The sequence below is a fragment of the Triturus cristatus genome, chromosome 1_2 (assembly GCF_964204655.1).
Source record: "Triturus cristatus chromosome 1_2, aTriCri1.1, whole genome shotgun sequence".
In the NCBI taxonomy this organism is placed as follows: domain Eukaryota; kingdom Metazoa; phylum Chordata; class Amphibia; order Caudata; family Salamandridae; genus Triturus; species Triturus cristatus.
In genome coordinates, this window is record NC_140580.1 from 991,794,601 (window position 1) to 992,371,316 (window position 576,716).

At 44.7% G+C, this 576,716-nt stretch overlaps 1 protein-coding gene across 1 annotated transcript; it reads right to left on the reverse strand.

The window, feature by feature from the left end:
• Positions 1-41,698: 41,698 nt before the first annotated feature.
• Positions 41,699-378,638, reverse strand: ENTPD2 (ectonucleoside triphosphate diphosphohydrolase 2). The gene is made up of 9 exons (XM_085611195.1): positions 378,447-378,638; positions 226,185-226,302; positions 172,380-172,530; positions 152,982-153,141; positions 87,138-87,365; positions 81,860-82,132; positions 50,039-50,158; positions 48,745-48,879; positions 41,699-47,232 (listed from the first exon to the last, which is right to left on the reverse strand). Exons 1-9 carry the CDS (start codon positions 378,561-378,563, stop codon positions 47,032-47,034), a joined length of 1,503 nt encoding a protein of 500 aa, XP_085467321.1. The 5' UTR covers positions 378,564-378,638; the 3' UTR covers positions 41,699-47,031.
• Positions 378,639-576,716: the final 198,078 nt, after the last annotated feature.

Here is a 576,716-nt window from a genome sequence, read left to right on the forward strand (position 1 = left end):
GTCGTACTTGCTCTGTTGGCATGGGGGTACGCTCCATGCATACGTGGGTGGGGGTACGTGTCATACTAACACTGTTGGGGTGGGGGGTACGCTCCATGCATTCGAGGTGGGGGTACGTGTCGTACTTACTCTGTTGGCATGGGGGGTACGCTCCATGCATACGGGGGTGGGGGTACGTGTCGTACTTACACTGTTGGGGTGGGGGGTACGCTCCATGCATACGAGGGTGGGGGTACGGTCCGTACATATCCGTACCCACGCTATGGACTGCTTGTGCGGGCCGTGCCCAGGCCTTTGCCACGTGGGTACAGCCGTCCCACCATTGTTGGTGTGACGTAGGTGTGGGTGTGGTACGACTCGTACCCACGCTCTTAAGGCGTGGGTACGGCACGTACCTGTATGGTTGTGTTGCCGGTTCGCGTCGTGAAGGACTTCCGTTGTGGCGGTCGCTGGCTTGGCTGGACACGCCCCCACCCCCTCGTAGTGACCAGGGCCTGAGGGTCAGGTATGTCCAGGGCATGTGTGCTGTGTGACTTGGGTGGGGGTTATGTGTCCTGCCCCTGCCCCCCCCCCTTTGCCCATGGGTGTTGTTCTGACCTTCTGCGGCGTCTGCGTCGTAACCTGTAGAGGAGGTCGACTGCTATGAGGGCCGGGATGACACGTAGGTTCAGGTCCATGTCTGTCCGTCGCGTACAGGTCCTCCTTGTTCGCGTCGTCCTGTCTGTCCGTCGCGTACGGGTCCTCCTTGTTCGCGTCGTCCTGATTTCCCGGCAGTTTTTGGCAGCCGGAAAATATTCACCGTGCGGGATGACATCGGTGCGAATCGTGATTCCTGGTTCGTGAATGGCAGGCTGCGTGCGTCCCGACGTCACGTCGGTGCTTTCCCGGATCGCATTTGTACGTTTATTTTGGTCGGTCGGGGTTTTGTACGATTCGTACGGGAAAGGTGTTTCCGTGCGAATCGTAATTCAATGTTTGTATATTTTGACGACCGGGTACGCGTCGGACGGAGAATATGCTCCGTCCGACGGTTCGTACCCGGTTTTTACCGGATTGTGATCGGCACCATATTGTTTTGGTTGTTTTAGTTTTTTTAAGTGGGGTGGTATTGCTGTTTGGTATAGACTATAGGTGTTAATTTATACAGGTTTTTAAAAAGTTAAAAAAGAGAACATGGATTCGTTTTGGGGTTTAGGATGTTTTGGGGTTTTAGTAGGATTTAATTAATATTTTAGAAAGTATTTTGATAGTATACTTACTTTTTTAGTGAGTCTTTTCTGGCAATGTTCAATCTTTTCTTTAGCTGTTTAGAGTAATATCTGTAGTGGAAACATAAATAGATGGAATATATAAGTTAGTTATTTTTTTGAGTAAAGATAAATTAGTGATTTAGTTTAATTTGGCAGTTTAGTTAGAAAAGGTAATTTACTTACGTTTTTAGAATAGTAGTAGGATGTAGGTTTCTTCTGTTTGGCAGAGTTTCTTCTTCGTTCAATGCTTTGGTTTAAGGCTTTCTGTATGTGGCCTTTCTATTGGATGTTTTGAATTTTTTTTATTTAATTGGTTTCCTTTTATGGAAAATGCTAAGTAAGAGTATATTTAGTTTTAAAGGAGGAGAGTTTTAAATAATTATATAGAAAAAGATTGTTTATAATGTGTCTTAATTTTTTTGAATGTGTTCGAAATGCCTATGTGATAATTATTTCTGTGTTTTTTTATTATGTTGTTAAATATTTATATAGTTATAAATGTTATGTTTATGTTTAAGTAGAATATAATTGGAAAATGTATGTTTTAGGAAAATATTGTATTTATGTTGTTTAAAGTATTGGTTTTATTAGTATTAGAATTGTCGATATATGTAGAAAAAACGATATTATTGATGTCTATATTTTGGTAATCGATATTTGTTACATGTGTTATATTTATTTATTTATGTCGATATTTAGTATTGCGATATTGATGTGTGCGATTTTTGTGTGATCGATATAATTGTATTACGATATTGTAGTGTCGATATTAGTGTAGTTTTTTAATTAAGTATGCAATGTCGATAATTTTGATGTCGAAATTTTGTTGCGATATTTGTGTAGTTCGATAATGTGTCTTTCGATAATATGTCAGAAATCCCCCTTCCCAGTTATTAGTCATTTTATTTTTGTCCTCACCGGCTGGTTGATGTAGGTGAGGCTACGTGTCATCTTATTTTGATTCCATCTATATAAAAACTAATAAAATCGATTTAAACCTAAATCATGCGAAAGACCCCGGGGAGAAATCCTCTTCCTCTAAATTTCACCTTGCAACCACAGGTCTCAAAATAATGCATTTCTAGTTGTGCGAAAGAGCTCTGGGTGGACATACAGTTTATACTGGTCTTTCCGGCATGTGGGGAAAGTGCCATCATGAACAGGATGAAATAGTACTGAACAAGTTAGCTGAGCTAGGATAGGCAGTGAAACTGGAGTCGCGTGAGATACCGGAGTCTGTGTCATAAGTGAGCTATTTGACTCGAAAGCCCAGCTTTGTTAAGGACTTGCATTGGCAGTGCCATGATGCAAAGCAGCCCAAAACAGTGCAAAGCATTACATGATACTTACTATTCATTACAAAAAGTGTTTAGCACTGGGAAGGTGAACTTTTCATTGCTTACAATCTTTTTGCTGCAATGGGATGCTACTGGGGCGGATCAATACCAACACCCATAGATAGCCAGACAGGGCCTAGTATCACCAATCGATGCCTACTTGAAGCAGGTGGAAACAAGGGGAAATGTCTTTATTTATTTAAACAAACCTGACTTTCCATGCGTGCTCTAGTGCACAGCACACATCAACCCTTCCTAGTCTGTCCACGCGTAGGCATTTGTACTAGGAGGTCATACCTACTGCACAATGCCCATGCTGGACAGCGCACACCCACTTCTTTGGAGCGAGGTTGTACATGGTGCAGAGGATGGCACCAGCAGGATGCCAATGCTTGTCGCTGCACTGTATGTTCCCCCTGCGCAGTGCAGCACAGCAAATTCGGATGCTGCAGTGCGTGAAAATGTATTAAAACTGGGCCGGGATTACTTGCAATGCATATCAAATTATAACTTGGGATTTGACCAGCTCGTCTTCATGCAGCTCAAATCCTTCACCGCACAAGGGTTTCTGGCCCTCACATAACAAACCGCGTCAGTTTGAAAAGCCCCTGCGCGTCGTTTGCAGTGCTTAATTTGCAAAGAATAGTAATTTTGTGCAGATCAGCTAAATTTAGACGACAATGCGTCTAAATATGCAGATTTGCAGAATGCCAAGGCTGTCGAGCTTTGATTCCACCCCATGCCTCTTTGTTCCACCAGCCTCCCCTTCCACGTGAGCATTGAACAATGGGGGTTACAGCCAGGGCGCATGGGGAACCCCACACTTCACAGTCAGCCAGCTCCATGGACATCCCTGTATGATGAACGCAGATTCCATCAGGAGGTAAACCATTCCCTTTCATTCACACCAACCCCACTACAGTCTCTAAATAAGATAATAGCACTACATGGACCTTAAGGGTCTCCAACCAGTAGTCCGCGAGGTGCTGTAGCTCTCCAGCTACCCCAAGTAGCTCCCCTGTGTGAAGCCCAGATTATTAAATTAGAAAGCTTTTCCTTGGTTGAATTAATATACACATAAAAAATTGAGATTATACAACACTAATAATATTAGTAGCTCTCTATGTGTTTCATTGAGCATAAGTAGCTCTCTGTACAGAAAAGGTTGGTGACCCCTTGTTTAGGTTGTAAAATGCTGCGCATAGATGTCCACCCCCACTGATGGTTGGTATTTTCAGAGTTGTTCTGCTAATCCACGGAGGCCAGCCCTTAGCTCTTCTGGGCCTAAAGCTAGATTCCAAAATGCACAAAAAATTGTTACAGACTGGAACTGTGTTGCCAGACCTCTCCCCAAAACCTTAAGAAGGAAAAACATTTTGGTGTTTGGAATGAGTGGTGATTACAATAGTAAAAAAAAAAAAGTACAGCAAAGCTTCTTTATCAGAGGGAGTACCCACCCCTTTTGTATTGTGGGTGTCAATCCTTATCTGAGCAAACATTGCAAAGTGGCAGAACCAGGATTGGGAACAATTTCTTAATAATGAATGAATTAATGATTATTTTTGTGGTTAATAAAAACGAATACAAAAAAAACCCCAACATATGTATACAAAAAATGGAGGGAAAGCAGACTGTAGGCAATTTTTAAAAAGAAAAATGAATAAATATATATACACAACATGTTCGTAAAACCTCCTTTGCTGTCTTTAGTTAAAACAATGAGAGTAAAACCAGGCTTTTAGGCACGACAAATCAGTACTTCGGTGGTGGCCAGACTGAGTAGGCTCCCCCAGGTTTAAGGACCGCCCAGATGTTTACCACCGTCGGCCTGTAGGGACTTATCCATCAATGCTGTTCGGGTGTAGTAGATACAATTGGCAAAATTGGCCATATGCTTCAGTGTCTAACGTGTAAAGCTGCTGGACTGCCTTGTTTGCTGTGCGTGTGCCCAGTTGGAGGATAATGGGCTTAAGGTGCATTCGGCAAACTAGCCGCAAGGCAGGGCAGCAAAGTAGAATATGAGCCAGAGACTCTCATTTATAATTGCAGAGACGATACTCCTTGATAACCAACCTTGCTTTCACCGTTGGATACAGTTCTTTTAAATGGAGAGGGTGTAGTCTGACTGCAAGAATCGTATATAGGGCTAGTCTCTCCACGGGCTGCGAAAGATGTTGTTTAAGGCCAGGGAGTGTGTGGGGGAGCTTTGGGTCTCGTGGAAGCCTCTGGCTGCCAGGGCTTCAATGTCCAACATGTGAGAGTGTGATCATACTTGCTTTTTTATTATTGTTTTGATGGTAGCAACTTAATTATGCTGGAGTCCCAATTCTCTGTGGCTAGGTGCAAGAGTTCTTTGGAGGAGGCGAGACCGGGGATTGCTAGGTTGTCGGAAGATGTAATTTATAACAGTCTTCATCGAGTTCTCTGGTGCCGCCGTTGTTAGATAAAAGTATTTCGCTAAAGCTGCCAGATCTTCCAATAAGTCCTGTGCAAATTTACATGGATACGCCTGTTGTGCGTAGTTGAGGGACAGTAGCAATTTCGCCCTCAGCACTCTTTGAATAGCCATTGTTGTTGGACTGTCTAAGATGGCAGAAAGTTTGCAAAGAGCATAGGTGACCATTTTTCCTTTCTGCTGCAGTTTGTGAAGGTGGACCCGTGAGCGGCCCGTTTCACAGAGCCAGGCCCCAAGATAATTACAAGATTGTACACAGTTCAAAGTTAACGGACCCAACCTCCACTTTGGCACTTTTCTTTTCGAGTGGTGGCCAAAGATCACTATCTTGGACTTGGTTGGGTTAGCCATCAGCTTTTTTGTAGCATTGTACTCTGAAAGGGCTGTCAGTGCTTTTTGAAGGCCGATTTTAGTGTGATCCACAAGTACCAGGTCGTCAGCATATTGCATCAGCTGGATCTTTGTGTGCCCGATCCTGGGGTTCGCTAAAGTGGCTCCATGCAGAGCACTGCCCATGTCCGCCATGTATAAGTTGAAGAGCATCGGGGCGAGGACATAGCCCTGCTATAACCCCCGGTCCGTGGCAATTTTTTCTGTGGCGGACTCACTAGAGATTTTAACTCTCACCAAGATTCGCGAGTACAGGGATCTGATGGCTTGTAGCAGACGGGCTAATGTTCCAACGTGCCGATTTCTGCCATAAGATGGTGCGGTCTACCCCCTCGAAAGCTGCTGTATAGTCGATGAAGCAAGCAAAAAGCAGCGGGGTGCAGTGGGCCACTGCTTGATGAGCTAGATATGACAGGGCAATGATGTTATCAATGGTGGAACCACCTGATCTGAACCCGATCTGATAAAAGGGCAAAAGCCCTTTGCTGCTAACCCAATCTGCTAGCTCTGCCAAAGGGGCTCTTGCGTAATCCTTGCCCTCGATGTTCAATAGGGCAATCATACGATAGTTCCTAGGGTCGGCACTTGGCCCTTTTTTATATATTGGATGCAGCAGCGACCCCCTCCAGGAGTTTGGAACAACCACCAAAAGCCTGCACTCGGAGTATAGCTGAGCCAAATTGTCAGCCCAAAAGTCGATGTCCTCCCTAAGGAGGGAACCAGGCAGGCCATTAGGGCCGGGTGCTCCATTGTGCTGTATCTTTTTTAAGATGGTACAAATTACTTGTTTACCTGGGGGGTAGAATCGACTAGAAATGCAGTAAGGTTTGTTGCGACATTGCCAGATTGCTTCCCTTGTGTTGTAGTTTTCTCTGAAGGAGTTACATTCGGAACCTCAGTGTAGAGGGCTTTCACATGGGCTACCCAAATACCCGCGTCGAGTGGGTTCTCTCTGTTGAAGGTCCCTTGGATTAGCTTGTTTAGATGTTGTCAGAATTCTTGGGACTTGCCCGGCACCAGCAGCTCAAAGATCTTCAGCCATTTTGCCTCTGTAAGTGCGCGTTTTGCCTTCCAGACCTGTTGTGAATGGTTCTTGGCCGCTAATTTGAATTCCTTTATGGCAGACTCGGACCTGGTTTTCAGAGAGACCCTGCGTTTGGAGTTTAATTGTTTGGTACATTCCTTAATAGCTGGGAGATGTCCCAATGTATGTGCAGGATTTGCAGTCGTTCTATATGCAATATTCCCCCGAAGCAAAGAAGCTAGGTCATAGTCAAGTGTGCCCCATTCCCCTATGAGGCCCCAGTTGTTAAGAACGGTCTGTCAGCCTTTCCGTGTTGCTTTCCATGAGTCAAATTTATTAATTGGAAGTGGCCCCCATTTGATTCTACTAAGGAGTCTGTACTGTTCTTCCCCCTTAGTTATTCCGATGCAGCGGAGAGTATGGTGGATTTTCGCTATGATGGTTAACTGCAGGGTTAGGGCGGCGTGGTCACTTTAATTCCGGGGTTGCACTGCGTAATTTGACATGCGTTTTTGTAGTCTCTCGCTCAATAAGATGTAGTCTATTGTGGTCTGGTTGTTGTAAGTGGGTGCAAAAAACAAAATGCCCCTCGGTTGACTTTTATAGTTAGAGAGTGTGTTGTTGCCAAATTATATGCCCGCATGAGGGCATTGAATCTCCCGGTGCTCCTGATGGGGTGACTTTCGAGTACATTCAGCCCTATTTCATGCATGTTAAAGTCCCCAAGGATGATGGAGTCCATGGCTGCAAACTGTAGAAGCAGAGTTTCAATCTAGTTTATCAGCCGACTAAGCTTGTCCTTCAGACCCGGCCCGTGGGGATTGTGATAGACATTAATTAAAAGTATTGGTAATGGGCCGTCAGCCGTGTTCAGGCCTTTCAAAGTGCCTTAATAATACTGCACAGACATCGGCTGTCAGACAAGAGGTTGCTTCCATGCCTTCGCCAAGTCTGCTGCAGAGTTTGCATCTCACAGAAGAGTGGGCACATGAGTCACCTGATGTCATCATCTCCATGAGTGTCAACCTCTAACAGTGATCACACATCAGTGGCCTTCTTATCCAGTCAAGCAAATCATTTGTCATCTTCGCTCTGGGTCACAGGCAATGATGGATGTGCAACGGGTCTTTCCCGGTTCTAAACACCCAATTGGAATTAGTCATCCTGGGACCTTTATTTTGCAGATTTATCTACACTGGTTTTTGGTAGCTGTGAGTAAAACCCATATTTCTGTTGATCCGTGACATGGTATTTCAAACAGTTCTTTACTACCTGTGACTCACTTATAATACAACTTTTCTTACCTTTGCCCTTCTGTTGCTGAAGAGTTAAGCAGATTAAGTGACACCATAAATCTTACCTTCCAATCTAAGAAACCGGTTTCATTGTTACGATAGATACATGCATTCCTTGTGGTCATGGGACCCGCAGACCTGGGTTTTAAATCCACTTTTGGAAAGTGACCAAAAGCTGAGCAAACTGGGGTACCACCCTATGCCTCAATTTTCAACATGTGGAACATAAAATAATAAATCTGTTGCCTAGGGAGTCTGTACACAAATCCCTTAGATGCCTCGACTGGTTCCAAGAGATGCATTTCAAAGCCCTCTGCAGTGCTCATAGAGCATTCCACAGCGCAGGACCTGCCTTTCTCAGATAACGATGACTCCTTAATGTCCTGAGGACGTTTCCAATCAACTAATGAGAAGTTTTTCTGGACCCTGCACATCATGCATAGCCATCTGGGTACTTGGTCATGTTTCTTTCTCATCTACAAACCTTGGAATTAATTTCCCATGCATACGAGATGCATCTCTTGCATTATTCAGAAAACAGCTAAAACACGGCTATTTGACTGGGGCGGGGCCAAAATGGCGACCACGTAAGCTGCTCATAAAGGAGCTCTGCAGCCCTCGGCCCTCACTAAAGCACCCTGTGATGAACCCGCTGCCTCCCTCGGTACCTGCAGGGGGCGACTGATCCCCCTAGGTATTCTGGAGCACACAGTGTGGTAGGTGCTGCACCGGGTGCGCTTTCCCGGGCTGCGAGTACTTGGAGCCAGAGAACACGGTCTGTGACCCGCAGTGGGCAGCGGTGAGCCGGGCGGGCGTGTCTTGCTTGCACAGCACAGAGGTGTGCAGAGCAGAAACTGCATGAATGCAGACCCCGCCTTCCCACTGCACCAGCGCTTTGGCTGACTCCTCACGGATTAGGAGTGTGGCGGCTTCTTTGGTACTCAGCTGCATTGGCTGTCCTGAATCAGAGGTGGCCACGCATCATGTGGGACTTCACCGCATGATGCCTGACCAGCTCATTGGGACACGCTGCCCTCCTAGCTGGTCCTGGATTGGGTGAGTGACCGCCGAGAGAGGCTCATCACCACAGTTTTGGACACTACTCCTCCCTCTTTCATTACTGCAAAACGGGGTCTCCGCTGCTGTGCAGCTCTCCCATCCACCCCAGCAGCAGACATTTTCTGCCCTGCCCGATCTTGAGCACATGTACTGATTACCTTCCCCTTTGAAGTGCTGGGACCAATTTATCAACGGCCCACTGCTGCGGTCTTGGTGGAGCCTGAGGGGGTCGCTCTCTTCGCCTGCAGGCTCCGAGGCCTTGTGACTAGGGACTTGAACTGTAGAGTTGCAGTTCATCGTGTGCTGTCATTGCCCACGTGCCTCCTCACCCTTTAGCAGCTCTAGGGGGCCGTATGGACCAGGGGCATAGTGGCAGAACCAGGGACAGGAGTGTCCCACATGTGTGCCGTTCCAAATTGCTCACTGTGATGCATTTTGATCAACGCGGTATAACTGGCATATAGCGCCTGCAGTGCATGACACCTCAGGAACTTCCCAAACAGCTTGCTCATACTCATGGCGCACTGCCAACATGGTTCGTCCCAAGGCAGATATAACCCCGGCGGTGGCACCTGGCACACGGGGAGGCGACTCAGAGTGAATGACCATGCACTCCAGATGATTCATTGGGAATCACTTTAGCGGCATACTGACGTAGATTTGATGAGATCCTCGCTGCCGCGCTGGATATTAAAACCACCCTGGAACCAAAAATATTAACTTGAATCTTATAAGGGAGGACCATAAGAGGATAAAAGAATGTGTTGTATCTACAGAATCAACGTTGGCATTCCTTGGCCCATCAGTCCTTGAAACTAGCATACATATCAAGGTCCTGCCGGATGAGGTGGCGTATCTGCACAGGTGACCTGGAAGGCAGGTCCTGGCGCAATAATGTTCGGACAGTGGGCTTACCAGAAAGCGCCGCGGGTCACAGCATGGAGTTATACCTTGAGGACTGGGTCTCCAGGACCATACTGCAGGGTAAGCACTCTAATTTATGTTCTGTCAAGTGCACCCACAGAGTGCCAGACAGACTCCCCACCCCCCCGGGGAATCCTCCATATCCAGTGGTCACCCGCCTATTCAATTATAGGGACAGGAATCATATCATGCATGTCACCAGAGCCAGGGGCCTATGGCTGGTGGAAAACCCCCAAGTCAATATTTTTCCGGATTATATCCTTGAGGTGCAATGATGGAGGTCTTCCTTCATAGCAGTGAAGTGCTGCCTGCGGGAACATGATCTCAAGTATGCCCTCCAGTTCCCTGCAATGCTGCAGGTCATGCAGGGAGACAGTACCACCATCTGCGCGACCCCGGAGTATGCATGGTCCTGGCTGGAGTGAAGGGGCATTACAGCCACACCAGGAGAATTGGCCTCCCCCCCTTGGAATGGAAAGTGCAGGGTCTCCGCAGGGCCCGTGGCAGACACAGCCCGGTTGGCCCTATGAAGGAACAGGCTGTCAAGAACAGAGCACAAGTGGTTGCGGAAGTGAAACAATGATCAGTAGCTCCCTCTCCAACTGACTTGGAAGCGGGCTGTCATGATGGGGATTACCCCCAGACATTGACTTACACTTGATGGCTGCAATACTGGGGGAGGGAAGGCCCTACTGTGACTCTTCAAACCGCTGGGGACATATTAAGAGTACATGTTTTCATGGAGATTGTCCCGCACTCTTCTGTTTCTTGGTGCAGTAGACAGGAAGGTGGGCTGGGATGTTTGTTTTACTCGTGTACTGGCTGGGGGCTGCATCCTTCCGTTACACGACATTGGTTGCTGCTACTTCTACTGAAAGGAAAATAGCCATCACCGGTGTAAACATATAAACACTGAAAAAACACCTTTGCAACCACAAAATAAGTGCCATTTAAAGAAAGGAAAAGATGAGTGAAAGTCATTTTTATTTCTTCCTGAAGGGGCCAATGCAATGTAACTTTGTTATACAAGGAAGCATCAAGAAACACTGGGCTAACATTATTCTGCTTGAGTTTTCTTGTTTAGGGATGTCACTAAAACATTGTCTCTTCTTCCTTCTGCTTTTTTCAGTTTTGTGTTCTTTGGTCTAATGCTGCAGTGTTTAGAAGCATGCAAAGTTGCATGATGGCCTTTCAAAATCGAGCTGAAGTGCTTCCCTGTAAGAGATCCTTGTCACTTGCTAGATAGTATGCTGAAAGCATCTGTACAATCTTCAGAGCTAATGAAGAATGCTATTGACCATTCTGTCCATTCTGGTGCAGTAAAATGTATTTGGACCTCATATACCCTGTGCACACACTATCTAGACACTTGATCAGTGCAGAAAGCACGCAATAATTAAAATTAAATTAAAACTCCATAAACACCGGAAAAATACCGTTTCTGTTGTATTTAATGGCGCGAAAATGAGTAACCACTGATTGCCACCGTTTTTTTAAGGTATTGAAAAAACTGAAAAAACCCCACCAGAATTTACCAAAAATAGAAACTGAAAACAGGAAAGGCTAATTATAATCTACTCACATAGAACGTGAAGGGTATGTGCACATATAGGAAAAGACACGATTCACTTCTATCTTAGGAGTCACATTCAATTTACTTGCTTACAGGAGACACATTTAATGGCAGTATAAGTCCAGAAGTTACGCAAACGTTGGCAAGGCCTTTTGGTGGGTATCACAAACTGCACTTATGCCAGGGGGTCCTCTTGTGGGTGGTAACAGGAGTACCATTTGTGTCTGAAAATACTGTAATTGACCCTGAAGACAGGTATGTCTTTATGGAGGGCACATTAGACAGGGAACCTATTACTTTGGTGGCGCTTTATGCACCTAATGGAGGTCAAGCTCTCTTGTTGACCTCATTGTCACTCGCCCTTATTCATTCACCACAATTGCCCACATTCTGGTGCGGAGATTTTACTTGTTGCCCAGAGTTGGACCTTGACAGGTCCACTCCTCCGCTTCTGGGGGCACAGTCTCACACTACCTCCAAGCACCAACAGCATTGGTCACAGAAAATCTGGCGCCCGTGGAACCCGCTTAAACGGGAATATTTCCATTACTCTGCACTACATGCTCTCCACAGCAGGATAGATTTAATTTTTGGATCAGGGACACTTGCAACTAAATGCAGACAAGCAGAAAATTTGGGGCGGACATTATCAGATCTCCGTCCATTGTTGGTATCTTTCAAGTGGGGGAGACCACATCCAACCCTTCTTACCTGGCGCTTGCAATCACAGGCATTGGCATACACTGTATTTAGGACTACTATTGGGGAACAGGTCTGTAGATATTTTATGGAGACCGAAGGATCTTCTTCAAATGAAGGGGTGGAGTGGGATGCCTTCAAGCTGGTAATAGGGAGGGGATTATGTCAACACATTTCGGAGTACACCAGGCCCTACAGGGAGAACTGCTGGCTCTAGATGTCAGACTAAGGGGGGTGGGAATGGATTGGATAGATGATCTGACCTCCTACCTGGTACTGGCCAACCTTAGGAATGATTATAGAGTTGTATGTGGACGACAGGCCAATTTGGATTTTAAAGAATACACCAAGCGAAAGCATGAACTGTGTGATAAAGCCAGCAGCTTATTGGCCTGGTTGTTGAAATCCAAATGTCCCCATACCACAGTCAGTGCTATTCACACTTGTGCTGGTCACATAGTGAACTCCCAATTAGACATCAATAAACAATATGGCCTTTCTTACCGAGACCTATATCAGGCCCCACCGGATATGACTCCAGATGCAATTCTAGCCTATTTACAACCTATAGAAAACTCCTTCTCGCTCCCTTATTGGCACAAGAGCTACATACGGAGTTGTCTCTTGAGATCACAATGGCCATCAAACACATCGCGATGGGCAAAACACCTGGCACTGATGGGCTACCAATTGAATTTTATGACACATATCAGGCACTCTTGGCACCATGTTTATTAACGCTGTACCCGCGAGCAAAGATGCAGGGTAGTCTTCCGGGAAGCATGCAAGTGGTCCTAATCACTGTGCTCCTGAAGCCTGGGAGAGACCCTCTGGAGGGAACATCTTTTCATTCATTGTCTCTTCTGAACCTAGATTACAAGGTACTGGGGAAGGTTTTAGCGAACCGGCTGCCCCAGATGGTGACAAAAACAGAATCGTTCTGGGCCGCAATGCTTTCCTTAATATTAGTCGATAATTCAGTGTATTGGATTGGGCGCATAGGACATCCACACAGGGCTGGGTAGCCTCTTTAGACATAGAGAAGGAATTCAACACCCTGGGTTGGGCCTATCGACAGGGTGTCCTGCAGAGACTGGGGTTTGGCCAGGATTTCTGTATGTGGATACAGATGCTTTATACTGCTCCCATGGCCAGGGTACGCACAGGTGATATTGTGTCGTACAGTTTTTACGATTGGATGCTGGAACAGGCAGGGATGACCTCTCTCCCCATTACGGATTGCTCTGGCTATGGAACCATTAGCCTGTATGCTCAGGGAACGAGTGATTGAATGGGGATATCAGACGGCAGAATTATCCCAGATAGTTTCCATGTAATCCGACAATACATTGATTTATTTGAAGGCCGATCCATTGCTTTTGCCAGCAGTCGTCGAATTTGGATGATTTCGGCTTAGCATCCGGACTGAGAATCAACTGGGGGATGTCATGCCTCTTTCCCTTATTTAAGGTACCCTCAGGTCTACGGGAACTGGAGAAACACCCCCCTCAACAGTGGGCCCCCGATACATTTAAGTATTTAGGAGTACATGTTTATCACACGGAGAAAGACTTGGTGGATGGTAACCTAGGCAAGGCACTCACATCAATCTGTCAATCATTGCCCTTATAGTCACAGCTGCCAGTTTTACCAATGAGCCGGATATCCACTGCTAAGATAGGAGGGGGTGGGCCCACACTGCCTCACACTCCAGCACTCCGTTTGCCCCGATGCATGAGAATAAATGCAGTGCATGATAACACTTTCTGATAATTGCCCTTTTTCAGTAGAGAGCAACACTATTTTTGGGGGTGCTGGAGATGCTTTCCAAAGTCTTCTCAGGTCTCAGTGCCACTCGCTGGGCGCAGGTGCATCAACCAGAGCTCAACAGCTCGTTAGCTCAAGGGAGCCTTTTCAAATAGGAGGGGGTGGGCGCACACTGCCTCACACTCCAGCACTCAGTTTGCTCCGATACCTCACACTCCAGCACTCAGTATGCCCCGATGCATCATAATAAATGGAGAGCATGGGGGCGTGGCCAACCGGGCAGCGAAATGGCCGCTCTGTGAGCGAGCTCCGCCGGCTGCACTAATTAATCCTTCGAGAAATCCTGCACCGCCCGCACTGGGAGTCCCGATCCATACTCCGGGAGACGCCGCGTAGCCCAGTGGTGCATCGACTGCAGTTTGATGCCTGACCGAGACTGGGGGGGTGAGCTGTGCCTCTTGGTGTCCCGCGCGTGAAGATCCTGAGACGCGCGACCGCTGCTGCGGCTGCCGGGGACGGCTGGGAGCGGCCACTGGAGGCCGAGGCTGCGTGGGCCTGTGGCGAGCTGGGAAGCTGAGGCCCCCACACCGCAGGTCGCGGACGGAAGGAACAACGTGTCAGGTGGTGCGGATCCACCCGGGGGCCCGGCCGTTGGTCATCGGCTGCTTTCTGGTGCTCCGTTGCTGATCCCGGCTGCCGCTGGCGAGGGGAGAGACGACGCGAGAGGCGGGGACGCCATTTTGTGGCCACTGCAGGAGGCGGACGCGCGACAATCTCTGGCTGTGGGCTGCTAGATCCAATCCCTGGCGACCCCGTGCCGCCGCACATACGCTGCTGTGGAGCCCAGTGTCTGATTGAGGTGAGCTTGAGGGGGCGGCTGGTGCCGTGAAGTCAGGAAACACTCTGCAGCCCGAGGTCGAGGGTGCAAGGGGAGCCGTGCGGGGCTGGCCTGCCTCCTGGTACCACGGATTGTCCCTGCGCTGCGGAGCGATCGGGGCTGGACCTGCGGGGAGCCTGGTGGTCGTAACACCCAGGAGATGACAGTCCCGGCCGGTGAAATTTGACTACGACCCACAGCGGGTGAGCCGCCAGGGGGGGGCCCCGGGGCGCTGGTGTTTGATGGGGGGCTTGCCCTGTGCGATGACCCTACCTGGCCGGAGGTGATGAGGAGGCGATCCTAGCCCGGCCCTGCGAGCGGAGCCCTGGGAGAGCGGGCGGCCGGGATCCTGAAGCGGAGTTGAGTGGGCACATCTAGGGTGCGCGCCCGGCCTAACTATAACGGAGAGGCCCCACTGGCGGACTGGGGGCTGAAATCTGCTGGCCGACGGCTGCATGAAGAACTGTGCGCGCGGCGCCCCGCGGTGGGGAATCTAAGGTGGCCCGACTGGCGGCCGTGACCGGTGATCTGCGGCGAGGCCTTGGAGTCCTGACCTCCTGTCCCGCTCTGATAGTGCCTGTGGCATTGCCCGTGCCCCTGTAGGCCCGAGATCGGAGGAGCGACAGCCTTGAGCGAGGGTGCCTGGTCTGCCTGAGTAGCGGCCGGGGCCGTTGACGCCGTCGTCTGGCCGCGAAGCTGCCTTGTTGATCCCGGCTGGCACTGCCCCATAGCCATGGGAGGGGAAAAACGAGGCGAAGCAGTCCAGGCTCACGTTGGAGCATAAGCGTCAGGCCAAGCAGCAGGCGGCGGACCTGGAGGCGGCGGAGTCCTCCTTGCACGGGACAGAGCCGGAGGTAGACTACCGAGCGCTGATGCTGGAGGTCCGCTCAAGTCTCAAAAGCATCGATACCAAGCTAGACGCCATGGCCACCCAGTTGGACTCCGTCAAACAAAGGGTGGACTCGCACGAAACCAGATTGGACAGCCTTGAGAGTGGGCACGCTGACTGCTGCGAGTTCAGACACGACACCAAAAAACAACTCACGGCCGTGGAGAAAGAACTGGAATTCCTCCGGGCCAAAACGGATGATTTAGAGGCGAGGTCCCGAAGATCCAACATCCGAATCACGGGCATACCAGAGACGACGAACATTGGCAAAATGGAAATGTATGTCTCAGAACTCCTCCATGAGCTCTTTGATCCGGCGCTCTCCCCGGTGTTCACAGTGGAAAGTGCGCATAGATCGCTCGGTAAGAAGCCGCCGGTGGGGGCGGCGCCGCGTCCTATCCTGGCCAAGATCCTGAATTTCCAAGACAGGGACCTCATCTTACGCCTTGCTCGCGAAAAGGGGAAAATTGTACACAAAGGGAATAACATCTCCTTTTATCCGGACTTCACTCCCTTGGTACAGGCGGCCCGGAAGGAATTTTTACCTGCTAAGAAGCTGCTACTTCAGGCTGCCGTCCCGTATGCACTGTTATACCCAGCGAAACTGAGGGTGACACACGAGGGTACCACACACTACTTCACAGAGGCGAAGACAGCGCTGAAGTTCGCCAGGCAGCTTGGGGGGGCTGCGTCAAGACGCAGGCCGCCACAGGCGGAGGTGGACGAAGGGCACTTAAGTGACAACGATTGACCCTGGCGGGAGTGGGAGTTATGTATGATCCGTGTGGGGTGTTCTACCTGGCGGGTGGGGTGCCAGCCCTGTTCCGTCCACGGTTGCTCATGGTTTACGGTTTTTAGTTGCTAAGGGGATGAGTGGGGCCTGCAAATGTTAAATGTGCTGCACTTGCTGAAATGCTCCTTCAGGGCAAGGTCTCCCAATTAGGTATAAGCTTGGATCTAAGTGGGGCGGGCTCAGCTGGTGTGAAGCGGTGTTTTCCATAGTGCAGCCACCCTGTGCAAACGGGGGAGTACGCCTGGTGCACCACGCCCCATGGGGTGCATCCCAATGTTGGTGAGTTTGAGTTGCAATCACGCTTCGCGTGATCCATGGGGGGATTTGTCACAACCTGATTGGGGGGTTGGTGAGGGTGGGGGGCGGGGGGGGAAGGAGGGTTGGTTTGAGTTATGTTGGTTCTGGTACGATGGATGTGTATGTTCGCAGATCACCATGATGCCCTGGTTGAGCACTAGGAGAGAGATGCAGTATGTAGACGGGGGTGGAGGAGAATCAACGCAAAATGGCTAGAGTGATAGCAGGCGTTAGGATATTAACGTGGAATATTAGAGGACTCGGGGACTATAAAAAAAGCTCGGCTCATGCAAGGGTACCTCTCCCGACACAAGATAGACATCTGCTTCCTGCAAGAGACGCATGTGCAGTCCACCCCCTCACCTAGACTGAAGCGCTCGCGCTGGGCATGGGTACATTCCACCGCTTATTCTAATTATGCTAGAGGGGTGGCAATCCTCATAAGAGCCGGGCTGGACTGGAAGGAACACAGCACTCACTTGGACACAGAGGGGCGCTACGTTATTACCCACGGTGTATTGCAGGGGAGGGAGATAGTGCTGGCGGCGGTGTACGGACCCAATGTAGATGACCCTGACTTCTTCCGGGATCTATGGGCACGGATTATGCTAATGGACTGCTCCATGATTATCCTGGGAGGGGATTTTAATGTACCACTGGTGGATGCGGTGGACCGTAGGGGTGCGGGAGGTCCCACACACACCAGAGCGAGGCAGGCAGTCTTTGACATCATGGAAGAGGGGTTGCTGTCAGATATATGGAGAGTCAGACATCCGGCAGATATTGTGGGGACATGTATTACGAGCCAGCACGCGGCCTGGTCCCGGCTGGACTACTGGCTGGTCTCGCCGGATGTGGCATCCTGGGCGGAAGAGGTGGATATTCAGGCCCGGTCACTTTCTGATCACGCTCCGTGCCTGTTGGTGGCGAGGATACCTGATGCCCCTGCTCGCGCGTTCTCCTGGAGGCTGCCCCCGTACGTGTTTACCGACTCTGTCTTTACGGAGGAAATTAGAGAGGATATTGTGCGCTATTTCGACATAAACGCGGGTACAGTGGATACGGAGGCGGCCCTTTGGGACGCATTCAAGGCGGTGATCCGGGGCCAGTGCATCTCTAGGAGGGCGGGGGTCCTCGGGGCAATACGCGGCACACTGAGCAGGTTGGAGGGAGAGTTGCGGGACTTGGATGTAGGTTTCTGTAACGACCCGTCGCCTGCACTGGCGGTTCAGATGAAAGCCAAGCTGTTGGAGTTCGGCGAGGAGGCGCAGCGCGAAGTGAAGTTCCTGGGAAAGCAGGCGGAGGCCCGTCGTTATGGTGAAGGCGATAGGCCTAGCAGAACTTTGGCGAGGCTCACCTCCCCGCGTGCGCGGTCTGATTTCATAACGTCCATAAGGGACGGGTCGGGTGAACTCCGGTTAGGACATGAAGCAGTTCTGACTGCCTTCGCTCAGTTTTACTCGGCCCTCTATACGTCCAGGCAGACTACAGCCCCGGAATCCCTGGACGCTTTCCTAGACTCCATTGCCATGGTTTGGTTTAATGACCACCACCGTCGATATATGGATGTCCCGTTCACTGTTCGGGATGTCGTGCAGGTGATAAAGAGCATGCCGGCGCACAAGGCTCCCGGCCCCGACGGGTTGACCACTAGTTTTTATAAGACCTATGTTGACGAACTGGCCCCTAGGCTCCTCTCTGTCTTCGCTGAGGCCCAGGAGACGGGCTCTCTGCCGGACTCGATGCGGGAGGCACTGATAATCACATTGCTAAAGCCGGACAAAGATAGCCAGTTGCTCGACTCGTACCGTCCACTATCCCTCATCAACGTAGACGTTAAAATCTACGCTAAACTGATCGCAGACAGGCTTCAGCCCCTATTGCCCATGGTGGCATTGCCCGATCAATCGGGATTTGTCCCCGGCCGCGCCACGTCGCACAATCTAAGAACGATATTCTCAGTACTGCACTACCTACACCCCTCCATCCGGGCGGCGGTCATTTTTCTTGACGCTACAAAGGCGTTTGATTCGCTGGAATGGCCCTACCTGTTTCGGATTCTAGGCAGAATGGGATTTAGCCCCCTCTTCATAAACTTAATACGGCCCCTATACGCAGCTCCCAGGGCGAGAGTGCGGGTGAACGGGCTGATATCCAAGCCATTTGGCATATCTCGCGGGACCAGGCAGGGGTGCCCCCTGTCCCCGCTGCTATTTGCCATTGCCATGGAGCCTCTGGCAGCTCGGGTCCGCCAGCACCACACTGCCCGGGGTATTGGCTTCAGCTCTCGCAGCCTGCTGATATCCTTGTATGCGGATGATGTAACGTTATATGTTGCTGACCCCGCCGAAAACTTGAATCCACTGCTGAGGGAGTTTGTCAGATTCGAGGGCCTGGCAGGAATAGCTATAAATTGGTCCAAGTCTGTTGCGTTCCCTCTGACGGATGCCACCCCGGAGGTGACTTCGGATTATCCCTTGCGCTGGGAAACAGACTCGGTCAAATACCTGGGGGTCTGGATTAGTCGCAACCTGAGTGATCTGTGGACACTGAACTATGGGAGAGCGGTGGACTGGCTGGAGGGGAAAATCGAGATATGGAACAAGCTCCCCCTATCTTTAGTTGCGAGGATAGCCCTAGCAAAGATGGTAGTCCTCCCGAAGTTCCTATATCTCTTTGTAAATCTGCCGTTGCCCTTGACTGCGCAGTTCCATGCTCGGGTGCGGTCACTGCTGTTGACGCTGGTCTGGGCCGGAGGCCAGGCGAGATCGTCCTGGGCGCTGCTCACCCTCCCGTTGAGACAGGGTGGACTGGGGGCCCCAGACATGGCGCTGTACGCGCTATGTGCGCAAGCACAATTCCTACACTTCTGGGTTTTCCCTGCCCCCTACCAGCCGCATGTGGCGGTGGAGAGGGCGGTGGCGGCTCCATTGCCCCTTAGCGTGGCATTATACGCGAGGGCGCCCCGCCCGTCTGGAGACGTTGACACGGTGGCCTTGCTCCGCTGGTCGTGGCGGGAGCTGCAGAGGAGGGCACGCCTCCCTCTCCTGTATGCGCCGGCTGTGCCCCTGAGGGGCAATCCACTGATTCCCTGCCTGCAGGACAGGGGGGGGGAGACGTTGTGATTAGAGGAAAAGTTCTGCGCACTTTCGCGGACATTTACCCCGACGGCACCTTTGGGGTTCCTGTAGAGGGGGAAACTGAAACGCAGGAGACTTTTGCGGATATGTTCGCGCTCCATAAGCTTAAAGAATCCTGTAAGGCGTTATGGCCTCTGTTCCCGGATGAGCCCCCGCATTTTCAGGCGCTGCAAAACCTACTGTCGAGGGCTTCCCCCAAAAAACGTGTGTCCCGGTTATACAACTGTATGCAGGAGCAAGCTCCCATTATGGTGCCGCCCTCGCTGCATGCGTGGAACGCGGAATTAGAGTCCCCTCTTTCGGACGAACAGTGGACCTTTTGCTGTGGGCAATTGAAGGAATTGTCGCCTAACTATAGGTTGCGCCTCGTACATTTTAAGTTCCTACACAGATACTATCGTACACCTCGGTTGCTGCACCGTATGGGCCTCAGGGAAGACGACACTTGTTGAAAGTGTGGGGCCGAAAATGCCACTTTTCTGCATGTGGCGTGGAGCTGTCCCCGCCTGGAGGAATACTGGTCGAGCATTTTTGTAGCTATTAACCAAGTCCTCCATAGAGCCGACGCGCCATCTCCACACCTGGGGCTACTAGGTTATGTCAAAAATACTCTACCAAAATCTAGGAAACTACATGCGCTGTTGCTCCTTTATGCTAAGCGACAGGTGGCGGTACGTTGAGGACGCAGATTCTTGCCTAAATTTGAGGACTGGGTGAAAGACGTGACGTATGGCAACACACAACTTGAATGCTATTGGGAAACAATGCCGGTCACTTCCCGACCTAGGGACATCTGGGAGCCCTTTTTGCAATGGGCCCGTGAGAGGGCGGACTCCCCACGAGCCACAGGTTCACTGTCTGGTGAAATATCTGACAATATGGGTTAAGGTTGATCGGGGGTGTGGAGGAGTTCGCATGCGCCGCTGGGCTCTGGAGGACACTATGAGTGGGGGTGGCTGGCCGGGTGAGGGGGAGGTGCAGCTGAGCCTCGATGTTTGTGGGGTGGAGCGCCAGGGCGGATAGATCCCCGGATCTGCGGGAGGCGGGGAGGCAGCCCACTTGGGTCCCGTTTCGCTGGGGTGAGTGTCCAAACTTGATTACTATAGCTGTGTGCTTCTCCGAATGTGCTGTTCCCTCTACAGGAGTCGTTCATCAATCGATAGTGCGAACTGTTTGGTTTTTAATGCCTTCCATCTGTACCATTGTTTGTTTTTGTTATGGTTTATATGACGGTGAATTTGGGTGTAAAAAAAAAAAAAAAAAACTGATTGGTATATATATGCTGCGTTACAGTGGTAGATTGTATCAGAAATTGCCTGCTTTGCCACGGCTCTGCATATATTTAACTGTAATGTTCTGAATTTGCTGGCCTGAATAAACAAAATTGAAAAAAAAATAATAAATGGAGAGCATGAGAACACTTTATTCGTGTCAGGCTTTAGTATTTCACCCTTGTTGGTGCAGCCAGTGCTGTGTATCTCTAGACACGTGTTTCAGAATAAGAGGACTTATTGGAGAGTAGTAGCCTTCCTACGGGGCAGTTTATGGTATATTTGAACCTTCGGGATGTGGCTGGCAAGATGTGAAATGCCGACAGAGACTTTACTCAAACAGATGCTCCCCTTGGAGCGGATACTGGCTACCACGACTTTGCCGCGCGCAATATCTGTCCTATATGACAATTAAGCCTGAGTGGAGATTGCGAAGTGCAAAAAAAACGCAGAGCTTTGCAAGCGGATGAGTGCATTAGATAAATGCTGTTTGTGGTGATTTTAAGTGCTGGGTGTTTTCCCGCACTGTGCAATCATCGCGAATGGCACCATGCACAGCGCAAGCGGGTGCTGCTTCCTTTCTGCCCCTCGAGTAGATGTTTTACTCGAGCTGCAGCTTTCTCAACGCGAACGGACGGTTTCTCAACACAAGAGTTTGCGAGCATATGCGACCACTCGCAGTGAGAAATCCGATCGCCTGTGTTGAGAAATGTCACTTGGCGGTTGATTTTCCATGGTCTCGCTCGCCAACCTGACGTTGACGACCACGAACGAGGAAAAATCTCGCCGGGAGGTGGATTTTCCTCGCTCGCACTCCCCAACTTGATGTTGACGAGCGCAAGCGAGGAAAAAAACTCTGCTTCACTACGCGGAGGGGAGTTTTTCGGAACTCCGAGATCTTTGCGTAACGCTGAGTGCGGAAAACTCCGCGAGCAGAGCGGAGTTCACCACCCAAGGTTAATGACAACCTGAACCATAATCTATTTGGTCCCCGTTCCTATGCTCTCAGGGAATGGTGGGCTGCCTGGTTGCCCACAGAGTAAATGGACCCTGTTAGGCAGAGATGTCTTGGTTCCCTTAGACTGATATCAGGGAACGCTTGATCCCGATACACGCAGTCAATTATCTGCACCACGCATACCTTTCCCCAGACAGAATAGCCAAGATGTACCCAGGGGTTAGTTATACTGTCCTAGATACAATCATGATACAGCAGACTTTTTAGGTCTCGGCTAGCGAAGGCTGCGCTTGCGCAGTCTCGCTCGCGAGAATTAATGACTTGGAGAAGAGGGGCTTGAACCCGCCCCTCTTCTCCCCTCTTCTCCATTGGCTGGCCTCTTGAATGCTGGCCAGCCATTGGAGAAGAGGTTTGTCTCTCCGAACAGGCCCCGTTCTTTTCGGATTCGGGGGCGTGTTTTTTGCTACTTTTCTCATTATCTCCTCCAGCCAATGGCAAGAGGAGAGAAAAGAAAAACACGCCCCCGAATTCGAAACCGCCGCTGCCTTTCTCCGAGGCATTTCTGCTTCGCCTCGGAGAAAGGCAGTGGTGTGCTTGTTATAAGCATTCGGAAATGTTTCGCCCCTTATTTATGAGAAGCTAACAACGTTTTATTAAACACACTCACTCGGACACTGTATCTGAAACATACCAAGTCCGAGATTTGCGCAAACTTGTCAAATGGTTTAACGCAGCTAGTCAGAGAAGGCCCTATAACTGAGTCTCGCCTCCACCTCTAAAATACATATTGTGCGATCTTGGGTAAGTCGCCACCGACCAAGAGATTTTCCCGGTAGACAATTCATTCTTTCTGAGCTTTTAACTGCCTTGTGCAGCAAAGTTAGCAAGTGAAATGCCAACAGGTCCTTGCTGAATCACGTTCAAATGCCTACTAAGCATCTGCCACAGCGCGATCTTCAGGCGCACCGCGCTTTTTGTTTTGAAACAGACCGGCTTCCCGAACCGGTAGCCAAAATAATGGATAAGTGCCTTCAAACCGCAACCCCGTCAAATTTCTAATTAGAATTGCAGATCACATGCTATTTATTGTGAAATAAGCACTTCCGGGGCGGTGGGCGGTGTTTCTCGGGCCAGCTGAGCAATCTGTTCCGGGGCAGAATCCTTTTGTGACCAATCGCAGAACAGAGGAGGGTTGTGTGAGACCTCACCTAGTCCCTTCTCGTTTGCTGTAGCTTGTGGTATGATGTGGTGTGACTTGCCTGGCTCCTCGTTTGTCTTCGCTGTTTGAAGTCACCTGGTGTCGTGTGCAAGAGGGAAGCGTTGCGACTTAATGATCCTGCGTTGGGAGGTAAGACTGGCGCCCTGAAACTCTCTCCGGGATCACGGAGGGGCGGCCCCACGCTCATCTCCAGTAAAGCCTCACTTAAGAACCGAGACACACATCTGTAACAGAGAACTGTTGCATGGTACTTTAATATAAGCACCCATCACCAAAGGCCCACGCATCACTATACATGGTTTGGATTTCTTTTCTAGTTACTCATGTAATATGCTGGCGGCCCTAAACGCAGCAGCGAGCCTGGCGTAGCATAGTGCCTGGTTCGCGTGCACTCCAAAACTTTTTGTAAAGTTTGACACCTGACGGCCTGTCTAAACAAGCATAGTTAGTAATGCTGTTGGGAGGCTGCTCCAAATAACTATGACTTAATAGGTGACAACTCATTCCTAATTCTTGAAAGAACTCCACAGCACCATTCATGATTTGGTCGAGAACGCTGAACTCCAGGGCTTTATCACCAAACAGGAAGCAATTTTCCTCACAACCAGTGAGGCTACCATCCCTTATTTCTACACGCTCCCGAAAACTCATAAGAACAGGATACCACCTCCTGGATGCCCCATTGTTTCCGGGATCGGCTCACTGCTGGAACCATTGTCACGGTACTGTGACTTTTTCTTGAAGCCTCTCATCCAATCAACTAGCACCTATCTTAAGGATACGAAAAGTCTACTGGCTCTCCTACGCGAGATCACACTCCCTGATGGAAGTCTATTCTTGGTAACAATGGACATTGAGAGCCTCTACACCTGTATTCCCCAGGATGACACCATTGATGTAATAAGGAGCTCCCTGGAGGCGAGCACCTGGAACTACACAACTCCACGGGAATTTGTAATTGAATGTGCTACTCTTGCTTTAAAAAGGAACTTCTTTGAATATAAGGGTGATCTGTTTTTACAGTCAACTGGCACATCGATGGGCAGTACCTTCGCGCCTTCGGTAGCAGGGTTGTACGTGTTCAATTTCGAATGCAAATTCATCCTAGACTCACATAATCCTTATTCGTCCAATATATTCTTTTGGAAAAGATATATTGATGATGTTTTGATCATCTGGCTAGGAACAGAGGAACTTCTACTGGATTTTTTCAACTGGGTGAACACATGTGATCCTCACCTCAAGTTCACACATTCTTATGACAGAGAAGAGATGATTTTCCTGGATGTGGTCATCACCAGGACAGGCGGGACCCTACAAACAAAAACTCACCATAAACCTACGGCTAAAAACAATCTGCTACATTTCACCAGTTATCACCCACGTCCATTGAGGGAAAACCTCACTTTTGGCCAATATCTTCGTCTTCGTCGAAATTGCAGTGAGGTTTCCACATACAAGCTACAGGCAAGTGATCTCACAAAAAAATTGAAAGACCGTGGTTAACCTGATAAAATACTTGCAAGGAGCAACAAACGCGCACGCAATCAAAACAGGGAAGCACTCTTGGAAGTCCATGAGAGAAACGATTCTGACTCAATACCTCTCACTTGCGTTACAACTTACAACGCAGCATCCAACGCAGTATGTAAGTCCATTAAGAAACATTGGAATATCCTTACAAGCAACAAACATGACTGGGAGAAACCCCTATTTTCCTATAAAAGAGCAAGGAGCCTTAAAGATTACCTGGTACATACCCGTCCGAAGATTCCGGACAGAAACCAGGACCAATCCATCGTCAGTGCTTGGGGTCTTCCCCCTATTGTTGGCCATTACCCCTGCGGATCGTGCAGTATCTGCCATCTTACATCACCTTCGAAGTATTTGGAGTTGGAACAAGGCAAGCAATGGACACAGAGAATGCATACCAATTGCAATTCCACCGATGTGGTATACTTAATCACTGTTGGACAGGCCACATGAAGGGCTTGCTCCCTCCCCGCATGACAAGGCTCAAGCCCCGGACTCCCAGGTGTTACCCACAAGGGCAACCCGCACCCCGTCTCCCAACGGAACTCCTGCCCCCGGACATCCATGTATCATGGGGCCGAACCACTACCGGCTCCCCCGGCCGGATCAGCCGCCATCTTGGACACTGCGCCACAAGGCCGCGTGGCCTCAGCTCGACCCTAACCCTGGGCCTGGCCCGGCCCCGACATCCCGGCACCACCATCCACCCAGGAGGTGAACGGACCACTTGGCAGGTCAATGGGAGAAAGAAGTGTCGATGGCTCTCCCCCGCCAGGTGCCGATCGCCCTCCAGCTCCCCCGGGCGCTGGCTCCACCCCCTGCTGGGCATCTGGACTCCCTCATCCCGGACCCCCCGACCTCCAAGTGCGAGGGTCCGGACATCAAAGGGCGCCAGACCTATAACTAGGGCAGCTCCAGAGCAGGAAGGCAGTTGTATCCTGGAGTCGAGAGACACCGAGAAGAACTCAGCCTTGACGGACTACTGGCGTTGCCGTAGCCCTGCCTTGTGAATTATCGTCCTGCCTGCTGGCGCTGCCGCGGCCTTCTGCATCATCCATCCTCGTCGGGACCTGCTGGCGCTGCCGCGGACCGTTGTAACGACCACCTTCATCGGGACCTGCTGGCGCTGCCGCGGACCATGTAACGACCACCTTCATCGGGACCTGCTGGCGCTGCCGCGGACCGTGTAACGACCACCTTCATCGGGACCTGCTGGCGCTGCCGCGGACCGTGTAACGACCACCTTCACCGGGACCTGCTGGCGCTGCCGTGGCCCGTCCAAGCTAGAACACCGAGCTCGAGGATTGTGAGCTATCCACCATACCATCTCAGCTACCAGATTGGTAACCAGACTGTCCCGCTACCCCCTTTTCCCAAACCCAGAGACTAGAATCGAGGGGACCCCTGAGTCCAGACCTCCTTGTACCATTTCATCGTACCTTAAGAAATCACCTATAAAGAACGTTAAATCCTATCCTTGTGTGGTGTATATCTGTGGGGGGGAAGTTACTCATCTGTACGATCGCTGGAGACAGCTCTCCCCGGATACCTCTCCCCTTGTCCTCGGCCGACCCTCCCGGTCCGTCTAACATTGGTGGCCAGCGGCGCGATCCGAATCAACGCGTAATCGTACAGAGAGTAGCTCACCCCACGACAAAACCACGATGTCAACCAAAGAGAGCGGATCCACCGAGAAATTCCAGATGGATAAATTGGAAGAGTATAGCCATCGTGAACTGAAACAATTCTGCATGGAACTAGGCATTGCTACCACCGGCCTGAGTACCAAAGACGATTTTAAGCACGCCATTGAGTCGTGGGCAGAAACCGGGGACGCCGGATCCCCAGACCAAAACGGTGCAGCATCGGAGAGGAACGCCACGGCTCCCGAGGAGCGAGGAACGGGCCTCTCGCAGGAAGAGATCCAAGAAAGAGAAAAAAACAGATTACATGAGTTGGAAATGGCACGACTCAAAATGGACGGTGAACTAAAATTAGCCGAGCAAAAACTGAACCTAGAACATCTGCGGCTCCGAGAAGAACGGGAAGAAAAACAGAGGCAGAGAGAGCTCGAAGAAAAAAGACTAACATTCGAACACGAGCGCAAACTGGCAGAAATAGAACTACGGAAGCAGAACAAAGAACCGGAGGTGCCCGAGCGACCGCGCACCCCGGGAGCAACCGAAAAGAAAGTCCACATCCCCAAGGATGTTGTCCGAGAGTATGTCCGAGAGGACGACATACAACAGTGGTTCAAAGCCTACGAGATCGCCATGACCTCCCACCGGATCGATCGGAGTGACTGGGGAGCCGGCCTATGGGGGAGGTTCATCAACGAAGGCCGCGATGCCCTACTGCAGCTCCCAGACCATCAGATGTCATCCTATGACCACATGAAGGCTGCCCTCCTCACCCGATATGGGCTCACACCCGAAATGTACCGCCAGAGGTTTCGGGACTGCACCCGGATCCCGGGTACAACGTGGGTGGAATATGTCAACTATTTCAGCCGAGCCTTCGAGGGTTGGATCAAGGGAAGCCACGTCACGACCTACGAGCAACTTTTTAATCTCATGGTGTGGGAGCACCTGTCTAACAACTGCTTCGTCGAGCTCAGGCAGCACCTCCTCGACAGTAAATTGACTGACCCACGGCAACTCGCCGCCGAAGCTGACTGGTGGGAAAGCACCCGAGTGGGCCGGAGAGGGCCACACGAGCAAAACCGGAACAACCAAGGTCAGCACCGCCCCCGAGGAGGAGGGGGAGGCCAGGGGCGAGGGAGAGACACCGTCCCGGCCACTCCCGCTGCCAGCACCCCACCCCCGGCTGGCCGGGGCAACCCCCCGATGCGCCCGGGGTTCCGAGCCAACGTCACGTGTCACCGATGCCAGCGAGTCGGCCACTACGCCAATGACCCGAACTGCCCGCAGAACCAAACGCCAAAACCCCGCCAGGTAGCTGCCGCCGCCCTGGGGGGAGAACAAATCTCCGAGGAACAAGAAGAATATGAGCAGGCACAACAAGAGTGGGAACCGGCCGCCATGGTTCTAGCGTGCCTAGGGGGAAAAGACATGGTCCCGCGGGCTCCCCTACCCGCCAACACCAGAAAATATAGCCAGTGGGTGAACATTAATGGGCGCCGGGCCGAAGCCCTATGTGACACAGGGGCCAGTGTGACGGCCGTCCGCTGTCACCTGGTAAAACCAGAGCAGATCCTGCCGAACATTCTCTGCCCCGTCCGCTCAGCCGACAATTCCAAGAGTCTATGTCGGATGGCCTGCGTCCCCTTCGAATGGGGAGGGGTCTCCGGCATGTTGAAGGTGACGGTCCGGGATGATGCCCCCGTGGACTGTCTCCTGGGGAATGATCTTGAGAGTTCCCCGTGGGCCGCCGTCGAAAGAAGAGAGCACCTGGGGATGCTGGGCCTCCCGGACTGGGCGTGCGTAACCACCCGGTCCATGGCCGCCCGTGCCATCCCCCGACCAGAAGAACCAGAATGGCCTGCACCTCCTCCCCCGATCGCTCCAGTAGAGGACACCGACTATACCGACCCCCCAGGGCCAACCCCCGAAGGGGTCGCCCAGCCCCAGGACCTTCCCGGCCTGGCTCAGTGGCGTCAAGAAGGGGGGCCCACCCAGGAACAGTTCCGCCAGGAGCAGAAGACCTGTCCCTCCCTCGAGGGACTCCGCCAGCAAGCCATCGCCCAGAGCGCAGGGGACTCCACCGGAGCCCATTGGGTCTATTGGGATAACGAACTGTTATACAGTGAACAGAGAATTGCGGAGTTGGAGGCCAGTCGAGTGCTGGTGGTGCCCCTCCGTTTCAGAGACTTCCTGCTAAATTTGGCCCACGATGTCCCCCTGGCTGGACACCTGGGCCAGGACAAAACCTACAGTCGCCTGGTGACCCACTTTTTCTGGCCGAGGATGCGAAACGACGTCCTCAACCACTGCCGGTCCTGCCCCACGTGCCAGGCCAGCGGGAAGAGCGGCCGCAAGCTCAAAGCACCTCTGCATCCCTTCCCAGTTGTCACCACCCCGTTCGAGAGGGTAGGAATAGACATTGTGGGGCCCCTGGACCCCCGCACAGCACAAGGACATCGGTTCATCCTGGTACTGGTGGACCACGCCACCCGCTACCCCGAGGCTGTGCCCCTGCGAACTGTAACAGCTCCGGTGGTCGGCCGGGCCTTAATGGGGATCTTCTCCCGGGTGGGCTTCCCCCGAGAAGTCGTCAGCGACCGAGGCACAAACTTTATCTCGAAATATATGAAGTCCCTCTGGCAACAGTGCGGGGTCACCTACCGATTCACGACCCCCTATCATCCTCAAGGGAACGGACTAGTTGAGCGATTCAACCGCACACTCAAGGGAATGATTGGGGGATTGGAAGAGCCCCTCCGTCGCCAGTGGGATGTACTACTTCCGTGCCTCCTCTTCGCCTATCGAGAAGTTCCCCAGAAGTCCCTCGGTTTTAGCCCTTTCGAACTCCTGTACGGGCACCCTGTGCGAGGGCCCCTCAGCCTAGTCAAAGAAGGTTGGGAGATGGCCCCCCTCAAGACCCCTCCAGACGTCTTCAAGTACCTCCTGGCTCTACGCAATCAGGCCCGGCGATTCAGGGAAATGGCAAAAGCGAATCTTGAGGCCAGTCAGGAGGACATGAAAAAATGGTACGATCAAAATGCCTCCTCCGTCGAATTCGAACCTGGTCAACAAGTGTGGGTGATGTCCCCCACCGAACCATGTGCCTTGCAGGACAAGTGGACGGGGCCCTTCAAAGTGGTCGAACGCAAGAGCCCCGTCACCTATCTCATCGATATGGAGTCTCCGCGGAACCCCCTCCGGGTCCTCCACACCAACAGACTCAAACCCCACTTTGTGCGCTCGGAACTCAGCCTCCTGATGGCTACAGACAGTGGGGCGGAAGAAGACTCCGAGCCTCTCCCTGATCTCCTGAAGACTCAGGAGAAAGACGGTTCCGTGGACGGGGTCCGGCTCTCCGATGCCCTCACCCCAGAGCAACGCCAAGGCTGCCGGGACCTCCTGCTGCAGTTTGCTACTCTGTTTTCCCTCACCCTAGGGGTCACCCCCTGGTGCTTGCACGACGTGGACACTGGGGACAGTCCCCCTATCCGACACCGGGCCTACCGCGTACCAGATCGGGTGCGGGCCTGCATCCAAGAGGAGGTGTCCAAGATGCTCACGCTCGGGGTCATCGAGCCCTCGGACAGCCCCTGGGCCAGCCCGGTCGTGCTGGTCCCCAAAGCCGCTGCCCCCGGCACCACTCCTGAACTCCGATTCTGCGTTGACTATCGGGGCTTGAATGCTGTCACCAGGACCGACGCTCATCCCATCCCCCGAGCGGATGAATTGATCGACCGCATGGGGGCTGCCCGCTACCTCAGCATCTTCGACCTGACAGCGGGCTACTGGCAGATCGGTCTCACACCCCGGGCCCAAGAACGGTCCGCCTTCTCTACCCCCGATGGCCACTACCACTTCAAGGTCATGCCCTTCGGCATGAAGAATGCCCCAGCTACTTTTCAGCGACTAGTGAACCAGGTCTTCGCGGGGCTCGAAGAGTTCAGCGCCGCCTACCTGGACGACATCGCTGTATACAGCCACCACTGGTCCGACCACCTCCGAGAGGTCCTGCAAGCCCTCCAGCGGGCCGGCCTCACAATCAAGGCCGGCAAGTGCCAAATTGGTCAGGGGTCCGTGACCTACCTCGGACACCAGGTGGGAAGCGGTCTGGTGGCCCCTCTGCAACTCAAAATCGCTGCCATCCAGTCCTGGCAACCCCCAGTCACGCAGACCGAGGTCCAAGCCTTCTTGGGACTCACCGGCTACTACCGGCGGTTCGTGAGGGACTATGGCAGCATTGTGGGGCCCCTCACGGGTCTCACGTCCAAAAACCACCCGAAGAAGATTAACTGGACCCCCGACTGTCAAGCGGCCTTCGAGAAGCTGAAAGCCGCCCTGTGCACCGCCCCTGTGCTCCAGGCCCCCCGATTACAGTCGGGAATTCATTGTGCAAACGGACGCCTCCGACCACGGCATCGGGGCGGTTCTCTCCCAGCTGAACCCTGAGGGTCTTGACCAGCCGGTGGCCTTCATCAGCAGACGCCTCCTGGCCCGAGAACAGCGCTGGAGCACAATCGAGAGGGAGGCCTTCTCAGTAGTGTGGGCCCTCAAAAAGCTCCGGCCCTATCTCTTCGGTACCCACTTCCGGGTGCAAACCGATCATCGACCCCTGCAGTGGCTAATGCAGATGCGGGGGGAAAACCCAAAACTATTGCGCTGGTCCATCTCCCTGCAGGGGATGGACTTCACTGTGGAACATCGACCGGGCCAAGACCACGCCAACGCAGATGGCCTGTCACGCTTTTTCCGCCTCGACGAGGAGAGTCCCCAAGAGGATGGGTGACTCTCCCCGCCTTCAGCTGGGGGGGGACGCATGTTGGACAGGCCACATGAAGGGCTTGCTCCCTCCCCGCATGACAAGGCCCAAGCCCCGGACTCCCAGGTGTTACCCACAAGGGCAACCCGCACCCCGTCTCCCAACGGAACTCCTGCCCCCGGACATCCATGTATCATGGGGCCGAACCACTACCGGCTCCCCCGGCCGGATCACCCGCCATCTTGGACACTGCGCCACGAGGCCGCGTGGCCTCAGCTCGACCCTAACCCTGGGCCTGGCCCGGCCCCGACATCCCGGCACCACCATCCACCCAGGAGGTGAACAGACCACTTGGCAGGTCAATGGGAGAAAGAAGTGTCGATGGCTCTCCCCCGCCAGGTGCCGATCGCCCTCCAGCTCCCCCGGGCGCTGGCTCCACCCCCTGCTGGGCGTCTGGACTCCCTCATCCCGGACCCCCCGACCTCTAAGTGCGAGGGTCCGGACATCAAAGGGCGCCAGACCTATAACTAGGGCAGCTCCAGAGCAGGAAGGCAGTTGTATCCTGGAGTCGAGAGACACCGAGAAGAACTCAGCCTTGACGGACTACTGGCGTTGCCGTAGCCCTGCCTTGTGAATTATCGTCCTGCCTGCTGGCGCTGCCGCGGCCTTCTGCATCATCCATCCTCGTCGGGACCTGCTGGCGCTGCCGCGGACCGTTGTAACGACCACCTTCATCGGGACCTGCTGGCGCTGCCGCGGACCGTGTAACGACCACCTTCATCGGGACCTGCTGGCGCTGCCGCGGACCGTGTAACGACCACCTTCATCGGGACCTGCTGGCGCTGCCGCGGACCGTGTAACGACCACCTTCACCGGGACCTGCTGGCGCTGCCGCGGCCCGTCCAAGCTAGAACACCGAGCTCGAGGATTGTGAGCTATCCACCATACCATCTCAGCTACCAGATTGGTAACCAGACTGTCCCGCTACCCCCTTTTCCCAAACCCAGAGACTAGAATCGAGGGGACCCCTGAGTCCAGGCCTCCTTGTACCATTTCATCGTACCTTAAGAAATCACCTATAAAGAACGTTAAATCCTATCCTTGTGTGGTGTATATCTGTGGGGGGGAAGTTACTCATCTGTACGATCGCTAGAGACGGCTCTCCCCGGAGACCTCTCCCCTTGTCCTCGGCCGACCCTCCCGGTCCGTCTAACAATCACCTGTTCATGCGGACTGAAATATGTCGGCATGACTAGCAGGAAGATTAAACAACGCATCTGCGAACATCGCAGCACCATTCGCTGTCGAAAGCAGAGCACGAAACTGACTGAACATTTCTTGCTGCTAAACCACACACCAAATGATATGAAGTGGACAATCATTGAGAAACTGAAGCCTGGACCACACACCCAACAACTACTATTCGAAAAAGAGCAACGTTGGATCTATCGTTTATCGACACATCTTCAGGGTTTGAATGATAATATTCCTTGGAGTTCGATATTAAAACACTGAATTACAGATCCTAACGAGCCACTGTAACGTCATAACCTAAAATAGCCTCCGTGCAGTTCTCTCCACATTAAATGCCTTTGATTTGCCATTTTTCGCTGTCACTAGACTTCCCCATCATTCCAACTTTATGGTGACAAGGCCTGTCCTTAGTCATTGACTTATTAAAAGGCTATTTACGTTTTCTGTTCTCCCCCCCCTGTAAAAAGGCGTTTTTTAGATTTATTAATCTCAGTTGTTAATATCATATTTACTGGGAGTATTATAAATCTGCAGAACATAAATGCCATTTCTAAATTCACATAACAGAGGAGAACTAAATTGAACACTTTCACGAAGATTTTCAAACATGTAAAGCGTATTCACAACACTTTAATGAGTTCCCTTCTAAACGGTGTATTCCTCTAGGTATCCCCCCTAATCAACAACATGGTAATTTTCAGCATCTTTCGCATGGCGAACAAAGTACGCCGGTTCATTTTGTCCATTACGAAGGATGAACCAATACGAGCAGGTCTCCTTACTCTTTAGACACACGGAATGCATCACGCACACCCATACGCCTAAAACGAACCACGTGACTGGAACCACGGAGTATTTACTTCCGCGTTCCCCATTCACTCACTAATATCCGGGCCGAGGAGGACAGATCGAGGCTGACTGCGGGAGTGTGCGAGCATGGAAGTAAGTTGGGGAACCTTTCCTTGGCTAGAAACTAGTTGCGGTCTTCTTATTTTCTGTAGAGAACGCAACATTCTAACTTTTGTCTTCCATCTGACAGAAACTATAGCTCACTACCCCCCTCCCGGACCCATGATGTTAGTAACATCGAGTACTTAAGTAAGATGATTTTAACACCCTCTTTTAGCCATGCAGCTGTTTTTTCACAACTAATTTGTAATCGCTAGACATGCTTTGGAGCAAACGGCGCCTGGCAAACACCACAGACGCTTGTTTACAGCATGCCTATCACTGCACGAGTCCGCTATTCCTACGGCATACACAGTGGCATATTAGCTACTACGATTGCACTTTGTCAACAACCCTGACACCACATAGATGTAATCGAATGCAGACACAAATAGTGCACAGGGTCTTATGGAGAATACCTCTATGAGCTCCCTTTTTTCTGTTACGAGGAATCACTCGCTTTTGAGCGTTTCAAGCTACAATTGCTATTGAGACACCCACTCCCGCTCCACAACACGGGATTATCAAATTGCTTATTCACCAAAACAAGCAAAATTTAAACAAATGTAAACCGATGAAATTATGTCTTGGTATGTTTTTATATATGTTGCGTCTGTCTTCTTCCTTTCCAGACATTTATAGCCCCGGAAATACTAGGATGGCTACTTGGTAAAACCGTGAGTTTTGCCATTTCGTTCTCCACAGGTTAGGGTGCGCCTTAGCGTGCGCATACCGCCGTGGAGACCCTTGTGGTCCTGATGAAAGCTTAGCCAATTGGGCACATTTAAGCAGAAACATGTCATGTCGACCTTATCACTAATTGGTTAAGCTCTGGTTAACCTAACAAACCAGAACTTGCCCAATTCACGTTTTTATTGGTCTTTGGTTTGCCGACATTAAATTAGTTGACGGTTAAAACCATTTACCTTTTAATTTCACTCCCCTCCACTTTCAGAAACCAACTCCGCTGTAACTCAGGCGTTGTAGCACACCAGAGAGGCACTCGGCCTCTCTGGTGGGAACCCGATGATGAAGCATGTCACCAACTAGGTTGGTGAGTGAGGGTTCTTTTAACAATTCTTTTTGGTTTTTGCCCGTGTTTTTTTGCTCCTTCTTTTTCCCTTGTCACTCTTTAGTTGTTTAACTGACTTAACCCTGGGGGAACAAGAGTGATATTCCCTCACCCTCTTAGTGTTTTTGGAGACTTTAATATAAGCACCCATCACCAAAGGCCCACGCATCACTATACATGGTTTGGATTTCTTTTCTAGTTACTCATGTAATATGCTGGCGGCCCTAAACGCAGCAGCGAGCCTGGCGTAGCATAGTGCCTGGTTCGCGTGCACTCCAAAACTTTTTGTAAAGTTTGACACCTGACGGCCTGTCTAAACAAGCATAGTTAGTAATGCTGTTGGGAGGCTGCTCCAAATAACTATGACTTAATAGGTGACAACTCATTCCTAATTCTTGAAACACTAAAGAATCAACACAAACAGTTCTCAAATGACCACAGCAAGTCTGTCAGGATGCTGTCTTGCAATATCACCTAAGCAAGAATGGTGCTGCTTTGCATGAGGTTCTCTTCTGAATGCTGCCCTCACGTCACCACCAAGACGAACCTACAAGGAGAGCAGTGACGGAGACATAGCCCCCACCCCCGGAATAGCTTTGAGGAGAAACACAGCCCTGTGTGCCTGCTAGTGTCAGCACGCTAAGCTGTTCGAAAACAGTCTACGGGTTCTCACAATCAGTGGAAATGCGAATCAGATCAGGGACCATAAGAGGGATGTTTGTTTTCGGTGTTTGCCTGGAACTCGCTTAAAGGTCATTTCATTGTGGATGTGCATGTGGTAGGACTTGATCCCAGTCCGTCTTTAAATGTCTTTCCACACCTTTCAACCCACCTTGTTCCCCAAATCCCAGTGCGCTGCCTTCCTCCTACAACTCTCCTCCAAACCTCACCACCTTCTCTTTCTTCCCTCTTCACACCAACTTACCCACAACACATTATTTCACCAATCTAGGTTGGTTGCCCACAGTTCTCCTCCATGCTTCACCACAATGTCTTCCCCACACTTCACTGAGCCTCACCACACCTCTCCTTCATGCACCAACATATTGTCCCCTGCCTCTTTTATGCCATACCACACACTCCACCACCATCGCTCACCACACTGTCCTCTTCACTTTTCGTTACACCTTTTCTCAATCCCACTTGCCTCACCTTTCTTCTATTCTTCTACTTTTCTCGCCTTTCCTCAGTCCTCCTGTTTATCTCAGCTTTCTTCTATTTTGACTTCTCTCAACTTGCCTCAGTGCTCCCGCTTGTCTCGCCTTTCTTCTGTTCTTCTACTTCTCTCATCTTTCCTCAGTCCTGCTGGTCTCACCCTATCATCCCCAGGAGTTAATGAATGCTTATTGAATGGATTCATGGTCACTTAACACAAACCTACCTGAGCAGAGCTAAGCTCTGCACTTTAGTGAATGTTGTCAGATGATGCAAAATCAAATACATTAAGTGGAGATTTACTTCTTTTGAATTATACAGGTGCATCACAGGCTACACATTTACAATCGTAGGCACAGGGAGATTAGTCAAAGTGCTCTGTTCATGCGTCCATGTTAATAAACTGCTTTCGCGCATGATTGGCACTAATCGGCATGATGGGTCATAGGGCGATCACGCGGGAGTGGGGAAGGTGGCAGCTGTCTCCACCCTCAGCCCGTGTGTTGCATATTTCCGAACTGCACCAGCTGAATTCTGAGACAGCCGGCAAATGGGTGTGCACGTCCGAGGCCCGCTACTTAACGTGACCTTCAGTGGCATGGGTGAACTTGCTTTCCGGGGTCGACATACGTCAGCTTCCTGGCTCTCCAGTGCGCCGTGGGAATTGTAGTGCACCGTGTGCTCCTGGACAAATTCCTTCGTTTCAGTTCGCCTACTTTTCTTAAGCTATTGACATTGTAAATAACAATGCCGTTTCTTTAAATGTTTTAAAGACAAAAACATAAACAAAAATAATGTCATGAGCAATGCCAATAGCTCTAACTTTAACAATGCCGAGACCATTGCATTGTAAATGCTTGTTTCATATGGTGTGGACGTGCCCAGCGATCTCGGATTACTGGCAAGCGGTGGCCTCTTGTATATCAGCAGTTATGAACTCCATCCTGCCGTGTGACCCCACTAGCTGTCTACTTCATACTGGAGTGATAACCAAAGAGAATAAACAATTACTGGGCTTCTTAACCTGGCACTGATCTTGGCAAAGCGATACATTGCCATGTCCTGGAAAGCGACAACTGCTCAAATCATTTTAACATGGCAGACTGCTGTGGTATCCTGGGCGTCAGCGGAACGTTCTATTAGAATACATACCCAGGATAGGGATGGGAAGTGCAGCCTTATGGAACAATGGTTAGATTATATTGCCAAACTGAATACATTGTTGTCCCCTAGTGATTGAGATCCTGGGATTTGTGGAAGGGCCTGTGCGATTCTTCGATCTCCTTTAATGCGGTTATCACACATTAGGTGTAAGTGGGTGGGGAGGGGTGACAGAAGCTGACGGATGAGGATGGCAATTATGGGCTTGCTTGTTTTTTGACGGATTCAATGTGAAGTTTGATCTCTATTTGTTTTTTTTTCCTTAGACAGTTGTGATATTACTATCACTGTGATATAATGTATGCACGTTTTCGTCAGTGCGTTATTAGATATAAGTGTACTATTAGACACCGGAATGTGGCTTATGTTATTGTCTTGCATACTATGGCTACTATTGCACTAACTCATTGTCCACTGATCTTTGATCTGTAAAAAATCAATAAAAAGACTTTTTTTTTTTTTAAACATGGGTATTTGACTCACCGTAGGTTCTGTTCCAGTCTCTCCCTCCACTGCTGTGCACTCCATCACTCGGCACCAGGCCGCCCAGTGTTGGGTCGCAGTGAGCTTTATAAATGCACTAATCATCCATTCTTTGGGTATGTATTATTTAAAAGCTATCTGAGCAATGTGTTGTCTAGTGCTGCTACAAACACAATGAGTTATGTGTTTGCCTCTGTTGTAGTGTAGACCTCACATAAATTAGTTATAAAAAGCATATTAACTACTTTTCAGAATATGGTCCGCTCTCATACTTGCACACTATGACCCCTGTGAGGTTATGTCAGCTTCGTTCCCTTCACCCTCTCACACCTTGCACCATCTTTTTAGTTTAATAATGTTCGAGACTGTTCGGAAAGAAATCTCAGACTAGCGCCCCCTTCACCTGGATAAAAAACAAACCATTGCTACAGTTAGGACTGGAGTGCAAGAAAGTGATCACGTGGGAGACGAGCAAGGAGAAAAGTGTTCTTACCACTCATACATAGTGCAAACACACATGCAACATCTACGGCCCACAAAACTGGAGGAAACGACCAGGTTGCAGGGACCAAACAGACCATTTTAAACAGGAGCGGGCAGTGGACGTCATACTACCAGTTTCAAACTTCTCCCAACAGTAGCTCAGTATTTTGTTTGTGGCTGTTCTGCTTCCTAGTAACAATTTTAGCTCGGAGTGTGAAAGGCCTCTGTGGGCATGCAGGTATGGCAAAAGCAGCCGCGGCCCTGCAGGTAAGAGCGGTGGGGCCTGGCGGGCCGGGCGGGGGCTTTCGACAGACAACAACGAGGGAGAATTAATCATCTGTTTAATTTTCCCTCGTGGTCGTCTGTCGAATGTACCTCCCCCCTCCCCCACCCCCTAACTCAACCCCACCGCTCTTACCTGCACCAGCCGGCTGGGTAAAAGGACAAATGATCAGATATGCCATTTTGGTTACTTTCCAAGGTATATACATCTCTCATAGCATTTATTTGCTGTTTGCAATCGAAGTGTTGGGTGTGTGGTATACCGAACCCTAAATATGAGGATTTCGGTAGAAGGTACAAAATATTGGAACCCTTAATTTGACGAGCCACTTTGTGGGGCAGAAAGAAAAGGAGATTGGGGCATTCAGCAGCATTTGGAAGGCTGCTGAATTCATTAATGAGCTATTGTGGTCCTTGAACTAGTAAGCCCTGAAGAAGTTCACATTAGTGAATGAAACGCATCGACTGAGGTTGTATTCATTTAAACATGAACAGAGGAGAGAAAATAAAAGTCTTTTGAATGAAAAATAAAGAAGAGACAAGAAGGTTTGATTATTTGTTTGGACTTTTAATTTACTTATTGGGTGCATTGCTATACTTATTGATGTATATCTACCTGCATGGAAGAGGTAGCCACGAGAGGTTGATACCATTTAGGGTGTGCGCCAAAGGTAATTCTAGGGACAGGGTGGGAGGTACGAGGTGTTTAACATTGCCTCTTTTTGCAATTCTTTTGGACATTTTCGTTTTTACTCTAGATACCATCAAAAAAGGTGGCAGTTTCACATGACTTAATGTAGTTCCTACATTTATTCGCTTGCATTTTCAAGACCATTTTAGACACATCACAAGTGCAACCCAGGAAGAAGAGCAAGTGAACAAGGATACCTGTCTTTTTTTATTTCTAATAAAGCTCATTGAAAAACACAGTTCATACTGGTGGCATTGTTGAGACAACTTCGCAGTCAGCATTATGCATTCAATAGCAGGGAATAAAAGTCATGACAATTTGACAGATCCGTCAGACAGGGTCACTGGGCAGGTTCGCTACATTAGAAAGGCTGTAGGCATCAATCAGCAATTTTGGAAATTTGAAATATCTAGTAGGAAAAGTAGCCAAGTCTAATACTAAAACATTCTTGCAGAATTCGATTGAACTGAAGCAATGAGCCATATCATTCCAGTGTTAAACATTAACAACTTTGAACCAAGAGATAGGCGAGATGAGTGTATGGCTTCACAGAAATACATGCCACCTTTGTTGCCTCTCGAGTTTAATGTCAAATGATACACAGCATGTAGCCGCTAGGATTTCAAGACACAGCAAGCCTGTGGTATTGTGGTCACCAAAGTGTCATTAAATGCAATATTTATTTTGTTGCAGAGAATAACAAATTTCAGATGGCCACAGTGATAGAAGTTTACCTAGCAATTGGGGTCAAACGTAGGAATTATGTTTTCTAAGCACATACAAACCAGTTTACGTCTAGAGTGTAAAAGACCTGTGAGCTAGGAGGACATACAACATGGCAGAGAGCACCAGAAATTGCATGACATGTTGCAGTCTAATTCATATTAACGTACTACATAATTCACAAGGAACATGGCTTATACTGCAGGGAGTCATCTTCCACGTCGGTTAGCTGTGTTATAAGAAAGGATTGGTATAAAATGGGAAAAATCATCAAGGTGGACAAAAATGTGTTGCAGAATCGTACCTGCATCACAACACACAATAATAACTAGAAGCATTACCAGTTAAAAAAACACAAAGCCCAATCTGAAAGCAACCCTTCAAAGTTATTAAAACCCCTCACTTTGATATGACAATGATTTAACAGCCAGCCACGGCTGGGAGGTCTGAGTTGTCTCACTCCCTTAACATCTGGAAAGTAGAGAATGCCCTCTTAGAAGGATGAGACTAGCTTTTAAAACCATGTAAAATACACTGCTATAATGAGATCAGATTGCACATTACTCAATAACGTCTCGCGGCTATATCGGGTGAGCAAGAACCTCCAACCCTTCAGGACTACCCGGTGTGACTTCTTATAAGCTACTCTGCATGGCTAGGGGGCAAGTTGGACTTTGGCTAATGGTAACGCTTTTCCAAGCCTAGTGCTGAGAGAGAGGGGGGGGGGGGGGGGGTGTGGTGTGTGTGTGTGTCCCCACAACATTTGTGCCCCCCCCCCCCCATTGAAAAGATCTGCTTCATCCAAACCTTAGAAGCACAACCCCAGTGGAGAAACATCCATCTTCCACGACCTGATTTTAGGCTTAAATATTCCCCAAAACAGACAGCCTCTTTTATAAATGTTGCAATATTTGGGGGTTATTTATGTTTATGCCATTAGCACAAAGAAAAATAAAGTAAGCCCATGCGAGAACATGGGCACATTTATGAGCTTGCATAGCTTTCCGCAACTGGGCCAATGGTACAGTACATATTACATACAAAAAGAGAAGGGTCAAACCCTTTTGTGTCAGTGTTTGGTGTACAGGAGGAGCAGGTGTGCACTGGCCCTCATTCATCATGGTGATAGGCTAAGACACATACCTGAGAACTTACGAATCCAAACGTTGTAAAGCAGACACCACAAGACTCCAGAATGAACAGCCTTTTAAGAAATCTAAGGTAGACATGATTGCTGATGGTGCTGTGTGCTCACAGAGTTCATTTTCCAGAACTAAAGTAGTCAAAGCTTCAGGAATTGAGCATTTGCAATGTCGGGATCATACTGGGGATTTCTTTGGACTGACACTATCGTCAAAGGAAGTGGTCGACAGGAGCTTGTTTTTTAAATGGCTTTTGGCACGCCCATGCGTGCTATTTCACAAGTCACTCGAGTCAAAGCACATAGGCACAGATGAGTTTAAAATCCCATAACAATCTAGAGGCCAAACAATCAAAAAAATCTTCTAAAACGGACATGCAAAACCTCGAGGTATAGAATTGCAGCCAGTCTACAAATAGTGAATACCTAGCTAGGGCATATTAACACACGCAAGTAGGACAGATGGACCGCCTAAATCAGTTAATCTAAACCCAAAACTGCATCTTTGATGCATGGCACCAGATCACTGATGTATTTGTAGCAGTTTTATTTCAATCACGTTATAGTGTAACAAGTCTGATTGGTAGAATCCCTCTCGTACCGAACTAGCAATACCTCTAATAGCACACTCTTCGTTCTCCAGCATGTCATGGCTCAACTAAGTCAGCCAATCATGTGTGCTCGCTGCATGTTTGATACTAAGGACTGTAAAAAGTTAGTTAGATATCATTGAACTCTACTGGAGTTTCCACACCTCATCAGCAGCATATTAGATATTGGAGGGAGATGTACTTAATCATCTCTGGATTCTTGTTCCAGCTCAAGGAAGTCAATCTAAAGTTGCATATATATATCTACCATGTCTGATGGCAGTATTTATATAGACTTAATATACCTATGACATGTAATTCTTGGGTATCTCCTAAGTGAAGGTAGTATTAAAGCTGATGCCTGATCAGGCACCTCACTTTTTATAGCCACATTCAAGCACTCAGAGTCTTGGGGTGGCACGGCTACACTTCCCAACTGGAGAGAGTGGTGGTTTAAGAAAACATATATTCAAGGACGACTATTAATTGAATCATGTTTTCAGCACAAAAGCAGTACATACAAAGAAAAAAATCATACGCAGAAACAAAGCACGTAACACTTGTGGTTATGTTAGCACCATAAAGACCAGTAGACTTTATTTAATGATTGAGCTGGGAAGACTTCATGTAGACAGCATACATGCCTTCTCAGTGCTTAAGTTACTAATTATGTTAACCATTGCTTAAGCCACTGTTAACAAATATAGCTATTCATGGCGTGTATCAATCGCAATCAAACGCATACAGCATCAATTACTTTGAGAGAAAGCAAAACATCTCTGGCCTGCATCTGTGATAGCTTTGAGTAATTCAAGTTTTTTTTAAAATGTGAACAGGATTCATATTCAAAGTCTAGAATGCGTACTACAAAATTTGAGCAAGCACAATCTCTAATAATATAATTATGAAGAGTTCTTAAAAAGTACCCTTTCTGAGGCAAGGCTATCTTTGCCAACACTTAGCAAATTCTTCAAAACCCTAAATCATTTAACTTTTCACCAAAAAACCATCCCATTTCCTTTGAAGGGCTATCAAATTATCACTGTCCAGAACCATGACGTGGACAGTTGCTAGTGTGCTAATGTTTATGAATATTCCTAATGAATCTAATTTAAATATTTCACATGGAGAGCAGCAACCCTAACCTGCCAGAGATTGTCATTTAACTTATAGTGGTACAGTTTCAATTTACAAGACACATTTCTTGGAAGCATATTGTCCACGCTCCTCTCACGTAGATCAGAGGAGTGATGTAACAAAAGTTTCAAAAACAAACTTTAAGCATCATTTACTTTAAGGAAATTATACTCGTCTCATGGTTTTAAAGCAGGTGTGGGGTCTGTAGTGTTTTTCCTTTGGTAAACTGGGTGATGCCTGAATATTGTGTTCAAGGGACGAGAGTTGTTTCTTACTTGTCAGTCTAAAAGCATCTTTCTTTTTCACATGTTGATCAGTTCAGTAAGACACACTAAACAAAATTAGGTGCCTTGAATCATGATTTTTTGATTCACTTGATGATCTTGGACTGCTAGAGGTCCTACAATAGTCAGCAAAAGAGGATTTAGAATCTGATGACCTAGCACACATTGTGCTTTTAGAGTAATAGCTATGCAGTCCTGTAAAGAAACAATGGGAAGTTTATAAGCTTGAATTCTCCTTTCAATGTTACCAATTTTCACGTGACTTTAAAAGATCCAATATCAAAAGATCACTTCAAGACTTTTCCCAAAATTTCTCAGTTTTGACTGTGTACCTTTTCTGTTCTCCAAGAATAAAAGATCTGACCACTATTGAAAACCGCTTGTTAGTACATTATACATATATCCAAAATGTACTTTGTATCCCAGCAGACCAACCTGCTCCTTGCGCCAATGCAGACATCTTGAATAAAAAGAACTGGCTCAGTTACAAAACCATCTCTTTGTGTATTACCACAATATACATTATCAATAACTATTATGTGACATTTCTCTGTTAAAGATAAAGGTGTTGTGTGTACCTAAGAGTTTTTATTGTGTGAGGATAAAGAATAATGTGTGCTAGTATGTGCTCTTCAACTGGTTTCCTAGTCTTGTTTTGAAAAATATAAATGCTGTCAAATGTAAGAGAAAAAAGTAGCTTTCTTTTGAAACCAGTTATCTTCAGGGATCGGCCTATAAACCTAATAAGCCAAAAATAAAGACAGAGTCTTTATAGAGACGCGTGTACAGTAGCTTTACACCACAAAGCATTAAAGTCAGATTTGTCCAGTTTATTTTCTTTGCATAGTCATTCCTTACAAATTACAGTTTGTTATAATTAGTATGAAGAGCCAGACCAATTGAACAACATTTTTCTGTTCCTCCTATTCCCTTCACCTTCTCAATACCTTGGTCGAATTATAAAAATGTAACTTATTTTCTTAAGAGTTTGTAGGGCCAATTGTGCAAATCCACTACCTCTGTACCATAAAAACTAAAAAAAAGTTTTAAAAAATTTGCATGGAAAGCACTAGTGCCGTCTATGGTGAATTCAACATGATCAATGTCATGTGAACCTAAAAGTGTATCGGACAATCCTAAAGATAAAAGTTGCATTTTTGTATAAACTACTCCACGTGTGGGCAATTTCCATGTGATTGAGTCTCTCCAAAAGACGTGTCTGTCTAAGAGGGGTCTAAATAAAGTGTATGTGAAGCACACTTTTAGGATGAAGCTAATGTGCTCCTTAAGCACCAACTATTTATTGTACACATAATGGAAATATGACAAAGTATTCCAAATTCAGACAGCCACTACAAAGATGTGGAAAGTGGCATGCTGATCCAGTTAAAAAAATATATATATATATGTCAGAAATCATTTAAAAGCTGAATTTTCATCTTTACCCACTTCTGGTCAAATTACAGGTGGATTATGCAGGCATGCGGTGAGTAATTCATTTTTAAAGAGAAATAAATTTTTACAAAGTACATAAAGGAAACAAAAACATTCTACTTTAAATGTATCAAGCACGAAGGTGCTGGCTAAATTTGCATGGACACTAAATTATGTGAAGATGGATTATTTTGAGGCAAAGGGTCAATCAATTGAAAAACCTAGATAGAACTTTAATTAGTAGCGACCTCATCTCAAGGTGGGTAACTTTGTAGTCTAGCGTAGCGTGATGGCCATACAGATCAAACCAGGAAGACACTTCTTTGAGGCCCCATGGAATGGCCAACACTCGTTAACCAGCACCTTCAACCTACAAAGTGTAGATCATTAGAATGCATGGGAAAACGAGCCCATGCTCAAAGGTGCTGTACGCCACTAGTAAGTACAATTACAATGCCGGCATGAATACAACCTTCAGGGGCGCATGGCAAAAAGGGAGGAGTTGAACTTCCATGTTGATGCCTTAGTGATTGTTCATTCTGCATCTTCATCACCTCTCTGTGGCATTACGACTCTTCCCCAATGCCTTTGTTCAATTTTAGTTATTGACATAAAAAGCAAGTCAGCCATAGGTGTAAAGTAGCCACTATGATTAATATTTCTATCTACATAATAGACTTTAAAATGCTTACTGGAGAAGTCACTCTCCTGCTTGGTTTCCTTCATATGGCTCCCAACTTGCTGCCTAGTTTGAGCTCCACTAGGCGAACACTGATACAATCGGACCAAGATTCATTCATGTAAGCCTCTCAATATTGCTGGGATGGAAGTGCTAGTATTAACGGTGATAAAAAGAATATAAAATGCACTACCTGTTAAGAAGTGGGTGGTTGTTGCTTGAAACATCTTTATTTCTGGATTGCAAATTGTTGTAAAGTTTAGGAAAAAGTTAAGCAATCGAAAAAAATATGGCCACTAACTCTTGCGAGTCAAGATGAGCTAGTATTTACAAACTTTTTTTCCATTATTCGACTGAGTCTGTGGCCAAAAGCCACAGCTATTTCAGCAACAGCTTAGATTTGAGTGTACTGGGTGCAGTTCATGGTTCAATATCATCAGCTGTTAGATCACCTTGGAGCCCTTTAACCAAAAATGCTGAAATCTTTTGGTAACTTTAATGGACGTAGATCAATTTCTATTTGTAGTTGTAACATGCGTTCCATTGTAACTATGTATTGCCCTAAAGACCCCTTTGGCAAATGCCATGTTTGGAGTACCTGATTAACAAGCGGTAGGAAACCGGAGTTAGAAAAGAGGTCAAAACTCACTCCAGACCTAACTGTCAAGACATTATCTACAACCATAAGAATGTTTTCCCATGGTATTCTTGTATTCTGCAACAGCACTGGGCAAGAAGACCACGGGGTCAACATCAGTTAGTAAACTTTTGTGCCACAGCTTCAGGTTCCATATGCCATAGATGCTCAAATGCGACATGTGATGGATGGTGAAATACAAACGAGACGCCACATGCCCAGTGTAATAGTCTGCAACATGCCAAAGCTGCAGTTTGCAGGGGGCGGTGGCGCTCAAATATGTGGGGGTGCCATTACGTTAAGGGCACAAACCACCCCATCACCCTTAGTGCTACCGGTAGCCCTACATAGCATGGTGGGCAGGTAACTGAAAGACGGGTATATCCGAGCAGTCCTCTAGCAGATATCAGAATCACTCTGCTCTAATAGGGTTAACATTAGGTTTGCTTGCACCATCGCCAAATGCAGTGGAGTTGTTTATTTTACAAAAGCGTCACATATACTAATTTGCCAGAGTGTTGTCACTCTTTAAGCCTGAGCTCGCAGGATTTCCTGATATATACAAGGCAAAAGATCATATAATTAGCAGAGATTTACAGTGATGTCCATGTTGTGAAAAGTAACTTCATTCACCCGAGTTTGTAGTTACACAGCAATTTGCATACTCGGACCTCTAGACACATACCTATAGTGGAAACATCAAACCAACAGGTTCAGCATGAGTAGTGTTTCTGGCTTAGGAGCCAGGATAGGTTGAAGAAGATTCCACTGGTGCCATCAAGTAGTAGGAAACTCTTCAGCGCCTCCAGCATCTCCCTAATTCTCATGCGAGTTGGAAATAACTATGTCCCATTTATGAGTATGTGCTCAAACTAAGGAAGCCTGGGTATTCTCAAGTGTCAGCTACTAATCATAATGGTAACAAGCCCCCCAATCCCTGCAAAAGAAAAAGGTTGAATTATCAGAGCCATTTTTTTTTTAAACAATTGTGTCTCTCAAGTTACAGAAGTCGCATGTTAAGTGTGTCCATGGTTTATATTTTTGTTGCGTTCCATTGCAAAGATATCATAGTGGTCAGTACTGGAAGGTGCTCATCACAAAGAGCCTGGTTTAGAGTTTGGCAGATGTGTAACTCTGTCACAAATGTGATGAACATCCCATTCACTTGATTACACAAGCAATATATCCTATGGCACTTGTAATAGGGCAGACGGGACATGCATTGCATTTGTGATGGAGTAATCGTCCGGAAGGTGCCCATCACAAAGGACCTGATTTATAGTGTTGTAGATGTGTTACTCTGTCGCAAAGGTGACGGATATCCCATTCATCTCATCACAAGAGCATTATATCCTATGGCACTTGCAATAAGGCAGACTGGATGTGCATCATGTTTGTGATGGAGTAATCGTCCGCAAAACTCTTAATTAAGCATAACGTTTTCACATCGGGGTTTACATTAAATACTGCCTTTAAAGTGTATAAAGCCATGACCCTCCACCTCATTGTTGAGTACCCCTATCATACCCCCCACGCAAAGCATTTTAAAATGATTAACTCTGGTAAATTCATCAGTAACGTGGCAATGTGGCTTAATTAAGAGCAGCAGGGTCTCTTTATTTCCTCCACTCGAAAAGGCTCATCATGCAAGTGGAGGTTGACTGCCAAGGTGCTCATGATCCATCCACTCTGTGTTTAGTTTAGGCCCCATCTTGCTGTGCATCCTTCTCAGATGGTTTGTTCCTTGCCAGAGCGGAGAAGGCAGAAGAGCATCACCAGGGCAGCCAGCATGATAGCAACAAAGAGCAGGATGAGCACCACCCAGGAGTTGTAATCAGTGCCCTTGCGGACGCCGAGGTCTTCTGCCGGGATCATATTGGTGAGGTTCAGCATGTAGCCCAGCGCCCAGCCGATGGAGGTATCCCCAGCCTGAAGGAAAAGAGAAGTGTCAACCAAATAGTAAATCCCACCAATCCCCCAAAGAGCAGTGCCAACAAGTCAACTGCAGCGGGAGCGCTGCTACCTGAGAAATACGGATTGGTGCATTTCAATGCAAAGAGGTTCCAAGTGACATCACAGACACAAATAGGCAACCTAAAGGTGTCACTTCGAATCCAGAGACCGTGTTATGGACAGACATACCATGTAAAGGTGTATGTGGATTATGCACTCCAGTGAGATCCCAGGCCCCCTTTGAGAAAATTCCATGGATCAGCTGCATAACTGCGCTCAGAACCCAGTTTTGCACAGCTCTAATGTTAGAGCTGCCAATAACCCGATTTAAACTCACTGTTAACCAGAACATAATAACCCCCACCACAACAAGACCGAGCAATGTAGGAAATAGGCGGGATGTAAATGGACAGGTATCGATCAACAGAGCACCAACTAATATTTCTAGGAGCAGCAGAACTTATATTCTGACAAACAATAGTCATCTCGTGACCACTGCTGCCGCCTTCTATAAACTTTGCAACTCTATGCACATGAGTAGATACTTAGATTTTTATCTTCAAGTGTACTAACAGTTCCATGGTTTTATGCACTTTCCCAGAATAATAATAACTAAGCCAGTGCAGCACATTTCCAAATTTACTTAGATTATTGCAAAACAGAGGATACACATCTACCCCGCAGCATTCCTAAACTGTACTCCAGAAGGTGCACATTATACATTACAATTCACTTGGCATTTTGGAGATGCATGCATGGAAAAGATGACAACAGAGTTGAAGAATTCAGCCTAAAACAAGAGGAGAGAGATTGAGTGCCACAAGCTAAGCTGTTGACCTCAGGGTGTCCACACTCATACCTCCTACTTCCACTGGAAAGGTTACTGTAACTAATTTTAAAAACGCTGCTTGGTTACCATGGAGCAGGTCAATGGGTAGGACTTCCCCCGTCAGCCGGCGTTTCTTGGGTCGGTGACTAAAGGCTGCTACAGTGGTCTGAAGCTGCAGCCTAGTCCTGGTCAGCTTTGCCCATCCATGCAATGGGTATTAACTCATGTTTACGAAGAACAGGCACAAGCTGAGATTTTTCCTGTCAGCCTTGATAAAGGTTAGTTGGGAGCTTCATTAGGAAAGGGGAGTTGAATTAGGTTAGCTCATCACAGCAGGGTTGGGAGAAGAGAAGGAACAGGTAGGTTTGGACAATATAAAGAAATATGTCATTTATCAATTATCACACAGCATGTTACAGAAAGAAAATAAGGATCAGAACCAGAATCTTTGACTCCAGAGTCAGTGCTTTCCTCTGGTTTATACAGTTGCGAAGCCAAGAGAAGCCATGGCTCAGTGACGTGATCGGTCAATACTCCGTACCAGCTAAGCAGTCTTTTAGCACAAAGCACACGTCTTTCCCAGTTGTTTTATAAACAAAATGAGCCAGCCAGATACATTCAAAAGTAGTTATTTGCATCTCAATGGTGAATGAACAAACCTTCAGCTCGAACTTGATGTTGGGGAAAGTCTTGTTGTCAAATTTATAACCTTTTATGGTCAGCAGGTAGACAAAGTTTGCTTGTGTGCAGTAGTCTGGTAGCAACGACTCCGCTGTTGGGTCTTTCGCCTTGAGCTGCAGGAGGAGGAGCGGTAAGGTTGAAGAGACACAAAAGAGAAAACAATTGTTTTTCAGCCACTTTCCAATGGTAGGTGCTCCCACACTCCCATCACAACCAATGCCCTCACAAACAGGTTGAATACAACTCACAAAAGGAAGTGTTCTCCAGTTCAGGGTTGAAGAACGTCAGTGGGTCACTGAATACTACTGGCGGACAGCTCTTCTTTATCCCACATGTGGACAAGTAGAAGGTTCTCAAGCCTCTGGGCCGGATTTGGATCTTGGTGGATGGAATACTCCATCACAAACGTCACGTGACGGATATCCAGTCTGCCGTATTACAAGTTCCATAGGATATAATGGAATTGTAATTTGGCAAACGGGATATTTGTCAGGTTTGGGACGGATTTACCCTGTTCGCCAAACTCGTAATCAGGCCCCAAATGTGATAACCACTGCTTAGAACTGTTTTAACAGGGAATTATAGAGAGCAAAATCCCAACTTGAGGGAGACGGCAAGACCAAACAAAAATACAGTGTAGGGTTCAAAGGTGCTGCATGGGGTGAATTGGCGGTCAGACTAACTTCAATTGTGTTCTTTTTCTGCTGACACTTTTTGAATCTATGAAAAAAAAAACATTTCTGAAGGATTTGGTCTTAGGTATTCAGAGTACATACGCCTTTCAGTGATACCGAGAGCCATCTTTAGTTGCATCTTGTAAGTAATGTGGAATCAACAATTCAATGGCAAATGACCATACAAACAGTTTGGCCACATTCCAGCACTCTAAAATACCCCACATTAAACTCTAGGCAACATGGGAGAGTGATTCAAGGCCTGGGGCTCTGCACTGTGAAAGAGCCAAACCTGGGGGATTTTATTCCTCCAGGAGACAGCTGGATTTCTAAATCTCTGAAGGGACTATGCTTGGAGCGATAGATACCTCTGAATCGCAACTTGACCGAGTTATTGGAAAATGTAGTGATCGTAAAACATGCACACCATTCACAAGGTTAGGACTCAATATAATTCCAAGTTCAGAACAGGCATCAAATAAGATGGAATCACACAAGGATTGCATAATCTCAATAAATACCAAGGACTGCAGTTGTTATCGTGGCACAATTGCTAGCGGCACTTCTCACATACTTTTTGCTCTACGCAGACACTGACCGTATTCCAGTCTGAGGTGCAAATTTCTCTAGCGGCGGCATCAAGATCTGCTACAGAGTTCACTGGCATTTGCATGATTGTCCGGGTGAAGTTCACTGTGTAGAAGAAAGCTGAGAAGGCCTGAGCCAGAAAGAAAGATAGACAGGGGCAAGGGAGAGGGATGAATGGAGATATGACAAGGGGAGAAGTCAATTAAAATGTCTATGTTTTAGTAGCTCATACCGTAAAGCTCAGTAACTCTCTACCCAACAATAACCCAAACAGTTCCCTGTTCAGTCTTTCCCACAGTGAATGAGGACACAGAAGATCCTAGGCTAAGCCAGGTGTCATTCGACATACAAACAGAAAAAGGCTATACCAAACATCATGTAAGCGTAAACAAATGAGGGCATTGTGAGACAATACAGTCAATGTCCTTACCCAAAACAATTCTAGGAAGAGAGAAACATATTTGGAGAAGGAGCAAAGGCTGATTTGTGTGAGATGGGTCACTCTGCCAGCAGCACTCATGGGGCAACATCTACAAAATGTGTTGCACCGGTTCCAGGCCCATCACAGAAGTGATGCAGATGTGACACAAAGCACACCAATCTCGATGCTCAGCTTGGGAAGACGGCTCCAATTCCATGGTTTTCTTTTCTCATTGTGTACTGTAGAGACTGCCAAAGTGCTCAAGATCCTTCCACTCTCTGTCTAGTTTGAGACCAATCTTGCTGTGCTCCCTTCTCAGATGGTTTGATCCTTGCCAGAGCGGAGAAGGTAGAAGCGCATCACCAGGGTGGCCAGCATGATGGCCACAAAGAGCAGGATGAGCACCACCCAGGAGTTGTAATCAGTGCCCTTGCGGAAGCAGAGGTCTTCTGGGGGGGGGATCATATTGGTGAGGGTCAGCATGTAGCCCAGCGCCCAGCCGATGGAGGTGTTGCAAGCCTGAAAGACAAGACACGCTCTCCAATTCACAGCCCACATGCAGAAGAGGTGAGGGCTGCAGGTGGTGAAATGTCCAGTACCCAAACTTCATAAAAGCTCCCATTGTTATGGCGGTAGTGAGTGTTAATGTTTGCCCAATAGCAGTATGATGCTCATATTTGCACAAGGTCAGATCTGCCCGCTCGTCCACGATAGTCTTCGAGGAGGAGCGGATAAGGGGTGAACCAAAAAAAGAAAACAAACTGAATTTTATTTTGCTTTATACAAGGCTGCCAAGTGGCACAATTTTGCAATAACATCAGTCATGCCCGATTTTGCAGCTAACAGCATGTTGCACTCTGGGGCTGTCAGTTTTGCTTCTAAGAGTCATTATGGGAACAAAATCCCAACATTTGATGTTGGATAAAAACGAAGGACTGGCAGAATATGTTGCTTGACATGGAGCCATTATATTTTAAAATTCTATCAAGCAGATTAGACAATATAGAAAACTCTGCTTGTTTCACTAAGCAAAACCAAAAGTAAACAAGTTACTTATTTTGTGAGTGAATAAATTCATTTGAATAGCACATTAAAACAAGCATTGAGAATGCCAATCGTTGTGGCTTTTGCACAGTGGGTGATTAATACCAAGTTTCACAGGTACAGCTTGGCAATCCGCAATATAAGGGGAGGTAAAGGACTGGTGGCAGCAGCAACAGAAGGGTTTGTCGCATACACTTAACAGGTACAACACAGACAATATCAGTGCAAGCTTCCCTTCCTTACAGAACAGGTATCATGGGGCAGCAGCGGAAAAGTCCTTCTTCATAGAACAGGTACAGTAGGACAGCATCAGTACTAGCTTTACTCTGTAACAGTACATGCTAAGCTTGGGCAGAGAAAGTGGAAGCTTTCCTACTTAAGAGGACATTTACCCCTTGCAAAGCAGACGATAAAGCTTCTCTCTCTTACAGGGTAGATATAGAAAAAGTGGCAGAAATGCCTAGGGTATCAGGAAAAGAAGCTTCTCTCTCTTAACAGTGGCTTGCTGCTGAACAATCACAATACAGCTGCAGTAGTGCAAGCTTCTATGCTCAAAGAACATGTTCAGGTAAGGCATCCGTTGCATGTAGATTACACACAGATCCCTGAAGAAGGTGCTAAAGTCACAGAGGGTCTTATTCACATGTGTAAACTTAAACTTTTGTGAAAGTTTACTATTTTTTCTTATACTCAGAGACTCCACTGACAGGCCGGACAACTCTGCATGTAAAACGATAGGACAGGCATATCTTTTTATGAGTGGAGGCTCCGTTACGAGTGCAAAGTATCCGCATTCGTAACATTACGGTTAGTAAAATTAAACTCCTAGTTTGTGACTCCCCTTTGTGAATCAGGCCTAGAGTGCATAGTTAGATGAGTGAGCTCACACTTCCACGCCTTCTGCTTTCACTCACGATACAGTCAGTGATGTTTTTGTAATATCTCCAAAGTTCTGCTGTGGACACTCTGCAGTCTTGCTGCAGTCACATCCTGAAAAGTTTACTACTACCATTCTCTGTAATTTTTACGTGCTACTGCCACAGCATGAAATTCCGACAGCAATAATATCCTGCAAGTCCTGCTGTTGCCACACTTAGCCCTGCTGTTACTGTGGTAACTCCTGCTGCTGCTACAACATACAGCCTTGCTGCCATCACCATGTCCTGCTGTTAGAGCCTGCAGCTCTTGCTGCTGTCATTCTTCGATAACCCTGCTTCTGCTACTGCTTTCCCTCACAAACGCCTCTTATTTGCTCACACACCTTCTTGCTCACCCCTCTCCTGAACTCTAACCTTCCTTGCTTTCATACTTCTCTCTCCACACACAACCAAGATGGCTATGGTTCCTGTTTAATGTTAATGTTCAATGATACTTTTACAAACTAGTGACAATAAAGTTGTGTCCCACAGTTAGACAATACGGATTTAGAGAACCTGCTGATCAATCAATCAGGGTTTTGTAGAGCACACTACTAACCCGTAATGGTCTCAAAGCATTGACGGGGAGGCAAGCAGCTCCATAGGGGTCATTCGAAGAGCCAGGTCTTGAGGTCCTTTCTGAATTGTTGCAATGTCGGGCTTCGTTGGAGGTGAAGGGGGAGTTTGTTCCAGGTCTTGGTTGAGAGGTAGGAGAAGGATCTTCCACCTGCTCTGGTCCTGTAGAAATGAGGGACGGTGGCTAGGGTGAGGTCGGCTGAGCGAAGGTTTCTCTTGGTGTCGTGGAAGGAGATTCGGTCATTGAGGTATTGGGGTCCGGTGTTGTGGAGGGCTTTGTAGGTGTGTGTGAGCAGTTTGAAGGTTATTCTTCTTTTGACGGAGTGCCAGTGGAGGTCGCGGAGGTGCTGGGTGATTTGGTCGTGTCATGGGATATCAAGGATAAGTCTGGCTGTGGCGTTCTGGAGTTTGCGGAGGAGTTTTTGGTTGATTCCGGCATAGAGGGCGTTGCCGTACTACAGCCTGCTGGTGATGAGTGCATGGGTGACGGTTTTCCAGGAGTTGGTGGGATCAAATTCAACACCCTCCACATACTTCGTTAGATGTTCAAGCATGCGGAGGATATGGCATTGATCTTGCGATTCATGTTGAGTGAAGAGTTGAGTATGATGCCGAGGCTGCGTGCATGGTCTATTGGGGTGGGTGGGTTTCTGAGGGCAGGGGGCCACCAGGTGTTTTCCCATGCGGGAGGGTTGGAGCGGAGGATGAGGAATTCTGTTTTCTCCAAGTTGAGCTTCAGACAGCTGTTGCCCATCAAGGTCCTGACGGCTTTCATCCCTTCTTGGAGGTTGCGCCTGGTGAGGTCGGGTTCCTTGGTGAGGGAGAGGATGAGCTGGGTGTCATTGGCGTCAGAGATGATGTTGAGCCCGAGGTTTCGGACGATGGTTGTGAGGTGTGCCATGTAAACGTTGAAGGGTGTGGGGCTGAGCGAGGATCCAAGGGGTACTCCGCATCTGATGTCTGTCGGTTCTGAGAGGAAGTGCAGGAGTCATTCTCTGTGTTCTGCCTGAGAAGAAAGATCGCATCCAGTCTAAGGCTTTTCCTTGCATGCGTTGTGGAGTCTGGTGGCTAGTGTGTGGTGGGAGACGGTGTTAAAGGCTGCTGATAGGTCCATGAGGATGAGGGCTGCCATGTGGCCTTGGTCGAGGAGGACGCGGAGGTCAGTGGCAGGAAGGACGGCGGTCTCAGTGCTGTGGATGCTGTGAAATCCAGATTGAGAGGTGTCTAGCATGCTGTTGGTTTCTATGAAGTGTGCTAGCTTGGTGTTGATGGCCTTTCGATGACTTTGGCAGCAAAAAAGGAAGCAGTGACATGGGCTTGAAGTTCTTGAGGTCTGTCGAGTCCGCAGAGGGCTTCTTTAGGAGGGGTTGACTTTGGCACACTTCCAGTTGTCGGGGAATGTGGCAGTCTCGAGGGAGCGGTCGAGAGTTCGGCGTAGCTCGGGTGAGATGGCAGTTGCTCCACTGCGGAAGATGTGCAGTGGGCAGGGGTCAGAATGTGTTTCCGGAGTGGAGGCTCTTCATTGTCTTAAAGGTGTCTTCTGTGATGAGAGGGGTCCAGGTGAGAAGGAACTGTTGGGAGGAGTCGTTGGGGTTGAGAGTTCAGGCGGTGCCATGGTCTTGGTCGTCGAAGTTGTCGTAGACCGTCTTGATCTTGAGGGGAAAGAAGGAGCTGATTTGTTGCAGAGGTCTTGGGAAGGAGGGACGTTGGTTGTTTCGCTGTTGGGTTTGGCGAATTACTGTATGATGGCAAAGAGTTCCTTGGAGGTGTGGACGTTGGAGAGGACTTGGTCTTAGATAAAGTTTTTCTTTGTTGATTTGATGAGTTGGTGGTGTGCTGTGATGGTTGTTTTGTAGGTGGAGCGTGCTTCTGGGGTTTTGCTGTTTCTCCAAGTCTTCTCCAGTCATCGGCAGGAGCGCTTGGATTCTTGGAGATCCGTGGAGAACCAGTTGGCTTTTTTTTATTTTAATATTTTTTATTGAGCAAGAAAAAGAGACAGGCCATATAAGAAAAATAAATACAGTAGTTTGCAAACCGAAAGTAAAGATCAGATAAAACAATTCACAAAGCCTAATTCTTTAGTTCATTTAGCACCACATACCGGAAATTCATATTACAAATAGTAGCAGCACCTTAAAACTTTTTATCAAAACACATAGTGCATCAAATATCCTGCAACAAATACCTCTAAAAAACAGTTACAATAAATATGCATTACTGTTATCTAAAAAACACCTTTGGCCTTTTTCCCCCAGTAACAGTGAATTGCCATACTCATATTGAGGAAGAAACAGAAGAGTATCCTGCCCACGTAGCTTTAATTCTACGGAGTGCCCCTATTCTCTTTGCATATGCCTCTTCAAACAGATAAGTCTGATCCAACTTGGCGAACCACTGCCTCATTGTTGGTACCTTAGATGATCACCAGTTCTGGAGTAAAAAGGACCTAGCTACCCTAACTGCAGGGGAGATAAAATGTTGTTGGTATTTTGATAGCTGTAGTTCTGCCTGACAGAGGCCAAATAGGACCACCCGCGTTGATGGAAGAATAGGCCTAGCCATGCAATCTCTAATAAACTTTAAGACCTCCTACCAAAAGTGTTGTAAAATAGGGCATGTAATAAATATATGCACCCAGCCACCCGCCCCCTCCATCTTGCATATAAAACCTTGATTAGGAGTGGTTAGGAACATTTTATGCAGTCTGAGGCGTGTAATATGACAACCATCTAGATAGAAAAGTCATCCTCTTAAAATTAGCTGCTCTCACGGATTAGTGAGATTAGAGATTAGTGATATTAGTAGTTGTCATTCTTTAGTGCTAAAGCTACAGCTCGTTTCCTGCGTAATTTTTGGGAGCATATCTTTGTTAAGCTTATTATTCGCACTTTGGCGTAGCAGCCGATACCAGTTTCTTATACTACATACTTTCATGTCATTAATAACTTTTGCTATTATTTTTACTACATTATTGATCGTTGTATAATTATCTTTAAGGAAACACATTATTTGAATAAAACTTAACCATAAAAATTGATTTTGGCTACCAATTTGCTGTGAAAATACTTTCCAAGTCATCAAGTTAGTAGAATTATAAAAAACTGCAAAGTTTCAGAAAGCCTAGATCTCTCTAGGACTGCAGCGCCCTTTGTGGAATCTGTAGGCCCCATAACCCACCGTCTCGTAGGGGAGTTAATGCACTGCATGCCGGAAAACTATATGCCTTATAGAGTCACTGAGTGCATCTTACTATAGTTAGTATATATTATAACCTTAGATCTTGTCTTAGGTAATTTTGTGGACCGGAGAAAAGCTGGTAAATTAATTGCACTTTCTTTTAAAATATGATTTAAAATAAAATTACCATATATTGATACAGGAGCTGCTAATTGTATTGTCTGACTAACCAAAGAGGCCTGATAATATGTGGGAAAGTGGAGTAGTGCTAGACCCCATGCTTAGCGTCTAATTGAAGAATTGGCAGTTTTACACGTGTATGCTTCTTTGCCCACACAAATTCCCGAATAAGTTTATACAGTTCCTCAAAATAAGAAATTGGCACTTTCAGAGGAAGGTTCAATCAATCAATGTGTTTGTTAAGCGGGACTACTCACCCGTAAGGGTCTCAAGGCGCTGGGCGGTTCGCAGGATCCAGTCCATCAAGGAGTGGGTCTGTCGAAGAGCCAGGTTTTGAGGTTTCTTGCGAAGATGGGGAGCGATGTTGTCTGTATGATGTGGAGCGGAAGGTTGTTCCAGGTTCTGGCCGCGAGGAAGGAGAAGGAGCGGCCTCCCGATCTGGTCTTTCTGGTGTGGGGGACTGCGGCGTAGGAGAGCTGGGCTGATCGTAGGGTCCTTTGGGGTGCGTGGAATTTGAGTCAGCTGTTCAGGTATGCTGGTTCGGTGTCATGGAGGGCCTTGTGAGCATCTTCAAGGTGACTCTAGCTTCGATGGGGAGCCAGTGGAGTGTGTGCAGGTGCTGGCAGATGTGGCAGTGTCTGGCAGATTGAGAACCAGTCTTGCAGCGGCGTTTTGGATGTTCTATAGCTTGCGGGTGAGGTTTTTGTTTATTCCGGCATAGAGTGCGTTGCCGTAGTCGAGTCTGCTGGTGACCAGGGCGCAAGTGACAGTTTCTGTGTTCGAGGGGGATCCATTTGAAGGTCTTACGTAGGAAGCGGAGGGTGTGGAAGCAGGAGGACGAGACAGAGTTGATCTGGTGGTCCATTTTGAGCTCTTTGTCCAGGATGATTCTCAGGTTGCGTGCGTGGCCCGGTGGTGTTGGCGGGCTTCCGAGGGTGGGGGGCCACCAGGTGTCATTCCAAGCGTCGTGGTTTGGGCACATGATGAGTACTTCCGTTTTGTTGGTATTTAGTTGTAGGCAGCTGTTTTTCATCCATTTGGCAACTGCTTCCATGCCTTCTCGAAAGTTGTGTCTGGCGGTGTTGGGTTCATTGAATAGGGAGAGGATGAGTTGGGTGTCGTTTGCGTATGACACAATGTTGAGTCCATAGGTTCTGACGATGGGGGCGAGGAGAGCCATGTAGATGCTGAAGAGCGTAGGGCTGAGGGAGGATCCCTGGGGGACTCCGCAGGTGGTTTGTGTGCGGTCCGAGTGGAAAGAGGGGGGGGGTGAAGTCTGACCCGCTGCGTTCTGCCGGAGAGGAAGGAGCGGATCCAGTCGAGGGCCTTGATTTGATCTCCTTACATTATCTAGTCAGTCAGCCCTGTTTTTAACTGAGACCTGGCTTAATGATAGCTCCGGCCCTGATATTGCTACTGCTCTCCCCGATGAATACACCTTTGTGGGACGTAATAGAACGTCTGGGTAGGTGGTGGCATCGCTATTATTTACAAGAGGTGTTACTCCTGTAAATGGGAAGACCTGGACATCCCTAATTGTGAAGCTGGCAGTTTTAAATTGTTATTATCCCCTAATTTTACTCTGTCCGGTGTCCTTTTGTATCGTCCACCTGGTGCGGCTGCCGCTTGGGCAACTACCTTTCCTGAGCTTATTGCTCCCCTTTTGTTGGAATTTACCAATTTTATGCTGTTAGGTGACCTCAATATCCATCTTAATGATACCCTATGTTCTATTAGCGTTCACCTTATACAGGATCTTGCTGCTCTTAATTTAAGTCTGCTTAATTCTGGCCCAACTCATAAAGGCGGTAATCTTCTTGATCCAATTTTCACTAATTTGGACACTGTAACTTGTCTACCCTCTAGACCTATTATTTGGTCAGACCATTTTATCGTAGAGTTCTGTATTAAAATGGTGGGTGCTACTTGCCTTTCTGACAATACTCATCCCCCTAGAATCCGTAGGAATTGGCAAAAACTCAATTTGGAGCACCTTAATAATTCCCTTTTAAAGACCATGCCTCAACTACTTAACATCCCCACGGATGAGGTTGTGACAATTAGCACCTGGCTTACTTCTGCGCTCGATCTCTGCCTTCCAGCACGCAAATGTAAGCAAAATTTTCTGCACTCCCCTGCCCCCTGGTTCAACGAACAATTAAAAATGGAAAAGTCTCGCTGCAAAAGACTGGAGCGTATTTGGAGATCAAACTATTCTCCTGCAGACAAAGAAAATGATAAAACTGCACTCCACAAATATCACGCTCTTTGTAAAATTGCCAGGGCCAATCATGTTAACAACACTATATTGAAAGCCCAGAATCGCCCCAAAGCTCTTTTTAAGGCAGTCCAGGAACTATCAGGTATGGCCTGTGCTCCTAAAGCCCCCTGTTTGGATAGCATTCAATGCAATTCCCTGTCCGACTTCTTTATGCAGAAAATTGATAACATCTACGCGGGTTTTGGAGCCCCACTATCTGCCCCACCTTCATCCAGCTCACCCACACAGAATTATGACCAACCACTTCTTCTGGATGATCCGGCTCAGTCTTCACTTCCCCTCTTAGATAAGTGGGACCAAATTTCTATGCCTGTCTTCCAGAAATTGTTGGCAGAGATCAAATCTGGTTCTCCCTTAGATCCCATGCCCCTACAGATTCTTTGTTCTCTAGCCCCCGCTTCACTTGACTGCATTTTGGCTCTTCTGAATGCTTCTCTCACTGAAGCTATTGTCCCTAATGTCTGGAAGCATGCGATGGTTGCTCCACTTTTGAAAAAAGCTAAAACTGACCCTAGTAACCCAACCAATTTCCGACCTATCTCCTTACTTCCCGGCCTCTCGAAGGTGCTGGAGAAGCACGTTAATCGTCATCTAACTACTCACATTGAGTCGGCGAACGTTCTTCACTTTTCCCAATCTGGCTTTCGGGCGGGCTTTTCTACTGGGTCCACCCTTCTGGGAGTTACGGAGACAATCAGACGTCAGGTGGATAGAGGAGAGACGGTGGCACTCATCCTTTTGGATTTGAGTGCCGCTTTTGACACCGTCTCTCATAACATCCTCCTTTCTGCCCTGAGGTCTGTTGGGATCTCTGGCTCCGCACTTGCTTGGATTTCCAATTTTCTTTCGGACAGCACTTTTCAGGTTTTTTTCTCCTTCTTCGGTGTCCTCTGTTCATAATGTTACGCACGGTGTCCCCCAGGGCTCTATTCTTAGTCCTTTGTTTTTCAATCTTTACATTAGACCTCTTGCTTTTCTTGCTGTACAGTCTGGACTATCTATTTTTTCGTATGCAGATGATACTCTAATCATCTTCTCTCTCTCTGCTAATCAACACTCCCCTTGTTCCTCTCTTAGTTCAGGGCTCACGGACATTGCCAATTAGATGATGACTAACAAATTGAAGCTGAACGGAGATAAAACGGAGTTGCTCCTGTTTGGGCCTGACTCCACTCTCTGGGGCCCTCAACATTGGCCTCAGCAAATGGGTCCTTTGCCGGTCCCGGCAACTACAGCTCGCAACCTCGGGGTCCTCTTTGACAATCAGCTATCCATGAGACAACATGTGATTAAAGTCGCAGCCACCTGCACTACTATTATCAGGTGGCTGAGGAAGATCACGTGGATGCTTCCTCATGACACCCAGAAGCTTGTGGTCCAGGCCTTAGTGACATCACGGCTGGACTACGGTAACGTTCTACTCCTGGGTGCCTGCAAAGAGGTCTCCCGGAAGCTCCAAGTGGTACAAAACATGGCTGCACGTTTACTGTGTAATTTGCCCAGATCTGCATCTGTTTCCTCTGCTCTGCGCAGCCTGTATTGGCTACGCATAGAATCTAGATCTAAATTTAAAGCTCTATGCTTCATGCATCGCATTAAAGCAGGTAAATCTCCCCATTACCTATCCACTTTAGTTCACCAATACTGTCCCTCTCGTACTCTCAGATCCTCCTTTCAGTGCAGATTTGCTGTCCCTCGTTTTAAGCGCACCAGAGTTGGTGGGCGCTCTTTTTCGTATTTGGCGCCCTCACTCTGGAATTCGCTTCCTATTCCTTTGCGGTCTGAAATGTGCTATCTTAAGTTCCGCAAAGGAGTGAAAACTTGGTTGTTTTCCTTGTAACTTTCTCTTTGTACCCATGCCTGCTCTACATTGCTATGCTTCAGCGCCGGGAAACCCACGGGTACCTGCGCGCTTAATAAATTTATATATAATAATAATAATAATAATAATAATAATAATAATAATACCTGCGTCATGGAGTCTGCATATTAGGGTGCAGTGAGAGACTGTGTCGAACGTCGCTGAGCGGTCGAGGAGGATGATGGCTGTTGTTTCTCCTTTGTCCAGTAGGGTGCGGATGTCGTCTGTTGCGGCGAGGGGAGCGGTTTCCATATTGTGTTTTTTTCTGAAGCTGGATTGGGAGGAGTCGAGGATGTTGTGCTCTTTGATTAATGTGGCGAGTTGGCTGTTGATGGCTTTCTCGATGACTTTTGCTGGGAACGGGAGCAGGGAGATGGATCTCTAGTTTTTGAGGTTGATGGGGTCCGCCGAGGGTTTCTTCAGGAGGGGGTTGATCTCGGCGCGTTTCCAGCCATCGGGGAACAAGGCGGTTGCCAGGGAGCGGTTGATGGTGTGGCAGAGCATGGGTGCAATGGTGTCGGCGGCTCTGTTGAAAATGTCGTGGGGCAGGGGTCCGTGGGGGCACCGCAATGGATTGACCTCATCGTCTTCAGTGTGTCTTCGGTGGTGAGGGCTGCCCAGTTGTAGATCGCTGGCTTTAGGGTGTCTGGGGTGGTTGGTGAGGGTTCAGTGTGTTGGTGGTCTTCGAAGTGGTCGTAGATGCTCTTGATTTTGTGGTGGAAAAAGGTGCTGAGTTTGTCACAGAGGTCTTGTGAGGGAGGGATGTCGGTGGACTTGCTGGTGGGTTGGGGGAACTCCTTGATGATGTTGAAGAATTCTTTGCTGTTGTGTACATGAGTGGAGATTTGTGGATTTGGTGTTCCTCCTGGCCTTTGAGGCGGCAGCAAGTGTGTCTGAACTCTCAAAGTTCGGTGGTAAACCATCTAGCTTTCTTGGCATGGGTGTTGAGGTTTTTCTTGAGGGGGCTATGGTGTTGGCGCAGTCGAAGATCCATCTGTGCAGGGTTCGGGCTGCGGTTTTGGGTTCGTCGTTTTCCGTGATGGTTGGGGTGGAGTTTTTGAATGATGAGGTTAGCTGGTCGTCGGTGATTCTGGTCCAGTTTCTTCGTGGGAGCAGGTGCTAGTGTCTGTGGATGGTGGGTGTTCTGTAGGTGGACGCATCGATGGTCAGTCCAAGTGAGTTATGTGGTGTGGCTGAAGTAGATGGAGTTTCCTGTTGTGAAGAGGGGGTCGAGAGTGTGTCCTGCTGAGTGCGTGGGTTCGGTCACGATTGCGGAGTCCAATGTTGTGGAGGTTTTCCAGGAGGGATGTGGTGCTGGGGTCCAGTTAGTTGTCGAGGTGTAATTTGAGGTCTCCCAGTAGGGTGTAGTTGGTGGACGCGATGGCATGCGGGGAGATGATGTCCGTGATGGAGTTGGTGAAATGTCCGCAGGGTCCAGGGGAGTGTCGGTAGATGAGGGTTCCTCGGAGGGTGGAGGTGGGGCTGGCCAGTATCTTGAAGTGAAGGTGTCCCATCAGGTCTGTGAGCTTGTCGGGGAGTGTGCTCAGAGGGAGGGTGGATTTGTGGACGATGGCGATTCCTCCTCCTGGGCGGGTGGGGCGTCCTTCCTGGAGATCTTGTATCCTTGGGGAATAGCGATGGCGATGTCCGGTCCCGAGGTGGTGTTAGTCCAGGTTTCGTTGAAGTATGCTACGTCCGGGGTGGTGCCGTCGAGGAGGTCCCAGATTTCGGTGGTGTATTTGTGGAGAGATCGGATGTTGAGGAGGATGCATTGCAGGGTCTTCGGTTGGTTGTGTTCTTGCGTGCGGGTTGCGCTGGGTCCACTGTCTTGGCGGTCCTGCTGGTGTGCCGGCAGCAGTGACAGCTGAAGGGTCCGTGGGTGTCGGCCGGTGATGCTAGCTTGCAGTTGTTGTGGCCTGGGTTGAGTGCGTGGAGTGTTGTTGGGTCATAGCGTTGGCGGTGCAGAGATCCAGGGTCCCTGGCGCTGGTCGGGTCGCGGACGGGTGCAGATGGGCTTGCCTTTTGTGCGGCCGTACAGCAGCCGCCATTAAGTAGGGGTCAGGGAGGGCTAGACAGCTGGGAGGTGGGAGCAGGGAGGGAAGCTGGATTGGGCCGGTCACACTGGTCGTGCTGGGGGGAGGAGCCTCTGGGGCAGCAGCAACGGGTAAAAACGGGTGGAAAAAGGCAAAGGAAAAAGTCAAAAAGAGAGGTAAAAAGTGCAAATAAGGCAGCAAAAGTGCAAGCACAGTGGAGGAAAGACACAGAAGGAGAGTAAAAGGGGGAAGACTTAGATGAGGGTGAAAAATGAGTGAAAAAGGAGGAAAGACACAGAAGGAGAGTGAAAGGGGGAGAAAGAAACGAGGGAAATAACGAGTGAAAAAGGAGACAAAAAGTGGAGCGAGAGAAAGGAGTCAGAGGTCCACTGGACCACCAGGGATGAGGCGCAGGTAAAACCTGCGGGTGGAGGAGGGCCTCGAAAATGAACACTCAAGAGTGCAGGCGCTCGGGGAAGGCCTCACTTAATGTGGAGCTGAGAGGGAGGGAGAGCAATTTCACTGACAATAAGCAGTGGTCTTGCCCCGAGGTTCAGAAACAGGAATACAAACAAGGGGAGTATTGACATTTTAATTAAGGGAACGCAACCCACTAATGTCAGGGGTAGTAATGTCCATCTTTCTAAAAGCCTTTTTGCCTTTATAAGACTGTTACCATAATTTAAATGGAACAATTGAGTAAAATCAGCTGTTACATATAGCCCCAGGTATCTTATCGGGCGCTGTGCCAAGGACTGTAGGCCTGCTGGCAGCTGGGCTTCTAAAGATTTAAACAGAAGCAGCTCTGTTTTTGACCAATTGACTTTATAACCACCCAGGTCTGTAAAGGCCTGGATTTCCTCCTGCGCACCCTGGATGTTCGCCCTTTCTGCCTTCAAATATAAGGTAATATCATCGGCGAAAAGTTTAATTCCGGGGTTTTGCTGTTTCTCCACGTCTTCTCCAGTCCTCAGCAGGAGCGCTTGTATTCACGGAGATCCTTTGTGAACTAATTAGCTTTCTTGTTGTGTGGTCTTGTCGTGTTCTGGAGGAGGGCGAGAGTGTTGGCGCAGTTGGCAATCCATTGGTGGAGGTTGCTTGCCACTGTGTTGGCATCTGCCTTAGTTGAAGGTGGAGTGCAGGTGAGGGCAGAGGCGAGGTGTTCTTCAGGGACTTTGTTTCAGCTTCTGCATGGGAGGTGGTGCATGTGCTTGTGTGCAGTGGGTTTCGTAAAGGAGAAATGGATGCAGTGGTGGTCTGTCCAGAGCAGTTCCATGGTGTGGTTGAAGCGAATGTTGTTTCCTATGGCAAAGTTGGGGTCTAGTGTGTGTCCTGTTGTGTGGGTGGAGACAAGTTGCTTCAGTCCTATGTTGGTGAGGTTCTCCAGGAGGGCGGTGGTGTTGGGATTGCTGTGGTTGTCCAGGTGGAAGTTCAGGTCTCTGAGTAGTATGTAGTCCGAAGTGGCGAGGGCGTGGGGTGTGATATGGACGGCGATGATGTTGGTGAATGGGGTGGGGGGTCCAGGAGGTCGCAAGTCAAAACTTAATTGTGAAAAGGAAGTAAAATAATGTTTGGAGCCATTTACAAAATGGCAACCAATGGCAACCATTGTTTTTATTCTTTTTTCTCCATGTATTGAAGAGTAATTGTAACATATCAGGTCAGTGTTGTATCGAACAGCCAAACCACAGTAAAGAAGCTAATGGCAGGAACACACATGGCAACTTCTTTGAAAAAATTGTGAACAGTTCTCTGGGCGCTTTGTCAGCCCAGCCTCGTTGTGACACCTGTTGAAACTGGCCAGAGCCTCTACTTGGTCAAGACCCATGAAAAACAGAAAGTGAAACAACAGAAATAAAATGAGACATTTTCAGAAACTACTGAAATTTTCTGACATGTTATTTTCTCATCACTAGTCTTGTCACTGAAATGACCGCATCAGGTGGCTGTGAGAGATCTGTTTGCAGGTCCCTGCAGATGACATGAGGGCTTCCTGGAGTTGTATTGCTACTTCTCCACTACAAGACATCAGTTGGTTCCTAATGGTCATCATCCTCTACTACAAGACAATATGAGCATACTGTAGGGATATCTGGAAATGAAAATTGGACCATGTTAGCAGAGAATGACAGCACAAGAGTCCGATGCTCATGTGTTGATTGTATTATCAACAGACAACTTTACCCTAGCATTTTTTTTGTCACTTCTCATGAACACTATTCACCCCTCTAACAATACCATATCTTCACGGAGCTGTGAATTTCTAATGTTTATCCTTTTGTGATAGCTGTGTTGCCTTACGGACAATCACCAAAAAACAACATTTGCACAATGTGCGTTTTGGCTTTGTACTAAATGTTCAAGGTGTGGTGATAGTGTGCGTACAAAGTTGAACTGTAAGCAATCTGGTTTCAGAGAAACCAATCCTGCACAGTCATGCAAGCAGATGTGTGTCGTTGTGTAAGAAAAATGTGGTGCTGTTTCTCTAACTTTGAGATGAGCACAATAGCAATGTGTTTAATAATTCAATATACATTAAAAATTAGTAATGCCTGCCGCCCATGCTGTTCTTATAGCTTTGGATGGCCTGGAATAGTCTGCACTGTAACTCTTAAAAGAATGGGATTGTGTATACTTATACACATTTCTTGAAACAAAAAATATTATCTTGTAAAAACACGCAAGTCGTACACTTCAGCGTTGTTGAAACGTTTGCAAAACAACGTGTGCTTTATAAAATTGCTAATGGTGCAAATGACTACTTTAACCACTTGGAGGCGCCAAAGACTAATTTTAAAATGGAAACAATAGGGCTTTGGGGGGTGGGGGGGGGGGGCAACCGACCAGCGTGAGGCCTGCCCCTCCTGGGGGATTTTGGGCTGGGGGTGCAGCCAGAGCCCAATTGGGCTCGTTGGGCTAGGTTTTTGGGCTGGGGTATATAGCCGGCCATCTTATGTCACTGGCCACCATTTCGGTGGTAGTGACACGACAGCTGGCTGGGTGGGCAGGGGAGCGATTTTGTCCCACCCGCCCTCCCTGTTTTTTGAGGGACGTTAATAACACATAGCAGTTGAGCAAGGTCCAAGGGGCAATTTTTGTGGGAGGTTGTCGGTTTTTGTTGACAGATATCAGCTGGGTAAGGTCCAAGGGGAAATTTTCATTGAGGTGGCGGTTTTCTTGGGAACAGGTTCACCGGGTGGGGAAGCATGTAAGTTTCGGTTCTCGCTTGAAGCAGGTGCTGGGTTTGTTTTGGGTGGTTTGCCATGTGGGGGCGCTTTACCTGGATAATAGTTGGTAGGTCTGTTTACAGTTACAGATTATTGGTTGGAAAATGTCACTCCGGGAGCACACAGGAAGGGGAAGTAGCATAGAACGGTTACATAGATAACTAAATTAGGAAAGGTTATGAAGTTGCAAGTTTTTGAGGGCTTATAAATAGTTGCAAAGGGGAAACCTTTAGAGCTTGGGGTGAGGGGTAAGGTAGGATGAAAATATTTAGTGAGATTTAGTTTTGTACGGCACAGGCAAAGGAATTGGTTTGTAAGATGCACCTGTCTTCAATAAAGCAGCCTTTTTCACACTAACAAGCTGGTTTGTGGTCAATATACTAGCTGGTAAATGAAACTCACAGCAACGTTTAGTTTCTATAATTAATAAGGGGATTCATACCTTTCTTTTCTTATTTCCAAGTGTTGTAGGAAAAAGTATTTAGTTAATCACCCAAAAACCCAAATGGGACCTGCAGGAAGGATAGCTATTTTCACCAGGGCGTTCCTTCATCCTCCTTTTACTATACTGCTACCAAGGACATGAAGAGAGCCCCTTTGGTCACTCACAACTCCGGGCGAAGCACGTAACCAATCCCATAATGCTCTCTGGCAACTCGCAATGGGGTATGAATGGCTATTCAGATGAAACAATAAATAGTGCTTTAATGGACAGGTACTCTCTGGATCCGAGTACCAGCACTTCTTTGATTTGAAAGGGAGGGTAGAAGCTCTTCTTAGCGATGCTGCAATACATTTAATGGAAGATTCCCGGCACTTCTCAGGAGCAAACCGGTATTTTAAAGAGTACCCACACTTCGATATTCGATTTAACGCACTGGGACCACTACTCCCTTTAATGGTGCTACATTTATGTTCCAAAGAAAGCTGGAATGTTTTGCTGACCCTGCCAATCGTGCAAACTCGTGACTTGCGGATCACAGGAGCTGTCAGAGGGGAGTGTTTAATTCAGTAATGTCAACAAGATGTACCCGGTCATAGGCCTGGCCAGCTGTAGCGGGTCGCAGAGTAATGGTACTGGGGACATTAATTCCTTCATCGGCCATTGCTTCATGAATATCCCCTGCCTGTATGATCAGCAGAACACGGTCTAATTCCATAAATCAATGCAAAATATAACTTGTTTTGTTGATGGGCGAAAGGATTTCACTTTCTGCGAGCATCCACAAACATTTATCAGCAGATCTATCCACAACTGAGAAATCATTTATCCAGAAAAATACCATCTGGGCTTTGGTTATGAACTAGACCACAAGGAGCAAAAACTCAAATTCCTAGCCAGTGTTCCCAGACCTGTAAATTTCTCAAATATCTACTGTGTAAGGAGGGGGCTCTGTGCGGATTATATCCCAAGAGTACTTAGACCCTCCTTCGCCTCCCCATCCATATATATTTTTTAAAAACTTATGAGGCTGCCATTGATGTCCTGGGTAGGTTTAGAAAACAATAAAAAATATTGGCTGTGCAGAGCCTCCAACAATGAGCTGGAAACTCTTTGCACACTCACTTGGTGCTCACCATGCGTTATCGACCCTTCACCGGGTGGCCGAGTGTAGAAAGCAGATATCGCGAGACACACCAAAGTGCATAGTGTTAGCATGTTTGAGTCCGACTACGGGTCACATAGTTTACATGCTGCCAACCTCGTACAAACACCCATGGGGGACCATCTCTATGGGTCCTGGAGTAGCGTGCTACTTGCTGAAAAAGAGCTTTGACGCCTTTTCAGGGGCAGCAAGCGCTATATAAATGCAGTTACAATACAATACAATCTGAGCGATGTAAATATCTCAATGGCTTTCCTTCAAAACATCTGCCAGGGGAGTATTTGACTTCTAATGAAGACCACCACAATATGAACAGATTCTGAGACTGGGCGACCACCACCATCAAAGACAAGATTTTCACTAATGTTAACAGAGATAAAATAGGGGATATCTGCGGTGAGTGAACTGTCCCTAGTACTGTTTAATAGGTAAAACTCAGGGCCAATGAAATTATCAGACAGTGCTGCCACGGGATTTTCCGTATATTTATGGATTTACCACAATCTCTACACAAACAACCTTCTGCAAAATTTGCCAATTTTAAATAAACATATCTGGTCCTTGAGGAAAAGAATCAGAAGATCCTAAAATGCTAAGTGCCACACATGGTCAGATCCACTGAAAGGTTAAAAACGAGTCACCTTTTAGTCGCTATAATAAGGAGCTTCATAACATTGTTTTGCTGTTTACCAGTGTTGTAGGAAAATTGCTCGCAGCTGTAAGTAGTTGCTACTAGCTGTAGTTAGTTTTCATCTGGCACTAATGAGGTGGAATCTTTAGCAGAGAGTGTTAATATGGTAAAATAACCAAATGGTGAAATAATACTGTCACAGAATGTGCTTTGTTCTGCCCCATAATTTGCCTTCTTGACCACATAATTTGCCTTCTTGACCACATAATTTAAGTTTAAATCAGTTGCTCCCAAAGAAATACCAGGATAACAGACTACGACAGTTTCAATAAATGTGTTGCAAACTTTGTGTGTCTTTCTTGTGTTTACCATGGGCATGCATGTTTGTGAGCAGCAAACTGGGTAGGATCTGTTTCCACGGTTCCCTCAGCGACTAGGGTGTTATGTTCGAGATTGCCAACATCACCTGCTACCATGGGTAGGTTAGGAGTTCAGGTGAGGCACTGTGAGCTAGGTAGGATTTGGGCTGACGCTGTAGCAACAGTATCATTGAATAATAAGGGTTTGTTGTGACAGTCCAGTGTTTCAGCATCAAACAGCAAGGGAATGTTATGCTATGGATGGCCCTAGCACAGTGCAGTGCAGTGCAGTGCAGCATCATAGAACAATAAGCACATATATGGCACAGTGGGTTAAAGGAGAGTGCAGTGAATAGCATCGAACAAAGGAATGTTATGCTATGGCTGGTCCCAGCAGAGTGCAGTGCAATACCATCAAAGAATGAGGGTGTATTATGGCACAGCATGTCACAGGAGTGTGTGGTGCAGCAGCATCAAGCAATAGGGTATATTATGGCACAGTGTCTCTCAGAAAGGTGCAGTGTATCAGCATCAAACAATAAAGGAATGTTATGCCATGGCTGGTCCCAGCAGAGTGCAGTATAGCATAATCAAACAATAACCATATATTATGGCACAGCGTGTCACAGGAGAGTGTAGTGCAGCAGTATTTAACAATAAGGGAATGTTATGCTATGATACTTCCCAGCAGAGGGCAGCGCAGCAGCATCTAACATCGGAAAAAGCTATTTACCAGTAAGCATCCTTTCTTGGCATGTAGAGCTGTAGAGTTGTATACTTTAGCATAGATCGCCATCTGGTGTTGGGCTTGGATGTTTGCACCTTGTTTTTGTGGAAGAAATCTTTGTAGTCATGGGATAGGTGACTCCTCCTTATGGTGATAGTGTGCATGGGCATCGACTCCATCTTCAGATTGCTTTTCGCCATAAAGGGTGATGATGAAGTTAGTAAGAGAATAGAAGAGGATGTCCATGTGATGTATCTAAATTAGATAATACTGCAAGAGATAAAGGTACCCGGGGAGGTGGGTGGGCGTATAACTCTACAGCTTTACATGCCAAGAACAGATGCATACTGGTAAGTAGCATTTTCTGTTTGAGGCATAAGAGCTGTAGATTGTATACTTTAGCATAGACCTTCAAGCAGTTGTCTCCCATATAGCGGTGGCAACCTGTATCTATTGCAGTAGTTTGAAAAAGTGTTCTTAATACAGCCTGGCCCACAGTAGCTTGTTGCTTTGCCTGCACATCTACACAAAAGTGTTTAGTGAAAGTATGCGGTGCAGACCAAGTTGCTGCTTTGCAGATGTCATCTAAGGGAATGTTCCCTAAGAATGCCATAGAAGCCTCTAGTTTGCGTGTGGAATGAGCTCTAGGGGGGGATAGTTAATGTGCGTTTAGCTTTGAGATAGCATATTTGGAAGCATTTAACAATTCATCTTGCAATACCTGGTTTTGAAATAGGATTGCCTTTGTGAGGTGGGGAGAAAGCTACAAAAAGTTGTTTTGTTTTTCTAAACCTTTTAGTTCTTTCGATGTAGTAGAGTTTTCGCTCTTTTAGCGTCTAGCATGTGGAGAGCGCGTTTGGCTACTGAGTCTGGTTAAGGGAAAAATACTGGAAGTTCAACCGACTGATTAAGGTGAAAGGCAGATACCACTTTAAGTAGAAATTTTGGATTAGGCATAAGAACCACTTTACTATGGTGTACTTGTATAAATGATTCTTTTATGGTTAATGCCTGGAGTTCACTCACTCTCCTAAGTGATGTGATAGCTACGAGGAAGGCTACTTTCCAAGTAAGGAACTGCAACTCATTTTTGTGGCGAGGTTCAAATGGGGGACCCATGAGTCTGGTGAGGTCTATATTGAGGTTCCATACAGTAGAAGGTAGAATTCTATGTGGAATTATTCTTTTAAGTCCTTCTATAAAAGCTTTAATAGTAGGCACTCAAAACAATGATAAATGTGTTCTGTTTTGGAGGTAAGCAGCAATTGCAGCAAGATGTAGCCGTATAGATGTATATGCTGGGTTACATTGTTGTAGATTCAAAAGATAGCAGATAATATTTTGGATTGAAGCATCTAGCGGATCGATTTTGTTATTTGTACAATAAATGACAAATCGCTTCCACTTTGCTGCATAGCATGCTCTAGTAGTAGGACGTCTAGCCTCTTTAATGACATTCATGCAGTCTGGTGGGAGATTGAGATAGCTAAACTCTAGAATTTCAGGAGCCAGATTGAGAGATTGAGTTGATTGGGATCAGGGTGCCTTATCACTCCATGGTTCTGAGTGAGGAATTTGGGAGAGAGGTGTAGCTTTTGATGAGGCACTACTGAAAGTTCCAGCAGGGTTGTGAACCATGGTTGGCATGCCCATGTTGGAGCAACTAAGATCATTGTGAGGGAGTGTTGCTTGACCTTCCGAACCAGTACGGGAATGAGTGGGAGAGGCGAAAAGCTTATGCAAATCTGCATGACCAGTTCATCCATAGCGCATTGCCTTTGGACAATGGGTGTGGATATCTGGTGGTGAAGCTTGGGCATTTAGCGTTTTGGTTTGTGGCCAACAGATCTATGTCTGGATGACCCCACATTTGAAAGAATGGAAGAACTACTTGAGGATGAGGTTCCCATTCGTGGATTTGCTGTGTTTGACGACTGAGCAGATCCGCAATCTGATTATGTACCCCTGGTAGATGTTCTGCGAGGAGGTAAAAGTTTTGAGTAATGCCCCATCTCTATATGCTTTGCGCTAGTTGTGAATGCTGAAGAGTGTGTGTCCCTCCCTGCTTTTGTATGTAGAACATTGCTGTCATGTTGTCTGCACGGATCAAGAGAGCTTTGCCTTTTAGCTAACCCTGGGCGTAGTTCACGAAGTAGCACTTCGCGAAGCTACGCAAAGTGCAGTTCGCACTACGAGAGCTACGCGTAGCACTTCGTGAACTGCGTAGTACCTTGTTCGCACTGTGCCAGATGTCGTTTTCAATGATTGCACAGTGCGGACAAGCACCCGGCACTGTGCAATCATTGAAAATGGCATCTTGCACAGTGCGAGCTGTAGTTTTCTGCTGCTGGAGTTGATTTTTACTCGAGCGGCAGCTTTCTCAACGCGAACTGGTAGTTTCTCATCGCGAGCGGTCGCGAGCATATGTGACCACTCGCAATGAGAAACCTGACCTCCTCGCGTTGGGAAACTCGCCGGGAGGTCAATTTTCCATGCTCGTGATCGCCAACTTGATGTTGCTGATCGCGAACAAGGAAAAAGTCTCGCTGGGATGTCATTTTGCTTGCTCGCGGTCGCCAATTTGAAGTTGAGGACCGCGAGCAATCAAAAAATGACCGCAGCACTACGCAACACTACGCTACGCGTGTTCGCACTGTGCTACGTGCAATTCGCGTAGTGCGAAGTAGCGCGAACTTCGCAAACTACCCGAGCGTAGCGTAGTGCTTTGCCCAGGCTTACTTTTAGCAAGAGTTGGAAAGACTTTAGTGCTAGAAACATTGCTAGTAACTCCAGATGATTTATGTGGAGTTGTTTTTGTTGATGGGTTCATATACCCTGAACGGTTTGGTTTTGGAGATGAGCTCCCCATCCGGTAAGCGATGCGTCTGTGGTTAGCACTATCTGTAGAACCTAGTCGAGGAACGTCTGCCCTTTTTGTGTGTTCCACCACTGCAGAAAGCGATGTGTGCGGCTGTCCACCAACACCAGGTCTGTTAACTTTCCCTGAGCTTGGTTCCACTGATGTGCTACACATCCTTGTAAGGGACGCATCTGAAGTCTTGTATAAGGAACGATGAGGATGCAAGAGACCATCATCCCTATTCGCTGCATAAACACTCAAGCTGGAAGGGAGTGTTGAGGTTGAAACCTTGACATGAGAGCTTGCATGCTGGCTATCCTGACTGGATTGGGGTATGCAAGGGCTTTTGAGGTATCTAATGTGGCACCTAGATACTGAATGAGGTGGGACTTGGGTAGGTTTATTGTGAATCCGAAGTCGTGGAGCAACTGGATTGTTCTGTGTGTATTGTGTACACAGTGTGTGTGTGTGTGTGACATGGCTTTTATGAGCCAGTCGTCGAGAAAAGGAAACACGTGGATGTGTTGTCTGAGCAAATGAGCTGCGACTACTGCAAGACATTTTGTGAAGGCTCGGGGTGCTGTAGTCACTCCGAATGGGAGGACTTTGAATTCATAGTGCTGTCCGTCTACTACAAACCGTAGATTCTTTCTGTGAGCAGGGTGAATGGGAATATGAAAGTAGGCGTCCTTGAGGTCTAGAGTGGCAAGGAAATCACCCTGTTGGAGCAGTGGGAGAACCTGTTGGAGAGTGATCATGTGGAAGTGGTCCAACTGTATGTAGAGATTTAGTGGTCGGAGTATTGGCCTGAGAGTACCGTCCTTCTTTGGGATTAGAAAGTAAAGGGAGTAAACCCCTGTTCCTTGATGAGGTAAGGAGACCGGTTCTATTGCGTGTTTTTGTAATGAGAGAATCTCTTGTTTTAACAGCGCAAGGTGTTCTGTGGACATTGGACGTTGTTTGGGCAGGTATGAATGGGGGAGGTGAAGTGAGTTCCAGGCAGTAACCATACTGGAGAATTTGTCTTTGGTGATGGAATTCCAGACAGGTAGGAACTGTGATAGTCTTCCCCCAACTGAAATGGAATGGTCGGACGGAAGTCACTGTTTTGTAGTAGGAGAGGTGCGGGTGTTATTACCGTGGCCTCTACCTTTGTTGTTGTTGCCTCTATAGCCTCCTCAGAAATAGCCTCTGTTAGGGGAGGTTTGAGTAGTGTTTTTGTAGTAGGATGAGGTGTTGTCCATCGCAAAAGTTTTAGAGGCACCCCTATAAAAGAAGCGACAAAAAGAACCTCTAGAGGTTGTTGCCTGTACGGCTCCCATGGACTTATCAGTTTCTGAGATCTTCTTTATTTTCTCCTAAGATGTGTCTACAGTGGGTCCAATTAAGTATTCTTGATCAAAAGGTTGATTAAGAATTGTGGACTGCACATCCTGTTTAAACCCAGATATGCGCAGCCATGCGTGTCTGCGTAGTAAAACGCTTGTGTTAACCGCACAAGATGCTGTGTCGGCTGCATCAAGAGCACACTTTATAGAAGTGTTTGTAATTAATTTTCCCTCTTGGATGATGTCAATGGCTTTGGTCTTCTACTGATCGGGAAGATGTTGTATGAGCTTTTCAAGATTGTCATAATGAGCCCCATCATACCTGGCCACTAAAGCTTTGGTATTGGCAATACGCCAATGATTTGCTGCCTGTGAGGCAATGCGTTTGCCAGATGCACCTAGTAATTTAGACTCCTTATCTGGAGGTGGGGCATCCCCTGATGTTTGGGAATTTGCTCGTTTACGTGCATTTGACACAACCAAGGAATCTAGAGGGAGCTGTGCTTTAATGTAAGCTGGTTCATTGAGAGCTGGTTTATATTTTTTCTCATTCCTGGGTTTGAGAACTCTAGCTCTGACGGGATCTTTAAAAACATCAGGTGCATTTTTGATGATACCTTTTAACATTGGTAGAATGCCTGTTGATTTTTGTGACTGTGTGAAAGTTTCTAACAAAAAATCTTCCTCCTGTGGGTCCAAGTGTAATTCCACCCCATGAAATTGTGCAACTCTATTTATGAGCTGTGCATAACCTATGTTGTCGTCTGGGGAGGATGGCCTAGATGGGTATGAGTCTGAATCTGAGAGATCTGGGACATCTGGTAGATTATCATAATACTCCCAAGGTTCAGGTGTTGGGAGGGTAGTGTCATCATCATTATCCTCCAGTGGGTTCTGTACCCACCCCCAAGGTGATCATCATCATCATCACCTTGTGGTGTAGGTGAATATGGAGGCACAAGTGGTGTTGTGGGGATATTTGGAGGAGAGAAGGGTCTGGCTGGAGAAGTTCCCATGTCTCTTCTTTAAAGGTACTTTGGGGTCTTCTGGGAAGTCCAAAGGTCTCTTTTTAGATAGAATTGTCTTGATGTGACCAGTTTTAGGGTCATTGTGAAGAGTTTTTTGTTTAGGAGCCACTGGATTTGGTTGAAAAAGGTCTTTTAATCCAGAATCTTTGATCGGTACCTATGATTTTGGTTATTTTGGTTCAGAAGCTTTAGGAGGGGTCTTAGTGTCCTTTTGCTTTGGAGGAGCTGTAGAGTCAGAGTCAGAGTACTTTTTCGGCTCCGAGGATTTATGGTCCGGTTTTGGCTCCAAGGCGTTATCCTGCTGGTGTTTCGGTGCCAAATATTTGGGTTTCGGTACCGGGGATGGTAGTTCGGTACCGATGCGTGGCTGGCTCAGTCCCGAGCCGCCTGAAGGCTCGTCTTTGGATTTCGGAGCTGAGCCCGAAGGTGGGGCATCAGAAGTTTTGTCACGGTGTCAACCTGAGCCGGAAGGTGAAGGTGCTATCGGAGCCTTATGTTTGAGACTAGGTAGTGGTGTCGATACTCGCAGTTCGCTGACCTGGAGTAATCGTCTGATCTTCGGCCTCTGATTCGAAGGCCTCGGAGACGCTGATGTCTTCAATGTCCGGTTCTTGTTCCTCGGGAGCATCGGGGCCTGCATCAAAGAGGTCATCCGGCCCGAGGAAGTGGATCGAGACATTACGTGACGCCGAGCCCGGCAGTCACGTATGATTTTCTTCGATCGAAATGAAGCACAGGCCGGGCAATGTTAGTCCTCGTGTTCTGGAGAGAGGCAAATGTTACAGACCTCGTGGAGATCAGTGTGTGGTAATTTGGCACCACACAGGGGGCATTTTTTTAATGGAGTTCTTTCCATTAGCTGTAGGGCCTGATAGCGAGGATAGGCCCAACGGCCCGCGTCGAAGACCGGAATCGAAGGAGTTGAGATTTATGGATCCAAGTCGAGGAGCGCGATCGATAACAATACAGTCGAGCAGTGAAGGATTGCGCGTCGGAGGGGAATCAAATAAGATACAGACCTGAAGCGCAGCCGTTTACATCCGAACCCGATGGCGGAAAAAACTATCTGAAGATGGAGTCGATGTCCATGCGCACTATCACCATAAGAGGAGTCACCTATCCGGTGACTACAAAGACTTCGACAAAAACAAGGTGAAAACATCTGAGCCCAACACCAGATTGCGATCTATGCTAAATTATACAATCTACAGCTCACATGCCTCGAACAGGAATGTTATGCCATGGCTGGTCCCAGCAGAGTGCAGTGCAGCATCAATCAACACCACGGGTATATTGTCCCAGGAGAGTGCAGTGAAGCAGCATCCAACAATAAGGTAATGTTGTGCCAGGGTTCGCCCCAACAGATTTCAATACATCGAACAATAAGGGTATGTTATGGCACAGCGTGTCACAGGAGAGTGCATTGAAGCGGCATTCAACAATAAGGGAAGGTAATGCCATGGCTGGTCCAAGCAGATTTCTATGCAGCGTCATCTAGCAACCAGGCATCCATCTTAGTCAATAATGTTAGGGTGGTATGGGTCTGGGAGTTACCAACAAGCAATATGCTGAACCCAACAATGGACAGGGGGCAGGCTGGGGTAATGGGGTGATAATGAAACGTGGTAAAGCCATTATTTTGTAGTTATTTGGAAAACTAAAGACAATCATGGTATTATGAATATACAAATATAGTAATAAGACTCAACACCAGCAGCGGCTCCTCCACATGGGCGTCGGAGCGTTGCCCCACTGCTTTCTTGCAGTGCGAGAAGCAGAAACGTAAAATGCTATAAATACCATTTTACGTTTCTGTGTCTCGCACTGCAAGAAAGCAGAAGAAGGGTATGCTTGTTTGGGGGCTTCGGGGAGGAGTGACTAGCCCGATGTTATGGGCGCTGACTGTTTGGTCAGCCCCAGGGCTGACCAAACCAGTCATAGCACTCTCCGTTTTCTTCATGTCCCCCACTTCAATTAAGTTTATGACGCGAGTGTTGAATTGATCGGGAGGACAATTATCCCAGAATAGAGCAGCTTTTTTCTCAAAGTTACTGCCCAGGCACTGGATAGGATTTTTTGGGGGAGGGGGGCAAGTTGAGTGAGTGGAGCAGCAGAGCTTTTAAAATTTGGCACAAAGAACGTGAGGTTGATGCACATATGTTTTTTTCCAAACCCAAGCGTGGCCCCACCCGGTCACTGTGACTCACTCACATAAAAGAAAACTCAAAATCCTACAGCCTCAATGAAGCACCATGATGTCCAACGCATTCTGGAGATAGCTACATGCACACACAATCAGAAAAAAATCACATGCTCTGCAGGACCTTGACCCTTGACTTGCCCCTGCCCCTGAATTGTAAACTCATGGCTAAATTCGTCCCATGCCTTGCAGAAGGCGTGATGGATCTATTCTAGAAAGGTGCCCAAGAAACAGGCGGAATCATTAAAAATAAAACAAAATCCCTCTACCAACCCACAGAGAGGTATCAGGGACTGGTAGCTCAGTGGGATAATGAATTCACTCCAGGGCACAGTGTTCACTTCATGTTCACAGGTTTAAATCCCGTTGAGTGCCCTCGGCCTTCCATCCTGCCAAGGTCGATAAAATTAGTAATACTGGATTGGGTAACAATAAATATCTGTTATCATGCTAGGAGAGCTCCTTGAGGGTAAACGTTGTGCTTTACTCATACACTTGTTATGTTATAGTACCGCTTGACACACTATCATTTACAGCATCACCCAGAGGGTGGAGCTATCCACCTACGAGGGATGGGTCGCTGTTGCTCATGAGCTTGCGCATTGGCAGAACAGTGCGGGGGACCTCATTCACCTTCAGGCCCAGGTCTTCTCTGCTGTATCAAACGGGGAGGACTGGGCCAGAACAAATAGTTAGTGCTTAGAAGCCCTCACGGTCCAAATGGAGAAGTCGTATATGTTGTTACAGACTCGTGTTCAGGCATAGCCTTGAGTGCAGACAACCTCATCACATTTCACAGTACCACTGTGTTGTGGCCACTCCTACAGTCCGTTCCTCACAGGCGCACCTCTCCGAATTTGAAAATTGCTTTCTTGGATTTTATTAGGCGCTTTGGAGTGACAGGCAAAGGTAATGGAGAACTTAGGGCAAAGGGCACCTAAAACCCTGACATGAAGGAAAGTGAAGTGGAAAGATCAAACGAGCATTCCCCTGGACAGATTTCCATCCGTGTAGAACTATGTAACAGAAAGACGCGAAAAGAAAAGACAGACACATTCTACTGACTGCTTTTTAAAGGTCAGACATAAATGAATTATGTTTACATCGCAGCTACGTTTTGTAAATCTGCTAATTGATCGATAGAGTGCCTATACACTGAAAACATGCATCACCAGAAAAAAAGCTGTGTACTCTATTTCCAAAGTTAAACAAAAGGACACATGGAGAACAGAGAAATAACTTTTATTCAATTATTCTTTTTTTTTTTTTAATCCTCATAGAACACGTCAATAGCTTTCCGAAAATTCATGTAAAAGGTTATTTTTTTTTATATTGGAAGTAAAATGTGGATTTTGTTTTTTTACATGATGATCATTGATAAGGGATGAATGAGTCTCCGCTTTTATAACCCGCATTACAGGATCTGTTTTTTATTTTTATTTTGGCGCTGTTAAAGTAATCCTGTACCGGAAGGTTCATTTTCTCCGTGAGCGTGGGGCAATAGGGGTTCAAGTTGAGAGTAGGTACAGTGCCCTAGGGCCCTGCAGTGAGGGAGTTAAAGATAAACCTCTCTGAGCTAATTGTAAGTACCTATGAAGCAGAGACCAAAAGGCAATTGCATTTGAAGGTCGTTAGATTGGTCAGTTGCACATCAAGGTATGTGTTGGTTGTTTGTCTAGCACCGATGTCAATGTATGCAGCAGGTCCATCTGCAAATATAAAGGGTGCTTGGAAGTTGGTATGGCTTTAATCAATGGAATCACTTGCAGCTTCCTGATGACACATTTATTCTTTTGAGAGGTATTGCAAGGGTGCTACCAGCTAAGATGTGTAGTGCGTGTGTTTAAAAGACAGTTACCCAAAAAATAAATGTGCTTTCTGATGACACACATTTATTGTTTTTGAGGGGTATTGTAAGGGTGCTACAAGCTAAGCTGTGAAGTGTGCACTTTTAAAAAACGGTTTTAATAAAAAGAAATCTATGTATTTATTGATCTCATAACTACACTTTTACATTTGTTTTATTAACCTTTGTGCTTTCTCTAATATGCTTGAGAATCCACCATTTGCCCATTGTTGGAAATGGCCCTTTTTGCAGGGTCATCCCTAAACTTTTTGCCTTCCTCCTGTATTTTTTCTGACCTGTTTGTGTTGATTTTATGACTCTGGGCACTTTACCACTGCTGATCAGTGCTAAAGTGCATATGCTCTCCCTTTGTAAATATGACATGTGAATTGGTATATCCATGATTGGCTTATTTGGTTTACCTGTTAGTCCCTAGTAATGGGGCCTGTGTGTGCCCAGGGCTGGTAAACCAAATGCTGATGGTGGGCCTGCAGCGCTGGTTTGCGCCACCCACAGAAGCAGCTTGTAAAGTGTATCTCAGACCTGCCACTGCAGTGTCTGTGTGCAGTCTAGAACTGCCATCCACTTCCCAGCCCCTGATCCTTCCCTTGGCATCATGCAAGCCACCCCTATGGTAGGGTGCATTATATGTGTACGGTAGGACATGCTCGGATGTGTGTAGCATGTCCTGGTAGTGAATTACACCCAATTTCGTTTTTCACTACTGTAAGGCTACCTGTTCTCCATAGGCCAGAATGGGCAGTTTGACTATTACACTCTATAGTCCTAACTGACCCCAGGAACATGGTAGAAAACGAATTTAGTATGCCTGAGCTCAGAACATTAAAATACATCTTTTAGTGAAGGTCATTTTTATATTCTGTGTTTGAAAATACCACTTTTAGAAAGTAGGTATTTTCTTGCCCAAGCCTTCCAGTGTGCTCTGCTGTTATGTGTATTGGCTGTCTGTGTTTGGAGTGTCAGGGCTGGGGAATTCCAGGAGACAGGGTGAGGTGTCCCAGTGGTGAATGAAGAGATCTGCATCTAGATGGGTGGGAGGAGTTGCACCTGGGACCTGAATAGGGTTGTGCCTTCCCTCCACAATGCTGGCTCCACCTCCTGTGGTGCGTCTGATATCTCTGCCCTACACTCAAAGGAAGGATGCAGCCTGGTAAACAAAGTGCTCCAGGACTGAGCAGAACTGGTTCTGTGACTTGTGACTCTTTAGAACAAAGACTTTTGGGGTATAAATATCTGTGCTGAAACCCCTACAATTGGTATTGCCCTGGATTTCAAGACCAACCTCTGTCCGTGGAACTGAAGAAAGCTGCAGGAGAGGACTGTCCTGGTGTTGTGTGCTGTTCCCTGGATTGGCCTGCAGTAGTTTTCATTGGACTGGAAAAAGGAGGGCAAAGGAGCTGTAAGAGAACTTTTTAATCTTGAACCTGCAATCACCCAAGGGATAGAGAGAGAGCTAGCCCCCTGACTGAAGTCTCAGGACCAGTAGACTTCATTTCGTCGCTAAAGCCTCAAAATTATCGCTAAAGCCTAAAAATTATCGCTACAGCTACGGAGCGTCAAGAAAATCGTCGATACGCCTAAATCGTCGCATCACTGCCGCTGAAGGCTCGCTGGCCTGATCATCGCCCAGCACGTTTGCGGCCAGAAAATCATCGCTACAGCTGCTGAGCGTCCGGAAAATCGTCGCGTCGCTGCCGCTGAAGGCCTGCTGGCCTGAGCATCGCCCAGCACGTTTGCGGTCAGAAAATCATCGCTACAGTGGCTGAGCGTCCGGAAAACCGTCGCTAACCCCCGTTAGCGAGCGGCCGTGACCAAAGCGTGAGGAAAAACATCGCTAACCTGCCGGAGCGACATTTCTTGTGGATTATTTGACAACATCTCAGAACTGTGAGTAAAAAGGGTCGCAGAGACCCCTGTCCTTAACTGAACTTTACCTTACCCATTGGAACTATTTTTGCAGCATCCAGAGAACTATTTTTGTACAGTATTGTGATTTCCACGTTATTTGGTCTTGTGATAATTCTCTATAAATATAACTATTTTCTTTGATAACCACCTGTGTTGTGTCCCTTTGTAGTGTTCCTCACTGTATTTACTGTGTATGATTATCAACGCTTTACACACTGCCTCTGAGATTAGCTTAACTGCTCGTACTACGTTACCACAGGGTGGAGCAGGGGTTGTCAAGGGGGTGCAGCCCTTCACTCTGACTTAGAAAGAAGGGTCCCTGCTTGGACAGTGGCCATCCACTGCCAACCAGAGACCCCCCCATTTCTAACACCCATTCTTTTTTCAAAACAATTTCGGGGTAGAACCCCCAAACACCCATTATGCCGGTCCGGCTCACTCAATGCATTCGCTTGCCACTGGGCGCCTATCCACAACTTTTACGCCCTCTCCGCTTTCAAATGTCACCAGCTGCCCCTGCTCAACACAAGTTCACCCGGTACTCAAACTGCTTTCTATTCGTTTACAAAGTGCAGTACACTGCAGCACAATGGTACCAGGAGTTGGGTTTAAAGTGCACTGATGTTGTAGGACAGCATGTGAATAAAGCCTGAACTGAATGTGCTGCTGAGGCAGCAAATGGTAAGTTGTCTTCGAGACTTGAAGTCTTTGTGTGAATGATGGTGCCAGGAGTGGTGAGTAAAGTGCACTGTTGCTGCAGGTGTTCTGTCCATGAAGTTCTGTAGGATGTAAGGTTATACTGTGGAAGACACGGATAAGGAGACGACTGCCATCTATGTGGTCATCACAAAAGCATAAATCACACACCAGTCATTTAGTTAGGTCTAAGACATTAGCTAACACATACTAAATAAAGTGGCATTCATTGCCCTTCTTGTGAATGCAAGTCCATGAAACCAGACATGAGGGACCACCCTGCCAGGCAGAGAGGCCATTGAGCCTGTCCGCTGATGCACAGATGCTCTGTCGCTTTTTACCCCTTCCATTTTTGGAGCAGAGCTGATCAGGTTCCTCAAAGGATATGCAAAGTTGAACGTTATGTGTAGAGAAATGGGTTTAACGGGGCCAGACATGAATTTCGCAAGCATCCATCCTTGCAGGGAGAATCAATTGACCACTCCCTCGTCAGATGACAGTCTGCCCATGCCAGCAGTAGGATCCCAGATGCTCATCATCAGACATTAGACCATGACGGAGTTCACCAGGAGATATACAATAGAAATGGACATCCTACAGTGATGATAAAGAACCTGAGAAGGAAGATAATTGCAAAGACCACCTAATGCATTTACTTGCATCTCTACCTTGTCAGCTACTGTGCTGCTTAAATTATTGAACCGATATGCCAATGTGAGAAGTTAGTGACTTTAATGCTAGTCGCAAGACTACTATTTAATATTATTTATTCCTAAGTGGCACTTTGGGTAGGAAACGGTGGTACTGAGTAGTTGGTTAACATCATGTGCTGTCTTCCTTTGAGACATCCCCAATGTAAACATCATAAAAATAAACAAAACAAAAAAAAAGAAATCTACTTACAATAAAATTTCCAGTTACAGCAGGCTGGAAAACCCCGTCGAAGGAGCAGCTGCTAAATTTGCAATCGCCAAACTGGAAGAGGCTGTCGACGTAAGTGCGGCATTCGTCAGGCATCCCAGTCCCGGTCATTGAGATGACGGTGTCCGGGTTATATGGGGAGGGTTTCTCGTCAGCAGTGCATGGCGAATCATAAACATGCTTTCCCAGGGAAAGTGTTCTGGAATATCCTTTTGGCCAACAAGGGTTCGACGATTGTGAAGCATAGTTTTGTGCCTGTTAGTAGAAAAAGTAGTGTTAGAGTGGTGTCTATCGTGGCCGGTTACTGTCCATTTGTAAGTCTCTTGTATGGCAGATCATTCCCCTTACACTGCTCAGTACCTTATAAGAGACTCTTCACTGGCAGCAGTAATAACGCTACATAATACAGTGAGACCAGGTGCAAATCACATGTTAGAAGAGACCCCACCAAATTAAGACTGTGGTGCAACTGCACCTCCATTGAGTCATACAGTCCTGGTTTGGGTTTCAAAATTTGTTGCAAATTTCTCCAGGGAAATCAAAATTACGCAGAGGTAATCCAGAAGGAAAGCGTATCTAGCGCTAAAAGTAAAGCAATGTAAGGATGGGGAACAGGCTGTAGGGGTGGTAGTAAAAATTCAGATACAAAATAAAGCGGCATTTCAGAATGAGGGAGAAACTGCTTGACAATTGATCATCTGGTTCCCGAGGAAAGTGACAGAGACCATAAGTGGACATGGGTTTTTGGTCTCGCTGCTGGGTGACATTATTTCGAGACACTGCGTGGAGTGCCATCTGTAGACTGCAAACAGAGGTCTCGGGTAATTCGGTGACAGCTGAGGCAATGACGAGAGGCTCCTGGTCCTACCCCAGAGGGGTGGCTAGGAGGAGGATAAGCAGGCATTCATATATAGGCAGGGTGTTCTCTATGGCCTGTGCAGCTAACCTTAGTATCCTTCGGATAGCAAGCAAATGTTTACAATAGGCACACAAGTGGTTGGCAGTGCCAGGATCAAGTTTCTCTTCTTAATGGTCTTTACATTTCTTTTCTTAAGGACAGGAAGGCATCTGCTCTCAGAAACACAGGCTTTTCTAAGTGGGGCACTAACTGCAACCAGACCATGCACACACACCAAGTCTTGTCTTTTGTTTGAGCCCAATACACAACCTATGTTTGTCTCCCATTCGCATCTGACTTTTAGTCTTGAAAAGGCATCTTTAATTTGGGGCCTTTTAAGATGGAAATAAGGTGAACACTGCAAAAAAAAGAGAGAGAATGTCACATTTTTAAAAGTTCAGGGGCAGAATTATTAGAAGTTAAAGTAGGAAGTAAATGGGCACCACATAAGTCAAGCACATTCTCTGGTGACCCTTATATGAAAACGTCCATCCTGCAATGGACTGCTGTCAACTCGCGAGAAAGGGCGACATTGAGCCTTGGGCAGTGTTTCAAGTTCAGCGATTCACTCACTCCGTTCTCAAATCACTTCAATGTTGCACCACAAAGACTACACCCAGAATGCCTAACTTGGACTGTAGGTAAGAACTTCATTGGCACTCCACATGCCTGGAGGTATCCCCATGAGGTGTGGGCAAGGGACACTGCTCCAAGACTTTTTCAAGCAATGATAATGTACCACGAGAAGATAGGTTTAACGAAGCAACAGCCTTATACAGAGTTTGGTGGACAGGATAGTTTGCCAAAACATAAATAAATCCATATTTGTAAAGTGCGAATATATCACCCCTTAAGGTTTCAATGCGCTGAGGGCCCTCGTGGGGGGGGGGGAGATTAAGTAAGCTATTGCCCAGAGTCACATGATGCTGAGCTGAGCTGCTGCCGGGGATCTAACCATGAGCCCTGCGCTCCGGCCGCTGCGCTACACCGCTCCATGACAGCTACGCGGATCTGTCCGCTGTATTTGTGCACAGGCTATAATATCCTTGTAATATGGCTTATGGGACATCTGCCGCATTTGTGACCGAGTATCCTGCCTGTCAAACTCTAAACAAAGGCATCCATCTTTCACGGTCAATAAAGTGCTTGAGGGCCCTGGACAAGGAACTATGTAGTGAATGGATACCAATTACACACAGCCCTACAAACCTTTCACTGTGGTACCCTAAAGTGAGGCCCGAGAGGTACAACCTGCTTTGCTGAGGGTTTATCACGGAGGAACTGAGAACAGACACAGAAAGCCAGCAGTAATCAGCCAAACAAGGCTGCCAGCATACTACTAACCACAAACTGCCCGTCTCTCTCCAACAACTCTTCTCACACTGCCAAGTGCTGCATCCCAGAACACGAAAACCGCACCTCGGTGGTCATCACGTAAGATATCGGAAGCACTTCACAGATGATCCAAACATAGGACATCACCATTCCAAACACTCACCCTATGCAAATCTGCTGCAGAAATGTAGTACTATAGTACAGCACAATAAAGCACAGCAAGACATGACATATGCTGAAAGGTAGAAGCGCTAAGGTCGGAAGGCTAAAAGAAACACCACTTAAGAAGAGAGCAGTTATTCCACTTCGTGAGGCAATAACATATTCGATCTGCCTCTGCAGCCATATCAGACTTGATTGCGGGCCTGAAATTGTGTTAATTGCAACTGCAGAAAATGAGATTTTAAAATAAAATAAGAATAATATTACCTGAAGTACATCCCGAAAGGAAAACGAAATTAATTTTAATTTGGGCTCGTTCTGAATCTGCTAGCAATGTTTGTTCATATCACACTTTATCATTTTGAGTCAATACACCTCATTTCTATTTACAACGCGAAACAACTATTTTTGTTTACTATCTCATGGACCAAGTAACTCATAAAAGATCCCCTGCCTTTCAGGCAAACAGAAACCCAGTGCTACTTGATAAATAGACATAAGCAATCGGTAATCAGTGTTTCGATTGACCGGCTGACAACCAGTGGTCTCTGAGCACACCCCAAATACTGTAGGAAAACGAACACTTCGGCATCATTCTTTCAGAACTCTCCCCAGAATACCTGGGGGCGCTGAGCATCAGCCTCACCCCTATTTGCACGGTCACTGATTTTTTTTAAAAATAATAATTGAAATCCAGGAAGTCACTTGTGTTGATCACTTCATACACGAATCCATAATCCAGGGAATCCTCCAAAGAAAAGTACCAGTTACAGACTTCCAACAGGATGACGAAGCCTCAAAACACAGGGGTGGAGGTGTTGTGCTGACCCCTGCTCAGCGAAATCCCACCCTCAGTCGCCAGTGTTGACAAGAAGTCGAGGACAACACGTGAAGGAGAGCCATCTTTATTCGTCAGACACCTTCAAGTCACTTCAACAGAGACACAGGAATGCCAGCTGAACATTCCAAGGCGCACTCCGGGCCGTACCAAAATAGAACTACGAGCTGGGGGGGAACAGAGAGGGTAAAGGAGCATACCTGGTGAAAAGGAAAGAAATACCATTTCCTGGTAATATAGCAGGTATCTTATACAAAAAAGGCAGTCTTCTGTAAGCCTGAAACACTTGGGTGAAACAGTGGCCGACCTAGTGGTGGCTCGCGAGTACTTCATCTATGGAAACACTTCTGAAAAGTGCAGCTTCCCACTGTAAGATGCAGTTATCCTTGTCTAGACCAGAAAACCATGACTGGGTGGAGGAACTCTGGCGTACGAAATAGGGCTGATCAATGGCCACACGCACAGAAATGCACTTGCATTTAAGGTTCCTCCACTGGGGATCAGATGCACTGTGGAAGAACTTCAGCATACTAGCCTCCCTGCAGTGAAAAGCTAGACATACCTCTCATCTTATGCCATAAGGTACCATTTTCCATTTCACACACTGCCCTGTGGCTTCAGGCTACACACTACCCAAGGCTAGCATCCCTTTAGCAGTTAAAACAACTATCTACTAGTGATGATTCCTCCACCAGGTACAGGTAAAGTTCAATGTACTTGCTCATGGGGGCTTTGCATCCCTCATTGGGCGGAGGATGAATCCTGAGAAGCCAGGGCCAATCAGTAAGAAAACTAAATATAAAATGTAAAATCTCCACCATCTCAGACAGCACAACTTCATGAGTGGTCTAAAAGTGCAGCAGAGGAAGTGAAAGCAGCAGTCTAGCTCATTGTGTCAGATTTAATTCAATTCGGATTCCTCGGCTAAGGTCTCTTTGTTGTTTGGTGAGGCCCAGCAAAACACAAAACGGAAGGGAGTTAAGGTGCTCTTATAGGACAGACGCTGCCCTGGAACGAATGTGTCCATGATGTGTCTCGATGCCACACTTAAATACAACGTTACAGCCATCTTGGAAGGCTAAAACAATAATAAAGGATGCAAAATACTATTCCAAGATGGCCGCCTATTGCTACTGGCTTTGCTAATCTAAAGCTGCAGGAAGCCAGTTATCTTCCAAGTCTCCAGAGTATGGCAAAGGCACTAGAGCAAGCGATGCCGATTGGTTTTGCCACTGCTTGTTCTTTTTCTAGTTACCCCCGTCTTGTACCCACACATAGATGAAATGGTGGAGTGACGGGTAACAAATCTCAAGAAAACAGCAGTATTAGTCTTTACTACAATGCAGAAAGGTTTGCAGGCACCCTCTCCTCTGAGCTATTGTTCGGTCGGCAGAAGACACAGTTTCAAGTGTGAAGGGGCTCAAACGTCCTGGAGACAGAAGCGAGAGTGCATTTAAAGTGGTATTGCCTTATGCTGACAACTGGTCATTGTCTGCCCTGCAATTATGAGCACTGAGCGAGGACATGCACAACGATGTCAAAGGGAAATCCACATATGTTAATGCAAGTAGGCAGCATGGAGTGAAATATTGCTGTTAGCATCCCCTTTCCCCCAGACATGCAGACAACTGTCCCTGCCCCCTTCGTGTCCCTGCTTTACAGTTTTGTTGACCTTTAAATGCAGCAAGCAGCTTTACTTATTGAATGAATTGTAAATCTGTTGGCCTAAAAATGTAGGGTTCTGAGTTTTATGGACAAACTGTACTACCGAGCACTATGCACTAAAACTGAAAGTAAGGAACATTTGCACTACAAACATCCGTGTTAGGCAGAGGATTAACACAAAACGCATGTTGGAGCATTCACCTTTTTCAATTTTCTTCTGCATTTAAAGAATCCATCCAGTGAATGCCACAATAGGTACGAGCCTTAAGACTCCCTGCCTCACATGGTGGTGACCATAATACCAGACGACACATAACATGTCCAACTAAGGGATGGTACGAAAGCCACAGGTGATACTGTACCTTCAGCACTTTGGACAGCATCCTCCTCAGCACTTGATCCCTTCCATAGCACAGGAAGCTGTGGGTGTACACTTTGTATGACTGACCATACAGCCGCAGGTTGACCTCGTTCTCCTTGCTCTCAATGTTAGCATTGGTGGCAAAAGTGATCTGCGTAGAAGCGCCTCCAAAATCCATGGCTCCAATGGTTCCCTTTGCCGGGCGGGTCCATTTCCCAATCCAGCCATACTGAAGGAAACAAAAATACATAAAACAGTCAAGGAAAAGCAAACATTCTTCGGCGCTTACAAACTTCTAAGTGATGAGAACTTTGTAGGAAATCAGTTTTTTCTGTGGCCACTCCTGATTTTTCATTTTTTGCAGTTCTCAATATTATTGCTGATTTTTAGACTCTGCGCACTGGGGGGGTGGGACTGCTGTACAGTACCCAGTGTATGTGCGCTGACCCATATAACATGGAGAAATTGGATAATCCCTGATTTTCATATTTAACTTTTCTATAAAGCCACAGGATGTGGTGCTAAAATACACCCGTGGCATGAAAAGTTACCCATCACCCACTGACTGCAGCATTTATTGCCATCCACTGGTGTGACAAAAGAAAACATGGCTTCATAGTGCCCATTTCAGCCTGGCTGCTGCAGTGTACAACATACAATGAGACCTTTACAAAAAAAAAACCCTTTAAAAGGCGAAAACCTCCCCTTTAAATATTAGTAAGTTATTCCTATGCAGGCCTTAGAGCCTACAAGGTAGGGTTTACGGTATTCCAATGTGGGACGTGTAGAAAATTAGTATTACCTAGTGCTTAATTTGAGCCATTGGTTTCCAGAGCTCAGCACCAACACCTACTTATCAACACTGGCATTTGTGATTGCGACATGGTGGCACGGTTTGTCTAATTTAGAGAGGAGCAGAACAACTTCTGTTTAATAATTCAATATACATTATAAATGATTAATACCTGCCACGAAACCCATTCTTATAGCTTTAGAGCTTGAAATAATTCGCTTTGTCACACTTGTAGGAAGTGGGAGGGTTAGTAGCTGTGTTGGTACTGTTGTTGGCTGCGCTGGAAGGGGCAATGTGTGGTGTAAGCAGCAGTGGCCTCTTGGCAAGCGCCCTGGCACGGTTTGTTTTTTTAAACAAATTAAGTACTGATATTACCATGGCCCTACAGTGACAAGGCTCAAAAGCTTTTTTCATTGTGGAAGGCCTAGCTGTTCGATGTAGAAAACCAGAAAACAGATTAAAATACTAACACTATCTCAGAAATGGAGCTAGATTTAAAAACAATTAAGACACTATTTTTAATAGTTAGTAAAAATCAGATTCAATGCTGAAGTCTGATTTTTCAATAAATGTTAGGGAAAGTTAACTTTTAGAATAGAAAGTTACCCTTTACCTGTCTGAGCTGTCATAAGGTTAATAGAAAAGGTTGGGGGAGAGGATGTAGCCTTACGGTTAGAATAGTCAACCTAGAAGCTGGGGAACCGGGTTCGAGTCCTGGCAACGACGCTCAACATTCTGTGATTCTGGGCAAATCACTTAATCTCCCCACGCATAACAAAAAAAATTAACGTGTCCATCTGTAATGAAACTGGTGCTCATTTAAAGCGCTCTGATACCCGATGTCTCGGGTCTAGTTCGCGCTATGTAAAACGAAAAAAAAAAGTATATATATATATATATATATATATATATATAATCTACTGGCGGTCGCCAGTAGATAGTTATAGTTAGGACCCTGTTTCCATAGGAAATCCGCAACATTCTATTTGGAATAACTTTGGCGCCGGTCGACGAATCCTCGCGAAATTTTCAAAATAGGTGGGGCGCTACGCTCCGCTCCTACCCTGAAAGTCTCGGGGGGATTCGTCAAGCGGGGGCTGAGAAAAAAGGGGGGTCCCAAAACGCGTTTTTCCCATGCATTTTTCCATAGGACCTTTAGACACAGCTACAGCCCGAACGGCCGAACAGAGTTACTTGAAAATTGGCAGAGAGGTAGTCTACAGGGCAAGGAAGTGCCTTTTGTAGGTCTGGTGTAAATCTGTTCAGTATGTCCTGAGAAAATAGCATTTAAAAGCATATATATATGTGGGCGGAGCCTAACCACACATCTCATCCTGAGATCTGATTGGCTGTCAGCACTTCATCCAAGAAGTGTTGGCAGCCATCTTGGGACCAATATACATGATAGCACCTCATTAAAAAGCATTGCAGTTAATAGAAGGTTTTAAGACTTTAGTTACATTATAAATCATTTGTTGATGGTACCATACTCATTTTAGGAATTGTGGTATGTTCTAAGGCAGAGGTCTTCAAACTTTTGGATGCCGAGACCCCCCTGTCAACATTTTGAGGCGTAAGGACCCCCTCCTGACAAAAATGTCTAAACCTGTTGACTAAATTGCGTGGGATGAAAATGTAAATGAGGTTATGTGATGCCGCGTATTTTGGGATAGCATTGCTTCATTATTTTGATATTTGTTACACACAGTAACGCTGAGGAAAGATTTCACCCAATCAGTACCCATTTATAACCAAAATACAGCAATTATCATCAGAAAGATTTCAAGTCAACCTTTGTGAAGGGCCTTCCACTCTGCAGCAATACGTGCTGCCACATTAGAAGCTCACCTGGCCCTGACCGGGAGAAGCAGGGGTCCCTTAAAACCCTGGCGGTTTTGTGTAGAGTTAAGCCGTTTACCCATGCAGCTTTCCTCTCACCCCCTCCCTTCCATCCCTCTCTCCTCTCCTAACCCCGGATCCCTCTCTCACTTTGCAGGTCATTTTCTTTCACCCCTTTTTACAACTTCTGAACTCTCCCCATTCAACCTCTCACTTCACCTTTAATCACCTCTTGCCATTCTGTCCTTTCACTGCCCTCATCTCTAACAGTCTCTCACATTTATCTCATGGCCTCTCTGGCCCTGTCACCTCCCGTGCCCCTCAGCACTTCTCATTCACCTCGTCTCTTCATTCAAATTTTTGTCTATTTGTATCTTACACCTCTCCAGTCCCCCCATTCCTCTTTCATATCTCCCCTTTGTTCTAACAGAAGCCCCCACCTTTGGATCACACTCACTTCTTGCGTGTCCACACTTCTCTTCGCCAATTCACATTTCTCCTCATCCCTGACCTCTTCAATCAAATTCTCTCACTCCCTTGCTGTCCTCTCTCATTTTGGGTGCGGATGCAAGTTCAGAATGGGATGAATGAATGTATGATTACTGATGGGCTTGTTTGAGTGAGTTGCATATTGAGTAGTGAGGGGGACAGGTGAGTGAAGTGTCACATGAGTGCAGGATGAGTAGTGTACTCGTGTGACTGCAGGTTGAGGTATAGTGTGAGCAGGACAAGTGCATTTTGAGTGCAGAGCGATCACTGTGAGTGCAAGGTGAGCGGGTGAATGGTGCAAGTGCATGGTGATCAGTGTGAGTGCATTGTGATCGCTGTGGGTGCAGGGTGAGCGTGACAATAAAGGGCGAGAATGAGGAATGAGTTGTCTGAATGCAGGGTGCATTCCCAGACCCATGAAGTAACTCAGCATGTTATTGCCGGGGCGTAGACTTTAAGATCCAAGTTAAACTATTGCGGCATTAATCGGGGATCGAGGGTGAAGGACATGAATAATGTGCTGATCCTGCAACAAACTTCCAGTCCTATGGTTAGGGTAACCAGCAGATTATTTTGATGGCCCAGTCGGTACAAAAAAAAGCAGTCACCTAAAGTGGTATTTTCAGCGCTTATCTGTGCATACTTCCCAGGGCCGGCTTTAGTGCTGGTGGTGCCCTGTGCGACAATGTTTGTTGGTGCCCCCCCCAATGACCACCCCCACCACGGATTCTCTCACTAGCACCCTTTAACAGTGACCAAGTCTCCATAACCCCACACTCTCAGATGCATTGAATTAGTTATATAGTGCCACTCATACCAGTGTAGGGTGTCCAAGCACTTTGCATCACACGCACATTACACAGAGACAATCAATCATAAGTGTGTAAATCAGTGTATAGGAAATGTTACATAAGCCAAAGGACTAAAAGTGTAGGAGTCACATGTCATCCATACTGGTAGGCAGTATAGTTCAAGAGTGCTTGGTGTGGAGAGGCACAAACTCAGAGTCGAAAAAGAAACAGCATAGTTGGGAGTTTCCTTTAATAATAAGAATTGATTTCTAGCCAAATTAACCCTTTTTGCAACATTAATCAATGGTCTAATAAGGTATTCTTTGTAGTGTGCATGCTGTTCTAGGATGAAAGTTAATAGCTCACTATTCTATATTAGTACTTTAAGTTATAAATTGCAAGTAACAAAAGGATGTCTCTTTTGAAAGCAGTAACCTGCTCATCTCTTCACATCATACGCACTCTGTAATCTACTTGGTACACGTTCTTTGCAGCAGGCATATTAACCCTCTGCACTAACTTCACCGAAGTCAAAACCTCAACTATACAAAATGCTGATCTCTCTCCAGGAAGATAATTAATCACAAGAGGTATCTTGACATATATGTGAGGCCCGTAATTGCCGGGGAAAGAAACGCTGCAGCAGGTGCTTCAAAAGCACAATAAACTTTCACACACGGCGCCCCCAGGAAGCCAACTTTGTATTCCTTTCCATGAAATGCATTCTCACACTACGGCAGTGAATGTAAAATCCAAATGTAAGGAATAGGCACAGTGGGGACCCAGGGGGTACTGGAACCAGCAAAAAAACCTAAGCCTCTGTAACCAGTTTACAAAGGCAAGTTAAATGCAAATGGTCTTTAAAGACCTGTGAAAAAACACGGGGGTGCTGGAGATAGGAATCCAGACACTGCCCAGCAGCTCAAGTTTCACTGCAGCAGCCCGGGCTGAGACACAGAAGGAGGGGAGGGGTGGGGGGGGCTGAAGCCCTTGGGCCTGGGCAGAAGTGTGACTGGGAAGGCGCGACCCCCTTTGCATCACTCCACGGCCCCCCTGGGGGTCGCGCCCCACAGTTTGAAGACCCCTGTTCTAAGGTGATTTCACCATGTGAAAAAGCCTTCTGCTGGGATATCATGATTGAGAGAAAAATATGTTCTCATGCTTTTACCACAGAGGTTTGGAAGGTGATCTATAAGCTAAACTGAGAGCTTATTTTCTGTAAATTCACATTATCTTTCTCAGTCATGTGAGAATGAAGTCTGACATTCTCAGTAAAACATGTACATCCAACAAGGGCAGAGACTGTCAGTTGATTCCTTTGTGTTCTACTGCAGCTTCCCAGAGGGTTCCAAAGAACTACTAGAGCGCTAACAGTCCTACTTATGATAAACGTATGGCACACCTGAAGCCATCTTGCTTGGATTAAAGTGGTAACTCTTAAAACATTTAATTTAAAAAGGAACAAAATGAGGGGGTTCATTTTTCCATAAAAAGTATGATTAGTGCTGCAGAAAGAAAAATTAGGGCACATTTTGAGTGACTTCTCAAATCCTCTTCTATTTCATTAAAACATTCTGACATGCAGACTGAAACATGCACTTTCAATACCAGCAGCAGTTTTCCCTGGTGAGCAGTAGCTTTACTACAGTGATCTAATGAGCAAAAAGAGTGCTAACATTCTGAATTTATGGCAAATGTGTGACACATCTGAATGCCTTCTTGATGGAATCAAAGTAAAAAACTGAAAGTATTTCCTACTGAGGAGACTGCAGTAAATGAGGAAATTAGGAAACTTCATAACAAATAAGTCTCCCAAGATGGCCACCAGAGACAAAAGAGCCCAAATGTAGCCCAAATATAGCCCAATGACAGAATGTCCCAGAATGTTCTTAAAAACAACTAGAGCGCTTACTGTCTTCATTATGACAAAAGTATGGCATACCTGAAGCCATCTTGATTGGAATAAACTGGTAACACTTAAAACATTTAATTTAAAAAGGACCACAATGAGGGGGTTCATTTTGCCATAGAAATTATGATTGATGCTGAAGAAAGAAAATGAGAGCACATTTTGAGTGACTTCTCAAATCCTCTTCTATTTCATTAAAAAATTCTGACATGCAGACTGAAACATGCACTTTTAATACCAGGAGCAGACTTCCATGGTGAACAGTAGTTTTACTACAGTGATCTAATGAGCAACTAGAGTGCTAACATTAAGAATTTATGGCAAATGTGTGACATATCTGAATACCTTCATGAGGGAATAAAAGTAAAAAACTGAAAGCATTTCCTACTGAGGAGACTGCAGTACATGAGGAAATTAGGAAACTTCATAACAAATAAATCTCCCAAGATGGCCACCGGAGACAAAAGAGCCCAAATGTAGCCCAAAATCACCCAGATGTAGCCCAAATATAGCCCAATGACAGAAGTGTGCAAAACACTTATTATTTTGTGTTTTTGCAGTGTTATATAGTGCAGACTTGTCAGGTATTGGAGTGCTTTACATGAGCATTGGTTACATCACACAAGAACAAATTCATTTTGGTTGTAGACATGGGGAGACTAAGTGATTTGACCAGAATCACAGAATGTCGAGCTGAAGCAGAAACTTCAACCTGGTTCCCCAGTTGCAAAGTCTGCAGTTCTGGAAGTAACACCACATCCTCTCCCCTAAGTGCAACATTTAATCAAGTGTTCAACTGGATAAAAAAACATAAAGATAACAAATAATTTAAAAGTGCTTTGTCGCTATTTGAAAACTCAGAAAATATGTCCTTATTTTAGTCTTTTAGAGCACTAACCATAATTTTGATGCCAATAAGACCCTCTCATATATGTAATTTCTAAAGGAAATGCTCTAGGTATTACAGTTTTGATTACATCAAGATCATGTCAGGCGTTCCACACTTTTGTAATAAATATAGAATGTTAGCAATCTAGTTGTTCATTAGGATACTGTTGAGAGGCAGAGGCCAGGGGCACGGACTCTGAAAATTGAAGGCAGGTAGGAGGGTGCAAAGGCAACAATTTAACCACACTGAGCAGGCAGGAAGGGCCATGGAAGCACAACAGACTATGGAGGGCAGTGGAAAGGGGGGCAGGGGCAACAAACCAACAATACAGGACTTGCAAGAGAGGCTGTTGGAGGGAAGATCTATTACGGGTCAAGGAAGCTAGGGGCGGTCCCCAGAGCCCCGGGAGCCACCACAGAACTGAGCAGGAGAGTGAGTCAGGGACAAAAGGGGCACCTTAATTTGAGCCGGGGTGCCTAGTAACGCTTGCTCCAAAAATGAAGAAAACAGACCTATGAGACATGGAATTGGAGGCAGAATACAATGGCAGTTTAATGAGAAGATGCAACTTCAAAGAAACCGCAGAATAGAGACATAAAGTACAAAATACAGAATCCAGATAATCATACAGCTGTCATGATATTCTCTGTATCTCAATTAATGTACTGACAGAGAGAGAGAGAGAGAAAACACATCTATAAATGCATCATGAGAAACAAGTTACACCAAGGAAAATGTTACCTAGGAACACTCACGTTTACTCTTAGAGCAAGCATTCCTGCAATTACAATACAAAATCTTTTAAATGCAAAAGTAAAGAGAACAATGGTTAAACATAACATGACATTTCATATAGGTAAAATAGAATAAGATACTTCAAGCAAAGCAGAGCAAGACATTTTAAGCAAAGGAAGACAAGAGCTCCCAGCTCTTGGGGAAAACCTGCACAGCCTGTTAACCTACATACAGACGGCGAGGTAGTCCGTCGATATCTTTTATATCATTTTGTGGGCTCCTTTGCACGCTACATCTACCTACGTATGCTACCCAAAAGCTTTGTCTGCAGATTTTACCAGACATTTCGTCATTTACCCACTTAATGCTGACAATGGACTGGGTGAAAAGGTCAGTCTCTCAGGCCAATCGCTTATCGTAAGTTCCATAGAGCAAGCAGAAAATAATGGGTATTGTACGGGAATTCAATATATTCATGTATAAAATCTCCTCAGTTCTCCTAACTTGACGCTCTGTGGTTGCCACTTCCTTAAAAGCGGGAAACCTGCCCAGGAAGCAAGTACCAGTCCAGGATGCAGCCTACTGTATGTCGACAGCTTCAGGGGGATGTTGAACTTTGATACCGAGCACGGAGCACTCGGGTAGGGTGGGGGCTACTAGTTTGGAGCAGAAGGCCTCGCAGACCTGCCTTCAGACTGCTATACACTAAAATTGCAGAGCTATGGTCAATTTAACAAAGAGGCCTACATATTGAACAGAAGGGCCTACACAGGGGTTTTATGCTGGCTGAGTGGTAAGGATGTCTCAGGATAATTATATAGCAACACAGGACCCGCTGGTCAATTTAATACGGCCTACAAATGCGGCTGGCAGGGCAAGGACAAGGGTCTCATACTTCAGGTGTGGACAGAACGGGCCAGGGGCCCCCTGTGATACAAAATCTACCCTCCTTCAAGGCTGTGGCAATGTAATAGACCATTGTGGGCAGAAGGAAGAGGCAATGGTAGTACAACCATACATGCCAACAGACCTGATTCAGCCAGGAAACGTCCAATGTTTTTAAGCTCAAATGGGCTTTATTTGATCTGTCTCCTGTCTACAATATCCTCTTTTTCAATGTAACTCAAAGGGGAAAATCAATACCCCAGTTTTTTTTCAAAATCTCCCTCTTACCAAGTTCAAAATGTTCGCAAGTATGGGACATTGGATCATGGAAGGAAATGGGATAGGGACATAGACTTGGATAACAGAGGACAGGAGGGACATGGAGAGGTGCACCAAACTGACCCTGCAGGGCAGGCATCAGGGTTTGCAGCAGCACAATACACCACACAGGGCATGCAGGACGGGAGTGCAGCACAAAAATCCATAGAAAGCAAGAGGGAGGGGACAGGACCATGCACATGGACAACAGAGAACAGAGGGGCAAGAGGCAATGGTAGCTAGCTGACCATAATGGACAGAGAGGAGAGAAAGCTGCAGCATAACAGACCATAAAGGGCAGGGGGGACGGATCAGGGGCATTACAATGGAACAGACAAGCCAGGAGGGAGGGAGTAGGGGTCTGCACATGTAAACAGAGGGCTGGGGCAAGGGGGCAGGGCAGGAGCAGCAAGATAGCCATGAAGGTCAGGCAGGATGGGCACTAGAAGCAAGACACACCATGAAGAGCAACAGTGAGACTGTGATGGCATACACACAGACCATGGAGGGAAGGTGGGAGGGGGTCAGGGGCAGCTAACTGACCACACAGGGAAGGTGGGAGGGGCCATGGCAGCACAGAAGACCATGCATGGCAAGTGGGAGGGTTAGTGGCAGCACAATGGCTATGATGGGCAAGAAGGAGGGTGCAGGGGCATGCACAAAGGACGATGGAGGATAGAAGGGAGGGTCAGGACCTGTGCACAGACAAGAAAGTTCAGGGGAAGGGACCTCACAACAGACCACACGGGGCAGGCAGGAGGAGCAGTTGCAGCACAACAGACCAGGGAGGGCAGAAGGGTGTGGCAGTACAATGGACCATGTAGGACAGGAGGAAGAGGATAGGGGCATGGCATGTGGACAGGCAGGGTGGAGGTGGCAGGGACAGGTTACAGTCATCTGACAATGCTAGGCAGGTGGGAGGGGAGTGGCAGCTCAACAGAACACTCAGAGTAGATAGGAGTGGCAGGTCCATGGGACATGGTGGGCAAAAAGGATGGAGCAGGGGCATGCACAACGACATCGGAGGGCAGGGGGAAGGAGAATAGGGGCAGCAAGCTGAGCACAGAGTTTAAGCAGGAGGTCAATGATGGGGCATAGAATTGGGCAATGGAGGGCAGGAGGAGTGGACTGGTACAGCACATCAGACCATGCATGGCAGGAGGGAGGAGGCTAGTCCATAGATTCACACAACAGAGGATAGGGAGGAGGGGGATGGGGCAGCAAGCTAACTGTTCAGAGAAGGCGGGTATTAGGAACTTTATTGTTTTTAAAACATTGTGTCTGTGCGAACTACTTAAAATATGAACAAGTATGCAGCATAATCTCACTTTTATTCAGGAAGAAGAGGACGTTTGTGACTGTGACTCCGGGCTCACTTGGCAGAAACACCCCCTGACCCTCCACCCCCTATCGCAAAATGTAATGCCCGTGAAAAGGGTAGGTGAACACAGTGTTATATAGAACATAGTCCTGAGAGCACGATTGAAAATGAAAACTAGATATAGTGTATGGTATAAACTATGCACCAAAAAGTGTGATATAAGATGAACCGGGCGTGAAATATAATATGCAATACATTGTGCGCAATGACAGATTCATTGGAGAGCGCGAGATAGCACAGGCACTAGCGCGTGCTATGCGATGTGCGCCTTGGAGTGTAATATGCACAGGGCAGTGTTGTGTAACCTAACTAGTCTCTAAAGTTGTAATATAAAATATGTGCTGGGGAGTGTAACGTTGCATATGCACTGTGACAAAGATATGGATCCCAGATTGTAATATGTATGGCATAGCACTGTGCGTTATAACATAGGCATCGAGGAAGGCACGTTAGATGGGGCAATATAACCCGTGCGAAGACAAGTGTGGTATGACATATTCACGGGGTGGTGTTACAGTGCACATGGGCTAGAGAGTGTCATAGCATATGCACTAGCTAGTGGAATACAACACAGAGGTGTGTGGCACTCGGCAGGCAATGGTGGGTGTAACACAGCATTGGGCTCTGTCAGGAGCGCGCTGTGACTCTCAAGTGATGTTCGTCCCCTTTCCAGAGAGGGAAATAAAAAGTATTACACATCCAGCAGTGGATGTGTGCTTTATTAACCGTGAGGGGGGTTTCTTGCATAGTTTTGGTCGAATTTTTGTTGAATCCCCTTTGAATGGCTTGGTGTGCATGTGTATTAAATGTGCCCGTCAATAGCTACCCATGTTTGTATAAATAAACGACAAGGGTGTCTGCCGGGATTAGGCACGGTAGGGCATCAGACATGTCAGAGCTTCACTAGTGGTGTAAATACATTCCACGTGGATTCATTGCATGCATAGTCGCCTTTTAATGAATATCACGCAAATCGTCATGGTGATAGGTACGTACGGTTTGTCCAGCATGTCCTAGGTGTGTCTATAAATATATATTTTTTTAAAATAATAAAAAACAGTGGCCGGCCCTGGGGATTGGGGTCAAAAAAATATAATTAGGAGACAGGCCCTGGGGGATGGGGTCATCAGGGCCAATACATTAGAATAAGAAGGGGAACCACACAGCCCCCCTTCTTAAAAAATTAAAATAAATAAAAGGCTGGCATCGTGCCGGAGGCCATGACCCCTCCGTGCAGCACTCTGCAAACGCGCCCCCAACAGGCATCTCCAGTATGCGCCAGGGAGCTGCGCTGCAGACAGGTGTTCTGAGGCCAAGCCCCTTTTTACACCTCTCTGCAACGCAGCTCTGTGGCGCTTACTGGAGGTACCTAGTGGTCTAGTTTGACCCTAGGGACCCTTAGGATTCAAGGGGACTTAATCTCTCAACTTAGAACAGCCACAGGGCGCGTTTACACAGTGATGAAGGGAGGGGACGGGGCCTGAGGTGACGTGTGCAAACACGCACTACGGCACATTTTAAATTGGGGATATAATTTCCCTTCAATACTGAGGGCCCCTGGGGGCTAACTAGTACACCAAGTGCTTCCAGTAAGCGCCACTGAGCTGCATTGCAGAGAGGTGGTCCAGGCCGTGCCACTTTTTACACCTCTCTGCAACGCAGCTCTGTGGCACTTACTGGTGGTACCTAGTGGGCTAGTTGGACCCTAGGGACCCTCAGGATTCAAATGAACTTAATCTCCCAACTAAAAATGGACACAGGGCGTGTTTACACAGTGGTGAAGGGAGGGGACGGGGCCTGAGTTAACGTGTGCAAAAACGCCCTGTGGCCTGTTTTAAGAGGTAGTTTTAATCCCCATGCCCTATAATATACTAGGGGCTTACAGAGGAGGTCATGCTAATCACAGGGGGACCCCAACGCATAATGTTCCCTAGTGTATGTAGGTGTTTTCACTGTATTCTAAGTGTCTTTTAACATAGCACTGGCTCTAGGACTGGTTAGTCAGACTCAGTTACCACCAGTATCCGTCTGAAAAAGTTGAGGGTACAGGATGATTTTGCAACAAGGCTTCTTTCTGCTCTTCTTTTTGTTCTTTCTGCACGTTATCCTTCTTCCTGCACTTATCTTCGTATTTGAGGACATCTGTTGCTTCTTTCTGCACTTCTTTTGTTTCTTTCTGTGCATTTTTTCTTCTTTCTTCACATGTCCTATCTCTGTAGGCATAGTTAGAAATTAGCATTTAAAAAACCTTTGAAATTCACAGAAAAAACCATAGGTTTCAGGCACGTTATAGTTAGGAATTAGCATTTAAAAAACCTCAGAAATTCACTGAAAAAACCATAGGTTTCAGGAGTGTTATAGTTAGCTGGACTTTTCACTTGAACAAAACCATTGAAATTCCCCCGTTATAGTTAGTTCAGCTAACTATAACTCGCGCGCCCGCAATGCACTGCTGATGACGTCACATATTACATCACTCATGACATGGTCAGTGACATCACTCATGACATCACTGATGACATCTCAAATGACATCACTGATGACATCATCCTTGTGATAGTGGCAGACCTCCTCTCACCCTAATATAACCTTTGATACACACATTCAAAAATAGAGACTAAAATTTTCAAAACAATGGACATACCAATACCAGTTACAACAACCTCTTCAGTAATTCTAAGATCCACATACACATCCACTCATTCACCAACAGTCCTATACAGTCACTCATACATGTATTCACTCATCATATGTACTCATACACCTATACATCCTGTTACACAATGCCACTCATCCATAGAGTTACTCACACACATAGTCACTCATGCTAATAAAGAATCAAACATACATTTACTTGCATATACAGTTATACACACACCACCACACTTACTTCTACGGAAACTTACACATACTTAGTCTTTTAAACAATCACGTATAGAAACACATACTTATTCATACAGGAACTCTTTCAATCTCTCACTCTCACATATACTCACATATATACACCAATAGTCACATATACTAGTTTAAAACATATGTAGTTACTCATAAAGACACTATTGAGACAGTCATTCACTCACTAACACACCCATACACACACTAATCCACCCATACAGTCCTGCACACATGCTGTGTTCAACACATACAGTGAGTCACTCATTCATGCACCTATGCACTACGTAATACCCCCCACCGAACCATGCAGACACTCAGACTGATACACAAAAAACCAACTAATAACCTATATAGACACCCATGTAGCTACTCACCAACCCATGCAGCCACTTATACACAAAGTGAGAGACTGATACAGATATTTACATATTTAAACATTACTCACTAAGCCATGTATTCACTATGATACACTTAATCAGTCAGTTACACAATCAATTTTTAAAAAACAAATCATCCATTTAGACACTTATATACCCATTTATTCTTCCATCGACCTTGAGATATACATATATAAAAAATATTTAATTTTCAGAAAAACACATTCTTTGGATGATGTAATCAGTGATGTCATCAGTGATGTCATTTGAGATGTCATCAGTGATGTCATGAGTGATGTCACTGACCATGTCATGAGTGATGGAATATGTGACGTCATCAGCAGTGCATTGCGGGCGCGCGAGTTATAGTTAGCTGAACTAACTATAACGGGGGAATTTCAATGGTTTTGTACAAGTGAAAAGTCCAGCTAACTATAACACCCCTGAAACCTATGGTTTTTTCAGTGAATATTACCTACTGGCGGTCGCCAGTAGGTAGTTATAGTTAGGACCACGTTTCCATAGGAAAACCTCAACATTCTATTTTGAATAACTTTGGCGCCGGTCGACGAATCCTCGCGAATTTCTCAAAATAGGTGGGGCGCTACGCTCCGCTCCTACCCTGAAAGTCTCGGGGGGGATTCGTCAAGCGGGGGCTGAGATAAAAGGGGGGTCCAAAACGCGTTTTTCCCATGCATTTTTCCATAGGACCTTTAGAACGAGCTACAGCCCGAACGGCTGAACAGAATTACTAGAAATTTGGCAGAGAGGTAGTCCCTAGGTCAAGGAAGTGCCTTTTGTAGGTTTGGTGTAAATCTGTTCAGTAGATTCTGAGAAAAGAGCCTTTAAATCAATATATATATCTGAGCCCGCTTACGGTACGCTTACCGTACGCTTACCGTACGCTTACCGTACGCTTACGGTGGCGTGCGCGAGCGCGATTCTGATTGGCTCTTAGATCTTAGTAAACATTCGAATCGGCCGAAACCAGGAAGCGGCGTCCGCCATTTTGTCTCTCGCACTGAGTGTTGTTTATCAAACATGATGGCCAAAAACATGTTACGGGGCTGTTTTGACAACTCCCTCCCACATAGTCATGTTGAGGGAGTCCCCAAACATCCCCCAAGAGCAAAAACGGTTTTATTTTTTTTTCGGCAATTTCGCGGGGTACGCTTACCGTACGCTTACCGTACGCTTACCGTACGCTTACGGTAAAAAAATAAAAATAAAAAAAACACTATCCACACTTACCCCACCCCCTGTGCTTTTGGTGGCCGCAGGCCACCAAATGTGCAGGGCTTATTAATAGAGAAAAAAAACGTAATTTTGGCAACATGAAATTATAAAATCGAAATAAAAAAAACACTATCCACATTGACCTCACCCCCTGTGCTTTTGGTGGCCGAAGGCCACCAAATGTACAGGGCTTATTAAAGTTGATAAAAACCGTGCACGGAACGAACTGCGTTAAGTGGGCGCGCACGCCACAAATGGCGTAAAGTAACTTAGCATTTAAAAAACCGTACAAATTCACTGAAAAAACCATAGGTTTCACACACGTTATAGTTAGGAAATAGCATTTAAAAAACCTTGCTAATTCACTGAAAAAACCATAGGTTTCACACATGTTATAGTTAGCTGGACATTTTACTGATAAAAAACCAATGAAATTCCCCCGTTATAGTTACTGTAGGCAACTCACGCGACCGTAATCCTCTGCTGATGACATATGTGTCTTTATGAAAAAAAAATATTTGTAATATATGTATAGCTAAAATTTAATGGAAGAAGATATGGGCAAATAAGTGTCTAAATACAGTATTAGCATCAGCAGAGGATTACGGTCGCGTGAGTTATAGTTGCCTACAGTAACTATAACGGGGGAATTTCATTGGTTTTTTATCAGTAAAATGTCCAGCTAACTATAACATGTGTGAAACCTATGGTTTTTTCAGTGAATATATATATATATATATATATATACATATACACATAAACACATACATACATATATATATATTCCCTGAAAAAACCATAGGTTTCACAGACGTTATAGTTAGCTTGACATTTCACTCGTAAAAAACCAATGAAATTCCCCCGTTATAGTTAGTTAAGCTAACTATAACTCGCGCACCCGCAATCCACTGCTGATGACATCACATATAACATCACTCATGACATCACTGATGACATCTCAAATGACATCACTGATGACATCACTGATGACATCATCCTTGTGATAGAGTGGCAGACCTCCTCTCACGCTAATATAACCTTTGATACACACATTCAAAAATAGAGACTAAAATTTTCAAAAAAATGGACCTACCAATATCAGTTACAACAACCTATTCAGTAATTTTAAGATCCACATACACATCCACCCATTCACCAACAGTCCTATACAGTCACTCATACATGTACTTACTCATATATGCTCATACACCTGTACATCCTGTTACACAATGCCACTCATCCATAGAGTTACTCACACACATAGTCACTCATGCTAATAAAGAATCAAACATCCATTTACTTGCATATACAGCTATACACAGACCACCACACTTCTACGGAAACTTACACATACTTAGTCTTTTAAACAATCACTTATAGAAACACATACTTATTCATACAGGAACTCTTATAATCTCGCACTCTCACATATACTCACTTATATACACCAATAGTCACATATACTAATTTAAAACATATGTAGTTACTCATAAAGACACTATTGAGACAGTCTATCACTCACTAACACACCCATACACACTCATCCACCCATACAGTCCTGCACACATGCTGTCTTCAACACATACAAACAGTGAGTCACTCATTCATGCACCTATGCACTACGTAATACCCCCCACCGAACCATGCAGACACTCAGACTGATACTCAGAAAACCAACTAATAACCTATATGGACACTCATGTAGCTACTCACCAACCCATGCAGCCACTTATACACAAAGTGAGAGACTGATACAGATATTTACATATTTAAACATTACTCACTAAGCCATGTATTCACTATGATACACTTAATCAGTCAGTTACACAAACAATTTTTAAAAAACAAATCATCCATTTAGACACTTATATACCCATTTATTCTTCCATCGACCTTGACATATACATATATAAAACATATTTATTTTCAGAAAAACACACATTCACTGGATGATGTCATCAGTGATGTCATTTGAGATGTCATCAGTGATGTCATGAGTGATGTCAGTGACCATGTCATGAGTGATGTTATATGTGACGTCATCAGCAGTGGATTGCGGGTGCGCGAGTTATAGTTAGCTTAACTAACTATAACGGGGGAATTTCATTGGTTTTTTACGAGTGAAATGTCCAGCTAACTATAAGGTCTGTGAAACCTATGGTTTTTTCAGTGAATTTGCAAGGTTTTTAAAATGAAAATTCCTAACTATAACGTGTGTGAAACCCATGGTTTTTTCAGTGAATTTGTATGGTTTTTTAAATGCTAATTCTTATATTTAACGTGTGTGAAATTATTATTTTTTTTTTCTTTTTGCAAGTTTTTTTACTTCTTTTTTTTTTACTTTATATTCTCTTTAAACACTATAGTAAAATTTTTAAAATTCTGCAATATAAAATTTTTCACCTTTTTTTTAACCAAACAGGTAAGATATAGTAGTATAACAGTGAATTTTTTTTTACGTGCGCGTACGGTAAGCTTCTACTCTGTTTGCGTATAGTTACGCAATTTACGTAGACGTTCGTACTGCGTACGCGACGCGTAAGCGCATACGTTACACGCGCACGTTACGCGGAAGAGTTGGAGCGTGCCTGTTATGTGCATGCGCGTGTCTTTTATACTCGCATGCGTACTTTTACCGTAAGCGCTCCGTAAGCGCTCCGTATGCGTAACGTACGTGCACGGTTGGTCATGTGATCAAGAAACAGCACTTTTGATTGGTTTAAAGTACTTTCAGTTCTAGAACTCTCCTACACCACACCCATTCCCCTCATTTCTGCTTGTGATCCCTTAGGAGAAGGAGCGGAGTTGTCTTTGTGATACGATGGCAGAACAGCAGTCCTCTTCTGAGAGTGAGCCAGGTAGCAGCATCATCAGAGAGAGAAGGAGGAAACAAAAGACTTCTTTTGTATGGGAATATTTCACCTATCCAGAGGGACAGAAAAAGGTAAATGCTCCTTTAGTCACCTGCTCACTTTGTGAGCGTGTCTTATCTAGAGGGAATCCTAGGAAGAAGTATTCCTTTGGAAATCACTCTATGGTTAGACACAATAAGGATAAACATCCCAGGACTTATGCTAGACATACTGGAGAAACATCTCCAGTAAGTCACCCAAGCACACCTGCAGATGCTCAGCCGAGTACTTCTTCGGCAGCTCAGTCGAGCACTTCTCTGCGGTGGGAGCATCACCCTTTTCTGGTCCTCTGGATATAAACCCTCGTTTTGGGAGGGTTACAATGAGGTGCACAAGATGTCATGGCCTAATTGTTCATGTGGAGACCAGTGTTTCCCTCATAAACAATAGGATAGACCAGCACATCTGTTGTCCTTGTTAGTATTCCCATTCTTTCTTTCCTCTTTCCCTTTATGAACACAACGGTTCTTTTAAGAGCCAACCTTACATCTTAACTTTATAAAAAAAATGTAAATTGAATTTTTTTATTTTATTTTTTTTACCGTGCGCGTACGGTACGCGCATTTTTTTTTTTTTTTATAAAACCCCCAAAAATTTAATCACCCTACAAGGTCCATGAGGGACTACTACAGAAATGAAAAAAACAGACAAGAGTAGTGAAAAAAGTGAGCATTAACCCCTTCAGTGCCACGCCCTTTCCCCGCCCTGTGCCGGGCGTTGCATTAGCGGGCGGGGTTCATGACGAGATAGTCTCGTCATGGGCACAGCGCAACCGCGCTCCATGACGAGACCATCTCGTCATGGGCACTGAAGCGGTTAAAGTAAATGTGTGATAATTCCTGAAATTTTACACTTACCTGACAAAGAAAATAACTAAAAGAAAAATAAGTGATTTATTTTACTTTGTGAAAAGAAGTTTATTTTTATATTTTTCCTTTCTCAATCTGTAAAAAAAGAAAAATGTATTAATATTGAACAATACTTTTTAGAATACAGTGCACATATTTTCATTTTTCATTAAACATATTTTTGCCCTTTTTTTGCTGTTTTCAGAATATATTGCATTTTACTGTAAATCGTAAAAGCAATTGCATTCATCACTTAACAGCGGGCAAAAAAAAAAATAACAATCACAAAGATTGTTTAAAAAAAGCCCATAATCTCTTCTCATTAAAACATACCGTAATATAATCCTCACGTAAAAACAATCACTAATTTCAGTAAATATTGTCCGAAAATTCTGTTGCATAAGCATATTCACCAAAATAATTTGTCAAAGAAGTCCACAATGCAAATTATTACCTTTCCGTACGGCCAAATGGTAATTTTTATAATAAATATTTGATGACATTTCCAATGGTAACCCAATTAAATGTAAATAATGTTTTGTACAGATGTTGCAATTTCTGTCTAAAATTTTGGTTGCAGAAAAATTAAATAGGAATTTGCTAAATCAAAAGGCAAACGTTGCTTGAAAACCAACTGAGAATCATTAGACAGTGTCCAGCCTTTTTCACATTTAAGAAAAACTGTGTAATGACCAGAAGTTACAATAGGCCCATCATGGAAAATTATTGCAACTGTGACAAAAGTTTTTCCAGAAATTGATAATTGCTGTCCTGTAAATTTCTTTATTAAAGTGTCCAATTTTGTTCCATCAGCTCTACAACGTTGCATCATTAAAATTACATACTGTCCATATTTCTTTAAAAATAACGTTGAAAACATGTCTGATTTACATTTAGAACATTCCATGTTGTGATTGGCATCTTTAACTAATTTACTAAAAGTGACTGATTTAGTCTCTGGCAATGTTAAATAGATAAACCTTTCTGAATCAACATTAGAGCTGCATGTGTAGAAACAGTTTTCACAACTATGTTCCCATTTATAAGACAGACCAAACATATTTTCTATTTATACCCCTTCATTTTCAAGTACCAAAAGAATGTACATGAAGAATTCCTGTGCATCTTGCTGGATATTTTGTGAAAACTGTGTTCGTCCTGAACAAACATCTAATAGATTTCTAATTTCATTTGTACTTTCTATTTTTGCTTTATCAACACTCAGCTTCTCATAAAGAAGACTTAGCACAGAACAGAATCTTTTTTCATGATTTTCTGTTATCTGCTCAAGCAAACTTTCAAGATAAAAAACAACATTTAGCACTACATTAGCATAGCAGTTGACACCAGAGCTATTTTCAAAATGGAAACCAACAACCTGTTCAACATTGTCCTTTTTCTTTTTGCTTGCAATCACATGACTCTCTTTTTGTTTTCTCTTCTCTACATCCTCATTACAGATATTCTCAAATCTCCTTTTACGATAAACAACACGTTTCTCCAACACAGGATACTGACCTAAATGAGGAGCATAGGTTCTTCTTAATCTATTATACTCCTTTACACAATTTGCATCTGCACTAACTTTTGAGTCATCAAATTCTATCATGAATAAACCAGATAATGTTTTCACTCGTGACAAAGCAACATATGCCATACCTTCTTTGAACACAGTAGAGCCAATGTTTACAAATGCACTATCAACAGTTAATCCTTGACACTTGTGAATAGTTACAGCATATGCTAGAGAAAATGGAAACTGCTTCCTACGTACATATAAGTCTTTCACAAGCAAAAAACGGACTGAAGAACGACAAATGTTTATTACCTCTTCAATCTGATCAAATTTTATTTTTAAATACTCAATGCCTTCTTTTTTCTGGTAGTCAACAAAACCCACAACTTTACCCATAGCTCCATTTACTAATCCTTTTTCTACATCCAAATTTCTCCTTAAAAATACTCGACAGTTCATGCAAAGATATACATTTTTTTCTAATCCAGCTGTTTTCGAAATGTTCTTCTCTAGAGAATCCAGTTTATTTTTCAGTTCGCCTGTTAATGTAATTGTAATTCTTTCATGTTGGATTTTGTCCACTGCTTCCATTTTCTTAATCTCTTCCTTTTCCAATTTCAAAAGTTCCTCATTGAATATTGAACATTCACGTAGTGTTGGCATTAAGCAGATTACAGTATTTGTTTCTGCAATGTTCTTGTATATTTTCTCTGCAACTATTTCTTCACTTGGAAATAAATTATGTAGCAATCGACTCTGTAAAGCTTTTCTGGCATGTTCTGTGAGTAGTCCAATTCTGATATCTTTTAGAATACTTCCATATTCTTCATCGTTTGCTTGTCTCATATTGGTAGTGAGTTCTTTGTACTCAAAGAATGACCAAATATTCGCATTACCAATGCTTCCTAATGACTTCTTCGTGTCCTCATGTGTCACAGTATTAAACACTGGTTGTCCTTTAACTGGAGTGAGCTGCAGTAGATCCCCAAAAACTATAACATGTTTTCCTCCAAATAGCACGTCATAGTCTCTTTTTAGAATTTGCTGCATTCTTAAATGCACAAAGGCAAGCATTAAGTTTGATACCATGCTTACCTCATCAATAATGAGAACTTGCATCTTCTTCAACACTCTTGAAACTTCGAAACATGCTTCGCCAGTTAGCTTGTGATATTCTATTTTGTTCTCATGCTCCACTGGTAACATTAGCAAGCGATGGAGAGTAATTCCTTTAATATTATATGCTGCTAATCCAGTTGGAGCAGTAACAACACAAGACAAAGTTGAATCTGTTTTTTGCTGTAGGTAGCTTCTGATGACTTTAATTAAGAAACTTTTCCCAGTTCCAGCTTGTCCACTCACATATAACCTAATTGGTTCAAATGCTGTGCATGTCTACTCTTTATTTTCATGTAGTAATCCGTGATCAATTTTTTTTCTGACTTCTTCATAAATTTGTCGTTGTTCTTCATTCAGTTGTTTTTCCAAATCTTGTAATTCTATTAAATCTTCCTTTGCTTGATTCATAGCCGTTTCCACTTCAGTCATGGCTATTGCAGCTTCATTTTCTATGATTGGTTGTCCTAGTGGATCTTGACTGAGCGTTCCAGAACTTTGGCTGTCTTGAGAACTATCTCTAGCTACTTCAGCTGCAATTGTAGCTTCCTGTTCAATTTCTTCGTTTAACATTTGGACATAATTCCTGAAAATACTGCATTCAATGGTATCTTTACATGCATTAAATGAATCCTCATAGCTTTGAAATTCTCCAAGTAGTTCGTCCTCTGAACGCCATGGTTTAAACTGTAAAAGTGGCAAGTAGTAAAATTCCTTTTTGTCAGTAGTGTCACAACTCAGCTTCCTGTGATTAATCAAACTTCCTTTTGTTTGCTTCACCAAACATCCTTCCTCACCAATGACTTTATATTTTCCATTGATGATGTCTTTTGTGGCTTTCCGTGAAAAAATTTAGTTCTGCAGCACTTCATAGAGACACATGTTCTCAAGATGATGACTTCTTTTTGGGTAATATGTGTCCAACATCTTTGTTTTCAAAATATCTGTACTTTCTGGGTCGTTTTCGGCCAAATATTCAATTTCTCCAACAGATTTCAGTACCCGATTTCGCATTCCTGCAAGGCCTAAACTGACCCAAATTATTCTTCTGGATTTCGAGTAAAGACTTGCAGATGATAACCTATCTGAACATTCGTAGGATCCAATTTCTCGATGCGTTAACATCTTCAAACTGAAACTGTACAGCTTCTTACTGACACTCTTCTCGTGAGAAATCTCTTCCCACATTTCCTTCAATTCCGTTTTCTCAGATTTAGTAATGTACGATGTGACATACCGAGCAACAGCAATAGAATTGTCTGCCACATACTGAATATCCATGTTTGCATTCCACATGGATAAAATGACTGGGTTGTAGTCATTTATATATTTTGACTCTTCTTTTCTTCTCAGATTGTACGTATTTTTGGGAGATTTTCTTGTAATAGTATGTCGCACAGCTGACATAAAACTGTTGACTCTTCCTTTTGAAAGAACAGGTCTAGGAAATCCAAATCGACATTTTGTGTAGAATTTATCTTTGGTCTTGTACTTCCGTCGACAGTATTTTCCACACCGATGACTTTGGAAACGTAAAACTTGCTGTTTTAACTTTTTCTCCTCTGTGCGTTTAGGTATAGCACATGTTGCATATTGTTCAATGAAAGATAACACTGCTTCATCAGCATCTGTTCCAAATTTTGGAGCATCCTGGATCCACAACAGCATATGAATGTGAGGAGCACCTCTTGCTTGGTACTCTTTTCTCCAAAAGAAATCCAAAACTTCTCCAAGTGGTGGATTTTTTTTGTTGCAGATAAAGGACATCATAGCCTCAAATCTATGATTGAAATATCTGCAAACATTAACCGGATCCAATGAGCACAGTTCTCCTGCTGTCTTGTATTCAATGTTTTTAATGTTTGAATTTGCCTCTCGTAGAAAATCCAGTAAATCATCCCAAGCGTATTCGGCACAGCTTAGGGTTAGGAACCATGTTGGAGCTCCTAAATTCTGTAACATACATTTCAATTCTCCATGGCGTCTGTACCAATATTCATTCGTCCCACGCTGACAAGCCATCAGATTGATCAATTGTGATTCCAAATGATCATCTCGCTGCTGCACTTTGTTCATAAAATCCTTAGCAGACACATTATGTAGATGTGTTCCACTTTTTAAAATGTGGTTTACTGCATAAGATAGTGCAGACAAGTCACTTTCAAATAACAGATGGAACAAATAAGGAATACTTTGACGAAATCTGGGATCTTCTGCATATAATCTTGTAGTCCGATACTCAGAAGCAGGAATCTGAACTGGACGTTCATCATATCGTCCACCTTCTCCTGTAGGAAACAGCTGGGGAAAACATCGAGCTTCCAAACTCTCCTCCCATACACTCACAGGAGTTCCTTGTGCTTTTTTCATTTGAAATAGATCAATGGTGTTTGCCATTACTTTTTTTGAATGAAGAGGATGTATGCTGAAATGTTCATAAATTTCTTCTTCTTTTGACTTGTCAACTTTTTCAATTTGCCCAGTTGGTGTGTCTGTGTCTCCTACTAATTCTTCTTCATCTTCATCCATATAAATGGCTTCATACCATTTATTATTCCTTTTCAAATATAAAATTTGCTCTTTGTACTTTCCGAACATCTACCAATTCCTGCCAAATGTTCTTATTCTTTGTAGGTACACCAGAATAACTAATGGTTCAGTTTCCAAACTTTCTGTGTCAATAGTTTCCATATTTTTTTTCAAATCCAACGGCAAATAGACAACTCTTCCTTTTAAACCTCTCTGTAAATCTGAAGGAGGTAATTTGCCTGTTTTTGGCTCCATACGTACTATGGTCTGGAACGGATGAACACATTGAATGAGTATAGACTCATACGTATTTAAATCAGAAAGTTCAGCAGGAACTTCAACCAATTCTAAATTATTATGTACAGCTCTAGCTGGCATTTTATTTTCTTCCAACTTGTTGTAACAGTATTTACAAATACGATGATCTTCACCCAAATCAAAACAATTTTCAAGAAATATATATGCTGCAAAATCCTTCCACTTATAATTATCTTCTTCTTCACTTTTTTTGTAGAGATCAACATTCCTTGTTTGGATTTTGGAATGGCTTCTCCGGCAACAAATACAAGTAATATTTGGTCTTTCATTAGAGATGATAGCAGATTTTGTAATTTGATCTTCAAATTTCTTACTTACGGAGGGTTCTACATTCTCTTCCACATTTTCCTCAATAACTGTGTCATTCCCTGCACTTTCTTGTTCTGGCCCAAAGTAACAAAACTGAATCTCATCAGTAACCTTCTCAACATCTGATACAGATCCACGAAACAGAGCCTTATTCAACTCATTTAACTTTAGTGCTGGACTTTTAGCAAAATACAATCTTCTTACAAATTTCCTAATTTCAGTATGATGAACTGCCAGCATCCTAAAATGGTGAAAAACACTTTGACAAACTTTCCTAGATAAACAAGCCAGAGAGTGACCTTGCAAACCAGTATTCTCTCTGACTCTGCATGGATCTAGTCCTTGAAGCACCTTAATCTTCTGTTTTACACTCTTTTTACTATATTCTCTTAAAAACTCACGTAATTTATCAATAGATTCCTGTCGCAAAGTACAAATACTACTACATTTCCAAGTATACACTGGAGCTTTAGGACGTCTCCCCATAGCCTCATCTGCAATCACTTCTTCCTCATTTCTTGGAACCATTTTCTCCTTTTCCATTATACAACCATCCTTAACTTCATATGCTCGACCACTGGTGTCAACTGCATGCAGCAAACTATTACTTTGAAGATAACTCTCTTCATTAAAAAATGGTTCAGTACTTGAACTATGCATCCATTCTCCTAAAAACACTTTACAAAAGTTGTTTCTTTTTACTACTCTTTTCTTTTTGCTTTGTGACTTCATTACATTAACTATTTTTTCTAATGTACGCATCCTGTTCAAAATTAAAATGAATAGTTTCCTTTTTAAATTTAAAGCCTTTTCTACAATGGCTTCAATATCTTTTTTTCTCTTTAAAAATGTTGCTCTTTTCTTATATTTTTTCACATCTTTTAGCAAATTGGACATCACTCTTCTCTGAAACATTTTCCTACGGATCTTTTTAAATGCTGATTTTCTTTTCAAGTTAATTACTTTAGCTTCTGCTTGTACATTAGCATTTTGTAAATTTTCACTATTCTCCTGTTGTTTTCTACTTGAAACAGTTTTTCCAATGGGGGCATTTTTAAAAAATTTCCTTTTTTTGAAAATATTTTTTAAAAATTCCTTTCTCTGCTTACCAGAAGACTTTTTCTTTTTCCCAACATGAGCATCTTCAACTAACTTGGGTCCTCCAGTTGTCTTCAAATAAACCTTTTTTTTCTGTTTTCTTTGTCTTGATTTTATAGGCATCTTTTATTTTCTTCACTGCTCTGCAGCAATACCTGAAAGAAACTGAAAAAAATACCTTTTTTGTAATTTAAATATATTACTATTTTTGTTATGATCATTTCTTTTCAAATAACACTATCTATCCCTTTCCTACAAGTGAAAAACACAAGAAAACCAACATGAATGTAATCTTTAAGATCAATTCCTGTTTGCACACAGACTCTTGGTGAAATTCTAGACAGAACACGATATTTCTTTTGCAATTCAAAAGCACACTTTTTTTTTTTTTTTGCAATTATTAATTACTCTAACAGTCTGACACATTTTCTTTATAGTTTACAGAGGCAAAAAACCGCACATGTGCAGTCTGCTTTTTCCGAGCATATACATGTGTAACCTGGCATACTGACGGCACTCCTGCAAAGATAATGAACCTTGGTGATGTTGAATGCATTAGCATTTGTCAGGGGGCCCAAAAATGCCATAAAAGACTCATGCTGTGACTTTACGCAGAAAATGAAATTTGCTTGCCAATTTCAAAGCACAGTTACTACTGTTTTTTTCCTGCAAGCGTTAATTACTCTAACAGTCGCATACATTTTCATTACAGTTTTCAGACACAGAAAACAGCACATGTCCAAACAGCTTTTTCTGACCATGAACATGTGTGACCTTGGTGACTGACTACACTCCAGCAAAAGAAATCAGCCTTAATGATGTTGAACGTATTAGCGTGACTCACTGCTTCCATGAAACACCAGTCTCTTGTGAATACTCAGCCAGATTCTACAGGATAAACTGCTGGGTGTGTGCTAACAGTCTGCTTATGCAGACTGTGTATTTTCAGTAGCAAGAGACATACGCATGGTTACTTCCCAAAAGAACCAGAGAGACTCCAAATACATCTGTGACAGCAATTCCACTATGCTCACAGCCTCATGCTGTGATTTTATGCGTAAAATGAAATTTGCTTGCCATTTTCAAAGCAGACTTACTACAGTTTTCTTTGTTTTTTGGCAGAAAACGAAATTTGCTTGCCAATTTCAAAGCACACTTAGTACTGTTTTTTTCCTCCAAGCGTTAATTACTCTAACAGTCGCATACATTTTCATTACAGTTTTCAGACACAGAAAACAGCACATGTGCAAACAGCTTTTTGAGACCATGTACATGTGTGACCTTGGTGACTGACTACACTCCAGCAAAATAAATCAGCCTTAGTGATGTTAAATGTATTAGCGTTACTCACTGCTACCTGAAACACCACTCACTTGTGAATACTCAGCCTGATTTTACAGGATAAACTGCTGGGTGTGTGCTAACAGTCTGCTTATGCAGACTGTGTATTTTCAGTTGCAAGAGACATATGCATGGTTACTTCCCAAAAGAACCAGAGAGACTCCAAATACCTCTCTGACAGAAATTCCTCTTTGCTCACAGCCTCATGCAAAAATCACCACATACATCCCCTTTCAAACTCATAACTCACCTTTTAAATTATTTAGTTGAGAAAGAAATGTGGCACTCAAACTGCAGACTATCAGACTCAGAATATCAGAGCTGTACACCTCTCTCCTCTGAGCAGAACCAATTAATGGCAATGTTTCCCTCTCTTTTTTCACACATATACATGTTAATTACAAATCTCAGTGCTTCCCACTTTTTTTCAAATGAAATCACACATGTCTATTGGTTGAAAACTTCAACCCTTTTCCAAAAGTACCCTTCCCCCAACTTGACTTCTGCCTGCTACCATAGCAACAGCTCAAGCTCATGGAACACTGCTGTGAGGAGTCAGGTCAGAAGTTCACCACACAATGTTTCATTTCGAAAGAGCAAGAGTGCTTCACCTTTACAACCTAACAGCAAATCCAAACTATTCTTCTGTGGGAACACAATTTTCTGAACCAATACAAAACATGCTTCTATAAATTTACACATACAGCCTAGTTTTTAGTGTAGAATGGTGTGAAACAGCCAATGAGTTCTTTTTATTTTAAAAAAAATATGTATGCCTCCATTTCCAAACTGTCTTTCATTTCATTTTGCCATTCTACTGAAAGACACCTTCAGAGTGCATCCAGATCTCCTTGAAAGATGTTCACAGTGTGGATTGTAGGTCACAGCTATGTCTTCTGGAGTGAAACATTTGCAGAAAAAAGAGGTATGGTGAGAGACCTTGGTTTGCCAAATGTAGACATTAAATGGATTGGTCAGAGAGGGTTAAAGTGCCATCAATTAATGCCTTTGGTGAAAACCTTTCTACATCTCCCACACCCTAACCTTATTATTGTGCACTGTGGTGGAAATGACCTAGGCACTTTAACTGGTGTAGGTCTGGAAATACTTATTAAGGACACCTTTGTGCAATTGATGTCTCTTTTTCCTCATTCTGCCTTTGTATATTTTAACATATGCCAAAGGCAAAAGTGGAACTGTTCCTACCAATTTTGTCCGCAGATTGACAAAGCAAGGAAGCACGTCAACAAATCTGTTTCTGCTTTCCTCAGAGACTATGGTATGGGTTCTATATACCACAACAACTTGCGTTACAACATGCAAGACATTTATAGAGGAGACGGTGTACATTTCAATGATGAAGGAACAGAGTCTTCCTCTTAAACTTTAGACTCTGCATCGGTACTTACTTGTAGGTACCAAAAAACACTTAATTAACACAACGGCTCTTTTTAGAGCCCCCTAATATCTTATCACTAAAATTTGTTTTTTTCTTCTTTTTTTGTTATTTTCTACCGTACGCGTACGGTAAGCTTACAGTACGCGTACCCCGCGATTTTAAAAAAAAACATTTAAATGTATTTTTCATTCTTTTATGGCCTTCTTGGACCCCCTGACAAACGGTAGGGGGTCTGCAACTCTCTTCGTTGCCCCCTTTCCACATTCTCCTCCTTTTTTTTTCAGTGTGAGACACACAAAATGGAGGCCGACACTTCCTGATTTCGACCGATTCGAATGTTTACAGTCATTTAACCACCAATCAGAATTGATTAGTAACTGTTCTTTGAAATGGGCAAGCAAATTTCATTATCTGCGTAAAGTCACAGCATGAGTCTTTTATAGCATTTTTGGACCCCCTGACAAATGCTAATGCATTCAACATCACCAAGGTTCATTATCTTTGCAGGAGTGCCGTCAGTATGCCAGGTTACACATGTATATGCTCGGAAAAAGCAGATTGCACATGTACGGTTTTTTGCCTCTGTAAACTATAAAGAAAATGTGTCAGACTGTTAGAGTAATTAATAATTGCAAAAAAAAAAAAAAGTGTGCTTTTGAATTGCAAAAGAAATATCTAGAATTTCACCAAGAGTCTGTGTGCAAACAGGAATTGATCTTAAAGATTACATTCATGTTGGTTTTCTTGTGTTTTTCACTTGTAGGAAAGAGATAGATAGTGTTATTTGAAAAGAAATGATCATAACAAAAATAGTAATATATTTAAATTACAAAAAAGGTATTTTTTTTTAGTTTCTTTCAGGTATTGCTGTAGAGCAGTGAAGAAAATAAAAGATGCCTATAAAATCAAGACAAAGAAAACAACAGAAAAAAAAGGTTTATTTGAAGACAACTGGAGGACCCAAGTTAGTTGAAGATGCTCATGTTGGGAAAAAGAAAAAGTCTTCTGGTAAGCAGAGAAAGGAATTTTTAAAAAATATATTCAAAAAAAGGAAAAATTTTAAAAATGCCCCCATTGGAAAAACTGTTTCAAGTAGAAAACAGGAGAATAGTGAAAATTTACAAAATGCTAATGTACAAGCAGAAGCTAAAATAATTAACTTGAAAAGAAAATCAGCATTTAAAGAGATCCGTAGGAAAATGTTTCAGAGAAGAGTGATGTCCAATTTGCTAAAAGATGTGAAAAAATATAAGAAAAGAGCAAAATTTTTAAAGAGAAAAAAAGATGTTGAAGCCATTGTAGAAAAGGCTTTAAATTTAAAAAGGAAACTATTCATTTTAATTTTGAACAGGGTGCGTACATTAGAAAAAATAGTTAATGTAATGAAGTCACAAAGCAAAAAGAAAAGAGTAGTAAAAAGAAATAACTTTTGTAAAGTGTTTTTAGGAGAATGGATGCATAGTTCAAGTACTGAACCATTTTTTAATGAAGAGAGTTATCTTCAAAGTAATAGTTTGCTGCATGCAGTTGACACCAGTGGTCGAGCATATGAAGTTAAGGATGGTTGTATAATGGAAAAGGAGAAAATGGTTCCAAGAAATGAGGAAGAAGTGATTGCACATGAGGCTATGGGGAGACGTCCTAAAGCTCCAGTGTATACTTGGAAATGTAGTAGTATTTGTACTTTGCGACAGGAATCTATTGATAAATTACGTAAGTTTTTAAGAGAATATAGTAAAAACAGTGTAAAACAGAAGATTAAGGTGCTTCAAGGACTAGATCCATGCAGAGTGAGAGAGAATACTGGTTTGCAAGGTCACTCTCTGGCTTGTTTATCTAGGAAAGTTTGTCAAAGTGTTTTTCACCATTTTAGGATGCTGGCAGTTCATCATACTGAAATTAGGAAATTTGTAAGAAGATTGTATTTTGCTAAAAGTCCAGCACTAAAGTTAAATGAGTTGAATAAGGCTCTGTTTCGTGGATCTGTATCAGATGTTGAGAAGGTTACTGATGAGATTCAGTTTTGTTACTTTGGGCCAGAACAAGAAAGTGCAGGGAATGACAGTTATTGAGGAAAATGTGGAAGAGAATGTAGAACCCTCCGTAAGTAAGAAATTTGAAGATCAAATTACAAAATTTGCTATCATCTCTAATGAAAGACCAAATATTACTTGTATTTGTTGCCGGAGAAGCAATTACAAAATCCAAACAAGGAATATTGATCTCTACAAAAAAAGTGAAGAAGAAGATAATTATAAGTGGAAGGATTTTGCAACATATATATTTCTTGAAAATTGTTTTGATTTGGGTGAAGATCATCGTATTTGTAAATACTGTTACAACAAGTTGGAAGAAAATAAAATGCCAGCTAGAGCTGTACATAATAATTTAGAATTGGTTGAAGTTCCTGCTGAACTTTCTGATTTAAATACGTATGAATCTATACTCATTCAATGTGTTCATCCGTTCCAGACCATAGTACGTATGGAGCCAAAAACAGGCAAATTACCTCCTTCAGATTTACAGAGAGGTTTAAAAGGAAGAGTTGTCTATTTGCCATTGGATTTGAAAAAAAATATGGAAACTATTGACACAGAAAATTTGGAAACTGAACCATTAGTTATTCTGGTTAATGGTGTACCTACAAAGAATAAGAAAATTTGGCAGGAATTGGTAGATGTTCGGAAAGTACAAAGAGCAAATTTATATTTGAAAAGGAATAAAATGGTATGAAGCCATTTATATGGATGAAGATGAAGAAGAATTAGTAGGAGACACAGACACACCAACTGGGCAAATTGAAAAAGTTGACAAGTCAAAAGAAGAAGAAATTTATGAACATTTCAGCATACATCCTCTTCATTCAAAAGAAGTAATGGCAAACACCATTGATCTATTTCAAATGAAAAAAGCACAAGGAACTCCTGTGAGTGTATGGGAGGAGAGTTTGGAAGCTCGATGTTTTCCCCAGCTGTTTCCTACAGGAGAAGGTGGACGATATGATGAACGTCCAGTTCAGATTCCTGCTTCTGAGTATCGGACTACAAGATTATATGCAGAAGATCCTAGATTTCGTCAAAGTATTCCTTATTTCTTCCATCTGTTATTTGAAAGTGACTTGTCTGCACTATCTTATGCAGTAAACCACATTTTAAAAAGTGGAACACATCTACATAATGTGTCTGCTAAGGATTTTATGAACAAAGTGCAGCAGCGAGATGATCATTTGGAATCACAATTGATCAATCTGATGGCTTGTCAGCGTGGGACGAATGAATATTGGTACAGACGCCATGGAGAATTGAAATGTATGTTACGGAATTTAGGAACTCCAACATGGTTCCTAACCCTAAGCTGTGCCGAATACGCTTGGGATGATTTACTGGATTTTCTACGAGAGGCAAATTCAAACATTAAAAACATTGAATACAAGGCAGCAGGAGAACTGTGCTCATTGGATCCGGTTAATGTTTGCAGATATTTCAATCATAGATTTGAGGCTATAATGTCCTTTATCTGCAACAAAAAAAATCCACCACTTGGAGAAGTTTTGGATTTCTTTTGGAGAAAAGAGTACCAAGCAAGAGGTGCTCCTCACATTCATATGCTGTTGTGGATCAAGGATGCTCCAAAATTTGGAACAGATGCTGATGAAGCAGTGTTATCTTTCATTGAACAATATGCAACATGTGCTATACCTAAAAGCACAGAGGAGAAAAAGTTAAAACAGCAAGTTTTACGTTTCCAAAGTCATCGGTGTGGAAAATACTGTCGACGGAAGTACAAGACCAAAGATAAATTCTACACAAAATGTCGATTTGGATTTCCTAGACCTGTTCTTTCAAAAGGAAGAGTCAACAGTTTTATGTCAGCTGTGCGACATACTATTACAAGAAAATCTCCCAAAAATACGTACAATCTGAGAAGAAAAGAAGAGTCAAAATATATAAATGACTACAACCCAGTCATTTTATCCATGTGGAATGCAAACATGGATATTCAGTATGTGGCAGACAATTCTATTGCTGTTGCTCGGTATGTCACATCGTACATTACTACATCTGAGAAAACGGAATTGAAGGAAATGTGGGAAGAGATTTCTCACGAGAAGAGTGTCAGTAAGAAGCTGTACAGTTTCAGTTTGAAGATGTTAACGCATCGAGAAATTGGATCCTACGAATGTTCAGATAGGTTATCATCTGCAAGTCTTTACTCGAAATCCAGAAGAATAATTTGGGTCAGCTTAGGCCTTGCAGGAATGCGAAATCGGGTACTGAAATCTGTTGGAGAAATTGAATATTTGGCCGAAAACGACCCAGAAAGTACAGATATTTTGAAAACAAAGATGTTGGACACATATTACTCAAAAAGAAGTCATCATCTTGAGAACATGTGTATCTATGAAGTGCTGCAGAACTACATTTTTTCACGGAAAGCCACAGAAGACATCAACAATGGAAAATATAAAGTCATTGGTGAGGAAGGATGTTTGGTGAAGCAAACAAAAGGAAGTTTGATTAATCACAGGAAGCGGAGTTGTGATACTACTGACAAAAAGGAATTTTACTACTTGGCACTTTTACAGTTGTTTAAACCATGGCGTTCAGAGGACGAACTACTTGGAGAATTTCAAAGCTATGAGGATTCATTTAATGCATGTAAAGATACCATTGAATGCAGTATTTTCAGGAATTATGTCCAAATGTTAAACGAAGAAATTGAACAGGAAGCTACAATTGCAGCTGAAGTAGCTAGAGATAGTTCTCAAGACAGCCAAAGTTCTGGAACGCTCAGTCAAGATCCCCTAGGACAACCAATCGTAGAAAATGAAGCTGCAATAGCCATGACTGAAGTGGAAACGGCTATGAATCAAGCAAAGGAAGATTTAATAGAATTACCAGATTTGGAAAAACAACTGAATGAAGAACAACGACAAATTTATGAAGAAGTCAGAAAAAAAATTGATCACGGATTACTACATGAAAATAAAGAGTGCACATGCACAGCATTTGAACCAATTAGGTTATATGTGAGTGGACAAGCTGGAACTGGGAAAAGTTTCTTAATTAAAGTCATCAGAAGCTACCTACAGCAAAAAACAGATTCAACTTTGTCTTGTGTTGTTACTGCTCCAACTGGATTAGCAGCATATAATATTAAAGGAATTACTCTCCATCGCTTGCTAATGTTACCAGTGGAGCATGAGAACAAAATAGAATATCACAAGCTAACTGGCGAAGCATGTTTCGAAGTTTCAAGAGTGTTGAAGAAGATGCAAGTTCTCATTATTGATGAGGTAAGCATGGTATCAAACTTAATGCTTGCCTTTGTGCATTTAAGAATGCAGCAAATTCTAAAAAGAGACTATGACGTGCAATTTGGAGGAAAACATGTTATAGTTTTTGGGGATCTACTGCAGCTCACTCCAGTTAAAGGACAACCAGTGTTTAATACTGTGACACATGAGGACACGAAGAAGTCATTAGGAAGCATTGGTAATGCGAATATTTGGTCATTCTTTGAGTACAAAGAACTCACTACCAATATGAGACAAGCAAACGATGAAGAATATGGAAGTATTCTAAAAGATATCAGAATTGGACTACTCACAGAACATGCCAGAAAAGCTTTACAGAGTCGATTGCTACATAATTTATTTCCAAGTGAAGAAATAGTTGCAGAGAAAATATACAAGAACATTGCAGAAAAAAATACTGTAATCTGCTTAATGCCAACACTACGTGAATGTTCAATATTCAATGAGGAACTTTTGAAATTGGAAAAGGAAGAGATTAAGAAAATAGAAGCAGTGGACAAAATCCAACATGAAAGAATTACAATTACATTAACAGGCGAACTGAAAAATAAACTGGATTCTCTAGAGAAGAACATTTCGAAAACAGCTGGATTAGAATTTTTTTTATATCTTTGCATGAATTGTCGAGTATTTTTAAGGAGAAATTTGGATGTAGAAAAAGGATTAGTAAATGGAGCTATGGGTAAAGTTGTGGGTTTTGTTAACTACCAGAAAAAAGAAGGCATTGAGTATTTAAAAATAAAATTTGATCAGATTGAAGAGGTAATAAACATTTGTCGTTCTTCAGTCCGTTTTTTGCTTGTGAAAGACTTATATGTACGTAGGAAGCAGTTTCCATTTTCTCTAGCATATGCTGTAACTATTCACAAGTGTCAAGGATTAACTGTTGATAGTGCATTTGTAAACATTGGATCTACTGTGTTCAAAGAAGGTATGGCATATGTTGCTTTGCCACGAGTGAAAACATTATCTGGTTTATTCATGATAGAATTTGATGACTCAAAAGTTAGTGCAGATGCAAATTGTGTAAAGGAGTATAATAGATTAAGAAGAACCTATGCTCCTCATTTAGGTCAGTATCCTGTGTTGGAGAAATGTGTTGTTTATCGGAAAAGGAGATTTGAGAATATCTGTAATGAGGATGTAGAGAAGAGAAAACAAAGAGAGTCATGTGATTGCAAGCAAAAAGAAAAAGGACAATGTTGAACAGGTTGTTGGTTTCCATTTTGAAAATAGCTCTGGTGTCAACTGCTATGCTAATGTAGTGCTAAATGTTTTTTATCTTGAAAGTTTGCTTGAGCAGATAACAGAAAATCATGAAAAAAGATTCTGTTCTGTGCTAAGTCTTCTTTATGAGAAGCTGAGTGTTGATAAAGCAAAAATAGAAAGTACAAATGAAATTAGAAATCTATTAGATGTTTGTTCAGGACGAACAAAGTTTTCACAAAATATCCAGCAAGATGCACAGGAATTCTTCATGTACATTCTTTTGGTACTTGAAGATGAAGGGGTAGAAATAGAAAATATGTTTGGTCTGTCTTATAAATGGGAACATAGTTGTGAAAACTGTTTCTACACATGCAGCTCTAATGTTGATTCAAAAGGTTTATCTATTTAACATTGCCAGAGACTAAATCAGTGACTTTTAGTAAATTAGTTAAAGATGCCAATCACAACATGGAATGTTCTAAATGTAAATCAGACATGTTTTCAACGTTATTTTTAAAGAAATATGGACAGTATGTAATTTTAATGATGCAACGTTGTAGAGCTGATGGAACAAAATTGGACACTTTAATAAAGAAATTTACAGGACAGCAATTATCAATTTCTGGAAAAACTTTTGTCACAGTTGCAATAATTTTCCATGATGGGCCTATTGTAACTTCTGGTCATTACACAGTTTTTCTTAAATGTGAAAAAGGCTGGACACTGTGTAATGATTCTCAGTTGGTTTTCAAGCAACGTTTGCCTTTTGATTTAGCAAATTCCTATTAAATTTTTCTGCAACCAAAATTTTAGACAGAAATTGCAACATCTGTACAAAACATTATTTACATTTAATTGGATTACCGTTGGAAATGTCATCAAATATTATTATAAAATTACCATTTGGCCGTACGGAAAGGTAATAATTTGCATTGTGGACTTCTTTGACAAAAATTATTTTGGTGAATATGCTTATGCAACAGAATTTTCGGACAATATTTACTGAAATTAGTGATTGTTTTTACGTGAGGATTATATTACGGTATGTTTTAATGAGAAGAGATTATGGGCTTTTTTTAAACAATCTTTGTGATTGTTATTTTTTTTTGCCCGCTGTTAAGTGATGAATGCAATTGCTTTTACGATTTACAGTAAAATGCAATATATTCTGAAAACAGCAAAAAAAGGGCAAAAATATGTTTAATGAAAAATGAAAATATGTGCACTGTATTCTAAAAAGTATTGTTCAATATTAATACATTTTTCTTTTTTTACAGATTGAGAAAGGAAAAATAGAAAAATAAACTTCTTTTCACAAAGTAAAATAAATCACTTATTTTTCTTTTAGTTATTTTCTTTGTCAGGTAAGTGTAAAATTTCAGGAATTATCACACATTTACTTTAATGCTCACTTTTTTCACTACTCTTGTCTATGTTTTTTTCATTTCTGTAGTAGTCCCTCATGGACCTTGTAGGGTGATTACATTTTTGGGGGTTTCAAAAAAAAAAAAAAAAAATGCGCATACCGTACGCGAACGGTAAAAAAAAAAAAAAAAAAAAAAGTCAATTACATTTTTTTTTAAAAAAGTTAAGAAGTAAGGTTGGCTCTTAAAAGAACCGTTGTGTTCATAAAGGTAAAGAGGAAAGAAAGAATGGGAATACTAACAAGGACCACAGATGTGCTGGTCTATCCTATTGTTTATGAGGGAAACACTGGTCTCCGCATGAACAATTAGGCCAGGACATCTTGTGCACCTCATTGTAACCCTCCCAAAACGAGGGTTTATATCCAGAGGACCAGAAAAGGGTGATGCTCCCACCGCAGAGGAAGTGCTCGGCTGAGCTGCCGAAGAAGTACTCGGCTAAGCATCTGCAGGTGTGCTTGGGTGACTTACTGGAGATGTTTCTCCAGTATGTCTAGCATAAGTCCTGGGATGTTTATCCTTAATGTGTCTAACCATAGAGTGATTTCCAAAGGAATACTTCTTCCTAGGATTCCCTCTAGATAAGACACGCTCACAAAGTGAGCAGGTGACTAAAGGAGCATTTACCTTTTTCTGTCCCTCTGGATAGGTGAAATATTCCCATACAAAAGAAGTCTTTTGTTTCCTCCTTCTCTCTCTGATGATGCTGCTACCTGGCTCACTCTCAGAAGAGGACTGCTGTTCTGCCATCGTATCACAAAGACAACTCAGCTCCTTCTCCTAAGGGATCACAAGCAGAAATGAGGGGAACGGGTGTGGTGTAGGAGAGTTCTAGAACTGAAAGTACTTTAAACCAATCAAAAGTGCTGTTTCTTGATCACATGACCAACCGTGCGCGTACGTTACGCTTACGGAGCGCTTACGGAGCGCTTACGGTAAAAGTACGCATGCGCGTATAAAAGACACACGCATGCGTGCATGCGCATAACAGGCACGCTCCAACACTTCCGCGTAACGTGCGCGTGTAACGTATGCGCTTACGCGTCGCATACGCAGTACGAACGTCTACGTAAATTGCGTAACTATACGCAAACAGAGTAGAAATATTACGTTCGTAAAGCAACACGTGCGCTTACGGTAAGCTTACCGTACGCGCACGTAAAAAACACACAAAAAAAAAAAAAAAGATTCACTATGTCTTACCTGTTTGGTTAAAAAAAAGGTGAAAAATTTTATATTGCAGAATTTTTAAATTTTTACCATAGTGTTTAAAGAGAATATAAAGTAAAAAAAAAAAGTAAAAAAACTTGCAAAAAGAAAAAAAAATTAATAATTTCACACACGTTAAATATAAGAATTAGCATTTAAAAAACCATACAAATGCACTGAAAAAACCATGGGTTTAACACACGTTATAGTTAGGAATTTTCATTTTAAAAACCTTGCAAATTCACTGAAAAAACCATAGGTTTCACAGACCTTATAGTTAGCTGGACATTTCACTCGTAAAAAACCAATGAAATTCCCCCGTTATAGTTAGTGCAGGCAACTATAACTCACGCGACCGCAATCCTCTGCTGATGGCGTCAGATTTTACATCACTGATGACATATGTGTCTTTATGAAAAATAAATATTTGTAATATATGTATAGCTAAAGATTAATGGAAGAAGACATGGGTAAATAAGTGTCTAAATACAGTGATGTAATATCTGACGTCATCAGCAGAGGATTGCGGTCGCATGAGTTATAGTTGCCTGCACTAACTATAACGGGGGAATTCATTGGTTTTTTACGAGTGAAATGTCCAGCTAACTATAACATGTGTGAAACCTATGGGTTTTTTAAGTGAATATATATATATAACTACGGGGCGTTGCGATGGGGGCCAGCTTCTCCCCTAGCTATGCATGTTTACACATGGGCTGGTGGGAGGAGTTGGTCCTCCATAAAGAATATGAACAAACCATAAACACACATGTAAAACTTTGGCTTAGATATATTGACGACCTCTTTATCGTCTGGAAGGGGACCCGGTCAGAGGCAGAGATGTTCGTCAATAAACTTAATTCCAATAACTTAAATTTGGAATTCACAGCCAATATCAGTGAGCAAAGGGCAGAATTTCTTGACGTTGAGGTATACATAAAAGAGGGGTCAATTGCCACTAAACTTCACCGCAAGAAAACGGCGGGAAATGCCATACTACACGCCACTAGCTCCCACCCTAGACATCTTATACAGAGTATACCGTATGGGGAGATGCTAAGATTGAAGCGTATAAGTAGCAATGAAAACGATTTGTTTAGTGCCCAGGTGGCAAGCACCAAACGATTTCTTGAGAGGGGATACTCCAGAAAAACTATAGATATGGCCATAAAAAGATGCAGCAAAGTCAGTAGGGACTGCCTTTTGACACCACAGACAGAGAATAACAACATTAATGCTAGTCCCATCATTGAAACTGCTTCCAATTTAGAAACATTCCGTTTTATATTGGAATACAACAAACAATCGAGGGCCATAAGCAAAATCATTAAAGACAATTGGCCACTCATACTAGGTGATCCCATCATTGGCCATTGTCTAGCGAGTAAACCAGCAATCACATACAGCAAAGGACCCTCGATGAGGGACGAGTTGGTCCATAATGACCCTTTCGTATGTAAAAAAACCACCTGGCTAGAACAACGCACGGGTTTTTTTAAGTGCACGGTATGCAAAGCGTGTCAATATGGAGAAAACAAACGGTCCTATAAAACACCTTTTAGTGACAAAGAATTCCCCATACACAGATTTCTGACATGCAAGACAGAATATGTGATCTACGTGCTGGAGTGTCCTTGTGGCCTTCAATATGTTGGGAGCACAGTTCTCCAAAGCCACAAACGTATACTTCAACACATGAGAGCCATCAAGAACAAAGATCACACATACCCTGTGGCACGGCACTTTGAAGAATCCCACAATGGAGATCCCAAAGGTTTAAAATACTTTTTGATTGACAATGTGCCACACAACAAGAGAGGAGGCAACAGGGAGAAAACCCTAAGATTATTGGAAACTAGATACATTCTTCAACTGGACAGCAAACAACCTGTAGGCCTAAATAGCACAGAGGATTTATACACTTGCCTTTAGACCCAACTTTTCCAAAATATGCGCCCTTTTAATCTATTTTTAAAAATAAGTTGCAAATGACTAAATATCTATAGTATATTTTATATAGAAGCAATCTGCAAACTGCCTCTCTGTTCTTTATCACTGTCACACGTTTTGGGTAGGGACGAGGTAGGAAAAAACACAATAAGCACTTGACACTTTCACACGCCAAATGTTACCGAAAAACAACATGCATTATGGGTTTTAGCAAAAAACATCTCTAGGTTTGACATAATTGGGTTCTCTAATAACATTAATGTTATAAACTGAATTGCCAATATCTATTGAAACTAAGACACTATGTCATTACAACTAAAATGATTATTGAATACAATAACATGTTTCAGCAGGAAAAAAACTCTTCGCAAGAATTTATTAGTGGCTGCTTTTAGATGACATTTTATCAAAAGCGTTTTCCCCTTTTTTACACAATTGTATATATATGAAATTATATTTATATATTTATTTATATATTTATTGTCAACAATGAAGTGAATTTTAAATATTAACATTGTGGTATTTATGTATGTCAAACACAAAAGATATGAATATATCTTCTATGTCCATTACCTGTATATTGCACTATCCCATTGGTAACTCTAGTAAGCACCTTGTCACTTTAAAAAGAAAAAAATTGCACTTTTGAAAAAAATGTTTAAAAAGCCCAGGTGTGAGTGATAACAGCGTCATGTGATCAAGGGCCCACGGGCTCGAAACGCGTAATGGCTGTCTAACTACCTGAGAGCGGACGAATAAAGATTCCTTTTGAAGCACCTAACCGTGGTCTGGGCTCCTGTTTGCAGCGATAACGAGTGCAAGGGAAAGGAGTGGAAGTAATATATATATATATATATATATATATATTCACTGAAAAAACCATAGGTTTCACACATGTTATAGTTAGCGGAAATTTTACTGATAAAAAACCAGTGAAATTGCCCCGTTATAGTTAGTGCTGGCAACTATAACTCACGCGACCGCAATCCTCTGCTGATGCTAATACTGTATTTAGACACTTATTTGCCCATGTCTTCTTCCATACATTTTTAGCTATACATATATTACAAATATTTTTTTTTCATAAATACACATATGTCATCAGCAGAAGATTGCGGTCGCGTGAGTTATAGTTGCCAGCACTAACTATAACGGGGCAATTTCACTGGTTTTTTATCAGTAAAATTTCCGCTAACTATAACATGTGTGAAACCTATGGTTTTTTCAGTGAATTTGCAAGGTTTTTTAAATGCTAATTCCTAACTATAACGTGTGTGAAACCTATGGTTTTTTCAGTGAATGGTATGGGTGCCATTTACCACAACAACTTGCGTTACGACATGCAAGACATTTATAGAGGAGATGGTGTGCACTTCAATGATGAAGGGAACAGAGTCTTCCTCTTGAACCTTAGACTCTGCATCGGTACTTACTTGTAAGTACCACTAAAAAAATGACTCCATAAACACAACAGCTCTTTTTAGAGCTCCCTAATTTCTAAACTCTTAAATCTGATTTTCATTTTTTTTTTTTTTTTTTTTTTACCGTACGCTTACCGTGAGCTTACCGTACGCGTACCCCGTGATTTTTTTTAAAATCAATAAATGTTTTTTTTGTACTTTTCTGTCCTTCTTTGACCCCCTTACAATTGTTAGGGGGTCTGTAACTCTCCTCATTGCCCCCTTTCTTTGTTTTCACTCTTTTTTTTCAGAGTGAAATACACAAAATGGCGGCCGCCGCTTCCTGGTTTCGGCCGATTCGAATGTTTACTAAGATCTAAGAGCCAATCAGAATCGCGCTCGCGCACGCCACCGTACGCTTACCGTAAGCGTACGGTAAGCGTACCGTAAGCTGGCTCAGATATATATATTGATTTAAAGGCTATTTTCTCAGAATCTACTGAACATATTTACACCAAACCTACAAAAGGCACTTCCTTGACCTAGGGACTACCTCTCTGCCAAATTTCTAGTAATTCTGTTCAGCCGTTCGGGCTGTAGCTCGTTCTAAAGGTCCTATGGAAAAATGCATGGGAAAAACGCGTTTTGGGACCCCCCTTTTATCTCAGCCCCCGCTTGACGGATCCCCCCGAGACTTTCAGGGTAGGAGCGGAGCATAGCGCCCCACCTATTTTGAGAAATTCGCGAGGATTCGTCGACCGGCGCCAAAGTTATTCAAAATAGAATGTTGCGGATTTCCTATGGAAACGTGGTCCTAACTATAACTACCTACTGGCGACCGCCAGTAGGTAATATATATATATATATATATATATATATATATATATATATATATATATATATATATATATATATATATATATATATATATATATATACATACATACATACATACATACATACATACACCCATGAAGTTGTTTTCTGTGCTGCCTGGCGGAATAAAGAATTGTGTATGCTGTGCGTGGGCCTCCAACTGTGGGTCTTTTCTTTTGGAATTTGTAGCGGCCGTACCCGGGTCGCAGAGTGCCCCCCTGCGGACGAGCAGGTTCAGCGCCGGCACTTTTCCGACACATTGGAAACCTCGTACAATTCCCCCAGGGTGAGAAGAAAAGCATGGCAGCAATGTAAATGGGACAGAGAAACCCACTGGGTATTTTAAAACTAAATTAGGAGCATGGCGGCATAACCTACTAAAGGAGTATATTGGACTAAAACTTCAAGTACCATGTTGCACTATGCAGACACGCCTTGTAGGCGGGACTTTGCTACAGCGATTTAAACTCACCTGAATTGACGCTTCTCTATGATGCCATTCCCGTGATCAAGGGCGGACAACACGCCAGAAACGCGTAGGGGAACCTTTTGGCCGAATCTTCTTTGCCCATGAAGTTGTTTTCTGTGCTGCCTGGCGGAAAAAAGAATTGTGTACGCTGTGCGTGGGCCGCCAACTGTGGGTCTTTTCTTTTGGAGAATATATATATATATATATATATATATATATATATATATATATATATATTACCTACTGGCGGTTGCCAGTAGGTAGTTATAGTTAGGACCCTGTTTCCATAGGAAATCCGCAACATTCTATTTGGAATAACTTTGGCGCCGGTCGACGAATCCTCGCGAAATTTTCAAAATAGGTGGGGCGCTACGCTCCGCTCCTACCCTGAAAGTCTCGGGGGGATTCGTCAAGCAGGGGCCGAGAAAAAAGGGGGGTCCCAAAACGCTTTTTCCCCATGCATTTTTCCATAGGACCTTTAGACACAGCTACAGCCCGAACGGCTGAACAGAATTACTTGAAATTTGGCAGAGAGGTAGCCATAAGGTCAAGGAAGTGCCTTTTGCAGGTCTGGTGTAAATCTGTTCAGTATTTCCTGAGAAAATAGCATTTAAAAGCATATATATATGTGGGCGGAGCCTAACCACACATCTCATCCTGAGATCTGATTGGCTGTCAGCACTTCATCCAAGAAGTGTTGGCAGCCATCTTGGGACCAATATACATGATAGCACCTCATTAAAAAGCATTGCAGTTAATAGAAGGTTTTAAGACTTTAGTTACATTATAAATCATTTGTTGATGGTACCATACTCATTTTAGGAATTGTGGTATGTTCTAAGGTGATTTCACCATGTGAAAAAGCCTTCTGCTGGGATATCATGATTGAGAGAAAAATATTTTCTCATGCTTTTACCACAGAGGTTTGGAAGGTGATCTATAGGCTAAACTGAGAGCTTATTTTCTGTAAATTCACATTATCTTTCTCAGTCATGTGAGAATGAAGTCTGACATTCTCAGTAAAACATGTACATCCAACAAGGGCAGAGACTGTCAGTTGATTCCTTTGTGTTCTACTGCAGCTTCCCAGAGTGTTCCAAAGAACTACTAGAGCGCTAACAGTCCTACTTATGATAAACGTATGGCACACCTGAAGCCATCTTGCTTGGATTAAAGTGGTAACTCTTAAAACATTTAATTTAAAAAGGAACAAAATGAGGGGGTTCATTTTTCCATAAAAAGTATGATTAGTGCTGCAGAAAGAAAAATTAGGGCACATTTTGAGTGACTTCTCAAATCCTCTTCTATTTCATTAAAAAATTCTGACATGCAGACTGAAACATGCACTTTCAATACCAGCAGCAGTTTTCCCTGGTGAGCAGTAGCTTTACTACAGTGATCTAATGAGCAAAAAGAGTGCTAACATTCTGAATTTATGGCAAATGTGTGACACATCTGAATGCCTTCTTGATGGAATCAAAGTAAAAAACTGAAAGTATTTCCTACTGAGGAGACTGCAGTAAATGAGGAAATTAGGAAACTTCATAACAAATAAGTCTCCCAAGATGGCCACCAGAGACAAAAGAGCCCAAATGTAGCCCAAATATCACCCAGATGTAGCCCAAGTATAGCCCAATGACAGAATGTCCCAGAATGTTCTTAAAAACAACTAGAGCGCTTACTGTCTTCATTATGACAAAAGTATGGCACACCTGAAGCCATCTTGATAGGAATAAACTGGTAACACTTAAAACATTTAATTTAAAAAGGAACACAATGAGGAGGTTCATTTTGCCATAGAAATTATGATTAATGCTGAAGAAAGAAAATGAGGGCACATTTTGAGTGACTTCTCAAATCCTCTTCTATTTCATTAAAAAATTCTGACATGCAGACTGAAACATGCACTTTTAATACCAGGAGCAGACTTCCATGGTGCAGTAGTTTTACTACAGTGATCTAATGAGCAAATAGAGTGCTAACATTCAGAATTTATGGCAAATGTGTGACATATCTGAATACCTTCATGATGGAATCAAAGTAAAAAACTGAAAGCATTTCCTACTGAGGAGACTGCAGTACATGAGGAAATTAGGAAACTTCATAACAAATAAATCTCCCAAGATGGCCACCGGAGACAAAAGAGCCCAAATGTAGCCCAAAATCACCCAGATGTAGCCCAAATATAGCCCAATGACAGAAGTGTGCAAAACACCTATTATTTTGTGTTTTTGCAGTGTTATATAGTGCAGACTTGTCAGGTATTGGAGTGCTTTACATGAGCATTGGTTACATCACACAAGAACAAATTCATTTTGGTTGTAGACATGGGGAGACTAAGTGATTTGACCAGAATCACAGAATGTCGAGCTGAAGCAGAAACTTCAACCTGGTTCCCCAGTTGCAAAGTCTGCAGTTCTGGAAGTAACACCACATCCTCTCCCCTAAGTGCAACATTTAATCAAGTGTTCAACTGGATAAAAAAACATAAAGATAACAAATAATTTAAAAGTGCTTTGTCGCTATTTGAAAACTCAGAAAATATGTCCTTATTTTAGTCTTTTAGAGCACTGACCATAATTTTGATGCCAATAAGACCCTCTCATATATGTAATTTCTAAAGGAAATGCTCTAGGTATTACAGTTTTGATTACATCAAGATGATGTCAGGCATTCCACACTTTTGTAATAAATATAGAATGTTAGCAATCTAGTTGTTCATTAGGATACTGTTGAGAGGCAGAGGCCAGGGGCACGGACTCTGAAAATTGAAGGCAGGTAGGAGGGTGCAAAGGCAACAATTTAACCACACTGAGCAGGCAGGAAGGGCCGTGGAAGCACAACAGACTATGGAGGGCAGTGGAAAGGGGGGCAGGGGCAACAAACCAACAATACAGGACTTGCAAGAGAGGCTGTTGGAGGGAAGATCTATTACGGGTCAAGGAAGCTAGGGGCGGTCCCCAGATCCCCGGGAGCCACCACAGAACTGAGCAGGAGAGTGAGTCAGGGACAAAAGGGGCACCTTAATTTGAGCCGGGGTGCCTAGGAACGCTTGCTCCAAAAATGAAGAAAACAGACATATGAGACATGGAATTGGAGGCAGAATACAATGGCAGTTTAATGAGAAGATGCAACTTTAAAGAAACCGCAGAATAGAGACATAAAGTACAAAATACAGAATCCAGATAATCATACAGCTGTCATAATATTCTCTGTATCTCAATTAATGTACTGACAGAGAGAGAGAGAAAACACATCTATAAATGCATCATGGGAAACAAGTTACACCAAGGAAAATGTTACCTTGGAACACTCACGTTTACTCTTAGAGCAAGCATTCCTGCAATTACAATACAAAATCTTTTAAATGCAAAAGTAAAGAGAACAATGGTTAAACATAACATGACATTTCATATAGGTAAAATAGAATAAGATACTTCAAGCAAAGCAGAGCAAGACATTTTAAGCAAAGGAAGACAAGAGCTCCCAGCTCTTGGGGAAAACCTGCACTGCCTGTTAACCTACATACAGACGGCGAGGTAGTCCGTCGATATCTGTGGGTGCTCCCTTTTTATATCATTTTGTGGGCTCCTTTGCACGCTACATCTACCTACGTATGCTACCCAAAAGCTTCGTCTGCAGATTTTACCAGACATTTCGTCATTTACCCACTTAATGCTGACAATGGACTGGGTGAAAAGGTCAGTCTCTCAGGCCAATCGCTTATCGTAAGTTCCATAGAGCAAGCAGAAAATAATGGGTATTGTACGGGAATTCAATATATTCATGTATAAAATCTCCTCAGTTCTCCTAACTTGACGCTCTGCGGTTGCCACTTCCTTAAAAGCGGGAAACCTGCCCAGGAAGCAAGTACCAGTCCAGGATGCAGCCTACTGTATGTCGACAGCTTCAGGGGGATGTTGAACTTTGATACCGAGCACGGAGCACTCGGGTAGGGTGGGGGCTACTAGTTTGGATCAGAAGGCCTCGCAGACCTGCCTTCAGACTGCTATACACTAAAATTGCAGAGCTATGGTCAATTTAACAAAGAGGCCTACATATTGAACAGAAGGGCCTACACAGGGGTTTTATGCTGGCTGAGTGGTAAGGATGTCTCAGGATAATTATATAGCAACACAGGACCCGCTGGTCAATTTAATATGGCCTACAAATGCAGCTGGCAGGGCAAGGACAAGGGTCTCATACTTCAGGTGTGGACAGAACGGGCCAGGGGCCCCCTGTGATACAAAATCTACCCTCCTTCAAGGCTGTGGCAATGTAATAGACCATTGTGGGCAGAAGGAAGAGGCAATGGTAGTACAACCATACATGCCAACAGACCCGATTCAGCCAGGAAACGTCCAATGTTTTTAAGCTCAAATGGGCTTTATTTGATCTGTCTCCTGTCTACAATATCCTCTTTTTCAATGTAACTCAAAGGGGAAAATCAATACCCCAGTTTTTTTTCAAAATCTCCCTCTTACCAAGTTCAAAATGTTCGCAAGTATGGTACATTGGATCATGGAAGGAAATGGGATAGGGACATGGACTTGGATAACAGAGGACAGGAGGGACATGGAGAGGTGCACCAAACTGACCCTGCAGGGCAGGCATCAGGGTTTGCAGCAGCACAATACACCACACAGGGCATGCAGGACGGGAGTGCAGCACAACAATCCATAGAAAGCAAGAGGGAGGGGACAGGACCATGCACATGGACAACAGAGAACAGAGGGGCAAGAGGCAATGGTAGCTAGCTGACCATAATGGACAGACAGGAGAGAAAGCTGCAGCATAACAGACCATAAAGGGCAGGAGGGACGGATCAGGGGCATTACAATGGAACAGACAAGCCAGGAGGGAGGGAGTAGGGCTGGGGGCAAGGGGGCAGGGCAGGAGCAGCAAGATAGCCATGGAGGTCAGGCAGGATGGGCACTAGAAGCAAGACACACCATGAAGAGCAACAGTGAGACTGTGATGGCATACACACAGACCATGGAGGGAAGGTGGGAGGGGGTCAGGGGCAGCTAACTGACCACACAGGGAAGGTGGGAGGGGCCATGGCAGCACAGAAGACCATGCATGGCAAGTGGGAGGGTTAGTGGCAGCACAATGGCTATGATGGGCAAGAAGGAGGATGGAGGGGCATGCACAAAGGACGATGGAGGATAGAAGGGAGGGTCAGGACCTGTGCACAGACAAGAAAGTTCAGGGGAAGGGACCTCACAACAGACCACACAGGGCAGGCAGGAGGAGCAGTTGCAGCACAACAGACCAGGGAGGGCAGAAGGGTGTGGCAGTACAATGGACCATGTAGGACAGGAGGAAGAGGATAGGGGCATGGCATGTGGACAGGCAGGGTGGAGGTGGCAGGGACAGGTTACAGTCATCTGACAATGCTAGGCAGGTGGGAGGGGAGTGGCAGCTCAACAGAACACTCAGAGTAGATAGGAGTGGCAGGTCCATGGGACATGGTGGGCAAAAAGGATGGAGCAGGGGCATGCACAAAGACATCGGAGGGCAGGGGGAAGGAGAATAGGGGCAGCAAGCTAAGCACAAAGTTTAAGCAGGAGGTCAATGATGGGGCATAGAATTGGGCAATGGAGGGCAGGAGGAGTGACTGGTACATCATACTAAATTGAGGGCAGTGGCAGCACATCAGACCATGCATGGCAGGAGGGAGGAGGCTAGTCCATGGATTCACACAACAGAGGATAGGGAGGAAGGGGATGGGGCAGCAAGCTAACTGTTCAGAGAAGGCGGGTATTAGGAACTTTATTGTTTTTAAAACATTGTGTCTGTGCGAACTACTTAAAATATGAACAAGTATGCAGCATAATCTCACTTTTATTCAGGAAGAAGAGGACGTTTGTGACTGTGACTCCGGGCTCACTTGGCAGAAACACCCCCTGACCCTCCACCCCCTATCGCAAAATGTAATGCCCGTGAAAAGGGTAGGTGAACACAGTGTTATATAGAACATAGTCCTGAGAGCACGATTGAAAATGAAAACTAGATATAGTGTATGGTATAAACTATGCACCAAAAAGTGTGATATAAGATGAACCGGGCGTGAAATATAATATGCAATACATTGTGCGCAATGACAGATTCATTGGAGAGCGCGAGATAGCACAGGCACTAGCGCGTGCTATGCGATATGCGCCTTGGAGTGTAATATGCACAGGGCAGTGTTGTGTAACCTAACTAGTCTCTAAAGTTGTAATATAAAATATGTGCTGGGGAGTGTAACGTTGCATATGCACTGTGACAAAGATATGGATCCCAGATTGTAATATGTATGGCATAGCACTGTGCGTTATAACATAGGCATCGAGAAAGGCACGTTAGATGGGGCAATATAACCCGTGCGAAGACAAGTGTGGCATGACATATTCACGGGGTGGTGTTACAGTGCACATGGGCTAGAGAGTGTCATAGCATATGCACTAGCTAGTGGAATACAACACAGAGGTGTGTGGCACTCGGCAGGCAATGGTGGGTGTAACACAGCATTGGGCTCTGTCAGGAGCACGCTGTGACTCTCAAGTGATGTTCGTCCCCTTTCCAGAGAGTAAAATAAAAAGTATTACACATCCGGCAGTGGATGTGTGTTTTATTAACCGTGAGGGGGGTTTCTTGCATAGTTTTGGTCGAATTTTTGTCGAATCCCCTTTGAATGGCTTGGTGTGCATGTGTATTAAATGTGCCCGTCAATAGCTACCCATGTTTGTATAAATAAACGACAAGGGTGTCTACCAGGATTAGGCACGGTAGGGCATCAGACATGTCAGAGCTTCACTAGTGGTGTAAATACATTCCACGTGGATTCATTGCATGCATAGTCGCCTTTTAATGAATATCACGCAAATCGTCATGGTGATAGGTACGTACGGTTTGTCCAGCATGTCCTAGGTGTGTCTATAAATATATATTTTTTAAAAATAATAAAAAACAGTGGCCGGTCTTGGGGATTGGGGTCAAAAAAATATAATTAGGAGACTGGCCCTGGGGGATGGGGTCATCAGGGCCAATAAATTAGAATAAGAAGGGGAACCAAACAGCCCCCCTTCTTAAAAAACTAAAATAAATAAAAGACTGGCATTGTGCCGGAGGCCATGCCCCCTCCGTGCAGCACTCTGCAAACGCGCCCCCAACAGGCATCTCCAGTATGCGCCAGGGAGCTGCGCTGCAGCCAGGTGTTCTGAGGCCAAGCCCCTTTTTACACCTCTCTGCAACGCAGCTCTGTGGCGCTTACTGGAGGTACCTAGTGGTCTAGTTTGACCCTAGGGACCCTTAGGATTCAAGGGGACTTAATCTCTCAACTTAGAACAGCCACAGGGCACGTTTACACAGTGGTGAAGGGAGGGGACGGGGCCTGAGGTGACGTGTGCAAACACGCACTATGGCACGTTTTAAATTGGGGATATAATTTCCCTTCAATACTGAGGGCCCCTGGGGGCTAACTAGCCCACCAAGTGCTTCCAGTAAGCGCCACTGAGCTGCATTGCAGAGAGGTGGTCCAGGCCGTGCCACTTTTTACACCTCTCTGCAACGCAGCTCTGTGGCACTTACTGGAGGTACCTAGTGGGCTAGTTGGACCCTAGGGACCCTCAGGATTCAAATGAACTTAATCTCCCAACTAAAAATGGACACAGGGCATGTTTACACAGTGGTGAATGGAGGGGACGGGGCCTGAGTTAACGTGTGCAAAAACGCCCTGTGGCCTGTTTTAAGAGGTAGTTTTAATCTCCATGCCCTATTATATACTAGGGGCTTACAGAGGAGGTCATGCTAATCACAGGGGGACCCCAACGCATAATGTTCCCTAGTGTATGTAGGTGTTTTCACTGTATGCTAAGTGTCTTTTAACATAGCACTGGCTCTAGGACTGGTTAGTCAGACTCAGTTACCACCAGTATCCGTCTGAAAAAGTTGAGGGTACAGGATGATTTCGCAACAAGGCTTCTTTCTGCTCTTCTTTTTGTTCTTTCTGCACGTTATCCTTCTTCCTGCACTTATCTTCGTATTTGAGGACTTCTGTTGCTTCTTTCTGCACTTCTTTTGTTTCTTTCTGTGCATTTTTTCTTCTTTCTTCACATGTCCTATCTCTGTAGGCATAGTTAGAAATTAGCATTTAAAAAACCTTTGAAATTCACAGAAAAAACCATAGGTTTCAGGCACGTTATAGTTAGAAATTAGCATTTAAAAAACCTCAGAAATTCACTGAAAAAACCATAGGTTTCAGGGGTGTTATAGTTAGCTGGACTTTTCACTTGTAAAAAACCATTGAAATTCCCCCGTTATAGTTAGTTCAGCTAACTATAACTCGCGCGCCCGCAATGCACTGCTGATGACGTCACATATTACATCACTCATGACATGGTCAGTGACATCACTCATGACATCACTGATGACATCTCAAATGACATCACTGATGACATCACTGATGACATCATCCTTGTGATAGAGTGGCAGACCACCTCTCACCCTAATATAACCTTTGATACACACATTCAAAAATAGAGACTAAAATTTTCAAAACAATGGACATACCAATACCAGTTACAACAACCTCTTCAGTAATTCTAAGATCCACATACACATCCACTCATTCACCAACAGTCCTATACAGTCACTCATACATGTACTCACTCATCATATGTACTCATACACCTATACATCCTGTTACACAATGCCACTCATCCATAGAGTTACTCACACACATAGTCACTCATGCTAATAAAGAATCAAACATACATTTACTTGCATATACAGTTATACACACACCACCATACTTACTTCTACGGAAACTTACACATACTTAGTCTTTTAAACAATCACTTATAGAAACACATACTTATTCATACAGGAACTCTTTCAATCTCTCACTCTCACATATACTCACATATATACACCAAAAGTCACATATACTAGTTTAAAACATATGTAGTTACTCATAAAGACACTATTGAGACAGTCATTCACTCACTAACACACCCATACACACACTCATCCACCCATACAGTCCTGCACACATGCTGTGTTCAACACATACAAACAGTGAGTCACTCATTCATGCACCTATGCACTACGTAATACCCCCCACCGAACCATGCAGACACTCAGACTGATACTCAAAAAACCAACTAATAACCTATATAGACACCCATGTAGCTACTCACCAACCCATGCAGCCACTTATACACAAAGTGAGAGACTGATACAGATATTTACATATTTAAACATTACTCACTAAGCCATGTATTCACTATGATACACTTAATCAGTCAGTTACACAATCAATTTTTCAAAAACAAATCATCCATTTAGACACTTATATACCCATTTATTCTTCCATCGACCTTGAGATATACATATATAAAACATATTTAATTTTCAGAAAAACACACATTCACTGGATGATGTCATCAGTGATGTCATCAGTGATGTCATTTGAGATGTCATCAGTGATGTCATGAGTGATGTCACTGACCATGTCATGAGTGATGTAATATGTGACGTCATCAGCAGTGCATTGCGGGCGCGCGAGTTATAGTTAGCTGAACTAACTATAACGGGGGAATTTCAATGGTTTTTTACAAGTGAAAAGTCCAGCTAACTATAACACCCCTGAAACCTATGGTTTTTTCAGTGAATTTCTGAGGTTTTTTAAATGCTAATTTCTAACTATAACGTGCCTGAAACCTATGGTTTTTTCTGTGAATATATATATATATATATACCGTGCTCAGCCTTGAATCAATGTGAACGAGGAATGAAATGCCTCCTGGGAGTAAACAATAGGCTGACCTGACTTGCAAGAGATGACTCCTTTGAACTCCACAGAATATTCTGGCTGGAGACTGGGCGTCCTGTGACACCACACTGTCAAATCCTGCTTATAGGTCTGTTGAGCAGCACGTAACACTAGGGGCATACATTCAAGGGAGAGAACAGGATGCAAAGACCATTCTTGTGGATCCACTGTCTTATTGTTGAAGGATCCTGCTTTTGTTCTACCACACGTCTGACTCTGGGTGTTTCTGTGGATACAATGTTTGGGAGGAGGCCAGGATTACCATAGTACACTTTCCACATACAACCCCAGCCCAGCCCTCTGTGTCCAGGTTTAGTGTGACAGAAGACTTTCGCCATCTTCAAAATGCCATTACATAAGAATTTTGAGGCCAGTTTGCAAAAGAGCCTTAAGGAACTGCTGCCAACGTCGGAAGGGTTATCCTCTGGGAACTTTTTCCCCATTGGTTAGGAAGGAGCCAGGAGTCTCCCCTGCCCATTAGTTGGAGCCAGGCATAAATGTGGCACCCCCAGGCAACTTGTTTATTGAACCCATAAGGTGACAAGCTCACACCACTGCCTACATTGCACTATGAAAATGCTACAGATGAACTATGTTACTGCAAAACCATGCTCTTCGCAGGGGGGTGGGCGGGTGCGTTTTTGTGCAGTAGACCCACTTCAACAGAAAAAGTCAATAATGTCCCCAATGCAGACAAACAGCACAGAGGGCCACTCTCTGGGAAAGGGCACCATGAGCGATGATGCCAGGGCTGACTCCTTGCGCCGGAGCAACTGGTGCCGTTTTGGATTCGGCGGAAGGCTGAGAAGCCCAGCCCATGCACCAGGCCCAATTCTTTAATTTGGCCCCATGCCTAGTGGGTGCAATTCTACATCATCCCTTGTTTTTTCAGGTTTACTTCACAAAGAGGTTTTGATCTTTTTCACTTGTTTGGTTTTGAACCACTAGACCCACAGGTTACTCCTAGATTTGGAGCTAACTTTTGCATTGCTAAATTCTGAAAGAATTAGAGAATGGGTAAGGAAATTCTTGGATGCGATTGATTAACTCAAGTATTCAACTACCAAAGCATGTCACATGTCAAACCGGTGTACATTCCTGCAAGCATAAACTGAGATCAAATGAACAGTCCTTATCTTTCTCCTTATTTTTCCATGGAGAAACTATTTCTACTCCTCCGTTTCCGGTGGACAGTGGGAGGGTGGAGTGAGGCGGAGGGCTCTCACTCCTGCCCAGATCAGAAGTAAATCCACTTTAAGGTTTGAAACCACCTGCAAATCATAGATACACATTTATGCATGCTTAGGCTTTGACGGAGAACCCATTCAGAATTGACCATCAAAGCTATCCCACTCCTTCTCCCTTAACCCTAGATTTGCATATGCGGCAATTATCACACTGTAAGAATTTTTTCGCTCAAAAGTCCCTTTTGTCTGGCGAAAGAAGGCCATTGCAAATGGTTTCACAAATATTAGAAAGATCTTTGGCTGGAGGATTTTTAGTACAGACAAGTGGGAAATAACCTAGGATGCAAGTAGCCGGATATTTTAAATAGTGACAAAATAAATCCTTTTCAATAATTCTGCCCACTGCTGGGGTGTTGGTTCTGCAGACGAAACATATGCAGTTCGTAGCGCTTACCACATACAGATTTACACACCTAGTTGTATACCCTAAAGGAGAAAACTGAGACTCATCCCAGAATGCACCATTACTCATTCTACACAATATGATGGATGCAAAGTGATAAGATGCACACATCAGGCTAGGCCGGTTAACCGCTCTAGTTCTCTAGTAGAATCTTTTTTTTTTAAATTTTTTTATTTTTATTAAAAACTCTGTACCAGATATAACAATACAGCACAGCATAGATTATCAATTAATAATCAAAGAAAATGAAGAAAAGAAAGTTCAATTATTATAAATAGTAAGTAGCTTCAATGAAGCCTCATCAAATTTTCATTTTGATCATGTAGTCCAAGCAATCAAATCATAACAAGACAAAATATTTACACCATTTGATCTTTCCATCTCCGTATTGGATCCCAAATTCTCAAACCCAATTGCTTACCCCTTCGGCCTTTCCGTTCATAGATCCCTTTTTCTAAGTTGTAGGCTGACAAAAGATTGGACAACCATTGATTCCTTGTAGAAGGAACTTTGTCAAGCCAAGCTCTTGCTATCACCAACCGAAATACTGCCATAGCAACAAAACCAAACTCTTGACTAGTAGCCTCACCCTCTGTTATTATTCCCAAAAGAACCACAGTGGGTGTAATTTTAATTTGAATTCCTACTTGTCTTACCAGAAATCCCTCCACCTCTCTAATCAATGTAGAGAGTTGAGGACAAGTAGCAAAGATATGGATTAAATCCGCCTGTGGATTATTACACCGTGGACAAACTGTCCCTAAGGTACCGCCCCATTGTGCTATTCTAGCTGGTGTATAATACAAACAGTATAAAGTTTTATAATGCTGTGATTGTAATGGTGCCGAACATAACACCGTATGACCCAGGGCCAGTGATTCCTGAAACCAAGCAGCCTCAATACCCAGCTTCGTAGCCCACTTATTACCATATTTAACAAGATCATCTTTTTTACCAGTTAGAAGGCATGCATAGAAGCTACGTATATTACAGTCTCCCCCCTTCTCAATCTTATCCAGCATTTCGTTATTTTTAAACCCTATAATACCTCCTCGCTTGGTATTCAGAAAACTTCTGACCTGTCAATATTTGAAAAAACTCCTACTGTCTATTTGAAATTTAGTTACTAAATCCGCAAATTGCACGATTCCCTCCGACCCAACAATATCCCCTATCCTTCTAATCCCATTGTATTCCCAAGATGCAAAGATCGAATCTGCAAATATGTCCCCTGGCCAGGATTTATTCTTAAACAGTCGAGTATATCTATTATATCTACCCATCCTAGATTTTTTCAGAAAAGCTGTCCAGATATTAACAGCAGCAATAACTGTCTTGAACCTCGTTCTTTTAAAATATGCGAAGTCCGTACAATTTAAAAAACAATTCTCAGCCTCCGCCCCCAAAACTATGGCATAAACCTCAGTTGACATTTTAGAGATTCTAGGATTCCCCGCCACCAATTAATCCCTGCATATATTGCAATGCAGTAGCCAGACCTAAAGTCGGGGGCCCCCCACCCTCCTCTTGCCCTTGGAAGAGTCATATATCTGTACGCTCTCCTAGTCTTTCCATGGGCCCAAATAAATCTATTTAATATCAATTCCAAAGCCTGAAACCATTTTGCACCAAAAAACAAAGGATATTGCACTAAATAAGTATAGAAATTTGGGCAGTACAATCATTTTAATAACATTTGTGCATCCTAATAAAGAAAGATGAAGATTATTCATTCTATCTAGATCCAGTTTTACTCTCGCCATTAGAGGAGTTATATTCTGCTCAACTACTTTCTCCAGATCTGCTGACAATTCTATACCTAGATATACTGCCGACCTAATTACCCTGTTATCATTGCATATGACATATGAATTCTTTACTATCTGTGTTTTTGTTTTATTGAGACTATAGCCTGCCTCCTGGCCAAAATCCCGGGCTTCTGATTCTACTGCACTCATAGCGAGAGTGGGGTTAGCTGTAATAATTGCGACGTCATCCGCATATGCCTGTACCTTAATATGCAAATTGTTAACTGTTACCGGTGGGATATTAACATTAACTTCTAATCTGCGCAGAAAAGGATCCATATACAGCGCGAATAAGAGGGGGGAAGATGGGCACCCTTGTCTAGTCCCTCTTTCTATTTGCACTATAGCTGAGTGGCCACTGTTAACTCTAATTCTAGCCGAGGGTTTATTATATAGGGTCTGAATGGCTCTAATGTATTTCTCCCCAAAACCATACCACCTCAAGACAGACCATAAGAAGTCCCAGGAGACCCTATCAAACGCTTTTTCAGCGTCCAAAAGCAGCACTGCCATAGGATCTCCTGGGATCTCTACGGCGTCAAAGAGCGTAAATACCTGCCTAATATGCTGTGTCGTGCCCTTACCCGGGATAAAGCCATGCTGTATAGGGCTAACGAGAGACTCGATTATGGTTGCCAATCTCTTCGCCAGAACTTTAGAATAGATTTTGACGTCTGAATTCATTAGAGTGATGGGTCTATATGATGAAGCCGCCGATGGATTTTTACCTTTTTTCAAAATAACAACGATATCGGCTCTTCCCCATGAGTTAGGAATAGAAGCCCCTTTCTGCGCCTGGAGCATAATAAGGAATATGCTACTTACCAGTATGCATCTGTTCTTGGCATGTAGAGCTGTAGAGTCACACACTGAGTATAAGATCGCCATCTGGTGTTGGGCTCGGATGATTGCAGGTTGTTGTTGTCTTCGGAAGAAGCCTTTGGTCACGAGGTTGGTGACTCCTCCCCTGGACAACAGTGCGCATGGGCATCCACTCCATCGTCAGATTGTTTTTTTCGCCATGATGGGAAAAGATGGAGTGTATAGAAATGAAAGAAAGGATGCCCATGTGTAATGTCTAAGTAGGACGGATGCTGGAACAGATACAGGTCCCGGGGAGGCGGGCGGGCGTGTGTGACTCTGCAGCTCTACATGCCAAGAACAGATGCATACTGGTAAGTAGCATATTCCGTTCGAGGCATATGAGCTGCAGATCACACACTGAGGATAGATTATACAGCAGTGCTTCCCCTTAGCGGTGGTCGCCTGTATCCGTTGCAGCAGCTTGAAATAAAGTTTTTAGGACAGCCTGGCCCACGGAGGCCTGTTTGGCCTGCACGTCAACACAATAGTGTTTAGTGAAGGTATGCGTGGTAGACCACGTGGCTGCCTTGCAAATGTCTTCTAAGGGAATGTTACCTAAGAAGGCCATAGAAGCCCCTATTTTACGCGTGGAGTGCGCCCTAGGGGGAACTGTAAGTGTACGTTTAGCCTTTAGGTAGCATATTTGGATGCATTTAACTATCCATCGGGCTATACCTGATTTGGGGATCGGGTTGCCTTTATGTGGTGGTGCGAAAGCAACAAAGAGTTGTTTTGTCTTTCGAAAGGGTTTTGTCCTGTCGATGTAATAAAGCAAGGCTCTTTTGACATCTAAGGTATGTAGGGCCCTTTCAGCTACGGAGTCTGGGTTTGGGAAAAAGACCGGTAGCTCTACTGATTGGTTAAGGTGGAAAGGGGAAATCACTTTTGGAAGAAATTTAGGGTTTGTCCTAAGAACCACTTTGTTACGGTGTAGTTGTAAGAAAGGTTCCTCTAGTGTAAGGGCTTGTATTTCACTTACTCTGCGTAGGGAAGTGATTGCGATAAGGAAAGCTACCTTCCATGTTAGGAATTGCAATTCACATTTGTGCATAGGTTCAAATGGGGGACCCATGAGTCTTGTTAGAACCACATTGAGATTCCACACTGGGGCAGGTGGCAATCTTGGGGGAAGAATTCTTTTGAGACCTTCCATAAACGCTTTGATAGCTGGTACCTTAAAAAGGGACAGGTGTTGCCTATTTTGCAAGTAGGCTGCCAAGGCTGCTAGGTGTAAACGTATAGAGGAATACGCTAGATTGCATCTTTGCAAGTGTAGTAGATAGCAAATGATGTTTTGGATGGAAGCATCCAATGGATGTATGTCATTATTAGCGCAGTAGATGGCAAATCGTTTCCATTTAGCGGCATAACACGCTCTAGTAGTAGGGCGTCTGGCTTCCTTTATGATATTCATACAGTCTGGAGGCAGATTGAGGTAACCGAACTCTAAGACCTCAGGAGCCAGATCGCTAGGTTCAGTGTTTGAGGATCTGGGTGTCTGATTTCTCCATGGTTCTGGGTTAATAGATCCGGGGAGAGGCGTAGCCTTTGATGTGGAACTAAAGATAGTTCCAGAAGTGTGGTGAACCACGGTTGACGTGCCCAAGTGGGAGCCACTAGTATTAGTGTTAGTGACTGTTGTTTCAGTTTGCGTATCACAAATGGAACTAGTGGGAGAGGCGGAAAAGCGTACGCAAATCTGCCTGACCAGTTCATCCATAGGGCATTGCGCTTCGACTGTGGGTGTGGAAACCTGGCGGCGAAGGTTGGGCATTTTGTGTTTTCGGGAGTGGCGAACAGGTCTATGTCTGGTTGTCCCCACTTTTGGAAGAAGGGGAGTAGAACCTTGGGGTGTAGTTCCCATTCGTGGATCTGCTGTGTGTGGCGACTTAGGAGGTCGGCCACTTGATTGTGGATGCCTGGGAGATGTTCTGCTAACAGGTAGATGTTTTGGGGAATTGCCCATCTCCAGATTTGCTGTGCCAGTTGGAGAGAGTGTGTCCCTCCCTGTTTCTGTATATAATACATTGTCGTCATGTTGTCTGTGCGTATGAGGACAGTTTTGTTCTTTAGGTGAACTTGAAAGGATTTTAGTGCTAGGAACACTGCTAAGAGTTCCAGGTGGTTGATGTGGAGCAGTTTCTGTTGACTGGTCCATCTGCCCTGAGTGGTATGGTGAAGGAGGTGGGCTCCCCACCCTGTGAGAGATGCGTCGGTAGTTAGCACAACTTGTGGAAGAGGCTCTAAGAACGGTCGTCCTTTGGACAGGTTGATGGTGTTCCACCATTTCAGTGAGCGAAGCGAGCGACTGTCCACCAACACCAGATCGGTAAGTTGTCCGTGAGCTTGGTTCCACTGTTGTGCTAGACATTCCTGTAAGGGACGCATCTGAAGTCGTGCGTGTGGGACTATGGAGATGCAGGACGCCATCATGCCTAGGAGCTGCATGAACACTCTTGCTGGAAGAGATGGATGAGTTTGAAATTGAGAGATGAGATTTTGTATACTGGCTATCCTGGCAGTGCTGGGATAAGCAATGGCTTTGGATGTATCTATGGTTGCTCCTAGATACTGATGTAAGTGGGAAGGTTGTAGATGGGATTTGGGGTAGTTGATAGTGAACCCCAAATTGTGGAGAGTTTGAATGGTGCGATGAGTGTGGAGAACGCATTTTTGGTGAGTATTGGCTTTTATGAGCCAATCGTCCAGATAGGGGAAGACATGGATCTGCTGTCTTCTGAGGTGCGCTGCCACGACTGCTAAGCACTTGGTGAACACTCTGGGTGCTGTTGTTACTCCGAATGGGAGAACTGTGAATTGATAGTGTTGCCCATCTACCACAAATCGTAGATATTTTCTGTGAGCGGGATGCATAGGGATGTGAAAGTACGCGTCCTTGAGGTCTAATGTGGCAAGGAAGTCTCCCTGTTGTAACAGTGGGAGGACTTGTTGGAGGGTGGTCATATGAAAATGATCTGAATGTATATACTGGTTTAGCAGTCTGAGATCCAGTATGGGCCGTAATGTTTTGTCCTTTTTGGGAATGAGGAAGTATAGAGAATACACTCCGGTTCCCTGATGTTGAAGGGGGACTGGTTCGATCGCATGTTTTTGTAACAGGGATTGAACTTCTTGTTTGAGGAGAGAGAGATGATGTGAGGACATTGGACGTTGTTTGGGTGGTATGTTTGGGGGGGATTGTAGGAGTTCTAGGCAGTAGCCAGACTGGATAATTTGTCTTACCCATCTGTCTGTGGTGATGGAAGTCCAGACAGGTAGGAATTGTTGGAGCCGCCCCCCGACCGGAGTGGAATGGTCTGGGGGGAGTGGTGGCAAGTCACTGTTTGGTGGCTGGGGAGGTGCGGGTGTTGTTGTTGTTGCCCCGCCCTCGACCCTTGTTATTGTTTCCCCTATAACCTCCCCGGAAATAACCTCTGTTAGGGGATGTTTGTCCAGAATTTTTAAAGGTGGACGTGGTCTCAGTTGATGTGTTTTTCGAGCCTCCTCTATAAAAGGAGCGACGAAAGGAACCCCGGTTTTGAGGAGACTGCAGTGCTCCCATAGACTTGGCAGTTTCATTGTCCTTCTTCATTTTTTCTAATGCAGTGTCCACTGCAGGGCCAAATAATTGCTCTTGGTTGAAAGGTTGAGCCAGAATTGCGGTTTGAACCTCCGGTTTAAATCCGGAAATACGGAGCCAGGCATGTCGTCTGAGTAAGACGCTAGTATTGACCGCCCTAGAAGCAGTGTCTGCCGCATCTAAGGCGCATTTAATGGAGGCATTAGATATTAATTTGCCTTCTTGAATGAGGTCAGTGGCCTGGGACTTAAAGGGTTCAGGCAGATGTTGCATAAGGTCCTCAAGTTGGTCATAATGTGCCCTGTCATACCGGGCTAACAGGGCCTGGGTATTGGCAATACGCCAGTGGTTCGCCGCCTGTGCGGCGACTCGTTTGCCTGAGGCCTCTAAAAGCTTAGACTCCTTGTCTGGGGGGGGCGTTTCTCCAGTTGTCTGTGAGTTAACGTGCTTCCTGGCATTTGATACGACCAAGGAGTCTAAAGGGAGCTGGGCTTTAATGTATGCAGGGTCCTGCGGGGCTGGTCAGTACTTTTTTTCGATGCGGGGGTTGAGAAACCTCGCTCGAACAGGGTCTTTAAAGACGTCAGTGGCATGCTTTATAACCCCTTTAATCATGGGAAGTATATGAACAGTTTTTTGTGACTGCTCAAAGGTATCGAGGAGAAAATCCTCTTCAAGGGGGTCCGTGTGCATAGTGACACCATGGAATGTTGCTGCCCTATTTATTAGTTGGCCAAACCCTAAATGGTCATCAGGAGGGGAAGGCTTGGAGGGGTAGGTAGTGGGGTCAGGCATTGGATAAGACCAGTCATCTACTGGTGCTGTGTCAGGGAATGTAAACGGGTCGTTTGGATCAACAGGATCATTAAACAGATCAGGGTCCGCCCCTCCCCCTAAGTCATCATGATCATCCTGTGGAGGAGGTGAATGATAGGGAGATGGTAAAGGTAAAGGTAAAGGAGAAGCAGGAGGAGGAGGGGGGGACGGGTTTGAAGGTATTACAGGAGAGGAAGGACGAAGTGGTGAAGTGGCACAGTCCTTTTTCCGTATGGGAGCTGGAGGAGGTGTAATGTCCAGCTTCCGCTTTTTATATGGGACGGCAGTCACATGTCCAGTTTCAGGATTGATGTAGATCCGCTTTTGAGTAGGATCTGGTCGAAAAAGTTCATCTGGCTCCGAAGGTGGTGGCGGCGATGTCCGCTTCGGGTCTTTATGAGCCTTTTTCGGTGTGGACGTAGTTTTCGGTGCCGATGATGTTTTCGGTGCCGAAGGATGTTTCGGGTCCAATGGCTTTTTCGGAGCCGATTGAGTTTTCGGTGCCGATGTATGTTTCGGTGCCGAGGGACTTTTAGGCATCGATGTCGAAGACCGTTTCGGCGCCGGTGGAGACTTCGGTGCCGAGGAACGTTTCGGTGCCGAAGGAGATTTCGGTCTTGAAGCCTGTTTCGGTGCCGATAGTGGTTTTTTCGGTGCCGAGGGTGTTAAAGGCACAATCAGATGAGGTTAGCTCGAGCCCGAGCCACCTACAGGCTTAGATGTCTTCGGAGCCGGGCCCGGGGGCGGGGCTTCTGAAGAGGATTTTCGGTCGCGACTGGGCCCAGCTGGCGTAGTCTTGACCAATGCTTTTTTGGATGGGGCAGGGGCAGGGGGGGTGGTACTCACACGCTGCCCTGGAGTGATGAGGTCATCGGAATCGTCGGCTTCGGACACGATCGAGATCTTTGGTGTCATCTTCGGGAACATCTTGAGCAAAGATGTCCTCCGGTTCTGGAGCTGGTTTGGCCATAATATGGCGTCGAGCTCTTCGGTCCCGGAGGGTCTTCTTCGAACGGAAGGCGGCACAAGCTGGACAGGTGGACTCGTTGTGTTCCGGCGACAGGCAGAGGTTACAAACCTCGTGGTGGTCACTGTGGGGGAACTTCGCTCCACACTGGGGGCATTTTTTGAAGGGTGTCCTGTCCATCAGCCGCTTCCGGAACCGGTCCGAGTTGATGTCGACGTCGATGAATGAAGATTAAGGAGTTAAATCGATTGCTAAAAGTTTTCTGCTGGAGCGGAAAAAAGTTCATCCGAACCCAATGGCGGAAAAAAACAATCTGACGATGGAGTGGATGCCCATGCGCACTGTTGTCCAGGGGAGGAGTCACCAACCTCGTGACCAAAGGCTTCTTCCGAAGACAACAACAACCTGCAATCATCCGAGCCCAACACCAGATGGCGATCTTATCCTCAGTGTGTGATCTGCAGCTCATATGCCTCGAACATAGAAGTACATCGCCTATTATGTCCTTGAATGCTTTATAAAATTCAACTGGGATCATATCCGGACCCGTGGCTTTACCAGCAGGAAGATCATTTAGTGCACCCACCATTTCTTCCAGATTGATTGGTCCTTCTAGTTGCTCCCTGTCTTCCTCAGATAGAAGCGTTGGCCTAATATTATTAAGATAATTTGAGATCTGGCCCGAGACTAAATCCTTATCTAATCTGTATAGATCTTCGTAAAACTGCCTAAACACTTCTCTTACCCCATCAGAGTCCGTAACCGTATTGCTCTGAGCATCCGTAATCTTTTTGATCTCAGCCGCTGAAGCTTTTTGTCTAGAACGAATAGCCAAAATGTGCCCCACTCTTTCGCTCATCTCATAAGCGTCCTCTCTCTTTATTAAATATCTAGCAGCTGCCTTGCTGGCAATATTCTCGCTGATCCTCGCTTTTAAGCTGATTATTTTATGCTCTGCTGGTCCACAGACCTTTGTGCTTGTATTGCTAAATATAATTCTTCCTCCGCTTTAGTTATTTCCATTATTAATTCATTATGCCTTGCCCTCTCCTTTTTCTGTTTATGCAGTGAGTAGCTCAGCGTATCTCCTCGTATACTTGCCTTAAAAGCATCCCATTCCATCCCAGAGTCTGCCGTCCCCCTATTAAATTCCCAGAAATTCCTAATCCAAGGATTTCATATGAAGGATGTATGCTTCCTCCTTTAGAAGAGTCCTTTCAAAAGTCCAAACGAAGACCTTCCCCCGCTGATGACCCATTTTAACAATTAGGATTAGGGGATTATGGTCGGATACAATCCGAGGATGCTTCTCTATTTGTGACCTATTACGCAGTGAATTAGAGATAAAAAAAGTAATCTAATCTAACCAAAACCCTATGAGGAGCAGAAAAAAATGTACTGACATCTTTGAGAGGATGAGCCGCGGCCCAAAGGTCTATCAATGAGTTGTGTTCTAACAGATCCTCTAATGCCCTATAGGATTTTTTCTTTCTACCAGTATATCCCGTAGCCCCACCCTGAGAGTGAATAATAAAATCACCTCAGCAAATAATCAGTACGGGCCACAAAGCTAATTCTGTATCTAAAAATTGGAGCATTTCAGGATCATCTTCAGTGGAGCCATAAACTGAGGCCAGCGTGAACCTCTCCCCTCTAAATACAATTTCCAATACCACCCACCTACCCCACTGATCTTTTTTTCTGACTATTATCGTGTAACTATTTTTACCCAACACCGCTACTCCCCTAGTTTTAGTCCCCTGCTTAGTATTAGCCAGTAGAGAGAACCCCAGCTGCTCGAGCAGAAATTCCCTAGCCCCCTCTATATGTGTCTCCTGGAGACATACTATATCCAGGTTCATTGTTTTCAGTAGGGCCGATACTCGTAGTCTTTTTTGAGCATTATTGAGACCACATATGTTGATTGAAGCTATTTTACAAGTCATTAGCATACTCCATATGTTAATCTTATAATTACCACTAACAAGATAGCTAAACCAAACATAAAGCAACCTATGCTGTGCTGAAAAAAATCCAAATATGCTATATTTTTCATGTGCCCCCCCCTTCCAACCCCCCACCCTCCATCCTGTCCCCCCCCTCTCCCCCCTCCCCCCCCTACAGGCAAATACGTCAAACATGACCTATGTGTGATCGCTTAGGTGTGCAGTTGTGCAGGTGTCGCCTCCTCCTCCCTGTATAACAATCCTGACCTCCCGACCTAGCTTTCTCTCCCCCTTTAGTGACCCCCCCTGTCTTTGTACCCCAACACCTCTACCATGTACTCTTTTGCTTTTATTTCAGAGAAAAACATTTTGATCAGGCCTTTAGTGATTATTTTTAGTTTAGCGGGATAAAGCAGGTAAGCTTCTGAGCCAAGGCTTGTATTAGTGTTATCAATTGCCTCAGCCTCCATCTTCTTTCTACGGTGACATGACAAAAGTCAGGCCTTGCGAAAAAAGTAATCCCATTAAATGTACGCTTAGCATCAGGCTTAGCTTTGTCCAATATCTGTTGTCTTAGTAGAAAATTACCCACAAATAAAAGTATAGCTCTAGGTCTATTGTCTTGTAGTGAATTGTGGTCTTTCCTGAGAACTAAAGGAAATCGATGAGCTCTCTGAATTTCTGTTTCCCACTGCCATGCAGAAAGCTCTGGAAATGCGCCCTTAAGCAAGTTGACGACAAACATCCTAACATCTTGGCCTTCAATCCCCTCTTCAACCCCCAGAAGGCTTATGTTATTACGGCGCTGCCTATTTTCATAGTCCTCCAGCTTCCACTGCATGTCCTCGGATACCTTACTTTGCTCTTCCTTCGATTTCCGTATACTGCTTAACTCATCTTCAAGCCTCCCCGTTCTTTCTTCCACCTGCGTAATTCTCTCAGAGGCCTCCTCATACAACTTACTCATTTTCCTTAGTGAATTATGAATTTTATTCGGCCCTTGCCTCGTTCTGCATACTTTTGAGAGTACTGAATAATAAATCCATTGAGGTCTCTTGTGGTTTAGATTGAGATAATTCTTCCCCTCCAGAAGGAACAGCCATATTATTAGCCTCCTGGTATGACTGTGAAGAAGCTGAGTAGTCCCACGATAATTTCTTCGTGGGGTCAGGCGGGCGTGATCTCCGTTTCTTTAGAGTGCATTTTTGGGGGGCAGAACTAGTTTCTGAGGCAGAAGTCTCATCAAAACTATCGTCGCTTTGAGTTATGGGCTCTGAATCCTCATTAAGTGAAAAAAAGTAGCCTGGTGAAGCCCACCCCCCGGTTGGCTCTGTAGTCAGTGAGAACGCTGAGGTATTCTCTTCCAGGGATATCTCAGATTTAGTGCCCGCTTCCTGCCTATTATCTTGTTTAGCCCCCGACTCACCGTGTCTTTGTTTTCCAGGAACCACAACGTCCTCCAGAGGCTGCCTCACTTTGCAATTATCCTCTGTCATTAGCGCTTCTGAGCCCGAATTGAGGATTTCCGAGCGTTCAGTCTCTGCCTGCTCCAAACCGGTTGATCCACTCGAGCCGCACACAGCCGTGCGCGTCTGTTCCAATGCTGGCGCTTGGTCTAGTCGCTTAGCAACCTCCGTTTCGTGGGGATTCCGCGACTCAGCACTGCTCTTTGAATCGCTTACCGGCGTTTCCTCGTTCCAGGCGGCTCGTACTCTTCACCGGAAAGCTCTCAGATACTGAAGGCTGCCTCAATGGCATTTCTCTCCCCCCCGTCTTATCGGATCTCAGGATTCTTGACTCTCGAGGATCAGTCTGGTCAATCGTCCCATTGGGATACCCGAGGAGCCCGCCATCACTTTGGACCTCGCCAGCTTTTTTCCCCGTTGGTTTCTTCGTGGTAAGTACATTGCTGGCTCGCGAAGCTATCCCGGCTGATGTCTTTGGCTCCTGTTTATCCCGGTTAAGCAGTTCTTTCGAGGTATTATCTTTGATGTCTTTACTTCCATCACCCCCTTTAATAATGCATGGAGGCATATTATACCACTTCAAGGCTAAAGCTGCCGCTGTCGAAGATTTCGCCAAAAAAAATAGAATTATCCTCCGGGGAAGATCGCTCACAGCAAACTATTTGAATGAAGCAAAAGTGTTTTTGAGGTCAATTCCTACTAGGCTGTGCACGTCTTTCATTCCGTAGTTTTGAGAGGATTTGTCACATCTCTGCTATTATCAGGAGGAGGAGTGGGATGCGACTGCTCACTGCAAACCACCAGCGGCCATCTTGCCTCCCCAGTTCTCTAGTAGAATCTTATTGTATTCCAGGAATGGGACAAAGAAAGCATGGCACTTTGTCAATCCATTAAACTCCATCTGTAATACAATTGCTGTACATTTTTAGAACAATTTACAGCATTTTGGGCATTTGTTTTCAAGGTTCTAGTTAGTCAGGGTCAAAGGGGAAGGATGAAAAGTGGCAATTAGTTCACAAGTTCAAGGACACAAAAGAGTGGCATGTGGGCAGTTGGTTTATTAGCTACATAATTATGATGTTAGAAGGGAGGGTAATGGCCAATGAATATGGTGCAAGAAAAGAATTACAAACAAAATCCAGGGTTCCTACCTTGACAAAGTATTCAAGTAGATAGTTGGCAGTGACCCATCCAAACACACCCTCGTCTTCGCCAGAGAGAATCTTTGCTCCCCGAAAGTCAAATGGGAACGTCTTCAGAGTAGAGCTCACAGCCTCTAAGACATGGTCGGAGGAAGCAGGGCTCGTCATGCTATGACCAAAGAAGGAAAATACACTGTTCAAGAAAATCTAAAGACATTTAAAATAAAGCAAAGTATTCAAGAGAGAGTCGGCAACAGTTCACTCACATGATATAGTCTTTGTGAATCTACATCTTTGTGAATCTACACTTGCCAATCAATTCCATTCCAGGGGCAGCACGTTTCACATCTGCAGGTGCTAGCATACATCCACTCATGCTGCACCACAGAACTCCCATGACTACACGCTTTACCTAAACCTTTGCTGTTCTACAATAAAATGGCACCAGGAATAGGAGGAAAGAGTTCGGTAAGCATTCAGCTGCAGCCAACCTTGTGGACATTGTCCAATTTTTTTAAGGGGGTGGATTTGCTTTGCCTTCTTTTAGAGGGAATGGCCGTGCCTCGGTCATGGACTATATATTTGTACCAAGAAGCCTCTTGTCCTGCTTTTCACAGGGTGCTGTTCTCGAAACAAAGTAGGGGGCTCACAAATGCAATTTCCAGTATTCAGGGACAAAAAGCCCCCAATAATGGTCTAAGGCTCATTCGTCATCTGAAGCAACCAGGGGCTACTCTCGGCTCCCTTGTGATGAAGCACCTAGATGTATTTTCTAATTGTGTGGCTGATGTGAGTGGTAGAATCATGTTAGCCCACTGTGAATAGTTATTTTCATGTATTAAGAGTAGTTTGTTGAAGCCTTTTTGGTGTGCCCAAGATGGTTCAATAGGCATTGCTCTTCAGTGAACCGCTGGCTAAGGATGGCCCGGTCTGCCAAACAGAGACCCATCAGAGGTTTGTGCAGCCCACAAGAATTATAAGTCTACAGAAAAGAAGGGAGGAACTGAACAAAAAAGATTGGGAACGCTTAGAAAAACACTGACCTCCAAGAATTGCAAGGTGTTCTGGAACATGGCAAAAAAAAAATCCCCCCCAAAAAAAAAAATCAAAAAAAAAAAAAAAAAAAATCAGACAAAGGGATGCCCCGCACAACTATCTTTTGAGTTGCAATGTTCCGGGCTCAGAATGGGTTAGACATTTTAAAGCTTATTATCAAATATCGGAAAGGGAAAATCAGGGTGCGTTACTTATGCATAAATTGAATAAACAACCCAACCAGTCTGTCACTTTATCGGAAGTGCTGGAGGCTATCAGGTAAAGCCCCGGCAGCAAAGCCCCTGGCCTGGATGGGGTCCCTATAAACCTTATCAAATGCAACACTGGCCTGTGCAGCCCCCTTCTTATGAATACATTCAATAATTTGTTGTGTAATAGCTGGTGGGTTCTCTCAACCATTGCTCCCATCCTTCAAAAAGGAGATCGTATTTTCCCTTAATGCTATAGCCCTATTTTCCTTATTGACGGCACACTTAAGAACCAGGGAAGGGTAGTTTTTAACCCTTTGAGGATTTGGGTGATTCACAATAACATTTTGTGCCCTTATCAATACGTGTTCTGACCTGAGCTGGGTACAGTGGAGCAGTGCCTGAACTTGCACTTGATTGTTGGCAAGCATACTATTTTCAGGCAATGCCCACTATACCTGGTCTTTATGGACTTCTCAACAGCTTCCAACTGCATAACTCGCACTAACCTTTGGCTTATGTTGCTAGATCTGGGAGTTGATGTTGCACTAGTGAATGTCTTGCATACTCTGCATGAGGACCTAGATGTTATAGTCCAATTTGGCACATCAGGAGAATTGTCTGACTCTTTACCATTAGCCAGAGGAGTGTGTCATGGTTGTATACTGGCCCCACTGTCGTTTTTCATCTATATTAACACCTTGAGTCAATTTTTGGTCAGTGCCACATATGATGGCCCGAAGATAGGGAACTTGCAAGTACCAGTGCTACGCTATGCAGATGACACAGTACTTATGGCACGGAAGCAAGAGCACTCCATATATTTGTGGAGTCCTTCGTGACCTTTAAGGGCAGATTAGATTTAGTCAGCAATTTTGGGACGTCGCACATCATGGCATGTTGGCCAGGAAGAAGAAATGCTCTTAAACGTTTGGTTAATAGTCAATTCATGAGCAGTGTTAATGGCTTTTGCTATCTGCGAGTTGTTTTGGACTCCTCAGGTACCTGGCAGTTGCTGATCAGAAATTCATGCCTGAAGCTTAGCAGGAGCAATTTTTAATCTCCCCCCGACCTTGGGTAGAGAGACCATCTCTCCCCAACTGAACATATATAAATCCCAGTATGTTTCTGCTGCTTTGTATGGGATGGGGGTATTACAATGCTCTACCTTTACAGACCGAGGAAAACCATATATGTAGAGAGGGCCTCAGTCTTCCCCTTACCAGCTCTCACTTTATTAAGTTAAGTTTACAGTAAATCTCTGAGCAAGTGAAGCTGACCCCGCTTTTGTTATGGGTTACAATCTGTGCCAACAAGAAGACTGGTCTGAACAGGGACACGTAAGGGACCGTCTCAACTTGGAGAAGGGTTTGTGGATTCTCTCGTTGAGTTATGTCCAAAGTAGCCTAAAAGATTAGAGTTTCTTAGACATGTATGAATCACCTTCCACCCTACCAAGCAGGTGGTCGAGCGTCGATTTCAGGAACTTAGCCAGTTGCAGAGACTACACATTGACTTTAACAAAAGCTCTAGCCGGGATCACGATATGACCTCAGCACTTGAGGAGCCCGTGCTGTACCTAACCAACGAATGTACATGCTGGGAAAGATCTCGTCTTTTCCACTTCAGAGCAGGTAAGGGGTGGCGGCTCTTGTGTTTTTGGGAGCAGCAGAGTGTCTTTCGTAGCACTGCACTGGCATGCCCATGTGATGGGCTGTCTGAACAATCCCTGATGCATTTTATGTTCTTCTGTAATTTTTTCAGATTATTTCTTTACTCTTCTCAAAGCCTATTTTAAAGCAATTAAAGTGTCAGAAGTGCAGGGATGTCTTACACTACCTAGAGCTTTTAGGTAACCCCAATGTTTGTTTTAGAGTATGCCCCTTCCTTAAAGCGGCAGTAAGATCACGGAAAACTATGGATAGTGACCTTCTAGTCGTAGTTTTGTCCAGGGTACCATAGACCTTTGTTACCTTTCAAGATTGGGGATCCTAAAGTTGCCAGGAGTAGACCACAGGGAGTGGAGCACATTTGCAAATCTCAGGATGTCCACAGCTCTTATAGTATCACAGTGGACCTTGGAGTTTTTTAATGTCTATGTACCATCACGCCCTGGAGTGTAGACTTGTTTTTGTATTGTCGTTTGATCTATTGTACGTATCTTATTCTGAAGCTTTGCTCCTGTGTTGCAACGGTCACTGAATCATAAGCCTTGCTGCACTGCTGCCTGCCCTGACTGTTTGCACTTTATTTCGATAATTTATTTTAAGCCATAATGGCTATTGTTAAAGCACCTTGTGTATGGAACGTATATTCTTCCTATTAAGATTTTTTCTAAACTCAAATCAAGATAAATTGATTGATTGATGTGGAGCTGTACCAGACTCTTGTGAGATGTTTTTCAATTTTGAACAATTGTAAAACAAGGGCAAAGTTGCAATTAGAAAGGTACGGGTCTATGGGTTGACGGCCGGTGTTGGATGGAACTATACTGATGCACTACACTGAAGCAATTTCAAGATGGTTGCTATGGTGTGTTGACCAGGCGTGCAGCATCACAACTCCAGCCTGCCTGTTATCAGCTCCCCACTGCTGTCAGTAGTCTCCCCCCTGCATCTTCTCACAACAGAGGTCATCCCAGAGGTGCCATTAACCCCACTGCTTTGGCTGACAGTTGCAGCTGTCTAGCATGAGAATCTTTTTTCTACTCCACCTGGAAAGAGCATATCGGGCAAAGAAATATGCTTCACAGCCAATCTTAAGACAGGAAAAAATGCTCTCTATTGGCAAAAAACGAAATTGCCCACCACTGATTACAGGAGCATCATTTCACCCATTTTAAATTAAACTGCCAAACTGTGTGTGTGGACTAATTAAATTCCTATTCACAGTGCTTTGAATGAATGAATGATTTAACTTGATAACACGCATGAATCACCCCAACCGGGATATCTCAGTGCTACGCCAGTACAGTAAAGAGACCAGGTCTAAAACAGTGCCATTTTTAGTGCTTTCCTGAATGTGTGATAGTCTGGACAGGTTCTAACAGAGTCGCAATTTGTTCCAGATAGAGGAGGCCAAATAAGAAAAAGACCTTCCACCGCATCTTGATCGACGAATGCACAGGACTGACAGTAACGCTTTCTCACTGGAACGCAGATTCCTAGCAGGATAATAGCAAACACAAGACCATGTGACCATCCAGCTTTTGGCGTCAGAGCAGTTATGCTCATCTAAAGACAATCAACATGACAAAGTCAAGTTGGCGCAGGTATTGAGTGTCAAAAGTCCATATAAGTTTTTATTTTAGCTATACCCAAATTCTAGGCCAACCAAACACTAAGCATTTGGCTTACGATTCCCCAAAACACTCAGTTAAGTCGATGCAGCAGTGGCAGCACATCAAGTGACCAAAAGATGATGCAAAGGCCTTTTAAGGGCTAGGTTCATGGGCAAGGTGCTTCGGTCCATTCATGTACCCACCAGTGCTACCAACCTACGTCTACAAAACATTTTGAATCACTGCTTGAGCACAGTCTGTAGAACCAATCTGGACAAATGGAGGGGTCAAGTGCTATCTTTTTAAAGGGAGTTTTGATCTTCAGAACAGGAGCATTTCACTTTCATGAATAAACCTCAACTGAGGTGACTCCAGGGAGTACTCCCAATGTATACTTCTGATGGATACATCTGCCAGTGGATTCCTCACCTTGTGAATATCCCCTGCGCCAGCAACATCCGTAAACTTTTATAGCAGTCCACGCCGATGAGGTCGAAGACGACGTCACAGAGGCACGACTCCACTCGCGACTCCACTGACGTCACCGGCTCCATAAGAAGACCTAGTCGGCGTGATGACGTCAGTTCCCTTTTTTCCGCGCCGTTGATGTCAACGGATTTCGGGAATCTCTATCTGTAGCTTCACTGTTACTTTGTGTTTCTACTGGATTTCTCTGTCCTTTTTTCGTGAAAATGTCGACAAAGAAATCGGGGTTCAAGCCCTGTCATGAATGTGGAAAACATAGGTCTATCACGGATCGACATGACGACTGTGTATTGTGTTTATCTTCAGACCATGATGTGGATGGATGCTCTTGCTGTCGCAAGATGAGCTCCAAGGCTCTCAAGGAAAGAGGCAAAACTCTTCATCGCGAGGATGAAAAAAGAGAAGAGAGGAAGGAGGAAGTCGAGAACCAGGTCACGATCGAGGTCGGCGTCTAAGTCGACTTCGGGGCATGCTTCAAGATCTAAGAAGCACAAAAAGAAGGAGACATTCTTCTCGAGGTCACTCTGACAAGAGTTTGGCTCCGAAGTCGAAGTCACCTTCTCGACGCCGTGAGGACTCTGTGTCTCCCTCACCTGTTCCGGATTCACCTGCTGGTCCTTATTCTCCAGTGACTTCACCGGTTCATTCACCGGCTCTGGCTACATCTCCGACCCCGGTTCCATCTCCGACGCCGGTTCCATCCCCGGCTCCGGCTTCGTCTCCGTCTCCGGTTGAGGAGCTTCAAGCACCGGGTGAACCTTTGACGCCGCAAATTCCACCGTCGGCGCCGGTTGGCCAGAGTCCGGTGATGCCTGATCAGTACCCTGAATTCCCTGGACCAGGTCAGGACCCCACACATTATTTAAATGCAATGTACGGGGTATATTCAAGAGCCATGTACTCCACTGGTGCACCTTCGGGTCCGATGGGTCCTATGGCCTTCAGTTTGGGAGTGCCTCAGGCATATCCGCAGGCCCCCTTCATGCCATTTTTCCCGGTGGCGCTGTCTTGGCATTTGCCGGCACCGAGGACATCGACGCCGCTTCCTTCTTCACCGGTGCCAACTCGACCTCGTTCGACGCCGGCTGCTCCTGTGGATCCACGTTCGACGCCGGCACCGGCGGATTCGATCACAGCGCCGCCGGTTGTACGAATCGGGTCTAGGAGGGAGGCTCAAAGGGTGCTTGATGAGCACAGGTACCTTTTGGAAGAGGCAGAAGGAGAGCTTGTGGAGTCTGATGAAGTTTTTGAAGAACTAAAGGAGGCTAGTGGCTTGGATTTATCTCCTGAGTGGGAAATTACTCCACCTTCTGATGAACCCTCAAAGGATGTGGCTCCATATCATGCAGTCATAAGGAAGGCAGCTGAGCTGTTAGATCTGCAGTTGCCTACTACTGAATTCAAGTCAAACATTCTAACAGAGGTACTGCATTCTCCTACTACGGTTTCAGAACCATTGTTGCCTTTTAATGAGGCTATTATAGATCCTGTGATGGAGGTGTGGCGTAAGCCTTTTTCTGCTCCCGCAGTTTCTAAAACAGTTGCCAGGAGGTATAGGGCAGCTCCAGGGGACCCAGAGTTTTTAACTTCACATCCGTCGCCTGAGAGCCTGGTGGTTCAGGCTGCTCGGGTTTCGGAAGGGCAACCTTTCGTTCCTAGAGGCAGACCCAGCAGCAACAACAGCAGGGCTCTCTGTATAAGGGGTACAGAGGTAGAATCAGGGGTCGCTCACGTGGCCGTCAACTCTCCTCCTCCTCCTCTTCCTCCTCCTCCTCCTCAGGCCCTCCTTTCACCGCAAAGCAGCCCTAGATCCGCCATTCTGGATCATGTTGGTGCTGTGGGGGTCGACTTACCCATTTTTTACAAGATTGGAAATCTGTAACTACAGATCTTTGGGTTCTAGATCTTGTAGAAAATGGGTACGCCCTTCCCTTTCGGGAATTCCCTCCAAATTACCCTCCTTGTCAAGGGGTTTGCTCAGAGAACCACCGTCTTCTCCTAGAGGAGGAAGTCCTGAAGTTACTACAGAAAGGTGCGATAGAGGTGGTTCTGGAGCAGGAGAGGGGTCAGGGATGCTACTCCCGGTATTTCTTGATTCCGAAAAAGGACGGCAGATTGTGTCCGATATAGGACCTCAGGATCTTGAATCTTTATCAGAGAAGTTCAAGATGCTCACCCTTGCACAGGTTCTTCAAGCGCTGAATCAGGAGGACTGGATGGTGTCGATCGACTTGCAGGATGCGTATTTCCACATCCCCATCCTGAAGTCGCACAGGAAGTATCTCCGGTTTATGGTAGGATCGCAACATTATCAGTTTGCGGTCCTTCCGTTTGGTCTTACTACTGCACCCAGAGTCTTCACGAAGGTGATGGCAGTGGTGGCAGCCCATCTCGGAAGGTCGGGGATTTCCGTTTTCCCCTATCTGGACGACTGGCTGATCAAAGCGGAGTCGCCAGAGAAGGTGCTACATCATCTGCAGGATACAACTCAGCTGTTGTTCAAATTGGGTTTCTCGATAAACGTGCCCAAATCTCACCTGGTGCCCTCTCAGCGCAACCTGTTCATAGGTGCGGTACTGGACACTACTGTGTGTCGAGCATTCCCTCCTCCTCAAAGGGTTCTCGACATACAGGAAATGATTCCTTCATTTTGCGATGGGCGGCCGTTCCAGTCCTGAAGGTCCTTCGCCTGCTCGGTCTGTTTGCTTCCTGCATTCTGTTGGTCAACCATGCCCGCTGGCACATGGGGGCGCTCCAGTGGTGCCTCCGCAGGCAGTGGTATCAGCACAAAGGAGATCTCAGGGAGTCTGTGAGGATCTCCAGAGAAGCTGCAGCGGATCTGTCTTGGTGGAGTGTGGAGGGCAATCTGTCTCAAGGAAAGCCCTTCCATCTTCCTCCATCGGTGACCACAGTAATAACGGATGCATCCACTTTAGGGTGGGGTGCACATCTGGGGGATCTGGAGATCAAAGGTCTTTGGTCTCCGGAGGAAAGGTTGCTTCACATCAACCTTCTGGAATTGCGGGCAATTCGTTTGGCACTCAAGGCCTTTCTCCCTTCCCTTCGCGGTCAGTCTGTTCAAGTCCTGACGGACAACACTACCGTGATGTGGTATGTCAACAAGCAGGGAGGAGTGGGGTCTCTTTGTCTCTGCAGAGAGGCCCTGTGTCTATGGTCCTGGGATCAGGACCATCAGATTTGTCTGATGGCAAATCTTCTGGCTGGGGTGCTGAACGTACGTGCGGACAGTCTCAGTGGACAGTTCTCCGCCGACCACAAGTGGAGGCTCCATTCGGAGGTGGTTCGTTACGTCTTTCGGACGTGGGGAACTCCTCGGGTGGACCTGTTTGCAACTCATGAGAACGCTCACTGCCCGTCATTCTGCAGTCTCCAGTATCCGATGCAGGGAGCGTTGGGGGACGTGTTTCAGTTGAGTTGGCGCTCACAACTCCTTTATGTGTTTCCTCCCATACCCTTGATTTCTCGGGTTCTAAGGAAGATTCGCCAAGACCGGGACCAAGTCATATTGATCGCCCCGGATTGGCCAAGAAGGGTGTGGTACACAGATCTTTTCCACCTCTCCTCGTGCCCTCCGCTCCGTCTCCCTCTGAGGGCAGACCTCCTCTCGCAATCGGAGGGGCAGGTTCTACACCCCCAACTCCAGAGCTTACACCTTCATGCCTGGAGATTGAACAGGGCAACCTGAATTCTTTTTCTCTCCCGCCTGATGTGGTAGATGTAGTTTTGTCTGCCAGACGTCATTCCACCAAATCTATCTATTCCTATAGGTGGTCTAAATTTATTCTCTGGTGTGGAGAGAAGTCAGTTGATCCTTTGAGGGCTCGTTTATCTGACATTCTGCAGTTTGCCCTTTCTCTTGCTCAGCAAGGATTTGCTGTGGCTACTGTTAAGGGATATTTATCGGCTTTCCTTTGCTTGCCAGATCAGCCGTCATTGTTCAAATCACCTATTGTTCTACGATTTCTCAAGGGCCTCACAAATAGGTTTCCTCCTACTCCCTTTATTGTGCCTCAATGGGACTTAAACCTTGTCTTGACTTATCTTATGGGTTCTCCCTTCGAGCCCTTACACAAGTGTCCTTTAAGACTGTTTTTCTCATTGCAATAACCTCGGCAAGAAGGGTAAGTTGAAAACCCCCATTTTTGACCATTCATGCTGAAAGAATGGTACTCAGGACCAGGGCTGCATTTCTGCCTAAGGTGGTGACTCCCTTCCATCTGGGGCAGTCCATTACCCTTCCTACCTTCTATCCTCCCCCTCACCCTTCCAAGGAGGAGGAGAGACTTCACCGCTTGGACCCTAAGAGGGCGGTGAGCTTCTACCTTGACAGGACAAAAGACTTTAGGGTTGATGACCAGCTCTTCGTGGGCTTTGTTGGCTGCAGGAAAGGCAGAGCGGTGCACAAGCGCGCCCTTTCCAGATGGATTGTCTTGTGCATCAAGATATGCTACCCTTTGGCTGGTAAGGAACCTCCAGAGGGTTTAAGAGCCCATTCCACTAGAGCTAAGTCTTCCACTTCTGCTTTGTCTAGGGGTGTTCCTGTGGAGGACATTTGTAGGGCGGCAACTTGGGCCTCCCTCCACACTTTCGCAAAACATTATTGTTTGGACTCCGAGGTGAGGAGGGACGGGCATTTTGCTTGTTCCGTCCTTCAGGACTTTCTGGTATAGAAGGGTGGACACCCTTCTCCGGGAGTGGGACTGCTGTGGGAATCTAGTCACAAGGTGAGGAATCCACTGGCAGATGTATCCATCTGAAGAACAAAGTTACTTACCTTCGGTAACGCTTTTTCTGGTGGATACAGTATCTGCCTGTGGATTCCTCACTGACCCACCCGCCTCCCCGTTGTCCACCCTTGTATACCTTCAGTACATGATGGTTTTTCAATATGTATTTGTTACTGTCAAAGGCAGTGTGTTATTTCTTCTGCCTTTCTATTTATTCTCCACACTGTGTTTTGCTTGTATATTATGTACTGTGTATACTGTGTATATATTGCTGTCAGTCCATCTGTGTGCCTTGAAGGCACAGAAAAAAGGGCCGAACTGACGTCATCACGCCAACGAGGTCTTCTTATGGAGCCGGTGACGTCAGTGGAGTCACGAGCGGAGTCCTGCCTCTGTGATGTCGTCTTCGACCTCATCGGCGTGGACTGCTACAAAAGTTTCCGAATGTTGCTGGCGCAGGGGATATTCACAAGGTGAGGAATCCACAGGCAGATACTGTATCCAACAGAAAAAGCGTTACCGAAGGTAAGTAACTTGTTCTTCTGCGTCGTAGTACTGTAGCATGGTCACCAGCCAATGAAACAGGCTCAGTTGGCTATCAGTACTAGAAGCCACAAATGGTGTATTAGGAAAAATGCTAGGTTTTCCGACACCTCAACTAGTACGATTGAGTGCAAAGCTGAAGGTTATAATCATACATCCTCTGCAAGTGTTATCTATGGCCGATGACATCGAGGTGGGATTCTGTGTCCATGCTGGTCCATGATAATCTAGCGCGCTCAAACGATGAGGTGAATTAGGTTGAACACTTGCCTCAGCAGAGGATGAAATTGATGTTGCTTGTTTTTCAGTGGAACAAACAGCATACGGATCAGAGCTGACAACACAAGCACTATGTTTTATATTAACTGCCAACAGGGAATTTATGTACTTCTACTAGAATGAAAGGCACTGATCTGATCAGGGCATAATACAGCCTGCAGTTGGCTATGAACTAGATATGCCCATGCTAACACAAGATTCTGAATGCTATGGGCTGACTATTTTCTTTTAGTTTCTTTATTGATTAGCGCTTCTGCAAGGAGAAGTAGTCTTCTTTATAGAGTTATACTTGTGCTGTTGACTTTGCATGGTATACAGCTCATGACAGCAGAAAAGGAGGGTTAGGTGCACATAAACGTCAAGAACATGCAAACGCAGTATGAAATTAACATCTGGTCCAATTGCAAGTGGCTCAGGGAGAGGATTTCTACGGGTGGCGGTTTCACCTTGATAAAGGTTTGACTACAGGGAACCGCCATGGCTCCAGCGTTATTTTGAGCTTCAACAGCTGTAAAACTCGGTACTATTGGAGTGTGAAAAAGCACCTTTAGACCAGAGAGGGCCAATCCTCGAACTGCGAAAGTGCAGTAGGAAAGGAGGGTTACTAAAGAGGATCTTTTAGTCCTGATGAAAGTTATAAAGACACAGGAAAAGGCTGAAAGATGTTGACAGACATGCAGACAGGAGGGGTGAATGAATGGCCACTAGTCAGCTCTATTACCACCTTTCTATATTTCTTTTTAACCCTGACCAGGAAGTCTGGCAATAAAATATAAATGTGGATATTCTTGAGCCAGTTTTAAAACTTTATTTTCAGCACCTATCTTATTTCTTTATGATCCCTACTATTATATATTTGTTTTGTCTTCCCCCTCCCTAGTGCTCCACCTCAGGCGTTGGTCTGTGCAAGGGTGTTGTAGCAAGCCCTATGATGAAGCATGCCACAAAATTGTGGGTGAGGGCAGTTTTCCAAACAAATAATGTTTGCCACTGAAGCCTATGGCATTTATTTTCTATACTCCTACTTCTTTTTTGTGTTTTGTGATAAATAGTGGAGGTTGGAGTAGGAGCTTTCCCTCTTTACCCTCAATTCAGTGTGATATACCTGTTGTGAGGTTGCCATAAGCAGTCATGCCAGATTCAGCTATTGAAAAAAAGGCAACATTACTCATATACAAGTGTTCACTCGTTCACAAGGTATATATAGAGTAAAACTTTCAGACATATGTGTAATTTTACTGCACCATCCACAAAATACAGTGCAAAATGTTGAGGTTTCTAGAACTTTGAACTTCACAACATAGCAGAAACATGCTATAGATGCTATAAATTCATTAACACTTACATTTTGGACACAATGCTCTTATTTATTCCAGTGCTTTAAAATGGTGCTTTATCATATGCGCTGTGTTGTAGATGGCACATGTGGCTCTGCTAGCAGTAACTATGACAAAATCGTGCAGAACTAGAAGGTTCCCAGCATTGCCAGTTACCTGTCAAGTACCCTGTGTAGAGGTCTGCACAATGCCCTTTGTTTAGTCTGGTAACTAATTAAAAGTACATTGGTGCCCTGAAGGTAGAAAATAGTCTACCTTGATCCCTGGCAGAAGCCTACAGTGAGCAGATTTGTACAGTGCAACACTTGAAAGAATTGCCTCGAGGCGCTTCCAGGCTCAACATTTTGGTATGCAGTGCACAATGTTAGCATTCAGCCTAATGCCACTGTTGAATGCATTATGTACTGTACTTATAGGTTATTGCTTACCTGTTTGCATGGGTGCTCTGTATACTTCTGTAATGTGTCCACGTTCCGGAATGGAATGATTACTAGCATTCCAGTGGAAGGCTGAGTAAGTTACTGCTGATGCTTAATGGGATCGGATGACTTCTGGTTCGGATACTTATAAAAGCTTCATTTAACCACAAAGCCCAAGAGTGGTTACTACATATTGGCAGCGACCATGCTGTGTTCTTGCCCATCGACCAACTCGCAGTAGCTACCGCCTGGCTTTCCATGGCACAACACAAAACTGGAGTGGGGTTAGGACAACCTAATTGTGATATAGCAAGTAACATTTCCCTTCACAGCACTTGATAAATTAAAAATCTATTTATCCATATTGTCAATTGGGCAGAACTTAATCAGGAGCCACTGCATTGCATGCAGGAGCTAAATTGTTGTGGCCTCGCACAAGTTAATGAGGCAGACTTGATATTGTATGTTACGTCACATTTCACGTAAATGTCTAAATTCACATAACGATGTGAATGCGTGAAACATTTAGGCTATTTTCCTCACGTCTCATACCACACAAACAGCCAAGCCCAAATAACGACGTGAGTTAGCAGAGCATTTGGGCTGTTTTCGTTGCTCCTTTATGATGCCAACGTTTTCCGTAATTCGATTAATCTTCCTTGTGCCCACACAGGTCAATTCTTCGCTAACTCGTGTCACCTGAGAATCAAAAGGCAAAAGGGGTGCTGTTTATGGAGGTATTTTGACAAAACTTTTACATCCATGATATTGTGCGGATATCTGCACTGGATTTAAAGTGATCTGTACTGAGGCTTGACCAAGTCCGTGTCATGGTTTCCTTACATCAATTTGCCTAATCCCCTCAATTCCTACAGCATTCTGGTAAACCACAAATTAAATGGCAACAGCGGTTAAGAATGTTTGAGAATTATATGGTACCATTGATGCCACAGATTATTCACTGGCATGCGAATTGGCATTATTGCTTGAGAGTCTAGGACAGGCTGCACAGCAGGTTTTTGACAACCTGCCAGAGGTGCTGGCTCCACATGGTCATGCAGGGGACAATAACAGGGATCAATATACTGAAGCACTCGAGAGGCTAGATAAATAGTACTCTGAAGAGCTGAACATTATGTTGGCGCAACAGTTTTTCAAGCATAAACAACATATGAAGGATAGTAATTGAGGAATAGGTCTCTGTATTAAGAGTTTTAGCCGCAAGTTACAAATATGAGGCCACTGTGGATGTACAGCAAAAATTGGTCATGTCAACCTTCAAGGTATGGCAGATTCAGGTTCTCTGATTATTATTTTGAGAAACACCACCGTTTACAAAAATTTGAAGAATGGTGCACTCTTTTAACCACAGATGTAAAGCCAATAGCATTCGGAGAAAAAGACATTGGCATGTTAGGTTACTTGGTCTTTGAAATAGAGTGCTTGGGGAGAGTAACTACTACCTAGTAGTTCGGAGAATCCGGTTGTGTTGGGTGAAATGCCTGTGGCATATTTGGAGTATGAGTCAGGTTTTGAAAATGTGGGATAATTTTTTAAACAACTTGCTGATGTTTTGTCTGACAATGCAGGAACAGTTAAAGGCTTTGAACATCAGATTCACTTGAAACCACAACCCATCCCATTATCCATAAACTTTGTCCTGTGCCATTAAGTGTTAGAGATTAACTTAAACAAACATAAAAATAATTATGTGAAGCTAGTATAATCAAACCTGTGAGTATTCTCAATGGGTTTCCCCTGTAGTTGCGGCACAAAAGAAGTCAGGTTAGACTCTGTGCAGATTTACGCTCATTATATAAGATTATTATTATAGAACATCCGTTGGCCAATATACACAACCTATTGGCTAACTTGGGTGGGGCGGAAAGAAAATTTGATCAGCGATCTTTGCTCAGCTTTTTATGAAGTTCCTCTCACACAATAGTCACAGGAACTTACAACATTTGTAACTCCATTTGGTGCTTACAAATATTTGAGACGGCCATTCAAATTTGCATCGGAGGCTAGTGTTTTTCAAAGGCTGATGGAAAATCTTTTTGGGCATGTCCAGGGTGTTCAAGCATACCATCTTGACATCTTGATTTTTGTCAATTCAAAAGAACACAATGTAATTCTAAGAAAAGTCTGGACTATATTATCCAACACGGAAATGACTGAGGCAAGACAAATGTAGGTTTGGGAATCAGGAATTGGAATATCTAGGGCACACTATCCCAGCAGAAGGGATTAAACCAAAGTTTTGTCTTATTAAAGCCGTTTGAGATGCAGCACCACCAAAAAATGAAGATGCCCTTTGCTCCTTTTTAGGTTTGGCAGAATATTATGCATGGTTTGTGCATGGTTTTGCCCAAACCATCAAGAGCCTCACTGCAAAAGGAGCAAAGTTTGAGTTGTCCACCGTGTTGGATGAAGCGTTCAAGCAGGTCATAATAGCTCTGTTATGGTGGATGCCAGCCTCACAGGGGCACTTGCTTGCACACGGGCTTTACAGAAATTCAGGTCATATATTTGGGGTTCAAAATTTGACATTTTAACTGACCATAAACCTTTAGTTAATTTGCTTCAAGGCAGCTGTCCCATTAAAGCATCTGCAAGACATAGTACCTTTTGAAGCTTCAGGAGTATACATTTGAGATAAAACATCTGTCTGGCAGGAAAAACTATCGAGGTAACTGGTTGCTAAGCATGTCTTTGGAGATTTCAAAAGAGAATGATGACTGACACACTCTGAATGTGTGGCAGCAGTTTTAGATGCTGTGGATGCTTGTGCATTACAGATTACAGAGACAGAGTGGAGTAAAGCATATTCCTGTGATGAGAAACAGTCCCAAGTTAAGAAATTCATCATTATTGAGTGGCCAGAGAGTAGGAATTTAACTGGTAATTTGAAAGTATCTGCACAAATTTCTGATGAGCTATCCATTGTAAATGGTATGGTTATGTGTCATGATTTGCTTGTACCCCCAGAAGTGTTAAGAAGAACTCTCGTTCTGATAGCTCATCAGAGGCATTTAGAATCACCAAGACAGTCAAATGTTTGAAACAACATTACTGTGGGCCATCTTTGGATGCTCAAGTAAAGTGTAGTATTGACATTGGTCATGCAAGTCTTCTTTTAGACAAACAATGGAAGACAATGGGTGCATCATTACATCCTGTTCCCTTCCCAGAATCACCTTGGGATAAGGTTGTGTTAGATTTTTCTGGACCTTTTTCTGCTTTGACTACAGATGTGAAGTATCTTATTATGCTAATTGACTACCACTCCAAGTGGATTTATTTTTCTCTTGTCAGTGGGTCTACTACTGAGACCACCATAAAGTTTTTGAAAATTGTTTTCTCCCTAGAGTTCACCAAAGAAAATTGTTACAAATAATGGCACTCATTTCTTGTCCAAAAAGATGTGCATGTTTTAAAACTACATGATGTTAAGCAAATGAAGGTAGCCTTTTATTCCCCCAATTCAAACGGCCTGGTAAAGAGGACAATCACATTTATGAAAGAAGGCATTCAGACAGCTTTATTCTCTGGACAGGATGTTTAAGAGTTTTTAAGAACAAGAATTTGGAGTTTGGATATGTCCCCTCATGCTACTACTAGTGTGGCTCCTTTCACATTCATCCGTGGTAGAAAGGGTCACATCAACCTGTGTCCAACATGGTTTTCAGTCAGAGGTGATAGTTCATTGACTCAAGATGCCACTCAGGAAGCACGTGTTGAAGTCTATCATAAACAAGTGGAAATGAAACGTGTTTGACAAAGGTAAAGATTGATCGAACCTGAGGTGAATGATTGGGACTTAATAAGAAAACCCAAAGCAGTCAGAAAAGGGGAGTTAACCCTTTCCCTTCCTTTTCAGGTAACGTAAGTAAGGGAGCAGAGTTGTTTGTAGGTAAAGTTTAGAGAATAAATAAAGTTTAGTTTGAGTGACTTTAAAACAAGCTAAGATCATAGAGAAATACAGTAAGGAGAAACATATGAAGGAGTGTGACTGGTCTGCTTGGTTACAGAGCAATCATGCGATTGCCAACAATTTGGTTGATCATCAGTCTACTGGAGTTCTGAACAGGTCAACTTAAATTGTTGATTCAGAGTCTTGTATGCCCGGTCAATCTCATCATTATGGTTCAGACACCCAGAATGTATACATGGGAGAGGGTGTTCCGACTAACAAAAACACGGAATCAAGATGTGACAGAAATATGTTGAGGGGTGCAAGTCACTTAAAACTACCCTGTAGGTTTAAGGACTATATTATGAATTGATAACAATTAGTCTTTATATTTACACCATATTTTGTCTACACATAAGACTTGTGTTATTATTTGTATTCTTTATTTTGTTATTGCTTTGTTTGTTCATTTAAGGAGGGAAGGTGGTGGTGTATGCTTTATGTACTGTACTTATCGGTTGTTGCTTGCATGTTTGCCAGGGGTGCTCTGTATACTTTTGTAATGTGTCCATGTTCCAGAATGGAAGGATTACTAGCGTTGTAGTGGGAGGCGGAGTCATTTACTACTGGTGCATCAGGGGATCGGATGCCCTCTGGTCTTGGGCTGAATCCGGATACTCCGATAAGGCTTCATTTAACCACAACGCTCAAGAGTGGTTACTACAACAACCTCAGTTATGGCATGTTATGACAGCAGGAGCATCACACAATTTAGACACATTTAAGGTAGACATTAGAAAGCCTCTCCCATTTCCAGCCTTGAACAATGGTTCCTTCCCCATCACTCAGAAATGTTGAACCCTTGGGGACAAGTAGATAGTCCAGTATACAAGGAAGGGTACAACTCTTAAGGCCAATAATATGTGTCCTCTGCCTCCCATTACTTGAGAGGTCTGGGCTGGAGAATGTCTCTATTATGTGCCCTTCACTGAGTCTTCCCTGCTTTCACTGGCCCTATTGCCTGCCGGGGTCCACCTCCATTATAAAGACCCAATTCCAACCCAGTGCCACACATTCCCCACTGTGTCCTCAAACTGAGGGACCAGTTAATCACAATGAGGTTTGAGGCAATCACATACACCAGATGGGTTTAGATGAAGGGTGTGGAGGGGATAGAGTCACAGGGAGGGCAGGGTTGCTGCACACACTCAATCCCATCTACAAGGAAGGAAACTGCACTCATTTTGTGGGTGAAGCTGGAGCAGTAACTAAGTGCACACCTCAAATAGCAGCAATATGGTGATGGAAGCTACACAGCCCACCCTGGAGTTTCAGAGGTGGGCATAAGCATGCACTCCTCTGGAGATGATGAGAAGGACCAGAGGGTGGACCCGCTGCACAGACTCTCCATATGGACATGGAGAAATGTAATCTCTTTACCCCACGTTTATGCCACATGCTCTGCCTGTGCTTCTGTTCTCTGCGAGGATGGTGGTCTTACCTGCTTGGCAGCACAGAAAATGCCAAGGCATTAGGATGTCTAACACGTCCTGATCAACATTGTAAAGTTACTGTCAGAAATAGTGTTGTGCTAGAACAACCTTCCTGAATCGCCTCTTTCTATAAACTGTTTTGGTGCGTCTGTGCTGGTTACTGATGCGAAGGTCACATCAAAAGTGATGTCATTCATTTAATTCTGAGGTCTACTGGGGCTCGGATGTTAATTGAGAGGAGTTAGTTCTGATAATGTGACTCAAATTCAGTGCAAATCAACCAATTGATATGGCTCACGCAGATATCCCAAAATATTATTTGTTCTTTCCTGTAAACCACTTATAAAGTCGTTTATGATGTCTGATGCGGTGTTCTTAAACATGATCAAATGCTAATTGTTGCATGATGTGAATGGTGGAAAGAAAGTATACTAGTACATCTCCAACAAAAACCCCAAATAATTATTCGAAAATAATTCATAGGTACTAATTCCGCTCTGCAGATGTGACACAGTTTTTTTTTGAAGATGCTAGAAGTTACTTTCTCCTGCTGTATGCCCTTAAAATGTAATAACTTTCCTATTTTGCATATGGTGAGAAGAGTATCCGACACAGATATAAGCAGGTTCCACTTGTGAGAAAATATCACACATAAAGCAATAAAATCTCACAAATAGTCGGAAAATATAGACTCATTTGCTGAATTAATATTTGAACCGTGACGTAAATTCTCCTATTTACAGTCTTGGACCACCAGTACAGCCTTCAAAAACACTATTAATGCCCACAATAGCAGAAGAGCATTGAAACACGAGTTGTCTTGCCTTTCAAAATTGTTATTTTTGAGTGTTGATAGATGGCGAGTACTAAAGCATTTGTTTGCAGGAAATATTTGAGTGTCTAGAAACAGCTGAGACCATGTTTAGAAGATTTGAGGTTTCTGTCTGATGGGGCCATGGTATTTTGTAGACCCTCGTGCCTACTGAAGAAATCTGTTGCGCTGTGTCACAGAATTCTGCTACCTCTGGAAGCAATGTTTGGAAAGAAATCTCACAGAGGTAGAGTGTGAAGGGCAAACAAAGGACAGTTTCTCCAAATTAGAAGGACGATAATGACCATCAAAGTAGTAGGAACAGGTACACGGAAAGAATCAAATGAAACAATACAAAAAGGCTTTGCAGGGAAATCCTGGCAGAAGGAGTTGGGGCAGACTAAACTGGGCTAGCAGCGTGCCTTCAATGAACCCCACAAATATCAAGAGAATCAGCCAGGCTGTCCTTTATCCCCAAATAGAGGCAACTTCTGGGTGTTTATCGTTCATTACACATTTGTCCTTAACTAGAACTATTGTCAAAGCTTCTGTAGATAATGTCGAAACCACTCACCTTTCAAGAGGTCTCGCCCATGAATTAGAAGTCATCAATTGAGATCACATTTCTGTACAGCATGGACTTCTTGGGGGAGTCGTATTGCTAAATGATTGGCAATGGTTACCCAGGTGTGATTGCACCAACAGACATGACTAAGCTAAATAGTGATGTTCTTGGTTGCATTGCAGAGGCGACTGATACTGTAATAGCAAGTATCCTGTGGTTGTCAGTTTCTCTACATCTCATTGTAAATAGTATGTCTTCTCTTTTTTGAGAACACACATTACCCCCTTACTTTAGCAGTCTCATGCCAGCCGTCGCTCCCAGGTAGATGGGAGTAAGCTTATGTCTCTCCGATGGAACTTTCCCCACTGCCTCGTTGAGGCACACTTCTAGACTCCTTCCAGCTTCAGGAGGGTTGGCTGAATAGTTAGCGATACCGCCACCTGTGGATGAGAAAAGTCATTACAATTGAGAATTTTCAGCTTGTGACTTGTTTCAGTACACTACATGAGCCCTCTTCTGTTGAATGAGAATGTGCATTCAGAAGAGGTGCCCTCTCTAAATATGAACGCGCGACCATAAAAAAGTAAAAAAGATACTGCTTTGCATTCCCACCACAGCTTTAGAAATATATGGCCAGTAACTTGCAGTATCAATGTTACCACACATTTTTTTCATCTAAGCAGGTTTTCACCAGCAATCCGATGGCCGAAAGCAATCTTGGTATGGTCATAAGGTACTTTGCAACTTCACAGTGCCTTAAGAGAGCCTCTCAAGGGATTTATTAGCAACTTATAAATAAATAAAATAAAAAATAAACCTGCTCCATGTCACACATATGGGTTCAGCTCTGAAATACATTTTAAATTCAGGCCATCAACGTCAAAACATCAAGGAACAGTTTTTAATGATGTGATGATAGAATTCGCATATATGTATCCTGATGACAGTGAATTAGCCTAATGTCAGACTTCGCCTAGGATGTGCCGATGTGCTTAAGGGCCTTTATACAAATTACAGAAAATGGAACTGATTGCTCACTGATCAATTTAAGGGAAAGTTTTGTGCATAGCAACTCTGACAGAGGAGTCCGGCTACACAAACTTTTTCTGGGTAAACTCTAAGGGGCACATGGATCAAGCATTTTTATGGTCGCAAACGGGCCTATTCACAAAATCGGCCTGTTTGCGATTGAAAAACGGCCTTTTCCAATGCATGTACCTTTTTCCATTCGCAATATAGGTAATCGTAATTTTTTTAGATTACCTAAATTGCAAATACATTAAGGGAATTGCAATTTGTGATTCCCTATTTGCAGATGCATGTAGCATTTCCTAAATGCGACTGTGCATTTAGGAAACGTTAATTACCATCAACTTCAAGTTTATGGTAATTTGTGCATGCTTTGAAAAATGCAACAAAAATGCATTTTCAAAGGGCTATATAGCGCGCACATGCCCTTAGGGCATGTGTGTGCTACACATGTGCAGACTTACGTTTTTGGGGGTTTGCTTCAGAGGGGCCTTAGGCCCCCAGGCACTCTTGGATTTGCATTTGCAATTAGCAATTACCAATTTGGTAATCGCAAATACATTACCATTTATTCCTATGGGCCTGTAGTCCCATAGGAATGAATGGAGTCACATTCCCCAATAGCGATTCGCAATTTCCGAATCACTATTAGGGAATGTTAAGGAATCGCAAAATTATTTGCGAATCCATCATGCATAGGCATTTGCGATTATCAAATAGCGATTCCTTAAAAATAGCTATTTGGTAATCGCAAATGGTTACAGTCATGCATGTGTCCCTAAATTCGTAGCAAACTCAATGCTGTTTTCAGAACATTTACCCTTTAATAAATTATAATTAGGCCTATAATCAAAATGTAAAGAAGTGATGCCAGGCAAAACCTCTTTTTGCTCAAATGCCTTAATAGTTTGCTTGAAAGAACATCCTCCATGCATGAAGTTAAAGCCTAAAGCTCTGTAGGCCATTCAAAGCTCTTGGTGTACTCTCAAGGTTAACATTCCCCCAGAGGATGTTCTAGTGCAAATGGTTTTGAAAAAGAACATAGCATGTCTATCCACCAACAACCCATGTAAAAGAAAAAATCATTTTTGTTTTGATTGAACAGAGATCACATCTTGCAGCTTCATGGTCCTAATTCTTAGGTTAATATGCTTACAATAATTTGAGAGCCCATTAGGTTGGCTTTGCAACCCAATCAGAATACTCTCTAGAACAACTAAGTAGTCTATGTATAGTAATAAGTTTAACTCTTTCTCCCACATTTTCAAAGGGAATGCACGAACCTCCTTAAAGACAGAAAATAGAGCAAATAAAACTGGGGCCAAAACAAAACCTTGTTTAATGGGGAATTTATTTTGATCTTTGAAAAAGTGCCATTCTCAACCAAGTGCACTTTAGTCCAAGTATGAATGCACTCAACCAAGGATAGCAGACTGCCAAATTCGGAGGTGCCAAAGCTTACCCTCTAAAAGCCTTTGATCCCCCCAATGAAACGCCACAGGGAAATTGATAAAACAGGCATGCAAACGTTGACATCGGAGTAGTGCTCTAGACAGTGAACAGTTGGCCAGTACTTAATCCTGCCTAAATTCCAGCTTCCTCTATAATTATAGGTTTTAGATCCTCCACACTTTCCTCCAGAAAGTCTAAAAAAGTTTAGAAAAAGCTTCAGGTGACATATTCGATAGGGATATAATTCAATATGCAATTGGGTCAATCCAGTCTCCCTTTTTTAAGTATAGGCTTGCTGTGACAGCTTAGCCGAGAAGGGGTAACGCCCAAATAGAAGCAATATGCTGAAATAAAATGGAGTGTACAGCATAGTCCAATATTGAGGGATGATCTTTATAACACCATCTAGAATACCATTGGGCACCGAGGCATGACTACCCTTAAGCAAGGTAACTGCAAGCAGTAAACAAATTTCTTTAATCTTGGAGATAAATATTTATCCTTAACAAAAAATATTAGATACTTTACATCAGCAGCAGGGCCAAATACAATTTACCCAGATAGTTCCTCCATTTTTGTTAAGTGATATCGGAGTGAATTCAGTCCTTGATATCATCACATCTTAAAACTACTAAGTTAAATAGAACGTGAAAGAAACCTTAACTGACATTCTCCACTTTCTCAAAAAACCTTAGGGGCAGTTAGCCATTTAGTTTTAATAAGATTGGATATTGGATAGGTATTTATAGAGCGCAAACGTTCGCTCCGAAGGGAGCATCTTGGCGCTGTAAAACCTGGGACCAGATCACTGGAAAGGTGGTGGGGGGCTAAATGGCTGCTTTAGTCCAGTCATCAGAGAGACTAAAAATCCATGTTTTGAGGAGCTTCCTAAACGGCTTCTCATGCGTCTGAAGTCTAAGATGCCTTGGCATACTGTTCCAGGCTCTAATAGCCAGGGTACTGAGTGTTTTTCCGCCTTTGGACTTCAGGTTGAATTTAGAGGGGGTCATGAGGTTTTCTTGAGAGGATCTGAGAGTGCGACCCGGGGTGTAGTGAGGGAAGCGTCTCGACAGGTAGACTGGGCCGGATTTGTTGAAGGCTCGGAAGGCTACAACGAGAATTTTAAAGAGTATTCTCTTGTGCAAGGGGAGCCAATGAAGGAATCTGAGGGCAGTGGAGATAGAAGATATGCGTGGGAGTTTTAAGACAAGACGCGCGGCAGTGTGCAGGACACTTTGCAGTTTCAGTCGGGTGGACTTTTTGGTCCCTGCCAGGAGGCCGTTACAATAGTCCACTCGAGAGAGTATGAGGGCTACCGCAATGGTCTTTCTGGAATCGAGCGGGAGGAAGTCAAAGAACTTTCGCATGGATTTTATAATGCCGAAGCATTTACCTGCTACAGTTGCGACGTGGGAATCGAAAGAAAGATCGGAATCGAAAATAACTCCGAGGTTTCTGGCCGATGAAACTGTCTGAGGTGGGGCAGCAGAGTTATCAGGCCACCACAGGGCGGGACTGAAAGATACATTCTTTCCAATGGGCAAGATCTCGGTTTTATTCGAGTTGCAGCGGAGATGGTTGGCGTCCATCCATTGAAAGACCGCTGTGAGGCAGCGCTTGAGATTAAGTTCGGCCGAGTTGGAATTGTCGTCGAGAGGGATGACAAGCTGAGTATCGTCGGCATAAGACGTGACAGTTATGCCAAACGATTCTATAAGTGAAAGTAGGGGGATGAGATATATATTGAATAGGAGGGGACTAAGAATGGAGCCCTGGGGAACTCCACAGGAGATCTTTTTCTCTTTCGATTGGAAAGGACCCAGTGAGACGGTTTGAGATCTGTCACTGAGGAAGGAACTGATCCAGGCAAGGGCCGAGTTTGTGACGCCGATGTCCATAAGTCTGTTGAGCAGAATGGAGTGGGAAATAGTATCGAATGCCGCCGTGAGGTCAAGAAGGATCAGTATGGCCTTCTTCCTCTGATCTTGTAGGTTTTTGATGGTATCGGTCAGCTCGATCAGGGCGGTCTCGGTAGAATGTCTAGACCGGAAACCGGATTGCTGGGGGTGAAGTAGGTTGTGGGCATCAAGGAAGGACTTGAGCTCTTTATGGACTAACTGTTCTGTTATTTTGCCCAGCGCAGGTAGCAGGGTGATGGGACGAAGGTTAGTTAAGTCAGAGGGGGGTTTGTTTGCCTTTTTCATAAGAGGTTTAACCACACCCTTTTTCCAAGCGAGAGGGACAGAGCCAGATTTGAGGGAGAGGTTGACTATTTCATTAATGATGGGGTTGATTTCATCAATGATGGTGTGGAGGATCTTGGGGGGACAAGGGTCAGAAGGGGAGCCCGATTTGCATGAAAGGATCGCTTCTCTGGTCTGAGTTAGGGTCACCGGGGTGAAAAGTTTGAGGCTGTTTGCGGTCGGGCGAGATTTGTCTAGCTCCGAGATTGAGTACACCGGAGGGGAAGGGGGGAAGTTTGTGTGGATAGAGCTGATTTTTTCCTCAAAGTAGTCGGAGATCTTATCACACAGTTCTTGGGACGGGGGGATCTCTGGTTGAAGAGCTTTTGGTTTGGTGAAAGATTTTACTATGGAGAAGAGGGTTTGTTGTTTTTGGCTGGCCTCTTTAATGGCGTTTACATAGTAGGTTGTTTTTGCTGATTTAATGGTTGAGAGATAATTTTTCCTCTGAAGAATGTAGTTGTTCCGATCGTCATTTTCGTAGGATCTACGCCATTTACGTTCTGCTTTCCTGCAGAGTAGGTGTGCGGCGGTAAGATCAGGCGTATACCAAGGGGCTTTAATTTTCGTTTTCTTAAGGGTGTTGTCTTTTTTATTAGGTGGACATCGTTTTGAGATTTCTTGAGAAAGCCAGTTGTTAAGAGAGACTGCATCTTTATCGATGTTACCAGAGGAAGGGGGGGGCGTTAGTAGGGGAAAAGGGATGAGAAATAAAACTTTCCTGAACAGTTTTCCAATTGATGGAGTGAATGTGTTGGAGAGTTGTTTTTTTGCAGTTAGAAGGGGGGACGTTGAGGATATGGAACAGGATCAGGCTGTGATCAGTCCAGATTTGGGGAATGGGAGGTAAGGTGGAGATGGCTGGGAAATTGGAACAGACACCATCCAGGGTGTGACCAAGGGAATGAGTGGGCAGCTTGACGCTTTGTTGCAGGTTGAAAATATCCAATGTCTGCTGCAGATTACTGGTGAAGGGGTCAACAGGTATTTCGAGATGCAGGTTAAAATCGCCCAAGAGGGTGAAATGTGGGTATCGGAGTAGGAAGTGTCCGAGTGCGTCATTAAGGGAGCCGAGAAATTTCGCGGCATTTCCAGGTGGGCGGTAGATCAGACCACCTGAGAAAGAGAGGGTCTGACTGAGTTTGATGGAGAAACCTAGTCCCTCTGCATCAGTGAGGTCGAGGCAGAAGGTGTGGCAGCTAAAGGAGTTCCTTAAGATGAATGCAACGCCTCCTCCTCTACCTTTCAGTCTATCCTGTCTGTGAAAGGAGTAACCTGGGGGGAGGGCGATGGCTATATCAGGGTTACTGTCTTCAGTGAGCCAGGTCTCGGTGATCATGAGACAGTCCAGGTCATGGTCGATAATGAGGTCGTGGATATCCTGACTGTGTTTGCACATCGACCTGGCGTTTATCAGACCTCCTGTAAAGTGAGGTCGTTTGAGGGATGTTGGCTGCTTGGTGGCGAAGTTGAGAATCCAACGACATTTGTTACAACTGGTGGAACCGAATACTTTAGAAAGATCAAGTTTGCAGGGGCAGTCAGATCTGCCTCGAAGTTTGAGAAGGTCATTGGGAGCATACCTGATGTTTAGAGGATGTTGGGCAGGGGTTCCTGCGCCTGGCGTGGTCTTGGCGCGGACGGGCGCAGACGGGCTTCCCTTAGGCGCGCCTTCGGCACGCAAACGGCGCTCCCGCTGCGCTCGTCCGCTGCGCGTCCTATGCATACACATTTATGTTGGAAGGCGGGGGCGTGGCCTGAGAAAGGGGCGGAGTCTGCGCGCACGCCGGTGGCTATGGCGGCTGCAGGTGAAGAGCGATGAAGGGCGCGATGCAGCCCAAGTGATCAGCTGTGCGCGAGCGCTACGTTGTGCTTTAGTTTAAAAGCAGTTAGAAAGTGACACCACATAAAATACAATTTTTAAAAAGCAGCAGAGTACCTCAGCTCCCGGCTTCCGCCTCAGGACTGGGACAAGTTCAAGATCAAGCTCCAGTACTTTTCAAAATGTCTCAGATAATTAGAGACTTTTAGTATTTTACAATGTTTTTGATGCGCTTTTAGTGGCACTGATTCCCCTATGGAGACATTGCCAAAAGCTTAAGAAGTTGCGTAAACCAGACGATTATCTGATCACCGGGAACTTTTATCTTTTTTCTGAAAACGAGAACAGTGTTCTGATTAGGAGAGCCCAATGACATTTTAATGGGCACATTAATCATCTGCATTTCTATTATAAGATGAAAACTACAAAGTTGAGGGATCACCCAGAGGCACAGCAATCGAAGGCCAAATGGATACTCATAATATGATCAATCTGGAATTCAAATGTTTCCAGAGTGTAGGTACTTTGATCAGGTGCATCCTCGTCAAACCAGGCATTTAATGCACCTGGGCCCATATTAGACAACAATTTGGTAATCGTTAGGCCCAGTAACGAGCACACCTATGATAAAGGTTGAGCCTATAATAAAAAAAAATAGTTTCTTCAGGTCAGATCAAATGCATCTTCAGTGTTCCTTCTATTATTCGAGCATTAACATCACTGATAAATCAGATTACATTATTCCCATCTCTCAGCCTGATCCAGTGCCGATGCTCTTCCAAAGCTTCAGGACGCCGAATTAGCAGGAGGGGTCCCCAGCCCAGTCGGAGTTAGAGGTTCATAACATGGAATTTTAACAATACTCCTAAGACTATCCAGTGTATATGGCTCACAACCGGAGAGCAGAAAGAGATTGTGATAACATTACACGTTCACAAAATGGGAACTTCCCTTCCTGGTGTCCTACTGAGAGTGTAAATGCTGGGGAAGAAAATAACAAAATATTTAAATGGGGAGATTCTTCAGCCAGGTCGCTTTAGTATGACACATGAATAAGTTGGAAGGCCACCTTTAAAAGCTTTGATTCATCTACTGAATCTAAACCTATTACAAGGGACCACTGGCATTGGCAATGCCAATAGGTCTGGCTTTAAAGGAATGTTGTATGGTAATATGAAGCATTACATGTAAATAGCACGGGAATGGATATGTATGAGAATGGAAGCAAGGAACTGTAGATTAATACTGAAGCCAGACCTAAACATCCATATTGGTTAATGACTTCCCTCCTCCCATGCTGCCAGAGAAAATCACCATGAATGATCTAATAATCTAAGACACTTTAATAGCACTACAATGTCATGTATGTGCCTGAAAAAAGTTCAAGCTTAGCCAGCTGGAGAAATAAACAAAATGATCCGAGTTGTATGGAGGGTAAGCACTTTTTTTGTGGAAGCAGATAACTTGTGCCAAATCGAAACATTTACTCTTGGCTCCCAAAATGTGGGTGGAGCCAATGGCCCTCTCTAGTGATGCTCACATAATTGTCTGGTGACAGCTGCGCTGTCAAACCAGACCATAAAAAAGGTCGATTCAAGTCTTTATAGCAGAATGTGGCCTCTTCTCATGACTTCCCCCTCTCTTGTAGCTAATAAGTGAAACAGATTGTGCAAGATGATACCACCATTACATTGCAAAGGAACTATTATCAATACAGATGTTCTGCTGAGAAAAAGGTAAACAATACAATTTTGAAATGTTTTACCCAATCAATATTCAGACATGTTCTAAGAAGCCTTTTACCAGACTTATTCAAAGCATTCGTGATTTGCACAAGTTAGACAGCAAGCAAACGAATCACAGAGTAGTATAACAAAAAGACACCTGTATTAACCAGGTCATCCTACTGGCTGAGCAACAAGCCACATGCAACCAAAGTGAAGCTTGTTCGTACCTAAAGCTGGATAAGGAGGCTGAACAGAGTTTAAAACCACACTTTGACTGCCATCAACAGTGAACGGTTGTGCAGAAAATCTCCCGAATTCACAATGTTACCAGATGTGTGATTCACTGTAATAAAGGGACTTCCTCCAGATTCAGAAAATAAGCTCCATTATTGCCACTTAATTTACTATCCTGTAGAAAAAACGAGAGATGTATTTATTGTGACCTTGCTTAAAGGTGAGATTGTCCAATGCCATCTCTGATGGCTGCCATTTACTTTTAATTAGCTAGCTCAAAAATAAAATTTTTTCTTTAAATCAATCTTACACAGAAAAGATTTTTATTGGGTTTGTTGCTTAGGGCCAAAATTGTACTGACATCTTGGAAACATTGCTTGAGTAATAAAGTGTTAATCAATAGAAAGAAGGAAGAACCTAAGCCAATTTTGCACAATCCAATCTGGGATAGTAGCCATTCAGGCTAGTCTGGTCTCCAGACTCCCCTCTGCAGTTATTAAGAAGTAAAAAGTAAAAAGATTTAAATCATTTTGCTAGGAGTCAAATTCAAAGCGGTCACCTAGTGAGGAATTACCAGAGGCGATCGTGTATCTAAGTATTTATGGGTCAGCTTCTAGATTGAGCATAACACAAGTTACCCAATTACTAATAAGCTCTGTTGTCTTCGTCTGTTACACTAATCCCAGTTATTGCCTCTGTTTTCTTTTGAGGAGGCTCTACAGAACAAAAGTTTTTTATCATAACGTTCTAAGAGCTAAGGGTCAGATGTTTGAAGCATTTTTGCTGTCACAAATAGGCAGATTTGCAGAATTGGTCTGTTTGTACAAACCTCAAACTGCGATTCAGTAACAAGTTACTGAACTGGAATTTGGGTATGCAACCCAAAACAGATTTGGTATTTGTAAGGGCTATATTTTAGGAATCCCTTCCAAATTCTAAATCATAGTATGTATTAATTTTTTGCGACTGAATTCTAGACGCAAAACATTAATCTTTTACCACCTCTTCAAAGGAGGTGGTAAACAATTCACAAATAAGGAGTCCCCAAGGGACCCCTTGTCTTTTGTGAATGCTGACCAAAGCTTTTTGTAAGAGTAAGAAGTTGTCACATGGACCACTGCCTTCTCTGAAAAAAAAGTTAAACTTACAATTTCCTTTTTAAAATGTTTTATTCATACTGTTTTCCTTTGAGGAAAAATGAATAGATTAAAAAGAATTGCCTTATTTAAAAGCTATCACAGAAATGGTGGTCCCCAGACCTTAGCACGTCACCATCCTTGTGATGGCTACCATTCCTACTGGGCCTCAATTTACGACCCATATTATTAATATTCATGAACTAGGAATCAGTAGTTTGTGAACAGACGCTTTAGTACATACGTCGGTTCAAACATTAACACACTGGTCACAAAAATACTGTTTGCATAAAGTGACCAGTATTTTGCGACAAGTTCTTAATACATTGCTAGTAACATTCGTATTACATTTAGTCTGCACCTCTCGTAGGGAGACTTGCTCCTGGTCTTGTTATAATTACACAAAGGGGAACTCACCTCAGACTTTAGCATAGTTAAAAACACAAAAAATTAAAATCAAACAAAATTGAACAAGGTGTCTCGCATCCTGTCCGGCTAGCCACGTGTTTGCGTACATGTTTGAAGCTTTACTGAAGCAATGGTCAGGAGTGCATACATGCCAACATTTTAGAAGAGAGAAAAAAAATATTTAGCGGGAGAATGTATTTCTCCAATTGACTTCTATTGGGTCCTGATTGGTTTACTGTCATGTATGGGATTTGCAAGTCTGCTGCTGCAGATCGGAAATTAGAAGCGCAAATGTATGTTTTGATTTTATTACCTTTCAGGAGCACAGAGAAGGCACTATTGCAGGACAAAGAGAGCGTGATGCAAGTGTTATGAGCTGGCCTGGAGGAGCAGGCCACTGGCAGTGCGTACTTCGAGTTACACAAGACCAGACCCTGTTAGCTGCAGCCGACAGAGGAATCGGGTTTCCGCATGCTGGAATCGGGAGGCGGGAGACTAGCCTTGAAATCAGTAGTCTCCCGCCTGAATCGGGAGGGTTGGCATTTATTGGGAGTGGGCAGGACAGGCGAGGTGAATGGGGAGAGCCACTAGGCCAGTAATCTAGGCCCATGTACCGCCTACTGATACCACACCCAGTCTGTAGAAGTTGAAGTGCAAATGCAGGCCTCGTGAGCAGAGTGCACAGATTCCCAGAAAGAGTCAAACCTGTTAAACTGTCAGCAGTACATTTGGTTGTGGTGGACAGGGGCTCTGGAGTGGACGCCCAAGTGCGAAGCGCCATCTAGCTCAGTAAATAATATACTAAGAATTCCTAATACAACTCTTTTTGAACAGCAGTTGCTGGGACAGAAAGTTAAACGTTTAAAAGAACATTTAATTAAGCATTAGGTGCTTCAGAAACTGTCCACGAGTTACAAATGAAACTTTGCCTTTTTTTGCTCCCATTTGAAGTAGGACAGTTTCTGGTTTTCCACAATACGCTTACTGCAAAAAGTTCAGAGGCTTTATTTCTCAGCAGACATGTCAAGTTTCACCAGACATTTTATGTTTCACGCCCTCTCCCTCGAGATTATAGTCTGTGTTCAGTATTCTGAAGTAGTCCATGTTTCGACATTGTTGGAAGTGTGTCCAGTCAGCTCATTTACTTTACCTCACAGATTTTCTGCTGTGTATATCTCACAGTGATGGTCGTCAATGTGTTGTACCCTTGTCAGAATTTCCATAGGAAGAGCGTTTTTTGTTTTGCTAATAGCTTGGCACTATTTAACAAATCGTTGCAAAACTTTCCCAAAAAATAATCATTACCTCAGCTCCTTCCTGGAGAGTTTCAGGGTGATCCTTCAAGTGGGGGCCAAGAAAGAGGGTAAGTGTACCAAAACAAATTTTCCCTATGGCAATTGCCCTGGGAAAAACGAAACTGTGATACAGAGAAAATGGATGAAGAGGGTTGCACCAATTTGGCAGAAAATTAGAAATTTAATCAGAAAGCTTTGAGATTTGGTGTAAATCTGTTCAGCCATTTTGTATGGTTTAAATAATAGTGATATCTACCATTGTGGCACTTCCAAAAGAGTCCCCTGGGGGGAAAAAACAAATAAAGCATTCTGATTGGCTAGTCCCACGGGACCAGAAGCTCTGATTTGCTGGCTGTAACATGAAAAGAAATGTTGCAGCTACCATTACAGAACATATTGAAGGAGACAATGTGGGGATACCTTGACTCCCTAGCCCTTTTGAGTAGCTGGGGGTTGACTGCAGACATATCGTAATAAGATATTACTTTATCTTAACCAAAAAAAACATATACATTCACTGGGTAAAAAGCAAAGGTTAAAGTGGAGTTATACACAGGGCTTAATTTGAGTCTGTGGTTTTATGTGCTTTGCGCCGGCAATTAATTGTGAACAATGGAGTTTATGACAGTCTGCTGCATGGTGGTGCAGTTAGTTTAATTATGGGATGTAAATGTAAATGTAGTGCATTTATATAGCACTCCGCACACCCCCGAAAGGGTCTCTCAGGCACTGTGCACATACCGCTGTGGAACCCTTCCTGGCCTTTCCCTGTGAAGTGCCCACTCCTGGGCACCCCCAAGGTGAAGCCAGGCATCCTACCACTTTTGGGGCTGTTGTGGAGATTAAGCAAGCTATTGCCCAGAGTTGCAGAGTGGGACCCATGATTAGAATAGGCACCGAGGCGAGAATTATCGGGTCTGGGGAAATTGAGCCCAAGACCCGCCGAGGCAGGAATTGAACCCTGGTCCGGGCCAGACCTCTGCATCAGGGTCTGCCGCTTTAACCATTGAGCCACACTTCTCCACTGGGATGAATACAATAGTTTTTTACTAATTCAATATACATGAAAATTTACTAATACCTACCGCCCAAACCAATCTTATAGCTTTGGGGACCTAGAATGGTCAGCAGGGATGGTTAGTAGTTGTGTTGGTACTGTCACTGGCAATGGGTAGTGCATGTTCCAGTGGTCTGCTCAAGAGGGCCCTGGCACTTATTTTTTGTGCAAATTGATCTCGTGTTATATGGAAGCAAGGTAGTAAGATTTTCATTTTTTTTTGTCCTCATCTCACCATCAAGCTTCTACAGATCTTAATTAAAAGCCATCATTACAAACTGGGCGCCCGGCGGCTTACTGCACTTGCTTAGGTCGACCTGACCAGCCCAGTTTGATGAAGGCTTGGTGTAATCATAGGACAGGGGCGGAAACCAATTGGAATTATATCAATCTCAAGTCTCGGCCCAAACTCATAAGGGGCTGCCAGATGTTTGTCGAGCTTTCCCCTGTTCCATTCTGGTCTAAACGAGCCATAGCAAGAGTGGCTTTAAGCCAGTCCTCACATTTCGGGGGCTGCGGGTCCTTCCACTTCCTACAGATCTCTCTCCGGGCGAGTAACACCAAATATAATAGTAGCCCGCTATGAGTCTGTGATGCATTCAGATTAGACAAACCATCATCACCAAAAAACACAAATGATAAGTTAACCTCAATGCAAACTTAAAAAATGCCGCTGATGATGTCGCCCACCCCCTTCCAAAAGGTTCTTAATTCGGGACAATCATAGAAGCTGTGGATGTTGTTAGCATTGGGGACCATGCACCTGGGGCATTTGGGATTGGAGAGTTGGGCGAATTTGGCTATCTTGACGGGTGTATAGTAAAGTCTGTTAATAACGAAAAAATGATTCTTCTTTAGGCGGGCTGGTTTAATACATTTATAGAGTAATTTCAAAGAGGGCTCATACAGGTCTACAATATTGGGTTTGAAGGGGGATTGATTCCAAACTGAAAATTACGGTGGGAGTTCCAGGTCATCTGTATCCAGAAACTTCTTATACCAAATAGAGATCTTTGTTTTTTGGATGTACTAATTGTAAAAAGTACTCCATTTCCCGATCTCCTCTTATATCCCCGTTTTCTGCTCCAAACCAGGCTAAGAGTTGTAGATACTTAAACCTGGAGAAACCATTTCCGATCTTAGCCCTTAATAACTCCCAAGTATAGATTCCGTCTGCATTTAACAGGTCGGACCGGATGGTAATACCCGCTCCCTTAATTGGTGTAGCCAAACTATCCTTGAGGCAAGGCGGTGTCCCAGGGGAATCCCATATAGGTGCAAAATCTGAGTAATACCCAATTCCCCATTTACATCTTACTTTATACCAAGTTTCCAAAGCCGCCTTAAGGACCTTCAGGCGTACACGTTTAAAAAACCTTGGGACCCCAAACTTATATAGAAAGCCTTCTCCTCCGCCTCCACCCTCCATCATAGCCATCTCGCCCAACAGCCTTCCCCAAGATGTCTCCTCCGGTTTTGATAGTAGCATCTGGATGCCTTTAAATTGAAACGCGACCACATACCAACCATCATCCGGAAGAGCCAACCCCCCATTTAATGAGCCTACGCCTCAGTTTCTTCCAGGACAGCCTTGCTCCATTGTCTCCCCAGATAAAGCTCCCGATCTTACTTTGATTCTCGCAAATGCTCTTACTTGGGAAAACCAAGGGGACAACGTTAAACAGGTAGGTCAGCTTGGGGAGAATAACCATCTTCACCAGGTTAACCTTCCCATAGATGGTCAGGGGAAGATTCCTTCATCTAGTAAAGAGGCGATCTATTTCCTTGGTGGTTTTGTTCAAATTGATCCGAGGGATTTTATCCCATTCTTTGACAATGGAGATGCCCAAATATTTTAACTCTTTACTAATAGTGCCCTTCCATTGGTCGATGTTCCAACACATCACCTCTGTTTTAGAAGTATTGGCTAAGTAGCCCGAAAAAGAGCCAAATTCTTCCAAAAGGGCTTCAACTCGTGGAAAAGCCACCCCCGGATTACTAGTGTATAACATTAAATCATCAGCGTACAGGGCTAACTTAGATTGATAGAGTTGGGATTTAAATCCAATCTAATAGCTTGCGCTAATGTCTCTATATAGATATTAAAACAACAGAGGAGAAATGGGACAGTCCTGTCTTGTTCCCCTCTGAATATTAAAACTGGAGGTCAGCATACCGTTCAACAAGAGCCTTGCAGAGGCTCCCTGATAACATTTTCTCAGGGTTTGAATACAAATGGGACCAAAGCCCATAGGACTTCCCAGAGGTACACCCAACAGACCCTGTCGAATGCCTTGGCCACATCCAAGGCCACTATGGCCACAGGATCTGATCTTACCATGGCCAAGTCGATGTTACCGATCAACAGCTGTGTCTGTTCCTGAATATACCTCCCTGTTACGAAGGCCTTCTGGTCTATGTTAACCAGGCTGGGGATCAGTTTAGCCAATCTCCCCGCCAGAATACCCATGAAGATCTTCTAATCGGCATTCAGCAGGGAGATCGGACGATAGGAGTCAGCTTTCAGGGGATCCTTTCCTGGTTTCAGGATCAATACAATGGTTGCTTCCTTCCAGGTAGTAAGATTTTCAACTGAGGTTAAAAAAACCTTAGAAATTCACTGAAAAGAACAAAGGTAAAAAGAAAATATCATTTTAAAACAATTCACCAGTTAAGTGTAAATGACCCAAGTACAGATTGCACTGCTTTTGACCTCACATATTACATAATTGATGACATATGTAATCCAGGGCGTGCAAGCTATACTTAGGTCAGTTATGTTTAAGTGGTGACTCTCAGTGTCTGTTTTTGTTTAAATACAGTTCTTTTGGTTATCATTTAAAAGACCTATGTACAACTCCAGATTAACCTTTGTATTTTTCAGTGATATATGTAAGGTGTGTCAATTTTAAATGGGAGTTTGCACTAGTAAAGTGCATAACACACTGGCACCTCATTGACTTTCAATGTCCAAAGTTGAGGAGGCATTAAAACGAGTTGAAACCCTACAGAAATGGACATGTCCATCTCTGCCCATGTATGCTTAAAATCAATTTAGCGCACGTGGAACTCCGTTCCCTTCTGCCACATATGCACTGCTGGGGGCTATGGCTGAACAACCACCACTGGGGGTGGGGGGGCGGAGGGGGATGGTAAACCGGCTCGGCACCACATTACTTGCTCTGCTACACCCCCAGGAAGAACACTCCTGGTATCTGCAGGAATATGATTTGCAATAACCTACAGAGGCTGGTAACATGAGGAAGAGGTTAGGAGAACCCTAGAAAGTGGATAATTACACCAAACGAGGTTGCTTTACACAAATGTCCTTTTATCAAACCACTGGATGAGGTTTGCATCTCTGTGGCGGGCGCTATAGAGGGTATTTTAGGGTTGCCTTGCACATAACATGGATTGCTTGTTGCCTTTGACCAGTTTTCTAAAGCCAACCTTGTAGGAACTAGGTGCCACCATTCTCCAGTGACTACTTTCCAAACAATTAAATTACACCAAACCCCAGTAGGCCTTCAATGGTCAGTGAACGCGTTAATTAGATATTGTAACACCAATAACATTAGAATAATCAAACAAACATCCAAGATCATCTTCAGATGAAGGATCATTTTTTTTAAAGTTTGCTTGCCACAAGATATAACAAAAATTAAATAGGTCACAAGTTACAAATGCCTGGTAGTCTGGCTTGACGATTGAGAGTGAACATCAGTACCCTTGGAAGCCTTGAGAAAAAACAGCACACGCCCTAAATAGCGTTTTTGTCCATCTCCTGAACAATCTCTCTGGCCCAGACGCCAGCTGCTTACTCAAGATTGTTGCCTGCAAACTAATGCCAACCTGAACTTACCGGATGATAATATTCCAAAACAAACTTGCGAAGTTGCTAGATAAAACACAGTGGTGCTCTTACCACCTAGTTTCCCAGATACCAGAGTGCACAGATCAATACAGGGGTGTTGTGACACCCCGATTTAGCAGCTACAGCATGGGGTGGTGGTGGCGGCGGGGTGGGGGGGATCTTTATGAGCCTCTCCTTTTTGCAACTCGGCTGACAAAAGTTCATGATTAACACTTTAAAGGAATACCAGCGTTAATAGGAGAGATGGCGGGATCAAGGAAGTAACAAAGATGGGTATGTAGAGAAGGGAAAGGAAGGAAGGAATACTGAATGGAAGGAGTATCGAAAGGAAGAATGGGTGAAAGAAAAAATATAGCATTGGATTGATGGATGGATGGATGGCAGAGTAAAGGGGAATCTGAGAGTGTGGATGGATGGGTAAGTCAAACAATGTATGAATGGATGGCTGCATGCACAGATGATTAATGTATGGGTGGAAAGATTGAATGACAGATGAAAGAATGAATGGATGGATGACAGATGGTAAAGTGAGTTAATCGATATCATCCAGTAGATGAAAGGGTAAAAGGAAGGTTGGACCGATTTTTGGAAGTAAAAGATAAGGGAACTCTTCTAGGGAGACTTAGGCTCACTTGCTTGGTGATGTCAGAGCTTTAGTTCAAAGTGCGGAGTATTTTAATTTTCTGGCTACTCCCTTTGCTCAAACCCAACTGCTTCTGGAGTTCAATGTAACAAACAAAACCTAATGCTCAGAGCAGGATACGTGGTTTATTGTGCAAAATTAATGGCTGCAGCACACAAAACATTTAAAAAATCACTTGTGGCAGAGGATAGCTCATGGTTCTTCCCATTGGAGATCCTACTTTGAATCAACCCTCCTCTAACAAACGAAATATGGGCAAGTGATCTCCCAAACAAACAATGGGCTAAGTTAATAAAAAAGAAAAAGTAGAGTAGAATTTTCTCCTCTGCACACGATATATTTGTTCTCAGTAACATTAAAGCTATATGATCCACTGAATACCTTAGATATCACATACTACCTCTTTCGCTGCAGTTAAAAAGAGTTCTAAAGAATCACAGATTTGGACTGGTTTCATTAAAGGGATATTGGTATGGCAGACTACGGGGAAACTCCGACCCTTTCTGCAGGATTAGCCCCAGAATCCGTTCTCCATGTACTATGTAGATTTGATAAACGTTTCACAATTCAGAAATATTGGGTACGTCCAATATTCATAACACTGAAAATTCAATCCTGCACAAAGGAGTGGAGTGGGCCTTAAAGGATGAATTCAGTAAATTAGCCGCTCTTTTCGTGAAATACATGCATTTAGCAACTAAGAAGCTAAATAAGGCTGCCTTTGATGAACTTGTTACATAAGCAGATACAAAAAAGGCTCTACCAAGTATCTAAGAAAATCATTTCTATTATGGCGGGCCGCCGAGCAGTTCATGATCTTAGATGTTTACTGTAAAAACAACACATCAAATAGTGGCAGGCAGTGAACATTTATTTAGGTCGTTCAAGCACACTGAGCTGGACGGATTCCTCTTTTTTTGATTATCCATTTTCATCTAGGGTTACTACTTTACTCACCTTATGTTTCGGATTTATATTAATGATTTTAAATAATCAAACAATAAAACTTACTCACTTAACCTTTCCTCCAAGCTTTACTCCACACCACTTACCTACCAAGACCCCTCTGTGAGATCAAGTAGTAAATTGGCTGGGCTTAAACATTTTCACAAGGTCTCTCATTTTCAGCACCCACGGGGTACTCGATTGTTTCTCGCTTGTCCCAAGAAGAGATCACAGGTTATGTGCTGATGAAAACCAAGATGGCAGTGAGTTAACCCAGGCTCTACACATTCTACAACGGTAACCCACTCCCCTGGCTTAGCCTTCTCAGTGCAGTCTTGCAGCGTGGTTTACTTCTGAGCAGGAGGGTCTTAACCCTTTCCATGCTCATGACAGAGCGGTTCCATCATGAGCAACGGTGGGTGTGTGCTCATGACGGAACCGCTCCGTCATGGCACCCACCCATGGGGGAAGCAGTGGTGCTCCCCCCATGGGCAGCCCATCTAGCCCCCACAAAGGGGGATGGCAGCGGAAGAGTTTCCGCTGCCACCCCAGACCCCCCCCAGGCAATCCCATGACGTCAGCGTGCACAGTGCGCGCCGACGTCATCAGGAAGCCCTGGACGCGCAGGAAGCCATTTGCTTCCAGGCGTCCAGGAGGAGCGAGGCAAGTTTTCTTGCTCCAGTGGGGCGGGGGGAATTTGGGATGTATTGAGGCATTGGGAGAGAGGAAAGAGTTTTTCCTCTCCCCTGATGTCTCACTGCAGGGCATTCGTGCTGCACGATCGCGCACAGCGTCGCGATCGTGCAGCAGGAATGCCCCACTAGGCACCAAGCAATCAATCAAGACATTTGTAAAGCGCGCTACTCACCCGTGAGGGTCTCAAGGCGCTGAGGGGGTGCTGCTACTGCTCGAACAGCCAGGTCTTGAGTAGCCTGCTGAAGGTTAGTAGGTCTTCTGTCTGCCGTAGGAGGATGGGGAGGGTGTTCCAGGTCTTGGCGGCGAAATAGTGGGAGAACGATTTGCCGCAGGTGGTCGCTTTTCAGATGCAGGGGACGGTGGAGAGGTTGGTGGAGCGAAGCTGGCGTTCCGTGGTGTAGAAGGGGAGTCGTTTGTTGAGGTATGCTGGTCCGGCGTTGTGAAGTGCCTTGTGTGCGTGGGTGAGGAGCTTGAAGGTGATCCTCTTGTTGACGGGAAGCCAGTGCAGGTCTCATGTGGGGTGTGATGTGGCTGTGGTGAGGGATGTCGAGGATCAGGCATGCAGAGGCGTTCTGTATGCATTGCAGTCATTTCAGTAGTTTGGCTGGGGCTCCCGCATAGAGGGCGTTTCCGTAGTCCAGTCTGCTGCTGACGAGGGCCTGGGTGACCGTTCTTCTAGTGTCGGTGGGGATCCATCTGTAGATCTTTCGGAGCATGCGGAGGGTGTTGAAACAGGAGAATGAGATGGTGTTGACTTGCTTGATCACAGAGAGTGTTGAATCGAGGATGAACCCCAGGTTGCGTGCGTGGTCGGTGGGTGTCGGTGCTGCTCCCAGGGCCGTCGGCCACCAGGAGTCGTCCCAGGAAGATGGGGTGGAGCAGAGGATGAGGACCTCCATCTTGTCCGAGTTCCGCTTCAGACGGCTGTTCTTCATCCATTCGGCGACGGCTTTCATTCCTTCGTGGAAGTTGGTTTTGACGGTGAGAGGGTCCTTGGTGAGGGAGAGGATCAGTTGTGTGTCGTCGGCGTAGTAGATGATGTTGAGGTCGTGTCATCTGGCGACCTAGGCGATCGAGCCATGTAGATGTTGAACAGCATTGGGCTGAGGGAGGATCCTTGGGGTACGCCGCAGATGATCTTGAAGGCTTCGGATCGGAAGGGAGGGAGGCGGACGCTCTGGGTTCTGCTGGAGAGGAATTCCTGCATCGTGGAGGCGAGAGCGTAGGGTGCGGTGTATGCCGTTGTACAGCAGGGCCCTGATGTCATCGATGGCGGCGATGAGGGCCGTTTCGGTGCTGTAGTTGCTGAGGAACCCGGACTGGGACGGGTCCAGGATGTTGTTCTCCTCGAGGTAGCGGGTCAGCTGTTTGTTGACAGTTTTCTCGATGACCTTCGCCGGGAACGGGAGCAGGGAGATGGGCCGGAAGTTCTTGAGGTCCCTCTGGTCTGCCTTGGGTTTCTTGAGCAGGGCGTTGATTTCGGTGTGCTTCCAGCTCTCCGGGAAGGTTGCGGTCTCAAAGGAGATGTTGATGGCCTTGTGGACCGGAGGTGTGGAGGTGGGGTGGGATGGTGGCACTGGCTTTGTTGAAGATAAGGTGAGGGCACAGGTCTGACTGGGAGCCAGAGTGGATGGTGCTCATTACTTTGATGGTGTCGATGTTGGTCCAGGTGAGTAGGGGGGGTCGCTGTTGGTAGTGGCCGTGGGGTCTGAGGTTCGTTTGCAAAACAATTTAGGAACAATGTTTAAAATTACAGAGACCTACAAAACGGACAGAGTGAGTAAATATATCACTAGTAGATACAAAATATTTTTGGATATACTTTATTTATGTCACTTTATATATACATTGTAAAGGAATTGCGTATCATATTCATGTGTTTTGATACTTTCAGACTTAAGGCAAAAAATAGAACATTTGTTTCTTATTCTTTCTGAGATAAGTCAAAATTCAAACATAATATATGAACTCAAGTGTGTATTTACAGACGATTTGTGTGAAACAACAGGTTACAGTATCAAATAGTCATGGCTTGATCGATGATACATCCATATGAACTCAAGTATGTATTTACAGACGATTTGTGTGAAACAACAGGTTACAGTATCAAATAGTCATGGCTTGATCGATGATACATCCTACGCGCGTTTCGGCTGTGAAGCCTTCATCAGGATGCCATGTAACTGTGCTTTCTTTATCCTCAAGAGGATAGTAGTATCCCCAGAAAAGAAATGTTGTACCGATGGTCTGTCTCAAGGTGTGAATCCCAGACGGATAAAAGGGAATTGCCTAGACAGATCAAACAGTAAAATAAGTGCTTTATGATGTTACTTGATGCCTGATCCCGCCATATATGTATAGGGGGTGGACATCAGGGACTGGATGGTAATCCCAGATAGCAAGTACTTATGGAGAGTCTGGAATGCAGTGATGTTTAATTCACTTACGATGTGAAATGATAGGACTGCTGCTGTGGGGTCTGAGGTGTCGTTGGCTGCCGTGGTGGACTGGTTGTCGGAGCTGTTGTGGATGTCTGCGATCTTGCGATGGTGGGATGTCGTTGGTGTTGTTGCTGGGGTTGGAGAGTTCCTTCACAATGTTGAAGAGCTCTTAGCTGTTGTGTGCGTTGTTGTCGAGGCAGTCCTTGAAGGAGGTCTTTTTGGCGGATCTGATGAGGTGATGGTGTTGGCGCATGGCGTTCTTGTGGGCTGCTTGGTTCTCCGGTGTCTGTTTGTGGCGCCATTTCATCTCCAGTTTTGGGCCGTTTTGCTTGGAGGTCTGGAGATCCGCGGTGAACCAGCTGGCAGTCTTGTTGGAGCGTGTGTTAGAGGGATTCTTGATTGGGCGAGGGTGTTTGCGCAGTCGTCGATCCAGAGTGAGGTTGATGGCGGCGGCGTCGGGGGTCGGTGGGGTCTGTGGGTGGGCTTCGGACAGTGTGTAGCTGGTTGTTATATTGTATCTTCTATTTGATGTTCAATACTGTTCCCTTAAGAGCCTCAGTTGTTGTTCAAGTAGCACCATAGCAATAGAATGTAAGTGTGTGGCCAGCAAGTCAGTTGCACCTGACTGAACCTAGCTGATGGATGGGACATTTCCTTCTACAGAATAAACTTTTCTTCTTCAACAACTTGGAGAACTTTCCTGATTTTACACTGGCCCCTTTTCAGTCTTGTAAGTCCACAATTGTTAACGTTTGGTTTGCAAGAATGCAGAATGTTGCCACACCACCATTTTTCCTCTCTTCACCAGGAGATCCACCCATAAAGTGGCAAAAGTGGAAAAAAGTGTATGAAAAGTATGCAAAGGTCTGTGGAACCAATTTAAGTGCAGAGCGAAGAACTGTACTTTCACTGCACTGTTCAGGGTCGGAGGGTCAGGAGGTGTTTGATCACCTTCCAGACATAAACGACCACACTCTGAATGAATATGAAGTATGTATGCTTAAGTTAGATAGACATTACTTACCTAAGGTGAGCACCATCCTTGAGAGATATCATTTTGGGCATGGAACCCAAAATGATGGGGAAAGTGTAGAGAATTACGTCACGTCTTTAAGGAAATTGGGATCTTCTTGTAAGTTTGATGCCTTACTGGAAGAGAGAATTAGGGACCAATTCATGCTTGGTTGCAACATACAGAAAGTAAGAGATGATATCTGACAAAAAGATGACCCCACTTTAGATGAAGTTATTAATATAGCTAAACAGTTAGAACACTCATTAAAGTGCGTGGAAATAATGACTAGGCAAGAAAATAAAAGTAATGTTGTGCATGAGGTTAAGATTCCTTCTAATGGTAAAGTCTCCAAGAAGAGTATTAAACCAAGCAGTGGTGCCTTTACTATGAACAAAAAGTCTAACTTTCAAGGGAAATGCTTCCATTGTGGAAATTCTGGTCACCTAGCTAATGACAAAAAATGCCCTGCATTAAAGGCCATTTGTAGCAACTGTAAAACAATTGGGCATTTCAATGTTGTCTGTCATGCAAAAAAGAAAAAGGTAAAAGTGAGTTCTGTCTCACCACAAAACATGTCAGATAGTGATTCGAATTCAGATGTTGACTGCGGGCAAATAGTATCCCAAGTTTCTGACTGTGATAAGAAAGGGCCTTGTGATTATATACTTGTAGAGGGAATGTCTACACGAGTGTTGTTTGACTCAGGGGCGAAAATAACTATTGTTTCTAGACATTTTTACACTCACTTTCTAGAAGGCAAAGTAAAAATCTTAAAAGCTGATATTAAGCCTTATGCTTATGCTGGAGAACCAATCAAACTCATTGGGTACTTTCAAGGCTTAATCAAATACAAAGGAAGATTGGCTTCTGGGAAGATGTATGTCTCCCACAGAGGTGACAGCATCTTAAACTGGTTCCATCAACGAGATTTAGGTGTCATGCTAGATCACAACAATAATCCCCCCATCGTACTAAAGGAAAGGGTGAATGTGAATGAAATGAATGGGGGGGGGGAATGATATTTCGTACACGGAACATCTCAAAAGTTTGTTTCCCAATGTTTTTAAGGATAAGTTAGGTTGCTTACGAGATTACACGCACAAAATCAAATTACTTCCCAACACTGAACCTGTTGCTAGTAAGGTTAGGGGGGTACTTTTCTCAGTGCGGGAGGAGATGAAAAGTCAACTAGATAAGTTGAAAAATGAAGGCATCATTGAAGAGGTCGAAGGGACGCAATGGTTGGCCCCGGTGGTCGCAGCCAGGAAATCTGATGGCAGTCTGCGTCTATGCATAGACTTGCGCTCCCTTAATAAACAGGTCGTTGTAGACAGGTATCCTCTCCTGAAAATCTCGGACATGCTCATGTTATTAAAAGATTCCAAGATTTTCTCCACTGTGGATCTAAAGTCAGCCTATCACCAAATAAAGCTTGATGAGAGATCTAAAGATCTAACAGCATTCATCACACCTTTTGGCACGTTCAGGTTCCTTAGGCTGCCATTCGGTTTAGTCTCTGCAGCGTCGCATTTCAGAGGGCATTAGAAAAGGTGTTGCGGGATCTAAGTGGGGTTAAGATATACCAAGATGATGTTCTGATTTTTGCTCGAGACATGGAGGAACACGACAGAATTTTGAAAGAAGTTTTAAGAAGGTTCTGCGAGAACAATCTTACAGTTAAATTAGAGAAATGTAAGTTTAGGAAATCGTCCATTGACTATTTGGGTCACACCATTTCTGGCAAAGGTGTTGAACCTAAGCGTGAATTGATTGAAACAATTCAGAATTTAGCCTCTCCTACTAATAAAGAAGAAGTCATAAAGATGCTAGGCATGGCAGAGTACTACAGCAAGTTTGTAGAAGGGTTTGCTGAGAGAACAGTTAATATCAGAAAATTGTTGTGCAAAGGAGTTGATTTTCATTGGTCTGAATCGTGTGAGGATGAATTCATTAACTTGAAGAATAGTCTAAAGAATACACCTAAGCTTAAGAGTTTTGATCCAGCTTTGAAATCAGTACTTATCACGGACGCTAGCATGAAGGGGCTTGGTGCCGTTCTGCAACAAGAGGAAGGTAAAGAAGTAAAAGTTATCCTGTTTCTTTCTCGTAGCTTGAGAGGTGCTGAACTGAGGTACTCTGTGATTGAAAGGGAAGATTTGGCAGTTCATTGGGTCATCAAGAAGCTTAAAAACCTACTTTGGGGTACAAAGTTCGTAGTAAGGAGTGACCACAAACCGTTATGTGAAGTGTTTAACAAAAAAGGTTTTGATGCTATTTCTTGCAGGATTTCCAAATGGATTGTAGGTCTCTCAGCTTACGATTTCAAAGTTGAATATCTGCCTGGGGTGCGGAATTGCATTGCTGATTCACTCTCCAGATTGGTTAATTCTAAGGAAGGTGAAATGGACTCAAAGGAGGAAGACTTGAGTGAATGGGTATGTAATGTTGAACAGGATGGGATGAAAGAAGAAAAATGGATAAAGGCGTGTGAATCGGATTTAGAGTTTTTGGAGGTATGCTCTTTGATCGAAAAAGGTTGGTCACGCAAAACTGGTGGGAGTGGAGATGATTTTTGGAATGTGAGGAATGAATTATCTTTAAGTGGAAGTTTGATATTTAGAGGTCCTAGGTTAGTCCCACCTAAAGTATTGCGTGAGGACTTGGTAAAATTAGCCCATGAGGGCCATCAAGGAATGTCCAAGACTAAAGAAAGACTCAGGCTAAATTACTGGTGGCCGGGATTGGACATTCAGGTTGAAAGGTCTGTTAGAGATTGCTTGCAGTGTATCATGAGTGAAAAATCTTTAAAACCTAGAGTTCAACTTATGATAATAAGAGAACGACCCAAAGGTCCATGGGAGGAGCTTGCTCTTGATATTCTAGGGCCTGTTGTGTCTAATGGTTCTGAAATGTTCGTATTTGTTCTCATTGATATGTTTTCAAGATGGCCAGAAATCAAGTTTACGAGGAGTATTGACTCTGAGAAATGTTATAACTTGCTTAAACAAGTCTTTACACGAGAGGGATTACCTGGTTCGCTGTTGACAGACAATGGTGTCCAATTTGTTTCTCGAGAAATGAAGGATTTCTTGCAACGCTGTTCGATTGATCACAAGTTGTGAGCTCTTTACCACACAGAGTGCAATGGCATGGTGGAACGTTTTATACGAGTACTTCAGGAAACCATAAATATGTCAAAACAAAATGGTCTAGATTTAAAAAATGAGGTGTTTAAAAAGGTTGAAGCCTATAGGTTCACTCCCCATGCCACGACTGTGTATAGTCCGTTCATTCTATTGAAAAATAGGAAACCCAATACTCTTGTGGCTTCTTTTTGGGTAAATGTTACAGAATCAAAAAGAAATAAGGAGGTTCCCTTCCAACACTTGTGAGAGAGAAATGAGGAGAAGAAGGCAATTGCTAGGAAGGAGAATTGATGCCAGGAAGTCTGTTAAACCAACCATTGTGAACGTAGGAGACATGGATTTGATAAGAGCACCTGTGGGTAGAAAGTGTTCAGCGTATTTTTCAAAACCCCACAAAGTCATAAAGGTCTTAAGAAATGCAACTAAGTCTGAAGACTCTCGCATATGGAATTTAAATAGGGTGGTGGTTTTGACAAATAAAGCACTTTGTGATGGAAAAAATGACACAGACGAGGGAAACGCAGGTGTAGCACTTTCCACACCTACTCCTTTCCTAAGGGAAAGTAGGATAAGATCTGTACCCACCAAATTCAAAGATTTTGAGTTGAATTTTTGAAATATGCAATCTCTTTATGTTTAAAACGTTTTTATTGAAACAAAACAAACCATGGGGGAGGGGGATAGGAGGTTAGGGTACATATAATACAGTAAAAGAAAAAGGTGCAACTCAAGAGGGTTGGCGAAGGATAGCTCGGTGGTCCAGAGGAAAAGCACAGTAAATGAAAGGCAAGAAATGCAATCTATGGGATTCCTGCGTGCATATCCAACACCCCAAATCTGAGCAATGAAAGCCAGCAGCAACTCAACAAAGCACAACCCACCCCCCCCATCCCCCATCCCCCCAGTAAAGAAAGGAAAAAGAAAAAGAAAACAATACCCCAACCCCCCCGTCCTACGGTCCCGCGCCAGATTTATCTGCCCCAAAAAGCCCCGCACCCCCCCCCCCCCCCGAGGACCCCGCCTCACATGTGATCTAGTCCGCCGGGATTACCGGTGGCGTCAGCCTAAGAAGCCTAAGATACCTCGGACAGGTGAGCTCCCGGAATTCGGTGGACAGCAGCGCTAGAAAGGGTTGCCACAGCTCTTCAAATTGGTCTATCTCCCCCGCCACCGTAAGCGACAACTTCTCCATTCCCAGCACATGCCAGAGCCTATGCAACCAACCCGTAATGGAGGGGACAGTGGTGGTGCGCCGGTGGATAAGGATGTTCTGGACCGCAGACCCCAGCGCAATCGCGATCTGCCTACCCCTGCGGGACTTCAGTGGGTACATTAGGTCATTGGGGAGGCCCAGCAGGACATACGCCGGGAAGCGCGGCAGCTCTATCCCAAAGTGCTTATCCACCTCGTCCAAAACTTCCTTCCAGTAAGCGGTCAGCACGGGGCAATCCCAAAGAATGTGTGAGAGGGTACCCTCCTGCCCGCAGCCCCGCCAGCACCCCTTGTCAGTGTGTTTATGCATTTCATACAGTCTCTCCGGGGTGTAGTACCAATAAGTGGACACCTTAGTAAAGGTCTCCGTAAGGCCCGTATGATATGCAGAGTGCCGCGCCCGATACGCAATTTTGTCCCATTCCTTATGGCTGAGTGTCCTACCCAATTCTCTGTGCCAGCGCTCCCTCCCCGGGTAATGATAGTGAAACGGCGGGGGTTGTAGGTACTTGTACAGATCGGTAATTAGCTTAGCGTCGGAGGTCCGGGTAGCCAGCCACCTCTCATACGGTGTAATTTGACGAGCAGCGGTGTCACGCACCTGGGGCTGGAGGGCCCAATGCCGAACCTGCATGTAGCGCAATCTGTCCAGCTCAGTCAGGCCGAATTCCTGGCGAAGTTGCTGAAAAGGAATCACGCCCTCCGGTCCATAGATCTGGAAGAGCACCCTGCAGCCCGCATGCACCCAATGGGAAAAAACTCCCGGCTCCATCCCTGGGGAGAAGTCCGGGTTGCCCACTATGGGTGTGAACGGCGAAGGGAAGGTGGTGAGGCCCCGAGCCTCACAGACTGCATCCCACACCCTCAGGGGGACCCGCGTAACAAAAGAGGCGTAAAGGTTAGGGGGGCGATGCGCGCGGCGCAAGAATGGAACCTCTTGTAAGGTGCGGCCCGCCACTGCCTGGTCTTGAAAGAGCCAGTGTTTGTCGGACTCCCACCTGCTCCACTCCACCAGATATCGCAGCTGTGCCGCCTGAAAGTACTTACGGAGGTCCGGAATACCGAGACCCCCCCGCCTCCGGAGCAAGCGTGGAGAGGACCCTCTTCATCCGTGGCTTGCGGCCCTGCCAGACAAAGCGGGAGATGTCAGCCTGCATTTGTCGTATCCAGCCCACCGGGGGCTGGAGAGGTAGGGCCTGAAAAAGATACAGTATCTGGGGCAGCACCGTCATCTTAACCGCCGCGATTCGCCCCAGCCAGGACAGTAGGCCCTTGCTCCAGCGGCCAAGCTCCTCCTTGATCTTCCTGCTGAGGGAGGTATAATTGGCTGTAACCATCTCCGGTAATGTGGGCGCCAGCAGAATCCCCAGGTATGGCACCGTGGACGAGGACCACTGCATGGGGAAGAGTCGCTGAAGGTCCCTCCTGGTGTCCGCAGCCAGGGACACGTCTAACGCCACCGACTTGCTCATATTCATTTTGAAGCCGGCCACACGTGCAAAGGCGTCCAGTTCCTGAAGGCAAGCAGGCAGCGACCTCCTAGGGTCATCCAAGGTCAACAGGACATCGTCCGCGTAGAGACTAACCGTGTGGACATACTGGCCCATCTGGACCCCAATAGCATCCGGGTTGTTGCGAATCCTCTGGGCAAACGGCTCCATGTAGAGGGCAAACAAAAGCGGCGAGAGGGGCAGCCCTGCCTCGTGCCGCGTTCGATAGCAAATCCACCGGAGCTACACCCGTTGACCCGCACCGACGCTGAGGGATGCTTATAACAGTTGAATACCATGGTGCGGAACTTATCACCGATTCCCAATTTCTTGAGAACCAGCTCGAGATACGGCCAGTGAACTCTGTCGAAGGCCTTCTCCGCATCAACGGACAGCAACATCCGCTCCCCCGGGACCCGCGAGGCCTTCTCCAGAACATGCGTCACCCGCTTGGTATTGTCAACCGTCTGTCTGCCGGGTACAATGCCAGCCTGGTCCGCCTCCACCAATCCGGGGAGGTGTGGACCCAGCCTGGACGCTAGAATCCCCGTATACAACTTGAGGTCGACATTTAAAAGCGAGATGGGTCGATACGAACCGCAGAAGGCCCGGTCCTTCCCAGGTTTCGGGATTACCGAGACAGTCGCCCTCAGGAGATCCGGTGGGATGGCTCCCGGTTCGGAGAAGGAATTAAATAGCCGAGTAAGGACAGGGGCCACAGCCGTGCAAAAAGTCTTGTAAAACAGGGACGTGTACCCGTCCGGGCCCGGGGCCTTACCATGCTTCAGCCGCGCGATAGCGGAAATCACTTCCTCAACATGGATATCCCGCTCCAGGTGGTCCGCCTGAGCAGGATCCAGCACCGGAAGGGTCACTGATTTCAAATAGCCTTCGGCGTCCCGCGGCGAGGAGGGCTCCTCAGCATACAGCGCCTCGTAGAAGCCGCGGAAAGATTCCGCTACCTCTGCGTCCCCGGAGACGACCACCCCATCCGTACCCACCAGTTCCCTCACGACGCTACGCTGCTGCGTGACCCGGAGCCGGTGTGCTAGGAGCTTAACACATTTGTCCCCCCCAGTGTAGAAGGAATGCTTCAAGCGCAAGGCGGCATACTCCGCCCTATCAAGATCCAGTGCCGACAGGAGCTTCCTCGCAGCCTTCAACTGCCTCCACACCCTTGGCGCCCCCGTGCGGCGGTGGACCTGCTCAAGCTCCCGGACCTGAACGGTCAGCTCGTCCCTTTTCCGTTGCCGCTCCCTATTTTCGGCTGAGGAGATGGAAATAAATTCCCCCCGGAGGACTGCCTTCAATGCCGCCCACTGTGTCGCTTGTGAAGTGTCGGTGTTGCTATTGTGAGTTAGGTAATCCTGTATGACCTCCCCAATGCGCTTCACTACAGACTTTTTGTGTAAAAGGGTATCCCGAAGGCGCCACACCCCCCTAGAGGGGGAGGCCGCCGGCCACTTGAAGACTGGTGAATGGTCAGACAGGGTCAGGACCCCAATGTCCGCCGCCGTGGCGGCGGCGCGCATCGGTCCACTCACCAGAAGATAGTCCAGCCGTGAGTAGGTTCGGTGTGCGTGTGAAAAGTAAGAGTAGTCCCTATCAGTGGGGTGCATGGAGCGCCAAAGGTCATGTAAGTCCATTTCCGCAATCCGGGCCTTCCCAGCCTGGGACAGTTCCCCCGTCTGCGGGGAGCGCTGTGCCGATCTGTCCATCACAGAATCGAAGACAATATTAAGGTCTCCCCCCAAAATGACGTGGCGGTCGGGAGAAGCAGTGACATCCACTAACACGGAGTCCAGCAAACGCTCTTGGTGGTCATTTGGGCTATAAACGGAACCGACTGTAAACGCTATGCCTCCTAAGCGCATGCGATACGCAAGAAGCCTCCCCTTCTGTTCAGCACACTTATACAAAACCTCCCCCCTAAAGGAGCTCGCTAAAAGAATGGCTACCCCCGCCGTCTTGTTCGCTGCCGAGGAGAAGAACTGGGTAGGGAACTTAGCAGAGCGCAGCCTATGGCAATCCCGGGACAATAAGTGGGTCTCCTGCAAGAGGCAAATGTCCGCCTGCGTCCCCTCCAGCAAAGATAAGATCGCTCTGCGCTTCACAGGGTTATTCAGACCCTGAACATTAAGGGTCACTACCTTTAGGGCCGACATTCCTCCCGGGGATCAGGAACGCCGTGCAATGGGCAGGGGATCAGCGGGTGGGGCGCGCGGGGCAGCTGCGCGGGACAAGCCAAAACAGACCAAGCGTGGGCACGGACGACATCGGACGGGACCTCCCTAACCCCAGAACAACCCCTACACCCACCCAAAACACAAGCCTGGCAACTAGCCAAATGCAAACTTAAACACCCCATTGTCCCAGTCAAGCCCCAAAACGGGCAAGTCCGTAGAAAAAAACGAAGTGGACGTCCAGCCACTCACCTCCATCCGCTCCCCCCCGACCCCCCCGCCCCATACCCAGCATTTAAAGAAGCTAGAGGCATCTCCCCCCGGAGTGAGTGTTAGGCCGTCAAGGCCACGCCGGTGGAGCCGGCCGAGTCCCTGGCCGCCGCCCTCAGAGCGTCGGCCATGTCCGCCCTGATGGTAGGGGAATCAGGACGCCCTGCGCTGGCCGCCGATCGTCGCCTCGTCGACCTCCGCCGGCTCCGTCTCTCCAAGGGCCTCCACGACGGTGTAGCCCCTTCCTCCTCCGCCGCCGTAAGCCCCAGGACCCCACAAATGTCCTGCAAGGAGCGTAGCTGATGTAGCACCCCATTCCACCGGAAGATCAGGCGGAAGGGATGTCCCCAAGAGTACGGCGTCTCGTGTTCGCGCAAAAAGTCAGTGGCAATCCTGAAGGACCTGCGTTTCTGCAGCGTGATGGCGGAGAGGTCCTGATAAAGCGCCACAGGCCGCTCCCGGAAAGTCAGGGGCTGTTTCCTGCGGGCCTCAGTCATGATGCGTTCCTTCAGCGGGAAGTCGGGCAGGAAAGCCAAAATATCCGGTGGAGGTGCCGATGACTGGCGCTGCCGGCCAACCCTATGTGCCCTATCAATGCGAATAGGGAAGTCCGCAGCTTCCCCCAGGATCTCTCGGAACAGGTCCTGCAGGTAGCCCCCCAGATCGGACCCCTCGTCTGCGGACGGCACACCACGCACTCGAATGTTGTTCCTCCGTGACCTGTTCTCAAGGTCCTCAGAGTGGGCCTGGAGCTCAACACACTGCTCCCGGAGGCGGAGAACGTCCTGTTGAAGATGGACTATCTCCTCATCCCGGCGTTGGGCCTCCGTCTCCACCGTTTCAACGCGCTCGCCAAGGCCCTCCACTTCCCTACGCACTTCCCGGACCTCGCTGGCCACTTCCCGCTTCAGTGTCTGGAAGTCCTCTTTGAGGAAGCTAAACCGTTCTTCCATAAAGGACCTCGTGACCGGTGGCTCCCCCCCAGTCACATCCGCCGAGGCCCGGGAAGACCCCGGCGAGGGCTGTGTTCTGTCCCGCAGTTGCTGGGCCCTGCCAAGCATGTCCGGCAGGGTGCGGTCCCCCTTCTTCGAGCCGCCTCTACCGGTCATCGCAAACACTGCGGTCGACGGGTGGGCACAGGTCCAGCCGCCCCAGGGATGCCCAGCCGCTGGCAAGCGCTCGACGTGGGGGTCCCCCCGCAAGCAGAATCGCTGCGTCACAGGCGACAAGATGGCGGATCAGTTCGGTCACCGCCAGCCGCGGGTGCCCATCCGAGACAGCAATGGAAGCTACAGTGGGGGGCTCCTCATCAGCACGTCCCTCAGAGAGTCAGCCCGGCAGCAGTGACGGTCACATACATCCACCAGCAAGGGCTCCGTTGAAGGCCAACACCACTGATCCCTCTGGGACAAAATGGTGGCAGGGCGGGGCAGGGCAGAACGACCAGGCCCGGCGACACCACCGGGGCCCCACAAACGCACAGCCATCAGATAAGTTCCACCGCCGGTTTCAGTCTGTCACACGCAGGGGCCCAGATGGTCCGACCCCAACAAAGAGTCCGCCGTACTGCGGCCAAGGGACAGGGGCCCACACAGTGCGAAGTGTCGCCGACACAAGTCTGAGTGCCAAAGCACCCGTCCTAAGTCTTCCGCACCGCCGGTTCCCAGCCCACAGAGCTCCTTCACCCTCCGTCGAGCGACGGGTCAGACTGCCTCCAGATCGCAGCTTTCAGCACCAGGCCCAGCCGAGGCGCCCGGACAGCACTCCGATGCGCTCCGCCTCCCAGGCCCTCCGTCGCTCCTCGAACTCGATCGGACTTTTGGGTGACTTCCCTCGAGGCGATCCGAACCAAAGCGACAACAACGTGCGCGCCAGGTGCTCCGCCGCACTCCTCTCACACGCTGAGCCTCAGCGGGGGGAGAAAAGCGTAAGAAAAGGGCTCAAGCTTGGCCGGGCCGGAGGAGCTACGGGAGGAAGCGTCCGCTCACCCCGCCATCTTGGCCACGCCCCCTATGCAATCTCTTTAATGTTTTTTTTTATTCGTTTTTTGGGTTTGCTTGTATGTGTTTTAATGCATGGGAGGAAGGTGTGTTATATCGGATCTTCTATTTGATGTTCAATACTGTTCCCTTAAGAGCCTCAGTTGTTGTTTAAGTAGCACCATAGCAATAGAATGTAAGTGTGTGGCCAGCAAGTCAGTTGCACCTGACTGAACCTAGCTGATGGATGGGACATTTCCTTCTAATAAATAAACTTATCTTCTTCAACAACTTGGAGAACTTTCCTGATTTTACACTGGTCTTCTGTTATTTTGCTCCAGCAGCGGTGGGGGATCTGTTGAGTGCGGTGGTGCGTGGTCGGCTTCTCGAAGGTGAAGTGGACGCAGCGTTAATCGGTCCAGTGGAGTTCGGTGGTGTGGCTGAAGGAGACGTGGGAGCTTGTGGAGAAGATGGGATCAAGCGTGTGGCCAGCGGAGTGGGTGGGCATTGTCACGAGCTGAGTCCGAGGTTAACTAGGTTGTCGATCAGGGTGGCGGAGTTGGTGTCGTTGTTCTCGAGGTGGAAGTTCAGGTCCCTGAGGAGGATGTAGTCCGTGGACGCAAGGGCGTGTGTGCTGACGATGTTGGCGATGGAGTCGCTGAACTGTGGCCTGGGTACGGGGGGCCTGTAGATCAGAGTTCCTCTGAGGGTGGTGTTGGGATCAGTGTGGATCTGGAAGTGCCGGTGTTCGGCGGTGTTGAGGGTGTCCTCGGAGTTGGTTGAGACCTTGAGTGTGGACTTGTGGATGATGGCGATTCCACCTCCTACTCCGTTGGTGCGGTCTCTGCAGGTGATCTTGTAGCCATCCAGGATGGCTATGGCGATGTCGGGTGCCGAGGAGTTGCTCATCCAGGTCTCTGTCAGGAAGGCGACATTCGGGGAGGACGTGGCGAGCAGGTCCCAGAGTTCGACGGTGTGTTTGCGTGCGGAGCGGTTGCTCAGGAGTATGCACCTGAGGTGGTTGCATCCTGTTCTGGTGGGTGGATAGGCGCGTCTTCTGCTGGTGAAGCTGCAGTTCCGGCAGGAGAAGGGTCCTTAGGTGCGCTTCGGGGTGGCCTGGAAGCAGGTGTGTGCTCTTCCGGTGTTGAGTGCATGGAAGGTGCATGGAAGGTGCTGGCATCGTAGCAGAGACGGGTGTTGTGGCGTTCGCGGGGGCCAGGGGTTCTGGCGCTGGGCGCAGTCCAGGCGGGGACGGGCGCAGACGGGCTTGCCTTAAGCGTGCCTTCGGAGCGTCAGCGGCGCGGCCGCAGAGCGTCCGCCATAAGAAGGGGAGGTGGGAGGGAAGAGCAGCTGGGAAGAGGGAGCAGACGAATGGGAGCGGGGGGCGGGCCGCAGGGAACGCAGCGGCGGGAAAGTGGGATCGGCGAATGGTACAGAAGGAAAAAGAGGGGCACAGCAGAAACAGGGGGAATGAAGGGGCAAAAAGAGAGTACAGTGAAAACAATTAAAACAATTACAATACAGGAAAAAACAAAGCAAGCAAGTAGAAACCTATGGCCTACCACTGGCCACCAGGGATGAGGCGCAGGTGGTAGCCTGCGGGTGGAGGAGGGCCTCGAACTCTCGGCAGAGCGACAGAAGGGCTCAAGGGCGCAACACAGGTGGTGCTGTGCGGCGTGGGGAGCGACCTGCCTAAACAGGGTCAAGGGTCATTCCAGAGATTCCTTATTTAGTTAAAGGAAGCGACCCTTTGGGCAAGGGCCGCTTCCTTATAGGCAAATTATTTTTAAGACTTTTCTGCCCCCCTGGGGACAGATCGCCTGCATTTTTTGGTGTTTCTGGCCCGGGGTATTTTGTTTTGTGTGTAATGGAACCGACATGGTTGCTTCCAAGGGGGTAAAATTTGGTTACAGATCTGCCCCTCTTTTTTGGCCTTTCTGCCCTAGGCGTGGGGGGGGGGGGTGAGGCAGAAAACCCTACTAGGCACCAGGGATTTATTTCTTTTGCAAGGGGAGCACATTTCTGTCTGCTGTTTTCTGCCCCACCTGGGAGACAGATCGGCCGGGCAGACAACCTCATCCGATCCCTTGGGCAAGATGACCCCTCATTTTTCTCAGCCCTATTTGAAGGCCCATCTGGAAGATTGACCATTTGGGTAGTGACAAAGCGTGTTATAATGTTAATTGTTTCATTTCTTGTGAATTGCAATTGTAATGCTTTATTTCTCCCTTTTTGTTCTAGTTCAAGGTTTTTGCTCTTTAGACTGTTTCAGGTCACGGTTTCGTTACTGGTGGTTCTGTTTGTGTAGTTGCATGTGTTTAGTAAGAGACTTTTTTTGTACAATGTAAATGAGTTTCATTTCTCTCTGCATGAACGTGTTTTTTGCAAAATGGTGTAATAGTAGTATGTTTGGCTTCTGTTTTTTGAGTGACAAAAACCTTTTGCATTTGTGCTCGAAGTGTATTTTGTTGTCTTGTGAGTAATTGTTTTTTTGTTGTTTTTTTCTAGTGTGATATCGTTGATTTTTGCTGTGTCTATGCAGAGTAGGTGCTGGCGAGTGTAGCGGTCTCTTGCAAGTGAATCGTATAGTTTGAGTATATAGATCTTTGTGATAAAGGCACACATTCTTTTTACTTACTTATTTTGCACAGTGTTGGTTGTTGTTGACTTGTTTGTGCAGTCTCCTTTCTTAGTAAGGATAATGGCTAGCCACAGGATTACTGCTCAGCAGGTTGTTGGTATGCTTTTTGAGTCTTCCTTGGACCATGGTTCAGAGACTGACTCTGCATCTGAGGCAGAGGAGGGAGTGAAAGATTCAGACAGCGAGTTTTCTCTCCACATGGAATCATCAGATGATGAAGCTACTCTCAGTGCGAATGAAGTGCCTGTTTTAGCGGAGGACATTGATGTGCAGATAGTGCAGCAAGAGGCATCTGGGCTGCAGCCTGAAGCTGCAGGGCTTCCCGTTGGAAGTGCTGACCTCTGGGTTGCCCCAGGCATCGTGCAGCAGGAATTGGCAGACTTTACTGGTGTTCCAGGGTGTAGAGTGAATAGTGAAAACTTTTTGCCGATACATTTTTTTCAGTTGTTTATGGACGACGTATTTTTGGCAGAGATTGTTGAGCAGACTAATTTGTATGCCGAACAGTTTTCGAGGGACATCAGTGCCAGCCTTAGGCCCAACTCTAGAGCTACCCGGTGGACTCCCACTAATCTGGAAAAGATGAAGATGTTCTTGGGTTTAACGGCAGTCATAAGTCGTGATACGTATTTGTGTCTTCTTCGGATGCTGCATTTTGTAGATAATGGTTTAGTGTGGTCACGAGATCACCCTGATTGTGCCCGCCTTTTTAAGATTCGGCCTGTCATTGATCACTTTGTAGATTGATTTTCTGAGATCTATGCTCCAGCACAAGAAATAGCAGTGGATGAGTCTTTGGTCTTGTTCAAGGGCCGCTTGGCTTTTAGGCAATACATTCCTAATAAGAGGATACGCTATGGAATTAAGCTGTATATGCTCTGTGACAGTAGGACTGGATATGTCTCTAATTTCAGGGTGTACACTGATAAGAAATCCAGGATTAACCCCCTGGTTGTCCGTCCACTTTTGGAGTGACTGAGAAAATTGTGTGGGAACTTGGTAGAGGACTTTTTAACAAAGGTCACCATTTATATGTAGATAACTTCTACACTGGTGTGCAGTTGTTCAGGGAATTGGCCAAAGTGGACACTGTTGCTTGTGGCACAATCCGCTTGAACCGTAAAGGTTTCCCAAAAGAACTTGTTTGTCAAAAACTTGTGCAGGGACAGTGCGTTGTGTTGCAAGGAACTTCTAGCTGTCAAGTTTTCAGACAGGAGAGATGGCAACATGCTGACTACCATCCATGATGACAGCACTTCACCTGGGACTGTTTGCGGTCAGGTTGCTGAAGCGCGCAAACCTGTGTGCATTTTAGACTATGATAGGCACATGAGTGGTGTTGATAGGGTAGATCAGAGGTTGGTACCTTACACTGCTCTTCGTAAGACTTTCATTTAGTATAAAAAGTTGGCTATCCATCTTTTCCACTTGGCAACCTTTAATGCTTTTGGTGTAGTCAAGGATTGTTGTCCTGAGTCAAATATGACTATTGCTAAGTTTACAGAGTCTGTAATAGGCCGCCTTGTTGTAGTGGAACAGGCAAGTGCTCCTAGAGTTGGAGTGGTGGAGGATGTGACTAGATTGAAAGATCGCCACTTTCCTGATCACATTCCTCCCACACCCTCAAAAGACTTTCCCAGTAGGAGATGTAGAGTCTGTTGGCAAAGAGGTACGCAGAAGGAGACTCGTATGTACTGCCCAGAGTGTCCTTCTAACCCTGCGCGGTGTGTGACTGCTGGTTTTAGAATGTACCACATGCAAAAGAATTTTTGGGAGCATCCATGAGTGGTAAAGTGAACTGCCTAGCCTCTATTGTTTTTATATTTTTTGTTCAGTTTCAAGGTTGGCATCTGTGCAATGTATTTAGTTTCAGATTTTGTGTTAGTAGATTTGTATCTATTTGCAATTTGTTTGTGTTTTCTTTTTTGTATAAACAAATCCTAAATGTGATAGTGGGTGTGTGTAGGCTGGCGTTCGGCTGGCGGCGTGCCTGGACTGGCGCTCGGCAGGCGGCGTGCCTGGACTGGCGCTCGGCAGGCGGCGTGCCTGGACTGGCGCTCGGCAGGCGGTGTGTGAGTAGTGACTTGCTGCTGGTCCACTGGTGAGGTATAATTTTACTCGGGATACTGAGGGGGAACGCTGTGGGATAGGCCATTTGTGCCGGCACGGTGATTCCAGACAAACATATGTGGAAAATGGGTTTTCTTCAGCTAAATTTGAGGTTTGCAGTGCATTCTGGGTAGGAAAACGTTAGAAGTTCCACGCAAGCCATATCTCATTGGACTCCCCCGTATGTCTAGTTTTCAGAAATGTTTGGGTATGGTAGTTTCCCAAGATGGCTGCCGAGGCTGGGGCCAAAACCACAGGTGCCCCCCCCCCCCCAAAAAAAAACAGGTAGTTCTGTTATAGGTAATTTTGAAGTCGCCACAGTACTATTTGGGATATTTCATATTGCAGGCACTATGCCTACCCACACAAGTGAGGTACCATTTATCGGGAGACCTGGGAGAAGGCTGGGTGGGAGGAAATATGTGGATCCACGCACATTCCAGAAGTTTCCCACACAGAAATTTTTTTAAAAAGTGATTTTTTCAGCTAAATGAGGTTTGCAGGGGAATCTGGGTAGGAAAACATTGGGGGACACACGTAAGCCATACGTCCCTGGACTCCCCCAGGTGTCTAGTTTTCAGAAATGTGTAGGTTTGGTAAGCTTCCCTAGATGGCCGCCGAGCCCGGGCCAAAAATCTCATGGGACCCCCCTTGCAAAACCAGGTTGGTTTGTTATTTTGGGGTCGCCTCAATAGGTTTTGGGCCCTTACTTGTCGCAGGTACTTGACCCACCCACACAAGTGGGCTACCTTTTTTCTCTGAAGACTTTGGGGAACGCAGGGTGTGTGGAATTTTGTGGAACCACGCAGATTCCAGAACTTTCCACCACAGAAATGTGAGGATGATGTTTTTTTGGACAAATGTTTAGGTTTGCAAGGGATTCTGGGTAACAGAACCTGGTGAGAGCCAGTCAAGTCTCCCCATCCTGGATTCCCCTGGCTGTCTAGTTTTTAAAAATGTATAGGGTTGCTATGTTTCCCTAGGTGCTGGCGGAGCTAGGATTCAAAAACTACAGCTACGCACATTGCAAAAAAGGTCTGTCTTCACTGTGAAAATGTGGTGTGTCCACGTTGCGTTTTGGGCCGTTTCCTGTCAAGGGCACTAGGCCTATCCACACAAGTGAGGTACCATTTTTCTCGCAAGACTTTGGAGAATGCGGGGTGGGTGGAATTTTTATTTTGTGGATCCACACAGATTCCAATACTTTCCACCACAGAAATGTGAGGGAAATGTGTTTTTTGGACAAATGTTTGGGTTGGCAAGGGATTCTGGGTAACAGAACCTGGTGAGAGCCAGTCAAGTCACTCCATCCTGGATTCCCCTGGTTGTCTAGTTTTCAAAAATGTATAGGTTTGCTAGGTTTCCCTAGGTGCCGGCAGAGCTAGGGTTCAAAATCTACAGCTAGGCACTTTGCAAAAAAAGGGTCAGTTTTCACTGTAAAAATAAAGTGTGTCCATGTTGCATTTTGAGCCATTTCCTGTCGTGGGCACTAGGCCTACCCACACAAATGAGGTACCATTTTTATCGGGAGACTTGGAGTAACACAGAATTGTAGAGCAACTGATATTACCTATTGACTTTTGATGCATTTCTGCCTTCCAGATGAAAGACGAAGTGTAAAAAAGAAGTCTTGTGAAAAATGACCTACAATTCTCATGCTAGTATGGGTACTCCCAATTATGGAATTCTGCAAATAACTATTGTTTCTAAACTCTGTATTTTTTTCCAATTTCAGAAATAAATATATGTGTCTTTCAAACCAATTTTTCCATGTATATATTTTCCCAAAATAATTGTTGTATACCAGGTACATAATAAAAAACCATTGCAAGACGCTGCTCAGTTATTGGCTCTGGGTTCGTCGGGTTCTTGGTGAACCTACAAGTCCTATATATCCCCACAACCAGAAAGGTCCAGCAGATGTAACAGTATATTGCTTTCAAACAGCTGTCACAATTAGAAGAAGTTACAGGTGAAAACGTTGGCACAAATGGCTGATTTTTTCAACTAATTTTCAATTTTTCCTATATTCAACTGTTAGTTTCTATAAAGAAGCTTTGAAGGATCTACACAAATGACCCCTTGCTGAATTCAGAATTATGTCTACCTTTCTAAAATGTATAGCTTTCCAGGATCCATTATTGCTTTCATACCCATTTCTACCATTAACTGGAAGAAGGTTGAAAGCACAAAAAATAGCAAAAATAGGCTATATCCCAGTAAAATGCAAAAACTGTAATAATTGTTGGTTTTCTGACAAACGTCTGTCAGTCCCTAAAAGCTGGGAAAATGGTAATTTCAGCCCCACAAACCCTTTGTTGATACCATTTGCAGGGGAAAAAAACAGACTCTTTCATTTGCAGCACTTTTTTCCCCATTTTTCCCAAAAAAATAAAAATTGTAGCTATATTTTGGCTAATTTCTGGGTCCCCTCCAGGGGAATCTACAAACCCTGGGTACCTTTAGAATACATATGATGTTGGAAGAAAAGGACGCAAATTTGGTGTGAATACCTTATGTGGTCAAAAAGTTACAGGGGCTTAAGCGCGAACTACCCTAAATAGCCAAAAAAAGGCTTAGCACAGTGGGGGAAAAGGCCTAGCAGTGAAGGGGTTAAATAGCTGGCAGCCAGCGCCAAGTGAAAGATTGTACAGACCGAATCTAAAGAAACTGCAAAAAACTGTGAAACCTCCTGCCAGACAGCTGGGGCAACGGAATAGATATAACAAGCATTTGCAATGCAATAGGTCTCGAATTTGCAAAAGCTAGAGCTATTGGCATTGTAAACGACAATGCCTTTTATATATGAGTTTTGAAAACCTGCACGCGGTGTATAAAAACGCACTTTGTACTTAAAGTCGTTTCTTACGAGAAGCAAGGCGGTCAGTAACTGTGCCTCTTTCACTGTCAGCCTTGCTTCTCGTAAGGAAGCAAACTTATGGCAGGATGTGAACGGGGACTATTCCATAACATGGACCAAAGTAATACACCTAATAATGAAAGGCAACAAAGATTCGCTCTAAAGGCTTGTGCACTGCGTCCTAGAGAGCATAATAAGCATGCACTAAAGAGATCCTTCTCACTGAAGGAAGCCCACATTACAATGTATGTTGCGTGGCCCAAACAGTGGGGATGGAGAAAATTACAAAGCGAGGAGCCCGAGATTCTGAGAAGCAAGGTTGAGTCCCACTCTACAAGGGTTAATACCTCTTCAACACTCACCCCTCCACGGGGAGCTCCACCTCTGTGGCCTTCCAGAAAGTACTTTACTTAACATTTAAAGGAAAATAGAGTATTTGCATGGCAGCTCCCAACAGTTAGCTCTGTCTCCAAGAAGCACTGGTATATCTGGTCAGTTATCTAGCCCAATTATGCAGGTCACCATCAAAGTTTGGGAGGATGGATGTGAGCAGAGTGAATGGCATGGCGCAGCACATCTGTTCAGTGACTGCCTGTCACCTTGAGGCAAGCCCCTGGCTCTTTCCATTGGTGAAGCTACCTCAGGGGGGCAAGCTTTTGGGTATTTAGTTTAATTGCTGAGGGCAGTTGTGCAGACGAAACTACACATTACCTTGGCAGCTTGGTTACCTTTAAAATCAAAGTGTTTGAACACATAATGGGGAAAACGCAAGAGCAGCATCAAGTGTGTATAGTTGAAATTGAAACTTTATTCCAGATGGACCCATGACTGCTTCCCTGCACCGATGACAACAAGTGCTTTCCAGGTGCTTACATTCTAGAATCCCCATGTGAATACATCATCCCCATTTCATACACTCTAACCTTACCATACTGCCAAGTGTCTAAAGAATTGTGCTTGTAAATCTAAGAGGTACTGAGTGTATGTAGTATAGGGATAAGGTAGAAATAAGACTACAAATCTGGTTCTTCTTTATAAGTAAAAGGATTTAATCCAGAGATATGAAACCCACGACTTCTCCAACTCAAGATCCCAGTAAGAATGATATTGTACAAGTTACATTCTAAACTCTAGATTACCCAGCACAATACATTCTAATCTTTAAAGAGACATGTGTAAATAATATGTACAATTACAGCATATAACACATCCCCCTTTTTACAAATGAAATGAAAACAATAAACAGCATTAAACATATCACAATAATAATAAACAAAATCCTTATTTCGTGAAGAAGGAATTCTAATACGAGAACTTTGCCTTACAAACATGTGGTCACCAGAACCACTTACATTTCTAGTTTCACCACTGTCATTACAGATCACTGAATCGTTATTCCTAGAACCATTGTCACCATCCCCCTCTCTTAACAAAGAATTAGAAAAATGAGAAGACAACTCATTTTTATCATTCTTGCCATTCAGATCACCTAAATTAAACCAATCCGAATGATCAAACAATTTACCTTGAGATCTCAACTTATCACAAATAATTTTTTCTTGACCCTTTTTGAGTTTAATCAAAGCATTCCGATTCCACCATCCACGATCATGCAACATAATTGACATTCTAGCCACCTTTATAACCCTAGCTGGTTCCGAAAATTTTGATTGACCTTTCCCAACTCTAATAGGCTTTTTTATGAGTACCCAATCTCCAGGAACCAAATCCACCTCCTTAACATGTTTTCTAGCATCATAGTTAGCTTTATACGATAGCTGTTTCTCTCTTACATATGTCCTAACTTTTTGCCAATCAATCTCATGGTGATTACCAAGCTCTACTTTACCCTTCAGCCATGATGGACTAAACATTGTGACCGGTTTCCTACCTCTCAATAACATATATGGGGACAAGTTTGTGGTAGAATGGGGAGTCACATTATAACTCCAAATCTTATCACAAATATACTTATATACATCCAACCCATTATTCAAGGCAGTTTGTACCCCTTCCTTCAACATTCTGTTGGCTCTTTCAACCAACCCATTTGAGGCAGGACTATACAATGGCACTAAAATATGTTTTACAGAAACTTCACTCAGAAATTTTTCAAAGTCATTAGACACAAAGTGGGTACCATTGTCGGTAACAATCTGGGAAGGCAGCCCTTCAATCAAAAACAAACGCTGCAAAAAAGAAATAGCTGCCTTGGAATCTGAACTCCTGACAAAAGAGAAATACAACCATTTAGAAAAATAATCAATAACCACAATCAAAAATTTGCTGTCATTCCCAAGTATGTTAAAAGGACCTGAAAAATCCAACCCCAACTTTTGCCATGGTCCACTAGGCCATTCAACCGGACACAAAGGGGAAGTAGAATTACGCCAGTGTTTGTCAGAACACAAGCATTCAGGACACTTATCCACAAATAACTTGACTTGACTATCTATGCCTGGCCACCAATACACATCTTTGATTTTCCTAATCGTACTGGAAATTCCCAAATGTCCCTCATGCGCAAGCACTATAATTTTACTCCTTAAACACTCAGGTGGTACAACTTTGTCATCTCTAAGAAGAATATCATTGACAACTGAAAGCTCGTGCGCCACTTGCGAGAAACATTTGTCCTGCATAGATAAACTTCTATCACATGGCCATCCCTGAACCAAAAACTTCTTCACCCTTTCCAAACAAGAATCTTTCTGTGCACCTTCCATCCATTCCTCTTCCGATAACTTAGTCATATGTGTGATATCACTAATGCTAAACACCACGTCAGAATCGGTATTGCTATCACCCTCCGAAACATCACACTCCAAGGGAATCCTAGACAAACAGTCAGCCCTGACATTCTTGCCACCTGGAATGTACTTGATATCAAAATGAAATTCCTGTAATCTAGCAAGTAGTCTGATCAAACGAGTGGAGGCTTTGTTGGAATTACTGTCACCTAACATATATATCAATGGTTTATGATCAGTGAACAACTGAAATCTTGAACCCCAGATATACATTTTAAATTTCTCTACAGCCCAACAACATGCTAGAGCTTCACGTTCTATAGTGCTGTAATTTAATTCAGCACTACTCAAAGATCTTGACGCGAATGCTATAGTGAATTCCTTTCCCTCCACCATTTGACTCAAAACTGCGCCTAGACCCTTTGAACTAGCATCCACGGTAACAACACAACTATGACCATGAGAAAAAGCTCTGATAGCAGGTGCTTCCAAAATTAACTTTTTAACCTTTTCAAAGGACACTTGAGTTTCCTCAGACCAAAGAAATTTCGCATTCTTTTTTAACAGGTCCCTCAGGGGTTGTACAATGATCGCATAACTTTGCACAAACCGAGCATAATATTCACTCAACCCTAAAAAAGCTCTCAATGCATCCTTGTCTAAAGGTCTCGGAGCTTCTTTAATGGCATTGACCAGAGATAATTTAGGTTTGATACCATCAACAGAAATATTATGCCCCAGATAATCCACCTCCTGAGTAATAAATTTACATTTACCTTAATTGACAGTCATACCAGCCTCTTCTAATATATGTAAAACTTTATCAAGAAGTGAATAGTGTGACTCAAGAGTGGGAGTATGAATTAAAATATCATCTTGAAAAGCCTGAATGCCTTTCATTCCGGTAAACAACTTGTCCATGTGACGTTGGAATACACTAGCAGCAGATGCTAACCCAAACGGCATACGTTTATACATGAAGACACCAAAAGGTGTCACAAAAGTGGTTAAAGATTGAGATTCCTTAGACAATGGAATTTGATGGTAAGCTGATTTTAAATCAATAGTGCTAAAGAATTTGCTACCACCTAAATTAGCTAACATCTCTTGGATTTTAGGAAGTGGATGGTAATCCACAACAATATTTCTATTCAAGACTCTCAAATCTGCACATAAGCGGATCTCGCCAGAACTCTTGCGAGCCACTACAGCCGCAGAAACCCATTCAGACGACTCAACAGGCATTATAATATCTTGTGCACACAAATCATTCAAAGTCTTCCGTAAATCTTCTCTAGCAGACAAAGGCACAGGTCTGCACTTTTGAACAATAGGAAAAGCATTTTTTTTAAGTTTGATAGTATGATGGAAATTTTTAACCAATCCTATCTTATCAGAAAACACGCTAGGATACTTTGCTACAATATTGTTGACATCATCCACATTGTGCTTTCCTAAGTCATGTTTATGTACAATAGTTGATATAGGCAGATCACCTAAAGTAACAGGTTCTATATGTCCAGGTCTCAAAATAATTCCTAGATCTGCCTGATCTTGCCACCCCAGAATGTCCCTGCCATTCACCGCAACATACACCTTTGTGTAAATCTCTCTACCCATAAACTTGATGGAATCCGAAAAATATCCTTTCATGGTAATGTCAAACCCCCCAAATGCTTTAGGATTTACATCAGTAGGTTTCAAAAGAACTTTTGACCAAAACTTGCAAAATGTTATCTCATCTAAAATAGTTATGGGAGATCCTGAATCCGCCATGACATTCACATCAATAACCCCAATAGACACGCTACATAACGGTCCTTTACACCTTCTTACATCACCCCGTAAACTATTTACTTCAATTGTAGATAACATGTTGTTCATGGCACTGCAAAGATCCTCCTGTTCAATGTCTAAGCTATTGATCTGACTTTTATGTTTAGAAAATCTGCATACTGTGTAAAAGTGACCAATCTTCTTACATGTATTACATCTTTTTCCTTGTGCAGGGCAATTGGGTGAATTCCCCATGTGGTACTTAGAACCACATCGATAACATGAACCTTTTTTTACAGAAGAACTGTTAACTTTCATTTTCGTGGACACTGCACTAATATTTGTTTCATTATTGTCAGCACTCCCATCAACTTGCAAAACTTTAGAATCTACATTACTGGAAGAATTCTGTGTCAAAATTTTTGACGACACCACAGAACGTTCAATACTCCTTGCAATGTCCATAACCTCATCTAGTGAAGGGTTCTTACATGTTAAAATACGTTCTTGTATTTTCTTATTATGACAGTTAAATACTAACTGGTCACGCAAATAAGTGTCCAATTGGGAAGCAAATTGACACTTTGCTGCTAGAACACGTAGCACAGCTAAGTAATCCTCAATGGATTCCTCTTGTGTTTGTTTACGCTTAAAAAATAGGTGACGTTCAACCATAACGGAAGGCTCATCTACATATTGTTTACCTAATCTAGCCAAGGCTTCTGCATATACATTCCAACTATCATCCCTGGGTGGAGCTGTTACTACGGGTAAATTATCAAAAACATCTTGACCAGCATTACCTAAATGGTTAAACAATAATGCTTTTTTCCTTCCTGCAGAGTATTTCGTAGCATCAATAGCTTCTAAATAATTGTCAAAAATTCTAAACCATCTATGCCATGGTATAAGTGGTTTACCTGGATTTGTTAAAAATGGCGGTGGCTGCATGACATTGTTTGCTGAAGATGATGACATGCTTACAATATAATTATATGCCCAGAATACACAGTATGAATTTTGACAAAGAAATATTAATTATTAATTAACCTAAAAAAAAAGGTTAATTAATAACAATAACATCACCTATACCAGTAGTAAAGAACGTAAATATCATTAAATTCAAAGAAACAGATTAAGACAAAAGTACATGACACTTGAAGAGAAAAAAAATAAATAAATAATTCTCCTTCGACGAGCTATACAGCCAATTGTTCCATATACTCGATCTCCGTAATAAATAGAGAATCCAAAAAAAAAAAAAAAAAAAAAAAAAAACGGGATATTTTCAATTCGTAATGTAAATGTGCTTCTATTCCCCAATCAAAGATGGCGGCTTGAGCGAGAATCTCGCAATGACGATGAGACGTGTGAAATCGACGTGACGTAGACGTAGACGATGTGCTGATGACCGATGTTGCTGAGATACGCGCCTGGTCCCGCGACTGCTCCCGCGACTCCAGTCGAATAATGGCGAGAATTCAAAATAAGCAAGCTGCAACGGAAACTTGGCGTCAAGGTAGAGTGCTTTCAATGAAATTAGATCAGCCACAGCGAACCAAACACTCACGAGTATCTCCGTGTAGGTAACGCAGGCTGCGCAATTTGACGAAATTTAAACCAACAAGGTTTTAGCACTGACGCAGTTCCAAATCTTTCTACCAAGAAGCTTAAGCTTAAGCAAAAAGCAGCGAAAATAGCAGTCTCTTAAGTTTTACATGAGAATACACTCACGTAGGTGCCGTTTGTCTTGAATCAGTTGAAAATGAATAAAGTTGAAGACGAACTTTTGTAGCTTGTCCAAAAACGGTCGGTGGGTTCCACAAAAATCCTCAAAATAATCCCAATCGTCGCCAATATATGTAGTATAGGGATAAGGTAGAAATAAGACTACAAATCTGGTTCTTCTTTATAAGTAAAAGGATTTAATCCAGAGATATGAAACCCACGACTTCTCCAACTCAAGATCCCAGTAAGAATGATATTGTACAAGTTACATTCTAAACTCTAGATTACCCAGCACAATACATTCTAATCTTTAAAGAGACATGTGTAAATAATATGTACAATTACAGCATATAACAGTGTCCTTGCCAGACGGTCAGGCCCAACACCACGGCTGAAGAAATGTGTTGCAGTAATGAAATGGAGATGGCTGGCTGATGATGCAACAAAGCTTACAATCCAAAGAACAGCGTGATCTGTTAGTATTGCCTCAGGAGGTTTGCTAAGGGAACTGGTTAAGTGCAGCTGCCCTCACGTGTGCTCCAAGCACGAGATGGCCTGCTGGCTACACTGAGGGGATCCAGCTTCACTAGCTTAAACTGAGTGCTGCAAGCACACAATAGTGCTGGGGGAGGGGAGTTGCGGCTTCACTAGCATGCACTAAGTGGGCTCCAAGCACGAGATGCACTGCTGGGGGTTTTCAGCCGCACATGCAGAACTGTATTTACTCCAAGCACCAGAACGGCCCGCTGACACCACAAGATACTCCGCTGCAGCTCAGGACGCTCGCCGCACTGCAGGCACCTGCATTCGGTCCATTGGATCACAGGGAAGGCAGAGAGGCCTGTAAAAGCCACTGATGGGGTCTGAGGCAGGGAAATTAAGCTACAAGAAACTGCCTATATGCACCAGAGCAGAACACAGTTAAAGCGAAGGGGGTGGCCTTACACAGTACATTGTATGTTTATGGAAAGATGGACGTTGCCCACAGAGAAGGTTGTGTGGGTCACGGGAGGGGGGGGCGGGAAGAAAGACATCACGGCCAATGGGAGGGGGTGGGGACAAAGAATACAGACAATGGGAGTGGGGAAGAAAGACAACAAGCTACGGCGGGAGGGGGGCAGGCACAAAGGGAATATGGAAAACGGGAGGGGGATGGGAAGAAAGACAAACTACGGTGAGACCTTTGCAGGAACAAAGTGAACACGGAACAATGGGAGGGGGTGCGGGAGCAAAGTCAACACGAACAGGATGGGGACGGGAGCAAAGTGAAACACCAACAGGAAAGTTAGAAAGCAAGCCAAGGCAAAATAAAAACTAGTGAGAGTACCAAAACATATGGCTCATATCAAAAGGATCCATGTAACAGTGGCAGTCCACAGGGCATGAACAAAACAGCCACAAGGCGGGACAAATGTACCGTATTCACGAACAAAAACGCTAGGATTTATAAAGGCAGCCCAAGCAACCAATGAAAAGAGGTGGGTGTGTTTAAACTCCACAAAGGGATTACAGCATGCCTTGCAGAGCAGCGCATGTGCGCGGCCTTTAGGCTCGACCTAGAAATCAGGGACCTCTCATCCACAGAAGAGGCGTACTGGCTTACAGCCTCCAACTGGCCAGATCTACAATCCCATTAGAAGAATGTTAGTCTTAGCCATTCACTGGAGGAGAAGGTGGCCACCCATACTGTACAACAGACTGTGAACCTAGGCGGCAAAGTGGCCAGCCTTAAAGGAAACAGTGGAAACAGCATAGCACAGGAGATTATAGTGGACCGGTTACTATTAAGCTATTGCATATTTCCCAATTCTGCTTAAGTTACAGGTTTCCATGAGTATTACAGATGAACTTTTACAAAATTAGCTGCTGTATTTCAAGCTTTAAAGTTCCAGCAATTTACATACTCGAGCACATGTAGATGCATCAGCTGAGGCTCATTTTCCACTTCCATTAATGATCTACTCCACACAGATATAATTTGTTTTGCTTTTTTCAATTATCAATTATCAAAACCCCAATAAGCCTTTCAGTAAAATGCTCCCTGCATCTGGAATTCTCTACCACAGCTTTTCTTTTAACCTTCCACGGATTGTACGCTCACATTTATTTGAACATTTTTTTCTACAGGCCCATGTGGTTTTTAGTATATAAATTCTATGTCTATCTCTATACTCCTTTCTGCATGTCAGTCAACAGCCACACTTTCGACTGGCCAAGCAAGGTCTTTCCTGGATATGCTTTCAGATTTATAAATCTTCATGAGACATTATTATGCATTTCATTTAAATAATATTTTTATTGTTTGCTTCTCTTCTGCTTTTTACATCTGTTGTTGCTTTATTTTTTAGATCTTGGTTAAGAAGTGATAATCAGTTTCTTTTTTTTAAACTTTCCAGTGTTTTTTTTAATTATCCCAACCATTTTCAAAAAAGCACCGATTCTTAAACCCCTAGTGATGGAGAAGATCACCAGCTCTAACCACCGTTTGGCAGAGAATGAGTCAAGTCAACCTCCTAGGGATAAAGTTGGCGAATGGAAGCCATGAATACTTTCTGGACGAAAACCTCAGCTAGGCCTACTATGAACAACTGGGCAAAGAGGACAATGTTTACCTTCTGTAAACCGTATGGTGGAGTTTGACAACAAGTATTATCTATTATTCTCAATAGGTATTGGACAACAGACCATTAAAGCTGTCTTTAGACGAGACCTAAGAAGTAACTTACAACTCCTCTCTCAGTTGTCCACACGGACCCTTGTTTCTGCATCAATCAATCCATCAAATCATTTGTAGAGCGCACTACTTACCTGTGAGAGTTTCTAGGCGCGGGGGGGGGTGCTACTACTGCTCGAACAGCCAGGTCTTGAGGAGTCTCCTGAAGGCCAGTAGGTCTTAGGTCTGTCGTAGGCGGATGGGGAGGGTGTTCCAGGTTTTTGCGGCGAGGTGAGATAACGATCTGTTACCGGCGGTTGCTCGACGGATGCAGGGGACGGTGGCGAGGGCAATGGAGCGAAGCTGGCGAGTCGGTGTGTAGAAGGCGAGTCGTTCGTTGAGGTACGCTGGTCCGGTGTTATGGAGTGCTTTGTGAACGTGGGTGAGGAGCTTGAAGGTGATACTCTTGTTGATTGGGAGCCAGTGCAGGTCTTTCAGGTGGGCAGTGATGTGGCTGTGGATGTCAAGGATGAGGTGTGCAGAGGCGTTCTGTATGCCTTGTAGTCATTTCTGGAGTTTGACTGAGGTTCCTGTGCAGAGAGCGTTGCCGTAGTCCAGTCTGCTGCTGACGAGGGTCTGGTTCTAGTGGGAATCCCTCTGTAGATCTTGCGGAGCATGCGGACGGTGTTTAAGCAGGAGGAGGAGACGGCGTTTACTTGCTGGGTCATTGACAACGCGGAGTCCAGGATGACTCCCAGGTTGCGTGTGTGGTCGGTGGGCATTGGTGCAGCTCCCAGTGCAGCCGGCCACCATGTGTTGTCTCACACGGAGGGGGTGGATCCGATGAGGAGGACCTACGTCTTGTCAGAGTTCAGTTTTAGGCAGCTGTTCATCATCCATTCGGCGATGGCCTTCATTCCTTCATGGAGATGGGATTTGACGGTGGTAGGGGCCTTGGTAAGGAAGAGGATCAGCTGGGTGTCGTCGGCGTATGAGATGATGTTGAGGTCATGCGATCGAATGATGTTGGCAAGCGGTGCCATGTAGACGTTGAAGAGTGTCGAGCTGAGGGACGATCGTTGGGGTACACTGCAGATGATCTTGGTGTCTTTAGAGCGGAATAGCAGGAGGCGGACACTCTGGGTTCTGCCGGCGAGGACGGAGGTGGTCCAGTCCAGTGCTTTGTGGAGGCGTGTGCGGAGGGTGTGGTGGCAGTTTTTGTCCAAGGCGGCCGAGAGGTCCAGGAGGATGAGGGCCGTGGTTTCTCCGTTGTCCAGCATGGCCCCAATGCCGTCAGTGGCGGCGATGAGAGCTGTTTCGGTGCTGTGGTTGCTGCGGAATCCATATTGGGACGGGTCCAGGATGTTGTTCTTTTCGAGGAAGGAGGTCAGTTGCCTGTTGACAATCTTCGATGACTTTCGCCGGGAACGGGAGGAGGGAGATGGGCCGGAGGTCCTTGGGTTTCTTAAATAAGGCTTTGATCTCGGCGTGCTTCCAGCTCTTCGGGAAGGTGGTGGTCTTGAAGGAGTGGTTGATGATCTTGTGGAGATGGGGTGCGATGGTGGTGCTTGCTTTGTTGAAGATGTGGTGCGGGCAGGGTCAGATGGTGAGCCGGAGTGGATGGTGTTCATGATTTTGATGGGGTTTTCGTCGTTGACGTGTGTCCAGGAGAGCAGGGGGTTAATGTGGTTTGGGGGGCGGTGCATCTGAGGTGACTGCATCTGTTGGGGGGGCCTGGTTGCTGAAGCGGTCGTGGATGTCTGCGATCTTGCGGTGGAAGAAGGTGGCTAGGGAGTCGCAGAGGTCTTCTGATGGCTGGGTGTTGTTAGAGTTGGAGCTGGGGTTGGAGAGTTCCTTCACGATGTTGAAGAGCTCTTTGCTGTTGTGTGCATTGTTGTCAATGCGGTCTTTGAAGGAGGTCCTTTTGGCGGTTCGGATGAGTTGGTGGTGTCTGCGGATGGCGCTCTTGTAGGCTGTGTTGCTGTCTGGTGTCTGTTCGTGGAGCTACTTCTTCTCGAGTCTACGACAGGCCTACTTGGATGCCTGGAGGTCGGCGGTGAACCAGATGGCTCTTCTGTCAGTGCGTCTGTTCGAGGGTTTCTTGATCGGGGCGAGTGTGTTGGCGCAGTCGTTGATCCAATGCCTGAGGTTGAGGGTGGTGGAGTCGGTGTCGGTAGTGTCCGTTGGTGGGATTTTGGCGAAGTTGGTGGCTAGCTGGTCTTCGTTGATTTTGCTCCTGCTGCAGTGGGGGGGGGTCTGTTGTGTGCGGTGGTGCGTGGTAGGTTTCTCGAAGGTGAAGTGGACGCAGTGGTGGTCGGTCCAGTGGAGTTCGGTGGTGTGGCTGAAGGTGATGTGGTTGCTGGCGGAGAAGATGGGGTCGAGTGTGTGTCTGGCAGAGTGGGTGGGAGTCGTGACGAGCTATTTGAGTCCGAGATTGATGAGGTTGTCGATCAGGGTGGTGGAGTTGCTATCGTTGGTGTTCTTGAGGTGGAAGTTCAGGTCTCCGAGGAGGATGTAGTCCGTGGAAGCATGGGCGTGCGTGCTGATGGAAGTCTGCGATGGAGTTGCGGAACTGCTGCCGGCGGGTCTGTAGATAAGGGTTCCTCTGAGGGTGGTGTTGGGGTCGGTGTGGATCTGGAAGTGCAGATGTTCGGCGGTAATAAGCGTGTCGGTGCTGGTCGAGATTCTGTGGGTGTTTCTGTGGACAATGGCGATTCCTCCTCCTGTTCTGTTGGTGCGGTCCCTGCGGGTGATCTTGTAGCCGTCAGGGATGGCAATGGCAGGTGCAGAGGAGGGGTTCATCCAGGTCTCCACCAGGAAGGCGACATCTGGGGAAGAAGAGTCGAGGAGGTCCCAGAGTTCGATGGCGTGTTTGCGGGCGGAGTGGGTGTTGAGTAGAATACATCGGAGGCTGTTGCGTCCTAAACTGGTGGACGTGCTGGTGGTTTGGGGGCTGGTGTAGCTGCAGTTCCGGCAGGAGAAGGGTTCATGGGTGCACTTCGGGGCGGCCCGGCAGCAGGTGTGTGATCAGCCGGTGTGGAGGGTGCTGGTGTCATAGTGGTGTCGTGCGTCGTGGCGTTCGCGGGGGCCAGGTGGTCTGGCGCTGGGCGCGGTCCAGGCGCGGATGGGCGCAGACTGGCTTGCCATAGGCACGCCTTTGGCGCACCAGCGGCGCGCCCGCTGAGCACGCCTGCTGCGCGGCCGCCATGAAGAAGGGGAGGTGGGAGGGAGGGGCAGCATGGAGGTGGGTGGGCTGGCGAATGGGCAAGATAGGGGGGCGGGGCCGCAGGGGACGCAGCGGCGGGAAAACGGAGTGTGGCTGCAAGCAAAAAAACGAGAGAGATTATAGTGGAACAAGCAAGAAGACGAGTGAAATTACAGTGCAACAAGGGGGAAACAAGCAAGAAAGACGAGCGAGATTACAGTGCAACAGGGGGAACAAGCAAGACGACGAGTGAAATTACAGTGAAACAAGGGGGGAAACAAGCAAGAATACGAGTGAAATTACAGTGGCAGCAGAGCAAAATGAGAGCAGCCACAGGAGGCTAGAACTCGCGGCAGCAGCGGTGGAGAGGCACAGCACAGACAGGTGGTGCTGGCTGTGCGGCGTGGGGAGCGACCTGCCTGAACACAGGGTCAAGGGTCGCATCTGACTCTTGATCAGGAAGGGTGGCATCAACACTGTGTCTTCAAGGTTTTTCTTGGGCTCTTAAAAGAACAGTTTCCCATTGTTCAAAACAGCGCAATTCTCAATCGCCCGTGGGTTTCTAAACTCGGTCTATAGGACCATGTACATAAGAATACTCCGAACCAGATAACGTGGACTGGTTAATCTTCGTGTCTGTATCAACACATACTTCTTACCAGACCAAACTGTCGCACTTTCTACACCCTAAAAACTTTTTCAGTCCTCTGAGGGGAGTCTCCAGGTAGAGCTTTCTTTTTTAAGCCTGTTCAGACATTCATACTAGTTGACCACAGTTGCAGCAATCGCAAGGGCAGTATATGACTTAAAATTGAAGTCACTGTGCTTAGAAATTAAATTCAGTCCCCTAAAAAAACGTCAAATTTGCAGTTGAAAATCTGATTTTATAGAATCGAAGGGTAACAAATAATATTTAGAGGCATTGAGGGACATTGGAGTATAATTTGTTAGATTTGGGTTTTGTACAGTACTGTTACGGTTTTTATTTTATTATATAGCGCATACTACCCCTGATAAGGCGCTGAAGTGCGTTACTCTGTTGAAGCCCAGTGGTCGATATTAGGCATGTATAAGGCTTGCAGTAAGCCATACAGTTTCCTTTCTTTGCTATGCAATTTGAGATGATATTCTTATGCAGATTGGTGCAAAGATTCCATATGTGAAATTAATGCCAAGGACCGGAGTTAATAGTGGGCTTTACAATATTAGTGACATTGCCATGTATATGGATAATTCATTGTGATGTAATTTGTGAGGTTTTTCACTGTTATTTCGAAACGTTCATTTCGGGGAGAGGAGTTGGACTAATGGCTAGGGCAGTAGACCTTTAATCTGGGGAACCAGGTTCAAGAGTCTCGGCATTGACACACACCCTGTGATTCTGGACAAATCACTTAATCTCCCAGTGCTTAACAAAAATGAATGTGTCCTCATGTAACGCAACTGGTGCTATTTAAAGCGCTCTGATGCCCGATACCGGGTCAAGTTCGCGCTAAATAAAACTCTGTAATAAACTAAATATATAAATAAATTATTTTAGAAAAAAACAAAAAAAAATGTGTTGCAGAGTGTAGCACAAGGTGCCTTTTAGCCAGACGAGTATCAACACTGTACAGCACTGTGCTTGATTTCACATGATAACTGTTAAATAAGGGAGAACGCACTTATGCAATTTTGTAGTTCCAACATTAAAGAGGTAGAAATTTCACCAGTTCTCATATGGTGTATGGAATTTTTTATTGGAACCAAACCGTACTAGCCAAGAAGGATACCATTTTGTTATTTACAGGTGCCTATTGTTGAGCAATTCGAGTTATTTCCATTGTTTCTGTGTTGCCAGTGAGAATGAGGTTCTTGTAGTCGTTTTGGTCTTATCGGTTTGATGCGGAGGGTTGTCATCTGGTCGCGGCTGTGGGTGTTGTGTTTTTTCTTGTGCCCGGTAGGATTATCTGGTTCCTGCCATGATGATGGTACACACTACAACACAGGCTGGTTCGAAGCGCTACAGCACGTGAAAAGCCATTTTAAAATTTGTGACAAAGCTAGTGCCCCCACAATACAACTAGTTGACTTACCTTTTACCTCACACTTATGATGCTCGCTGACTATTCCAGTGTCATTCTCCTTGTCTGCTGGCCACTTGTATATGAACAGATTAGTATGTGAAGACCCCGCATCCAGCACAATTCCATACTGTGGGACAAGGAAAAAAATAAGTCTGGTTAGCACATAACAGAGAAAAGAGTGGAGTGAAGCATGATGTGGGTGAGATAGAAGGCGAGTAAGAAGCTTAGACATTGTTAACACAGAGTGCATGTTATACCTGCTGCTCGGCCAGTGTGAGTGTGCGGTGCAGAATGTTGGTGCACGGGGATGCCTTGGATTGTTAGGGGGCCTGTGAGGTGCTCGAGTGTCACTGGAGTATGGGCTGAGCAGCAGGGAGGCTGCTCCTGGGGAGGCTCATCACTGAAGCTTATTATTGGAACGTATTACTTACCTGCAACGAAGATAAATAAACCATCTTACATACTCTGCACCTCTGCTAGATGGACTTCTCATTACAACAGTGCAGCAGAAAAGGAGGTGAACAGGTAAAGAGGGAGAAGGGAGTGAAAGGGGATATCAAGAAAGCTAGCCAAGGGGAAGAATGTAGAAGGTGGGCAAAGGAGACCGCCATAAATGGGGAGAAATCACGCCGGGTGCAGAGAGAGAAAGAGGGGGATAAGAGCTCTGAATACTCATTATGCGATCTTTGGGACACTTTTATTTAAGCCCTCACAAATTATTTTACACAGTTCTGCCTGCATTTCCCTGGACATCAACATTAGTGTCTACTTGTTTGCACCAAAGGATAAGAATAGCTCGATCTGTGTTTTCTCGTGCTCAGATTTTCCATGTGGCTGCACAGACTACTCTGTTCCCAGCTTTAACCACTTGGGTTTCTTAAATCGCTTGGTATTTACCACTCCCTACCTTATATATGTGACCACGAGAATACACCAGACCAGTACAGCTCTACCTGTAGTGACAGCTAGAACATGTGTAACACTTCAAACATACGGTATCATAATCACTATAACCTATATATTTCTACAGCTAATCCTACCACTTTCTTTGCGGGTGAGTGAAACTCGTGAATTTCTGTTAAGAAGTTTTAGGCTGATTAGAAATCTGCTAGCCTCTGGAAGAAATGTAACCAAAGCACTTTTAATTGTGCTGGTTGCAGCAATTGTACCAGAGTACGGTCATTTTTAAACTTATGCATCCTTTGTTTAAACTCCCATCTTCTTCTTGAAGTCTCATAAGAAATATCAGACAATACTAAAAAATGAAATTCATTAGCCACTTGAATTTCTTTTTTTCGGGATCGCTTTACACAAAATCTCTGCTACAGAGAAGCCATTTAATCAATAGCTACTCTTATGATGCCGGACACTCATATGACCCATCATCAGCATTTTAACTATCTGATCTCTCAGCAATCCTGTGCTCCTGGGTAGCTTTCTGACCCTCTGTCTACACTACTGGTATTGGTCAGCTGTGTGACCATCAATTATTACTGGTGTGCTTCCAAGCAACCGCATGACCTGCTGTATGTGCCTTTGTGCTATTAAGCAGCTATGTGACCTCAAGCAAGTGCTGAACCACCAGGAAGCCACAAGACTGTGTCAGCCTCTTTTCCTGGTCCTTGACCTCTCTGGACCACTCAAGAATATCAAAGAGATCGCGAATGAACACAAACCAGGGTAGAAAGTGCTCTCTCTGCAGCTGCTGGATCAAGATCGCCTCCCATGCCAGGTGATGGTTGGGGGAAGGAGTGTTGGCCTATCGCTGCAGCAGGTAACCTAGAGAGGCACCAACAGCAAGAAACTGTCATAGTGGGAAAGGCTGGGAAACTAAAGCTCCTCCAGCTCATGGGTATATACACTTGACGTCTGGGATCTGGATAATGGCCGGTAAGGACGTGTTAGTGTGTGTAGTTGGATGTGAGACTGGTAATTGTTGTACTCTGTGAGAACACCGACCTTGAAGATGGCTGACCCTTCCCCAGAACAGACGTCATAGTGAATCATCTGTCTATATTACTGCACATTTCCCGTGTACTTCCCATAGATCCAAAACCATCACATCATCTGCACAGAGCAGAAGCTGCACACGGAGAGGACTTAATTTGGTGGACAAGTTGGATTCACACGCAAAGCTAGCCCCAAGTCTGCCATGTAGAGTCAGTAGAACATGGGTGTCAGCACAAATACCGGCTATAGGCTTCTATCAACACAGATCGTCCCTAATCAGGTCTGACTCGCTTCCCACCTTAGCTTGGTCTACATAGGAGAGTACAGTAGCTCGATTCCCCGCAGGAGTGTTACTGATTCCCCGCCGACTCCCGACCAGCAGCTACCATTGAACGCCATCAAACACAGAAGTGAAATCTACAAAGCAAGCACATAGGTTCATCCTTTGCACAGTAACAGATTCATACACCCTAACAGTAAAACCAAAAGTGTATCCATCATTTTACAACCTTGCCTATATACGGTCTGATGACGTGGAAGGAGATCATTCTTGATGGCTCAATCTTGTTCATGCAGTAAAATTTGGTTCCAAAAAATGCTTCAATCCACATCCGAAAGAGAAATCAGTCTATTACTCAGGGCAGAAGAATGACTGTCCAGCTTGAGCAGTGGATGCAGTATGGAATCCTTGCGGGAGCTAGGCAGACCGGCAGAGTCAAAACTAGTCTGAAGAAGGGGTCTACAGAAGGCTGGCCCAGAAAACCAGGTCTGACTTGCACACAAATCTCTAGTTGACTGTCATTGCAAATCACCTCTTAACTCATACGGGCCAACAGTGGCATGGTGGGCCCTAAACCAACACTGGTCCTTCTTAAGGCGTCCAGTACATTCAAAGATTGAACACGCTCTTTCCAGTCACCACCAACAATCCAGTTTACCCGTTCATTCCTTAAAATGAATAAAGCCAACCCTACAAGCCAATGCAAAAAAGGAAAGTAATTATATTCTTTGCTCCGAAAGCAAAGCAACCCTAAAGGACCCTTTGGAAATTCAGGACTCCACTGAATTCTTAGTGAGTCCCCATTAGTAGTTGTGTCTGCCAGAGCTCAGGCAGCAGCAATGCTACTGCAATGTGATGTCCACAGCAAATAACTTTCGCTTCCACTACAGGTTGCCCCTCCTCAGGCCCAGTCTCTCTTTTTGGATCTTAGAGTCCAGCAGCTGTCAGCCTTGGCAATGGTGCCAGTATACAGTACATTCAACAACGCTATTAATACACTGTTCAACCTTCACCTCTCACGAGGACAACACAAGTTGTACTCCGCTTTACAAGAGACCACGTAATGACGGAACCAGCCCAGCGCAGAGCAAAGGGCACGCGAGTGTGGAAATCAGAGCTAGCAGTGTGGGTACTGGTGAACAAAGCTGACCCAGGTCCACTGTTCCACTGATGGCGTACCGGGGGTGGGTCCTCAACCCTTTGATCTCTGCCACCCACCTGCACATGCATCAATTCACCTTTGGGAGCAACTAAACATTCATGTTGCAGAATGAATGGGATAATCCATGGGGGCTTACTATAGCTCTCCTCCGTTTTTCCCCCATGGATCTCTACAGTTGGGTAAACATCACAATATAGCCAATGTATTGGCTATACAGCAAAAACTTGTACAGAGGGCGGGGTGGCTAGTGAAGTACAGAGGGTCATTATTTGGCCACAACAGGAAATCATGCATGAGCCTTTAATACAATGGTGTACTGCTGGCTCAGTGCATCTTTTAGTTTTAGGGGTCCAGAGGAACCCTCAGCCCACCCATCCTGAAATGCAGCATCCAACCTACTTGGAATGGGTGCTCTTGGGTAGCTGGCCAGTCCCTGGCCATCTAAATGTCCTCACATGACTGTGTGACAAGTGGGGACAGACCAATTTAGCGGTCCATCTTCCATGAAGGCTTCTCCTATTGCACAAGACCAGACAGTGCACAGGTTAGAAGTGAGAGGCCACATCCACGTGTACGCCAATGCATTTTGTGTTAAAAAGTGAGGTTATTTTAACAGCACTGGCTGATTAAGAGGTTAATTGTGAGTGGTGTGAGGGACAAGGTCACTTTAAAACAAGCATTGGCATAGCCAATAGGTCTTGCCTTTGGGACCTTATAAGTATTTAGTTATGCAGCATAATATCCTTGGTGCAACAACATCAACTGTTGCATGGCTCAAAACTTATAAGGTCCCAAAAGCGACACCTATTGGCTATGCCAATGCTTGTTTTTCAAGGAAAGATAAACCCCCGTTGTACACTCATCACACATATGTCTATTCATTATATGCCCAAAGGGAACATAAACGTCTGTAACCCAAGGAGAGTCTGGATCGAATGGGGGCAACCGGGGCAATTCAAGTTAGACAGCATAGAGTATGTGCACCAAATTCCACAACCGTTTCCGGTCCAAAAGAGTTTGTGTGGAAAGTATCCCAATAAATATTGAAATGAGAGAGACAGAAAGACAGAAATTGGGAGTTAGAGAATTAGTGTGCAGGAGAGAGACAGAGGGAGCGGTAGAGAATGAATGACAAAGAAACAAACAAAAATATAGAGATGGAATTTCGGAATTAGGAGAGAATATGAGGAGAGGAGGGAGAGAAAGGAAACCGGCGGGGTAAAGAGAGAAAGATGTAGGGGAGGAACAGCGAGATGAAATAATGTAAGAGACAGAGGTGGGTAAGTATTGAAGAGATAATGCTGTGAGAGAGAAAGAGACCAAGAGAATGCAAGAAAGGAAACCAAACTAATAGTGAAGAAGACAGATAAAAATGGGGAGTTGGATACAGAGCATGATATTTAAGGCACTAAAAAGTAATTAAACATTTACGACAACTCCTCAGGTTGTCATACTCATATGTTCAGGATAATACTGAATGTACTGAATTTTGTTTCACTGCGGTAGTTGTACAGCATAAACCTAGCCCAGAAGGTCAGCGTGACAAAGAGCAGACTGAAAGAGCCCTGAAACATAAGTAGGAATATAAACAAGTACGGACCACTTGTGCCCATTGATTTGCTGATCTTGGTGAAAGCTATGTGCTTTTGGTTAATTTTATAGATTTCTATTTTTTCCGCACAGTATTGCTACATGGAATATTCTTACTTCACTTGATATTTGTTCAGCCTTTAACAATGATAAATGAAAAACTATTTTACAGACATTTTCGATTTTGCAAGGCCTTCTGCAGCTGGACTTACCTGCAGCGAGAATAACAACTGGCTAAGACTGCCATCTAGTGGTAGATAATTGTGGAATCTTCTTGCTAGCAGGACAAAAGCATCCGCTTCGACTCTTATTTCAGCAAAGAATGCAAGCATTTTTACATGCAAGGCCATTCCATGTTTATCTATTCTGGACCGCAAAGCGTCGTACTCACGCCAGCATCTTAAGCGAAGGACCTTTTGGAACTGCTGCTACTGTAAATGAAGTTAGGTGGACCAATTTAGCAGTTCTGGGAATTAAACAACAAAATAACAAACTAGAAAAACAAAGATAGAAAGAAGAGAAAAGGAAAGTGGGAAAAAGAGAAGTACAAAAATTAAACCTAACAGGAAAGTATGAAGCAAATAATGAAAGAAAGCAGCACAGGTGGACTGAATGAAGGACAAATGTGGACAGCAGTAAAGTCAGGCAGTCTTCACTTTTCAAGCACTCACACTCATGCTTGTGGCGGCATTCACCTTGCAGGAGCGAGCAGCGGCCATATGTTTGTAATTAACGTGGCCGTGCCGCTGCTCGTTCCCGCAAGGTGGAGGCCGTCACAAACACGTGTGCAGTGCTTGAAAAAGTGAAGACCGATGGCTGAAGGCCCTCCTAGGGCAGCGCATGTGCGCTGCCTAGGCGAGACCTAAAAAGACTAGGCAGAGGAGGAGGGGCATTTAGGATGATTGCCCAATTACTCTACACACATCCTTCTTTGGTGCGCTCAGATTGCGTAAAGCGGAGCACGTCATGTGGCTTGAGAGTGTTTGCCAGGTAGGTGGGAAGGGGGATTTGTGCCAACAAATGTTGTGATGCTTAACTACCTTTAGTAGGCTGATGGAAGATTTTGTGCAGGCAGGCCTCAGGATGTTTGGCAATCATGTATGCAGGAGGGAATTGTTAAATAATACATGGCTTAAAGCAATACGGGTTACAGCCAATAGAACGAGGCAAAAGTTGATATTTCGCCACTTCTCTTAAACAATTGGAAAATAAGTTTGTGCTTCTCAAATGCAGTGAACATCTGTGGCGGACTGGGATTAGCACGAGCAAAGACGCTCCTTGCACATTAATCTCATCCGGCTGTGGGAATATTTACAAGATGGGTAATTGTGTGCTGGCGGGACATGTGAATGCGACAGCTGTACCCGGGAACTGGCAGAACATGTTTTACAGTTCTTGGCATTACTTGTGCTTGGCTGAACCACTGCTGAGTGACTACATCTTTGCACATCACATCTGAGGGATAATGACGTTTTACCTCTTCCCACCAAGGCACCTCCGAGGACACCCCACTTCAGGTCTCAACATCACCGACATTTTGTTTATACACCCCCCCACCACCCCACTGTTGGCAAGAATACTTCCACCGTTATTCCATTGCTCCCGAAATCTCCTGTTGTCAGCACCTCTAAACAATGCACAGTCCTAGTGGCAAATCACAAGTGCCTGGAAAACATCCAAACCACCTTTTCTGCAGACTCCATGCAGTGTCACTCAATGGTCTAGTTCAACACCCTGGAGGTGTTCAGTGCAGACGAAAGCAGCCCCCTCTTGTTTATGTACGCTGTCCTGCCCTTGCAGTATCTGATTCTCACAGAACCTCTTCACCACTGAATACCTGGACAGTTTCACCTGCCCATTTCAAAAGATTAGAACCGCGCAGCCCAGGGGAGCTCTAGAACACAGGCGGGTGCTACCCCCAAAGACTTTGAAGGAAGTCCTGAAGGAGACACTGCAATCTGCCACAGGGAGGTATCCCAGAAAAGCTTCACGCGGATAATGTCAACACTTTAGGTCAAGCCCCAGTCTGTGGATTAATAACATTAGATTTGGTCCCAAGCGTAGGAAGCACTTTACTCTTGCCTACACACAGAGATGGTGCCAGACCCAAGAGAACCCAAAAAACCTAAGCCTCTGCCCCTAAGGAATACGTTCTTCCCCTTTGACAAGGGAGTTAGAAGAACTGCTAATATCGAAAAAAAAGCACGGTGCAGAGCCTCTGTGGCACCTAGGTGAATGCCCATGATAAGGGCCTGGGGGTGAGGATCTCTGTGAACACCACACTGTGCAGCAAGAATCTCCGTTTGAGATAACTAGGGCACCGCCAGGCAAAGCCCATAAATGTAAGCCTTGTGAAGAGCCCCAATGCCAAGGAAAGACAGAGGTTCCATGGCTGTACAGGGCAAGTGTGTACATGAATCACCTACAAGTCCACCCGCCTGTCCCTCCCCAGAAGACACACATGCGGTAATATTGTTGAAAACCTGGAAATCTGGTTAAAGATAGCCAATGTAGAAAAACCTGCGGAAAGAGAGATCCTTTGATGTGCAAGAAAGCCGGCAGAACAAGGCGCCTCATATGGTAAAATAAGAATTGAAGGGGAAAAGATTAAACCCAGAGGGGCAAACGAGCTCCTTCAAACCATCATCCAGAGGAGACGGACAAAGAAAGATGCATGATGGGGGGGGGGATAGTACTGGTCATGGTATGGGAGGACTAAACTAGTCTCAGAGCTTTCCTGCTGGTCACAAATGCATCTCAATCTCTGATCTGTAGCATGAACAGTTCACAAATCTGGAGGGAAGACGACTGGATGCTTCAATGCCAAACGAAACTCACTTTATGTTTGAACCACCAAGCAAAGCTTACATTTTTTTTTTTTAAAAGGAGCACAGGGAATGCTACTGAGGAGGAACTGGGGATGCAAAAAACGTAGATTGACACCAAGGCCTTAACAGTGGCTCAAACACCTGCTACAGAAAGTCTCTACTTAACGTGTGAAAATGACTTGCTTTGCTGTTCCCAGGCTTCTCCAGCGCCGTGGGCTATTGCGTAATCCTCCACCTGACTCTCACACCGCTTGGCACAGAATTAAAAAGTACACAGGAGAGTGAACTACTGCCAGACAGAACATTTATTTCTCTCTGGATTCTCTGAATAATGTACAAAAATCCCCATTACTGAAGGCTTGAGTAAGGATTCCAGACGCCGCCATATCTGCAGGACACCCGGATTTCAATACTGGTCCTTCCACTTACAAATCATTGTTCTCCTGTGCTGGTTTATTGCACCTGAATCCGTTGAACTAAAATGAATTCCTAAAAAGTATTATCAAATAAAGGGCAAGAGCTTGAAACGTGGCACCATGACGAGGAGACCCCTTGCTACCCTAGCCCCAAAAACACAAATAAGGTTTTCACAAAAACCTGCCAATTACTTAGAGTCGAAACTCTTATTGCTAAGATCCTAGGACAACCTCTCCCTGTGGTAAAAAAAAATCTAAAACAGAGATACCCTATGCAGACTGCCATGTATGAACCTCTCACCCTCATAGCCATTTGCAAGTACCAATCTAAACCACTCCTGAGCAGGCTTATCAAAGGAAAATCTTTCTGCCAATAAGTGCCAGGCTGGGGTATCTAAACAGACATACCTATGGGTCAGACTCAACAGGATAAGATAGCACAAGGCTCTCCACTGGTTGTTTGAAGACCAAACCTTTACGTTCAACCTTTTGAGGGCCTAATGTTGCACTATATTGTGGCAAACAGCTAGGTCCATTCTCAGACCACCTACTTCTGATCGATGGGCAGCAATTTTATTTTAACAATGCTGCACGACACCGGAAGGCGGCACCAGAATACTGGCAATTTTTCACTGCCACCATTCATGATGCAAACACAGAAGCATCACTTTCTACACTATACGCTCCTAAGACTCTGGTGGGTTGGCCTCTTAGCAACCGATTTAGGACCTTTGTTAGAGTTTGACGGATGTGATGCTCCGTCACAACCGAGACGGATTTACCGTCCCCCGAATTACAAGTCCCATTGCATATAATGCATTTTTATTTGGGCGGTACGTTTGTGATGGAGTAACCCGTCCACCGAACTCTAAATCAGGCCCTTAATGTCCAGCCACGGCTACAATGATCTAAATGGGTTGCAAAATAGAGGTTCTCTTGTCATGTACCCCAAGCTTTCTCCATTTAGAATGTTCCCTATTAAAGGGAACTGCAATTCTCAAACCTCAGCCAGGCACCGGAACCCACATATTCGGGAATCCTTGCTGTGGATGAAGCAGCCTTGAGAAGTCTTGCTGCACCCTTAACAGGTGCCGAGAGGAGCTGGCGGAGCGAGCAAATGAAATTAGAAAACCCAAAACGGCGATGTCCTCTCTGCCACTTAGAGACATCGCACACACTAGAGTAGCAGAAAAAGATTAGAAGCATCTTTAAATATATCGTCCTAAAAACATACCGGTTGATGGGGAGTTCAGAATACAGATGTAAGCACTCACATTTAGAAGTTTTGGTGACCGACCAGCACGGCTCAAGACGTCATGCTTGAGGTGGCAGAGGACGTCACAAATTACATTTTTAACAATGATGCTATCAAATAACCACTTAAATCAGTGCCTTCACTGAAGCCCCTAGTCACTGCTACACCTCTCCTTCCATTTGAAGGGTTCCTGTTTTCAGCTCTGCTGCACGCACAACACACTGCACAGGATCTGTACCCATACCAAGCATGCAGCCTGGCATTTCAATTAATCAAGCTGGATTTATAAAGCGCGGCTAATCACGCGATAGGGTGTCCAAGCGCTTGACTCCACTCAATGCCTATTTTTCCTGGGCCTGCTGGGCGCCACTTCTGCCCATTCCCAGAAGGCGTCTGTGGAGCGCTTGGCCTTCAGGCAGACCCTTTGCCTGTAATCCTACACCAAATGTGGTCTAACGGCTCGAGCCTCGACCTCGGAGCTGGGGAACCGGGTTCGAGTCTCGGCGGGGACACTCAACACCCTGTGATTCTGGGAAAATCACGTAATCTCCCCCATGCCTAACAAAATGAATGTGTCCTTTTGTAATGCAACTGGCGCTCATGTAAAGCGCTCTGATACCTTCAGGTTTAGTGCTCTATAAGATTCCCAACAATAAACCTTGCAGATAATCTGGGCGCAGAACCTGGCGTTTCCATTCTAAGGCAATGGCCTTCCCAGCTGCACCTTGATGTCCTTATACAGCATATGTAGAAGAAGGAAAGCTGCTGCAGTGACTCAGGACAAATGTCTATCCTTGCAGGCTCTGATTGCAGTCGCACAATGCTCCTGCCTGGTGTCGTCACAGCGACGCACAGAAATGACGTCATGTGTTCCACGTTAGCAAAGAGATGTTGAAAAGAACAAACCTCTGCAAACTTCAGGCCTCCATGAAGTCACTGCTGATGTGATATGCAATTCTGTCAGCGGTTACATAACCTGTGGCATTGTGTGTTATTACATGAGCAGAGCTGCACGTGCCGGGGCCCGAGGAGGCAGCTTAGGGCTGCTTAGATCCCTGTAACTGATGAATTTCACACCACGGCCGTGACCTCCTGTGTCCTGAGGCTTTAGTTTGGTATTTAATAATGTAAACAGACATGACTTTAAAAAAAATATTAAAGTTTTCAGCGAATGTCTGAGCCGTACCCAATGGGCACAGGTCGACAGACTGCCCAGCCAATGGGGACAGGGAGTGGCCTTTGACCGTTTACTGAGTGGGTCCACTGGTGACAGAGCCATGCAAGTATAATCTCTCCGCCGTGCAGTTAAAGAGTCGCCCCCACAGAACATGCCTGCCTCCCTAGACAGCTGTTCGCTCTGCGGTTCGGATGGATCCAAATGAGCAGCTGGCCGCCATGATGGTCTGTGTTGGCATCACTGTCATGAAGCTGATTGGATAGCTGACAGCTGGCAAGTCAATGGTGTTTGGCATACTGGGATCGTCAGCAGGAAGAGGAGTGGGGGGCACATGTACTTTGCTTTCTCTACAACAAGGGAAGTTGGGGGATATCACGGTTTCCAATCCACTCGCCATGGCCAGCCCAGAGCAGGCGGTCCATATTTATAAAACTTCACCCCAGTCCTGGGCAGGCCAAGGGTGTGGATTGGAAGCCCCTTTTGAAAAGGAGAACAAAACTCCCTCATTGCAAATTCATGGCCGAGAGGGATCTGGAGGTAGGAGGGGAGCACAGAGCACATGGTTTGTTAGTTGCTGGCTTTCTCAATGGTGGGGACCGATGAGGTTCTAAAACCACGGGCCCCTTTTTTGGTTCACCTGTGAAATGGTTCTGCCATCCTATGCATCTCTGCATAGTCCCTTTACCTTAAAATGGGAGTGGTAAATTTCCGAGAATTGTACAATCTGGGAACCACATTTTGAAAGATATATATCTTAAATATAGCAGACTTGAGAGCTTGCTTCTACTGTTTTTTTTTTTTATTGAGAGTTCAAATATAACAATACAATATAGAAAAAAGAATACAGTCGAATCCGATTAATACAGTGCGAGAAAGAGAGTACTGAAAACATTCATACAGATTGCCTTTTTAACATTTAAATTATAAAGTGCAGGGTTGTATAGAAGCAAACGATCAATCAACTGTCAATAATATCCAAAAGATTTTGTTAGAATAAAAACAGTACGTAGTATTTAAATACAATGAGCGTCTTCTCAGTTAATAATCCAGAGCTGAATTGTAAAGTGCAGTGTGCGAAATCGAGACAGTCGTTATAGACTAGTAAACAAATAGATGTTCTCGCAGAAGTATAAATCTAGTTAAGTAATAGCAGGACAAATTTAAAGATCAAACACCCTCCAATATTTATCATATTTTTTAAGGGCCCCTGATCTAAGAGCATATTTTCTTTCCCTATCCTGGATTCGGAGTAGTTTTGTCTTCCATGCCTGGAAGGATGGAACAAGATCTGTTTTCCAGGACTGTAATATAAGGTATTTAGCTATTAGAGAAGCTATAAAAAGGGACATCATGTTGGGTATGGATATGAGAGCAACCTAGGAGGGGAATTAGATCATCGAATATAATATTAGTTTTGAAAACGATTGAAAGATATTTTTCTATTTCCTTCCATAAAACCTGGATTTTTGGACACTCCCAGACAATGTGTTTCCAAGTGCCTTTTTCATCGCAACGAAAGCATTTGTCGGCTACTTGAGGGAAGACATTATGTAAAAAGGATGGGGTTCTATATATTAACCATTTGTTGTAAAATTGCATACATTTAAAATTTGCTCCTCGAAAGATGGTTTTATTAAATTTATTTATTTTGTCCCATACCTGTTGATTAATTGTAATATCTTCCCTCTTTTCCCATCTTTCAGTAATCTTGCTGTAGAAGTCCTGGTCCTTACTTTCTTTTAATATTTTAATCCAGAAACTCATTTTCTTTTGTATGTTATTATTAAGGATAGTGGAAATATTTTCTTTATTGGATACATTTCCAATATCGAGTTCTGCGAGTTTTGGATTTATCCTAATAAAGGACCAGTTCAGCGTTAAGTGCGAGTGGATTAACTGGCTATGAATTTCATCCCAGGATTTCCACCTATTTCCCAGCATGAAGTCTTCAATTTTCTCAAAACCATTCTCCTTCCAAAGTGTTAATTTTTTTTTGTCCATACAGCAAGCGTCTCCCAAGCTAAAATTTATTAAATTCGTCTTATTACTTAGAATGGGTAAGTCATAAAATTTGAAAAACTTGAGTTTTCACCTTGAAAATCCACTGGAGGGATTTATATCGTACTTTTTTTGGATGTTTCGTAGTTCTGACCGGGTCATGGATTTTCAATTCTAACAACATCCTTTTCATAAAGAAATTATCTGTCTCATGCGAATCTAAAAAAAACCTGTGGCTATAATGTGCAAAAGACGCAAAATAATATTCCTTGATATTTGGGAGGGACAGCCCTCCTTGTGTGGATGATAAATATAAAGTGCTCAGTGCTAATCTGGGAGATTTTTTTGCCCATAAGAAAGAGGAGATCAAAGCTTCTATTTTAAGAGGCCTGGATTGCGCAGGGAATTGCGCTAAAAAGGAAATTAAAAAGGGGTAACAACGACATTCGCATTAGCGATGCCCGCCCCATAAGAGACAAGGGTAGTAAATTCCAACGATCTAAGAGTGAGCCCACCTTTTTTAATAAAGGTAAAAAATTAAGTGAAAAGAGATCATCTGGGCTATCCGAAAAAAGTACTCCAAGATATCTCTTTGGATCCGTGTTGTATATCCCCCTAAATTCTGGAGCTAAAGTGTCTATAGTGCAGTTCAGAAGAATAATTTCCGTTTTGCTTACATTAATTTTATAACCCCCAAGCTTTTGAAAGTCAGAGAAGATTTTTAAAATCTTCAGTTGACTTGAGGGTTTAGAGTCTATGAAAAGGGCAATATCATCCGCATACAATTTTATGTTTGTCATTCCTAATATTGGGGCAGTGTCAGCTTTGATATTCCTGATGGCGATCGCCAGAGGTTCAATAAAAAATGCTAATAAAATTGGCGACAAGGGGCTTCCTTGTCGCGTGCCTCTAGTAACCTCACAGGACCCAATATTAGTATTATTGACGATAATTTGTGCCCTAGAATTCATATACAATTGTCGTAAAAGAGAAATAAAAACATTCGGGAAATTAAAACTACGTAAAATTGCAAACAGGCAGTCCCAAGACACTAGATCGAAGGCTTTCTCCGCATCTAAAAACCAAATTTGAGCCTTCACCTTATTAGTTTTAAAATAATCTAGTGCCTCCAGTAAAAATGTAGTATTGGAATGAAGATACCTGCCTGCAATAAAACCACACTGATCATATGCTACCAGAGATCCTACTATTTTATTTAATCGATTTGCTAAAAGTTTTGTAAAAATGTTATAATCTGTATTCAAAAGGCTAATCGGTCTGTATGAATTTATATTTTCCTTGTCTTTTCCTTTTTTTAAAATACTGACCACCACCGCTGTATGAAAGGAGTCCGGTGGGGGACTACCTTGGAGTAAGTTATTAATTAATTTCAAAAGTTCCTTACGTAATGTTCCCCCAATGGGAAGGCCATCCTCACCATTGGCCTTGCCATTGGGGAAGGACTCTATCACTTCATCTAATTCTAATAGTGTAAAATCCTGTGTAAGGTAATTCCTACCCTCAGCATCTATTTTAGGTATTTCAAGTGGCTGTAGAAATTCCGTGATAGAGTCAGATGTAGCCCCCTCGGTCGCTAGGTATATCCTCTCATAGTGTTTTAAAAACAACTCACCAATGGAAATGGTGGTCTTGACTTGTATTTTAGTGATGGGATCAGTTAGCTGATCTATTCTATTTCGTACCCGTTTTTCTTTAGATTGCCAGGCCAGCAGCTTTCCTGTGTATTCACTCTCCTCATAAATCTTTTGTGCTTGTGAATTACTATTTATCTCACCTAAATCATAATAGAAGTCCTTCATCTTGCACTTCGCCTCGTGGAGTTTGTGTCCAGAGATCATAGATCTAGCCCTTAGGTGCTCTTGGGTTGCCTGCGAGAGTTCAGTTTGGAGTTTGGTTTTCTCCTCCCTTCTTGCCTTGAGCTTGGGAATTTCTTTAGAAGTAATTATTCCACGTAAAGTGGCTTTAAATGCATCCCAGATTATATTTAATGGGGCTGTACCTCTATTCTGTATAAAAAATTGCTCCATCTTTTCATTAATATCCGTGCACCATTGTTGGTCGAGAAGGTTAAGTTTATTAAAAAACCATCTACTTGTGGGTCTTGCTTCATAATTCCCCAAATTGACCTCCATGCAAAGGCCTGCATGGTCTGAAAAAGCGTTCGGTAGATAGGCGTAGTTATATAATTGTAGGTCACGAGATGATAAAAAAAAAATCTAGCCTTGATGCAGAATTATATTTTGCTGAGTGGCATGTATACTCGCGCTTGGTAGGATTTAAGTTACGCCAATGATCAATAACATCGAGGTCAATTTTACAACTTTGGACAGCTAAGGCAACTTGGGGTTTATTCTGTCGGCGGTCTTTCTTGGAGGAATCCAGTCGGGGGTTTTGTAATAGATTAAAATCGCCCCCCCCAAATTATTGGCCCAGAAAGACCGGTTAATGCCTGCTTAACCTGTAAAATAGCTTGAGGGTCGTCCAAAATTGGTGCATAGATTGTGGCAAGGATAACATTAACGTTGTTTAATTTACCGTATGCAACTGCCCATCTACCTCTGGGGTCTATGCATGTCCCTTCGAGATTAAAACCTACATGTCTCCCTATTAATATGGAAACTCCTCTCTGAGCCATCCCGGCAGGAGCAGATAGGTTATAGCCCGCCCAGCTTTTGAAGAGTTTAGCTGACTCTGCCTGATCTTTATGATGGGTTTCTTGAAAGTAGATAACGTCTGGTATAAGGTTTTTCAACCAGCACTCAATAGCGTTCCTTTTACGAACGTTATTTAGGCCATTAACATTTAAAGAAATAAATTTCACCATGTTATTTGTTGTTCAAAATATTGGACGTAACCCTCTGCTAATATGCAAGTGTGCAAATGGGCAAATGTGCAAATGGACATACAGCAGCAGCAACATATGAAACTAATAAATAATATATATATATATATATATATATTCACTTAAAAAACCATAGGTTTCACACATGTTATAGTTAGCTGTACATTTCACTCGTAAAAAAACAATGAAATTCCACGTTATAGTTAGATCAGGTAACTATAACTTGCGCGCCCACAATAAACTGCTGATGACGTCACATATTACATCACTCATGACATGGTCAGTGACATCACTCTTCATATCAATGATGACATCTGAAATGACACATTGTGGATTGCGGTCGCGCAAGTTATAGTTACCTGATCTAACTATAACGTGGAATTTCATTGGTTTTTTACGAGTGAAATGTACAGCTAACTATAACATGTGTGAAACCTATGGTTTTTTAAGTGAATTTGCAAGGTTTTTTAAATGCTAATTCCTAACTATAACGTGTGTGAAACCTATGGTTTTTTCAGTGAATTTGTACGGTTTTTTAAATGCTAAGTTATGTATTTATTTTTTATTTTTTTTTCTGGTTTTTCACCGTGCGCACACCCTGCACGCACGTGCGCTTCGCGCACCGTGCGCTCGCTGTGGGCACTCGGTGCGCTTCGCGCACCAAGCGCCCACATTGCGCAGTTCATACCGTGCGCGTCTCGGCTTTTTTTACACAGTAACAATTTTTTTTTCTCCCTTGCGGGTCCTTCAATTTATTTAATAAATGCGATTGTTTTTTTTTTATTGTTTTTTTTTGCCGTGCGCGTACGGTAAGCTTACCGTACGCGCACTCCGCGATGATTATTAAATGTATTTTTCGTACTTTTTGGTCCTTCGTGGACCCCCTGACAAACGCTAGGGGGTCTGCAACTCTCTTCGTTGCCCCCTTTTCACGTTATCCACCTTTGTTTTTCAGTGCGAGAGACAGAAAATGGCGGCCGACACTTTCTGATTTCGACCGATTTGAATGTTTACAGTCATGTAACCACCAATCAGAATTGAGCTCGCGCACGGCACCGTACGCGTACGGTAAGCTTACCGTAAGCGCACGGAGCGCGCTTACAGATATATATATTGATTTAAATGCTATTTTCTCAGGACCTACTGAACAGATTTACACCAGACCTGCAAAAGGCACATCTCTGACCTGAGGACTACCTCTCTGCCAAATTTCAAGTAATTCTGTTCAGCCGTTCGGGCTGTAGCTCGGACTAAAGGTCCTATGGGAAAATGCATGGGGAAAACGCGTTTTGGGGCCCCCCTTTTTTCTCAGCCCCCGCTTGACGAATTCCCCCAAGACTTTCAGGGTAGGAGCGGAGCGGAGCGGAGCGCCCCACCTATTTTGAAAATTTCGCGAGAATTCGTCAACCGGCGCCAAAGTTATTCCAAATAGAATGTTGCGGATTTCCTATGGAAACACGGTCCTAACTATAACTATCTACTCGCAACCGCCAGTAGATATATATATATATATATATATAACAGTAAAAAGCAATACATGCAGAATCTAAATTTCAATGTGCAAATATGCAAGTAAGCAGCAAGAGTGTAAGGTGATGTTATTTGAGGAAACATACCATTCATTATACAAGACATTATAAAATCTTATCTTATAGAAAAAATAGACCGTATAAATATATAATATCATTTAAAAAAGTACCGTTGTCTGTGCAAATATGCATATAAGCAGCAAAATAGTCCAAATAGCAGCACGGGCTTGAAGATTTTAAGCCCCCCCTAGTGCAAAATAGCAGATAAGCAGCAAAATAGTCCAAATAGCAGCACGGGCTTGAAGATTTTAAGCCCCCCTAGTGCAAAATAGCAGATAAGCAGCAAAATAGTACAATAGCAGCACGGGTTTGAAGGTTTTAAGCCCCCCCTAGTGCAATATAGGCAGATACACTTATAGGGTCTTGTCCTCTTAACACGATCCATATGAACAGAATTGACGAGTGCGAGATATTATTTGTGCAAGATGAGAAGAAAAAAAAATAATAATCATTAAAATGTGAAAAAACATATTGCCTTTGAACTCTTTTTCCCCCCTTGCGACACCCCCCTTCACCCCCCTCCACTTTTCCCCCTCTCCCTCCCCCCTTGAGTGGACGGAAACCCCAGTGTCCCACTTCCATCCTTCTCTGTTGTGTCTTCTTTTTGGATGCCATCTCATTGCATCCTTGTGTGCTTCCTGTTTCCCTCAAGTGACCGCCCTAAGGTAATAATAACTTCAGCAAGAATCAACAACTAATTTAATTACCCCCCCCGAGGCCGTCGAGAAATGTTTGGGCTTCGTGTAGGACCGAGAATATAAAGAATTTTCCTTTAGCCAAGACTTTGAGTTTCGATTGCTGCACTATCATGGCTTGGGCTCCCTTGCTCTTGAAGGAGTCGATTAGCTTCACAAAGTCCCTGCGTCTGTGAGCAGATGCTGCCGACATATCACCAAAAATTCAAAAATTGTTCACCCCCTCCACATTGAAAATTCTTTTAGAAAATGCGGTATTTAGAATTTATTATTTTACCCTAAAGTCTGAAAAATTAAGCAGAATTGTACGGGGGTATTTCGAGTTATTAGGTTTATGAGCAGGGACTCTGTGCGCCCTTGTGATAGTCAAGTCACCTTGCAGCTCAGGGATAGCTTTTTTCAATAAAGAGTCTGTCCACCTGACTACGTCCTTATCTTCAAGGCCCTCTGGTATGCCTACGAGTCGTAGATTAGATCTCCTATTATAATTCTCCAGATCCTGGAGTTTTTCCTCTAAGTGGGATTTCTCTCTATTAGCCTCCGCAAGATTTTTCTGAATTGTAGTTAAAGAGTCCTCTAGAGAAGATATCCGAACTTCGGCTTCAGAGACCCTCAAAGGAATGTTGCCAAGGCACTCCTCCATCTTTGTGAGCCTGCTGTGTAAGAGTGAAATTTCCTGAGCTGAGAGGATTTAAAGTCTCTTAGTTCCTGGAGGATAGTAACTAGGATATCTTCCATCGTGCTTGCTTTTGTAGCACTCGGAAGGGCAAGCAAGCCGTCGTCTTGGGAGATCGGGGAGGCTTCTAGGCTTAGGGCTTGACTTGGGGCTATCGTGGTTTGCTTGCTGCTTGAGCCTGAGTTTGGGCTTGGGCTTATAGCTGGTGGCAGCGTTGTGGGGCTGCTTACTTGACCTTCAGTGTTGAAGACTTCATGTTCTAAAGTGGCACTTGAACTCCCCCGCTTTAACCCCCCGTGCGTAGGAGTACTTGAAGACTGTCCCTGCTGAAGAAGGGGTTTGAAAAGAGAGGATATTGTTTCGGGGTAGAGCGACTCTCATGGCAGGCAGTAGAGGACATATTAGCAGCCATGACCATTTTGTCAGTTTTCTCCATACTTTTACCCCCCTTGTCCATTCTTGTCCCCTTGTCTTTCGCATCATCCTCTTCTTTGTCGCCAACAGCAAGCAAGCTCAGTTCTGCAGATAGCTCAGATAGGGTCAAGCTCTCTACCTCTACCTCTTCGTCTTCTTCGCCCTCCTCTTGATCATTTTCCTCATTGTCGTTATTCTCAGCCTGTTTTCTTAGCACATTATACTTATTTTTCCTGTATAAGTCAGTGGACTCCAGCGCCTTCTCTTTTAGGGCTTCTTTTTGTTGATTTTTCCTTTTGTTTTTCTCTCTCTCCCTTTGTTGTTGATGGAGATCTGATCGGGGTTGAGAGCTTAACCTTCTTTCCCAGCTCAGGCTTGGACTGTTTGCCCCTCACTCTTGTCGCCATCTGGAATGTGTCTTTTAACCACGCTTTTAAATGCCCTGAATATTCTCTGGAAAATTTCACTTTTCAGGTCGCTACTAAGTGAGAGAGCGAGGAGCGAGGATCGTGGGATCGTGGGATATGAGGAGAGAGAGTCAGCTTTGCCCCTTCACAGTCTTTCAAAGCAATCACCATCAGGATTACAGTAAATGCACCGATGAGGAAACGCAAGAAGGGCGCGGTATAGCAGAGCGAGCGCGGACTGGGTAAAACCCAGCGCGCCTTACCTCGCAAGTAGACCAGCAAACCAGCATCCAGCGACCAATGCCCCCAGTTTCCAGTTATTCACCGTTATAGGTGCAACGGGTTTAATCACTCCATATACCAGCTGACAGGGCAGGCACCGAAAAGGGACAGCAGCATTGCTTTACCCCTTCACCCCTTGCAGATTCCAACCAGCTTTACAAACAGCGCACCGACGTGTAGTCTCAAAGGAGTGCGCCTTACCTCGAAAGGCGGCTAGCTTCCAGCAACCAGCAACCAGTGCCCACGGCTCCCCGGCAGCTCACCTCCGCAGGAGCCAGCAGTACTTCAAGTAATTCAATCCGCGTGGGAGGACCCTCCAGACAAACTGCCGACTCCGCTTGTCAATGGATCAGAGGGCAGGGCAGGGCAGGGGAGAGCAGACTCGCACAGCACAGCACTTGGAGCCCAACCTCCGCCCCCTCCGAGATTAACAGAGACTCTCCGAGGGGCTCCGCTTGGTTCCCGCTTGGTTTTCCGTTTGGCCCCGCCTGGAGTGGACCCGAAGCACATTTTCCCGGACCCAGCTCGGCATCTAGCGAGGAAACAGCAGTTGCGGCGCTCCGTTCACAGGGGCGTGGCTACGGAGGAAACAGGAAGCACAGCGGCGGCATGGGTGGGTCCATGTCAGCCGTTCATCGCGCTAGACAGTCGTCCCCTTGCTTCTACTGTTTGTGTAACCTCAATATGAGCTATGGATTGATTTTGCATCTCAGACAATTATATTTGATTTTTCATCCATGTTGGTCCTCAAACTGGTTCAAAGATAAAATATTGAAGGTAGCACTATTTATTTTTATATTTTAAAAACTGGTCTACAGTCAGTCAGTCAGTTTAACTTTATTCGGATTCAGTAAAGATCCATAAAAGTACAACATCATTATAAACATATGACATACATTCTTCACTCGAGAAAAGTAAAACATAAAGAATAAAAATAGATGTCATGAAGCAAATACATAACGAAAAAGAAAAAAGGCGATTTTTTAAAAGGGAGAAATGGGTTTAACCAGTAATATGTACAATGTCCATCAATCAGGCTGTGCAAAGACGCAAAATGTAAACTTTTAGACTCTGTGCAAATAAGCAAATTGTAAACATCCAACGATAGAATCAGAATTTTGTCATTGTAGACCCTGTATACTATAATCTTATTGGATAAAAAATAGGCGATAATGTATCTAAAATGAGTTGTAAAGAAAACCTCATCATTACTGTGCAAAATAGCAAGCATGTAGACATAGTTATAGTACAGATGGAAAATTACAATAACCTGTTTAAACAGAATAAACATATCTTGGTTGGCCATAGTCAGCACCTTTTAATAGTTAGTAACATTTATCATCAGGAAAGCATAGAGGCTCTAGATTTTATGGCTGCTGATAAAAAGGAGCTAACACGAAAAATCATATCATCACTGCCCAATTGTAGTATTTCTTCATATGCAGAGATATAATTAGTCGTCCCATGAGTTTTAAAGTGGGGGATGAGGTAATGCTTAGTATACCTTACATAAAATCCGCAAAAAAACAAAAAATGTAGTAAGGTTTGTTTGCAGCCATTGCTACATGGGCAGGCTGTATCCTCCAGATTTTTGTTGAAGCCGATAGGGAAACATAAGAGATATTTTACACTGTTGTCCCTAAGGCGAAAAAGCAGACGCCTATTCCATCTCCCAATATTTTTCCTTAAATATTCCTGTGGTTTTGAATAGTTAGTGTCGACTATACTCGGGATGGACATATATCTAATGATAGAAGGTTTACTAGACTCTGCCTTTGCTCTGTCAGTACGATATAGGGCATATAGTGCATCCCTTGCTGATTTTAAGATTATATTTTCGGCAGCAAGGGGAAGGGAAAAGCTATGTTCTAGATGTATACTAGACAAGCTTTTGTGAACGGCATTAAGCCAGGGTATATATTTGCCCCTATCGCAACTCAAGCAGTCCATTATAATTCGTTGTGTTAAAATGGCTGCAGGATTGCGCCATATCTTCAGCCAAAATAAGGCGGGGCGGGATTTGATAAAATCTTCTACATAATGTAGATTCAATTCTTTATGACACAAAAAGGTAGGTGATGAGATTTGTGCCCCAAGTAACCTTCTGCAGAATCTATTTTCCTCTAATTGTATCCCGCTGCAGTCCGTGAACCCCCATACTTGAGCCATAAGTCGCAGTAGGCAGGCATTGGGTTCTATAGATCTGCAGTAGAGGGGTCACAACATCGGCCTTTTTTGGTTGTCCCAGACACATTATAGAGTTGATTGCCAAACCTAATTTATTTCTACCTCTGGCTACATGCGATTTCCATGAGCCTGTGTCAGAAAAGACTAAACCAAGGTAGGGAAAAGTGCTCGTGCTTTTTAAAAGATCTGTTCCGATCCTTATATTCTTTATACGGTATTTTTTAGGTCTGCAAGACATTATAAATGATTTGTTAAAATTGGTACATAGTCCCAAAACTCCCATGAAAGATACAAAGCCAGAGATTAAAATACGTAAAACTTTAGGTGTGCGGCCCATAAGGACCGCATCGTCTGCATATAAAAGTGCAGGGTACAATTCGCCGTTAATTTTAGGTACATCGCTAGATAATTTGATCAGAGAGTTGTTCAATTCGTTAATATAAAGAATAAAAAGCAGAGGGGCCAGGACACACCCTTGTCTGACCCCTCTGCCGATTAAAATATCCCTAGAAACCTCGCCATCGTTATTAATCCTCACCCGTGCTTTCAAGTCTCTATGCAGATATGCCAGAAAGTGTACAAGTGCATTGTCCAATCCATAGTTTAAAAGGATCTCCCATAGGCGTGAACGATTGACAAAATCGAACGCTGAAGTTAGGTCCATGAAACCCAAATATAAGGGTACTTTTTTTGCTACTGTATATTTCCCCAGTATGAGATTTAGATTTAGACACTGTTCAACCGTGCCAACGTGGCTCCTAAAGCCCAGCTGGCAACAGTTTAGAATTTGTTCTTCTTCAGCCCAATTCCGGATTTTATTAAAAACGACTCGCCCCAAGATCTTCAGGGTGTTGTCGATCAGGGATATAGGGCGATAGCAGCAAGGGTTGGATCTGTCCCCTTTCTTAAAAATGGGTACTATTATGCTTGTGGTCCATGTTTCTGGGATGGGAGAGTTAATCAGATTATTAAAAACATTACATAAAAGAGGGGACCAGAGATCTGGTTGAGATTTAATGAGGTCGATAGACAGCCCGTCTGGGCCGGGTGCTTTATTCCCTGCGCTATCGTGTATGGCATCTTCAACTTCAGACAATAATATAGATACGTGTGGGGGTAAGGGGAGATAATCAGAGCTTATTTGATTGGCCAAATACATTTTTGAGAAGTGCTCTTCCCATACGTTGCTAGGTATATTGCAGCCTATGGGGGTGATGTTTGAACCTGAGGATCTGAATGCTTTCACCTCTCTCCAGAACCCCGTTACGTCTTTGAGAGCTGCAGCGCGGGCGAGGGAATCCCACCGTTCCTTTAACACCATCTCTGCGCGGATTTTAATTGCGGACTTATAACGCGCTCTCAGGAGCTTAACTAATGCCACGTCCCTGGGTTCGGTTTTTAGAGCGTCACGTAAGGACCTATTTGCACTAGAGCAAGTGTCGTCGAACCATCTAGGGCTCATGCTCTGGGTCGTCACTGGCTTCGAGATTTCTGATTTTATACCAGCACACAACGTAGTAAAAGCCTTAATGATGTCTGCACCGGGGCAAGTACTAGACAAACATGTCTCTATAGATGGGCGGTGGGATTTTATAATACGGGCCAGTAATGCATTATTGTCTATCCCTCTCCACATGACTTTCAACTTGTCAGTGGATAGTGTCAGGTCTTTGGCCCCTATTTCTTTACGTTTTCTGAATTTGTTAAAAAATCTGATAGTGGTAAAAATTGGTCATGATCACTATAGCTAGTACCTAAAACTTCGGCCTTAACTAAAAATTTTTCGAGTGAAGCTGAAATAAAGATATAGTCGATGGTAGATGAGCAGCCACGTCCTCTGTAGGTCGGCAGTGGGGGGTTAACTGGGTCGAGGCCGACTTTTGCCATTACATCTGGTCTACAGATTTACATCAAACCACATCAGCACTGCGAATAGCACCAAGCTCTGCCTTCTTACCAAGCATCAATTATCTCATTGCTGTTTCTTGGGCTGCAGTTGGGCAGTACTTCCTAAGGTAATTTGGAAAAAGAGACCTAACTTTCAGGACAACCCCTTTACTTTCGCCCCTACACCAGGATACTTGACAAAAATGTCTAAAGTGGCCAATACATTTTTAGGAAAAGTTCATGCAGGCGCTTTAAAAGGATCTTCCTACTGAGCACGCGACGCAGATATATTTCTACGGAGTCAGCTTCACCAATTCTGGCACTTAATTGTCAAAATCATGATTTTTCATGTAACTTCATATTGAACACCAGATATCTGGTAGGTTCAACATGGATTCTTCACTCAGGACCTCAAAACGATAAAAAGAATTCTGTTTTTTTTCAAAAATACATCAAGTTTCCTGTGCAAATCTTCTTTGCATATCACACGTCCACCTTAACCAGAAAATAATTCACACCAACAACCAAAGACAATGGGCCCGACTCACATAGTCACTATGGTCCATAACCATGCATTTACAGCCATAAATGGCTTCTCCAAAGCCTGCCAGGAATCCACAAAAGGATAACAAGCAGCAGGCATAAAGGTTTTTACTACTGTGTAATTGTAGGCCTCGGCCACGTGCACTTATACAGTGGTAAACCCTAAGTGAGGGTTGGGGAGTCCGCGGATCAAGCCATGGTTTGCTATGAGGGTACGCAAACACCCACAAACTTGTGAGGTTGTGGCTATTGACAAACCCCTTCGGACCTTGGAAACTTTCAGATTAGTCGCAAAGAGGGGCCATGAATCCACTTCCAGGGTGGGTGAAGAAACTGAATTTCTGCAGACTTTGTGCGGCTGCATAGGAATGGGTTTCTCCACAGGGTAATGGTTTTGCTGGTGGGAGAGAAGTTTCTCCAACAGGGGGCATTTGCTCAGGGAGCCGCCTTTCTCAATGCAGAGCTCGAATGGGAGTAAAACTGAGGATTTCCCAGCTTTGCAGTCAAGAATGCACAGTGGTATGCCAGGGCAGCTGCAGCTGGCACAGTTTTCATGCATACTACTGGCAGTACAAGAGAATTCTGAAAACGCTTACACCTAGAGCAGCAGTACGACGTGCACAGGTGTGGGCTTACTGTTTGTGAATGGGTTCAGTTCTTTCGGGTAATTCAAGGTCACCTCCGTATTTGCATGAAAGGATAAACTCATTTTTCCACACTAAGTTGGTGATGGCCTTTTCCAGTTGAGGGAAAGTCTGTCCTCTTTCAGAGGGCTGCACGGCTTATGCACCTCATGGGAGTTCCACACACAAATGACCTACCTGTTTCCACAGTAGTGACTAGCTGAGTCTCCCCTTCTGGTCTGTTGCGCCGGGACGCCCCTGGGTAAGCTGGGTAAGCTGAGCGCATTACAAATTTCATATTATTATTATTATTATTTAAATGCAATCAATTGGAAGAAACACTTATAACAGCACAACGCGCATCTTCAACCACGCGTTTCGTCAGAACTACGCGCCCATTTCTCAATATTAAAATTGTGCAGGTTTTATTCCAAGCAGAATTTGCATATCTACTGAGACAAGTATATTACAGTGCCTACGGTGTGTTCTTATAACTGATGCATTATGCTTTTATGAGCAAGCTTTTAACTGTCTAAATAGTACAGTTCAGGATTAGCACTATTCTAAAGTTCGAAAAGGACCGCAGGGCATGTCCCACTGGAAATTAATCAAGCTTGCGCTAAAGAGTTTTGGCATCTTTCTGGCAAAGTCATTTAATAATTAATTTTTTATGTAAAAAACAATAGTCCTCGGATGCAAGATTTTTCTTCTTTAAATCCCATAAAAAATTAGGGTCTTTGTAAATATTTGTGATATGTTTTGCAACCCTTTTTTGTGATTTGAGATAGGGTTTTGTTGTAAAAGGGAGCAACTAGATGGGAGACCAAAAGAGCGCCATTCTACACAAAAAACTGTCTAGGTGAACACTTTTGGGTGGTCTGTGACACTTTTCCATAAAATGTATAATAAACCTGGAAACAACATCCAAGAACTACGAATTGCAAAGTGTTTGTACTGATTTTTAGGACACCAAACAAATTACACTCCTCGACCCTCTAGTGTCTACCATGATATTGTAGCCAACCTACAAAAAGTCCAAAAGACTTCAGGCTAGTACAAACAATTTTGTTTAAGTGGATACATTAATTCTGAGGTCAGGCTACATACCATCCTACGCAATGCTAGTGTCTAAAGCAGAAGGAAGTGTGAAACATGCTTTCAAATGGGAAGAAGGGAAACTGCGGGTGTTGCTACAGATAGATAAAGAAACCCGCGGACTTTTGAGACGCTATACAAATAATCTCGTTGCATTTCTTGTCCAGGGAAACAGTTGACCATGTGTTATTAGGCATAGTCCAGAACTTCACTGATAAAGATGAAAGAAAGCAATACAAAATGGTACTGCTGAATCACCTAGAGGGTTGCAAGAATAAAGGCTAAAGAACACAAGAAAGAGTGAGAAAAGACAACTGATCTTGAGGTCCTGGGTAAGTTAAATTGGGAGGTGTTCTCCAGCCTACTACAGAAATGATCAGCATGCATTTCAGGCCCATGCTGCAATCCACCACCCTTGCCACCATCAAACCAAACGCACAGAGGACCTCCGCCAACAAGGACTCTGAAACCTAAATGACCTGGCTTTGTTGTGGGCGCATTAGCGGTTCAGAATATTACCATGTTGGCACATCTGTAAGCTAGCCATATCCTCCTAATTCAAAGAACACCTCCTTGAGAGACTGGAGCATCCTATCCCAAAGAGGACTTGAGAACCACCGGCCAAGCATTGGTCCACTCGTTCCAAGATGGAGGAAATATCAGACTCGCAGATCAATCCAAAATTGCACTAGCATCTCTAAGTGCCACTTGGCTTGTGCAGAAAAGAAGTCTGACTACATTATCTACATCTTGAGAGACCCATTGGATCCCTCTGGAGGCCAGAATTCAATTTAAGATAGCATGTTTAACAATCAAAGGTCTTCACCAAAGACAACCATTCCACTTAAGTTAGAAACCGTTCCTCACAGGAGAAGTAAAACAATAGGACTAAATCCAGATTCTTGCTAGGGATCTCAAAAGTGAGGAAAACAAAAACTCTGAACCGACCTGTCACTTGCTTGGCTACTAAAGAATGAAACAATATCTCCCCGAAGATCTCAGAAGGAATGAATGAATCACTTCTCTTCTTCGGAAAAAAAATATAAAGACCCACCATTCCACTCGCTGTCCGTAAAACTTACATTCTCTCATCACCATGATCACTCTTCACTATTGCCTCTGCAACTTTACACAGTTACCCCTGCTGTGTATTGTGTCTAGACTATACCCCATTATGGATTCTTCTCTCTACTCACATTGTATCTCTTGCTAACTATAAAGTGCTCCACTGCGGATGTGGCTAGGCTATATAAATATATTTGATAACTATATAATAAAACCTTTTTATCTTTTTATAATTGCAATGGGTTCTAGTTCAGCCTCCTCCCTGTCTTTTATTGTGCTCAGCCAAGGCACTTCCTCTTTATGTTTTTTTAGCTGGTTAAGTACTGCGAAGGCCATGTCAAATTTCTAGTCAATAAGGCCCTTTAAAATGTACTTAATTTAGCACATTAGTATGCTGGGCCCAGGAACTATACAATGTACCTGTGTCATGATGAGGTTTCATGGACTCAAATCTAGTTATCTGTTTAAGATCAAACAATCCACTGAGAATGAGTAAGGGAAATATTGGTGGTTTTCCATAACATTTTCTTTTGTAGTTGAACCTATACATGACCGCTATTTAGAAGAGAACCTTATCCTATACAGAGGGCCACAAGAACTATGCGATTTTGTGGGTGCAGTCTTTTTTTGTGCAAAGTTATGAGTTTGCTGCATTTGCCACATAGTTCATCAACTGCTGCATAATCTGCAGATTTTACCAAAAAATGTGCTTTTGGATCAAACAGATTAATAATGACTAAAAACGTGTTGCCGCGAAGTGGAAGATCCTTTGCAAAGGTTGACTGGCCAACTTTCTCTTGCTTATTGCTGCATTTGGATGCTAAACTTGTACTAACAAGGTGATAGCTTTGACAAGATCGTGTTAGCACGAGTAAAAAAATTAAAAATAATAAAAAGTAATACTATTTCAAAATGAGCTGCTTTATGCCACATAACTTGCCTTCTATGCCGCATAATTTAGTCAACCTGGTGGCATAATTTAGCCCTCCCCGCCCTGGCAATTCAAGTGGCCCTGCTTAGTGGTTCCATCAACCAATGTGTTTCTATATATTTTTTTGCTTGGTACGACATGTGTGGCTCAATGATTGGAGCGGCAGACCCTGATGCAGAGGTCTAGCCTGGGACCAGGGTTCAATTCCTCGCCTCGGCGGGTCTTGGGCTCAAAAATTCCACGGACCTGATAATTCTTGCCTCGGTGCCATTCCAATCATGGAGTCCCACTCTGCAACTCTGGGCAATAGCTTGCTTAATCTCCACAACGGCCCCCACAACGCTAAGGATGCCTGGCCTCCACCTTGGGGGTGCCCAGGAGTGGACGCCTCACAGAGAAAGCCAGGATGGGTTCCACAGCGGTATTCGTACAAGCGCCTTGAGACCCTTGCGGGTGAGTAGTGCGCTATACAAGTATCAATTTACAATTACAATACACAACATGTCTTAGTTGCCATATGAACAGAATTCCATTAACAGTTTCCTTAGTCTTGCTTTTGTGGTGAGTAAAACACGAGCGGAATTCATCTTCATGGCTAACCCGTATCACAAATGCGAAAGCCGTGTTTTAAAAGTTGACTGTGTTTTTTAAGGAGGCGGTGGAGCAATCGATGAAGATCTACCAAGGATGGGCACTGGTTGCAAATGTGGGGAGCCCTGTGCCTCATTCTTTCATTTAGTGAATACTTCGTTCAAGAAGGGGGGTTAATCCTTAACAACTGTGGGCAATGCCAGCAACTTTTGGCCAGTCAAACACTGCTCACTAATTTAGTTTAATGAGAAAAGTAAAAGGGCATAAAGACACTAACATACAAGCAAGTACCTTAGGAGCGGCCGTTCTTACCCTCCTATGAACCATTCCCACTCACGCGACTCTGCTCCATTTTCCTGACTCGTAGCCTGTAGGCGAGCAGGTACCTCCTAGCCATCTATAGTAGGAAAACATGGCCACTGTCACAAAGTCACACAAAAGGACAACTCTTTGGTTGCTTACAAGTGCCGCTAGGGGTTTTCGTAATTTTGAACTGTTCAGCTCTCACACACACAACTTCCCACCACTGCACTATTAAGATGTGTGTCCAAAAACTAGAGTATGGCCACTCACGTGTGACACACAATCACTACCGCACAGACTCCCAATACTCTTCAAACCACACATCTGGCTTGGTGTAGCATGTTACCTTTGTGGGCAAGCACCGTAGCACCCCACAAAAGGTTAGGCAGTAAATGCTATGCAAATGCTACAATACAATACCATTTAAAGTCCCTCTTTAAACACCTGATGTTGAGAGTCAGCCATTTATTCTTGTACAGAGTTGTGGTTGCTCATGGTAGACAGCATGCAGGACTTTAAGGTTCTATGCAGAGGTCCAGATGACTGAAAGACATTTCAAAACACAAGTGAGCCAAAGAATGATGATGGATTCAACCGAGAACTGTGACTGGGGGTGAGTGCAAGTGTCTGAAAAGTTTCAGCACTCCGTCCATCATCTCCTTGTGTTTTCTTCGTTTGCCCCAAGTTGGTAGGGTATGCCCTGACGTGGGTCCCTTGCTCACTTTGCCACTGGAATCAAGCTAGCCTGGATGAATAGGTGCGTTACCCCGAAACCGGTCCCAGGATGCTTGTTTCCGGTCCAGGGAGGACCTGCCTGGCAGTTTGGGCTGGACTGTTTCCATGAGGCACAGGGTCAAGACTGATTTGCATATGGCTGGGTCCAAATTAGGGTCGCGAAGTGAGCAAAAAAACAATGATGGATTCAACCCAGATCTGTGACTGGGGGTGAAGTCTGACAAGCTTAAGCACTCCGTCCATCATCTCCTTGTGTTTGCTTTGAAAGACATTTCCTACACAACCAACAGTTGAAATGACCACATAATTGGAACCAGTGGGGTTCAAATGACTAAAATTCAAAGAAGGAATAGGGAATCTGCTTTCAATAGAGTCACAAACGTGCTTCTTAATAAAAGCCAGCATATACGTCTGCTATACGATGGGTCAGAGACATAAGAGTATGACAATTAGATAGGATTCACAGAAATCGAAGGGCTATGTAAGGATTGCTGAAGTACTTTGATAACCCAAATACATATAACTATTTCTTGAGCAGCTAACTCTAGCTCCTAGAATTTTGCTCAAATGGATCGTAGGTCCACAACTGGCAAATGTCCTTTCTGTGTATTGGGAAATTGCACAATCGGGGACTGCCCATCTTTATACTAGGGCAGTGAACTTTAGATTGATGCATCTCACACTGCATTCCCTCTTGAAATATAAAGGTTTCTTACTGCCCAGTTTTTTAGGTCGAGCCTCTGCAACACATGTGCAGCTCCGAGAGGCATGCTGCATTCAGTAAATGGACTTTAAACACACCCAGTGCTTTTGGTTGGTTGGTTGTCCTACCTTTCAAAATGTCTTTACTCTAGTTGGTCAATAGTGCCCATCTGTCCCGCATTTAGGTGCCTGGTTCCTTTCAAGTGGACATCATGATGGTTTCTTTTGGGTAGCACCCCCTACCTCTCTCCCGTAATTGCTGCCATCACTTAATCTACCCAGTGCCATCCCCACACTACCACCTTCCATCGTCACTGCTCGGTTGTTTCTTTTGGTTGGCTGACTCTGGCCATCTGTTGCCGCCTCACTCGCACCCTGTCACTCCCTCCGGTCATTTCTGCAATCACAATCTCCCCAGAGCCCCACCTCCCATGTCGCTGCTGGTTTTTATTTTCAGCGGCACAGCTCTTCCATCCCTAGCCCATCTCGTCTCTCCGTCCTACTGCTGGTCATCCGCACAAAGGACTCCGGTATGTGAAGCCCTTCCCTTTGCTTGTTTGTAGTGGTTAACTGAAAGCCTATGGGGGCTGCTCAGGAGCCCGCCTCATGTATCCTGGAAGGCGCAAGCGGGCTCACGGTTGGGCTGCAGGCTGCTGTGCTTCATACGGCTCATCTCTGTCCACGAGCCCATTTTTATTATATTCTACAGCAACTTATAACAAACAAGTTTAAATAATTATAATAATGGAATAAACTACCAGGTGTATATGCACGTATTTTGACTGTCAGAAAATGTCATAAAAGACAGAAGCTTTTATCAACACTGTGCCCACCGGGCTTCATCTTTTACCATGGAATCCGCACTTTTTATTCCAGCAGCGCAGCTCTTACCAGCTCCCCGCCGAGCCTGCCTTCCCTATCTTAACTTGTCTCGTACCTCCAGCCCACAGCTGGTCATCGGCACCGAGGACTCCGGTATGTGACGGCCGTCCCTTTTGTGTGAGTTTGTTTTCGTCTATTGTTTCTTTCTGTTAGCTGAAAGCCCACAGAAGCTGCTCACCAGCCAGCCTTGTGTTTCACAACAGGCTTTCTGATTCAAGCTGGATTATTTTATCATAACAAGGTAGGGAATCTGCGTGGTTCCAATGATGTGCATGGCGCTGTGTCAAATCTGTGTTAAACGCGTGCTGTGTCGGGGGAATCTGCCACATTTCAGCTGCTCGGTCCTGTGTAAGCACACCCCTGTACAAACAGGACAAAGTCAGTAGCGCCATAAAAGACACCATTGATGTTATCTGCAACACTTCTGTTAAAACTGCAGTTTCATAAAGACATTAAGCATTGCACCTCTGATACTGCATTCAACACAAAACCATGCCAGAACAACATCCTTGAGAAGGGTGCAGTACCTTATGTGGCTAATAGAGGTCCCTGTAGAACTCCAGAGTGATACCTAGTACCAGCATGTGGTACTGCACCGTTTCCTTGCTTCCATCATTTTTTAGGTCTCGGGACCATCCGGTCGGCAGACCGGAAGTCCGGAGATTTCATGACTTGGGAGAAGAGGGGCTTGAACCCGCCCCTCTTCTGCCCTGTTCTCCATTGGCTGGCCTCGTAAATGCTGGCCAGCCATTGGAGAAGAGGTCCCGTCACTCCACTCATGCCCCGTCCTTTTCGGATCGGGGGGCGTGTTTTTTGCGAAAAGTCTCAGGGAGGAGACAACAGCAAAACACGCCCCCGAATCCAAAAAGGAGGCTGCCTTTCTCCGAGGCATTTCTGCCTCGGAGAAAGGCGGTCGTGTGCTCGTCCGCTCCCCCTTCGTCCGGTTGCTGCGAGTACTGATATGCTTCAAATCCAATTAGAAGACCGTCTCAGGAGTTAATGTGATAACAGCACACTTGCCAGGCCTCCTCTAATGGTGTTAGTAGAAATGGTACACGGTGATCAGACAAATACTTTGAAGGCAGTTATGACTTCCGTTTTTTTTAGTAGCGCGGAAATGTCACCTGTATGTTGTGCTCTTAAGCACGTTTCTTTTTACAATGTACCGTTAGTGGTAATAATCCGTTACTGTGTCTCTGTGGGAAAGATTGCATGTAATAATAACATGCGTCAGGGAATTCCTAAGATGAGGAATGCACGACAGTGCAAGGCGTGTGTTCGTTCTATCTGGTCTTGGTTGGTTTTAAATTCTCTTCCATTCCAGAGGCTCTACCGGCCCCATTGTAACTCTAATCTTGCAATTAGTCACGAACAAAAGTAAACAAGCAAGCATTGGGGAGGGATTTAAAACCCTCCGTTTGGCCTAGCCGTGCGTAGCGCTGGGCGGGATTCCACGATGGGCTATACCCTCCCTCCCAGTCCCACCCCGTTTACAGGATACAAGAGGGTGGTTTGCGAAGCCTCGCATGCAAGAGCTTCCTAGCCTACGCTACAGTGAATCCGTTTCTAGACAATTGCAGTGTTGTTTGTAGACTGAAGCAGTTTACAAACATCTTAAGTCTACAAAAGCATGCAATGTACAATCTGTATGCACTATGCAGATGTTGTCTATCGCCAATGTTTTTTCCATTACCATTTTTATTTAACATTACTTTGCGTTGTGTGTAGGGATTTCCAAAGCAGTGTCCCGACGCTTCTCTTGCATTTAATACATGTCCCGGTTTTTGGGACAAAGGTCAATTCATCCTGCAGAGCATAATTGAAATGAAACTCTCTGCTCTTTTTTCCACAATCGCTTTGGAAGTCTGAAACAATTTAAGCATTTCAGTTGTTTCTTTCAGGCACGCATGAGGAGATGGGTGCATGCTCCCAGCAGAGACCAGACAGAGTGGGGAGAAGGGCAGGGGGGCTCAGGGTAGAGGTCCTGCCGTAGCTAATGCCATGGAATCATGTAAACGTAGCCTTGTGAATATAAATGTGTGTACGTGTACATGCGTGTATGTATATCCAGTGGTCGAAGTGGGGGGAAAAAAGTAGGGGAACTGTGGGCGGAGAATCAGAGGGGGGGGGAATAACCTGAGGACTGGATCAGTGGGCGAAGTCAGAGGTGTGGCCAGAACGGGCAAAACATCCCAATTTTGTGTATTTGTTTGACACGGACCAGTTACAGCTTATTATGTTATTTAATTCACCCAAATGGATACACATGATTATTTAAAGCTTAATGAGTTATTGACATTAAAATACATTCACAAAGTGGGATATGTTTTCAATCACAGAATGTCCCACATACGCTTAAAAGTGAAAGCACAAGCTATTTGTCTCCAAGCCATGGCGTTTGTCATCAGCACTTCTCCTCCCTTTTTTTCCCATGAGCAGTTCAAACATAAATAGCAAAATATACTAGTTTGCAAATGTTTTCTATATAATTGCTCTGCCATATATGATACATAATACATCATCTGCTGCATAATCTGACAATTTTAACTAATAATTGGTTGGTGGCTGAAACGGATCAAAAGTTACAAAAAAAGTGACATGTTGCTGCAAAGAGGACGGCCCTTTGCAAAGGTTGACTGATCACCTCTCTAACTGCTGCATTTCTTTGTTACAATGGTACTAATGAGGCAACATTTTCTCAGAGACTGTTAGCATATGTAAAATGTCAAAATAATAAAGTATCAGTGTAAATATTGCATTACGCTGCAGCCTTTTTTTTCCTGCATAATTTAGTCAATGCTGTGGCATAATTTTGTCCTCTATTGCTGCATAATTCCAATGGCCCCAAAGCAGGCAGCACGTTACAAGTGCTTGCGCATGAAGCAGAGAGACTGTTAAGTTTGCAAACTTAGGGGATCTGTACAAGTGAAGTGGCGCAGTGAGGGGGTAGCTTTCATGGCTTAACGCCTCACTCCGCCAATTCAGAAACGCAAGGCTGCACCATATTTACAACGATATGGTGCAGCCATGTTTCCCCTTGCGCTGGCGCTACACTTAGCAGTGTAGCGCCAACGCAAGCACCCTTGCACCATAGTGCAAGGGTGTCTGTGTGCAGGGGAGGATTGTTTATGTGTAGGAAGGTGTCCCTTCCTGCACATAAACAATCTTAAAATGCCATTTTGTCACTTTTATGTGTGCTGCTTCATGCAGCAGACATGAGTCACAAAATGGCATTTTTGTTACAGATTATTTATGTACAGGAGGGGGACCCTTCCTGTAGATAAAAAAAAAAATCCATGGCATTTTGTTTTTTCCATGTGTGCAGCATACATGGAAAAAGCAAAGACGAGGAGAAATCATTTCGCCAAGTTAAGACCAAGTTTTCCCTGGTCTTAATTTTGGCGCTGCCTCCTATGCACGCCGCCCTTGTACATAGGTGGCAGAGTCAAAATCAATGGGTGTTGCGGTGGAAGGTCCACCGCAACACCCAACTGCCCACTCCTTTCATTTTAACCATTGCGTGAAAGGGGGCCTTATTTACAAGCCACATTAAGTGGCTTAACGCTGCCTTGTAAATAAGGGGAAGTCCCTATCACCACAGGAACGTTGGAAAAAGTGACGTTGTGGTGGCGATAGGGGCTTGTACATATGCCCCTTAGTTTGGTGTGCATGCAAATCCTGCATTGTCGATCCTGGTAAGTTGCAGCTACTACTGCTGAAAGAAGGCCAATGGAGGTACCAATGAGTGAGGTAGACTGGCCTCAAGGGCAGGGCCGGCTTTTATCACTGGTGGCGCCCTGTGCAACAATGTTTGTTGGTGCCCCTCAATGACCACCTTCGCCACGGATTCCCTCACTACTGCCCTTTAACAAGGCCCCTCGAGTCTCCATAAAAACACTCTCTCTCACATGCATTTAGTTTGATTTACAGTGCCACTGAAACCAGTGTAGGGTGTCAGAGCACTTTACATCACACACATTACGCAGAGACAATCCATCATATGTGTGTAAATCACTGTATAGGAAATTTTACATAAGACAAGGGACTACAAGGTGTAGGAGTCACATGACAACAATCCTAGTAGGCCGTATAGTTTAATAGTGATTGGTCTGGAGAAGCACAAACTCAGAATTTAAAACATAATACCATGGTTGGGGGTTCTCTTTAATAATCAGAATTGATTTATATTCAAATGAACCCTTTTTGCAACATTAGGATAATCAAAGACTGGGGGGGAAAAACATAACGCTCTAATTTATACCTTGCGGTTTGCATGCAGCTCTTAGATGACCGTTAATAGCTCACTGTTCTCTGCTAGTATTTTAACTTATAAACTGCAAGTAACAAAAGGATCTCTCTGACAAAAGTAGTAACCAACAAACCTATTTACGTTGTGTGCACTTTGTGATTTGAATGTTACTGTCCTTTGCAGCAGACATATTAACCCTCTGTGCCACCTTACCACGAGTCAAAACTTCCACTTGACAAAACTGACCTCTCTCTAGAAGAACATTAATCACCGGTGTTAACCATGGCATTTTTATTGTTGCCGAAAATTGCTGGGGGCAAGGAAGGAGGCAGCAAGTGCATTTAAAACCATAATGTACTTGCAAACATGATGGCCCCACCCGAAGTCAGCGCCCGGTGCGATCGCACTGCCCTAGAGCCGCCCTGCTCAAAGGTCTTGTGACCTCAGTGACAGTCACTGTTGCTCTAGGGTCTGCTACTTCGTTGGCCTGCCCGCAAGACTGGAGGTGAACTTCAGTATGGATTGTGGTCGACAGGCCTTCAAGGTTAACCCACACTTGCCACCCCTAGGGACTACCTACTGGTGCTAAGACACCTGGGCATCTAAAGTCTTGCGGGCCTTCTAAGGTCTAGCATGGCAATGTGCTCCCTCAGGAGAGTGATCTGGGGTACTGGTCATGGAGGCTGAACCTGGTTCCCCAGTTCCAAATTCTGCAGCTCTGACCATAGTACCACATCCTCCACCCCCCACCCAACAATGAACACCATACTGCCCCACTGAGAGAAACTCGCAATGCCTTCAACTACATCCCAATTGTGCCCTGATATAAACACCTTAAAGCAACTCGATTCAAATTACGCACTGGACAAGAGCAAGATGCTGTCTAAAAAAAAAACCTCTATAAAGTGGTGCTAATGTGTTTAGGTGTGAAGAAGAAAACCAATCTGGCCACTTTGCGACCACTTCATCTTGCTTTATTTATTTATTTTTCAGATTTTTACCCTTTTGTTTCTCTCCACCCAGAGGCTTCACTTTGGAATAGAAACATTTCAGAAAAAGATTACCTTTCCAGCAAAAGTGTTTTTCTTTTTTGGATCCATTTCACAGGGGAACAAATAAACGAGCAGAGGAAAGAGAGGGTGAGAACCGTAGCTTGAAGTCACGGTTTTCAGTAAGTGAGGAGGAGCGAGACAGAAAGAGAGGGAACAAGAGGCAGCTGACCGCGGCAAAGCAGGAGTGGACACTGCCCTTGGCTTCTCTGGGCATGAAGGAAAAGCCAGAGTCCTTCTCCTTCTCTGCTCACCCGCCCCCGCACGCCCAGCCTTATCTGTAGGCTATTTCAGCCGTCCGGGGACACATGTTTTAAACAAAGAAGTAAGGGTACGGAATCGATTGAATTTAAGAAGTACGGGCACGCCGTACCCTGCCGATCCCGCCCCTTCGACCACTGTGTATATCTGATATACATATGGGTGTGTGTATATATATATATATATATATATATATATATATATTATATATTCAAAAAACGCTGTTAGCTCCTCCTGGGATTTCGCCCGTTGTTGGGTGGTGCGCTACGCCGGTAGAGCCACCGCCGGCAAATTGTATACTGGTTATCTGCTAATAAGCAAAACGCACTCTCAGTCGCTATACAGGTAACTTTTTAATTCGCACTGTAATGCGTTTTGGGAGACACGCTCCCTTGGTCACACAGCGTGGTATCGGATCAAACGCATCCATAAGTACAAGGTGAAAACAACATAGTCAAGGGACTGCCGGTAAACAGTGCAAACCAGATTGTGATAATGGCGGCCATCTTAAAGTGGTGTCATAATATACAGACCAAATGGTATTCATAAACATAAACTAAACAGACTGGCCTATTATTGATTATGACAGTTATGCGTTAACCCATGTCAATACACTTTGTCATAGTGACTTGTTAACGATTGAAATTATGGTCACATATACTGTCGGCTGTTACTGTAAATTATTCTGAGCGGCCATCTTGTAATTGTGTAAAAGTAAAACCAAGTGGTTAATAAAGGTTGAATTAAGCCTTATTACTCTATATACAGTACAATAATTCATCAAAAACATGTCAATACAACTCGTCTTAGTGACTGAGTGATGAAAAAGGAGCTATCTTATTCACAAGCACAAGAGTGATTGCTTCAATCAAATGAAATAATGCATGCGCTAATGCCGGGAGTAAAAGAATAAGAAAGCATACATATTATCTGAACCGGCTTCTAAATCCGAGTGTACTCTAAAGTGTACTATGGTGCAAGTGTGATCCTTACAATATAATTCATAACTCTTGTGCTTGTGAATAAGATAGCTCCTTTTTCATCACTCAGTCACTAAGACGAGTTGTATTGACATGTTTTTGATGAATTATTGTACTGTATATAGAGTAATAAGGCTTAATTCAACCTTTATTAACCACTTGGTTTTACTTTTACACAATTACAAGATGGCCGCTCAGAATAATTTACAGTAACAGCCGACAGTATATGTGACCATAATTTCAATCGTTAACAAGTCACTATGACGAAGTGTATTGACATGGGTTAACGCATAACTGTCATAATCAATAATAGGCCAGTCTGTTTAGTTTATGTTTATGAATACCATTTGGTCTGTATATTATGACACCACTTTAAGATGGCCGCCATTATCACAATCTGGTTTGCACTGTTTACCGGCAGTCCCTTGACTATGTTGTTTTCACCTTGTACTTATGGATGCGTTTGATCCGATACCACGCTGTGTGACCAAGGGAGCGTGTCTCCCGAAACGCGTTACAGTGCGAATTAAAAAGTTACCTGTATAGCGACTGAGAGTGTGTTTTGCTTATTAGCAGATAACCAGTATATATATATATATATATATATATATATATATATATTCACTGAAAAAACCATAGGTTTCAGGGGTGTTATAGTTAGCTGGACTTTTCACTTGTACAAAACCATTGAAATTTCCCCGTTATAGTTAGTTCAGCTAACTATAACTCGCGCGCCCGCAATGCACTGCTGATGACGTCACATATTACATCACTCATGACATGGTCAGTGACATCACTCATGACATCACTGATGACATCTCAAATGACATCACTGATGACATCACTGATGACATCATCCAGTGAATGTGTGTTTTTCTGAAAATTAAATATGTTTTATATATGTATATCTCAAGGTCGATGGAAGAATAAATGGGTATATAAGTGTCTAAATGGATGATTTGTTTTTGAAAAATTGATTGTGTAACTGACTGATTAAGTGTATCATAGTGAATACATGGCTTAGTGAGTAATGTTTAAATATGTAAATATCTGTATCAGTCTCTCACTTTGTGTATAAGTGGCTGCATGGGTTGGTGAGTAGCTACATGGGTGTCTATATAGGTTATTAGTTGGTTTTTTGAGTATCAGTCTGAGTGTCTGCATGGTTCGGTGGGGGGTATTACGTAGTGCATAGGTGCATGAATGAGTGACTCACTGTTTGTATGTGTTGAACACAGCATGTGTGCAGGACTGTATGGGTGGATGAGTGTGTGTATGGGTGTGTTAGTGAGTGAATGACTGTCTCAATAGTGTCTTTATGAGTAACTACATATGTTTTAAACTAGTATATGTGACTATTGGTGTATATATGTGAGTATATGTGAGAGTGAGAGATTGAAAGAGTTCCTGTATGAATAAGTATGTGTTTCTATAAGTGATTGTTTAAAAGACTAAGTATGTGTAAGTTTCCGTAGAAGTAAGTATGGTGGTGTGTGTATAACTGTATATGCAAGTAAATGTATGTTTGATTCTTTATTGGCATGAGTGACTATGTGTGTGAGTAACTCTATGGATGAGTGGCATTGTGTAACAGGATGTATAGGTGTATGAGTACATATGATGAGTGAGTACATGTATGAGTGACTGTATAGGACTGTTGGTGAATGAGTGGATGTGTATGTGGATCTTAGAATTACTGAAGAGGTTGTTGTAACTGGTATTGGTATGTCCATTGTTTTGAAAATTTTAGTCTCTATTTTTGAATGTGTGTATCAAAGGTTATATTAGGGTGAGAGGAGGTCTGCCACTCTATCACAAGGATGATGTCATCAGTGATGTCATCAGTGATGTCATTTGAGATGTCATCAGTGATGTCATGAGTGATGTCACTGACCATGTCATGAGTGATGTAATATGTGACGTCATCAGCAGTGCATTGCGGGCGCGCGAGTTATAGTTAGCTGAACTAACTATAACGGGGGAATTTCAATGGTTTTGTACAAGTGAAAAGTCCAGCTAACTATAACACCCCTGAAACCTATGGTTTTTTCAGTGAATATATATATATATATATATATATATATATATACTGGTTATCTGCTAATAAGCAAAACACACTCTCAGTCGCTATACAGGTAACTTTTTAATTCGCACTGTAACGCGTTTCGGGAGACACGCTCCCTTGGTCACACAGCGTGGTATCGGATCAAACGCATCCATAAGTACAAGGTGAAAACAACATAGTCAAGGGACTGCCGGTAAACAGTGCAAACCAGATTGTGATAATGGCGGCCATCTTAAAGTGGTGTCATAATATACAGACCAAATGGTATTCATAAACATAAACTAAACAGACTGGCCTATTATTGATTATGACAGTTATGCGTTAACCCATGTCAATACACTTCGTCATAGTGACTTGTTAACGATTGAAATTATGGTCACATATACTGTCGGCTGTTACTGTAAATTATTCTGAGCGGCCATCTTGTAATTGTGTAAAAGTAAAACCAAGTGGTTAATAAAGGTTGAATTAAGCCTTATTACTCTATATACAGTACAATAATTCATCAAAAACATGTCAATACAACTCGTCTTAGTGACTGAGTGATGAAAAAGGAGCTATCTTATTCACAAGCACAAGAGTGATTGCTTCAATCAAATGAAATAATGCATGCGCTAATGCCGGGAGTAAAAGAATAAGAAAGCATACATATTATCTGAACCGGCTTCTAAATCCGAGTGTACTCTAAAGTGTACTATGGTGCAAGTGTGATCCTTACAATATAATTCATAACTCTTGTGCTTGTGAATAAGATAGCTCCTTTTTCATCACTCAGTCACTAAGACGAGTTGTATTGACATGTTTTTGATGAATTATTGTACTGTATATAGAGTAATAAGGCTTAATTCAACCTTTATTAACCACTTGGTTTTACTTTTACACAATTACAAGATGGCCGCTCAGAATAATTTACAGTAACAGCCGACAGTATATGTGACCATAATTTCAATCGTTAACAAGTCACTATGACGAAGTGTATTGACATGGGTTAACGCATAACTGTCATAATCAATAATAGGCCAGTCTGTTTAGTTTATGTTTATGAATACCATTTGGTCTGTATATTATGACACCACTTTAAGATGGCCGCCATTATCACAATCTGGTTTGCACTGTTTACCGGCAGTCCCTTGACTATGTTGTTTTCACCTTGTACTTATGGATGCGTTTGATCCGATACCACGCTGTGTGACCAAGGGAGCGTGTCTCCCGAAACGCGTTACAGTGCGAATTAAAAAGTTACCTGTATAGCGACTGAGAGTGTGTTTTGCTTATTAGCAGATAACCAGTATATATATATATATATATATATATATTCACTGAAAAAACCATAGGTTTCAGGGGTGTTATAGTTAGCTGGACTTTTCACTTGTACAAAACCATTGAAATTTCCCCGTTATAGTTAGTTCAGCTAACTATAACTCGCGCGCCCGCAATGCACTGCTGATGACGTCACATATTACATCACTCATGACATGGTCAGTGACATCACTCATGACATCACTGATGACATCTCAAATGACATCACTGATGACATCACTGATGACATCATCCAGTGAATGTGTGTTTTTCTGAAAATTAAATATGTTTTATATATGTATATCTCAAGGTCGATGGAAGAATAAATGGGTATATAAGTGTCTAAATGGATGATTTGTTTTTGAAAAATTGATTGTGTAACTGACTGATTAAGTGTATCATAGTGAATACATGGCTTAGTGAGTAATGTTTAAATATGTAAATATCTGTATCAGTCTCTCACTTTGTGTATAAGTGGCTGCATGGGTTGGTGAGTAGCTACATGGGTGTCTATATAGGTTATTAGTTGGTTTTTTGAGTATCAGTCTGAGTGTCTGCATGGTTCGGTGGGGGGTATTACGTAGTGCATAGGTGCATGAATGAGTGACTCACTGTTTGTATGTGTTGAACACAGCATGTGTGCAGGACTGTATGGGTGGATGAGTGTGTGTATGGGTGTGTTAGTGAGTGAATGACTGTCTCAATAGTGTCTTTATGAGTAACTACATATGTTTTAAACTAGTATATGTGACTATTGGTGTATATATGTGAGTATATGTGAGAGTGAGAGATTGAAAGAGTTCCTGTATGAATAAGTATGTGTTTCTATAAGTGATTGTTTAAAAGACTAAGTATGTGTAAGTTTCCGTAGAAGTAAGTATGGTGGTGTGTGTATAACTGTATATGCAAGTAAATGTATGTTTGATTCTTTATTGGCATGAGTGACTATGTGTGTGAGTAACTCTATGGATGAGTGGCATTGTGTAACAGGATGTATAGGTGTATGAGTACATATGATGAGTGAGTACATGTATGAGTGACTGTATAGGACTGTTGGTGAATGAGTGGATGTGTATGTGGATCTTAGAATTACTGAAGAGGTTGTTGTAACTGGTATTGGTATGTCCATTGTTTTGAAAATTTTAGTCTCTATTTTTGAATGTGTGTATCAAAGGTTATATTAGGGTGAGAGGAGGTCTGCCACTCTATCACAAGGATGATGTCATCAGTGATGTCATCAGTGATGTCATTTGAGATGTCATCAGTGATGTCATGAGTGATGTCACTGACCATGTCATGAGTGATGTAATATGTGACGTCATAAGCAGTGCATTGCGGGCGCGCGAGTTATAGTTAGCTGAACTAACTATAACGGGGGAATTTCAATGGTTTTGTACAAGTGAAAAGTCCAGCTAACTATAACACCCCTGAAACCTATGGTTTTTTCAGTGAATTTCTGAGGTTTTTTAAATGCTAATTCCTAACTATAACGTGCCTGAAACCTATGGTTTTTTCTGTGAATTTCAAAGGTTTTTTAAATGCTAATTTCTAACTATGCCTACAGAGATAGGGCATGTGAAGAAAGAAGAAAAAATGCACAGAAAGAAACAAAAGAAGTGCAGAAAGAAGCAACAGAAGTCCTCAAATACGAAGATAAGTGCAGGAAGAAGGATAACGTGCAGAAAGAACAAAAAGAAGAGCAGAAAGAAGCCTTGTTGCAAAATCATCCTGTACCCTCAACTTTTTCAGACGGATACTGGTGGTAACTGAGTCTGACTAACCAGTCCTAGAGCCAGTGCTATGTTAAAAGACACTTAGAATACAGTGAAAACACCTACATACACTAGGGAACATTATGCGTTGGGGTCCCCCTGTGATTAGCATGACCTCTGTAAGCCCCTAGTGTATAATAGGGCATGGGGATTAAAACTACCTCTTAAAACAGGCCACAGGGCGTTTTTGCACACGTTAACTCAGGCCCCGTCCCCTCCCTTCACCACTGTGTAAACACGCCCTGTGTCCATTTTTAGTTGGGAGATTAAGTTCATTTGAATCCTGAGGGTCCCTAGGGTCCAACTAGCCCACTAGGTACCTCCAGTAAGTGCCACAGAGCTGCGTTGCAGAGAGGTGTAAAAAGTGGCACGGCCTGGACCACCTCTCTGCAATGCAGCTCAGTGGCACTTACTGGAAGCACTTGGTGGGCTAGTTAGCCCCCAGGGGCCCTCAGTATTGAAGGGAAATTATATCCCCAATTTAAAACGTGCCATAGTGCGTGTTTGCACACGTCACCTCAGGCCCCGTCCCCTCCCTTCACCACTGTGTAAACGCGCCCTGTGGCTGTTCTAAGTTGAGAGATTAAGTCCCTCTGAATCCTAAGGGTCCCTAGGGTCAAACTAGACCACTAGGTACCTCCAGTAAGCGCCACAGAGCTGCATTGCAGAGAGGTGTAAAAAGGGGCTTGGCCTCAGAACACCTGGCTGCAGCGCAGCTCCCTGGCGCATACTGGAGATGCCTGTTGGGGGCGCGTTTGCAGAGTGCTGCACGGAGGGGGCATGGCCTCCGGCACGATGCCAGTCTTTTATTTATTTTAGTTTTTTAAGAAGGGGGGCTGTTTGGTTCCCCTTCTTATTCTAATTTATTGGCCCTGATGACCCCATCCCCCAGGGCCAGTCTCCTAATTATATTTTTTTGACCCCAATCCCCAGGGCCGGCCACTGTTTTTTATTATTTTTAAAAAATATATATTTATAGACACACCTAGGACATGCTGGACAAACCGTACGTACCTCTCACCATGACGATTTGCGTGATATTCATTAAAAGGCGACAATGCATGCAATGAATCCACGTGGAATGTATTTACACCACTAGTGAAGCTCTGACATGTCTGATGCCCTACCGTGCCTAATCCTGGTAGACACCCTTGTCGTTTATTTATACAAACATGGGTAGCTATTGACGGGCACATTTAATACACATGCACACCAAGCCATTCAAAGGGGATTCGACAAAAATTCGACCAAAACTATGCAAGAAACCCCCCTCACGGTTAATAAAACACACATCCACTGCCGGATGTGTAATACTTTTTATTTTACTCTGGAAAGGGGACGAACATCACTTGAGAGTCACAGCGTGCTCCTGACAGAGCCCAATGCTGTGTTACACCCACCATTGCCTGCCGAGTGCCACACACCTCTGTGTTGTATTCCACTAGCTAGTGCATACGCTATGACACTCTCTAGCCCATGTGCACTGTAACACCACCCCGTGAATATGTCATGCCACACTTGTCTTCGCACGGGTTATATTGCCCCATCTAACGTGCCTTTCTCGATGCCTATGTTATAACGCACAGTGCTATGCCATACATATTACAATCTGGGATCCATATCTTTGTCACAGTGCATATGCAACGTTACACTCCCCAGCACATATTTTATATTACAACTTTAGAGACTAGTTAGGTTACACAACACTGCCCTGTGCATATTACACTCCAAGGCGCATATCGCATAGCACGCGCTAGTGCCTGTGCTATCTCGCGCTCTCCAATGAATCTGTCATTGCGCACAATGTATTGCATATTATATTTCACGCCCGGTTCATCTTATATCACACTTTTTGGTGCATAGTTTATACCATACACTATATCTAGTTTTCATTTTCAATCGTGCTCTCAGGACTATGTTCTATATAACACTGTGTTCACCTACCCTTTTCACGGGCATTACATTTTGCGATAGGGGGTGGAGGGTCAGGGGGTGTTTCTGCAAAGTGAGCCCGGAGTCACAGTCACAAACGTCCTCTTCTTCCTGAATAAAAGTGAGATTATGCTGCATACTTGTTCATATTTTAAGTAGTTCGCACAGACACAATGTTTTAAAAACAATAAAGTTCCTAATACCCGCCTTCTCTGAACAGTTAGCTTGCTGCCCCATCCCCTTCCTCCCTATCCTCTGTTGTGTGAATCCATGGACTAGCCTCCTCCCTCCTGCCATGCATGGTCTGATGTGCTGCCACTGCCCTCAATTTAGTATAATGTACCAGTCCACTCCTCCTGCCCTCCATTGCCCAATTCTATGCCCCATCATTGACCTCCTGCTTAAACTCTGTCCTTAGCTTGCTGCCCCTATTCTCCTTCCCCCTGCCCTCCGATGTCTGTGCATGCCCCTGCTCCATCCTTTTTGCCCACCATGTCCCATGGACCTGCCACTCCTATCTACTCTGAGTGTTCTGTTGAGCTGCCACTCCCCTCCCACCTGCCTAGCATTGTCAGATGACTGTAACCTGTCCCTGCCACCTCCACCATGCCTGTCCACATGCCATGCCCCTATCCTCTTCCTCCTGTCCTACATGGTCCATTGTACTGCCACACCCTTCTGCCCTCCCTGGTCTGTTGTGCTGCAACTGCTCCTCCTGCCTGCCCCGTGTGGTCTGTTGTGAGGTCCCTTCCCCTGAACTTTGTCTGTGCACAGGTCCTGACCCTCCCTTCTATCCTCCATCGTCCTTTGTGCATGCCCCTCCACCCTCCTTCTTGCCCATCATAGCCATCGTGCTGCCACTAACCCTCCCACTTGCCATGCATGGTCTTCTGTGCTGCCATGGCCCCTCCCACCTTCCCTGTGTGATCAGTTAGCTGTCCCTGACCCCCTCCCACCTTCCCTCCATGGTCTGTGTGTATGCCATCACAGTCTCACTGTTGCTCTTCATGGTGTGTCTTGCTTCTAGTGCCCATCCTGCCTGACCTCCATGGCTATCTTGCTGCTCCTGCCCTGCCCCCTTGCCCCCAGCCCTACTCCCTCCCTCCTGGCTTGTCTGTTCCATTGTAATGCCCCTGATCCGTCCCTCCTGCCCTTTATGGTCTGTTATGCTGCAGCTTTCTCTCCTGTCTGTCTATTATGGTCAGCTAGCTACCATTGCCTCTTGCCCCTCTGTTCTCTGTTGTCCATGTGCATGGTCCTGTCCCCTCCCTCTTGCTTTCTATGGATTGTTGTGCTGCACTCCCGTCCTGCATGCCCTGTGTGGTGTATTGTGCTGCTGCAAACCCTGATGCCTGCCCTGCAGGGTCAGTTTGGTGCACCTCTCCATGTCCCTCCTGTCCTCTGTTATCCAAGTCCATGTCCCTATCCCATTTCCTTCCATGATCCAATGTACCATACTTGCGAACATTTTTAACTTGGTAAGAGGGAGATTTTGAAAAAAAACTGGGGTATTGATTTTCCCCTTTGAGTTACATTGAAAAAGAGGATATTGTAGACAGGAGACAGATCAAATAAAGCCCATTTGAGCTTAAAAACATTGGATGTTTCCTGGCTGAATCGGGTCTGTTGGCATGTATGGTTGTACTACCATTGCCTCTTCCTTCTGCCCAAAATGGTCTATTACATTGCCACAGCCTTGAAGGAGGGTAGATTTTGTATCACAGGGGGCCCCTGACCCGTTCTGTCCACACCTGAAGTATGAGACCCTTGTCCTTGCCCTGCCAGCTGCATTTGTAGGCCGTATTAAATTGACCAGCGGGTCCTGTGTTGCTATATAATTATCCTGAGACATCCTTACCACTCAGCCAGCATAAAACCCCTGTGTAGGCCCTTCTGTTCAATATGTAGGCCTCTTTGTTAAATTGACCATAGCTCTGCAATTTTAGTGTATAGCAGTCTGAAGGCAGGTCTGCGAGGCCTTCTGATCCAAACTAGTAGCCCCCACCCTACCCGAGTGCTCCGTGCTCGGTATCAAAGTTCAACATCCCCCTGAAGCTGTCGACATACAGTAGGCTGCATCCTGGACTGGTACTTGCTTCCTGGGCAGGTTTCCCGCTTTTAAGGAAGTGGCAACCGCAGAGCGTCAAGTTAGGAGAACTGAGGAGATTTTATACATGAATATATTGAATTCCCGTACAATACCCATTATTTTCTGCTTGCTCTATGGAACTTACGATAAGCGATTGGCCTGAGAGACTGACCTTTTCACCCAGTCCATTGTCAGCATTAACTGGGTAAATGACGAAATGTCTGGTAAAATCTGCAGACAAAGCTTTTGGGTAGCATACGTAGGTAGATGTAGCGTGCAAAGGAGCCCACAAAATGATATAAAAAGGGAGCACCCACAGATATCGACGGACTACCTCGCCGTCTGTATGTAGGTTAACAGGCAGTGCAGGTTTTCCCCAAGAGCTGGGAGCTCTTGTCTTCCTTTGCTTAAAATGTCTTGCTCTGCTTGAAGTATCTTATTCTATTTTACCTATATGAAATGTCATGTTATGTTTAACCATTGTTCTCTTTACTTTTGCATTTAAAAGATTTTGTATTGTAATTGCAGGAATGCTTGCTCTAAGAGTAAACGTGAGTGTTCCTAGGTAACATTTTCCTTGGTGTAACTTGTTTCTCATGATGCATTTATAGATGTGTTTTCTCTCTCTCTCTGTCAGTACATTAATTGAGATACAGAGAATATTATGACAGCTGTATGATTATCTGGATTCTGTATTTTGTACTTTATGTCTCTATTCTGCGGTTTCTTTGAAGTTGCATCTTCTCATTAAACTGCCATTGTATTCTGCCTCCAATTCCATGTCTCATATGTCTGTTTTCTTCATTTTTGGAGCAAGCGTTCCTAGGCACCCCGGCTCAAATTAAGGTGCCCCTTTTGTCCCTAACTCACTCTCCTGCTCAGTTCTGTGGTGGCTCCCGGGGATCTGGGGACCGCCCCTAGCTTCCTTGACCCGTAATAGATCTTCCCTCCAACAGCCTCTCTTGCAAGTCCTGTATTGTTGGTTTGTTGCCCCTGCCCCCCTTTCCACTGCCCTCCATAGTCTGTTGTGCTTCCACGGCCCTTCCTGCCTGCTCAGTGTGGTTAAATTGTTGCCTTTGCACCCTCCTACCTGCCTTCAATTTTCAGAGTCCGTGCCCCTAGCCTCTGCCTCTCAACAGTATCCTAATGAACAACTAGATTGCTAACATTCTATATTTATTACAAAAGTGTGGAACGCCTGACATCATCTTGATGTAATCAAAACTGTAATACCTAGAGCATTTCCTTTAGAAATTACATATATGAGAGGGTCTTATTGGCATCAAAATTATGGTTAGTGCTCTAAAAGACTAAAATAAGGACATATTTTCTGAGTTTTCAAATAGCGACAAAGCACTTTTAAATTATTTGTTATCTTTATGTTTTTTTATCCAGTTGACCACTTGATTAAATGTTGCACTTAGGGGAGAGGATGTGGTGTTACTTCCAGAACTGCAGACTTTGCAACTGGGGAACCAGGTTGAAGTTTCTGCTTCAGCTCGACATTCTGTGATTCTGGTCAAATCACTTAGTCTCCCCATGTCTACAACCAAAATGAATTTGTTCTTGTGTGATGTAACCAATGCTCATGTAAAGCACTCCAATACCTGACAAGCCTGCACTATATAACACTGCAAAAACACAAAATAATAAGTGTTTTGCACACTTCTGTCATTGGGCTATATTTGGGCTACATCTGGGTGATTTTGGGCTACATTTGGGCTCTTTTGTCTCCGGTGGCCATCTTGGGAGATTTATTTGTTATGAAGTTTCCTAATTTCCTCATGTACTGCAGTCTCCTCAGTAGGAAATGCTTTCAGTTTTTTACTTTGATTCCATCATGAAGGTATTCAGATATGTCACACATTTGCCATAAATTCTGAATGTTAGCACTCTAGTTGCTCATTAGATCACTGTAGTAAAACTACTGCACCATGGAAGTCTGCTCCTGGTATTAAAAGTGCATGTTTCAGTCTGCATGTCAGAATTTTTTAATGAAATAGAAGAGGATTTGAGAAGTCACTCAAAATGTGCCCTAATTTTTCTTTCTGCAGCACTAATCATACTTTTTAATGGAAAAATGAACCCCCTCATTTTGTTCCTTTTTAAATTAAATGTTTTAAGAGTTACCACTTTAATCCAAGCAAGATGGCTTCAGGTGTGCCATACGTTTATCATAAGTAGGACTGTTAGCGCTCTAGTAGTTCTTTGGAACACTCTGGGAAGCTGCAGTAGAACACAAAGGAATCAACTGACAGTCTCTGCCCTTGTTGGATGTACATGTTTTACTGAGAATGTAAGACTTCATTCTCACATGACTGAGAAAGATAATGTGAATTTACAGAAAATAAGCTCTCAGTTTAGCCTATAGATCACCTTCCAAACCTCTGTGGTAAAAGCATGAGAAAATATTTTTCTCTCAATCATGATATCCCAGCAGAAGGCTTTTTCACATGGTGAAATCACCTTAGAACATACCACAATTCCTAAAATGAGTATGGTACCATCAACAAATGATTTATAATGTAACTAAAGTCTTAAAACCTTCTATTAACTGCAATGCTTTTTAATGAGGTGCTATCATGTATATTGGTCCCAAGATGGCTGCCAACACTTCTTGGATGAAGTGCTGACAGCCAATCAGATCTCAGGATGAGATGTGTGGTTAGGCTCCGCCCACATATATATATGCTTTTAAATGCTATTTTCTCAGGAAATACTGAACAGATTTACACCAGACCTGCAAAAGGCACTTCCTTGACCTTATGGCTATCTCTCTGCCAAATTTCAAGTAATTCTGTTCAGCCGTTCGGGCTGTAGCTGTGTCTAAAGGTCCTATGGAAAAATGCATGGGGAAAACGCGTTTTGGGACCCCCCTTTTTTCTCGGCCCCTGCTTGACGAATCCCCCCGAGACTTTCAGGGTAGGAGCGGAGCGTAGCGCCCCACCTATTTTGAAAATTTTGCGAGGATTCGTCGACCGGCGCCAAAGTTATTCCAAATAGAATGTTGCGGATTTCCTATGGAAACAGGGTCCTAACTATAACTACCTACTGGCGACCGCCAGTAGGATATATATATATATATATATATATATATATATATATATATATATATATATATATATATATATATATATATATATATATATATATATATATATATATATATAAAAACTGCTAAGCTCCTCCGAACCTCCGCTTTCAACACCACAACAGCAGCAGCGGCAGCGGCGAACAAAGGAGAACGGACCCAAATTGCTGGCAGGAAGATTTATTCTTGTCCTTCGCTCAGTGACGCGTTTCGGGCACAGCCGTACCCTTGATCACACCACAAAACAGGGTCCTAACTATAACTACCTACTGGCGACCGCCAGTAGGTAATATATATATATATATATCCACACTGTTGCCCCAAGCTGTAAGGACGCACTCCACTGCTGTTCGTTTTCAAAACTTTATTTGGAAAACCGGCATTATTTCTGCTTGAACACTCTTCCCGGACGCGTTTCGGAGTTTCCTCTCCTTCTTCATGGGGGTCTCTGGTATGTCGCAAAGCTTTACCAAGCACTTCCTTTTAAGATTACAGCTCCTCCCAGGTGAGTCTAATAACACAGTGGCATGCTGGTCATTGTAGTGCTTGGTAATTAATTTTAACCTTCCAGTAGGTCCCGCTTCATACCAGTTCGATCAATTCATTTCACTGCCCTCCAGTGGGCTACAGGCAGCAGTAAAGTTCGGCACAATTAAAAACAGCAATACCATTCACAGGACTGCATATTTCACTCCCGTGTGGACCATATCAATTTCTCTGGCGGTGCGATCCTCCGCGGCAGGACAGGCCGCGACAAACATCTCCACACTGTTGCCCCAAGCTGTAAGGACGCACTCCGCTGCTGTTCGTTTTCAAAACTTTATTTGGAAAACCGGCATTATTGCTGCTTGAACACTCTTCCCCGACGCGTTTCGGAGTTTCCTCTCCTTCTTCATGGGGGTCTCTGGTATGTCGCAAAGCTTTACCAAGCACTTCCTTTTAAGATTACAGCTCCTCCCAGGTGAGTCTAATAACACAGTGGCATGCTGGTCATTGTAGAGCTTGGTAATTAATTTTAACCTTCCAGTAGGTCCCGCTTCATACCAGTTCGATCAATTCATTGCACCGCCAGAGAAATTGATATGGTCCACACGGGAGTGAAATATGCAGTCTCGCCTGCAGAGGGACTTTGCATTTTCCTGCGAGGGGACGTGGCGGCTGCTGCCAGTGCATGCTCATTCGGTTGTATCATCGTGGACTCCTGTCCGGAAGCCCAGGAGTGGTGCTTAGATTTATTGTACATAATGATATAGGCAGCCATGGATTTTAGTACCGCGTCGGTGTTTGACCGTCATAAAGGTAAGTCAATTTCTGTTAATTTCTAGGTGTCCTGCTTGCCCCCATCCCAACAGCATCCAAACACGCACAGACGCAACGTGGGCTCACCGGCCTTCAGCCCCCCCCCCCCCATGTGTGTCAGCCCGGCTGGCGTCCCTCTAATTGCAGCCGGACCAGAGTACTTCACAGGTCTTTAAAAGACCGTTTGCTCGTTAATGAGGCTTTTGTTGTGTTTCCATCCCTTTTTACAGCCACTCTGCCTATGGCTGGAAGACAGGGCCCCCCCCCCCCGAAATCTTTTTCACCCCCCCAAAAAATTTGGCTCTAGTTGCCCGCCTTTAAAGATCTTATGTTGGCTCCACTTTGCATCCGTCGGTGTTTGCTGTCAGGGATTAATAACAAGCATTTACAATGCAATGGTCTCGGCATTGGTAAAGTTAGAGCTATTGACAATGCCGTTTCTTTAAATGTTTTAAAAACAAAAACATAAACAAAAAAAATGTCATGAGCAATGCCAATAGCTCTAACTTTACCAATGCCGAGACCATTGCATTGTAACGAAAAGTTTCTTACCTGTTGGTGTAGTTTTGCAGCTTGAAGATCTTTCTGGATTCACTATGCTGTGCATTATTCCGCGATCTTGTGGTTGGGTCCGGATTCGTAGTCTTTTCTTTGTTTTTTTTTTTTTTTTTTTTTTTTGTAGCCCAGGTGGGCGTCGACGTCCACCATTTGGTGCACCTCCCGTGACGTCGTCGTGCTTCCTGCGGAAGTCCCACCTTTGGGGCGCCATCTTCGGGTTCTTTTTTCCCTGTTTTTTTTTTTTTTTTTTTTTTAACCCTAGGCGATTGATTAATCCTTTTGTCCATATTTCTGTACGTATCCACTTTTTTGATCCTATCCATTTCACCCCCTCTTCCTCCAGCCTCATCTTCCTGGCGGAGGTGGGTGGGTTCGCTAGTGAATCCAGAAAGATCTTCAAGCTGCAAAACTACACCGACAGGTAAGAAACTTTTCGTTTTGCAGCGTGAATCTTTCTGGATTCACTATGCTGTGCATAGATTTTGTAGCGGTTTTCCTATTTTTGTGGTGGCTGGGTGGAAGATGATCGCTGGTCGTTGAAAATGTGTTGTAGCACCTTCTGTCCGACCTGTGCTTCCTTATTCATTTGAATGTCCACGCAGTAGTGCTTTGTGAACGTGTGCACAGATGCCCAAGTAGCTGCGAGGCAAATGTCTTGGATGGGCGTGTTTGCCAGGAAGGCAACTGTGGCCCCCTTCTTCCTTGTGGAGTGAGCTTGTGGCCCCTCCGTTAGCTCCTGTCCAGCCTGTTTGTGACAGAATTGGATAGTGAGGGCAATCCACCTAGCGATGGTGCCCTTGGTCACTGGTCTACCCATGAAGCTAGTAGCAAAGGACACAAACAGCTGCTTCGACTTCCTGAGTTCTTTGGTTCTTTCAATGTAGTGCATCACCGCTCTTCTGGCATCGAGGGTGTGCAGGGCCTTTTCTGCATTTGTAGTCGGGTTTTGGAAGAAACTCGGTATCTGTATACTCTGATTCATGTGAAACGCCGACACTACCTTGGGCATGAAGTGTGGGTCCGTCCTCAGGACTACCCTGTCCTTGTGAATTTGAATGTAGGGCTCCTGTAGCGTTAGTGCTTGAAGCTCGCTCACTCTGCGTAGTGAGGTTATGGCCACTAGAAAGGCAGTCTTCATCGTCAACATTTGTAGATTGGCCTTGTGAATGGGTTCAAACGGCGCCTTCATGAGCTCCGTCAGAACCACGTTTAAATTCCATGCCGGCGGCGGCAACCTTTTCGGGGGTGCCATTCTTTTGGCTCCCTCCATGAATCTCTTCACCACCTGCGAGCTGAAGAAACTTCCACCCCTCTCACCTCTGGTGTAGGCAACGATCGCTGCTAGGTGCACCCTTAGGGAGCTCGAGCAGAGGTTACTCTTTAGAAGGTGTGTGAGGTACCTCAGCACCGTTGAGTCTCTTGTCATTCTGTTGTGCAGGCCCTTCTTCCTGCACCACACCGTGAATCTCTTCCACTTTGCGCTGTAGCACTTTCTTGTAGTAGGTTTCCTTGCCTCCCGTAGCACTCGCATAGTGCTCTGAGGTAACCTTAGGTGTGCGAACTCTAGGTCTTCAGGAGCCATGCTGCTAGGTTGAGGGTCTCTGGCTCTGGGTGCAGGACCTCCCCGTTTTGCATTGAGAGCAGGTCTTTTCTTCGCTCGAACCTGTACGGATTGCCTTGCGCCATTTCTTGAATCAGTGAGAACCATGTCTGCCTCGCCCACTGTGGGGCCACCAGGATCAGAGTCATGTTGCTGGTTCTGCACTTGTCGAGCACTCTGTGCAACAGGGGTATCGGTGGAAAGGCGTAGGCAAATGTCCTCGACCAGCTTATCCATAGGGCATTTCCCTTGGATTGCTGATCTGGTTGCCTGGACGCGAAGCTTTGGCATTTTGCATTGTGGCGTGTTGCAAAAAGGTCTATTGTGGGAGTCCCCCATCTCCGAAAGAGTTTCTCCGTTTCCTGGCCATTGAGCTCCCACTCGTGCGATGCTGAGGTCTGCCTGCTCAGCCAGTCTGCCTCCACATTGTCCTTCCCCGGTAGGTGAATTGCCAGTAGATCTATCCTGAGAGGTATGGCCCATCTCCAAATCTCCTGAGCTAGGGATGAGAGGGGAAACGACTGTGTCCCCCCTTGTTTGTTGATGTAGAACATCGCCGTGGTGTTGTCTGTCTGCACCAACACCCTCTGCCCGCACAGGTGTCTCTGGAATGCCTTCAGGGCTAGCAGTATTGTTTTCAACTCGAGGTAGTTGATGTGGCGGACCGCGTCTGCCGGAGCCCATAGACCCCTCACTCTGAGGTTGTCCATGTGCGCTCCCCATCCCATCTGCGATGCGTCCGTGGTAATGGTCACTGTTGGGCTTGGTGGTGTCAGGCTTCTCCCTGTTGTTATGTTGTCTCTGTTCCACCAAGTTATCTCCTCCTGCACTGCGTGCGTAACAACCACTAGATCCTCCCAACTTCCGTTTGCTTGTGACCATTGCTGTTGCAGCCATTCCTGGAATGGTCTCATGTGCAGGCGTACATTCGGCACCAGCTGGATACAGGACGCCATCATCCCCATCATCTTGCTCACCGCCCTCACTGTCAGAGCTCGCCCCTTCTGGTAGAGCTGCGTCTCCTTCAGTAGGGCATCTGTCCTCCTGTCGCTGGGCACTACTGTACTGTTGAGGGAGTTGATCTGTGCCCCCAGGAAAATCTTTACCTGCTCCGGTTCCAGCGATGATTTTCCCCAGTGGATGGAAAATCCCAGATTTGTGAGGGTGTCCGTTACGCGTTTTGCGTGCCTCTCGCACTTCTCGCGTGAGTTTGCCTTGACCAGCCAGTCGTCCAAGTAGGGGTATACGTGTATGCCCTGCTTTCGTAGGTGTGCCGCTACCGCCGACAGGCATTTTGTAAAGACCCTTGGCGCTGATTTTAATCCGAAGGCCAGGGTTGTGAACTGGTAGTGTTCCTGTTCGATGTTGAATCTTAGAAGGCCCTTGTGCCTTCTGTTTATTGGGATGTGAAGGTAGGCATCCTTGAGGTCCACGGTGACCATGAAGTCCCCTTCTCTTATCTGTGGCAGTACCTCCTGCAGTGAAGTCATTTTGAACCTTTGTGTTTTGACGAACTTGTTTAGGTACCGGAGGTCCAGTATGGGTCTGAGGCCTCCGTCTACCTTCGGAACCACGAAGTAGTTTGAGTAGACCCCTTTGTTGCGTGCCCTGAACGGCACTGTCTCTATGGCTCCTTTTTGCAGGAGTTTCCGTGTTTCTTCTCTGAGTATTGTCAGTTCTTGGGCCGATCTCTGTCTTCCCTTCGGCTTTCTGTTTGGAGGTCTTTTCTCCAAGTCTACGCAGTATCCGTACTGCACGATGTTCCGTATCCACTTGTCTGTGGTTATGCGCCGCCACTCCTGAAGGTAGAACCTCAGCCTTCCGCCTACCGGTGACGTATGCTCGTAGGCTCTTGGATCTTCTCTTCCCCCTGATGACACCTTTTTGCGCCTCACCCTTGGGGGCCTGACGAGGGTGGGCGTCTTCTTGCGTGCTGAGTCACTTCGAGGAGGGCTGATCGCCCCCTCTCCTCCTTTGGCCACGTCCGTTCCCTCTCCCTCGAAAGGACTGGCCCCGAGGTTGATATTGCCAGCTTTGCTTCTGCTGACTTTGTCCGTGACCTTCGCCCTGCTGACCTTGTTGGAACGCCTGGTGCGACGTCCCCTGTTGGCTTCCACCCCTACCGTAGGGTCTCCTCGAGGGATTTCCTCGTCTCATTCCCCTCAGCTGCAGGGCCCCCATGGACCTCGCTGTCTCGTTCTCCTTCTTGAGCTGGGTGAGCTTCTCGTCCACCGTTGCTCCGAACAGTGTCTCTCCGTTGAAGGGAGTGCCCAGGATGTTGTTCTGCACTTCCGGTTTGAATCCCGAGATTCTTAGCCATGCATGCCTCCTTTCTGTGACCCCTATGGCCATGAGTCTTGCTGAAGTCTCTGCCCCATCCAACGCCGTCTTTATACAGGAGTTGGCGATGTTCTTGCCTTCATCTACCAGGTGAGAGGCTCTCTGGCGGTATTCTTCAGGGAGGTGCTTTACTAGCTCCCCCATTTCATCCCAGTGTTGGTACTGGTGTCTATTTAGGAGTGCATTTGAATTCGCCATGCGCCAGTGCATTGCGGCGTTCCTCTCGACCTTTCTGCCTGTGAGGTCGATTCTCCTGCTCTCTTTATCTGGAGGTGGGCCCGAGGTTGCTGGCACGTTGGCCCTTCTCCTGGCCGTGGAGGCAATGATGGAGTCTGCGGTGACGCTACCCTTGATGTAAGGTGGGTCCAGGGAGGAGTGTTTATACTTTTTCTCTGTCCTGGGCGTGATCGACCGACAGGTGGCAGGCTCCTTGAAGGCTTCTCTCCCCCGGTTCATCACGCTTTGTAGCATGGGGAGGAACTGGCTCCTAGTCTGGATGGGGAGCAGTGTTTCGACGAGAAAATCTGCTTTCGGCCTCTCCTCGTCGAGCTTGACGCCGAAGGCCATTGCTGCGCTCTTCACCACCATATTGTACACCCCGATGTCGTCTGGTGGCGAAGGCCTCGAGGGGTACGTGTCCACGGCCTCCTCCGGGTTTTCGGTGTCGAGATCTTGCCATTCGACGTCGTTGCCGGTAGATGTCGCCGATTCGAAGAACGATTGTTGGTCTTCTTCCTCGGCTTCTTCCTCATAATAGGGCTCCTCTTCCTCTTCGAGGTCCCTTGTCAGCCCTTCGGCGTCGAACTCCTCCTCGACTTCGACGACGTCCGCCGATGAAACCGTTGGAATCTTGAATTCCTTCATCCTGGCGTCGAACTCCTTCTTCCTTTGAAGGATGTTCTCCATTTCGGCCTCGAGCCGCCTCTTCTTTTTCTCCATTTCGGAGATGCTTTCGGCGTCGACCGCGGGCCTTTTCGATGAAACTTGCGTCGACGTCGAACGTTCTTTCTGCGTCGATCGGCCCGTTTCATGGGATGATTTCGACGACCCTTGCCTTTCGGCGTCTTTCTGCGCCAGGGAGTCCTTTTGTAAGGATCCGCTGGGCCTTTTGTCCGAAGTTCCCCCTTTGGACGTCGAAGTTTTCGGCGCCGGGGCTCCCTTCGTGGACCTTGACTCAGTTTTTCTCGAGTCACCCTCGTGTTTGAGGTGTTTTTTGATTTGCGCTCGACGATTCTCTTACCTCGTCTTCTTTCTTCTTGTCGGTCTCTACGACCGTGAAGTTTTCGGCTGCCTCGGCGACCTTGTCCTCGTCGTCCGTGTCGAGGCCCAGCGCGTAGAGTGTCGGGGGTTTTCCTTGGCCCTCCATGTTGGCGTTGGCTCTCCTCTGCCTCTCTCTCACCCTGAGTGTCTTCGGCGCGAAGACTGAGCAGGCGTTGCAGTCGATACTCTGATGATCCACCGGTAGGCAGAGGTTGCAGACCGGATGCAGGTCTTTCTGCGCGAACTTGTGGTGGCAGTTTGGGCAGAACTTGAATGGCGTCTTGTCCATTTCGCTCAGGGTCTCTGAGCGTGCATTCTCCAAGGTTGTCGAAGAAAAAGGCTCGCTGGTCTTCTTTCTTCGCGTTCCTGTCGAAATCTGTTCTTTCCTGATGTCTTCTCTTGATTCTATCGATGAAACTCGCTTTTCTTCCTTCTTCCTCCGAGTGAACTTCTGGAGCTTCCCGATGACGATCCAGACCCAACGGCGGAAAAAAGAATCTGAAGATGGCGCCCCAAAGGTGGGACTTCCGCAGGAAGCACGACGACGTCACGGGAGGTGCACCAAATGGTGGACGTCGACGCCCACCTGGGCTACAAAAAACAAAAAAAAAAAAAACAAAGAAAAGACTACGAATCCGGACCCAACCACAAGATCGCGGAATAATGCACAGCATAGTGAATCCAGAAAGATTCACGCTGCAAAAATGCTTGTTTTATTTATGCGGCTGTGCTGTCTTTCCTCTTTGTTTTAAAGCACTACTCGTACCACCTGTACTTTCCACTGTTTCCTCTCCATCCGCTATCCTTCCTATTTCTTTAGATAGGTCAAATGATCACTCCACTACAAACAAACATTGTCATTTGCAACTCCAATTGGCTCGAACTTTCATAAATTCAAGACCGATTGCATTGCAAACGCTTGTTCTTTCTGTTGATGGATAAATGGTTACATTCCTGACCCTCTTTTTTGAACATGTGGTTTAAAACAGCCGCTATTTTCGGACTTATTATGTAGACGCCCTCAAGGTGCCTTTATTCCTCAGCACATATAGCACAGAAAACTGTCCAGCAGTCTAAATTAAAACTTACCAGTGATGTATACATTTGTATTTCTTGTCTTTTCTAGCTATAGGGAACTGTATCCCCATTTTCAACTGCTCTCTGAGGCATAATCACAGACTTTGCATTGTCATATAGAGCAATTTCAAAGTATCCAAACACCCCTCCTGTCTGGCTAACTTAATAGTCTCAACTCACACCTTGCATGTGTCAGGATTTCTGTGCTCGTAGTGCACAACTCTGCACTTGACTGCAGTAATCTGACACTATTACCTCCTGGGCCACTCAAAGTTTTTCTAAAGCAGTCTATATGCTCCTACGTGTTTGGGATATCAACGTACGGCAGCTCTCCAGATCATCTGCAAAGAAACATGTTTGTCCTAACTCTCCTTCAGGGTCCACTATTAATGAATTGAGAGGTCTGAGAACCAACTGCTTGGGCACCACAATTTCCACCAATCTTTAATTGTAACTGACTCAATTTTTCATTACCATCTTCTGGTTGTCATCGCTCAAGCCCACAGCCTAGATTATTATCCTACTTTCTACTGCAGCTTGCTTAAATATCTCCTGTGCGGAATAAAATTCAAAGTTTCATTGCAGTCTAAGTAGATCATACCCATCAGGTAGCCTTGCCAATTTTCCATGGATCTCAATTAACTGCATCTCGCATGGCATCCATTCGTAATCCCATGCGGTTTTCAATCTAGTGATCCACCATTTGAGAATTCTTTCTTACCTCTATTCATGAACCTATCGATTTTTGTCTGCTGTGAATGGACCTGTTTGCAGAAGTCTCTACACTAGTCGAGCTTTTGTGAATTGGTTAGAATGGCACATAATAGCTTCTGGAAATTGTTCCTTCTTGTGGAACGGTTAAATGTGGTTATCGGTGCTGGTACTTTCTTTAATGTTTCTTTAATATCCTACAGCATAGGGCATCTTTCACATTTTGGAGAAGCTAGAACCAATTTTCTGGAAGAATGTTTTTTCGGGGTTCTTGATCATCATTAGATGCTCTGAAGGCAACTCTTTGAGATTTGAAAATATTAAGGTGACATTTTTCTTAAAGGACTTAAATCCTGAAATGTTCTACCAGCTGTGTAATTTATTTTGGATGAGAATGTCTCATTAGAGGTAGGAAAATGCCAAAGTTCTGATAATCATTTCTCTCAATCCATTCAATAGTCACCACCTTCTATGTATGCTGCATGGGTGAAAGACAACACCGAAGAATCAACTGGCTAGTGATTATGTACCTTGCAATCAGAGTGCAAAGACCTCAAAAGTACTAGCTCGGAGTGTATGGTCTTCCATGTTTTAACCAACCCTTGAGGCTGGCTCAAGTCTAAGCGCTTTTTGAGCATGTTAGACATGATAATCTCCCTCATGAATCTGTGGGTGCATCCCCTACATACAAATGAATGAGGAGGTAGAGAGGTAGAGGTTATTGCTTCAGTGATAGCTCTTGAAAGCCGGGGCAGGCTTCGGCTAAACTGGGACTCATGGCAGACTTTGGCAGCAGCTTCCCGTGGGATGCCAAACATGGGGCAATGAAGCAGACTGAAGATCAGGCCACTGAGACTTCTGAGGCTCGTGAGCTTTATTGAGCACATCAAAATAAGGAGCTAAATAAGAGCATGTTTGGGCATCATTAAGAAAACTATGGTGGTACCAGAAGAGCTCTGGCATGAGGTAACCACATTCAACCAAGTCAACACCTAATTCCTCTCATCCGTCTCAGGATAGGATAAGAGGCATGTGAAGGAAGCTCCTCATCTTCTATAGTGTTCTAATTTGAAACGAAACAGGCCCCTTTAAAAGAAAAAAAGAGAAAAAACAAAAGAACTGCCTTGATTTGAAGGAAAGGATGTGGGGCTGAGAATTTGCCACTAGTGACTGGATTAGCTAAAAGCATTCCAGATTTTGACTAGGCCTGGGTGGTGAACTCCGCTCTGTTCGCAGAGTTTGCGGAGTTTTCTGCACTCTGCGAAGCTACACAAAAGTCGCAGAGAAACAACATTAAGATGGCAAGCTTGAAAAATCCAACGCTAGTCCACCTCCCAGTGGGATTTCTCAACATGAGCAGTCGCGGATGGGCGCGACTGATCGCGTTGATAAACCATCTGTTTGCATTGAGGAAGCTGCTGCTTGAGTAGGAAACCTACTCGAGCGGAAGAAAGAAGTAGCGTCCTCTTGGGCTGCGCATGGTGCGGTTCACGCTGATTTTCCAGAGTGGGACAAAGACCCGGCGCTAAAAATCAGCACAAACGGCGCAACCTAAAGCACTCTGCCACTACTGAACTCCACATAGTGCGGCAGAGTTTTTGGGTCACTTCACGAAGTTCAGCATTGAACAACTTCACAAACTGCCGGGGCTTTATTTTGACCCTGTGCTTGTTGAGTATCTTGGATCTGGATTGAAGTAGATTCAGCTCTTTCCAAGGAACCTTAATGGCCAGAGAACTTTGTGTTGCATCGTAGACCCGTCGCGATCATTCTTGGTTCCCATACAGAGATATTGGTGGAATAACCTAATGGAAAGACTTGCATTAAAAACACCAGATTGGCCTCTAGGTCTGCCTCTAAAAGAACCTAGCACGAGAGGATCAGTAGTGCATACATATAGAGACAATGCCGGAAGCAAACTGCACAAAGGAGAACTTTGCTCAATCTCCTGGATTGCTTGGTACATGGGCTGGTATCGAGGTGCACAGGCTTTTAGGGGCTCTGGGCTTTGCCTTCTGACACATGTTGCTTGCTAATGGTTAGTAGGGCAGGGGGAGGCCCGGTGCTTAAGAACCATCCATTTTCTCTTGCTTTCCTATGCATGCAGTAAATGGATTGAAATCAAGTCTTTTTAGAATGGCAAACTCATGTGCTCCCTGGAGCCTATGGAGTGAGTCACCCAGAATCCTGCTCAACCAGTGCCGGAATCATGGAAGATATTTAGCAGAAGCTTAAGTAACCCCTGCACATACAATGGCCTGCCTAGTTTCAAGGGGACCTCTGGCCATCATCGTGAATAGGGTAGGAATAGCCTCGTTCTGAAAATGAAAGCGGTCTGGTGTTCTCGCGTTCTAGAGAGCCCTAGAGAGCCGGCAATGGCCACTCATGCTAGTTAAAGTTCCTCTGTAAACACCTAATGGAGCGCCTCAGCCACTTACAACCACAGGTTTCAAAGGATGAAGATGAAGGCGGCGCCAGGCGGCCCATTTTTTACCATCAGGCATTTTCCCGGTGGGATGAAGCCTTTTGGGGGACGGTTTTCGAAGGCAGAGGCTGGCAGCGCGGATCTCTTCCTCAGCTAAGCCAGGTTAATTGCAGCTGGCACAGTGGGTGCTCTAGGAGAGAGAGGCAAGAGGAAATGCCAAAGGAGAGCAAGAGAAGAGGAAGGAGCGCCAGAGAAGGCTGCTGCGAACAATGCTGCGAGGCGGGTTGGATTGTTTTATGTTTTTTTACAGGGCTGCGATTGGCACCCACTTTGGATCTGGACGAAGGCAGCCAGTGCTACTTCTGGGACTGTTGCTAGCTATTTCATCTGTTAGACTTAGTTTCCCAAGAAACATAACTGCCAGGGCGCAGGCGTTCCAGGCAAAGGACAAAATCCCAGAAAGACGCATAGTGTGAGCTGAGGACAGCTAAAATAAAACAGGGATTAAAGGTATGGCAGACTTACTAACTATATGGAGAAGAAATTAAATTAGTGGTGTGATACCGGAACAGGCTGTCTTACTTGGGTTATTTTGCATTTTCCAAAGAAATACAAACTTCCCCGAGAGCACCATAGGCAGGCGTAGCTCAAATTCACCACCCAGAAAATGTCCTGCAGGTGGTTGTCTGATCAAGCACTGGTCGATCATAAGGGTGCAGGGAATTGGTTCTTCATTGTTACTTGAGTGGCATGAGGGGACCCGAGCAGCTGGAGCTCAGCCACTACCAACCTGCAATGGTGCGGAGCGTCCCAAGTGCAGACTAGGGATTGTCACCATTTTTAAACTGCACCAGTAGTTCAAACCAGAACTTACTTGAAAAAGAAGCTGATGGTATGAAGTGCAACTTCGCCCAACCCAAGGTTAAAAAATTGTGACAAAGCTATTCTAAAGAGTTCTTGGGGAAGAAACCCCAAGCATTGCTACAAACCTACGGCACTGGGCCATGGACTTTAGAAGAAGCCCGCATGACAGTTTCCAGTCGCCATTAACAAGGATAAAGAGCACCAGTGACTGAGGAGTTGAGGGATACTGGTTGTATGGGTTGCGCCACCATGTGTGGTGGGCCTGCATGACCGGGACCAGCTGTGTGCCTTCATTCCAAACTGGCGAGTGAGGAGAAGCAGTTCCTGGTGTCCCTTCACAATGTGGACCGGGCTCCCACAAATGTATATAGTGCACACCACTGAGGAGACAGTCTCTTTAAGACAGGTTGTGAGTGAACGTTCTACAAAAAGAGAGTGTCCATGGATTACAACGGAAGCAAGTAGCTTCACCCTGCACGTTGTGGGTTTACACTCAATGCTGCACACTAGTGTGTTCTTCTCGAGAACAGTCATGCAAAGATCTTTTCCACTTTTGTTATGGTAAATACTCTAGTTGATGTCCTGATTAGAGAATACACAAAATTAAAAATTCATTAAATTACAAGATTCAAAAAGGATCGCTTTTCAGATAAAAAATGAAAACTTGAGTAATTTAAATACCGATCACAGAACTGACATCAACATACGTTCTGGGTGATGCACCTGAGTGTTAAGCTATTCTTCACTACTGCTGATGTCCGACTATCGATAGGAACACTGGGGGGTACTGATTTTAGAACACGCAATACATTAAGATATAAGGGCAAACCTGGTTAAAGATCAAATTTTAAATTGTGTTGTATTTATGAGTTTAAGATTGTGATAGACTTTGCTTGTTCCAAGTCTAAAATAGAAAATGACAGAGCTCCACTGGTAAACAGAAAATCGTATATTTATTTGTTCCAGAAAGTCTAATGGACGATAGTTCAGCCAAATACCAGTGGTACTAGAATTACCATCACACACACACTTTGTGCCTATGACGACATCACAAAGAACAAGTGGGCTTTGATTTTCATGACATCACAGGAAGTGACATCATATGACATTTGACACTGATACAATCACAGCAAGGACCATCACAAGCCCTTTGACAAAAACTTCTTGTGTGAAAATGTGAATGAAAATCTTACTTGAAAGTAATAGGTCAGTCAGGCTACCTAGGACCATCAAAACAGACCAGCATGTCCTTGTCTGTATCAGATTTTTTTAGCACTGCAGTAGGAGAGCATTATAGTAAGAAAATAAATGGGCACTGTGAACAAGTAAAAATCAAAGCCTTCAACTAGCAATACATTTGCAGATCCGCATCTCAATGGTCATTATGTTATGTTATGTTATGTTATAAGGTTTTTATATAGCGCCTATCACCGCCAGTCTCTAAGCGCTCAACAGAAAAACCATAACATACTGTCAACTCGATACCCTCTGCCATCTCCAATTAGGCTGGGAGTATTGCCTTCTTAAATAAGTGCGTCTTGAGTTTTTTCCTGAAGGAAAGTAACTGCGAATCTTCCTTCAGACTGGCCGGAAGCTCATTCCAGAGTTGTGGAAGAATCACTGAAAGAGCACAGCCTCCTTTAGTTTTTAAATTAAATCTGGGTTGGATCAGATTGGAGGCATAGCCAGAGCGTAAAGTTCTGCCGGGAACATACTTCCTCAGGCGCTGCTTAATGTACTCTGGGGCTTTGCCAAAGAGTGCCTTGTGGGCTACACAGAGACATTTGAACTGAACCCTGAACTTCACAGGCAGCCAGTGCAGCTTCCGGAGGAGTGGGGTTGCGTGCGAGTTTCTCGGTAGGGAAAAAATCAATCTGGCTGCGTCGTTCTGCACGACCTGCAGCTTCCTTAGCAACTTCTGTGGCAAGCAGAGATACAAAGCGTTGCCATAATCTAGCCTCGAAATGACAGTCGCTGAAACGATGGTTTGTAGGGTGGAGGCTGAAAGATTAGTGGTCAGCTTGCGTAATTGCCGCATCACGGCCATGCAGGAGCCCACCACAGCCGAGACTTGAGGGGCCCTGGTAAGATCCGCATCAATCTTTAAACCAAGACTCTTTACCGCGGTACCAGGAATGGGAGTTTTACCTAGTTCTGGGGGCCAATACAGATCACCCCAGGGATTGGCCTGGTTAGTGAGCACCAGTACCTCCGTTTTCTCAGCATTCACCTTCAGGAGGTTGTTGGTCATCCAATTGACCGTGAATCTGAGCAAATTCCTCACTGATTCCTGGGCTTCCCTCGTTTCTTTCAGCTGCACCAGCAGCTGAGTATCATCAGCGTAATTGAAGATTTCACAATTCCTACGCGTAAGCTCCTCCATCAGTGGTTGTAAGTAGATGTTGAAAAGTAAGGGGGAAAGTGCGGACCCCTGAGGCACATCCCATGTCACGTTCCTAATCCCAGACAGCTGATCCCCCATCTGGACCCTCTGAGTGCGTCCGGAGGGGAAGGATTCTAACCACTTGAGCGCCTGTCCTGTTATCCCCAGCTTAGCGATACGGTCCAGCAAGATGGTATGGCTGACCGTATCAAATGCTGCCGACAGGTCTAGAAGAATCAGAGCGCATGGCTGTTTCTTGTCTGCTCTGACTCTCAGCTCATCTGTGACCGTAGCCATAACCAGTTCTGCACTATGCTGTGGCCGGAAACCAGCCTGCCTGGCATGGAGTAGATGGGGTTCTTCCAGATAGCTGGCTATGGTGTTCAGGACATGTTTTTCTAAGATCTTGCTCAGAAATGGCAGCTGGGAGATGGGCCTATAATTTTTCAGTGCCTTAGCATCATCTCCCGCTTTCTTGAGGAGTGGTTAAACTCTGGCTTCCTTCAGCGGAACTGGAAGGTAGCCCGCTTCTAATGAGGCATTCAGTAAGTGCAGCAACTGGGGCTGAATACCTGGCAAGGCCAATTTAAAGATTTTCGGGGGACAAGGATCAGTGCTGGAGCCTGATTTAACAAGGCCGACAAGCTCCGCCAGTCGCTTTCCATCAATATATGGGAAGCTATTCAAGGTCCCAGTATGCAGCTGACTGTCTGGGCAGGATGGCAGAGCCAATCCAGCTGAAAGTGTGGCAATATCCGTCAGGATATCCTGTACCTTCTGAAGAAAGAAGCCTTGAAAGGTATCACAGACGGGTTGGTCCACCGCAAGACTTTTGTCGCTTAGCTGCGTGAGTTCCCTTAAAATCACAAAGGTCTCCCTTTGTTTGTTTGTGGCCTCCCTGATTCTGTTCTCATAAAAGGCGGATTTCCTCGCCAGGATATCCAACTTATAACTGGCCAGAAGTGACTTAAAAATTAATGACTCTGCTGGACAGTAATTGAGTCTCCACCTACGTTCCGCCTTGCGGAGGGCTTGCTTCTTTTTCTTAAGTGAGGCATCAAACCATGGAGCTCCCTTTCCTTTTTTCCGGGTCAGCTCCAGTCGCTCGGGAGCAAGCTTATCTAGAGCAGACCGGATCCGGGTCATCAGGGTCGTAGTGTACGAGTCCAGGTTCGCCTGCATCGTCTTGGGGGGGGGGGGGGAAAGAAGAGAGCAGAGTCGAAATTAAAGAGTCGGCCTCAATCTTCTTCCAGGACCGAACTTTCCTCCGCATTTGTATAGAGGCAGCTGACCAAGGATCTCCCGGAACCCAACACTTGATCAGAGAATGGTCTGACCAGATGCAAGGGCTGACTTCAAGAATTTCCATAATGGACAGGGAAGACCAAACAAGGTCAAGAGTGTGGCCCTTCACGTGGGTAGGGCCCGTTACAAGTTGTTTTAAGTGAAGAGCAGAGAGATTAGTTTCAAACTCTGTCTCTGTGGGCCCCCTGGGAACCTTATCCCAATGGTAATTGAAATCGCCTGCCACTATAAGGGACTTATATCTAGAGGCCAGGTCTGTCAGCAATTCAAAAAAAGTATCATTAAATTCAGGTGAGCTCTGAGGTGGGCGATATACTAGCAGCAACAGAATGCATGAGGATTTAAGTGATATTTTTATCCCTAGTAGTTCTGCACAATCACAGTTTTCTGCTATGATCTGTGTCACCTTGAGACTCTTTTTAAACAAGATGGCCACCCCTCCCCCTCTGCTGTCCTTAGGGCGATTATACCACAGTGCATCAAAGTTAGGGGGTAGAGCTGCCAAGATGTCCGGTGTAGATGATGTGCCCAGCCATGTCTCTGAAAGAGCAAGGATGTCTATCTCGCCCTCACCCAGAAGTGTAAATACCTCTAAATGATGCTTCCACTACACAGTAAAATCAAGATTTCTAAATTCATACACACCTTTAATCCAAAACATAATGTTAGACTGCAGGTGGTCAGAGCTCAGGTTTTTTACTTTTAGCATACTTCTTGTGTGGTGTCGTGGTGCTACGCTGCCACGACACAAAACTTGAGAATAAGACCTTTTAAGCCAAAGAATTGAAAGAGATGCTGCAATAAAGAAACAAAATGCCGAATGTGCTCTGGAGAACCAAAAAAGGAGCTGTGGACAACACGCAGAACAGCCTTTGATTTTGTGTTTCAATCTGGAAAAAGTTGGATGCGTTTTACATGTTACGCTTTTGTGGATTGAATTTGGATTCTTACAGTAAGCAGTCTCCTTTTAAATGCACTCAAGGATTGCTGGCAAGGCTTGCAAAAACAATGCCAGGGATACCAAAGAACAAGCAAGTAGTAGCATCTTCCACCTCTGGCGAGCCCTATCGATGTCCACGTAAAGTGACCAGATTTCTATTCAAAGGTCGACAAAATTTTGCTGTGTTTTCTCAATCCCAACAAACAGTCAATGCACCAACTCTCAGTCCAGAAAGACAGTACTGCACTTCAGGATGCCTGAAGCCAGAGTGCAAGGTATCCTGGTTGCTTTTAGCAAACCTACCAGGGATGCTTCTGTACCACATAATTTAAAAGGTGACCATCAGGAGACTATATCCTTCAAGAGGCCATCAAACCGTGATGCCAATTTGTGGGACTTCAGAACAAGGGCAGGCTAGGCTTTCAGTAAATGTTTTCCTTCACTTAATCCTCAAAAACAAATATTTCTTCTGAGTGTTTTCAATATTTCATCCATACCTCGGATGCCAATTTAGAATACAAATACAAAAAGAACAATTGATGGACAGAATGCTGAACAATGTCAAACACTCACCCCCAGTTCAGAGATCTGGGCAGAAATCCATTGTTTTTTTGCTCACCACGCCACCCCAGTTTGGACCCAGCCATATGCAAATCAGTCTTGGCCCTGCGCCCAATGGGAACAATCCAGCCTGAATTGCCAGGCCAGGTCCTCCCTGGACCGGATACAAGCATCCTAGGACCGGGTTTAGGGTATCAACCCTCATCAGCCAGCACAGCCTGAATCCAGTGGAATGGCAAGCATGGGACCCATTTCTGGGGATCCCCGAACCACTTGTGGTGACAAATGCAAAAAGAACAATTGATGGATGGAATGCTGAACAACGTCAAACACACATCCCCAGTACAGAGATCTGTGCCTAAATCCATCTTTTTTTGCTCACCACGCCACCCCAGTTTGGCCCCAGCCATATGCAAATCAGTCTTGACCCTGCTCCCCATAGGAACAACCCAGCAGGGTCAAGACTAATATGCACATAGCTGGGTCCAATCTGGAATGGAATGGTAAGCAAACCAACAGACGGATTTAGGCCTAGATCTCTGAACTGGGGAGAATGCTTGACAATGGTTCAGCATTCCATCCACCATCATTTTGTGCTGCTTTACAATCCAAGGCATGATGCAATTGCATCTTCAAGGGCTACACTAATCTTCTGCAACTGTCGGACCCAAGGTCCCTCATGGCTCATCTGTTGTGACATTGCGTGTCTTACTGTGTTAGCCCTGTGATTGTTCTGTCCTGTGGCCTCGCCTCTGACACTACTGGGGGTGCTGCTTCTTTGTTTTTGGTTTCTCTTCCAGTGGAGTGCTAAACTCTCCTGATCTGGGCAGGGTGTAACTCCACTCACACTGGAGTGTGAACACCACCCACCAACCAGACGGTAAGCAGGGTTACACTTTGACGGTAAACAACGTTTACCACAAATCTTTTTCCCCGCAGGGAAACACAACGCGGTTGTTACAACGACCGCGTTGTGATTCCGCATACCATTACTCCGCAAGTCGGAACAACGACTTGCAGAAGGGAGGGAGGGGTAGGGGGTAGGTGTTGGATTTAAAATCCAACATATTTCCTATTGTCAGCACAGGCTGGAGTTGGAATAGTAAATTATACTATTCTAACATCCAGGGCCCCCCTCCGCAAGTCGTTGTTCCGACTTGCGGAGTAATGGTATGCAGAATCACAACGCGGTCGTTGTAACGACTGCGTTGTGATTCCCTGCGGGGGAAAAGAATGCGTCATAAGAACGTGCATTCCACTTTGACAGCTGAATCATTTTCTGTACCCCTTGGAGTAAAGCTGTAAACTCCATAGAGTCTCCCATACAAGAGCAGTCTCTTGAAATTGTTTGTTTAGATTATGTGTCTTTGTGGTATGTTGAGTGGAATTAATGTGGTAATCTATTAGGAAACTTAGCACGTTGCAGAACCTTTTCGCACATGCATCAGAATGAATGTAATTTCGGCTTCTCTGTCCTAGGGATAACCCAAACTAATATAGTTCGCCTAATCAGGCCTATTTCCAGATTTGCCCAGTTAGGACTTACTCTGCTCTGGATGTCTGGTCTGTCGCAGCCCCAGTATCCATCGATGTGGCCACCTGTGGTCTGGGAACATGACTTGCTTTACTCAGGAGTCAGCACGGTGGAGCAATAATGCACATACTTCAGACCTTTAGTTGCCTCTTCTCCAGATGCTTGTAAGGTGCGACAGACCTCCCCAGTGCTTCTCAGAACTAGATATGAACTGTTCCTAAGGTAGTCAGCTGTATCTTCTTCTAACGCAGATGGAGCCTTGCAACCAAGCTCAAAGGAGTTAATGTTGGCCTTCCCATCTCAAGGCTAGACCTTAGCTAAAGTGAGAAACCCATGCAGATCTCCCCTGGTGAAAAATAAAATGCAGGGCTGCTCAAAAGAAGCTTCCCAGACCGAGTGGCCGCATCTGTAACACCCAATCGGTCAAAGACATTCTGGAACTGCTCAGGGGAGTCACCCACTGTGAGCTTTCACTGTCCCATTACACACCCTATCTTGTGATTTTTTTGAATCATCCTTTTAGCAGCCAGAGCCTAACAGGTGCTTTTCTGTTTTACTCTAGGTTGTTGTGGGGTGTCTAGAGGGCTCTGGGTGGCCATCCTGATTCCAGTTTTTTTATTTTTTTTACTTTTTCGCTACAACCTACATTCTAGATAGAGTCTTTGAGTTCCAGCGGACCCCAACCCTAAGCCAGTGCTTCCCATTTATAGTTAGCAATGGCAACCTGCAGAAGTCCCTTCGTCCTGTGGTTGCCCGCTCCACTTACATATGTGACTGCTGACCAGATGTATACAAGAACTCCAAAGCTGAAGACCCTTGGACAGGCCAATGTCGGGGCTACCTTCCATTGCCCTGCACCAATCACACATTGACATGGACCTGTGGCCCATTTAGACGGACTAGACTCGAACTGTGTCTGGCGCCCTTCTATACCAACCAGAGAATGCAATTTACTGGACATCCATGAATTACTGTTCAATTTATAGTGGGCCAAACAAAGCATCACCATTTGTGGGCTGGGAAACAGTTCACTTTTAGGTGAGGGGCGACCGTGATTTATGGACATTGTAATATAAGCACAGGAATCTTGCCGGGGGCACTTCTCTGCTCTAGAAGGTGCTGGGACCTTTTTCGTTTAAACATTGAGAGACTGCATGTAGATTACCTTTTCACCCACAGAATACCTCCCGAGAAACAAGCAGAGCGAAGTTTCACTGCGTTTCCTCTTTGCATTTGTTGCTTTAAAAGAAAATGCTGTAAAAATACTATATTATGGTAGATTGATTATTTACTTCCTGGTTTAACTGGTTCTGTGCTATGTTTGATAGGTTAGAATATGAAATCACAATACCTAGTGCAGCGGTGTCGAAATGAGTCCAGGAAAGTCAGATCTAGGGCCGATTTGACAGACATGAGTGTAAGGTAAACTTGCATTCACTGGATATAAATGGAATTCATTTAAAATCTGGTATGTATTTGGGCCTTCTGGGCCTGCCTTGAACATATACGGGGTTCAGTATTCTAGCAGAAGAGGTTTGTACCCATCCTTTGAAGTTCTACTTTTTTGGGGGTCATGAACTGGAGACAGTTTTAGATTTCTCATCAACCTCAAGTGATCTAATGAAATTATAAATAAAAGATGCACACATATATACATCGATTGAGGGGCTTTGACCAACTCTCTTCCTCCACCGGTCCGCTGAACTATCACTAATGTTCCTTTCACCCACCACAGTACACAGCCTGGAGCAAAGGGGCAGCGCATTTTAGCAACTGGCTCTTGTACGCTGGTCGACAGCATTTAACTTGATCACATGCACTAGATAAGCCTTACCCACCCCCCCCCCCCCCCCCCCCCACCCCTGAGTTTCTGGTCCTTTCCAGTTCAGCAATTGATGCGCTGCATGAAATAGTAAATTTGCACCCATTGACCTAGACTCCCTTTTTCGGGGGCCACCCACATGCCGGCCAGGATACCGAATCAGGTTATTTAATGTTGTTTTTGAAAGCACCGCGGGCACAGCTCTGTATGAACATGAGTCACGCCACGGTACATCAGCATGACATGGGGGAAGAAAGGAACTCGTTATGAGGAACAGGGTCCGCGTTTTAACCTCGTGCATTCAAAGGGCGCTGTGACGTCGCCTCGCCCCAAGGCGGGCATCTTTTTGAGTAACCACAGCAATAAAGTTCATAACTTAATGTTCTTTCCTATTGCCGGCAGGATCACAAACAAGTCACAAGGGGCAATAAAATTACTTTTTCCGCTTTTACAGAGCAGGCCACTTTTTATTCAGGTTTTTTTTTCAAACCCACCACCCGTGAATGACAAATGAGGGCAACCGACGACCTTTCCCGCCCTCCGCAGGTGGGCACGTGATAGAGATGTGGTGACCTTAGTCACGCTTTCAGCGAAATGCCTTGAAAGGCAGTACTTTGCTTCCAGGCGCAGTGGTGATGGCTGCGTGCGGGAAACGTTAACCAGCTGCGCTCTCTGCACACGGTGCACCCTGGCCCGGAGCGGCCACGCGCAGCGCTCCCGTCCCAGCGAGTATACATATGGTGCCTCGTGACCTTTAAAATGTACCCCCTGCCCCCTCACACACACATACACACACTCAAACCAAGCAGTAGCGCTATGGGTCCTTATGCATGCATGAAAAATGGAATCTCTTCCCCGAACGGTTTGGTAGAGTAGACATGTGGGCAGTGAGGTGATCCCACATCTGGGCCCGCGTGCCTCCGCCATATTGCACTAGTGATCGCTCGCCACCGCTACCCACGTGCCTAGTACATTCACTCAAAGCGTATCACCCATGAACGACCAATGCCTTTCACAGAAACAATCACTCTGGTCGCCACTGTGGTGTCGAGCGCCCCACTGGGCCCGACTGCCCTGTGTAGGCCAGAGGCTCAAAGGGCACGGCGCGTGGCACTGAAATTGGTTTATACAAGCACCAGGTCACCGAGACCGCATCCATTATACAGTTGCTAGGATACGGCACAACACCTCTAGCAGCATAGGTCCGACTTCCGCATTGCATCGCCTACCCTGGCTTTCCGAGTTTAACCTGTGGAACATTGCACACAAGTGTTGGCAAAGCCAGCAGGTCTGGGTTTGGTGTGTCATTATATGCAATTGTTTAAACTAAATCTTAAATTACAATTGTATTACAAACTTGTTGTGACCTTGTAAGGTGATTCATTAAAAGTGCATTTAAAAAATGTTAAGAGCGCCTGCAATGGTATGCCATTTAGAAAAGGAAAGAAAGAAGGAAAGAGGAAGAAAAAAAGACAAAGAAAGAATCTGTAAGGCACTGCTAGTCAGACTGATCAACTGTTTAGATACTCCATGCAGCATGGCTAGATGTATAGCCGGGGGCCATTCCCATCTGCTGCTCTTTGGACTCCTAAGGCCGTTTACGGTGTCTGGTTGCATAGTGGCAACGCCTGTGCTGCTCCCGGGACGGTAGTACTATGGGTTTATCCCTGCGAAACACAGGACTTTTTAATATGGTCACATAATGGCTACCTCCTTGTGGCTTCATGGCGGACCAACCAGTTAATATCTGATGGCTAAATGTACTATGCCCATGCCTATCACAAGCACCTTGTAGGTCATGGGTGAACTCCTAAGAATAAGTAGTATGACTGACCATATGATGCCCATTCTTATGAGCTGTTCCCCGCCACACCGGAGTGAAATCCTCACCCATGTACCATGGCTGGTCCTCCGTTGCTTCATGGTGAGCCATCACAGCATATACTGTGTGTGCCTACGGGTTTCTCCCATCGGCAGATGGGTGGATCCCGGAGGGACACACTCTGGTGGCTGGCATACAGGTTGATCTTCTGTCATTCCACGGTGAGCCATCTGTGCATTTAACATCCATTCAGCTGGTTTTATAATGAGCATACCTATGGATTGTTCTTCGAAGCTCCTGGCCCGTCTTTTCGCAGCACAGACCCTGGTAGGTTGCATAATTGCCAAAACGCAAGGTTGGTCCTGTGGTGCAGACTCCAGAGTATAGATGAGGCAAGAATACACCCCATACGAACAGCATCCTCCCACATCTGGACACTTCCTATGTCCATCTTAAATGTAGTTTACACTTTATGATACAGACCAATACAACATTGGTAGGCATCTGCTTGCAAACATAACCACCTCTTGCCTCATGCTTTGCCTCTAACACTCATACGTGGCTTGCTGCAACAAGATCTGAGCAGTCTCTGCCATTCAGGCAACACCACAAACACCCCTTCTAAACTGGCCACAATTTATTCACATGTTCTAGCCATACATACACCAGCATGCCAAACCCCAAGTGTCCTATCACTTGCGTTTGCTTCAATTTCACATAGACAATGATGCACAAGTGTGGTCTGGACTCACTTCTTAAAAACATTAGCCATGTAAGCCACATGAAGTCGATGCACTTCTCCGAGAGTAGCACGCTGCTCATGCTATAGTGAGCTACGGATATTTCTCTGGGGGCTGAAGCCCTATCCGCATGCAAGTGCAATATCATACCCACATTAGGTGCACGTTAGGGGTTTGTAAATAAAACATGGAATGGATTACAAGAATTTTTTTGGAAAAAGATAAGCTAAGCGGTCCTGCAAAATGTTATCAATTAGCAAGGATAGGCACATCAGAAACAATACACTGCTAAAACATGCACCACAAGGAAAAACAAGCATTGACAAAGTCCATAGATCTGGCATTGGCAACCAGCATTTTGATTACGTCAATGCTTGAATTCTTCTGTTGTGGTTTTAAAAAGGTTTATTGCAGGGGAAACTGATAGACTCAAACTAAAAAAAAAACATTAAAAAAAAAAAAAAACACACACACACATTGGCAAAAAGCAGAAATATGTTTTGGTCACAAAAAGCATGCATTGCTATAGTAATAATCCCAGACACTTCAAGGAACTACTTTGTGTGTGAATGTGCTCCTTGCGAAAAGGCTGAACAAAGTCCCTCGCAGAGAAGTTAGCCAATGGCTTCAGAGGGCTGATCCATTGCCTTGTACCGTATAATGTAGGGGGCAACAGAAACATGTGAACGACAATAACAGACCAATGGAGGAAAGGGCAGGTGGACACACAATAAGTAACTAGATCCTACATATAATTTTAGTAAATTCAAAAGGTTTTGGCTAAAGCCAGACCGAAAAATCATTGCCTTCATTAACAGTTACTATCGCTAGCAGAATTCAAAATATGAAATATTAAAATACACTCTGCAATTAAAAAGGCATACGGTCTGCTATGCTCTCGCCTGCAATACAAAGTATAATACACCATGCATCACTAATACCAGATTAGGAGTTAGAATACAGAAGCCATCCATAGATGTAATCAATAAGTCACCACTACACCAGGACCACACAAGCGCCTGTTACATTAATGATAAGCGTTATTCACCTGAATGTTTTACATCACTCATAGGCACATCTGAAAAATGATATATAAACACTACACCGGTGGACAACATGCTCTGCAGTCATGAAATCACATTTTTAGCACCAACGCTGCTACAGTCCACTCCCATAAACTGGTAAAACGAAATACAACATGTAAATGCATACACAGGGACTAAACGTGCACCACTGCGCATTGGGCAATCAAGACTGCAACGCTGGAAGTCTGCCAGAAGAGGTTTACACAAAGTGGAAAAACCAAAAAACAACATGTAAATAAGCAGAGAGGCTGACAACATGCTGTGCAAACTCTCGACTCCATTGTATCAGCACACGTTCCCACCGAGTGCGAATAATGAAGCAGCAGCTATATTCAAGCAGAAAAAGAAAAAAACATAACAAACTAAATACAACACAAACGCGTAAATTAGCAGACCATATTCTGCTTACTGGTGAAACTAGACAGTACAACGGAAGCGGCTGCAGCATGTTCCCATGAACTGCTAAAATGAATTTAAAAAAAACACTCTCCCACGTTGGTGAACCAGATTGCAAGCCAGCTACAGTATGTTCCCATCAAATTCTAATGAAATTAAAAAAATGCCTGCTGTAGTGAAAAACATCAAAAATGGTCTGCTTTGTGTTTTCAACGCATGTGTGAGATAAAGTAATATACGTAATAAAGTTGTTCTTTCAAAAGTGAAACAGGCTCTCGTGTGTTGCAGTGGAAACACCACCTAAGCAGTCAGCGGAAGGCTACATCAAAGAGCTTAGAATAGCGTGATGTGACGCGCTTCCTGCTCTGAAGCCCACCCTGAGCTCAGGTCTAGCTGCAGCCAGCTTTAAATCAGCGTTCCAGACACACTCTTCTGTTGGTGTATTTCTCGATCACCACATGCTTCTGGTTGTTAGGCGTAATATAACATCTGGAACATTTCCATTGCAATGCACGAGGAAAAAACAAGGATGATTGTACACCTTAAAAAGTGCAAGGATCCAGACCCCCACTATCAAAGGATGAAGGTGTCACTGGCAGGGAGACACCCAGAACTGGTTTGGACAGGGGTCAGTGCCCCCCGAACACAAAGACTTCAAGGGGTACACCTATGAGAGCTGAAACCCCTGAAAGTTCGATTGATCAAGACTGGAAAGGATTGAAACGACTTCGTGGTTAAGAGGAACCTCTGCCAAGGAAGAAACAGCTGAAGAGACTGAAGGAAAGGCCCGACCCTTGCTGTGTGTGCTGGGGCTGGCCTGCAGTTTACTGATTTAACCAAGGAGAGGATAAGGGACTTTTCTGTGTGCTATGTCCCCCAGATTGAAAGGACTTTGCTGTGTGCTGTGTCCTGAAGTAACTTGTCCCCAAGGGCCCGAGGAAAGCTGGATCCCTGTTGTGGAAACGGGTCATTACACTTTTTATCACCATCAATTCACTGAGCTTTCGCTGAGATAACCGATTTACCAAAACACAATGGTATTACCAGCATAGAACTGCACTAACACCCATTGCACCGCATTGCAACGCTATACTACCACTCTACCAGCCAATCACCACCCTATTACCACCTCAGTTTTACTGCACTATAACCCTCCACAGGCTGTTCTATCTCCCAAAAAATGCACTAAGGAACCATGACCACTGAACTGCCGTATTTCATCAATACAAACATACCTCCTGGCAGTACAATACCACTCAGCATTCATACTCTGCCACATAACACTACTGTACTGCCCTCCCATGCTTCCACTACCACCAGAAAGTACCTCACCATCATACCCCGACAAATACACTATAACCTCAAGTCAACCTCAACTCTGAAATACTACTGCAAACAACCATACTACCACACACACACACCACCATACAACGAACCCGTAGCACCACACTACCAACCCTACCTGAAATCCACTTTAGATATCTCGAGCTCACCCATCACTACCACACTGCAACTGTCAGCTCATCACTGTACGACCACTTAATAGAACACAAAGTCATACCCTATCACCATAGTACCAAATAACACCTACCATACTATATAAACGATAAAACCAATCTAACGTCCCATCCCAACAAAACCCTGCAATCCCCCACTGTGTATCATACTCACAACGGTTTAGGCAGTGCAACAACATAACACACCACAATATCAGAATACCAACACATCATATTAACCGCTTCAGTGCCCATGACGAGATGGTCTCGTCATGGAGCGCGGTTGCGCTGTGCCCATGACGAGACTATCTCGTCATGAACCCCGCCCGCTAATGCAACGCCCGGCACAGGGCGGGGAAAGGGCGTGGCACTGAAGAGGTTAACATAACACCAACAACCATAATAACCAAAACAAAACAACCACAAATCAAGTACATCGCAGCAACACTACACACAAAACAAGTATGTCGCTGCATTATTGCACAGTGTTGGGGGCTCAACTGGGATTCTATAAGCATTTTTAAAATATATAAGAAATCAGGCTCTCTGTTTTGTGAGAAAGTGCCTTGACTGTGTATCCTTTTGTTGGTGTTTAGGATAGAGAAGCATTGGCAATGTGTGTGCCTGTGTCTACTAAAAAATAATAATGCTATGTCAATTTGTGCTCTGTGTTTGATGTTTATGGTTTGCACATCATTCTCTGCATGCATGTGTCGTTGAATGCAAAAAGTAATACGGTGTGCACTATTTATTGGTAGCATAACATGAGCTTCAACGGCATGACAGGGGCACCCGTTGCCTAATGCAGGCCTTGGGACAATGGTGATAGTCGTTTATAAAATGTTGACACTAACAGCATTAGGGCAGTCACTCTGTCCTCCAAGGCATGCTCGTGCGTGCCAAGAGCAAATGCCAGCCATGCCAGGATGGTGGCAATTCTTGACCTATGATGAGCATCCAAAGCATGATGGTGTCCGTTGGACTTTGCCCTTTTTGGCTTAAGTTCCCTAAACCTTTTGCTTTCCCCCTAGACCTTTTATAGGTCTCGCCTTGCTATCGCGCAAGCGATCGCAAAGCAAGACTATTGTAAGGGGCTCCCAAAAGTGCTCCGAAAAGCGGATTGCATGGCGAGCACGCGCACAATCACGCGCATCGTGCCGCCATGCAATCCGTTTGGCATCGCACTTCAAAGGGTCTGCTCCCCCGCCTGGAATGCACTCCCCCACCAAGCGCGCGCGCGCCACGCTCCGCCGGGCTTGTCTTGTTCTAAACGTGCTCACGATAATCATTTAACGGAAGACAAAAACTAAACCAGCCTCTTTTATCCACATCTCAATGTGGGGCACCAAGAAGCCGTTTGCTAGCACCAGAAGCAGCGGTCCTCAGCGTAACTTTTCTTCATCTGCAGCCAACTAAAAAACAAAACCAACGGCGCACAAGTAATTCAGATTAGTTACATTTGTATTCGATACTCTGATTCCATTTAGATTTAGTTTACTTTAGGCATTGGAGCGCAGTCCAGTTTAGAATGAACCCCTCGTCTAGCCCGTCCCAGTCTGTGAAGCGACCAGGAAACAGTTCTTAAAGTTGTATCTCATTTTACATTGTGCAGCCGTCCGCACCGGAGCGGAGGATTCCCACAGCAGCGTGTGTGCATATGAACAGTCTCGTTTGAAGTACATCTACAGACTTTTTAACTACTTCTGGGGGCGAGGCCTGCAGGCTGGGGACGAGTGCATGTACTTTGAAAAACACTCTCCGTGTCCATGTTTTCGGCTCTTTTGAAGCAGAAAAATACTTCCAAATGAGAACTCTGGCTGACACCTGCCCTGTCATCACAGCTCTGGTCTGCTCCCTCGCCATCGACTGCTGTGAAGTAACACACCTGCAGCCCACCTATGAAGGTCTCGCTGGACCTTTTGTTACTAATTCTTTAAAATATACATAGTGGGTTTGGCTCTACCTAGGGGAGTGCTTCTCTCCCACCTCATGCGGTTGCCTGTTTGGCGTTTTGCCTTGTATGATTTGCCCAGTAGGTTTGGCTTAATGTTCTATTGCATGGAGATGCATTTTCGGTAGCCTATATTTCAGTGCGTTGTCATATTGAAGCCATACCTATATAGGCTTTGCTAGTGCTAGTTAATGGTTGTAAAAGTAACAAGATAGAGCTGAGGAAGTGAAATGTAATACGCCTATGTTTAAAAAAACATTTTTCGTTTCCAAGTATATTTTTTTAAACTGCACAGGTTAAAGTGAAATATGAGAAGCCTTTGGTTATACATAAAAAGCACTGAAGGCTTCAGATACTTGCAGCGCTATCATGCCTTTTACAGTCATCAGGGCCGTAGCTGGTTTTGGACCCTTGGGGGCCGTTTTTGTTACAGGGCGGTGTAGTAATGAAGTCCACGCAGGCCGATGTAGTTCAAGATGTTTTATTGTAGATAGGTGGCCGGTTTTGCAGCGTAGCCGCAATATCGGCCCACTGTAACAAAAGACAGCGGAAGTGTTTTCCACGCGCACTCCCTCCTTCCTCCCCCCCTAACCCTCCTGCGGCCGGCCTGACTCAATTGCCAGGGCCAGTTTGTGTTCCCAGTCCGGCCCTGCCAGTCATGACTTTCCATCGACTCACCCCTGAATATATTCCTCTTGAAGCCAAACTCCTCATGGGAGATATCGGGAAAGGGGCCGCCTCCTGACTATCCTGCCCTCTTGTGCCTAATGCCCCTGACTGTCTTGCCACCCTCAGACATAAATGTGAGGGGTGGGTCGGCCCTCTAAGCAGGATGTCTATGTGGCCCCTCAAAACCCGTGAACTCCTCCTGTCTCAGATTAATCCAATTAAATTACCTACATGCGACAGTGGGAGTTTGACTGCCCGGCTATGGCGGGCAGTCAAACTCCCACTGCCCCCCTGCTTTTGTTGCGTCTGCCCTGACACAAAACTTCTTTCATATGGTCAGGCAGTGTCCCAAAAGAGCTTGTTACTGACACAGGATTGGTACTGTCCTTACCCGAGTCCTGGACTGGCAGATTCATTTGACAAATTGCATTGCTGGGCATCCTGGAGATACTTGGCTGCACCTGGGGCGAGTAGGCCAATGTGGGCATGGCTACCCTAGTTGCAAAATGAGACCTTGCGTGAAAGCCTCAACCTCCCCCACACTCTGAGTGGCACAAGGGCCAAGACTGGTGCGCCCAACAGGAGGGACCCATTTACCAGAAGATGCCCCAAAAGCATGGCATGATTTGGGGAAAATCTTGGAACCTTTAAAGTTTGGGTCTAAGCAAATTGGATACTTGAATGTCCGGCATGGAGGATCTGACGTGTCTTCGGTGTCCTGATGGCTAGTATTGGAACATATTGTTTTGTTTTTATCATTGCTGTTCTTTTCAAAAACCCAATAAAAAATGTTTAATAAAAAAAAAGTCAACAGCCAGCATAAGTGATGGCTGCAGAAACCTAGTATGAAAAGGGACAGACACATGGCAGTTCAGAATGCCAGGTAGAATCGGAGTGGCACTTCAGGATACAGCACCTGTTTGTCAAGTTGTTGCTGGTCTGAGGGAAAAAGAATCCCTTGAAAAACTGAGGAGTAGAGTAGTATAGCACCGTGACAACCAAAAAGCTAACTATGTTGTCACACCATATCCCTTTATTATTGGAGCAAAACAATGTCCCATTCTACAAAACCGAGAGTAAGTAGGGTGAAGACACAGACCTGATGAGTTTTCATTCCGAATACTACTTAGAATTCATTTTTTATTTGGCAATTATCAACATACTAAGCCTCATACCACTTTCGTGTGTGCTAAGTGTTGTCTGTGTAATATGATTTTTAGGTCGAGCCTAGCGGCAACATGGATGCACTACTCGCTCTATGAGGCATGCTGTATTCAGGTATGCAGTGGACGCCCCACCCACTCTCCACCCACTTTTGTCATTGGCTTGTGTCAGTGTTCTTCCTAAATGCTGGCTTATGATTCGAAAATAGGCTTGTTAGTCCCGCCTTGGTACCGCCTTGTCTCTATTTGTTACCACCCATAAGGACTGGACCTTTTATTTGGCTTGTTACACAGTCTGCTTTATAAGGGGGTGAGCACTATTTTGCTTATAGAAAGTGATGGGGACAATGGCAGCCGATTTTGTAATGCAGCGCTATGTGCTCTAATTTGTATGATGAGCGCAGTGTCCGCTTTAGGGACACTGCGCTCAGTTTAATTTTTTTTTTTTGTTGAAACTTTGATGAGCGCGACGCCCGCTTTTGGGACACCGCGCTCAGTTTATTAGGTCTCGGCTAGCGAAGGCTGCGCTTGCGCAGTCTCGCTCGCATGATTTAATGACTTGGAGAAGAGGGGCTTGAACCCGCCCCTCTTCTCTCCTCTTCTCTTCTCCATTGGCTGGCCTCTTAAATGCTGGTCAGCCATTGGAGAAGAGGCTTGTCTCTCCAAACAAGCCCCGTCGTTTTGCGATTCGGGGGCGTATTTTTTGTCGATTTTTCTCTGGGCGTGTTGTTCGAGAAAATCACGCCCCCGAATCCGAAAACGCCGCTGCCTTTCTCCGAGGCATTTCTGCTTTCACCTCGGAGAAAGGCAGTGGTGTGCTTGTTTTCTTCTGGGAGTAAGCCTCTCTGTATTCAGATGCTGCCTGTGTGCCTGTTTTCTGCCTCGCCGTGTGCTGGAACCCAGAGTTCGTCCCTCGGGGTCGCGTCCACATCCTTCCCCGTGCCTGAATGGGTGACGTAACCGGCGCTCATGTAAGGCGCTACTAATCTCCCCGTGCCGAGATGTGTAATGAAAAAACTGTGCTATTGGCGCGCTCCAACACCTTCCGGTCGAGTTCACGCTATATCATTGCTTTGTCCGTCGGCTAGACTGCCGACTTTTGTGCTGGAGACCGGAGTTCGTCCCTCGGGGTAGCGTCCACATCCTTCCCCGTGCCTCAATGTGTAACGTGACCGGCGCTCATGTAAAGCGCTACAAATCTCCCCGTGCCTGAATGTGTAATGTAAATACGGGGCCATGTAAAGCGCTCCAATACCTTCCGGGCGAGTTCACGCTATATCATTACTTTGCCCGTCGGCTAGACTGCCGACTTTTGTGCTGGAAGCCAGAGTTCGTCCCTCGGGGTCGCGTCCACATCCTTCCCCGTGCTTGAATGTGTAACGTAGCCGGCACTCATGCGGGGCGCTCCAAATCTCCCCGTGCCTGAATGTGTAATGTAAATACGGGGTTATGTAAAGCGCTCCAATAACTTCCGGGCGAATTCGCGCCATATAAATATATAACTCTGCCAGCTGGTGCTTTCGTTCTACTGCTGTCTACATCGGGAGAATAAAGGGGGTTAAGAGTGCTGGTTAAGTGTTGTGTTGAAGATTTGTGGTGGGGGTTATGAGCAATGCCAATAGCTCTAACTTTAACAATGCCGAGACCATTGCATTGTAAATGCTTGTTTTTTATTTTGTAAAACTTTAATACTGCCCTCGGTTTCTTTTTTTTTTCTTTTTTTTTTTTTAAATCGCCCTTAAAACAAGCATTTGCAATGCAATAAGTCTCGCATTTACGCATGTTTCAGCTATTGGCATTGTAAATGACAATGCATTTTATTTCTGTTTTAAAATCCAAAACATAAATAAAAGGCATCGCCATTTACAATGCCCATAGCGCAAACGTGCGTAAATGCGAGACCTATTGCATTGTAAATGCTTGTTCTGACATGGTGTTGCCAACTTAGATGCTTTGGGCACTTTGCCACTGCTGATCAGTGTCAAAGTGCAAGCGCTCCCTGTGTAAAGTGTAATGATAATAATTGTCCATGATTAGTATGTTTGCCTTACTAGTAAAGTTCCTAGTAAAATGCACTATGTGTGCCAGGGCTGGTAATGCAAATGCTACTAGTGGGCCTGCAGCACTAATTGTGCCCACACAAGTAGCCTTAAAGAGATAACTCAGGCCTGCCACTGCAGTGCCTGCGCGCAGTTTGTTAAACTGCCATGTTGTCCTGACAAGTGCACCCACTTGCCAGGCTTTACCCTTCCCTTTCTATGCACTTCAGTCACCCCTATGGTAGATCCAAGGTACCCCCTGGGCAGGGTGCAGTGTATGTGAAAGGTAGGACATGTACTGAGGTGTGTACCATGTCCTGACAGTGAAATACTCTCCATTTCGTTTTTCACTGTTGAAAGTCCAACTTGTCTATAGGACAGAATGGGGAGGCTGTATAATACGTTTCCAGCCTATCCTCCCCTAGGCTTAAGATGGAGAGGTGAAGTTTAGTGTGCCTGAACTCACAATTTAATAACACATCTTTTTTTGAAGGTGGTTTTTGCATTGTGTGTGTAGAAACCACTCTTTTAGAAGTGGCTGGGTTTTTGTGCTGTAACATTTCTGTGTGTCTCTGCCTGGTTGTGGATGGACTGTCTGGATCTGAAAGTGATAGAATCTGGGGAATGTCTCAGGGGAGGAGGTGAGACAGCAACAGGCTGATCTGCATCTGGAGTGTAGGGGGGAGGAGTAGCCCCTGGAGGTGAAGAGGCCTGGGTTGCTGTCATAAAACAATTTCTCCATTCCCTGCTGAGTGATTAAGGATCCAGACCCCCACCATCAAAGGATGAAGGTGTCACTGGCAGCGAGACACCCAGAACTGGTTTGGACAGGGGTCAGTGCCCCCCCGAACACAAAGACTTCAAAGACTTTGAGGGGTATACCTATGAGAGCTGAAACCCCTGAACGTTCGATTGATCAAGACTGGAAAGGATTAAAACTACTTTGTGGTCAAGAGGAACCTCTGCCAAGGAAGAAACAGCTGAAGAGACTGAAGGAAAGGCCTGACCCTTGCTGTGTGTTCTGGGGCTGGCCTGCAGTTTGCCGATTTAACCATGGAGAGGATAAGGGACTTTTCTGTGTGCTATGTCCCCCAGCTTGAAAGGACTTTGCTGTGTGCTGTGTCCTGAAGTAACTTGTCCCCAAGGGCCCGAGGAGAGCTGGATCCCTGTTGTGGAAACTCAGGAACACAAACGTTTCCAGGTGTGTCCCAGCGACGCTGTGTGCGTGTGCTTTTTGCAGCCTGAGATCATTGTAAGAATTGCCCTGTGATCGTGGGCACCTGGAGTCCAAGCAAATCTCAGTGACGCTCTCTGCGTGTGCTTCGTGCAGCCTGAGCCCTTTGTGAGGATTGTTCTGTGATCATGTGCACCTGGAGTCCAAGTGAGTCTCAACGACGCTGTGTGCGTGTGCTTTGTGCAGCCTGAACCCTTCGTGAGGATTGCCCTGTTATCGTGCACACCTGGAGTCCAAATGAGTCTCAGCAATGCAGTGTGTGTGTGCAGCCTGAGACCTTCGCGAGGATTGCCCGGTTATCGTGCACACCCAGAGTCCAAGGGAGTCTCAGCGACACTATGTGCGTGTGCTTCTTGCAGCCCGAGACCTTCGTGAGAATTGCCCTGTGATCGTACACACCCAAAGGTCAAGGGAGTTTCCGCGACGCTGTGTGCGTGTGCCCTGTTGAAGCTGGAGATCTTCGTTAACATCACTGCCCGGAATCCACAAAGTCGGATCGGAGGCCCAAGTCGCGAGAACAGGAGAGGAGAGCGAAGTCGCACACCCCAGGTAACGTGTGTCGCTGCCTGGGGCGGGGTGCGGCTCGGAGAGAGATGCTCTCCACCTCTCCCATTCTTGCAGTACCAGGGCCGGAGTGCGGAGCTGCACTTTTGTTTACACCATACCCGTGTTGGGGGGATAAGTTGGCGGAAGCTGACCGCGAGTCAGTACGAGTCAGTACGAGTGGCGGAGAGACCGTCTAAAGCACCGTGAACGTTTCTGCATTACAAACTACCGGATTGTTGCATTATGCACTGCATTATTTCTGCATCACGAACTGCCCGATTGTTGTATTACGCATTGCATTATATCTGCATTACGAACTGCCTGATTGTTGCATTTTGCATTGCATTATTTTGGCATTACGAACTGCTTGATTGTTGCATAACGAACTACATTATTTTTACATTGCGAAGTGCCCGATTCTTGCATTAAGAACTGCATAGCATTGGATTAGGACTGCATTGGATCATCTAGAATTGCTCATTAATATCGCCAGAACCTACATGGGCTGGCTGGCCTAATAACCGGCCAGGAGGAATATTACAAATACGCATATGTTGGATTTATATCGTGAGGTCTCATCGTATATCTTTTTATATAAACGTATACTTGTTTTTATGAAACTTGAGTGAAGTTCATTTGTGGTGTCATCATTTGGTTACTGAGAGCGTGGTTGCAAATACTTTACTCACTTGCCTTGAAGATAAGCCTGGCTGCTCGTGCCAAGCTACAGAAGGGGTGAGCAGGGCTATCTGAGGTGGTGTCCTTCCTTTCCCTGACGTGGAAGGAAGGGTCCCTATTTGGTCTAAAGTACCTACCTCAGCCAACTAGAGACTCCCAGTTCTAACAGTGCCCAATCCTGAGTAATGCTTACATTGGCACTGTAGTTTTTATGTCTCGCCTGACCCAGCGCATGCGCTGGTCTGGCGAGACTTATTGAGATGGCTCCAAAAAGTGCTACCAGGCCAGCCTAGAGCTACAGTGCAGGTGCGCGGGCGCACGCACCGCACTTTACCGTGATTACTTTCACTTTCGCAGCCGCACAGCCGCTTTGATGTTTGATCGAGATCACTTTCGCGGCCGCTTGGCATAGCCAATAGGTCTCGCTTTTGGGACCTTATAAGTATTTAGTTATGCAACTGTTGCATGGCTAAACACTTATAAGGTGCCAAAGGTGAGACCTATTGGCTATGCCAATGCTTGTTGTGTATTGTGGGCATGGTTGGTATGATTATGCCCAGTTCTGGTGTAATGTTTCTACTCTATTAACATGTTATAAAATTATCACACCTGCCAAAGCTTCGCCTAGAAGTTGGTGTAATCTGTTTGCAATCATCCATGCACTCATTCAACCATCCATCCACAAACTCACTTATTCAACCATTCATCCATGCTGTTACCCGTTCAACTACCAGTCCATGCACTTCTCTGCCTATTAGGATAGATGAGGGAGCGAAAGCATGACTAGTGTTTGCACATTTGCACCATAGCCATGCATCCACTCAAACACACACTCGCATACAGGCAAATGAATGAGGACGTGATCATTTAGTAAATCACGACATGTTGGCTATGTCACACACATTTGAAACCAGGTCTGATTTACATATAACTAGTCGCGGTCTTTAGTACCGTGTGCAAGAACCTGCAAGCGGGAATGGCAGAGTTCTTTGCACTTGTTCCACCCCCCCCATCTGTATGTTTGGGTTAACCGGTGTAATATCCTTATTTGGGGAGATGCTGAGCCCGTACACTGTCCCCGTGGAGTGAGATGCCCGGGCTGTACAATGCCCTTAGTAGGTGAGATGCCTGGTACTCAGCACACGCATTGTCTCCGTTTGTTGAGATCATCTTGTGAGATTTCTCTGTTGGGTGAGATGTCCTTTTGCCCAGCCTGTGCAGTGTCCCTACTGTGGGGGGCTCCTCTGCCCCACCCTGTGCAGGGTCCCTACAGTAGGAGGCTTCTCTGCCCCACCCTCTGCAGTGTCGCTGATGTGGGGGGCTTCTCTGCCCAGCCCTGTGAAGTGACCAGCTGTTGAGGGCTCCTCTTCCTCAGCCTGTGCAGTGCCCTGCTGTGGGAAGCTCCTCTTCCCCACCCTGTGCAGTGTCCCTGCTGTGGGAGGCTCCTCTTCCCCACCCTGTACAGTGTCTCTGCTGTGGGAGGCTCCTCTGGCCCCACCCTGTACAGTGTCCCTGCTGTGGGAGGCTCCTCTGGCCCCACCCTGTACAGTGTCCATGCTGTGGGAGGCTCCTCTGGCCCCACCCTGTGCAGTGTCCCTGCTGTGGGGGTCTCCTCTGCCCCACCCTGTGCAGTGTCCCTGCTGTGGGGGTCTCCTCTGCCCCACCATGTGCAGTGTTGCTGCTGTGAGATGCTTTTCTGCCCCACCCTGTGCAGTGTCCCTGCTGTGGGGGGCTCCTCTGCCCCACCCTGTGCAGGGTCCCTACAGTAGGAGGCTCCTCTGCCCCACCCTCTGCAGTATTCCTGCTGGGGGGGGCTCCTCTGCCCCACCCTCTGCAGTGTCGCTGATGTGGGGGGCTTCTCTGCCCAGCCCTGTGAAGTGACCAGCTGTTGAGGGCTCCTCTTCCTCAGCCTGTGCAGTGCCCTGCTGTGGGAAGCTCCTCTGCCCCACCCTGTGCAGTGTCCCTGCTGTGGGAGGCTCCTCTTCCCCACCCTGTGCAGTGTCCCTGCTGTGGGAGGCTCCTCTGGCCCCACCCTGTACAGTGTCCATGCTGTGGGAGGCTCCTCTGGCCCCACCCTGTGCAGTGTCCCTGCTGTGGGGGTCTCCTCTGCCCCACCCTGTGCAGTGTCCCTGCTGTGGGGGTCTCCTCTGCCCCACCATGTGCAGTGTTGCTGCTGTGAGATGCTTTTCTGCCCCACCCTGTGCAGGGTCCCTACAGTAGGAGGCTCCTCTGCCCCACCCTCTGCAGTATTCCTGCTGTGGGGGGCTCCTCTGCCCCACCCTCTGCAGTATTCCTGCTGTGGGGGGCTTCTCTGCCCAGCCCTGTGAAGTGACCAGCTGTTGAGGGCTCCTCTTCCTCACCCCGTGCAGTGTCCCTGCTGTGGGAGGCTCCTCTTCCTCACCCCGTCCAGTATTCCTGCTGTGGGGGGCTCCTCTGCCCCACCCTCTGCAGTATTCCTGCTGTGGGGGGCTTCTCTGCCCAGCCCTGTGAAGTGACCAGCTGTTGAGGGCTCCTCTTCCTCAGCCTGTGCAGCGTCCCTGCTGTGGGGGGCTCCTCTGCCCCACCCTGTGCAGTATTCCTGCTGTGGGGGGCTTCTCTGCCCCACCCTGTGCAGTGTCCCTGCTGTGGGGGGCTCCTCTGCCCCACCCTGTGCAGGGTCCCTACAGTAGGAGGCTCCCCTGCCCCACCCTCTGCAGTATTCTTGCTGTGGGGGGCTCCTCTGCCCCACCCTCTGCAGTATTCCTGCTGTGGGGGGCTTCTCTGCCCAGCCCTGTGAAGTGACCAGCTGTTGAGGGCTCCTCTTCCTCAGCCTGTGCAGCGTCCCTGCTGTGGGGGGCTCCTCTGCCCCACCCTGTGCAGTGTCCTGCAGGACTAACATTGACCTCCTCATACAAGGCGTTCCCCGCCCCCGCCCCCCTGTCCCAGCAGCCAGCACCCCCGAGCCAACACTGAGCACATGGAGCATCGGCCCGCCTCCAGGGACAAGCGCCGGGGAGACCGAGCAAGAGCTGCTCGTATTAATGCAAGGACTGCCAAAAACACTACATCACTCACATGAACGTAGTTTATATCCTAATTGCAGAGCTTTATGTAGGTCGGGTCCTGCACCGGCAGGTCTATAAAGCAGGTGCTGAGACGTGTCCCTAACGGGCTCTCCATTTCTGCCTTCACCCTCAGGGTGAAAAAAAAATCTCAACTCTGCAGCAGTATCACACTAGAGACTCGTTCTTTCAGAGTCCCATCATTTTAGTACTGAAGTATTTTCAATATGATATACAACGAAGCCATAGCTGTTGCTTTTTTTTTAATCTTATGCAACTAACAGCCATTGACAAAGCAAATATTGTAGGTGCAATATTACTAAGCATAGACTTTTTAAGCCACGCCCTTAATTACATCGGCCACGCCCCTTTGAGACCCCCTCCCCAGTTATTTCCATCTCACTTAAAGCCCCGCCTAACTATATCTGTTAAATATGAGTATCTATATTAAAAAAAAAAAATGGATAATGTACATCTCACCTTGACACTCAGTGCCCCTTGAACCAGTGCCAGCCAGGCCTGGCAGGTACGGGAAAGACTCACAGGCGGGCAGAGACTTGTGTAACGAGATACACGGTCTTCATGAAGGGAGCTTAACTCAAAGCGGTGCCAATGTGTGTAGGCAGCGGACCAGAAAGAACACCCCCACCTCCCTCCCCCTCGAAGGAAAGCCTTTTTAATCGGTGATGCCATCATAGCTAGAACAAAATGTCAGAGGTCGAAGCTGCGGACAGCCTAGCAACTGCCTGTGGCTATCGTATTTCGTTTATTTTTTAATCAGTAGGTATTTACTCTTGAACGGCAGCCCAGAGACTAAGAGAGCCAACACAGTCCGACACACAGGCCCTCTCTCACTCCTTCTCAGCCTGCCACCCTTCCAGGTCAGCAAGTTCAGTCCTATTAAACAGGGCAGCAGCACGTGACTGTTCTGACAAGCGCATGCGCACTAGCCCTGCTGAGCAATGTCGGTACTACTCAAAGAAAAGTCATTAATCTGAGAAGCGATGGCATTGTACCTTTACAAACAAGCATTACCAAAGCCAATATATATTGCTTTGCAAATGCTTTGTGTCTTTTGCAGTTGGCATTGCCAATGCCGGATGCTTTTGCCGCACGTCGGCGTTGGATAAGACAACAGAATGGCTTGCCACGCTAAAACTATTGAAAACCTGCATTTGTATACTTTCAAGATGGCCACCTTGTTGTGTCATGCAAGGCCCAACTGAAGAGCATGGACAGCGTTATTTTCTATCATTTCTATATGGTCACGGAGGCCACCCCGTTGTACAAGTGTATCATAAGAGCATCCAACTTTGGCAACGCCAATTGAAGCGGCCATCATGGAGCAGGAAAGGGGCAGTGGGCAGGGAGAGAAGACAACGGAAAGAGGTCAACAGGGGAAGAGAAGAAATGCAGAGGCGCAACAGAAGAGCTTCACATTAAACAAGCATTGGCATAGCCAACAGGTCTCGCCTTTGGCACCTTTTAAGTGTTTAGCCAGGACAATTGCCTTTGCCAATGTCTTTAAGCTATGTTGTAGAGCATCGTGACTGCTCTTTAGCATGTTGAAAAGTTATAATAAAAAAAGTGTTATAAACATTTGTTACCTTATGAATATATAAACAAGAGTACAATGTGTACAACTGAACAACACGGTAGATAACGTGTTACTAGATGACAGAAGGTGGCAAACTGAGCAGATTGGTGTCACTATATTTTATAGAAATGTATTCCTAAACAACGTGAGGAAAAATAATAGAAAATCAGGAGTTCCAAAAACAAATGGGTTTCTTTTCGCCAGCAAGACTAACAGGATGCTCAATACATGTATAAGGCCCAGCTGCTGGTCTAGTACTTTGGAATTTACCAAAGATTTTTATTTCACATTTCAACCTTCTCTGGTTGCATCGCACAAGAACCTCCAAGCTACTGCTCAGCCATGAAATACCTTAGATCTCAAACAGCAGCCCCTGGAGGGGGCGGAGGGCTCGGATTTCCTCATTGTTCGAGCTATGTATGCATCTGATCTCCCTTAATCCCATGGCGCTTTGTCCATCTTCTCCCAGGATGTCCCTTTCAAAAGCAGCTTTTCGCGCCCATACCGCGTCATTCATTGTTATCTCACAATTCTTGGGTTTTGGCGCCTCGGGCCCCGCCGCTCCATTCGTCAGTCTCAAAGAAAGGGGTTTGAAAAGCAGGGCGTTAATCGAGTGTGTAAGCGACCGTATTTTTACAAGAATGCCGCTGCACGAGCTATTTTTACGAATAAAAATATACGTTTCTACTTAGTCCACCTCTAAACGCATAAAGCGCAACGTTCAGCTTCAGTGACAAGTGCATTCGGTATTTCTCTTGGCTTAAAACAGCTGTAGAACCGGTGGAGGGAGTTTTCTCACTTCCACGCAGCTGAAGGGAGGTTTAACAAACAATCTAAAGCTTTCTGCATTCTCTCCAACATATGACGCGACCATGCGTTTTATCTGTTTAGTGTGCAGTAAAAGGCCCAAGCCAAAATTGTCCAATAATATATATATATATATATATAAAAGAATTAAAAACAAATAATTACAATTTTTTTTAGGCGAGTGGGATGGGAAAAGTGAAAGCAGGGGTGCGCGTGCGATGGCAGGAAAAAGTGAAAGCTCCAGATGGTGCCTCGGGCACTGAAAGCTGCTGGCTGCGCCGCCCGTGCACGCTTGCATGAACGCAAGCGCTAGGCCAGCCAGCAGCACTTTGAAAACTCACCTACAAAATGTCTCTCCGAGCAGCGGCATGCGCGCTGACTCAGCGAGACCCAATAAAAAGCCAAACGTGACGGAGAGGGACTGGGAGCAATCAAGGAGTGTGAAGGGTGGGAGGATACACTAAACACAGATGAAGATTGGCAGTGGTGAAAAAGGAGGGGCAGCAGAGCAATAAAAGGTGGCAGGGTTGTTAAAAAACAGAGGCAGATGGGGTAGGGTGGGATGGGGAAGTAAAGGATGATCTGGGAGCGGAGAGCAACAGGGAGAACACGGAAGGAGGGGGGGAGAGGAGAGCAGCACAACGGTGTGATGGGGAGAGCCAGAAAGCACATTTTCTCCCACAGAGTGCTTAAAGCAAAAGAAAAAGTAGTTCCCTGAATGTAAGCAGTGGAAGGATGCAAGTTATCCAATCAAAAAGATAGTTAAGAAGCTATGTGCAGGGGGAAGGGCAAGAAGAGGAATTAAGCCTCTGATTAAGTAGGAACAAATGAGACCAACAAGAAATTCCAACAATTGTTAGTAATGAGATAACCCAAAGCCCACTCGAAGTATTGGTATTATTCGTTATAGGTCTTTCGACAACAGACAGAAGCGTTCTGTAGGCGAGACCTAAATATAGTGACATGTTTGAGAAGTGCCACTGCTGTATGAATAAAATACCAGCCCTCCTAAAGAAGGGCCGGTTCTGAAAAGCAATATCTTTGAGATGAGCTGGAACAGTCCCATTAAAAGTATAGCTAATAAAATTCTGCACTGACCCCCTACAGGAATTAAGCAACTGCTGAGAAGAGCGGACACTGCCCCATTGAAATGGTTGCAACTTTTTAAAGAAGTGCCAATACAGTCATATGGAAAGAATAGCTTCTCCTCTGATAAGGGTTGATCTGGTCCCGTAAAACTACAGCATCAATACAACAAGTGTCTGTGCTATTGAATGGAAGAGTAGCAGCATTTTGAGAGGTCAGATGCTGTATAGTGGAAAGAGGAACAGCCTTCCGAGAGTTACTGTGGGTCCCATAAGACTATAGCCTATAGTATACCGAGAAGTGCCAATGCTATAGTACGGAAAGAGCAGCAGCCTTTGACTGGTAATAGTATGTCCCATAAGACTATGGCATTCCAATAAGTGCGGATGCTATCGTACGGAAAGAGGTGAGAGGTAATGGCATGTCTCATAAGACTACATCCTGTAGTATACCGAGAAGTGTTGATGCTATGGTATGGAACGATTAGCAGCCTTTTGAGAGCTAATAGTATATCCCATAAGACTATGGCATTCCAATAGGTGCCGATGCTATGGTATGGAAGGAGCAGCAACACGTGCTGGGATGGTCCCGTAGAGTTAGAGCTGCCCCGCAGAGAGGTGCTACACTGACCATCAGGACACCAGGTCCACTCAGGGTCTACCAGTGCTATCCAGAAGGGCACACAGCGTCTGCTCGAGGCATGCTGGTACTGCCGGGGAGGGGGGGGGGGGGGGCTAGCAACGTCAAAATAGCGCCAGTAGCGTCTGCCAAGTCAGAGCAGCGCTTACAGGGCCGCCATTGTTGCTTAACTACCCAAGGCGCACAAACACAGTCCGCAGCCAAGAACAGAGCCTTGGCAGCCAAGCCACCCTCCCCCCAGCTATCACCGCCCTACACAGAAACAACGAGCAAAGCTTGGGCCAAAAAGGCATCAGGCAGCACATTTTTATAGCCGTTTCACAGGACGATCCATTTCACATGGCATCATGCTCTGCTATCTGGAGAAGGCCAGAAATGCAGAGACGGAAGCAGACGCAATGCGAAGGATCAACGCTGGGGGCGCCAGCCACCGCCTTAGAGCACCAGGGTAGGATTAGAGCTCACTCAGAAGCACGTTGCAAGGGTCTCTTGGGCTCCTTTAGCAGCTGCCAATGCTTCCCCGTTGCACTGGTGAGGCAGCGCGCAGATGTCAACATGATGCTGGCGGGCGGAGTTCGAATTACGAAAACAATGAACGTAGGATAGATCAGCGTCGGCTGTAGGGCAGTGTGACTGGTGCGGCTGCACTGGGCGCTGACCTGGGAACGGGGCGCTGAACTCGGGGGTGATGTGTTTAGCAATAACTGACTATTTCAAAACACCTTTTGCAGAGTTCCTTGTGCATCCAGCTTTCAGGCAGCAAAAAATTTTTTTTTTTTTTAAATGTAACAACTTTTGTGATGAATATGTCTGATAGAGAGAGAGAGGGAGAGAGAGAGAGAGAGATCAATCGGAGTTTTGCATAAAGTAGCGCAGAGGGTTAATATGCCTGCTCTAAAGAACACATACCGTTCAGATCACAACTGTATTTTGTATGGATAGGAGAATACTGATTCTGTCACAGAGATCTTTGTGTTACCGCTGTACATAAGATATTTCCCCAACATAGAACAGTGACTGTTCGGAACTGTCAAAGAGCTGCATGCAAACTGCATTAAATAGGTTAGGACATTATGTCCACCCCCCCACCCCCCCCCACCCCCAGTCCTTCATTATCTATTCCTAATGTTGCTAAAAAGGGTTAGTTTGGGTAGATATACATCCTTATTAGTAAAGCCAGCCTTTACCAGTGGCTTAAAACACACAAAATGTGTGCAAGAGAGGAGCTAAGGAGAGAGGAGGGGCACTTTCGGCCAGTGGTAGTCAGGAGATCCAAAGATGAGGTCATGGGGGTGGGTGGAAGGAGGACGCCAAAACTGATTTTTGCACAGGGCGCTTCCGACACTAAAGCCAGCCCTGGAATGGATTACTGGGAGTATAGCCTCTATTACTATGAATGCAGGGTGCATTACCTATGAATGCAGGGTGCATTACCTGTGAATGCAGGGTGTATTACGAATAGTGTAAATTGCATAAGTATTACTGCATGGTCTGTTAGTAGGAGCCTACCGTCTACTACAATGCTAAAAGAAATCAGGCACTATATGTGTTGCAATTACAGTGTCTGTTCCCAGCTACGACCACAAGGTTACAATTTAATGACGTTACCATACCCCAGAGCTCACATTTGGAGAGATGCATGCACAACAGGCATGTGATATTTGGGCATGTGTTGGGACCCTGGAGTGACTAAAAATGTTCTGCCCTGCATGGACTCTAATTCACTTTCCGCTCTCAATATCTTGAAGAGAGTGGGCTTCAGTCCAAATGCAATCAAATGTTCTTTCAAAGTGTGAGCTCCAATTCGAGGGCTATCAAAGATTCACTTTATTTAGACAAGATAGTTCTTTGTTACAGCAAATCACGTCACACTCTTTATTGAAAACAAGCAATTGTAATGGTCCATGCCACTGAGGCAGCCATTTTACATAACATAACATTTGCACAGCGCACGTATCACCCTAGGGTATCAAGGCGCTGAATAACAGATGTTTATTGTTACTCAACTCAATGATACTCATTTTAATCGACCTCAGATGGATGAAAGGCTGAGTGGACCAGCCAGGATTTGAACCTGTGACCATGAGGTCGAACACACGCCCCTACAGTGGACACATTAGGCCAATAAGAAACCAGACCCGGCTTCATCAGTGTTATATTCTTCATCAGCCCAGAAGACTAGTTAATCAGGAGGGTAATGGAGACCCTCGGGTGTCCCATGACAGTCTACACGAAGAAACCTGTGTTTATGTTACAGGCTGAATACCATGGGAGAGGACTCAACATCATACTGATGTGCTGTGTTCTTTACAAAGTTGAAGGTTTTACTAAGGCATTGACAGAATGGTAACAGCTGGAATTGGTGAAGACTCGTTAGATCCTTTCTTTACAAGCTGTGGAAAAACGACTAACATTCCGTCCATCATCTCGTGTGTTTTGCTATTGAACACCCCAGTCAGGGCAGTGAAGAGGCCTTTTCACTATAGCCCATAAAACGGAACCACAAATCTTTCGCCTCTGCACCTGAACCCGAGAAGGTCACATTTTTTACTTTTGTTGACTGATGGGAGAAACCATATGATGTAAAAATGCATACTCAGAAGGTGAAAGTAGTAACAAAACAAGGTTGAGAAAAGGAGCCCAACAATTTTGGTTCTGACAAGCAACTATTATTTGAGGAAGACCCCAAAGGCATTTCCACTAGAAAGGGTGCAGCCTACATGAAAAGGAATTACAATTCTTCAGAAGAATAACCTCAGCTGAGAGATAAGAGAAAAGAGCAAGCCTCTTGATGAAGCAGATGTGGAGGAGGCTGAACATTTTGAGGAGTCTTCGAACACAGATGAAGATGAGTTTTTGTTGTTGAGTGGGGTGCAGGGATATGGATACAGGTCCCTCAAAGTAAGGATAGCTTCTCAAAGGACATGACCGAGTGACGAGTCATTCCTGAAAGGATCCTCTGGTTTGAGCCCATTCGCCATCGATGGACTACAGAACGGTGACCGTCAGACCACGTGGAAAGCTAGATCCAAGCAGAAATCAAGAAGAGAAACATTTAGATTATAATTTATTTAGACAATATTATGTTGATAGATTATGCTCAGGAAACTTTGGTTTATTATCTGGAAACAACACTTCAGTTAATGCGAACTCGGGGTAAACCATGAGAAGTCAGCAATTGTTCATATAGGGAAATAAATCGCATTACTGCATCTCCACGGTTTTTGCCATCACCATAAAGTTGTATGGAATGTAGAAGCACAGGGAGAGCCATAGCAGTGGTTAGAAAATAAATATTAACAGAGTGGCTGAACATGTTTGTAGGGAAGTATAGAGTTTCTAATAGAAATAGAGTTTGTGTAGAGGGTTGGGTTGCAGAGAAAAGTAAAGAAACAGAAGGGAACAGTCAACACAGGAACAGGCATGCACATTCATTGGCAGGGACTTGTCCAACATAGACCTTGATGAAAGGGATGAAAAAATACACTCCGATCAAAATTGTTAAAAAGATCGGTTTGCTCCGTGAAGCACATAGGAGGAACTACATGAAAGAGGTTAATAGAATGAATCATACCTTTCTGGTTTTGTGAGCCCCGTAATCAGGTGTCCCAGAGTGGGTTACTGTCTAGTTCTGTTAGTGGCAAACTGGAATTTGAAATTTCTTTGAATGTGAGGGAGTAGAAATTAAACCAAAGAGAAATTCATAGAGTGCGCGCCCTATGGCGGCCACTGAGCATATATTTATTTAAGTCTCATACATTGACAGAGTCAAGAATTTTTTTCAGTTCAAGAACAGACCTGGTGGTTTTTAAGTAGATGCATTCTTTCAAAACTGACCAGACACTAGGGTTACATAATTGTCTTGTTTTTCAGAGATCCCAGGGCTTTGTTGTAGTATAGAAGGTGCCAGGACCATCTGTTTTTGAGGACTCCTCCATGGACAGCTTACTCATGCTTTCCAAGCCCGGGAGAGATGAGCTCATGGTTTCCTTTTATCCAAGAATCTTGTGTTCAAGAATGCTTGACAGATCCGGAAAGGGAAAGTTTGCAAGAAGGCATTTTGGAGACTTTTCGAAGAGCTTGGCAGGTCCCCGCTCATATAAAGATCACTATATATCTCAGTGGCGCTAAGGTGGAAGAGCGTCGCCCCACCTCTTTTAAGCCACACTAAAGGAAAAATAAAATGATAACTCTAATTTATCATTTAATTTTTTCTGTGTTGCGGCAGCTTTGTGGACGGGGCAGGGCTGCTCTGCTGGCGGGGCTGCTCTGCTGATGGGGCGGGGCTGCTCTGCTGACGGGGCGGGGCTGCTCTGCTGACGGGGCGGGGCTGCTCTGCTGACGGGGCGGGGCTGCTCTGCTGACAGGGCGTGGCTGCTCTGCTGACAGAGCAGGGGAGGAGTGGTTTGCACTCCTTAAAGTGCTCATGAATGTTTAGCCGGCCCCAAACATTCATGCGCACTTTGCATGTTCTCCATGCAGGCCGCATTACAGCCTGCATGGAGAACATGCCCAGCCTCCCATTCTCTGGCTGAGTGCCAATCCATTGCGCTCAGACCAATCACAATGCTGCATTGCAGCGTTGTGATTGGCTATCGGAAGGCTGGGAGCATCCTGCTTCCTGCCCTGGAAGTGGGGAAGAGGACCGAGAGGAGGCAGTGGCGACAGCGTCAGACAGGTAAGTGTGTATTTTTATTTATTTCATTCCCTCCTCCCCATTTACCCCCGCAATCTGCCCCCCCCAAAGCTTTCCAATACCAGCCGCAACTGGACTACATCTTCTTAGAGATCCTTGGATGGCAGAATTGAGGAATAGGTAGATTTGCATGGAAATATTAGGTTTACTAGTTAAAGAGATGCTGCTTATATCGTGGAGTCCCTTTTCAAATACAGTGAATTTTCTTCTTGGCTTGTCTCAAGAAGTTCCGAGTAATCTGTCAATTACTACACGTGTGATTTGGTTTTGGAGTAATTATTAAGCACATGAATATCATATTTCCTTGATAGATAAAGGCTATGTGACAGAGGGGGCTTTGTTACCTGATCTTGTTCAGCCGAGTGCCATGGGGAAGAATGTTTCACATTTTTGGTGCTGTGTGAGATACAGATAATAAGATGGCATAATCCGGGCTCCCCCCGACAAAGAGGTCCGAAATGCATTGGGGATTCAAAGTACTAAAGGACACTGCACAAGGAATGTAAGGATGGACCGAAACAATACATTCGCTAAATCAAATGTGGAGCGAGTACATTTAAATGTATTAGGGGCCAGAGGTATCAATATTAGGAAGAGCGATGACCCAAGTGCAATGCTCTGCAAATCGCAATTAGGAAACCACTATTCCTAATGTATGAAACTCCGAGTTTCATTTCATTTGTTCTCATACATCTCAGCCACGGAATGCTGTGGGCATTCTCAAGATGTAAATTATCATTCGTTTTCTTCTGGTTTAGGAGCGTTTCACATTTAGACCAGAGTGAATACCACAGCATAAGCGGGGCCAACTTAACAAGGTCTTCGAGATTCAGTCGGCCTAACTGAGTATGGCAAAGAAATGCAGGTAGGCCATTAGGTACAGACACAAGCATTCCCAGAAAGAGGTTTTCATTCACCTGTGGGCGAGAGGTATCACAAGTGTGGCAAGAATCCAGCTGGTGTATTGTTAAAAGTCTACTTTACTTGAATCTTAATTAAGGGCCAACACATCCCATCTCATCAGCGCTCAGTGAGCCACTGACATCAGGAGAATGTCTAGATGCACACTGGCACAGTCAGTATATTCTATTTCCAAGAATAAACACAACATCTTCTCTCTGTACAAAAAATGAATAGTGACACACAATTTAAATCCTAATAATTTAACACAAGAAATAACACAATAATGCAAGTACAGCTACTAAACGCTAATGATTTAAATACTACAATTAAATCATATTGCAAGTATGCATTCAAATAATACAATCTTGCGGGTATGAAGGTAGTTGGACTCCTCTTGCATACCGGCTATTCAACGTAGCCTCCTGAGCTTTACCTACCACAACTGCACCCTCAACAACACCCCTGCCAACCACTTCACCCCCCGACAACCTCTACACCCCCGACAACCTCTACACCCCCCCCCCCCCCGACAACCTCTACACCCCCCCCGACAACCTCTACACCCCCCGACAACCTCTACACCCCCCCCCCCCGACAACCTCTACACCCCCCCCCGACAACCTCTACACCCTTGTCCACCTCTTCACCCCCGACAACCTCTTCAACCCCCGACAACCTCTTCAACCCGACAACCTCTTCACCCCCCCCGACAACCTCTTCACCCCCCCCGACAACCTCTTCATCCCCCCCCCCCCGACAACCTCTTCATCCCCCCCCCCCCCCGACAACCTCTTCATCCCCCCCCCGACAACCTCTTCATCCCCCCCGACAACCTCTTCATCCCCCGCGTCAGTTCACCCCCCCGCGTCAACCTCTTCACCCCCCCGCGTCAACCTCTTCACCCCCCCGCGTCAACCTCTTCACCCCCCCGCGTCAACCTCTTCACCCCCCCGCGTCAACCTCTTCACCCCCCCGCGTCAACCTCTTCACCCCCCCGCGTCAACCTCTTCACCCCCCCCCCCGCGTCAACCTCTTCACCCCCCCCCCCCGCGTCAACCTCTTCACCCCCCCCCCCCGCGTCAACCTCTTCACCACCTGCGCAATCTTCATCAACACAAACACCACTCTCACCTCGAAGACCATCGGCCTACTACGCTCACTTCCACTTCCAGACAAACACAAATCATCCAGCCAGGAATGCTCATCCAACTCTATTTCCTTCTCATCACTTCCCTTTTTACTTTGAACAAAACGACTCCTGGGCCAAACCTTGCCATCACTTAACCTTGCAGAGTTAGGGAAATGTTCCTCAACCTTTAAAGGGCTTGAAAACCTGGTGTCTCCTTTCCTGAACCTGAAGGGTAACCTCACTCTAGCCACATCTCCTTCCCGGACCTTACACTCTCTAGCGCCCTTTTTAACGTCCTGATACTTTTTGTAAATCCCCTGAGCTTCCAAAATATTTTCCTTAACCTCCACAGGAGACCAATGCAACAATCTTGAATCCACGAACCTTTTGATCATCTTTCATGGAAGGAACTCTACCCCTCATAATGGTGAAAGGGCTAAACCCAGTAACAGTTGGGGTAGTACTATACATACAGACAGCCCTTTTTAGGCTCACCTTCCAATTCAACTTCTTACTTCTTGCCATCTGCACCGAACCCTACCCAGGCGGTGTATTGTTAAAAGTCTACTTTATTTGCAACTTCAGTAGGGACCAACACGTCCCATCTCATCAGCCCTCACTGAGCAACTGACATCCGTGGAACGCCCAGATACTCACTGTCACTATTATATCAGTACATTCTAATTTCAAGAATAAACACAACAATAATATCCCCAAACGCCAACTCCATATGTCACAATGGAGTAACAACATGCTGTATAAAAATTCATTATGGCATCCAATGGTTTAGAGCCCAGCTTCCCAGCAAACAAAGAAAGCCTCTGTGGTTTGATCAAACTGTGACTTTCTGACCTTGATAAAGTGCGACCAGGTGCCTTTGCAATAAAAAGGTATGCCCAGATAACTAAAGGTTGGAACACAAAGATTTTTCCTCATTAATAAAATGTGGTCTCGAGTTAGTGTGTGTGTGTGTGTGCGCCCAACAACCATGGTGTGCGATTTGGCAAAATGTATAATTAATTCTAGTTCGCTCATGAATAGTATGAATCTGTTCAACAGCTTCGGCTGGACCACATCAGTTCTCGAATTTAAAACACAGTTGACCGCATACAACAGATCGGGACGTGTCCGCCTCCCCTTTGCTTAAAGAGGTGTCCAAATCATTAATATATAAGCAGGAAAGAAATGGAGCCAGCACGCACCCTTGTCTCACACTATGCTTCATAATAATGGGGACAGTACATTCATCATTGACTCCATACCTTATGCATCCAGTCACATCTTTGTGCATCTGAACTAAAAGGTGAACCAGTGCCGCATCTATACACATCTCCAGCATTTTACTCCAGAGTTTCCCTCTATTCACCCAATCAAAATAAGAAGTAAAATCCATAGATGCTAAATGGAGACATCCCTTCTTTGCCTGCATATACTTACTGATGGTTAAATGGAGCTTTAAACATTGGTCAACAGTGCCAAGGCTCAGTGTAAATTAGGAGTGGGTGGTAAACTCCTTTCCGCTAGCAGATTTCACAGGGTTTTGCCCACATTGGAAATCCTCAGCGAACGGCTGCTTGGCAGAGTTGTTCTTCTGTATGGCTTGCTAACATTATGTTGGCAAGTGAGAAAAATTGAGCGCTAGGACGAGTCCCGGCGCAATTTCTCAATCCGGGCAGTCGCTACTGTTCATGTCAAGAATGCTGCCGCTCAAGTAGAAAATGTACTCGAGCTGCAGAAAAAAGCAGCTCCTTCTGGCATGGTGCCGTTCGCACTGATTTTACAGCACAGAATAGGATCCCGGTGCTAAAAATCAGTGCAAGCAGAGAGATGTGCCGAAATTCCGCCTCTCGCAGACCTCTGCAGAATCTCGCAGAGTTTTAATTTAACTCCATGGAATTCAGAAGGGTAAAAATCCATCCACTCCTAGTCACAATCTATACTGAACCACCAGAAAATCTGCACTTCTCTGTTACTCAGGCGGCCAGCTGATCCAATATTATCCTACCAAGAACTTCACTTGTTGAATAAATTAAAGAGATGGGGCAATACCATCGGGGGTCTGCTATTTTACCCTGCTAAAAATGAGAACTATGATAAAGTTTGAACATGATTTAGGTGGGCCATCGATAACTGTATCACTCAGGACATTGATGACAAGTGGAGCCCATAGGTCAATATTATGAATAAAAAGGTCAATTGGTACTCCATCAGTGCCCGAGGCTTTGTTTCTGGCACTACGTTCAATCACAGATCTAACCTCTTATAAAGTAATAGGCGGTAGATCTAAACATCCCCCTACGAGGCTGGCCACTACAGTATCAGAGTGGTTGTCAAATTCGATGTGGCTATCGTATACCCTGGGAAAGTGTTCAACACATTTGTATGACAAGATAGTAACATCAAAAGGGGCATTATGGGTGCCTCCAAAGAAGGGGGCATGAAGTGTTTTTCAGAAGAGGCAGACACGGTTCTTTAAACTAGCTTAATGCAAAATCTCCCAGGCTTCTTGCCTTATCTCTGCCTTTCTATTAAAGATTGCTTGCTCATAGTTCCATCTACAGAATCTCACCCTCTCCCTGGGAACCAGTTGGAGGGCAGAGACTTGGTGAGTCCTTGAGCACACTCCATCAAACCACCTTTGCAGTCTAACCTCCCTGACCTTCTTAACAGATGTTAAAAGCTTAGTAATGGTAAGACAGATCCCAGTGACTGCCCATAGCACACGTTTGGGGTCCAATTCACTTTCCAAACAGACCGTTATCTGCTGCCCATTTCTCCCTACAAGGTCTGCTAGCAGGCGCCCCGAGTCCACCATGGCCCTCTTGCGAAGAATGCCCTGGTTTCTATTTGCTACTATTGGCATGGTAGCAAGTAAACCCTGCTGCTTCTCACCACCCAGGTCAAAAGAGATGGCCACGGGATTATGATCACTCATGCCATTCCGTAATGTCGAAAAGTTAATGCCTTGTGCTTATGTTGTTGCGGATTTTCTGTAGTATCAAACTAGATGCATTACTGTCCTATGTATGGTTAATTCCACTCCTGTGAGTGAAGAGATCCCGTCACGCTACACATACAATTTCAATGCTCACCCAAGAAAGCAGTTACTAAAAAGAGAGTTCCAAAAGAAACCCTTACACAAAACAGCCCATATTTGTCAGGTAATATGCACATTGTGTAAAAACCATGGTTATTACCACTGTATTACGTCGCTTCTCATCTGTATCAGCCAAAGAATTGTCCTAAATACCAAGCATCACTGCTGATCATATAAGAAAAATATTGCCCAAAGTGATCAATTGGTTTAAAAGGATTGTCCACTATAAAATTGCTTAATGTACGGTCAATGCATTTTGACTATTAGCTGAATTTGCCAGGTCTTCCTTGGGACCCGCTAAGGATCAGAGAGGTTCCTAGAAGGGTTAAATATTACTTTAAGTTTAACACATAACCAGAATGTTCATATAGTATGCAGAGTATTGCTTCTTATTTCTCCAAGAATCTAGCCATAAAAGAATTTGGCCAGTATTTACTTTGACAACTTCTGAATGAGGCTATGCAATCCAAACAACACCCAGGAGAACCTACTAATGACAGTGGTGGCTTGTAGGGAACGTGGGTGTCGGGCGAGCCGGTTAAAAAAAAATATTTTAAATAACACTTCTCTTCCACTGTGTCTCCTCGCCGTCTCTCCACTCCTCTTCCTGACTCAGAGTCTGGAAGAAGCAGGAAACACACAGGCTTCCCTTAGCCAATCACAATGTTGCAATGCAGCATTGTGATTGGTCCGAGAGCCGTGGGTCGGCATTCAGATGGGGACAGGGAGCCTGTGCATGTTCTCCACTCAGGCAGTGTATTACAGCACGGTGAAAAACATGCAAAGTGCACATGACTGTTTAGCCGGCCCAAGACGGCAGGCCAAACTGTCATGCGCACTTTAGTGCATGAACCACTCCTCCTCCCTGAGCCACCAGCCCTGCCCTAACCAGGCCCACAGCAACTAAAAATAAAATGATAATAACACTGTTATTATCATTTTACTTTTCGCGTTTCCACTGCACTGAGAGCAGTGGGGCGACGCACCTCCGCCTTAGCGGAGGAGCCACCCCTGATCAATGGACCTCTAAGTTATTTTCTGATCTCAAGTCCAGAGGGTGCCAATTACATGCTGTAGAAGCTTGATCATAGAAACTGCTTTTTTTCTTTAGAGGTAAACTTAAGTGGAAATGTGGAAAATGTGTTGCTAGAATGCCTAATCTCTCTTGAAGGGCTGGGTGTTCTCGATTTGCCTTATTGTGTAAGGAGGTCACCTGATATCAAGGGTCAATCAGGATCCCCTGTCCAGTCATTTTGCCAAGTGCATAGGATTCCTTAAGGTGAGGTCCACGTGGGAGAGATGCCTGGGATCCAAGCACTCATAGATCATACTCTAGAAGCTATAATGTTGAGTTAGTAGATCTCATCCTCAGTGATGGAGGTCAGATCAGAGGAATTGTGGTCACCCTCCGATGCAAGGGCTGAGCCTTGGAGTCCTTCTGCTCTTGCCTGCGCCATGGAGAACTGAAGATCGCGAATGTAGCATTTGTCATGAGTCTCCCTGCCAGACCTGCCTCTGATCTGCTGCCAAGAGAGACAGCGAACTCTACATCCACAGATTCTACTTGGGAACCACAAAAGGTTGGAGTAGATGTTATAGATGGCTCTGGAAACCCAATTTGTGTTAGAGGTTTTTCCAGCATAAACCAGAACCTGTTGCTGCAGAGCAAGGCTAGAACGAAGGTCAGGAAGAACACGGCCTGCCGTGAGGCCCTCCTTATGAGGTAGATACAGAGACCAGAATCTGTGTCTTTAAAGCTTACAACTGGGAAAAAAATGTGCCAGCTCGTAGAAAATGATACACATCTGCATAGATCCATGGGAACAAAGTTCTCCAACTATTAACAGCCACCTGACAGACCTGTTACCAAAGATCTGCAATCTGCTTTGTACTTTCAGAATGTAAGGATGTGGCTTTAGGGCTAGAGTGGTCAAATTTGAAACTGGGGAACCAGGTTCGAGACTGGTGGCAGGCTCAAGCATCCTGTGATTCTGGCCATATCACTAAAACTTGCCATGCCTAAAAAAAAGAAATTAATGTGTCAATCTGTAATGAAACTGGTGCTTATGTGAAAGCGCTCCAATTCCTTCAGGTCGAGTTTGCGCTATATAAAACTGCAAAAAAAGAAAAACAACAACGGAAGGAAGGATGTCTTGTTTTATGTGGCCACACTCAGCATTAGTCTCACTGATAACTTCACCAGCATTTTTGGCACCGCTTTGCTACACTTCCTCTACCACGACCCTTGGAGGCCATCGCACTAGCATGGCATCATGCTTCCTGCCACAACTGTCAAAAGCATGGTGTGTTCTCAAGGTAGTGCACTAAGAAGAAAGCACAAAGCACCACAGGCATGTCAACATACCCACGGACCAGTCTGTACACCGAGATGGTCTCACTACTCTTGTTCAACCCTTCCTGATCAGGTTTTGCAGTTTAATGACCATTCAGTTCACTGTATGTGGCATCAACAAACAATGTGTTTATTTCGTAGGTAGCTCTGAACTCCAATGAAACAGGTCATGGATGGTGACCCAGCTGCCAGCCCTGTGACTTAGAAGCTAAAGGATACTAAATAATGTTTGCAAAATTATTTTAACAACCATTGGGAAAGCCAATAGGTCTGGCTTTTTCAATGCTTGTTTATTCACGCAGGGATAGAACCATTGGCTAAAAGGATAATATGTTTTGGTCCCAAAAAGCATACATTGCCATTGTGTGACACTATACTCCTTGTGAAAGGTAGGCCTGGGCATAGTTCGGGGAGTTTTGCCACGCGGAACTCCGCGAAGTTACAAAAAAACTCCCCAAAGTTCTGCGAGTGGCGGAGTGCAGAGCAAACTGCAGTTTGTGCTGGTATTCGTGCAGCTCGGGTCGAAATTCTACCCGAGCGGCAGCTCACACTCATGAACTTACCGATCGCGAATCTACCGCTCACAATCACGAGCGGGGAAAAAACTCCACTGCGCATCGTGAAGCGGAGTTTTCTGCACTCCGTAAGCTCCGCGGAGTGCAGAAAACTCCGCAAACGGAGCGAAGTTCACCGCCCAGGCCTAGTGAAAGGGCAGAAGGCTGGCACTCACACTGAAGTTAGCCAATGGCTGAAGTAGGCTGATTCACTGCCCCATGCTGTGCGGGGTAAAAAGTGGATGAAACAATAACAGACCAATTGATTAAGCGGGCTTGGTGAAAGCCCAAATAAGTGAGTATAGTATAAATATAATTTTTGTAAAATCAAAAGGTCTTGGCTAATGCCAGAACTTATAATGAAAACTGAGTCAAACTGAAAAATTCAAAGCAAAAAGAGAAAATATAAACTGACCCAGTTGAAACAATAGACATCACTGATAGACAGGAACACAGCAAATAAAAATGTGTTCATGTTATAACAGGGTACAAATACCAGCAGAGTAGAATCATTCACATCGCATGTACATGTCTGAGCCAAAACAACATATTTTTTGCACCAAGCCTAGAAACACTAATCCATGGGATTTCTAGTCAGCATATAAATAAAACTCATAAAACTGGATAATCTGTTTGTTATATTGCTCACCCTCTTCCTTTGTGTATGTGGTATTTGCATAGTGTGAACATAGCCAGAAGTCAGTTGAGCACTGTACAAGGACAAACGCAAAAAGGTGTGGTTAATGTGTGATTGGCGGAGAAGCTGGCTTCCGAGAGTGGAGGCAGACAGTAACTTCTCTTGCGTAGTGTTCTTTCAAGAGGTGAGTACTACTTTTCCAATGGCTTCTGCCTTCTTGGGCCTTTAAAGTGTTTTCCCTGTAGCATTTGCATCAACCCACCTTCATCTGTGGCCCCAAGGAAGCTTCCCCACCATACATGGACTCTTCATTCTCATGAGCTGCACAATGCATAACCTTTCATCGCAGCCTATGGCTGGTGGCTTGCTTTGAGCCTCCACATGTGGTCTGTCTTTTCTATCAAATTACATTTTTCTGCTCAGACAGGCTAGCTCCTCCCACAGGTGAGGTCACAGTGTGGGGAGGACAACACAGTAACGCAGGTCACTACTAGATTGTAAGGACCTATTGCATATGAGCTATGACATTTTTCTTATTACAGGTTGGTTCTGATGTCAGCTCGTGCCTGCAATAAGATGAAAACGTATTGCCCCTAATTGGTAAATTATGCCTTCCTGCAAATTATAAGTTCATTATTATCATCTAGCTCCTGGAGAACAGAGTGGATGGCTGGTCTAACAATAATGCTTGTAGCTCACCAGCTTGTTATTGATACTTTCCAAGAAACATGCTGGAAATCAGATGGATAGATTATGGAGAACATTCACAGTCTCTAAGTGAGCAATGGTAACTAACCTTCGTAGTTTAGTCTGAGCAGCAAGGTAACTTTCAAATAAACCTGATTGAGGTGTGTTTAACTAACTAAAACAATAGTGTTCAAGAAATAAACAACCTAATAAGCCAAAAACATGTTAAAAAAAAAAAAGAAAGAAGAAAAAAGAAACAATAAAGAAAAATGGAAAAGGGGTTCAAAAGGCATTTAGTAATTGAAATAGCCTGTTCAAAGTTAATCAAAAGAAAAGCAAAGATAGCTCAAAGGAAATGGCAAGCTGTTCTTACAGAAGTCTTAAAAGGAAAAATCTAAGCTGACCGCCTAGTGCTCGTAGTCGGATTGATGTGGGTTATATGAGAAGGGTTCCAGGACTTCTCTTAAAGGAGCCTTTGACCAGCCACATAGATCTTGAGTGAGAAGTTCAGAGGAGGAGCAGGGTGGATTCCATTCTCCAGTGAGTATGGCGGATTCTGTTAGACCTTTCCAAGCTCATTTTTTTTGTCAGACTCGAGAAACTATACTTGATTCTACAGGCCAAGGCAGTGGGCATATTCAGCAGGACCGTCTGGTAGAAAGCTCGCCATTATTCAATGACGCACTCAAATAATTTCAGACAAATGTGCTGCAGTCAAGAGGCATTTGTGGGCACAACTGTTCATGGGGAATGCTTGAGGTGGTCCCAGTCTGACAAAACCCACTTAAATGGTTATTTCACCACAAGTAATCGAAATTCATACAAAGAGAGAAATTCAAAACAAAGGTAGACTTTCTTCTTCACTACTAAATCTAGTTCAGATTTGAAAAGTTGTGGCACTCTTTATAACTCATACAGGCCAACCAGACTTTTGCAGTACAACAAAAGTTGTGGCACTCTTCATAACTCGTACAGGGCAACCAGATCTTTGCAGAAGTACATCATCAGTTGGGAATAACCCAAAGGGTCAACAGGTTTATTTTTGTTCAGGATCCGCAAGCACCTCTGGCATCAAGGGACGCAGCAGGACACCGATTATCAGTGCCAAACAGCCACTGCTGATTTAGCCAATTAATTGTCTCCCACTGTTCTAGAGAAGGCCTGTAGAATAGAGGCTGAAGCTGGTATTCAAAGAACTGTCTCAGATTTTCTCCAGCAGTAGGCAGACTAAGAAATCTTCTCCTTTTCCAGCTTAGTTCGAGCTCTGCAGAGGTCTCAGCACATGTGTGTGATATTTTGGAATTTCTTTGCGCAAACCTTGAAGGAGCAGTGCACATCTGGGATTGGCTGCCCGTTTGGTGATGGGAACAGGGCCTGGCCGAAAGGCATTTGATCTGTCAGTAATGTCATCAATGATGTCATTTAACAGGTCATGAGTGATGCAATATGTGAGGTCATAAGCAATATATAGCAAGGTGCACAAGTTAGCACTGGCAAAGCAAATTACTTCTGGTAGATTTTCTGTGTTTTTTTTGGGGGGGGGGGTTCTTAAACTTGAGCTTTTATCTTATTTCAAACCTAACCACAGCATCACTTTGAAATGTATTTTGTCTCAGTGAATGTCTAGTTTTTTTTATGTGAGCTAAAATGTTATCACCATCTAAAAACCAATGTGACTATAAAATTGATCAGCCATCGTTTTTGCCAAGTCATTTTAAAACTCACATTTCACAGAAAAGAGGTCCAACTGTGAATTCAGTGTTGAACTCATGTCCAGAATGTTTTGCTTTCTTAAATAAAATAAAAAGTCAAACTAAGTATTTCGCCTTTGTTTGTCAGGTAAAGAAAAATGCTTTCACAATGGTAGTGTTGCTTTAGACCATTAGTCAGGACGGCTAACTAGCTCACTTTTGCAGGTCCATCATTTAAAAAAAAAAAAAAAAAACCTTATATTCGTTTTTAAAGAAAGAACGAAACAAGCATTATGGCCACATTTTAAAAAACTGGTAGGTTCCCATATTTCTTAGACTACATGCAAGTGCACAGGTAACAGACTTCTTTGTCTATTTTCTCATCATAGCTAAAGTATTTGCTTTGCAAATGTTTTACTTCGATGCTCATTCTTGATGCAAGCATATACCAATGAATTCTCCGCAGTGTGCAAAAATAAACATTGTAAACGCAGAACCCGGGCATCAAAACGTTACAATGCCTCACATTGCACTTCATTTTCTTTCTTTATATAGGTCTTGTTAAATGTATTCTATAGTATTTATATACTACAAAGGGAAGCACAGTCTAGAATACAGGTGCATAACTGGCTCGATTGTACAATAGGTATTGGGAGGGTAACGGGTTTTGTTAAAGAAAATAGGAACAGATATCGAGCACCCCAGCTCCACTCTGCAATTAAGATGCAAAAAAGCACAGAGATGTATGTCTGCCCTGCTCTCCCTCACCAATTACCAGTGAGAACCTCTCCCAAAGAAATCCGTAGAAACATGGAGCAATTTATCATGTACTCCCACTTCAGTCACACACAAGTATTTTGTCTTATCCAATGAGCACCAATTACCCAAATACATAAATAAGCAAGTGAGAACTGCTAGTAAAGAAAGAGTGAAGCATCATTCTAAACAAGAAAGGTTTCACTGCATCATATCACCTGAGAGCCCCCAGCTTTCAATACCTATTAACAAGGTTCTTATTTTGCCATGCTTGGGGGTGTGCAGAGGAGTAGCAGCGGGTTTTGAAAAACAATATTACCCTGAAAAATCACGCCTCTTACATCTCAAAATCTGTTAAAGATCATCGTGTTGTTTTCCTACTGGGTGTTTTGGCCCAAATTACAGTGCCCTTCAAAAGATACATTTTGTGACTACCACCAAGTCAAAATGTTAGACTTGTCTAATATACCAAATGTATTCTTTTTGTTTATTCTGAAATGGGGTTAGTGATTCTGGTATATTAGCTGGGTATGGAACACACAGGGTCCTTTTAAACACTACTGACTGTGGGAAATATGATTCTACTGCACAGTTTCAAATCTGAACTCAGAGGTACCATGAAAGGTGATGTGCAAACAACAAACGTAGATTGTGCCAGTTATTAACATTTCATCCCACCCATGTTCTACACAGACTAGGGGTGCCTGTGGCATTGTGAGCAGGCTCCAGTCCAGACTATAGCAGAGAAAAAAGAAAAAATTAAAAACCAAACACACCGAAAAAGCTCAAATCACCCGTCTCAGATATTCCATGTAAACGTTATGCAAAGGCTCGGAAACAAAACGAACTTGGAGTACCCAGATTGTACCTATGGGGTGTACTAGCAGAATTACTGCTGTACTAAACAATTTTTCTATTCCAAGAGTCTTTAGATGTGCTTTTATGGCAGTTCTATGTAAGGATACATCAGCTTTTGTGCACCAGGTGTATGTCATACTTCCTTGATGAAAGCTCTATGTATTCACCACTGCAGGAAAAGCTGCCATCTGAGGAAAATTGTCATTCCCATATGAATTCTATGCACCAAAAAGTAATTTGTAGCTGGCCACATTTTACAATCTTTGAATAATGCACCCTGGTTCCATATTTGAGGTTCTTAACTCTGTTTTATGTAGGGGTGACCACCTCACTCGATGTCATCACAGGCACTGGTTTTAGTCCTGGACTCCCACGTGACGGCATAAAGCATTCTGGGTGTTGTGATATTAGTTTTCTTCCACTGCTCTTATTACATTAAAACATCTGACAGTAATGATGTGCAAGCTACAAGCTCAGGGCTTAAACAGGGTCGGAGATTAAATGGAGCAAAGTGACCACCATAGTCCCTTATATAATAATAGTGAAGATGTTTGCTCTTCAGTAACTTCTCGTATGGACTTACCCCCATGTCAAAGACTTGTTTAAAGTTTGGTTGCCCAAGGAGAGCTGGGCAATGAGAATGACCGCTGTGCTTCTCTTCTGCATCTTGGCCACCACCTGCATTATCCCAGGTGGAAGAGAAGAGGCAAATGAGGGACCAGTGATTAAACAGTAAATCGCGCTTCTTAATCAGAAGTCACCATATTTATTTTAATGTCTTTGTTGTAAATCAATAGATATTGGGTGTTCACATCATACAAAGATGGAATCCACTCCTCTTGACTGGCATGTACCTTAAGTTAACCCCGTGCTCTCAACCTCACACCACAAGCGAGGTAGGTTTCTTCTTCAATGGAGACCACAAAGTCAGTGATGCATCTCTCAAAGTCACATTTGGTGGTCATTTTGCTGAGGATGGTCAAAGAAAGTGCAGCTTTTAGAGCCCAGGTGTCAAGTGGCGGTCTCTTATGAGCTGGGGAGCTAAGAGGTGCTGTCCCGGTAAGCGTTGATGGCATATGCCCCTTAGCCCACCTCCAGTTCTGAGCTTTCAATGGTGCAACCTTTCCTGCAGGTTCATTCTAGGAGCTGACCAGAGCAGTTTGAAGTCTGTACTGCATTATTTGGCAGCTAAAACTGATGATCATAAGGCCCAAATTGTCAGTTTGTTTTCTAAGGTTCCCATCCCTATTCTAGACCTTGGAAAATAATCTGTGCCATATGAACTGCTCTGTGACTCAACGAATAAATGCCCATGTTATCTTTGTTCGACAAGGATACCATTCACGTCGCCTCTGCAACCTTGGGGTTGTTTATACTGAAAACCTGAGTTCCAGTTACTGAAAAACAAGAATGTGGGTGAGCAGCATCTGTCCTGGGCAGCGTGTGATAGCAAAGAGGCGATACATACACCCCCCAATAGGGGTTGCCCTGGCATGTTGTATTTTTTTTTTATTTAGAATGATATGCAAGGAAACAAAATGTATCCACTTAAATGTGGCAGGTTCTTGCAATAAAAATATGCAATAAAGATGATAACTAATGCATTTAATTTTAATACCAAAGTATGGCCACTGCCTAGTAAAAAGTCATACTTCGGTATAGAATTTTTTTTAATTGTAATGCATATCACAGACCATATGATTCTTATTGACTCAAGAGAAGGTACTGTTGGCTTTGAATACAGTAACCTGAAGACACTGTTTAAACACAGAATGGGGATTAAAAAATAAAAAAAGACAATGAATGGAAAGAAAAGGAGCATTGGCAATTTAATTTAATTTAATTGTGGGTTTATATAGCGCTAGAATCGACTCCCGGAGGAGTATCTCCGCGCTTCGACCGCTGGGGAACCCGTCCTGGCTCACCCTGAGAGATGGTCCCTAATGGGTATCTCTAAGGTGCGACCAAGCATCCCCGGCGGTCTGGGGGGGGCCGTTGTGAAGATGAGGCAAGCTAATGCCCAGAGTTGCCGAGTGTGGTCCCTGACTGGAGTAGGCACCTAGGCGAGAATTATCGAGCCCGCTGACCCTGGTCCACGACCCTGCCGCGTCGGGAATCGAACCCTGGTCCCGGGCCGTCCTCTGCTTATGGGTCTGCCGCCTCTAACCAGTGAGCCACACCTCTCCACCAAGTAAAGTGGTGGCCCAAAACCCCTGGCACTGAGATGCAATGGGGATGCTCACATGCCAAAAATCTCATCACTGAGTCACTATGGGGCGTGGTGACCCAGACGCCCTTTGTTGTACTCGGTGGGTTGTAGAGGCAAATGTAACGGACAATTGAACAGGGCTGACAGAAAGCCTCTTTACGTATTTTTATATATATATAGGTGTTACTGCAGCTTGGAAGCTTGAGACATCTCGTTTGGAGTACCCGCCCCTGGACTCGTGAATGAGTGCCTCAACCAATCGTAGAGGGACACTCTATTTTAAAGGTGAACAGTGAATGACTCTATGTTAGAAGGCATCTGAGGAAGGCGACTACGCTGAAATGCATCATGCCGATCATTGCACTGCAAATAAAGGAGCTAATTCTACTTACCTGCGTGGGCTCAAGTCCTTTTCTGATGGGGAGGGACATTGGTTCTGATATATATATATATATATATATATATATATATATACACACACACACATACACACACACACACACACATATGTATTGTATACGTTCTGATTTCTGTTAAACAACGTTTAGCAAAATGACTACAATGTTCAGGTAGCACTGGGTGAAGTTAAGGACCTAGCCAACAATAATCAGCAGTGGGTGGCCAACTCAAGAACAATGTTGATGCTTCGTCAGTTAGTGTAACACTTAAAATGTGGAGTGACACTTTGGTGGACCATGATGGGAGATGCATAGAACATACGTTTGATAGTAGAAGAGTTTGATTATTGGCCTAGATACAGCCCCCCCCCCACCAATACTTCCAACACTTCACATCACAAAAGTCTGATTTACCACCTATTTTTTAAATAAATATTTAATGAAGTTATTAAGCACAAAGACATTTAAAGTAGCGCTATCATACATGCTGCAGCCCAACTCTGTCACAAATTGTTATCATTGCAAATCTATATTTTTAGCCGTATATATTTTTAAGGATCTCCTAACCTTCGCAGGTAATAAAAAAAACCAAAAAGGGACAAAATCAAATCCTCTTTTATCTGTCATGACATAAGCAAATTATACAATTTATTTTAAACGTAAAATTTAACAGCATTGGAGGGTTGTGCCCTACTTTTGAACAGACTTCCACCCATTAGGACCTTTTGTGTTTTTTACTAAGCATTCTCAAGTTTTAGAGAATTTTTTTTATACTTTGGCACATAAAAGATGTTCATAGATGAACACGGAATGGCCAAACCCAATACTTTATAAAAGTTGCAAATTATTAGAGAGTAATTTAAGAATATCCATATGGTTGGTTAAGTATATCCAGCTAAGCTACTGACTTTGGAAACTAGGGCTCTAAGTAACGAGGTCCAACACCCACATTGGCAAATTACTGAAAAAATAGGATTCTGGGAAAATCACCTAATATCCCATGGCTAAAAATGTAAATATGTGACTCGTAAATATGTGAAACATAATTCTTTAATTCAAAGATGTAAATCCTTGTTAAAGGCACATAATAATGTATTCTCCCTCAAATCTCTCCATAACCCGCTGTTCCCCTGTTAGGTTCATGCTACATAAATACTAATACATATACACTTTTCTAGCATCACATCTCAGACATTCACTAAACATTAGGATAAAAGCACTATATTGGCAAAGGACTGTTGCTTACGGGACGCAGCATGGGTTGTAGGTCAGAATACCAAGTTCACAAAGATCGAACTTCAAAAATATTGACTGCAGAATACCATTACCACAATACTGTGAAGTGTATGTATCGGTACGTTTCATTTTGTATTCTTAACTCTTCACCTATGTACCTTGACAATAGGATACATGTAGATAAATATCATCAAGGTACGTAGGTTTTTTCCCCCCCAATTTGTTTTCTCTATTTCTTTAAATTTTAAGCAATCACAGCACCTGCGTATTAGCTTAAGATGTTTAAAGCTAAAGCATGGGTGCCGCCACTGTAACAAAAGTAAATAAAGAGAAGAAAATAAAAAAAAATAAAAAAAAGGCATGTGGCCACTTTGGCGATTGCAATTAACAAAACAAAAAAATATGCGGCCGCCAGTATATCACTGAGACGTGCCGCACTGGTTAAAGTTTAAAAAAAAAAAAAAGTTGTGGGAGAGGGTGTCCTGCCTGCAACAGCAGACAGGAGCAAGGCATTTAAGAAAATAGTGCTCCGAGGCTTTAATTAAAACGTACCGAGTATCAATACCAATGAAAAGCCACCATACACAAAGGACAGTGACAGGAGCCAATGTAAAAGAGGGGCGGAAAGTGGGCAGAGCTAGATGCCCGTATACTGAATACAGCATGTCCAGAAGAGGCCGTGCAAGCGCTGCCTAAGAGAGACCTAAAAAACACTACCATAACATGCGGATGCCATCAGGATTCTGTCCAATATGATTAAGGGGGATGTCTAGTGTTGGACAAGCGGCCTAGTGCGCAGCAGTTTTTAATTACTGTTCCATGCAGAGTGCATGGGAATGCTTTGCAGCCCCCTCTGATGTCCTACCCCTGCCCCCAGCTACAGACAGGAGGGCTTGATGGGTAGCCTGGTACATCTGGGATATATTAGCAGCTAAAGGAAAGTGAACAAGAAACACGAGCCTCCCTCAGGCCTACACAAGGCCCACAGTTCAGGGTTTGTGTTTAGAATTTAAAAAGTTCTGTGTTTGGGAAGATAAGCAATGAATGATCAGCCACAAGTCTCTTTCAGAAATACAGAACACATTTCAATGGGAGTTTTTTCCAAGGATACACGAATGTATCAGCTAAGTGGACATAGAATGAAAACCCTTCTCTGAATTAACATCAGGTCTTTTCTCACACCAGTCACTAGTCTCACAATGGCACCGGTAGGCAGTGTGATGTCACACATGCCCTCACCACTGCGGGTGAACACCCACTGCTCCATAGGAACTCATTACAGGACTGTGATTACTTTTGAAGGAAAATAGGAAAGCACCTCAAAATGTACAGATGGTATACATACCTGCCAACTCACACGGTGCCACCGTGTGACATACGATATCGGCTCCCATCACACGGTCTACCGGCGAGGAGCCGGGAAAACTGTGGCAGGGAAAACGAGCTGAAAACAACTGTAAATGGTGGTTTCCCAGTTCTTTCTCCGAGGCTTTGAAGTGCTGATGTCTATTAAGGGGTGTGAAAATGCCACGGGACATCGGCACGAATCTCGGCATCGTTATTTTTGGGGGTGCGGGGTGGGCGTGGAGGGTCGGTGTGGGGTTCAATAGTGCCTTCTGGGTACTTCTCGGCACTAAGCCACGACCCCTCCTCACACTGTGAGATTGTTCTTAAAGTTGGCAGTATAGGTATACCTCACAGGACTCATACCTACCACCATACTTTCATAGAACAGTCATCCACAGGTACAGACGTTCTGCACTCGACTTTTTCGTCTGATTTTAAGTGTATGGTTTTCTACAGTGCAGGTGTGTGGCCCTCTGGGCACGTCACAGTACAGCACTAGTAAGGTGCTAGTAAGGTGTCTGGTGTGGACCACTGTAATCCCTCTCGCCCACCTCACATGGAGCACAGCAAACGGAGATGATAGGCGAGGGGGAGAGATGGGGGGCTTCCCTCAAAGTTCGTCCGTAGTTTCAGCGGGGTCACATTACACTCCTCTATATAATCTATTCATGTATTTTTTGCAGCTCTGAACAGATGGCCTTGGTGCCACTTAAGAACACGTGCTTACATTTGCACAAACTCTCAGGTTTCTCTGGATGCATGGCCTTAGCAGGGGTGCAAGATGGCAGACCAGATGGCACCGTACTGTGGGTGAGGCTCAGTCACTGCGGGACCGCACTGAAGGACGGAGGGGGAGTTTACTCACCCTACCGTAGCAGCATGTGAAAATACAATGCATAGGTGCACATTGTACACTGACGTGTACATGAACCTCCAAAAGCGCGGGAAAGTACAAATCACAGGGACATTCCTCATACTCCAACAAAATGCTTCTGTGATAGCATGTCCTAAAACCAGGACAAGCAACAACGCTTTAAACTGCTACTGGGACAGTCACCCACGCCTCCATCTCCAGTCTGGAGAACGCTAAATTAATTCACTTAACGAAATAATCCACATGCAGCCCACAAACTGCTAGGAGCCCTTTAAAAGCGCACTACAGACACGCGCTCTGCTACCACTGCATTCTGTTGCATAGTGTAAGCATATGATCTGTGCAGTGCAGAAAAGATTTGTATATTGTATACAACTCAGGTTTATTAACCAGTCTTTTTTCCTGCGGCAAGAGTATATTCCAGCAGTGCACTGCACTAACCAAGCATAATAACCTGAAATGCTAAATGAACAGTAAAGTTCAGAAGCATTCTACACCTGGCACGCTCCAGTGAGCGGGCTGTATTAACCATCACATCCTCTGTACCACATATTCGCTTTTCTGTAATTGTGTGGCAATAACGCCACATTGCACTCTGTGCACCTTCCCTGTCGGTCATTCGTTGCACGTATGTTGTAGTAACAGTATCATGTAAGGGGACGTGTTCTAAAGTTCAGATGCCACGCCTTCTCTAGTAGCATACTGTATAGTGCAACGTACGAATGCTCGTAGGCACTACAGTTCACTTGTGCAAACAGCGTGGAATGAAAATGTACTCTGTAGCCACACACTTTACTCCTTTTTTAGATTATTCATTTTAATAAACCTCATATAAAATATGCTTTTTATAGAAGAACAAACATATAAGCAAATACTATTTGCATCAAGACAAACTTCTCCTAATTGACAAACTAATCTGTAAGACGACAGTGAAATCCAACAATAGGGCCCATCACTAGCTACTAACCGCAAGCAGGCCTCTGGCATCCTTTTTACCTCCAATATGTCATCAATTGATATCAAATTGTACAGTTGTTCAACGGAAGGGTTATAGTCACTCTTACTTCTCTGGTGATGGACGAACTATTTTATGTATAGCTCGTACCAACGATCATGTCCTTGTACATAAAAAACAGTAAAGGTGAGCATTCGTTACATATGCGACATAATGGCATGGCGGTAGGAATTCCCTGCCAAAACCTTGTTATGCACCATAGGGGAAATAACCCTAGATAACACAGGTTATTTCACGACCACCTCTGGGGCTAGTGGTAAGGGAACTATAAAGGGAGCTCAACACCCTTTACAGCTTCAGACTAGAGAGTATAGGTTCTCTTGGTCGCCTGTATGGCTTTATCGACTATCCATGCGGGCTATGGATAGTCACTGTTGCACGAACAGCTTTCGTACAGCCTGTTTTTGTTCAGCCCGGCTCAAAGAAAACATCCTTCGACAAGAACCTTCGCAGAGAGATTCCTTTACCCTCAGAGATCTACAACTCTCACACGTAAGCCCACAATGAGACAGATGCCACGATTCTTTAACTCGCATTCACACTTCAGAGCAGTGCCCAGGGCCACAGGACGTTCATAACCCATTGAATCAACTCTACAGGGACAGAAGGATCAAGCCCTAGGATATAGTTCCACACTTGCTTTTGCCTCACTTCTAAGTCCCCGGTGCATGAATTCTTATTAGGCCTGGGCGAAGCACTACGCTACGCTCGCGTAGTTTGCGAAGTTCGCGCTACTTCGCGCTACGCGAACTGCACGTAGCACAGTGCGAACACGCGTAGCGTAGTGTTGCGTAGTGCTGCGGTCATTTTTTGCTTGCTCGCGGTCCTCAACGTCAAGTTGGCGACCGCTAGCAAGCAAAATGACATCCTGGCGAGACTTTTTCCTTGTTCGTGATCGCGAGCATGGAAAATAAACCTCCCGGCGAGATTCCCAACGCGAGAAGGTCAGGTTTCTCATTGCGAGCGGTCGCGTATGCTCGCGACCGCTCGCGATGAGAAACTACCAGTTCGCGTTGAGAAAGCTGCAGCTCGAGTAAAAATCTACTCGAGCAGCAGAAAACTACAGCTCGCACTGTGCAAGATGCCATTTTCAATGATTGCACAGTGCCGGTTGCTTGTCCGCACTGTGCAATCATTGAAAACAACATCTTGCACAGTGCGAACATGTTACTTCGCAGTTCGCGAAGTGCTACGCGTAGCTCGCGTAGTGCGAACTTCACTTTGCGTAGCTTCGCGAAGTGCTACTTCGCGAACCCTTAATTCTTATGAGAAATACTTTTCAATCCACAGGAATTGAAGGAGCTGCAGATCTGTAATGGAAGCAGTGGGTAGCAATGTTGATGCACTTAGCACTGCTACTCTTGTACAAGTCTTCTCTTGGTAAATTCACCATTCTCTTATGTCCTTCTGCAACAAGATGACAGTGAACAGGTGTGCATTCTAAACTTAACGTCTGCCATCCTGCCGCAGCATCTAGAACCAATGTACACATACACTTTGTACATGACCTTATTGCCTTGCAGCATGTGCCAATTAAATGACAATGTGCAGATGGCCATGGTGTACATTCCACATGCTAAATCTGTAACAGCATGTGTTTATAAAGCCAAACAGCATAAATAGTATACACTCAGCATGCTCATCGTTTAGTAAAACTGTGCTTGAGTTAGAGCAATGCAGATTTCTGCACAGTGTACATTTCACACACTAAAGAGGGATTCAAAAAAAAGGTAGATGATTTGAACCAAATTAAAGACACTTAAACCGCAAAGCTTGTCATTCAATAAGGTTTGTGGTTTAATCACCTATTTTCATTTTTTGTTCTTTTAAATGTGTTTCAAATCTTCTACCTTTTCTTCGAATTTCGGTTTAGTATGTGAAAAATAAAAACGTTGATTAAACCACAATCCTTGTCGTTATACATCCAACAATAGTTGAGATTTAATCTTGAAATGATGTTTTTATAAGTAGAGAGCCAGTTTCTCTTACAGATCACACTATTTTACATAAGAAACAATAAATATTTCACGAGGTTAGGTGTTTTTCAAGGTTTGCTCCATTTCAGCATCGGTCTCAAAATCGTACTACAACTTGATTTGCTTGTAGATAATCTCAGACTCATGAGCCAGGAGCATGGTATGTACTATATTAGATGTAGTGAATACACTTAAACCTTTGATGATAGAAATAAGTATTTCAAATACAAACATACAGTTATCTAAACAGCAGTAAACTCGTAAACAAACTACGCGAGCTTAACCTTTTACATACAAACAGGTTCTCGTTCCGCTTTGTCCTCGTGAATACTCGGAAGAGCAAGAGGCACGCGACACAGCCCAACGAGACATAGAGCGCTACATTAGATTTCTAAAAAAAAAGTTTTTTTAAAGGGCTTGTTAATCTGACCATGGCTGAAGAATAAGGCAGACTATCACTGAAAAGGGAACTCACAGGTCCCATTCAGCATTGAGATTATTACCAATGACTGTACACTGAAGTGTCACTTTTACTGGGAGCATCGGCTGCTATGTCATAGCAACAGGATAACTCAAGAGTTTCAGCAAGAACCATAGGTTATATTTTGGGACTAAAAATAAAACTTCAAACAGGAGACACCGGATAGTTAAATCATACATAAACCTAGATAATTAAAATACCACATCTTTAATAAGTTCACTGTTAATAGAAACATAATTATGCTTTTTTAGCTCTTAATATACCACTTTGTCCCGGTTTTACAGCTGAATATTTCGCCCAGAAGCACCAGTTCATTAAATGTGTTAAACCAGAACAAGAAACCAGATGTCCTTACTATATATAGTAGCCCACAACTCAATATTCAGGCCATTCTTCCCATGCAATCCCTAAATTCAGCTACCAGCATAAGTTCCAATTAACTATCCGCTAATCTTGTTTAGTTCTCCCACTTGTTTTAAAATAATGCATGCATATAATTCTTTTTGTTATCAAGAACACAGGTGCTGCATTCTTCTTTTCTGGGGAGACACTGCTTTTTCCAGACAATGATTTATTTGTACCCATCAGGAGATGATTAGACAGTAGCTTCAAATAAGTGATTTTAACACAATATGAGCTACCTTTCTGAAAGTAAGAAGAGCAGCTATCTTTTAGAAACCACGAAAATGGGGGACAAGCACTGGAAATAGGAAAAGATATGCTGCAAGTATGCATTCTCTCAAAATGAATGATGCCTCTCTAATAAGGACTCGTTAACCTCATGCTTAACAATAAATAATACAAATACATATAGATGCATATAAAAACAGAGGGTCTTTCGGTCAGCCCGATTCTCCCATTTGTCTGTACAAGTGTCATTCGCGGTTTGCTTCCACCTACCACAGTCTAAAGTACAGGGAATAGGGCAGCCCACGTCAGTCATTGGCTCTCATCACTATGAGCGACTTCATTTTGCTCTTTCCCCTTTGTACATCCACCCAAAAAGTAGTCAACTTCAGTGTTGGGGCAGATAGGTCAATCTCTTCTTTTATTCACGCTTTCATTTTAGGGGTTTGTGATGGGTCATTTTATTCATGTAACTTTTTCCCAAAGATATAACCGAAGCATTAGGCACATCTACTTGTTTAATTTATTGCTTTTGATGTTTATTGCATAATTTAAATAAATAATAATAATAAATCAGCTTACCAAAGATTTGCCAATGCTTGTTTTTTTTAATGGGATTGTCCTTAGCTCCAGGGATGCAAGTGGTTACAGAGTACTTTGCACAGAAAGAGCATTTTACAGGTACTTAGTGTAGACACAAAATGCTTAAATATGAAGCGGTTTAATATGAGTGAACGGGATTATTTAAAAGCAAAACACAGAGTAAGACTCTTACCCAGACGGAATTCATTTAAACAGGAAGAATCCATATATACATAGGGACAGTGCAAAAATAAGCAACCGGGGTGAAGTGAAGGGGCAGGAAGGTAGGAATGTATACAACATGGACAAAGAGGCAGAGCTAAACATCGCAAATTTACATCTTAACTGGAGGGTGAATGGCAAAGGAGTATGGAGACATACTGAGGCAGTGAAGACAAAAAAACAGGGTTTGATTCTGGGGCCATGGAGACATCTACTGAACAAGAGTTTAATTTAGATCTGAAAGCAGTAAGTGGGGGGGGCTTGTTGTATGTTGCTGGGCGGTGATGGAGTTCCAGGGTTTAGGAGTGCGGCCACAGAAACACTGAAGCATAGTAGAGATATTCTATGTTTTCAGAAGAGGAAGGCAAGGGAGTCGTAAAAGTAAATGAAACAGAGACTGGAAAAGTGCCTGTGTGTTCCCAACTCTGAATAGACAGATAATCAGAGTGTTTAGAGAAGCTCCTTCCCTGCACCATGGATGTGCGAATCTCAGAATTCCCAAAGGATTGCCTCCCCGTACAAACAGACAGCCTGCAAACACTATAGACAGAGGTACTTTTGGAGTGCAGAGAGAGTGCTGGCCATCTTGGGCACCATCCAGGAATCTGCCACTCCAGGGAGCCCAGAGGAACAGGAATGCCAAGCAAAGTGCCACTGTGCGGGTCCTTTTCTACAGAACAGTTTACGTAGAACCCTTTATCAAAGGATCCAGGTTCATGCGTGATCTTGGAATGGATCCACGCCACCCGCCCTGCGGCAAACATGGCAAGAGGTGACTCAACAGCTTTATGATCCCTTGAGAATGGTGAACCTCTGAGTAAAGGAATACTCCAGGTCCATCAGTGTCCCCATAGATGTAGTGACACTGGGAGGGAAGTTTGCTGAAATACTCTTTAATAGGATATGGCTCTGTGACGGATTGCCACCTACCGCGCAAACGAGTGAAACTGCGTGTTTTTGATTCAAGAAACCTGGGATCCATCAAGTCAATATTTTTTGGAGAGAAGTGTATACCGCATGAAGCCTGTTGTGCCACGGCCAGAGCGTAATCTTTTACATCCCACCTCACGCTACTCACCACCCTTCCATCATGCCCCTACTTTAGGGCAACCAGGCATCCCGGATTTCCCCGGATAGTCCCGGTTTTTAAAGGACTGTCCCGAAGATTTCCTTAATTTTAAAACCACGTCATGGTTTTTGGGACAAAGGTCAAGTCATCCAAAAAGATGAATTGAAAGGCATGCCCTCGTTAAGTAAATTGTTTGTTTCTTTCAGGCAGCACAGGAGAAGGTTGGCTGCATGCATGCTGCAGCAGATGGGGAGACAGAGTGGGGATGCAGGGCAGGGGGGCTCAGGGTAGAGTTCATGGTATAGCTAATGTTATGTATGCGTAGCTTGTATATGTGTGTCATATATTTACGCGCACATATATGTGTGTGTGCCTTTAGCCTTACTTTTATGTCTGGCCTGTTCCAATTTTGCATAGGTGATTGAATGAGTGAGTGTGTGTAAACATTTACAAGGGTATGCAAAATTGGGACAGGACAGACATAGAAAAAGGCTAAAGGCTTCAGTCCTACTTTTATGTCAAATCTGTTCCGGTTTTTCCTTCTCAAACCACCCTACCCTACTTGTGCTTCCAAGATCTGGAAACAGTGCTTCGAAACAACACTACTGGTTACAGAGCGCTTGAATAGCGGAACAATAGGATCCAGTTGATGGACAGGCAAAGGCAGCATCTAGATAGGCCTTTGTGAACTGGTAGTCCCTCCCCTTGGGACAATGAATGAGTGACAACCCCAGAGTACGAAGCGTTAGATGGCAACAGGTGATTTTCAAACCTAGAAAAGGCTTTTATGGCAGTTCATTTAGACAGGCAAGTTTTTAACGCTACAAAGAAGAGTGTTGTGAAGCAGACACTGGTAGCAGCTCAGGGGTAGGTCTCGTCCTCACCCACAACCCTTCCACATGAGTCTAGAACCAAACCCTTCAATGCACCAATACTCACCAGGACTTCAAGGCTTTAAAATGACTAAGAAAACAAGGAACAAACACATCTCATTCTATTTAAATACGTTGTACTATGAAACATATGTACACGCAAGGAATCCCATCACACATGGCTCCTGGGTCAGCTATCATACAAAAGCTAGCCAATCGGGTGCAGTATCAAAATATAATTTTTGAGTCTACGTCTGGCCTCAGAGAGCTATCATCCCAGGATGCACTCAGCACTGTAGAAGCATGGTGGTTTCATAGAGAGCTGCTAGAACCGCAATGAGATCTTTTTTCCGGCCAAAGGCTCAGAAACAAAAGAAAGACTACTGCGCGCCTAGAGCAGACATACCCTAGTCACCTGGGTACTGTTTACCAAGTGAGGTGGACCCCAACACAGCATCAGTGGGTTCTGTGAGCCACGGAGCGTGTTACAAGCCATGTTCAGCACTGCTCAACCACAGGAAGGTGCTTGAGGCAGAAAGTTCCCTCTCGGAAGTGAGACAGTCTTGCCACACCGACTTCGTCTGTTACAGTGACATGTGTCTCCTCTCAAGAAGTGAGATTTAAGAGCCCTAAAGTTGTAACCTGTGTTAGAGAAAGGACAGAGAAGAAAGTTCAAGGTAAAAAACACATTCAAAGCATGGAAAAAACCATGGATGAGCCACCATCCATCACCTTGCCATTAGCAGCTATGCACACAAAAGATGGAGCCACCAGCTGTGCGCCCACCAAGGGTGTTCACGACATGGAATTTCGGCGGAGAGTGGGGGAGGTTATTGGAGACATGAACAGCCTTCGGGAGAACCAAGCCAGCAGTCTGGCTTGGCTCTCAGTGCCAAAGCACCAGTCGAGGCATCAAAAGAAGTAAGTCAGGTAACAAATGTCATGAAAAACTATGATAAAAAATTTAAAATGAAAAATATATTTTTCAACATCTCAGTGTGTCAAATAAATATATACAATTACATTCCTGAAATGAGTGACATTTATTGAAAGAAATATATTTTTAAGATGAACACCCCCATGCCCTGTTGATGTTGCCACAAGTTACCCAAAATAAGTTAGTTTATCATATTCTCTATTTATATAGCTTTTTGTTGTTGTTAAATACGAAGAAATATTATATCATATTCAGCAGTTTAAAGTCTGTAGAGTTACAACCTTCCCTCTTCCATTTAACACCAAAGGTCAGTGCTTTGTATTCAGTTAGTCAATTATTGTCAGGCCATTCGTGCTGGTATGTGGAGTCACACAGTCACACACACAGTCACACACACACAGTCACACACACACAGTCACACACACACACCCCCCAAAGCAGTACCATGAAAACCACAAGGTCTTACAACATATTGTGAATTAAAACCTGAACATCAAGCGTCTGAAGGTACAATAGCTCACAGTCATCCAGCACAATATCCTTGGTGTAACAACAAACTGTTGCATGGCTAAACACTTATAAGGTCCCAAAGGCGAGACCTATTGGCTATGCCAATGCTTGTTATTTCGAGTAATTTGGGCAAGGTTCACACAGCCGAAAAGTAAGGAATAGAGGTTAGTCTAAATTAACTGACGCAGTTGCTTGACCCATGTGATAATGCACCATTAACCTAAATATTATAGACACACCCAAGTAAAAAGCACTACTTACACCCACAAACAGATGCATGTATAGAATTCAAACAGCATCTCCAACTAATTTCACTATTTTATACCCTGGAAGAAGTGCCTCCTACTTGCATCTTCCCCTTTTATACAATACATGTTTCCACCCTTTCCTCCAGGCCCAATAAATAGGTAATTCAGGAGAGACAGGCCATGCAGAATAGTATTTTAGTTTATTTCAAGAATGAATATCCAAAGAAATCTTTGTGTCTTTAATATGCTTTTAGTGGAGTATTCAGCGTTTTTGCCTGATGTAACAGTGCAGCCGACACGTGTTTCGCCCAAAGTGGCTGCCACGCCTATGGCTTTTTCAAGGCAAGAAAACGAAGATATCAGCATTCCAGTAGTGTTCATTGCATGGTTTCAAATGCAAAAGTTCGGAAAAGGGTATTTTGGGTCAATAAATAAACAATACCTTTGACACTGCCTGCTTTGCATAACATTCCCTCCCAGGCTCCCTTCCATGTCACTAGTTCTCCATCACTTCAAGTTCTTTGACATGTAGAAGTGTCAGGATGAGGTATAAAGTTGCTGCTCTGTGTAAAGCGAGTCTCGCAGCACAGCAATAAAGCAGATTTTTTATGTATTTACAATAAAGATGAAGACAGGATTTAGCATGTTCTGCGAAGAATTGTCACTGGACCTCGCACTAGGGGTGAGTGAGTTTCACCCAGCTGCCAATCACCGAACGAGGCTGACGCGGGCTAAACTTGCGTATTAGGCAAACCAGAGGCTTGAATGTTGGTTCCACATATAATACTGCCGCCATTTCATGCGTCCCTAGCTATCCCAAGTGGGAAAGGGATAAAGGGCCAGTGCAGCAAAAGGGCATTGTATTAATTGGATTTACCAAAGTGCTTTTGACCAAAGGTGCTTTACAAAACTAAAGCTCTGGTGCAATCGATATGACCAGATTAAAGATGAAACCATGAAAGAGAGAAATGGATAGCGGCCCAATAGTACCATGTCTAACAGGCCTCAGCGGCACATCCTCAACTTTCCCTGCTTGCCTTGCCCCCAGCTCAGCCAAATTATCAAAATGGAAAGAGTATGACGGCGCACTTTGGTGAAAGGCATGCGTGCACTACTGACATCACTAACGTGATGCAGTCATCATGCCTGGACCTGGGTGGGCCGTTTTCTGAGGACATCCCATGCTGGCATCCAAACCGAATTGGGACCAGGACAGGTATGTAGATTTATTTTGAATAATTAGTGGACCCAGGGGAGAAAAATTCAATCGACCCAGCCCTGAGATATAAGTGCCGGTCCTAAGCACCGGAAAGCACTGGCACAAATTAAACACTGGGTGCAACCAATACTTAAGAAGTTTTAAAGAAGGTTTAAAAATGATGAAATAATGAAGCAATATTACAAAATGGGCTGCATTATGCCGTATAACTTGCCTTTACTTGCCACATAATTTACTCAACCCTGCTGCATAATTTGGCCCTTTCCTGTCACATAATTCCAGTGGCTGTGCCTATCTCCAATTAAGCACAGCAAGGATTCTCATGAGGAATGGATGAGAACTGCTCCGAGTCTTATTAAAAGTACCAGTGTCTGCCCATGCACGAATAGTGTGCTATGTGACTGCTAGGCACCCGCCCCTGACCCCCCCGGGGTCGCGCGGAGCTAGTGGCAGGTGCCTGCCAGTCACATCTCGGGTGGGTGTGGCAAGAGCAGCTGGTAAATGCTTCAAGCTGCAAGCGATGTGTTGCACATGCGGGATGGAAACACCCGACCGGGACCTCATACGCTTCTTTGGTCCTTCAAACCCACAAGTGACCACCGGACATGGGGCGTAGCTGCCACTGGTGCAGCAGGTGCAGTGGCACCGGGGACCAGAGCCTGAAGGGCCCATTGAACCCCGATAATTGCTGTATTTACTACCACAGAAGCAGTCAGAGGGGCGAGGTTCCTTTCTTGCACCAGGGCCCATGTCTTCCTTTCTACACTATTGCTCCCTCCCGCTGTGCCTCACGTCCGGACCCGACACCATTGTTTATGCTGTTAGATGCGGCACCTTGAGGGAACTGTGCTAGTTTTCAATTTCCACACATCCTCGGCTTTTGGGGAGAGGAACGAGGGCTTTTAAACTTTTCAGCGTTATTGGGTGGTGTTGTGATAGTAAGGTTTTGGGTGTGGGTGCATTCTCTTACAGCAGTTATTTACAATCTGGTTTAGTCAAGTGTGTCATTTTGTATTTCGAACTTCCTTTCACGGGACTCGGTCGCATCTGGGATGGGGAGGCAAGCTGTTTGTTGGCATCAGTCCAGGATGAGTAACCTTCTTCATGTTCTATTTGAGTCATACTGACAATTTTACCCGAGGTGTTGACGGGGGTGGGCTCTTGGCGGGGGGGACCCGAGACGCTAACACAGCTGTTGGTACCCTGACTGGGTGTTTCACCTGCAGTTCACGGGGTTCAGGGAGATGGGCCTGCGCCACGGGTTTGTGTTCTGGCTCGGCTGCCCCAAATGATCTCCCATTTCTCATAAAGGCGAGGACCCCTACGCCTTCTGTTATGGTTGCGTCCGGCCGAGTTGCTGAACTGGCCCTGCGTGAGGGCATCTGAGGTGAACGTTCTGCCCCAGGGTTGGGCTGAAATGAACACAGATGAGGTGAACAGACACAGACCTGTTCCCGAAGAATCAGGGAGGTCCTGTTGCTGTTGCCAAGAGGGACTTGGCAGAGCTGCAAAAGCATCCGCCGTTACCAGCCAGAAGAAGGAGGGGGGGAGGGGTGGTAGCGGTACCCGCTCAAAGAACAAAAGCGAACTCGGTCTCAGAGCAAGAACGACGCGTACGCCACTAAGAATGCCAGCTCCTTCATTGTATTGTACAATACAATACAATACCTACTTCATGAAGAAATACCATCTTCATGTTTTGATATAAGAGCAGGATTTAGCGCGTGACAGTGGCGCGAGCGCACGAAAAGAGATACCCAACAACAGTTGCGCTGTAGAGATTCCCATCCCAGGTCATATTCATTATATATGCAGGTGTATTCTTCCAAAAGAAGTCATAACATTACTAAAAACAACAAAGAGCATGTTGCATTTATCTACAGCATTACACTTCAAAATATTTATTAAAGAGTCATGGACATCGGGGTCCCCGCCACATTACTGCATATCATCATGAGAGGCCCGAGTCTGCTAAGGGTGTGCTGCCAAGACCGACTGGCCGATGGAAACACTTCCTGGGTGCACCACTGGGTGGCATCTTGGCTCCGTCTATGCGGGTGAAGGGAGCAAAAGACTGGAAAAGGGATAGGAGAGATCAAATCACACAGCTGGACACATCTTTGACGGAAGAGGAACGTTTTAAGGTCATTTCTACAAAATACCAAAGTAATTACCCCATTGAAGAGGATGAAGGGACAGGGTTTTCCAGAGCCATACAATCAACACCGAAAGAGCCCGACCTTCGCGCACGTGACAGGGCTGAAACAGCACAGCCCAAAAAGGCAGAATGGCAGAGCATGGAAAAGCACCGCCTGAAATGTACAAGTCTGCGGTTATTATGACAGCTCTGTGGTTGTTACGAAGGGGCAGCGCCAGCCAGGCCTGTGCTGCTAACTAGGTTGGCACTGAGGGTACGTGCCCAGAGTGTTGCTGGGAGGGCCAGGAGGAGTCGTAACAGGCCCAGCGTGGATGCAGTGATGGGTAGATAGTGAAGCCCCTACAGTCAATGAATGCCATAGAGGGTTAACCTGGGCTTAAACTACCCCCAGGTTGTGGCCCAATCAACTGTTGCCCTGTGGCCCCATTGGCTATGAGTTTGGTACTTGCTTCACGCCCCATGGCACGTCATGCCCTTCGCTGCCCCACCCCGCCCCCTCCTCCCCATCCCCTCTTTCCCAGGATTGTTGGCGCACACCGTTGCATCTGGCCAACTTGGGCGCATTCTTTACACACCCGTCCTGTGAACCGCGTCCTGTGTACCGCGTCCTTGCAGAGTTCAATCCTCTGGCCTCCGACGCCCTCTGCGTTGACACTGACCATGGGGAGAGGATGTGGTCTGATGGCTAAACTGCCGACCTTGGGCTGGGAAACCAAGGTTTGAGACTCGGGGTCGACTCCACATCCTGTGATTCTGGGCAAACTCACTCAATCTCCCCGTGCCTACCAAAAACAAAATAATAATGTGTCCTTGTGTAAGGTAACTGGTGCTCATGTAAAGCGCTCCAATACCTTCGGGTCGAGTTCGCGCTGTATAAATCTGAAAAAAAAAACAAGCACTTGCTCCACCTTACCCTTGATGAACACAACACTAATGCCAACTTTGACCAGAGACGCTGCATCTGGAATAAACAAGGCCGCAGCCTGTTCCTATTTCACATTTAATTTCCCTCTCGCAGGTCACCATGAGCATCACAGATTCCTGTACATCAGCTTGGTGATGTAATGCCACGCTCTCCTGACCATAAACCTCCCAGCTAGACTTTTGTTAAACGCAGCCCCCAACTCTGGCATGGGTGGTCTTAACTTCCTACCTTAGTAGCCCATTTGGTTAGCCAACCGCATGGCGAGTGTCGTGCTCTTGATGGGTGCCCAACTCACTTTTACTGCTAGCCGGCCTTGCCACGAGGATTCCCAAACCCAGCTGGATGTGTGCACATCTGTGCCCACCCAACTTCTTTTAGCGGGGGGATGCCAGTATAATTTCTTGTTAGTGAGATTACCGCCACGCTGTCTCAGGTGGCTCACAATCCTTTGGGCTACCCCTTTTAAGTTTTTTTCTTTGGCGCCCCCGCACGGCTCATCACTTCTAAGGCTGAGGTCATGCACAGAGACGTTTTAAGGCGTGGGCAAAGTGGGCTGTGGACCAGGCCCCCGCCTTTCAAGGCCCCCTCCTCCCCCGTAGAGACAGCTTTGTTCTGCTGAACCTTGAATAATTTTTCAACAGATGGTCTTAAATACAATTTATTTTTAATGTGGGTGATGTGTGAGTCTCTCTTACAGGCCTTTTGCTGAGAAATATGTTTGTTTCATGCAACATCAATGATAAAAAGATTCATTTAGATCAAAACAGGACTTTACATGAGAAATTAGAGGGCATGGGTGCAAATTCAGGATGGTCAGTGTAAAACTTCAGGACAAAGGGTCACAATTCAGGACAAAAATTTAGGACAGGTCAAAATTCAGGACAAAAATTTGGGACAAAACATACGTTTTACAGACACATTAGAGGAGGTTGTACACTAGTATATAAGTAAATAGACAACCAAAAATAAGTACAAGTCAAAATAAGTTAATATAATGTTGAGACAATCGTGCACTTCACAGTTTTTAGGTCTCGCCTGACCCAGCGCATGCACTGGTCTGGCGAGACATTTTGAGAGGGCTCCAAAAAGTGCTACCAGGCCAGCCTAGAGCTACAGTGCATGAGCGCGCGCGCGCGCCGCGCTTTACCGCGATTACTTTCACTTTTACGGCCGCTTTGATGTTTGATAGTGATCGCGATCACTTTCACTTTCGCGGCCGCACGTCCGCTTTGCATAGCCAATAGGTCTCGCTTTTGGGACCTTATAAGTATTTAGTTATGCAACTGTTCCATGGCTAAACATTTATAAGGTCCCAAAGGCGAGACCTATTGGCTATGCCAATGCTTGATCAGAATGCGCGTAGCTTTGCAAAGTGACATCAGGCCCTTTCTGCAATCAAGATTTGTACAGGAGTAGGCACACCACATGCTGTCACTTTAAAAGGGTTCATTGTCATTCTATTTGTGAAAATGGTCTGCAGTCTCAGAATGACAATGGGCCAGTCCACAGTCTTTGCGAGGTGCGGGAGGGGTAAACGGCGTTTACTTAGCATGCGTTACTTCGTATGCCATTACTACGCGGACGTTAGTACGCACACGTTGTTACTTAGAAAACCTTTACTACGCAAGTCGGAACAGCGACTTGCGTTGGGGGGGGGGGAAGGTGTTGGATTTAAAATCCAACACCTTCCCTAGTGTCCGCATAGACTGGAGTTGGAATAGTAAATTATACTATTCCAACATCCAGCACCCCCTACTGCTATTCGTTGTTCCGAATTGTGTAGGAAAGGAATGCGAACTAAAAACGCGGTCGTACTAACGACCGCGTAGTAATGGCATGCGTACTAAACGCATGCGAAGTAACGTCGTATATTTGCGGGAGGGGCTGCCGCAGGCAGCCTCAGTCTACAGATTAAAAAATAAGTGCGAGAGGTCCTGAGCGGAAACTTTTAGACTCATGGGGCCTCTCGCAGGGGAACAGCATACCTTCCTGAAATTCACCAATTTGATTTTAGTATGATGTCTGTAAGGCGTCCATAATTTGGGGACCCCAAATTGACGGACACTTTACAGACATCATACTAAAATAACAGACGGTCCATTTATTTATTTAATTAATTTGCAGGGCGCAACAGCTACCCGAAAAGGGTTTCCCAGCGCCGGGCGGACTAGGTGTAAGTAAAGGCAACAGAAGATGGGGTTACTGGTTAAATAACCAGGTCTTGAGGGATCTGCGGAAGCGTGTGTAGATAGTCTCTTTGCGTATGGCGGGAAGAAGGGTGTTCCACAGTGATGGACCTAGGTATGCGAAAGATCTCCCCCCATCCTGGAAAGTTTGAACCTTGGTACTGTGAAGTTTCCGAGAGTGGTAGATCGTGAGTGGGGGCATAGGGACGGACGAGGGATTTCAGATACTGTGGTGCCGTTCCCATTTTGATCGTGAACATATAGCTCAGGGTTTTAAACTTAATGCAGCTCTCTAACCTGAGCCAATGTAAGTCACGGAGGTAGCTAGGGATGGGGGTGGCTTTGGGATCCCTGCAAAGTAATCTTGCTGCAGAGTTCTGTACCAACTGTAGTCTTCGGGTCACCGCTTTGTTGGAACCCAGATAAAGGACATTTCCATAGTCCAGTCGAGAGGTGATGAGGGCACTGTTTTCTGGGTATCCCCTGGCAGCATCCAGATGATCTTCCTGAGCCATTTCAAGATGGTAAAGCAAATGGCTGTGACCTTCACTGCCTGATGGTGAATGGTTAGTGAGTCGTCGATAGTTATCCCCAGATAAAGGACATGGCTGGAGGGCTGCGGGAGGGCGCCCATCTCAGCAGGCCAATGTAGCGGGCCCCACAGATCTTTCTTTTTGCCTAAAACGAGGACTTGTCTTTTCACCATTTAATTTAAGGTGATTGCGGTTCATCCATGCAGCAATATTCCCATGGCCTGTCTGAAGAAGGGATGTCGAGCCGGGGTCAGTACTGGAGAGGGAAAAGATTATCTGGGGGTCGTCGGCGTACGTGAAAAGAGTCAGGCCAGCCTGTTCGGCTATGTCCACTAGAGGCCTGACATATAAATTGAAATGCAGAGGACTAAGGATGGAGTCCTGGGGTACACCATAGGGTGAAGGGTGAATGTTGGAAGTAGCTGGGACAGAGAAGATTTGAAAAGTGCGGTTGGCTAGAAAAGAAATGATCCAGTCCAAGGCTGAGCCACAGATGCCCAAGGACCTCAGTGTGTTTATTAAGATTGAATGGGAAATTGTGTCAAACGCCGCGCTGAGGTCCAGTAGTATGAGCGCGACTGTGTCACCGATATCGAGATGATGGCGCAACTTCTCCGTGACCCCCAACAATGTGGTTTCTGTGGAGAATCCGGTTCTAAAGCCAGATTGAGAGGGGTGGTAGATTTTGTTGGTTTCAACAAACTGGGAAAGATGGGAGTGAATGTGTCTCTCAAGAATTTGAGAAGGCAGGCAGTAGTGAAATAGGCCGATAATTAGAGGACACTTGGGTCGGCAGTGGGCTTTTTAGGAGAGGGGTTACCATGGCGTGTTTCCAATGTGCAGGGACTGTGGATTCAAGCAGGGAAGAGTTTAGAGCATTTAGGATGACGGACAGATGGGAGAGGTCAAGCTGTTTTAGTATGGAGATTGGTAGGGGATCCTTCGAGGAGCCGGATTTAACTATCAAGAATGATTTTCAGAGAGTCTAGGTTAAGAGGGGGCCAAGAGTCTAACTGTGGAACAGCGTGGGGTGGAACAATAGGGTAGGGTGAGGATATGATCTGGGGCGTGATGTTAGATTGAGACTGTGGGGTCTTGCTTGTATGTGAGTTGGCGATTTCTAGATAGATTTTCTCAATTTTGTGCGTGAAAAATCGGGCAAGATCGTCACACTGGCGTTTATTTAGGGGCAGAGGTTTCGCTAGGGTCTCAGAGCCTGCAAGCTCTTTAACTAGACCAAAAAGTGTTTGAGAAGTTTGTAGCGTCCGAGATGGTTTTGGAGACAAAAGGTGGCCCTGGCAGAGTTACAGTGATTGTAGTATAATTTTAATGTTTTGTAGAATCTTTGGAACCAGGCGGGTAGTCTCTCCTCCATCTCCGTTCTAAGGTTTTACATTTAGATTTCTCAGCTTTTAAAGCTTCGTTAAACCAAGGGGCCGAAGGGCGATGGTTGTTTAGATTTTTATTAGGGAGGGGGAGGCAAGAGTCTAAAGCACCTTAAAGCCAATCATGTCTATTTCCTGAAAACACGTCAACCATTGAGTCGGATGTGGGTGGGTTGGAGCATAGGAACTTGTTGAGGACGTTTATATACAGTTTTTTCTAGTCTCTTTTAGGGACTTTAAGGGAAGGGAAGGAAGGGGTAGGGGAGGAAGGGGCCGTAAAGCTGAATTTAGATATAAAATGATCGGACCAGCATATGGGCGCTGCAGGGGCACAGTGGATGTGACGGAGGCTCGAAAAGATGGGGTCAAGTAAGTGGCCAGCAATATGAGTGGGGCCTGAGTTTAGTAGGTTAATGTTCATAGCTGCGAGGTCAGAAATGAAGTTGCTGCAGGTAGAATTAAGGGGATCATCAAGAGGTAGATTTAAGTCGCCTTGGACCGAGACATTTTTGGAGCTTAAAAGGAAGGGGGTTATAAGGTTGGGAAAGGATGTGGCCCAATGGGTAGGTGGTCCTGGCAGGCGGTAAACTAAAACACCGGAAAATGTGAAGTTGGGGTTTAGGGATAATTTAAATAGGGCGGCTTTGCAATTGGGGAAATCTCATGGATCAAATTTACATTGAAAAAGAGTTTAAAAAATAATAGCTATTCCCCCCCCGGTTTTTTGCCACTCTATCCTTCCTGACGATGGCATAATTGTGAGGTAGTGCTGCTGCCACATCCGGGCCGGCACTCTCATGGAGCCAGGTCTCTGTAAGGAACAAAGCGTCTGGTTGTTCGTTGAGAAGAAGGTCAAAGATCTCCATTTTATGCTTCGGGAGTGAGCGGCAATTTAGACTAAGTTAAGTGAAATCTTTAATGGGTCGGACTGACGAGTGAGGGTTGGGTCTATTCCCTAGAGAGTTGAGGAGGGACAGTGAGGTAACAGGGGAAAAATTACAGCAGGGACAGACCTCCTCAGCTATGCTATCAGCTGAGAACCGGGTGCATTTTAGATTGACTGGGGGGGCGGAGAGCTAAAAGTTGCTCGGAAGAGAAACTGAGCCGATTTATGTACTTTTGACCATGGGTCGTGGCCCCTGGCCCCATTCGGGCGCCGACGGGCTTGATTTGGGTGCGCCGGCGACGCGCCCGCTGCGCGCGTCCTCTGCACTTGAGAAGTGGCATTGACTTGAAGTAAAGAGGAGCTCTAGGTCATGTGACCGTCGGAGCGCCGCCTCCCCCAAGCCCGACCAGCTGAGAGCAATCAGGAATGAGTGCACACGCCCAACACCCTCCACAACAATCAGGGTGGAAGCCCCGCGGTGAACCGAGGTGACAGCGCGAATTATCACAAAGTGCAAGTGCAGTGAGTAAAATACAGTATTTGATGCTGAGTTAAGTTTTTAAGTTCTAAAAACAAAGGACAAAATTCCGCTTTTTAAAATAGCAAGAGCGCTAGATTTAGTCAGCAGCAAGACTTCGCATTAAGGATCTCCCAATTCTGTTACTGCGCGCGTCCATGAAATTTACGGACGGTTGGTCACCCTACCAGTAATATTAGTGAGCAGCTGCTGTGTTACAATATTGAAAACACACATTTAGAATGTGGACGACTGTTCCCGGGCACTGTCAGTGACCTGGCCAAAGAGGGCATGAAAGAGCGGACACTGGATCATAGATTCGAAGCAGTTCAGAACAGGGGGCCCCACAATATGTATGGACCAGGCCCACAAAATGCTTAAGATGTCCCTGGTCATGCTTCTCCAGAATCCATTTGTTCCTTCTTCAGATGTACTTCATCTTCAGTGTGATAGTTTGGCACTTTCTGGATGACGAGCCTCCCATGCCTGACAAACTTCAGATCCACGGTCTCGCCGCTTCGGCTCCTGTCCAGAAACAACCACATCTTTTATTTAAACTTTATTTTAACGCAGACTGGTACGGATGTCGCTAGAGGTTCACCTGGGCTTAAATCAACCCCCGGTTGTGTCCCATGCAATTGCTGTCCTTTCCCCCATTGGCTAGGCCTGTTCACGTGCTTTCTTCAAACTTCGCAACTATTGGCGCCTTATGCTTCGCGCCCTACTCTGCCACCTCGTCCCTCTGAGTTGTTGGGTCGCCATTTTCCGTTTGCGTCACTTTAGCCCATTTGTTGTGCGCACCTCGTATGTGCCAAGTCCCTGGGACCGATTAATGTAACGTCCCTCGACAATAGCTGCACGGCGGGCCTTATCCATGATCACCTGTTTTTGTTTCATAGTGTGAACAGTTTTTAATTTTTTTGCAGGTGTTTTTCTCTTTTATATAGCGCGAAACTTATTGGAGCGCTTTACAGGAGCACAAGTTGTATTACTCAAGGATATATTCATTTTGTTTTTGTAGACACAGGGAGATTAAGTGATTCGCCGAAAAATCACTGGATGTTGAGCCAGCGACCAGACTAGAATCTAGATCCCCAGATCCTTAGTCGGCAACTCTGGCCTTCACGCCATACCCTTCCCTTCTCAGCACCCGTGCGTGGAAGCACAAGTCTGTATTTCACAGTTGCGGTACATAATCACCTTGCATCTCAAAAGAAACCCAAACAAGCTTTTTTTCCAGTGTCCTCGAGATGGCGTGTCGCCAACGGAGGCTTAGTAACAGCAGCCGGACACAAACAAGCCCTAGTCACGGACGTGGAAGTGTGAGACGATCCACCGCAAAGCCCCGGAGTTCAAATCAAAAACAACTTCAGCACAACAGGTTAGGCACAAAAGTGCAGCCACAGCAAACCCTGCCCGTCTCCAAGACACAATAACAAACACGATTTCGAAATTCGGTTGATTGTCAAATAACCTGCGGAAGGTTGAAACTGACGTTTTTTGAGACATGAAGTAGTCGAGTTAGAAAAGTGTAAACAGGTCTTATGACATCAACCAAAAACATTCTTCTCAAGAATATCTCCAACCTTGCGGTACGTTTTAGCTCTAAGCGGGGGAGGCGGCCAGATCTCAACCAGAACATGGTTTTAAAGTAGGAAAATCGCTTAAGGGTCAGAGTGAACCTGAGAAAGAAGTGACCAGTGGCCAGATATTCAGGTTTTAGGCAAGACATTTTTGGAATTCCTGGCTCTTTGATTGCAAGTTCGCCCTATGTTATCAAAACACAAGCAGGGCAGTCCGCTATAGGTGTAATCTGCTACTTCCAGCGGTCGAGGTGCATTAAAAACAGTATGGGAACTGTGATGCTGCATGTAATGGGGGCGGGGATAATGAGTGTGGGGGCGGGGTCAAAGCTGTGGCAAAAAAAAAAAATATTCTGTAAGTTTATTTGTTGTTTCACCTTCAGGTAATTCCATATAAAACAACGTGGAGAATAAATAAAACATAAATACAAGTTAGGTTAATCAGTGGGAAATACTCTACAGTACATTATAAACCCTTTATTAGTTGATGCGCTGCAGAGATCTGTGTCTAACTTGGGGTGGACGAATTTTGCGGAGTTTCATTCTGCTGAATTCAATACATTAAAATTCAACAAGATTCCATACAATTACGACTATGGGCAGACTGGGCACTGCAATGTGCAGTGCATACACCCTTGGTGCCCATAAATAAGTATGTAATGGCACCGAGGTTATCCACTCGAGTGCAAACCACTCAGCACCATTGTATACTTATGTAAGTGCAACACGGTGTATGTGCTGCAGTGCAGTGCATACCCCTCAGTGCCCTCACATAGGTATGTAAGAGCATTCGTGAATATGCACTGCAATACGGACCTCTCGGTGCCTTTACATGTGTCCATCAATTGTTCTTTTTTCATTGGTCACCCAGAGTGGGATCCGTGCTCTCCAGAAACCGGTCCTAGGATGCTTGCTTCCAGTCCAGGGAGGACCACGCCTGGCAATTCAGGCTGGACTGTTCCCAATGGGCGCAGGATCAACACTGATTTGCATATGGCTGGGTTCAAACTGAATTGGCATGGAGAGCAAAAAAACGATGGGTTTAAACCCAGATCTCTGTACTGGGATGAATGTATGACATTGTTCTGCATTCTGTCCATCAATTGTTCTTTTTCCATTTATTTAGTAGGTGAGCACTATTTTCTTTAATGTGCTTCCCCTATTCCACACACAACGTCGCAGCAGACCGCCCGCTTTTATATTGGTATTATTTAGGTTAGTATTTTTTAATTTGCAGCACGGTTCGCTTTCACTTTAGCGGCCACGCTTATTTATTTATTTCATTTACAGGTTTATTTAATTTATGGCCAGGCTGCTTTATTGAATTTACAGCATGTTCCGCTTTCACTTTAGCTGCCGCGCTACAGAAACGTTCTTTCTTTTTTTAGTGAAAGCGCCACATACCGCGCTTTCACTTTAATGTTGGCCACGCCCCTTTCTTTAGACGCTACTCACTGTAACATATATACGGAGAGCAGCGTCTAAAGAAAGGGGCGCGGTCACTATGAAAGTGGTCTCGCATATGCGAGAGTTTGAGCTATCGGCATTAGAAGTGCCAATAACAAACTCTCGCAAATATGAGACCTATTGCATTGAAAATGCTTGTTTGTTTAGCTGTCTACTGGGGTGGCATGGGTCCCATCCACTTCCACCTATGGCTTCTACTCCATGTGGTCTAGCATGAAACAGGTGAAGAAGCAAAAAGAAGCAGCCAAAGGACACAAGGATAAACCAGACACAGACTACGACCTGGACTAGTGAAAAGAAAAGGGCAAAACTCAATGAGGACAAAGTAGATTTGGGTGAAAACCTGGCATAGAGGCAGACTGTGGGCAGTGACTGTCAAAATTCAGGACAAAGGGTCAAAATTCAGAACAATTCAAGACAAAATGTCAGTTTTATGGACACATCTGAGAAGACTATACCACAATCATTTATCAAAACACTTATTTACTATATTTTATATTGTACTATGTATTCACTGTGCTCCGTATGGGGTTGCCTCAAGGCATAGTACATTCAAGTTGCACACAACATCGTTGTTCAAGGGTAAATGAATGCCCTAGAGCACAGTGAGGAAAGCATCACCGTTATGAGTATCTAATTGCTTCTGAAACATTAATGTAAGTGGTTATTCACCTTCTACTTGCCAAGACAAGTTGACAACCTACAGCTCTGCTTGTCATCCATTAGACATCATTTCTAAAAACATGAGACATACAGAAGGACCACAGACTACCATGTGAAGAATCCAACACATGTAATACATGATGATCATACTAGTAATGTGCAAAACAGAGCACCACCATGTGTGCTGAAACCCCACCAATTTCATAATGCACCATTATCCACTGTCTACCGTATCTCCACCCATTTCATAGTGCACCACCACACATAGCACTGGGCACTGCCACTCTCAGTCCATTCATTTACAACCTGAGGCACCCCACCACCTGCAGCAAAGCGCAGCATCGCCCACTACATAGTGTTGGCTAGAGCTCTGGTGACAGCATTTAGGGCCAGGCCAGGACTCGTTTTACAGGACGTGGTCTACCTCTGGCATCTAGCCTCAGTCACGTGTGCTAGACGCACACCAAGCCGGGCAAGGAGCAGGATCTTGGAGAGGGCTGACCTGGAAGAAGTTGTCAGAAAATGGCCATATTTAAAAGGTTACAATAGTATAAAACAGGCTGCCCTGAGCTGCCCCATCGAGGGCAAGGGGCAGTAAGCTAGCTCCCATTTCAAGTGTAGTGCAACTGGGGCCAGCGCATAGCAGTGCAACTGGGGCCAGCGCGTATCGATTCAGCACCGCTCTCCTTTAGAGGCGGTCCATCACCGAAGAACGATCCGGTGCCATGTGTGCCTTGAACCTTAACATTAGAGCAGTTTCTAGCCGTCGAATTGGGGCAGGAATTCACTCAATTTGTTTTGCCGTTTGGAAGGGACACGCCGGAAGCATCCCCCCACCACAGTCCTGAGGAAGACCCCCGTGTAAGGTGTTAGTTGGCCTACGATATGTTTTGGGGTCGAAACGTCGACACTCTTTCCTTTGTGCAAGCCCCCAGAAACAACAGAGAATATATTCAATTGTGTTTCCCTAGTGTGGTCTAGCTACTTGAATCAATGAATAATTCATGTACTACTAGCAAAATATTTAGGCCAGAATTTATTTGAATTTGGCATTTCTTTGCATTTACGATTTCCATACTCACTTCACAATCTTTTGCCCTCACGAAAATCACCTACCCTTCTCCCCCCTCTTTTCGCTGTCCTTTTGGGCACCTATTTGTGTACTGACTTGAATTTGAATATATGTACAATGTATTTCTTCAATGTAGAGTGTGATTAAATAAGACTACGTATTTTCGTTTTGTATTATTGCTAATTTAATGTGTTTATAATGTTATATATTATGTCCGGTTAGCTATTGTTTACTGGGATCATACTAAAGCCTGGAACACCCTACCAATGCATCTTAAGAACTCCACGGATCTCCTTTCCTTCAGGAAGGGGTTGAAAATGTGGGTTTTCACAGAATAAGTATAGGTGCCCAGGGATACCAGTTAGACAGTGCTCAGCGCCAGGACACCCTTGGGTAAAAAAGTGCGCTTTAAAAGCCTTATTAACATAACTTATTAACATAATATTAAAAAAGTCAGTCTGTTAAACAAGGATAGACAATGCTGTGGACTTGCGTACTCTCTCACACGACAAGTCCCGAAACTCAAACTTGTAAATAACTGAAAGAAATCCTACAATACAACAACTCAGGATCATAGAGGCTACAAATACTAAAATAGACAACATGGAGAATACTCTTTTTGATCACCACTATTTAATTAATCTAATTTTACTATCGTCTTAAGTCCATGTTTTGAAATTACTCAATATTAAAAAAAATGTTTATATAAATTATTCCTTCTCGCAAAGAAAGATCCGCACAATAGTATTTCCACCATGCTAACTACACTTATGTGCTTAAAAAGCATCCACTTCCATGGCACGAAGGACAGAGTCAGCACAAGTGCAGACGTGACATCACAAAGGTGAGAGTGAAGCTCTTGATCCCCGCTCTATAACCTTACTAGTTATTAAGCAACCAAACTTAATTGAGTTTGTGCTGCACCTACAGGGCAAGTCTCCCCTTCCATCCCCGAAGGAGCAACATCCGTCTCCTGACAAAGGTAACAATAGAAGCGACATAATCAGGACGTTAACTGTTACCTAACAGTATCCCGATTAGATATTCAGGATCAAAAACAGGACCACTAACCCACAAACACCTTTTAGTTTCCCTTCTCACAATCAATATTAAGTTCCCATATTAAAACATTATGGTCACGGAACTCAAAATTATCTTTTTCAAATGTCAAACACTAGCGCATCGTGTATTTTACACTTTACCACCCATTTCCGATTTTACTTAAACCAACAATGTCATCGGGATGCAACATGAATACTGTCGGGCTTAAATCCGCCCATACTCATTTGTCCATATGTATTTATTAACAAGATGAGCCAACAGTCCTTTTATTTAATTTATTCATTCACTTAAATTCGCCTCATCTAGACATCTAGACTCAACTTAACCGCACCATAGCCTCTGGATGTAAAATACTCACTATAAAAATTAACACCAAATCTCGCGCACAGCTTAAGCTTGTAAAGGAAGGTTCTTTATGCACAAGCCGGTCTGCACAGCACCATCACCCCACTGGTATCGTATAACATTGTTCCATACCGCAAATGAACTATAACTATTTCACCAAAATGCGTACATGCAATGAGGCATGTACAATCATATCCCCGCTGACACTTGTAGAGAAAAGCACTAACAATTTAGATTCCAGCACCTATAGTACCCAGGAGCACCCAGAGAAATGACAACTATGTTAAAGACTACATGACCAGCATCACATTGAGTATGAACCACTGTATGAATACAATCAATGAAATGTATTCATCTCTTGTTATGTCTACACTGTTCTTCTATTCCATCTCTCCGAGTTCTAGGCAAAAGATGTTCCAATAACCCATATAAGAAGTTGAGCGGGTGAGCTCACTGATGTAGAGGAGTATGTGATTCGCTTTCTCCCTACAAGCAACCTAAAAAAAGTAGCCAGATTCACTCTGGTCCTGAAGAAGGCCCACGGACCCTTTAGGGCAACCGAGGGTCGAAACATGTTGACCTGACACCAGGCGCAGTGGATCATTAACACATCCACCTAAGCACCGCTCACCCTTTTTAATATTGCCCCTTCCCTGTCATCATAAAAGACCGAACAAGGGAATGGAAATAATTTCTAATTTTGGTCACCTCTTTCGGACACTAGTTACTTTCTAATCACAACTGTCTAACAACCAGACCGTCTCCCTCCAGGTGGAGGAACGCAAATTACTTGGAGAACTGAACACTCAAGTGAAAAAAGACCCAATGATGATGCTATTCACCTAACCAACACAGCAGAGAAGCAACATATACCGCACCCTGAGTTAAATGTGAATGAGGGTCTCAAAAATACAAGATCTTAAGACCCTGGCAAAAAACAGGACATGTGATTCACTCTCCTCTGATTTTGACTATACTTATTATACAGCATGATTTGTGGCCATTCAAAGACATGGTTTGCCTCGTAAGTATGGAAACGCCCAAAAAGAAGTACGTGTGTTACCCCTTTCCACCAAGGAGTAACCTTTTTCAAGATAGGTAAGTGACCAGATCACTCCCAGGTGCAAGGAAGAGCTTTCGCAATGGGGATAAAGGATCTACCCATGGAGAAGAAAAAAAAGAGTAAACAAAAAACTGCACATTCTCAGAGGATGCTCCATTCTTCCTGCGTGGATTTCTGCTCCATGTAGAGCTCCACACAGTGGGATGAACAGCCTGTGGAAATAGTTACGGGCATTCCTGGATATAAATCCTCACCCATATGTTTACATTTATATTGACGATTGCCCACCTTGTTTTTAATTTAAAGGATGTGGACAGTCGCTGGGTTACTGACCAATATAATAATCATAGGAATACCACCTTTTTATATAGTGTTTCCTGCCGCTCTACTGCCCTTTCTAAACGCTGTAAATAATAGGCGTTATTACCCAATTAACTGATATTTTACTGGCCCACAAGGATGGAAAGCTGATCCCTCCTACCTGGGATTCAAACACACGTTTCTACTGGCTGAACCATTCCTATCTAAGGGTGTGAGGAAAAGTGTGTAGAGGCTGTGAACTATACCACCCAGTACATGTTTGAGGCATCACTTCACAAGAATGCAGCAGGTATGAAATAGGGCTTCCTTCCCTCTACCAAGTTTATCTTATTAAACAATTTAGAGTCCCAGCAAGATCAACTCCAGAGTGCCTCTAAGACTTACTGATTCGCTCCATTTAAATCATCATGAAATTGACTGAAGTAAACTGAAAATCAGATTATTTTCCTTCACAAAATCAATTAACTTACACAGCAAAAACAACTAGCAAGCTTCTGCGAATTGTGCACCATCCTTGGATTTGTCGACTGGTCTGCTTTTGCGGGAAAAACCCTGTGTGTATTTTCCATCATGCACCTAAAAGGACTGGCGCTAAAGTGCAAATGGTGATTTCAGGAGAAGAGCAATGAATCGAAAAGAGGCCAAAGGGTAGGTAGTATGGACTCCCACAAAATTTCTGCAGGTTTACGAAGAGGCGCGACATTAGTGTTTGCTGTGTAACCTTGCACAGTCTAGTGCACCGGGAGATGCCACAGGTTGGTCCCAGGTGCAACATAACTGGATCAGGCTGAATTTTGAAGACACTGGACAGGAAATACTCGTGATGACACAGGTGTCCCTACTGTTGCTACTAACGTCATCCGTCCTGCAGCTACCCCACGTATAAAGGACCAAGCTGCAGTTAATTGATACTCCACATTATTGCGAGTAATTTTGTGGTAATTATGCTACAGAATTATGCCAGTTATGCCCACCCGTAGTAAATACCCGCAAAAAGTACAAAAGAGAGTATTTCGTAAGTTCATGGTGCCAACTCTGCCTAGCACAGCCAGCTCTACTCGATCAGACCCAGGAAAGGAGGAAGTGAGAAAATACAAAAATCAGATGCATCCATGAATTCGTCTCCGCCCCTGTCCCAAACAGTTGGCTTCTTCACATCTGTGAAGGGGTTCCTTGAGGTACATCTTCAGGAAAGTGGGTTTTTGTTAACACTCATGAAAGGAGAGGGTAAAAAACCCTCAAGAACAAAATTCTATATATCCATGATGTCTGTACTTCCAACATGTTGCACTATACTCACTACGTCGTCAGACAAATGTCACACCTCAGATTCAAGCACCCTCAGGATGTTCAACAGTCACTTAAGCATAACTTGGGGTGTGAGCAAGCAGGCAGGAGGGTGATGTAACAATAGTTTTAGACAGGCTTGGTCAGGACAGGTGAAAGAGGTTTAAGATTATTCCCATTACACAGGGTGCCTGACCACTCAAATCAGGATTGTAGTGGGTTACATGGATAAGTAGCTCAACCAAGCCTCCCAGGCATCAGTGACCAATGTCCAGTGTCCACACACAATGACCTCAGGAGATCACACGCTCACTAGGCTAAGCACAGATGCTGGTATGACTTTACATCTCTACCCTGTCAAAAAATAAAGAGAGAACACAAAGCTATTAATATAAATTAACCAGAGTGACAATGGATGTGACATCACAGAAACCACCTCTGCTCCCACTCTTAGCTCATCAACAGCTTACTGTTTGCAGCTGAGGGCCTCAGAGAAGGTGGCAATCTACAGAATTAGATAGGACTACAGGACCCATATTTACTTTTTGATGCTGCTTTCATAACCCCAAAGACAAGGGATAACAAAGCAGCGTCTGGGGTATTAAATGACAAGCCAGGGGTAGGGGATGCTACGCTTAATTGCCATCCATGTATAATGAACAGAAAACAATGAAGAACCACAACGGCCATTCAAACACTATCATCACCACAGATGGGCCGCAACCCCACCCACACATGCAAAATTCATGCCATGGTTCAACCACATGCAAACAAACCTTAAAGCACCTCAGGCACTGTCTGGATGTGAATCTCTTCCAAACAGCAAGACTTACCAACATCAGAACCAGGCTGTGTTGACCAACCTAGGGACTAGGAAAAACTGCAAACCCCTTCCCACCTTGCAACCAGGTTTACAGTCGACTGCTTATCACTTAAAGATCAGAGTTGTCACGCCCCACCTTGTCCTAGCACCCAGGAAACAACAGGTATACTGTATAGATCATTCACCCGGTCTACTAACAATTGGAAATTCAACCACAAGCCCAGAGGCATTACAACAATTTATAGCCTTTCACCCACTACACAGCTCACTACCAGCCGGAGTTGGACCTGCAAGTAGTTGTGAGCAAGGGTGCGAATGGAACTACTTGTGAACCAGGATAGGAAAGGCGCAGTCATCAATCAACAAAGCCTAGCTCAGAGGTCCAACCTTCTCTCCTATGACATGACATGGCATGACATTATCTTGCCCACCGGCAACCGAACGGGACAAATTCCTGTCCATCATATTTAGCCCACAATGCCACTCCAGATAGAGGCCCACCGTAAGAAAATCAGTGAGTACTGGACTCATGTCTGAACATAATCTTCACACTTAGCTTAGGATACCACCTACAACAAATGACAAGGAGATAAAAAGAGGGTGGGAGCACACTGCATCACATCCCAGTACTGAGTTTTCCCCAAGGCATCATGGTAAATTTAGTGCATGGTAACACTTACTTCAGCGACAATCTTAGTTTTTCACCCTTGTTGGTGCAGCCACTGCTGTGCATCTCTAGACGTGTTTTAAGATAGTTGCCCTTCTTCAGTATAGAGCAACACATTCTTTTGAGGGTGTTGGAAATGCTCCCCAAAGTCTACTCGGGTCTCTGTGCCACTCACTGGACGCAGGTGCATCAGCCAGAGCTTGTCAGCTCATTGGCTCAAGGGAGCCTTTTCATACAAAAAGAGGGTGGGAGCACACTGCCCATTCCGTAACTCAGTTTGCCCCAATGCATCATGGTACTGAAGGAGGACAACTATCCTGAAACATGTGTCTAGAGATGCACCTTTTAGAGAGGCTCGAGAACTATTTTGGGTCTAATGTCATGATATTCCACATGGCTAATGTTAAGCTGATTCAGAGGACACAACCTGACGAGAACTCCCTGGGTCAAGGAAGAATATGTTACAAATTCCATATTAGAACTACTTAAAAGGCTTGCTTCTCCTCTAGAGGACAGTGTGGATGCCAGCAACAGCAGTGCTGGAGGAAGAGGTTGGGTGGGTGTAACACTAATTGGGAGGTGCTGGGCTAGAGCGAAAGAAGCACTCCATGTAGACCACTGCATGGTAGTGCTGGCAGTCCTCTAAGAGGCACAGCTAGGAGGAGAGCGGGAGTTTGTAGTGCCCAGGTAATAACTTCCTGTACAGCTTATTGGATGCAGGAAGGGGTTGACCTCTAGTAGCAGACACCAAAGTACTCATCATTGACAACCAGGCCAGACTATAGCCCCCGACTTTCTGAATTAGGCTATGGCAGAAGCAGAATGCGGACCTTTAGATGCATGATTTGACCAAGAGAGGAAGATAGAAGAGTCTTAGGGCTCCAGTAAGTCACTCTGCAGGGTGCTTGACACCTAATCCTGGAGAACAACCTAATGTGTGGCCAAGACTCAGAGTACTGCCTATGGAAAGGGCCAGAGCCACCGGCCAGGAGCGGGCCCTAGACAAGCCCCCCCCCGCAAGCAGACTTGTCATGACTTACTTCAACTCAGTCACCTTTGGGCTCTGGGGAATATCTTGCCCAGATCGTGTCTCTAGTATCGACACTTGGCAGACAATCGAAAGGGATGGACTAAGGAAACCAGGAGCAAGATTTAGACGAGAAGCCACGATGTTCCGAGAGTATCTACCACGTGTGCCCATCTTCCTGTTTTATTTGCCCTGGAACTATACGGAGCTTGTTCTTTTATAACATTTTGGTACGTTTATATGTGCACATTTTTAACTATGAGATGTATTATTCTTACATAGTCTAGTTCTGTAATAAGGATGTTTCAGGGCTTGAAAACACAGAAGCACACAAACCCTATGTGAAACCACTAAAGTGTCCCTCGAACAAAGTACTCAGAAAACAAAAGATTAAATATATGATCCCAAACTAAATGATGCAGAATAATAAGAGCACCATTAATGCATAGTGATGCACAGGAAACAAGATCTAACAGCATTATTTCACTATAGAGAAGTCAAGCGTACAACACCTTTTCCACTCACCGCAGCATGAGCGGTGATGGGCAGATTCCCTGGACGGCTGCTACCGCTTTAAATAATGCAAGATTTATTGATGAGGCCTAATAAGCAGAGCGCAGACTGACGTCAGAGCATGACCACAGGCCCTACTCAGGCTGCCCATCTCCTCAAATGAATGCAAGGCGAGAGACCTGCCACTACATCCGGGTTTCACCACATCCTCCCTAATGCAGCCTCATCCTGCCGGTGGAGCAGCCCTAGCATTACATAATGCATCAGGGCATATTCACGCCGCCTGCAAGTGCATGCCTTGTGATGTCATCCAAAGCCTCCTTCCCGCCAGGCCTTCTTCCATAGCCTTTCCAGGCTGGCTTTTACGAAATCCACACAGTGGTTCAAATGCAAAAGAAAATGTATGCAACAGTGATGTAGGACGCAAAGCTGTGGGGCGGGGTCAGCAGGACCTGAAATAGTTTAAGTATTGATTAAGCGAAACCTTTGTCATTAAAAAGACAAAACCTACAAGTCCCATAATGCACACTGTTAGCAAAAAGTCCAGAACGAATTATAGGGTCACAAAAGACATAAGGGCATCTGGCGGCTTTTACGGTTTTGGAAATGGATAGGGTGGCTGGGGTGTTGGGGGGTGGGTAAGATGTCAAAGATGGCATTTCAAGCGCAGGTGTGCGCATTTAGATACGAATGGCAAAACATTTACACTCGTCTGTATCCACACGGCTTTCCAACAAGGCCTCACAAACTCTGAGAAACCAGCACTGCCTTCTGCTCAACTTCAGAGCTCTCAATCACGCGCCATCAAACACTGCAAAACCACATCCCAAACTCACTCAGACACCTGGAGGCCACTCTCTTCAAAGTACGCCTCATACAAGAGTCATATGTTGCATGAAAAATACAATAGAAAGAACACTGCGAGAATGCAAATACTCTTAGAGAATGCAGGATGAAATAAATACACTTTCAAAACATTTGAAATGCAAATGGACTGTATCGCTGACGCGCAAGACTTTAAGGAATTTTACGGGAATTGTTGAGAAATCGATCAGATATTTGCAGGTTAAGGGCATGAATATGGTTCCCGACTGGGAACCCTAGGATTTGAATTAACTTCAGTGAGAACCAGCGCCCACGTAAAACCCTCGCCGGCGAGAGGGCGTTACATAAAATGTAAGAGGGTTCGATTGGAGTTATCAGTAGAAATTGTATAAGATCAATTTCCGGCCATTGGGAGCCTGGCCTTGCCTGACCTGAAGGAGGGAGATCTTAATTAGGGCGGAACGATGCACGAGCCAGAGACGGGGATGCCGGGTCAACCCCCGGACACCGCGTTCTCTGGAGGAACCGAGGAGGCCTCTGCCAAGAATGTGCTCAGCAGAGCTGGGAGTCCCGCGCCTCCGGGGAGGGCGGGGCCTGCTCTTTGTGAAACACCGCAAGCGAAGCCTTGGCTATCATTCATTGTGAATTAAGACACCAGGCAGCAGGCCCTGATGATATCAGCAGCGCCACGCCTCTCCAGACAACGCGGGCACGGACGTTCGTTACGGAATGCGGGTGTTAATGACGACGGTCAGCCGAGGTCAGGGGGCGCGCTATGCAGCATTGGCCGAATTTGAAGTTCTTTCCCTTCACCGTAAGCGATCCCAGATTAAGACCAGCGTTCCCCACTCTGGAATATGGGTGTTACCGAGGGGGGCTTTGATGTATGTGACCCCTGCCGAGGTCAGGGTACTCCACTATGGAATGTTGGCCTTGTCTGTCCCTCTGGTTAGTGCAATCTCAACCGAGGCCGAGCCAGGGTGCCCCCACTGTGCTATGGAATATATGGGTGCTAGCAGGGTAGCTCTGATGTTCATGACCCCTCGAAGGGCGGGGTGCCCCACTATAGAATGTGGGTAGTACGGGGCGAGGTGGCTTTGACCCACGTGATCCCACGCAAGGGCAGGGACCCCCACTGTGGAGAATGGGGGCTTTGATGTTCATGTGACCCCAGCCGGCGGAGGGTACTTAAGCGAGGGGTGTTAACTTTGCCTTAGTCAGTTACTATGCGTCTTTAGCAGACACCTTGTTACAAGAAGTCGCTGTATAGTTAAAAACACAACGTAGGAATGAGTTATATGCCTGGTATGGACCCCGCCCCCCCCTCCATGTACCGTGGCAGAGAAACCAAGTAACTCAAAATGAAGGCAGGCCCGGAGTCATGCTTCCGGTGGAGAGAAGTAACTGAAATCAGCCCTTGGAAACAGGCGGGGTGGGGGCATGCGGTCAGTCACTGCCCCCCCCCCTCCTCCCCCCATGAGCTCTGGGAAACTCTGCACCTGATGACGGGACTCAAAAGACAATCGTGCGTGAACCCGTTCGGTGATTCCATTGGGGGCTCAACATTAGTTCTTAAGGAGGGGATACCTCTTTTTTGGGGAGGGGAGTACCTACAAACATTCATTGCCAATAGATCTGGCTTTAGAGGAATGTTGTATGCCAATGTGACGCATTACATGTAAATAGCATGGGAACGGACGTGCATATATGTGCACGCATAGAACTGTAGAATAATATTGGTGTAGGTTAAGAGGTCAGACAACAGTTGCACTGTCAAGCCAGACCTAAACACCCACTTAGTTTAATGACTGCCCTTCGCCCCTCTGTACTGCTGCCTCAGAAAAACACCATCAATTATCTATTTATCCAAGACATATTAATAGCATTATGTCATGCCTGCCCCTGAAACTTCAAGCTCAGGCAGCTGGACAAATAAAATGATCTCAGCTGTGTGGAGGCAATCATGTTTGCTTGTGGAAGCACACAACTTCTGCGCTATCAAAATATGTACTTCTGGTTCCCCACATGTGGGCGGAGCCAAAGCCAGTATCCTGGTGGTGCTCACAAATGTGTTTGGCAACAGCCGAGCTGTCAAGCCAGGCCATAAAATGAGGATAAAGTAGTGGTCAAAGTGCCTAAACAATGCATGGGGGCTGGGATGCTGCATGCAATGGGGGCGGGTGGGTGAGCACGGGCGTGGTGAAAGGCATGGCTAAAAACAACATATACATGAACTTTTTTTCAGTCTTACCTTCAAGTAACTACATACAAAATAATGCACAGCTTAAATTAAATGTAAGTTATGTTAATCAGTGGGAAATGCACTATTGAACATTATGAAAACTCTATTTTTTAATGCACTGCACCAGAGAGCCACAGAATTGAATCCTGGTAGGTGAAGTGGAGCATAGTGACTTGTGTATGTTTAGTGCTACAGGGTCTCAGTCTGTGACAGAAAGCACTGTGAACATGTAAATTATTATTTTAAACTTGCATTACACACCGTAGAAGATCGGCTGCTACGAACTACCATAAAAGTTCTTCCAAAATATACCCAGATTGTACATAGTGCAACTGGTTTTATAGCTGTATTGTAAAAGCACACACTTCCGAGCTTAGCTGGTAGCTACCTTATAATACCTCTTAAAAAGAACAAATGTGTGTCATAAGGTCGCACTTTTTTTTTTATAACTGTCCTTTAAAAGCACACTTTTCACAGCTCAGCTGGTAACTTCCTTGCAATACCGCTCAAAAAGAATAAATCAATGTTATCAGTAGGCCTGGGTGGAACCTGAGTTTCACTCCGTGGAATTCCACAGAGGTAATAAAAAAACTCTACAAGATTCCACGAACCAGTGGACAGAGGAATGTCACACTACTCGCGCTGTAATTTAGCACCAGGAGCTAGTTCTGCGCTGAAAACTCATCACGAACGGCACCACGCCAGTCGGCCCAGATTCTTGAGTTGATTTTATTGTTGCTGCCTGGTAGGTTGTCTACTTGAGTTGCAGCTTTCTGACCACGAACAGTCGTGACTTCCCGGGCTGGAGAAATCTCACCGGGTGCCCTCCTAGCGACCGAAAATCAGGCTGGGGGATATCAAATCTCACTCACCACCAATTTACCATTTTCGAGCCGCACATGAGAAAAAAACTCCACCATGCAGCGGAACTCCACATTACAAGCGTAATACGGAGTGGCCAAAATTCTGCCAGCAAACGCAATATATATTCCATCCCTAATTATCAAGAAGCTTTAAGTAAATCCATCAATTGAAGCCAATACCAGCTTCCAAGCTCCCTTTACATTTGCAGATTGACCAGTTGCGCACGTTTACATTTCTTTCAGGCAAGCAGGCACCCTGGCAGGAAGGCTTGTTTAGATGTCTGCTCCACACTCCGTTTCATAGCACAGGAGACATACTGCCTTACACGGAAGCAGTCCAGCTCTTGGAATTTACCATCCGTAGTCAATTATCTTTTTGTACAAAAAAGGTAGGGGAACTGTTTTTCTTAAATTAAAATAGTATGGGCACCCTGTGCCCCTCAGATCCCACCCCACTTCGACCACTGGGATAAAGTGATCTGTTAAGGCATCAGAACGACAGTTGCACCAAGGCAGATAGTTCGCGAGGAGCCTTTGGAAGTTGTCGTCGTGGTCCCTGCGTCACTAATGGATAAACATATGTATTTGTTTAAACATAGATGGGGTCTCCTCGAGGCACTCTCTTGTGAGGCGGTTCCTAATGCTGGGGGGCCAGCCACGCCTTCAAAGTTCGACGTATCAACAGATGTTGGTCTTGAACCTCTGTTTAAGGCAGCGCTTCTTAGTTCAGCACCATTGGCTAAGACTTTTAGATGTTCTGGAGGATTCTGGACAAAGTTGGGGTACCCCGGAGACTCCAAAGGGCGGATTACGTCACTCCCTAAGAACATTTCGAGCTCTGCATAGCAGAGCCAGTCTGGTTGGATTTCTCTGCAGCACAGGCATGTGCTTCTGACAGCTGGTACGGCTGAGGCCTGGCACCACCCCAAAAGTAGCAGCCTCCCAAGGATAATGGCCCCCAACGGCTAAACATATGATGGACTCTGCCCATGCCCTACCGGCCTGTCATGGACTCCGCCCCAGCCTCCCAACCTGTCAGAGGCACCAGCGGGGAGGGTCGGTCTCGCCTATGGGGCAATCGGGCAGTGCCAGCAGGGCTGCTCTGGCAGGTCAGTGTGTGGGATGGTTTGGGGCTGTTTGTGTTCCTGCTTCAATGGTCTGCTGGGTCAGTTCTTGCTGCCTGCAGCAAGCACATGCTGTCTCCAAATCTAGGAAAGTACCCCATACAGGGTGGCTTTAGAAGTTGCGCCTGAGCCTTTTCCCTCGTTAGCTCCAGGTTCACTAATGGTGCCGCTTTTATTTCTGTGTCCAGGTCTATTATTTGTCCCAGTCAGACACTGGCAGCCAGTCTGCAGCTATAGCCATATCTCAAGTACTTCAGTTCTTCTGTGATTCTTCTTTCACCGCCCCCTCCGTGACTAAGCCAGTCAGGGAGACCAGGACTTGTGACTGCCCCTGTCCCTGCCCTATGGTCCGTTGAGATGCGCGGGCTGCAGGAACCTCAGTCCCCTCCAAGCGAAGTGCAGGTTCTCCTAGGCACCTCTGGGATTTACTGGGACCACCGTGCAAAGGCAGGGGGGGGGGTCTAACGCCCTCCCATGAGTAACATCATTGTTTTATTTTGAGATGTTGGCAGAGCACCAAAACGCCACTTTTCGGCATCTTCGGAGCTCTTTGCGACCATAATGGGAAGAGGTGGGAGGGAGGAAAACACTTCAAGCAAGGACTGCAGAAGCACGCACACACACAAGCCAGAATCAGAAGGCACGAGACTCGAACGTGCCCACCCAGTCCAGACCTACCGCCATGGGGCGCAGACGGAAATAGATGATGCACCAATGTGATAGTGTGTAAACTCTTACAGCGCTCTGTGAAAACCGCACAGCCTCTAGGTGCTGGTGCTCACAACTAGTTACAGGTTTCGCGATTTATTCCCGCAGATGAACAGTAACGTGAGGGCACGTTCACAGTGTGCCCCTACCACCCCGGGTCTCCCAAGATGGTGGGGGGAGGGGACCACAAATCTCCCCCGAAAGCGTTGGAATTACCCCCCAAATCTGCGAAACAACCCACGTGTTTATAAGAAGGATTATATCGGACTGGTTTAATGATTAACTTTTGCTGCCACAGCCAGTTGCCCTGAAGTCATGCTGTACACACCGACGTTCAGATGCGATGCCAACTTTCAACAACCACCTCCCCGAAAAAGGCTACAGTTTCCCACAGTTTCCATGAAATGCGCACGATCAACTTTTAAACTAGGTGTGGGCGTCTGGGTTGAAAACATTCAGCAACGCTCTTTCTCAAGCACGAGCATTAAAATGTATGTAACTGTTTTCGCAGATCCAGAGCGACGCGCAATACACCATCGTGAAAGCGTTCCAAGACATCCCTATTCAGTAAGCGAGTCAGGTCCCACCACCAAAAGAAAACACTTCCAGGCGCGCGTGAACACGGAACTATAATAAACCCTAAAGTAAACAAACTGCCACACGTGAGAAGCGTGTAGTTCACAATGTCCCGTTTTCATTTGCTTTATGGCACTGGGCGTTCTGCTGCTCTCGTTTAAACAGTAAAACTTCAAGCGCCAGAAAGCAAAGGTATTCTCACCACATGCACACATTGCAACTCGCCTTCAGTCGAAGATTGGAATCATTCACCCTCCCTCTGTGCGTTACTTTAGGTTATTAGAGATGTGTATAGCGCTGTGTTAACGTTAATGGAGCTTCGCAGCGCTGCAGGCTTCATGCAAAACGTTCCTCTTAGACTTAAAGTGGGCCACCTGCCATGAAAAACTTTCTCTACAACTACTGCCCACGCCCTTTAACTTCAATGAACTCACTGGCCGCATACACCTGACGATACTACTTGGGAGGCGCGAGCAGGACAGCTTGGGCTGTCTGGAGTGACGTGCCCCTTGGTACAGGGCAGCCGCTTCTTGGAGCACTCGTGGTTAACTCAGTGACTAATGAAGGCGCAGCAGACGGATTACCTTAAAGACCCGTCCCTGCACGCCGGATAAAAGAAGACGCGAAGTTAGAGAACTTCACCCAGGGGGTGTTCACAACCAGTGCATGCTCGGATCCCCCCTTACCTTGTAATTTGGGGTGTCCTTGATGTCTTTTGTGGGGATGCAAAGCAGTAGGATCCCTAGGACGCCGGCGCAGAGCAGCAGCAAAGGCAACACGACAGCAAGCACCTTCCGCGCCATACTTCGTCCTCAGTGCAGATAGACAGACAAGTGAGCAGCAGGAGCGGCGCGAGCTGAGCCCAGCGCAGCCCTGGGAGAAGGGGGCGGGGCTGAGCTGCTATTGGCCGGCTGGGACTACATAGCCGTCCATTGTCTCCCATTAATGGGCACGCACGTTCACCTACCACACAGGAGGCCGATATTTGCATACCCACACGCTGATGATTCACTTTAAAGTTTATGTCCCTAATTTTCACAAAATCAACCAATCTGTGAGAGAATGATTTGTGTAGAGTGCAGGTGTCCAAACAGGAGCTCAAAAGCTACTGGTAGCTGTCATCAACACCCTTGCAGTAGGTCTCCAAACCAAGGCCGGCTTTCGGGCCGTGCCACCGGTGCGGTCCCCCTAGGCGCTGACATGGGGGAGTTGGGGGTGCTGACCTCAGTGGGGGCGCTGTGTTTAAGAATTACTTACACCTGCAGCAAAGTGCCTTGTGCTTAATGTTCCTGCTAGTGAGAGAGATCAGAATGTTGTCTAGTGGCATAGTACCCCCAGGGGCACCCCGCTTTCCCCCCTCCCCCAAATTAGGTTACCCAATGAAAACACAAGAAACAGTTGTAAGTGGGTAACAAATGCTGCAGGTTTATTACATAATTCCAGTATATGTAATAGGTGGGTTATCTTACGGGCGATCCAAGGGCAGGTGGCCATCTACTTCACCTGCCCGCCTGATGAGCCGGGCAGCACGGGAACGACCCGCAAGTGCTGCCCCCCAAGTGATTCTTTTTTACGATCACGTGCCGTTGAAATTCTACTCACACCCCCCCTCTCGGGGCGGAGCGTCGCATAGCAAGCCCCCGGTTGTTCAGGCCCACAACCGCCCGCAGGCCTAGCGGGGCGCCGACCGGCTTCCGGGACCTCTCTGGAGGCTCCTCGTTTTGGCTCAGGCACCACGTGGTGCCGCGCAGAGGTACCCTTTGTACCGGCCTGCTTCCAGATCGCCCTGTAACTCCGCCTGCAACGAAAAGGAAAACATTACAACGCTCAGAAAAACCCCCCCCAACCACGCCTACGCCGGGTAAGCGGTAGGGAGGGAAAAGGCGAGGTGGGCGACAAAAGAGGTCGCCAGTGAGGGTGGGGGAAGGCTAAATAGCCTCCCCCTCACACCTGGGCCCGGAAGTGACGCGCATTGCGCGTCACTTCCGGCCCTGACACGGAGGGGGGCACCAGTCTGTGTCCCTGCCCCCCCCCCGAAGGAGGGAGTGGGGAGGGGTGACCGGGGCCCCGGGGCCACTAAGGCGCCGACCGCCGAGTGGCCCCCTGCGGGGGCCGCGGTCAGCGGCATAGTACCCCCAGGGGCACCCCACTTTCCCCCCTCCCCCAAATTAGGTTACCCAATGAAAACACAAGAAACAGTTGTAAGTGGGTAACAAATGCTGCAGGTTTATTACATAATTCCAGTATATGTAATAGGTGGGTTATCTTACGGGCGATCCAAGGGCAGGTGGCCATCTACTTCACCTGCCCGCCTGATGAGCCGGGCAGCACGGGAACGACCCGCAAGTGCTGCCCCCCAAGTGATTCTTTTTTACGATCACATGCCGTTGAAATTCTACTCACACCCCCCTCTCGGGGCGGAGCGTCGCATAGCAAGCCCCCGGTTGTTCAGGCCCACAACCGCCCGCAGGCCTAGCGGGGCGCCGACCGGCTTCCGGGACCTCTCTGGAGGCTCCTCGTTTTGGCTCAGGCACCACGTGGTGCCGCGCAGAGGTACCCTTTGTACCGGCCTGCTTCCAGATCGCCCTGTAACTCCGCCACAGCCCTGGAGGCGGCTAACCGTCGCAGCCAGGGCCCCCCACCAACCCGCTATAGTCTTACCTGCACCTCTCCTATCTAGGGCTTCCTGCAACTAGCTGCAAGGGAACCATCCCTGCAGACAGAAGAGTTTGACATTCTGCCACCTCATGACAGTTTGACAGTGCTCGCGGGACTCGAACCCTTGTCCTGTGAGACCATTACAACCGTAGGCACAAGACTTATTGAGCTATGGCTCCTGGTTAAAGAAGAGTTTGAAATTTTGCCAACTTATGACACTTTGACAGCGTTTGCGGGACTCAAACCCAAGACTTACCATTGAGCTATAGCTCCTGGTGTTGTAGATGGCCCCATCTAAGCCCCCAAGGCCCGAGACGCTATCCTAATCGGAATAGGGTCTGCTGAAATAAAGGACCCGTTGGGCCTGGGGAGATGTGCCAAGAACTATTCGCCCCCCATGCGGGCAGGTTACCCTCTTCACAATTCTGGGCCTGCCCTCTTAGGCTATGAAGGCGAGAGGGGGTTCACTTAACCTTTGGCCAGCCCCCTCTGATTGCTAAACCTGGAGCACAGGAGTGCTCCTAGCTGCCAGCGCGTGACCGTGGGCAAGGGGCGACTCCTGCCCCTGCCCACCATCCCCTATTCCTTATGGGAATTATGCCCCTACAGATCCCTCAGTGATGTAACCCCCTAGGTATACCAGCTTCGGGAATCTGTCTGGCTTAACATTGCGCGCCGTCAGTAAAGTTCAAGTATTGAGGATTGACTAAGTCCTACTACGCCCCTCCCATCATGCTCCTCAGAAGGAGGGTGGCGGGGGGCCCCCCACCGCAAACCCAGAGCATCCCCAGCGGTGCCAAATTCCTGCTCCGTTGAAGTGGAGATTTAGTGCACCCTGGGCGTGTCAAATGTACTATTGACATACTGTCCCCTTGCGATTGCCCCGCCGACACCCCAATTACTGGGACAGCAGCACCGTATGTTTGCTGGCAGCGCCCCTGGCGCGGTAACGTGTCCGTAAACCCGGATCCCAGTCTCCCGCAGCTGTGGTACGCGACCAGGGAATCCGGTGGGGGATACCCCCAACCGCAATGGTCCTCTAGACATTAAGAAAAGCCCTATTTTCCCTGGGCCCAGCTGTGAGGCCCGAGGCCCGCCTATGGAGCCTATTTACTTGTTTTGCTACTCTGCCCCTTTATGGGTAGGCCTCAGAATTAGGGCAACGCGCGTGCTCCCAGGGCACTGTGCTCCCAGAAAGCAGATGTCCTATACCCACACGCTGATACTTTCATCTGTTGCTACCTGCCCACGGCTGGAAGCTTCCCAGGAACCGTAGACTTCGTGGGCCCACCTAAAATGATCCCATCGACTGGAGGGAACCCAGTGGTGGCAGGACCTGCATGGTACTCCATCCCCGCGTAGCTAACGCTTATTTGCGACGCCCGAGCAGGAGATGCCCCCTTAGTCTCAGGTTCCACCCCTAAAGGGTAACCTCGGGGGCGGACAAGTCTGTGGGAACCAACCGGAAACTTTGGTGCAAATACCGGTCCTATTCTGAATGTTGCGAATGCTGCATGGTCCATAATGCCCTGACGCCATGAGGCTCTACGTGGTGTTTACCAAACTTTTTGAACGACCGCACCCTTGCTATATAACAACTATATCACCCACAAGCCGTTCTGGCTAAAGCGCGGGTGGAAGGTCTTCACTGAAGCAACCCGAATCTGTCTTTGGTTGCAGTGGTCCAAGACACCGAACAACCAAGGGTTAAAAATTTGCTCGCGAGCGGCGCACCCGCCACCCCCTGGTCAATCACGCCGGTAACCTATGTGGTGCTTAGTCAGTGCGTCCCCGTATTCAATGCGATTGGGGCACTGAGCTACACCCATATCTACACCCATCTAGTGGCTCAAACCAGACTTCCTTTAACATTAGATAATAACTACCATTCTATCTCGGTTGCGTTGCCCTGCCCGACTAGGCACCCACCTGGGTGTCTAGGTTACAGTTAGTTATGTGTGGTTTCCCCCATATCAGTGCCACTATGAGTGACAGTTGAAGGCGGCCCACATAAGCATGTTGGCGGGGCAGAGTTGCGGGCATAAGCATACCTCTTATAGACTGTCGGCAGCGACCCGTGTTTAACTGTTACTAATATGGCAATGACCGTTCTACGTTAGGACTATCCCGACTCTGGTCCGTCCTACCCAAGGACTGATGCACTTGGGAGCGCGAGGCCGTAAGCAATGGGGGTGGGTGTCGAGACAACAACAACAATGACAAACGACCCAAGCCCCCTTTCAGCAAAAAGGTTGGAGACGAGCTACACGTGGTCACGTGTGGTCAGGATCGTACCGCGCGGCCCTTGCTGTAATTAGCACTCTCATATTGCGCGAACTCGACCCGAATGGTATGGCAGCGCTGTGCATGAGCAACATATTTACACACATATTCGGGCACGGGAGTGAGATCATGAGCCGCCAGGTCCGTGACCCTCGGGAACCCAGGCATACCAGGTCCAGCAGCTCGCATACATATTCGGGCGCAGCGATATTCATTGATTTACCCAGCGTCGCAACCCAGCGCGAACTCGATCCGAAGGTAATGGCGCGCCGTTCATGAGTACCGTATATACATGCATCATCGGGCACGTGGATATTAAATTATCTGCCCAGAGTCACAGCGTGACCTGCCCGAAGGTGTTGGAGTGCAGTACATGAGCCCCGTATTCACATACCTATTCGGGCACGGTCGATTAGTGATTAGCTCAAACCGTAATGTGCGTGAAATTATTCGAGCGCCGGACACAAGCACCGACCGAATAACCCATTCGGGTCCAGGGGGTGTCGTAATGCCCGGAATCATCTAATGCGGGAGAATATGGGCACAAGCAATTCTTGTGAATAATACGTGCACTTGTATCATGTGTCTGCATTATAGCAAGCCGGCACATACATGTTGCATATTGTATAGCGCGAACTCTATGCCAAAGGTATTGCACCGCTTTACATGAGCACTGTATTTACGTTACACATACAGGCACGGGGAGCGTGAGAGATTCGTACCATAGAACACGAACCCCGTTCCAGGTCACGCGAGCACCGCACCAGATTAACCCTTGAGGTGCGGGGGGGATTAGTAATACCCATAATCGCATGATGTGAACAGTGCATGTACTGGTATCATGTATCTGCCTTATAGGAAGCCTGCAATTACATGATGCATATTTATATAGTGCGAACTCGACCGGAAGGCATTGGAGCACTTTACATGAGCGCCGTATTTACATTACATCTTCACACGGGGGTGCTTAAGAAATTCGTACCATATTACCCGCTCCCCAAACCGGATCACGCGAGCACCGCACCAGATTTTCCATTGAGGTGCGGGGTGTTTATTAATGCCCGTAATCGCGTATGTGAACAATGCACGCACTTGTGTCATTTATCTGCCATATAGGAAGCCAGCACATACATGTTGCATATTTGTATGGCGCGAACTCGCCGCCAAAGGTATTGCACCGCTTTACATGAGCACCGTATTTACGTTACACATACAGAGCACGCGAGCACCGCCCCAGATTAACCCTTGAGGTGCGGGGGGCCCAAAGCACAACTATGTGCTCAGCATACTGTGCGGGCCGACTTGTAATTTCGCTGTTTCTGACCTAGCTCCTAGCTGTATGATACGCGTAACATCATACCTACCACAAGTCCGCACTATTGGCTTCGTTCGTGACTCGCACAACTGTCCCCTTTACATCACGCGACAGTAGCGGGGGCGCTTCCCCCAGCTCAGCGTATGGAGCGATAGGCCACCACGTCAATCTACCGGCCCCAATATACGCGAGGCCAAACAACCCGTTTACGCGAAGCCTCTGTCGCTAACGCCACCGCGCGCCAAGGCAACTGAGCCTGGACGCGAGCACCGTACCACCTAACTCAGGTCAGGTGAGGGCGCATGTACTGGAGCGCTGGACGCCCGCTACATGCTACACATGCCTGCGCGGGGAACGACGAAGTTCCTTAAAACAGTAATACGCGCCAACGAGTAATGTCCTGAATCGCCCAATGCACGCGCATATAGGCACGATCGAGATCTTGCGAACACTACCTCCACATGAGCTCATAGGCCTCCAGCAATCGTAGCTTGCATATTCATCTAGCGCCAACACGACCCGAAGGAATTGGCGCCAAATTCTTGTGGCCAAGCAATCTATGCATCGCGCATCTGCCCATGTAGGCAACCAACCAATACCTGTTGCCTACTATATAGCCCGAAATCGACCCGAGGTATTGAGCGCTTTGCATGAGCATCACAAGGCACTGGGAGCTCAGTACCGTATTAAATGTTCCAATACGAAATCGACCCGAGGTATTGGAGCGCTTTACATGAGCACCGTATTTACATCAGACAAGCAGGCACGGGGAGCGTGAGAGATTCGTACCATATAACACGAACCCCGTGCCAAATCACGCGAGTACCGCACCAGATTAACCGTTGAGGTGCGGGGGGTTTAGTAATGCCCTTAAGCGCGTGATGTGAATAATGCTTGTACTTGTGTCATGTATCTGGCTTATAGGAAGCCAGCAATTACATGTTGCATATTTATATAGCGCGAACTCGACCGGAAGGTATTGGAGGACTTAACATGAGCACCGTATTTACATTACGCATTCAGGCACGGGGTGATTAAGTGATTCGGCCAGAATCACAGGATGTGGACGCGACCCAAAATGATCGAACTCTGGTTACCAGCACCCAAATCAGCAGTCCAGCCGAGGCCCATCCCTTCCGCTTTCTACCTGACCTGCTCGTTCAAATCCCATGCTAACTGCACTTGGATCCCCATATATGTCACTTAAGGCCCTAAAGGCAGCCAGCAGTTGCAGCATGCATATTTATGTAGCGCACTCTCAACCAGAAGGTATGGGCGCAAAATTCTCCTGCACCATGCTGTCCCTGCACCAAGCATCGGCCTTCTAGGCCGCCAGCCACTACATGCTGCCGGTTTACATAGCGCAAGACCAACCTGAAGGTCTTGGAGCGTTTTACATGAGCGCCGCATTTAAATCACACGGTCCGGCACTGGGTGCTTAATACCGTGTCTCCTGCCCGACTGTCCCCGGTCCTGATCACCGTCCAACATACCCCCGGGGCCGGGGGGGCTTATCCTAATCTTCGCATGCTCTACCGTCCCCGATCTCGCGAGCCCCGCCCCCGTGTGTAGCATAGCATGCCGCCTGTTGTATTTATATAGCGCGAACCCGACCCAAAGTTATTGGGGCGCTTTAACATAGCCCGTATTTACGTTACACATTCAGGCACTGTGCGGTTGAGAGAATTGCCCAGAATCGAAGCCCATCGGTTCAGAGGGCTAAGCCCTCCATACTCATACAACCGTGCCCGGTCCGGTACTTCCCATGAACCAACACAGGAAGACTGCCAACCAAAGCAGAGACTTACTTTATATTCTAACGCTCTGCCGGCAGAGCCACATCGAGCATAGCAGGCCGCCGGTTCGAAAATCGAGCCGGGCGCGGTTCCCCCGGACCAGGGCACCGGGTGCACGACCCAGTGGTCAGCCGCCGGAGCACTGAAAGCACCCCAAACATACATCTATAATCCCAGGACTCCGAGGTTCGACCCCGGTTCCCGAAGCTCCAGAGACGGGCGCGGGTCCCCACGGATCAGCCGTGAGCACCAGGTGAGGCGGGGTGTCCGCGCAAAACCGCGCGTTAGGCCCCGAGACGCGAAAACACAAACCAGAATCGGAATTTGCGGACACGATGCGCGGTCCTTGTATACGTTATGCTTTTATGCATATTTTAATATAGCGCAAAATCGACCCGAAGGTATTGGAGCGCTTACATAGCATGCAGTCACCAGCCTCGCGGGGGCTTTAGAGTCGTCACACGGGGCCGACACCCGGCCCATATCCCCCAACCCCGAGCCGCAGCGACAGGGAACAGCATAGCCTGCAGTATTGCAAATCTTCCGTATATGATCCGAAACATGTGGGAGATACGACCCAGATATAACTTGAACCCCCAATCTCCAACTCCAAAGATTGATGCCTAATCCATTAGGCAACTGAATCACTGCCGAACGCCCGCCTGGGGCCAGGGCTGCACACCATTCGCGCACGAAGCAACGTCCCCAGCCATGCACCCACGCTGGGGAGGGAGGGGGGGCAGGGTCGCACACAACACCCAGGGCAAGCAAGAGCGGGGCCCCCAAACCGAGCACCCACGACCCCCACCACCCACGCTACTACCATCCAGGCCGGGGAGAAAGGAAAGCCGCGGCGGAATAATTTCATGAACAACCCCACGAGCTTTGCTCCGAGCACGGCCCCCCCCCGCCCGTGGTACTCCGACCACAGGGCCCCGTCTCCTGGTACTGCCCAGGGACAGGGCCGGGGCGAGGGGGTCAAACCGGCAAACTCACCGCCAATTTATTCGAGCAGCTGACGGTCGACGATCAACGCGAGACGACCGATAAAAGGCGAGGTGGGCGACAAAAGAGGTCGCCAGTGAGGGTGGGGGAAGGCTAAATAGCCTCCCCCTCACACCTGGGCCCGGAAGTGATGCGCATTGCGCGTCACTTCCGGCCCTGACACGGAGGGGGGCACCAGTCTGTGTCCCTGCCCCCCCCCCGAAGGAGGGAGTGGGGAGGGGTGACCGGGGCCCCGGGGCCACTAAGGCGCCGACCGCCGAGTGGCCCCCTGCGGGGGCCGCGGTCAGCGGCAGTTTTGACTGTTCATAAAGTAGCTCAGAGGTTTAATATGCCTGCAAAGAACGCATACTGTGTAGATTGTAGCAGTCTAGTTGTTCCCCTAAAGACTACTCCCATATCCCGGAAGGACATACACACATTGTAGCACTCTCTGGCCAGGCGTGCTATCTAAGAATGTGTGTCCTTATTTCCCTGGGTCCCTCAGGCTAACATAATCATAGCCACAGCGAAACACCACACTGGCGATGAGGGTGGGCGCCCCTGCCCATCGCGTGCTGTCTGCCTACCTCCGTGTACAGCCGACCAGTAACATCGTCCAGGCGTTTGTTCCCAGCGCCGAAGGTTGCTGAGTTCCCGCTGACTCCCGCAGCGCATCGGAGGTCGCACGTGGGCAGTGAAAGTCTTCAGCTCTCTTGTGCCGCTGTGATCGAGGTACCGCCCAGCTGCCTTCCGCACAGCAAGTGGCACAGCCCACGTCGCAACACGCACATATTACAGCGCTGCCCCCGTTCAGCGAGCTCATTGATCCTGCGACAGTATCACCGAGGTGGACAGTTTGGATTGGCAGGCTCAACAATTACTTCACCGCCGTGCGTGAGACGGCAACGCAGTGAAAAGTCGCTACTACTCCATTTTGGGGGGGAAGAAATATAAAAGCTATTCGCACACCTCCCGGACACCGGCGCTCCCACCGATTATGACGCAGCAGTCAGGGCATTAAATTCCCATTTTGACCCGCAACTTAACCCAGATTACGAGCGTTTCAAGCTCCGTCAAGTGTGTCAGAGTGAGGGCGAGACCATGGACATCTTCCGGGCTTGTTTGCGAGAATTGGCTAGTACCTTCACAGACGACGACCAGAATAAGGAAGTAAGAGCCCAAGCAATCCAAGGGTGCCGCAACGAACATCTTCGGACCCTCATACTACGACAACCAGGAATCACCCTGGCAGATATTCTTATCCTAGCAAGGTCGCATGAACTTTCCGATGCCAGTGCTACTGTCATGGACGCCGCGCTTGCCCAACAAGCAGAAAGGCCAGCAACGATAAAGACTGAACGAGCGGACGCAATACACACCCCATCCACAGGCACCAGAGGGCAATGGCCGACTAGAAACCCGCGCGGGTCACGCTGTGGCTACTGCAGAAATGAAGAACATCCACCGAGGAATGCCTGCACAAGGTCGGACATGCTCGAAATGTGGCATCCCCAATCACTATGCAAGCCTCTGCAGAGGGGGGGGCCCGAAGCAGAGGAGTTCGTGGAAGACGACCGCCATCCAAGGCAGCGCGGCAGTTATCGTTTGAGGAAGCGGACTATTCTAAAGTGGAAAAAACACCAGCCAATCGGAGGCAGTACTTAGAAGACTCATCCACAGATGACGAGACTGAAGCCTATATGATATCATTTGCAAGTGATCTAAAAAGAAGACGGAGACCCCAACCGACGTGCGCCATCGAAATTGCAGGAACACCAGTGACGGCTCTAATTGACACAGGAGCATCCGTAAATGTAATGGGCTGCCAGCGGTACAGGCAACTGAAGCCAAAACCTGTCTTAACACAGTCGAACATGAAAATCCTGACGTATGGAAGCCAAAAGCCTTTACCTCTAAAAGGGAAGATGATGGTGCAAGTCAAGTCAGACGCTCACGAGGTCACCACAACGTTCCACGTCATAGACCAAGAAGCAGGCATCTTAGTGAGCAGCCACACGGCAGAAGATCTGGGGCTGGTAACATTCGCCAACGCGGTTAAGACACTACAGGCCGACAATATACTCAAGCTGTTTCCACAACTTTTCAAGGGCCTAGGGTGTATGAGGAGAAACCCCATGAAGTTGCACATTGATAAGGTCGTGAAACCAGTTGCCCTACGACACTGTCACATACCATTTAATCTCAGGCTACTCGTCGAGCAAGAGATGCAGAATCTAGAGCAGCACGGAGTGATCGAAAAGGTCTCGGGACCTACGCCATGGGTGTCACCCATGGTCATTGCTGAAAAACCAAAGCAGCCAGGGAAGATACCTCTCTGCATTGACATGCACATGCCAAACCAAGCAATAAAGCGGGAGCGACACATCACCCCAATGGTCGACGACATACTGGCTGATCTAAACGGATCCCGATGGTTTTCCAAGCTCGATCTCAATGCGGGATACCACCAGCTGAAGCTAGCGGAGGAAAGCAGGTATATTACGACCTTCTCAACACACCTGGGGCTACGCCGCTACAAAAGATTACATTTTGGCATATCTTCAGCAGCAGAAATCTTCCAAAATGTAGTCCGGCAAATGCTGTCAGGACTTCATGGAGTCCTCAACGTCAGTGACGATATACTCATTCAATCAGCAACGCTCGAAGAGCACCATCGTCATCTCAGGGCCACCCTGAAACGTCTGGTTGACCATGGTGTGACACTCCACTGGGACAAATGCCAATTCTTCCAAAAATCAATTGAGTTCTTTGGCTACGTATTCAGTCAGGAGGGAGTGCAGGTAGACCCCAGGAAATCGCAAGCTATTCAGCAAGCAACAGCATCAGAAGTTTGGAGCTTCTTGGGTATGGCCACATACTGTGGACAGTTCATACCTAACCTCGCTACTGTGCCTGAACCTTTAAGAGCTCTCACCAAGAATGATGCAGCGTGGAAATGGGGAAAAGAAGAAGTGTTCCAAAAAGTAAAGTCGACCCTGTTGAGCAAAACCACCATGGCCTATTTCGACATGACATGGCTTACGGAAATAGTAGTGGATGCCAGCCCCGTGGGATTAGGAGCACTCCTCGCCCAAGAAATAGAGCCAGGGAATTGGGTTCCCCTAGCCTTCGCAAGCAAAGCGCTCACACCAACTGAAGCTCGTTACTCCCAAATTGAGCGAGAAGCGCTAGCCATCAAATGGGCTTGTAACCACTTTCATCTCTATATCAGCGGACACCCGTTCAAGGTTGTAACTGACCACCAGCCACTACTTCCTCTGTTCAGAGGCACCGCTCCGCATCCACCTCCCAGAATTGAAAGGTGGGCAAGACAACTACAGCACTACCAAATAGAAATAGAATATAGACCCGAAACCAAAAATCCTGCTGACTTTCTGTCTAGGCACCCGCTAGATGTACTCCCAGGAAGCACTACACAAGAACAAATTACCGAGGAATACGTACGCATGCTGTCTCAATGGGCCTGCCCAAGAGCTCTTATGATGGAGGAGATAAAAGCAGAAATGGACAATGATGCAGTACTTCAAAAAGTGCTAGAAGCCATACGCAGTGGGTCATGGGAAGGCTTCCTCCAAGGCATCACAGGATGGAACGAACCAGACTGAACCCGGCTGGGGAAAATGTGGCGGGTCCATGACGAACTAAGCACTACTGTTAGTGGCGTAGTACTACGTGGATCACAAATCGTTATCCTGGTGGGTCTCCAGGAACGAGCGACAGTTATAGCGCACGAAGGCCATCAAGGTACAGTGAAAATGAAGTCACGGATGCGCGAGAAGGTGTGGTTCCCTGGCTTAGAAGCAGCCGTGGACACTGTCGTGAGAAATTGCTGGGCCTGCCAGCTCACCAGCAGCCCGGAAGTACCAGCACCAGTGATAACAGAGGATCCAGTACCCTCCCCGTGGTCGTGGGTGAGCCTAGACTTCAGGAGCTTCCCAGACGGAAAGGTGACCGCCGTCTTAGTCGACAGCTACACAAAGTACCCGATTGTAGATGTCATACAGTTCACTCCATTCAACCATTTGCAGCCCGTGCTCGAGAAAGCGTTCGCTCTTTTCGGACTACCTCAAGTCATGAAAACCGACAACGGACCACCGTTCCAAGGAGGAGAGTTCAAAGAGCTGTTAACACAACTAGGAATCAAACCACCGCATCACTCCACAATGGCCTCAAGGCAATGGTGAAGCAGAATGTTTTATGCGAACACTAAACAAAATCCTTCGGATATCAGTAGCCGAACAATCTGACCCGGAAATGGCGCTTCACCGATTTTTGAGAGAATATCGCAGTACTCCACACTGCACTACACAACGGTCGCCGTGGGCACTAATGCTAGCTGGTCCCCGGCAAGACACCATTCCAGTGGCCGATAGCTGGACACCCGAGCCCTACAACCCTGTAGATATGCAAATCTGATGAAGAGCCACTAACAACAAAGCTAGCAGCCGGAGAAGAGCACAGCCGAGAGTCATAGCGGCTGGATGCACCGTCCTAGTGCGTCACCAGCGCAGCGGAGGGAAATTCCGCACAATGTATGAACCCGGACTGTGGAGAGTACTGAACATCAACGGAACAGCCCTCAGAGCCAAGAGGGGAGGAGAGATCATCACCCAGAACATCTCCTGGTTTAAACAAGTACAACCAGATGATGCCGAGCCGTTGCACCCCAGCGGAATAGATGATGAAGAGCCTCCAAGTAGTAGTATGTCACCACGGTCCGACAGCACTCAAGGCCAGATTCCCGAGACTGTCACTTTGACCACGGATGGTGGACAACCCAATGTCATGGAAGCACCGCCAGCCAGATGAGAAGTCAATGAGCTACGCATTGCCGGTACAGCTTAAGGCCAAATCCTAGGCCGACTCAGAGACTGGCAGTCTTTGCATGTTGATCTCTATTTGACATTCACGTTGAACACTGATTTGGGATGGGATGTAGCAGTCTAGTTGTTCCCCTAAAGACTGCTCCCATATCCCGGAAGGACATACACACATTGTAGCACTCTCTGGCCAGGCGTGGCCAGAGAGCTTAAATAAACGGGCGGAGGTCGCACAGGACTTCCGGCCCATACTGCTATCTAAGAGTGCGTGTCCTTATTTCCCTGGGCCCCTCAGGCTAACATAATCATAGCAACAACGAAACGCCACATAGATCACAGACTCGTATTTTATGTGGATAGGTGAGTGGATTACTGCTTTTGTCACAGAGATCCTTTAGTTGCCGCAGTTCATAAAATACAACTCTAATACAGAACAGTGACTGTTACAAAGTGTAATCAAAGAACTGCATGCATCTCCATTACTTACCTGAAACCAATGAACATTGGCAATGTGGTATATTGTAATTCTTTGTAATTACTGTTGAAAATCTCCAATGTGAAACAGTTTCTGTAAGCTGAACAAATGTTCACTAAAAGGAAGTTAAAAAACAAGCTGCTTGCAAACTGCATGAAATAGGTTAGGAAGCTATGTTTTCCCCCCCCGCTCTTTCATGACATATTCCTAATGATGCTAAAGGGTTTTGTTTGGGTATATATACATTCTTATTAGTAAAGCCACCCTTTACTTGTGCTTTAAAACAAATGAAAGGCATGTTAGAGAGGGGCTATGGACAGATGAGGGGCACTTTTTTTTACTAGTGGAAGTAAAGGAATCTGAGGAGGAGGTTGTGGGGGCGGGGGTGCCAAAAATGAATTTCACCCTGGGCGCCACCAGCACTAAAGCCCAACAGTAGCCCATGCAGCCCCGACGTGCGGGGCTCCGAGCTTCAGAGGGCCCACTCCGGAACTGTGCGGCGTGGACAGCGGGCCCCTGCCCTGCAAACTCCTGACTGGATCTGGAGCATGGCGGGGCTCCCTCCATGTACTTGCAGGGTGGCCCCCTAAATTTTCGTAACACCAGGGCTTTAAGTGTGATGAAAAAAGTGTATTTCCCTAAAAGAAACGTGGCCTATATAATTAATGGTGTGCCTAAAATATGTTAACTAAAAATCTGCACATTCCATAAAGTGCATCCCAACCAGTATTTTGGTGCCTTTTTGAGGTCTCTGTTATTACATCCACATATATACCACAACTGACTACACCTAAAACAAGCCAGGACTATTGGCTTTGCCAGTGGCTGTTAGCTGTTTTAAGACAAATGAGTAACAACAATGACTTTGTTGTAAATAATATTGAAAAGATTTTTATTCTGAAATTATGAGAATGTGAATTAAACATTACTAAGAAGTGTGGAAGGGGTAGTGGTCTATAGAGAGAGTCAATCACTCCACTCCTTCTCTTCCCTCACACACCTCTCTTCTGCAGTCTACATTAGACACTAAGGGGCATATGTATGAAGCCCATTTCCCGTTCGCCAGCGGGCCGATTCTCAGAATCGGCCCGTTTGCGAACGGGTAAAAGGCTTTTGGGATGTATCTTCCCAAAAGGCCCCCGCAAAATAGGGAAGCGCTAAATTTGCGATTCCTTATTTTGCAAAAGCATTTAAGGAATGGCAAATTGCGATTCCTTAAATACGATGTAAAAAGCACCCAAGTTGTGCAATTTCCCCTTAAGAAATCGAAAATTACCACCAACTTCAAGTTGGTGGTAATTTGCGATTTCTTTGAAAAAAATTCACTTTTAGCATTTTTCAAAGTGCCATGTGGTGCTCATACATGCCCTAAGGGCATGTATGTGTGCCACATGTGCACTCATGCACCCTGGCACCCTTGAAATTGCATTTTCAATTTGCAATTCTCTAATTGAGAATCACAAAGTGAAAATGTCTTCCCATTCATTCCAATGGGCCTCTAGGCCCATAGGAATGAATGGGGAGGTATTCCTTAACTGCGAATCGCAATTTGCGATTCGCAATTAAGGAATATGTAGGATTTGCTAAATTATTTGCAAATCCTACATACATAGGGCCATTTGCATGAACACATTTTCCCATAGGCACAGAATGGGCAAAATCCTTTGATGCATATGGCCCATAGTGTTTTGCAATTCTCAAAGAGCGATTCTCTAAAAATCGCTATTTGAGAATCACAAATGTAGCCTTTGATATATATGCCCCTTACTCTCTTTTTCATTGCATCTTTCTGAAATCCTCCATCTGCATATCTCACACCTCATCTCTCTGTTTTTAAGCACCCTCTTTACACTTTCTCCTGTATGTACGTCCGTGCATCTCTTTTACTTCACCAACCACCCACTAACTTTCAAGCACCAGATTTTGTTTTAATTTCCCCCTTTCAATATTCTGACAAATGTCTGCCTCCTTCTCACCACACATTTGCCCAGGAAAACAACTGCAACCGGCATTGGTGCCCTTTGCAGAGAGGCCAAGGATTGGATCACCATGTATTCTGAACAACTTTTTGTCCCACTGACAAGCACAGCAAGAAGAAACTCGCACTGCCGTCCACCACAACTCTCAGTCATGGCCCAGTATAAATACCCAGAGGCGACTCAGTTGAAAATATTTACTATACAAGAGCAATATGCTACACAAAAATGCAGAAACACTTCATCCTGGAAATAGATAACTCTGTTATGGACTGCAAGATTATTCAAAGCATGTGAAATATAAACAGAAACGATGTTGATTACCTTAACGATTTTTACCTTTATTATTCAGAACTCGAGACGTGTTTTTGCCTGTGCAATTAATGATCTGAATACACGACCCAAAATGGACACGTTTCAAAGTCTGTTTTTAATTACTACTGGTTCTACAATCCGGAGGGACCCAGCCCACTTAAAGCCCTGCGTAATGCAACTGTCTACAATGGGAGCCCATCCCAGTATGTATTTCAAAGGGTTTATGCATATTAAAGGAGACAGCACTGCTCATCTCAGGACCCCTGGAGTGGAGGCCAGCCACACCAATGGAAGGGCCTTATGCTAAGACACAAAAACAAACTGTGCTGACCTATGTGGTCAGCAGCGTGGCCATATGTATCCACAAGGAGATTAAAGATGAGCAGGGTCCACACTATTAGTCACACTATGTTTGTGACCAGTGGGCCAAGAAAGAAGAGTGACAGCAGAAATAGTGCACATCTTCAAAGCACTATTTGAAGTGATCTTAGGAGAAATTGATTTTTTGTCAGTCACAATCTTTGGTGACAAGATAGTCAAATGGTGTTAATACATTGACAATATTTTTGCTATTTGGCGTAGGTCTGAAATTGATCTCAAAGTGTTCCACGAACAGCGGACCACAGGTCAGCTGAACTTAAATTTACTATGTCTGCCAATTCCAAGAAGATAACATTTTTGGAACTAAATATCACGGTTGAAGATGACAAATTAACCATGAGTCTGCATACTCGACCCATTGGAAGTAACCCTTTGCTACCTTTTACTAGTAACCATCCCCGATCACTAAAGAGAGCCTTCCGTTGGGACAGTTATTGAGAATTCATAGGAATTGTACCAGTAAAGATAATTATTTTTAGAATGGTGCCATCTTGAGTGACACATTGGTGTCTAGAGGGTACCCAAAAAACGGGTACGCAATGCCTTGAATAGGGCATGGTATGCATTAGGATAAAAAAGTAATTAGATCCAATTGGAAGTTATTATCAGTTCTTAACCTCCCTGATCTTTTGTTCTCCTTTAAAAAAAGGAAAAAACGCAGGAAATATTTGGTAAAGACAGCAAGAAAACCAGCTCGCAATGATTTATCTAGCCTATTTACAATACCACCGGTACAAGACCATTATAGGTGCAGCGGTTTCACAGCTTTCCAATTCACCAATAATTCAAAAGAACTGAATATTAATGGGTTCACCAACCTTCAAAAAGTGTTCTTGAATTGCATCACCAGAAATGTAGTTCATTTTATTACTTGTCCAAGTGATAAGTTCTACGTTGGGCAGGCCAGCCAACCAGTCAAAAACTTCATCCGGCAGTATAGATCCAGTATTCGGTGCAAAACCCCAGAGACTCCGTTTGAGCAACCCTTCGAAAGTCAAAATCATAGTGAGAATGAAATCAGATGGTCAGTTATTTGGGTGGCCATCACCAATGTAAGAGGTGGGTCAATGGAGAACATCCTGCTAAGAATGGAGGCAAACGTCATTGAAAAAATCAAAGCTGCAGAAACAGGTTTAAATAAAAATGATGAGATATTGGTCCTCTTACATATTTGATCTCAGACATTCCTAGATGTTGCTCCTTGCCTGATGAAAATTCAAATGGAATTCTTGAACAGCTTATGATATTGCCCAGTGCTTAATTTGAGCCAGTGGTTTCCGGTGATCGGCACTGCCACTTAATTGTCAATACCGGTGCTTGAGACAGCATGCCACAAGGTTGCTCTGAGTGACTAATTTAGAGAGGACTACAATAACAGTTCATTATTGTTGGAAATGGCCCTTTTTGCAGGGTCATCCCTAAGCTTTTTGCCTTCCTCCTGGATTTTTCCTAACCTGTTTTTGTTGGCTTTATGACTCTGGGCACTTTACCACTGCTGATCAGTGCTAAAGTGCATATGCTCTCCCTTTGTAAATATGACTATGTGAATTGGTATATCCCTGATTGGCTTATTTGGTTTACCTGTTAGTCCCTAGTAGCGTGGCCTGTGTGGGCCCAGGGCTGATAACCCAAATGCTGCTGGTGGGCCTGCAGCGCTGGTTTGCGCCACCCACATAAGCAGCTTGTAAAGTGTGTCTCAGACCTGCCACTGCAGTGTCTGTGTGCAGTCCAGAACTGCCATCTTGGCAGTGAAGTGCACCCACTTCCCAGCCCCTGAACCTTCCCTTGGCATCATGTGAGTCACCCCTATGGTAGGGTGCATTGTATGTGTAAGGTAGGACATGCCCTGCTGTGTGTAGCATGTCCTAGTAGTGAATTATACCCAATTTAGTTTTTCAGTACTGTAAAGCTACCTGTTCTCCATAGGCCAGAATGGGAGGTTTTGGCTATTACATTCTATAGTCCTAACTGACCCACAGAGCATGGTAGAAAAACGAATTTAGTATGCCTGAGCTCAGAATATTAAAATACATCTTTTAGTGAAGGTTATTTTTATATTCTGTGTTTGAAACTACCACTTTTAGAGTATAGGTACTTTCTTGCCTAAGCCTTCCAGTGTGCTGTTATTATGTGTATTGCTATTATGTGTATTGGCTGTTTGGTTTTGGAGGGACAGGGCAGGCTGAGTCAGACCTGGGTTGAATAGAGAGATCTGCCTTGGAGTGAGGGGAGGGGTAGCTCCTGCACTTGAATAGGGCTGTGCCTGGCAAGGTGAATGCTGGCTCCACCTCCCACTGTGCCTCTTTCTGAAAGAAAGGATGCAGCCTGGTAAACAAAGTGCTCCAGGGCTGGGCAGAACTGGTTCTGGCTGGGTTCAGAGACTTGTGACTCCTAAGAACAAAGACTTTGGGGGTATAAATATTTGTGCCCAAACCCCTACAATTTGTATTGCTCCTGGACAACAAGAAGAACCTCTGTCCGTGTAACTACAGGAATCTGCAGGAGAAGGACTGTCCTTGTGCTTGTGTGCTGTTTCTTGGACTGGCCTGCAGTGGTTACTACTGGACTTGGAAGAAAAGGAAAAGGTCTTTAAAGGAATTTTTATTTTTGGCTACAGCAATCACCCAAGGGCTAGAAGAGAGCTAGCCTTCTTCAAGAGTCTCAGGCACATCAGACTCCACCACCAGCCTCCTGTTTCCTCCCAGCGAGGATTTCTATCTGCAGGTGAGGCTCCTGTGAGTTCCAGGGCCTCTAGTTCTACTGCGGAGAAAAGAGTGCTGAAAATCGTCGCTAACCCCCATTAGCGAGCTGCTGCAGCTGGTGAGCGTGAGAAAAATCGTCGCTCTGCTGTCGCCGAGGGCTCGCTAACCCTGAAGATTATCGCATCACCCGTCGGCGGGCCTGAAAACGCCCGCTATCCCGAAGATCGTCGCATCACCTGTCTGCGGGCCTGAAAACGCCCGCTATCCCGAAGATCGTCGCAGAGCCTGTCAGCGGGTCTGAAAACGCTCGCTAACCCAAGGATTGTCGCATTGCTTGTTAGCGGGCCCCAAAGTGCTTTCTAACCCCAAATCATCGCATCAAGCTCATCGCAGCGCGGACGCCGAGCGTTCGACATTTTCCCCGCATCGCATCAGGATCGACGCTCCCTCGTGGAGCGCCATTTTCTTTCATCGCAGCAAGATCGCACACGCAACAGGCTCGGTGCATCATCCTCCCTTAGCGGCAAGGATTTTATCGCATCACCGGTTTAGCGTGAAGAAGTTTGTCGCTTTCTCATTGCCCGCAACCCAGCGCATCATCCTCCCTTGCGGTAAGGATTCAACGCATCGCTGGTTAGCGTGAGGAAATTTATCGCTACAACTCCTTAGCGACATTTTTGTTGCTTTGCTACAGAATCCAGATACCTTGTGAGTAAAAGGGTCGCAGAGACCACTGCATTGAACTGAACATCATTTGGTGCACCTTGAACTATTTTTGCAGCATTTTTAAAGTAACCATATTTTTCTAGTATTGTGGATTTTTACTGTTATTGGTCTTGTGATTAAGTCTATATAAATATACCTATTTTTTATAACTACTTGAGTGGTGTCCATTTGTAGTGTTCCTCATTGTATTACTGTGTATGGTCATAAATGCTTCACACACTGCCTCTGAGATAGGACTAACTGCTCGTGCTACGTTACCACAGGGTTCAACAGGGGTTATCAAAGGGTGTAGGCTGCTTACTCTGACTTAGGAAGAAGGGTCCCTACTTGGACAGTGGCCAGCCATTGCCAACTAGAGACCCCCATTTCTAACAATTATAAATTCAATATACTCTAAAAATTACTGTTGCCTGCTGCCCAAGCCATTCCTATAGCAGTCCTGAAATAATCCGAATTGTCATACTTGCTTGAGTGGATGGTTAGTAGTTGTGTTCGTACTGTCATTGGCAGAGCTGGCAGGGGCAGAAGGTGGTGCAAGCTGCAGTAACCTCCTGACCAGAGCCCTGGCACTTATATTTTTTACAATTAAGTACTGATATTGCCATGTATGTTGTGCTGCTCGACATTGTAATACACACACGGATGTAATTCACCACGCTGGTATTAATCACCTAGGAATGAACATTTGTGTAATTATGTTTTGATCAGTTGATTACTGGCAATGTGTTGTGTGTATTCTCAGTCAAAAGGCAAGTGTGAAAATCAGTGTAATTATCTGTATGCTATATATGGCCTGGATTGTTTGCGCCACCACTATGGATTTGCTGGATTTATTGTAGGCACTGTACAATGTGGCCTCATCACTTGGAGGAGTGACACATTTTATTGATTTGCCCAATAGATGTCTGCGTGATTTCTTCCAACTGAGCAGGGCCGTTTCTAGGTGTTTTGCCGCCCTAGGCGAAAATTGAAAAATGCGCCCCCTCTCTTTTACTCCCATCACTCTCCCCCCCTGTCATCCAGGGTTGAGAGGCACACACCTCTACTGCCGAACCCTTCTATGTTACTCTCATTTACTATTAGGAAACACGATCACAACAGTCAGTCCTACAAACAACCTCAACGAAAGGCCCAAGCCAGCCCGTTATGGTAGCCAAACACTCACAGAACTATGTACACGGATGCCCAATAGAGCCTTGTGTTTAAATACCACAGAGGCGTCAAGTGCACCTTGTTTTCAAAACCAGAAACAACAAAAATAGTAACTTGGACCATCTCCCCAGGTCAGACCTAGTGGTTTTGCCAACGCTTGTTTTTTTCCACTGAGGCACCTGAAATAGATACCTACCATTGTATCCATTTAATAGAGGCAGATCACAACAATTAAAAGATTTCCATGTCAGGGAGATTATAGTTTATGATGCTCAAATCTGCGCTAATCAGAGACTATGGCAAGACGTTAATAAAGTTTGGCGTACAACACAGAATGAACTGCTTCTTTGCGCTGTGAATAGAAGTTATTGACAAGCTCGTGCATGGTATCACTATGAGAGTAATCCTGACCAGAATGTGAGCTGGTGCAAGGCAAAATGCACACTTCACCATGGTTGACAAGTGGTTCCATGTTGTGGAACACCTTCAACCAATCCTGGGTTTGCGGCCACCTGTGCATTGCATTCTGGGATTTGCAGTCTTACTTTTAACAGGGTAAGCACTGCCTCAAAAATCCCAGCGTAGACAGTGACGTTGGCCTAAACAGTCACTACTGGATGACGGTATCGGGCATGACACTAGGCTAGTGGAGTTTTATATAGCGCGATCTTGACCCGAAAGTATCGGGTATCAGAGCGCTTTACACGAGCACAAGTTGCGTTACATCATGAGGACACATTCATTTTTGTTAGGCACGAACAGCCTTTTATTATGACAATAGGCCCAAAGTTCACTGAGCTGCCAATATTTCAACCCAGAATTCCGAAAGAGAACAATAACCATTTTTAATAGTTCAAGGCATGTTGAAGATGAAGCCAACTTAAGTGCAAATCTCTACTCATTAAGCCATTAACCAGTTACCAGTAATGAACTGCGTAAAGGTTATATGTGATACCTGCATGATAAGAGGCAATCGCCACGCAGTTACTCTGCTCAACCTTCCAGCAATGTCTTCAAAAAGTTACCGAGCGGTTAAAAAAAAAGATGAATATGGGTTCAAAAATAGTGCCAGCGCAGACCTAGTGCCGTGATAACTTCCACACGTGAGTAGCCAAGCATGTGGAGGTGCTCGCCTTCACCTCCGGGATGGAACTCTGCGCAGAGCTGATGAGAAGTTCTCCCATAACTTTTTTAACCAAGTTGATCAACTCCATTTTATAGCCGCTCCTTGGGGGAAAAAAAATCGAAAGTTCTCGCAACGGGACATCCCGAGCACCAGAAAGCCCAACCCAGTGCTCGTGAAAGGAGCCAAGGAAATCCGAAATATTGGAGTCCAACTGAAAGCGGGAACTGCCGCCCAGCAGAGAAAGAAGAGAGCGAAGTTTGATTGGCAGAGTCCGCCCACCCCTTTTTTAATTGTGCTTTTTTCAGCAATAAATTAGCCGGTTAAAGCGGCAGTACTGCAAAGAGCACACGAAGGGCTCAGGTGCGGCCGGCGGCTTGGCATCATTCCTAGACCCTGGGGTTATGTTCATTGTTGTGCCCTGGGCGCTGGGGGCGCAGTCTACGGGCGGTCTAGGGGCTGAACAAAGAGAGGTGTGGGGTGGAAAGACAAAGCAGGTTTTCATTAAACTCCACAGTGAATTGTTGCAGGACGAGCAGGCTCTACTTAAAATTAGATAGATATATATTTTTTCAAGAAGGAATAATTCAAAATAAGTGAGAGTTAGAGCAAAGCGGAAGAATACGGACACAGCACATAAAAATGCATTTGGGGCACACCCATCCACCTGAGAATTAGTGTTTTTTTTCCCCATTCATTGCTAGGTCTACAGGAACACTACATGCTGAGCGTCGGAAATAAAACATACGTTAGTTACAGAGCTGTCAGAACAGAAAATCTTTCTATTTAAAAAGTGTTGTTTCCCAAGCAGGGCTGTTTCTACCATTAGGCAAGACTAGGCGGCTGCCTAGCTTTACTTTCGTAGGTTCAAAATAAACAAAAAAAACCTTTTGCCGCCCTAGCCCTCTTGCCGCCCTAGGCGGCCACCTAGTCTTGCCTAATGGTAGAAACGGCCCTGCAACTGAGTATGCCGGGTTTCTTGTAAATATATGTGCATGTGTAATATATTGATGTGCACCTCCATGTTCTCCCGCCTGCTTTACATTCACATTCACCAGGGTACATTTTTCTTTGGAGGGTTCTGTAGTGACCTGCTGGTCACTGTTCAAGTTGTTGCTGTACTAGCCACTCCCTGAGGGCTGGCTTACACCCCACCCCACACCCATCCAACACAGGCATCACTGGACATGTGACCCTGTTAATAAAAGGGGCTTGGGCACACGTGCCCTGGGCCAGTTTTACCAAAATAATTCTGTGTCCATGTCGATACTTGTGAGAAGTTGGCCTGGTATATGCTGTTCACTAGTTAAAGTGGACACCTTGCACCAGTACAATTCGACTCTTATGGTAGTAGGTTTAAGGCAGCCTTTTAAAGAAAGCTAGCCTAGTGGTAGCTGTGGAGAGCAGCCTTCAGGCTAAGTCTTTAGAGGAATGTAAAGCAGCTTGTTTTACCTTATAATCTCTTGAATCACTAAATGAAAGGACACCACACAGGTATATATATAAAATATATATGTATTTATTACTAGACACACTCTACTAATCTCTTTATGAGATTAGAAGTCAAGATCATATGCACAAATCAACATTTCATAACAAGTTAAGCACAAATATGGCTGGGGCCCTAGGGGCGTACCAGACCATATACTAAAAAAGAGATTTAAGAATAACGACTTGAGAAGGGACAAGGCCTAAGGCCTTCAGAAGTGCTGGGGCCTCACTAGTCCACCCAAGGCAGGTAAGTAAAGGATCCACGGGAGACGCAAGCAGTGTGAGAACACAACCACGGATCCCAATTGACTTCAAGGGAGCAAGTCGCGATCGGAATTTTAGAGTTTTAGGATACTTCGGGAGAGTCTACAAGCAAGTCACTTACAGGGTAAGTAGTTCTAGAGCCAACACCCACAGTAGCACCGTAGTGCTGGAGTTACCTCACCCAGGGAAGCCGGGTGCATAGGTGTCTTTTGGTGTTGGGTCGCAGCGTAGTTTTCAATGGGAGCCAAAGAAGACTTGCTGCTTGTGAAGACAGGAGAAGTGTCCGGTGGAATCCAAGCCTTGATTCAGAAGAAGGAAGACCTGAAAGCAGAGGGGACAGTGTTCAAAGTCACTTGGCAGTGACCCGGGGCAAGTAAGATGGATGCCCACAGTCGTCGGGTGATTTCAGGTGATCACAGGTGTCTTGACTCTTCTGCCACGAGGTCCAGGAGGCGTTGACGATGACAAGGAGCTGGATTCGGCATGTCCCACGAAGTCTGCAGCTTACTATGGTGTTGGCGCCAACAAGCCTTGGCAACAGCAAGTCTCGTGGAAAGTGAAAAAAATTCAACGGTGCAGACCAGCAAGGTCTGCGGGACTCACCCAGCAAAGGTATGTCAGGGCAGGCCTGGAGCAACCAGGGGAGCACTTTGGATTTGTAGAAAAGGCTTCTGGGGACCCACAAGCCAACCGGCAAGGGATTGCGGAGATGCCTCAGGAGGATTCACTCAACAGGGGCCCACGGTCACTCGGGACGGGGTAGGCCTCTGATCTTCGGTGGAAATCCTGCTGGAAGCTTGGAGCACACGTGGCCCAAGGCACAAGTTCGTAGAACGTCGTGAAGGCTTTGCACTCGAAAATAGTGCACGTACCCAGGGATTGCGGTTCCTCGTCACTCGTGGGGTCCACTTGCCTCAGCGTCACTGGGGACTCACGATGGCCTTGGAGAACTCAGGAAATCCTCTTCCTGGGATGCAGGGACTTTGAACTCCGGCGGGAAAGTTTGCAACCATTTATTGCAAGATTGGGTGCCTGCCAAGTAGGGGAGTCACTCCTTGACTCCAAGGGAGATTCTTCAGTCTTCCAGAGGTAGTGGAAAGTCGAAGGTCCAGGATTCTTCTTCAGAGCGTCGTCCAGGGATATCTAGTTTGCAATGGCAAAGGTTCCCTAACTTATACTAGAAGAAAGGGAGGGACTAGCTCTATGACCCCACCTATGGGAGGGTCAGGGGAGTGGGTGGCTACACCCACTTCCCTTTGTCCAGTTTCATGCCAGAGCAGGGGCAGGTAGCCCCTGAACCGGTTTGGACTGGCATATGCACAGAGGAGCCTACTGCTCCCCCAGTGCAGGACTTCAAAGCACTCTAGGAGTGCACCCACCCAGCCCCAATACACTAAATCCTGTCTAGGAGGTGACCACACCTCCCTGTGACAGGATGCCTATTGTTGGGCCTCCTCCACTGCGCGTTTTGGTCATCAGCAGCAGGGCAGCCTAGTGTCTGTGACTGGTGGCATCCATTTTGTGATGCCAGGGCTCTTCATGATTCTACTGTGTTTCCACAGTGGGCACATGTCTATCCCTCTAGAAGGGTGGGTTCATACTCCCACACCAGTTACTGGTGTGGGGTATGATTTCAAAGCGTTTGACACCAAATATGACTTGTTTTGATGCAGCCATCCCAGAGTTAGCATTTACCGCGAGGTTATAATGCACTTAAGAGTATATGGTTTGACCGCATTCACAAACAGCCCCACAGAATGGACTCTGAGAGCTGCAGTGGGGCCCTGCTCAGGCAGAGGCACCCCCTCACATGGAAACCAAGCACCCTGCCCTCAGGATTGATAGGGCCTGCTTTAGGGCTGACAGATAGGTTTAAATGTGTGTGCAGGGAGAGATATAGTCAACCTATATCTCAGTGAGGAGTGCTAACACTACCTCACCCAGGCTGCAGTAGCAGGCCTGTGGTGTCAGATTTAGTCTGCTTCCCAGGGGTTGCATAATACATGCTGCAGCACCTGGTAGGCCTGTGAAGTACCTATGCCCTTGGTACCTAAGGTACCATATACTAGGGGCTCATAAGGTACCACAGTATCCAATCACTAGTGCATCTAATATTCACTCCAAGTTGTTTAGAGAGAACAGAGAGGCTGGGGCCCTGATTAGCAGGGTCCCAGCCAGACTATAGCTAGAAACCAGTGTAAACATCAGAAGAAAAGTGGGGGCAACATAAGGTGCAGATCCTACTCTCCTACAATACTCCTACTGCATGGGGGCCTAGTGCCCCTCTACTTTACATTGGCGACAAGTGGGTTGGACCTGTGTGTGGTGCCGCTTTGTGGGTGGATAAGGGGGAAAACATTGCCCGTGTCGAGGGCACCCCTGCCAACAGTGAGATGGTAGGGAAGCCTGGAGGGTGGTGGAAGTGCAGTGGAGTTGTGGAATTGCCCAGTGGAAAAGGGGTGGTGTGCCGTGCCAAGTCGGGTGCATGGACCCCGAGGGCGAAGATGATCAGGAGCCCATCCCGCATTGGTGACGCCACCCGACAGCAGAGAGCCCTGCGTGGCGAGTGCGGGAGCCGGTGGAAGTGAACCTGCCGACCTTCTGCAGAGACCCTAGTGAGAGTGGTGCCGGACTGCCAAGGTGCCGGCCCACTTCAGGATTTGTGGCACGAGGGGTAGGAGTTGCTGGTCAACCGGCGGGCATGAGGAGTGCCGGAGACCGGAACAAGCACCAGGCCGAGCTGTCATAGGAGCCCGCGGCGAGAGTGGAGCTTGCCTGTGAAGCACTGCAGTGCGGGGACATAAGGACAGGGCTGCACATCCAGGAAGGGAGCGGTTAAAGAGACTGTGTGTGGCCGGCGCCACCTAGAATTAAATGGAGGAGAGGTCGGGTGGTGAAAGTGGTGACCCTCCCTTAGACGCTCGTGAGGCCTGGTGTGTCCTCCGGTGTGGCCTGTAAAAGAGGAACAGACTTACTGCACTGTGGAAGAGGTGCCCCTGCCATGTGTGAGGTCTCCTGCCACATGGAGACCAGCAGCGGCTTTATGCAATGGCGCCGCACCCCTGGGTGAAGTCAGGGCTTTAAGTGGGCCGGGTCTCACCGGTGCTGAGCACCGGCAGTTTTTTAAAGGGGGCCTCGAAATGGGTCTCTATCGGGTTCTGTTTTGAGCCCTGGCACAGGTGGTCTGTTTTTTTATCCAGACAGCAGTGACAGCAGGCACATCATGTGTGCGTGCTCACACTGCTTACTTCTCACTAGTGGAGAAGTTATGGCATGACGTCATGCCAAGTGAGCATTGTAGGGGAAGGGAAATCCTTTAAAGAGAGTCATTTTCTCTCTGGATTTCCCTTCTCTTTTTGAAACACGGGACCAGCAACATTGTCATGGTGTCTCCAGGGCTTTAAGTTGAAGCTTTTTCAATATTATATTTAACAAGCCATAGTTGCTGCTTATTTGTCTTATGTAACTCGCAACCATTGACAACGCCAATAATCCTGACTTGTTGTAGGCATGATATTACTTGTTGTATCATATATTTGACTGAAACAGCAAAATACCAGTCGGGCGGCACACTATGCTAAGCACAGATTTTTATTTTACGTGATTTTAAGCCATGCCCTTAATGACATCGCCCACGCCCCTTTGTGAGACGCCCCAGTTTTTTCATCCAACTTAATGCCCTGGGTGAAGTGAGCACTGAAACGCCAGCTGAAGTGAGGAGTGTCCAGGGGTTGAAGAAAACAAAAAGGAGCGTCCTATTGCGGCCTTACCTGGTGGTCGGTGTAAGCGGGTGGGGCCCCTGGCCCTGCAGATCTTGGTGCAGCGCGAGGGCCCTGCCCCTGAAGGCCCTGAAGAAAGGAATCGGAGTTGGGCAGCATACGGAAGTCTCCTGCCGCAAGAGAAGATCAAGGACAGCCATAGGCAAGTCAGTGTGCCCTGCCCGCAAGGAGAGAAGGAGTGCTACCGACAGCATGAGGATCCCGAAGAAGTGCTGCCAACTGGTGAAAGCTTCCTGCTGCGCCAGAGTGGCGCGAGGTCCCGACACCCAGCACAGCCTGTGTGGGTGCAGAGAGTTCTGCAACTAGGGGCAGGAAGGACTCCTACGGCAGCCCAGCCAGGCGGAGCCTGTGGCCTGGAGGTCGATGTTACATTGATGAAGGTACTCTGGCTGGTGATGTAATCCAGGAGCCATAGGTGTGGTTAAGTAGATTTATTCATTGTAAGTAGGATGGTAAAAAAGGCCCCACCGGGAGCAGCATCCAGCTGCTCAGCCCATCACACACAAACTGACCACACTTCAAACCATGCATCCACGAACATTCCGATGACATCACACACACAGGCTGAGCAGCAGGGAGAAGGAGAAGACCAGAATACAACACATCTCCCTCCTTTAAACAACAAAAACAAAAGATACAAGAGAAAATAACACAGTAAGTCCTGACGATGACAAGGTCAGGATTACAAATAAGCAATGACGAGAATGTATGAATAAATTTACATAAAATTTAGAAATAACATTACAGCACATTATAAGAACTCAACCCACGGTGAATATTTTAAAATGGTATGATTAATTGTATCACACCAACAACAAAACACCACTCACACTAAATTCAAAAGAAAGATAGGACGACACCTCTCACACAAAACTTGAAGAGCGGCACAATTTCACCTAACACAACCCAATGCAAAAACAATACATGAACATACAATCCAATACTTTAATGTAAAACCTCACATGACCACACATCCGACAATAACCAATGTAAAATCACATATGACCATACGATTCAACCATTCAACTGACTCACTAAACATCACCTAACCACCATCCCTCATCCAAACCAAAAATACCCTAAATATCACAAATCATGCCAGTTGGCCAGACCAGCACAAAAAGTGATAAACAGGAATCCCGAACTAAGAGAAATGGCGCCCCTCAGAATAACAAGGACAGAATTATATCATTTCATGAACTAAACACACACAACATTGGGAATAGGACTCCTCAAAACACTCAATGACTATTTTAAACATATGCCAAAGCATAAGACGACTTTAAAAAGGTACTAGACCCCTAGCGCACAAGGTTTGCGACTCCCTGAAACGCACGCCTAGGCAACACACACTTTAAGGAGTACATGACTCCCCAGCGCTCACAGGATACCTAACTCCTAGAAACGCACACCTAAACCACACATAACACACTTTAAAAGGTATTTAACCCTAAAAACCAATGCCTAGGCCACACACTCTTTAAGGGGTACATGACTCCCCAGCGCTCTCAGGATTCCTAACTCCCAGAAACGCACGCCTAGACAACACTTAACACACTTTAAAAGGGTATTTTATCCCTTGAAACCAATGCCTAGACCACACACTCTTTAAGGGGTACATGACACCCCAGCACTCTCAGGATTCCTAACTCCCAGAAGCGCACACCTAAACCACACATAACACACTTTAAAAGGTATTTAACCCTAAAAACCAATGCCTAGGCCACACACTCTTTAAGGGGTACATGACTCCCCAGCGCTCTCAGGATTCCTAACTCCCAGAAACGCACGCCTAGACAACACTTAACACACTTTAAAAGGGTATTTTAACCCTTGAAACCAATGCCTAGACCACACACTCTTTAAGGGGTACATGACTCCCCAGCGCTCTCAGGATTCCTAATTCCCAGAAACGCACGCCTAGACAACACTTAAAACACTTTAAAAGGGTATTTAACCCACGAACCCAACGCCTAGGTAAAATTACATTTTTAAAAGGGGTACATGACTCCCCAGCGCTCACGGGATACATGACACCCAAAACGCACACCTAGACAACACTTAATACACTTTAAAGGGTATTTGACCCCTGAAACACACATCTAGGCAAACCACTTTAAAGGGGTACATGACTCCCCAGCGCTCACAGGATACATGACACCCAGAACGCACACCTAGACAAAAACAATGACATACTTTAAAGAGTATTTGACTCTTGGAACCAACGCCTAGGCAAAACCACTTTAAAGGGGTACACGACGCCCCAGCGGTCACGGGATACGTGACTCCCCTAAAATACACATGCGCATGCTAACAAATTGAACAAGGTGTGTAAATACATTACAACAAGTATTCAGCAAATTTGGCACACGTAACATGTTGAAAACTAGACTCTGTATCAACAAAACATACGTGAAAAACTCCATACCGCAGATAACAGATCATTAATTTAGGCAAAACACATGGCAAGCACAATTATATGCATAGACAGATGTTATAAGGCAACACAATACGCTTAAAATAATTAAAGTAGAAACCGTTGACACAAAAGCGCAGTGAGATTTGTGCTTGGCAACATAACTGAAATAATTAAAGCAGTCACTGTTCACTGCTCTACTTCTTCAAAAGCGTAAATTATAATTTGACACAAAGAAATTACCGCCGAATACCAGTGGTTCTATCTCTTTAAAAAAAAGTTGCGTAGAAATTGACATGAAGACTGGCAGGTATCCGAGAGTTCAATAAGCAGGAGCCAATGTTTCAGAGTTGCATGAAGATTGAATTAACTTTATTGGCCTGCAAAACAAACAACGTGGTTGGCGAAAGTAAAAGTGATTGGCAAAAGCTTTCCTCCGGTATAGAGTTCTTGTGTGAATCCAAGATGGTAGCACGCACTGGTGACGCCGCACCGGATGGCTCAAGGCACGTCTATGGGTGGAATTGTTATTACATCAAAGAAGATACCAGCCCGTGTTGTAGAGCAGGTAAGGGCACGCGGACTGTGAAAAGCACGCGCCTCCGTTTTCGAAAATTGCATCATTATGAAAAATTTTAACGGAGCACTGTTTTTCACGAAACACTCACAATTAAACACTTGGATGGCATAAAAAAAACAACTGATGTAGGTTGTCAACACTGGTACTAGCAAGGCGTCACCCACATTTTTTGGCTTGTCTGCGGCGAATTAAATGTAGAAAAAAAACGGAAACATTGCCCCATGTCGATGAAACACACCCACAAGCAGCCAGTTCATGCAGCAAAAATCGCATAAAAGGTACACATTTGTCTATATTAGATAGAACTGCAGCCTCAGCACTCTCATGGGTAGTTGTTGTATCCACAGCAGTAATGGATGTTCATAGATATGTACACAGAGTTCAATAGCAATGAACCGTCCTTATGAAGGAATAAACAGATACTTTTTCAACGGATGCCAAAAACAGGATCCAATCAATGTTCACTGTTGGTTTACTCTGTGCAAATAACATCTCCAGCGTTTGTCTCTTTGCCCACCATTTGATATTGGGAATATATTTTGCAACCATAAAAGTATCGATTTTCTAAACATACAAGTGGTGTGCGATGCAAAAAAAAAAATTATGGTGCTTCCCACATGTATGTAGTTCATTTGTAAAAGGAATTCAGGCATAACGATGTTTATGAGCAAAATCCGGTTGATGAAGGGAAAGTAAAACTTTACTTATCAGAGAATGATTCAGGCTCTTTGACAACAAGGCAGGTAGAATAGGCAGCCACTGTTTAACCTGTGCAAGTTCAATACTCAGGACAACATCTTGCGCAGCTTATTTAGGCATTTAGAATCGCTACAGCAGTAAACAACCAAAAGTCCAATGTTGGTGGATTTCAGATTTCAGGCCACACTGTCAAACCACATGAGATTTTTTTTTTAAGTTGTAAATGTCAATAGGCAAAACAGGTTACAAATCAATTGAGCCACACAACTTCCAACGCCAAAAACATACCTCTGTGGGCTGTCTGTTATACAAGACACCGGTGGGGCATCCAAGGCGTGGATTAGCTTTGTCTTCAGGCTCAGCTTGCTTCATTTAGGCGCAGTTTCATCAGATCCTTTAGTTTCATCAGTTCCTTCAGTTACATAAGTTCCTTAGGCGTGGTTCTTTACTTCCAATCGTCGCCACTGTTACATTGATGAAGGTACTCTGGCTGGTGATGTCATCCAGGAGCCATAGGTGTGGTTAAGTAGATTTATTCATTGTAAGTAGGATGGTAAAGAAGGCCCCACCGGGAGCAGCATCCAGCTGCTCAGCCCATCTCACTCAAACTGACCACACTTCAAACCATGCATCCACGAACATTCCGATGACATCACACACACAGGCTGAGCAGCAGGGAGAAGGAGAAGACCAGAATACAACAGTCGAGGGGGAAGAAACGGCGGCAGCTCCCCCTACAGTCACGGGGGGCACCGCGGCCTGCCATGAAGTAAAACACAGTGCTGTAAAAGAACATGATTACCTCCCCCCAGAGAGACTACTTATGAACTGTGTGGGCGTCTAGTTCTCTTCCTGTTGCCCCAAACCCATCTAACACAGGCATCACTGGACATGTGACCCTGCTCTGTGCCTTTTTTTACCAAACAATACTGTGTCCGTATCGTTACTCCTAGTGTTTGGGGGCCTAGTGCCCCACTACTTTACAGGTTCCAGGAACTCTACTTGTACGTAACAGCATACACAGTTTTCCGGAGCGGTTGAGCACTCCATGGTTCATAGACCAGCCGTTGTTTAATCTACAATGTAACGGTCACGTGACGTAACATCAGACGCTTCTCCAGGGGAGCCGCAGCTGTCGCCGTAACCGCCCAGGTGTTTCTGTGACAGTCTCGAACGCCCTTGCTGCGTCATGACTTATCCCAGCACTTTCACCAGGCCCGGCTCGAGCACTTCGAATCTTCTTAGAGAGCCAGGGAGAGGAATGGGTGGGCCATAAAGATGAGTGGGCTTGCTCAGAGACGACCAGGTGCCTGAGAGCTGGGCCTGCGTATGCTGGATAGTCTTGCATGTATGTGAGCTGCATATTTTACATACTGCCAGATGCTATTAGTTTTAAGTGTGTCCACCGTTAATCTGTCCACCTCAACCTCCTTTCTCTCTGTCACACCCTCCTCTCTCCCAACCTCACCTGCCTCTTTCTACTTCGTCCTGCTGTTCCGCTTACCTCACCCTTTACTCTCTTGCACCTCACTCTCTTCACCTGTCACATCACCCTACTCTTTCTCCATCTTATCCACAGGTTTCTGTACGTAGCCCTTCTATTTCTCCACTTCACCCTCGTATTTCTCTCACCTCACCCTCCTCTCTTTCCACCGGATCGTACTATTGTACGTTCTCTCTCTACTGACCCCGCCATCCTCTCACTGGGTGTGAACGCATGCTCACTCCATCCTTCAGTTCCACCTCCTCCACCTCACCCTTCTCGCTCTTCTTCACCCTTCTTTCGCTTCCTCCCCTTTTCATTCTAACTCACCCTCCTCTTCCTCTTGCTCACCCTCCTCTGTCTTTCCGACTCGCTGTCCTTTTTTCTACCTCACCATCCTCCTTTTTTCTCACTATCCTCCCTTCTGCCTCAACCTCCTCCCTATCACCCTACTGCTCCTGTGTTTCACCTTCCCTTCTCTCCACCTCACCCTCCTCTCTACCTCTTCCTTTTCTCTCTTACCAGTTTGGGACCCGAGGAGTAACAGCAGCTCTTCAGTTGGGGCCACAGGAATTATGCAATAGGGAAGGGCCAAATTATGCAGCAGCTTTGACTAAATTATAAAGTGTAATGCGGGGTAGAATGTATTATTTTGTTGTTTTTTGCACATTAACACTGTCTGGAAGAAGAAACTGAATAAAGAGAAGAAAAACAAAAGGTTGAAAAGAGAACCACAAGAAATTGAATTAGAAGAATTGAGGGAGAGTGTTTATTTAGAAACAAAGAGGGATGATGAAAGAGTGACTGGTGTGTAGTGTTGTGTAAGGAGAAAAAAGACATTTCCGATTTCTCCTAAAATGGGACAAAATTTTCACAAATTTTTTTTTTGGGGTTTATTTGGTGATAAAATCACCAAAGGGGGGATTGCTAGAGCAGAGTTTTCAGTTTGAAAATAACTGGGTTTTGAAGCTCTGGCATGTCTATTTGTTATATTAATTTATTAATTATTAATTATTAATTATTTGTCTTGTGTAAGTGTTTATACTTACTAATCAACTCGTTTGTTTTAACAAGAGAGAATTACACGTGGGAATGCATAAGTGTGCTGTTTAACAATAATGTGCATGTTTTCATGTTTAAACGTTGCTGAGTGCTGTTTATTTTTAAAGCACGAAACGCTTTTCGAATTAATGCTTTTCTATGTTGCGAGAGCTAGATAATTGCATACACATAAGGGTATTAGTGGGGTTAACACTGTTCAATCACTATGCTGTGGTAACGTTGTTTTTGTCTCTTTTAATTAAGATGGTCTATTGTGGCCTATTGTGGCCTAAACAAAGATGGCCGATACGTAGAGCCTGGCCTCGAGTAGAATTTGTGACGAGAGAGAGCCTTGCTGAATATGGTCCTGAAGTCAGCTGACCACAGTCCTTGCTTTGCCTGGTTGAAATTTTCTGTGAGGACAGCAGCAGTTTTGGGCGATCTCCAAGTGAAGTGAAGCGTCCTTGGCAGCTTTGGGAAACAAAGGAGCTTTAAAGAAAGACTCTGAACTGTGATCTCATTGCCGAGGAGACGTGGAAGTTACAAGATACAAATGTATTTTTTTGGGTTCCTGTTCCGTTATGTTTATTTTGTGATTTTTCCTGAGCGGAGATTTTCAAATGTAGCGATGCTACATCCTTTCCTTCTCGCTTTGCTCAGAGGTTTGACGGAAGAAGTTAATACAAATTATATTTTCTTTTGTTCGATTTGCTATAAGAATTGTTAGCCTAGAGAGGGCTTTGCCACTTGCCATTTGCCTTTTGCCGCGTTCCGAATCTGCGTTGGTGAGGATCGTTGCTGAGAGGACTTCGTCTTGAGAGACTTTACTGAGAGACCGGTCCTGACCCGTTCTGACATTTAGCTAGAATAGGTAACTATGAGAAAAAATGATTTATTCTGATTGATTTTCTTTGACTAATTTTAGATAAAGCAATATAATTTTGAATATGGTGTTGGTTATTATTTCTTGTCAATTATTGAGTATCCTATTTTGATTATTATTGTATAGATTGTTTAGATTATGTTTAAAGGCAGTCTCAATAACCAGATCTTATCGACCCCGATATAGATGCAGGGTGTTTAGGAGTTTTCTTTCCACAGGTTATTGCTGGTAGAGTATTTGAGCGTGTGTTAGTGAAATGGGCCCTAGTGTATGAAGAATGTATGTGCGTGTAACTGTGAGATTACTCTATCCGTGGAAGTAGGGATATTATATGCACCCTGATCTCTATCAGTAGCTCAACTACTGGCAGATATGGAAATGTTAGGACTCCAACAGAAGGTGTCTGGCCCCACTCATACTACAGGTCACACTCTAGACTTGGTGTTTACTAGAGACAGACCCCCTAGCCCTTAACTCAGTGGCGGCTGAAGCAGATAAAGAGTGTGGGGCAGGTGGAGGGGATACCGGGGAGGGGTTGTGGGGAGCGGGCAAGGGGTTAATAATCTGCCGACTTTGGTGCTTGAAACTAGAGTTCGAGCCTCGAGGTCGCATCCACATCCTGTGGCTCTGGGCAAATCACTTAATCTCCCCGTGCCTGAATATGTAATGTTAATACAGTGCTCATGTAAAGCGCTCCAATACCTTCGGGTCGAGTTTGCGCTATATAAATATGCACAAAAAAAAAATAATAATAATAATAAAAGACTTACCTGGTTCTGCCTGCCGCCTAGCACTCCTCTGCTTCCAGTTCATGGCATCACAGCCTCCCCATCCAATTGCTGTGCTGCTCTCAAGCATGAGGCATGAGAGCAGCATGAGAATTGGCCTAAGCAGGCTGGAATAATGCTCGCTCAGGCACAGGGAGTCGGTGTTTTTTCTCCAACCCAGCTGTGCAATAAAGCTGGGTGGGTGAAACCTAAGTGCTCATGTCAGTTTGGTCAGTCTAGGACAGCAGGGCAAACCGGCATGCACACTTAGAAGTGCACATACCATTCCTCCTCCCCCCTCTCACGGCCCGGACACACCCCTTCCTGCACACTCTGGCTTAGCCAGCAGATGAAAAATAAAACAATAATAAAATATCATTTTATTTTTAAGCTGAAGGCTCTGAGCCAGTGGGGTGAAGCTCCTCCGGCATTGCGGTGGAACCACCGCTGCCTTAACATGGACTGATCACCACCTGATCAGTTTTCATGTTCTGAGGGCTGCGGGGCCTGGTCAGTCCAAAAGATCAAGTAGAAGAGCTTTGAAACATTGGAAACAAGTCACTTATCCTCTTTCAGTACTGCTTTTCAGCCACCTGATACTACATATAGTAGGGATATAAATTCTGCTTTGTCTGATTATTAAAGTTCTCTCTCAAGCTTTTGACAGTGTCGCCCCCCCCTTCAAACAAATTTAATCTAATCCAGATAGACACCATACCCCTTGATACTCAGAGGATCCGAGATTAAGAAATCTAAGTATAGAAGGCTAGAAAGTAGATGGCGTGAGACTAACATTCCCTCAGACAAAGATGCTTACAAATTATTGCTCGCCAGCTATCACAGGACAAAAAAGCCAGTAGCAGCCTGTGGAGGGAGTGCTGCAGGGTGGTGAGGCGGGGCAGGGGAGGAGCAGGGTGGGGGAGTAAACTACGGAATACGGCCTAACGGAGGTAAGTAAACAAATAAATAAATAAAACAAATTTCATTGCGCACGCTGGATTGCCAAATGCGATGCAGCGCGCGCAACGAAATTCGTTTTATTTATTTATTTGTTTACTTACTTCCGTTTGGCCGTATTCCATAGTTTACTACCCCCACCCTAATCCTCCCCCGCCCCGCCCCACAGCACTCCCTCCACAGGCCGCTACTGAAAAAAGCACGTAAAAGCCATGTCACTTATAAGGTTGATCAGGCGGGGAACTCAGCGAAATAACTATTCTAGGTTCTAAATGAATTCACCACACTGCTCGCATGTACATTCACAATCCCGGCATCTCAAGAATTATGTGACTCACTTGCCGATTTCTTTGAGGAGAAAAATAAATAAAAGATATCAGAACTTTCCGAAGCTTTCTTTACCCCAACCTGCCTGGAGAGGTTTACTTCCATCTCTCAAGTGAAAGTGCAGGATATGCTAGAAAAAGCTAAATCTGGCTCCTCCTCAGACCCTTGTCCTCCCCAGAGAACCATTAGCCTATCAGCCATATTAACACCTTCCATAACTTTCCTCTTTGATCTTTCTATAGAGTCAGACAAACTGCTGCTAGACTGGAAAGCTGCTCAAGTCTCACCCATCCTAAAGAAAACTAATGCGGATTCAAAGAACCTTACCGTCTACCGGACCATCCCTTTCTTCCCTCTGTTAGATAAGACCTTGGAAAGTCTGGTAAACAAACAGCTCTGCGTCTATCTGGAGGAACACAGCATTCTAAACCCCCCTCAATCCGGTTTTAGAACCTTCCATAGCATGAAACTGGGTTGGTGGCTGTGAATTATTCTATTAGACTTTCCCAGGATGCTGGCAATCCATCAATGCTGGTAGTGCTCGATGTATCTGCTGCCTTCCATATTGTTTCTCACACCATCTAGCTTTGTAGGCCTTACAAGGTATGTATCCATGGTAAAGCCTTACGCTGGCTTATTGACCTTTTGGAAAACGGAATGCGGACGATCGCCTTAGTCTCCATAAGTGTTGTACAATGCATGTCAACAAGAGGGTTCCTCCCTGAGCCCCACGTTATTTAAAATGTACGTAGCCCCCTGGCTCAGATTGTCAAATTCTTCGGCTTTGAAGTCCTATCCTAAGCAGATAACACCCAATTAATTATCTCGTGGGGCAAGATCTTGACAAGTTCAAATTGAGATTCACCAACTGTATGAGGAAAACAGCTGCCCGAACGAGGCACAATTACTGTCAGGTTCTGTCAGGTTCTCATGAACCGATGAAGAGAACTCCTCAGGATCTGGACGATGCACAAATATATCCATCTCCTGACTTCCCCAACTTTGATAACGGCAACACAGAGTGATCAAGCGAGGGAAGGGAATAGGGTGGGAACAGCTGGGGAAAGGGAAGCCGGTAGAGAGAGAACACAATATTAAATACAATTCCAGAACAATGGCTACTCTCATATAGTCTCACTAAGGCTGTAAGTACCTTAAACCAAGCCGACGTTGCATCTGATTGAATCTCTTGAATCTGAGGAGAATACCCTTCTCAGATGCTAAAACCTACAGATACAAAGCAATACTCCCTTATGTTTCCTCATTCCACATGCTTCAATCTATGGCCAACCCAGCGTCATTCATACATACCATTTTCTTCCATTCATTGCCACCAAAAGAAAAGAACGTAAATGATAAGAGCTGGCTGTACACATTGGAGAAGAGCAAACAAAAGTGATGTGGCAGGAAGTTAGAATGTCTTTGCTCCAGGCCACCACAGTTCACAAAGTCACAGTTAAAAAAAATAGAGCAAAAAAGTATTGAGAAAGAATAAGGTTTCATTGAGCCAGAATAGTGAAGGCAAACTGTAACGAGTACCACAAGGAGAGATGAAAATTAGAATGTAATGTCCATATCTAATCCTGAGAATCCAGAAAGGAACCTGCAACAGTCACAAACGTAAATAAACATCCAGAAATACTTCTTCCTAGAAGTCAATGCAAAACACAGGAGTGGAGAATATGCCTTCTCACGGCTTCTCCGTAATGCCATTGTTCCGGGAACTCGAGGACGTGTAACTGCCACCCAAACCTGGGTAGCCAGGAAGAATGCTTCTGCCGGCAAAGACAAAACCCACGTCTCGGTAAAGAAACCCCCGGTTTCCGCAACGAAACCAAGGATCTGCAGCACAACAGCCGTCCTCCTCAATAGACCCCGACTTGGAGCAGGAAACCAGAGCAGCAGCCGCTGCTCTGGAAAACCTTACGAATCTCCAAATACCTCTCGCACCGATCTGAATGAGAGGTTCACACATACCAATCCAAACCACGAAGAATTACGCACCGCAGACGGAGCATGGACGTTGCCACAGGGTTCCCATGAATCATCCTCCGAGGGGTAGCCTTTCCAGAAGATCAGATACCGCAATCTAGCTTTCTGATACTTGGAGTCCAATACTCTTTGTACTTCGTATTCCAGATGTCCATCACGCATCACAGGCGGTGCAGCTCTGCGTCTGGCTCCAACAGCCGGTTTCAGTAGACTGCAATGAAACACCGGATGGATTAGTAGAGTAGCCGGTAACCTCAATTTATAAGCCACTGGATTGATCCTTCGGAGTACGGTATAAGGACCGATGAATCTGTAATGAAATATGCTACTAACCCTGAAGCAAATGTTCTTAGTGGTCTCTGGGTTGATAAATGGGCACATCTCTACGGAGCTTATCCGCACATTTCCTGTAGGATTCTTTGGTGTGAGTCAGGTGGATCTGTACTTTTTTCTGTATGGCATGTAGACTCTTGATGTGCCCCATAACAGTTGGGTGATCGGACACCTCACTAGGGATGATCAGTGCGAACACTTTAGCATGAAATCCATAATTGACCTTGAAATGTGTCCCTCCGACGGACTATGCCAAGTGTTGGTGTACGCCAATTCTGCCATCCACAATAACGTGACCCACAATTCAGAGGCATCCTTGGAATAACAGCGCAAGTACTTTTTGAGGGTCTGGTTCAACCGCTCCATTTGACCATCCCTCTGTGGATGGAAGCTGGTAGATGGAGCCACTTCTACTTGAAGAGCCTTACACCACACTTACCAGAATCGAGCGATGAACTGGGGTCCCCTGTCAGACACAATGAACTTTGGGAGTCCATGCAACGAACCACCTGAGATAGCAACAACTGAACAGTCTGTCCAGCTGTAGGCAGATTCTTACAAGGTATGAAATGTCCCATATTGGTAAGACTGTTCACCACCACAAGAATGGTATTTTACCCTTGATCCAATGGCAGGCCGAGAACAAAATCCATGCTAATGGTTTTCCAGGGCTGTGATGGTGTGGACATCGGTATCAATTTCCCTTTGGCTTTTGCTTGTTCTCCCTTAGCATGCGGGCAGACTTCACAATGAGCTACCCATTGTGTAACATCCTTAGATAACGTATCCCACCAGAACTGCCATTGTAATAGATAGATAGTCTTTAAACGACCCTGATGACCAGCAAGAGCTGAATCGTAACACCTGTTAAACGCCTTTAACCGGAGTTCCTGTGACGGTAGATACAATTTGTTCACATAGAACGGCAATCCCTGCTTTATCCCTCTATGAATGTTTTGATCCGCCCATTTTTCCCAAAAGGTGATTGATCGATGACCTTTTACCTCTTCCAAGAAATGTTCCAATTTAATCACACACAGTACTTTTTTGGGACTAACAATTGCCTTGGGTATTCCCTGCCTTGGCCTGGTATCGTCATCTTGTCTAGCAGGGTGTCTGCTTTCCTGTTTTCTATCCCAGGATGAAATGTAACAACAAAGTCATACTCAACAAAGAACAGCATCCATTACATTTGTCTTTGCGTTAGATGTCTTGACGTTTTCATATACTGTAGATTTCTGTGGTCCATGTACACAGTGATCGGATGATGGCCCCCCCACAGATAATGTCTCCACTTTTAGAATGCCTTTTTGATGGCCAATAGTTCTTTTTCCGCTATGGTATAATTACTCTCTGCGGGATTCAGTTTCCTGGATAGAAAGGCTACTGAATGTAACTGTCCAGTTTGCCTATCTCTTTGTGACAAAACTGCCCCCACTGCAATGTCTGAAGCATCTGCCTCCACTATGAAAGGGATCTCCGTTTGTGGAGGTTTCAGTATTGGTGCCGTGGTAAATGCTGATTTCAAGTACTTAAAAGCTTCCATGGCTTCATCATTCCAAAGAAAGGGCATTCCCTTTCTCAACAGCCTTGTGATGGGAGAAATCACATGTCAGAAATGGGAGATGAACCTTCGGTAGTAATTGGCAAAACCCAAAATGCATTGCACATCTCTTACATTCTTAGGAACCGGCCACTCTTGGACCGCTTGCACCTTTCTCTCAGCCATGCTTAATCCAGAGGGACTCAATATCAGTCCCAGGAACCCAACCTCATCCACACGGAACTCACATTTACTCAATTAACAGAACAAACTATGTTCTTGTAATCTCTGTAGTATCAAGGTGACGTGTTTCACATGCACCTCCTGGTTGATGGAATGAACCAGTATGTCATTTATGTATACAACCACAAACTTGTCCACGTATTCCTTGAGTACATAATTTAAAAAGTACTGGAAGGCTGCAGGGGTGTTACATAGCCCAAAAGGCATGACCATATAGTCGAATACACCATACGTGTTTTAAATGCCGTCTTCCACTCATCCCCCTCTCTCATCCGAACCAGATGGTGGGCACCTCGGAGATCAAGTTTGGTGTATATAGTGGCTTCCCTCACCTGGTCCAACAATCATGAGATTAGAGGAGGAGGGTATCTGTTCCTCACAGTGTTCCTATTCAACATGCTATAATCAATACACATCCTCAAATCTCCGTTGGCTTTTGATATAAAGAAAAGTGGCGAGGCTGCTGGAGAGCGGAAAGGCCTAATAAACCCTGATTCCAAATGATGGTCTAGATACTCTCTGAGATGTTTTGTTTCAGGCTTTGACAAGGCATACACTCTACAGGAGGGAATGGAGGACCCTGCAATCAGAGCTATCTGACAATCATATTACCGGTGAGGAGGGAGACTTTCAGCTTGTGTTTCACTAAACACATTGCTGTATGGCACATAGAACAAGGGTAAAACAATCTCTTTCTCAGCTGCGGTGGCAAAATGATACATATGAGTGAGAGCTAATGTGTGGGACGATGGTTCCTGCAAACAATGTTTTCTGCACTCTTCCGACTCGAATGATACTGTTTTCTTTTTCCAATCCATGGAAGGGTTATGCTGCCATAACCAAGGCATGCCCAGTATTTCCTCATACTGAGGGGCTTCAATTGTATTCAATGAAATGTTTTCAACGTGTTCCTGCGTATCACCTGTCAGATTTAACCCAACCCTTTCCGTTTGTTCAGTGATGGGACCGGATTTTAAAGGTTTGCCATCAACTGCCAACACTGTCTCGGGAATCTCCCTGGGAATACATTGCAATTCCAAACGTTGAACTAAAACCATAATCAATGAAGTTACCCGAGGCTCCAGAATCTATCATCACCCAAACCTGGTGTTGTTGATGATCAGTTCTAAGAATCATGGAGAGCACGATATGGGATTCCGTAGCCTTCAAATGGGTTCTAGACAAAGAAAGAATCTTCCAGTCATTATCAGAGTGAGCAGGTACAATGGATGTACCCTTCGAAATGGAATTCTCAGTTTCCTTATGCACCACAGTGAGTGCTATCTTCTTGTTAGAGGAAAAAGAACCCTGAGCTTTGGGTTTAGAAGGACATTCTCTAACAAAATGTATTTTCTTCCCACAATACATGCATAAACCATGTATCTGTCTATTCTCTCTTTCCTCCCTTGACAGAGGTGCTCTAATGGCCCCCACTTCCATTGGTTCTGTACCCTGTTCATTGTTTTTGAATGGTTTCATCAATCCTCGGTCAAATCTGGCATAAGACCTCTCTCCTCTTTGATGCTCCCCACCTCTCTCTGATAATCTATGAACCAAACGTAGGGTGAGATTCATCAAATCAGTATATGTGGTGGGTTGAGGGTCTATCTGCGCTAAAACATCTTACATCTCCCCCCGCAATCCTTGCTACTAGAGGGACATCCTTTTTTCTTCAGGGCAAGCTGTTTCGGCTATCAAACGATTGAACTTGGTTAAATAGGTTATCAAATCCTGTTTTCCCTGCCGCATATCCAACAACTCCCTGTCTGCACTAAACATAGTAGCTTGTCTATCGAACACTCTTTCGAATTTACTCCGAACCTCGTTTCAGTCAGAGAGTAATAGATCGTCATATTTCACTAATGGTACTGCCCAATTGGCAGCATCATCAGCCAAATATGAAATAGCTAAAGCCACACTTGAATGGTTGTTAGGAAAAGAAGCAGGTTTGCAGGTAAAATGAAGTATAACCTGGGTCAAAAACAATTGTATTATTTGAGGATCCCCTGAGTATCTCTCAGGATTGGCTAGTGGTATGGGTGGCGGCACGTTAACCTGGATCTGTGAGGACGATGCCGATACATCAAAAGGGTTTCTGGCTTGTCTTTCCACTTTCTCTCTAAGAGCTGCCATTTCAGCTTGGGAAGTGACTAATTCGTGTTGCACTAACACTAGTGCTTGCAGAACTTCATCCAGGGAGGCCATGTCAATGGATCGCCCAAATCAGGAGAAGCTATATTTCTTGGGTGCGTAGTTCTGTCCGGTTCTGTCAGGTTCTCATGAACCGATGAAGAGAGCTCCTCAGGATCTGGGCGATGCACAAATATATCCACCTCCTGACATCCCCAACTCTGATAACGACAACACAGAGTATAAGGGCGATCAAGCGAGGGAAGGGAATAAGGTAGGAACCTGTAGAGAGAGAACACAATATTAAATACAATGCCAGAACAATGGCTTCTCTCATATAGTCTCACTAAGGCTGTAAGTACCTTAAACCAAGCCCACTTTGCCTTTGATTGAATCTCTTGAATCTGAAGAGAATACCCTTCTCAGATGCTAACACCTACAGATACAAAGCACAACTCCGTTATGTTTCCTCATTCCTCATGCTTCATATATGGCCAACACAGCGTCATTCATACATACCATTTTCTTCTATTCATTGCCATCAAATGAAAAGAACGTAAATGATAAGAGCTGGCTGTACACATGAGAGAAGAGCAAACAAAAGTGATGTGGCAGGAAGTTAGAATGTCTTTGCCCCAGGCCACCACAGTTCACAAAGTCACAGTTCAAAAAATAGAACAAAACACAATCCAGAAAGAATAAGGTTCCACTGAGCCAAAACAGCGAAGGCAAACTGTAACGAGTACCACAAAGAGATGACAATTAGAATGTCATTTCCATATCTAATCCTGAGAAACCAGAAAGGAACCTGCAACAGTCACAAACGTAAATAAACATCCAGAAATACTTATTCCTAGAAGTCAATGCAAAACACAGGAGCGGAGAATATGCCTACTCCCGGCTTCTCCGTAATGCCATTTTTCGGGTAACTCAAAGACGTGTAACTGCCACCCAAGCCTGGGTAGCCAGGAAGAATGCTTCTGCTGGTAGAGACAAAACCCACGTCTCGGTAAAGAAACCCCCGGTTTCCGCAACGAGATCAAGGCACAACAGCCATCCTCCCCAATAGACTCGACTGGAGCAGGAAACCAGGGCAGCAGCCACTGCTCTGCAAAACCTTCCGAATTAGAGGTTCACACATCCCAATCCAAACCATGAAGAATTACTCACGCCGGCCGGCATGCGTCATAGTCAAGTACACTGGGCCATTTTCTCATAACAACCCAAGCAGTCTGGGAGATGTAGTTCATCCCCTCCAATATTCATATGATCCCAATGCAGGCGCTATCCGACCTAAATCCTGACAATTACCTACAGCTGAATGGTGATAAAACCAACATTTTGTTGTTTGGGAAGCAAAGACTCTATGGTCCACAGATTGGTGGTCATCCGAATTGGGTCCTGCTCCTAGCCCCAGCAGGATAGTCAAAAATCTCAGCATTTGGCTCGATGAGACCCTCTCCATGAAAGACAAAATATCCTCTGACTGTGTTACCTGTTTTTCAACCATGCACCTTCTTAAGAAGGTGTCCCCATTGCTCCCCTTCAGAAAAACTTTCCCTCTGGCCATGATCAAGAGCCGTATTGACTATGACAATGCCCTTATGGTTGTGGTTAGTAAAGCATTGCTTTCCAGCTCATGGTAGTGCAGAACACAGCTGCACGACTGGTCTGTAATATTTCTCCTGTTACACCATCTCCTCCTACACAAAGAGACCTGCACTGGCTTCTGGTCAGAAAGTGCTCCTTATTTAAACTTGTTGTCTCACGCATAAATCGCTACAAAGGAAACTTAGCTCCTGTTGCCCCACTAGACACCTTAGATCTAAGGATAAAACCTTTCTCGCTTTTGCACTTTGAGATTTGCAGCCGGTCCTTTTCTTACCTCTACCCTTTCCACTGGAATAAACTACCTTTTCACATTCGCTCCTGCCTGGACTTTGTTAGATTTTAAAAACTTCTGAAGACCTGACTGTTCTAATGAGTGTGTTTTGCTATGTGTCAGGTAAGCGCCGAGGTTTGTCTGTGCTATATTAAGCATCTTTAACATAACATCCATGTGACAAAATGAGATAATTATTTGTGAGAGTGTTAATATTGAAAAAGTCAATGTACGCAGTGAAACGTGTGTGCAAAAATGAAATCGAATCACTGTTGTCATAATCACCTGATATGACCTCCCCATCAAACCGGGTCAGAAATAGGTGGTCAGGCAGGCACTGATTGATAGATCACAGGTAGGGTGACACTTATCCAGCAGAACAAATCCGCAAACAGGAAAGACCCATAATAATCACACGGATAGGCAGTGACACCACAATGGTGCAGGGTAATTAGCCCCAATAAAACGCATATGGCCGGAGGGGTGAGGTTTTCCCAAAACACCATGAAATTAGATGCCACATGAAGTAAGGAACACTCAGCTAATCAGAACACAGCACAATTAGTACACACAGTGATCACATGCTCCTCATGCCGGACATCAGGACACGTTACCCACTGGCCCACATTGGGGTCACAAGAGGTCGAGACCCACCTGCATTTGTTATCAGGTGGCCAAATTTACGGCTCCAAGACCAGTCCCACATTCCTTTCCCTAAAAAAAATCTACAAGTTGTTTTATGATGCTCCAAGAAGTGTATATAATGACACTCAAATTGATTGTACTTTGAGACAGTTCTCAGTCCCAGGCGCTGTAGCTGTGCTCCTGGCAGAAGCGTTTAATTAAACCAACTGTTGCTGTTTTGCCAAACGCCTGTTGTCTTTTGTTTTTTCAAGGTAAATTCACATTTGAGCAACATTTTTCCGAGCCAGATAGGAGAGAGTGGTTCTTCGAATCAGAATGCAGTTGAAGGAAAAGGACCCAGCCTAAACGAAATGGATTCACATCTGCGCTGCAAGGAAGGTGAGCAGACGCCGCAATTGACTGAAAGCTCTGCTGAATCCTCAGGGTAGAGGTCCATCCTGAAGCCACCATCAGTGGGTAACAGACTGCATCTGATCCTTAGTCCCAGCATTTGGAGCATGGTAAACTAGGAAGAAATGCAAGAATTTAACCTGAGTGCCCCACACTGACAGAAATCTGACATATTGCCTATTTTATGTGTCCGAACTGAGTAGTCGCAAGGTGGCCTCAGAGGGCTTCCCACGAGGTCACCTTTTTTTTATAGTCAGTATGCTAGGAAAGGTGAAAGTTGTTTAGTGACTTGGACCACTAGGCTTGACACAGTAAGTACGCTTGACCCTGGGTGTGATACAGGGGCAAGACCTCACTTCTAGTACCACTTGGCATGACACAGAAGGTACACGTAGGCCCTGCATGTGATATAGGGTGTAATTTGGACGTTAGGGAAAATTTGGACCTTGGAGATTAGGTGTAGCTTGTACTTGGCCAAGGAGGGCATGTGGTTGTCAAGTTGTTCCATCTTCCCTGTGTAAATTGTTGTCATCTCTGTCCCAGAGCTGATATTGACAGACTATCGGGCTCACTTAATCCTGTGTACCACGCAGAGCCTCCCCTAGTCATCGGGTAGCATACGCTAGGAGCGGGCTCAGATATTTTTGACAGAGTCATTATTTTTACTCATTCAGTTTTTTCTCCCTTTCTCTTCATTAAGGTGTCAAATTGATGCATTCTTGATGTTGTGGTACTGCGCAACTGTGTTTCATGGTAAGTATTGTGTTTTATCAATAATTTAATGTGCTTATGAAGGCATTGCTATTTCTCACAAATTGTTATTCCTTGTCTGCTATTTTTGCTGCTAAATTCACATTTTGAATTAATCTTTGCTCTTACTTTCAGGGTTTAACCCTTCATATGTGTTGGTATTTTTGTTTATGAAATGCTTATTTTGATGCATCCATAGGCAACGTTGATCTCGTAGTAGAGTAGATATTGCAGGCAATATTTCTTATGTATATATTTCCACAAGACCCGGGAAGAATTTAAGATTATTAAAAAAAACTTGAGAAGCCAGAGTGTAGCAGTCCCTTAAAAAGTTCCCAACTATTAATGGAGTCGCTGCTAAACCACATGCAATCGAAATTCCCCACAGTCTAATAAACGTAGTAAGTTTTGCACACACTAAGGCCCACGCGTTCCCCTAGCCAGAGGGGGGAACATTGACACCAACATAATTGAACACACAAGGACATGCATTTAGACCAAATATGTAGGACAAATGAAGGCTAGAGGAGAGGCACTGCTAGAACTTTGGGCCATCTTTGAAGGCCAGACCGACAATACGATCCCAGAACCAGCAAGTAAGGCATACGCGCCTCTCCCAACTTATGTAGGAATGGAGGTGTTCTCCCCAATGCCTGTTTTCCCTGCATTAGGGTATACCAATCTGCCGGTCGAGGGAGCCTGAGTGCCCTCTACTGAACAACGAGCTGTTGGATCCAGAACTGGGAGGCTAGTGGGCCAGCAGGACCAGGCAATCCCAACATCACCCCAGTTCAGACCTAGAACTCCCTGAACCTGTTGCAGGGATTCTGCACATACACAGAACTATGTGCAGGAAACCAGGACCTCGATGTGTAGTGGTGTACCAAAAAACCCACCTCGGTGCCCAGAACCCCAATCCGATTAGCTATAGTGTCTCATTCGTTCTCTGTACTACAGCGAAGCTACCAATGATTAGACATCCTAGAACATGTCACTTCGACCCTCTCAGGAACTGCAGAATAAGAACACTCTTTCGTTCAAACACGCATACTTGTCCACAACGTGAGTAAACAGAGACACAGTATAGTTTAAAATGTTTATTTTAACTAACATGCTCTATAATGCAGTACACGAGCAAATACTAGCAGCAAAATGCATAAGAACAATATAATCAGCATTGTTACAATTCCGTATAGCACAAAATGAGAAACCATATTATAATGACAGTGGAAACAGGACTACAGCGCCTTACCACCCTCCCCGTGCTATGAGCTAGTTTATTATAATTATAGAAGACCTCTAGGCTTTGTCAGGGGGACCCCATACCTCCAAGTTAGATGCAAGCATTTTACATCTCCGGACAAGCACAGCTCTTCTTAGTTGGAATGATTTTCTCCAAGTGCCTTTTCATGCATGTAATGCCATATTAAAAGCACCCGAGTTTCAGTAGTGCAGCTGTGTTCCCTGTTATGTCTATGGGCGTGGGACTGACCAAAGTGAATTAACAGTATACATTGTTTTTCGACCTTGAACACACTGTGCAGACGAGGAGGACAGTGTACAGCTAGAGGTGTAAAAGGCAGACAGTTCTCATGTGAAAGAGCGCAAGCAGTGTATGTACGAGAACAGAGCCATTTTGGAAAGCGTGCAAAAAGCGACAAGATGGCGGCCAAGCATATACTGACTTATGCTAAATTAGCAATGCCCGCAATTAATCCCATGTCCTCACTACACCTTCCCCTGGTCAGGGCATCGGACAGAGGTATATAGAGAACACAGAGTTCAAGAAGTCTGAGCAAGAATCAAGAGCATCTATGTGGATGTGGCTTCAAATTCAGGCTAAGAGAGTTAATTTTAAATCTTGCACAAATGGCAGGGCAAAAGGTTATCGTGAGAAAAGGTAACATATACCAAAAATAAACCAAAAATAAAAAAATAATGCGGCTGATGATGGGCGTCATTAAGTCAATCCATCAGAGTTTATGAGCAGTAAGTTGCAACAGCCTCCAAGAGGAAGTCATTGTTATCGTCTGAAAAAAGAGACACCATCCAGTCTAATAAATAGAGCGAACTTCAATAACCGGTGCCTCCAGCACCATCACAGGACAACTTGCGTGATACTCAAATAACTCCGTTGGAGAAATACCTGTGCCGCTGCACAGATATCCCATTGCGCCAAAACTCCATGCGCAGCCGCGCAGACCATAATCCCAACACTGGAATACTTTTGCTCATGGGACACTTAGGGACTCATTAGCAGATCAAAATCCGGTGCAGGAGATACCATATTGGAGAGGCAAAGCTCCAATGCCCATTGGAATGGACATTCCAAGCAGTGGAAGACTGGTTGCACGCAAGTATAGTATGCGAAACGAAAGGATAATCCATAAGCGACGCTGAGTGTGGCCAGGGGCAGAGTACCATAGCATTCAAGCATGCGCCTACATAGCATCTGTAGCCCGTCTGGTCTGTGTAGGGCCACAGGAAGAGCAGCCATTTCGTAGCAGGCAAATCAACAGCAGAACTCCAGCAGCTAATGCAAGTAATAGTGGCAACCCACCGAAGACGCTGGAAAAAATAGAATGAATAAATGCCGGTATCACACTGAAAGAAGTCACAAGGCCAGAGCCCACAACTTTAAAAAAATGGGGCAAGTCAGCAGTGTGAGAGGCATTGAAAATGGTATGAATCAAAGCACTGAAATGCAGTGGGAGGTCAGTATTAAGAAGGGCTTGTACCTCTGTTCAGGTGTTAGCCACATGAAGGACGAATGTCTCACGGGCAGATGTGAGCAAAACTTCTTTTTGGGATAATAATGCTCCTATTCTGTGCAGTTTATTGAAGTCTGCCTTCAAGGTCGGAATGGAAGGTCAGATCGAGTTATCGAGCCTCCCGTGTGGGGGCGGGAAAAGTATATTTTTAAAACCAACCACACGTGAGACTGTCACAATGTAAGGGATGCCGGCAAGCATGCCACAGCATTCCTCACTATTTAAAAGCAGATAACCACAGTTTGCAAGCAGAGTGAAAGTAGGTGTAAAAGCTGGCACTGGATTATCTTCCAAACACATGCAAGATTCTGGGCTGTTAGGTTGCAAGCTCCATGCAATTGTATGATTTTGCAACCTTGGGAATGACCTATGGATGAATCGCATGACTCCCCAGTAAGGTAAACCTCTTTTTCATCCCGTAGGCATCTGTTTGCAAATGGTAACGACCACACCTCATGAAGAAAAACACTGCCCTAGGGTTCTTAGTGGTCCAGGGGGTAAAGCTTCGTGCATGAGCTAAATTTAAACAAAGGAAAAAAGGTAATGTTATTACCCCATGGATGAGCCAGACAGCAGAGTCCCTGTCTGCTGCATTCAGTCCATCAAACCCCAATGGTGCGGAAAACATGTACTCCCACCCATCTGGATTAGCACGTTCATGCAACAGGGAGATTCATAGCAGGTATGGAGAGTGATATGACTAGCCATAGCAGGGAAGAGTGCTCCAGTCCCCTGGGATCTGACAGCGAGGTTGAGATTGCAGGGTTTGTCCAAAGGGAGAAATAGGGAACCTATGCCAGAAACCGAAAAAACACCCAGGAACACACACATCCTACTAGCCGCCCCAGGCTGGTCGGATGACCCAGTGGTCACTGTGCTTCTGAACAAGACACCATACAATTTTCTGATAGACAGGAGGGTGACAAGGTCATGGCTATGGGAAGGGACAGTCCCCCTATCAAGAAGCACTCCAATTATAGAAGGAGTCCCGGGTACAGTGGCCCGGGATCCCCATTACAAAACCCCTTGAGCTGTAGATAAGGGGGAGGGAACAGTAATTGTATTTTCCCTCATTCCTGACTAATATATTAGTGCAGGACCTAATGACCAAGTTAAACCTGTCCATCCAGTTTGCTGACAACTGGACTATAGCCTGCTCCTCCCCTGGGGCTCCTTCACTAGAACAAGGACCAGCAAAACACTCCTGCAATGTACACAGGCAAGGTCAGTCTCAACCAATCAGACCCCCCTCGTTGAAGCAGGCCTGGAATATAGAGGGAATTTCTTTGAGCCAAACGAATTTCCTTGATAGCCAGTAGAGTATGCAAGGAGGTAGAGCTCCAAGACCGCAACACACACATACCTACTGGGTCCCCCAAGACTATGTGGAAAGCAGGGCCCAGGTCCATGGGGGCAATGGCGGTAGCAGCCAAACCATGTGAACCCCTGGGATTACCGAGCTCAGCCGCTACTGCCATCTTATCACTTCCACAAGTGAGGAAATGGCACAGATGAGGTTGCCTGGCACTATGTGGTAAGCTCCCCGTGCCTGAAGACCCCTTCCTCTGCTGCCAAATATGGTATCCAAGTGAGCAACTATGATAGGAAATTCAGTACACAAAATGAGTAGAGAACCACTCCAAGAAATGGTCCCCACCGACCACATGGGGAGGGTCCCGGAGTCTGAGATGAGCAGGCAGCCAAAGCGACACAGCTACGTCCATCGAACACAAATCAAGTAAGGCCACTGTCAAGTTAGCTGCATTGGACCCAAGCATGCATATGGCACCAGTCTTGAAGGGGGCTCCTCCGCATAACCCGATGGGGGTTTCCACCAGTACTAACAGAAGAGGTAAGGAATGTTGGCAGAAGCCAGACCTCCGAGAATACTACTATTGCCACAGAATTGGCCAGATGGCCGACCGATGCCACCTAAAGGCATAACGTGAGCAAAGATTGGGCCAGTACTCGGCAAATCCCCATCCACAAAACCAAACCCAATTTGACCCAATGCACCTTACATTCAGTCACAAGGAAATCAGACAGCAACTGTACCACCACAACCGGGATCAGTTGGTTGGTCTGACAAATGGCAACAGTAGCAACAGACAGGGAACCAACCCAACAAGGGCCAGGGTCACAACCATAGCAGGGATGGGTGACTGTCTGGGGAGGCAATGCCTTTACAGAATCCCAAAACACAAACACGGAGTAAGTTCAAACCCCCCATTATGAAACATCTAATTCACACACTTCAAAATTAATCTAAAAATAAAGAGTACTGAAACAACATTAGGAAAATTCTAGCCTTTACTTGCGTCTGGTAAAACTCAGGGCTGCTGTACTTTTTGTCAATCTGGAATTCGCACTAGAGTCCGCCATTCAGGTGCCTGAGGGGGCCTAGGTCCCACTTTGCTGCTTATCCCCAATGGGGGAGGGGGTGCTGGTCATGACTGGGGGAAGGCAGTCTGATGAAGGGGCAGGGCGGACCCCGACCAGTGCATAAAAGCAGGCACCCAGGTCACCTCACCTAAGTCCAATTGGGACGGGTGCCAATACCCAGATCAAACAGGCCCCATTCTCGGACACTCAGCCGGGGACCAATGTTCCTTCATGGCTTGAGTTCAAACAACAGTTCAGCCAAAAAAAACATCAGCCTCCAGGCCAATGGAGGCCCCCTTTTAGTTCCGAAATTAAGCGATGTTCCGGTGTTGGGAGCCAGGTTTGGCGCACACTGGGGAAAAGAAGAAGGCTTTTTAAATCACACAGGGGAAGATGTTCCTGAAAAGAATCAGGCCAAGTTGGCACAGGGAAAAACAAGCATTTACAATGCAATAGGTCTCGCATTTCCAAAACTTTAACCGAATTGGTATTGTAAATGACAAAACCTTTTATTATTGCAGGTTTTTTAAACACATAAATAAAAGGCATTTAAATTGCCAATAGCTCAAAATCTGGCAAATGCGAGATCTATTGCATTGCAAATGCTTGTTTGGCTGTCTTGTGGGTCTGTTGTATGTTTAGTGGGGCTGGTTTTTCTGTTGATTTTCCTGATATTGCCACAAATGTTGCCTGCAGCATGCACAAATGCTTGCAGTCTCACATACCTTGCAAATCATCCATAAAGCATGTCTTCACATGTTTAAAACTGTCCAATTTGATAACGTGACCCAGTTTTTTTTTTAGCTATCTCATTCAATAATTGGGGTCGGGGTGGGAACTTTTTCTGTCCCAGGAAGACCCAGGTTGCAACTCTGGTGCCTTCTTCCAATTAATTTACTGTGCCTTCCTGCGGATTACTTGGTGCTCTTGTGTCTATACAGTGCTGCCTTGGTGCCTGCTTTTCTCTATGCCTATCTTTCCAGACTATTATTAGCTGAGCATTTTTGCTGGAGCAGGCAGGGATCTCTGCAGTTAATCTCCAGTGATCCACAGGCCTTGCATGCCCATGTGACCCGCTGACCTAATTCTGACACAGATATGGGGGCCTGGTAGATGCCGGTCACCAAATGGAAGTGTTGCAGAGAGGCGTGTGAAGAGACCCCGGGGCCAAATCCATCTGGAAGGTTTGTTGGTTATGATGGGGGCACACGTTGCATTCCGAGAGCCTATTGGGATCTGGATTGGGGAGGGGGACACAAAACCACCTAAGGGGGTCAGTCGGAGCACAGGTACATTCCTGGTGACTGCTGAGGTGCTAGAAATGACAACGGATATAGTGAATGCCATGCCTGGAGTTATGAGAGCGTGAATGTTTTAATGAAGGCGCAGGCGGGAGACCAGCACACCATTTTAAAGGGTGATTGAGGCGCCACAAAGAACGTGGTGATTTGTAGGTCAGCTTGAAACCACGGCATGTCTCGGAAGGCTAACAAAGACCTCCAGGATACCGAACAGGCATTTGCAATGCAATAGGACTCACATTTACGTGAGACCTATTGCATCGCAAACAGGAGTGTGGGTTGGTGGGGGGACGAGAAGGCAGGGACTCCGGGGGGGGGGGGGTGAGAAGGCAGGGGCAGTAAGAGAACCTGAGAACCTCATTAAATAAAATAGTGCTCACAATCGAAATAATACTTACTGTGCAATATTCCAAGTAAAGGGGCCAGTAGCCATGGAAGGATACAAATGACGACATGCCTGTCATAGGAAGACTAACAAGCCTATAAACCGATCGGAAGGCAGTATTTAGGAAGGACAAAGACACAAGCCAATGTAAAGGTGGGTGGGGGAGTCTTCCCTCATGTAGTAAACTACCGCAGATCAACCCCAGGGCAGCACTTGTGCACTGGCTCAGGGCTCGACCTAAAAAGGAGAGAGAAGGTTTCCAGGATGGATGTATAGGTAAGGGGGGAATTCCCTTATTTGAAAATGTTGCCCTCACACACCCGTGAAGGAGTCATGCCTCATCATTGAGCATAAACCACTGCAGCACATGTACAAATCCGACAGATTGTGAAGCATCACATCGCACCAAGTCAGTAGGGAAATTCGCCAGAGCAGTCAGCCATCCCAGTTCATTACTCACATTGGACAATTTTCGACAGGTTCTGTCCTTGCACTGGACTCTCATCATAGCAAATGTTCTGTCTCCTTCCTTATTCAAAAGTCTTACAAACATCAAAAGCTCGCTCGCTGGGTCATGTCTCTCCAAAACAATGAGAATAGGGTGTCACCGGATAGAAGTCTCTGGCCACAGCCGGGGGTGGGGAGGCCCAAATATCTTGGATCTAAGGGAGAGGGGGGTGCCGGAAGGAGAGAGTCCGCAAATCTCCATCACAGCTTCATGCGAGGTGCAGAGATATGCTCCCCGCCGTATCCGACCTATTGATCAATCAAATCTCAATCTAAGGGTGTCTCCCACTCCCCCAAGTCAACCCAGATTTACTCCCCAATTGCGAGGAATTTGCCTCCTTCTTCACAACAAAGACCAAAAACATAAAGACAGACCTAATCAACGATCTATTATCCCATACAACCCACATTTGATCTCCTCACCGATCCCGCTTGTGACCCCGTTTAGTTGTTCTGCAAAGCTTGACCTAAAAAACAACGCCTCCTGGGCCTCCTTCAACTTCTACAGCGAAGAAACTATTCTAAAAACGCTCACGGCCCTGAATCCATCCAATCACCTCTCAGACCCTCTCCCAGCTAACTACTTAAAAGACTTCATTCCAAGTTTAGTGCCTCTATGGACTAGGATTATAAACACCTCTCTGCTACAAGGAACCATCCCAGACATCCTCAAGGCCGGTCAGGTATCGCTATCTTAAAGAAACCATTGGCGGACCCATCAGACCTGAATAACTATCGTCCTATATCCAATCCCTACCCTGACCAAACTACTAGAAAAATGTGTTTACATGCAGCTTAGCAACCATTTAGATCACTTCACTTCACTCGACCAATTCCAATCTGGTTTTCGAACAGGTCACAGTACCGAATCAGCCATGACCCACTTAATAGATGACGCATTAAAAATATTAGGCCAAAACAAAGCCTTTTTACTAATCCTGCTTGACCTATCCTCAGGCTTCGACACAGTCAAATTACAACGACTTACTAGATCTCTTGAAACACAGAATGGGACTATCTGGAATGGTTCTAAACTGGTTCACGTCCTTCCTTCAAAATAGAACTCAAAGATTCAAGATCAATCAATCTCTATCCAAGTCCACCCCAGTCTCTTTAGGAGTTCCCCAGGGATATACCCTCTCCCCGGCACTTTTCAATCCGTTTATGGAACCACTCACGGAGATTCTCAACTCCTCAAATGTCCACTACCACATGTACGCAGACAACACTCAACTCTACATTAAGGTCCACTCACTTGAGGACATCAAATACCTCAACTCAACGCTACAAAAAATGCAGACCTGAAGGAGCAAATTTTCAGATGAACACCCTGAGAAGAATGAAACAGTTCATACCTGCAAATGACTTCAAACAGGCAGTTCAAGCTCTAGTAACCCCCAGACTGGATTATGGGAGTGTCGCTCTCTACGGCCTTCCCAGATCGAGAACGGCCCCTCTAAGAGCCTCATTCAATGCAGCCGCCAGACTCATCACAGGCTCTAAAAGGAACTGTCACTTCTCCCCGGACCATCGTGCCCTCAACCCGCTACCTTTTGAGGCCAGAATCCATCTGAAAATCGCCTGTATGACACACAAGGCATTGCATCGCAATACCCCAAGATACCTAGCAGAGAAATTGGAACTATCGGGTGGTAACAGAACCACTAGGAGCTCCTTCAATCTTCTACTGAAACCTCAATGATTTACTAAGAAGAAAACATGCAACCGTACCTTCTCAGGAATGGCTCCCAGGATTTGGAATGCCTTGCCCGTAGAAACGAGACAGAACCCATCCGCGGCATTTAAAAAACATAAGTGAAAGCAATTCTCATGGCCAAATTTACTTGAACTCTTCACAGAGATATGTATATATTTGCTAGTCTGTAAATGGTCTGTAACAGTTACCACTTCTGTATTAACATGAATTATAGTATTCTTATGTAAATGTTTATCACCTAACCATCACTCAAATTTTTTAGACAGTCGCGTATATATCTGCTATTCTGTAATAGTCTCTAAATAGTTTCCACTTCTGTATTAGCACACCTTATATTATTTCTATGTTTATGTCCATCACCTAAACTTGCCTTGTAAAGCGCTCTGATACCCGCAAGGGTCTTGTTTGCGCTGTACAAAAGCTTCAAAATAAATGAATAAATAAATTGATCAGATCACACAAGGCTTTACATGCACACCATATGAGGGAGCAAACAAGCCCAAAATTGGACATCACTACATCAGAAAAGACATTGGTGCTGTGGGACAGCTCTCTGACCCCCTTCGGTATGTGACAATAGAAATTAGCATGAAAACCTAAGGAAATGCCCAAAAGACCAGTAAAAAGAAGCCCAAAACTAGCCCACAAAGAACCCTCTAGGAACAAATGCATAAAGACACCTGGCACCGTTAGGGGGGTCCCACTGTCACATGGCCCATGGGGACATTGTCGTCTTCTCTTGGCTGGCATGAGCACGCTGCAGATTGCCCGCTTCGTTGCGCATGTTACTACATTACGTTATTTGTGCAACCATTTTAGGTAGCACAAAAAATTGAGCAGCTTGAGGCTGTTTTTCCACCTACGGCTCTTGTTGAAAAACACAGGATCTTTACAATGAGTTTGCCAAGTGGTCTGATTCCTCATTTAGCGGACCGCACCACCTGGGGGACGGTGTTTGCTTTAGTGTATGCACTGTGCTGAGGCCATGAACGTTCTGCCGAGCGCTCTGAAAATGGTACAGGATGAACATGGGGCTGGCCCAGCACTGGATTTATGGATGAAGTTAGTGGGCATGTTCCCGATATGATTCTGGCCAACATTAAAGGTAAAGCAGTTTGCGTGCAGAGGCGCTAACGCTGGTGGTGGACATAGATCGGGGGCAACAATTGCCGATTATTATTGCGGATGTGTATATATCCTTGGGAAGCAATAGTGTAGGGATTCGACCATTTACTCATGCACATGGTAAATCCCCTCCTGAAAACGAGGGTCATCCAGTCTTTTCTAAAAAGGCTTGGAATAAAAATGTGAGGCAGCAACAACAAAAGCCTGGTTCTCGTACTGGTTTGCCTCCACCTGAAGTTTCTGAACGTCGATATGATTTGCGTGGCCTCTCTAAAATTAAAACACCAGAGGATCCAGGTTCCTGATCCTCATTCTCCTTGTTCCTTTCAGGAATCATCGGATCAACAATTCGGCGGCGGAGGGCGGCAGATCGTAGACAAGGCAAGTCCACCCAGACGAGACGTGACACGAGGCGCCAGCTTGGCGTAAAAGTCAAGCAGAAGAAACCACCTAAATATCGAGCCCCCTTTCAGAAGAAAAAAGTTGCCTCTTTGACTGCAAAGTATGCCTCAGATGGTGAGAACCCTCCTCCTCGACAGGAGTTGGATGGTAACGCTCCTCGACAGCGTGGCGGAGGTTACCATAGTGTGGCAGACACTCCACCAACGTCTAGAGGCAAAAGCAACGGACACTTTTATTACAGTTGAAACGGCTGACACTCGTGTTGCTCCTCCTGATAGTCTTTATGAAGTGAGCCTCCAAATTGAAGAGGATATTAAACGCACTGTTAAGGCAGTCTTTTGGGACAATCTCACATCTCCCTATGATATTTTGTTGGCGGAGGTTGATTGGGCCCCCCCTTTTGTTCTACCATGTTTTTCGCAATATGTACCAGCAGAGGCTAAAATTGCTTATGCTTCGGAGTGGGCACTAGCCCTGGCTCCTGCAATATATCGCAATCAGGCGGGTTGGGACAAGGATTCACCAGAGCATGTAATTCCTTTTCGCTCTACACCACAGCCCCAACCTCAATATCCCATTAAATGTAACGCTAAAGGGTCCGTAGGTGACATTATGACTCAGTTGGAGATCAGGGTGTGATTGAATGCGGAGTTTCGTAGATGAATGATCCTCTTTTTACGATATTGAAACCAGACAGTTCATATCGTATAGTTTTAGACTACAGCAATTTGAACAGTCATGTTCGTACCTTTGTGGTACAGAACACACATAGCTCTACATTAGGAAACAACATTATTCGAAAGAAATATAAAACTACTTTGGATATTTCCAATGGATTTTTCAGCCACACTTTGGCTCCTGAAAGCTCCATTGCCTATGGGATATAAGAATAGCCCGGGCATGTTTGTGGCATGCATTGTTTCGATTTTACATGAGATAGACCCTGATACCCTTTCATGCGTTGATGACATTTATTTGACCGATGATGAAATTAATCGCATCTTATTCGTGTGGACTGCATTGTCACACATTTTGTGAAGTTAGGCTCCAAATCCGATTTTGCAAAATCGCATATTGCATTTTTTGCAGCACTTTTTCTTGGTTATGAACTCAATAATGAAGGTAGGGGGTTGAACCCTTACGTTTTGGAGAAGTGTGCTCAAGTGCAGCCTCCTTCAACCCTTAAAAAATTGCAATCTTTGCTGGGTTTTTTGAATTTCAGCAGGACTTACATTCCTGATTATGCCAAGCGTATCAAACCACTATACACGTTAATACAACCTAACTTTTCATCTTCCAGTTGGCTTCCGGAACATACCGCTGTCCTTAGGTCTTTGCAGTCTGATCTGCTTGCGACTCAATTCTTGTTAAAAATTTGGTCAAACAGATTGTACCAGGAGCGTTAGGATTTACGTACGTAACATTCAATGAAGGGGACACAGTTCCCATAGCTTATAAATCGCATTTGTGTACTCCAGCTGAAATGCACTTCTCTTCAACAGAAAACATTTTGACAGCAGTACAGATGGCGATTCTAAAAGAACGCTCTTTAGCTCAAGTTAAACGCATTTTCATGGTTTCGCCCGTGCCCACTTTAGAAGCTGTTACGAAGGCGAGTGTACCGAATTCTTAAGCTCTGCATCTGTGGTGGAAACAATGGGCTAGTTCATTGACATCGGTTGATGTCAACTTTATCTTTGTTCCTTCTTTGCAAACACAGGAGTTTTTACCGTATGAACATGTTCATCCTCCTCCTTTATCACTACTCCGTCTTGATCAGTATAAATTTATAATTTACACTGATGGGCCTGCACAGCCTGCTATTGGTTTTAAACATGCTTATTCCACAGCCTGCACAATTGTGGCAGGCACAATAGTAGGTGGCGATTTCAAATCCTCCTTGGTGCACACACAATCCCTTGGAGATTGTACAGCACAATTGGCCGAGTTACGTGCTTTGGTTTTGGCTTTTGAGTTTGCTGATCCTGAAGTCCCTACACTTGTAGTGTGCTATTCTTTTACTGTGTGCAATCCTTTAATGACAACTTGTTCTTTTAGAAACAAAATGATTTTCGTGATTCTGAAGGTGGCACAATTGAGCATAAAACACTTTGGGTCAGAGTGGCCGCTCTTAAGGAACGTTTGCCACTCACACATGTTATCCATACATTGGGCCATCAGCGTGTGGGAGCACACACTGTTGGTAATTTACTGACTGATGAGGCAGCCAGATCTGTAGTAGCCACATGCTCAGTAACAGCCGTTACTATGTCTATGATAAAAATTGATGACATTTTGCTTGCTATTGCCGCGACGAAGCAGGGAAGTCAGTTTCCTCAAGGATTTCCTTTGCATTATACTTATCACTTAACGCCTGATCAGCATCCATTTGTAATTATTCCGTCAGTTGGGGATCGGCTGATTCCCATCACGGACCACAGACTTTCTTTGATCGTGGCTGCGCATGAAGGTGTGGCTTCTGCGTAACTGCAACAATTTCTCTCTTACAGCAAAGTTTTTGGTGGCGTGGTTTATACCAACAAACACGTAAATATGTTCTTTCCTGTGACATTTGTCAACAGATTAAACCTTCTACTGTTTTGAGTCCACCACATACTCAACTTTACATTTCAAATCAACCATTTGGTTGTATTTATCTAGATCACTGCGGTCCTTTTACATCTGATAATACTTTTAAATACATTTTAGTTGGAGTGGATTCATGCACTAGATTCCTTTGGGTTTGGCCACAACACAGTGCTGACACTCAAACTGTTAAAAAGATCTGCGTGTCTTTGTAGAGACATATGCCTGTGGCACCTTCCATTCAGACCAGGTTCCATCTTTTGCCTCTAAGGCTTACTGGAATGTGATGAAGTCTTTGGAGTCTCTATATCGGCCTGAGGCAAATTCTGTTGTGGAGCGGATGGACCCTGACTTGAAACAATCTTTGACAGCTAGGGTATTAGGTACTGGTAGGGGTTGGCTGGCTCATCTTTATGGAGTTCAACGTGCACTTATTAATCTCCCTAGAAGATCTCTGGGTGGGCAGACTCCATATGAATTGCTCTTTGGCATTACGATGATTGTGCCAGACCTTGATGGTCTAGCCCAGAGGTCTTCAAACCTTTTGAAGCAGAGACCCACTAGTCAAACGTTTTTAGGCATAAGGACCCCCTTCTGACAAATATTTCTAGAACCTTGTACTCTTCGTCATCGACAACTATTGACAACTATAAATCGCCCCCAATTCCTACAGCAAATAATGTTAACCGTGGGGAAATAATATTAAACAGTGTTTAGCAAACCAAAAGTCAGTGAGCATGGGGGTGTAGTCAAAGGTGTAGCTAAAAGCAAAGCGCCTAATTTATGAGGAATTGGCGTATTCATGAAATATGGTGCATTCCTGTCCTTGTGTTGGCACACAAATTGCTGCCTAGCACCAACACATGCAGGATTGTTTTTGTACAGGAAGGGGCACCTTTCTTCACAAAAACAATCCAGAGAGGTGTTTTTCTCCTTCTATGTGAGCTGCAGAATGCAGCACATACGGAGAGAGGAAACAACTAGGAGAAATGAAACCATCTGCCCTCATTACACCTCCACTGGGGAGGCATCTGTTTTTGAAGCTCCCCAGGTTTATGTGATTTTGTAAATATAGGGCAGCATCAAAATCCATGGGTATTGTGTGGGAACCCCACACAAAGCCCATGGAACACCTCCTTGACGCAGAGTATTTCAAAGCAGTGACTTGTGCTGCTATGTCTTACTCCATATCTATGAGGCCATGCAAAGTCATGCAGGGTGACTTTGCACCGCCTCTTAGGTATGGTTGAGAGGCTTGTGCCACAGGAGGGTCAAAAAAAGTGATGCTCTGGCGATGCAAGCCTCTCATAAATAAGCCCCAAAATATTCTGGACCTTACTTATGAAGGCTTGCCACACCTTTATGCCATTATTTCGTCACTTTTTATGACTCTTTGGTGGAGTAAATAATGCTCCACGTTGCGCCATATTTACAAAGTGATGCATCTAAGCAGATGTGTCACTTTGTAAAGGCCTGCGCTACATTATACCTATGTCAGGTATAATGTTTGTAGGGTGGGCATTCTCCTGCAATAAAGGGTCATAGAAGTGACGCAGTGAAATCTATGCGGTTTTACTGCGACACTTCTAGTACACTACAATGTCAGTCTCTTACACCTGGCTCACAGCAGGCGTAAGACTGATGCAGGCCCTTTCACATGGGGCTTGCTCCATGTGAAAGGACACATTGCTGGTTTTGCGTCTGTTTTCAGAAACACCCCAGCAATGTGTCACTTTTGCTCCTAGATACGTTAGAAATACTGACGTATCTGTAATTCCTTCCAACATGGTGCGCCCTACATTAAATGCGGCACATCCTTTGCCACAAGGAGAGCGCAGTGAAAACTGTTGCATCGCTGTTTTGTCGCAGCGATTCAAGAATTTTCATAAATGAGGCAATCTGTATATTTTGAGGTCTTACACCACAGCTTTTCAATCTTTTCATGTTGGTGACACACTTTCTAGACATGCATCATTTTGCGATACGGTAAAGAAGTGTAGTGAGTGAGCATAGTCTAAGGGGTGGTTCAGAAAAGTTTGGAAAGAAAGTGGGCAAATGGTGCATTTACAAGCAAATTTTATCCGATGCCAGGCAGTGCTCAGTGGGTCCTGACCATGCCCCTCTTACTCATGCTAGACTGTTGGCACATACTCGTGCCATCTTTCCGTTGGCATGCAGGGGTACATATACATGCCCTCTTCCTGATGCTAGGCAATGAACACTTTCACTTGCCTCTCTGTTCACAGCCAGTGGGTCCTTCACAGGCCACTCTTCCTAGTGCTACACTGTGGGTCATATAGGTGCCATCTTCTATTCGCAGAAAGTGGTACATACGCATGCCCCTTTTTCTTTTCGGAGGCCGTGGGCACATATACATGCCATTTTCTGCTGTCCAGCGATGCCACATACACAGCGTGTTTTTCTCTGTTTTTCTCTGCTCGCGTTATCTGCCTATCTATCTCTGTGTAACCTGTGTCACATTCACCCGCCCCTCTTTCTGCTGCTGGACAGTGCCACATACACGTGCGTGTTTGTCAGACTGGGCGCACGTGCACAAACCCCCTTCCGTTCGTACGGCCTATCCTCGGGGTCTCCACAAGCCTTCCTGCCTGCATGACGTCACTGGACTGAGCTCTGATCACATCTCATGACTGCTGCGCTTGTCGCGTGAGGCGCGGTGACCGGCGCGCTCCATGCTTGCACTCCTCATGCAGGGCCTTACTGCTGCTGGGAGGGGGCTGGGAGGTGCCGTGGCTGGGGGACTAACACAGTGAAACACTGTCACAGCCGGTAGGAGTAGGGGCAGCAAGAAGGACTGGGTGTGATGCAGCCTGTGCGCGCAGAGAACAGCCACCCAACAGGGAATGAATTCAACATTATTACCTTCTTTTTCAGCTAGATCTGAGCTTTACTAGGTGCTGCAAAATAATACAGCTGGCTGAGTGCCAACACTGTGATCTCAGTGTGTAACCGAAGGGCAGCGCAGAGTCAGTATCTCCCGAGATCTATAAGAAATTGCATCTGTATAAAGCATATTTTAAAGGCTCGTCGTACCAAAGAGGTAACCTTGGCTTAGGGTTAACTTTGCTGAGCTTCGAGCCTGCCTTCTGGCAGAGGCGGCGAGTTTTGTGCTGGTAACTCACGCTCGGGCAGGCACATGCACTGCACACGCACAGTCATCGCATGACACACCCACGCATGGCAGGCGACACAGTACTGTGTCCCAACACAGAGTTTGGAAAGATCTGTCTTACACCATGAGGTATCTACATAAAAAATAATGGGCAGTGGAGATGAAAAATAAATTTAAAAGTTGTTACTCAGTGCGAAATGCACTGTAGTACATTATGAAACCTCTATCAGTGAATGCACTGCAGAGGTGTGCGTGTAACAAGAGAGCCACAGAATTACATCTTGGTTGGTTCAGTGGAGAATAGTGATGTGTTTTTTAGTGCTACGAGTTCACAGCCAGTGACAGAAAGCACTGTGAATATTTAGGTCATTATTTTATACTTACATTACACTTAGTGTAAGATAGAATACTGCAAAAGGTGGAAATTGTTTTATGATAAAATGGTGCTTCCAAAACGGAGATTTTAGTAACACCAAAGTGTATGTAATGCAAACTTTTATTTCCATAGCTGTCCCTTCAACACCTCTTTAGGGGCACTAAGGGCTGTGTAATAAAGTTAAAATTAAAAGCAAACACTTCCCAGCCCAGTTGTTAATGCTTTGCACTTCCACTCAAAAAACCAAATCTTTGTCGTCACAAAGCTTGGAGTGATTTGATTAATTAAAGCCAGAACTGCTACCAAGCATCCCCTACACTTTTGCATTTGCATTTCATCCAGAGAAGCAGCTGATAATCTAAATTAGCCGTCCCAGGAGGACTGTCTTTTTTCAAAAGGAAAGTACAGGTTTTGAATTGCAGGGACGAGTGAAGCTGGGCAATGTGCGACCCCCTTTCCAGGACTCCAGGGCCCCCCTGGGGGTTGCGCCCCACAGATTGAAGACCTCTGGTCTAGACATTGTGGTGGCTGCTGCAACGTTTGATGTAGATAACCATTGTTCCTTGTTACAGGGTCTACAAACGACTCGTGACACACTGGCGAAAGCTCATTTGCGGTGCTGATTCCGGTTTCTGGCTGACTTCCTAAAGTCTGTGATCTGGTCCGAGAGAAGGTGGAGAACAAGAAAGAATTTGGTCCATCATACCGGGCACCGGCCCTAGTCCTTGGTTTGAAAGGCAATGGTAATGTGATTTTACCTCCGCTACCTGGTTGCAAGGAGAATCGATACATTTCAATCGAACATGTCAAGTTACACTATACGGCCGATACTAAATAGTATGCCTACCAGCATTCCACGTCAGGATGTTTCACTTCATCCAATGGCTTCTGCTTCCCCGACTTCTCCCTAGCAGATGGAGGGGGAGATGGAGTCTTCAATTGATTGGTTGCCTGTTTAATCTTCTACATCTACAACAGTGGAAAATGAGTATGTATCCCCACTAGTCGAATTTATAGTTGACATTCCTAATTCCATACGTATTCCGTGTTTCTTTAGGTGATGTTGTTTTGCCTGGAATACACTCGGATGTTAACACTGTATACTCACTGTTTTTGGATTTGAAATATTATACTGCTTTTGATACTGAAGATCTGTATTTAAATTCTGCAAATTATGCTGATCTATTCTGTTACCAACATTATGGCCATCTTTTTTTACACAAAACCAATACTCAGAGCCCACATTTTAATTATACACAATGGGAGCATTGCCCAATATCATTACAGGGGAGTTCAATGACCCAGAAAAGAAAAATGAGTATACTTTACTGGTTACAATCTATCCAACCCAGTGTCCTATTTTTACAAATTGAATATGCCTAACCACACCAAATTCATGCTGACCCATACCAAACTGGTCTATTCCTGATCCTTCATAACTGATTTGTCCCTGAAAGGTTATGATTACTGGAAGGACACAGTTGATTTAAAATCTATTTGGGGTACCAAAGATTGGCAAGTACAGGGCACTGAATCTCTGCATCGGGCATGTTTAATACTGTCTCAGCTAACATTTTTAAATCAGATGGTTCAGCAAATTACTTGTTTTGGTTTAGCCACTGCTAAAAAATGTAATGCTCCCTCCATTCTGTCTCTGGCTGTCTATGACAAATGGCATACACATACCAACAGGACAATTGAGGATTTGACTGTTATGTTTCAAAACAGAACCTTTATCCCTTCCAATATTGACCCTTTGGGTTGATTACTGTGGCCAACGCGCACCCAATTACACTTTACTAATGTCACAAAAGGGTTTACACAAAGTAGATCAGATACTCATTTTCCCCATTCTCATAAAGTTGGCACATATTCTGTTGGTAAATTATGTCAACGATGGTTGGAACATTCCACTCTGTCATCCGTGAAACAACATCTTTAACTTTTGTCAGGCGACATCGACCTTGCTGATTTCCTTTTGGGTCCAAAATCCCCTCGCACTAAACGTTTTGTTTATACGGCATATAATGAGTTTTGGAAGTTGACGCAGATGGAAGCTACAGTACGACTATATCAAATAGATCAGGAAAACTTAGAGAAAGTTCTTTCCGTAGTTGATAACAGTATTAACATTCTGTCTTCACGTTTATATACTTGAGATAATATTGTATCATCTGTCATTGACATTGATCAAATTGAAGTGTTTGTTTTATATCATGGTCAAAATCAGCTACGTTCTGTTATGCAATTTGGCTGGACCTTGCAAGCACTTAAAAGTGGGACGGTCATACACTGGTGAAACCCATTTCAGATCAGGACTTGTCACAGCTTTGGCAAAACATCCCATTGTGTAATCACTCCATGAGACTAAGGGAAGAGCACTATAAGCTCATGTACGATTGGTACTTATACCGCACAAAACTCAAGAAAATCTTTCCCCACTCATCAGATCTTTGCTGGAGAAGCTATGCCCTCTTAGGAGACTTTAAACATATATGGTGGGACTGCCCAAACATTCGCCCCTTCTGGACAGAGATCCTCGCCCAGATGAAAACCATATTAGGATACCTGATACCAAATGACCCCAAGATGATCCTGTTGGGATTGCGCAACGACAATCTTCAAACCCAAACAAGCAGTGATAAAGCAACTATATGGCTGTGTTTAAAGGCGGCGAAGATGGCGGTGGAAGCCGGGTGGAAGCGCCCATCAGCACCTTCGCTTACGCAATGGCACGCCAGACTATGGCGAGCTGTCACAATGGAACGAATGGCAGATATTGCCTCAGATTCATACAAAAATTTGGAATACGTATGGGGTCCCCTGGTGGGATACCTCTCCACGGGTTTGCCTCTTTTTGCATGCCTCACACTCACTACAGCATTACACCTGTTTGTATTCTAACTCGTAACACCTAACGGATGAACCATAGGAAAGGGGAAAGGCACTATAGCCTCCTGCCTAGGCGACCTCCCAGAAACCTCCACAGACCACTCTAGAATCCATGACAAAGACTGTTCCCATGTACCACAGTTAGGTTGAAGGGGTTAGGGGAGAGGGATGGGGTGTAATATGGTGAATACAGGGAAGGTACAGAGACACGCTAATGTAAAATGAGGCACTTAAAAGTAACTGTAAACTGTAAGAGAGATGTATCCCCAGACAACCTATGCCACTGTAATTGGATTGTTTTGAATACTTGCTTGAACAACCAATAAAAACAGTTTTGACAAAAAAGTGGGAAGGTACCATGGGATTACCTGAATGCTTCTGCACTATTTTTACTGTTCAATTTGACAGATAAACAAAAACTTATGTCAATGAAGGAGGCAACGTAAACAATCTTACACATTGAGAAACTAGAACAGTTACCATTTTCTGTGGCAGAAACTGTTTCAGCTGTGTGGTGAATACATGGGGTTATCTAATTGCCCATCTCACTGTTCCAGTTTATGGCCTGTATAAAACACTATCCTGTAGGTACAGATGAACCCCTTGAGTGTACCTATATTCATGGATTATGGTCCTTGCCATTCGCGTTCCGTTGTCATCGAGCGGATACGGAAGTCTTCCTTACAGGGGAGGATTGTGATTCTACAGATTGACACTCCCTGGTCTGTAAAACCTCAAGGTGCCTGCAACATTTCGGCCCCGAATTTGGCTTGTTTTTTAAAAGGGACCCTGGTCCCAGCTATTATTCCCACACTGACTCTGCTTTCTAATGGCAGTTATCTTATCCTAAATAACCGCAACTGCAGCGGCTTACGAGCAGGCATCCTGTATATATAGTAACAGTTTCACAATGTGTTACTTGTTGCAGGAATGTTCTCTTTCCACCACCACATGGGATTGTAGATAGTTTGCTGTGGCCTTCCATTCCTACTTTGAAAACAGATTTCAATAAGCTAAGTAGACTCAAAGCTCTATTGTTTCAACTAGAAGTGGCCCGCACGTCAGCTCGTGAGACCTTCGAATTGCAGGTGGCGAGAACCTTGAGTGAGATTCAGTTACTGCTAAACAAATATCTCCCCCTACATTTTGGAGAATTAATTCACCAAATATTTAATGCATCTGATACAGAGGGCCTGGCGCACTTTTTAAACTTGTGGGATCCAGCCTTGTCACCTCATTTCAGACTATTGTTGGAGTAAACCCAGCTTTTATCCGTTCTTTTTTTTCCAGTGCCTTCAAAAGGTTTCCCTTGATGCTCCTTTTGGTTTGCGGCTTACTTGTATTTCTACTGCTGCTCCGTATTGGCTGCTCGACCTGTGGTGTTGCCAAGCCAGGACCATTTGCAGCTGTACCATGATTGGATGTGGCAGCTTTTTGGTTTGATGCCATTAGAAGCTCTTAACAATGACTATTGGCTGACCTTCGTTATGCCTACTTCACCTGTGTGCAACCTGTGTTCTACTGCCTCCTGTGCCCTTCTCAATGTGCCCTGAATGTCTGCCTCTCCAATACGTCACAATCTGTCCTGGATTAGGAACTGTTGATGGGTCCGTTATGGCCCATGACCAGGACTGTTCCGTGGGTAGGCGCTTTGTGTACGATCCACCACATGGACCAATGGCAGGCTCGAGTGCCTGTGCTCGTGCACAGCGCCTCTTGGATCAAAGCTTCATCGAAGTTAACGCAGGTTGCCCTGACATGCTCCTAATGGCCTCTGGAAATGAGGAGCACGTGTGCTTGTTCAAATTACTTATTTGGATGATATACCTTTTTAATATTGAAGATTCTGACAGCTTGTTAGAGCTTATGGAATTCCATTTTCCTGTGAAATATTTGGCCCAGACGATGCGCTTTGAATGGATAACGTATTGGATACGAAAAGGAAAAGGAAATGGGACGTTTTCATATCTCACCATTAGTTGTAATTTTTTATGTATTTTAAATTTTTATTTGGCCTTTCAATTAGATGCTTTGCCTCTGCTTGCCTCTGGGTTTTGTTTTTGTTTAGGGCTACGAACCTGACCAAGGGCAGGGTGTCACATGGTCCATGGGAACATTGTCGTCTTTGCTAAGTTGGCATGAGCCATGCTGCAGATTGTTCTCTACTTTACGCACATTACTACATGACTTTATTTTTGCAAATGTCTCTTTTGCCATTTTCACATGAGAACCCATCATTGTGTTCAGTCTCTGCAGGTTCCTGGGATTTAGTCTGAACATTGGGAGCAAGGTCGAACAACAATGCCCCTTGTTATTTTGTCCTAGCCAGGCCTAAGCACCGAGACAAAACATACAAATGCAGCTGTTGTTTGGGACAACGTACTTTATTCTTATTGGAATACATGAATAGGTAGCAGACACTTGGAGAGGAGCCTTTCCATGGAGAAGAGCGAGACAGCACCTATGATGTAGATCTATAATCAATAGGCTAAGAAATGGGGTCTGCAGACAAAGCCCAGAGATCTTCTCATATATAATCATTCTGCTTCTATGCAAGGAGAGGGAGGTTAGGCTATACTGTATTTTCATAATCACATCTCCTTACATGATTTATGGACTAACTGCTATGCTGACCGTATTTGTATTATGCATTTTTCTGCTTTTTGTGGCACGTATATTGCATATTAGAGCACGTTAGTTAAAATAAATATTTTTAAACTGGATCCTGTCTCTGTCAGATCTTATTGTGGACAAGTACAAGAGTGCGAGCGAAAGGGTATGTCTTGCAACCGCGATTCCTGAGAAATATGGGAGTGTTGTGTTCTGGGGTGTCTAATCACTTTTTTCTCTGTGAGTGAGTGGCAGAGCAAGTGAGACACTATAGCTGGTCGGTCCTGTGCTCATGGGTACTAGTGGTGGTAGGATGACTAAGTCCCTATGCACTAAGGTCCCATAATCCTACGCATAGTTCTGTGTTTGCACAGAATCCCTACAACACCATTGCACACCTGATGCTGGGACTGGTGGGGTATACACTAGGGGTGGGCGTAAGTCGTGTAGGGGGGTCTACGCGGAGAGGCACAGAGATGGAACCAATCTCTGCACTCTCCGGAAAGATCTGCTACGTGGCGCCCGCCTCCCGCCTGCAGTATTAAAACTTTACAAAACATTATAAATAACAAGTTTAATCACCTTACCTTATCGGCGACGTCCCCGGGCTTCCCTCCGCCTCCATCGCGTCTTCTTCTGGAAAACTGCGCATGTGCGGGCCCTCTTTTTCTTTTATTTTTTCCACAGCGAAACACGCCCCCGTGTAAGTCAAAAAGCGCCCCTGGCATCGATAAAGCACCCACATACTATAGAATACTAGAACACTGATGAGGCCCAAAAAAATGTAATAGTTAAATAAATGAAATCATCCACATACTCATGAAGACCACCATAAAAGAGCCTCTTCTGTCATGGTGAGGGAAGTGCCAATGACCCCTAAGTAAAAAACCTAGGTGACCCGTGAATAATCGCTCACCATTCTTTAAACTAGCTACCACGATTGGGGCCACCTTCCGGTACCCCACTGAAAGTTGTGCAAATGAATGTAAACCCCAGAAAAGAAAGACACAGGAACCCCCAAGAATGAATGATGATGAAGGATGCAAATGTTTTTCTAAACTAACCAACAAACAACAGCTCTTATACAATGGGTCTGCAATTGAACTACAAAGTACATCACTTTTACAGTTGCCCACCACCTCTTCAGTGACCACTTCCATAACCCCAACAAGACCCAAGTGTGCAAGTCAAAGACCACAAACATTTCATCACAAACCTTTCCAAGAACTCTTTCAAATTCTTCCAAAGTAAAGAACCCCCACCCCATCTCCAGAAGACTGCTGATGTCTCCCCTGGAAGTCGCAAGTGACCTGCAATGTTCAATAAGTTATGTATTGTTCTACAATTGTACACCCTCTGTTTACTGTGGGTGTGGCCGCATCCATCTGCTGCCAAAAATCTGCCTAGTCAAATGGCACTCTTGACATTCTACAGCTCTTGCGGAGGGACCTCTCTCATATCACCTATAATTACACTGAACCCAACACTAGTATTCCACATGTACTACACAGCGCACTCTTACACAACACATTGTATCAGCACATTAATGCCGTGGGCGCCCAGACATCAGTCAGGTCATGTTACGTTTGTTCGCTGTTACCATACGCAGTAGGCTCAGGTAGGCTTTATTTATCCCGAGAGAAAGCTGCCAAAAATAGTGAAAATTCTTATCCAACTGTACCTATGTAGGATTTGGGCCAAGAAACAACCTAACGGAGTAGAACTTCATAGAGTAGTAGTAAATGTAACCCGATACAAGACCAATCCCACATCACTGTACCTTTTCACTGAGCCTAGCTATAGACAGGATGCACAGACGGGGCACAATAGGGGAGGATACTGTTTGGACTGAGACTTTACAGAAGATAGATTCTTCGGGGTAACAAAACCACTGAACCAGTGCACAAACACGTCTACTCCTGCTTCCGTCTGTGGCCCCAGGGTGGCCCTCAGCATATCTGGGGCAGTCTTCTTAATAACAAATGGACCCCTGACAAGGAGTTCCAGTGTAGGACCAGCCACCTCGATGATACAAGGGGAAATGAGTCTCGTAGGAGAGGGTTGAATACCAGCATAGATATCCTATATCAGGAAATCTGGGGTACTGAGATAGATAGGTACATGAGGTTAGAAGGGAAGGGACAACCCCTAATTGTACGGAAACTCACACTATATTCCTTGTGTTTCAGCGGTAAAGGAATGATCCCAGTCACTACGTATGAGAACTGTGGATCAATACTGCACATACTGGACATGCAATTAGGTAATTCCCAGGCTGATGAATATGTACTGGCAGTGTGGTGAATTTGCCTACGCTCAGCTCATCCCTGGATTACGGGGCCTCATATAGCCTCATATACCCCCGACCCTGTTCATTCCTGGAGAAGATCTGGCAGATTTGCTCCAACATCCGCTACAGAAGAAGACAACTCTGTTGCCTCAGGCTTGAGAAAAAACAACTGCTGATTATTTTGGCTGGGCTCAGTAGTAGGACATTCCGGAATAATTCAGATTGTTTTCTAATGCACAAATAAAAAGAGGATGGTCCATACACTTCTTCACCATGCAGATGAAAGTCAACGCCCGCTGGTTACAGATAACCAGGTAGGAAATGTTAAAGATGATGAACAGTACTGAGCTTGGCCTTAATGCGATCAAGGAAGAACTAAGAGCCATCCATCTCATGGTGATGCAACATCGATATGTGTTGGACTTGGTGACTGCGATGGAGGGTGGGGTGTGTGTCAGGATCATGCATCCTGCTGCATGTTTATCCCAGGCAGTGACATGGATAATGGGACCCTGACGCTTTCCATCTAAGTACTGCATCTTTTACAAACAGACATGCGTAAGGAGGGAGGTGCTACTGAGCAGGAATGTTACATTAGTTGATTTTCCTTGCTCCCGCGGTGAGTGATGGGACTTTGTACGTCATTGCTGCTTTTTCTCATTCTTGTACGTTTGAGTGGTTTTTATTTACTTACGACCCCCCACCCTGCCCCTCCCCCGCCCCGCCATACCGCCCTGCAAAACTCCCTCGGCGAGCCGCCACTGAAACAAACGCATGAACAGGAAAGACCCGGATTAATCCCACAGATAGGCAGCGACACTCCAATGGCCCAACAAAATTTTCCCCAATAAAACGCATATGGCCGAAGGGGTGCGCGCATTCCCAAAACACCATAAAGTTAGATGGCACATGAATTTTTTATGATGCTCCAAGAAGTGTTTATAATGTCGCTCAGATCAATTGTACTTTGAAACAGTCCTCAGACCTCGACTCTGTAACTTCTCCTGGCCGAAGTGCTCAATTAAACCAACTCTTCCTGTTTTGACAAACGCCTTTTTGTCTTTTGTTTTTTCAAGATAAATTGACATTCGAGCAACAAGAGAATAAATGCACAGTCACCAATTACCCAAAGTTGCCAATTACTGTATTTTGGTCTTAAACTGGTACTAACAAGGTGTAAATTTTGCCAACATAGTGTTAATGTGTAAAAATGTAAAAATAAGTAAGACTATCACAAAATGTGCTGCGATATGCAGTATAATTTGCCTTTTCCTGCCACATAATTTAGTCAACCTGCTGTGTAATTTGGTTTCCCCAACTGTGTAATGCCAGTGGCCCTGGCCATAAGTTAGAAATAATATCACAGAAGAAAGAAAATATAACAAATATAACAAACCACTACTAAGATATATATCCTAATTGTATGGACATTTCAACTTACTTTTCTTGCAAAAATCCTTCACACTGTTTCTGTCATAAAACTCTTAATTAGTGTTTGAAGGGAGCTTGTGGTGTCAATACAATCATGGTGTCTTAGGTACCCCTTCTGTTTACACATGCACAGTCGCACAACCCAGCCCCCATACCCAGGGGTGGGTGGGACTCACTGATTTGAACTCCGTGGAATTCCGCTGAGTTAATTAAAAACTCTGTGCGATTCCACGGAGTTCCACCTGTTCCTGAACATTATTCAGAAAAACAGCAGGGCACAGAATTTCACACAAAATATAAATATATGAGTACACAAAAGTTACCCTCGTCTTTCAAAAGCAAGACACTCATACAAAGGTGACGTAAAACAGAAAGACAGTAGGCAACTCACAAATAGAAAGCATTCAAAGAGGAACTGCACACAAATGTGACCTGGTGATAAACGCTATATTCCAGGATCTGAACAAAGTGCACACCAAGCCTGGCTCCCCTTTTGTCAAACTGTGAACAACAATGTTTTGCTTAATAATCCTCTGTCTCATTTGCCTAATTTGCTTAACTGAAAGTTGGCAAGTGTATACACATCATGCGGTATGTTAGATATTACATAAATCCCTGAATTTTTGTACAAAAGCACTTTGAATGAAATGATGAAAACAAGAATAATCGAAGTGCATTCATGAAGAGTCAAAGGCAGCACATACAATACAAATGCACTGCTGTGTGTGAGAGTGAGAAGTCACAGACAAATTCACGCACACAAGTGCCCGAGGTACTAGAGTGTGAAATGTGAAGATATAGTACATGAAGTGAACATCAGACCTGCTGGGAGGAGTGTGCAGTCTTCATGGGCCAACATGGCACCCACAGACAGAAACATGCACTGAAATACATCTTAGTGAGCTCACAGTGCTAGTGTGTGCATACGAAGGAGCGGGCATGTGTCAAGACTTGCCCGTGGCCACACACTGCACCCACGAGTGCCCAGAATGACAAGAAAAAATACTCATGTAGTTGTTTTGGCAGAGCAGGTGCTCTTGTGTGTTAATAACAATTTTGGAGATTGCTGTACGGGAACGAACAACTGGGGAGACAGCTCGCCTGGCAGGGCGGGGATTGGGAGTCCAAGGGATCAACGGCTCCTATCAGTTGGCCCAGCAGCACTCCAAAAAGGATACACACATGCATGATCTCTCACTTCCAAGGCGTGAAGCAAGCAACGTCTGTTGTAGAAAGAAGCCTGACTCAAACCCAACCTATAAAATGGCAGTAGAGAGCAACAAACTATCTGCAAAAACATAATTCGTTAGACTGGTAAACCCCGCCATGCAGCAATGATGGAGTTTTTGCCAAACTCCATGCTCCAAGTCGAGCGTGGAGTGGGCAGACTCTGCTAACTCTGTCTGCGAAGCGTAGTTAACCACCCACCCCTACCCGTGACCTCACCCCTGTCCCCAGGGACTTAAATTACCCCAGTGCATTGGAGATATATATGAAAGTTCCACAATTAGGCTTTGATAGAGTGTGATATTTTCATTGAGCAAAAGAACAAAAGACTGTTTTCTACTTGTGAATGGGCATTGGGTAGGCCTCAGGGCTATATTAGGAGGGTGAGGCTCACCTGGCACACCCTCTAGAACTGGGCCTGAATCTCACATTTGATTAAGTTCCTGTGAGGGTCCTATTTGACGCTTCCTTATTAGTTGGTAAAGTGGCAGTTCGATTCTTGCAGCAGCACAGCCTATTCTAAATAGTCCAAGAGGCTTGCCACTCAATGGGCGGCGTGCTTGTATATGCCCAATAAGCTTGAACACCCCCTTGCATACTAATAAGTATGTGAGTAAGAATTTAGCTAGTCTTTTAACAAAGCTATTCTTTTAACAAAGCAATTAGCCATGTATTTGTCTTTGTGACTGTGTATTTCCGTTTGTTGCAGTAATTTGACTGCTTCACAGGAGGCTGCCTTTGCAATTATGGCTAGGGGGCAAGCTTTGTATGTAGATACTCTTTACTTGACATAAGCTGACACCCTGTTACTCACTTTCACTGTTGTGTAACCGCATGGGAGGTCACCTTTGCTGACCACAAAGTGGAAATATGGATTTAGACTAGCGCTTTTGTGGTTTTGCCACACATATTGGCTTTTCATCTAGGCAATACATTGCCTACCTCCAGTTTTCCACCACAGTCTCACGTGACACCTTGGTGCCTTCAGTTACTGGCTTCACTTGGTTATTCACTTTGCCACAGGAGTGGGGAGGTCGCCAATATATGAACGCAGGTGTAGGGCACATGTGAGACACATTTGGCATGTTCTGTATATATTGCAAATGACAATAAGTGTGGTGAATTTATCTTCTTTTTTACATATTGACACATGACCTTGTTGTTTGTCCCGAGGAATTCTTTACCCATAGGCCGAAACACGTTGACACCTACCCATAGAATCACAGCTAACAATTGACGAAAGATACAAGTATTTATACCTGGAGGATATTGCTTTTGCTAATGACTTGACTTTTATAGTCCTAAACTTGAAATTGTGCAAACATAGTGCTCAAATAGTGAAGCTACTATGTGGACACCTTGATATGTAAATATTGGACAACAGGGATGAAGTGCAGATGGACTTTGTGTGTGTGTATATGTGTATATATATATTCACTGAAAAAACCATAGGTTTCACACAAGTTATAGTTAGCGGACATTTTACTGATAAAAAACCATTGAAATTCCCCCGTTATAGTTAGTGCAGGCAACTATAACTCACGCGACCGCAATCCTCTGCTGATCCTAATACTGTATTTAGACACTTATTTACCCATGTCTTCTTCCATAAATTTTTAGCTATACATATATTACAAATATTTTTTTTTCATAAAGACACATATGTCATCAGCAGAGGATTGCGGTCGCGTGAGTTATAGTTGCGTGCACTAACTATAACGGGGGAATTTCAATGTTTTTTTATCCGTAAAATGTCCGCTAACTATAACTTGTGTGAAACCTATGGTTTTTTCAGTGAATTTGCAAGGTTTTTTAAATGCTAATTCCTAACTATAACGTGTGTGAAACCTATGGTTTTTTCAGTGAATTTGTACGGTTTTTTAAATGCTAAGTTACTTTACGCCGTTAGTGGCGTGCATGCCCACTTTACGCAGTTCGTTCCGTGCGCGCACGGTGCCCTTCGCGCACCGTGCGCGCACAGTAAGCACGCGGTGCGCTTTGCGCACCGCGCGCCCACTTTACGCAGTTAGTGCCGTGCACGCACGGTGGGCACGCGGTGCGCTACGCGCACCACGTGCCCACGTTACGCTACATGGGCCATGTACGCACGGTGCGCTTCGCGCACCGTCCGCACACGGAGGCGGTATTAGGCGCATCGTTGTTAATGGATATCTATTGATTGTTCTGTTGATTAACGGAAGCCCATGCACAAAAGGTGCCCTTCGGGCAACTTTTGCATACGGGGTGGGGAAAACGTGGATAGTGTTTTTTTTTAATTTATTTTTTACCGTACGCGTACGGTAAGCGTAATCGGCGATTTTTCAAAAATAAAAAAAATTAATTTTTTGGCATTGTGGGTTCTTTTGGGACTCCATAACCATGACTAGGTGGTTGGAATCTGTCTAGCAAGCCTCTTTCAATGTTTTCCGACTTTGATTTTCCTCCCCCCCTCAGAGTGCGAGAGAGAAAATGGCGGCCGACACTTCCTGGTTTCGACCGATTCGAATGTTTACTAAGATCTAACAGCCAATCAGAATCGCGCTCGCGCACGGCACCGTACGCGTACGGTAAGCTTACCGTAAGCGCACGGTAAGCGCACCGTAAGCTGCCACAGATATATATATTGATTTAAAGGCTATTTTCTCAGGAACTACTGAACAGATTTACACCAGACCTACAAAAGGCACTTCCTTGACCTGTAGACTACCTCTCTGCCAAATTTCAAATAACTCTGTTCAGCCGTTCGGGCTGTAGCTGTGTCTAAAGGTCCTATGGAAAAATGCATGGGGAAAACCCGTTTTGGGACCCCCCTTTTTTCTCAGCCCCCGCTTGATGAATCCCCCCGAGACTTTCAGGGTAGGAGCGGAGCGTAGCGCCCCGTTAGTTTTGAAAATTTCGCGAGGATTCATCGACCGGCGCCAAAGTTATTCAAAATAGAATGTTGCGGTTTTCCTATGGAAACAGGGTCCTAACTATAACTACCTACTGGCGACCGCCAGTAGGTAAAATATGTATATGTATATATATATATATATATATATATATATATATATATATATATATATATACAAATATATAAATATATATATATATATTCACTGAAAAAACCATAGGTTTCAGGCACGTTATAGTTAGGAATTAGCATTTAAAACAAACATAGAAATTTACTGAAAAAACCATAGGTTTCAGGGGCGTTATAGTTAGCTGGACATTTCCCTTGTACAAAACCATTGAAATTCCCCCGTTATAGTTTCCTATGGCGAAATGCATTCGCCAATCTTGTCATTATGCTGAATAAAGAAACCTCCCTACTTACCCCTGCTGTGGCCTCTACTCTCTTTTCGGAGCAGTTTGGGTGTATAATTGGCGCGCATGCCAGAGGCGCGCTATAGAGGCACCCGCATCCTGAAGCTGGCCTTGGTTTCCCTGGCGTCTGCTGCGGCGGACAATCTTCGTGTTTCCAGGATACTGGACTAATCAAGGCACACCTCGGAGTTCAGGAGGAGATGGAGCGGTGCTGGAGTCATTGACTCCGCGATGGGCGAGATGGATTTCCAGACTTGCCCCCGCTGATTGGAATCCTGGGGTCCCGAGGTTGATGCGGTCTGGGGACCTAGGGGGCTACCGGAGTTCAAGCGAGACACAGGGGATTGCTTCAGACGACATCGTGGAGGCATACAAATCCGCACAAACATCGATCTACCCCCACAGTACCTACCAGGATTAACATTGCATTCTGGGACCTGCAGTGCACATACATCAGGTGTCCTGCAGAAGGTGTGCTTGGTCATTGATCTTGGGGGCGGAGCGGACCAGAACCAATCGTTTTGGGGCATGAACTTTTAAACCACGATGACGCCTGCATCTCCTGAAAGACTCTTGGCGCTGAGGAAGGCACATCCTATGCCGAAATGCATTCGCCAATCTTGTCATTATGCTAAATAAAGAAACCTCCCTACTTACCCCTGCTGTGGCCTCTACTCTCTTTTCGGAGCAGTTTGGGTGTATAATTGGCGCGCATGCCAGAGGCGCGCTATAGAGGCACCCGCATCCTGAAGCTGGCCTTGGTTTCCCTGGCGTCTGCTGCGGCGGACAATCTTCGTGTTTCCAGGATACTGGACTAATCAAGGCACACCTCGGAGTTCAGGAGGAGATGGAGCGGTGCTGGAGTCATTGACTCCGCGATGGGCGAGATGGATTTCCAGACTTGCCCCCGCTGATTGGAATCCTGGGGTCCCGAGGTTGATGCGGTCTGGGGACCTAGGGGGCTACCGGAGTTCAAGCGAGACACAGGGGATTGCTTCAGACGACATTGTGGAGGCATACAAATCCGCACAAACATCGATCTACCCCCACAGTACCTACCAGGATTAATATTGCATTCTGGGACCTGCCGTGCACATACATCAGGTGTCCTGCAGAAGGTGTGCTTGGTCATTGATCTTGGGGTCGGAGCGGACCGGAACCAATCGTTTTGGGGCATGAACTTTTAAACCACGATGACGCCTGCATCTCCTGAAAGACTCTTGGCGCTGAGGAAGGCACATCCTATGCCGAAATGCATTCGCCAATCTTGTCATTATGCTGAATAAAGAAACCTCCCTACTTACCCCTGCTGTGGCCTCTACTCTCTTTTCGGAGCAGTTTGGGTGTATAATTGGCGCGCATGCCAGAGGCGCGCTATAGAGGCACCCGCATCCTGAAGCTGGCCTTGGTTTCCCTGGCGTCTGCTGCGGCGGACAATCTTCGTGTTTCCAGGATACTGGACTAATCAAGGCACACCTCGGAGTTCAGGAGGAGATGGAGCGGTGCTGGAGTCATTGACTCCGCGATGGGCGAGATGGATTTCCGGACTTGCCCCCGCTGATTGGAATCCTGGGGTCCCGAGGTTGATGCGGTCTGGGGACCTAGGGGGCTACCGGAGTTCAAGCGAGACACAGGGGATTGCTTCAGACGACATCGTGGAGGCATACAAATCCGCACAAACATCGATCTACCCCCACAGTACCTACCAGGATTAATATTGCATTCTGGGACCTGCAGTGCACATACATCAGGTGTCCTGCAGAAGGTGTGCTTGGTCATTGATCTTGGGGGCGGAGCGGACCAGAACCAATAGTTTTGGGGCATGAACTTTTAAACCACGATGACGCCTGCATCTCCTGAAAGACTCTTGGCGCTGAGGAAGGCACATCCTATGCCGAAATGCATTCGCCAATCTTGTCATTATGCTGAATAAAGAAACCTCCCTACTTACCCCTGCTGTGGCCTCTACTCTCTTTTCGGAGCAGTTTGGGTGTATAATTGGCGCGCATGCCAGAGGCGCGCTATAGAGGTACCCGCATCCTGAAGCTGGCCTTGGTTTCCCCGCGTCTGCTGCGGCGGACAATCTTCGTGTTTCCAGGATACTGGACTAATCAAGGCACACCTCGGAGTTCAGGAGGAGATGGAGCGGTGCTGGAGTCATTGACTCCGCGATGGGCGAGATGGATTTCCAGACTTGCCCCCGCTGATTGGAATCCTGGGGTCCCGAGGTTGATGCGGTCTGGGGACCTAGGGGGCTACCGGAGTTCAAGCGAGACACAGGGGATTGCTTCAGACGACATCGTGGAGGCATACAAATCCGCACAAACATCGATCTACCCCCACAGTACCTACCAGGATTAACATTGCATTCTGGGACCTGCAGTGCACATACATCAGGTGTCCTGCAGAAGGTGTGCTTGGTCATTGATCTTGGGGGCGGAGCGGACCAGAACCAATCGTTTTGGGGCATGAACTTTTAAACCACGATGACGCCTGCATCTCCTGAAAGACTCTTGGCGCTGAGGAAGGCACATCCTATGCCGAAATGCATTCGCCAATCTTGTCATTATGCTGAATAAAGAAACCTCCCTACTTACCCCTGCTGTGGCCTCTACTCTCTTTTCGGAGCAGTTTGGGTGTATAATTGGCGTGCATGCCAGAGGCGCGCTATAGAGGCACCCGCATCCTGAAGCTGGCCTTGGTTTCCCTGGCGTCTGCTGCGGCGGACAATCTTCGTGTTTCCAGGATACTGGACTAATCAAGGCACACCTCGGAGTTCAGGAGGAGATGGAGCGGTGCTGGAGTCATTGACTCCGCGATGGGCGAGATGGATTTCCAGACTTGCCCCCGCTGATTGGAATCCTGGGGTCCCGAGGTTGATGCGGTCTGGGGACCTAGGGGGCTACCGGAGTTCAAGCGAGACACAGGGGATTGCTTCAGACGACATTGTGGAGGCATACAAATCCGCACAAACATCGATCTACCCCCACAGTACCTACCAGGATTAATATTGCATTCTGGGACCTGCAGTGCACATACATCAGGTGTCCTGCAGAAGGTGTGCTTGGTCATTGATCTTGGGGTCGGAGCGGACCAGAACCAATCGTTTTGGGGCATGAACTTTTAAACCACGATGACGCCTGCATCTCCTGAAAGACTCTTGGCGCTGAGGAAGGCACATCCTATGCCGAAATGCATTCGCCAATCTTGTCATTATGCTGAATAAAGAAACCTCCCTACTTACCCCTGCTGTGGCCTCTACTCTCTTTTCGGAGCAGTTTGGGTGTATAATTGGCGCGCATGCCAGAGGCGCGCTATAGAGGCACCCGCATCCTGAAGCTGGCCTTGGTTTCCCTGGCGTCTGCTGCGGCGGACAATCTTCGTGTTTCCAGGATACTGGACTAATCAAGGCACACCTCGGAGTTCAGGAGGAGATGGAGCGGTGCTGGAGTCATTGACTCCGCGATGGGCGAGATGGATTTCCAGACTTGCCCCCGCTGATTGGAATCCTGGGGTCCCGAGGTTGATGCGGTCTGGGGACCTAGGGGGCTACCGGAGTTCAAGCGAGACACAGGGGATTGCTTCAGACGACATCGTGGTGGCATACAAATCCGCACAAACATCGATCTACCCCCACAGTACCTACCAGGATTAATATTGCATTCTGGGACCTGCAGTGCACATACATCAGGTGTCCTGCAGAAGGTGTGCTTGGTCATTGATCTTGGGGGCGGAGCGGACCAGAACCAATAGTTTTGGGGCATGAACTTTTAAACCACGATGACGCCTGCATCTCCTGAAAGACTCTTGGCGCTGAGGAAGGCACATCCTATGCCGAAATGCATTCGCCAATCTTGTCATTATGCTGAATAAAGAAACCTCCCTACTTACCCCTGCTGTGGCCTCTACTCTCTTTTCGGAGCAGTTTGGGTGTATAATTGGCGCGCATGCCAGAGGCGCGCTATAGAGGTACCCGCATCCTGAAGCTGGCCTTGGTTTCCCTGGCGTCTGCTGCGGCGGACAATCTTCGTGTTTCCAGGATACTGGACTAATCAAGGCACACCTCGGAGTTCAGGAGGAGATGGAGCGGTGCTGGAGTCATTGACTCCGCGATGGGCGAGATGGATTTCCAGACTTGCCCCCGCTGATTGGAATCCTGGGGTCCCGAGGTTGATGCGGTCTGGGGACCTAGGGGGCTACCGGAGTTCAAGCGAGACACAGGGGATTGCTTCAGACGACATCATGGAGGCATACAAATCCGCACAAACATCGATCTACCCCCACAGTACCTACCAGGATTAATATTGCATTCTGGGACCTGCAGTGCACATACATCAGGTGTCCTGCAGAAGGTGTGCTTGGTCATTGATCTTGGGGGCGGAGCGGACCAGAACCAATCGTTTTGGGGCATGAACTTTTAAACCACGATGACGCCTGCATCTCCTGAAAGACTCTTGGCGCTGAGGAAGGCACATCCTATGCCGAAATGCATTCGCCAATCTTGTCATTATGCTGAATAAAGAAACCTCCCTACTTACCCCTGCTGTGGCCTCTACTCTCTTTTCGGAGCAGTTTGGGTGTGTATATATATATATATATATATATATATATATATATATATATATATATATATATACAAATATATAAATATATATATATATTCACTGAAAAAACCATAGGTTTCAGGCACGTTATAGTTAGGAATTAGCATTTAAAACAAACATAGAAATTTACTGAAAAAACCATAGGTTTCAGGGGCGTTATAGTTAGCTGGACATTTCCCTTGTACAAAACCATTGAAATTCCCCCGTTATAGTTAGTTCAGCTAACTATAACTCGCGCGCCCGCAATACACTGCTGATGACGTCACATATTACATCACTCATGACATGGTCAGTGACATCACTCATGACATCTCAAATGACATCACTGATGATATCACTGATGACATCATCCAGTGAATCTGTGTTTTTCTGAAAATTAAATATGTTTTATATATGTATATCTCAAGGTCGATGGAAGAATAAATGGGTATATAAGTGTCTAAATGGACGGGTTTTTTTTCTGAAAGATTGATTGTATAACTGACTGATTAAGTGTATCTTAGTGTATACATGGGTTAGTGAGTAATGTTTAAATATGTAAATATCTGTAATAGTCTCTCACTTTGTGTATAAGTGGCTGCATGGGTTGGTAAGTATCTACATGAGTGTCTATATAGGTTATTAGTTGGTTTTTTGAGTATTAGTATGAGTGTCTGCATGGTTTGGTGGGGGGTATTACGTAGTGCATAGATGCATGAATGAGTGACTGTTTGTATGTGTTGAAGACAGCATGTGTGCAGGACTGTTTAGGTGGATGAGTGTGTGTATGGGTGTGTTAGTGAGTGAATGACTGTTTCTATAGTGTCTATATTAGTAACTACATATATTTTAAACTATTATATGTGAGTATTGGTGTATATAAGTGAGTATATGTGAGAGTTAGAGATTGGAAGAGGTCCTGTATGAATAAGTATGTGTTTCTATTAGTGATCGTTTAAAATAGTAAGTATGTGTAAGTTTCTGTATAAGAAAGTGTGGTGGTGTGTGTATAACTGTATATGCAAGTAAATGCTCCTTTGATTCTTTATTAGCATGAGTGACTATGTGTGTGAGTAACTCTATGGATGAGTGGCGTTGTGTAACAGGATGTATAGGTGTATGAGTACATATTATGAGTGAGTACATATATGAGTGACTACATAGGACTGTTGGTGAATGAGTGCATGTGTATGTACATCTTAGAGTTACTGAATTGGTTGTTGGAACTGGTTTTGGTATGTCCATTGTTTTGAAGATTTTAGTTTCTATTTCTTTATGTTTGTATCAAAGGTTATATTAGGGTAAGAGGAGGTCTGCCACTCTATCACAAGGATGATGTCATCAGTGATGTCATTTGAGATGTCATCTGTGATGTCATGAGTGATGTCACTGACCATGTCATGAGTGATGTAATATGTGACATCATCAGCAGTGGATTGCGGGCGCGCGAGTTATAGTTAGCTGAACTAACTATAACGGGGGAATTTCAATGGTTTTGTATGAGGGAAATGTCCAGCTAACTATAACGCCCCTGAAACCTATGGTTTTTTCAGTGAATTTCTATGGTTTTTGAAATGCTAATTCCTAACTATAACGTGCCTGAAACCTATGGTTTTTTCAGTGAATTTCAAAGGTTTTTTAAATGCTCATTCCTATCTATAACTTATCTCTAACCTATGGTTTTTTACTGAATTTCATAGGATTTCTAAATCTTTATTTTTCAGGGTTTCAATTGCTTTATTAGCGTTTTTATACTATTTTTCTTCATTTTTTAAGCTCTTTGTTTCACATATTTTTTTTGTAAATATTACATGTTTTTAATGAAAATATTTTTTACAAATATTTGTAAAATTCTTTTTAATCTATTTTTTTAAATATTTTTTAAACTATATTGTTAATATTTTATTATTTATTTATTTTTTAAATTTAATATTGGAAGTCGCGCACCCAATGCGTACCGTTCCCGAACAATACGTGGAACCTAGCCGCCAATTTGCCACTATTGTTCAGGATCCGCGTAGGGTGTGCGATGAATACATATTTACCTGCGCGATTGCTATGCGATCCATACACGACTTCAAGCGCAGACGCGCCGCATACGTTGTACATTACGCGACACTCGCACACTTCCGCGTGATGCCATATACGTATTTGACGCGGTGGGTTTGCGATTCCCGCGAAATATTTTAAATGTCAAAAAAGATATATATATGTATTTCATATAAATATTAAGGCAAGACATAATCTAAGCTACTCATAAATTAATATATTTTTACTTTAAATAAACCTATATTACTTTTAAATGCAATTTGGCGAATTTGCGCTCGGTGCGTGCTGCCTATGCGCAGGGTGCACGGATCCCATATGACCTGAAAAAAAGAGATTTGATTGGTTCATTAGACTTCCTATTCTAACTATTGAAAGATCCCACCCATTTCAATCATTCTTCTTAGACCTTCTTTGGAGGAGCATCTCTGTGCTTAGAAGAACTTTTTTTGGCTAAGTTGACACTTAGTTCAAACTTTTTGTGACAAACAATGGCTTCAGGGCAGCAGTCATCACCACCCTCTCAACATTCATCAGAAGATGAATTTTTGTCTGAACCACCACACCCAGAAAGATATACTTCTGTTGTCTGGAAATTTTTTACTTTCCCAGAGGGACAGACGAAGACAAATGCCACCAAAGTGACATGCAAAATATGTCAGAGAGTACTGTCCCGTGGAGATCCGACAAAGAAGTACTCATGTGGTACAGCCAGTATGAAGAAGCATCTCCAGACTTTGCATCCGGTAAACCTGGCACGTGAAGAGTGCCGAAGAATGCGAGTTCTTCCAGCACCTTCAGCAGCTTCACAACCAAGTACTTCTCGGACGGATCCCTCTGAACAACACCTGGATATACGTCTTCAATTTGCAACTCTAAAAGTGCACTGCTTGAAGTGTAATGAAATCCTATGCTATGGAGAACAGTCTATTGTTTTAATTTGCAGATTGCAAGAGAACCATCGTTGTTAGATTTTTTTATTCCCCTGAAGTTCATTGTTTTGTTCCTCCAGTTCTGTTTTTTTCTTTTTTCAAGAAAAACCAAAAAAATCTAAAAATTGTTCAGAAAATCAAAAAATATATATATAAAACAAAAAAGAAGAAAAAAAAAGTTCTTGTCAGAACTAACTTTTCTGGTTTAAAAAAGAGCTATATTTTTATGTTAGTGTGTGAAAGTTTAGATGAATGTATGTGTAGTGCATAATTTACTGAACAAATGCATTAGTAGTGTATGGTGAATGTATAAGTGCAGAACTATGAGGAAGTGCTGCAGCATCACACAGTAAACTCTTTAACTGCAGTGTGCTGTGGTACTTCCGAAGCACAGGGATGCAACATATGTTCATTAATATGTTGCAAGTCTATGCTTCTCTCTGCACGGCTGCTTAAACTGCAGCTATGTGGTGACACAGGCACCCTTGCACCATGGTGCAAGGATATCTGTGTCATGTGGAGTTTGTTTTTGTGCAGGAAGACACACCTTCCTGCACAAAAACAATCAGTAAAGGCATTTTTCTCCTTCAATGTATGCTGAGCATTGTAGCATGTATTGAAAGATACAAAATGAAGAGAAATGAAAACAATTCTCCTTGTTGTGCCTTGCTACACCAATTGGAGGATGGTGCAGCATTCACACACGTCCAGATTTATGATTTTTAATAAATCTGGAGGTGTGTCTTGTTCTATGAGTATTCTGTGCAATCACGCACAGCAACATTTATAGAACGCCCTTTCAACGCAAACTGGTGTGTATGATGAGGTCGTATTTACATGGAGAAGAAAAGGGACACAGAGTGCCTTTTCCTCTCTTTGGAAATATGAAAGAGTGTCTTGCGCTATAACTGTGTTACAAAAAGTGACATATTTCTGTTTGGAAAATTGCTTGCGAATGATAGGAGGTAAGCACAGAGTTTTGTCTGCAAAGATGCTCAAAGAAGAATGATTGAAATGATTGCGGTCCTTCAATAGGTACAATGGGAAATATTATGAATCACTCAAATCTGTCTTTTTGCAGGTCACATGATATCCTATGACAGGGAGATTCCAAAACTACATAGGTATAAACAGTGTGTTTTGAAAAACGTATTAAAACTTTGTAGCTTCTTTCAGATCTGCCCATTGTGCATATTAATACTAGGCCTGGGCGGTAAATTTAGTTCCGCTCGCAGAATTTGCGATATTTTGACATTATTGCGTTCCGCGGAGAGCGTGAAAATGTCAAAACTTTCGCAATCTGTCGCGAAACGGAAGTATTTTTCTTGTTCGTGCTTTAAAAATGCATTCTCGCGCGCGCGGTCGTGACTTACCGGGTCCCTGTGTTCGCCTACGAGCTTTCCTATCCGGTCGCGCGCGCCACAAGATGTTGGATTGTTGGTAGCCAGTCACGCTATCCCGCGAGAGTTTGCGATCGCGAACACGTCATTGCAATCGCGAACAGGAAATAAGCATCGCGAGCAAGATGGCCGCGCCCATTAGCGACTGCATGGGCAAGTTGGAGATATATTTCCCCGTGAGCACGCAAAAACACATCGCGAACGGGTGGGAAAAACAATCTCCGCATCTTCGCGAAAGTTTCGCATGCTCGCGGAGATTTTGCGCAATTTCGCGATAATTTACGAAAGTCAATTACGCAAATTCCACCCACCCTTAATTAATACTTAGTTAAACTTACCTTCACAGTAAGAGAAATAAAAAATGGTACACATTTTTTTCAGATGTTTTTTGTAATGTAAATTGGGGTAAATTGCTTATTTTAGAATTAGGATCTGTGAAAGAAAAGAAAAAATAGTTATAACATGTAATAATACATTTTTAACAACACAGCATAATTTAAACAAAGTAATTTGTTTGCCTTTTTTGCTGTTCTCAGAATATATTGAATTTCACTAGAAATAGTGATTTCAATCATACTCATCACATAACAGCGGGCAAAAAAACCAATCAAAAAGATTGTTTAAAAAACAACAACAATCTATTCTCAGTGAAATACCAGAAAATACAAATCACACTTATATAAAATGCTTACTGCTGATAAAATTTTATAACTTAAATTTATAAACACTGTAAATGTTGTTGCTTTAAAATATACACTGAGTCAATGTGTAAGAAAAAGTCAATAATTCAAACATATGCCTTTCCTTGAGGCCAAATGGTATTTTTGCACTGTTTTTTATGTAAATTTTCCAATGGTAATCCTATTAAATTATAATAATAAATTCCTCAGAGGCTGAATTATCTTCTTAAAACTTTGGCTTTAAAAATATTAGGTAGGAATTTGGTAATTCACTAGGCAAACATTGTTTGAAAACCAACTTGGCATCATTACAAAGTGTCCAGCCTTTGTCATATTTTAGATAGGCAGTGTAATGTCCAGATGTTGTGGAAGGACCATCATGGAAAATTATTGCAACTGCTATAAAAGTCCTTCCTGATATTGATAGTTGAGTTGCTACAAAATGTTTTATTAAAGTGTCCAATTTTCTTCCATCAGCTGTACAACGTTGCATCATTAAAGTTATATATTGTCCATATCTTTGTAAAAATAATGTTGATAACATTTCTGATTTACATTGGCTACACTGCATGTTTTGATTTGCAGCTTTAACTAATTTATTGAAAGACACTGATTTACAGTCCGGTAATGTTAAATATAGAAATCTTTCAGTGTATACATTAGTGCTAGATGTATACATACAATTTTCACAATGATTTTCCCATTTGTAACAAAGGCCAAAAATATTTTCTATTTCTACAACTTCATTTTCTAAAACTGTAAGCATATACATTAGAAATTACTGAGCATCTTGTTGGATATTTTGTGTAAATTGTGTTGAACCAGAACATACATCCAAAAGATTACGAACATCAGAAACAGTTTGTATTTTACTTGTATCAGTTCTCAATTTTTCATAAACAGAAAGCAACAAGGAACAAAATATTTTTTCCCGATTCTCCATAATTTGCTGTTGCAAACCTTCAAGATAAAAAACAACATTGACCACTACATTAGCATAGCAGTTGACACCTGAACTATTTTCAAACTGATAACCAACAATCTCTTCAACAGTGTCCTTTTTCTTTTTGCTTGCAATGACAACATGATCTTGTTTTTTTCCCTTCTCTACACCTTCAGTACAGATAATCTCATACCTTCTTTTTCGACCAACCACACGCTTTTCAAATACAGGATATTGACCTAAATTGGGAGCATACGCTCTCCTTAACCTATTATACTCTTTTACACAGTTTGCAGCTGCAGTAACCTTTGTGTCATCAAAATCAATCAAAAACAAACCAGATAATGTTCTGACTCGCGACAAAGCAACATATGCCATACCCTCTTTAAACACGGTAGATCCAATGTTCACCAATGCACTGTCTTCACTTAATCCTTGAGATTTATGAATAGTCATTGAGTATGGCAGAGAAAATGGAAATTGTTTCCTACGGACATATAAATCTTTAACAAGCAAAAAAACAAACTGAACAACGACCAATTTCTTTAACTTCTTCAATCTGATCAAATTTAATTTTTAAAAATTCAATTCCATCTTTTTTCTGATAATTAACAAAATGCACAACTTTACCCATTGCTCCATTGACTAAACCTTTTTCTACATCCAAATTACGCCTTAAAATTACCCAACAGTTTATACATGCATATAGATTCTTTTCTAAACCAGACGTTTTAGATATTTTTTTTTATAAAGAATCCAGTTTTGTTTTCAATTTTCCCGTCAAAATAATAGTGATTCCTTCATGCTCTATTTTATCGATGGCTTCCATTTTTATAATTTCTTCATTTTCCAGTTTCAATAGTTCTTCGTTGAATATAGAACACTCGCGCAGTATTGGCATTAAGCAGATTACAGATTTATTTTCTGCAATTTTCATGTATATTGGAAAGTAATCGACTCTGCAAAGCTTGTTTGCCATGTTCTGTCAGAAGTCCAATTCTTATTTCTTGAAGAATACTTCCATATTCAGCATCATTTGTCTGTCGCATATTTTTCATCAGTTCTTTGTATTCAAAATATGACCAAATGTTCACGTTTCCAACACTACCCAGAGACTTTCTGGTGTCTTCATGCGCAAGTGTTTTAAATACTGGTTGTCCTTTTACAGGAGTCAGTTGCAGTAGATTTCCAAAAACTATGATGTGTTTTCCTCCAAATACCACGTCATACTCTGTTTTAAGAATTTGCTGCATTCTTAAATGCACAAAGGAAAGCATTAAGTTTGAGACCATGCTTACCTCATCAATAATGAGAAGTTTCATTTTCTTCAGGACTCTTGAAACATCACAACAAGCTTCTCCAGATAGCTTGTGGTATTCCAATTTGTTCTCATGCTCTACTGGTAGCATTAGTAAACGATGTAAAGTAATTCCTTTAATGTTATGTGCTGCCAACCCAGTTGGAGCAGTGACAACACAAGACAAATGCGACTCAGTTGTTTTCTGTAGATAACTTGTAATTACTTTAATTAAGAAACTTTTTCCTGTTCCAGCTTGTCCACTCACATACATTCGGATAGGTTGAAATGATGTGCATGAGCACTCTTTCTTTTCATGAAGTAATCCATGGTCAATCTGTTGTCTCACTTGCTGATATATTTGTTTCTGTTCAACATTTAGTTGTTCTTCCAAGTTTGCTAACTCCATTACATCTTCTTGAGCTTGATGGATTGCTGTTTCCACCTCATTCATGGCAATTGCTGCTTCATTTTCAACAATTGGTTGTCCTAGTGGATCTTGACTCAGTGCAGCAGAACTTTGACTGTCTTGAGAACTGTCTCTAGCAATCTCAGCTGCAATTGTAGCTTCTTGATCAACTTCATCATTCAACATTTTCACATAATTTGCAAAAGCACTGCATTGTATGCTATCTTTACAAGCATTAAATGAATCTTCATAGCTCAGAAAATCTCCAAGTAATTCCAGTTCTGAACGCCACGGTTTGAACATTTGCAAAAGGGCTAAATAGTAAAATTCCCTTTTATCAGCAGTGTCACAACTCAGCTTCCTGTGATTAATCAAATTCCCTTTCCTTTGTTTCACCAAACACCCTTCGTAACCAATGACTTCATATTTTCCATCATTGATGTTCTCTGTAGTATTCCGTTTAAAAGTGTAGTTTTGCAGCACTTCATAGAGACACATGTTCTCAAGATGAAGACTTCTGTTTGGGTAATATGTGTCCAACATATTTGTTTTCAAAATATTTGTACTTTCTGGTTCTTTTTCTGCTAAATATTCAATTTCTTGAACAGATTTCAGTACCCGATTTCGTATTGCTGCAAGACCTAGACTCACCCAAATGATTCTTCTACTTTTGGAGTATAGACTTGCAGATGATAACCGATCTGAGCATTCATATGCTCCAATTTCTCGATGCGATAACAAACTGAAACTGTATAATTTCTTACTTAGAGTCTTCTCGGGAGAAATCTCTTCCCACATTTCTTTCAATTCCGTCTTTTCTGATTTAGTAATGTAGGACGTTACATATCGAGCAACAGCAATGGAATTGTCCGCAACGTACTGAATATCCATGTTAGCGTTCCACATGGATAAAATAACTGGATTGTAGTCATTTATGTATTTTGACAAAACAATATCATCTGAATCTGTTCCAAATTTGGGGGCGTCCTTGATCCATAACAACATATGTATATGAGGAGCACCTCTTGCTTGATACTCCTTTCTCCAAAAGAAATCCACAACTTCTCCAAGAGGAGGATTCTTTTTATTGCAGATAAAATACATCATAGCTTCAAATCTATGATTGAAATATCTGCATACATTAACAGGATCCAAAGAGCACAATTCTCCAGGTGTCTTGTATTCAATATTTTTTATATTGGAATCTGCCTCTCGAAGAAATTCATGTAAATCATCCCAAGCGTACTCAGCACAGCTTAGTGGAAGGAACCATGTAGGAGTTCCTAAGTTCCGTAGCATACATTTCAGTTCTCCATGACGACGGTACCAATATTCATTAGTCCCACGCTGACATGCCATCAGATTAATCAACTGAGATTCTAAAATGATCATCTCTCTGATGCACTTTATCCATAAAATCCTTTGCAGTTACATTTTGCAGATGCACTCCAGTTTTTAAAATGTGATTTATTGCATATGAAAGTCCAGACAAGTCACTTTCAAACAGAAGATGAAATATTTAAGGGATACATTGTCGAAATCTTGGATCTTCTGCATATAATCTTGTTGTCCGATACTCAGATGCAGGAATCTGCACAGGACGTTCATCATATCGTCCACCTTTTCCTGTTGGAAACAACTGGGGGAAACAACGAGCTTCCAAGCTCTCTTCCCATACACTCATGGGACTTCCTTTTGCTTTTTTCATTTGGAATAACTCAATCGTATTCCCCCTCACTTCTTTGGAATGAAGTGGATGTACACTGTAATGTTCATAGATTTCTTCACATCTGGGCATGTCCACTTTTTCAAGTTGTCCACTTGACGTTTCAGTATCTTCTGCTAAATCTACTTCTTCTTCTCCTACAAACACATTTCTATAGTACTCATTATTTTTTATCTGATACAATGTTGCCTTTTGCACTTTTCTAACATCCACTAACTCTTGCCAGATTTTCTTATTCTTAGTAGGAACACCATTAACTAGAATAACTAGTAGTTCATTTTCTGCACGGTTTACATCATTAGTTTCAATGTTTTTCTTAAATCTAACGGTAAATACACAACTCTTCCTTTGAATCCTCTTTGTAAATCTGATGGAGGCAATTTACCTGTTTTAGGCTCCATACGAACAATAGCCTGAAACGGGTGCACACATTGAATGAGAATAGACTCATAGGTATTTAAATCTATCAGCTCTGGAGGAATAGCAACCAACTCTAGATTATTATGAACAGCTCTAGCACGCATGTTATTCTCATCTAATTTATTATAACAATATTTGCAAATACGCTGGTCAGCACCCAAATATAAACAATCCTCTACCAACAAATAAGTTGCAAATTCCTTCCACTTATCATTATTTTCTGTTTCACTTTTTAAATACAGATTGACACTCCTAGTCTGATTTTTATAGTGAGTTCGCCGACAACAAATACAAGAAAAATTTGGTCTTTCACCTGAAATCACCTTAAACTTTGTGATTTGATCTTCAAAAAGTTTTGTAATCATGGGTTCCACTTTGTTTTCAACCTTTTGTTCTATTAATGTGTCAGTTTCTGCAATCTCTTGCTGAGGACCAAAGTAACAAAACTCAATATCATCACAAACCTTCTTCACATCTGATACTGACCCATGCAAAAGAGCACTGTTCAACTCATTTAACTTTAGTGCTGGACTTTTTGCATAATACAATCTTCTCACTAACTTCCGCATTTGAGTATGATGTACTGCCAACATCCTGGAATGGTGAAAAACTCTTTGACAAACTTTCCTAGAAAGACAAGCCAGAGAATGACCTTGCAAACCAGTATTTTTTCTCACTCTGCAAGGCTCTAGTCCTTGCAACACCTTAATCTTTTGTTTAACACTTTTTTTACTATATGCTCATAAGAAATTGCATAGTTGCATTATTTATCAATAGATTCTTGTCGTACACTACAAATACTACTGCAACCCCAAGTGTACACAGGGTCTTTAGGACGTCTCCCTAGAACTTCATAAGCTATCACTTCTTCTGCATTTCTGGGAACCATTTTCTCTTTGTCAATTGGACAACCATTTCTAACCTCATAACCTCGACCACTGGTGTCAACTGCATGCAATACATTATTGCTCTGTAAAGAACTCTCTTCATTAAAGATAGGCTCTGAACTTGAACTGTGTTTCCATTCACACAAAAATGTGTTCTGTTAATTACTCTTTTCCTCTTACTTTTGGCCTTCATTAAATGGATTGGTTTATCTAGTGATCGGATTCTGTTTAATACTCAAATGAATAGTTTCCTTTTCACTTCAAAAGCCTTTTCAACAATGGTTTCAATATGCTTCTTCTTTTTATAAAATAGAGCTCTCTTTTTATATTTCTTTGTATCTTTCAGCAAATTATGTACTACTCTCTTGTAAAATAATTTTTAGCGAATTTCTTTATACTGAGTTTGTCTTCTTTTACCATACTTCATGTCCTTTAACTGTCCATTTGCTTTTTATCTTTTCCTATTATTTTGAGTATCTTTTCTATTTGAAGCATTCTGTACATTCTGTCTGTTCCTACAAACATTTTTAATAAATTGCTTTGTGATCTTACCAGAAGATTTTTTATTTTTATCCACATTATGTTGTTTATCCAATACTTGTGGTTGATTTTTCTTCAAGTAACTGTCCTTTTTCTGTTCTTTTCTTTTTCTTACTTTGTCCGGGATGATTAGTTCATTTTAATGGTGATAAACAGTGTCTGTAAAAATTAATCATAAATAAATGTATATTAATATCTTTATAAATTATACTTTTCTATTACTATACAAACACATTTTATATAAATACTGACTAAGAAATTATAGACCTGAAGCACAAGTGTAAAAGTGATTAGACCACTTCACGCATAGTGCATAGCAGTTTGAAGCACTCCATATCCTAAAGCCTGGCTCACTGAATGAGTACATGCATACTGACTGTATGCTTACAGTACTATAAGGAGACACACTAGGTGAATTCATAATTGGTTGAGTTTTACTTTAGTGAATGTTTAACTACATGGTACTGAAAGAGTCACTATGGGATTGCAACAGCAGTCACACTGTGTTTGCTGGAGTGTATGTATAGTAACTGGGGAATTGTAGGCCTGAAGCACAAGTGTGACATTGGTTACACCACTACATGCATAGTGCATACTAGTTTGAAGCAGTGCATGCCCTAAAACCTGCCTCACTGCATGAGTACATGCTTACTGACTGAATGATTACAGTACTATAAGGCGAGACACTGGGTGAAATCATAGTTGGTTAAGTTTTACTTTACTGAATGGTTTACTACATGGTACTGAAACACTCACTATGGGTTTGCAACAGCAGTCACAGTGTGTTTGCTGGAGTGTATGCATAGTGACTGGGTAATTGTAGGCCTGAAGCACAAGTGTGAAAGTGGTTAGACCACTACATGCATAGTGGATAGTTATTTGAAGCAGTCCTTGTGCAAAGGCATGGTTCACTGCATGAGTACCTGGGTACTGACTGAAACATTAGAGTACTGCAAGGAGAGTGCCTGGATGAATCTTTCATGTTTTTGGATTTTGGCGCAGTGAATAGATCAGTACATGGTGCTGGATGAGTCACTGGAGGTGTGCAAGGGGAGTGACAGGGTGTTTATTGGAGTATATAGATACTGACTGGGCAATTGAAGGTGTGAAAGACAATTGTGTAGGTGGTTAGAGGCCTGCATGCATAGTTGATAGACGTTTGAAGTAGTTCATGTGCTAAGGCCGGGTTCACTACATAAGTACCTGGGTACTGACTGAATCATTAGAGTACTACAAGGAGAGTGCCTCGGTGAATTTATAAGTGGTTGGGTTTTGGTGCAGTCAATGGATTAGTACATGGTGCTGAATGGGTCACTGGAGAAGTGTAAGGGGAGTGACAAGGTGTTTGCAGGAACTGTATGAATACTGACTGGGGTATTGAAGTTGTGAACGACAAGTGTGTAGGTGGTTCGAGGCCTGCATGCATAGTGGATAGACGTTTGAAGCAGTCCATGTGCTAAGGCCTGGATCAGTGTATGAGTACTTGGGTACTGACTGAATGATTAGAGTTTTTTAAGCAGTTATGTGTATGCAAAGACATAAAGTACCCAAAACCTTCTCTCTGAATGGTTCCTAAATGCATACAGACTCTCAGTGTGATTCTAGACAACAAACACTATCCCATGCATATTACCAAATCACATTTTCTTGTCTGGAATTGGTAAACGGAGTACACACAATCCATGTATTGTACTACTGCACATTATTGTAGAACCCTGACTCTTTTTATAAATACCTAACCAATGACTGGTTTCTAATTCTACCAAAGTATGAGAACAGGATAGGTTTTGAAGCAGTTATGTGTCTGCCAACACATGAAATACCCAAATCCGTCTCTCAGTACAGTTTCTAAATTCACAGACTCACAGTGTGATTCTAGAAAACACATTTACTCTTCTTGAAGAGGTAATGTGACTGCACACATTCAACATATTTTACTACTGCTCATTAGTGTAGAAGCCGGACTCATTTTACAAACACATAAACAATAAATGGTTTCTATTTCTACCAAAATGTAAGAAAAGGATAGGTTTTTAAGCACTTATGTGTCTGCAAAAACATGAAACACCCAAATGCACATAGACTCACAGTGTGATTCTAGACAAACAACACTATTCCTTGTACTTTACCAAAACACATTCACTAGTGTGGAAGGGGTGAAGTGACTGCAGAGATTCTACATATTTCAATACTGCACACTACTGTGAAATCCTGACTCATTTTGTGAATGCATAAGCAATGACTGGCTTCTAATACTACTAGAACTTGACAACATGACCGATTTTAAAACAGTTATCTCTCAGCAAATACCAGATGTAACCAAATGCTTCTCTCACAATGGTTGCGCAAATGCACACAGACTCACAGTGTGATTCTAGACAAGCAACACTCAGGCACATGCATCAAAGCAAAAACCGGTCGCAAACGGGCAGATTCTCCCGCCCTCTCATAGCAAACAACAGTGTCCTGGGGTGGGCACCCCAGGACACTGCAGGATTGGCCCTGGGGGGTGGTGGTCCCCAGGGCCTTCGAGGGCTCCAGGAGGGGGGCCACGCAGCCCCCCTCCCTCAATACATAAAGCCCCGGGCGGTGGTGGTCGCTGGGGCTTGGGGGGCCATTGAGCCCCCCCACCCATTTATTTAGTAGCCCCGGGTGTAGCGGTCCCCGGGGCTGGGGGCTACCCTGGGCCCCCCATTACATTTTATGGTTTTTGCCCCCGGGATTTGGCCCCCCGGGGGCTAATTATTAAAGAAGCGCGGGACACCCAGCGCGCATTTTGTCGTCCCCCCCCCTCAAAAAAAAGGGGCCCTGGGAGTCCTTCTGGGACCCCTTAAGCAGGTCTAGAGGGTCAGAGTATGTCTACATTTCCCCCTTTATATGTTTTACACACTTATTCCACAGACTTCTTCAGCCTCGCTTCTACCGAGGCACAAAATGGCTACCAACAGTGCCTGGTTTTGAATGTTGACAACCACTTGACAGCCAATTAGCATTCAGGGCGTGATTGGGAGGGTGCACACAGGGTGCGCAGAGGGTGCGCTCAGGGTGCGCATAGGGTGCGCGGATCCTCCGAGGCCATAGATATATATGTACTTTTAACTGTAATTTTCTCAGGAACTACTCAACAGATTGACACCATTTAAGCAAAAGGCACGAGTCTGAACTGAGGACTACCTCTTTGCCAAATTCTGTTCAGCAGTTCGGACTGTAGCTGCGGCTAAAGGTCCTATGGGAAATTCCATGGGGAAAACATGTTTTGGAACCCCCCTTTTTTCTCGGCCCCCTCTTGAGGAATCACCCCGAGACTTTCAGGATTGGAGCGGACCGGAGCTGGCCAAAAGTTAGGAAAATTTCGCGAAGATTCGTCAACCGGCGCCAGAGTTACTGGGAATAGAATGTTGCGGATTTCCTTTTTTTATTTATTTTTTTATTTTTAAGTTTTTGAAAATCAGCATTAATGATATCATAATTACATACAGTTAACATTCTGTTACATAGACCATAAATAAAAACTAAAGCAGAGAGGAAAAAGCAGTCAAAGCATAATTGCATACAGTAAAAAAACCACAAAAAAAACAGAAATAATCATACCCAGTTCATGATTGGGCCCCATAGTGCAAGTCCAAGTTTCTTCTTTTCCCTGCCTTTAAGTTTATACAGAGCGATTTCTAAATTATACAAAGATAGTAATTTGGTTTTCCACATCGAGAAAGACGGTGAGTCAGGGCTTAACCATTGGGAGGTGATACATAAGCGGAGAATAGCCATACATAAAAACAAAAATCCCTTCTCATGGGTTGGCCGATTTCTGATATTTTCTCCAAACTCAAAACCGAACAGCACGAGTTGAGGTGACATGTCAACAGAGATACCTAAACTTAAATTAAAAAAACATTGTATCTCTTTAAGCCAAGGGGAGAGAACGGGGCAATCATAAAGCATATGTACCAGATCGGCAGCCCTCAGGGTACATCTAGGACAGAAGACCCCTCTGTTCGTTTCCCATTTGACTATCTTTGCTGGGGAATAATGTAAATCAAAAATGGCCATATAATATTGACTCTTATAACTACCTGAAAAGACTACCGCATCAGATAGGTTAAGTACTACTTGTAGGTCAACCCCTGATATCCCTAACCTCCTCTCCCAGCGCTGCTCAAAAAGCGTGAGGTCGTCCTGTTGAAATGCAGTCAGTATTTTAGAGAGCTGAGAAATCTTACATCTCCCTTTTATACATTCCAATATCGTATTCTACTCCAAACTAATCCGTCCTCTTATATCAAGCTTATCTAAAAAACTTCGGATTTGGAGATATTTGAAAAAGTCCGTACGTAACAGCCCAAATCTCTCTTGAAGTTCTACAAATGACATCAGTTGTTTGTCTGAAAAGAGGTCACCAATAGTTCTAATCCCCTGAGCATTCCACCTCCGCATAATAGGATCACAAAAAATTAAGGGGAGTTTCCCTGGTATTCCCACAGGCATATATCGATTATATTCCTTTAAAATAGAGTATTTACAGATTCTAGACCAAACTGCAGCTGCAGCGACCAAAATCTTAAAGCGGGTCCTTTTGTAGTAGCTGGGCTCAAAGAACTTAGAAAATATATAATTGGCTTCCGGGCCCATAATAAGCTCATATATAGACGGATAAATAGCTAGATCCGTATAGGCCTGAGCACCAAAAAACAAGATTCCCATATATTGAAGCATGGCCGCCCAATAATAATGTTGAAATTGAGGGATATTTAGTCCCCCCCCTCCCCCTTGGTAAGCTCAGTTTTTTAAAGGCTCTCCTTGTTCGCTTGTACCCCCATATAAAACGGGAGCAGATTCTTTCAATTTTCGTAAAAATTAGATTAGGAACCAAAAGTGGGATCGTGCGAAATAAATAAAGAAATTTTGGGAAAACCACCATCTTGATAACATTACACCTACCATATAGGGACTGTAGCTGCGGCTAAAGGTCCTATGAAAAATTGCATGGGGAAAACAAGTTTTGGGACCCCCCTTTTTTCTCGGCCCCCGCTTAAGGAATCACCACGAGACTTTCAGGATTGGAGCGGACCGGAGCTGGCCAAAAGTTAGGAAAATTTCGCGAAGATTCGTCAACCGGCACCAGAGTTACTGGGAATAGAATGTTGCGGATTTCCTATGGAAAATAGATCCTAACTATAACTACCTACTGGTGACCGCCGGTAGGTGATATATGTGTGTATATATATATATATATATATATATCCACATACAAAAGTTTCGCCCATTTGAGAGAGCCACTCACAGGTAGGTATCAATATCGCTTTATTTGCAGAAGCAGCAGTTGCAATGTAGCGAAGATCTGTGCCAACAAGTTCAAAAGCCTGACGCGTTTCATGCACTGCTTGCATTTCTTCAGGCTTTTGAACTTGTTGGCACAGATCTTCGCTACATTGCAACTGCTGCTTCTGCAAATAAAGCGATATTGATACCTACCTGTGAGTGGCTCTCTCAAATGGGCGAAACTTTTGTATGTGGATTTGTAAACGGCCGGTCCCGGTCGTGAGAGATGCCCTGCCTCAGAAGTGTGGACCGAGGCTGCTGTCAAACGACGAGCGGCATAAAGGACAGGAAGGTCGTTTTGGAGAAGTTTTATGTGGCAGTGCTGAGTCAGTGAGACTGTTTCCATACCCACTTGGGAGTTATTTTGGTCGATTGCTGCAACAGACAAGCACCTCACCGAGGAATACAACGGCACTACAATGACCACCAGGCTTAGCGATAGGCAACGCCCACTTGGGCAGGTGGCTGGATTTATCAGGTGTGCCGATTGCTCTACGTTGTAACGAACATTTTGCCTCTGAAGAAATGCAAGCAGTGCATGAAACGCGTCAGGCTTTTGAACTTGTTGGCACAGATCTTCGCTACATTGCAACTGCTGCTTCTGCAAATAAAGCGATATTGATACCTACCTGTGAGTGGCTCTCTCAAATGGGCGAAACTTTTGTATGTGGATTTGTAAACGGCCGGTCCCGGTCGTGAGAGATGCCCTGCCTCAGAAGTGTGGACCGAGGCTGCTGTCAAACGACGAGCGGCATAAAGGACAGGAAGGTCGTTTTGGAGAAGTTTTATGTGGCAGTGCTGAGTCAGTGAGACTGTTTCCATACCCACTTGGGAGTTATTTTGGTCGATTGCTGCAACAGACAAGCACCTCACCGAGGAATACAACGGCACTACAATGACCACCAGGCTTAGCGATAGGCAACGCCCACTTGGGCAGGTGGCTGGATTTATCAGGTGTGCCGATTGCTCTACGTTGTAACGAACATTTTGCCTCTGAAGAAATGCAAGCAGTGCATGAAACGCGTCAGGCTTTTGAACTTGTTGGCACAGATCTTCGCTACATTGCAACTGCTGCTTCTGCAAATAAAGCGATATTGATACCTACCTGTGAGTGGCTCTCTCAAATGGGCGAAACTTTTGTATGTGGATATATATATATATATATATATATATATATATATATATATATATATATCCACACCAGAACGACCTTTTTGCTGGAGTTTGTTGTCCCGTAGACAGGTGGTGCATCGCGCCGGGCAGGCCTCCCGGAATTATAATCCACACTTGAAAAATCCTCAAGGAAGACGCACTCTCGAATTTCAACCCAAAATAGATTTATTTAGCAACCGTTACGCGTTTCGACAGACTAGCTGTCTTGTTCACACAGTGCATGAAAGTGCAACCAGGTCTTACATGGGAAAAGAAAGTGAAAACGGACTACGTTTGGTAATGCAACAGCGGCGGCCATTACTTAATGGCTAAGAAACCCATATGTATACGCTATACTAGTAGCATAAAATTATAATTCCTGGTTCATATGTCGCTGTATGCAAACAAAAGGATACAAGTGATCAACCACATACTTATTCAGCATTAATATGCACAGAGTAGTCAGAATAATTCTAACATGTAAGACCAACAAGATAATCATTCCATAATGGTGTCGAATTAATACATAGTGCTGTTGCACAAAACCAAAATAGCAGTGCAATAATAATGAACAGCATACGAAATCATAAAAGTTAAATAGTCCATATCAGCCTGTATAGTGGCTAAAACCATGGGTATACGATGAACACATTCATATGTATAGTGGAAATATAATACTGTATAGTTTTTTTATGTTTGGTTGTTTTTCATGCATAACCTAGAAAGTATCGTGTCAAACGTATAGTACATAGGATGTATCAATTATACATGCATTTTTTGGTCAAAGAACCTTATTGTATCCAAATACAGCACCATAGTGGTGTCGATATTCGGTCCGTTATTACCCAAACAAGACCTAGTTTACTCAATAGTGTCCAAAGTGAAAAAGAAAATTGAAAGAGTAAGAAAAGCACAGACTTAGCTGAAGTGGACCCACAGGCCAAGGAAGAAAAGGGTAGGGAGGCCGGAACGGATAAGACAGTCCGCAAACGGTACGACCCTTCCTTTCCTCCTGTGAATAAAGAAAAAGAATGAAAAAAATCAAGTGATGATTAAAAGGATATGAAACTCACTATTCACAGCACAGTGCTTTCATATGTTTAAAAAGACTTATCATATTATAACCTGTTACACAATACGGACATGGAATAGTCAATTATTCATTACGTAAATGTATACTTAATTCTTCGTCAAGATTGTGGCCCCTGGGATATTTTGTTTCTAGTTCAATTATCCATTTAGATTCGCGTTTGCGAAGTTGTAATACCCGGTTACCCCCTCTGGGTCCCGAGTGTACTTGCTCAATCACAAAATAACCCAAAAGAGAGCTGTTTGAAAGATGAAAAGATTCAAAATGTCTGGCAATGGGATAGTGGGTGTCTTTTTTGTTTATAGCCCGCATGTGCTCCAATACTCTTTTTTTAGCCATAAATGTGGTGCTGCCCACATACCACATGTTGCATGGACAGGTCAAGACATACACACAAAACGGAGTGCTGCAAGTTAGAAACTGAGAAATATTTTTAGGTAAGGTTTGTCCAGGAATCTTGAAATGTTTAGTCATATTACTATTGCGACACGCCTTGCAGTGTCCGCAAGGATAAAAACCTTTTAGATTGTGTTCACTGTTGGATTGTTTAGGAGTTATGTCATTTTGAGTAAGTATATCTCTCAAACTCCTGCCTTTTTTGTATGTGATTCTGGGTCTCTGGGAAAAGGTTTTCCCGATAATAAGATCACTGGTAAGTATATCCCATTTATCAGTCAGTATTTTTTGTATCTGAGATGAGTTACCATTGAATGTGAGGATAATTCTACTTTCCTCTTGTTTATTGGTGATAGTAGTTTCTGTTTTTTCACTTAACATTTGTTTCCGATCAACTTGATTTACTCTATTCAAAGCTTTTTGCAAAACCCATGTAGGGTAACCTCTCTCTTTGAATCTTTTGATCATGACATCTTTTTCAAGGTCGAATGCTGCTGTAGTGCTGCAGTTTCTCCTCGCTCTCAACAGCTCCCCATAAGGGATACTCCACTTGAGTGTATCTGGGTGACTGCTGAGAGCGTGGAGAAGGGTGTTACCTGCTGTTGTTTTTCTGAAGAGGCTTGTATGTAAATCTCTGCCTTGAGGTGTTATTAATAGATCAAGAAATTCTATTTTTTCTTTACTCATACTGCTAGTCAGAGAAATATTGAGATGGTTGCTATTGAGTTTTTCAATGAATTTTCTAGCTTCTTCCTCAGTGTCAGACCAAATGAGGAAAAGGTCATCAATATAGCGTAGCCAAAGTTTGACTTTGCTAAATGATGAAGTTAAGGAGATGTCATTTCTTAAATCTTCTTCCCATTTGCCTAGAAAAAGATTCGCGAAATTTGGAGCAAAGCAAGTCCCCATAGAAGTACCGAGGACTTGCTTGTAAATAGTGCCATCAAACATAAAAATGTTATTTGTAAGACACAGATGTATCATCTCCAAAAGCATGTTGGTGTGTTCGAGAAATTCGATAGGTCTCTTTTTCAAGAAATGGTGACATGCTTGAATACCTTGTCCATGATCAATGATCGTGTAAAGAGAACTAACATCTAAAGTGATCATAAGGTCGGTGTTTTCCCATTGTACACCTTCCAATTTTGTTAAAAGGTCTTTAGTGTCTCTTACATAGGATGGAAGTAATGTAACATAGTCTTGGAGAAAATGGTCCACATATTTAGAGACATTCTCTAGAACACTGCCAATAGAAGATACTATGGGTCTCCCAGGTGGTATAATGGGGTTTTTGTGGACTTTAGGTAAAAGATACAATATGGATAGCTTGGGGTAATCTCGTTTTAAGAAACAATACTCTTCCCAAGATATGTAGCATTTTTGTTCCCATTCCTTAAGTTTATCCCAAATTACAAGAATGCTTGCATTGTACATATCAACATTGGCTTTCATATAGAATTTACGATCATTTAGTTGTTTAGATGCCTCAGTAATATACATCTGTTTGTCCCAAAGAACAATGTTTCCTCCTTTGTCAGCAGGACGGATAATGATGTCAGTGTCGTCTGCTAGTGATTTCAACAATTTCTTTTGATCAAAAGTTAAATTAAAAATGACTCTTTTGTTTTTTTGATGTTTCATTTTGATCAATGCTTGTGTGACCACCTCATGGAATGTGTCTATATTGTCGTGGGGGAGATTAGGGTAAAAAACTGAGCGAGGTTTGAAGTTGGTAGCTGCGCTCGAATCCGTGGGAATATCAAGATCATATACTTCACTAGATGTTGTATTGACAAAAGTGTCTCCCATGGCTAGATCCTGAATGTCATGTAAAACATATGCATCATCCACAGTCAAATTGGAAAAAGGATATTCTGCAGGGTTAGTTCGCTGAGTCGTTTGAGCATCACCCCGTTTATATAGATAATGCCACTTTTTAAGTTTGGCTTTTCTAACGAACTTGTATATGTCCACACGTGTGTCAGCATAATTAAAGATCTCAGTAGGGCAGAAAGTCAATCCTAGACATAATGTTTTTTTCTCTAAGTAAGTTAAATTACGATTACTCAGATTTATTATAGTTTTATTTACCATGTCCGGATCCATTACTTCTTGTTCTGTGAGCCTCTTGATTTGCTTCCCATGGGCTCCTTTGTTTTGCCGTTTAGATTCCTTGTGCTTTCTCCATTTTCGTCTCTGTTTACTCCTCCCCTCCCTCTTCCTCTTCCTCTTCCTCGTTGTTCATTATTATTGCACTGCTATTTTGGTTTTGTGCAACAGCACTATGTATTAATTCGACACCATTATGGAATGATTATCTTGTTGGTCTTACATGTTACAATTATTCTGACTACTCTGTGCATATTAATGCTGAATAAGTATGTGGTTGATCACTTGTATCCTTTTGTTTGCATACAGCGACATATGAACCAGGAATTATAATTTTATGCTACTAGTATAGCGTATACATATGGGTTTCTTAGCCATTAAGTAATGGCCGCCGCTGTTGCATTACCAAACGTAGTCCGTTTTCACTTTCTTTTCCCATGTAAGACCTGGTTGCACTTTCATGCACTGTGTGAACAAGACAGCTAGTCTGTCGAAACGCGTAACGGTTGCTAAATAAATCTATTTTGGGTTGAAATTCGAGAGTGCGTCTTCCTTGAGGATTTTTCAAGTGTGGATTATAATTCCGGGAGGCCTGCCCGGCGCGATGCACCACCTGTCTACGGGACAACAAACTCCAGCAAAAAGGTCGTTCTGGTGTGGATTTAATAACGAGGAGTTTATCGGCCAGCCGCTTACTATTGGAGCGAGACTAACATACTTTCTACGCATCGAGGGAGTCATCGATATTCAGCGCGTCTCAGAGGTACGTGATCTCAGCCCCGGGCTCGGGGTGGGGGTGGTTCTGACTCACGGGTAGCGGGGAGTGATTTCGGAGGAAGCGCGACCCGTCCTTTTGCGCCAGACCCCCTTCTGAGACCCGTGCACTCTGGAGTACGCTTCAGAAGAGTACAAAGATCAATTTTGACTGCTCGCGGTACCGGTATAACATTGAAATTGGTCTTGTTATCAAAACACCGGAGCTCTCAGAGATCAACAGAAAAACGAATATCGGACAAACCTCATAAGCAATTTATTCGAATTCAAAGCGGCAACAGGAACCTCCTAAGCCTGGAGGGTATTTCAACCCAAACATTTAGAGTGTTTAACAGTAGAAGGAACTATCTTTGATAGTGGATCCTTACACAGGACATTTCACATAACCTGTTACAATATGGATATGGAAACAGAACGTCGTGCAGCAGCCCAGACACTACTCGCAAGAGCACCTGGTAAAGGGACTACCACAATAACTGCACAACAGGCAGACACCACACTCAACGCAAAACTGCGACGTTTAGAAAAACTGAAGAAATCCGAAACGGCAAAATGGTGGGAAGCCATTTCCCTACAAGACTATGTAGATAAACAAATGATACCGCGAGGTCTGCGCATATACATCATGCCATCCTATGAATCACCAAATCCCCGCATGCTACAAGAATGGCAAGAAAATTCTGCAACAAGCTCTAAGAACATGCTGAACATTTTAATAAAATATGCATGGGAGGACAGAGAGGTCATTCTTTCTGAAATTAAAACCATTGAAAGCGAACTAACTAAAAGTGATGAACAAGATCTCATCAACAAATTTATATTGGATATGAAACGGAAACTTCAACAGCATGAAGAAGATATAAAGAACCGCAAGCAAAGAAAGTTACACAGGGATTGTGTTGACTATGAGACTGGCAGAATTCTAACTTACAGTCATAAATATGACCATCTATATGACGATTTACCATCAAATAGAGAAGAGACCCAAAATATTCAGAGTGAGGTAAACAATATCTTACCAGAAACGAGTGGATCAGATACTGAAGGATCCGTTTCCACGGCTAGTTCCACCACAGAAAGAAACACACCTGCAAGATCAGCGACTTTTTTAGACGAGTTCAGGGTCTTGAGGAAAGGCCGGCAGGTATCCAAAGTTGTAACCCAACCATCCCAAGGAAGAGGGAGAACACAACGTGGCAGGGGACGAGGAAGAGGAAGAGGAAGAGGGAGGGGAGGAGTAAACAGAGACGAAAATGGAGAAAGCACAAGGAATCTAAACGGCAAAACAAAGGAGCCCATGGGAAGCAAATCAAGAGGCTCACAGAACAAGAAGTAATGGATCCGGACATGGTAAATAAAACTATAATAAATCTGAGTAATCGTAATTTAACTTACTTAGAGAAAAAAACATTATGTCTAGGATTGACTTTCTGCCCTACTGAGATCTTTAATTATGCTGACACACGTGTGGACATATACAAGTTCGTTAGAAAAGCCAAACTTAAAAAGTGGCATTATCTATATAAACGGGGTGATGCTCAAACGACTCAGCGAACTAACCCTGCAGAATATCCTTTTTCCAATTTGACTGTGGATGATGCATATGTTTTACATGACATTCAGGATCTAGCCATGGGAGACACTTTTGTCAATACAACATCTAGTGAAGTATATGATCTTGATATTCCCACGGATTCGAGCGCAGCTACCAACTTCAAACCTCGCTCAGTTTTTTACCCTAATCTCCCCCACGACAATATAGACACATTCCATGAGGTGGTCACACAAGCATTGATCAAAATGAAACATCAAAAAAACAAAAGAGTCATTTTTAATTTAACTTTTGATCAAAAGAAATTGTTGAAATCACTAGCAGACGACACTGACATCATTATCCGTCCTGCTGACAAAGGAGGAAACATTGTTCTTTGGGACAAACAGATGTATATTACTGAGGCATCTAAACAACTAAATGATCGTAAATTCTATATGAAAGCCAATGTTGATATGTACAATGCAAGCATTCTTGTAATTTGGGATAAACTTAAGGAATGGGAACAAAAATGCTACATATCTTGGGAAGAGTATTGTTTCTTAAAACGAGATTACCCCAAGCTATCCATATTGTATCTTTTACCTAAAGTCCACAAAAACCCCATTATACCACCTGGGAGACCCATAGTATCTTCTATTGGCAGTGTTCTAGAGAATGTCTCTAAATATGTGGACCATTTTCTCCAAGACTATGTTACATTACTTCCATCCTATGTAAGAGACACTAAAGACCTTTTAACAAAATTGGAAGGTGTACAATGGGAAAACACCGACCTTATGATCACTTTAGATGTTAGTTCTCTTTACACGATCATTGATCATGGACAAGGTATTCAAGCATGTCACCATTTCTTGAAAAAGAGACCTATCGAATTTCTCGAACACACCAACATGCTTTTGGAGATGATACATCTGTGTCTTACAAATAACATTTTTATGTTTGATGGCACTATTTACAAGCAAGTCCTCGGTACTTCTATGGGGACTTGCTTTGCTCCAAATTTCGCGAATCTTTTTCTAGGCAAATGGGAAGAAGATTTAAGAAATGACATCTCCTTAACTTCATCATTTAGCAAAGTCAAACTTTGGCTACGCTATATTGATGACCTTTTCCTCATTTGGTCTGACACTGAGGAAGAAGCTAGAAAATTCATTGAAAAACTCAATAGCAACCATCTCAATATTTCTCTGACTAGCAGTATGAGTAAAGAAAAAATAGAATTTCTTGATCTATTAATAACACCTCAAGGCAGAGATTTACATACAAGCCTCTTCAGAAAAACAACAGCAGGTAACACCCTTCTCCACGCTCTCAGCAGTCACCCAGATACACTCAAGTGGAGTATCCCTTATGGGGAGCTGTTGAGAGCGAGGAGAAACTGCAGCACTACAGCAGCATTCGACCTTGAAAAAGATGTCATGATCAAAAGATTCAAAGAGAGAGGTTACCCTACATGGGTTTTGCAAAAAGCTTTGAATAGAGTAAATCAAGTTGATCGGAAACAAATGTTAAGTGAAAAAACAGAAACTACTATCACCAATAAACAAGAGGAAAGTAGAATTATCCTCACATTCAATGGTAACTCATCTCAGATACAAAAAATACTGACTGATAAATGGGATATACTTACCAGTGATCCTATTATCGGGAAAACCTTTTCCCAGAGACCCAGAATCACATACAAAAAAGGCAGGAGTTTGAAAGATATACTTACTCAAAATGACATAACTCCTAAACAATCCAACAGTGAACACAATCTAAAAGGTTTTTATCCTTGCGGACACTGCAAGGCGTGTCGCAATAGTAATATGACTAAACATTTCAAGATTCCTGGACAAACCTTACCTAAAAATATTTCTCAGTTTCTAACTTGCAGCACTCCGTTTTGTGTGTATGTCTTGACCTGTCCATGCAACATGTGGTATGTGGGCAGCACCACATTTATGGCTAAAAAAAGAGTATTGGAGCACATGCGGGCTATAAACAAAAAAGACACCCACTATCCCATTGCCAGACATTTTGAATCTTTTCATCTTTCAAACAGCTCTCTTTTGGGTTATTTTGTGATTGAGCAAGTACACTCGGGACCCAGAGGGGGTAACCGGGTATTACAACTTCGCAAACGCGAATCTAAATGGATAATTGAACTAGAAACAAAATATCCCAGGGGCCACAATCTTGACGAAGAATTAAGTATACATTTACGTAATGAATAATTGACTATTCCATGTCCGTATTGTGTAACAGGTTATAATATGATAAGTCTTTTTAAACATATGAAAGCACTGTGCTGTGAATAGTGAGTTTCATATCCTTTTAATCATCACTTGATTTTTTTCATTCTTTTTCTTTATTCACAGGAGGAAAGGAAGGGTCGTACCGTTTGCGGACTGTCTTATCCGTTCCGGCCTCCCTACCCTTTTCTTCCTTGGCCTGTGGGTCCACTTCAGCTAAGTCTGTGCTTTTCTTACTCTTTCAATTTTCTTTTTCACTTTGGACACTATTGAGTAAACTAGGTCTTGTTTGCGTAATAACGGACCGAATATCGACACCACTATGGTGCTGTATTTGGATACAATAAGGTTCTTTGACCAAAAAATGCATGTATAATTGATACATCCTATGTACTATACGTTTGACACGATACTTTCTAGGTTATGTATGAAAAACAACCAAACATAAAAAAACTATACAGTATTATATTTCCACTATACATATGAATGTGTTCATCTTATACCCATGGTTTTAGCCACTATACAGGCTGATATGGACTATTTAACTTTTATGATTTCGTATGCTGTTCATTATTATTGCACTGCTATTTTGGTTTTGTGCAACAGCACTATGTATTAATTCGACACCATTATGGAATGATTATCTTGTTGGTCTTACATGTTAGAATTATTCTGACTACTCTGTGCATATTAATGCTGAATAAGTATGTGGTTGATCACTTGTATCCTTTTGTTTGCATACAGCGACATATGAACCAGGAATTATAATTTTATGCTACTAGTATAGCGTATACATATGGGTTTCTTAGCCATTAAGTAATGGCCGCCGCTGTTGCATTACCAAACGTAGTCCGTTTTCACTTTCTTTTCCCATGTAAGACCTGGTTGCACTTTCATGCACTGTGTGAACAAGACAGCTAGTCTGTCGAAACGCGTAACGGTTGCTAAATAAATCTATTTTGGGTTGAAATTCGAGAGTGCGTCTTCCTTGAGGATTTTTCAAGTGTGGATATATATATATATATATATATATATATATATATATATATATATATATATATATATATATATATATATATATATAATGGTCTAAGTGACTGAATACATTGATTTGTTAATACCATATAACAGCCGTATGACAAGATTCAAATGCTTTCTTCGTTGGATCTGAAAGGATGTGTGCATTATAACCTCCTACAATTATCTTTGGCTAAATAAGTATGCCGGTCCAATAAGATGATGTGATTATTGTTGATGAAATAATTGGTGGCTCTAATCCTACAAGGATCCCCCTTCAATGAAACAGTTGTGGAACAGCGGGAGCCAAAGAGAATGTGAAGGAGTTGGGTGCAAGTCCAGCCAGGAGATGAGGCGAGCAGAGGCTGGATCTAGAACTGAGATCCACTTCCGAGCCTCATTGGCATGGATCGTTGTGTGGGCATGCATGTGTGCATAAATGAGGGTGTCTTTCAGCATGTGTGTTTGGCATTATGCTCCTCCCTGGTAACAAGGTGTTGCTCCTAAGACGCTCTGCCTGATGTCAAGACCCACCAAAAGTATCTGTTGCTTCCTATCATATTGGGTTCATAGCTGGCACAATTTCAACCATGACTGGCATAATAGTGACCCCAGCCAGTCATCTTAGACATAGTTTGGGCATTCTTGGTCTAGGTGTGCATACTTGCAGAAATCATTGACATTTTGTGAGCATGACAGACCTAATTTTGGCCACACCTTACATAATAGTAACAGCCCATGGCATAATAATGGCCAAGACTGACGTTTGTGAGCATCCTGTCAGTTATAGTGTCTTGCTTGAAGACACTAGCACCTCTGATATAATGGTGAGCATTATTGGCATATTATGAGCATCGTTTGCATTATGGTAAGCATTCACAGACTGTGGGCATAAAGCCTGCACATTTGAGGCAGATGCTTCTACATCAAGCAGTTGTACATCTGAGCACTTAATGAAAATGACAAGCTGATATTTGAAGAGCATATATTCACTAAACATGAAAACTGGTATTTGTAAGGCAAAAAGTATGGTTCTATCAGATAATCGATTTGGCAAATTGAGTTTGTTTGCCGAAAATGGAAGAGGTATTTGAATGAAAACAAATTCTTCTCAGAAACGAATCAGCAGATAAAGACAAAATGTTTGCATTTCCAAAACATATTTTAAGGTGATAGTTGGTAATTCAAGCTCAGCTGGGGAGGCTTAATATTGTATAGTGAGAACATTTGTTAGTCGAACTGTATGATTTTCCTTGAGCAGAAGTAGCACTCATTATAGGAAAGGTTGGAGACCCCTGTTACAGAGAATGATGCATATGTTGTCAACCAGTGCCAGCTTTAATGGCTCTTGTTGCAACAATCTTTCTACTGCTCCACCCTACCTCCACATGACCTCCTTCTCCACGGATTTCCTCACTTACTGACCCTCCAACGATGTTGCTTGTCTCTCCTAGCCACTCTCTCAAATATATTCTTTTATATAGGGTGTGAGAGCACTTTACATACCAAACACATATTATTCAGAGACAATGAATCATACACATATATTAATCGATCAATGTATAGGAAAAGTTAAATGAGACAATGAGGGTTAAAAGTATTGTTTATCATCCATACTGGTGTGCATTATATGTTAAGAATGTGTGTGGCCTAGAGAACAGATGGAATAGCTGTACTAAGCTTTCATGCAATGTAGCACAGCACACAAAGTTGTTGCTTTGCATTGTGTGAAAGGAGAGAGCACAACAGAACCATAATTACTAAGATGTGGCGCTGTTGTTCTCCTCTCTGGTGCCAGCGTACTTTAGGATACCTTATGTCAACGCACACACCCTTGCACCATAGTTCATGGGTGTGTGTGTGTGATGTTATAAATGTTGCACTGGAATGGTACACTTCCAATACAAAATACTGTGCTTTGACAAGTTGAACACTTTCCCCACTTTATGTGTGGTGTACAGTGCAGCACATTTGCAAATTTTTATCAATTAAAGTTTCCTTCAATGCTGTGCCTGCCTTGAGGAGTCATACATATTTGGATATCAATACCGTTCTACCAATGTTAGTTGATAGGGATTAGCGTGAAGAATCCATGGGGGGTGGGGGGGAGTGGGTTGCATGGGAACACCCATGTGCCACTATTTGACACAAAGTAGCACATAGCCTACTTTCCAATACAAATCTGGATTTGCACAGAAAAGTAAATCCCAAAAGAGCACTTTGCGCTGAGTGTTCCTCACGGTTGTGACACAAACCTGGCACAAAGTGTTAGTGGATATGCCCCACAAAGTCAGGAGTTAAATGTAACACATTGGTTGGAATTGTCTATACTACTAATAATGTATTACTACCCAAAGGAATCCTTTCTATCAACATTAAAGTAACAAAATATTGAGAAAAAACAATAAGTTCCTAAACCTATGAGTGGCAGTTTGCATGCAGCTCTTTCACAGCTAACTGTGGTAGATTAGAAAGATTGTAACTTATGATAAGCAAATAACAACAAATGGATCTCTGTGGCAATAGCAGTAACCTACTGAGCTATCTATATAAAATATAAATCTGTGACATGCTACAAGTGGTGCTTTGCAACAGGAACCCTAACCCTCTGTGCTATTTAGGATAAGTCAGAAATGGAACTAGACAAACCACAGATCTCTCCATCAAGTGCATTGCCCACCAGAGTTATCTTACTGTTATTATACTACTCTGAAAAATGCCAGGCACACAAACATCTCTACAGGCTTCTCTTGTCTCACCTCACCCTGTCAGACAAATGGCTCACCTGAGCATGACACCCAGTGTGGGGACACCAGCTGCTCTGCCAGCAGCAGTCCGTGCAGGTAAGCACAGTTGGGCGGGGATGTCTACAGACGACAGAATAGGAATTATTTATTTATTTATTTATTCCATTTCGTCGCCTGTCGACTTGCCCCCCTCCAACCCCACCTCGCCACCACCCAGCCCACCACGCTTACCTGCACGGACTGCCGCTGTGCTCTGCTCTAAAGCCAGCACTGCATTTGCACCTATGTATGCTGGGATGTGCTCTTACTCAACTTTATGATGATATGACCATTTGCCATAGGGCCAATGTTGCATCTTATGGACCAGAGATCTGAGCCTTAACCTTTGCATTGTCCACCTGACTGGGAGGTGCTCAGAAGTGTCTCTCAATAAAACACCCAAATAAATTAAAATTGACAAAGGCACACATTTCTTCAACCATAGAAGAAACTTAGCACACAGAAAATTAAGCTCAGTGGAAAATCAGGCAGGTCTGAGACAAATCCTGGCTGGGCACAGGACCTGGCGAAGGCTCTTCAAGGCGCAGAAATGGTATGCATGGAAGGCAAATGCAGTACATCAGAAAACAAATGCCAGTTATACTATGGAGCATCACCATAACTCAATTTGCCCACTATGTTTTGCTCTTGGTTGTCAGCTTTTATTTCCTAATACCGTTGATAAAGTCGTTAATTGAGTATAGCACGAGATATGACAATAACTGGCACACATACATATAGGATCTGAAAATTATATCAAACTCATATATATTTACCTGAAATTAAATTATTTCTGCAGGAAACTGCAAAAACGTGTCATAGCGGACCTTAGCTGACTGAACAAGTGACACATTTGGTGCATATCTATTCACATGAGCCATAGTTACATGAATATCATAAATTACACTTTCAATGGATGAAATATATTTTTTAATTGAAAGAAACTTAAAGAAACACAGTTAAAAACCGAATTATGGAGCTGGCTCAAATGTAACAAACCACTGAAATTTACCAGTTATGATTATCAATGGAAATAACGCTTGCCATATCTTGTGCCATCCACCATATTGTTCTCTTGATAAAACCTTACCTTTTTTCTCTATCTTTTGCAAATTGGTATATTGAGCATCGTAGTCTGTGAAAATCAAGACACTTGTTGTTTGGTTTAATGCTATATTCCTACTAACGGGCACATAATAACAACCAACCAGCTTGTTATTGGAACCGAATTTGCAACAAGCTCGAGGTAGATCTATAAACTTCACAACCTTCTCTCAAATCTGTAACAAGTTAGAAAAACATTATTGTAGAACACTGGAGGATCCTTGATATCAGGGGTGATATTGATGGGAAAGTGGTGCAGCGCAATGCAGCAAGTCACCTTGCTGCGCTGCATCACAGGGAAAGGGCAGCAATGCGCTGTATATATCTCAATACGGCGCATTCTTGTCATATCCACAGCACTGGAGTTCAATGGGCTGCTTAGTGCCAATGCAGGCACCCTTGCACAATCGTGCAAGGGTAAATACCGGATTGTTTTTGTGCAAGAAGGGACACCCTAGAGGCATATTCCTCTTTCTATGTGTGCTGCAGAATGCAGTACATATCAAAAGAGGAAGTAACAAGGAGAAATAAAGATATTTCTACTAGTTAAGCCTCCCCTGAGAACGTGTATCTTTTTTGGGCCATTCCCAGGTCTACGCACTTTTGGTAAATCCGGGAATGCGTCAAAAACTATGGGGCTTGTATGGGAACATGCACGCAATGCCCATGGAATGCCTTCCCAGGCCAAGTAACGCAATGGAGCAATTTGTGCTGTGTTGCATTACTCCAGATTTATGAAGCCACTCAGGGCCACACAAAGTTGTCTTGCGTGGGTTTATAAATCTCATTTTTGAGTTGCGTTGCTCCTGCACCATGTTGAGTGACGCAAGAGCAACAGAACTGGGCTCATAAATATAGCCCTGGGACTCTACCTAAGAGAAATCACTGTTCTCATATAAGTGAGGAAGGAATCTTCACAACATTCCCATTCATACGACTCTCTTCCTCTGCATGGCAGCTGGTTTCTGCTTTGCCTTCTGGGTCAATTTCGCACTCTGGCGTCTTCACTCTCTTCTCAGCATTCCAGCTCCGCTTCAGGCCATCCTCAGTCTTCCATTTTCCTGGCCCCTTTCTTGCGTGTATCCCTCCGCCTTCCTGTTGCGAGATTCCAAACAAATCTAGAAGAGTCTAATATTTAGTTCTATGGCCATTCCCCTCATTTAGTCCTTCCTCTTTTCCTCTGCCTTTTTCCCCCATGTCTCTCTTTTCTTTCTAACCTCCCTCCTCTTTTTAGGTTTTGCGTGCTTGTGCAAATTACCATGAAGTTCAACTTCATGGTAATTTGCTCACCCTATTAGCGAAATCGCTAATTTTTTAACTTTAATGCATTGCATTTAAGGAATCTCAATTTGGGATTCCTTAAATGCAATCGCAATTTAAGGAATCGCTATTTAGAGATTCCTTAAATTGCGATTTTTGCATTTGGGATGATGCATCCCAAATGCAAAAATGCCGGTCGCAAAGGGGCAGATTCTGCTAATCTGCCCGTTTGCGACCAGTTTTCTCGTTGATGCATGTGGCCCAATGTGTTTTATTTATGTTTCAAAACCAAAACATAAATAAAAGGCATTGTCATTTACAATGCCAACAGCTCAAACTCACGTAAATGCGTGACCTGCTGCATTGCAAATGCTTGTTAAATTTACGAGCAAGCACGCGATCTGCACCCTCCTCCCACTCTCGGCTGTGTTTTTACTTCAAGACATGCACCCATCTTTACGTTCCCCTCTTGTCCTCTGCAGATGTCAGAGCGCCTCGCATGAGCACCACTTGTATTACACACGGACACATTATACCGGAGCCAGCGGGGAGAGGCTTTTATTTTGTTTGATGTTTTATACAGCGCAAACTCAACCCCAAGGACACATATTTATTCCAATCAACATTTTAATGCTCTTGTGTCTGCAATCACTGCTCGGCAGGTTCTCATTTTTTTTAATGCACGTGTTATAGACAATAAGTGCTTCATTTGCACTTGTGGATTCCGGACACCTGCTACCCATTATAAAAGGAAGCACAGCCACAGGAAGGAACGACATACATCAACACAAACATGCTCACTAAGCACAAAGAACACGGCCTTCTGCGGTTTTCTTGAGCACAGTTTGCAACAATCATGCTTACATATCCAGAAGAACCGTACATCTGGAAGTCTCCTAGTGTTCGCCCTCCCACTCCCTCCCTGGTGGGGTGAACATTGTGAGCACCATCTAGTTTAGCGCACCTCCTTTGCAGTGAAATCACCCTTTCGATAATTTGGCAAATTTAATTCTTTAAATGACATACAACTGCTGCCTCTCTTATGATTACACCTAGGGTGACCAACCATCTGTAAATTTCACAGACCGTCCAGTGGCGTAACGATAATTGAGGGGCTCCCTGCAAGGTATGTGGAGGGGCCCCTCCAGACTCTATCAGAAGCTCCCCGGCCGAAGTGCAGTGCTGAGGGGGCCCCCTGGAGCTTGCTCCCCCCACTGCGGGGGCCTGTGTTACGCCCCTGAGACCGTCCGTCACTTCAATGCCAAGTCCGTTGTCTGTCGGACGCCTTTTGTCTGTAATTCTGGGGTTTCCAGGGGCGGACCCTGCAGTGCCTCCTGTGAGAGGCCTCGGGTGTTTTACAGCATTCATTGTTCGGGGCCAGCTAACATTTCTTTGAAGTGAAGAGGCTTCAAGAGCCCCTCCCAGACCTGTGAACTGTCAGCCCCGGTGTCATTCTGCCTGTGGCCGACTCTCTCAATCGGAATAACAATGGGCCATGCAGCAGTTACAACTGCTCGCGACTATGGTGAAATGCATACGCTTTCGGAGACACGAGTATTAGAAGTGAAGTGTTCTTGCTGACATACTGAATAGTAAAATTCAGTCTGGTGTTGAAGGATGAATAAACAACTAAGTTAAAATTAAGTGCATCTGAAACAGGAGCCATGCTTTGGGGTTCCCAGTGCACAGACAGGGCTAATGGCAAAGACTTCTGTGTTCTTAGCCAGCCTGCACGTATTATGCCTCCATAAAAATGTCAATTTAACTCCGGTGATTAATGTATTTCCTCGAGAGATATCTGAGCTTTGACTGATCCCAGTTTTGAAGGAGAGGGATGGTGTGCCTCTTGCAGAGCACAAAGTGTAACATGCAGTTTTTTTTAATGTAGATAGTTCAGTGGGTTCATTTGGATAATAATAAATATGTATTAGTAAGAACAACCCCCAACCACTATGTTATGTTTTAAAACCTTAGTTTGTATTTCTCCAGACCAAGCATTCTTAATATATATTTGTGGCAGCTGGAATTATGCACTTAAGCGGCCGCTTTTTTTCTTCTCATAATTATTGATTTGTTGTATTTACCATATAACCCATTATCTGTTGCATAATCTGCAAATGTTTATAAAAAATATTGTTTTTAACTGAAATGGATCAAAAGTTACTAAAAGAGTGGCAAATGGTATTCACGCGTAGTGGACAACCTTTCAATGGTCATCTTTTTGTTGAATATTTATGTTTTTACAGCCTCATGCATCAACCCAAAATCCAGTCGGTAAAATACCGATTCGGTAATAGCTCCCGGTATCAAGTAAAAAATACCCAATCCCAATGCATCAACCCAAAAGCAGAAATCGCTATTTAAGGAATCCTTAAATAGCGATTGTTTAAATAGGGATTCCTTAAATACCGATTCCTTAAATAGCGATTGCATTTAAGGAATCCCAAAGTGAGATTCCTTAAATGCAATGCATCAAAGTTAAAAAATTAGCGATTTCGCTAATAGGGGGAGCAAGGGGCATATGTATCAACATCACCATTTGCGATTCTCAAATAGCGATTGTTAAGGAATCGCTATTTGAGAATTGCAAAACGGGATGTATTTAAAAATTCGCAAACTTTTTGCGATTTCTTAAAATTCCTTAATTGCGATTAGCAAATTGCGAAATCGCAATTAAGGAATACCTGCCCATTCATTTCTATGGGCCAGGAGACCCATAGGAATGAATGGGAAGTAATTCTCAAATAGCGAATTCGCAATTTGCTAATCGCTATTTGAGAATAATTTCAAAGGTGCAAGGGTGTCATGATGACACCCTGATGCACCCCTGAAATGAGCATGTGTGTGCATATGGCGCACATACATGCCCTAAGGGCATGTATGAGCGTCACGTGGCACTTTGCAAAATTAAAAATAGTGCATTTTGAAAGGAAATCGCAAATTACCACCAACTGGAAGTTGGTGGTAATTTGCGATTTCTTAAGGATAATTCGCACAACTTGGGTGCTTTTTACATATCATTTAAGAAATCGCAATGTGCGATTTCTTAAATGGTTAGGCAAAATTAAGAAATCGCTAAATTAGCAATTCCTTAATTTTGCGATGGGATTTTGCCTAATACATCCCGTTTTGCGAATTTTTACTCGCAAACGCTGTATTTTGCGATTCGCAGCGTTTGCGAGTAAAAATTAGCTTGATACATATGCCCCCAAATTACCATGAAGATGAACTGCATGGTAATTTGCAAAAACTTTGAAAAATGCACTTTTGTGCATTTTTCAAAGTTTCATGTTGCGCACACACATGCCCTTAGAGCATGTGTGTGTGCAACATATGTGCACATATCATTTTCAGGGGTGCAACAGGGTGTCCTTTTGACACCCTGGCACCCTTGAAAGTGCTCCCGCTATTAGCGATTCGGTAATACCGAATCGCTAATACAGACTGGCTTTACATTCATTCCTATGGGCCTCCAAGCCCATAGGAATGAATGGGTAGGTATTCCTTATTACCGATTCGGTATTACCGATTCGGTAATAAGGAATATTAAGGAATCGCTATTTGAATAGCGATTCCTACATGCATAGCCTTTTGCTATTCCTTATTAGCGATTCCTTATTTTTCGCTAATAAGGAATCGCAAATGGCATTGTTGATGCATAGGCCCCTTAGTTGTTAAGCTGGTACTGATGAGGGGAAATCTTTGCTCAGACAGTATTACCAATTTCCATGTATTAAAATTAAAAAAGAATAAAGTAATACCACAAAATATGTGCTTGATTATGCTCTATAATTTGCCTTTACTTGCTGCATAATTTAGTCAATCCTGCTGCATAGTTCCAGTGGCCCTGTGTATAATTGCCCATCAGTAAGAATGGCATGTAACTTCTACTTCCTGCAGCCCTCATTGTCTTAAGTAACATTTCCTCTACATTGACTTACACACTTATGAGTCATTGTCTCTGAATAATATGTGTGTGATGTGAACCGCTCTTGACACTTGATGAGTACCACTATAAAAGAAATGTAATACAGATGGAAAGGGTATATGGAGAAAAGAGGTACGCTGTTGAATAGTGGTACTGAGGGAATCCTTGGAGAATTAGGTCTTTAGGGGGGCGGGACTAACAAAGATTGTCACACTAGGTGGAACCAGCAGTAAAGCTGGCCCTGCCAGGGGCGTAGTTATCATTCCTGTAGATTGTACATTGCCCCAGGCCCTAAGACAAAAGCACTTCAGGAGCTGATTGTGGGATGGAATGGTAGTAAGGCATAGTCTCTGAACAGAGAGATTTCATTTTATTGTAATCCCTGTTTCTGAACAGTTTTTATTTCAACATTTCTAGTTAATGGAAAATGAAGAGCACAATTGGAAATGTCTAACATAACATGACCGGTGCGCACTAATCCCAAAATATTCTAGTGCCACACTGTAACTTGCCAGGCAAGTGCCTCGTGCTGCACCCTTGGTTGGATTTCTCCCTCATTACCTGCTGCTGCCACACCGGTGGTCTGACAGCCCTATATTGAGCCTGGCGGTCGGACTGCCGCAGGCCCGCTGCAATTGCCGGGGAACCACCGTTCACCGGCAGTGTTGCAGCAGTGTGAGGAAGTAATATGCTGGCGGGGCAGCTGTGGCACGCCAAATATATTATGAGTTTCTTCACTGCCAGCCTTTTCATGGCGATGAGCCGGCCATGAAAAGGCTGGCGGTGAGGGAACTAAGGCATCCCTACACGGCCTGCTGCTGCCTCAGGGCCAAGAGGATGCATGCAGGGAGGCACATACTGTGCCGTGTAGGAACTTGCTTTGATGTTCCTATTGAGGAGCCTTTTTATTAGACACCGCCCTGGGAACGCCACAGGACTGCCCGCCAGACAAGAACTTGGAATCTGGCCGGCGGCGAGCTTTGGCAGTGTGGGAGCGGGACGGTGGTGTGCCACCCTGCTCCCACACTGCCAAACTCAGAATCAGGCCCTAAGTGTTCAAGAATTGAGGGCATATGTCAGGCTGTATCATCTGACAAAATTCAGCTTATTCCTTAAAGATGTGGATTGGTGTTTACAAAATTCTCTAACTTTACAGCCAAAGACAGAATAGTAAAGTGGACTAGTCGACAGTCTTGTTGTGGTGGTAAAGGGTGTTGGAAAACAAAGGCTGTAAGCTGTCAGATTTTTTGTAACTCACAACAACTTTAAATAACTGTAAATCAACTGTGCAAATGTTTCAAAACATATCAGCAGTTAGAAAACCACAAATGGACCACTTGATTGTAATTCAGACACTTTACTTGGTGATGCTCAAATGATACATATTTACTGAAACCACATTTCCACACATTATCATTTGTGCGCTATATAGTTTTATCAGTAAAACTGCATCTTGTCATTTTGCTTCCATGCAATAGAAAATGTTCTGTATGTAAAAGACAATGCCTCCTTCTGACCTACAATAATGCCTCAACAAAGTATACAGTTTCTAGTCTGTAGCTCACTTCTGTGCATCAAAGAGAATCTGCAGTTTACAGCTCACAAAATGAAATGGCCCAATCAGTATACTATTTCCCATATTCTGTCCTGAATTTTTGTCCTGAATTTTGATCCTTTGTCCTGAATTTTTACACTCACCATCCTAAATTTGCACCCATGCCAGTGGGTCACCCTAATTACTGCGTTTGGCCTCACCTTAATCTGGAGTAATATCTTCATACTTCTAACAATGAGTTTGTGTTTTTTCTGAAGATTGTGATCTCACTTTCTGGGAGAATTCTTTGGGTAGCTCCAAACGAGCACATTTTGCAGTAATCTTAATTTTCCTGCTGAAAGTCTCTGAGTAACTTATCTACATGATAACAAAAATGAAAAAGTATTCTGAATTCATATTTCATGAATAGAGATACTTGCGTGATAAACCATTGTGCACTGTAAACGGAGTGTAATATGAAAATCACAAGTGCAATATATACTTTATTTTATTACTACAGGTAGGTTCTGGCTTCAGAACGTGCCTATAAATTGGCACGTCATGTAATTACTTTTTGCCCCTCCCATTCGGCTTAAGCATTTAACGCAAACAAACAACTATATTTACACTTGTGTGTCCTTTGTACTTAGATCATTACAATACTACGCTTATGTAAATGGAACATATTGTGCCGCTCCCCTTGTTTTAAGAGCCTATCTGCGTTTCTAAGCCACTCGTAAACACATAAGCTCTACTGTTTTGAGTAATAACATAACTGCTGCCATTATTACGGAAAATATTGTGCCGCTGCCCTTGTTTTAAGAGCCTATCTGCTGACAACACCATGCGTTTCTAAGCCACTCGTAAACGCATAAGCTCTACTGTTTTGAGTAAGAACATAACTACTGCCATTATTACGCGCCCTTTGCATCTTTTTATGCTAAGTCGTATTTAAGCGCATAAGCTATTTTTGCACCTCACAGGCTATCTATTCCATTTAACATTGACACCACCAACGTCTACGAGCCAGTCTGTCCCAATAATGATTATGTTGATACGTTCAGATGCATTTTGCTATTACAAACTTAAGAATGGTGCTATTACAAATGAGCGCTTAATACACCATATATGACAAGATGGAATGTGGATTCTCTTACAAGTAATTGAAGGAGGGACGAATTTTGCCATATAAGAGACAGGACACTTCCCAGTGTCTTGTACTCCAAACAAATAAAAATTGCCATTTTTTAGTTGTTGCAGACATCCTTATTGTCTGAGGAAAAATCAATGATTTCAGACTGTTTGCCGTCTGTTCTTAATTTCACGAAAACTATTTTTAACCTCACTAAAAAGTTTTTTGTTCTAACAAGGTCTGTTTTTCTTCCCCTTATTTCCTTCCCCACCTTACTAATTGGAACTACAACTACAGGTTCAAATGAACAGTTACCTTTGGGATTAATTAACCCAAATCCTTTCACCCTAAAGATCCTGTGAATATTCAGGTCTTTATCTCACCTCCTAGGTCCTGAAGAAAGCCCGTGTGACCCTTTGGGGCATAACAAGGGCTGAAACATGTCGACCTTTTTTAAAGACACTTTTTTAGAATGCACAGGGTCCTAATTCACCCCTGAGTGCACACTGAGGAATCTACAAAACTCTCCAACATCAAGTACAATTAAAGATTTTTTACTAGCTCTGTTGGATTTTAAATACTTCCATTTTTTCACCACTGAACACTTCACCAAACTCACTCTTTTTCATTTACGATCACTACCAACACAACCAGTGGTATGATCTCCAGGTGGAGAAAGCATTACAACAAACCCAATGATGATGCTGTCACGTTACCAATAACGAAGCGGAGAATGAAAATATACCGCTAACATCCGAAACGTTTATAACGTGATTGAGGGTTTTTTAAACAGTACCTTATACTGCTTTTGCACACCCTGGTTCTTTGGGACTAGTGATCCACTCCCTTTTGATTTATTGTATACTTGTGACAAGGAAGCTGAGTGGATCAGAAGTTCTTCCTTCTCCCTCCAGTTTGATTATTATAATACTTAGCAGCGTGCAGCTGTGGGAGTTTCCTTTTTCCTCCCCCCCCCCTTAAGACATTGCCTGTGGTAAGCCATCATGTCCGAGAATCTAGGCCTGAGCTACTCCACGGAAGAAATTAATGCGATTCTGTCCCTTCCTTCACTACTACATGACAGAGACATCACACAGACCCTAGCCCAGACTACCGACTGGGAAGAGCTATCAGAAACAAAGAAAGAACAAGTACGCACAGCCATCCATGGCGTAATTATGACTGAGTACCTACGCGCCAACGCAGCACCAAGAGGACTCTGGGTAAACAATGCCCCACGTATCTTCCTTCAAGACCTAGTCTTTCGTAAGGACTGGTCTTCCATCTCTTGGAAGTGCACCCGAGACTACCTAGTCCTCATAATAAAAACTGCCACACGCCTCACAGAAGAACTGACGATCAAAATACAAGTACTAGAAACGAAAATTAAGAGCATGGTACAATTGACTGTATACAAAAAAAGGTTGGAAGAAATCAATAAAGAAATGAACGAAACAAAAGACTACATTACACAGAATAAGATTCAGAAATTGGGGAAGGATCTGAAAAGATTCTCTATGGAAAAGATGCACCCCTACAGTGCAGAGGATTATAAAATCCCGGATGACACATTCGACAATTCAAGCAACTCGAGCACAGGCTCGACAAATAATGGTTCTGACTGGAGCGGAGAGGAATCCTATACGCCGAGGAGGAACAGAGGTCAATACAGACGCCAAAACAGAAGAAGACCAAACACCTGGTTTAATCCTTACTTTGGCACACAGACACCCCAAATGCCCTTTACACCATTCAACCCCAACCTTCCAGGCTGGGCTAACCCTTTCTATCCAGGTCCTCCACCTATGGGCCCTCCAGTAATGTCTGACATGGGATCCAACTACACGCATAGACCGCCTTTTTTAGGGAGAGGCCAGACAACCAACAGGTCAAGGCGCAAAGGGGTCACCTGGTCAGACCAGCGACACCAAGTCCACACGAGGAGCATGACGGGCGCAAAACCAGGGACCAGCACAACAACCTGATCTTCAACCTCACTAATGTAACACTCACCAAAGAACAAGAAGATGTTCTTAATAAAGGTCTTAGTTACGTACCTACACCACCTTTAGACATCTTCAGACTCCAGTGTGAAATGGCGGAGTTCTGCAGGAAGATCAAGCTGAAAGCCTTCTTCAACGGACAAGAAGAAGTAACAAAGGACGGCGACACGACGCTCCGCCGGAAATCCAACTTCTGTCCACTTAACCACCAAGTTCCAGTAGAAGTACTAGCCTTTGAACAGGCAATAATGAAAGAAGTGGGTGATCTAAAAGACCAAACTAGAAGACCTTTCATGAACATATCTAACGCTGAACAAAGAGCACTAGACACATTACGACAAGACGAAGAACTAATAATCAAACCAGCGGATAAAGGAGGTGGTATCGTACTTCTCAGCAAAGAAGGGTACCATCAACAGTGCATTGAATTACTTTCTGACGAAAAGTTCTATGAAATCATCAGGACAGACCCAACCCAACGCTTACAAAACACCATTGCTATCATGGTTGATGAAGCAGAAACCAACAATTGGGTCTCCAAGACTGAAGCAGACTTCTTGATAACCAAGACACCAAGAATGCCTTACTTTTATTCTTTACCAAAAATCCACAAAGAACGACGCCCGCCACCCGGACGTCCTATTGTTTCTGGAATTGGTTCCATTTTAGAACCGCTGTCACAATTTGCTGACCACTACTTGAGGCCACTGGTACAAAAAACTCCCACCTATTTAAAGGACACTAAAGACCTCCTGAACCTCCTACAGAATCTACAATACTCACAGAACAGTATGTTACTAGTGGGGCTTGATATTGAAAGTTTATATACGAGCCTCCCACAACAGAAAACTCTGGAAACTTTAGAGACACTCCTCTTTGACCAACAATGGGAACACAGGACACCGAGACATTTCGTACTTGAGTGCTGCAGGTTAGCACTTACAAAAAACCACTTTGAATACAATAAGATCATGTACAAACAGCGCCATGGTACTTCAATGGGCAGTACCTTTGCGCCGAGTGTAGCGGGGCTCTATGTCAGCAATTTTGAAACCACCTACATCCATGACCCCTCTAATCCCTTCCTGAGTCACATCGTCTTCTGGAAGCGCTATATAGATGACGTTCTCCTGATATGGGAAGGAGATAATGAAGATCTGTACGAGTTCCACCAATGGCTCAATACTAGGGATGACTGCTTGAAGTTTACGTACACAGCAGATCCAAATAAATTGGACTTCCTAGATGTCACTATCTTCATCGAAGGGGACAAATTACAAACAAAGACCTATTTCAAACCTACAGCCAAAAACAGCCTGTTATCATATAAAAGCTTTCATCCACGCCCATTGAGGGAAAACCTCCCGTATGGACAGTTCCTTCGACTCAGACGAAATTGCAGTAACATCAGAGACTACAAAAGTCAAGCAATGGAACTAAGTGATAAACTGCAAACCAGAGACTACCCCATGCACATCATTAAAAAATGCCAGAAAAGGGCAAGGAACCAACAAAGGGAGACCCTCCTAGACATCACAACGAAAGAACCCACTATGGATCTGATGACATGCGTGAGCACTTACAGTACTGTGACAAACGATATCAAGAAAATCGTCAACAAGAACTGGCGAATTCTAACTTCTGGAAACTTGAAATGGCCAAAACCCAGATTCTCAAATAAAAGGACTAGGAACCTTAAAGACATACTCGTACATACGAGACCTTTGGATAAACCAGCTACAAAGACCCAACAGGGCCTTTGGCACAACACACCGGTTACAGGACATTTTCCATGCGGGTCATGCTCAATCTGCCACTTGACAACGGCAACCAAAAACTTACAATTATCACCTAATCTGAATTGGACCATAAGAACGCACACTAACTGCAATACCACCCACGCTATCTACATGATCACATGCCCATGCGGTTTGCGCTACATCGGAATGACCTGTAGGAAAGTGAAACAGAGACTCTGCGAACATCGCAGTAACATCAAGTGCAAGAGAAGCACTACAAAGATGAGTAATCACTTCCTGGAACAAGGACATACTGTCAATGATCTACGTTGGGTAATCTTGGAAACCCTTACTATCAAGAACAACCACGCTGAGAAGGTACTGTTCGAAAAAGAACAAAGATGGGTTCATCGACTTTGTACGAATACCCAAGGTTTGAATGACAATATACCATGGCTGAGCATCTTGAGAAAATGAAAATCCGATTTTTGTATAAACTTTATTGACAAAAAACAGACACCTCCTACATATAAAACCATGCCAAGCATATACCACCCTCATTAATACTCAGGGGATGGTACACCTAATCATTGCACTACCTACGCATTCTGATATTTTCTATTTCAACTACATACTGTCTTGTCAGAGGATACCCCCTGCTGACAATAATGTACAGGTCACTATCAGGCATGATTTTAGTCCTATTGGCTTCAATAACTACTTATTTGTATACATCTATAGCAACCAGCCTCTACGTCATTATTTCCACTTTGTTGTTTCTATTGAATCGCTGAAGACGACTACATACCGTAAAGGTATTTTCGTTCTACATTCATCATCTCGTAGTGGTCCTTCCACTATTTCCATGCGCTCTACATCGCATATAACGCGAGCCCTCAGGCCCTACCGGTAGTACCGGGTCAACTAGGGCAGAGTCAGCACAGAAGCTTCGTTCAGCGCCGAAGAGGTTAGCAAGATGGCGGACTCAACCTCACGGCAGAACCGTAATGTATTATTTGGTCAAAGCTTTGACAGTTCCCTTTTTCCCTCTGTTTTTCTATTACTTCTGAAGAGCGCGAGCGACCGCCCTGCTTTATACCCGCTGTTGCCCACAGAAACGGGAAACAGGTATGGATGCTCTTTTTCATCGCTTTTGGCGTCATGTAATTACTTTTTGCCCCTCCCATTCGGCTTAAGCATTTAACGCAAACAAACAACTATATTTACACTTGTGTGTCCTTTGTACTTAGATCATTACAATACTACGCTTATGTAAATGGAACATATTGTGCCGCTCCCCTTGTTTTAAGAGCCTATCTGCGTTTCTAAGCCACTCGTAAACACATAAGCTCTACTGTTTTGAGTAATAACATAACTGCTGCCATTATTACGGAAAATATTGTGCCGCTGCCCTTGTTTTAAGAGCCTATCTGCTGACAACACCATGCGTTTCTAAGCCACTCGTAAACACATAAGCTCTACTGTTTTGAGTAAGAACATAACTACTGCCATTATTACGCGCCCTTTGCATCTTTTTATGCTAAGTCGTATTTAAGCGCATAAGCTATTTTTGCACCTCACAGGCTATCTATTCCATTTAACATTGACACCACCAACGTCTACGAGCCAGTCTGTCCCAATAATGATTATGTTGATATGTTCAGATGCATTTTGCTATTACAAACTTAAGAATGGTGCTATTACAAATGAGCGCTTAATACACCATATATGACAAGATGGAATGTGGATTCTCTTACAAGTAATTGAAGGAGGGACGAATTTTGCCATATAAGAGACAGGACACTTCCCAGTGTCTTGTACTCCAAACAAATAAAAATTGCCATTTTTTAGTTGTTGCAGACATCCTTATTGTCTGAGGAAAAATCAATGATTTCAGACTGTTTGCCGTCTGTTCTTAATTTCACGAAAACTATTTTTAACCTCACTAAAAAGTTTTTTGTTCTAACAAGGTCTGTTTTTCTTCCCCTTATTTCCTTCCCCACCTTACTAATTGGAACTACAACTACAGGTTCAAATGAACAGTTACCTTTGGGATTAATTAACCCAAATCCTTTCACCCTAAAGATCCTGTGAATATTCAGGTCTTTATCTCACCTCCTAGGTCCTGAAGAAAGCCCGTGTGACCCTTTGGGGCATAACAAGGGCTGAAACATGTCGACCTTTTTTAAAGACACTTTTTTAGAATGCACAGGGTCCTAATTCACCCCTGAGTGCACACTGAGGAATCTACAAAACTCTCCAACATCAAGTACAATTAAAGATTTTTTACTAGCTCTGTTGGATTTTAAATACTTCCATTTTTTCACCACTGAACACTTCACCAAACTCACTCTTTTTCATTTACGATCACTACCAACACAACCAGTGGTACGATCTCCAGGTGGAGAAAGCATTACAACAAACCCAATGATGATGCTGTCACGTTACCAATAACGAAGCGGAGAATGAAAATATACCGCTAACATCCGAAACGTTTATAACATGATTGAGGGTTTTTTAAACAGTACCTTATACTGCTTTTGCACACCCTGGTTCTTTGGGACTAGTGATCCACTCCCTTTTGATTTATTGTATAAATAGTAGTGCCCACTTTTAGGAAGGCACAGTGGGGTGGAACCAGTTTCGTGATTAGCACCTTAAAGACATGGAACTCTCTCCCTCTCTATTTTAAAGCATCCACTAATCTTCTCCAGTTCAGGTAATCCCTGAAAACATGACTTTTCAATCAATAAGTTGGGGACTGTTCTATTAATTTCACCACCTTTCACATTACCTTTTTCTCAGGCAGCACCAAGACACCTTCCGGTAATTGAGCGCTTTACAAACCATAATAACATAACATAAATGTTACTGTTATCTGAAGGCGATAAAGGTTTTTAATTATCCTCTTCATCATGATGGACTCTTCTCTGCGACTTGGGCCTGTGAATAATGAACGGGTATTAGGCAGCCATTATTGTCCCTCTCAGGTAAGTGTTCTTGTCCCCAGCTTCCCTGTTTACACATCCCCCCTCATGTATTTTTTAATCTGGAAGATTACCAGGGAAGCTTGGCAGAAAATCCACATTAGTTTAATCTTTACGCTTTCTGTTCCTAATTTGGAATTTGTATGGCTGGAAGGCAAAGAAGCATCTAAAGATTCACCAGTCATTGCCATAATCCTGTCCATCCAAGTAAGGGGAGTGTGGTCTATGTATCAAATGAATGCTCTATCCTCAAGAAAGTAGCTAAATTTTTATAACCCATTTTAGCACCAAGCATTATTCCCAACAATGACATGTCTCAGTTTTCTTGGAAAGAGATTCAGACTAATAACAACTACAGGTTTTTCTAGGCCCTTAAGGTCTACTTGTAATATGACAGCCCCTATGGCCATCTTTGAAGCATTGTTTGAACAATTAATTTTCTGGAAAACACAGGATTCCCGGAGGTAGACCGAGGCCAGGTACCTCCCCATGGCCCCTACCGGCGAGACTTTAAAATTTCAGGGACTGGGACAACATACTATAAACTGCCCTCATGGCCCCGCCGATCAACTATGAAAACAGTGAGATCACCTTCTACCCGGATTTCACTAACACAGTACAGAATAAAAGGAGGACATTTTTGGAGGTAAAAAAACAACTACATGATAAAGGTATCCAATACTCCATGTTATTTCCGGCGAAGATCAGAGTCGAGACAGAGGGAAGATCCTGGTTCTTTGAAACACCGGAATCAGCAGCAGACTGGCTGAAAGGATGGAGACCGGCACGAGACCGCAATCCTAGAAAGGGAAAAGAACACTTTCCAAATACTAAACACTCACAACAAGGCGGACAAAACGATCCATCATCAAAGGAGGCCGAGGGGACTGGCACACATGGCTGAGGGACAGGCGGACTCGCCGCCACAACTGGACTGAATTAAACTAAGAACGATAAGTGACTCTATTGAACTAAAACTGATGAGTGATGGAGACATGAGAATACATTGATTGGAGGGGTGGGAACCAGGGGGTCTGGTCCGGGGGCCTCCCCCCAACATTCCCTTTAGTTAGTTACATGTAGGGTCGACATGCACTCTGCATAGATGTGAACATGGGCAGCTCCAAGCCCAGAGTGCAGGGGAGAAGGAAGGTGGTAAAGGGGGTTTTGTTATTGCTATTTTGTTTGTTTGCTTCAGATTCTAATACAGTGGGCAGGGACACAAGAGGGATAATGGGTGGGGAACAGGCTCAGTGGGACTAATTGATTATGACCATCCCCTTGGCCAAGCACATTTGATATGGGGAAAAGGTTGGAGGCCACATTAGGTGGTGAGTGATGATCAGTATCATGGATACCACAAGTGAGAACAGATTCAGGCTCCTGTCCTGGAATCTAAATGGGTTGCGGGACAAACTAAAAAGAGGAATCATATTGCAGTTCATTAAACGACATGCCCTGGAGATAGTACTACTCCAAGAAACACATCTAATCGGAAATATGTGCAAGGCCCTAGCTAGATGGGGCTACCACTTGGTGGCACACTCTGGATTTACCACAGGTTCGAGGGGCGTGGGTATTATTAAGAAACCGTCTTTCCCCATGACAATAGACCATATCTACACTGATAACTTGGGGAGATACGCGGCAGTGTCTGGAAATTAGGAGGGTGGATTGATGACCATAATATCAATGTATTTACCGCCAGAACTGCAAGAGGCTGCATTCAGAGACCTGGGGAAAGCAATGCTAATGTTCTCCAGTGGGAAGTTGGTAATGGGGGAGACCTTAACTCCATAATGTCAGGGAGATTAGATCATTATCCGCCCAGGGATATAGCTCCATCACGGCCGCCGCTCTCGCATTTCCCAGACACCATGGGACTGGTGGATGCATGGAGAATACACCATCTCATGGAGACACAGTATACATTCCAATCTGGGGCCCATTTTAACCTCTCTCAGATTGATTACATCCTCCCCCCGGCGGATCAAGTACGATACATTAAAGAGATCCGAAACCTAGCAAGGGGCATAGCAGACCATTCCCCGATATGGGCACAAGTAGAGATTGGGAAAGGTTGCTGTACTAGAGTGGCTCCAATTTATCCCTGGCATCTTCAAAACCCTAAGATTAAACTGAAGATTTCTCAGGAAATAGATAATTACTTTAGTGAAAATAAAGGATCTGTCAAATCGGCCCAAATCCTCCGGGAAGCCTTCAAAACAGTGATACGGGGACTTTTGAGTTCCCAGATAGCAGGGGGGGAGGGGGGAGGGGGGGTTAGAGGAACGAAATACTGGACTACTCCGGCTAGAAGAAGACATTCTGAAATTAGAGGATGAAATCACCTCATCAGATGAACGAGATAAGACACACATTCTCAATCTGAAGAAAGAAGAGTATAGGAGTGAAACCAGAGACATGGCTAGAACTAACAGGCCTTTTTATTACACTTGCCGTCACCCCGCATGTTGTTGCAACGTGGTCGTTACAATGACCGCGTTGTAACAATGCATACCATTACACCGCAAGTCGTAACAGCGACTTGCGGAGGGGGCCGCTGGATGTTGGAATAGTATAATTTACTATTCCAACTCCAGTTTGTGCGGAGAGAAAGGAAGGTGTTGGATTTTAAATCCAACACCTTCTCCCCCTCTGCAAGTCATTGTTACGCCTTGCGGGGTGTAACAACATGCAGGGTGATGGATTCGTAGTAAGGGCTGTTTACCTGCTAGAACATCGAACAGACACAAGTTAAAACGCATATTTGAGGTAGGAGACAAAGCAGGGAAACTTTTAGCTTGGCTGTACAAGAGAGAACTGGCGAGCCGGTTGGTCACAGAGCTGCTAGTGAATTCTGGGGGATGTCTTACGGGTACACAAGATATTGCGGATGAATTTGCTAAGTATAACAAACAACTCTATTCATCCAGGATCACTAGGCAAGACAGTGAAGTGAGGGGGTTGCTGTCCGAAATGCATCTACCGGTGCTAGCGGAAGAGAATAGAACTCTACTAGAGAGCAACCTTGCACAGGACGAAATAGCTCAGGCCATACGTACTCTCCAGACAGGGAAGGCGATGGGCCCAAATGACCTCCCGATCGAGCTCTACAAGCTGCGGCAGGATAAAATAGCTCCCCATCTTAAGACAATGTATGAGGACAGTCTTAAAATGGGACTCCTTCCGCAAGACCAAAGAATAGCCACACTGGTGGTGATATACAAGAACGGAAAACCCAAAAATGGATGCACATCATATCGACCTATATCACTGCTGAATGCAGAGGCCAAAATACTGGCCAAATTGCTGTCCACCCGGATGGTCTGGGTTATTTCCGGACTGGTCCACCCTGACTAGTCGGAATTTATGCCATCAAGGAACACATCTTTGAACTTGCAGAGACTGCATGGAGTAATGGGAAGGGTAGAAACCATAAAAGTAGAGGCAATGGTGGTATCCTTGGATGCCACCATGGCGTTTGACACCATAGAGTGGCCATATTTCTTTGCCGTCCTGGAGAAATGTGGCATTGGTCCTAAATTTTTTTGCTGGGTCCTGCTCCTATATTCAGACCCCCTTGCACAAGTCGTAGTTAACAATACCAAATCAGCCACTTTCCACCTCTATAGGGGGACGCGACAGGGATGCCCCTTGTCGCCGCTTTTATTTGAGCTCACCCTAGAGCCCCTAGCTTATTGGATCCGGAGGGACCCTGTAATTCGGGGACTACACTGGACAGAGGAATGGGAGGATTGTATCTCACAATATGCAGATTACATCTTGTTGTACCTGGCCTCTCCAGTGAGACCCCTACATAGGGTTTTTAACATCTTTACTAACTTTGGTACCTACTAAGGATACGCCATTAATTGGGCAAAATCGCTCATATATGTGCTGCAGGGAAACCCGCCTGGCCTGCCAAAAGAGTGCAAGGTAACACCAGCCACAGAAGGATTTAAATATCTTGGATTGTTTATAACTAAAGACTCTAAATTGTATTACACGTCTAAATTCTTGCCACCACTACAGCAGCTGAGACACGATGTGGAGCACTGAAAGTCTCTTCCATTGTCGCTACTAGGCAGAGTGGCGCTCTTTAAAATTATATTGTTGCCTTGCTTCTTGTACGTCCTTCAGAATTCACCAGGCCCTGTCCCGACATCATACTTTAGAATGGTGGAAAGTGCAGAGAACGTTGCTCTGGGGAAGTTGTCCACCCCGAATATCATTCCCAAAGCTAGTAAAAGGTTGGTATGATGGGGGAATTGGGCTGCTAAATATTAAAAAACACTACTGGGTGGCACAACTAGCTGCCATTATTCATTGCATATACCGACCACAGAATGATCCGGGATATGCTATGGATAGGTGGCTTTTGCCCGGTATCAATTACACACGGGCGTTGTATTCCAAACCCACGAAATTCCAACTGACAGGCCCCACGAGGCATTCTGTTCAGGTGTGGCATTCGGTTCACAAGAGAATGGGATGGGCAAAGACCATAACACAGACCACCCCGCTGTGGGACTCAGAACAACTGGGCGCCCTCTGGAGAACGAAGGGTTTTGGTAAATGGGATACTATTGGGATTTCTCGGTTGGGCGATCTTTGGGAAAAAGGGGAGGGTGGTACCCTTCCAGACTCTCCAACAGAGTCACGAACTGGCGGATGCTGAGAACTTCCAGTATCTCCAGGTACGACATGCTTTGCAGGCGACGATCCCAAGGGAAGAGACCCCTCCTGAGGCCTCTCCTCTCGAGGATAGACTGCTGGACGGGTAGATGCCAAGAAAGGCAATTTCCCTGATGTATTCAAAACTGAATAATCATTCGCCTGATCCTCTTCCACAACTGGGAAAGAGACTTTGCGAGACTGGAGGAGGAGGACATTTGGAATGATAAAAAAAAATCCATTTTGCTGGTAAAGTTGGCTTCAACATTACGTTTTAGAAATGCCCTTTGTAGAAAGTGGGCATGTCTCTGCTCTTACTGCTCTGTGTGCTTTGCAGCCTGTCTCCAATAAATGTATGGGGTAGGTGATAACTAAGCTTTGTGCATGCCCTAAAGACAGCCACAAACATAGGAAGGGTGGAAGTGACAGAGAACTCATCTGATTTCTGATAGCTCTTCCTGTGCAGGGAGTGATGGCGGAGCTGACACTTACTTTTTTCCTTCAAAAATGTATTTATTTTGTTCTGATTACACCATCTCCTTCTTCCAGCGTAGCTTCCACTGCGAAGGGAAACGAAGCGCCCCGAAGATAAGAGCTGTTTGAACAATCTGGCCACACTAGCTTAAAGTACACAGCTTGCATGGATTAATCATCGGACCAAGCAGAAGTTAGCTAATCAATATAATGTTTCCATACCCTCGCATAGCTTTGGGGATCACATGATTAGTCTGAATGATTCTATTTTTAAAGGATATTGATCCGATTAGCCTTTGACCAGTAGGACAGGACTTTCTCTCCCTTCAAATATATTGTGTTAAACAATGCTTTGATTAATGGAATTTGTTCCACCAGGGTTAACTTGCATACCTCAGCTTGGATTCCAAGGCGCCGACAGGGAGCTGACACTTACACCTGAATAGCCAGGGTCCTGTTTCTCACACAAAGGGCTGACTAGCTGACTACCCCCTACTGATAGTCTGGAGCCATGGTTGGGAAGAGAGGGGGACCTGTGCACTTCAAGGGCCTGCTTTGAAGACAATACAATACTGGACCTGTGAAGAACTCTGCCAGGAGTAAAGATTGATGTGCTATGAGAATTGCCACTCAGCTTGACTGCTGCTCTGGAAGAACTGTTTTTTTTCTCTGCTGCCCTGTTGCCTGCTGATGTCTGCCCTGCTGTAGACAGGGACTTGACCCATCTTTCTTGAACTCAGAGTGACTCCAAGGGCTTGCGCCTGTTCTGCAGTCTCATGGCCCTCAAAGACTTCCTTCAACCCTGCAACAACACCTGGACTCTGCCAACTGTGAGTCTTCCCCTACCAAGTGGTGCCAATCCTATTCTGGGCCCTTCAAAGCTGACTTCTGCTGTGCAGAAAGATCAAAATCGACACAGTACCAACTTTGCACCGATCGGAACCACCACATTGCCCATTGGCGCTGACATAGGAGCTGATCGACGACATGGCTTCGAAAGACTGCGCTGCTCAATGACTACAGACAGCGCAGCTCGACGACGACGCAATGCCTGCTTCATAAAGGGGTTCTTCGACGAAGCCTTCATCACCTGCGCAGATCGGAACTGACGCATCGAGTCTTCAAAGTCGATGCTTTCTCCATCCAAGGTACTTTTTCAGCAGTCCTGCATGAGTCCTGTAGCTCTATCTAACTCTAAGCACTAGATTTTGATTTAAGATTTAAAAATTCATAACTCCGGTTCTTATTGGATGTTTGTCATTTTAGTCCTGTTTTACTCATTAAAAATATAGTCTATTTTTCTAACTCTGTCTGGAGAATTTTTGGGAGATATTCAATTTCTTACTGTGTGTGTGTTACACAAATACTTTAAACATTGCCTCTTTAGATAAGCCTGGCTGCTCTGTGGCAAGCCACCAGGGGGTGAGCACAGGTTATCTTTTTGTGCGTTTTTAGCTTACCCTGACTCGAGTGGGGGTTCCTGCTTGGCCAGGATGCATACCCTGCAAACCAAAAAACCCAATTCTATCATTGGTGATCAGCGGTGAAAATATGGCATGTATTTTTTCAAAAACATATATTAACTCATTTTTTACTACAACTGTATGCTAAGAACAATTCAAGTCTTTTTCATTTCTCCCTAAATTGACATCTTTGATTTTTCCAAAGTCTTTTTCCCAATAATAATTTTTATCTGCAATGTCTATGGCCTTATCTGGCGATATGGAATTCAAGTTGGCCAATCTGGAGACCTACACAGTAGCCCAGCTAAAGGGGTTCTGCCAAAAAAAGAAGTGCCAAGAAGGCAGGGCTTCAAAAAGTTTAAAGAGCATGGGCAGCAACCCATCAGACCAACGCAGATGATGAGGTGGAGGAGTCAGAGTCTGAGGAGGAATTGAACAGGACCTGTCTGGAGGTCTTGTCAAGCAGCCTAATGATCTGTGAGGTAACTTTCTCCCAGGACTGGAAGTTCACAGCAGACCAGGCAGCAGTGTGTCTTCAAGGAACCTGTTCCCAGAGGAACTGGAGGACAAGAGGGAGGAGAGAAAGCTAAAGCTAGAGATTGCAAAATTGAAATTGGAGGAGAAGGCCCTTGCCAACGTAAAGATATAACAGGCCCTTGCTAAAGTGGAGAAAGAGCAAGCTCTAGAGGAGAAAAAGCTTGCCATGGAGGAGAGAAATAAGGCCCATGAGCTCAGCATAAAAGTGCTGGATATAAGAGCCCTTTTAATGGGGTCCAGTGGCAGAAATGGTGACAGAAATACTGGCAGCTTACCTGCAGTGTTCACTGGTGAGTCCATAGTCCGGATACCCAAGGATTTGGTACCCTGTAATGTGGCGGGGGATGACATAGACAAATGGTTTGCAGCTTATGAAGTGCCTTTAAGAGTGCCAGAGGAGTTCTGGGGTGGTAGCTTAAGGAGGCATATGTCCATAGTGGGAAGGGGGACACTCCTTACACTATAGGTAGAGGACCAGACATGCTACACTGCTATGAGGGCCATCCTAGTCAGTAGGTTTGGACTGACCCCAGAGGGGTATAGGCTCAGATTTAGGGGTAGCCACAAGATCTCATCACAAACATGGGTGGATTTCTAGGACTATGCCATTAAAGCACTGAGGGACTGTGTGAGGAGCAGCAAGGTTGATGATTATTCAGGGCTGTCCAACTTAATTGCTCAAATACTACAAAGTATAGGCAATGGGTCACCATCAATGGGCATGGAGTTGAGGCTCTTCAGGTGCAGGTACAGGTGCTAGCATGACTATGGTAGGGAGTCAGCTGGTGTCCCCAGAGCAGGTGATTCCCAATGTATTTCACCAGGTTGTGTTGGCTGACAACAAAGAGGATCACTATTCTGTGGCTGTTCTCCCATGTAAGTGTGGGGGCAGATGTTCTGAAGGTTACTGCGAGCTCGGCCATGCCTGTGGACTGTTTCCTTGGTAATGACCTTGAGCACACTACCTGGAAGGAACTGGGGCTCAAGGCTCATATGGAGATGTTGGGGTTACCTGACTGGATCTGTGCTACAACACAGTCCATGGCTGACCAGGATGGTAGTCAAAAAGGGCTGGAACCTGGAACAATGGCCCATTCAGCTGCTAAGAAGGAGAAAGGCAGAGGGAGTGGGAAACCAGCCCCTGAGCATATTCCCAGTGAGGTGGATTGGGTACCTGTGGTGGCAGCCCCGGAGCCCACTGAGGAGGCTACTGCTTCCCTTGGTGACCTGCCTGGGCTTGATGGATGGCATGTGGAAGGAGGACCCACCAACAAGAAGTTCTATAGTGCAAAAAGGGTTGCCCGACCCTTGAGGGCATGAGGCAACAGGCTGAAGCCCAAGCAGCAGGTGATACCTTAGGAAGTCATCACATTTACTGGGAGGACAACCTTCTTTACAGTGAGCCTAAGTTTCTTGTGCATGGGACAACAAGGACCATAGTGGTCCCCAAATGTTACAGGGCCTGCCTACCTGAGCTGGCTCACGGAATTCCCATGGCAGAACACCTGGGCCAAGACAAGACCTTTGCCAGGGTTGCCCCCACTTTTTTTGGCCTAGGATCAAGAATTCCTCAGATGCATTCTGTAGGACTTGTGTGACCTGCCAGACCAGTGTGAAGACAGGTAGAGGCTGCAAGCCCCCCTTAATTAGTTGCCTATCACTTGCACACCCTTTGAGTGGGTGGGCATTGACATTGTTGGGCCTATATATCCCCAGACTGCATCAGGCAACAGATGTATACAGGTTATGGATGATCATGCCACTAGGTACCCAGAGACAGTCCCTCTGAGCACCACGACTGCGCCTGCAGTGGCAAAGGCCCTGATGGGGATTTTTACCTGAGTGGGTTGACCCAAGGAAGTTGTGGCTGACAGGGGCACAAACCTCATGTCTGCTTACATGGCATCAATGTGGAAGGAGTGTGAGGTAACCTACAAGCTCTCCACTCCTTGCCACCCACAACATTTTTAGCTTGTTGAGAGATACAACAAGACCCTGAAGGGCATAATTAGAGGCCTACCTGAGGCCCTGAGGAATAAGCAGGACATCCTCTTACCATGCCTCGTGTTTACCTATTGGGACCACTGAAGGGAGTAGGTTTCAGCCTCTTTGAGCTACTCTGCGGGTCGCCTGTTAGAGGACCTTTGAATTTTGTGAAGGAGCTCCCAGGAAGATTTCCAAAGATGTAGTGAGCTACAAGCTGTCCTTTAGGAGCCAATTGTCTAAGTTGTGGAGGCAAGTTTGTGACAACTTTGAAGCCAGCCAGGAGGTTACGAAGCAGTGGTATAACAAAAATTCTACCACTATGGAATTGACTCCTGGACAGAAAATGTGGGTGATTGACCCAGTGGAGCCCAGGGCCCTCCAGTATCGGTGGACTAGGCCCTATGAGGTGATTGGGAGGTAGGGTAAGGCCAGCTACCTGGTGGATCTGAAGTCCTCTAGGGAACTCCACAGGGTGCTCCATATCAATCGCCTCAAACCCCACTTTGAGAGGTCTGCGCTCACCATGCTGTTGGTGACAGATGGAGAAGAGGCTGAGGAGGGTCAACCTCTCCTTGACCTCTTAGACTCCAAGGAGAAGGATGGGTCAGTGGAAGGAGTTATCCTTTCCCCCTGTCTAACTCCTAAACAGCAGAGAGACTCTTCTCTATTCTCCCTATTCCTGGGACTCCCCATCTGTGTACCCATGATGTGGACATGGTACAACCTCGCTGTAAAGAATAAATCGTACTGTTTGTCGGATAAGGTGAGATCCAGTATTGAGTGTGAAATCTTAAAATGTTTAATCCAGAGCTATAAATTAGGGTCTGATTTGTTGTGGTGAAGTACCCTCTCCGCTAACCTGAAGTTTCACCCACCTGTTTTCCTGTTGGGCGGACCTTAAGTATGACAGCAACAGAACGTTCTCTTTTTCTGTTGCTGACTTACTCCTCCGATGGCCCAACACAGTAAGGGCTGTGGGAAGTTTATCAATTCAACCGCATACCCAATTTAGAGTGGGCAGTCAAATAGACAGTTTTTACTATCCCATACCACTGTTAAAAATATGACGCTAAGGTACAGTAAAAATGTTTACATGATTAGCACACCATAGTGGAAAACTCCTATGTTGAGGGTGGGTGGGGGTCATTATTTGGTTTTTGTGTTATGTTTTTGAAGAAACAAAAGCAAGTTTAAAGTTTGACGGCCTGCCCTCATGTTTGACAGAGTAGACTGTCAAACTTTTATCTCATTGGCAGGAACCACCACGCAGGCAAATGGCTGTACGCAGCGGGGGGGGGGGCGAGTTGGATGCAAACGTATCATAATAAGATACTATGGTAAGTTAAAAGATAATAGAAATTACCTGAAATAGACAAAGGTTAAAGAGAAGATGCACGTGAGGAAGGTAATAAGCTTTCAAAATATGTTAAGAAATGTAGATAATGACGTAACGCAAGCTCTTGCTGAGACTATAGTGACTCTAGTGAATAAGACAATTGACAGCAGTCCTCAGTCAGCACTAACCCCTGAGCCCAGGAGCAATGTCGCTCTAACGCCCCTCCCCACTCAAACAAATAGCCTAGGAGGCCGGCAACTGTGCCAACTGAGCCAGGCTCCGCAACTCCTATCGAGAGATTCACAATCTGTGCAGCTTGGGTCTGAAAACACGGGTGAAACTTTGAGTAAAGCCGATACAGACACAGATAGAGACAGAGACAAGGATAAGGATAAGGAGCCTAGCGATTTTTACTCTTTCTCCGACGAGTTGGGATGGTCAACCGATACTGCCTCTAATGTTACTGACTCTACTGATGAAGAGATTAATATTAATAAGGTTAGAACTGCTCAGAAACTGGAACTGAAACACAGGAAAAGTCACCATGAATCGATAGACTTAGCGTGGGACTATACCCCTGTCAGCGACCACACCCCCCCCCCCCGGGACAACTTCGATACAATCGCGGGGACCTATCCCCAGTCTCAATCAACATCGGGAGCAAGGTACCATTCTGGACACAACTACACCAACGCTAGAAACAATTTTGTCTGCTATAGCTGCGCATAGGGAAGAGACCTCTCACGATGGTCGCAGGGCCCAGGCAGAGCTACGTAAGGTACAAGGAGTGGTCCGTAAGTTATCAAAGAAAATTGACTCCTTCAATGATCGTATGACTGAGATGGAATCAAGATTACTCGCTAACGAAACGGAGACTGCATTAAATCATGAGAAGTCTGAGGCACACGATAAAGAACTCTCAGATATGAAGTGGAAACTCGAGGACATGGAAAACCGCCAACGGCGAAGTAACCTACGAGTCCTGGGAATTCCAGAGGGGATTGAAGGGGGGGACATCCGCTCTTTCATGGTTAAATTGTTTCAAGACTCTCTCCCAGAATTGTCAGCCTGGAAGTGGGATATTGAGGTACAACGTGCCCATCGGGTACCCCTCACCACGAGAAGTATGCCTAAACCTGGAGCATATCCAAGGGCAGTCTTGGTATATTTTGGCAACTTTCTGCTTAGACAGGCGATCTGGGAGAAAGCAAGACCCGAGGCAAAAAAAACTAATGGCAATATAACTTATTTTGTACGCCCAGATTTTTGTCATGTAACGGTTGAGCGGAGGTGGTGTCTCCGCCAACTTATTAGACCTTTTCAAGACAAAAAGCTCCAGGCGTTTCTGAACAACCCGGCCTGTCTGAAAGTAATTAATGGTAACCAGACCAAATTTTTTACCTCTGAGATAAAGGCCAGGGAATATCTTGACACTCTCTAAGGTTGAAATTAGTTTTCTAGCCCTTGGCTAATTATTAATTTTTTTTTTTTTTCTTTTTCCCCCGTCCCCCTATAATCCTGACATTAGTTTACATTAAACCCCCCGGGGTTTCAAGGTCCCAAGGTCTGGGATATATATCCAGATGGGGAGGGGGAAAGGTGTGTTTAGAGAAAAAAAAAAGTAAATCTTTGTTAAAGATATACTACTAAGGAGGTCTTTAGATTTATTAATGAGCACTGGCCTTTTACTGCACGCCCATCATCACAGACTCTTACGGAGTCTAATTGCCCTAATGCTGGGGGAGTGGGGGGGGTGGGTGGGGGTAGGGAGGGTAACGGGGTGGAATTCTGGGGCAGAGACTGGGGGGTGAAAACATATAAAATATGCAACCGCAGCTACAGAAATGAATATGGTAGCAGAGATGGAAATGGATTCTATGAGATTATTATTGGTAAATCTGGTCACATGGTAAGACTTCGCTGGTTAATAGATACAATGGAGTATGGCTAGCTTAAAATTATGCTCGTGGAATATCGCGGGCCTCAATGACAGAGGGAAAAGGGATCGAATGTGGGGAATGATCTCCCAGAATACGTTCGACATAATATGTCTTCAAGAGACACATATCCCATGGGTAGAAAGAAATATATTGAAGGTCCCGGGGTTTGACTTAATGGCATGCACAACCTATACCACTAGAACAAGAGGAGTTGCTATTCTGGCAAAATCCTTTTTAGGACCACCCATACGCAAGACAGTTGACCCTTTGGGTAGGTGGGCGATCGTTGAGCTCAAAATAGGTATTACGATATGCTCTATTTATGCACCTAACCAGGATGATCCATCTTTTTTTTTTTTTTAATCTAGAGTTGGAATTAGCATCCTGGACCTCCACATTAATTTTTTGTGGAGATTTTAACATCTCTCTGACCCACGGAGCCCCGATATGTAACTATGACCAATTTAAATATGTTGGATATAAACCGAAGGTGTATAGAGCCATATTACAATTAAAGGAAAGTCTAGGCCTAGCCGATGTGTGGGACACGAAACGACATCAGGATCCGGGGTATACATATTTTTCATATCCACATAATAAATATGTCCGCATCGACTATATCTGGATGACAAGTACCCAACTCAATGACACACAAATAAATAAACTTCCAAAAACTATTTCGGATCATAATCCCTTAGTGCTCACAATAAGGACTAATAATATTTTAAGACCCCGGTCAAGCTGGTCCTTCGATAGAAAATTATTGGTTAATCAGGATTATATAGAATATATCAAGATATGGGCACAGGGATTTATAGACGCTAATCGATATAGCGCCCCACGAGATGTGGTCTGGGACTGCTTCAAAGCTTCAATCCGAGGGGAAACAATGAGCTATGTTGCCAGAAAAAGGAAGGAGCTTCTTAGAGCAAATGAGTCATCTCTCTTAGAACTAGCTAGAAAAGAGGAGAAGCACACTGCTATAATGATGCAAGGTGGTGATGGTGGGCCGATTTTAAATGAAATGACGATCCTCAAAATGGAAATTAATAGCAGGCTGACCAAGAGAGCTGCAGAGATCTACCAATCCCATCGCAACGAGATATATGAGGCAGGTGAGATGGTCGGCAAGCAATTAGCTCTCCGTACTCGACAAAAACAATCCCTTAACCTAATTGCTAGTATTAATGCAGATGGTCAAGAACACACAACACCTCAGGCTATTCTAGAAGCTTTTAAGAAATACTATCAGAATCTCTACCAAAGCGAGGATACGCAGGACCCACTAACAATCAAGGATGAACTCGCTAGGTGGGCAACTGAGCAGGGGGGTAACCTAGGATTAGATGATGATACTAGACAAGATCTAGAAAGAGATATAACCCTTGTAGAGGTGCAAACGGCCCTTACAGATCTGGCTCCAGGTAAGGCCGCAGGCCCAGATAAAATACCATTGGAGCTATATAAAATTCTTGGTATTATTATAACACCCCTCCTTTTAGATTTATTTATAAGTATTCAGGTCCGTGCTACCCCACCTAGCTCCTGGAGGGAAACAAATATAGTTGTCTTCCTAAAAAAAGATAAACCACCCAATCTAACTACATCCTACCGCCCAATCTCTCTCATAAATGCCGATTCGAAACTCTATTCTAAGATCCTAGCCAACCGTCTCGGGGGGATCGTCGAGCGTCTGCCCTCCCCATGGCAACACGGCTTCATTCCGGGCAGGGGCACTACGGACCACATCCGCCGTGCTATTGCTCTGTTTGAGGCCGTGGGTGTCTCGGGCGCCCGGATGTCGATGATCCTCCTAGATGCGGAAAAAGCTTTTGATAGGGTTTCATGGGCATTTTTATGGGCGGTACTCGAACAAAACAAAATCGGTCCGTGTCTCATGAAATCCATCAAGGCTATGTATTTTACACCAAAGGCGAGGGTTCTGGCAATGGGTCTCGAGTCAGGGTATTTAGACATATCTCGAGGGACTCGTCAAGGGTGCCCATGTTCTCCGATTCTCTTCGCCCTTTATATAAATCCCCTAATTCTGAAACTGTTAAAAACAGAGTCTATCAAACCCGTCACAATAGGCCCATTTGACACTAAAATCCTCGCTTACGCCGATGACGTGGCTATAATAACATCTCACCCTGTTAAGGCCTTATCGACAATTGAACAAATTACTCAAGTCTTCGGCCGCTTCTCTGGATACTCTCTAAATAGAGATAAAACAATGGTCATATGCACTCATAATACCCAATTTGCTGACCCAAGAAGAGTTGACAGTGCAATCTACTTAGGAGTTCGGATATCCTCAAAAATAGAGGAAATAATTAATAAAAACTACGACCCTCTTCTCCAAAAAATTAAGAACGACTTAAAAAGAATTGATAGTCTACATCTTTCAATTATTGGAAGAGGGAATTTCCTCAAAATGAATATACTACCCAGGGTTTTATATTTATTTCGTGCAATTCCGTTACTAGTAGACGATAAAATCATTAAGGCCATGGAATCCCAGATGGTTAGATTTATCTGGGGGTATGGGAAAATAAGGAGATCAATCCGCTATCTCTCTCTACCAACTAGGAGAGGGGGCCTTTCTGTTCCGAATTTGGGATTTTATTTGTGGGCCACCATGATCCATCAGATGACGACGCTATTCTTCGTTAAAATACCCGAAGAAGAAATAGGGGATAAATATATACCGTCAATCTATGAGCTCCTCATAGGAGATAAGGCTCACGGTCTCCTAGTAAAACAGTTGGAACCCTCCTACTACAAGAAAACTAAGTTTAAGATCATAATTAGTGCTTGGGGTATCTGGAGGAAAATAATGCGTCATTTTAATATACCCAAATATAATAAGTATATTTCTCTGTGGCACTCTACAGCTTTACCAACTCACATATACGATAGTATGGCTAGAAGATGGGAACACCTGGGAGTTCTAACGATAGGGGATTTTTTGCTACCATGCAATATTAATAGATTTCAAGCCCTGCAAGGTAAATTCAATATCCCGGATAACAATATATTTAAATTTATCCAGATTAATACAATCTTAAAATTAAAGAGTGCTGATCTCTCTTTGACTAATATTCCTATATTTGCATGTTTGGCCAAATCTACAACTAGGATTGGCACGTTGTATGGAATTCTAATTGAAAACCGCCAGGATGATCTGGAAAACACGGAAAAGAGATGGTCAAGCAATTTAAATAACCCCAACGTCGACATCGATATGTCCCTATACCTCTCAATGAAAGTATTTGTTTCGTCCAACTTGAAAGCTCAGTTATATAAGACCATATATGATCTCTATTTTACACCAGCTAAGCTCTACTCCTGGGGAAAACGGGCAAATTCAGAATGCCCGAGGTGTGGAAAAAGTGGGGCATATCTACTCCACATGCTCTATGAATGTAGTAAACTTACTCCTCTAAGAAATTTGATAACTGGTTTTTGGCGGGAAGTGTTTGGGCATTTAATATCTGAATCCCCCACCCTATACATGCTGGGCTATGACAACACACTCGGTCACACAAAGAGAGAAGGAATTTGTTTGTTCCTGGGGACAGCGATCTATAGAATAATTCTAACAGCCCGTTGGAAGGACACAGATCCCCCCAACTTCCAGGTCTGGTTAACTAGGCTGTTGGCTATGTATAACCAGGAGAAGGCTATTTTTGCCTGCAAAGGTAAAAAGGCGAGAGCCTTAGGCAAGATGGTTTGGAAGCCGATTGAAAATTGGAGGAATAATAACAGAAATGTATGAGTATATTATGTCTAGTTATAGTTTCAATGGTCCCCGTGATTGCTTGTTTGTTTTCAAATGTAGTTATTGTATATCTGATTTTTTTATATATGAATAATGTCTAATTTAAATTTCCATCTCTGCAAGTATTTTCAATCCTTTATATATGGAATGTAATTTTTGTAACGGCTGCAATAAAAAAATTAAAAAAAAAAAAAGAAATGTAGAACTTGACAAACAAAGCACTACTGTTAAAAAAACTAAAAAAACGGAAATTCGCCAATTATACATAACTTGCAGCACTGTGATGCATTGCTTATGACCTCATATATTACATCATTGATGCATTCTGAAATCTATGGTGGTGCAATTTATACTTAGGTCAGTTGGGCACCCACAGGGTGCAGGATATAGTAATAAGATTTTTCTTTACCTTATAACCCTAGGAATACGCTGAAAAACAAAGGTTAAAGCTACGTTGTAGTTAGGAATGGTAATAATATCTTTCTTTACATTAAAAAGCCTTCATAAATTCACTGAAAAAAACAAAGGTTAAAGTGCCATTATAGTTAGGTTAAAATATCATTTAAACATAACATTTTAAATAAAAGAATACTGAAATTCACCAGCTAAAATTTATTGAGCTAACTAGAACTTGCCCCCACCATGCTCAGCTTAAAACCCCACATCCCTCATGAAATGTTAAATGACATCATTGATGACATCACAGATAACATCTCAAATGACATCATTGGTGGTGGGGCACTATTATATATAATGTCAATTTAAAATTTACTAAACATTACATCAAGAAAAGTGTTGACTTCTCAGACCTGAAACTCACCATTGAAAAAGGAAAAATATGTACAAATCTCTTCAGAAAGAAAACTGCGGGAAATTCCATTTTACACGCGGCCAGCAATCATCCACCCAACTTCAGATGGGGTATGCCCTTTAGTGAGTTCCTGAGGGCCAAGAGAAACTGCAGCACTACTGCTGCATATGAACGAACCAAAGAGGCCATGAAGGTAAGGTTTAGGCAAAGAGGTTACCCTGCAAAAGCACTTAAACTAGCTGAGAAAAGGGTGAGGGATCTTCCCCTTGATAATGTTGTGTCCAGTACAAGCAGGACTGAGACCAATAAGCAGGACCCAGTTAGATTCATAACGAGATACATTAGCCAGGCTGAGCAAATAAGGAAGATCCTGAAACACAGATGGGGTATCCTAAGACAGGACCCCATATTAAGAAACAAGATTGGATCAAATCCATCTATGTCCTACAGGAGGAGCACCTCCTTTAAGGACATGCTTGTCAATAGTCACTTACAACCCAAGGAACAAAATTGGCTGAAGCAGGCCAAAGGATTCCGCAAATGTGGAAATTGTAAAGTGACAGAAACCACCTTGGAGAGAGTGAAACCACGTGGAAAATCCCCAGGTTAATCAGTTGCCATACTGATTTTGTTATCTATGCCACAGTGTGCCCTTGAGGCCTTTGGTATATTGGCTCTACTACCTTCCCGGTGAAGAAACGGATCCTTGAGCACTGGAGAGTCATAACCAATAAAGATCATAGCTACAACACAGCCAGACACTTCACAGACAAACATAATGGGGATTGGACTAAAGCAAGGTACTTTGGTCTACATTCTGTAAACCCGAACCCTAGAGGTGGAAATAGAGTGGGATCCCTCCGCAGATTGGAGTCACGCTTTATCATACAAGCTGGGAGCAAATTCCCGGGAGGGATGAATCTAGATGAGGAGATGCACTCTCATTTGTAAACCAATGTAATTGATTCCAGTTCCCCTTACTTCCCCGTGTAAATTTGTTTCATGATTTTAATCACAAGCATCACTGTACAATCACGGAGCAGCAAAATGTCTATGATGTATTGAATGTGGGTATTAGGTAACAATGTATACTAATGGGACTGTTATTCCTCAAAACTCAAAAATAACATGTTTCTGATTGTATTTATGGACTTGAATGATATTTGGCCCCAAGGGATAGGGGACCCAGGGCCGATATCACCCCCCCTTCCTTAAAAAAAAAAAAAAAATTAAAAGCTGGCCCCGGAAAGTCACCGGAGGCTCCGCCCCATTCGCCAGCACTCTGCAAATGTGCCACCTGGCTCACTGCTGGTTAGGGGATGAGGTCCCGTTGGATGTTGAAAGTCTTTAGGGGCCAACATGCCCTCCTATTACCTCCAGTAAGTTCCAAACAGCAGGATTGCTGAGAGGTCGTCAGAAGCCATGCCCCCTTTCTCCACTACTCTGCAAATGCACCTCTTGGTGCACTACGGGTTGGGGAATAAAGTCCCCTTGGCTGCTGACGGTCCTTGGGGCCAACAAGCCCTCCTGTTACCTCCAGTAAGTCCCACACAGCGGGATTGCTGAGAGGTCTTCAGAGGACAAACGCCCTTTATCCACCACTCAGCAAACACGCCTACTTGCACACTAATGGTTAGGGGATGAAGTCCCCATGGATGCTGAGGGTCTTTGGGGGCCAAGAACCCCTCCTGTTACCTCCAGTAAATCCCACACAGTGCGATTCCTGAAAGCCGGTCGGAGACCCTGCCCCTTTTTCCACCACTCTGTAAATGCACCTCCTGGTGCACTACTGGTTGGGGGATTAAGTCCTCTTGGGTGCTGAGGGTCCTTGGGGGCCAACAAGCCCTACTGTTACCTCCAGTAAGTCCCACACAGCTGGATTGCTGCAAAGTCTTCAGTGGCCACACCCTCTTTCTCCACCACTCTGCAAACACGACTACTAGTTAAAAAAACATAGACGTTCACTTAAAAAAAAACAAAGGTTGCAGGACGTTATAGGTAAGAAATAGAATTTAAAAAACTTAGAAATTCACTTAAAAACCAAAGGTTACAGGGATGTTATAGTTAGGAAATAGAATTAAACAAGCATTGGTAATGCAACGGTTTCACCTAAGCAATGAAAAAAGAGCTGTTTTCATCAGTCATCATCTGGGAGAAGGAAAGAGTCCCTGACAGATAACATGGGATTAGAGAGGATATGGCACAGGGGCCAGAGCTGCTGACTCGAGAGCTGGGGAACCTGGTTCGAGTCTCGGCAGTGCCACGCAACACCCTGTGATTCTATGAAAATCACTTAATCTCTCTCGGTGATAAATTGTAATATAAATATGCTGCAAGGCTAAAAGGCAAAACTTTACGAGAATATAGTTCCCCCAAAGCTGATGTTTCGGTGGTAGGAAACTAATAAGAAAAGCAGTTGAGGTACAAGCAGTGTTAAATGTGGCCTTACAGCTAGAGTGGTCGACCTCAACACTGGGGAATCGGGTTGGAGTCTTGGCAGGGACGCTCAACATCCTATAATTCTGGGCAAATCACTTAAACTCCCTGTGCCTAACAAAAACAGGAATGTGTCCATCTGTAACCCAACTGTTACTCATGTAAAGCACTCTGACACCTTTGGGTCAAGTTCCTGCTATATAAAACTCCTGAAAAGAAATACAGGAAAATATGCTACAGCCAATAAAAATGGAGGAAAGGTAAGTGGCATGCACAGGAACCAATGAGAAGCCAGGAAAGAGAGGATGCGGGATGTAATCCCTTTTAAGTTTATATATTAAAAAGAATAGATTTCTCACAGGCGAAACCTAAAAAACATAGAAATTCACTGGAAAAAACAAAGGTTACAGGGACATTATAGTTAGTCTCAGATTTCACCAGTACAAAACCATTAAAATTCAGCAGTTATGGCTACTGAACTAACTTTAACTTATGCTCCTGCAATGCACTGCTTATGACTTCACATATTACATCAATGATGACAACTCACATGATATCACTGAGGACATCACTGATGATGTCATCCACAGAACCACTCACACCCCTTTATAACCTGTAATACACCCACTCACACATCCACACAACCACTCACATATCTTACAAGCACTCACACATCTGCTCACTCACCCATACATCCATTCATACAGACTCTCACTTTCCAATACAACCATTTACACACCAGCTCACTTAACCAAACACTCACTGAAACAGCTTCTCACTCACCCATACAGCCACTTACATACCCAGTCAGTCACTCATAAAGTCATTCAGACACCCACTCACTTACCCATGAAGTCACTCACACAACTACTCACTCACCCATACAGCCACTGAAACACCCACTCACTCAGAAACATAGTCACTCGCAAACCCACTCACTCACCCACACAGCTACTCAGATTCATACTTATATACCCATACATCCACTCACACACCCATACAGCCACTCACAAACCCACAAAAACACTTACATACTCAGACACACACCCATACAACCGCTTAGATACCCACTCACACACCCATACAACCACTGACACAACCACTCACTCGCCTACTGACCTAGTCAGAAATCCACTCACTCACCCATACAGTCACTCATGCATACACTCACATACCCATACAACCACTCACACACAAATACAGACAGTCACACACCCACTCAGATCACACGTTAGAGATAGTATCACTCATTTGTAGTACAACTAGTATAGTAATCTAATTTTTGTAGTAGGTTATCATATATGTTTTACATCCTTAAACTCTTGATAACACACTCACTGAATGATGTAATCAGTGAGAATCCCAACCTGAATAAATACTTGAACATCCAGCCCCACTGGAATTTGCTTTGAAGATTTTACTACATGACTGCCCATTTTGATGAGGATTATATTCCAAGTAACTAGAACAAATCATGTGTTTATGTTATGGCATTATAAAATGTATATATTGTTTCTCGTGATATTCTAAAGATGTTGACACATTATGCTTAACTCTTTGGATGTTCTCTTGGAGAATAAAGTAAAACAATTTGTTTATGAATAAAAACATTATGTTGGTCCATGCATCAGTAAATGTTATTTGTAGGTAAACCGGCAAAGCCAATATTCAGCTGTTTCCCATGGAGCAATATACATCTTTTTTTAATTGAAACTGTGTTAATTAATGTGTTATATACTGAGACATATACTTCTTGTCATAATCATCATTTGGTGAGAACCTTAATGCTTTCTTTTCAATATTTTTCTATTACCTTATTTATCAAGTTATTTTTCTCTGATCACACCTGTTCATCTGTTTTTACTCATTATACCGTTCGTCTGTCAAAGTTTGTATTTTAACTGAAATATTTATTGTCTTGGGTTTACTAAAATGTATAATATTTGAGCCTGGAAGATGTGACAAAATTAACCAATACTGTTGAAAACATGTGTTGGCTCTTTTTTCTGTATCTTAATGACTCTCTTGATAAATTGTATCAATTTAAAAACGATCCTTTCACAGTTAGAATAATCATAATGTTATGAAAAGGACATTACAAATCTGGGGTCCCACTGCTACTCCATCTCTCTTCCACTTGGCCTATCCTTCCATCAAGTTAGGAAATATACATTTGTATCTCTGCATCTCTCCAGTTAATGGCTAGAAGACAGTGAACTACTCAAATGTGCCTGCCATCTCCCATCACAACACATGTAGACTTCTTCCACACTTTCTTTCTAAGTCTTGTCTTATGCCATACCTTACCCAGGGCTGTGCTCGGCCTTCCTGGTATTAACCATAGTCAAACTAAGCCATAACCCAGCCCTGGCCCAAAGTCAACCGTACTTTACACTCACTTGCTCCTTCAGCAACGAACAATATTTGTTGTAGTGATAATTAGCAGGAGGGTGTGATGTGGTGTTGGTTTAGGGTGGGACAAGGACAGGGCCATTGGAGTTTTTATTATGTGTCAACAGTTGATTAAAAATCATAGAGACAGTAAGTTCAGTTAATGATGTTGCATAATTGCAAACGTTAAATGAATTGTGCTGCATACATTAACGTGTGACACTTTTATGTGGCAGTATCACATTGCAGTTTGGTTATTTTATATTTATCACTTAATGCTGCCTTGTAAAAGATTCACCTCCATTAATTTAGTTTTGTAAACATTTTCATTGTTTAATTTTAAAACATTTCTATTGCAGGTGGTAGACAAAATAAATTCCAGTGACACAGAATCACACAGTTATCGTGCCCTTACATAGAAGAATCCAAAGTCTTGTTTACTAACTACACAAAGGCATGCTTGCAGAAGGTACTACAATTCATGTCTTTTTCTTCTCTTTTTAGACCAGAGACGAGTAGAGATAGCTGCTTGGCTCTGGCAGCAGAAGTTGGAGGCTATTTGGTGTTCTTCGGCCGGGCAGGAGACCTGTAGAAAGCATAATAGGCAGGAGGTAAGACATCCCCCAGCAAACTTGTGAACATCTCAATACCTTTGAGCAGTCGAACCATGTAACCACGCCCATGCCCCTCAACAGTCAATTACACCTTCAACCCCTCCACATCCATGATGGTAATTCCACAAGGTCCTGGAAGGCATGGGAATCCAGCCCGTTGCCAGATTGAACTGAGGAGCAGGGTGAACAGATTAAAGAGGTATTTTGTTTAGAGAGAATGGTGTGTTTCTATTGCAGTTGGAGTGGGTGGGTTGAGCTAGGGAAGAGGATGGTATTTTGGGTTTGTTTTGGTATTGGAATTTAGTGAAGTGGTGGATTTCTGCTGCAGGAGGTACAGATGTCTTTTTTGTTTTATAAATAAATATTGTTTTCATACACATAACGTTCCATTTATTAATGTAACTGTTTGCTGTCAGCGGCATGCAGGGTTAACCAGTGTAGGTCTACCAGCCTTCTGAAAGAGACTTATAACTGGTGCTTCACATCTTCTCTTCAACTCTCACTACATGAATTCCCTTGCCAGGTCATTCCAATGAGGGCCACCAGACCTCCACCGCATTAAAATGAGTGTCAGAAAACTCACCACCCTCAAGTCCCTTCTTCGTCACTTGTCTCTTGAGTCACCTTCCATTAGAAATATATCTATACTACCCTCCTCTCTGAAGTCACAACCAGTAAGTGTTAGTTCCCACAGAGTAGATGCCACATTATGCCACCTTTTCCGAACCGAAACCTATCCCTCATTCTCCTCCTCACCTGAGCAACCATGGTGGTTACTTTACCCTGTACCTATTAGTAGATGTTTAAGTGGGAGTTTTCCAGTGCCCAATGGACTAACTGCCTCCTCAAACAGGCCTAAACAGGGAAGATGCCATAGGCAACAAGGCGCCTGATGTACCAAGGATAAAAGTAGTTGCAGACTGCACACTGACTGCAATCCGTTTTTGTGAACTGACCTATTCATAGAATAGGTCTGTGACTTGCCTAATTATTATTCACTAGGCAGGTTGCAATTTGTGACCCCCAACGAAAGGCAACAATCCTAAGAATGGTGGCTTTCAAGGGTCAGCAGACCGCAATGTCTGTAATTGTGTTTAAATGAGGAAACTTTTTAAAATGCAGTCAATTTTTTCTTGAAGGAAACAAAACTACATTTAGAAAATAATGGTTTGTTTTTCAAAACAAGTTTCACTTGGACCACTGCCAACTCTCCCTGAAACGTTTTTCAACATTCACAAAGGAGACCCCTCAAGGTGTGTGGATCAGTTTTAACTGCATCTTGGGAGTGGGTATCTGACCAATGGTTTGTTACCTGAATTAAGGCTTTCAAACCATTGATACACAGGTGTACAAATCGCAATCTGAAAGGGGTGGCGTTAGCACACTTCTTCCCGATAGCGATTCAAAATCCATTTCTATACCAATTTACCCACTCAGAACACCTTTCTGGATTGGTAAATGTTTTTATTAAATACAAAAATGCTTTTTAACGCTCACAAACCCTTCAGTGACCTTCACAAAATTTTGTATATTAGGCTCAAAGTTTCTTATTTCTTGTGCGCAAACAAACCAGCAATATAATCCTGCCAGATGGAAGAAGATCGAGTCATTTACTAAATCTGCTGTTCTATATTTTCCTAACAAAGATTTCCAAATATTAAAGGTTACAAAGTTGTGTAAACTATAGTAAATTATGAATTGTTTCTATACACCTGTGTGCAAGCCAGGTAGTTTTTTTCAACAACTAGATTCTCTGTGTGGCATACCTTATTAAATGGTTAAGTAAAGATTATATATGCCTAGGCTACCATTTAGTTTTGATAGAGTGCGATGATGCTCTTTCAGGGGTGCATTATAATCATGAGTAGTTCGCACCTACATTTATTCCTTTGTCGTATTAATCTGTGACAGTAGAAAATGTACCGTAATAATATTAAATGTGATGTGCTAGGTATACTTTTCATATAAACGTGGAGAAATTAATGTTGCAATACATGCGTGTTTAGCTGAAAACATTGACGTGTAGACTTGTGCTAACTGCTTGCACATATTCACGCATCTAGTGTGCCCATGTAACCTGTTGATTTAGAAATGCTCAGTAAAAGAGCTAATTTATATGTAAACTCGTGAGGCCTATGTATTATTCTCTTATGTTGGCCGATTTTCTGTAGGACTGAAATGTAGTCTCCCTAGTGCTCTTTAGGCATGAAGTTGATGTTTGAATTTTATGTGCATGTTGGATTGTTCTTTTCTCATGTTTCTGTTGCAGGTGGAGAAACCCATCGTGGTTAGTTAGAATAAGACTTTTGTTTTAGAAGCTAGGCTTAGGGGAGCAAAGAATCCATTTACCCAAGAAAGAGCTGATAACGTGGGACGGTGTTCTTTCTCACTGGAGAAGGCCTGGGAATCAAGGTCATCGAGCCAGGAGCTGGGAGTATCGAAACTAACTGGAACTTCACCTATGAGGAGTGCCCAGCCAGGTGAGATTTTTAGAAGATGAGCAGGGGCATGCTAAGAGATTTTGATGTTTGATTTGGGGACAATGACCCGGGGGTTGAGTCAGGAGAAGAGAGGAGCTCGATGAGGAGAGAAGGAGCATCATAGAACGAGCTCTGTAGTCTTTGGCTACTTGACCTATACAACGTGAGTGTACTTCTTAGGAGGTCTTCACGCGCTGCCACATTTAACTGACTTGCCTGGGTAATACTAAGTAGGGATGTCACATTAGTGGTAGAGTACAGACAGACTAATGTTTTACCTACAAACCCCCAATGAAGACCGATCTAGAAGTGGGGGCACTTATTGCCTGCGTACTGGTCTTTGAATTTGTCATTCTCTCCTTGTTCCAGAAGTAACATTTCGGCCATAGGTTTGGCTTTGTATTGGTTCCAATGTATTTTTACAACCTCATCTTGAGGTGCTTGTATGTCCAGTTATTTTTGGCTTTGTAATAAACCTACTAAACTTGACAACCTGGAGTCTGTGATTCTTTGGAGTCCTGATTCTTTGAGCTGGTGATTCCAACTGAATGAGTTATTTTTCCCCTCTACATTCTAAAGCAGACAAAAAGGTCCATCAACCGAGGGTTCTGGAGTACAATCAAAAGAGGGAACCTGGCTCCTTCAGTATTATCTCAGGCACCAGCATGTGCAGTGGAAAAGGTAGGGGGATGGTGTGCATGACCTGCAAGTTTTTTTTACCTTCCACCATGTAATCATTTTGCTTACATCACATCTGTACAATGAGGGGCCGGGTCGGATCCTTCCGGTCCGTATCGTAATCAGCCCCTCGGTTTACTCTCCGGGCAGCCGCATTACAATGCTGGCGGTCAGAAACTAAACCGGCTGGTCATTCCGTCTGGCTTGTCGGAACTGGCTCGTAATCTCAAAGGGCGGGTTTTTCCGCCCTTGTGATTACATTGCACGGTTTCCGGCATAGTTTCCAAGCCAGCCTGTCCGACATGGAAACCATGTCGGAAAGCATGTTTAGGGGCCACTGCAGGGAAACTTTGTGTGTGCGGCCTCCGATTGGGGGCAGAGAGGGCACTGGTGCCTTCCTGTTGATCCTTGCACCCAGTGGCAGGCACCTTAAGGTGCCTGCCACCGGGTGCAGGGATGAACAGCACCTCCAATTTCCCTGTGGGAGTATGTATTACGGTCGGTTTACGGCTGTAATGCATGCTCCCATAGGAAAATGTAGGAATGCAACTGAATAGTGTTCGGTCGCATCCTAGTCAGGCGGTCGGGACAACCAACCAGAGGCCTGACGGTCCTAGGATCGAGACAGTGTCGGACAGACTTAAGTCTGCCAACATCCTAATTAGCCCTGAGTAAGAGATCTGTTGATAGTGGAAATATATTGTAGTGCAATAGATGTCAAAACAAGTGTTAGGCTATCAATTCATGGGCCGATAGAGGGAATTTAGCCAAAAAATGACAGAGTAAGATAGGCACATGCATGGCATTCAGCCACTTCCATGCGCATGGCACATCTATCATGGAAGAAGGATGGCATTTGAATTAGCATAATTCAAACACTCTTTCACAACCCATAACGTTTCTGAAATATGTTACCCTGCCCCAGTGCAAAATAGAGTAGAATGCACAGTTCAACATTATTTAAAATAATAATGACATTGCACAAATACGGTATATCTGCATTCTCACAATTTTTGTCTTCGGAGCAGGGCCGAACCACAGAGTAGAAGCACCATAAAAGTTTGTTGCAGAAGAGAAGGCCGGATGGATGGGAAGAGAAAATAAAGGGAAATATTTGAGCGTGAGGTAAACAGGGTGCCAAAGTCTTAGCAGAGCTAAGAAAAGGTAGAGCGGAAAAGTTGATGTCAATCAAGTACCACTGCCAGATACACTTAGAAGGATATGCCCATTGCTCAGAATGATCACCTAGATATAAAAAACACTTTTTGCTAAGCCCACCAGTGCACCACAATAATCATTTAACATTCATTAATTATACAACGTCTCCTGCTTTCAATCCATTGCGGTAAATATGCATGAGTCTTTTTCCATGTAAGCCAAATGCACTGCAGTCCTCTCAGTCTTCAATGACAGCAGAGCATGGAAAAGATTAGGCATAGGTAACATTCAGCCATTTAAATAAAGGGTATAGACTGTAGTAAACTGAAAGGCCATAGTTCATTACAAGGTCTCTTTTTGACCTTGAGGTTTAATTAGTTGTCTTTTTTTATCACTGTGCCCAAATTACTTTCTCCTGCATGCATCTGTTTGTGCCTTGCACACTGAGTACATCAGTCCATTTTTAATTTACAACTCGTGGTATACCAAATATAACACAAATTTATTTTCAGTTAGATGTTTTACCTGCAGAGACTGTTCGGACATGTTGGGACTTGTTTTAGCCTTGTATGCCCAGTTCAACTTCATATTCAGGGACTTCCGCTGAATTATTAGTAATCACACTCAAATTGTCTAAGAAATCATCATCCTAATCCACGATTGGGTCTCCTGGAGCCTGAAAATTGTTAGAGGTGAAAAGCTTATTCAGTTCTATCATTGTGATTCTCTCCACATTTTGAGGAGATGAACTGGTTCTTCTGACCATGACAATTGCACTAGCTGCACTGAAACTCAACTCAGAGGATACACTGGCAGCAGGACCGTTTTTGGCAGTCTGCTGAGCTTTGGCTACTGTTCATTTTTCCATGCCAGTAGACCAATGTCTCTTTGTCTACCTAGAATTTTGTTTGGTCACTCACGTATCCCTGTAACATTTTCTCCATTGTCATAGTTTCCTGCACTTGTATGCTTGAAGTAAGTACTGGGAACACCCAAAGACCCACCCGTTAGAGAAGTTGGTTCAAGGGATGCTAGTAGTGTTGATTTAGTAGCAGAAGATGTGGCTTGGATTGATGAATGTTTTACCAGTGGTGGGCAATGCTACTGCAAAATGCTTCTGGGGCCCCCACCATCATGCTACCTAGAGGCTCGTGACTACAGCACTTCAGTTCTTTTTTGCCCTTGGAGTAACAATCTCTCATCTTCAAGTTCAGACACTTACTTGAACATTCAGCCTTTATAAATTGAGACATTCAGTGATGTATAAGAAATGAAAGACATGTTTGTATCGTTGATCCATTATATTGGCACAGATATGCTCTTTGGGAAATGCGATCTCCGCCAGATATTTGTATGATGATCAAGTATTAGGCTGTTGATCAAACCTACTGCTTCTTCATAGACATTTGTATTTGTTTCTTCTACCATAAGTAAATGAGTAGGCTTAATGGGATGGATTGGCTCATGATACATTCCTCCTTGTTGACTTCCCACATCAAAATCTCAAAAAGCCCTAGTATATGATGCCTCATTTGTCAACCTACATCATTATGGCTTTAGCTGTGGCATACTTTCCATCGTGTAGCAGACAAACATTTATAGATCTATGCTGGTCAACCAGGGATTATAGAATGTAGAAGGTGGACTTCCAACAGGGTGGGACCTCCTGTATGAGGGGTTTTATAAAGACTTTATTAACATGCTGGCTGCTCATAAACAGCTTCAAGACTTTAAAAGAATAGCTGAAATGAATGGAAATACTGAAACAGATGATCATTATATTGTGGACTACGTTCTTCTTATTGGAGAAAGTCCTGCTCAATTAGGTTGAGGCAATGAGCTAAATACAGCACTCCATAGTATCCTCCACCTGCCAAGGCTTTAACAATATTACTGGCATTGTCAGTAGCAACAAATTGAATGCTGAGACCTCTGGATTGAAGGCATACATAGACCTTGCAATTGAATTTATCCAGGATGTTGGCAGGTATGTGATTTCTCCATTGAGGACATTGCAACTGTTGCTTGCAGAAAAACGCATCGAAAAGCATCAACAATGGTGGTGCCAGCAGATAGACTTTGCTTAACCTCCTTGAAGGCGAACTAATGTGCAGTGATGCACATGTACTCTGTAATTTGACCACTGGTCCACACGTCTGTAGGAAAATGGATGGACTGTCATCATTCCCTCTCATTGTGGCAGCAACTAATTCAAGAATTTGATGGTACGTTTGTGGCACAGCACTACTTTAAAAATGGGTCCACGTTTGAAGCTTCCTCTAAGGAAATGCCTCTTTTTGCATGATCACCCCCAAAGTTTTAGACTGATGCATCTGGTCTTTCAACTCTGAGAGTGCCCTAAGGTCTGCTAATCAGACCTCAGTGCCAATGTTCTAATGCCTTACAAAGTACATGTTTAATTGGTTACCCCCAATTGGAGTAAGCTGATTTACTTATAAGTCCCTAGTATGTGGTATCAAGGGTATACAGGAGATGCAAGACTGAGTGTCCTCCCGGGGCTGCAGCACTATTAGGCCCACCCTGTGTGGGACAAAGCCAGCCTGCCATTACAGCCTGGAAAAGCAGTTGTAATCTGGTAAGTTTGACTTTGCCATTAAACTAATGAAAAAGCCCCCACTTCCCATAGCAATATAAGTAAGTCTCCCCTAAGGAGGGCCTTTAGAGCCCTGAGGCATGGAGCTATATATCATTAAGTAGGACAGATGATGTTTAATCTGTCCTGACAGCAACACTTCCAAATAGTGCATTGCTGTGGAAATGTTAGTAGCTTCATTGGCTAACACAGAGTTACCGGCTGCCCCTCAGCCCAGTTAACTTCTGAATAGCACTACTTAAATGAGTATTTTAAGGTATCAAATTAATCGTGGCACTAAACCCTACTTGGTGCCCAAGCTGACTTTAATGTCACTTTTAAAGAAAGGCAACTTTTAGAAAGTTGCAACTCTGTAGCCCAGTTTGTCCAGTGGCCTCACATGGCTACTGGCCACCAGACAGATTTCTGCCCCCCTGGGGCATAATGTGAATGACTCCCAGGCTTAGGAGCAATAGTAGCCTGCAATAGAGGGAGGTGTTACCTCCCCCTTGCAGGAAGTCACTCAGGGTGTTGGCCCAAAAAGCAGGCTCTAAAGTTGAAACTGGCTTTGGTGGGCAACTACCACTCCTGAAGTGTTTCCCCTTTGTTCAGGTAGACAGCCTGGCATTGGTAACAGAGAGGAGACCAAAGAGCGAAACAAGTGACTCCAAGGGTCAGTTGGCTGACGCCCTGGAACCAGCACCAGGGCCATCAAAGCTAAAGAAGCCTAATCTGCAAAAGGGTACTCACATTCCTGGAATCATCACCAGCACCTGCTGGGCGCCCGAGTGACAGATATTCAATGGCCAAATGTTGCACCCGAGTTCGTTGGACCTAGTAGTGTCATCTACATCTGGATTGGACACAAGCCTCCACTAAAGTATACTGCTGGACCCGCTGTGTACGGAGACCGGTAGCACTGCAGCAGCTGGCCTTCTACTGGCTCAAAAAAGATTTCAAGGGACCCCGAACTATGTGGTTAAACTCACCCTACATCATCCTTGGGCGAGGAGTAACCACAAGGATACCCCAGTCAACCGCACAGCACCCAGAGCATACTTGTGCATCCTCTATTTCCTTCATCCTTAGCATCAGGACCACTCCATTGAAGACTATGGCAGTTGTGCTGTAAAGTTCATAACTGGACTGGAGAAAACCTTGGTGGTCAGGAACGGTTCAAATACTCCTCATGGCCCCCCCCCCTTTATCTTCTCCCTGACAAATTCAGTCCCCTCAGTTGTGCCAAGGTAGCCGAACACAACTCTTTCAAACTTCTCAAAGGTTTCCAAACTTTATGGTTATCAATGCTTGTTTGTGATTGAACTGAGATTTAGGTTTTCTTTTAAAATCGATGTCTCTGGAAACCTGGGTCGATTTTTGCTCATATTTGTCTCAAAAAATTCATAAAAATAGAATCTATTTTTATAAATTGGTGTTCGATTTTTTCATGTTGTGTGACTTTCTTCTTTCCTTGTAAGGTGCTTCTAAATGCTTTACACTAGGTCCTTTGTTTAAGCCTTACTGCTTGAAGCCACAGGTACCTAGTGTTGAGCTAAAGGTTTTGCCTAAAATCCTGACTGGACCCAAAACTGTTTTTGCAAGTCTATTACACGGTAACATCACACAATCATACCATATAATACACCTAAACCCTCACAGTTTGAACAAAGGTTCTCCACAAATTCCACAAACCCCTCTCCTTCGACCAAAGAACAATCCGAAGGGATTGCAACCCATAATTTGTCGTACTTCTATCCCCCTAATACACGGCGTAATGCAGGTCCTCCATGGTCCTGGACGAGGGTAGGGAACTGGGGCGGAATTAGAGACCGTAATCAGTGGTCGGGGCACGGCCTTAGCAACCCACCACCAGGCTACTTCAGCAATTGGAGAGGTCCACCACTATCCAACAGATATGAATGCCTGGACATGGTGGATTGACTATCATCTCTACCTATGATAGACAGCAGTTACATCAGCGTCCCTCCTAACTTCAAAGTCCCCTGTAAGATCATTCGGGGGGCCGGCTCCTTCCAGCCATCTTCGTATGGTCCCCAGTCCGAGTCTTTCCCTCCCCAGTATACCCTGGTCCAACAGCAGTCATCTTCCCCTCACCAGAACGCGTGTTATACCATGCCAGCTACCCCTGCAGACCTGCTCCCAAATTCACAATTTATTACTCCCCAACCCAGGGAGCCTAAACCCAACCCTCCTCCTTCAGTTATAACCACCCAGTCCCTATCTCAACTCTCACATTCCTCCGCTGAACTTCAGCTTCCAAATTGTACTTTTACATCAACCCAGGATCTTCCAATTATATTCTGGAACGTAGCTGGCTTAAGATCGAAAATCCATCTTCAGTCTTGGGTGGAAGTAACTAATAAATTTAAGTTAATCTGCCTCGAAGAAACTTGGGCAATTGACCCTATCCACATACAGGGTTTTAAAACATTTCACCTTCCTCCCTTACCGTCCACTCATGGTAGACCTAAGGGCGGCTTAGCCATCTATGTTTCGAATTTAATTCCTTTTACTATCATGGAAGTTCAGTTAGTCTCGCCAATTTTCCAAATCCTTAAAATAGTTCCAGACAATAACTCTAGTTATTATCTCATCAATATGTATAATAACTCCTCACCTAGCGACTGTGTAAAATCTTTGTCGGAAATTGCTTTGTATTTACAAGATCAAAAAGCTATGAGTCAAGGGTTAAATTGTCATCTTGTGTGGGGTGGGGACTTCAATGTGTATCTGTGTAACAAATATGACAAAGGTATCTGTGGGCTTTCAGACGAGCACGATGCCCCCTTGGCCCACTTCACCCATAACGCTGTGGGTCAAGCACTAAATACCTGTATTTTTGCATTAGAACTTGAATTCGCCAACATCCTAGCGTGTCCCGCTGTAGAGTTTAAGCCGACTTTTCATGGTAAAGGTGCCTCCACTACCATTGATTTTATCTTATGCTCTCAATCCTTAAAAAACCGATTGAAGCAATTTTCAACTGGCACTGATCCTTCAAGTGACCACTATCCAAATAGCATAACCTTAGCATTAAATATACCACCTTCAGCCTGCCCAAAAACAAGTCTCCTAGCGCAGCATTCTCTGGAGATGAACAAAATCAATGGTTATACTGTCAAGTGGTCGACGATCAATCCCACAGAGATCACTAGCAAGATCATTCAAAAAACCCTTCCTCTGATCTATCAGTGTTTGGAGCCGTCTTCCTCCCCCAAGCTGATCCTTTCTAGCTTCACCAAAATATTAGAAGCCATCAGACAAGAGCTCACTTGTTCCTATAAGACTCTTGCCAATGATAAGGATTCAAGAGGGTGGTTTGATTCCCGCTGCCGCAAAGCGCAGCGTGCATTGAAAAACGCTCTACAAAAAAAGATTAGGGACAAGCCCCAAATTGCCTCTTTGAGGAAAAATTATAAGATGGCACAGCAATCACGCAAACAGGAAATAAAAAATAACCTCTGGGCCCAATTACATCAGAGTACTTTAACCAAGGACTCTATCATGTTTTGGAGAACAGTCAAGGCCCCTTTCCTAGTTGATGAAACTGCGATAGAGCATCTAGACGTGGCAGTACCTGCTGACAAATGGGTAGCTCACTACTCGCAGATCTTCGCGGATAACCCCGTGATAACTGAGGCCCCCAGACCAGAGGCGGAAGCTCCTACTAGTAATAACATCTTTCCCATCGATCTCTATTTCGATCTAGAGGAGATAATTACAGCACTGACCGCCTCAAAGACCGGTAAGGCGCCCGGTCCAGACGGGGTCCCCTTAGACATATTTGTGAGCAACATAGATCTTTGGTCTCCAATTGTCACACAGGTCATGTCTGCAGTTACCCAGATCGGCCTTTTTGACTCTTGGTCCACCTCTGTGCTTCTGCCCATTTTCAAAAAGGGAGATCGGGACAATCCAGCCTGTTACAGGCCCATCTCCCTTTTGGATTCCCTAGGCAAGGTAGCTGGCAGATTAATTCTGGAGCGTTTAAGGGACTGGGCCACAGAGAATAAGATCTTAACTGATCTACAGTTTGGGTTCCAGGAGGGCCTGGGCACTGTGGAACAGGCCTTAAATCTGACCTTGCTTATAGGTAAATACGTAGGGGCCAAAGGTGGTAAACTTCATCTAGTCTACGTGGATTTGAGTTCCGCATTCGATTGCGTAATCCACTCCAAGCTTTGGGCGATTTTGAAAAATCTGGGCATAGATCTTGCACTGCTGAATTTTCTCCGAGAGCTATACTCGGATGCAAAAGCATGCGTGAGATATGGTATTAAAGGGGAGCTTACGGAATCCTTTAATATTGAAAAAGGTGTAAGGCAGGGATGCGTCCTTGCTCCATTCCTATTTAACATCTATACTAACGGACTGGAGCAAGCGATGTTGGTTGACAGCAAAGATCTACCCTGCATAAGCTCCCGCCCTATTCCTGCATTATTGTATGCAGATGATTCAGTCATCTTAGCTAGGACACCTAATCAACTCCAGATCCAACTAGATAAATACTGTGAATTTATGTCTTCTCTTGGTCTTAAAGTCAATAAATCTAAGACTTTTGTTATGAACATCGGGAAAAGAGCCCAAAAATGTAAATCTCTCTTTATCGAGAAGACCAGATTAGAAACTGCCACCACCTATCCTTATCTAGGTATCCTTATTGACAATCACCTGTCCTGGAAACCTGCTATATCCAGTAAAAAACTGCAGTTTCAACGTACAACATCTGCACTGACCTCGTTTTCCAGGAAATTGGGTAAGCCCGCTCCTACTGTGCTCTTGCAGATTTACCAAGCCAAGTGTATGAGTGTGGCAACATACGGTGCAGGAGTCTGGGGCTATGTGCCTGCTGACGACCTACAAATTACAGAAAACTCCTTTCTGAAATATATACTAGCCCTCCCTCGTAGTGCTCCTACCTTCGGCACCCATGTGGAACTCGGTCGGGAGTATCTGACTGATATCATTAGCTACCAACCGATTCTACTTTGGCACCGTATATGGACCCAGGAGCAATGTCATCTAACTAGGTCACTAATATCTGACTGTCTCACTTTGTCCTACTGGAAAAAGATTCCCTGGCTGCTATATGTATCGAGATTTTTGTCAGATTTGAATCACTCTGCATATTTTACTGATCCCGAATCCTTAGTGGACATATCTAGAAAATCTTTGAAAAAGCTATGTGCTGACCACTTGAGTGATCTTCGTTTGTGTTCTGAACTTGTGAAAAAATCAAACGTTCATTTAACGATGGTCCAATTTCCTCATGGCATTCAATTTTATCTGTCATTTTTTCTGTCAAATTATGAGAGATATGTTTTAACCAGATTTCGGTTTGATCTATTTTATCGTCTTGTTTCATTGCCTGTGCCCTTAGACTGGTCACGGGAACTACCAAACTGTCCCTGTGACGGTCTTACTCGCCAGTCAACTCTGCATGTAACCTTTTTCTGCGGTTTCTATAAGTCCCCGCGGAAACGTTGGCTGGTTCCTCTGCTTCGACATATAGGGCTGAGAAGATGCAGACCGGCTCTTCTGGCACTTCAAAATCTAGATACCCCGTATGTAGCCAAAACTGTAGCCTGCTTTCTTAAAGCCTGCTTGAACATTCATTTTCAACTATCGGCAAATGTTTCTTAGGATTTTACCGCTTATTCGGTTATTATTCCTGTATATAGAGTGTTAGCGTTTACTCCTAAATGTCTGCTTCCCTCAACAGCCATTACCAAACTGAATTTTTACTGATTATTTGCGCTATTATTGTTGTTCTTAGAGTGTCAGTGTTTTTATGTAAATTGCCTCCCTTTTTAAGCAGTCAGTGGGCAAACTGATTTTTATAATGTTGTAATGCTTCAAATGAACTTTTTATGATTGTAAATTCAATCGAAATAAAGTATTTTACTACTACAAAGAACAATCATTTGCAATGCAATAGGTCTTGCATTTGCAAAAGTTTAAGCTATTGGCATTGTAAATGACAATGCCTTTTATTTATGTGTTTTTAAAAGCAATACATATATAAAAGGCATTGTCATTTCTAATGCCAATAGCTCAAACTCTCGGAAATGCGAGATCACTTTCATAGTGGCTGCACCCCTTTCTTTAGACGCTGCTCACGATATTCAGGTTACAGCAAGCTGCATCTAAAGAAAGGGGCGTGGCCACCATTAAAGTAAACAAACAAATGTTTTTTATGTGTAAAAGAACCTCATGACAAGACTATTGACCCTACTCCAACTCACCTTCATCTGAAGTGGGCTTTGGAGACGGTGGAGGAGTGGCCTTTCTTTTCCTCAGAGGAGATGATGAGGATGGTGTGTTCACAACATGCTGCTGTACAGAAAGCTCAACTTCCTGATCTGCTTCTACCTAAGGAAGCTGAGGTGTAGCAGATTATTGCGCCTTTTGACTTTCTTGGGAAGATTTGGTTTCCTGGGATAAATCTGTTGTGTGTTTGTAATGGCTTTCGTAGGATAATAATACATAGTGCAGGGAAGACATGCTTTTATGCATGTAAAACATGACTGCATTAGACATTAGACATGATGGGCCCGATTCACAGAACTAACTTAAGACAAAATCCTAAACTTACTACCATTTGGGTATTCACAGAAGGCACTTACTCATTTCGGTATTCACAGAAGGCACTTACTCATTTCGGTATTCACAGAAGTTAGGAGTCCTAACTTTAGGACTCCTAAATGCCTTCTGTGAATACCGAAAGTCTTAAAATTAGGATTTTTCTCAGTTTAGTAGTAGTATAGTTAGGACTCCTAAATTTAGGACTCCTAAATGCCTTCTGTGAATACCGAAAGTCTTAAAATAAGGATTTTTCTCAATTTAGTAGTAGTAAAGTTAGGACTTCTAACTTTAGGACTCCTAAATGCCTTCTGTGAATACCGAAAGCCTTAAAATTAGGATTTTTCTCAGTTTAGTAGTAGTATAGTTAGGACTCCTAAGTTTAGGACACCTAAATGCCTTCTGTGTATACCGAAAGTCTTAAAATTAGGATTTTTCTCAATTTAGTAGTAGTAAAGTTAGGACTCCTAACTTTAGGACTCCTAAATGCCTTCTGTGAATACCGAAAGCCTTAAAATTAGGATTTTTCTCAGTTTAGTAGTAGTAAAGTTAGGAGTCCTAACTTTAGGACTCCTAAACTGAGAAAAATCCTAATTTTAAGACTTTCGGTATTCACAGAAGGCATTTAGGAGTCCTAAACTTAGGACTCCTAACTTCTGTGAATACCGAAATGAGTAAGTGTCTTCTGTGAATACCAAAATGAGTAAGTGCCTTCTGTGAATACGAAAATGGTAGTAAGTTTAGGATTTTGTTTTAAGTTAGTTCTGTGAATCGGGCCCGATGTGTGTAGGCATGAGGCAAGAAAAGCAGACTAACTCTAAGGGGCCGATTCCGATCCAGGTCGGAAGGGCACCGAACGCGATCCGGTGGGAAAAACTACGAGCCGTACATGTGTTTTCTGCCCGACTCGTACAGCTGTACGAGCGAGCCAGTACGATGCGAGCTACATGAAATTCACCGACCGAGTCGTTTCCGGGTCCGAACCGCTCCGTACGTCTCGGTCGTAAGCTAACCGTGGCGTGCAATGGATGCGATTCACGACCTAGCCAGTACGATGCACGGGTCGGACAGCCTGTGCGAGCCGGACACGCTCCCAGAGTCGGACTTCGGGGGTCCGCGTCAGACCCCCCGACACCCGCAGCCGTACGGCTCACACACAGGGGGAGACCCATGGGTCTCCCCCACACAGGCATGTACGGCGCAGATGGCACCGGCGCGTACCCACTGTAGGGGGTGCACTTGTTCGATACGTACCCATTCAGTCAATGGGAGCGCATGTACGCGTCGTACAACTGGCTCCCATTGACTTCTATGGGAGTAATTCTAATAAATGTGTGCTTGATCGCCATGTTTTTAGTTCAGACATTTTATATTTCCTGACACCATTCAAACTAACAAGCTAGATAAGAAAACATTTTAGATCTCTGACTCACATATTGTAATCAAGGCTGCAGCGAAAGATTACCTTGCAGAGATTCTTTTTTTCAGAAAGATTTTATTAGTTTTGTTAACAAGTCATTCCAACACACAGCCACAGTGGTACTAAGTCTTTCCCACCCACCAAACACAGCCCTGTGAATTAGTTGATCTCCACCCAATTTACCAATGCATATTGATCATCACATCTATCCATTAGTAGGGTGGGACACCTTCTGTTTCATTTCCCGTCTCAATCGACCCGTGATTTCCCTCTCAAGCCCACTTATCCAGTTCTGACTTGCCCATACATCCTCATTGTTTTCCAGTCAGGGTCCTTCCCCCTCATTTTTCAAATTGTTTGGGGCAGCTACTTCCCTCCTAAATCATTTTGGCCTTCAGAGATTAGTCTTTGAAAGAAGATGGAAAAAATGGCTTTAGTTTCTGTAGCTTCCATATGTTTCTGCAAAACGACATTGTTAGCACATTTTTGTATAAAAATAGCAGCCAAGTATGAGGGACTCCTTCTCAATCCATTGCATTAGCAATAAAGATGAGTAAGATACAGGAACAGGGCAGGTGGCTGAAGGAATAGGCTAAAGAGCTGGGTTCTGACTGCTGCCCCGATGACAGCATAAGGTATGCGAGAAAACTATACATGGGTTGGAATTATAAAGCTTACTGGAGAGATATTTTCTGACAAGATTGTCTGACTCTCTGTCTAACAGAGCACAACTCAACAGAAGGGAGTAAGAGGCACCTATCTGTTCTCCTTTTCTCCAGAAATATCATATTTCCTTTTGGGGCTATCGAAATCTACTGGGTGCGACCTCAATAATAGCCTGGCCCCTGAGGGCCCTTCAGGTAAAGGGCCCTTGAAAACAAATTGAAAACACAAACCTAACCAGAGACATCTGATGGTATGTTGCAGTCTTCCTCATTAACAGGAAATGCATCCCCCTCCTCCATCTGAGGTTGTTGAGCACTTAACAGTTACAAGGATCTCCCAAATGGCCAGTACTGATTTTTTAATCTTTGTGAGCAATAGCAGAAGAAACAGATGAGGTAGAACTGGAGACAGTAAATATACCATACATTGTGCACATCGACTTTGCTGCCCATTTGACAGCAAAGGGATTCCCATTGAGTGGGATGCAGTGACAGTGGTGGTTGTAGTGGACCATGTGTATAATACTGAGGTATTATGTTTGTGGATTGAGCTAAATGTGGCACATGCAGCAAAGTTGTTTTTATTGAGTTGTATTTATCTAATATAGAGCATATGATCCTATTCCAAAAGAGACTACCATGTTTGATGCAGAATGTACTCTTGGGTCCTTTGACACTGCCACGGCATAACTAGCTACGTAAGCACCATCACAAAATAGAAACCAATTTCCCATAGTAGAGACTAGGGAATTTTTGGAAAAAATATATACAGACCGTTGAGACAGTGTATGCGACAGCAGCAAGGCACTGTGGTCGTGTATGCATGAGAACATGTATGCACTCACAAGCAACTGCAATTAATGGACACACTATTAATGCAACAACAGGGCATCTCCGGTGAAATTAAATCAAATTTTAGGCATCTGGGAAACCCTATCGCTACAAGCAGCGTATTGTGGATAAACACTGAATAATCAAAAATGCCTCCCAGTGGAGAAAGTACCAAATCCACACGAATGGCAATTGTGGGGAAGAATATGTGCTACCCTTATATTTCACTACACATGGCATTCCTCCAATACCTGTATTGCATGATGTCCTGAAAAATCACACAAAGAGCATGGTGCTTGAAGTGCAGTAGCTTTCTGCATGAAGTTAATTGTTTTATTTATTTATCATTATTTGTTAAGCGCAACTGACACCCTACGGGTAACCTGGCGCTGTGATACAGGCATCTAGCTTAAGACCTAGAGACTGTGTCCCCTGCCAGGGAAGAGTTAGCAGGATGCCAAGGAGCATACTCAAGGGTAGAGCCAGGTTTTTAACCTTTTTCTAAACTGCAGGATGTTGTCTATTTGTCTCATATCAGATGGAAGAGTATTCCAGAGGCAGGACCCTGCGCACTGAAGGCCCTACCTCCTAATTTGACTTTCCTAACTCTAGGCACCCTCACCATATTAGCCGATGAGGAGCGAAGTGCTCGCGGAGGGACATACCATGTCAGTTTCTCCTGCAGAGATATGGGGCCGTGTCCATGTAGAGCATGGGTACTCACAAACTTTCTCTCGGGGGTCAAATTTACAGTGTGGTTTGCGGCCGAGGGCCGCACCGGTGGAGGCGGGGTCAGAGGGGGAGGGGCGGGGCTAAAGCAAAAAAGAATTGTGACCATGAGGTTGAACACAGGTCCCTGCAGCAGACGCCTTCGTCCACTGAGCCACCAGACCCAGCATACACAGATCTCTCTCTCTCTCCCTCTCCCCCTCCCTGCCCCTCCCTCCCCCTTCCTCCCCCCTTCCTCCCCCTCTCCCTCCCTCTCTCCCCCTCCCTCCCTCTCTCCCCCTCCCTCCCTCCCTCCTTCCCTCCCTCTCCCTGTCTCTCTCCCCCGTCTCTCTCCCACTGTCTCTCTCCCCCTGTCTCCCTCCCTGTCTCTCTCCCTGTCTCCCTCCCTCTGTCGCCCTCCCTCTGTCGCCCTCCCTCCGTCTCCCTCCTCCTTCTGTCTCCCTCCTCCCTCTGTCTCCCTCCTCCCTCTGTCTCCCTCCTCCCTCTGTCTCCCTCCTCCCTCTCTGTCGCCCTCCCTCTGTTGCCCTCCTCCCTCTGTCTCCCTCTCTTTCTCCCTCTCTGTCTCCCCCTCTGTCTCCTTCCTTCTGTCTCCCTCCCTCTGTCTCCCTCTCCCTCCCTCTCCCTCCGTCTCCCTCCCTCCCTCCGTCTCCCTGTCTCCCTCCGTCCCTCTGTCTCCCTCCCTCCCTCTGTTTCCCTCCGTCTCCCTCCCTCCCTCTGTCTCCCTCCATCCCCCTCCCTCCCTGTCTCCCTCCGTCTCCCTCCCTCTGTCCCCTCCCTCCCTCTCCCTCCCTCCCTCTGTCTCCCTCCGTCTCCCTCCCTCCCTCCGTCTCCCTCCCTCCCTCTGTCTCCCTCCATCTCCCTTCCTCAGTCTCCCTCCCTCCATCTCCCTCCCTCCGTCTCCTTCCCTCCGTCTCCCCCCCTCTGTCTCCCTCCCTGTCTCTCTCTCTCCCTCCCTCTGTCTCCCTCCCCCTCCCTCCGTCTCCCTCCCTCTCCCTCTGTCTCTCTCCCTCTGTCTCTCTCCCTCTGTCTCCCTACCTCTGTCTCCCTCCCTCTCTCTGTGACCCTCCGTCTCCCTCCCTCTCCCTCTGTCTCTCTCCCTCCGTCTCCCTCCCTCCCCCTCCCTCCGCCTCCCTCCGTCTCCCTCCGTCCCTCTCCGTCTCTCTCCCTCCCTCTGTCTCCCTCAGTCTCCCTCCCTCCGTCTCCCTCCCTGTCTCCCTCCCTCCCTCTCCCTCCCTCCCTCTCCCTCCCTCTCCCTCCCTCCATCTCCCTCCCTCCGTCTCCCTCCCTCTGTCTCCCTCCCTCTCCCTCTGTCTCTCTCCCTCTGTCTCTCTCCCTGTCTCCCTCTCCCTATCTCCCTCTGTCTCCCTCCCTCCATCACCCTCCGTCTCCCTCCCTGTCTCCCTCCCTCTCCCTCTGTCTCTCTCCCTCTGTCAACCTTTGTCTCCCTCCCTCCGTCACCCTCTGTCATCTCACCCCCTGTGTGTGTCAGCCCTCAGCCCGGGCTGAGACAGCTTCCCAGTGCGCACACACACAGCCGTACTGAGACAGCTTCCCAGCACTCACACACAGCCCCACCCGAGTACTTCACAGGTCTTTAAAAGACCATTTACATGTTAATAAAGCTTTGTTGTATTTCACCTCTTAGGCCCCTGCATCTTCACTTTGACAATCACTGGAATCCCCCGGCCCCCACAGAGCAGAGTGTCAGAGTCTGGGCTGCTAACACTATTTAATTTTTTTTAAAAAACACATGTTGGATGTCTGCAAGGTCCGCGGGCCGCCGAGGAAGGCTTGCTGGGCCGCTGGCGGCCCGCGGGCCGTACTATGAGTAACCCTGATGTAGAGCCTTAAATACTATACACAGTGCCTTGAATCGTATCCTCTGTGGGACTGGCAGCAAGTGTAAATCTGAGAGTGCCCGGGAGGCGGAGGAACGGCGTGGTTGCAGTAGTACCATTTTAGCCGCCATGGTCTGTACTCTCTGCACTCTCTCAATCAGATATTGCGGGGATTCTAGTAGCAGGGCATTACAATAGTCCAGTCTACTGAGGATAGTGCTCCGGACTATCAGCGCTCTGTTCTATTTAGAGAACATCGGAAAGATTTTCTGAAATGCTCTGATCAGAGTAAAACAACTTCCAACTGTTTTGTTGACATGGTTTTCAAATGTCAATTTGCTGTCAAACATGACTCCCAGATTACGTACCACGCTACTTGGAGCCAATGGAGTAGCAGGGGATGTTGGCCAAAACTCAAGCAGAAGTGTTGGAGGTATTCTACCTACTGCACAGTGTAGAATCTCTGTCTTCTCAGCGTTAAACTGAAGAGAGTTCTCCCTAAGCCAAGTTGCTATGTCCCGCAGGCATGCATGAAAATTTTCTAAGGACACTGATTGCTCACCCTCTAAAGACAGGATGAGCTGAGTGTCGTCTGCATAGTTCACTAAATTAACATTATGAGACCTTATGATGGCAGGTAGAGGACTCATATAAAGGTTAAATAAGATAGGTAACATTGATACAGTAGTTTGAAATTGTTTGTGGAAATATAGAGTGATGCAACCATACTGGCCCCATTCCAAAGAGACCATGGGACTTGAGAGGACCAGAAGAAGATAGAGTTACCGAAGATTATCTCTCAAAATCATGTTTCCATGGGCACAAATTTACAGAAACCACTGTTAAAATCCAGATTAGAGAACGAGAACAATCAGAAAGAAAAGAAACAGGAGACACAAGAGATCCCATGAGGAGAGTGCAAAAATCGGGAATGGATTTGAGAAAACAAAAAGCCAATTCTTTCAGAGGGATGAAGAACAAGGAGGGTATAACTTGAAAGACATGAGGGAGATATTGATCCTCTGATGAGCCTTATTCTCGTTCTTCACAGTTGATGGAGAGTAAAAGTTTAATGACAATTGCCTCTATCAATTCACACCATAAAATGAGATTTACGACAATAATTATTGATAAAAACATGTAAAATGGTTGAAGATTAAAAAAAAGAGATTTCTACTGCATTGTAAAAGCATGTATTAGATGTTTGAAACGTGAAAATGAGAAAGATCTAAATAAAGAGAGAAAAAGTTATTTGCTTATGCAAAGTAATCACGTGTTTAAGAACCTAAATATAGTTAACCTAGAAAAATGTGCTGCTGTTGAATACTAAATTTGGAAAGTGAAACTAATGCTTACGTAATGAAACACTTGAAAACCATTAAAATGCTGAGTTTAAAGATGCTTGACAATATGAAGATTCACAGTTTTATTTAGAATTGTGTGGTACAAACGTGTATATCAAATGTGACACATATATTAATCTGTTTTTGAAAATTAAAATGTGCAAAATATTTTTTAGTAGTACCTAATTTTGATATGGAACTTTTAAGAGAAGAATAATGAGTGAATTAATTAAGAAAAATGAATTATTCATATCAATGTGTGTTTTATATTAATCATAATGTGATAATGATTCAGCAAGTTTTCATGTAGGCATCACATTTTTCTTTTCCACGCTGGAAAAGCAGAATCTACCTGAAGTAGTCATTTTGGACGCTGTGAGAACGTTTCATGAAGTTTTTTTTCTTATGCTTGCAAACAATAGACTCTCTCTTGAATCAGCAACACTTTTGACAGAAATGTATCAATACAATTGCAATCCCAGAGAGAGCATCTGGGAACGAACGGATAGACAGTGAATAAAGTGAATTTTCTTACTTCAGAGGAAATGATGGAATTATAAAGTTATTAAAATTGACGAATTTGCAAAAGGATTACTTATTGCTTCCGGATTTCTTAGTGAGGTATTCATCACACCATGAGCAGCTCACTGTGGACAACCAATGGAACAAAAGGGGGTGGTGATGGACGGAGCATCAGAACCAATCAAACACTCACACCCAGTCAACAGATCTGGGTTTGATCCATCACCGTTCTTTAGCCCAGTCTGCCACCACAGTTCAGACATGGCCATATGCAAATCAGTCTGACCCTGTGCCTCATGGGAACAGTCCAGCCCGAACTGCCAAGCCATGCCTTCCTTGGACCGGAAACAAGCTTCCTAGGACCGGTTTCTGGCATTTCAGCCGTCTTCAGCCAGGCTTGCTTGAATCCAGTGGCAAAGTGAGCAAGGGACTCACGTCTGAGCATACCCTGCCAACTTATGGCGAACAAAGCGGTACAAAAGGGGGTGGTGATGGACGGAGCATCATAATAATAATAGTAATACTGATATTTGTAAAGCGCGAACAGCTACCTCACGAGGAGGTGTCCCGGCGCTAAGTGAGCAAATCAGAGAAGCAGGAGGCACGGGGATTGCTTAGGTTTTCTGCATAAAGAGCCAGGTCTTTAGAAGCTTCTTAAAGCTAGATTCTGTCATAGCAGATTGGATGGTAGAAGGCAGGGCATTCCAAAGTTTCGCCGTGCCGGCAGAAAAAGACCTGCCCCCAAGTCTGGCTTTTTTAGCTCGTGGGACGAGTAGCTGAAGCAGGGAGTTAGAACGCAAGTGCCTCTCCTGATGGTAGCGGGGGAGTCTAATTTTTAAGTAATTAGGGCAGGTCCATTTTAATGCTCTAAACGCCAAGGTAAGAACTTTAAATTTTATTCTACTTGCCACTGGGAGCCAATGCAGTTCGCGCAGATGCGGAGAGACATGCTGTCTGAAAGGAATGTGCTTTATCAGTCTCGCAGCCGCATTCTGCACGATCTGCAGGCGTTGCACCAGATATTTAGGCAGGCCAAGATAGAGGCCATTCGCGTAGTCCAATCTGGATGTAACTGTCGCATGGACTACCATTTTGCATCAGAACCAATCAAACACTCACACCCAGTCAACAGATCTGGGTTTGATCCATCACCGTTCTTTAGCCCACTCTGCCACCCCAGTTCAGACATGGCCATAAGCAAATCAGTCTGACCCTGTGCCTCATGGGAACAGTCCAGCCCGAACTGCCAAGCCATGCCTTCCCTGGACCGGAAACAAGATTCCTAGGACCGGTTTCTGGCATTTCAGCCGTCTTCAGCCAGGCTTGCTTGAATCCAGTGGCAAAGTGAGCAAGGGACTCACGTCTGAGCATACCCTGCCAACTTATGGCGAACAAAGCGGTACAAAAGGGGGTGGTGATGGACGGAGCATCAGAACCAATCAAACACTCACACCCAGTCAACAGATCTGGGTTTGATCCATCACCGTTCTTTAGCCCACTCTGCCACCCCAGTTCAGACATGGCCATAGGCAAATCAGTCTGACCCTGTGCCTCATGGGAACAGTCCAGCCCGAACTGCCAAGCCAAGCCATGCCATCCCTGGACCGGAAACAAGCTTCCAATGGAAACCATATCGTATGATGGAAAGGATACTTTGAGGGCGTAAACTGAGAACTTTGGGAGCATAATTGCCCCTCTTGGAGAAGGAATCACTGTTGGTTGTTATTTCCATTTCGATTTCTCTGCCTGGCATGTTGTTGGACTGAGAACTGAACTTTCGGAACTTACTCAACCTATACTTTACCAGCTGGTAGAGTGTGCAGGTATAACACTTTGGCTGAAGAGTTTATGGACTCTTTCATGTGTCTCATTACGCTTCAACTCCGCATATTTGGTTTATGTAACCTAAATGCTGAAACTTGATTTTCCCCATTGTTTTCTCTCTCAGTCTTTTTTCCTAGATAACTAGCAAATGTTTATCTTGTCGAATCTGTTTGACATTGTGTGACAAATTGTACTAAATGACTTCTATTAATTCCGATTACAAACTCTTATTTATGTTCTTGACCATTCAAATTGAGGCTTAGATAAATTGTTCATATGAGTATAAATATCGAATTTGAGTCATTTTTGGTGTAGACCTTTGTGTCGAAGGTTTCATCATTAGTAATATCTGAGGTAATGCTTATATGTTGTTAGTATGAATTTGGCATTTTCTTATTCCAGGTCCTCATAAGGATTTGCTTCATGTTCTCTAAATATCCAAGTCCCTGTTAGCTCACATAAAAGATCCATTGGAGGACCAATGGCAGTTTAGTGTTACGTTATGGGCCCAGAGAGGAAATAGATTAAACATGAAAATTATGATGTAAGTATAAGGAATAAGACTTTCCCAGCTTTCTGCTCAATCACAGTATTGTGGAGACAGGAGAGCATATCCGAATATGAGGGACTCACCCTTTCAAATGACCTGACTAGCGAAAGACCTATCACTAAGGGAGGGAGGGCAGCCGCTGCTTGGCACTGCCTAGGCAGCCTTTTCAAAATACAAAGATAACCTCTAGTAGGAGACCAAAGGCCTTTCAGAAATAGGGTCCTGGTGAAGAATGGGGTGTGGGCATTAGCCATCCCGGCCAGTACAGTGGAAATAACAATAGCCTACCTGAAGACATAGTCCTTCCTTGAGGTGGAGGACACTAATGACTTTGTTCAGTTAGAAATACTGGATGGGCATTCAAATTAATTAGAATTGGATTGTAAGGTTCAAATTCAAATAGAAGGTGACATTGAGAGGGAAAGCTTAATTGGCTGATTCTTATTATATAATACTTGCAGAAGAAGCAGATTCAGAAGAAATATCTGATGTAGCCAAAGGCCAAACAGTGCCTTCAATGAATTCTAAATCAGTTGCAATTTCATAGAACCATCACCCCTTGCCTCTCAAAAACAACTCGATTTTCCAGGTATTGCTGTCAGATAAGTCTTGGAGGTTAGTTCTCGATTATCTTCATTTTGAACCAACATTGTAAAATCTATGGTCTGTTTGTACATTAATTATTTCCTTGCGCTTTTTTCTTTGCCTCACTTGTCACTTACGCTGTTCACACCATTGCAGGAGCACTGTTGTGCACAAGTCTTTATGGGTTACTCCCACATTCAATGTAAATAGTGCCGATGTTGTTTTACTAATTTCTCTTCAATATAGACTGCTCCTTAAATTCTCAAATAACCATCTGCAATTATTATGCATGCTTTGCATTATTGTCTATGAATATTACCTGTTGAGACTTTGCTTTATGTTACAAAAACTGACAAAAGCCATTGCACTGGATGAAAGACATAACTGACACACAAAGAATACAAAACTATGCTAAACATAACAAATGGGATTATTGGCCAGACCACGTACCCCTAATTATGTTTCCTCCCTCACATTTGGCAGAGCGCAGTACGACTTTATGATTACACCTGGGGTTTAAGAACTGTCCAGTTATTTTCTCAGCCAGAATTGTGTTTTTGCAGGAAGATTTACATGTGATCTTAGATGTTGATACCATATATATTACAGAGGATAAACTAGATAAACACCTTCAACATGTAGGCCGGATATTCACAATACATGCTAAGACAGGTTAAAAGGCTGAATTTTAGAAAATATGCTTCTTAAATGTAATCTTTCTGGGATATGAATTATCCATTGAAGGAAAGGGACTCACACCATGGTTCCTAAATTAATGTAGAATGTTAGAACACCAAACACTCAAAACATTACAAGATTTAGTGGAAGTTCTTAACTTAAGAAGAACATATCTCCCGCATTATGAGGAGAGAGTAACACCTTTGTACCAATTGATTACCACTACATTTACGGGGAAGGCCTGGAAGGAAGAGAACACTGTAATCCTTTCAAAAAGATATTGCGACCGTACAGTTGCAAACAAGAGATAACATACAAATGTCTAGTAATATAAATAGTATCCAGCTGGATAGGATATACATGTATCATATAATGAAGGGAAAAATACACCAATTACAAGTAAATCACATTTATATTCTGCCGCAGAATACTTTACTCCAATAGAGAGAGTTCTCACAGTAGTGCTAGCAGCAATCATTCATGAAAGATCCTCCGTATAAGGTAGGAAAACAATGTAGTGACTTGTATACCTTCTCCCAAGGCTGCCACTGAAGTGACTATATCAAATGTTTGTGCTTTACATGTGCGCTGGGTGCCATTGACAGCAAGTCAGGCCAGTTGGGATAAACAATTTGAGTGTGATCTGGTTTAAAAACAGAGGAAGTGTTCCAATATTGACAAATAATTCCCCAGATATTGTTAATAGAGCTCCTACATGAACATTGTGATTTTTTTGTGTACAGGTTTTCAGTGGACACTAAACAACTGTAATCTGTGGTTTGTCCAGGTGTGCAAGGATCTTTCGGGAATTGAGAATTTAAAATAAAACATATACTTGTGAAGTCTTTAGGTAACTGTATTGCACAATAACAGAATCAAAAGTTATCCTCCCAGCCTTGCAGAAAGTAAATTAGTTGTATCCAACTGTTCATCCTGTGTGCGAGGGTGCACCATAAATCTAAAACATTGGGATTCAAATGTTTACAGAGACACACAAGGTAAAACAATAAGAGCTAAACAGCTTTAAGCATGGATAGCTATCTTCAAAAACCAGCTTCCTTTTGTGTGCGCTTAGCCCACTCTGGCCCACTAGGGTTTAGAAATCCACTCAAAAGGCAACTCTGGCACTATGTGCCGCCAAGAACCCTGAGGTCCTCCACGTTGAGTCTGGCATTGTTCCCAGGATATACCGCGCCCGCTTCGGCGGCTGCTCCTTTCGCTTACATGGAGCCCGCGCTTGGAACCTTCTTCCTTTGAGTCTTAGGAAAGTGTCCAACATAACCGTTTTCAGGAAAATGCTTAATGCCTGGATTTTCCGTAACTAATCTCAGTGCCTCCCTCCCGCTGGGGCAGCAATGGGTCTGATAGAATCATTTCAGTGCCAGGACATTCTTTCTGAGAAGCGCTCTAGAAATGCTCTTTCATTCATTCATTCATAGGGGTGTGACATCTGCTGTACAGCTGCAAACATGCAAAGTAGTAGCTGTTACCCAGTTGCAAACCAAGATCTCAGCAGTCCAATCATCACCAAAAAAAAAGCCCTGCCTCTTTGCTTTCAAGAGAAGTACAGTTCCTTCCTGGAACATGATGGGCTCTATAAAGTCACTATTCCAAAAACTGGTGACCGTGAAATAACTAATCAATCAAACACACATAATATGATAAGAGTAGCCCAGGAGGGAACAGACTGAGCACATGCTGGAGTTTCAGCTACATGTCATGGCACATTTTGCAGAAGTGTTACTGGTGGTCATTAATGCTTAAACAAAATAAGCAATATATTTTGCAATGTGGGATTTGCCACCAAATGAAACATTCTACCATAGTAACACCGCCACAGGGTCCCTCCGAAGAAAGCAGCTAGACCCTTCTGAGTCATTTACCTGGACGATATCAGCCCAATCAAACCAATAAATAAATATAAATATATATTGGTGGTGGTAGATTCTTGTACATATTGTAAGTGTGTGTGGCCAAAGTCCCAGATCACAGTTCGAGCAATCATAAAAGACTTGCCATATTTAGTAGCAGCGGGTAAGTTCCTATTTTTCACTCAGATCAAGAGCTGGCTTTTATCTCCAGGGTACCAGCATTAGGACCAGCAGAAGTTGAAGTAGCTATCCAGTTATCAACCCCCTTTAGATCTATTTGGAATGGGATCATCAAGAGTGCCACTGGCATGCTCAAGGAAACAGCGACAGTGGTCGTTTTAAGTAATGGTGTAGCCTGGCTAAACAACATATAGAGTATACAGCGAGCTCTGAATTATTTTCCTAGATATGATTTCTTGAACTGTACTTCTTCTAAAACGTTGTCTGGAGTCAGAATGAATGCATTGCATCTTCCAGAAGGGGAGAGTCCAGGTGATCAGTCATTTACAGGACTCACAGCTTGCCTAAAAAAGCCTGAGCGAGGCTCCCAAAGCCCTCTCGCCAGCTGCTATGGATGTAAATGTGGGAGAGAACTCGTGCAGAGGCACTCGGAAAGGAGGAAGAGTTCAAACCCAGCTATGAAATCCTGTGCCAGTTCCAGTAACAAAAGGAACAAGAATGGTGGCCTTACCGCCGCTACTAGGGAAAAGAAAGAAGCAGCAGGTGCCCATTAATTCTGTGGAACTGTATTGAGTGGCACATCCTGTACCGCTGACCAGTGTTACTTTCAAAGCAGCTGCAAACTGTGACATCAATGATGTAGAATGTATCCCATTCTGAATTCCCCCTAAATGAAGAGGAACCAAGCCAAGTACAGAGCATTGACAGAATAAAAACAAAATCAGTACCACCAGTGACATTAATAATTTAGAATTCACTGAAACCCCAAACATCAGCTTTAGAATTATTAAAGTGTGAGGCATTGCTGTAAATAATTTAGCTACAGTAGAATCAAATTATAGGTTTGAAGTAATTGTACTAGAAAACCCCACAACGAACTTGATGGCTGAATTTAGAAGTGCTATGGAAATTTGCACACAGCTTCCTGGACTTATTTATGAGTAATGTTGACACTGAAATCATTTTTGATGTGGCTGATAGTGGTGGTGGTCTTAGTAAAAATGGTGCATACTTGGGGTGAGATTTTCAAAAAAGTCACGCAACGCAGTGCAGCCCCCTGTGAGGCTGCGCTGCATTGCACGAGAGGAAGGGAGCAGGAGAGCACCCTATCTTCAGAGATATGGCTCCCTACTCCCCTTTTCTTTGCGCTGGCACTGATTTCAGCTGCTGTGCGCCATGCACACACCTTAGGGCCGTAGCGCTAGGGTGTGTGCATGAGTGTAGCATAGGTTTTGTACAGGAAGATTACCCTTCCAGTACATAATACTATGCAAGTTACGATGCAAAGCTTTTCCCACTTTGCACATGTGCTGCACCGTGCCGCATGCATGGAAATTCGGAAAAGCACGGAGAAATGAAAGCATTTCTCCTGTTAGCGCCTCCTTTGAAGGGGCGTTAACTTTTGGCGCAAAACCATGTTTACAAATATTTGCAAATATGGTTTGGCGTCAAAAGGCATGGGTGGTTGCATGGGAGCGCCCATGTACCACCTATGTAAAGCCCCCTCGGCGCAAAGTAGTGCAAAGCAGTGCTTTGCGCTGCTTTGTGCTACTTAGAGAGTGCTTTCCAGCACAAAGCAAGATTTGCACTGGAAAGAAAATAGCAAAAAAAAACTATTGTGCTGGTTAGCGTCACTTTTGTGACGCTAAACCAGAGCAATAGTTTTGAAAATCTCCCTGCAAGTTTTTTCCAGAATATGAGTCTTCTACTCTAGTAGCAGGAAAGCCAAACAAGCATGATGAATTGCATACAGTTTCTGGGAGTGTGTTGAGTGGAGCTTAAAGTAACATGATAGCCACCCCTGCTGCAAGCTGGTGTATGTTAAGTGGACTTGGAACATCTTATCCTGGGGCCAGCTGAGACTGCTCAAGTATCATAGTCTTTCGTTTGAACGTAGATGACATGCTATATCAAGGGCCATTCACCAATGACTGGGGTAGGATTACTATGAAGGACATACTGGAGCTCTACAGTGGTATATTTCCTTGTATGATGCAGATCCTCATTGCACATTGAAAAACATCTAACATTTGTATTGCTGCAATTGATATTCTGATTGGTTTCAACATAAAGCCAATGTCTTCTTTACTATCAATGGGAACACTGCATTGTGCCAATATGGAAAATAAAACCCACACTTGTTGCAAACATTCCCATGTTTTAAACATCAATGAAAGTACAGATTTATCCCTAGTTTTCTAAACAAATTCACACAAATGTGACTAGCGTGGTTCTTTGATGAGACAAAATGGCTCTTTCTCTTGCATTTTAGATGAACAGTACTTTGTGATTTGAAATAAAACAATACCATTTTTGTTTGTGTGTAATAAATGAGATTTTGAAAATTCAAGGGTCACATATGTTGTTTCCTATGCCTTACTTTACTACAGATTTCGTCTTTCTCAACAGCATTGTACAATAAACTACGTTTTGGTTTTGTGAGTGTTAGAGAATTATTAATTCCACAAGTGTCTAGACATAGTTATTCATACGTTCTGAATTGGAGGTGGAAAAGACAAGTAACCACTGATGAAAAGCATGAATTGATTGCTAATGGCACATATAGGAAAGTAACCTCTGAATCAAAAGGCACATGTATTTAACATGTATATAGAAATAAATGTCATCAAAGATTTGATAAAGGAATTTTAGGACCACTTGCAAGAAAAGTGGAACCCTTGAATGATAAAGTCTATAATAACACTTATAGTATTGCTAAATTATGCCAGACTTGGGTCACTATTGTTAAACACATAGAAAATTTGGTATTTAGACAAAATGTCAAAAACACAAATATCGTGGGACAAAATATTGTGTAAAAAAGTTGAGGGTAATAATATTGTGAAGGTAAGCTTCTATAGTTAAGTATAGTTTTGCTTTATATAACTCCATATCTATTTACCTTGACAATATATATCTTCAAGATGTGGAGTTAAGAATAGTAAATCTATATATACCTTTTTGCACTTACCTTCTCGATATTTTGGTCCTCAATATTTTTGACACGATATTCTGTCGACACAATATTTGTGTCTTTGATAATTTGTCAGTAATCTGAAACATTTTATGAAGAAATAAATGTCAATGTTTTTCTTTCAGGTCCGAAACAAAAAAGGAGCTCTATCAAGAATTTCTGTGACCCTTATGCAGAAATCCAATAATTCTGAAAAGGAAGCAGTGAGGAAAATCAGGGAAATAAATACGAAGAATATTCTAGGAACACTTAGGGTGATAGATGATGATTTGAATGCTAAAAGGGTATATATATAGATATGTATCTATAGATATGTGTGTATACATATATATGTATATACATGTATATATATATATGCATATATATGTGTATATATATATATATCTTCACTGAAAAAACCATAGGTTTCAGGCACGTTTTAGTTAGGAATTAGCATTTAAAAAAACCTTAGAAATTCACTGAAAAAAACATAGTTTTTAGGGGCGTTATAGTTAGCTGTACTTTTCACTAGTACAAAACCATTGAAATTCCCCCGTTATAGTTAGTTCAGCTAACTATAACTCGCGGGCCCGCAATGCACTGCTGATGACGTCACATATTACATCACTAATGACATGGTCAGTGACATCACTCATGACATCACTGATGACATCTCAAATGACATCACTGATGACATCATCCAGTGAATGTGTGTTTTTCTGAAAATTACATATGTACTATAAGTGTATATCTCAAGGTCGATGGAAGAATAAATGGGTATATAAGTGTCTAAATGGATGATTTGTTTTTGAACAATTGATTGTATAACTGACTAAGTGTATCTAGTGAATACATGGCTTAGTGAGTAATGTTTAAATATGTAAATTACTGTATCAGTCTCTCACTTTGTGTATAAGTGGCTGCATGGGTTGGTGTGTAGCTACATGAGTGTCTATATAGGTTATTAGTTGGTTTTTTGAGTATCAGTATGAGTGTCTGAGTGTCTGTATGGTTCGGTGGGGGGTAGTATGTAGTGCATAGGTGCATGAATGAGTGACTCACTGTTTGTATGTGTTGAAGACAACATGTATGCAGGACTGTATGGGTGGATGAGTGTGTGCATGGGTGTGTTAGTGAGTGAATGACTGTCTCAATAGTGTCTTTATGAGTAACTACATATGTTTTAAACTAGTATATGTGACTATTGGTGTATATAAGTGGGTATATGTGAGAGTGAGAGATTGGAAGAGTTCCTGTATGAATAAGTATGTGTTTCTATAAGTGATTGTTTAAAAGACTAAGTATGTGTAAGTTTCTGTAGAAGTAAGTGGGGTGGTGTGTGTATAACTGTATATGCAAGTAAATGGATGTTTGATTCTTTATTAGCATGAGTGATTATGTGTGTGAATAACTCTATGGATGAGTGGCGTTGTGTAACAGGATGTATAGGTGTATGAGTACATATGATGAGTGAGTACATGTATGAGTGACTGTATAGGACTGTTGGTGAATGAATGCATGTGTATCTGGATCTTAGAATTACTGAATAGGTTGTTGTATCTGGAATTGGTATGTCCATTGTTTTGAAAATTTTAGTTTCTATTTTTGAATGTGTGTATCAAAGGTTATATTAGGGGGAGAGGAGGTCTGCCACTCTATCACAAGGATGATGTCATCAGTGATGTCATTTGAGATGTCATCAGTGATGTCATGAGTGATGTCACTGACCATGTCATGAGTGATGTAATATGTGACGTCATCAGCAGTGCATTGCGGGCGCGCAAGTTATAGTTAGCTGAACTAACTATAACGGGGACATTTCAATGGTTTTGTACGAGTGAAAAGTCCAGCTAACTATAACGCCCCTGAAACCTATGGTTTTTTCAGTGAATTTCTAAGGTTTTTTAAATGCTAATTCCTAACTATAACGTGCCTGAAACCTATGGTTTTTTCAGTGAATTTCAAAGGTTTTTTAAATGCTAATTTCTACCTATGCCTATAGAGATAGGACATGTGAAGAAAGAAGAAAAAACGCACAGAAAAAAAAAAGAAATGCAGAAAGAAGCAACAGAAGTCCTCAAAGACGAAGAAAAGTGCAGGAAGAAGGATAACGTGCAGAAAGAACAAACAGAAGAGCAGAAAGAAGCCTTGTTGCAAAATCATCCTGTACCCTCAACTTTTTCAGACGGACGCTGGTGGTAACTGAGTCTGACTAACCAGTCCTAGAGCCAGTGCTATGTTAAAAGACACTCAGAATACAGTGAAAACACCTACATACACTAGGGAACACTATGCGTTGGGGTCCCCCTGTGATTAGCATGACCTCCTCTGTAAGCCCCTAGTATATAATAGGGCAGGGGATTAAAACTACCTCTTAAAACGTGGCACAGGGCGTGTTTGCACACGTCACCTCAGACCCCGTCCCCTCCCTTCCCCACTGTGTAAACACGCCCTGTGGCCATTTTAAGTTGGGAGATTAAGTCCCCTTGAATCCTGAGGGTCCCTGGGGTCCAACTAGACCACTAGGTACCTCCAGTAAGCGCCACAGAGCTGCGTTGCAGAGAGATGTAAAAAGTGGCATGGCCTAGACCACCTCTCTGGAACGCAGCGCAGTGGCGCTTACTGGAAGCACCTGGTGGGCTAGTTGGCCCCCAGGGTCCCTCAGGATTGAAGGGGAATTATTTCCCCAACTTAAAACGTGCCACAGGGCGTGTTTGCACACGTTAACTCAGGCCCCGTCCCCTCCCTTCACCACTGTGTAAACACGCCCTGTGGCCATTTTTAGTTGGGAGATTAAGTTCATTTGAATCCTGAGAGTCCCTAGGGTCCAACTAGCCCACCAGGTACCTCCAGTAAGCGCCACAGAGCTGCATTGCAGAGAGGTGTAAAAAGTGGCACGGCCTGGACCACCTCTCTGCAACGCAGCTCAGTGGCGCTTACTGGAAGCACCTGGTGGGCTAGTTAGCCCCCAGGATCCCTCAGGATTGAAGGGGAATTATTTCCCCAACTTAAAACGCGCCATAAGGCGTGTTTGCACACGTCACCTCAGGCCCCATCCCCTCCCTTCCCCACTGTGTAAACACGCCCTGTGGCCGTTTTAAGTTGGGAGATTAAGTCCCCTTGAATCCTGAGGGCCCCTAGGGGCAAAATAGCCCACTAGGTACGTCCAGTAAGCGCCATTGCAGAGAGGTGTAAAAAGGGGCACGGACTGCACCACCTCTCTGCAACGCAGAGCAGTGGCGCTTACTGGAAGCACCTGGTAGGCTAGTTGGCCCCCAGGGTCCCTCAGGATTGAAAGGGAATTATTTCCCCAACTTAAAATGCGCCACAGGGCGTGTTTGCACACGTCACCTCAGGCCCCGTCCCCTCCCTTCACCACTGTGTAAACGCGCCCTGTGGCCGTTCTAAGTTGAGAGATTAAGTCCCCTTGAATCCTAAGGGTCCCTAGGGTCAAACTAGTCCACTAGGTACCTCCAGTAAGCGCCACAGAGCTGCGTTGCATAGAGGTGTAAAAAGGGGCGTGGCCTCAGAACACCTGTTTGCAACGCAGCTCCCTGGCACATACTGGAGATACCTGTTGGGCTATTTGGCCCTCAGGGACCCTCAGTATTGAAGGGGAATTAATTCCCCAACTTACAACTGGCCAGGGGGCGCATTTGCAGAGTGCTGCAAGGAGGGGGCATGGCCTCCGGCGCGATGCCGGTCTTTTATTTATGTTACATTTTTTAAGAAGGAGGGCTGTGTGGCCCCTCTTCTTTTTCTAATTTATTGGCCCTGGGGACCCCATCCCCCAGGGCCTGCACCCTAATTTTTTTTGTTGAAAAAAATAAATTTGGAAGGGGGCCGCGTGGCCCCCCTCCCAAGGCCTTAATCGGCCCCGGGGACCCCCAACCCCTGGGTCATGGCCTTTTTTTTTTTTTTTTATTCTTTAGGAGGGGGGCTGGGTTGCCCCACTCCTCAGGCCACTTATGGCCCCGGGGACCCCATCCCCCGGGGCCTGCCTTTGTTTTTTATTATTTAAAAAAAAAATATATTTATAGAAACACCTAGGAAATGCTGGACAAACCGTATGTACCTATCACCATGACGATTTGCGTGATATTCATTAAAAGGCGACTATGCATAGAATGAATCCACGTGGAATGTATTTACACCGCTAGTGAAGCTCTGACGTGTCTGACGCCCTACCGTGCCTAATCCCGGCACCCCCGCCGGTGGGTACTCTCCAAGTAGACACCCTTGTCGTTTATTTATACAAACATGGGTAGCTATTGACGGGCACATTTAATACACACGCACACCAAGCCATTCAAAGGGGATTCGACAAAAATTCGACCAAACTATGCAAGAAACCCCCCTCACGGTTAATAAAATACACATCCACCGCCGGATGTGTAATACTTTTTATTTTACTCTCTGGAAAGGAGACGAACCTCACTTGAGAGTCACAGCGTGCTCCTGGCTGAGCCCAATGCTGTGTTACACCCACCAGTGCCCACCGAGTGCCACACACCTCTGTGTTGTATTCCACCAGCTAGTGCGTATGCTATGGCACTCTCTAGCCCATGTGCACTGTAACACCACCCCGTGAATATGTCATGCCACACTTGCCTTCGCACGGGTTATATTGCCCCATCTACTGTGCCTTCCTCGATGCCTATGTTATAACGCACAGCGCTATGCCATACATATTACAATCTGGGATCCATATCTTTGTCACAGTGCATATGCAACCTTACACTCCCCAGCACATATTTTATATTACAACTTTAGAGACTAGTTAGGTTACACAACACTGCCCTGTGCATATTACACTCCAAGGTGCATATCGCATAGCACGCGCTAGTGCCTGTGCTATCTCGCGCTCTCCAATGAATCTGTCATTGCGCACAATGTATTGCATATTATATTTCACGCCCCGGTTCATCTTATATCACACTTTTTGGTGCATAGTTTATACCATTTACTATATCTAGTTTTCATTTTCAATCGTGCTCTCAGGACTATGTTCTATATAACACTGCGTCCACCTACCTTTTTCACGGGCATTACATTTTGCGATGGGGGGTGGAGGGTCAGGGGGTGTTTCTACCAAATGAGCCCGGAGTCACTGTCACAAACGTCCTCTTCTTCCTGAATAAAAGTGAGATTATGCTGCATACTTGTTCATATTTTAAGTAGTTCGCACAGACACACATTTTAAAAACAAGAAAGTTCCTAATACCCACCTTCTCTGAACAGTTAGCTTGCTGCCCCATCCACCTCCTCCCTATCCTCTTGTCTGAATCCATGGACTAGCCTCCTCCCTCCTGCCATGCATGGTCTGATGTGCTGCCACTGCCCTCCATTTAGCATATTGTACCAGTCCACTCCTCCTGCCCTCCATTGTCCAATCCTATGGCCCATCATCGACCTCCTGCTTAGCCTCTGTGCTTAGCTTGCTGCCCCTATTCTCCTTCCCCCTGCTCTCCAATGTCTTTGTGCATGCCCCTGCTCCATCCTTTTTGCCCATCATGTTCCATGGACCTGCCACTCCTATCTACTCTGAGTGTTCTGTTGAGCTGCCCCTCCCCTCCCACCTGCCTAGCATTGTCAGATGACTGTAACCTGTCCCTGCCACATCCACCCTGCCTGTCCACATGCCATGCCCCTATCCCCTTCCTCCTGTCCTCCATGGTCCATTTTACTGCCACACCCTTCTGCCCTCCCTGGTCTGTTGTGCTGCAACTGCTCCTCCTGCCTGCCCCGCACGGTCTGTTGTGAGGCCCCTTCCCCTGAACTCTCTTGGTCCTGACCCTCCCTTCTATCCTCCATGGTCCTTTGTGCATGCCCCTGCACCCTCCTTCTTGCCCATCATAGCCATTGTGCTGCCACTAACCCTCCCGCTTGCCATGCATGGTCTTCTGTGCTATCATGGCCCCTCCCACCTTCCCTGTCTGGTCAGCTAGCTGCCCCTGACCCCCTCCCACCTTCCCTCCATGGTCTGTGTGCATGCCATCATAGTCTCACTGTTGCTCTCCATGGTGTGTCTTGTTTCTAGTGCCCATACTGCCTGACCTCCATGGTCATTTTGCTGCTCCTGCCCTGCCCCCTTGCCCCCAGCCCTCTGTTTCCATGTGCAGACCCCTATTCCCTCCCTCCTGGCTTGTCTGTTCCATTGTAATGCCCCTGATCTGTCCCTCCTTCCCTTTATGGTCTGTTATGCTGCAGCTTTCTCCCCTGTCTGTCCATTATGGTCACCTAGCTACCATTGCCTCTTTCCCCTCTGTTCTCTGTTGTCCATGTGCATGGTCCTGTCCCCTCCCTATTGCTTTCTATGGATTGTTGTGCTGCACTCCCGTCCCGCATGCCCTGTGTGGTGTATTGTGCTGCTGCAAACCCTGATGCCTGCCCTGTAGGGTCAGTTTGGTCCACCTCTCCATGTCCCTCCTGTCCGCTGTTATCCGAGTCCATGTCCCTACCCCAATTCCTCCTGCCTACCATGATCCAATGTACCATACTTACGAACATTTTGAACTTGGTAAGAGGGAGGTTTTAAAAAAAAAATGTGGTATTGATTTTCCCCTTTGAGTTGCATTGAAAAAGAGGAGATTGTAGACAGGAGACAGATCAAATAAAGCCCATTTGAGCTTAAAAACATTGGACGTTTTCTGGCTGAAACGGGTCTGATGGCATGTGTGGTTGTACTACCACTGCCTCTTCCTTCTGCCCACAATGGTCTATTATATTGCCACAGCCTCTCTTGCCAGTTGGTTTGTTGCCCCAGCCCCCCTTTCCACTGCCCTCCATAGTCTGTTGTGCTGCCACTGCCCTTCCTGCCTGCCCAGTGTGGTCAGATTGTTGCCTCTGCACTCTCCTACCTGCCTTCAATTTTCAGAGTCTGTGCCCCTGGCCTCTTCCTCTCAACAGTATCCCAATGAACAACTAGATTGCTAACATTCTATATTTATTACCAAAAGTGTGGAACGCCTGACGTCATCTTGATGTAATCAAAACTGTAATACCTAGAGCATTTCCTTTAGAAATTACATATATGATAGGGTCTTATTTGCATCAAAATTGTGGTTAGTGCTCTAAAAAACTAAAATGAGGACATATTTTCTGAGTTTTCAAATAGCGACAAAGAACTTTTAAATTATTTGTAATCTTTATGTTTTTTTATCCAGTTGACCACTTGATTAAATGTTGCACTTAGGGGAGAGGATGTGGTGTTACTTCCAGAGCTGCAGACTTTGCAACTGGGGAACCAGGTTGGAGTTTCTGCTTCAGCTCAACATTCTGTGATTCTGGTCAAATCGCTTAATCTCCCCAAGTCTACAACCAAAATGAATTTGATCTTGTGTGATGTAACCAATGCTCATGTAAAGCACTCCAATACCTGACAAGTCTTCACTATATAAAACTGCAAAAAAACACAAAAACATAATTGTTTTGCACACTTCTGTCATTGGGCTACATGTGGGCTACATCTGGGTGATATTTGTGCTGCATTTGGTGGCCATCTTGGGAGATTTATTTGTTATGAAGCTTCCTAATTTCCTAATTTACTGCATGTTTCAGTCTGTATGTCAGAATTTCTTTATGAAATAGAAGAGGATTTGAGAAGTCAAAATGTGCCCTAATTTGTCTTTCTGCAGCACTAATCATAATTTTTATGGCAAAATGAACCCCCTCATTTTGTTCCTTTGTAAATTAAATGTTTTAAGTGTTACCACTTTATTCCAATCAAGATGGCTTCAGGTGTACCATACCTTTGTCATAAGTTAATGTTAATGTTAATGTTATTTGGCATTTGTTAAGCGCTCGTACGTCCGGAGGCTTCATGGCGCTGTAGTAAGGAACAGGCGTGGCCATCGGTGGGTGAGGATAAAGCAGCTTAGTGATGCCCCTGGGTAAAGAGCCAGGTCTTCAGAGCGTGTCTGAAGCTGAGGATGTTATCACTAAGTTTCAGGTGAAGAGGGAAAGAGTTCCAGAGGACAGCGGCAAGATGGTCAAAGCAGCTGCCTCCGAGACGCTTTTTCTTGTAAGGAGGGATAGTCAAAAGGGCTTTATGAGCAGACCGGAGATTACGGGGGGACTATATTTTTTAAATAGGTCTCTAATGAAAAAGGGCCCGATGTCGTGTAGAGATTTGAAAAGGATACAACCCGCTTTGAAGGCCACACGTTGCTCGACCGGGAGCCAATGCAGTTGTTTCAAGCCAGGTCTGACTGATTGCCTTCTAGGAATGTTCAAGAGGAGTCTGGCTGCCTGGTTTTGAACCAGCTGGAGGCGTTTAAGCTCTCCAGTTTGGAGCCCAAGGTATAGACTGTTGGAAAAGTCCAATCTGGACAAAACCAGGGAGATAATGATCTGAGTGAGGGCAGCTTGGGAAAAGAAGCGGGCGATTTTTTTTATTTTCTTCAGCTGAAAAAAAATGGAGGAAACAGTAGCTCCAACTTGTTTTTTCAGAGAGAGGTCCTCACTGATGAAAATGCCGAGGCTCTTGACCGAGGATGATTTGGATGGGGGGGCGCCCATGCATGTGGGCCAGAAGCTAGGGTTCCAGCTGAGGGCGCTCTGTCCCGGCAAGACCAGTTCGGTCTTGCCTGGATTAAGTTTGAGATGATTGCAGCTCATCCAACTCAAAATGTGGGACATGGTGTTTTGGAATTCTACCACAGAGTCCTTGGTGTTCAAAGGAAAGATGAGCTGCAAATCATCGGCGTAATTGAAAATGGTGACCTTAGCGTGCCTGAGGGAGTACAAAAGAGGGCGTAAATACAAATTAAAAAGCAGGGGAGACAGCGAAGAGCCCTGAGGTACTCCGCAGTTGGTGGAAATGGTGGGAGCCGTAAAGGAGCCTAGTCTGACCGATTGAGTTCGGTGAGTGATAAATGAACGGATCCAGCTCAGTGCAGGGCCCCTGAGGCCTGCCTGTTCGACACGGTCGACCAAGATGGTATAGTCGACCGTGTCGAAAGCAGCAGAGAGGTCTAAAAGCACCAGAGCCTGGTGGATCCCTTCATCCGCATTCCGCCTCAGGGTATTCTGCACCGAGAGGATGACCGCCTCCGTGGAATGACAAGGGCGGAAACCGGCTTGATTAGGTGCAAGATATTCCGATTTTTCAAGGAATGTGGAGATGCTGTCACATACATAAGACTCCAGGAGTTTGGCGCAGTATGGCAGCAGAGATATGGGCCTGTAGTTGAGTGGGTCTAATGGATTGGCTCCTGCCTTTTTTATGAGGGGGATAAGGAGGGCTTTTTTAAAGTTGTTTGGAACTTTGCCCTGAGCAAGTGAACCATTCAGCATGGGAAGTAGACCCCCAGGAATGCTGATGCCCACCTCTTTCAGGATGTAAGGGGGACAGATGTCATCAGGGGAGCCGGATTTGATTTTAGAGAGAAGTTTAGATAAATTAGCGTTTTCAATGGGGGGGAAAGAGTCCAGAGTAACAGGATTGTAAAAGATGTCTGCAAATAGAAGTGGAGGCTGAGTGGTGGGGATGTTTTGTTTAATGGTGCAGATTTTGTCAGAGAAGAAGGAGTTTAAAGAATTACAAAGTTCCTGAGTGGGGACTGTCGGAAGGGAAGTTCTGTCACTGGTGCTGAGGTCTTCCACAATGTTGAATAGTTCTTTAGATTGATTCTGGGCTTTAAGAATTTTCTCCGAGAAATAGTCGGTTTTGTGTTTTAAAATAAGCTTTTGGTAGTTTTTTCGAGCTTTGCAGAAGTTGGCCCTATCTTGTTCTGAATAGGCTGTGCGCCACTTTCGCTCCAGTTGACGGACCTCAAGTTTGTGAGTTTTCAAAAGAGGTGAAAACCACCTGTGGGCGTCATTGGGGCGGGAGCGGGGAAAGCAGGTGCAGGGGGCGTGAGCATCCGCAGCCTGGAGTAGCCACCCTGAAAAAGCCTCTACCATCTTTTCGATGTCCTGATCAAACGAGGGAAGGGAGGAAGTAAGTGAGCCAATGAAAGCGGGGACATCAACATTCTTCCACCTTCTGATTTTTCCTCCTGGCATGGGCAGGGGATTTTTACTTCTCCCTGTGGTCATAGTAAAGTTGATCAGATAATGATCAGACCAAACACAGGGCATAATGGACTTAATTGCCACGGGAATGTTTTGGGACCAAATTTGGTCTAGGCTATGCCCTTTTTCATGAGTGGGAAGGTGAATGTGTTGGGAGAGATTCATATCGAGGAGGGTTTCTTTCAGCGTGGCAGCCTGAGGGTCAGAGTCGGCAGAGTCCAGCCACAGGTTAAAGTCTCCTAGCAACACAATTTTGTTATGGGCAATTATCAGAGGAGCAATTTGTTCTGCTAGGGATGCCGAAAAAGAAGGCATTTTTTGAGGGGGGCGATATACAAGGATAAGAAGTAGTGATCCAGTATTAGTATCCTTTTTAAAGATCAAGTTGTCTGTTCCTGATAGGTCGAGGGATGGTAAAGAGGAGACTTTATGGGTGCTGCGAATGATCGCGGCAACCCCCCCACCTCTTTTGCCGGTTGGTCTGTCGACATGTAGAATGTAGTAGTTTGAGGGAACTGCCGCTAGGATATCGGGTAGGGAGTCCTCGGTAAGCCAAGTCTCAGATAGAAACAAAAAATCAGGTTGTTCAGCCTGGAGCAAGAGAAAAATATCCAAATGGTGTTTGACCATGGATCTAGTATTCAGATATAGGCATTTGAGAGTGGCCTCGGAGTCATCGGGAGTAGAATGAGGCACATAAGACCTAGGTTTAGGTGCCTTGCCGAGAGAGAATTCGGGTTTCAAAATGCCGTGAGTAGCGGCACGTTTTAGAACATAAGCTGGTGGGCCGGGCCCGACGCCGTCCGTGGGCCTAAGTGATAACAGTGAGGAAGGGGAGTAAGTGTGAGAATAACCAGGGGTTATGGCCCCAGGCCCCGGACTGCCGCGGACGGGCGCAGACGGGCTTGCCTTAGGCGCGCCTTCGGCGCGCAAACGGCGCGCCCGCTGCGCTCGTCCGCTGCGCTGGGGAGGTCGACACATTTGTAATGGATGTAATGGGCGTGGCCTCGCAGTGGGCGTGGCTACGCCTTTGGCGCGCTGGCGGTGATGGCGTGTCCCTGAAGGTGGGGGTCTGAATTAGCGCGTAGCAACAGCGCTTTCAGCCAGGTGAGCAAGAGCGTTTTGTAATTAAAAGTACAGTAAATGTCGTGACAATTTTAAAATGGTGAAGTAACAAAACCTCCGGCTTTCCGCCTCAGAGGGGTTCCAATGTATGAGGATCGTTGCGCTTTCGAGCGTTTAAGTAAAGGGTTGGTGGGCGTGGCCTCGCAGTGGGCGTGGCTACGCCTTTGGCGCGCTGGCGGTGATGGCGTTTCCCTGAAGGTGGGGGTCTGAATTAGTGCCTAGCAGCAGCGCTTTCAGCCAGGTGAGCAAGAGCGTTTTGTAATTAAAAGTACAGTAAATGTCGTGACAATTTTAAAATGGTGAAGTAACAAAACCTCCGGCTTTCCGCCTCAGAGGGGTTCCAATGTATGAGGATCGTTGCGCTTTCGAGCGTTTAAGTAAAGGGTTGGTGGGTGTGGCCTCGCAGTGGGCGTGGCTACGCCTTTGGCGCGCTGGCGGTGATGGCGTGTCCCTGAAGGTGGGGGTCTGAATTAGCGCGTAGCAGCAGCGCTTTCAGCCAGGTGAGCAAGAGCGTTTTGTAATTAAAAGTACAGTAAATGTCGTGACAATTTTAAAATGGTGAATTAACAAAACCTCCGGCTTTCCGCCTCAGAGGGGTTCCAATGTATGAGGATCGTTGCGCTTTCGAGCGTTTAAGTAAAGGGTTGGTGGGCGTGGCCTCGCAGTGGGCGTGGCTACGCCTTTGGCGCGCTGGCGGTGATGGCGTTTCCCTGAAGGTGGGGGTCTGAATTAGTGCCTAGCAGCAGCGCTTTCAGCCAGGTGAGCAAGAGCGTTTTGTAATTAAAAGTACAGTAAATGTCGTGACAATTTTAAAATGGTGAAGTAACAAAACCTCCGGCTTTCCGCCTCAGAGGGGTTCCAATGTATGAGGATCGTTGCGCTTTCGAGCGTTTAAGTAAAGGGTTGGTGGGTGTGGCCTCGCAGTGGGCGTGGCTACGCCTTTGGCGCGCTGGCGGTGATGGCGTTTCCCTGAAGGTGGGGGTCTGAATTAGCGCGTAGCAGCAGCGCTTTCAGCCAGGTGAGCAAGAGCGTTTTGTAATTAAAAGTACAGTAAATGTCGTGACAATTTTAAAATGGTGAAGTTAACAAAACCTCCGGCTTTCCGCCTCAGAGGGGTTCCAATGAAGTAGGACTGTTAGCGCTCTAGTTGTTCGTTAGAACACTCTGGGACATTCTGTCATTGGGCTATACTTGGGCTACATCTGGGTGATATTTGGGCTACATTTGGGCCCTTTTGTCTCTGGTGGCCATCTTGGGACATTTATTTGTTATGAAGTTCCCTAATTTCCTCATTTACTGCAGTCTCCTCAGTAGGAAATACTTTCAGTTTTTTACTTTGGTTCCATCAAGAAGACATTCAGATGTGTCACACATTTGCCATAAATTCTGAATGTTAGCACTCTAGTTGCTCATTAGATCACTGTAGTAAAGCTACTGCTCATCAGGGAAGTCTGCTGCTGGTATTCAAAGTGCATGTTTCAGTCTGCATGTCAGAATTTTTTAATGAAATAGAAGAGGATTTGAGAAGTCAAAATGTGCCCTAATTTTTCTTTCTGCAGCACTAATCATAATTTCTATGGCAAAATGAACCCCCTCATTTTGTTCCATTGTAAATTAAATGTTTTAAGTGTTACCACTTTATTCCAATCAAGATGGCTTCAGGTGTGCCATACTTTTGTCATAAGTAAGACTGTTAGCACTCTAGTTGTGCGTTAGAACACTCTGGGAAGCTGCAGTAGAACACAAAGGAATCAACTGACAGTCTCTGCCCTTGTTGGATGTACATGTTTTACTGAGAATGTCAGACTTCATTCTCACATGACTGAGAAAGATAATGTGAATTTACAGAAAATATGCTCTCAGTTTAGCTTATAGATCACCTTCCAAACCTCTGTGGGAAAAGCATGAGAAAATAGTTTTCTCTCAAACATGATTCATGATATCATAGCAGAAGGCTTTTTCACATGGTAAAATCACCTTAAAACACACCACAATTCCTAAAATGAGCATGGTACCATCAACAAATGATTTATAATGTAACTAAAGTCTTAAAACCTTCTATTAACTGCAATGCTTTTTAATGAGGTGCTATCATGCATATTGGTCCCAAGATGGCTGCCAACACTTCTTGGATGAAGTACTGACAGCCAATCAGATCTCACGATGAGATGTGTGGTTAGGCTCCGCCCAGATATATCTATCTTTTTAACTCTAATTTTCTCAGGAACTACTGAACGGATTTACACCATTTAAGCAAAAGGCACGAGTCTCAACTGAGGACTACCTCTTTGCCAAATTTGGTGTAATTCCGTTCAGCAGTTCGGGCTGTAGCTGTGTCAACAGGTCCTATGGGATAATGCAAGGGGAAAACGTGTTTTGGGACCCCCCTATTTTCTCGGCCCCCGCTTGATGAATCACCGTGGAATTTTCAGGATAGGAGCGGACCAGAGCTGGCCAAAAGTTTAGAAACTTTCGCGAAGATTCGTCAATTGGCGCCAACGTTATTCCAAATAGAATGTTGCGGATTTCCTATAGAAAATAGGTCCTAACTATAACTACCTAATGGCGACTGCCCGTAGGTAATATATATATATATAAAAATATGTATATATATATATATATATATATATATATATATATTACAACACCATTCTCAAAATGCCAGCGACCAGCAGTCAGGTGCATGTCAGTGTCTGAGGAAACCCTTGATTAATTCACCATCTCTCACATTGCAGAAACTGCACAGCACACACTCCTTCCAGACAGGAAAATTAAAGACTTCAATTAAAGTTGCAGAGTGAATTTATTCTTTTTGCCAAACTAGCCCAACGCATTTTGGCATCTACACGCCTTGATCAAATATATATATATATATATATATAATTGTTTTTAACATTGACAAAACCGCGAGGCGAAACGCGTCTGTTAGGGGGGTGGGGGGGTCTGCAATCAATCACTTTGTATAAGGATACCTTGTGTGCTTTCCTGATTCGACGTTTGAAAAACACGCAGAGAGTTACCTGAATATATATTACCTACTGGCGGTCGCCAGTAGGTAGTTATAGTTAGGACCACGTTTCCATAGGAAATCCGCAACATTCTATTTTGAATAACTTTGGCGCCGGTCGACGAATCCTCGCGAATTTTTCAAAATAGGTGGGGCGCTACGCTCCGCTCCTACCCTGAAAGTCTCGGGGGGATTCGTCAAGCGGGGGCTGAGATAAAAGGGGGGTCCCAAAACGCGTTTTTCCCATGCATTTTTCCATAGGACCTTTAGACAGGGCTACAGCCCGAACGGCTGAACAGAATTACTTGAAATTTGGCAGAGAGGTAGTCCTCAGGTCAAGGAAGTGCCTTTTGTTGGTTTGGTGTAAATCTGTTCAGTAGATTCTGAGAAAATAGCCTTTAAATCAATATATATATCTGAGCCAGCTTACGGTGCGCTTACGGTACGCTTACCGTACGCGTACGGTGGCGTGCGCGAGCGTGATTCTGATTGGCTCTTAGATCTTAGTAAACATTCGAATCGGTCGAAACCAGGAAGCGGCGGCCGCCATTTCGTGTGTTTCACTCAGAAAAAAAAGAGTGATAACAAGAAAAGGGGGCAAGGAGGAGAGTTACAGACCCCCTAACATTTGCAAGGGGGTCAAAGAAGGACAGAAAAGTACAAAGAAAACATTTATTGATTTTAAAAAAAATCGCGGGGTACGCGTACGGTAAGCTCACCGTAAGCGTACAGTAAAAAAAAAAAAAAAAGAAATGAAATGCAGATTTAAGTGTTTAGATATTAGGGGGCTCTAAAAAGAGCCATTGTGTTTATGAAGTGATTTTTTAGTGGTACCTACAAGTAAGTACCGATGCAGAGTCTAAGGTTCAAGAGGAAGACTCTGTTCCCTTCATCATTGAAGTGCACACCATCTCCTCTATAAATGTCTTGCATGTCGTAACGCAAGTTGTTGTGGTAAATGGAACCCATACCATAGTCACGGAGGAAAGCAGAAACAGATTTGTTGACGTGCTTTCTTGCTTTGTCAATCTGCGGACAGAAATGATTGGACCAGTTCCATTTTTCCCTTTGGCATATGTTAGAAAACACAAAGGCAGTTTTAGGGAAAAGTGAAAACAGTTGTGCAAAGGTGTCCTTCATAAGCATTTCCAGACCTACCCCAGTCAAAGTGCCTAGGTCATTGCCACCACAGTGCACTATTATGAGGTCAGGGTGTTGGATTTGCATGAAGGATTTCACCAATGGCATCAATTGGTGCCACTTTAACCCTCTCTGACCAATCCATTTAATGTCTACATTTGGCAAAGCAAGGTCTCTCACCATATCTGTTTTCTCTGCATACTATTCACTCCAGAAGACATAGCTGTGCCCTACAATCCACACTGTGAACATCTTCAAAGGAGAACTGGATGCACTCAGGAGGTGTCTTTCAGTAGAATGGCAATATGAAAAGAAAGACAGTTTGGAAATGGAGGCATACATATTTTTTTCATAAAAAAAAGAGCTGATTGGCTGTTTCATACCATTCTAGAATAAAAACTAGGCTGTATGTGTAAATTAATAGAAGCATGTTTTGTATTGGTACAGAAAAATGTATTACCAAAGAACAGTACTATGGATTTGCTGTTAGGTTTGAAAAGTCAAGCACTCTTGCTCTGTGGAATTGAAACATTGTTTGGTGAACTTCTGACCTAACTCCACACAGCAGTGTCCCATGAGCTGTTGCTATGGTAGCAGGCAAAAGTCAAGTTGGGGGAAGGGTACTAGGCAGAAGTCAAGTTGGGGGAAGGGTACTTTTGGAAAAGGGTTGGTTTTCAACCAATAGAAATGTGTGATTACATTTGAAAAAAGGGGGAAGCACTGAGATTTGAAACTAACATGTATATGTGTGGAAAAAGAGAGGGAAAGTTTGCCATTATCTGGTTCTGCTGAGAGGAGAGAGGTGTAAAGAACAGAGATCCTGGCTCTGATAATCTGCTGTTTGAGTGCCACATTTCTTTCACAACTAACTAATTTTAAAGGTGAGTTTAGAGTTTGAGAGGGGATGTATATGGTAAATTAAGAAATGAATAATAGAAATGGGATTCCTTTTGTTGAAGTTGTGTTTATTATTTTCTGTTTTGGGAGAAATTTAAATGTGAGGAACATGTAAAATAATATGGACTATGTTTTCACGATAAATTAAGGTGTACTGGTATAAAAAAAGAATAGTTTAAGGGTTTGAGGTTGGACTCAGTAATGCAAATACATACAGCATCACTAAGGCTGGTTGCCCTTGCTGGAGTGTAGGCAGTCACCCAGGTTACAAATGGTGCTGGTCTGAAAAAGCAGTTTGGACATGTGCTTTTTTAAGAATCTGAAAAGTGGATTCATAATGTGTCAGTCTGTAAAAGTGATTATCACTTGCCAAAAAAAAGAGTAGTAAGTGTGCTTTCAAATTGGCAAAGAAATTTCGTTTTGTGACTAATGTGAAAACATGACTCTGTGTGCAAATAGGAATTACAGGCAGAGATTTATTGCGTATTGCTCTGGTGATTTCACAGTTGCATTAGATGGAAAGGGGGAGCCATTTTTTGGTGCAGAAGCAGACTCTTAGCACACACCCAGCTGCTTACCATGTGGAATCATGCACAGTATTCACAAGCGAGTGGGGTTTGAGGTTTCAGTCAGTAATGCAAATACATTCAGCATCACTAAGGCTGGTTGCCCTTGCTGGAGTGTAGGCAGTCACCCAGGTTACAAATGGTGCTGGTCTGAAAAAGCAGTTTGGACATGTGCTTTTTTAAGAATCTGAAAAGTGGATTCATAATGTGTCAGTCTGTAAAAGTGATTATCACTTGCCAAAAAAAAGAGTAGTAAGTGTGCTTTCAAATTGGCAAAGAAATTTTGTTTTGTGACTAATGTGAAAACATGACTCTGTGTGCAAATAGGAATTACAGGCAGAGATGTATTGCGTATTGCTCTGGTGATTTCACAGTTGCATTAGATGGAAAGGGGGAGCCATTTTTTGGTGCAGAAGCAGACTCTTAGCACACACCCAGCTGCTTACCATGTGGAATCATGCACAGTATTCACAAGCGAGTGGGGTTTGAGGTTTCAGTCAGTAATGCAAATACATACAGCATCACTAAGGCTGGTTGCCCTTGCTGGAGTGTTGGCAGTCACCCAGGTTACAAATGGTGCTGGTCTGAAAAAGCAGTTTGGACATGTGCTTTTTTAAGAATCTGAAAAGTGGATTCATAATGTGTCAGTCTGTAAAAGTGTTTATCACTTGCCAAAAAAAGAGTAGTAAGTGTGCTTTCAAATTGGCAAAGAAATTTCGTTTTGTGACTAATGTGAAAACATGACTCTGTGTGCAAATAGGAATTACAGGCAGAGATTTATTGCGTATTGCTCTGGTGATTTCACAGTTGCATTAGATGGAAAGGGGGAGCCATTTTTTGGTGCAGAAGCAGACTCTTAGCACACACCCAGCTGCTTACCATGTGGAATCATGCACAGTATTCAGAAGCGAGTGGGGTTTGAGGTTTCAGTCAGTAATGCAAATACATTCAGCATCACTAAGGCTGGTTGCCCTTGCTGGAGTGTAGGCAGTCACCCAGGTTACAAATGGTGCTGGTCTGAAAAAGCAGTTTGGACATGTGCTTTTTTAAGAATCTGAAAAGTGGATTCATAATGTGTCAGTCTGTAAAAGTGATTATCACTTGCCAAAAAAAAGAGTAGTAAGTGTGCTTTCAAATTGGCAAAGAAATTTTGTTTTGTGACTAATGTGAAAACATGACTCTGTGTGCAAATAGGAATTACAGGCAGAGATTTATTGCGTATTGCTCTGGTGATTTCACAGTTGCATTAGATGGAAAGGGGGAGCCATTTTTTGGTGCAGAAGCAGACTCTTAGCACACACCCAGCTGCTTACCATGTGGAATCATGCACAGTATTCACAAGCGAGTGGGGTTTGAGGTTTCAGTCAGTAATGCAAATACATTCAGCATCACTAAGGCTGGTTGCCCTTGCTGGAGTGTAGGCAGTCACCCAGGTTACAAATGGTGCTGGTCTGAAAAAGCAGTTTGGACATGTGCTTTTTTAAGAATCTGAAAAGTGGATTCATAATGTGTCAGTCTGTAAAAGTGATTATCACTTGCCAAAAAAAAGAGTAGTAAGTGTGCTTTCAAATTGGCAAAGAAATTTTGTTTTGTGACTAATGTGAAAACATGACTCTGTGTGCAAATAGGAATTACAGGCAGAGATGTATTGCGTATTGCTCTGGTGATTTCACAGTTGCATTAGATGGAAAGGGGGAGCCATTTTTTGGTGCAGAAGCAGACTCTTAGCACACACCCAGCTGCTTACCATGTGGAATCATGCACAGTATTCACAAGCGAGTGGGGTTTGAGGTTTCAGTCAGTAATGCAAATACATACAGCATCACTAAGGCTGGTTGCCCTTGCTGGAGTGTAGGCAGTCACCCAGGTTACAAATGGTGCTGGTCTGAAAAAGCAGTTTGGACATGTGCTTTTTTAAGAATCTGAAAAGTGGATTCATAATGTGTCAGTCTGTAAAAGTGTTTATCACTTGCCAAAAAAAAGAGTAGTAAGTGTGCTTTCAAATCGGCAAAGAAATTTCGTTTTGTGACTAATGTGAAAACATGACTCTGTGTGCAAATAGGAATTACAGGCAGAGATTTATTGCGTATTGCTCTGGTGATTTCACAGTTGCATTAGATGGAAAGGGGGAGCCATTTTTTGGTGCAGAAGCAGACTCTTAGCACACACCCAGCTGCTTACCATGTGGAATCATGCACAGTATTCAGAAGCGAGTGGGGTTTGAGGTTTCAGTCAGTAATGCAAATACATTCAGCATCACTAAGGCTGGTTGCCCTTGCTGGAGTGTAGGCAGTCACCCAGGTTACAAATGGTGCTGGTCTGAAAAAGCAGTTTGGACATGTGGTTTTTTAAGAATCTGAAAAGTGGATTCATAATGTGTCAGTCTGTAAAAGTGATTATCACTTGCCAAAAAAAAGAGTAGTAAGTGTGCTTTCAAATTGGCAAAGAAATTTCGTTTTGTGACTAATGTGAAAACATGACTCTGTGTGCAAATAGGAATTACAGGCAGAGA

What these genes read in the sequence shown, in the direction of transcription:
- ENTPD2 (XM_085611195.1), bottom strand. Translation starts at nt 378,563, where the DNA reads ATGGCGCGGAAGGTGCTTGCTGTCGTGTTGCCTTTGCTGCTGCTCTGC. An exon ending in TGCTGTCCAAAGTGCTGAAG is followed by an intron (nt 82,133 to 87,137) that starts GTACAGTATCAC and finishes TTCTACTAACAG; the next exon opens with GCACAAAACTATGCTTCACA. An exon ending in GCACCTCAGACTGGAATACG is followed by an intron (nt 48,880 to 50,038) that starts GTCAGTGTCTGC and finishes CTCCTCCTGCAG; the next exon opens with CTCAAGGCGAAAGACCCAAC.